The sequence below is a fragment of the Artemia franciscana genome, chromosome 1 (genome assembly GCF_032884065.1).
Source record: "Artemia franciscana chromosome 1, ASM3288406v1, whole genome shotgun sequence".
NCBI classification, from domain to species: Eukaryota; Metazoa; Arthropoda; class Branchiopoda; order Anostraca; family Artemiidae; genus Artemia; species Artemia franciscana.
The window spans coordinates 15230084-15725572 of NC_088863.1; the positions used below are offsets into that span (position 1 = coordinate 15230084).

The following is a 495489-nucleotide window of genomic DNA, read 5'->3' on the forward strand; positions in this document are numbered from 1 at the left end:
TAACAAATACTATCTGTAAGGGAAAAAAAACAAGTTTTTCATCTAAAAGTAAGGAGCAACATCAACCCTTAAAAAGTACTGAAATTATTACGTATATAAAAGGGGTTGCCTCCTCCTCAAGACCTCGCTCTTTACTCTAAAGTTTTTTGTATAGAATTTTAAAACAAAGCTTACTGTTCTAATTAAACAGTAATTGTGCTTCAGGAATTATTCTTAAAGAATTAGGACAAACAGTAAAAACTTAAGCGTAAAGTGCAAGGTCTTGTGGAGGGGATAAATCCTTTAATATGCGTAATAATCATTGTTCGTTTAAAATTTTGATGTCACTCCTTACTTTCAGTTGAAAAAACTTGTTTTTCTTTAATTTTATTTTTGACTGGTTTTAATAATACGGAAGATCCGGCTCTCTCTCCGTGAAAAATCCCAGTACTTGTGTACTATACGCCACTCGCTCAAGTTTACGATGTGTAAAACTCGAGAAAAAACCGATTTTTTGTTAGTTTCTTAATTACTTTACAAACAAATTTGGGCTATATATTTGCACATTGGGGGGGGGGTATCTGCATGCAAAATTTGTAAGGTACAATTATTCTGCCTATTATTAAGTAAGAATTCCTTTCTGATTTCAAACTGTCTAAATATTTTATCCCCTCCCCCCTTATGCACAAATATATAGCCAAATTATACATTTCCCATATATTCTGCCACTTGTCTTTGTCTAGTCTTGTGCTAAGCTGAAAGAAACTAACGAAGAAACTGAAGTTTTCTTCTCAAGTTGTACATAGCGTAAACTTGAGTGAGTGGCGCATATTACACAAGTACCAAAATTCCTTATCCCAACGGAAATTAAAATAAACAGAACTCAAATAACATTCTCAAAATTGAAAAGCTTCATTTTCAATGGGGGGTATTTATCCTGGGTATTTTCCGCGAGGGATTATTTTCCAGGGGAGGGTTAATACCTAGAACCAAGTGCTCCAAGAAACCGGGGAATTTCATACAGAGAAACTGGAAATAGCTTTCAGAGAGTATAAGACCCCAAGATCACGTGGTTGCAGTTTGTTGACATATTTGGAGGCAAAGTTAATATGATCACATGGTAATCTGACAAGTATTGGTGAAATTAAGCTTCCAGATGCTGAAACACAGGCAAGAATCGTCACAGTTTGTCATCTATTTGCAGAAGTTGCTTTTCCCACTGGACATGATCCTATCTCAGCAACAATCTCGAGTGGCCTCTGTTTGGTGTTCTAGGTATTCTCATCCATACTCCATATGCTGTGGGAAAAGAAAGTTGTGCGTGGTAATAACACCAGGCATAATGAGGCATAGTTTCAGGCATAATGAGCCTTTTGTCAAAATTTAATCTTTTACTATATAAGTTTCATTTGCAAGGGGTATTAAAGACATTTTAAACATGAAATTGTCCATTTTCTTAGATCGATGTAACAGACAGAAATATCACGAGAATTTTAATAGCAGCTCTAGAAGCACTAAATCTTAACTTCATCGAGTAAAAGAGCCCCTGACTGTCCATTGGGACGGTAAACTTGTACCGGATGTTTTAAAAAATGAACAATATGAGCGAATAGCTATTGCAATTTCATATGGCGAAAAGCAACAGTTGCTGGGAGTTCCTGTAACAGCAAACAACTCTGGTGGGGAGCAAGCCGTATATGAATAACTACATGAATGGAGTCTTCCCAACACCGTGAAAGCGATGTGCTTTGACACTTCAGCATCCAACACGCGAGAATTCAAAAGAGCATGTGTCATTGGAGCAAACGTTCAGAAGAGTTGCTATACCTAGCTTGCTGTCATATCTTGGAAATTCTGTACGACACAAATATAGGATCAACTACTTGGCCTCACTTAGACATTTTACGACATTCCTAACAGGGTAGCCCAAGATACACAAAGGAAAACAGGACACAGGTATCAGTGACAATCTAGTACAAAAGCAGCAAACTCGAGAAGTAATTGCAAATGTTACAGCTGAATTCGAAACCAAATTAATTTAGAGCCGCCCCAGGGATGACTATAAGGAGGTATTTCAGTTGCCTCTGGTATTTACTGGATCTTTATACGGCAATGTTGTGGGTTTTAGAACTCCAAAAGCCATTCATTACGCTAGGTGGATAGCAAAGGCCAATTACGGCTTTAAAATGTTCATTTTTGCGGTCAATTTAGGATGTCTGAAGAAGAGCAAAGTTCTGCGCGTGCCATATCTGCTTTTTTAGTAAAAATTTACTGCGAAGCTTCGTTCAATTATTCCAAAAGCCCATCTTGCACCGAAGCAAGGTTTAGGTATTTTACACAACCTGCTAGACTATAAAGAATTTGACAACAGCATTGCAGAAATAGCCCTGACCAAATTTTTGAACCATTTGAATGCAGAGTTGGTGGGATTATCTTTTTTTCCATCCCCACCATTACAGACAGCGGAAAATTGTTAATGGCTAATAAATTGCTCGGTGCCACCGATGAAACATCAGAGCACACTAGAGTTGTAAATCCTAAAGTCGGGAAAGAAAAATTAAAACAGGTAATTTATGGAGGACTGGTAAATTTACAAACAATTGACATTCTTTGACCGATTTAATATAAAAACAGATTTACTAACAGCCAAACACTTGGCCTCAAGATTATGGCTTCCAAGAAGGATTGAAAATTGTCAAACAATTATAAGGAGTTGACGATATTAAATTAAAAAAAAAAAAACTTTAACAACTTTCAGACAAAAGATAAAGGCCAAAAGCAATACATTCTGATGTTTCAAAAACTACTTTAACAAAAGCTCTAGTATAGCAATGTAAAATTATCAACTCATGATTGTACTACGTCTGTATCATTTCCGTGTCTGTTCTGTGTGTATTATATAAGTGACTTTTATATTTTAAAATAAAAAATGTCATTAGAATTATTAGTATTACTTTTTTTAATTATATTTCCGCTTTAAACTAAAAAATATACCACAAAATAAATTATCAGTTAACAACAAAAAACACAAAGTGCGTTCCTAGTGGTATAAGGTCACATTTCTGGGGCTAAATACTGTTGTAAACCGGTTTGACTTTAAATAACAACAATTAAGTATAGAATATGAATTTTGGAGAACAATATTGGCTTTCTTTTGAGGTATTAGGTGGGTTTTTATTATTTACCGTTCTGGAGTTATGGTTCTTTGAGCGACGAGCGGCACGGGTTAACGTCATTTAATCGAACTCAAATTTCGGCTATCTAAATATCTGGAAGACAGACAAAATTCCGAAATTTGTTCCTCTCTTTACGAGATCCGGTCACCCTAGTATCCAAGGCTGTCAAAGAACATATATAGAATTTTTGAGGAATTCTACTCCAATAGGAGCGCCTTAGCTTCGCCTCGAGTTAAACTGAGATAGACGGGTGCAATCGCCTCAATTGACCAAACCAAACCAGTTGACGTTCGCATTCGCTTTGATTCAGACCAAATTAAATAATGAATGACAGTGAAATAGTGATTGGACTATTGGATAGTTTAGTTGATGAAGATTATGAACGTGGAAGGCGAAATAAAGCTCATTCGCGTCGCAGAATACTCTCAAGTGAGAGTGATAGTGATCATAGAACAAATAGTGGCTCTCGGAGCCCAGAGTTTCAAACTCATGCTCGATATGGCTCTCGGAGCCCTCAAATTAGTTCTAGGAATGACAAATCTAGCTCTCGGAGCCCACAAATAGGTTCTAGAACCATAAGAACTGGCTCTGTGAGCCCCGTAAAAATCCATGACAAAAATCGGAAGGCTTCTCCGGAAAAGCGAAAAGGTAAAAGATTAAAAGAAAACACGTCAAATGACTCTCTATTCAAAAAGATTTCTGAGGAACGTTCTGGTAACAAAGAGGGTCCCAAGATCCATAAAAAACTTGCCAAAGTTGCAAATAGAGCTTTCTCCGAGCCTTTGGAAATAGGGAAGCTAAAAGATTTATTTGAGCGCCACCCTAGGCCTGCGAATACAGATAAAATTGTTGTTCCCAAGGCGAATAGTGAGATTTGGGCCACTCTCTCAGCACGTGCTAAGCAGAGGGATGCTAAGGCACTTCAAGTGCAGCGGACAATTGTTCACTCAATCTTTTGTGTTTTAGAGGCAGTAAATGATGTTCTTGAGCTCGAAAATGAGCATATCAAAGAAAAGGTTGTTAAAAACCTAACAGATGCAGTTCACATGCTTGGCCTCACCAATTATGATTTAAGTCTAAAAAGACGCCATGCGATGAAATTCGAGTTGAGCCCAGATCCCATGGTGGCATCCGCTTTATGCGCTCCCGAAGTCAAAGTCACGGAGTTTCTTTTTGGCAAAGATGTTGCAAAAACAACGTCCAAAGCCAAATCCGTGGCGGATTTGAAAAAATCATTTGGAAGACCAAAAAACGTGCAAGGGGGGGCCTACCGTTATCGCCGATGGCAGAACGAGGCTCCCCGTCCATTCTATCGAAAAAAGCAGAACCAGGACCGTCAGGAGAGGTCGAAATTCCAGAACTTTCAGAAAAGGGATCGCAAATAGGTGGTATGAACCATTTAACATACCCTGACCTTGAGTTTTATGATTTTGTTGTAAATTTCAATAGGCAGTCCAAACATTTGGTTGATAATTTTAAAGCAGGGAGAATTAGTAAGTTTATCTCAAAATGGCAATCAATAACAAGTGATTTGAATATTTTGAATATTGTGGCTTCAGGCTATAAGATTGAATTCGAGAAAAGGCCATTAAAAGCTTTGGTAACAAAAAACAAAAGTTTAACGCCTGAAGAAATGCAGGCTATACGAAAAGAAGTTTATATTTTATTGCATAAAGGAGTTATTATTAAAGTACCCGAGTTCAGAATAAAAGGAATGTGTTTCTCCCGTTTTTACGGTCCCAAAGAAAGATGGGTCTTCTCGGTTTATTTTGAATCTTAAAAAACTAAACGAAAGTATTAAATATTACCATTTTAAAATGGAAAGTGTTCAGTCTGCGGTTCTTTTAATGACAAAAAATTGTTATATGGCCTCTGTTGACCTTGTTGACTTTTATTATTCATGCCCTGTTGATAATTATGGCTTTGTTTTGAAGTAGATTGTTATTATGCTTTCACATGTATGCCAAACGGCTTATCATCTGCCCCAAGGGTTCTCACGAAACTTATAAAACCCGTTTTCTCCCTTCTTCGACGAAAAGGTTATATGTCAATTGTTTATCTAGACGATACCCTTCTTCTGGGAAGGTCAGTTTTAGAATGTCAAAACAATGTCTATGAAATGTGAAATTACTGTCAGAGCTGGGGTTTGTAATTCACCCGGGGAAGTCAGTTCTCATTCCAAGTCAAAGAATAGAATTTCTGGGTTTTTTATTAGATTCGCGATTAATGTGTATCTCCCTGCCGGAAAGAAAAATTGAAAAGGTTCTAGATTCAGTTTCAAAAGTTCTCCGTCAAAAATCGACTACGATTCAAAATTTGGCCGAAACTCTAGGTGTTCTTGTTTCAACCTTCCCAGCAGTGGAATTAGGGCCTTTATATTACCGGAAAGCGGAATCATTGAAAATTCAAGCACGCGAAGGGTGATTTTGCGGCTAGGCTAACTTTAACATCCGATGTAATTTCCGAATTGCATTGGTGGTTGAACATTGCCAACCATGCGTCTAAAGCAATTGAACCTAGGTCAATTGACAAATATTTGTGTAGTGATGCATCCAAATTAGGCTGGGCACTCGTGGATGAATATTCCATGAAAACAGCCACAGGCGAATGGTCCTCAGAAGAGAAGGGATTTGACATCAATGTTTTAGAAACGAAGGCCGTTTATCTGGGATTAAAGTGTTTTGCTCAGGATATTAAGGGCATTCATGTCAGGCTGCGTTCAGATAATATAATCACAGTAGCTTATATAAATAAAATGGGAGGAACAAAATCTCAATTGTGTAACTATTTCGCAAATAGGATCTGGCAGTTAGTATTGCAGGATAAAGGGTGGATATCTGCAGAGCATGTGCCAGGAGTTGCCAATATCGCGGATAAAGCATCTCGAAAATTTGATAATGAAAAAGAATGGAAATTGAATTCTAGAATATTCGTTATTTTGAATTCGTTGGTATGTCCGTCGATAGATATTGATCTGTTTGCAACCAGATTAAATTTTCAGATTAAACCATTTGTTTCTTGGAAACCAGATCCAGAATGTTTTTTCGTAGATGCATTTGCAATGAGTTGGGAGCCTCATTTCTTTTATGGCTTCCCCCCATTTAGCTTACTTCTGAGGACCCTTCAGAAGGTAGAGACAGATCAGGCAACTGGTATTTTGATTTTCCCAAACTGGACCACACAAGTTTGGTATCCCTTACTATTAAAGCTCTTAATAGGAAGTCCTATACTTTTACCAAATGATACTTTTACTTTGTCTCTTCCACAGAAACCGACCTTACACCATCCATTGTCCAAAACGTTACGCCTAGCGGCTTGTGTCGTCTCCGGCAAGGGCTTCACCACCAAGGATATTCTCCTTCCACAGTCGATATTATCATGGATGGATGGCGGGATTCAACTAAGCGTCAGTACAGGGTTTACATTGAAAAATGGATCGACTTTTGTGGAAGAAACACAATCCAGGCCTTGGAGGCAACTGTACCGGAGACTTTGACCTTTCTTACGGAACTGTTTTACTCAGGTGTTGGATACAGTGCTATTAATACTGCGAAGAGTGCTTTATCCGCAATTTTACCAAGCCTTCAGTTAGGCAGTAATCACATCACTAAGAAATTCATGAGAGGTGTCTTTAATAGAAGGCCTAGCCTACCCAAGATTTCTAGTATTTGGGATGTAAAATGTGTATTCGATCTATTTAGATTGCCAGTTTGGGATATCGAAAACCTTAAATTAAAGACACTAACACAAAAATTAGCGGTTTTATTGATTCTATCGGCTTGTGAAAGAGTTCAGTTGTTGGCCAGTTTGTCACTTAACAATATGATAAATAATGACGATGGAAGTTTTGATTTTCAAATTAATGTGCTATTAAAAACAACGAAACCGGGAAACCACAAATCAGTAGTTAAATTTCGACCTTTTCAAGAGTCGTCCCTTTGTCCGGTGACGCACTTAGCTAGGTATATTGGAATGACGTCATACCTGAATAGAGACGACGCACTTTTTCTTACATATCGTAAGCCTTATACCGCTGCGTCCAAGTCATCTATTTCTAGATGGATAAAAGAAGTATTATTTCTTGCAGGTATAGATACCAGTGTTTACGGTGCTCATAGCACACGGTCTGCCTCAACGTCCCACCTTAAAGCAAGAGGAGTTGATGTTGACCAAATCATAAGATATGTAGGCTGGACAAATGCTAAAACGTTTGCAAGGTTTTATAATAAACCAATTGAAAGTGAAAAACAGTTATCTGTTTTTTGAAGTCACTCATCGCATTCTGTTATATTTGAATTATTTTACTATAAATGAAATTTTGTACAGCGGCCTCTTTTTATTGAATAGGGCTATTATTGGTCATTAGTGTTGGTTTAGCTCATGCTGAACTTTAAAATCTCAGTTTAACTCGAGGCGAAGCTAAGGCGCTCCTATTGGAGTAGAATTTATAAATTAAACGAAAACTTACCAAGTTTGAAGTTTGATTGTAATTCTACTCCAAAGAAGGAGCGCCAGCGTAGCTGAGAGTTCAACTGCCCTCCCAATTTCCCTTCCCGTTGAACTCAGCGTTTCATCATGAGCTTAACCACCGCATACTACAACGACTTTAAAACACTGGTTTGGTTTGGTCAATTGAGGCGATTGCACCCGTCTATCTCAGTTGAACTCTCAGCTACGCTGGCGCTCCTTCTTTGGAGTAGAATTACAATCAAACTTCAAACTTGGTAAGTTTTCGTTTAACTTATAAATTAACGTTTTATTTTTCTCTTACATACAAATATCAAGCGAAACTATGAATTCTTATAGAAATAAAACAAAAGATGTAAAAAATTTCCGCGAAAAAGACTATGTCAATAAAAAACGAACAAATATAAGTTTCTATAATTTTTCGACAAAACGAATTTTTCAAAATAAAGTGAATAGCTCCATTCAGCCATAAATGAGTAGAAAGAAAGTTCGTAAGCCGAACTGGCCAGACATGACAATGAACAACAAAGAGAGATAAAACTCTACAAAAAAAAACCTCAAACGAGACTACTGCCAGTAGAGAGGAAAGACTAAAACAACGCGGATATTTTGCCTGTATCCAAACTAGGCGTCCTCAGCACAAGATAAAAAGAAAACTAAACTAAAAACAAATAAAACTACCACCAATAATAATAAATACAATTGTCGCTACTGATCCACGTACGGAAAAGGAGCTATTCGAGTTACTTCAATGAGGACATCAAAGCAACTGAGGAAAAATTATGAAGATTGAAACTTAGTTAACTATTCTGTTGCGAAATAATCCTCTTGTTAGCTAATATTGAAGCAACTCTTTTTAGTCTAGTAGGTAATCGTGTCCCGTGGTGATTGTGTAAAATTTTAATTCCCTTATTGGTTATTGGTTCATTTTTCAAAAGAAAATCATAAATTGGGTCAATATTTGAATTCCCTGTGTCTCTATTTATTGAAAGATTAGCAAATATATATTTTTTAATTTCTATAGCCTCCCTCGCCCACTGAGAAAAACCTCTATCATTAGAAATAGCTGTAGCCTCATCAAATTGTATAAAATGTTCGGGATGAAAGAATGTATGTTCAGCTAGAGCCGAAAAAAAAATTTCAGGAGGCTTTCTTAATTGTAGGGTTTTTTCTATTGAGTTGCAATGCTCAATAAATCTTTCAGTAAATTGTTGGTGGGTTCTACCAATATAAAACTTTCCACAAGAACAAGGAATTTTATATACCCCACTAACTAAATCTCCCCAGGTTAAATCCTTCCCAGAATTAAGAAAACTACCTAATGGTCTCACTGATTGGAAACAAGTATCAATGTTATGTTTACCTAAAATTCGTTTAAGCATCTCCCCCAAAGCAGGCACATAAGAAAAAGAAATGAACCTTTCCGGTAAGTTTAATTCTGTGCACTGTGAAACCCCAATAACCCTATTGTTGTGTTTAATGCGTCTATTTTTTGTTATTTTATCAATGAATTTAATCGGGTAGCTATTACAAAATAAAACATCCCTCAAATACAACAATTCAGAATCTAAAAACTCCTGGGAACAAATTCTGAAAGCTCTATCCACCAGTGCAATCACAACCCCCCGTTTCACTGAAATAGGGTGGCACGAGTGAAAGTTCAAATACCTACCATTGTGTGTAGGCTTTCTATATACTGAGAAAAGTGAATGGAGATCACTTTTAATCAATAAGATATCAAGAAAAGGTAGTTTGTCATTTTCTTCAAACTCCACTGTAAGTTTTACATTTTTGTCAAAATTATTTAAATGTTTATGGAAAACGTCTAAAGACACTAAACCGTGTTTCCAAATGCAAACCACATCATCCATGAATCTGCACCGGAAACAAGGGGAGAGCCTAAAACTATGTATAGCGTAAAATGTGTATCCGCTATACATAAGCGTATACATATGTATATGCGCCAGAATTTTTTGTTACACAGTTCAATAGCAATAACCGGAAAATCAATAGCAATGTTTCATCTTTTCACGGAGGCAAAATGTTGAGGAGGTTATTTTGCTCTTTGAAAAGTTGAGAAACTATTTGGAATAAGTTAGTTTCCGCATGATGGATATAAGAGAAATTGACAAGTCTCGGGCGTATTAAATCTCTATAGTGTTTTTCAGGTGGCAACCAACTTCCATTTTTTTTTTTTTGCTTCATTTCAAAGTTAAACCTCTAAACCAACATTTGTGACATAATCAGGAAAAATTACTTTAGTTTACACGTTAAAATACCCCAGCCTACTAATCTAAGACATTTGTTAAAACAAGTTTTTCAAACCGTTTGCATAACTCACAAAATAAAGACGAGTTATGCAATCTAAGACATTTGTTAAAACCAGTTTCTCAAAACCGTTTGCTAAGCTCATACAATAAAAATGAGCTATACAATCTGAGATATTTGTTAAAACCAGTTTTTCGAAACCGTTTGCAAAGCTCACAAAATAAAGACGGGCTATGCAAATCTAAGACATCTATTACAACCAGTTTTTCAAAACCGTTTGCTAAGCTCACAAAATAAAAACGAGCTATACAATCTGAGATATTTGTTAAAACGAGTTTTTCAAAACCGTTTGCAAAGCTCACAAAATAAAGACGAGCTATGCAATCTAAGACATCTATTACAACCAGTTTTTCAAAACCGTTTGCTAAGCTCACATAATAAAGACGAGCTATGCATCTAAGACTTCTGTTAAAAACCAGTTTTTCAAACCGTTTGCAAAGCTCACAAAATAAAGACGGGCTATGCAATCTAAGACATCTATTAAAACCAGTTTTTCAAAACCGTTTGCAAAGCTCACAAAATAAAAACGAGCTATGCAATCTAAGACATCTACAACAACCAGTTTTTCAAAACCGTTTGCTAAGCACACATAATAAAGACGAGCTATGCATCTAAGACTTCTGTTAAAACCAGTTTTTCAAACCATTTGCAAAGCTCACAAAATAAAGACGAGCTATGCAATCTAAGATATTTGTTGAAACCAGTTTTTCAAAACCATTTGCAAAGCTCACAAAATAAAAACGAGCTATGCAATCTAAGACATCTACTACAACCAGTTTTTCAAAACCGTTTGCTAAGCACACATAATAAAGACGAGCTATGCATCTAAGACTTCTGTTAAAACGAGTTTTTCAAAACCGTTTGCAAAGCTCACAAAATAAAGACGAGCTATGCAATCTAAGACATCTATTACAACCAGTTTTTCAAAACCGTTTGCTAAGCTCACATAATAAAGACGAGCTATGCATCTAAGACTTCTGTTAAAAACCAGTTTTTCAAACCATTTGCAAAGCTCACAAAATAAAGACGAGCTATGCAATCTAAGATATTTGTTAAAACCAGTTTTTCAAAACCGTTTGCAAAGCTCACAAAATAAAAACGAGCTATACAATCTGAGATATTTGTTAAAACGAGTTTTTCAAAACCGTTTGCTAAGCTCACATAATAAAGACGAGCTATGCAATCTAAGACATCTACTACAACCATTTTTTCAAAACCGTTTGCTAAGCACACATAATAAAGACAAGCTATGCATCTAAGACTTCTGTTAAAACCAGTTTTTCAAACCATTTGCAAAGCTCACAAAATAAAGACGAGCTATGCAATCTAAGATATTTGTTGAAACCAGTTTTTCAAAACCATTTGCAAAGCTCACAAAATAAAAACGAGCTATGCAATCTAAGACATCTACTACAACCAGTTTTTCAAAACCGTTTGCTAAGCACACATAATAAAGACGAGCTATGCATCTAAGACTTCTGTTAAAACGAGTTTTTCAAAACCGTTTGCAAAGCTCACAAAATAAAGACGAGCTATGCAATCTAAGACATCTATTACAACCAGTTTTTCAAAACCGTTTGCTAAGCTCACATAATAAAGACGAGCTATGCAATCTAAGACTTCTGTTAAAACCAGTTTTTCAAACCGTTTGCAAAGCTCACAAAATAAAGACGGGCTATGCAATCTAAGACATCTATTAAAACCAGTTTTTCAAAACCGTTTGCAAAGCTCACAAAATAAAAACGAGCTACACAATCTGAGATATTTGTTAAAACGAGTTTTTCAAAACCGTTTGCAAAGCTCACAAAATAAAAACGAGCTATGCAATCTAAGACATCTACTACAACCAGTTTTTCAAAACCGTTTGCTAAGCACACATAATAAAGACGAGCTATGCATCTAAGACTTCTGTTAAAACCAGTTTTTCAAACCATTTGCAAAGCTCACAAAATAAAGACGAGCTATGCAATCTAAGATATTTATTTGCAAAGCTCAAAAAATAAAGACGAGCTATGGATCTAAGACTTCTGTTAAAACCAGTTTTTTTTAAACCGTCCGCAAGGCTCATAAAATAAATAGGAGCTACGCAATCTATGACATTTGTTAAAACCAGTTTTTCAAAAACAGCTTCAGTTTATTTTGTTTGACATTTACACTTGTTCATTGAGGACTGGCCTGCCACGGGCTAACTCATGGACGATGTCAGGACTTTTGACTACTTTACCTTCATATCTGGGAATCATGTAAGGGTGCAATATCCCTCAAGTACATACTTTTAGATGTATCAGTAAATGAAGAACTCTCTTTTTTTCAGATTGTTCTTATAATATTTAAATTCTCCTCTTTATAATTCAATTTCTGAACGTTTTTGAATTAATGCTGGTTTTGGATCACGGTTCCATAATGCACTCAAAATAATCTCCTTTTATTAGTTTTTTCCAATCCCCACGCCGAAAATGTCAAAACCCTCGTGGTTTATAACTTGGCTGGTTGACCTAACGTGTCAAATGGCTAGGGTAAGTCATCCCTCAAGGTTTTAAAAGTGATTCAGCACCAGTGTCAATAGAGTTTAAACTTATAAACTGTCACCTTCAGAGTCATTTGAAGGTGATCCTTCACACGTTCTGCTTCAAATGACTTTCAGTTTAGGGTGAAACAGATTCACTCTCCAGGATAAAGAGTGAATCTAGAACAAGGATTTATAGGGTTTTTGCTCCGAAGAGGGACTGGTGGAAAATGCGAAAAAAGTAAATTTTTCAATTACATGAAAAATACTATAAAAAACAGGGAATATTGTAAAAATCTCAAGATTTCAAGGATTCACCAATACAACAGTAATTATTTGTTCTAAGCATGCTTGTTCTTCCAGTTCTTGTCCAAGGGTTTGGCTAGCTTCGTGCGATCTTCGGGGTCTTTGATAATCAAGATTTTGGCCCGGGTGCAAGAGATACCATAACCACCACTAAGGTAGAACTACTTATCCAAAGCCCTCTGGAATTTTGTAGTTTCTCCAACACTTGGTGTATTTTCCATATAATGTGACCCTTCTAAGGTTAGGAAAAGGGTCTTTTGATATTTACTTAGAGATGTAGCTTAATGCTGCAACGCTTTAAGTGTACTGTTTTTTTTTTTTTTTTTTTTTTGTAATTTTCTAACAACTTACAGGTAGTTCCATGGCAGGGGTTAAACAGAAAATTGAGGGTTGAAGGGGGCTTTGTTTTTTGAAAAAAAAGCATTTAAAAAATCAACCATGGCCAGTCAAAGCCTTTGTTAATCTCTGAAGCACTCTTGAGATTTATGTAAAAAAAAAGAAAAAAATGAATTTACTTTTGCCGTCTGCATGGGTAGATAAGATGCGTATAAAAGGGTATACAAGATCTAGATATACATGGATACAAACATAGACACGCCAAAAATAAAAGTAAACTTAATTTGTATGCAAGAGGTAATCACAACTGACAGCTATAATTTTAGGTAAGCTTCTTATTTAATAAACTATAAGCCGCGGGGCTAGATTAAAAACATGAATATAAATAATGCAATTTACGTTTACTCTATAGAAGCAGCTCTCTTAAATAGTACCAAATCATCACTTTCTCGCCAGAAGCGAAAAGCTTGTAGAGACTATTATCTCCCTTTACAGCTTCCCACCAAGCGTATAAGCCCTTTTATTCTTTTGTTTTCCTGAAAAATATTCGAGACCCATTTTTCTAAATGTACAAACAAGACAGAGCCTGTTTCAATTCTACCATATATGGAGATTGTAGACCGTTTATTCAATTAGACAAACGGCTATAGAGTATCATATAGTTGCACACCAATCCATTTAATTTTCCATACAAAGTAGTCGCTACGCTAAGTATAACTTTTCACACTTAAAAAAGTACTTTCACGCAAGGTAAACATAAAAATACAGAATAAAGTTATAACCATCACAATCATCATAAAGAAAACACAAAAAAAAAATTAATTAGCCTAATTAGTTAGAAAGAAGTAATACTGTATTCAACAAGGAACTAAAATTCTAACAAAGCAAAATGTGTCTTGCGCGGAACCAACAGGATGACAGAATCATATATTCATCTTCATAAGTTGAGTTTTTTTTTAATTTGTCTTCTAAGTTTGGGATCGAAATGGGTGATTCAATAAACACTATAGTTATGAAGAATTTTCTATAAAAAAAAATCAAAACTGACATTAACGAATTTCCAAAAAAAACTGAATAAAACCTTTAAATGATTAAATAAAAAAAACAAGTTTTTTTAACTGAAAGTAAGGAGCGACATTAAAACTTAAAACACACAGAAATTACTTCGTATATGAAAGAGGCTGCTTCCTCATCAACGCCCCGCTCTTTACGCTAAAGTTTGACTCTTTCTCTCAATTCTTCTTTCTAAAACAGTAAAAAACTTTAGCGTAAAGAGCGGGGCGTTGATGAGGAAGCAGCCTCTTTCATATTCGAAGTAATTTCTGTGCGTTTTAAGTTTTAATGTCGCTCCTTACTTTCAGTTAAAAAAAACTTGTTTTTTTTATTTAATTTCTGAACGTTTTTGAATCAATGCATGTTTTGATTTTGGCTCTCCGCAGAGGAATAATCAAAACGAAATTTGCATATTTTTTTTTTTGGCTCAATGGCTTTCTCATAATTTTGATCGAATGATTTTGAGAAAAAAAGAGCGGGGGACTAAGCCTAGTTGCCCCCCGATTTTTTGGTTAATTAAAAAGGCAACTAGAACTTTTAATTTTTTACGAATCTTTTTATTGGTAAAAGATTTACGTAACTTATAAATCAGCTTACGTAAAGAACTTTTGTATTCTCATGTTTTTATTACATATATGAGGGGATTCGCCCCATCGTCAGTACCTCGTTCTTTCCACTAAAGCTTAAATTTTATCCCAATTCATTAAGAATGACCCACTGAATCACAAAAGCCGTAGAATAAGTAGTTGAAATTACTGAAAATACTTTAGCGTAAAGAGCGAGGTATTAGAAGATGGTGAGCCCCCCATATGGGTAATAATTTCTGTTTGTTTTAAGTTTTATTGCTGTTCCTTACTTCCAGCTGAAAAAGCTTTTTCCCTTTTATTTTTTAATTGTTTATTTTTAAATAATGCCAGTAAATCCTGCTCTCCCTTCATGGAAATTTTCTTCTCCCATTACAAATTCTCGAAGGAAAGTTCCCTCAGCATATCCCCCTCTTCTCAACCCCTCCCCCAAACCAAGAAAATCCTCCTGAAAACGCCTGTAAACTTCCCAATAACCATTACTATATGTAAGCACAGGTCAAAGTTTGTAACTTGTTGCCCCTCCCACGGGGACTGTGGGGGAGTAAGTCGTCCCCAAAGACATAGTTATAAGGTTTTTCGACTACGCTGAATAAAATGGCTATCTCAGAATTTTGATCCGTTGACTTTGGGAAAATAATTAGCGTGGGAGGGGGCCTAGGTGCCCTCCAATTTTTTTGGTCACTTAAAAAGGGCACTAGAACTTTTCATTTCCGTTAGAATGAGCCCTCTTGCAACATTCTAGGACAACTGGGTCGATACGATCACCCCTGGGGAAAAAAAAACAACAAAAAAACAAATAAACACGCATCCGTGATCTGCCTTCTGGCAAAAAATGCAAAATTCCACATTTTTGTAGATAGGAGCTCGAAACTTCTACAGTAGGGTTCTCTGATACGCTGAATCTGATGGTGTGATTTTCGTTAAGATTCTGTGACTTTTAGGGGGCGTTTCCCCCTATTTTCTAAAATAACGCAAATTTTCTCAGGCTCGTAACTTTTGATGGGTAAGACTAAACTTGATGAAACTTATATATTTAAAACCAGCATTAAAATGCGATTCTTTTGATGTAGCTATTGGTATCAAAATTCCATTTTTTAGAGTGTTGGTTACTATTGAGCCGGGTCGCTCCTTACTACAGTTCGTTACCACGAACTGTTTGACTAAGTCAAATGTGTTTCCATCAAATTGTCATCCGTCAGAAATTTTCAAATGTGCATTTTTTTTTTTTTTTGCTTGGGCAGGAAATAAGGGTTTCTCTATTTTTAAACCCTGATTAAAATAATTACAAGATTTGCGAAGGCTAAAGAAAAATTGAATATTTGGTTTTTAAACATTGAATATTCAATGTATAAAATTTTTTTAATTAGGAAGGGTGACTAGATATTGCATTACAAAGGGTATAAAAAATTAGAAGGTTCAAAAACGAGATAAGCAGTTTCGAACACGAGATACAAAGGGTATAAAAAATTAGAAGGTTGAAACACGAGATTAGCAGGTTCAAACACGAGATACAAAGGGTATAAAAAATTAGAAAGTTCAAATACGAGACTAGCATTTATGATGAATTTCGGGTTACCATTTAGAGCCATCAATTTGGACGAGAAAGAATACAAGACGAGAGATGAAAAAGACGAGAAACGATTAAAAAAATTCTAAAGACTAAAGAAAATAAAAGAAAACTAATTTAACAAGGCTTATAACAAAAAACCTTTGAATACGACCATAAATTTGAATAAAGTGATTTCATTAAATCTTTGCTAAAATTTAAATAAATATATTCTCAATTCTCCAACAAATAATAATTAAAAAATTCCTAAAATAGAATTATTATTATTTCTCAACACATATTTTAAGAAAATCGATTGGCTCCTACCAAGGCAAAAAAGGGAACAATTTAAACTTGTTAACCATTCCGTTGTTCTTTTCTTGAATTACTGCGCGATGTAGGAGATTTGCTCATGATTTTGGAAAAGAGATAATCGTTGATAAAACGATAGAGAAGCGTCACAGTCATGAAATTATGAAATAAGAGATAGTCATTGATAAAAAGACAAGAGCAAAGAGCTCATATGGCACTTGTGACGAGGCCGGAAGAGCCAAGAGCTCATATGGTAAAGCTCTAGCAAAATTCTAAGAATCACTAGGTTGATTTAAAAGAAAAATCAGAGGCTTAATGCCTATCGGGATTTAAAATAAGAACTCTGAGTCACGAGGTCCTTCTAAATATCAAAATTCATTAAGGTCCGATCATCCATTCGTAAATTTTGAATACCTCATTTTTTCAAATTTTGCCTCTCCCTTTAGCCCCCCAGATGGTCGAATCGGGAATATTTATCAAGTCAATTTGTGCAGCTCCCTGACACGCCTACCAATTTTCATCGTCCTACCACGTCCAGATGCACCAAACTCACCAAAGCACTGAACCCACCCCCTAACTCCCTCAAAAAGAGCGAATCGAGTACGGTTACGTCAGTCACTTCTCTACGACATTTGCTTATTCTACCAACCAAGTTTCACCCCGATTTCTCCACTCTAAGCGTTTTCCAAGATTTCCGGTTCCCCTCTCCAACTCCCCCCAATGTCAAGAGATCTGGTCGGGATTTGAAGGGCTCTGAGACATGAGTTAATTCTAAATATCAAATTTCATTAAGATCCAGGCACCTGTTCTTAAGTTAAAAATACCTCAATTTTTCTAATTTTTCGAAATTAACACCACCCAGCTCCTCCAAAGAGAACGGATCCGTTCCAATTATGTCAATCACGTATCTATAACTTGTGCTTCTTCTTCCCATCAAGTTTCACCCCGATCTCTCCACTCCAAGCATTTTCCAAGATTTGTTTCCCCCCTCCAACCCCCAATGTCCCCAGATCCAGTTTGCATTGAAAATGGAGCATCTGAGACATAAGATCCTTCTACATATCAAGTTTCATTAAGATCCGATCACCCATTCCTAAGATAAAGATACCTCAATTTTCACGTTTTCTAAGAATTCGGTTTCCCCCTCCAACTCCAACAATGAGACCGGATCTGGTCGGAATCTAAGATCAGAGCTCTAAAGCACAAGATCCTTTTAAATATCAAATTTCATAAGGATCTGATCAACCGTTCGTAAGTTACAAATACCTCATTTACTCCACCCCCCCCCCCCCCCACTCCACCAAAGAGAGCGGATCCGGTCCGGTTATGTCAATCACGTATCTTGGACTTGTTTTCATTCTTCCCACCAAGTTTCATCCTGATCTCTCCGGTTTGAGTGTTTTCCAAGATTTCTGGTTCCCCCCACCCCCAATGACGCTGGATCCCGTCGGGATTTAAAATAAGATATCTGAGTTACGAGGTCCTTCTAAATATGAAATTTCATTAAGATCCGATCACTCCTTCGTAAGTTGAAAATACCTCATTTTTCTAATTTTTCAGAATTAACCCTCTCCTCCCCTAACTCCCCAAAAAGAGCGAATCCGTTCTGGTTACGTCAATAACGTATCTAGGACTTCTGCTTATTTTTCCCACCAGCTTCCATCCCGATTCTTCCACTCTAAGTGTTTTCCAAGATTTTAGGCTCCCCCCAATGTCAACGGATCCCGTCGGGATTTAAAATAAGGGCTCTGAGACACGATATCCTTCCAAACATCAAATTTGATGAAGATCCGATCACCCGTTCGTAAGTTAAAAATACCTCATTTGTTTCTAATTTTTCATAATTAACCCTCCCCCCAACTCCCCCAAAGAGAGCGGATCCGTTCCGGTTATGTCAATCACGTATCTAGGACTTGTGATTATTTTTCCCACCAAGTTTCATCCCGATCCCTCCACTCTAAGCGTTTTCAAAGATTTTAGGTCCCCCCAATGTCGCCGGATCTGGTCGGGATTTAAAATAAGGGCTCTGAGACACGATATTCTTCCAAACACCAAATTTGATTAAGATCCGATCACCCGTTCGTAAGGTAAAAATACCTACTTTTTTCTAATTTTTCCGATTTAACCGCCCCTCACCCCCCCCCCCAGATGGTCGAATCAGGTAAACGACAATTTCTAATTTAATCTGGTCTGGTTCTTGATACGCCTGCCAGATTTCATCGTCCTAGCTTACCTGGAGGTGCCTAAAGTAGCAAAACCGGGACAAAACAGACAGACCGACCGACCGACAGAATTCGCGATCGCTATATGTCACTTGGTAGATACCAAGTGCCATAATAAAATAGCACCGAAATCAATGGGTCATAAAATACAATTTTATTCATTTGTTTGTTAAATATAACTAAAAACATGGCAAACGACCCGATTATAATAACTTCATTTTATACAAAACCAGCAAACGCCCTCCCCCTCCCGCCTCCCACTCCTCAGAATCTGCCTCAAGTAACTTTTGACGCCATTTACTAATTTCATTTCTATTCACCATTACTGAACAAGCTTCTTTTATTTTAGTAAAGAGTAACATTCAAATTTAAAACGTGCAAGAAAACCCAAAGCAAATCGATGGCTGTAGCCCTGAAAGCTTTTTCTCCCTTTTTCATAATTTCAATGAGTTTTACTGAAAACAAATTACAATGTACTTGAAACTTCAATTTATCCTCCCTTACAAAAGAAAAGAGAAATATAAACCAGGAGAAGGCACGGTAGGGCCAACTTATTGGTCTAAATGGCCAATGTGGCCGTATTTCCTGATATTTTCCATGGAAAAATTGCTCGTTTTTGGCATTCTTTTAGACTATTAGTAAGCTGCTCATAATCTAAATCCAGCAAATCAAACTTGCGGCGCAAAAGTTTTCCTTCAGGAATGTCATCATGACATGATCGAAGTTAAAATATTTGATTTTTCAATACTTGGGACATAACACAAACTTAGGTGCACAAAATACTCAGTGATAGAAAGTGTTATTAGTAAAAAATAGGAGCTCAAGTTCGGCACTTGAAACCTTAAAAGTCAGAAACATGATTTTATCATTTAAAAATCAAAGAAGCTAGCATCTGAGTAGAATTGTAAACTTCAGGAGGAGGAGTCAACGATGGAATGAAAAAAAAAAATCAAGTCATCGAGGCAGCAATCCCATTCAGAATCCAAACAATTCAGGCCCATTACAAAATACACAAAAAACACAAAATTTCCCACCTCATCCAAACATTATATGATAATTCACATAATTTCACCTTACTTCATACTGGTTTTCTTGCAGGAGGAACATTCACTTGTCACAGCAATTTAGTTACCAATTATAGCAGACTCTGTCGCTTTGTTGAACTTTTTCTCAACAATGGCAACAGTTGTAAATGGTACGACAGTTGATAGTAAAGAATTGGATGACATAAAATTTCTACTTGAACACAGCGGCAATTAAAGTTTTTTGTTAAGGCAATTCACCAATATATTGGCAATCGCAATCATTTTTTTTCTTTGTGTATTTAAAGCTAGTGTCAATATTTCTTGAAAAACATATAGATTCCAGCATGTTTTTTATGACAGTTGAAATCGTAGGCTAATTAAGGAGTTTTTTTATTCTGTTTTTCTTGGCCAAAATTGTTTATGTTATTGAAATATGAACGATTTTGAAAAGTGATTAACTAAAAGAAAAAAGTTTTTTTCAACTGGAAGAAAGGAGCAACATTAAAACTTAAAACGAACAGAAATTATTACGTATGGGAGAGGGGTCTTTCCTCGTCAATACCTCACTCTTTACGCTAAAGTTCGTGTTTTTTCCCAATTCTTTAAGCATGACTCCTGAATCACAAAGGTCATTTAATTAAAATAATGTCTGTTTTAAAATTATTAAAAAACCTTAGCGCAAAGAGAGAATTATTGACGAGGGGGGGGGCAACCCCCCTCATATTCGTGATAGTTTCTGTTGGTTTTAAGTTTTAATGTTGCTCCATGCTTTCAGGCGAAAAACTTGCTTGTTTTTTTTATTTAATTTATCATCGATTTTTAAATGATGCTGGGAAATCCGACACCCCCACCAAGGAAAATTCCCTTCCCTCACGAAAAATTTCTCCATAGATAGATCCCACCACGTCACCCCCTACTCCAACCCCCCCCCCCCCCCCCAACTCACCAGAAAATACCCCCTGAAGACGTCTGTATGCTTTCAAATAACCAATTATCTATGTAAACAATGGGCAAAGTTCATAACTTGCAGCCCTTCCCCCGAGGTTCGTGGGGATTTGTTCTATTTTTTGTGCTTTTCTTTTTTTCGTTATTCAGTTTTGTTCTATTTTTGTGCTTTTCTTTTTTTCGTTATCATATACAAGTCTTCTCGATCTAGTAGAATAATTAAATAAAAAAAAAACAAGTTTTTTCAACTGAAAGTAAGGAGCGACATTAAAACTTAAAACGAACAGAAATTACTTCGTATATAAAAGGGGCTGCTTCCTCATCAACGCCGCGCTCTTTACGCTAAAGTTTGACTCTTTCTCTCAACTCTTCTTTTTAAAACAGTAAAAAACTTTAGCGTAAAGAGGGCGGCGTTGATGAGGAAGCAGCCCCTTTCATATACGAAGTAATTTCTATTCGTTTTAAGTTTTAATTAAGTCATACAAAAATGTGGAATTTCGTATTTTTTGCCAGAAGACAAATCACGGGTGCGTGTTTATTTGTTTTTTGTTTTTTTTCCCAGGGGTCATCGTATCGACCAAGTGGTCCTAGAGTGTTGCAAGAGGGCTCATTCTAACGGAAATGAAAAGTTCTAGTGCCCTTTTTAAGTGACCAAAAAAATTGGAGGGCACCTAGGCCCCCTCCCACGCTCATTTTTTTCCCAAAGTCAACGGATCAAAATTTTGAGATAGCCATTTTGTTCCGCATAGTCGAAAACCATAATAACTATGTCTTTGGGGATGACTTACCCCCCACAGTCCCTGGGGGAGGGGCTGCAAGTTACAAACTTTGACCAATGTTTACATACAGTAATGGTTACTGGGAAGTGTACCGATGTTATCAGGGGGATTTTTTTGGTTTGGGTGTGGGGTTCAGGGGAGGGGGCTATATGGGAGGATCTTTCCTTGGAGGAGTATTTCATGGGGGAAGAGAAATTCAATGAAAAGGGTGCAGGACTTTCTAGCATTACTATAAAAAAAAACAATGAAAATATAAACATGAAAAAGTTTTTTCAATTGAAAGTAAGGAGAAGTATTAAAACTTAAAACGAACAGAGATTATTACGCATATGAAGGGTTCTAAAAATACTTTACCATAAAGAGCAAGGTATTTAGGAGGAGATAAATACTTCGCTCTTTATGCTAAAAATTTTTTTAATAATTTCAACTATTTATTCTACGGCCTTTCTGATTCAGGGGTCATTCTTAAAGAATTGGGATAAAACGTAACGTAAGTTACGTAAGTTATGTACGTTTGTTACGTAAGTTAATTCTTAAGTTACGTTTTTTTTACTAATAAAAACGTTCGTTAAAAATTAAAAGATCTAGTTGCCTTTTTGAGTAACCGAAAAATTGGAAGGCAACTAGACCTCCTTCCCCACCCCTTATTTCTCAAAATCGTCTGATCAAAACTAAGAGAAAGCCATTTAGCCAAAAAAAGAATTAATATACAAATTTCATTTTAGTAATTTATGTACGGAGAGCCAAAATCAGACATGCATTGATTCAAAAACTTTCAGAAATTAAATAAAAAAAACAAGTTTTTTTATATGAAAGTAAGGAGCGACATTGAAACTTAAAACGAACAGAAATTACTCCGTATATGAAAGGGGCTTTTCCTCCTCGACACCCCGCTCCTTGCGCTAAAGTTTGATTCTTTCTCGCAACTCTACTTTTTAAAACAATAAAAAACTTTAGCGTAAGGAGCAGGGTGTCGAGGAGGAAAAGCCCCTTTCATATACGGAGTAATTTCTGTTCGTTTTAAGTTTTAATGTCGCTCCTTACTTTCATTTAAAAAAACTTGTTTTTTTATTTAATTTCGTATACAAGCCATCTAGATGTAGTAGAATAATTCCATCGCAAATACTTCCGTTTCATGACGAATAAACATCAGTGGTGCACCAAACTGCACACAAATAATTCGGTTTGTTATTTTTTTTTGTGCTGTTCTTTTTTGTTCCGTTATCGTATACAAGCCTCCTAGATCTAATAGAATAATTCCATCGCAAATACTTCCGTTTCATAACGAGAAAAATATCAGTGCTGCACCAAACTGCACACAAACAGTTTGGTTTGTTATATTTTTTGTGCTGTTCTTTTTTATTCCGTTATCGTATACAAGCCTTCTAGATCTAGTAGAATAATTCCATCGCAAATACTTCCGTTTCATAACGAAAAAAAGCATCAGTGCTGCACCGAACTGCACACAAACAATTCGGTTTGTTATATTTTTTTGGGCTGTTCTTTTATATTTTGTTATCGTATACAAGCCTTCTAGATCTAGTAGAATAATTCCATCGCAAATACTTCCATTTCATAACGAAAAAACATCAGTGCTGCACCAAACTGCACACAAACAATTCGGTTTGTTATATTTTTTTGTGCTTTTCTTTTTTTTCGCTATCATATACAAGTCTTCTAGATCTAGTAGAATAATTCCATCGCAAATACTTCCGTTTCATAACGAAAAAAAGCATCAGTGCTGCACCGAACTGCACACAAACAATTCGGTTTGTTATATTTTTTTGTGCTGTTCTTTTTTATTTTGTTATCGTATACAAGCCTTCTAGATCTAGTAGAATAATTCCATCGCAAATACTTCCGTTTCATAACGAAAAAAACATCAGTGCTGCACCAAACTGCACACAAACAATTCGGTTTGTTATATTTTTTTGTGCTTTTCTTTTTTTTCGCTATCATATACAAGTCTTCTAGATCTAGTAGAATAATTCCATCGCAAATACTTCCATTTCATAACGAAAAAAAACATCAGTGCTGCACCAAACTGTACACAAACAATTCGGTTTGTTATATTTTTTGTGCTGTCCTTTTTTATTTCGTTATCGCATACAAGCCTTCTAGATCTAGTAGAATAATTCCATCACAAATGCTTCCGTTTCATTGCAAAAAAAACATCAGTGCTGCACCAAGCTGCACACAAACAATTCGGTTTGTTATATTTTTTTGTGCTTTCTTTTTTTTCGTTATCGTATACAAGCCTTCTAGATCTAGTAGAATAAGTCTATCGCAAATACTTCTGTTTCATAACGAAAAAAACGTCAGTGCTGCACCAAACTGCACACAAACAATTCGATTTGTTTAATTTTTTTGTGCTGTTCTTTTTATTTCGTTATCGTACACAAGCCTTCTAGATCTAGTAGAATAATTCCATCGCAAATACTTCCGTTTCATAACGAAAAAACATCAGTGCTGCATCTAACTGCACACAAAACAATTCGGTTTGCTTTATTTTTTTGTGCTGTTCTTTTTTATTTCGTTATCGTATACAAGCCTTCTAGATCTAGTAGAATAATTCCATCGCAAATACTTCCGTTTCATAACGAAAAAACATCAGTGCTGCACCAAACTGCACACAAACAATTCGGTTTGTTATATTTTTTTGTGCTTTTCTTTTTTTTCGCTATCATATACAAGTCTTCTAGATCTAGTAGAATAATTCCATCGCAAATACTTCCGTTTCATAACGAAAAAAAACATCAGTGCTGCACCAAACTGCACACAAACAATTCGGTTTGTTATATTTTTTGTGCTGTTCTTTTTTATTTCGTTATCGTATACAAGCCTTCTAGATCTAGTAGAATAATTCCATCACAAATGCTTCCGTTTCATTGCAAAAAAAACATCAGTGCTGCACCAAACTGCACATAAACAATTCGGTTTGTTATATTTTTTTGTGCTTTCTTTTTTTTCGTTATCGTATACAAGCCTTCTAGATCTAGTAGAATAAGTCTATCGCAAATACTTCTGTTTCATAACGAAAAAAACGTCAGTGCTGCACCAAACTGCACACAAACAATTCGATTTGTTTAATTTTTTTGTGCTGTTCATTTTATTTCGTTATCGTACTCAAGCCTTCTAGATCTAGTAGAATAATTCCATCGCAAATACTTCCGTTTCATAACGAAAAAAACGTCAGTGCTGCATCTAACTGCACACAAAACAATTCGGTTTGTTTAATTTTTTTGTGCTGTTCATTTTATTTCGTTATCGTACACAAGCCTTCTAGATCTAGTAGAATAATTCCATCGCAAATACTTCCATTTCATAACGAAAAAAACATCAGTGCTGCACCAAGCTGCACACAAACAATTCGGTTTGTTCTATTTTTTGCGCTTTTCTTCTTTTTTCGTTATCGTTTACAAGCCTTCTAGATTTAATAGAATAATCCTACTGCAAATTCTTTTATCTCATAACGATAAAAATGTCAGTACTGCACCGAACTACACACAAACAAATCAGTTTATTCCATTTTTGTACTTTTATACTTTTTCTATTATCGTTTACAAGCCTTCTAGACATAATAGAATAGTCCTATCGCAAATGCTTCCTCTTCATAAAGAGGAAAATATTACCGCTGCACTAAACTACACACAAACAAATCGGTTTGTTTTACTTTTTTGGGCTTTTCTTCTTTTTTTATTATCGTTTACAAGCCTTCTATATTTAACAGAATAATCCCATCGCAAATACCTCCGTTTCATAACGAAAAATATCAATGTTGCACCAAACTGCACACAAACAAACAAACCGGTTTATTCTTTTTTTGTGCTCTATTCTTTTTTTTTATTATCGTTAACAAGCCTTCTAATTCTAATAGAATAATTCCATCGCAAATACTTCCATCTCATTGCCAAAGAAAAATGAATGCTGCACTAAACTGCACACAAACAAATCGGTTGGTTCTATTTTTGTGCTTTTATTGCACAAAAATGTGCTTTTATTCAAGCACCACAAATGCTTGCTCTTCATAACGAGAAAAACATTAACGCTGCACTAAACTTCACAAAAAACAAATCAGTTTGTTCTATTTCCTGGGCTTTTCTTCTGTTTTCGTTATTATTTATTTATTATAGCATTTGATCATCGCAAGTGATTTTTTTTCTTTATTTGCCAGTGTTGGTTTTCACCCATCCCCTCAAGCTCTGCTCTCACTAGAAAAATGTTTATTTTTCTTTGTAAGATAAGATAGATGAAATGTATTCATAGACAAAAAATGAAGATCTGACAAACCAATATATGACATGTCATTACAGGTCTCCTTTTTTTATTATATATTTTTTTTTTATTTATTTATTGTATTTGACGTATTGTGTTCTAATGAATATTGTAAAAAAAAAACGTTCTTTCGCCACGAAATAATTTAGTTTGTCCTTAGTTTCCGTTTGTTATACGAGCTTTGCGTGCAGCAGTACGGTTTTACCAATCGCGTTTTCCCAATAGTTTAAAAAAATCTAACGGGGACGAAATGATCAAGCTACACAAACTAGTAAAATACTAGAATAAAAAACTAGTAACAAACTTCGGTAACTGTTCCACTTCTCGTTTATTCGAAGCCCACAAACAAATACACACTTGGCATTCATTATAGTTTGATATAGCATGTTCCGAAACCTATAGGTTTCGTAGGTTTTGATACCCTGTTTCAAAACTAAAATCTAAATTTAAAATTGCTAATTGTGAACACAAACACCGATTATATTAATCTAATAAAAAATTCGAAATCACGTGCTGTAAAAATGAAATTTTGAATAATAGATAGGCTTAGTGTTTTCCTTAGGGAACGAAGGGGCAAGATCAACAAAAAAAAGAAAAACAAGAAAATCCCAATTCGTCTGAAGAGTGAATTAGAGCTGAGGTACAAATTTGACATTTCAAATTAAACCATTTTTAAATATTGTAAGATTGGGCTCAACACTCTGTTTGGGGAAAATTCTTTAATAATATACAAGCATTTAGCATTAAAAGTTCAAATTCAGCCTTATGGTGAAATTAAAGGAACTTTCAAGAACTTTTTTCGAAAAAAAGGTTATAATATATCTTAATATATATATCTTAAAAAAAGAAAAAAGTCGGGAATTTATTTTTTAATAAAAAAAAGCCTCCATGTGCAGTTATGCAGTTTTGGTAGTAGCGGATGCCAAATTAAAAAAAAAACCCTGAAAAACCGCAAAAAAAGCTAAAAAACATATGGAAAACAAAATAAAAAATTCGAGAATTTAGTTTTCAATAAAAAAAAAGCCTCCATGTGCAGTTAGGCAGTTTTTAGTAGTAGCGAATGCCAAATAAAAAAAAAAACTGAAAAATCCGCAAAAAAAGCTAAAAACATATGGCAACACTTATTGCTTTTGCTGATGACAGTACTCTTGGCACAACTGGTAGAACTGAGTCTGATGTCCGTTCAAGGATGATAGCCCTTTTTGAGAGAGTTATCCAGTGGTTTGATGTAAATTATCTTGCCTTAAATGTCGGAAAGTCATGTTTTCGCATTTTCTCCAGAGTCTTAAAGGCTTGCCCTGACTTAAATGAAATAAATGTACCAAGAGGTTCTCTAAGTAGACCTAAGGATCGTTACGTTCGATTCCTAGGCATCTTGCTTGACGAAAATCTTTCGTTCAAGCATCATATTGACCTGATTAAAATGAAAGTCTCCAGGAGTCGGAATCCTTAGAAATGTTTCATATTGTTCTGTCATTTTTGATGTCAGCTTTTCCCTCGTCTCTGAAGCCACTTTCAAAACTTTATGATAAAGCAAGGACTCTTATTCAGGAAACTAACTGATTTTCACTTAAACCCTTGCTTGATTTGAAATCTCTCTATTTTCTTTCTTGTTCTTCTTTCATTTTTGTACAGTTGCACGGCCATCTTCCTGCTGTCCTATGTAATAATATATCTTTTGTTTCTGATCAATCGTTTTGTTTCTGACTTATCATCTCCGCACTTCCAACAATTTACTGGTTCTTCACACTCCGTCAGTGAGGTCTGACTTCAACCCTCTGACAGCTTGCAACAGGATCTGGAACACGCTGCCAGAGTTCGTACGAAGCTGCCACTCGTGTGGTATGTTCAAAAATTATGTTAGAGATTTTCTAGCTAGTAAATAACTTTATTTGTTTGTGTTTTTTTTTTGCTTCTTTTTTTATATATTCCGGTTTCCCTTGGAGTTGATGTCTCTGGATTGAGTTGGATATTTAATTGAGTTGGTGAAATCATGTGCTACCCCATACCTAGCTTGTCATTTTTGAGGATCATTAAGGTGGGCGACTCACTTTTGTTTTTGGATTTATTTTATATTTTTTTTTGTGTTGGTATTTTTTTCTCCCCTGTTCTTTCCCGACCATGGAGCCTCGTGGGGGAGATTGTCTTGAAGTAATTTTTTGTTTATGCATTTTATTGTTAAATAAAGAAGTCAGAACTCAGAACTCAACAAAATAAAAAAGTTGGGAATTTATTTTTTAATAAAAAAAAGCCTCCATGTGCAGTTATGCAGATTTTGGCAGTAGCGGATGCCAAATTGAAAAAAAAAACTGAAAAATCCGCAAAAAAGCTAAAAACATATGACAACAAAATAAAAAATCAGGAATTTATTTTTTAATAAAAAAAAAGCCCCCATGTGCAGTTATGCAGTTTTTGGTAGTAGCGGATGCCAAATTGAAAAAAAAACTGAAAAATCCGCAAAAAAAGCTAAAAACATATGGCAACAAAATAAAAAAGTCGGCAATTTAGTTTTAAATAAAAAAAATCCTCCATGTGCTGTGAAGCAGTTTTGGGAAGCAGCAGATGCCAAACTGAAAAAAAAAAAAAACGAAAAATTCACAAAAAAAGCTGAAAACATATGGCAACAAACAGCCTAGGAAGGTAGGTGTAGCTTTTCTTTGAAGGTTTAGTTTTATTTGGGAAAAAAGCGTTGTCAAATAAAACTAATTAATTTAGTTTTGAATATTTATTTTCAAGGTTAGACGGGGTAACACAAACAAAAATATGGTTCTTCTCGAACAAGTTCATAATTTTGAAACAACCAAACATAAAATCTAAAAAAATAACACTTCAATTATGAATGGACCAAAATGGGTCAAGGGGGCAGAAGATATATTTATTTTAATGTCCTTGGTGCTTTGAATACTTTAAGTAATCAGCGCGTAGCGTTAAGAGGAGTTAACTTTAACACATTTATATGGTCTATGCCAATTACAGAATGGAAAGCCCTGCAAGAAACAGAGGGGAAAAAGCTTTTTTCAATTAACTTAAAGACTCAGTCCAGCTCAGACTCTTTCTCAATTGAGTTCTGATACAATTTTCTCTTCCGGAAATAATCAAACGTCAAGAAATAAAGAGAAAAAAGGTACACAAGAGACCAAAAATAAAATTTACCAGAAACAGAAAAGAGATTCGGAAAATCCAATGAAGAAAGTTCCTTACGAAAGGAAATTAGTACGACTCTAGATTCTCGGGAAACCAATGAGGAAAAGGATTTCAAAACAAAGACATCTGAACACTTTTCGTTGGCTGATTTGATAGCTGCCTTTTCTTTGTATTACTAAAATTTCTAGAAGATCAAGGCAAAGACATGGAAAGCTGAGATTCTTTGCTTTGAAGGTAGCAAAAACAATTGAGTAATTTATCCTGAATCTCTCATAATAACTCACTATTTCTGTATATATAAAAACAGGGTGAATTGGCTAGGTAAAAAGTAGATTAAATAAAGCGTTTTCATTTATTAACCAGAAGTACCAAATAGGAAATTTTTAATTGTAAGATGTAAAAGTTTGTGCTTATTCAAAATGTTAGATTGAAAAAAAAAATTACTGTCCATGATTTGTGCAAGAAACATAAAACAAAAGAAAACTATTCACAGGCAGATAAAAGAAAAAATGAATCGACAGACCATTAATTAGAAAAAACAGATGATTTTTATTTTCTTGCACAACAGAAAAAAAACTGCAGGAGGGACGAAATCATAATTTTTTACTGCTTAATATTAATTTAATTAAATAACTCATTAATTTTAAATAATTGGTTAATTAATATTTCAGCTCACGCTTCACCGGCTACTGAATTTACATAGCGAAAACCGTCTTTCCTTGGCAGCAAAAACTCAAAAGGTGTCATGTTGCACAGAATGAATATCACAGGGAACAAGAAAACATGAAATTTATTTCTATTGTTATGACTGTTATTTACTATGATCTTTTTTTACTGTTATTATTATGTTTTTGATTTTAAGAACGGAATTGGAAAATAACTAAATGTTGCAAATCTAGCGGAGTAGAAGATATGGATCACCAGAGTGAAATTGCTACAGTAACAGTAAACAGCGCCAGACATCCAATGTTGCATCAACATACCATCTAATAAAACTTCGTTTTAATCGCCAGCTACTACCTAAACCATATAACGCATAACCGCTTCCAAATTTTTGTACCTTGCGCCTTTTTGGCGTACCTTTTCGGCAATGGAAACAAAAAAACTCCGGCCAATTTACTACCGGTATACTTAATATCTCCTAGGCCTCCCACCTTGGGCGAGTAATCATTGGACCAATGATTACTTGCAAGGGGATACGGTATTTTTTCTTTTTTCTCTCTTACACTCAGCTTTTTATTGTGTTTACCACGGATCATCAATAAATTCAATTTAATATAACGTGTTACTAATTCATACACTACTATATTGCTATAACGCTGCATAATTAGTTCATGCATAACTATATTGTTATGATTATATTGTATAACAGACCATTAGTTTATGATTGATGATGAGTTCTTTGGTGAGCCTCTATTAACCAATGTCCATTCAATTATTCGTAATAAGGTCACTCCATATTATATCAACCGAAAAAAAACAACATTTTGACACCCAACGTTACGGATTTTGCCTGACTTCTTGCAGAGAGTATAGTTTCTGAGTGGGTAGAACTCCTTACATTTAGGGTGATTCTGTGCATTGCATTACAAAAAGAAAGAAAATAAAAAAATTCATACGATAGTAAAAAGCAACATTAAAACTTAAAGCGAACAAAAATTATTCCATATATTAAGGGGGCTGTCCCTTTTAACCCCTCCCTCTTTATGCCAAGTTTAACTTTTTGTTCCCAATTGCTTTAAGAATTACTGCTGAAGAACTGGGTCCATTGAAATGGGATAAAAAGTATTTTCAAAATACATCAAAAATGGAAGAGCTTTAGGCCAAATTTTTAAAAGAAAGTCAGAAAAGAAACATTCGCAATTAACCGTTAACTAGATTGTTTGAACTCATAAATACTTTCAGTAGCAGGCACAGGGGCGGGGCAACCCCGTCATGTGCAGAACAATTTCTGTCCGCTTGGAGTACAAAACGTTGTTTACTTTCATTTAAAGAAAACCTTTTTTGTAACTTAGCCACCAAATTTTTGTTTTGATTTTTTGCAATTTTTACAATTCGGGTTTATTTTTGCAATTATTACTATTCGGTTTTTTTTTGGCAATTCAGAAACAGACCGACTGATATTATTAAAAAATTATGGGAGAAAATTGGCAAATTCTTCTGTTTTTTTTTTTTTTTTTCGGGTTTCTACTTGTGATTTTATTATCAGTTTTGATATTATACCATCCACGCCCCATAAAAATGTCAAAAAAATTTTCTATAATAATCGAAAACATTTTTAAGCACACTGTAGTTTGGAGTTAGTCAAACTGGGTTCGGTTTTTTTTTTTTTTCTTAACTCTAGCAGTCCGTTGTTTTCAGTCGTTTCCGGTTATCAATTCTTATTTTTAGGGAATTTTCTTGCGAAAATACAGGAGTCAGTCAATATTAAGATAATCAAAAATTAGATGGAACTAATCCATTTGGCTTTTGACCGAACTCGTTGTACATCGAAAAAAAAACTAGGGCACTGGTTATTCACCATCGTATTTTCTTCTAAAGGATAAAGGACAGGAAATCATGTGGATCTCCCCTAGACTCAACAGAATCATTAACTATCCTATAATTCTTAGTCAAATACCTTTTTTCACTGCGGAATAAAACGGAATTGTCTGGCTATTTGCCTAAAGTCATAAGAATATCTCAAGAGAATATCCCAAAGGGATTTCGATTATAACTTTCCAAGTTATTAAAAAGTAATGAATTTAACAAGAACATTCTTTGCTTTAATCAATCTAACATTCATTTTTTAAGACCCTTAACAAGGTTTTAACTTCAATAAACGTAAAAAAATTACGATTTCCTTGAAACTTCCTAATTTACTACAGATTTATGCTTAACTTAAGAGGGGGGTTTATTTTTTGCTATATATTATAAAATAGTATATCTCTTTTCCAGATTTATTCCAAAGAGAGATTGAGTTGAATGATCATTATATATTTGAGGCAAAAAATATAGATAAGAATCATAAGCAAAAAAAAATAATATGAAGAAAAAAAGATATCTTTTTGCAGGAAATAAAACCTCTCAAGGATTTGAGCAGCGGGGCTAGTTATAATTCTTAATTGAGAATAAAAAAGTAATAATAAAACGGTCTCATACACTTTTAATAAAAAAAAAAGTTCTAGAAAAATAATTTGCCTTCGTTAATAGAAAACGCAAGGCATGTTTTCTGCCCTTTTAATTCTTTAAGCAAAATTTTGTTTTATCAAATGCAGTTTTTTCTGGGTACTTACCCAGAGTCATAAGAGTCTCTAAACGAAAAACCATAATTCCTTGACTTAATCAGCCTAGCATTCATTTTTTTTTAGACCCTTAATGAGGTTTTGAATTATATTATTGGAATAGAATAACGGTTCCCTTGAAACATACCAATTTACAACAGTCTCATGAACAAGAATCTGTTTTTTTCTGAAATTTTCTGTTTAATATTTTTATCTAGATTTACTCTAAAGAGGCATTGACTTTAATGATCATTAGACAATTTGGACGAAGATGGGCAAGAATCATTAGACAAAGAATTAGAAAATAGATTTTTATAGAGAAGAAAAATTCCTGTGTAGTCAAGAAAGGTTTTAAAAGCAAGAACTAGCTACTATTCGTTAACAAGATCAAAAGCGTAGCAATGAAAAACGATTTCGTTCACTTAAAAAAAATGAAGTTCCAGAAATGAAATTTGTCTAGAATAGATTAAAAGCCGCAGATTGTCTTCTTTTCTCGTTTTATTTTTAAGAAAATGTTTATATCAATTTTGAATTACCAAATTCAATGTTAATACAAAAATAAAGCACCTGAAGGTGCTTCTAAAATAGAAGCTACAAATTTGCTCTAGTAATTTACTCTTTACAATACTAAAAAACGTGGAGTAACAAGAGAAAAAGAGTAGAGAGAAAAAAAAGGAAAAATAACCTACGACTGAAAAAACCTGATAAGGCAGTAATGAGGAGAAATACGGATGCAAGCAGTAATTGCAAGCTTTCTGTGTAGACCTTTTCAGAAGACCTTATATGAAGACTATATATTCAAAAATTATCAACTGCAATAATATCGTTATTAACTTACCCAGAGTTCAGGAATTTGTGGGTCAGATAACCCCTAAATGCAATTAACGCATTCTATGAAGTCGTTAAGAAATGCCCTCTACAGTGAGCTAAACTTCCTTTTCTTGTATATTTTAATATGCCCCTTCTTGTTGTGTCGTTGTGTCGTGTATGTTGTTGTGTTTATGTACATCCTCGTTAAAGAAATGCCCACTACAGTGAGCTAAACTTCCTTCTTTTTATATATATGCCCCTTCTTGTTGTGTCGTTGTGTCGTGTATGTTGTTGTGTTTATGTACACCCTCGTTAAAGAAATGCCCTCTACAGTGAGCTAAACTTCCTTTTCTTGTATATTTTAATATGCCCCTTCTTGTTGTGTCGTTGTGTCGTGTATGTTGTTGTGTTTATGTTCATCCTCGTTAAAGAAATGCCCACTACAGTGAGCTAAACTTCCTTCTTTTTATATATATGCCCCTTCTTGTTGTGTCGTTGTGTCGTGTATGTTGTTGTGTTTATGTACACCCTCGTTAAAGAAATGCCCTCTACAGTGAGCTAAACTTCCTTTTCTTGTATATTTTAATATGCCCCTTCTTGTTGTGTCGTTGTCCCGTGTATGTTGTTGTGTTTATGTACATCCTCGTTAAAGAAATGCCCACTACAGTGAGCTAAACTTCCTTCTTTTTATATATATGCCCCTTCTTGTTGTGTCGTTGTGTCGTGTATGTTGTTGTGTTTATGTACACCCTCGTTAAAGAAATGCCCTCTACAGTGAGCTAAACTTCCTTTTCTTGTATATTTTAATATGCCCCTTCTTGTTGTGTCGTTGTGTCGTGTATGTTGTTGTGTTTATGTACATCCTCGTTAAAGAAATGCCCACTACAGTGAGCTAAACTTCCTTCTTTTTATATATATGCCCCTTCTTGTTGTGTCGTTGTGTCGTGTATGTTGTTGTGTTTATGTACACCCTCGTTAAAGAAATGCCCTCTACAGTGAGCTAAACTTCCTTTTTTTGTGTATTTTAATATGCCCCTTCTTGTTTTGTCGTTGTGTCGTGTATGTTGTTGTGTTTATGTACATCCTCGTTAAAGAAATGCCCTCTACAGTGAGCTAAACTTCCTTTTTTTTGTATATTTTAATATGCCCCTTCGTGTTGTGTTGTCGTGTCCTGTATGCTGTTGTGTTTATGTAGAAGGTTTATTTTTATGTGTTTTTATGGTTTTTATGCATTTTTCTATATTTCTGTGATGGTGCTATCCTTTCTATGTTGTTGTAAAGGGGTTTTAAAATAAAAAATAAATAATATATAATTTGTCCCTGGTTATTAGAAAAGTAGGATATTTTCTCTTTCTCATTTTTTTCTAGGGAATGTGTAATACCAACTTTGTTTTGCCAAATGATACGCTAAGGACTATTATTGAATTTATATTATACATATTAGATGGTGCATCAAATCAACATTATAGATAATGTATCAAATGCTTTAACAGAAAGTATAAACACAGAGTTTACCCAACAGTGCGTCAAGGTTTCATACAGTTTAGTTGGTAGATCTGGGTCCACTCATAAAATCCCTTCTCGGCTTATGGAAACAGTCATGGGAAAACGGCACACTGCTCACATCATCAAGATGATGTAAAATAACAGTAAAACCCCGACAATATGTCGGGTTTCATACACTTTGTTGGGTAGTTCTGGACACGCTAGTAAAATCGTCACTCGGCCTACGGAAACAGCCACGGGAAAACAGTGTACTGCTCACATCATCAACAGTCACATATGAATGACGATTAAATATATGGTCAATAAGAATTATATTAAGCCGCTGATGGACTAATCAAAACATAGTGTAGCGATTACACTATTAACATTTAATACTGATAATGACAAACAAGTAAAATAAATATTAATTGATCAATGTACATAAAATCTGGCATGTATTTACTGTATTTGTTTTCTATTATATCCAGTTTTTTCTGTGAATTTACGGCTAAAGTATACAAACTAGAAATAAAAACATTTTGGAACCATGAGAAGGGATATAAACTATGAAAAAAAAAAACTCGAAGCGTGGTACTATGATAACAAGCTAATAATTACTAAAAATCGATCCTTTTGTTTGCGAGGAGGGAAGATTGAGCTGAGGAGCACAGCTAGCAAAGGGAGCGGAGGGATACAACACGAGCCTACATTTGCAGGGGCTAAGGCAAGAACGTGGATACTAGAGTGAGTAAAAGGGGGCAAAACCTTTGCCAGTTAAGTAATTTGCAAGATTAAAAAGAAAGAGAAATTGGTCAGAGGTTTGTCAGTCGACTTTTAACGTGTAAATAGACAGTCCGACAGATTTGATACAGCGCAACGATTAGTTTCTATAGACATGATGATAAAAAGCTTATTAAAAACAGTCAAATTAAAGCGTTCACGCTACAATTTTGAAATATTTAAGACAATGTCTATTGGGTATTCTGATAGTTCTGGGTACTCATTTGACTGACCATATTTCAAAAAGTAAGCGGCACAAAAAAATATGGTTCAATCCTGCTTTCTAATTCTATAATGAGAGGAAGGTTGAAAAGACTAGGATACGTTTTCCATATTAAGGAAGTCAGATTGCTAAAGATCGTCCTTTACAGCCGTCTATCCATGACCAAACGAAAAGCACGTCTCCGAATGCGATGGGAAGAGGACTTTAAAAAGAAAATAAAGGAAATTGGGTTTTCAAGGAAGGGTGTAAAGAGGGAAGCTTAGAATGGATTAAGATGAAAAGAGGAATAGCGAAAGATGTGTTGTCCTCAGGTGATTCAGTGCTGATGTGAGTTGCTAATAGCAACAGTAGTAGAAAGGCTTCTGTAATAAAGTTTGATGTATACACCATTGAATAATGGTTTACATAATATAAGAAACAGGGAGCAAAATAATCGGTAACAATGTATTTTTTTTTTATTATTAATATCAAAGGTCGCAAAACTATTTTTCCCGGCGAACTAACTAAGTTATCATGAGCTAAAAAAAGATCAAACAATTCTTGGTAAACTCTAGGTTACTATAACTCTTATTATAAGAGTTATTATAAGATTTACTAGGTTACTTGGTAAACTCTTACTATAAGCACGAGCAGCTTGTGCTTATAGTAACCAAAACTCTAAAACAAGAAATTTTCATAGCGACAGATTTACCAAAAGAATATCCTTTTAAGGCTGATTCCAGATAGTGTGAAATACGCAAAGGAAGAAAACACCCTCAATAAAGGTAATATTCTTGATGAGAAATACACCATTAAATTCACTATGACAGAGAACCCTCGTGCTGAGACTCAAAACTGGAGTCTCATGGGCACATGGTCATGGGCACACATTAATTAGTTTTTTTGTTGCTGTTTTTTTCACAGATGATCGTACCAAACTGATGCTCCTACAGTAGTGGGAGAGGTTTCATTCGAACGAAAATTGACAGTTCTAGAGCTCTTTTGTAGTAACAAAAGAAATCGTGCCAGGGTACTGAGTGGCGTTTAATACTATTCTATGGCACAAATAAACAATTTTTCCCGGGTACCTGAGTAATAAAAAGGTGCATTTTTAAGCACAAATCGACTAAATTTGACTGAATATTCAGGTAAACATAGATGGCACGAGACAAAGAGGTGAGCATAATTTTCCTGCTAATCTCCAACCATTCTTAGAAAAAAAAAGGACTAAACCTATAGTATGGGTACTGAGGGGTGAGAGTTCCCATCTTGTTATAGAATTCTAATTATAGAAATATTGAAAGCCTCTATTCTAAGATCAGAATATCTCCAATACTAAATACTGGCGCTCCAAAATGCTGAGAAATATGTATTAAATTTTTTCCAGAGAAACTGTCTAAGGATGGGTTTTGGTGCTCATTTGGCAACAAGACCGTATATCAAACAATAAGTTATTATTTGATAGGCAACGTTTTACGGATGAAGTATAACAGATTGTCAAAGATCAACCTGGACATCAGTCTGAGGCCAAATGAAAAGGAAGTCGCCCTCAAATAGATTGTAAAGAAGTCAACAGAAAAGATTTAAAATAAACTGGAACCTTAACGGAGGAATTGAAGAGTGAGACAATGAATGGCTTGGGATGGAGGAAGTGCTTACGCAGCTGTGTTGGCCTTGTATGGCCTAGTGCTGCAATAAGTTACTAGCATTAGTAATAGTAACAACACTAGGGCAAAAATCTTGTCTTGATTCATATAAATCTATAAGAAAAAGATGCATTACTAATGGTCCTTTAGTTTCTCACAGATTCCTAAAGAATTCTTTATAGATTAAGATTAAGCATCTAAATTTTAAGTTAAGGATTCATTGGGATACTTTAGGGTTTCCTAAAATATTTGATAAATTCCAAACAACTCGCTTAGTTTTTGTACTTTTGTGGGAAGTATGCAGCTCCTCCCAGAAGCAAAACCCTTCGTACGTGCCTGACAGGGAGCACAAACTTGAATTGAAGGTGGATCAGAAGTTCTTAATTAAATTTAAAAAGTATATACCTTAAAGGTTTAATTGGAAAACGTCTATGCACATTTATAGCAAGCCAATACTGGACTGTGGTGTTCCAAACTCTCATTGAGGCGCGAACAGTATTCGTCACCTCTCCAAGCCACGCATCCACATTCTGAATCGTCTTGAAACACAAATCTTTTTCTTCACTTATTGCATCCTCTTTATCCCTAAAAATAAATAATACGGTCAATACAACAAAGAATGAACTAAAATAAACAAAATAATAGAATAGCATAAATAAGTAATATAATTTATTAGATTACTAGCCGCAGAGCCTGTTTGATCACTAGCAGTAAAAGGAAACACTGCTGCCTATATGTTTCAAGAGGACCGGAGAAAAAACTTTTTATTTATTTCCTCAAATAAAAAATTTGACGTCATCTGACTCGGGGGGGGGGCATATACTATGGAGTCACATAATAGCTATAGTATTTACAGCCGTTAATTTTGGTTCAGAAACAAAGGTGCTTCGAAAGGCAAATGAAGATTTGTTAAATATTTTTCAAAGAAATTGTCTAAGGGTAGTTTTATGGTACCTGTTTGACTGATCGTATGTCAAACGGGAAGCTAGAGGAGATGGCAGTTCCCTTTGATTGTTGTTTTTCTCCCATTAAACTTCACCGCCCTTAGAATTTCACCGCCAATGTAATAAGAAATAGTCACTTGGCCCCAGCTTATTTTAACCCTATTATCATGCGATCTTGAGACTAAATGGGCATTCTAAATGGTCTTAAATGCCGCTTCGGGGTTGACTTTACCATAGCATATTTCATATACTTTACTGATATACGTCATTCTAAGTTATACTCCTACTATACTAGGGGGGGGGAGCAGTTATCTTCGATTATTGTTTTTCTCCCCTTAAACTTCAAGTACAAATTTTTTCTAGGACTAGAGTTCAGCTCGTATCATGATTTGAAACCGCCTTAAGTGAACACAAACTTATTTGGAAGACGCAAAAAATGAGGTGCTTCTCAGTTTCTGAACGTTGAAATAACTTTGCGGGTGAGAATAATAACAAATTGCCTGATAAATGCTTCAATAAAGTAAATTTGGTTTCAATGATAAAATACTATTTTCTATCTTTCGATGCTCTTCCTTCTTCTTTTGCAACGTAGCGAGGTATGCGCACCACCATGAAGCTCCTTTCACCTTCCCGTTTTGTTTTCTTTTACTTTGCAAGGGTCAATATTGCGGGTTTGAAAAGACACTCTTCATTACAGTGAACTAAACTGAACTAGACCAATATATATATATATATATATATATATATATATATATATATATATATATATATATATATATATATATATATATATATATATATATATATATATATTTATATATATGTTGTTTCTAGCGATCTTGATTATAAACTAGAAGTACATACTAAAACTAATTCATCTGAAAGTTGACATAGAGCCTGCCCACCCATTTCTCTTTCAGGAGCACAAATTCATAGAAATATAGAGTGGAGGATTGTTTCAATTTAATTAAGATACAAAAATACACTTTTCAAAATGTGAGGGGGGGACAATTTGGTTTTATTAATTAAATGAAAATGCTGTTTTTCAAAATCTAGGGGGCAATAAAATTTGGAGGGTAGGTAGTAAAACTGAGAGGGCAATGAATCCCCTCACCCAATCTTTAACACCATCTCAGGCCCTTCATGACCCTTTTAAACCTGCATAAAATAATTCGATCTTCAACACTTTCTTTGCTCATTAAAGATAAAATCCTCCCCTTTAACTATCTCCGTTTCTTTCAGCCTACCATGAATTCCTCTCTAATGCCTATTTTCCACTCATAAAAAGGATCATGTCAAACTTTACATCTCGAAAGCTTTCACTTCAGCGAGTTTGACAATAAACCAACTCTTTCCATTCCTGAGGCGAAGAGTTGGGTAAAAATGAGAAAGTGCGTAAAATTACTTGAAAGTTAATATACAAGATTGCCTTTCACATCTAAGTTGAGGGGTTAACAGAAAGAGATTAGACAAACATTAAACAAAGAAAAAGAGACAAAGAAAAAAGAAACAAAGAAACAAAAAAAGACAAGCGAAAGGAGCTCAGGTATCATATGGGACCAAGTTCCTTTCGTTCTCTTGTTTCTTAGAATAGAGTTCATGTGTTTTTCTAATTTTTCATGTAATTTCCAAGTTCAAGTTCAATTTATTTCCATAAAATAACAAAACAAAAACCACCATTTGGCCCGTTGGCCCGATAGCCCGTTATTTGGAAAATGACATAGAATAAATAAATAATGTTAAAACTTTGTATAACCATGCTAAACAACGTCAAAATACAAATCTACAAGTTAATGAAATCAACTCACCGACAGTCCCCACAAAACGACGACCCTCATATCACCCGACAATAAAAAAAAATTTAAAATTCTCTACACCATCGAGGATCCAACGCCAACAAAACAACAGTATTAGTATTTTTTAAGTTGTCTAATGTAGTTTTTCCGTTAGCCAAGGCTTCTGGATTTGAAACAGAAATATTCGAATAATTATTTGTCTTTAAATGCAAAATAAATAATTTTTTCTGAGATTACTTTCTTGATCAAAGTTTATACCAGTGATCATATTTTTATTTTAAGTATACATTAGGCAATAAATAACCGAGATAGAAAAAAAAACTCAATGAAACATAAAAAACTACGGCCAGTAAGAGAAAAAAAAAACTAAAACGACGCGGATATTTTGCCTGTATGTAAACGAGGTTACTTCAGCACAAAAGAAACAAAGATAAAAAAAAAACTCAAATAAACTAAAAACAAAAAAATACCACCGATATTAATAAAATATAATTATCACAACTGATCCACATAGGTCACAGAGGCGATTGGAGTTACTTCGATGAGAACACCAAAGCAACTGAGTAAACAAGTATAAAAATGGAAATGAAGTTGATTATTTTGCCTCGAAATAATCCTATTGTTAGCTATTATTGAAGCAATTCTTTTTGGTCTGGTAGGTAATCTCGTCCCCTGGTGATTTTGTAAAATCTTAATTCCCTTCTTAACTATAGGTTCATTTTCCAAAAGAATATAATTTAATTGCGTCAATATTTAAATTTCCCGTATCCCTGTTTATTAAAAGATTGGCAAACATATGTCTTTTTATTTGACAATTGTATTTTACTGATATTGGTGGTGATTTTATTTGTTTTTAGTTTATTTTAGTTTTTAATCTTTTCTCTCTACTGGCCGCAGTCTCATTTGTTGTTTTCCATTAAGTTTTTTCTCTTTTTGCTTTTTTTTGTCATGGCTGGCCAGTTCGGCTTAAGATCTTTCATACAATAGACAATACAGCGAAATTCTGGTTTAGAATTCTACTCGAATTTTTGTAAAGAACTTAAGAATCAAAACTCGGTCCAGAAAATCAACCCGAGCTGTCCACAAAAACCCATTCAGCATATCACGGAAAATACTGCAACGAGGCTTAAGGAATCATCGAAATTGCCTCGGGTAGTTTACTTGAAGTTCGATAATAGGATATATTGGAGTTATATTTCGTATATTCCCAGAGAATATACGAAAATCTTATTAGCATCTTATTAGCTTCTTTTCATTCGCGTTCGTCTTTTCCCCATTTTCACAATTAAATTAATATTCAAATTTTATTATTTTAATGTTAATTTCAAATAACGTATGAAACCAAAAAAGGAAAAGATAGTTGAGAAAACGTGGATTTTGTCAGTCAGTAGCAAAATATCAAGACAAAAAACAAGCAAATATTTCGACAAGGACCTCCGCCAAATCGTCCTCAGTGCTAAAAAAAAAAAAAAAAAAAAAAAAAAAAAAAAAAAAAAAAAAAAAAAAAAAAAAAAAAAAAAAAAAAAAAAAAAAAAAATCTAACCTTTCGAAGTGAATTAAACAAGAGGAGAAACATACAAAATAAAAGAAAAACATGTCGCTTCATTTTATTTGAAGAATAGAAAGGTATCTAGAGATTACGTTCACTAAAACAAATCCTAGCATTAAGTAAACGTAGTGTTTGATTGAAGTGTTTTCTGATGGTCGCTAATATAGGTTAATTATATCTGTGTTTTTCTTCTGGTGTAAATACCCGTATTTCCCAGTATTAATTGCTAGTATTAGGTAAATGTAGTATTTTATTTCAGTGTTTTCTGATGATCGCTGATGTAAGTTTATGATATCTGTGCCTTTTTTGTGTTCATGGCCGTATTTTTGGCTTTAAAATACACTTTATCTAACTTTTTTATTCGAAAATGGAAAAATTATGAAATTATGTGCAGAGAACAAGAATGGAGAGTGATTGTGATTTGCGACGCACTTTGAAGGATCTGTAAGCAATCTATGTTTACAGTGGAGAACACGTGATTAATTCTGTTATTCACCTAGATGTTCATAGCATTTCAGTTAACAAGCTGACGGACAAGCATTTGCTGTTATCTTTTGCAAATTACGCCGGGGGGTGTTCGGTGGAAGTTGGATAAGGGATGCTGAAACACACTACGAAAGATTCAGAACATATTTGAACTAAGTTTAATTCATTAAAATTCAGATTTCGAATTAAATACACAAGTAAAGTGAAATCGTAAAGCAAATTAAAATTTAAACCGAAAAAGTAAAAATAAAAATATATTATTCCTTTTCGTCAGTAAATGAATTTTTAAGCACCATCCTAAAGTAAAGCCATAATATTAAAATAAAAAATTAAAATAATAAATAAAGTTGACTCACACTATTATTTCATTTGAGTTTTTTAATCAGCATTTGATTTTGCTGGGTGACACAAGATGGCATTTTCAGCCAATTTTTTTCTCAAAAACAAATTCGAGTTTCCTCTTTTATTACTTTCAAATACTCAACGGATTAGTAACATTCATTTTTGTGGTCCCATGATGGCCATTTCATGCCATGAAGCCCATGTAAAACGGCCTTCTTAGCTTTTTGTGCTTGGGACAAATTCGAGTTTCTTCTATTGTCAATTTCAAATACTCCATGGATTACTGATGTTCATATATAGCTGCCCCAAGATGGCTTTTTTATGCCATTAAGGCTGCATAAGATAGACTTTTTTTTATAGATAATTTGAGCTTACATTCTTATCAGTTTCAAACATTCATTGGAAAATTGCTCCTCATTTATTGTTAGCCAAAGATGACTTTTTCAGGTCATCAAGGCCACACGAGATAACGTTTTAGATTTTTATTTCTTAAAAACAAATTTTATTTTCCTCTCTAATCAGATCTAAATGCTAAATGATTAGTGGAGCTGAAGTATTTTTGGCCCAAGATGGTGTTTTTAGGTCATCAAGCCAACAAAAGATGGCTTTTTTGGTTTTTTTTCTTGGAGATATAATCAAGTTTCTTCTCTTCTCACTTTCAAATATTCAACAGATTAGTGGTGCTTATTTATTGTCGGCCCAAGATGGCCTTTTTGTGCCGTCAAGGCCACACAAGAGAGCTTTTTGGAGAAGCAAAACGAGCATTAAAATACTCATTGGATTAATACGACAATTTCTTGGTAATAAAAAAAAGAACATTTGACACTATGACATAGGGATTGCAACATAAGTTTTTCATCAGAAAGACTTATGTTCCACTCACTAAAATAAATCTAAAGGTAGGCAGTAGCAATCTCTAGGGAGAGACTATCACATTACAATTCGAAATTGAAAGATAGCTCAGAAACAGATACAGAGTTGCGACTTATCGCAGATATGAGATAAATCCCCTTTTTCTTATTCCTACTTTAAACGAATAGAAAAATCTATCTTTCAGATAAAGAGGGGGGGCTCTGACATTGCTTTTAGCTTTTAATATTACATATGATTTGTCATGCGGTAATATCATCCTTGAAAATCTCTCTGTAGAAGGTCAAGAGGGGGAGAGGTTTGCTCGAGATGAGGGGGCGAAATTGGAGCGTTCTGACAGTTGGATCATAGTTATTTAAGATCGATTCAAATGGTTTGATAGTGTGATCATAGATGTCAAGTTCGATCCTAAATTGAATTTGACTAAAATTGATTTTAGTCAACTCCTGCCGTTCATAAAATTGAACAGTTTTTTTTTTTTTGATTTCATGATTTTAGTCTTCTATTGCCGTCTATAAACTTTAACTATCTTTACGATTTCCTGACTTAGTCCTCTGTTGCCGTCCATAAAATTTAACAGTTTTTACGATTTGATGATTTTAATCGTCTGTTGCCGTCCACAAAATTTAACAATTATAGCGACTTCATGATTTTTGCCCTCGGTTACTGTCCAAAAAAATTAACAGTTTTTACGATTTCATGATTTTTGTCCTCGGTTACCGTCCAAAATATTTAACAGTTTTTACAATTTCATGATTTTAATCCTCTGTTGCCATCCACAAAATTCAACAGTTTTTATAATTTCACGATTCTCTGTTGCTGTCCACAAAATATACCGGTTTTTACGATCTCAGGATTATAGTCCTCTGTTGTCGTCCACAGAATTTAATAGTTTTTACGATTTCATGATTCTAGTCCTCTATTGCCGTCCACAAAATTTAACTATTTTTACGATTTCCTGACTTTAGTCCTCTGTTGCCGTCCATATAATTTAACAGTTTTTTCGATTTGATGATTTTAATCGTCTTTTGCCGTCCACAAAATTTAACAGAAATTATGACTTCATGATTTTTGTCCTCGGTTACTGTCCAAAAAATTTAACAGTTTTTACAATTTCCTGACTTTAGTCCTCTGTTACCGTCCATAAAATTTAACAGTTTTTACTATTTGATGATTTTAATCGTCTTTTGCCGTCCACAAACTTTAACAGTTATTACGACTTCATGATTTTTGTCCTCGGTTACTGTCCAATGACAGTTCTTACGATTTAATGAGTTTAGTCATCTGTTGCCGTCCACAAACTTTAATCATTTTTACGATTTCCCGACTTTAGTCCTCTGTTGCCGTCCATAAAATTTAACAGTTTTTACGATTTGATGATTTTAGTCGTCTGTTGCCGTCCACAAAATTTAACAATTATTACGATTTCATGATTTTGTCCTCGGTTACCGTCCAAAAAATTTAACAGTTTTTACGATTTCATGATTTTAGTCCTCTATTGCGGTCCACAAAGTTTAACTATTTTTACGATTTCCTGACTTTAGTCCTCTGTTGCCGTCCATAAAATTTAACAGTTTTTTTTTTTTTTTTGATTTCATGATTTTAGTCTTCTATTGCCGTCTACAAACTTTAACTATCTTTACGATTTCCTGACTTTAGTCCTCTGTTGCCGTCCATAAAATTCAACAGTTTTTACGATTTGATGATCTTAATCGTCTGTTGCTGTCCACAAAATTTAACAATTATAGCGACTTCATGATTTTTGCCCTCGGTTGCTGTCCAAAAAAATTAACAGTTTTTACGATTTCATGATTTTTGTCCTCGGTTACCGTCCAAAATATTTAACAGTTTTTACAATTTCATGATCTTAATCCTCTGTTCCCATCCACAAAATTCAACAGTTTTTATAATTTCGCGATTCTCTGTTGCTATCCACAAAATATACCGGTTTTTACGGTCTCAGGATTATAGTCCTCTGTTTTCGTCCACAGAATTTAATAGTTTTTACGATTTCATGATTTTAGTCCTCTATTGCCGTCCAAAAAATTAACTATTTTTACGATTTCCTGACTTTAGTCCTCTGTTGCCGTCCATATAATTTAACAGTTTTTACGATTTGACGATTTTAATCGTCTTTTGCCGTCCACAAAATTTAACAGAAATTAAGACTTCATGATTTTTGTCCTCGGTTACTGCCCAAAAAATTTAACAGTTATTACGACTTCATGATTTTTGTCCTCGGTTACTGTCCAAAAATTTGACAGCTTTTACGATTTAATGAGTTTAGTCATCTGTTGCCGTCCACAAACTTTAATCATTTTTACGATTTCCTGACTTTAGTCCTCTGTTGCCGTCCATAAAATTTAACAGTTTTTACGATTTGATGATTTTAGTCGTCTGTTGCCGTCCACAAAATTTAACAATTATTACGATTTCATGATTTTGTCCTCGGTTACCGTCCAAAAATTTTTAACAGTTTTTACGATTTCATGATTTTAGTCCTCTATTGCCGTCCACAAAGTTTAACTATTTTTAGGATTTCCTGACTTTAGTCCTCTGTTGCCGTCCATAAAGTTTAACAGTTTTTACGATTTAATGAGTTTAGTCATCTGTTGCTGTCCACAGAGTTTAACAGTTTTTATGATTTCATGATTTTAGTCTTCTATTGCCATCCACAAACTTTAACTATTTTTTACGATTTCCTGACTTTAGTCCTCTGTTGCCGTCCATAAAATTTAACAGTTTTTACGATTTGATGATTTTAGTCGTCTGTTGCCGTCCACAAAATTTAACAATTATTACGATCTCATGATTTTTGTCCTCGGTTACCGTCCAAAAAATTTAACAGTTTTTACGATTTCATGATTTTAATCCTCTGTTCCCGTCCACAAAATTCAACGGTTTTTATAATTTCACAATTCTCTGTTGCCGTCCACAAAATTTAATGGTTTTTACGATTTCATGATTCTAGTCCTCTGTTGCCGTCCACAGAACTTAACAGTTTTTATGATTTCATGACTATAGTCCTCTGTTGCCGTCCACAAAATGTAAAGGTTTTAAGATTACTCCATAATCCGCACGACTGTATTTAATTATTGGACTTAATTTCAAAATTTACTTAAAGGTTAGAATGAGAGCTAAAAACAGGACAACGGCCCCAAAAGTTTTGGCTCTATTATGAAGAAACATTTTGCGTGGCCCATTATAATATATAAATTCTACGGGTTTTCAATGATTTCAGTTCTTTGCTCAAGGCAAAAGTTTCAAAATCTCTAAGAAAGATTCATGAGTTCGTGAGCTTTTCAAATTGACATAGATTCACGACTGTGATGGACGATTTGAGTTATTGTTTTTACTTTTAGAACGGCCAAGATTTGTTCCAAGGGCTAATGGGGAACTTAATTTCGACTAACAGCCTGAGTGGTCTCAACTCTACAAGAAAAATCTTGCGTGACTTTTGAGTGGATCTGTATAGGAAAAATAATAAATATATCCTACAGATTTTCCATGATTTCCAAATTTGTGGGTCCAGCACCGTATTTGGGTTGAGACTGTTGAGGATAGGCACCAAGACCGGCTGATATACAAGCTGCTTCAGACATGATGAATGCAGAATAGAGACGCATACGAAAGGTGGAAAATAATGGGAACAAATACCAGATACGAAACAGGACACTCCTTTCGGTGAAAAATTCTTCCTTTGAAACGTACTGAAAAGGAAATACAAGAAACGTTACTTAAATTCTTGAACTATTAAACACGGTTCGAATAGAAATTTAGAAAAAAGAATCTAGTAGACATGGCTACTGGCCATAAGAAGAGATTGCATTATTTTTAAAAGTTTTCTGCGACTTCTTTTTTTGGATTCGAAATTTTTTTAAAAACTGACTTGCTCTTAACTTAAGAAAATAAAAAATAAAAGTAATAGTTTTTATTTTAGAATTAAAAAACGTTTGGCTGAATCTTAACCTGATTCAGCTGATTCGTTTTGTCTTTTTTTCCAGTAACAGGACTGATGCCTGAAAATGTTGTTGAATCTACATTCTATTATTACTGTTTCAAAACACAAAATTCTATTTTATTTGTTTTTTTTTCTTTAGCCATTTCTTTTTTTGTTCTCTCGATCAAACATTAAGTAATTAAATCGATGAATGACTATAAGCCTTTAACAATCTAATTTCGTAAGCAACTTGTATGTCTTTTTCTGCACCCAAACTTTGATATAAATTGATCATAGACGAATAGATCCGAATACATAAACCTTTTATTAGCATATGATCTGCCTAGGATTCCAGATATATATATATATATATATATATATATATATATATATATATATATATATATATATATATATATATATATATATATATATATATATATATATATATATATATATATATATATATATGTATTCGAGCCATCCAGAACAGACTTCCTTCCAAAGTCCTTTCGAGTAACTACAATAGCCTTAAAATAAATAAATCACTAATACCTTTTCTAACCATCAGGCAAAAAAAAGATCTTCCTTCAATCTGACCTATTCAAATAATGTCCCATGTATGCGCACACAAATAAAAAGCAAATTATTGAGTAAAAAAAAAGGTGAGAAACAAAACAGGCAAAGCATTTCGTTTACAGACTTCGAGCTCGACTATTTTTTTCCTTTTTTACCAAAAGCAGATTACTTGTGTGTACTGTAATACAGAAGCTTTGGATTAAGCTGAATTTGTACACTGTTGTCATTTTGAGAGGAAACATTTCAAAAGATAAAAAAAAATACCAAAAAGATCATTAAAAAAGATCATTTTTTCGTAAGGATAAAATCCAGAAATAAAACTTCAACGAAGTTTAAGAAAGAATACTTTGAAGAATTACTGTCTCATAAAATAACCGTCATTCTTAAATAAAATTTCATCACAAACTCTATAAATATAAAACATTATAATAGTTAATAATAATAATAATAGACTAAAGAGAATAAACAAATCAATCAAGTCAACAGATCTTCAGCCTAGAGCGTAATAAAAACCAGAAAACTTACACGTTACATTTTCCTACAGAAATTCTCCGTAACTCTTGCGTTCTTGCGTCAAGTAAAGAAAAACAATACAGAAAAAACAAAACAGGAACACCATATAAAAGAATAAACACCTTTACCTAACCTACAGCGCCAATACAATTTTTTAAATAAATGGAATGATTAAATTTTAAATGCATATTTCAAATATCCTGGATTCTAACGAGCTGATATTCACTTCGGTAACTTCTTTGTTGACCGATAAAAAAGCTTTCAGATTGGTAATTATCTGGATCACTCCGTTTCAGATGAGGGCTCAAACAATTGTCTCTGTGACAAACACAACAGTATTGAAAATAGTTAAAAGCTTCCTACTTGAGTACTGGTAAAAATTTACAACTGTTTATTTTATTTTGACAGTTTTTTAGTGAACGTTTAGTTTTTTAGAAAATGTTTAGTTCTTTAGAGAACTTTTTTATTCTTCTTTTTAATTTTCAAGGAAAACCAAAGGACATCACTTCCAATTAGGGACAGTACGAAATCATGCAGCAACGTCCCTTTTAGTCTTTTTTCATCTTTTTCCAAAATTATCAACGGACAAGAAATATATGCATAAATAAAAAACAAAAAAAGTTGAACGGCATTAACGTACAATTTTCCCTTAAATAAAGAGAATTTCTAAGACATTATTGAGCTAAATATTTTCCCCCTGAATAAAGAACAGTTCAGGCTGTCGCTTACCTGCGACTTGAGCAGCCTACCACCTAAACCTGCAGAATAAATAATACGCAGACAAGGAACAACCCTTTCCTGCAAAGAAGTCCGAACAAGTAAAGTAACACTGATAAAACAAAATAAATAAATTTCGACTGAGTGAATTGTACGCCAACGTCATGATACGTGTAAACAATAAAAAGCTTCTAAAAAAAAAACTTGGCTGACATAAAAAAAAATACCATAGATGTAAGCGTGAAAAAAGAAATTGTAAAGTAGCACTAGCAAAACACAAATAGATACATTCAAACATCATATACTCAGCCTTTTACTCAAAATTATTTAGATATGCAAAAGTTTGCAGTAGTTATACGAATTTTAAAGACAGATGACAAATTTAAGTCACAAACCGATCTCGAAAGGTTTTTCCGTGAATAGGAAAAATTTAGCTTTCAATATAACAAACTTTTAAATAAACATACAAAAAGTTATCTAGTCCTTTTAAAGGAAAGTTGACTGTTGAAATATAATGGTTCCCAGATTAAGGTAAACAGGAAGGGTGTGCGAAAGCACAGTATGGTTGGCCTCCAGCTCCCCATTGCACATCCTGGCTAAAGGCCAAGAAACGGAGATCAGCACCGCCGGTAGGGACTCTGAAGTCCAATGCCGCATTCTCTTTTGTTCTTTTTTTAGAGAGTGATAAAGCTGTTTGTCTTCTAACCCACCACTGGGTTTTTCAAACGCAAAACTGTTCTAAGAATGTTTTTCGTCTCATTGTGTTGTTGGTTTCTAACACGAATAGATCTAATCTCGTTCTGTATGTATTTTTTGATGATTTTATTAATATATGATTTTATAAAGATCTTATGATAGGCGCGCGGCTGAGCCTGGGTCAAGAATTTAAAGCGCCGAAACCACCGAGGAGCTTCAGACAAGGATAGGATAGAGGGAAAGTAGTCACTTGTTATCTCGTTACCCAATAGAGAGAAGCGGTATATACACAGATTAGGAAGAAAAAAAACAAGAACAGACTATACTTACAGAGAGCGGGAAGAAGTATGATAATATAAGGAATAGGATAAGGAACAGAGGGACAATGCTAACTCGATGAACGGCAGATTTCAATGTTGGAATGTTAGCATATTTCTTTCTTTCTATGGCATCTTCCCAAACTCGAAATTTGTAATATGGACCTAAAATTTGGAAAAATAAAAAATAAGTCTTTTCTTTTATGTGGGATTACTCACATTTCCACACAAAGTGAGAAGAGAAAACTTGTAAAGAGAAAATATGAAGAACAGAATAAGAATCATATTATTGTTCACATATTCAACAGAGTTGAAACACTAGTGTTGGACTTTAGTTAGTCCAACACAATTTAATTAGTTGGACATAATTAGTAAGAATGTTATGATATTTATTCATTACTTTATTTATACGTTTAACGACTGGAAGTTGGGAATTGCTCGTGAGTGAAACCGTCTATTGTGCCACTTGCGCTATGGCCCCAGCAACTGTACACTCTCTAATCTACTATTAAAACTACTAATACTGACAACTCGTCAGTTAACCAAGGTATCTGAGGCGGGTAAAACTGCAAACACTCCTCCTCCACCCAATATATTCATATCTTCACTCCCACACATGAAGTTCCACCTTCCTGTGAATGGTTTCTTATGACCTCTTTCCGCCACATTAAAGGCCGTCCTATTTTTCGTTTGGCTATACGTGGATGGTCAAAACACGTTATTTTTACAACCTCATTCACTACCATTATACTTAATCCGTAAAATATGACCCAACATTCTAAACGGCACCTGATGTGAACGAAGCTGCACACACTTCTCCTCCATCCCGACATATTTATAGCTTCACTCCCTCCCATGAAGTTCCAACTGTCTTTGAATGTCTTTTTATGACCTCTTTCAGCCACATTTGAAGCCTAGATTTTCGTTTGGGTTCAAGAGGACAGCCAAAACATACCATTTTTCGCAATCTCATTCGCAACCATCATATTTCATGCTTAAAATATGACCTAACACTCTAAAATTTTCTTTCATTATAAACCAAGAAACTGGAATCAAAGTATACTTACCGTGCAACTTAATGTTGACTAAATGATCAGTCAAACGAGTACCAATATGGTAATACGTTACTATGATTACACTTTAGATTACTATGGACACAAGGACAACGTTTTTTGAAGTAGTAAGGAGTGTGAAAATGAATCTAATTATTTGAATTGAGCTTAAACAACCATAGATATACTAAAACTTTTTAATGAAAAAGAATCCCATATGTAGTGGTACAGTTTCTTGTAGTACGTGGCGCAGAATTTAAAAGAAATAGGCTAATCGTGGCTGGAAAATCAGGAAAAAAAAGCAGAAAACATACGGCATAGCACAGCTTAAGGAGGTGAAGCTCTCTTTTGTAGGAATAGTTGTTTTCAGGAATCAGCATATTGTTAACGTTCGGATTTTCACTAAAGAGACGCTTCGTCAAATTACATTTAAATACTTATCAAGGTTCAACATGGCAACACTGACGAAAATAAGGTAAAAACACCTAAAGAAAAAAATTTTTTTTTTAGTACTTTAAAGCAATCTCTGCGTGAATTTTTCTTGTTTCAGAATAAACCTTGCATAACTGTAGACCCTAGGGAAGAAAAGAACAACAGAAACACCTACATAGCGGATAACTTACGTTTTGATCATTCTTTAATTCAGATTATCTCAGGTTAAAATATAATTTTACCTAAAATTGGCAACCAGTAATATAAAGTCTTAGGCGCTACTCAAATAAAGTTAATATTTATGGTATGGTTCTAGTCACACCTATGAAACTGAATATTATGTCTTGTTATGACCAAAAGTTACTATGACTGACCGTGTTATTTTTTGGCGTTCTCTGAAACGGATGTAAAATGACCACATCTGGTTCCGTATTAATCCCGGCTAATTTTAAATTCCCCTATACCCACTATTATCACTGGCAAAGTGACTTTTGTTATCGATTCAAGAGCTTAAATTTCCTTTAACAAACAATGAATAGTCTTTTCATTGTGCATCGTAGAGTAAAAATTCCCTTTAGACGCTGATGACATCTAGGGATAACTACCTACAGATAAATTTAGTACAGCAAGCAAATTAGTCAGAACTAGTCACCTTATCTTGTTGCTATAGTCAGTAACTGCTAAATACTTAAAATAAAATTGTTTATTTTGTAGAATATAGAGATAGGAAATGTCTTTTTTTTTAACAAAATCGCTTTCTTTTGGATTTCCGCGTAAAATCAGCTTGGTCAGATAAACTGGTTCTAAAGTTGGCTTAACTGGTTATGGCAGTGGGCACAAGGAGGACAAATAATAATTAATGCGTATGACAATGGCATAGACGAATCTTATTTTGGATACCTGTTGGAATTTAAATTCCTATGTTTTAGCAACAACTTTTCCCTATCATGCTTTCACTCTATTTTACAAGCCGTAACTAGTTCTTCTTAAAATTCTATTTTTAATAATGTTTATTTAACATTTTAATATCTTAGTATAATTAAAATTCTTAACTATTCTATCACTGCAAAAAGAGAATTAATAAATGGTGAACTTTCTGTTCTGTTTTTTAATTCTCTCGTGGGCAGTTTGGTTACTGCATTGTTGATTTTTTTTTTTTTTCATTTCTAGCAGAATAAAACTTACAAGTACATTTTTGTATACTACTCGCAAAGAAATAAAGTTGTCAAGTAATTATTTTTCAGCATTTAAGATTAAACAAGAATGTTTTTAAAGATTTAAAAGTCAACCAATAAGCTAAATTATTGGTTCAGGGCGGAAGACCAAGAATAGTTCAGATTGCAAAAACGAATGCTGAATTTTTCAACGAGATAAGAACTTAAAGTCCAAGGAGAGGGGGCAAGACTTTCCATTACTTTGGAAAGACAAAAAAAAAACTAATCATTATTTTGATTTAGCAGAATTTTAAAGAACTATCTAAAACAGGGCTTCAGGTAATTAAGGCGATGGTTCAATAGAGTTAAAAAGTATTAAAAGAAGACAGCAAAAGAAGTTTAAAAGAAGTTTAGGTTTAAAAGAAGACTATTAACTTCTTCATGACAAAAGACATAAAAATACCAAGTCGATGTTCCGTGTTCACTAATAAGAGTTGCCGTGTTTGCTTTACTGAAGTGCTCGATGGATAGACCGAGGTCAGTTTTATGATCAACTGGCTGTACCCTGCTAAATCCAAGAGGGATTTCTCAGGGTGGAGCGTCAATTATTGATATTCGCAGGAGGGTTAGTGTGGCGGCATCTTCCAAGATGACCCAAGTCACGACATCTTGGAAGCAACATCTTCATTTTGAACAGTATCGCAATTTTAAAAATCACTTCAGCAGGATAAATAAATTTTGTGACGATAAAAACATGATTCATTCTATTGATCCAGAGAGCCATTTTGAAACGAATTTACAAAATAAAATACGTTGTTGATGACTTTACCTAGATCAGTCTTTACCTAGAATTTTTTTATTCGTCATTAAACAGTATTGCAATTTCAAAAATCTCTTCAGCAAGATAAATAAATTCTGTGAGGATAAAAACACAATTCATTCTATTAATCCAGAGAGCCATTTTGAAACGAATTTACGAAATAAAATAAAATATGTTGTTCGTGAAAGACGTCAACACCATATCTAAATAAGACTACAAACGAAAAAATGTTCATCTATAAAAGATGTCAGGAGAGTCATTTTTAAATGAATTCTATAAATGAAAAAAAAAATGTCAACGAAAGATGTCAGCGCCATTTCTAAGACTAGAAAAAAAGGTCAAGAAGCTTTTCAATAATCGTTTCAAGATGATCGTAATGACCAAGTACAGAAGACAATCATAAAGAATGCTCCTCGTTGGAAGACAAAAGGCACAAAAAAACTTTAATTGGGATAAAGACAAGTCATCAATTAACACACGCAAAAAGTTGCAGACTTAAAGATACTATTTAGAGAAGATAGATTTTCAGATACTGTTTAGTCAAGCTAGGTTCTTTACTTTTCTTAAAATCTTACAACGTTCAGTCGCCTGAGGATGCCTGTGTTACGCAATTTTGCTAACATGGGTGAGAACCCCTCTTTTTTAAAATTTACATTTGTCTTTACTTCTTCGGCGATTTGAATCTTTTTATTATTGAAGCTGGGCTGCGGTGATTAAAACCTCAGGATGCAATTGTAAGCAAAAAACTTTAAAGAAAGCAAACATTTATCACTAATGCAGCTAACTAATTTTTAATTATAATTAATTGACGGCTTATTACAATTAATATTTAACATAATTTACAGCAAATATTATTATTAACTGTTGATATGAGCCAAGATTAAAAGTAAACTGATATTTTTTTTCTGTGAATTATGACTGATCGAACCAAAATGGCATGAATAAAGGGGATTTCCCTATGAAAAGGGGGAATCCCTTCTGACAAAAAAACACTTAGTAACTTTTTGTTAAACTTAATTAGTCCTTTTAGATTTTTTTTTTCGATGAAAAATTATTATTTTTTTCCGTTCTTAGCTTTCATCTAAATCATAAGTGCCATTGTCAATAAAAAATAATTCAGACCATGCGTTCCTTTCAGACCACGTGGTCCTTGAAATACTCGGAATATCTATCGAATGACAGGAATAAGATTGAAGGCTTAAAAAAGATAATTTAAGATCCAAAATAGTAACTAACCAAAGATTTTTGCATGCAAGAAAAAGGTATACAGTTTAAATAATCAAACCCTTTACAATATATTGTCAAAAAAAGTGATCGTCGCATAAGAAAACACAAGCTTGGAAATACAAAGACAAATTAACGCATAGAAAACAAACAGAAGAAAAACCTGTTAAAATTCCGATATAGCAAAATCCATAAAAGATGACATCAAGGAATGTTGGGTTCACATCCCAATACTTGCTCTCAAGCTCGAGTTTTGTCATTTCTTCTTTATTCGTTTGTTCACTAGCTTTGACAATAGCTCTTCGTCTTTGATTCGTATCATGAACTTCAAATGCAACACCCACCATCTGAAAAAGAACACAAATGCGATCTCAACTGTGATCAAGAGTTCGATGAGGAGTAAAGTAGACAAAGACCACTAAAACAATAAATTCTGCAAAATTAAAACACTAAATTATTTCCACTTGTTCAGGACAAAAACTGAGTGAGAATACTCTCTGGGCCTACAATGTAAAGGACGGTCGTGAGCAGTAGTGGCGAGAATATAGGATTTAGAGCTAACATAAGTGTGGCTCAATCCCGCTTTCTAGGGCTATAATGAAAGAAAGGTTGAGATGGCTAGACCACGTTCTACGGATGAAGGACGACAGATTACCAAGATTGTCCTTTGTGGCAAACCGTCTGGGGGTAAACGGAAAGCAGGTCGTCCTCGTCTGAGGTGAGAGGATGTCATAAATAAAGATTCAAAGGAAATGGCAGCTTCCTGGGAGGGTGGAAAGAGGAGAGCTTTGAATAGATTGGGTTGGAGGAGGAGCGTGCGTAGCTGTGTTGGCCTCGTGTGTCGGCTTAGTGCTGCGGTGAGTTATTAGTAGTAGTAGTAGTAGTATTTGTCTCATTGTTAGCCCTAACAAGAGAGCCCAGGAATGGGTTAGAGGCACTAACGTATCTAGGATTTATTTTCGGAGGGGGGGGATTGGGTACGAACAATGCCGGGAGGGAAATACAAAAAACTTTGGGAGGGGGGTGTTAAAAAAATGTTTAGGATCATTAAGCTTACAGTGTACAAAAGTTTTTTACATATATTTTTGTTACTTTTGCACGAGTCAAACAAAACTTTCGGGGGAGGGGGGTCAAAGTGGGTAACCCGTATCCTCTGAATATGGCCATGTTTAGAGGTTAGTTTAGACTGTGTTTAGACTAGGGATAGGTTACAGTGGGCTATTCAGGGAAAAGAGCCACTTCCGCGCTAGGCATGGCCAGACTGGATGAAACTGAGTCAGTAGATGATGATTTCAAGGTGATGATTCTGCTCAGATCTTTTTTTTTTTTATTGTTTCCTTTGGTATTCAGTCGTGAGGATTCAGTCTGAGCAGGTGTCTAATGCATATATGATCAACAAAGTGTATATCCTGACCGTCAAATTCTTATACTGGTTGAGTTTTATGGCAGCACAGGAATCAGATCAGTAAACGAATTTGCACTCAGTTTATCGTCTGAACGTTCATCTCTCCATTTTCCGTACTTTCAATAGAGACGAAAAAAGATTCGAGAGTCTGGATTCCCTACATCCCCAACATCTTTTGCGATTAGCCGAGGTATTCAAACTCCTTGAATGGTTCAAACTAGCAGTAATTCCGCGACAGGAGTGATTGAAATTCAACGGTGGCCATGGCTATCATCTTCTCGATTTTACCTGCAGTCCTATGGAATATATTTGTTCATTACAAGCACTTCCCATTTCCGATCTTAGGAATAAATGTGAGAAACTGGTTTCCCATTACAGACTGTACGCATCAAGCCAATTACCGATTAAACACTTTCAAGATTCAATTGGTAGTCCCTTTACCATAATTACATAAAAAAAACTAGTTTTTTTAACAGAAATTACTCCGTATATGAAATGGGTTGTCTCCTCCGCAATTCCTCGCTCTTTACGCTAAAGCTTTTAATTGTTTTAAAAAGCAAAATTGTGGCAAAGACTCAAACTTTAGCGTAAAGAGCGAGGGATTGCGGAGGGGACAACCCATTTCATATACGGAGTAATTTCTGTTCGTTTTAAGTTTTAATGTAGCTCCTTACTTTCAGTTAAAAAAAAAACTACTTTTATTATGTAATTTCTGAACGTTTTTGAATTAATCCATGTTTGATTTTGGCTCTCCACACATAAACTATTAAAATGAAACTTGCATATTAATTCCTTTTTTGGCTAAATGGCTTTCACTTAGTTTTGATCAGACGATTTTGAGAAATAAGGGGTGGGGAAGGAAGCCTAGTTGCCCTACAATTTTTCGGTTACATAAAAAGGCAACTATAACTGTTAATTTTTAACGAATGTTTTTATTAGTAAAAAATACACGTAACTTAAGAATTAACTTACGTAACAAACTTTTATATTCTTAAATTTTTATTATGTATATGAGGGGGTTTGTACTCTCGTTAATGCCTCGCTCTTTACACTAAATCGTCAGTTTTATCCCAATTCTTTAAGAATGACCCCTGAATCAGAAAGGCCGTAGAATTAATAGTTGAAATTACTAAAAATACTATAGCATAAAGAGCGGGGTATTTATCTCCTCCTAAATACCTCGCTCATTATGCTTAAGTATTTTTAGAACCCCTCATATGCGTAATAATCTCTGTTCGTTTTAAGTTTCAATGCTACTCCTTACTTTCAATTGAAAAAACTTTTCCATGTTTATTTTTTCATTGTTTTTTTTTATAGTAATTTTAGAAAATCCTGCGCGCTTTTCATTGAATTTCTGTTCCCCATTGACATATTTCTCCAAGGAAAGATCCTCCCACATAGCCCCCTCCCGTCAACCCTACCCTCAAAACCAAAAAAAAATCCCCTGAAAACGTCTGTACACTTCCCAGTAACCATTATTATATGTAAACACTGATCGAAGTTTGCAACTTGCAGCCCTTTCCCCAGGGACTGTGGGGGAGTAAGTCATTCCCAAAGACATAGTTATTATGGTTTTTGATAATGCGGAACAAAATGGCTATCTCAAAATTTTGATTCGTTGACTTTGGAGAAAAACTGAGCATGGGAGGGGGCCTAGGTGCCCTCCAATTTTTTTGGTCACTTAAAAAAGGCACTAGAACTTTTCATTTCCGTTAGAAGGAGCCCTCTTGCGACATTCTAGGACCACTTGGTCGATACGATGACCCCTGGGAAAAAGAAAAAAAAACAAAAAACAAACAAACAAATAAACACGCACCCGTTTTGTAGATAGGAGCTTGAAATTTTTGCTATAGGGTTCTCTGATACACCGAATGCGATGGTGTGATTTTCGTTTAAGATTCTCTGACTTTGAGGGGGTGTTTTCCCTTATTTTCTAAAATAAGGCAAATTTTCTCAGGGAACTTTTGATGACAAAGACTAAATTTGATAAAAATTATATATTTAAAATCAGCATGAAAATCATATTCTTTTGATGTATATTTTAGCATCAAAATTCCGTTTTTTAGAGTTTCGTTTACTATCGAGCCGGGTCGCTCCTTACTACAGTTCGTTACCACGAACTGTTTGATTTCTTAATGGCAAGGCCGCGTACCTGGATGCTTCACTGAGAGCCTAAGAATGAAGATATCATTTAAGACTCATTCCAGGTATTTACACCAATCCTCTAGGAAAAAGAGGTGGCTTTAATTGAATTTAATACAGGTAATCACATATACTGACCTCTATATATCCACAAAATGACCTCTAACCGAAATGAACAAAAATTGAAAAAAAAATAAAATATAAACTATCATACTATATATCATATATATCATATCATATATATATTACGAACTGGGGAAATAGAGTAGTGAATTATTTTTTCTTAAGTTTCTCGCTTAAAAAATAATATAAAGAAGATTTCCTTACAAGCATCTAAGTAACCGGTTTGGGGGTTGGTTCAATAGCTTGTTGCAACTCTTAAAAATGTGAATCAATTTTATTCTACCTTAATTCTAAATATGGTTTCAACTAATTTAACTCTCAGCTGTTTCGTAGTACAACCTTAGCCTTATTACCTTCCTTATTACCTTATTACCTTCCTTAGTCTACCTTCCTTAAAGTAACCAAACGTCATATTTCCAGTTTTTTCTCAAGAATGAGAAGCATATCTGATGGGTCAGCCGCATCCTTACTTTTTTATTTCGCAAATAGAATCATTGCAAATATACCACCGTCCCTCAAGAGTTCTTCACTAAACAAAGCAATGACCGCAATCAAAAGTTGAACCAACGGCAGCAGCAATGATCTTGTACATATGTGTTGACTTCAAGAATTCGTTTTAATTTCTGCCTATAATACTGGATTCATCAGTGATTTCAAGACCAATTGAATCCAAATCAAGATACCACTACCATGAAACCCACTATTGTTTTCCAGTAATGGTCTCAATGCCAACAATGGGCTGCTTAGGATTGTCAAAAAGACATAGATCTGGTCTGTACTTACTTCTTAGACGATTATAATCTGTGATAGCATCACGGTCGGCTATAATTCTTTTGGGATCCAATTCTATGAGATGTAATCCAGTACTAGACATTACTCTGGGCAATGCAATTTAAATCATTCCGACACATCTGTCCGAACATCTCACTCGGACCGAAACATCTGTTTCTGGCATCGACTCCCGTGATTCCGGCACATTGTACCTATAAATTGACCCATCCTGGAAAACCACCCTGGAAAACATTCCTGACTCTTGTATCTGTAAGAACTGCAGCTCCGCTTAGGATCCAGTTAATACAATTTGGAGGTAATCTTTGATAGATAACGTCGTTTAAGCGTGAATAAGCCATTGCTGAAGCAATATTGTTGGCAAGTGATGCTATTTCTAAGAAGCAAAAGGGTGACTTTCCCTTGAGTTTACTTGTTACCTCATATACACACTGGGAAACAACTTCTTGATTTGATTTTGATTGTTTGTATCTTTTGCGCGATGTAACACCCAAGAAGTTTATAAGATTCGGGTTATAAAATTGTTATAAACCCAACCCAACCATAAACCCTTATCCACCCGACCACAAAAAAAACATTCATTACCAACCCAACCATAAACATCGCCCCCAACGCCAAACACACAAAACCATCCAGCCCCCCACCTATCCACAGCCTAGCCTACCCTAACCTAGCCTATCCTAAGTTAACCTACCCACCTGCTCAACCGCATCCGACCAAACCCTATCCACGCAACCACAACCTAGTGATTACTAACCTAGCCTAAGCTACCCACCTGCCCAACCGCATCCTACAAACACCCATCCATGCAACCACACACACCCGCCCAACCATACATACCAAGTCACCCAGCCACACATAGACACATCCACACAATCAAAGACATAGGATTTTTGTTTGCCATCTTTTATAGTATTGATTACTAAAGGCACCAGATGTAGGAATTAACTTTCAAAAGAGTCCTTAAACAGCTCTCTATGATGTTCCAGTTTCCCCCTAGCTTCGGAGAGAGGAGAAAACGGAAAAAGATACAAACTGTCGGAAAAAGTGATTTTTCCTTGCTATTCAGGCCAAGGGATTGTAGTCATTTTTGGCCAAGAAAATCACAACAGTGTATTTTTGTTTCGACCCGAAACCATTTTTAGGGCTTTCAAGCTCTTTTTTGTTACTATGGGCTGTTAAATGCTGGAACGACTGAGCAAAGAGCAAACTTACCTTCAGAGTAAGCATCATCATAATGGCATTTGTGAATGATGGTGATTTTTCAAGTCCAAAGTAAGTAGAACATCTGAAGAAGACTAGATACGTAAATGTGAATGTTGTACTCCATATGTGACATGATCTATAAAAAGAAAGTAGCTAAGATGGGACTTGTAACTGAAATAATCCAATTTCAGAAAATTATTTATTCATGCCTTGGGTTTAGTAACCTAATTCTTTGCAGTTGATTCAACAACATTAGCTGTTTCTTATTTAATTCACTTGACTCGTTACTGAATAATAGATCTTATTCTCTTGGATAGGAAAAGTGTAACTGCCCCTCCCATACCTCAGTTTGCGCCCCAGCTGAAATTTAGGTTCCTCCAAAATCTAGTCGAAAATAAGATAAACCTACATAATCAAAACATCAACAGAAACAGATCAGTACATATATACCTTTACAGTACTATGAAGTGCCTTTATAGTACTAAATAGTACCTTTACAGTATCGAATTGCGTGTTTTATAGTTTTTACTTTCATTTTCACTTGATTTGGGAAAATTGGCAGCAACTTTGCCCCCCCCCCCCCTTCCCCCCCGCGATCTTGACGAAATTACGCTACTCGAAATGTACGCTACTCGAGGTTGGCTGTCGAAATATTAACGGATTTTCTTGTCTGAAAATTTAATTTATATTTAAAAATTCAATTCGCAAAATTCTCGTTTAGAGATTTTTATTCACATGTACATTCGGGAGAGAATGAAAAAAGTTTCTTCTTCACAAAGCTTTCCCAGTTATCCAACGTTTCCTGAGAAACCCCCCCCCCCCATCTTGAAAGCTATACGGTGGCGTTTTACCTGCTCACGCATGACAATGATTTGTTTATGTAATATGATCAATTTATATAAAACATCTATGAATCTAGCTTGCTAGTGCCCGAAAAAAAAAGGATAAACCACTTTGGAGTAGAGAAAAATCATTTGAGAAAGTGGAATTACAAAAGTAATGTCTTGTCTAACAATTATTTAAAAAGAAACTAGTTTTCAGCTATTCAATAAAATTTGTTATAAAAGTTAGGTTTTTTTGTCGAGCTATAAAAATTCTCTTTTTTAACGTAATTTATTCAAAAGTACCAGCAAAACAAAAACACCCGGAAAAAGCCATACAAGACAACTTACATTCAGAAGAAATGTAAAACAGTCACTTGAAAACATTATAGGAGAAATATCACTTAAGAGTGAAGACAAATATAACTAAGGAGCCACAAAAAAATCAATATAGCTAGAAATAGTTGACTATGGGTTTCTTACTATATTTTTTTTTTCTTTCGTTCTGTATTATCCATCTTTTTCCAGAGGAATGCCAAACAGAGCAACTACTACTACTAACAACAACTCACCGCAGCATCAAGCCGCATGTGGCCAACACAGCTACACAGGCTCCTCCTCCATCCCAGTCTGTTCAAAGCCTCCCTTTTTCCACCCTCCCAGGAAGTTCCCATTTCCCTTAAATCTTTCTTTATGACACCCTCCTACCTCAACCGCGGAGACCTGCTTTCCGTTTAGCCCTAGACGTTTGCCCGAAAAGGACAATGTTCGGCAATCTGTCATCGTTCATCCGCAGAACATGACCTAGCCATCTCAACCTCTCTCTCATTACAGCCCTAGAAAACGGGATTTTTCCACAGTTTTCGTACAGTCTACTGTTTGAAATATTTTCAGTCAGCTAGGTACCCGGAAAATCCCATAGCCAATTTCTCTGGAAAACATCTAGCAAATATCCATCCAGTTTTTGGAGCACCCATGCTTCAGAACCATATTTGACCACTGTCATCACTGTAGCTTCCAATATTTTAATCTTAGTTTGCAACAGATATTCAGATCAAGCAATTTATGCAGAAAAAAGAAGTATAATGTTGTTCCAAACCATTTCATGTACGGTTTGTGTTACTTTTCAGCAACCCCGTTTTGTGTCGAAACCAAAGTAACTCACAGAGTGACAAGACAAAAGCTAGAACTAACACTGGTACACACTATATTCTACATTCCCTCCCCTAAAATACCTTGATATTAGCACGAACTTACAGCAATTTTAAAAGAATTTCTCACTTAATTGGTCAAAACGATCAGCAGTTTCTCCTCCCAAATTGCTAATAATCAAATTCTAGATTATTTTAATATATTTTTTATTATCTGATTATGATATATTCAAATCAATAATCCTCTCCTGATTCAATCAAATAGACAGTTGTCACGTTCAAGGTAAGATAAGATATTTATTTAAAGAATTACTATTACAAGCCCCAACAGGCAGAATTCGAATTTCGGAGCCCACAAAAAAACGAATAAGTACGAAAATCTTAACAAAAGGAAAGCAACAAAAAAGTAGCAAATAATGCCAAAACAAAAATATCGGAATAATGTATCATTCCTTAGTCAAAAATATTCAAAAATATTAAAAAAAATTATTGCTCAAAAATAATATTCAATATTGGAGAATAATATAATATTAAAAAACATTATTCGTTCAGCTTTAACTCAGCATTTCGAAGAAAAAGCCAGTCATGGCTACAAATCCTTCACTAGTGGTAATTGGTTCGGTAACCGTCCATTATCTGCAGGACTATACAGTGATTCTGTTTTGACCCGTATTCTGTCATGAACTCCCAACAGATAAATCCTATCAGAAGAGGAAAAACGAACCTTTTGTACACATCATTATAAATAAATAGTATCAAATTATTGTGTGACATAATAAATAAGGTAATAAATTTATATAATAAATATATACAAATATTATAATTATAAATGTTTTAAACATCTTCCCAGTCTCACACGTTAGGTAAGTAACTTCAGAGCAACAGCAAAACTTGAAGCAACCGATCCTATTAGCACCCTTTTTAGTAGGCTCAGAGAAACTTCCAAGAAGTTCCAAGAAAAGCTCCAAAAAGGTCACTTGGTACAAGCCATTTTTCTTCCATGTGGTTTTGTAAAATGTAATCTATCTGTTACTTGGTTTGTTGGAATTTTGGTTTGCATATTGTGCTCTGTTTTATTTCTTCTTTTTTTTTCTTTGTTTACTTACATTCTGTTCACTGGTACTCAAAAAGTAGAGAATATATCATATTGACTCATTTCATCGAATAGCAAAAAGGTCCGCTTAGATCTAAGAAGACAGGGGACTTTTGTAGCCGATTCGTTGATGATAGATTTAAAGTTATGTTGTAATGAATAAAAAAATTAGGAATAAGACCATATATAATTTTAACTTTACATGCTACTTTTAACCCCTCTAAACGGAAAATATTTCTAAGAAAGAAAAAGAAAAATATTCCATAAAAGAGAACCGCTGAATTTCCTATAGATCTGATAGGACATTGTGGTTCTGTAACCTATTGGTCGATGATACAGTTGTTTTTATTATAAAGGAGTTAAAAAGCTTTGGGGAGAAAAAAGATAAGTATTAAGCAGCGATTTTTAAATTAAACCTTGTTTTCTTTTGCAAATAAATTGAATAAAAAAATATAGTAAATATTTTAAGGAAAAATATCAAATTCTAAAGCAGGCCTAGTTCTGTGGCGGTGCAGCGCGTTTGACCTCAACTTGGTAATATGAGACCCAGAGATCGAATCCGGCTGTAGTAACACACTGCAGGACGAGCGCTAGGACCTTTGGATGGAGATTTAGATGGAGGAAAAGCATGCATAGCTGTGATGGCCTCAGGTGGCTTGGTGCTGTGGTGAGTTGTTAGTAGTAGCATTATTATAAAAAAATAGTATAGCATTATAAATTATAATATGACATGATAAATAATATAGTAAATATTATTGTTATAGGCCACAGTATTGTAAATACTCTTTTCACAGGTATTCTAAGAATGCAGAATAATCGTTTAGTCACATAGCAAAAACAGATCTTCTGTATAGATCTAACAAGACAGGTGACTTCTGTAGCCAATTCTTTGATGATAGATTTAAAGTTATTTTGTCATGAATAAAAATTAGGAATAATACCATAAATATTTTCAACTTTAAATACTACTTTTAAACTTTCTAAATGGGAAATATTTCTTGTTAACATTCCAAAAAAAGCATTGCCATTTTTCCTATAGATCTGATAGGACATTGTAGATATGTAACCTTTTGGTTGATGACACAGTTGGTTTCATTACAAAGGAGTTAAAAAGCTTAGAAAGAATATTCCATAAAAATCTAGCTTCATTTCAACATTAAATCTTGTTTCTTTTTTGCAAATAAAGGGAATGAAAAAGTTAGTAAAAATGCAGAGGGTGTGACATCAGCTTGGTGATATAGGGCTAAGAGATTGAATACAGCTATAGGAACATACTGCACGGCCAATGCAAGGACCTTAGTAGTCAAGAAGCGTTGTTAACTCGATACAATGCAAATTCTGAAATAGCACAAATGGAGATACGAAAATAATAATAAATAAGCGCAATTATTTTGTGGTTGAATTGTTTAAATTTTACAAAAACAGTCATTAATCTTATTCTATTATGGAAACTTAATGATAACGCATGACAATTATCAAAATGATGAAATCTCAAAATGCTCAAGCCCCAGCTGCCATGCATAAGTGCCCAGATCAATTGCTTTAAAGTTAAAAAAAAAAATTGAGGGATTGGATTTGATTCTGATTGTGACCTACCTTTATCAAGGAACATCTGATTTCAGTAATCTGATTTCTTTGATGGAAAATGAGAAATCATAGGTGCCTAATTTTACATTCAATATATAGAAACCATAACAAATAAACAAGAAAAAAGCTACTTAACGTTACTTGCAAATTTAAAATAAAATTAAAAATTTATAAATATTTTTTGGGAATAAAGCATCCTTACAAGATTAGGTCTTGAGGCCTTATAAGATTAAAAAAATAAATATATTCAAAAAAACTTTAACGCTTTTACTGACATTTTTCTAGAGCTAAGGCAGTGTTTGACGATAGAAATGGACGTCGGATATGGCAATAGATAGTTTGAAATTAAGCACGGTAACAGGTTAGTTTTGGGAGGTTGATTTAAGTGGTGCTTTAATTAGGTTGGATTTTGCACATGGGTACGATATTTTTTAGACATGGTGGGGCAGATTTATGCGGTCACCTTTTGGCACTATCTCAGTAAACAGTCATTTTCACATTTGATGCCTTAAGTTGTACAGTTTCTGAAAACAAGAACAATTCTACAAATTGTATTGGCAATGCAGAAACAAGAAGAACCAAGAAGAAAAATATCCTAGACCTTAAAAAAACCTACCTTCTTAAAAATGTGATTAAAAAAGCATTGAAAAGGATAATAACAATCACATGATACACATGTGATCCAGAAACTAGAAGACTGATAAGGAGACCAAGAAAGAGACCAAGGAGCTTTTGATTGCCGTTGTATGATTTAAAAACTTTCCCAAAAACAATTGTAAACACAACAAGTGCAAAGTATGTTATATCGTCAGCTATTCCCATTTTTATCCTGAAATCTTGACACCAGATTCACCATACTCAGTGCCTTACTCCATCATCACTGTTCCAAGCCTGAAAAATTAAGGTATGACAGTTTAATATAAAGGCAATTTTAGCTATAGAAAAAAAATAAGTGAAGTAAAAAAGCAAAAACAAAGTAAAAGTAAAAAAGAAAAAAATCTATAGAAAAGTAAGTTATATAAAGATAAAAAAACAGCTGCATAAACATGTTTAATTTTAGCTATAGAAAAAAAATAAGAAATGTAAAAAAGCAAAAACAAAGTAAAAGTAACAAAGAAAAAAATCTATAGAAAAGTAAGTTATATAAAGATAAAAAAAAACAGCTGCATAAACATGTTTAATTTTAGCTATAGAAAAAAAATAAGAAATGTAAAAAAGCAAAAACAAAGTAAAAGTAACAAAGAAAAAAAGCTAGAGAAAAGTAAGTTATATAAAGATAAAAAAACAGCTGCATAAACATGTTTAATTTTAGCTATAGAAAAAAAATAAGAAATGTAAAAAAGCAAAAACAAAGTAAAAGTAACAAAGAAAAAAAGCTAGAGAAAAGTAAGTTATATAAAGATAAAAAAAAAAGCTGCATAAACATGTTTAATTTTAGCTATAGAAAAAAAATAAGAAATGTAAAAAAGCAAAAACAAAGTAAAAGTAACAAAGAAAAAAAGCTAGAGAAAAGTAAGTTATATAAAGATAAAAAAAAAACAGCTGCATAAACATGATTAATTTTAGCTATAGAAAAAAAAATAAGAAATGTAAAAAAGCAAAAACAAAGTAAAAGTAACAAAGAAAAAAGCTAGAGAAAAGTAAGTTATATAAAGATAAAAAAAACAGCTGCATAAACATGTTTAATTTTAGCTATAGAAAAAAAATAAGAAATGTAAAAAAGCAAAAAAAAAGTAAAAGTAACAAAGAAAAAAAGCTAGAGAAAAGTAAGTTATATAAAGATAAAAAAAAGCTGCATAAACATATTCAATTTTAGCTATAGAAAAAAATAAGAAATGTAAAAAAGCAAAAACAAAGTAAAAGTAACAAAGAAAAAAAAGCTAGAGAAAAGTAAGTTATATAAAGATAAAAAAAAAACAGCTGCATAAACAAGTTCAAGCCTTGACAAAGAATATAAGATAGTCTTTAACAAAACAATGGGAGGTGAAAAAGCAAAACACTGTTGTTAAAGGCCAAAACTTTCTATACAAAGAGCCCACAGAACCGAATTTGGAGGAACTTCACCTTCATCCTCCTCTTGTATGCAGATTTTAACATAAAGACTATTGACTCATTCAGACCATTTGAAAATATTTAAAGAGCGTCTTAACAAAAAACAAACAAGTACTCTGGGGATGAGAGGTTTGGACCAGCTTTAGAGAGCAATTTATCTCCTGGCCTCCTCCCTTCGTGTGCAGAGGGATTGGGGAAAATATATTAACCCAACTTCATAAGTAAATATTCAGATAACTATTGATTTGTGCCGGTCATTTAAGTATTTCTTATTCAGTTCGAATAAAATGAAAAGCATTTTTAGGTAACATAGTCTATTAGTTCAGATAATAAATTCAACATTACATGACATATGCATAAAAATCTGTTATATTGAAAATCTTGCTTGAAGCGACAATAAAATCATATAAAATGTCATACTAAAAATCTACGCTAGACAATTATTTCATACAATTGTTTCAAACGATTTTTTCAGACAATTATTTCTGACAATTATTTGAAATTTATTTCGGGATGGTAGATCTAGTTCAAAACAGTAACTCAAATTTTTAGAAGACATTACAATGTTTAAACTGTACCAGCTCTCAAGTCGTTTCTTATTTGCTATAATAATCCCGAAAACAGTCTTTCATAATATCAGACTCAGACGCGAAGTTGTAAAATTAAAAACCTGTTTTTAATTTAATAACCGGTTTTCACAAATTTAAAAACCGGTTTTTAAGAATTAAAAACCCGTTTTTAAAAATTAAAAACCTGTTCTGTTTAAATTGTACCAGCTCTCAAGTCGCTTCTCATTTGCTATAATAATCCCTAAAACAGTCTTTAATAGTATCCTTCAGACACGAACTTGAGAAATTAAAAACCTGTTCTGCTAAAGTTGTACCAGCTCGTTCGCTATAATAATCCCGAAAACAGTCTTTCATAATATCCTTCAGACTCGCACACGAAGTTGTAAAATTGAAACAGACTTGTGCAACAGACTTTTTGTGCAACAGACACAGGGAAATCGATAGAAACCAAAGAACACAATAGAAAGTTTCTGTCCATATGAACCAGCAGTAATAAACCTGCCCTAAAGTCAGTTAAAAGAAAATTAAAATCAAACCTATTGAGGCAAAACTGAAAATATATATCTTCGAAAATCATACCCTCGCAATTAAAACGTCATGAGACTGTTCTTCTTGTCTTGCTATCCACTTTTATATCTGCTGAATCTAGGGCATTGCTATACGGTCTATCATTTGCACATTAAAGTCCTTATCAAAGAAGGTAATCACTTTCAGTGGCCGATCTAGAGGAGGCCGGGGTAGGACCACGGTCCCTGAGATGTTTTCTGGTGCCCTCATTCATTATTTCTTTCGGTTTTTCATTGTTTTTAAAATAAATTTGTCAATATGGTCGATTATTATCACCCTTGTCTCACCCCCCCCCCCCCCTCCCAACAAAATAAAATTTGCTCATTGGCGCCCCTGATTACTCTTTTTAGAAAGAGGCACCCCTGGTTACTCTTTGTAGAATCAAAGGTGGTGCATTCCTATTGTTTTATAGACACAAATGGCATGGAGATTAAAATTTATGTCTCAACAAAATATATACACTTGTTTTAATGGGTTACATTAACACAATCTATACTTATTATCTTTTTTAAGTCACAAGTTAAGTACACAATTTTAATGAAGATGGTGTCATCTTAGATTCTTTCAAAAGAAACCCCTTGACACATAGAAGAGTAGCCCCTATTCCCATAACCCACAAAAAAGTAAACAAGACAAAACCCTACAACCACCAACATTTCAGTATTACTTAGAATATCTGTGCTACTTCACTAATCGTACTAGCATATCAGTATTACTTAAAAGAACTAGGAAAATCTGCTGAAATCAATCTACTTGATGTTCACAATTATGTAGCCAGGTTCTTTAATTAAACCCTCCTGGTGGACAGAGTACTTCTGTATTTTGCCAAGGTATTTGATGAAGTTTGTTCCTGGAGGTTAGAATTAAAATTAAAGAAAAAAGGAATAGAGGTAGGTACGGTTGACTGGACAATGGCTTTTAAAGCAAATAAAAGCAGCATGTTAAAGTTTTTACTTAAAGTAGCCTAGCCTACTAATCTAGAAAATTTTAGGTCTTAATTGAGGTAGCCTATGCCAGAAAAACGTCTTGGGACCCACGCTTTTCAACATCAATGTTAATAATATACCTAAAACTGTTCCAAATAGACTAAGTTTACATTCCGGTTATTCAAAACCCATTGGCCCTGATGATAACAGACATAGCATGGCCGCAGTACAGTCATACCATAATAGCTTTGGTGACTGAACTGATATATGGTTGTTTTTATAAGTTTGTTTTTATTTCTTTCCAGCCCCTTCGCGGATTGGAAGTGACTGGGTTGGGGTTTTATTTGACAAGAAATTCAGAGTTCTAGTGCCTTTCATGAGATCGAAGCTTAGTAAGTGTTTGATCTTTCAATCAGACATCAGACCGGGTGACTCTCAAATCCATCTGAAGACCTGCAACAAAATGTATAAAGACTCTAAAAAAAGAGCATGGTATTCATACTGGCAACAGAGCCTCAAGCAGTTATCTTTTGCATGTAGTCAACGAAGAGAACTGTATGGATTATACGTTACTCAGGTTTGAGATGTTCCAGCCTAACCAATAGATCAGAGGCAGCACAATATAGCTGTCAGAGTAGAGTCAAATACCATCCAAGTATTACATATTTATTTGTTGTTACTTTCAGTCGATTCACGCTGAAGAGGGGATTATTGATAACTAAGAAGGGGTTTCACTTGACTGGAAACTTGAAGTTATATCCCTCTTCCTAAGATTAAAAAATCATTAGAGGACAATTGGCCACCTTCCATGCCTTATTGTGCTACCTATCCCTCTGTAACTCCTCAAAACATCTGATCAAACTTTTGAAAAAGCGACTTTTTTTCAGAAATTTCAAAAAGGCAAATATACATGCAGAACTGATATGATCCCCTGCAGGCCCAAGAGCAAGTGTCAAAATATGAAAATTGCTAAGGATTCAAAGACGATTTATAGTAGAAAAAGAGCTTTGTTTGGTCTAATATGTCCAGTGGCATGAAAATTTGGGAACTGTTTTCAGCATTATACTGCCTCCCATTTTGCCATGGGATCAGGCAGGGGACCCATAAATGCAATAAAAACTTGTTGGCCCAGATCAGTTTTTAACTTCCAGTCATAAGACCTTGGGGCAAGAGGAACCTAATGTACAATAAACTGTTTAGAAATTAAGCTGTCCCGCAAAAGAGGAACCAAAAAAACTTTTTTCCTGATTGGCTCAAATTTTTATCCTCAAATCGTTGGGCTAATAAATAAACAAATGATCTCATACCATAGAACATTCAACAAAGCTGTTATGTAATGGTGCTGATACTAGAAAAAGGAATAATTCTTCTTCAAAAATTGTAATATCTCGTGTAATGGTAGAAGCAGGAAGACAAGCGGCTAACCCCCCAGCTTGAAACCTAAATCTTGACATGCCAAACTATGGCTCATCCAAAGCAATGCAGCATTTGTTCCCTTGACCTAATCATCACTGAGTGGCATTTTATGGATTTACCTATATCACTTGCAAGTTCATCTTAAGGTAAAATTTAGCACAGTTGGTTATTGTGCACTGTGTACACAGACAATATACACACACACCACAGACTATCAAGACTTGGGATTCAGTTTTGAAAATAGTATCAAGAACTTAGGTCTAAATATCAAGACTATTTTGCCGGTAGAATGCCGTAGCAATGAATACAAGCAGCTAGATAAAGCTGTTTAACATGGCGGTCAAACCTTTTTTATTATTTTTGTTAAAAAGGGGAAGCCTTGCAAAATAAATCTTCTATTTAGATGAGGCACAATGAATGGGTTTAGAGCCTCATACCTCTGTTGCCCAATTCAAATTTGCAAAACTTTAAAGAACCGAATCTATATCTTAAATTCAGGAAATTACCCCAGATATGCGTTATAATTCTGATGAAGTAAGAGGAATTACATTTTCAAAACGTAAAGCCAATGAAAAAGAGATCAAAAACTGAATATTAAAGTAAAACGTTTTACATCAGAATTTAGATAGGTACACAATCTTCTAAGCCCTTGGACAGTGGTTCCTAACTAATTTCAAGCCATACCAAGACGATTTTAAAATCCTGATGCCCTCTCATGGTATTTAAATTTTGTTATTCAAAGCTGTGCGTGTATTTACCTGAAGTAAGTTTAAAAGGCCATTAACTCGGTATCTATTTTTGAGTCGTCTTGTACTTTTTTTTATATGAATGACAAATATTGTCTGAACACAAAACTGTTTATAGGTTCCACTGCTAGTGAACCCTCGCGTAACTGAACCCCTTGCTACAAAACCCTTGTGCATCTGACCCCAGATTCAACTGAGCTCTCTTGTTAGGGAACTTCTATACTGAGGCCCCATGCACCTGAGCCTCTTCACAAATGAGCCCTCATATAACTCACCCTATGCAATTTAACTTCCATTTAACTGAAATCTCGTCAAGGTTAACTTTAGTCTCGATCCTCCTGCAGCTCAAACCCGTTTAATTGAGCCCTTGTGCAACTAAACCTATTAAAACGTAACCCTCGAGCAACTCAACCCTCATTCAACCTAGTTCAGATTTTTCATTCCCAGGATCCAAACACACTTGAAGGTCGTGGTTGTAGCAATAGCTGTACCCTGGCAGAAAGAAAGCCCATAGAAGCCGAAATCTAAAAGACGCATTAAGAAAAACACTGTTTCACAAGAAAAAAGAATATTGTTAATGCTGATTCAGGAATGATAATCAATATTCAAATGAATAGTAAAATTTTATTTCTGAGAAAAATTCTGAGAACTTTTAAAAAGAGCTGGAAACTGGTAAGTCTCCCTTTTTTCTTTTATTTCTCCAGAATTAATAGGTCACTAGAATATTGAAGAGAGCTGTCTAATGTTATTTGACATCTAATATTTGCATTTGCACGCAGTTAGGATTTCCACATGACAAAACCATCACAAAATGGCATATGGCATTAAAATATGATTTTAGTGTCAATTCTGGAGTGTATTAAATAAAAAAAAAAACAAGTTTTTTAAATGAAAGTAAGGAGCGACATTAAAACTTAAAACGAACAGAAATTACTCCGTATATGAAAGGGGCTTTTCCTTCTCAACGCCCCGCTCTTTACGCTAAAGTTTGACTTTTTCTCTTAACTCTACATTTTAAAACAGTAAAGAACTTTAGTGTAAAGAGCGGGGCGTTGAGAAGGAAAAGCCCATTTCATATACGGAGTAATTTCTGTTCGTTTTAAGTTTTAATGTCGCTCCTTACTTTCATTTAAAAAACTTGCTTTTTTATTTAATTTCTGAACGTTTTTGAATCAATGCATGTTTTGATTTTGGCTCCCCGCAGAGGAATAATTAAAACGAAATTTGTATATTTATTTTTTTTTGGCTAAATGGCTTTATCATAATTTTGATCGAATGATTTTGAGAAAAAAAGAGCGGGAGAGGAAGCCTAGTTGCCCTCCGATTTTCGGTTAATTAAAAAGGCAACTAGAACTTTTATTTTTTTACGAATCTTTTTATAAGTAAAAGATATACGTAACTTATAAATTAGCTTACGTAAAGAACTTTTGTATTCTCATGTTTTTATTACATATATGAGGGGGTTCGCCCCCTCGTCAGTACCTCGCTCTTTACACCAAAGCTTAAATTTTGTCCCAATTCATTAAGAATGACCCCTGAATCACAAAAGCCGCAGAATAAATAGTTGAAATTACTAAAAATACTTTAGCGTAAAGAGCGAGGTATTAGGAGGAGGTGAGCCCCTCATATGGGTAATAATTTCTGTTTGTTTTAAGTTTTAATGCTGCTGCTTACTTCCAGCTGAAAAAAAACTTTTCACTTTTTATTTTTTCATTGTTTTTTTTTTAAGTAATGCTAGTAAATCCTGCGCTCTCTTCATGGAAATTTTCTTCCCCCATGAGAAATTCCTCAATGGAAAGTTCCCCCAGCATATCCCCCTCTTCTCAACCCCTGCCTCCAACCAAAAAATCCTCCTGAAAACGCCTGTACACTTCCCAATAACCATTACTATATTTAAGCACTGGTCGAAGTTTTGAACTTGTAACCCCTCCCACGGGGACTGTGGGGGAGTAAGTCGTCCCCAAACACATAGTTATAAGGTTTTTCGACTACGCTGAATAAAATGGCTATCTCAGAATTTCGATCCGTTGACTTTGGTAAAATAATTAGCGTGGGAGGGGGCCTAGGTGCCCTCAAAAAAATATAAAATTCCACATTTTTGTAGATAGAAGCTTGAAACTTCTACAATAGGGTTCTCTGATACGCTGAATCTCATGGTGTGATTTTAGGGGGTGTTTCCCCCTATTTTCTAAAATAACACAAATTTTTCTCAGGCTCGTAACTTTTGATGGGTAAGACTAAACTTGATGAAACTTAAATATTTAAAATCAGCATTAAAATGCAATTCTTTTGATGTAGCTATTGGTACCAAAATTCCATTTTTTAGAGTTTTGGTTACTATTGAGCCGGGTCGCTCCTTACTACAGTTCGTTACCACGAACTGTTTGAAAGGCTTGAAACCGTAAAAGTTTTTCAACTGAAATTTCCGTAATCGAAAATCCTCATACTGGTGTTTAAAATCCCCTCTTGAATACTTTCCTACACAGTCACCTTTGCAAGTGGAAAGTAGATAAATAGTTTTGAATAAAACTGTCAAGCAAACAATCTCATACAAAGCTAATTCGTCAATGATAGAAGTTATTTATATTCATTTCATTTCAATGCTAAAATTAATTATGAAACAAATTCTAGGAAACCACTAAAAACTGCTTGATACCTGAACATGTCTTTTTTTTTCTTTCTCTTTTTCCCATCACTAACCGGTTACTAGAAGATCGCAGGAGTACTGAAATGGACAACCTCCTGAGGTTCTAGGAATTAGCGTTTTATTTCCTCCACCCCATAAAGGTGTGCATTAACTGGTGACTGGTTTTATGTTAGATAGCATACTTCATCCAGAATTTCCAAATAGAAGACGATTGGTTCACTATTCAAGCACATAAGTATAATAATCACAATATTCTCTAAAAAAAAATCCTCAGCAGAAATTTTTGAGCCTGTTCCTCCCAACACCTCTCAATTTTTCTTCAAATGTTTTCTGACTTTCATTTATTCCTTGACTAGAGGCTAAATCCCATTAAAAGTTAACGCTGACCAGATTAAAAGCCATTTCGAACCTTATAGCTTAGGCCCAAATTCAACGACCCTCTCTCCTCCCCATTCACACACTAAAAAAAAATATAATGCTTGACCATGTAAAAGGAAAGAAATCAAAATCTGGTGATTTAAGAGAAAACTGGGTGAAGTCCTACTAGAATGGAGTAACCATTCACTCTGTCATGCACAAAAAGATGCATGCAAGCGTCATCCTGAGAGAAAATCGTTTTCATTGGCTACCAGTGACAAAAATTAGTTGCAATCGTGGCTTTGCTGGCTCTTTGTCTTTGGTACAAATTAATTTAGCTGGCCAAAACGAATAATATAAAGTAGAAGCTCCAAACAAACCAAGAAGCGTATTTTGAACTTCTAATCAGTACTAGTTCAAACTTACTCTTAATCGTTGGGTTAAGTTCAGTAGAACAAGGCTTAATTTAAAACATGGGTGAGTTACATAAGGGTTAAGTCGAAAAAGGATTGATTTAAATGGTGGCTCAGTCGCACAAGGGTTTAGTTAAATGGGCTAAGTTGTTCTGATTCATACAAAGGTTCATTTACATGAGGTTGAGTTGCTTATGGGCTGAGTTGTATGGGGCCCAGTTAAACGTGGGTTCAATTACACAAGGGTTTAGTCAAATAGGCTGTAGTCGCACAGGGGTCCAGTTGTATGAGGGTGTAGTTAAATGGGGTCAAATTGCATAGAAGCCCAGTTTCAGTTACATGGATTGAGTTACACCCACAACCATTTTATACAATGTATAACATCATTTCAAACTATCTTGTATTTTGTGCTCTTTGAATGCATTTGAATGTGACAGCATCCACATGAAAAATATTTTTCTTTTTAGATAAAGGCTCTAAGGTAAAGTCAGCCGAAAGGTGCATGTCTTGCCCATGACCAACAAAAAATATTCCTATGCTCCACCAATGGGGCATGTGCCTCATGCTGGGAATCACCACCCTAGAAGAAGAAGAAAAGGGTAGACATAGTAGCTTGGTAATAACTTCCCAGGGTTTGTTTCAGGCACAGGATTCATTCCTGAAAGGTTTGTTCACCTAACTAAACTATTTTACATGATAGCAACAGCCCTGTAAACTGAAATTTTACCATTCTGGGTACCACCAAAGCTATCGCTCTTTTGAAAAAGCACCATAAAACAAAAAGGAGAAGTTAGAATTCACAGTTTGTGATGTTTGAGATTGTTAGAGTTGTATTTGCAACAATATATGAAACCTCAACCCCCTGGTGGCCCCAAGGCTGTATAAAATATCAAAAGAAAATACTGGTTAGGTTGGTTGATCTACTACTTGGTACAGGCCATTGTTCTCAAAGTATTCAACAAATGGATTACAGGTGATAGAGCTTTATTGATATCCTAAGCCCCAGCCCATTTGACATCTGGTAGATTAGTTTCTCCAAGAAGAATGAAATCTTGATTGCCAAGATTGGATGCTTGTTCAGCCAACTAAATTATAGCTTGGCAAGGGGCAGGGACATTTGGGCAGTTTAAGTATATGCAACCAATCAGGAATGGTTTCCCCTCCTTAATAGTATTGACAAAAACACTAACCGTATGAGGAGTAGTCATAACTATATGATCAATCTCTCACCTCCATTCCCTCTTTTTTGTAGATGACAGTGTCTCTCCTTGGGTTAGCAGGGAGGTTTGAGAACAAGAAGTATCCCAGTTTTCTCACCTGACAGTTTTTTAGAAACATGCTTTTGAACATTTGGTAATTAGTCTATTAACTGTTTATTAAATTGTTCAATGTATTCTATTATATTCGATTTTGTTCATAATATCAAGTTCTACGTATCAGATTAACTGTTCCAACATAATTTAGCTAGGATGAAGAAAGTAAACATGTTCCTTGATGCTTTTTTTTATTCTCTTTAACAATTCAATAATTGCATCTAGGGAAAATTATATTTTGAGCCCTTAAAGGACTCGAAATACATAAGTAACCAAAATTTTTAAATATGTTTCTAAAATAATATATTGTGAGAAATATTTTGCTATTTATAGCTGATTCAACAATGGAATGCATTATTTGTCTAATTCAAATAGTAAAATGTTATTTTTAAACAAATTTGCAGGAACTTCTAAAAGAGCTAAAAGCCCATTAAAAATTACGTCAATTTAAAAAATTACGTCAAAATTACGTGACATCATTTTCAAGGACTCTTCAAGCTCTTTTTAAAAAATTTCCTGAAAAATTTACAGCAAATTATGGCGACCCAGCCCAAATAGTGAAATACGTTATTCCTAGTGAAATATGCCCAAATATGATGAAAATAGAATACTTTAGTAACAAAATTATGGAAACTACAACTAGGCCCAGGCACCGTGCTAGCAAACGCATCGAACACCACCGACGAGAGGCCTGGTCGAACTCTGCCAAAGCGTTGTAACACCACCGACGCAGCGCCACCAGCCAAGGCGGCGGCGTTCCGCTGACATTGAATTAATTTGAGCCAATACTTTATTGCGCCAACCACAATGTTGGAGCTTTTCTTTTCTCGTGTGGTTAAGGATTTCAATTTTCCTGCTTAGAAATCAAGTGCGATTTTCAAAACTAAAGAACCAAGTGCGCACGCAAATAGTTTGCAACAATTCCTTGTCTTACAGGGTGAGTTTTTATTCAGCACTAGTTCGTAGCGCATCCATTGAATAGACTGTTGTCTTTCGAACAGACAACAGATTAAATCACCGGTAGGAACTTGAGATTTAAGGACCTCTCTATTCCAAGACACCTCGGTATAACAAAGAATCAATATTTATTGAGTCCATGCCATAGGTATGTGTTTGTAAATACTGAAGTTTTGATTCTGAGATATAACAGCATTATTTGTAATAACCGGGTTATTTATAAATAACTGGTTATTTGTAATAACCAGGAGCAGACTTGGAGGTGTCTAGTTACAGGAGAGGGATCTATTTCAGACATTGACAGAAATGACGGGAAGGAAACTACAAATCCAGGTTTCCCTAATCAACATCTCAATAGTTATATCTGCTATAACGCCTGGAAAATTAATTTTTCTCTGCTTACTCTGTCTCAATTTTCTTAATGAGCATTTCACAAGTTTAAAAATTTCATCCATATACAATGGTAACTATTTTAAACGCACAAACAGTTAGTAGAAAAGGCCTAATTGTAAGTGTAAATTTTTAGTTTGAGTCTAATCTTGGAAAACTGCCCAATCTTGGACAAAGGATCATAGAATTGAAGTATCAAAATCATTGACAGATTCAATCACCGACATGTGTTGCGAAAAGAGTAATTATATTTAAATAGGCTTTGCTGTAAGATTGTAGTCAGCCAATCCCAACTGTTTTCATCAGATCCGAGATTAAGAAACTGCTGTTCTTGTTTAGTAAAGATAAATTTTAGTCAAAACATTTGTCCAAGATCACACACTGTCCATGTGATGTGGGTTTTCACCCTTTATCCTCTTTCATGTAGTATACATGATCTGGCTATGCTTGGCACTTTCAAACATTAACTCTCCCACCGCTCATAGTCGTCACACTGACCACTGCAGTAGGTTCCACCTTCTCCCTATTGGCCCTCATAGATGATTTTTGGAAATTAGCCAACTGCAACCCGAATAAAAACTAAGTTAACATTCCTTTTCGCTACCTTACCAAAGACAGTTGTCTGAGTTGTCATCAACAGTCACTGTCTGTCTAAACCTTTTCAGTTTCTTTTTCACCTTCAGTGCTGTCTTCTCATCAAATCTCTTCACAGCCTACTTCTTTGTTTCGCTTGCTTTTGTTGCTTCATTATTTCTTTTCCACCTCTTCTTTGCCTTCCTTGTAGCCAAGGCAGCTTCAATCTTGGCCTTCACTGAAGTATCTGTGAGCACTTTGATTCTGTCCTCTTTTTGTACTTGAAGCATTTTGTTTGCTTGATGCTACTGCGATGTGGTTTCACTTGTTCAGGTGTGACTCCTATTTCACAATGGCTGCAGAATCACATGCCTTACTGAAAGCATTGGGTGAGAGGATGACAGTGCAGGTGGGGATAAGGCTGAAGTCAGAACTTATGATGAGCTAGGCAATTTGCCACCAGCTTCATGGACTAAAAAAAAATTGGTTGGTCTGTGTTTAAGAGCACAGATTTTCATTATCGGAACAATCTGAACTGAATAGGGGATATACCTTTCAAATCCCTTCTGGACGTTTGATGAAATGGAAGCTAAGGGGAAAGATTTTTCTATGAACCCAGCTGTGATGTAAATAGTGACAGTTCTTCTCAATGGAGGACGGAAGCTTAATAAAAGAAAATGATAATTAATTCGTTTCGAAACACATAGTTGTTAGATATTTCAACTATTTTCCAGGGGTTCAGAAATGCCAAGACTATTTCGATTCTACCAGATTTCTACTTCCCTTGATGAATAGCAAAGAAAAACAGCGTCCAGCCCGCGACTTGCGAAGTTTCTAACTCGTCAACACGCCCAAATCTGTTTTAAATTAAAGCTGGGATTAAAGACTGATAAGAAATAGCAGCTGCACCGCTGCTATTTTTGCCCCCCCCCCCTCCTACAACTGGATTGGCATGGCACCGGAGTCTAGCTAAAACAGAGAATTATGGAAAGCAAGTCGCCCAGAACGCATTATATTACATACCAAATCTAACCAACTCTATATATTAGATATTTAATTAAAATACACATTCATAGTAGTTTATCTCACTGCGATTAAGCTAATTATCTCAAAGTGCAGACAGAAAAAACAGGTTTTACTCAGATCAAGAACAATTGTGTGGTTGCTGTAACACATAAGTAACAAAAAAAATTCAAATAATATTTGGTAAGTTTTGGATTGACTCACTAATGAGATAGCAAGAAAGATATATAGAGGAAAGACTAACGAAAATGTACATTTTGAGGATTTCGACCCCCCTTACAAGATATATTCCTAAAAATACAAACTTCGTTTTTTCTCATACAGATATTAATTATTCGTGCTTAATTTTTCACTTTTCTTTTTTTTTGTATTTTTTCAAATGAATTCTATTTAATCGTTTCTTGGTGAGGCCCAACATTGTATGATCTCTTCAAGAGTCCAAAGTTGCCCCAACCACAGGGAGACTATTGACACACCTGGGGTATTTCCAGGCATTCATTAATTAATGCTTACAATAATGTAATCAGATAATATTAATAATTAATTCAGATAATATAGAAAGTTAAATGAAACATTTAATTTATTTTATGGGAAATTATGACAAATCAAAGCCAAATACAAGAGCTTTGGCTGTTTTCCCAGTTGCTCCTACTGAAACCAGTGCAGGCAACTTCATGGTAATGTCTTAAAAGTCAGTTTCTACAAACTCTATATTCTACACATCTCTATATTCAGGGAAGTTGAACTTCCCAACAGACTTGCGCAAGGCAGTTAATGTTTGCTGCTCTAGCACTTATTTCATCAATTTCACCAACATAGAAAACAGGAGAAATTTGCTCCTTTCCCACCATAAACCCTAGAAGCACAAAATTTACACAAGATAATTCTTCAGAATACCAACCTCCAACTATATGTGGAGTTCAAGTCTAGTGTGACTTTACAGGTTCTAACCCTTGTCCGTAACGCAAATATTCCTTAGATCAGACCACCTTTTCATTTACAATTATAAAAAATAAGAAATATTAAAATTGTCAAATTTTTATTTTCAATTAAATTTGAAATTAAATTTAAAGATTAATTTATTATTTTTTTGTGAAAATAATATTAAAATACCAAATATTTCGGTATTAAGATAAGAGACATCCTTTCTTGTGCACTGGGATTTATTGACTGAAATAATACATTGGACTTTGCTTAGATGTAAGTTTTCTTTCACTTTTTTTGTAGTTTTTTTCATTTTTTCAATTTTTCATTTTTTCTAACTTTTTCATATGTTTATTTAAGCCAAGTTTGCCCCCACCCCCCCCCTGTAGTATAAGTTTGCCTACTAGTCATGATAGAAACCCCGGCAATTTTTCATTCGCAGAAAATGGTGAAACTTAAAACAAAGTGGATTAAAAAAAAAAAAACACCCGTTCATTTAAAAAAAAAATAGCTTCTGGTGTTACAACATGACTGTCATATATAAAAGATAAAGTTTTAATTCTATTTGAAAGTCCAACTAATTGAAGAAAAGAATACTAGCAATAATTATAGCAACAACTACTATGGCTAAGAAAAGAATAATGAAGGGGAAGGGAAGTAGAAAGAGAGAGACAAGTTTGCCCCAAGTAGTTTGCCCCCCACAGTAGAAATTTGCTTCTTTCCCACCATAAATTTTACTAGTACAAAATCTACAAGAAAATTCTTTGTCAATCTCAAGGTTGCTGATACTTCCACTATGTAAAGTCACGTCATCTAACTCGTCGTTGAGCTGCATATTTATATATGAAATGCTGTCTCTAGTTTTGTCAGCAATGAATAAGACATATGACTTTTTTTAGCAGCTTCTTCTTTTTCTTGGCAAGCCTTGGCTAAGTCTCTTCTTCTATTGCTTTTATATCTGGTATGCCTGTCAGAATTCCACTTTTGTATGGTCGTACTTGCATTTTTACCTTTGGATATGGTTTGATGCTCTAAGGAGAAGGGCAAGAGCCAAGTTTGGTGTTGACTACAATTGATCCAAAGACAGGATATGAAGCACAAACTGAACCAGGGTGGAGTTCATCTGTGTTGGAAGGATCCAGGGCATTATTTTCAGCTGGGTCTGGGCAGTTTGTCACTTCAGCTGGCAGAAAATTAACTTCTGTGAACACAAATTTGTTATTTAATGCTTTGAATTTATCCAGGCAAACCAGGGTTTAACTGTAACCATTGGTCAAATGACTCCCTGATAGCATGTTCCAATGGTGCATACACTGGCATGTCGAGGGGTTGGAGACAGTGGGAGCAATGAGGAGAAAAGATTAGATGCTGGGTGTTGTTATCCTTGCATAAGGAAACTACTTACGCTGAAATATGGCTCTCATAATTATCAATCAAGAGTAAAACAAGGTCTTTTTTGCTAAGTTTGACCTCTTTTAGAATGTGTTGCACGGAACAAAGGAAAATTTCCGAGGTCATGCATCCACTGTAATGGGCTAAGCCAATGCCTGGAGTTCCATCTCAATATATCCTCTCTGGAGCTTAGACTCTTGGAAAAACAAAGAAAAGTGGAATCATCTAACCAGTAGCAGATACAAAGCCTAGTGGTGTTTTCTCCTCTTTTTGCCAATGTAGTCTTTAAAACCTGTTTTACTCCCTTTTTAGCAATCACCTTTAAGGCCTGCACAACTGTGGGACCTCTTGTTTTGTCAGAGTTACAAATTGGACCAAGAGGAAAACAATTGTTGCTACACAAATCCTGACAATTTCGAAAAAAAAAAACAATTACAATGGCATTAAAGCCAACAGCACAGGCCTGACTTGTAGTTTCAGGTTTCCTGAAGGACAAGCTGGTATTTTGTTTGATAGACTCTTTTATCCAGTCCAGTCCTGCTTTCTCACTCAGTTTACAGCTTTATGGCAATTTTATGTTCAGTGCTATTGCCCATTGGCTGGCCAACTTTCTAGTTACAGAGGGAGTCAGCCCATGGTTCAGCAGTGAGCAACTTTTTGGGTATGCAGCAAGTTCTTTCTCTTGTTTAGGAGTAAAAACAAGCTTAGTACTCTGATGAACACTGTCATTGTCATTATTACTACTACTAGCACCACGTGGTGCAAGTAGTACTAGCACACACGTACAAGCACTAAGTGGTTGACGCGCTGGTTTGAGAATTCTTTGTCCATGGGGCACGGGTCCGATCCTCAAAATAGCCAGTTATTGGATCTAGGAATGGGGTCAGTGGCGTGACTCTGTAAGCTCAGCCAGTGGCGACCCAGCTCTAAATGGGTACTTGGAGAAATCTGGGGATGGTAAGCAGTAACGGTGTGCAAAAGCACAGGATGGTTGGTCCCCCAACCCCCATTGCACTTCCTGGCTGAAGTACCACGAAACAGAGACCAGCGTTGCCAGTTTAGACCTTAAGGGTCTAGTGCCGTCTTACTTTTTGTTCAAGATCTTATATTTTTGTCTGGTATTGTTTCAAAACATCCATTAAGAAAATTCTTCTGTGATTGCTTTGAAAGACAAAGTCCCAATTAGATTTCCATGTTAATCCCTAGTCCTTCCTCTGACCTCAATTCACGAGATATTATCAGGCAAAAATCTAATGTTAATCATAGTAAATTAATTTATCGCCGTTTCATACTAGACAAAATACTGTGCTATATTACCGGCTGAAATCAGGTGCCCTTCTTCTAAATAGCTTGTTATTTAATTGACAGCTACATAATTCCCCTTTATGCTGTGTTTGCTTCCCAGCAGATGAAACAATTCAGTATGTATTATTTAATTGCCAGGCTCTGAGTGAAGAGATTATTTCTCTAAAGCGTTTCTGGTCCTTGGCTAAGATTCCAAATACTTATACAGCTATCCTGAATTCTAACCTGCCTTGGCACATTGATCGCAAGATATTCAAGGCATCCATTGATATCTTAAAGAAGAAACAAATTGTTTAGTAATTATTAAAGCGTGAAGAAGTTAACTGAAAAGGAGATGATTTACTTATAAAATTTGATTGTTCAGAAGAGAGCAGGAGTAGGAAGAGTCGTATTGGTATCGGTCGGCCTAGTGGCCTTAAACTGCTGGGGACAGGCAGCTCAGGTACCCGCACTTCCCACAATCAATAATAATGCATAGCATATAATAGTGTGTACTCATTGTTTGCTGACTGGAGGATAATAATGCTTCCAGTGGCTAGTTTTTCTGATGAAGAAGTCAAAGAGGTGAAAGGATTAATGATAGTCTATATACCTCTCTATAATTTTTTAACTGGAGCTGTCGAATTTACAGGTATTTCTCAACAATGAGAGATTTTTAGGATTATTATTTCTAATAATATTTCGCATTAAAACTTCGATTTTTTTTTCATGTAGTTTTACTGGTTTGTTGCTAGATGCTAGATTTTTTCATCCTCTCAGGAAGTGCCACTTGGCCTCATACAATGTTCATATTTTTAAGCGTTTGACTTGGTTGATCAAAATATCCTAATCTACTTATCAATGAATAACTTTGAAGCAGATCCTCTCTTAGTATATTTGAATATGTATTCTTTCAAATAGATCCCCAGCTGTAAAACAAAAATATTCTATCTTAACCCCTACTTTGACTCGAATTCCTCAAGGAACCTTGTTTGGACCACTCTTATATCTAGTATTGATTAATAAAAATGGTAACAGATTCCCTCAAAGGCACTAATATGAAGATGGTCTGCTGATTCTTGAAGTATGCCATAGAAACATCAAAAGTGAATCCCCTGAAAATCTTACTCATGTTTTTGAGGAATCTAAAAAATTACGCCTGAAAGTAAATTCCACTAAGTCATATACAATGACTATAAACTTCTTAAAATTCTTGAAATCCACTTCCGATTTCTTAGACTCTATCCCACCCAAAATGCTAGTGAATCAGGTTAAACTCCTCTGATTCAAAATTTCTGATAACCTTAAGTAGAACATGCACATTTCAAGGATTCTGCACTTTCCGGACAAAGGATAGTCAAAACTAGATTTTTAAAGTGAATTAAAATGGCAGATAAGCTTTGAATTGGCCAAATGTCGACAACATTTTCACTTTGAACAACAAAGAAATCTTTGCCTGACTGTTAAAACTGAGAGGAAGTGGGCCATTCCAGGTAGCACTTGGAGATACTATTCTTGTGGCATACAGGCTATACTAAGAAAAAAAGAAAATAATTGTAAGATATACAATTACAACCCATATGATTATCTAATGTTATTCATTATATTTGAGACAATTTTTTTCAGGTTTTTTTTTTCCACTGTCGGAATACTGTTTTATACGTTTATACATTAAACAAAGTTGAAGAAAAACAAAGAAATCCAGTAAAACAGAATAGGCATGCATGTTGAATGCATCTGGATCCACCCACAAGCATTCCCCAAATATTTCAACACATGTCAAATTGGTTTCCGACTTACGTCAAAAACAGGTAATTTTTTGTTCTGCCAACATAGGTGAAAACGCTCGAATTTCCGAAAATCGGAGTTTTGTAACCTTTCCTGATAAAATTTCAAACTTCTAATCGATAGTTAGACTCCTAGATATTTTTCCTTCATACTGAAACCCTTTTCAAACAAAAACTCTTTAAATTAAGACTTCCAGAATAGAAAAAAATCATTTTTTACAAAAAACAATCCTTGGTGCCTTTATCCTATAGTTCTACCCTGAAATGCATATACATACAATGAATTTTTTGTAGGTCACACTTTTTGTCAAATTGACTAAACAGTTTGTCAAAATCAGCGAAAATCCACTGTACATACACAATCCAGGATATATAAGTCCAAATTAGGGTGAGGAGGGGCTAAAGTTCATCCCCAATGTAAAACAAATGTTATATTTAGAATCCCAATGAAGATCTGATTCTAAACACATTTCTACATTACCAAGACAATTCTGTAGGATTGTCCTTGTTTTCATAAACTGGACAATATAGGCATCAAATGTTAAAATGGCAGTAGACTGAGACAGTACCAAATGATGCTGCATACGTCTGCCCCACCATGTCTAAAAAAAGTTATCCCCACACGCAAAATCCCCCCTAAATTAAGCACCACTCAAATCAACCTTTCGAAACCAAGCTGTCACCTTTCTGAAACTCAAACTGTCTATTAGTGTTTCAACTGGTATAATAGGGTATTTTACCATATTTTAGAGACCCCCATAAAGTTGGAATTTTGGCTTTTTTTACGTAATTACTGGTATCTTACATATTTTACTGACATATTTTACAAGAGCTTGCAACTTTAACAGCACAAAAGTGAAAAGAGGCTGGCAAAAACAGGTTTGGATATGATTTTGTTTTGTCTATAGCTGTATTACCTGGTCTAAATTGCTTTCCTAAAAGAATTTGGGAATCCCTTTACTACAGATATTAGAGTTGCCTCATCAAAAAAAAACAACTAAATAATCCAGATGTTCAACAATGTGGAGGGCCAAAGCAGGATCAATATCTTCATTTTTATTTTAAATTTTGCATCTCAGAGAAATCTTGTGTTCGTGCCATCATTCTGATGGGAGCCCCCCCCCCCTTTCCCTCTGTGTAATTCTAAATATGATTTTGTTTTGTCTATAGCTGTATTGCCGGTCTAAATTGCCTTCCTAAAAGAATGTGGGAATCCCTTTACTTCAGATATTAGAGTTGCCTCATAGAAAAGAACTAAATAATCTAGATCTTCAACAATGTGGAGGGCCAAAGCAGAATCAATATCTTCATTTTTATTTTAAATTTCACATCTCAGAGAAATCTTGTGTTCATACCATCATTCTGCTGGGAGCCCCCTCCCCCTTTTCCCTCTGTGCAATTCCAAATATTCATTAAAAGGGAAATTGAAATTTCTACTCTCCTGTTTAAGTCAGAGGCAATTGTATAGCAGTGCCTATAGAAAGGATCCATAAGGGTTCAATGTATTCATATTTGTTCATTTTTTTTCCCAGTGGCACTGTATATGGAAGGAGCGGGCAAATAAAACTTTGGAGGGGGCTCAGTCAATTGGTAATTGAAAGTTCCAGTGCCCTTTTCTAAGACTTAGCCAGCTTTTCATCAAATGGGTTGTAACTGACTATAGCGTCTTTAATGCCTCCAAGATTGTTCGAGTTGAGATGCGTCCATTAGGAATTCTCTTAGCGGCTTTGAGAATGCTGTAAAGACCCTGAATGTTAAGATTAAGGATGCAGTTAAGGACTCTTTGCTAGCTTTAAAGAAGAAAAGCGGAAATTGACACTCAGTTTAAGGCAATACAACATAGGATTCATACTCTTGAGCAATGCTCAGGAATGGCAAAGGACAGTAATAAAAGACTTAGTAACCACAAAAGTAGCTACATTAAGAGAAGATTTATATGAACAATTCGAAAATCACACAAAGGCAATGATTGCCGAGGATCGTGAAAGACAAAAAAAGAAAACTTAATATAGTGGTCTTCAGAGTTCCTCCACAAACTGATGATGCCTGATTTGTGCGGGATTATTTGGGTCATGATTATGGAATCCTTGATGTTACCGTCCTGAACGTTAGCAGACTAGGGAACGTAACAATCGTACCAGGACACAGTACTCAACGTCCTAACCCAATAATCTTCTCCGTGGCTAATTTCAAAATAAAAAAGCTAATCTTTCAGAAATTCATTGAAAGAAAGGGTGCCATTCAATTTAGAAATGATTTGTTAAAGCATGATCGCGAAAAAAGACAAAAATTGTACGAAGAGCTGCATAAGAGAAGATTGAATGGGGAAGTGGACTTAGCAATCAGAGGAAAAAATATTGGGCAGAAAACTTCCAGACGCTTGCGACGCGTCAATCACCATTGCAAGAGAATGTCATGGAATCATAGATATGTCTGGTACCCCTTTAAGACTTGTAACTAGTTCTATAAGTAGTGTTTATAAGTAGTGTTTATAGTAGTGTCTATAAGTATATGTTAGCGCTTGATCAGATAACAGAAATTATGAACCCCGTATTCGATACCACTTCTCTTAAATCATATGACTCTGGATCAAAAGAAGCTAATGATGACAATATTACTATTGAGGGACTTGTGGTACAATACAGTAATGTAGACTGTATTACTACAAAGACGAACGAAATTAAGTTGGTGATGTCAACAAGGCACAAAGTAAGTATTTGCATTCACTGAGATGAAACCAAAATATATTGCATTTGTTCTTACTGATATACAAATTCAAGTACCTGGGTTTGAGCTACTCGCCAATCTGTCAAAGCCAAATGGTAGAGGGATAGCAGTGTACATCAAATCTCTGCTCCAGGTAAAAGCTCTTAAAGTAAATTCAGATTACAAACCTTGGGCTGAGCATATATGGATAACGATTCTGCAGTGAGGTCTCCCTGTAGACATAGGCTGTTTTTAAAGAAGTCCCAGCTCCCCTTGTCAGACAAGTTCTTTTCTAGAAATTGCATATTCTATTAATAATGTGAAGAAGCAATATTATAAGAACTTTCTTATTGTTGGAGATTTTAACTTACCGGAATTACAGTGGATTGATGGGTTTGCTGTCACAAAAGGGGTTGAAATCCCAAATGACACCCTTCTAGAGTGCCTTCATGAACATTTGACATACCGAGCAATGGATTTTCCAACCAGGTACAAAAGTGCGCAGAACCCAACACTACTAGAATTTTTGTTTATTAATGACCACAAGACGCTCATTAGTGTCAATTCAGAACCACCATTCAGAGCAAGTGACCATGTTGCAATTACTTGTAGGCTTAGGTTGTACCCAGAAAAGGATAATTGGATTAAGCATGTGTAAACAAATTACAACCAGGTCACACAAGAGTTGGCACACTAGGATTGGTCATTCATTGATGTTAAGAATATGGAGGAGGCTTGGGTTGAAATGAAAAGGGTTTCAATTAAAGCAACAGAAAAACATACAGTAATTTCCTAGAAAAGAAGACCCAACCCCCTACCATTTATCACTAGTGATATCAAGCAAGCTGTGCATAGAAAGAAGAAGTATTGAAGCAAATACAAAAGCAACCCTTCCCATGAGAACTATCAAAAATTTAAACAAACCCAAAATAAAGTTAGATATCTCACGAGAAAACTTACGACACAATATGAAGACAGATTGGAATTTGATTCAAAATCTAACCCTAAGAGATTTTGGAAGTATGCTTCAGCTCGGAAACCAGGGAAATACTCAGTTATGGAACTACTTGTAAAGGGCAGTACAATTAGTACCCCAAAAGATATAGCAGCTGAATTGAGTAGTCAATTTAAGTCAGTGTTCATGTCTCCAGACAATGCCCCCTTACCAGAAGCACCAGAATATTCAATTCAGGAACCTATGCGAAAGATAACTGTGGTTGCCTCTGATGTGGAGATTTGATTAAAGCTCCTTAATCCTAAAAAATCTGTTGGCCCAGATGAAGTTCACCCACGAGTATTGAAAGAAGCTCATGCAGAAATAGCCCTTCCCCTTGTAAACATGTTTCAGAAGTCTCTTGATGCTAAGCAGATTCCTCAGGATTGGCGGAATGCTAACATTACACCTGTACACAAAGGGGCTAGCCACAACAGCGTTTTCAATTATCAACCCATTAGTCTTACATCTGTAGCTGGTAAAATCTTAGAAGGAATCATGAATACTCGCACTGCTGGATACATGACCACCAATGAGGTGCTTGGTGATAGTCAGCATGGCTTCAGACATGGATGCTTCGTTGAGACTAATTTGATTGATGCATATGATTATGTTCCTGAGTATATAGATCAAGCAATCCCTGTTGACTTGGTTCTACTGGATTTTACAAAAGCCTTCAAATAAAGTATGTCATGGTCAACTAAGGACCAAGTTATTTGCAATTGGAATACCTAATGAAATCGCAGAATGGGTGCTTCAGTTTCTTTCGGGAGAAAGCAAAGGGTGAAAATATTTAGAAAAAATGGACAGGTATTCTTTTCAGAAGAAGTGGAAGTATTAAGTAGAGTGCCCCAGGAAACCCACTTGGGACCAACACTATTCAACACTTTATTAATGACACACCAACCACAGTCAAAAATAAAATAAGTCTTTATGCTGATGACTCTAAACTCATTTGACCTGTTGATACGTTCAATAAGAGAGCCTCTATACAGAATGATCTGTGGGTACTTTCCCAGTGGGCAACGTTGTGGAGGCTTGAATTCAATGTAAGTAAACGTTGAACAATCCACTCTGGAAAGAAAAATGCCCTTATCATATGTTAGGGATGGATGGATCAAGACTAACTATCATCTAGTATGAAGCAGAGAGAGACTTGGGGGTCATAGTTGGTAAAGAATTAAAATTCATTATGAACACACAGACAGCTGTAGTCAAAGCACTCCAAACCCTAGGCATTATAAAAAGAACAATCACTAGTAGGTCACCCATGGTGATGACTAAATTATACAAGGCATTGGTCAGGCCTAATTTGGAGTTTGGCATGTGTGTTGCTAGCACCCTCAACAAAGGTGACCAGCAGAAGTTAGAATCAGTTCAGAGCCAGGCTACAAAAACAATTGACGGATGCAAATGCTTAAAACTACTCATCCCATTTGAAGAAACTGAAACTCCACACTCTTGTATAGAGACATAAAAGGGGTGATATTATTATGGCACATAAGCTCCTGAATTCTAACTCTCCATTAATAAGACATTTCAACTTGACCAATCTGCCAGAACTATGGGGCATAGTCAGAAACTATATAAGAAGAGAGCTGCCACTAGACTACGCAAAAACTTCTTCACTAACAGAATAGTGAGTTTGTGGGATTCACTAACCAAAAAATCGGTCACTACCCCAGTACTGCTGCCTATAAAAGAACCATTGAAATGAGAATGGTCATCAAAGCTGTGGAGAACTGAGTGGGATGCCATTGAGACATCCAACCATAGTCATAACTAACCATTAATTCTACAGGATTTAATCCTTATTTTGCTGGAAAATGCAATTTAAGGTATTAATGGCATGCTTGATTTTCTTTTTCCTTTTTTTTGCAAAATGGATGCCCAGCATCAGGCAATGTCCAAGTGCTGAGGTATTACCCAAGGCACAAGATTACCAAAGAGATAAACTGGAATGTTAAAATTAGAGACTTAATTTATTCAACAGCTACAAAATTAATACCTGAATGCCTGAAATGTGATTATTACCTGATTTGATTGTGATGAAATGGGTTTATAGGCGAAATTGGATATCTCTTCTGGCCGAAGGACTTTTAGCCTACTTTGTGGACCTCTCAAGCTATATCTACCTTTTAAAATCGTGTGAAAAGTTTACTTTGGATTTTCTTAGACAATCTAAAATCAATTTTCTTGGATTTTTTACCCCTCGAAAAGATAAGTCATTTAACCTTATTTTCGGACTATAATCAAACTTTGAGTATCGAGAATTGGAGTTGCGCATTTTTATTGAATTATGTCTGATGCAGACAGCGATAGCATGCGATCGGTGGGTGACAGGAAACTGGTTTACTCGCCTGTGTTAAATTTCATAGACTAATTTCGAATATAGAATAGATGATGAAGTGATAATTAAGTGTGCTGTTGATTTTTTTGACGGATCAGTCATTTCTTCTGCTAAGGTGGAATTTTGGAGTACAGTTAACAATGATATCCAGCCAAAAAGCATATTAGTGTTAAGGCAGCGTCAAATAATGTTAAGAATATTCTCGATCTGCTACGTAAGTGTGGTAATGACGATTTGGATATTCCTTGCTACGTCATTTGTGTACCTACTGAAGTCCCTTTTGAACAAATTTTAAAAGTTATGTCTTCTAAAATGGTGTCTTACGAAACCAATTTCCCATCCCTTTCGTCTTGCAACGATGAAAATCATGCCACTGTGATTATCTCCAAGGTTCTACGTGATCTGAGCAATCCTACGAAACACAGACAAGCTCTGGAACAAGTTCGCGGTCATGAATCGATTCTGTCGGTTAAACCTGTTGATGACAAGATGATTGTGTCCATTGATAAAACCACTGCCCCAGAGTTCTGTGTCTCAGCCCAGTCTGTCATACACTCCTCAATCGTGAAAATGAAAGCCAAAAAGTACTATGGTTTAGTTAAAGGCATTGAAAGTGATTTTGAACTCGCTTTGTTTAAGGAGGTCACTGGGATCACTGATGCTTCTCGTCTTGGCAACTCGAATTCTGTAAAGCTCTGTTTTAGGAATGCCAGGTCACTCAACCATGCTTTGAAAGATGGTATTCGGATTGAGTATGAATCAATTCGAGTATCTGTTCGTCACGATCTTCCACGATGATGTAGCAAGTGCCGTTCACCCAACCACCTACAGGTGGCATGCAAAAGTTCTTTCCCGAAATGTTCTCGATGTGCTGGTCCTCATGAGGCAACACGTGATTCGCCGTGTCAAATGCAGCCCAAATGCGCTAACTGTGATGGATCCCATGTTTCTTATAGCCGATGGTGCCCTATTCTACGTGATATTGTTAACAGCAGAAATAAAATCCCAAACCTTAAATGAATGAATTGGACTATACAAGTATTATACAAGATTTTACGTTTCTCACGAATTTATCACTGTGCAATAATGTTTTAACTATTACGATGACCAAAATAATTTGCCCACCAGCCCCTAGCTAGCCCCAACAGCCCTTTAAACCAAATTAACTGTGAATAACTCGGCACTTTTGATTTTGTGAAAAATGTGAAACCTAAGCTAATGGAAGAGACCAAACTTCATGTAATTTTAATTAATGGTTACTGCCCTTTCAACGTAATTGGAATAACGGAGACGTGGCTTCCAGAAATTGATGATACTAATGAATTTTCCCTCCCTGGCTTTAAAGCTATTCATATTGAAAGAAACTTAACCAACTCCTTTGGCGGCCTTTCTCTGTACATCCAGTCAAGTCTAAAATTCACCAGCTATTAGACTGTAGATCCTTATTCTCACAACCTATAAATAATAGATGCATTTATTCAATAATGGTAGACATATGTATAGATGAGAATTCTTTTATTTTTTCATTATTTTATAAACCACCCTCATTTCCGACACCTTTCTTTTGTAATCCGTTTGATGATTTTTCTAGTTTTATTAATTTACCACAAAAGAAGGCAATAGTTTTAGGGGACTTCAATTGTAATTTTCTGAATGTTAGCAATAATAATGATTGTGATACCTTCTTTGAAACATTTACCTCAAATGGTCTTCTTCTCACAATCCTTTTTCCTAATAGAGTTGATCCTATGAGGTCTACAACTACTGTAATTGACAACATTTTTGTATCCACTTCCCTGGGAAGCCACCCGTCCTCCAAAATAATATTTTCTGACCTGTCACATCACTTTCCAATCCATCTCTCCCTACCCTCCCTACCAGTTACTCAACCCTCTAGAACTAATACCCCTATGTCTAATAGAATATATAATACTGTAAATATGAAACAGTTCATGGATTGTTTGAAATCCTTTGACCGGTCCACGGTTTTGGATTGTCAGGATGTTGATTCAGCCACAGATAGTTATACAAAGGGACTGAGTGATTTTATCAGTTCAACCTTTCCAGTCCGTAAATCAAACCGAAAAACTACCCATATACACATCTGGATGTCCAATAGCCTGATAGTATCTTCATACCGAAAAAATGACCTATATAAGTTAGCATGCAAAACCAGTGGCGTTATTTACCTGACTAATGATAAAAAATACAAAAACTTATGTACAAAACTTGTCTGGGAAGCAAAAGAAAATTATTATTATTCAAAAGTCTCTAACTGCAAAGGAAACTTGCAAAAAATTTGTGACCACAATAAATGAAATTCTTTCAAAAAAAAGGAATTCAAGATCTGTACCTATTAACCTTGAGGACATCAGCGGCAGATTAATTGACCCAATTTCAGTACCGGATGCTTTTAATAATTATTATAGTAATATTCCAAATGCTAACTCCTTTTGCCTCTCCCAGTCTTTACACCCTAGCAAGAAACCCAGATCCATGTTTTTCTCTCCAACTGATTGTAAAGAGGTGCTTCTAGTTATCAAATCTCTCTCTAAAAGTATTACACCTGACTTCTTTGGCATAAGTAATAAGTTTCTTAGGACTGTATCTTCCTGTATTTGTGAACCTATTGAGCACATAGCAAACCTTCCATGCCCAATGGAGTCTTCCCAGAAACATTTAAATCAGCAATTGTTATCCCAATTCATAAAAAGACAATCTGTCTTATTGGGCAATTATTGCCCAATCTCACTTCTCCCAGTTATATCGAAAGTGCTCGAGAGAATTATATTCCAACGTCTTTCTCCCTTTTTATTTGGGATTCATTCTTCAGATTTGTTGATTTCTCCTCATCAATATGGCTTCTGTGCCAAATTTTCAACTGCTCATGCACTAATAGATGCCACAAAGTTTACACGTTCCCAACTTGACCTTAAAAATACTGTATTGGGCTTATTTCAGGATTTCTCAAAGGCCTTTGACATGGTTGATCACAGTGTTTTATTAAGTAAACTCAACAACGTAGGGATTTGTGGAGTTCCTTTCTCATGGTCCAGCTCTTATCTCTGGTAGAGTACAGAGTGTGAGTCTGGGCAGGGCGACTTCACATCCCCTACCTGTCTGGAGGGGCGTCCCACAGGGCTCTGTTTTTAGTCCAATACTTTTTCTCCTTTATATTAACGATTTGATTACGGACCTAGGTCCATCTGTGCACCCAATGTTTTGGGGACAATAGCAACTTTTTCATCACCAGTCCTAATTTACCATTGGTTGTAACCTCTACTCAAACCCTTCTGAATAGAGTACAGGAGTGGTGTCTCATTAACTGCATGACCATTAACAGCAAGAAAAGTCAGGTTGTATTATTTCAAACCCCTTACAAAAAAAAAAGGTCACATGCACTTGGCCTAAGATATTCTATCAATCTCCTCCTGCAGGTCAAAGTTGCCAAGTTTCTTGGTGTCCACATAGACTCCTCCCTATCATTTGCAAAACATATGTTCTATACCAGAGCCATAATCTTGCGACAGGTAAGTATGATTAATTGTGTACCCTTGTTACCCTTTATTACTCTTTTATTTACAAATATATCTCATACTGCGGATCTGTTTGGGGCAATACTAATCCTTCAGTTACCAATAAATTTAAATTTGCCCAAAACCATGCCGTCAAAGCAGTTTTTGGCTGCCCCAACTATATCCCACCCAAGACTTGTACTCTGATTTTGGTATTATCCTTTTTGAACAAATCATCAAAAAATTAAATCAATCCCTTGCATACTCAGGTTACCAAAAAATCTTCTTCTCCATTTATTATCTTATTTTAATAGTAATAATTCTGAAGGCCTCTGTTTCCATTCATCCAACGATTCCTTTATTGTCCCCAAGTGTGTCACTAGTTCTACCCACCAATCCCCCGTCTATAAATCTATACTTGAATGGAACTTAATACCCTCCAGTGTTGATCTATCCATAAGTTTTTGCATGATGTATAACCATGTACTAAAATTTTGATATTATAATTCTCTAAATCTTTATTCAATTTGCTTTAATTAGCCATGTTTTCTCATTTCTTTTTTATCTCTCTTCTTTATTTTCAATTTTTTGTTGTTGCTAGTCCTTAACAAGTTTGCTTCTATGATCTTTATTATTATTGGTGTTATGTGTTTTTTTTATTTGAATAAACTGAATTGAAATAACTTGATGAAACTCTAGATGAAGGGACATTACCTTTTTTAAGCCCAGGAAAACCAAAATCATTAGAAAATTTCATTAAAAGCTGGAAACTGATGCTTAAAGAGAAATAAGGTAAAACCAAAGAGAAATAAGGTAAAACCTCCTTTTACAAATTTTACCTCATTTTACCATTTTGGCTTAACCAGTCTTTATTGTATAGTAATTTTACAACACTACTATCTATTGCCATGTCTAATTGCCATTTATGTTGTCAAACACTGTCTTGGCTCTAGAAAAATATAACTATGACTGTTTGGGTTTTTGTGAATAAATTTATATTTTTTAATCTTATAAGGCCTCAATACCCAATACAGTATTTACAGATGCTTTATTCACCAAAAACGTATATGAAATTTTCATTTTATTTTACATTTGGAAGTAAAATTATGTGACTTTTTTCTTGTTTACTTGTTAGGGTTTCTGTATATTGCATGTAAAATTAGGCACTTGTGATTTCTCATTTTCCATCAAAAAAATCAGATGTTACTTGATAAAGGCAGGTAACAATAAGAACTAAATCTATTCACACAACCTTTTTCTAACTTTAAAGCAATTTATTTGGGCACTTATGCAAAGCAGCTGGGGCCTGAACATTTTGAGACTTCATCAGTTTCATAACTGTCATGATTTATCAGTAGTATTTATAATACTACTACTACTAACAACTCACAACAGCACCAAGCCACCTTAGGCCATCACAGCTATGCACAATTTTCCTCCATCCAAATCTATTCAAAGCCTACCTCTTTACACCCTCCTAGGAAGTTCCCAATTCTTTTAAATATTTTATTATGACCTTCTCTGACCCAAACCACAGACAACCTAATTTCTGTTTAGACCTAGATGGTTGGTAAAAAAGGAGAATCTTTGGCAATCTGTCATTCTTCAACTGCAGAATGTTCCTTAGCCATCTCAGTCTTTCTCTCACTATAGTCCAAGAAAGTGATATTCAACCTTACTTTTTGTACAGCCTACTGTTTGAAATATAGTTAGTCATTTGGGTACCTAGAACAATCTGTAAGCAATTTCTTTGGAATACATCTAGCAAATACCAGGAAAACACCCTTCCCAGTCTCTTTGCACAGCCCATGCATTCTGGTACTAGAGGATATTCAATGAAGCTCCCCATGCAGCATTTCATGAGTAGACATAGAAGTCATTTCTTCAGCCAAAGAGTCATCAATCTGTGGAATCAGTCGTCTGAGGAAACAGTTTCTGCAACTTCAACCAACATGTTCAAGTCCCACCTTGATAGGGAATGACTCTGCCAGGAGTTCCTTTACAATTGGGAAACTGCAGAGTCCTCCACAAGACTCTAGATCAACAACCACAACATACATCAAACAAATTTTTTTCATTATAGGAGCATCACAAGGATGGAAAATCCTTATATTGCTCTAAGCTGTGATTTAAGGTAAAAATCTTCATCTGCTTTTCAAAGCATCCATGCTTCCAAGCCATATTTGACCACTGTCATCACTGTAGCTTCCAATAGGCCTATTCTAGTCTTGATTTGCAGACTTATCTTCCTATTCTTCCAAACTTTTTTAATTGTGAAAAAAAAACACCCTGAACCTTGGCCATTCTACTTTTAACATCTTCACTGCTCCTACTGTCTATACTAATAGCCTACTAGGTAATTGTTTAGTTTCATCACAAGCTGTCTAAACTGGAAACTATGCTGCAAAGCAGCATAGTTTCCATACTATAGCACTTAGAAATGTTAATTCTAGAAGCACATCCATTTCTGGTTGACCCTCCTCCTCTATGGGGCTGTCTTTAGACAGCTTGTGATGAAACTAAACAATTACTAGCTAATAATACCAAGGTAAATGAAGTTGTCAATCTGATCAATCTTTTTTGTTACCCAATTTACCTTTTGATCTTCACTTATTCCTAGACTTAGCAATTTAGTCAGTAAAATTCTAGTTAATTGACTTCCTGCTATCTTGGAAAGGATTTAGGTTAGGAAAATCACACTTTCAGGGATGGATCTACAGGCTAAAGTATGTCCCAGGAAAGTATTTTGAAGCAACTACCTCCTCTCCTTCTCCCTCTAGAGGGCACTGAAATTTGCCTACATGACAGGTCTCCTGTCATTACCTATTGAAATTTTGACAAAACAACATTTTACCTTAATTTTCAATTACTAGTTGCTTTTTCTCTGCCTTTAGATCTGAACATGCAATTCCTGTTAGGCTCTATTTGAGTAGAATTTTGAGCCATATCAATGTTTTTTTTTCAAAATTTAGGATATGTATTTGTATATCTTTAAAACCTTAAAAAATGGAATTGAGTAAAGTTATGAAGCTGAAAACAATTTTGTTGTACTTCAATTAAGCAGAAGATCTATTTTGCAAGGTTCCACTTTTATAACACACATATTTTTAAAGGTCATCAAAGGTCAGGGCCCTCTAGAGGGAGAAGGAGTGGAGGTAGTTGCTTCAAAATACCTTCCTGGGACATAGTTTAGTCTGTAGATTCATCCCTGAAAGTTTCATTTTCCTAACCTAAACCCTTTCTGAGATAGCAAGAAGTCAATTAACTAGAATTTTACCATTTAGTCTCCTTAATATTTATTTTTAAGGCTATTCTAGCACCTTGAACTCACTAAACCTCTAAAAGTTCAGCATATTAGGGGAGTGAGGGGTAAAAGTTTATTTCTGAAACATATAAGAGATAATTTTTAATTTTACCCCCTCTCCCCTCCCCCTAATGAGCAAATATATACCCTAAATTGGTATTTATAGGGGTGTAAATAAAATTTATTTGCTGCAAAAGTGATTTTTATATTTGGAAACGGCATAAAAAAAGATATCAAGTGGAATGTTGACTCTATTTTTTAAGCTAATAATATGAACAGCAAAATATTTACAACCTAGGCTATGCAGTATCTTACCCTCCTTTTGGTGCAACAGCCTAAGTCAATTTTTTGCAACTGGCTATACTTAAAATATAGGCTATTCAGTTAATAATATGCAACAATCAAACTATCTTGCGTCCAAATTTTGTGTCTCCAAGATCAGTATTTTCCTCCACTGTTCAGTGGCTGTAGCCTATTTTCAATGTTAAAAAACCAAGCGTCCTAGCCTGTGTCGAGGATGGTTATAAACCAGGAAGTTATTATTAATTCAAATCAGTTTCAAACAAACCTTTTAGTAAACTGTTTAAGTCCTAACCTTTAAGTAAACTGTTCTAAGTCCTATCCTAACGTTCCATGTGTTCGATTAGTTGTCCGACTACTTGTCCGTCAAGTATGATTACTATTCCAAGCGTTTCATGAGATGCACGTGACGTCAGAGGTTTGTTGGATAACCACCTGGAAAATTCAGCATTACTTGTCCGACAACTTACGCTTGCTAACCCAGCATCCATGGAATAGTTGGCTCGTGATTCTGATGAAAATCATCAAACAGGTAAACCGTCCTACGACTGCTGAGTGGAGAGCTATTCTTTCGCCCTCTTTCTTTTGAAGGAACTTCATGTGGATTAAAAAAGTCAACTTTTTATTACCGTATACCCAACAATACCTAAAAAAACAGTCCTTTATCACCATGTTCACATCCACATCTTTTTAAAATATAGCTTTAAATAATATTTAACATCACAGGCAAGTAAAAAGGGACAATCGGAGGTTTTCGATTTTGTATTCATATGCTTTTAAAGATGTGGTCTTTTCTGACAAATTACTCCAACATTACGGTACTTTACTAATTAAATTGGAACTATTACTTTTCCTAAAATGATGATAGAAGATTTTCTAAGATGAGTTTGTGTGCAATTATAAAGCCCTTTATAGTCTTTCACTGGTCATGATGCTAATCATTTTTCCTATGCAATTATAAGCCTCTAAAAGAACCTTATGCTTGCTCAGTTTTCAATACAGTGCTAATTAGGTAGCAAAATTAAGTCAGACAACAATTCCTAAAAATCGATTATTGTTTCTTATAATTTAAATACGAATTGTTTTTATAGTACCTAAATTCTTGATTTTAAATCTCCAGTTAGTCTCCTCTAAGAAAGAGTAAGACCGTGATTTCAAGCATCTTAAGCTACTATTGCATCTTGTAACCCGCACGGGCGGTAAGTCTGTGATTAGAGTATCCGTTTTTCTAAAAAAACAACCGGTGAAATAGAGGATACCGAACAAAACTAGGAAATTTGCGTAGAAAACTCTCGCAAAATTGAAATTTATGACGTGTTCCATCAGCTTAAGACTCACGGCAGACTGGGCATGTGCTATGCAATCTTAGCCAAGGAATAATGCAATCCTTATGAAATAAATGGGAGCATGGAAGTTTTTTGACACTTTCTTGGAGCTTGTAGTCATCCAAACAGACAGAACACTCCGAACTTTTCTTAACTTGTTCTTCTGTAATATTGACTGAAACCAAACTCTCGAAATCAGAAGAATCTGAACCGTCACTGTCCATTCCAGAAGAATCCAAACTTTCACTGCCGGTTTCAAGAGAATCCGGTTCTTCTGTAACATTGACTGTTGTAAGACTTTCACTGCCGGTGTCAAGAGAATCCGAACGGTCACTCTCAGTTTCAGATGAACTTGAACTCCCACTGTTTGTCTCAAACGGATCCGACATGTCACTGTCCTCTTGTCTTGTATTATATTTATTAGAATTACTGAAAAATGTGCAGCAAAAAAATTGCCAGAAAAATTGAGGTTCTTGTGAACTTTGATTCATATCACTTGATAATATTATGATACTATAATCATTGTTGATCTTATTAAACAAACATGCTGGAGAAGCACTGTCCCGAAACTAAAAACAAGACACGTTTTAGAAAATTCATTAAAAGTTATGTTCCAATGCATTATGTTTCTAAGGGCATTATTTGTGTTTAACATTTTTTTTCCATCGGTGGATTCTTCCAAAAATAATAGGTATATGATTTGACATGTTTTCCTATTTAAAAAAATACACAAAACTGACGTCACTTATCCTCAGTAATCCTGCTTTTTCCAGTTCTTATTTTTGTAAAAGCAAAATAATTGTGAGCATGCTTCTTTAAAAGAATTATGTTTATTTCTTTTCAGACCATAGTTTTTTTTAATATTTGGTTTTTCTTAAAGTTCAGCCAGAAATCATGTTGTACATGTACATGTAATAAAACCTGATGGTAAACCAATGGTTTTGTGAAAATTATCGATATTTCCCATTCGTATGAATCTGCTATAAGAGTACAAATTATTGCTATTGTTGGCAGAACAAACAGCGGCATATAGCATTAGGCGTTACAAAACTTACATGAGATGCATCACTAGTTTTGCCATCTACACTAAATAAATTAGTTTTATTACACTGAAAATTACGCAATTGTATAAATTCTTTGGGAAGTACTTGATCTATTTTCTTCACCACATCTGAAAACATATCAAACAGTTCGTGGTAACGAACTGAAGTAAGGAGCGACCCGGCTCAGTACGAAACGATACTCTAAAAAACGGAACTTCGATCCTAAGAGATATATCAAGAGAATCGGATTCTTATGCTGATTTTAAATATATAAGTTTCATCAAATTTAGTCTTTTGTCATCAAAAGTTACGAGCCTGAGAAAATTTGCCTTATTTTGGAAAATAGGGGAAAACATCCCCTAAAAGTCATAGGATCTTAACGAGATCACACCATCGCATTTAGCGTATCAGAGAACCCTATAGAAAAAATTTCAAGGTCAAATCTACAAAAATGTGGAATTTCGTATTTTTCTGCCAGAAGACAGATCACGGGTGCGTGTTTATTTGTTTGTTTTTTTTCCCAGGGGTCATCATATCGACCAAGTGGTCCTAGAGTGTTGCACGAGGGCTCATTCTAACGGAAATGAAAAGTTCTAGTGCCCTTTTTAAGTGACCAAAAAATTGGAGGGTACCTAGGCTCTCTCCCACGCTCATTTTTTCCCAAAGTCAAAGGATCGAAATTTTGAGATAGCCATTTTGTTCCTCATCGTCAAAACCATAATAACTATGTCTTTGGGGATGACTTACTCCCCCACAGTCCCTGGGGGAGGGCCTGCAAGTTACCAACTTTGACCAATGTTTACATACAGTAATGGTTATTGGGAAGTGTACCGACGTTTTCAGGGGGATTTTTTTGGTTTGGGTGTGGGGTTGTGTGGAGGGGGCTATGTGGGAGGATCTCTCCTTGGAGGAATATTTCATGGGGGAAGAGAAATACAATGTAAAGGGCGCAGGATTTTCTAACATTACTATTAATGAAAAACAATGAAAATATATACATGAACAAGTTTTTTCAATTGAAAGTAAGGAGTAGCATTAAAACTTAAAACGAACAGAGATTATTACGTACATGAGGGGTTCTAAAAATACTTTAGCATAAAGAGTGAGGTATTTAGGAGGAGATAACTACTTCGTTCTTTATGCTAAAGTATTTTTAGTAATTTCAACTGTTTATTCTATGGCCTTTCTGCTTTAGGGGTCATTCTTAAAGAATTGGGACAAAACTTAAGATTTAGTGTGAAGAGTGAGGTATTAACGAGGGGACAAACCCTCTCATATATATAATCAAAAATATAAGAATATAAAAGTTTGTTGCGTAAGTTAATTCTTAAGTTACGTATATTTTTTACTAATAAAAACGTTCGTTAAAAATTAAAAGTTTTACTTGCCTTTTTAAGTAACCAAAAAATTGGAGGGCAACTAGGACTCCTTCCCAACCCTTATTTCTCAAAATCGTCTGATTAAATCTAAAGAAAGCCATTTAGCCAAAAAAGAATTAATATACAAATTTTATTTAATAATTTGTGTGCGGAGAGCCAAAATCAAACATGCTTAAAAACGTTCAGAAATTAAATTAAAAAAAAACTAGTTTTTTTAACTGAAAGTAAGAAGGGACGTTAAAACTTAAAACAAACAGAAATTATTCCGTATATGAAATGGGTTGTCCCCTCCGCAATCCCTCGCTCTTTACGCTAAAGTTTGACTCTTTGCCACAATTCTACTTTTTAAAACAATTAAAAGCTTTAGCGTAAAGAGCGAGGGATTGCGGAGGGGACAACCCATTTCATATACGGAGTAACTTCTGTTCGTTTTAAGTTTTGATATGGCTCCTTACTTTCAGTTAAAAAACTAGTTTTTTTTATTTAATCAAAGAAATGAAACAGTGAGCGATTTTTAGGTTTTGTGAAAAGATTCTTACGAGAAACGTAGCAGTTCATTTTAAAGTCATTATAAAGTCACGTTAGCACGCAAAGATTACAATCTTTGGGTGTTTTGGTTGGGAAACACTAACCGAAGCCTTAGACACAGTAACAGTGGAAACCTAGAGTCTTTTGGTTTGTTTTTTGGTTGGGAGACACTAGCCGAAGCCTTAGACATAGTAGCACAGAAAGCTTACAATCTTTGGGGTTTTTTGATAGGGTAATATTAGCTGAAGCCTCAGAAACATTAGTACGGAAAGATTATATTCTTTGGTTTTTTATGGCACTTGGTATTAACCAAGTGACATATAGCAGTCGCCAATTCTGTCGGTCTGTCTGTCTGTCGGTCTGTCTGTCTGTCGGTCCCGGTTTTGCTACTTTAGGCACTTCCAGGTAAGCTAGGACGATGAAATTTGGCAAGCGTATCAGAGACCGGACCAGATTAAATTGGAAATAGTCGTTTTCCCGATTTGACCATCTGGGGGGAGTGGGGGCCCGGTTAATTTGCAAGAAATAGAAAAAATGAAGTATTTTTAACTTATGAGCGGGTGCTTGGATCTTAATGAAATTTGATGTTTGGAATGATATTGTATCTCAGAATTCTTATTTTAAATTCCGACCGGATCTGATGACACTGGGGGGAGTTGGTGGGGGAAAACCTAAAGTCCCGGTTTTGCTACTTTAGGCACTTCCAGGTAAGCTAGGACGATGAAATTTGGCAAGTGTATCAGGGACCAAACCAGATTAAATTAGAAATAGTCGTTTTCCCGATTTCACCGTCTCAGGGGGGGAGTGGGGGCCGTTTGATTCGGAAAAAAATAGAAGAAATGAAGTATTTTTAACTTATGAGCGGGTGATTGGATCTTAATGAAATTTGATGTTTGGAATGATATTGTGTCTCAGAGCTCTTATTTTAAATCCCGACTGGGTCTGATGACATTGGGGGGAGTTGGAGGGGGGAACCTAAAATCTTGGAAAACACTTAGAGTGGAGGGATCGGGATGAAACTTGATGGGAAAAATAAGCGCAAGTCCCAGATACATGATTGACATAATCGGAGCTGATTTGCTCTCTTTGGGGTAGTTGGGGGGGGGAGTAATTCTTAAAAATTAGAAAAATGAGGTATTTTCAACTTACGAACGGGTGATCGGATCTCAATGAAATTTGATGTTTAGAAGGATATCGTGTCTTAGAGCTCTTATTTTAAATCCCGACTGGATCTGGTGATGGGGGCGGGGAGTTGGGAGGGGGAAACCTAAAACTTGGAAAACACTTAGAGTGGAGGGATCGGGGTGAAACATGGTGGGAAAAATAAACACAAGTCCTAGATAGATGATTGACATAAACGGAACGGATCCGCTCTCTCTTGGGTAGTTGGGGGGGGGGGTATTTCTGAAAAATAAAAAAATGAGGTATTTTTAACTTACGAACGGGTAATCGGATCTCAATGAAATTTGATATTTAGAAGGATATCGTGGCTCAGAGCTCTTATTTTAAACCCGACCGGATCTGGTGACATTGGGGGGAGTTGGGAGGGAGAAACCTAAAAATTGGAAAACACTTAGAGTGGAGGGACCGGGATGAAACTTGGTGGAAAAAACACGAGTCCTAGATACATGATTGACATAACCAGAACGGATCCGCTCTCTTTGGGGTAGTTGGGGGGAGGGTTAACTCTGAAAAATTAGAAAAAATGAGGTATTTTTAACTTACGAACGGGTGATTGGATCTCCATGAAATTTGATTTTTAGAAGGATATCGTGTCTCAAAGCTCTTATTTTAAATCCTGACCGGATCTGGTGACATTGGGGGAAGTTTGGGGTGGGGAAACCTAAAATGATGGGAAACGCTTAGATTGGAGGGATTGGGATGAAACTAGGTTGGAAAAATAAGCAGAAGTCTTGCATACGTGATTTACATAATTGGAACGGATCCGCTCAATTGCGGGGGGGGGGGTAATTCTGAAAAATAAGAAAAATGACGTATTTTTAACTTACGAAGGAGTGATCGGATCTTCATGAAACTTAATATTTAGAAGGACCTCGTAACTCCGATATCTTATTTTAAAACTCAACCGGATCAAGCGTAATTGGGGGGGGGGGCAGTTGGGGGGACCGGAAATCTTAGAAAATACTTAAAGCGGTGAGATCAGGATGAAACTGGATGGGAAGAATAGAAACCTGTCTAAGATACGTGACTGACATAACTGGACCGGATCTGCTCTCTTTGGTCGAATTTGGGGGGGGGGGGTAATTTTGAAAATTAAGGTATTTGTAACTTACCGAAGGGTGACCAGATCTTAATGAAATTTGATATTTAGAAGGATCTTGTGCTTTAAAGTTCTAATTTCAAATTCTGACCAGATCCTGTGACATTCGGGGGAGTTGGAGGAGGGAACCGGAATTCTTGGAAAACATGAAAATTGGAGTATTTATATCTTACGAATAGATGATCGGATCGTAATGAAATTTGATTTTTAGAAGGAATTCCTCAGAGCTCTTATTTCAAATCCCGACCAGATCTTTTGACATTGTGGGGATTTGGAGGGGGAAATCTTGGAAAAACACTTGGAGTGTAGGAACCGGGATGAAGCTTGGTGGATAGAATAAACAAATGTCCTTGATACGTGATTGACAGAATCGTACTGGGTTCGCTCTCTTTGGGGGAGTTGGGGGAGGGGTTCAGTTATTTGGCGAGTTCGGTGCTTCTGGACGTGCTAGGGCGATGAAAATTGGTAGGCGTGTCAGGGAGCTGCACAATTTGACTTGATAAAGTCGTTTTCCCAGATTCGACCATCTGGGGGGCAAAAGGGAGAGGAAAAATTAGAAAAAATTAGGTATTTATAACTTACGAGTGGGTGATCGGATCTTAATGAATTTTGTTATTTAGAAGGACTTTGTGACTCAGAGCTCTTATTTTAAATCTTGACCGGCATTAAGCCTCTTATTTTCCTTTTTAAATCAATCTATTGATTCATAGAATTTTGTTAGAGCTCATACCATATGATCTCTTGGCTCTTAGCTCTTCTCGCCTCGTCACAAGTGCCATATGAGCTCTTAGCTCTTGTTTTGGTTGGGAGACATTAGCCGAAGCCTTAGACACAGTAGCACTGGAAACCTATAATATTTGGGTTTTTTCGTTGGGAGACACAAGCCAAAACCTTAAACACGTTAGCAAGGAAAAGTTACAATCTTTGGGTGTTTTAGTTGGGAAACACTAAATGAAGCCTTAGACACAGTAGCACGGGAAACCTACAGTCTTCGGATTTTTTTTTTGGCTGGGAGACATTAGCTGAAGCCTTAGACACGGTAGCATGGAAAAGTTGCCATCTTTTTTTGTTTTTTTTTTATAGGGAGACATTAGCCGAAGCCTCAGACACATTAGCATGGGAAGATTACAATCTTTGGGTGTTTTGGTTGGGAAACGCCAACCAAAGCCTTAGACACAGTAACAGGGGAAACCTGCAGTCTTTGGCTTTTTTTTTGGTTGGGAGACATTAGCCGAAGCCTTAGACATAGTAGCACGGAAAACTTACAATCTTTAGGGTTTTTTTTATAGGGAGATATTAGCCGAGGCCTCAGACACGTTAACATGGAAAGATTGTATTCTTTGTTGTTTTGTTTTTTTGTGGGGAGACATTAGCTGAAGTCTTAGACATGTTAACGCGGAAAGCTTGCAATCCTTGGGTTTTTTTGGTTGGGAAACACTAACTGAAGTCTTAGACACACTAACACAGGAAACCTACAATCTTTGGGTTTTTCGATTTTGAGATACTAACCGAAGACTTAGACACAGTAGCACGGACAACGTACAGTCTTTGGGTTTCATTGTTTGGGAGACACTAGCCAAATCCTTAGACACATTAGTACTGAAAACTTAAAAACTTGGGTTTTTTTGGATGGGAGATACTAACCAAAGCCTTAAACACGTTAAAATAGAAACTTATAATCTTTGGGTTTCTTTGGCTGGGAGACACTTGTCGAAGCTTTAGACACGGTAGCATAGAGGAGTTTCACTAGTGTGTCCAATCAGGCAGCGTATCATTGGAAAAAACTAAAAGTAGTAGCTCTAGCTGTAGGTAATGGAAATTCTTTTTGTAGCTATGTTTCATATTGTTTTAAGACTCATTCATAATAGGATTTAGCTAGTACCAAGATTTACTCTCCGCAAAGATTTTATCTTACATTTTACCCACTTACAATGTCAGAGAGTTTTATCGGAGAGCAGCCAATAAGACAGCTATTTTACTAATCCTTAACTATATAGAAACCAAACGATTAGGAATATTTTGGTGTTCACTAAATCTTACTGTGAATTGCTATTTAGTTATACTTTGCTCTGACCAATTTTAGAGTTTGTAAATGTAATGCTAAGCTCACCCACAGCTGTGATCATTTTGAAATAATGTCGAAAGTGCTGCAAATTTTTATGTAGGACCCAAGTCCAATTTTTATCCCGTAGGGTTAAAAGGGAAGCTACACTTCTTAAGATTACTGGTGTCACATGTGATTTTTTCATCAATGTTTGTTTTTTTTGGATTTTTAATTTGACGTCTGCTAATAACAAAACTGCATAACTGCGTATGGAAGTCTTTGTCGTTCAAAATTTACTTCCAGTTTTTTCCATTTTTGGGATATTTTTTTAGTTTCTACTATACAAATTCAGAGTCAGATCATTAAGGCATTCAGATGTCAGTTTCACTGTACATGGTATTAAAGAATCCGCAAAACATAAAACGAGCAAAATTACAAATTGCTGTTGTACAAAAAAATAGCCTAAAACTTGAAAAAAGAAAAAGAAATTCAAACTTATGCAATAGCGTATTGCAAAATTTTAATGGAAGAAGTGTAAACAACAATCCTAATATCTGAATTTTACTCATTTGTGGGTTTAATTGTTTGTTGTTAATACACTCGTTTGATCTTTTTTTGGTGGTGAAATAAATAAAAAAACAAGTTTACCTCTCAACTGAAAGTAAGAAGCAAGATTAAAACTAAAAAAGAAAAGAAATTATTCCGTATATGAGGGGTTGTCCTTCCCTTCTTTCTTGTTCTTTACATTAAATTCTTAAAGTTCCTTAAAAATACTTATCATTCACATTCAGCATTGTGGTTGAGCAGTCTTTTTTAAAGAATTGTGACAAAAAAAATAAATTAGCGTGAAAAGAATTTGCAGTTCCCCTTATATACGAAATAATGTCTCTTTTAAGTGTCAATGTTGCTCCTTACTGTCAGTTCAATTTTTATTTTTTTATTCGATATGTGACCATTTTTCAAACCATGCCAAATAATTCTCAATGTGAAAATTTCCCATGGGATATTCCCTCCTCCTCCAGAAGCTTTCATCACCTTGGATAATTTTACCATAGGGAAATCCTCTTGCAAAGCCTTCCTCCCTCCAAAACAATCGAATATTTTCCATTAATAAATACTATGCGTAAACAACGGACAAATTCTGTAATTTACAGCCCACTCCCCAGAAAATGTGGGAGTATATCATCCCGAAGGCTAAGTTCTTGGGCCTTTCAAATGGCCGGCATCAAATGGATATCTCAAGATTTTCATGATCTTTGGGGAAAAGGGGGTGTCGGATAGCGGCTTTCTCAAACCCAATTTTTGATCACTTTAAAATAGCGATCGAACTTTTGACTTCCTTCAAATGAGCACTCTATTAATCTTCTAGGACTACTGGTTCGATACGATCAGCCCTGAAAAAAAAAATAAATAAAATCGCATCAATGATCTATCCCCTGGAAAAAAACTTAGATCCTAAATTTTTTTACACAGGAGCTTGAAATCCCTGATAGGTTGAATCTAATAGTGTTATCTTCATTAAAATTACTTGACTTTTCAGGGGTATTTTCCCCCATTTTCCAATACTAGGTAAATCTTCTCAGTGCTATTGGATTTTGGCAGGTAACAAAAAACTTGAAGGATTTCTTATGTTTACAATCAGCATAAAAAAAATTATATGTATTTGTTGTTTTCAAAATTTCTTTCTTTTGAGTTTTAGTTACTATTGAACCGAGTCACTCCTTACTTACAATTTGTTAGCACGAACTGCTTAAAAAGCTGTTAACAAGAAAAATTACCTAGTCTTTGTTTCTTGACCAGGAGGCGTCGTATTTTAGCTTTTTTAAGGGAGATCAGCCCACATTTTACTTTCTGATCACTGTTAAAATACTTTAGTTTAGTGTTAATCCAAATTTGCCCCTTAAAGCAAATAAGCGATTTTCGGCCTACCTCCCCTAGAAGATCAGAAATATTTACAATTTTAAACATTCAGACAAAATATTATATTTTTTTTTACCATTTTTCATTCAGACCTTCGCCCCCCCCCCCCCCCGAAAACTTTTGCTAGCTAGTAAATTGTTTAAAACATTCAATATAGAAAGTTGGAAAATTATGTGCAGCTGCTCTTGCTTAAAGGTAAAATATTTTGCAAACTTTACCAACTATGCTGTAATGAAAATATTTCAAGACACTATAGAGGGACGTAGACGCTGTGTTTTTCGTCGTATTATAGTAGATATAGACTTTTTTAATAAAAATTTTACCTAGATTACATCTATCAAGCGTATCTAAAAATCTTGGTCCGTCTTCTAAAACACTACTTGAATATTTTATGGATCTTAGGCAGTTGAAAGTTTATACTTCTGTATTTATTTTCCTTTAAAATTACAAAGAACCATGTCAGATGTAGGAAAATTTTTACTTATTTATCTTATTCTAGGATGCCAGAAAACTGTATTCAACTCTTCCAGAACAAGTTCAAAAGATCTTCAGATAATCAGAACCGTAAACTGTGACAAGGATTTTTCCAGTTAGAAGCCTATCACAGCCTTTTCAAATAACATCCATGGAATCAAGGTCTAAGAGGTCTCCAGCTTTTCACAGAGTTGTCACTCATAGCCCACTGCTCCCTGTCGAGCAAAGGGAAACACAACGCTTGGAATTTAGTTTAATTTCCTTTGGGTTTCTGCCTAGCTTTTTCACTAATTCGCAATCTCAAGCGTCAGCAACCGCAATTCAAAGCTCACAATCTAGTATGGTATAGGGATCTTTATTCCCTAACAAGCTTCAATTTACTTCAGCACACTATACCTGTACAAACTCTCTCCTTTCAGGCAGACTACCAGTGACCATGATCAATCAGCCAACAAATGCACTAACCTCAAGAATCATTAAAATTTGAGCATAGCCAAGGAATTTTGGAACTCTTTGTTTGCATATGGCTCAATATCATGCCTCAGATCAAGATTCTGCAAAAGTAAGCACGCAAGCTAATGGCCAAGACAATAAAATATCCGAGGCCCCTATCTTTATCAGGATCAAACACAATAAATCAAGTAACACTGAGCTCACAGACCTAATCAGGAATACCAGTCTTACCAACTTCACTTGGTAACCAGATCTCATCTTCAGGACATCAAATCAAAGTAATTCATTTTCCAGTAGTAGTAAGTAATAGACCGTTTTATTCTTCTAAAAGCGTTCAAAATCAATCAACAGGAAATCAAGGAAATGTTGCTAGCTTCAGCTCATTAAGTCAATTCAGCACAGGAAGCTTGAAAAACCAACCGATAATAGTAGATTCCCAAGATACATTTGCAAACTCGTAAACTTTGCAAGTCGTTGACAAAGTTTCAAGTCCTAGCTTCACCTGAATTTATATAGAGGATCAATTCAATCCTATCAATTCAATTCAAATTACGAGTGATGGCTAGTTTGAGTTCACCAGACAATTTTCAAAACCTTCCTTTAGCATCAATAAATCTCTGGAAACTATAATAACTTGAGTTTTAGTGTGCACTGTTTGAGATGATTAACTGCTTCTCCAAGGCATCTTTCACTTTGTTGCTTACTTTTGAGCTATTATAAACAGCCTGCCGTGGGGCCTGATCACGCAAAATTTTTGCAGCATAAAAAATCTAACAATCTCTTCAACAAACACCTTTTCGAAGTATTTTGTAGCAACACAATTTTAATGTTTGCCTAGCACACCAAAAGTAATCTGAGGATTGACATTCCTGATCTCGGTTATGATCAGCTCATCGCAGAAGCATCTCTTCAATGTTCATGATTCTCAATTCTTTAAGAGGAGCTATAGCCTTATCCTTGTATAGAATAAGGGAACTCGGCTTATCTCAAATATTTGTGGAAATTCGACGTTACTTGAATTTTCCTGGTCGGCTCAGTATTTGGACAGGTGTCAGGGCAGGTCAGCATTTGGGCATAAATTTTCTTTACAGAAGATGAAAATGCAGCCAGAGACGAGGAATCGATGGTATTTAGAGCCGAAAAAATTGGTCAAGTCTTTGAATAGTATTATATTTAAATACTTTAAAAAAATACATGTAGAGTTAAAAATGCTTTGGAAAAAACGCTTTCAAATTAATTTATTAAAACTCTAAAATCTACCCAAAAACGTACCTAAATACCTCTAATACACTATTTGAAACAATAGAGTAAGAGTAGTGCTGTGAAAAATTATGGAATCAAATCAATATTTCGATAGGCTTACGGTTTCATATTTCTTTAAAAAAAAAAAGACTCTAGATAGTCAATCATGCAAGAAACAAATCTTTGATAAGAAATAAGAGTCATTTCCGGGTTATATAAAACGAAAAAAAGGCACCATCCTAATGGGATGTGCTAGATTGTAAAAAAAAAAATTGCAATGAGAAGAATCATAATGTCACTTCTGCTATATTAATTATAGGCAATATTACTGATTCAAGAGTGATTTTACTGCTGTTTTGCTAACGATCATAATTCAAATAAAGTACTTTCGCACGAAAAAATTACTCTAAAACATCAGAAAGATGAAACAAAATTTTAATTTCTGTTATAAAGGCCAGGAAAACGTCTTTACGAAAATGTCGAAATACTTCTTCTAAAAATATAGATGGCGATCCTCATAACTTGTATTTTGACTCTTGTCACCGAATCTTTGCTGTTGAAACAATGGATAAAATTATAAGCGATAAAAATTTTATAAAAAACAATGGATAAAAATTTTATAAAATTATAAAAGTTTTGTCTTTTGGAACTTCTTGCTAATGTGGGAGGAATATATAGATTTGAGAATTGTTTGGATTAGCGATTACTAAATAATGCATATAATTAATTGTAGTTATGTTCTGTAGATGTAATAATTCATGCGCAAGACCTTCGAGGAAAACTTTTCCTTGGGCGCAATGTTATGTGATTTGTTATTCCAGAAGTAAAATTTAAGCAGGTATAATTTTTGGTAATTAAAGAAAATGTATTCACAGATTATGAACCAAATCCGCATTGCATAAAAAACTATTTTCGTTCTTAGAGTAATTTTCTATAGAGAAACCAGTTTATTGCATTCCTTACAGGGTGACATCAAGTTTCAACAAAAAGTTGTCAATGGAACTGTTCGATAAAACTATAATTTAAAAGGATTTTAAAATACGGACATCAATGAAAACGATGATTAACGAAAACATAATATGTAATAAAAATAATAATGTCAGAGTCATAGTGTTTTTGTTTTTTTTTTTACATATTCTAGGTCTATATCTGAACGATCATGGAAGAGAAGGGGTACTACTGCTACTACTACCAATATCTCACCAAAACACCAAGCCGCTTGGGGCAACAAGGCTACACAGGCTCCACCTCGATCCCAATCTCTTCAAAGCCTTCCTCTTTACCCCCTTCCAGAAAGTTCCCATTCCCCTTGAATCTTTTTTTACGACTTTCTTTCACCCTAACCGTAGAAAGCTGAAGTTCCCTTCAGGTCTAGGCAGTTGGCCAAAATGGACAACCTTTGGCAATCTGTCATCCTTCATCTGCAGAACGTACCCTACCCATCTCAGCCTTTCTCCCATTTTAGCACTAGAAAGACAGATTGAACCAAACGTTTCATACAGTCTAGTGTTTGAAATACTGCCAGTCGAGCGGGTACCCAAAACAATCCGTAGGCATTTTCTGTGGAAAACATCTAGAAAATCTTCCTCTGTTTTTTGGAACGCCCCTGCTTCAAAACCATATTTGACCATTCCCATCACTGTACCTTCCAATATTCTAATCTTGGCTTGTAGACTTATCTTCCTATTCTTCCAAACTTTTTCAACTGTGAAAAAAAAACCTATGCCTTGGCTACTCTACTTTTAAGATTTTTACTGCTCCCATCGTCTTTACTGACAATACTACTAAGTGAAGCTGACCAATTGATCGATCTTTTCGTAACACAGCGTCACCTTTTTATCTTCACTTATTACTAGACACAGTGACTTCTTCTTAACATTAATTTTCAAACCTATCTAAGCAACCTGAACCTCTAAAGCTTCTAGTTTTGAACCTCTAGTTTTGGGTGTGAAACTGAAAGTCTTCTCCATGCCTGCATGTGTTATGCTTGCCCGTTGCTCGAGTACGCGTGCCCGGCGTGGGGTCCATCTGCTGTCCGCACAGCGTACCTATTACACGACATAGAGTGCGTCCAGAAAAGAGCAACAAGGATTATACTCCGAAACCGTGACATACCCTATGATCAAGCCCTCGCTAAATTAAATTTATCTCTACCTAAAGTCCGGCTTGAACACCTTATTCAGCAATTTGGAAAATCCGTCCTAGCCAATAAGAACCACCGATCACTACTACCCGAACCAGTCCCTCCCAATATCCGAACTCGGTTACAAAATAAACTTCTACCCCCTAAAGAACGAACTAATCGTTACGCCCATAGTGTCTGATTTTTGTTTAAATGTATGATTTTTGTGAAAAAACTGAATTTAGCTATGCTACGATAGTTTTTAAATATACCGATCTCTCTCTCTCTCTCTCTCTCTCTCTCTCTCTCTCTCTCTCTCTCTCTCTCTCTCTCTCTCTCTCTCTCTCTCTCTCTCTCTCTCTCTCTCTCTCTTTCGAAAAGTCCGTTTATTTCACTCATACCTTAACCCAGAATGCTTAAATAGTCAGCATAATCAAAGTCCAGGAAATTTGTTTTCCCCATTAGATTTCATTTTCTCCCATGTGCTCCTTAAGATAAAGTCCATCAAAATGATCCTTATAAATGGATTTGGGACACAACATGTGTTTGACTCCTGATTAAATGTGAAACCAGCTACTCACCTCATTTCCTACCTTAACTGCAGCACTGTTATTCTCGTACATAGCACTAATGGCTTTAGTGTGTTTGTCTGGTATACCGTTTTAGGATGAGGGATCTGCTAAAAACATTCTATTAGTTTATTTGAAAACCTGCTCATAATCTATGAAACTGTGAACATTAGGTGTTTGATGACTCAGGCACTTTTCAATTATTAATCTAACAGCGACAATTCGGTCAACACATCCTCTAACCTTCTTAGAACTTCACTGTTCTTCTCTTAAAACGTTGTCTAGAAAATTTCTCAGTCTAAAAAGTATCATAATACTAAGTATTTTGTTATCTACAGACACCAGGCTAATGCCTCAACAATTACTACACTCAGTCTTATCCCCTTTCTTATACAGTGGTTTAATTAAGGCCATTTAAAAAACGCTAAGTGCTTCCTCTGCTTCAAAACCACATTTATTATCTTCAGTAACTTATTTCTAGCCTTGTAGCCACCATATTTAAATGAACTCATTTACCCCACTATTAGCACCTTGGGTCTTATTATTTTTTAATCCTTTTAGTACTGTTACTAATTCTTTCTCACAAAACAAATCTTCCTTCACATCCCAGATATCACAAACTTTTTCATTTTCCTCTATATCTTTTCATGTAACTCCATCCCGGTTAAGCACATTCTCAAAATGTTCTGTCCATCTCTCTTAACTCCTTCCTCGTCACTAATTGTGGATCCGTTCCTATCTTAGACTAAGACAAGACCAGATTAACTAATCCTTCTTGGTTTATTAACATGTCACTACAATATTTACTATTATGACGTCTACCTACATCTTCCAGATCATTAACAGTTTTATCCATGATATCCACTTTACACCTAGTTACTTCATCTTTACATTCCTCTGACTTTCGTATGATCTATCGCTTAGATATTCTTGCACAAGCTCCTTCTTCCCTCTATTAAACATAAAACCTATTAACTAATATTCCTTGCTGCGTTCCTAAATTTCTTCTCTAAGACGTCATCAGCAACTTCAAAAATTATTTTCCTGAAAAAATACATTTATCATCAACATTGTCAAATCATAATCTCTCAAGTTTAGTATTCAACTGTTCCTGGAAAGTTCCTCTCAAACTCTTATCCTGGACTGTATCAGCAATATAATTTCCCGGAAAGTAGCTACTCTTCTGATAATTCAACTTTATATTAACCCTAGACACTATTAGATGGTGATCTTTATTTTAACATCACAGCACTCCTATATACCCTAATATGGTGTACTAAGTCTGACAGTCTTCAGTTTACAATAACATAATCAATAAGGTTAGCTGTCTTGTCATCATGCAAATACTATGTTAACTTTTGGCCATTTTATCATCAAATACTGTGTTGGTTATAACTAAATTGTTGTACCTACAAAACTGCAGCAGTCTATAGCCATTACTGTTTTCTTTTTCTACACCAAATCTACCTAGGCCAGCCTAGCTAGGATTCCCTATTTCTACCGACTTGGGCGTTAAAATCTCTTATTAATTATCACCTTATTTGATTGTTGAACCCTGTCTATTTGTTTAACAAATATTTGACCCTGTTTAACAGTAAGTAAAATTATCTGGGTAACTACTATCTCCGTCAGTCGGTTTTACCTTCCCAACCTAGACAGCACTTACTAGCGTCCTTATTAAACATAACCCTTACTCCCTGCCTATGTACCCTATTTTTCCTGTCCGAGTAAATAAATTCTATATCACCTAACTTCATGTTTCCTATTCTCTGGAATAGGAGTTTCTGAAACTCCTATTAAGTTCAGTCCGAAAGGTCTGAATTTGTCAGTCAAAATGTCGATACGATAATTATTTTTTAATTTTGTAACAATCCAAGTTACTATTTTCATATTCTTTAAATCATTGGAATAATTTTGACCTCAGAAAAAGCAGTGGACCCGGGAACTAGCACAGGACGCGGACCAATATATCTTCTCAAATCGACACAGAATCGCTTATGCTGACTTGGAACCGGACAGCGGAAAGTCCCTAGGACTTCCAGTAGGAATGGATACTTTGTGCAATGCTGGACCCATCTTGGTCGCAATATGGTTTTCAATACTTGGCGATGTTCTCCTATCGCGAAGAATCGAAATCTTGCACAAAAATCTCGAACCTATTACTCCCGACTCATTACATATTCAAACGTACAAATACTATGCTACCAAGGGGAGGAATTTCATAGTGGGTAAACTACCAATGAAGAGGCTTTTCAGACCGAACAGAATAAGAACAGAAGAATTATCCATTAATCAGAATCTCTTGCGAATACTGTTACGTTTTCTAGGCTATAATTTCATTGAGGGGTGTCACTCCGCAAATGGGAATTGAGTCAACCGCAAGGTTCACATTGTTGCAGGTATCCAGACAGTATCGAGAGAGCCCATTGATGAGGCTCTTGTCCTTAGAACTGTATGTTACGCCCTTATGCAGTTGTCCTCCTATAGAGGATCCTTCTACGACGGTGTCCCACGTCGCCATGCAATGTCACTCACTACTGGGATAATTGGGGCTTGTTGTCATAATTGGGGTTTGTAACTCACTTGACACATACACACAGCGATGGGCCCTGCTGAGTGTACACTTGAGGAGCCTTCCTCCTCATTTGCCTGTATTTACTCCCCCCGGGCAAGGGTGTCCTGGTTTTTTATGGATCCCTAGGCACAAGGTCCCCCCTTGGGCCGTGCCTCCTATGGTAGTATCCTACATATATGTTTGGCGCTCCTCTATTCGTCCCCTTTGGGCGCGCTCAATGGCCTATTGGAGGCCCTTGTTGATAAGTAGACTATGTATACTGTCTGTGACATTTGACAAGAGCATAAAATGAGAAATCTATTGGTACTCTTTTTATTTTACTAGCATATTTTCTTTAAAACTGGTTAACAACAAGAGAAAATTTTCTTATTATAATGTTTCGTTTAGAATGGAACATAGCTAAAAATAAATTCCCTCCTTTCATTTTCAACAGTCTATGCATGAGCTAAAAACTGGTCAGGTGTCTCCAGATTCAGCTTCTGAATTTCTGAAAGAAGTTTTAAAGATGTGTAAGGAGAAATTTGTTCCATTAGTGAGTACATGTTCTGACAGTAGAGGAAAGTCTAAGCTTCCATGTCAAGTACTCCAAATAATTCATGAAAAAAACAATCTTTGGCAGTCTTACATTGAATCGCATAGTAGCAAAATAAGCCAAAACAGTCACAAAGCGAACTGCAAAATAATGATAAATGGTCCGCGTACACAAGAGCAAGGAATAGGGCTACTAAACTTCTTAGAGCCAATCGGGAAGAGCTTGAGACGCGTATCACTCAATCTAGTACTGCATCACCAAAAGTATTTTGGAAGTATGTAAATAGAAATAAACCAAACCTGGCACCTTCTGTAGCAACATTTATACATCGAACTACACAATTAACAATTGATAGTGATTTTGAAAAGGCCTACATTTCTAATGAGACTTTTGCTTCTGTTAAGCCAAAACCAATTACCTCACATTTTGAAATACCGATACCACTTGAAACTACTTCACCCTTTTATTATTCGGATTTTACACTAATTAAAGTGTTTAATATTCTTGAAAAATTAAACACATCAAAATTGCCAGATGTAGAAGATTTCAAATGAAATGATTAAAAAAATAGCTGGGGAAATCGCAGAGCCACTTACTTTCATGTTTAAGTTATCTCTTGCACGTGGGTCGTATCCCTCTGGCTGGAAGACTCTCATCACTATTCAATTTTTCTAATGCAAGACTATCTGTTTAAGGTCCCTCTGCTTAAAACGCCAAAAGAAAATTGACATTACCAACTTTTTAGACGTCACTAGCCAAAATCAAAAACTTTTATTGAAGAAACAACTGACGCTAGAAAAATTTGAGCTGAAATTAGCATAGGTAGGCTTTAATCAAAATGACGAGTGTAGTCTGGGGTAGGTCAATGATTGGGGCTATAGACAGAAAGAAAAAGGATTATTTGATCCTTTTCCAATTTGGTTTCTATGTTGTTTCAAACTTAACCATTACTGTTGTTGTAATTGTGTCTCAGTCCCTTCTGATGAAGAAAGATACAGCCATTGGCTGTATATGAAAGCTTGATTTTTTGTCAAAGTTTTGTATTAGCCTAGGATTCCAGATATACATAAGTATGCATGTATGTCATAAGACATACATAAGGATTTCAGACATAGGCTACTTTATTCTGTAGACCCATCCATGAAAGTTTCATTTTTTCTAACCTAAACCCTTTCCAAGATAACAAAAAGTAACTAATCTAGAATTTTACCGTTTTTTGATCCATTGATTATTGAAATAGCCTAGCTAAGAAATAGGGTATAGGCTATGTATAGAATTAGGACTGTTGAGAAAGAAGCATTTAAGATTCTAAATTCTAGTTGATTGACTTCTTGCTATCTCAGAAAGGGGTTAGATTAGGAAAATGAAACTTTCAGGGATGGGTCTATAGGCTAAAGTATGTCCTGGGAAGGTATTTTGAAGTACCTACCTCCACTCCTTCTCCCTCTAGAGGGCCCTGACCTGTGATGAACTTCAAAAATATATGTGTTATAAAAGTAAAATCTTGCAAGATAGATCTTTTGCTTGAATTAAGTACAACAAAATTGTTTTCAGCTTCACAGCTTTGCTCAATCCCAATTTATAAGGTTTTAAAGTTATGCAAATACATTTCCTAAATTCCTAAAAACCCATTGATATGGCTCAGAATTCTACTCAAATAACAGGAATTGCATTTTCAGAACTAAAGGCAGAGAAAAGCCCCACTCTTTACACTAAAGTTTGACTTGTTCTCTTAACTCTACTTTTTTAAAACAGTGAAAAACTTTAGTGTAAAAAGTGGGGCATTGATGAGGAAGTAGCCCCTTTCATATACAAAGTAATTTCTGTTTCTTTTAAGTTTTAATGCTGCTCCTTATTTTCTGTTAAAAAAAAATTGGGTAAAATTCTAGTTAATTTACTTCTTGCTATCTCAGAAAGGGTTTAGGTTAAGAAAGTGAAATTTTCAGGGATGAATCTACAGACTAAAGTATGTTCCATGAAGGTATTTTGAAGCAACTACCTCTACCCCTTCTCCCTCTAGAGGGCCCAGACCTTTGATGACCTTTAAAAATATGTGTGCTATAAAAGTGAAACTTTACAAAATAGATTGTCTGCTTAATTGAAGTACAACAAAATTGTTTTCAGCTTCATAACTTTGCTCAATTCCATTTGTAAGGTCTTAAATATATTCAAATACATTTCCTAAATTTTGAAAAAAATATTGATATGGCTGAAAATTCTACTCAAATAGCAGTAATTCATTTTCAGAAGTAAAGGCAGAGAAAAAGCAACTAGTAACTAAAAATTAAGGTAAAATGTTGTTTTGTCAAAATTTCAGTAAATATAGACCTGTCATGTAGGCAAATTTCAGGATCCTCTAGAGGGAGAAAGAGTAGAGGTGGGTACTTTAAAATACCTTCCTGGGACATACTTCAGCCTGTAGACCCATCCCTGAAAGTTTCATTTCCCTAATCTGAACCCTTTCTGAGATATCAAGAAGTCAATTAACTAGAATTTTACCAAAGCTTGTTTTTTTCATGCAATTTCTGAACATGATTATAGTGTTTCCTTTTAGAATATACCATAGACAAGAATGATGCCCATAATAACCAGGTCCCATAATAGTGATGACTAATATTGTTATGCTTTGTAAAAGTATTGAATAAACTTGTATATTTTCACTATGGTATCTGATTTCTGTCCTCTAAGGAAAATAACCTAGAGAAGTCCTAAGTTTTAAGTAAAGTTCTAGACAAGGGGGATTTTTTCTATTTTGGGAAGTAGTTGAGTTAGGCAGGCAAAATTTTCAGGTATTTGTCTATATCCTAAATTATTCCACAGGAAGGTATTTGTGAATAAGCTTTGCAGTATATATATGATGTTTTTGTGAATAGATCTTCAGTACAAGTAATGCTGAAAGAATTTTTCAACATCTACTTGTCCTCACCCCCTCAACAACACTCTGAAAGTTTCAACTAATGCCCTAAGCAATTGTCAAGATAATTTAAGCAAACCATATTAGCAAAACTTTGATTTAACAGCTTTTAAAGAGCTTGGACAAATATGTTTTAACATAAAAAACTAATTAAGAAATTGTGTCACAATTCGTAGAATTATTTTTTCAAAACCTAGAGTGAAAAAAACCTTCTCATGCCAAGATTAAGGGGATATATATTTTTTCCAAGGCTAGAGAAGCCTTCTTCTATTTAAGACAGGTTGAACTGTCTTCTATGTAATTTTCTAAGCCTTAAGAAAAGGGAAGGAGAAGAGATAGGAGCTCTAAAACCCCAATGCATAGTTTCCATTTTATAATTTAGGGTCTGAATTTGTTCTGGAATGGTTCATTTAACTACTTTTCTAAGATAGGAAAAATCTCATTTGTTAGAATTTTACTAATTTTGCAAATAATTTTTTTTTTCAAATTGGCTTTATGTGGCATTATGAAGCAATTGTTGATGAGAAACAAGTTATACAAACAAACAAAATCAGCAAAATTTTACATATTGTCTAGGGCTACATCAGGCCCAATCAGGGTTGGGGCTAGAGTGCTTTGCAAGGTTATCAATCAGTATATTTGGAATCAGCATTAAATGGTGCACCAAGTGGCATGATTATCTTTAACTCGTAAAGTTAGCTAATACATTGATAAATTTACCAAAAAGAGTTTAAAATTCAAAGAAATTTCTAGTGTGGCTTAAAATCTTACTTAATATCTGAATTCAATGCACAAAGTTTATTTCTGCTAAATCAACTACTTCCCAAAATAGCCTAGCAAAAAGCCTCTCATCAGGAATTTTACCTTGAATTCCCAAATATTTTGAAAAGTTGGTGTATTTTTATACTAAAGATATTAACATTGCACACAAGTCAAACCATTAGAGGGGAATTAAGAGGATTCTCCTTTGGGGGAAAAATTATGAAGCAAGAGCCAAGAAGTCCTTTCTTGGCAGGGTCATCCTGTGAACCTATTCTGTTATCCACACTCTGCCTTTAAATATTTTTCAAATATTCAAGACTTGAAACAAGCTTACAAAGCAGGCAAGTGGTAAGGCAAATCTTTGACTTAAGCTTGTTTCATGTCTGTCACTTTGAAAATATACTTGAAACAAGTTAATATAAAAATCCATGGTGAGCCTTAATATTGACTAATGATACATCAAACCAAATGGTGATTCAAGATGTGTTCCTTCACAATATATACTTGCTACCATGTTTTTGTTTGTTTTTCTTTAACCTTGTTACCTTTAAATATCAGTTACTTTGTGGACACTGAACTTTTAATACAATAAAAACTTAAAAGTTAGTCCAATGTTCGTGTATTTTTTGAGCAAAAATTCTATGGACTCATTGGATTGGTAATCCAAATTTCGATTACCCTTTTTAAAAGTTGAAGTGATCTGAGGACAGCTACCCCCCCCCCTCAACACTGTGTTTTCCCAAAATATGTCAAATAAATTTTTTTTTAGATAGTCATTTATTCAAAATTGTCCAAAGATCATATAACAAAGCTTTTGGGGTTAATACAAACCACCAGGGCCTGGGGGCAATGGTTATAAGTTATGCTATGGGACATTTAAAGTTTTTATGGAAGGTATGGTTGTATAACTTTAAAAGAGGCTCATTTGTTTGAAAATTGGAAGTCTGCCGTGTGGGCATATAAAGTTTCTGTGGAATGGTTGGTCATATAAACTTCAGATGGGGCTCAATCTATTTGAAATCAGAAGTTATAGTGTCCTTTATAAGAGTCAAAGTGATTTGAGTGCAACCACCACCCCTCCCCTTCAAAGCTCATCATGTCCCTTGACACCTCCAATCAAAATTTGAAGATGTCAGTTATGTTTGTTGTATAAGTACAGTAATGTACTTATTGTATAAGTATAAGTACATTATGTATATGATAAGTACCGATTAATCATATACTATACAATGAGTACATAAGTATATGTACTCATTGTATAAGTACAGTAATGTACAGTTAAGTTCTAGTGTCCTTTTTAAGAGTTAAAGTGATCAGAGTGCAGCTACCCCCCCCCCCCCCACACACACACAAACATGTCATGTTTTCCTGAGTTGTATCCAATAGATATATTGGGAAAGACGTTTTGTTCAAAATACTCCAAAGATCTTATAACAAAGCTTTTGAGGTTGATACAAACTACCAGAGCTTATGGGTGAGGATTGTAAGTTGTGTCTCTGGGGCATTTAAGGTTATTATGGAAGGGATGGTTGTATAAACTTTAGAGATGGCTCATTTGGTTGAAATTGGAATTTCTAGTTCCTTTTTAAGAGGCAATAGTGATGGAGATCAACTAGCACCCTCCCCCCAACCATCCCTCTTTTCACCAAATTTATTTGATTGAAATTGTGCAATGGCAATTTTGTTTAAAATACTCCAAAGAACATATAAAAATACCTCCAGGGTTGGAGTGACCCCCCAGAGCCCTTGGGCAAGGGCTTTGAGTTATGCCCTGGGGGCATATAAGGTTCTTATGGAATGGTTGGTTGTATTAAATTCAGATGGATCTTATCTGATTTTAAATTGAAAGTTATAGTGCCCCTTTTAAGAGTCAAAGTGATTTGAGAGAACCTCCCAATCCATCATTTTCCATAAAAAACATCCAAACAGAGTTTTGAGACATCATTTTTTTAACCGTTGTTGAAAAGCTCAGTAATTATGTGTTTGGGGACTTCAACCCCCCCCCAAAAAAAAAAAAAACGCTCAAGGTAAAGGCTGCAAGTTAAGCAATTTGGTCATTGTTTACATATGGTATATGTTATCAAGAAAAGCTATGCATGCTTGACTTCTACTCCCCCAGAATACAAAGGGCATTAAGATGAGTCTTTCAGGGAATGTTGAGGGGAGTGTTGAACCAAATCATAACATTTTATGTGTATATGGGTTGTCAAAAGGGTGTAACTCAGGAATGGCTGAGTATATTAATTTGGAATTTCCAGGAAACGATAAGAGAGATGATCAATTGACCAAAAAGGCAATATTTGCATGTTACCACTGCTATAACTACTGCTGCTTCTACTGCTACCACAAGTAAAATTAATAATACCACTACTATGACTAAAACTACTATTTTTGTAGCAAGTACTATTAAGGCTGAGGATATTGAAAAAATTGTCTGAGGAAACGTTGAGGGGAAATTTGAATTAAAGCAAAACATACTATGTGTATACGGATTGCTGGTACAGGCATATCAAGAATATTTTTGGAAGGGCTTATCATACCAAGAGGAAACATCAGGGGCATTATGAACAGGATGGTGTGTTGACCAAAAGACAAAATATACCTGTTACTACTGCTATTAATATTGCTGCTACTACTGTTACTACTAATAATTATGCACTATTCCTGCTACTAATGTTCCTACTGCTACCACTACTACTATGATACTAGTACAATTAAGGCTACAAATATGAAGGTGAAAATTTTACAAAATATTGAAGGGGAATTTGACCTAATTTAAAACACACTATGCACATTCAGATTATCAAAAGGGCATATCTTAAGAGTTGATTTGGGTGTTAAGTTGAATCTTTTGGAGAATGCTTAAAGGGGAAGATCAACTGACAAAAAGGTAATATATGTATGGTGCTACTAACACTAATACCACTGCTACTTTTCCTTATGCTACTACTGCTGCTAAACTACTCCAACTACTACTTCAGTTGCAACAAAATGTAAAGTTTAGAGTATTGAGGTAAAAAGGGAGTCAAAAGGGTGTCAAAAGCACACATCAACAATATCTTTGGAATGGCTTAACATGTCAAGGTGAAACTTCTGGGGTATTATGAAAGCAATGTTCACCTGAACAAAAGGCAATATGTACATGCTACTACTGCTAGTAATACTGCTGCGACTACTGCTACTACTATTGTTAATGGAACACTAGCACAACAGCTAGTTTTACTACCACCTAAACTACTGTGATAATAGTACTATTAAGGCTAAGTCAATGAAGGTAAAACTTGAGAGAACATTGATGGCAAATTCGAACTAATAACAGAGACTGTGTGCATTTCTATTGTCAAAATAGTGTATCTTAAGAATTGGTATGTGTATTAAGTTGGAACTCTCAGAGAATACTTAAAGGGTAAGATCAGTTGACCAAAAGGCAATATGTGCACACTTCTACTAATACCACTGCTACTGCAATGTTTACTAGCTCTACTGCTACTATTACTGTTGCCCTAATTACTCCTTAATTACTAATTAAGCCTAATTACTCCTATTATTAGAACTATGCCTAGGGTATGAATGTGAAATTTTGAGAGAATATTTCTGAAAATTTCTTTTGTATGGATGACAATCTGCTATCCATATGCAGGTTGTCAAAACGGCATGTCAGCAATACCTTAGGAACAGTTTCATATGTGGAATTAAAGCTTACAATTCTTGTTGTGGGAGAAGTTGAACTAACCAAAAAGACAATATTTGCATCATAATACTACTGCTTCTACTCCTACAACTACTACTACTGCTACTATTATTATTGCTACCACTAGCCTACCACTGCTGCTAAAGCTAAGTCTACTACTATTAACTCTACTCCTACTGCTGCTAATATAACTACTGTCAAGAGGATGTATTAGCAATGCTTCAGGCCTGGTTGATTGTTTTAAGTTTTGAAATTTCTTTGTGTATTGAAGGACGTTGAAAAAAGGTGCTATGTCCGTACTGCTACTACACAAGCTAAGGGCATTAATGTGAAGCTTTCAAGGAATATTAAGGCAAATGCTGAACTAAATCAAAAAGAACCATGATAGTGTAGATTGTCTATAGGGTGACAAAACAGTATCGCAATAACAGGCTATACTATTAAATTAGACCTTTCAGGGTAAGTTGTGACAAATTTTGAACTAGCCAGGAGACACTATGTGTATACTTTTGATGCTACTTCTACTGTCACTGTGACTAATGACACTTGAAAGCATTAAGTTGAAACGTTTAGGGAGAGTTTCAATGAAACGAAAAAACTATGCGTATGCAAGTATTAAAAAGGCATATAAGCAATATCATAGGCAGTGCTGCTCTATCATAGCAAGTGATATCATTACTATTTTAAAGGAGCTAATTTGGTTGGAAGTTCGAAGTTTTAGGGTGACAAAGCAATATTACAATAACAGCTCACATTGTTAAGTTAGACCTTTCAGGGTAAGTTGTGACAGATTTTGAACTAGCCAGAAGACACTACGTGTATACTTTTGATACTACTTCTATGGTTACTGTGACTTATAACACTTAAGGGCATTAAGTTGAAACGTTTAGAGAGAGTTTCAATTAAACGAAAAAAACTATGCACATGCATGTATGAAAGGGCAATAAGCAATATCATAGGCATCGCTGCTCTATCATAGCGAGTGATATCATTGCTATTTTAAAGGAGCTAATTTGGTAGGAAATTCAAAGTTTTAATATCCTTTTTAAGAGTAAAAAAAAATTTGAGATTAAGCAGCTCTCCTCTTTAGCTCATAATTTTCCAAACACTTCCAATCAAAATTTAAGATCGCTATTTTGTTCAGCATAGTTGAATGGTCTTGTAACTGTATCTCTAGGGCTATTGCATAAGTCAACCCCCCACTGTTATGCAATTTGCACATTATGTTTAAAAACTAAATGTTGCCTTAAGATTAAATCCAAATGTGTTAATGCTAATTGCCAATAAAATATCTCAGCAGTATCCCAAGAATGACCGAAGGTATTATGTTCAAACATTCTGGGCTACTTGTATTGCTACTTCTGCTCTTAAAATTCCAAGCCTTCAAAGAACATGATAGATTTTTTGTGAATGGTATCAACTGTTCTATTTCAGGTCAACTAAAGGACGTATAAAATTAAATTAAACACTAGTATTTGTGTCCAAATTTTTAAAAGGGTGTTTGTTAACAATTATTGAAAAATTTTCTCCAGCATACAAATAGCAGGCCAAACTATAATTCTTAAAGAAAAATTGAAAAGATATAAATAATTATTTTCTTTTTCCCTGAAAAGACCTTGTCAGTATAAAATGGACAGAAATTAATTAAAAATAACTTTCCACGAAGTAAGTTTTTCAAAGAAAAATAAAGAACTCTATTAAACCAAAAATGAGCAAAAATAAAATCAAATAATCTACCAAGCGTCAAACTACCACAAGTCAGTATCAGTAAATAAATGAAACCCGAAACGAACAGAAATTACAATAAATAGCCGAGTCAAACTCAAAACGAGCGGAAATTAGCATGAGTGGGGCTCAAAACCCATGTGCCATCCCAAGGCCAGAACATAATTTGCACTTCACTGAAAAAAAATAATGTTTTCGCTTTATGACTTTATTAAAGCAAATATTATTAACATTTTAATGAATAAATATCAGTATATGTATATTAAACAGACAATGCACATTCATTTGTGTTTCTTTTTCAGTAAAATGCAAATTATGTTCTGGCCTTTGGAAGGCAGAGGGGCTTTGAGCCCTACTCAGGTTAATTTCTGCTCGTTTTGAGTTTGTCTAGGTTATTTATTGTAAGTTCTGTTTGTTTTGGGTTTCATTTATTTATTGATGCTGACTTATGGTAGTTCTACACTTCTCACATATCATCTTCACATCTCACAGATCAAGCACATGTATAAAGGGGGGGGGGACATAATCAACCCATATTTTTATTTACTCATATTTTTATGAATTGTCTCGAATATCCCTGGTTTTGTATAATTTGTCTGTTTTTTGGGGTTTTAACAAACATACTCCTCTCCCCAAATGTGATGGTCGCAAAATAGATTTATGTGTGCATTTCTGCCAAAGAAAGTCGCGGGTCTAAGTAATTGGGACTTCTTTTTTTGTGTTTTTGGGGAGGGGAGCTAGAATTATGGTGGTATTCGATAGGTTTGTATAAAATAAGTAAACTACTAGTAAAAATCACTGCATCACTAATCCGCTTGGGGCAATCTCAGCTACGCATGCTCCTCCTACACCCAAATTTACTCAAAGCTTCCCTCTTTACACCCTCTTAGCAAGATCCTATATCCCTTAAATCTTTCCATTCGACATCCTCCTACCAACCTGCTATTTGTTTAGCTCTAGAAGGTTTGCCGAAACGCACAATCTTTGGTAATCTGTCATCCTTCGTCTGCAGAACTTACCCTAGCCTTAAATCTTTCCACTCGACATGCTCCTACCAACCTACTTTTTGTTTAGCCCTAGAAACTTTGCCGAAAAGCACAATCTTTGGTAATCTGTCATCCTTCATCTGCAGAACTTGCCCTAGCCATTTCAACCTTTCTCTCATTATTGTCCAAGAAAGCGGGATAGAACCAAACTTTTGGCGCATCTACTGCCTGAGATACGGTTAGTCAGTAGGGTACCCAAAACAATATTGGCAATTTCTCTGGAAAATATGTAATAAATCTCCCTCTGTTTTTTGGAGCGCCCATGCTTTAGAACCATGCTTGACCTCTATCATCACTCTAGCATGCAATAGTCTAATCTGGGTTTGCGGACTCATCTTCCTATTCTCCCAAAGTTTGTTTCAACTGTGAAGAAAACACACTAGTCCTTGGCTATTCTACTTTCAACATCTTCACTGCACCCATCGTCTTTACTAATAACACTATCGAGATAAGTAAAGCTGTCTACTTTATCAATTTTTTCGTTACTCACTTTAAATTTTCATCTTCACTTAATCCTGGTCTTAGTGATTTAGTCTTTTTAGAATCAATTTTCTACCTGTATTCTTGCACATTGAACTCGCAAAACTTCTAAAAGTTCACTTTATTTTACTAGCAGTTTCATCTATGATGCTTAAGTCGTTATTTAAGTTCAGAAAAATTTTACATTCCCATTTGATGCCGTGTTCTCCCATTACCTTTACTGTATTCTTTAAGACAAAATCAATGAGAATGATCGGTGTAAATTGGGATAGAACGTAACCCTGCTTAACTCCTGAGCTGATCCGAAACCAGCTACAAACTCATTTCCTTTCTTAACCGCAGCTGTGTTATTCTCCTATGTAGCACTAATCACCTTTGTACATTTGTATGGTATACCGTACAAGGATAAGACCTTTGCTAAATCTCTTTTATCAGCTGAGTCAAACGCTCGCTCACAATATATAAAGCTGAGGACTAAACGTGTTCAATGACTCAGGCACTTCTCAATTATTAATCTGAGAAGTTCTTAAAACTTTTAATTAGGTCCATAAGTTATAAGTAAGTCTTATTAAGTCTTTAACGTAAGTAAAGAATGCAAGTAATTCCAATGCTTCCATTCCAAAAAGCAGTAAATGTTTTAGGCCTCGTAATCTCGAGGAAGGGCAGGTATAACATAGGAGCGTAAAAATACAAAATAAAAGGAATTTTCTGTCAGATATCAGAAAAACTAGAGGAGGGGCAGCTGTCCCCTCCTCTAGGCCTCGAACTGCCACTGCCAAGGAAGGGAGTGGCTCTCCCCATTGGTGGTCGATACACTCATAGAAACTTAATTAAAGTGACTCAAAACTAAACTATGCCCAAGCTGACACGGAGGGGAAAACTGTTTCTCTACCCCTGGTTCTGCCACTTAATTTAGATTTTTGTCAATGCATGTACAATGAGATTTCCATGATAGATTATCGTTTATTTAGAATATAATATATTATCCCGCAGCGGGAGAGGGGCTTTGAAAATCTATTTCAAAATCTTGATTGGGCCTCTTTAATTTGCTTTAAGGTTATAAAAACTAAAAATATGGAATATTTTAAGACAATTGCTTTAGTACAGAACTAGATTTATCGAAGAAAATAGTGTAAATCGGTATCTTTTTTTAGATTCCTCATATAAGATATTGCCACGCTAAAGATATTCTGTAAACATCTGAAGATACATATTATGTTGCAAAGAGGCGTGCTATAACATTCGTCTTCCACGATGCTAACAAGTAAAAATCGTAAATATCGAGGCTTGCAATTGCAAATGTTATTATTCTGTAGTCTTCAGCATTTAATATTTAAGTTACGACAATTTTGATATTATTCGATAGAATATAGTCAGATTTATCCATATATCGAATTAAATTCTGAAGTTTGCTTTGCATTTTTTCGATTATAAAAATATACGTAAAAACAAGCAAGAATAGTCAAATTTTCCTATTTTCTAGCAAGTTTAGGTAATTCTCTAAGAAAAATTCAAAGTAATATAGCCTAATGAATTTTGGTTCAGTCAGTGGACAGATCAGAAACTAATTAATCAATCTAATGATATAAGTATCTTGTTCCCTTGGTTCAAGTCACAGCTGTAGGCTTGTCGCAAAATTCCATTAGAAGGAAACATAAGCGTTGAAGTCCAATTTGGGTAAGATGTGCAAAACATAAAACGGATAAAACGTTGTTTATATCCCTGAAATAAAAAGACCTACTAAGTTTTATCAACATCTGAGACAATGGATGTCATAGCCTTGGCGAACTTTATATGGATTTACTCGTAGCTGGGGTAGTAGAAGTCTGGATAGGAATTTGAATTGGCTCGCAGAATTCCTTCTTTTTTAGAGGAAGAAGGAATTCTACCACGACTTCGAGTGGTTATAAAAAGAATAGTCATTGTAAAAGTATTTGACATTTAAGCAATTGTGGTCGGATTTTCTTGTAGAATGTGTAGTCGCGCTAGTGGTGGTTGCAGTAAGAGTAATCATATAATTGGAGCTGTAGTGGTAGGAGGAGGGTTGGAGGGTTTTTGTTAAGGTAGCATTTTTTTGGTATGAGTTGAAAGCTTGAAGGGTCTGAAAGAAAGATTTCTTTCAGTTCCACGTTGTAACTCAATTTGTTGGTGCAATTCATATAATTAATGCAGAGAATTGTCAATGATAAACTTGTAATGATTTCCTAAGTGGTCACGAGTTGGAAGAGTTGTAAAACATCTGTAAGTTGGAAAAAGTGGGCATTGGGCTGCACTTCAAGATTCTCATTTGAACAAGGTGTATAACGTTCACCTTTGAAAGAGTAACACTGTTGCAGGTGTACACCAGCGTTGTATATGGAGCACTAAAATATATCGATAAAGCCTAGGTTTTGAATTGGCTGTTAGTCTAGTTTGTTAATCTTGCCCCTAAGACTTCATGAACAGTATCAGCCATGAGACTTTTCTAAGTTTATTAACCAGTCTAATTTAAATTGCTCTCTTGAAATTCTGACCCAATGCCATGAATTTCTTGGTATAGGATGGACAATTAAGTGCCCTCCCTTTTGCCACCCAAAAAGGGTATTCAATGTTGGATTTTAAGATACAGTTAGCTCGCTTCCTAACTTTCTATGACCATGAATAATATATAAAAGGAGAAAATGTATGGGAGCGTCGCCCATTACTAATCCTGACCCATTTTGTAGACTGCAATAAAATCAAAGAGTTCGTGGTAACGAACTGTAGTAAGGAGCGACCCGGCTCAATAGTAACCGAAACTCTAAAAAACGGAATTTTAATATCAAAGTTACATAAAAAGAATTTTATTTTTATGCTGATTTTAAATATATAAGTTTCATCAAGTTTAGTCTTACCCATCAAAAGTTACAAACCTGAAAAAATTTGTCTAATTTTAGAAAATAGGGGAAAACACCCCCTAAAAGTCATAGAATCTTAACGAAGATCACACCATCAAATTCAGCGTATCAGAGAACCCTACTGTAGAAGTTTCAAGCTCCTATCTACAAAAATGTGGAATTTTGTATCTTTTGCCAGAAGATTGATCATGGATGCGTGTTTATTTGTTTTTTGTGTGTGTATGTGTTTTTTCCCCTGGGGTGATCGTATCGACCCATAGGTTCTAGAATGTCGAAATAGGGCTCATTCAAAAGGGAATTAAAAGTTCTAGTGCCTTTTAAAAGTGACCAAAAAATTGGAGGGCACCTAGGTCCCCTCCCATGCTTATTTTTTCTCAAAGTCACCGGATCAAAATTTTGAGATAGCCATTTTGTTCAGAATAGTCAAAAAACCTAATAATCTTGTCTTTGGGGACAATTTAATCCCCCACAGTCCCCGAGGAGGGACTGCAAATTACAAAATTGACCATTGTTTACATATAGTAATGGTTATTGGGAAGTGTACAGACGTTTTCAGGGGGACTTTTTCGCCTTGAGGGGAGGGGAAGGGGGCTAAGTTGGAGATTTTTCCATGGAGGAAGTTTTCATGAGGGAAGAGGATTTCCATGAAGGGGGCGCAGGATTTCTAGCATTGTTTAAAAAATAACAATGAGAAAATAAATAAAAAAAGTTTTTTCAACTGGAAGTAAGGAGCGGCATTAAAACTTAAAATGAACAGAAATTATTATGTATATAGTGGGGTTTGACTCCTCCTCAATACTTTGCTCTTTACGCTAAAGTATTTTTAGTAATTTCAACTATTTATTCTACGGACTTTGTGAATCAGGGGTCATTCTAATAGAATTGGGGCAAAATTCAAGCTTTAGTGTAAAGAGCGAGGTATTGACGAGGGGGCGAATACGTACATTTATTACTTATAAAAACGTTCATAAAAAAATAAAAAGCTCTAGTTGACTTTTTAAGTAACCAAAAATTGGAAGACAACTAGGCCTTCTCCCTACCCCTTTTTTTATCCAAATTGTTCAACCAAAACTATGAGAAAGCCATTTAGCCAAACAAAATTAATATGCAGATTTCGTTTTAATTATTCATGTGCGGCGAGCCAAAGTCAAAATATTTATTAATTCAAAAACGTTCAGAAATGGAATAAAAAAACAAGTTTTTTTCAACTGAAGGTAAGAAGCGACATTAAAACTTAAAACGATCAGAAATTATTCCGTATATGAAAAGGGGTTGTCCCCTTCTCAACGCCTCGCTCTTTACGCTAAAGTTTTTTATTGTTTTAAAAAGTAGAGTTGTGAGAAAGAGTCAAACTTTACTGTAATTAATTAAAAAAAACAATTTTTTTTTCAACTGAAAGTAAGGAGCGACATTAAAACTTAAAAGGAACAGAAATTACTTCGTATATGAAAGGGGCTGCTTCCTCATCAACGCCCCGCTCTTTACGCTAAAGTTTGACTCTTTCTCTCAACTCTTCTTTTTAAAACAGTTAAAAACTTTAGCGTAGAGAGCAAGCCGTTGATGAGGAAGCAGCCCCTTTCGTATACGAAGTAATTTCTGTTCGTTTTAAGTTTTAATGTCGCTCCTTACTTTCAGTTGAAAAAAAAACTTGTTTTTTTTATTTAATTTCTGAACGTTTTTGAATCAATGCATGTTTCGATTTTGGCTCTCCACAGAGGAATAATTAAAACGAAACTTGCATATTTATTTCTTTTTTTTGGCTAAATGGCTTTCTCATAATTTTGATCGAATGATTTTGAGAAAAAAAGAGCGGGGGAGGAAGCCTAGTTGCCCTCCAATTTTTTTGTTAATTAAAAAGGCAACTAGAACTTTTAATTTTTTACGAATCTTTTTATTAGTAAAAGATATACGTAACTTATAAATTAGCTTACGTAAAGAATTTTTTATTCTCATGTTTTTATTACACATGTGAGAGGGTTCGCCCCCTCGTCAGTACCTCTCTCTCTTAACACTAAATCTTAAATTTTGTCCCAATTCATTAAGAATGACCCCTGAATCACAAAAGCCGTAGAATAAATAGTTGAAATTACTAAAAATACTTAAAGCGTAAAGAGCGAGGTATTAGGAGGAGGTGAGCCCCTAATATGGGTAATAATTTCTGTTCGTTTTAAGTTTTAATGCTGCTCCTTACTTCCAGCTGAAAAAAAACTTTTTCATATTTATTTTTTCATTGTTTTTTTTTTTAATAATGCTAGTAAATCCTGCGCTCCCTTCATGGAAATTTTCTTCCCCCATGACAAATTCCTCGATGGAAAGTTCCCCCAGTATATCCCCCTCTTCTCAACCCCTCCCCCAACCAAAAAATCCTCCTGAAAACGCCTGTACACTTCCCAATAACCATTACTATATGTAAGCACTGATCAAAGTTCATAACTTGTAACCCCTCCCACGGGGACTGTGGAGGAGTAAGTCGTCTCCAAAAACATAGTTATAAGGTTTTTCGACTACGCTGAATAAAATGGCTATCTCAGAGTTTTGATCCGTTGACTTTGGGAAAATAATTAGCGTGGGAGGGGGCCTAGGTGCCCTCCAATTTTTTTTGGTCACTTAAAAAGGGCGCTAGAACTTTTCATTTCCGTTAGAATGATCTCTCGCAACATTCTAGGACAACTGGGTCGATACGATCACCCCTGGGAAAAAAAAAACAACAAAAAAAAAACAACAAATAAACAAATAAACACGCATCCGTGATCTGCCTTCTGGCAAAAAATACAAAATTCCACATTTTTGTAGATAGGAGCTTGAAACTTCTATAGTAAGGTTCTCTGATACGCTGAATCTGATGGTGTAATTTTCGTTAAGATTCTATGACTTTTAGGGGGTGTTTCCGCGTATTTTCGAAAATAACGCAAATTTTCACAGGCTTTTAACTTTTGATGCGTAAGACTAAACTTGATGAAACTTATATATTTAAAATCAGCATTAAAATGCGATTCTTTTGATGTAGCTATTGGTATTAAAATTCCATTTTTTAGAGTGTTGGTTTCTATTGAGCCGGGTCGCTCCTTACTACTGTTCGTTACCACGAACTGTTTGAAAAGAGGGGCGTTGAGGAGGGAACAACCCCTTTCCTATATTGAATAATTTTTGTTCGTTTTAAAGTTTTGATGTCGCTCCTTACTTTTAGGTGAAAAAACTTGTTTTTTTTGTTTAATCTGAATAAAAATCGGAATTTAGAATGTTAAGTAGCAAAAATTTGTTTTGCTGTGACTTGCCTGATTTTGCTAATTGTTTTGTGCAATGAAATTAGCCACAATTTGAAAAAATTGCTTGATAAATGACGAAAATAAAAAAACAATTTAATAACAAACTGCTGAAAATATTATTTTCGAAGATTCGTAAATCAAAATCCTTTTTCTTAACCGTCGGAATCTATGTTTACTGGATTTTTATTTCAGGCTATGCAGTAGAGATTGTACAATGCTAACATCAAGAGGACGAATTCTATTGAAGCCTAATGGCTTACCAAAACTGGGTTGTATGGAGAGCACATCAACCCCAGAGCCATCGCCAGTTTATCCAGAAATTCGCGATATCTCTTTCAGAGGCAGGGCCAGATTACGTGCAGAAGCTTTTGCAAATTTAGTAAGAGAAAAATCATCATATGAAGAAAAAATGATGGAAATAAATATGCCAAGAATTTATGGATGGACCACCTATATTATAAGGCCAACAAAAATAGTCTATAATTCAGAAAAATTCTATAAGAAAATAACAAGGACAGGAATGATTCAAACCGAGAATATTCCCCTACATTCACACCTTGATGCTATCAACGACCTTGAAAAGATAAAAGTGCGTGTTATTGATACCCTTGAGGCGGAGCTTGATTATCTTAAATCAGTCCCATTGGCCGAAAGATTACCTACTGAAAAAGACGAAAATTTGCGAACTTCTAAATATATTGCTTCAGTTTTATCTCGAGCTCTAATGTTGTCTGCTGCTGAACATGACGTTGATCAAGTTGACATTGAAGAAGAGCCTCGTTGTGATACCTTTTGGTTAGTAGGTGGTTTTCACCCACCACCAATTGTTAAAAAATGTCGTACAAAGTATTCACCTGAATGGCTAAGAAAAGAAATAGACGAAAATGAACCCGTTGCTTTTAGATTCCAGTACCTAGGAGAGCCCCTTATTCAGCTACAATCAAAGCACCCCCTTGCTAATAGTGTTGGTCGTGATTCTGCAATCGCACAAGAAATAGAAGTACCATATTGCCCTTACCACCCTTCAAGCTTTGAATTAATGAAATGCAGATATTACGGAACTAACGTTAACGCAACTTGGCCACACGCAAGTGATAAAACGTTTACTACTTTATCATGGTTGCCCTTTTCTTGTGCTTATGGAAAAAGTGGCAAAAATGACATCAAGGAGTTTAGTGATAACTTGGCAGTTGTGCATGGTTTTGGGTCAATGCTTGCTCAAGCTTGCAAGCTTGGGTTCAGCCCTGTGAATAAGATAACATACCCAATGACAACTCAAGTAATTGTTGGTGATGGCCAGTATTTGTCATTCTATCAGTATCAGTTAAACACAAATGTTCTTGATCCCCTTTTACTAGAAGAAAATGACCCTAAAAATATTTGCTGGTCTACACCAATGCATCGTCTTTATGAATGTGTTGAAAACGGCAGGATTAAAGGTCTGGATGAAAATGTTCTCCTTATGTTAGTGAACGCATTTAGAGTCAAGTCTGTTCAGGCTCATCAGGAGCTTAGTCCGTACTTCGGTGATGTTAAGTATATTTCTGATCTTCCAGATGATGAAAAGAGGAAATCAATTTTAAGTGATTTTAAGGAGATGTATTCGAATCGACCGCAGCACCGTAGGAAAAGACCAGAGATCTATGATTGGGAAAGGATTTACAAGATATACTTCGAAACAAGGCCACAAGACGCCAGGCGGAAATGGTGGGCTAAAGATGAAAGGATATCTCACCAGCGTTATGACATCATTCGTCCAAGATACGTACCTAGAGACATGAGAGATCCACCAAAGAGATCTCGTAGAGGAAAAGGTGTCGTCAAAGTCATTGATGAATAAAATAGCTATGTTTTCTAATTAAATGTCTTTTTTATATAATTTATAGAGGGTTTAAAATGAAAGATTGCATTGGGAAAACTAAGAAATGTAGAGGAAGCTTATGTATCCTTAACAAGAATAGGCCCAATATCTTTCAGGAAATTGTAGCCTCTTGGAAAAGCTATGTAGATTATGTTAAAAATTGTGATATTTATTCTCTGCTCGCCATTTGGAAAAAAAACCTTTTCAATCTTTTTAGGTGAAATCCTTTATCAGTTAATTCCATAAATGGAGCTTGTCCGTCAATTAGAACTGTACTGGAGCTATTCTTCTGTGGATTTTTCAAATTAGAAAAAAGAAAACATACCGTAAGTAAAATATAAAACATGGATCAAGTATTAACTGTCTTAGACTATGAATGTTTGTTGCATAGTTTATCTTTTACGTCTTAGTTGATGTCTTTTCCCTAAAACACTTCCTGTTTCAATTTTAATCATAGTTAAATAATTAAAGGAAAAGATCAATAAGTGAACACGTAGAGTGATTAAAAAAAACTGTCTGAGAGGGATGGTTAACCCTGTGACGTCACAAATCCACCACAAGTTCCCCTCGAATGTTCAAAGGGCAGCGTCTCCAAAGTAAGTGATATATTTCTTTGTTCCCTATTTTTCAATTTCTGTATGCAAAATTTCTCTCTCTCTCTCTCTGTCTCTGTCTGTCTGTCTCTCTCTCTCTCTCTCTCTCTCTCTCTCTCTCTCTCTCTCTCTCTCTCTCTCTCTCCCTCTCTCTCTCTCCCTCTCTCTCTCACCTTTTCTCTCTCTCTATCTCTCTCTCTCTCACATTCTATATATACTTCTCCCTGTCTTCCTGTAGCATAAAGGTAGATAATTCGTGTAAAAATTGTATATTTTTAAATGAAGCACTAAACTATGTTTTCACTCTAAAACAAGGATATAGAAAATAAATACAATTATAAATAGAGCAGGCCAAATAAAAACAATATTTCTTCAGTAGTGAAGGTTAATCTTGAAAAATCTAATGGAAGTCAGCTTGGGTTTTCTCCCAAGCCCCCTTGTTCTCTTTACTGTTAATAGTTTTGTTGACCACATTGTTTATGCGTGTTGATTTCTTGGGCCTACTTTGCAGAACCTTGATTTGGTGACTGCTGATGAGAGACATAGTTTCCCAGGGTAAAAACATAAAATTTGTGTAAAAAAATGGCAAAAGGTCTCCAAAACCGCAAAAAAAAGGTATTTCTTAGAATAACCCTCTCTTTGATAATGTTCAAAAGAACGGTTCTGCCTCTTAAGCCCTCCATCCGAATAGTCAGGATACTTGGGAAGAGAAGCTGTACATGTGCCAAGGCTCTTCAGAGTTGAGGTGAAGCTGCCCTCTGTACTCTTGTCTGATGCTCTAAGTTATCTTGATCTGTTGCTGCATTCTAATTGTGACTGACATAATTATTTCCCCTAGATACACGAATCATAGGATTCACCACCGTAAAATTATTTGTGGTGACGTAGATTGGATTTGAAAACAAATTAATGTTTGTACCATGCAAAAAGCTAATCAAAGTACTAAAGCTAATCAAATGAAAAGGGAAATTTTGCTCAAAAACTATTTCCTCATATATTGGGGGGGGGGGGGGGCTTTGTCCCCTGGTGACGGAGCCTGTGATTATATACTGAGGCTTTTTAAACGTCCTTATCTCTCCACTGTTTGTATAATCGGTTGTTTTACAAACGTAGAACAAATGATTGGATCATTAAGGGGTGTCTGCATTGTTGTGTTTAAATCTCTACACACACTTTGTGTATCGCTGTCAACCGTAAGATAAAATGAGTAAACAACGAAAAAAAAACGTAAAGGCTAGTAAGAGGGTCAATTATTGACTATGCCTAAACACTAATTCAGAGAATCACAAAGTTCATAGAAAGCTAAAAAGAGAAATGTTTTATCGTCGATCACTTTATCGTCCCATAATTTGTGCCTCGTCTGCCATTGCCATTTCATCATTGAGAGCTTCACTTCCTTTCTTCTTCCTTGAATAAATTAAAAACAGAATTCCTGCTGCAATAAACACAGTAAAAACAACCCAGGATATATAGTAAGAAAAGCCAAAGTACCAATTTGATCCATTTGGATAGAATTGCTTCAAATGAAGTTTCTCAAAGGTTATAGCAGCGTCGATGACTTCTATCAGGACGATGATAGTTGCAGCTAAAATTAGAATTTCAAGTTTATTTTCATATCGTCTTGAATAAAAATTAGCAGCTTAAAAGTTTATCAAAGGTTACCGCAGCGTCGGTGACTTCAATCAGGACGAAGATAGTTGCAGCTAAAATTAGAACGTTGAGTTTATTTTCATATCGTCTTGAATAAAAATTAGCAGCTTAAAAGTTGCTCAAAGGTTACAGCATCGTCGATGACTTAGATAAAAACGATGATAGTTGCAGCTAAAATTAGAATTTTGAGTTTATTTTCATATCGTCTTGAATAAAAATTAGCAGCTTAAAAGTTTATCAAAGGTTACAGCAGCGTCGATGACTTCTATCAGGAAGAAGATAATTGCAGCTAAAATTAGAACGTTGAGTTTATTTTTATATCGTCTTGAATAAAAACTAGCAGCTTAAAAGTTTCTCAAAGGTTACAGCATCGTCGATGACTTAGATAAAAACGATGATAGTTGCAGCTAAAATTAGAATTTTGTGTTTATTTTCATATCGTCTTGAATAAGAATTAGAGGCTTAAAAATTTCTCAAAGGTTACAGCAGCGTCGATGACTTCGATAAGGACGAAGATAGTTGCAGCTAAAATTAGAATTTTGAGTTTATTTTCTTACCGTCTTGAATAAAAATTAGCAGCTTAAAAACAAACAAAGGAGTCACGTGCTTTGCACAGAAATTCTTCTAAATTTTGAACGAGTTTCCAGTTCAACATAAGCGAAGAACAAAAGATTCAAAATTGGTTTCTGAGTCTTAACCAGGTATTTTACGAAACATATTTGAATTGGCGAGAAAAATGTGGCAAGAGAAACACTTTTGACAAAAAAAAAGGATTGATGAGAAATAAAAAGAGATCGTAGAAATCTTAAGATTTTAGAGGAGGTGATGGGACCAGAAGCCCAAAGTTTCGTCATAACAAGCCTCAACGACAGTCGTGAAAAAGCCTTTAATCGAGCGCTAAAGACCAAAATTCAAAATCATACTGTCAAACAACTATGGGTCAGTCGCTAAAGCTGTGGTTTCTCTCCAATGTTTTATGGGCTAATGTTTTTATGGTTTTCAGTTAAAAAGGAAAGTTCTTTTTATAAGGGATACTTATAAAAATTCCATGGATGTCTGAAGCGGAGGGAAACCAGATTGGACCTTTAAATAAATAAAAAATTCCTGCTGAAAGTAAGGATTAACATTAAAACGACCAGAAGTAATTTCATGCACAAGAAATTTTTTTAAAGCATCGAAAGACTTAAATAAAGAGCAAGGAGATGAAGAACTGGCTGCCTACCTCATATCCGAGATAATCAACAGGAAACACGGTAAACATCAAGAAATAAGGCTTAAATAGAGACGAAGACCACACCGCCTTTCCATCATAAAGTTTTAGCTTCAAAGATTGTATTTCAATGTGAGTTCTTTTATGCTTGTTTTTTCTTCATTTATTTTGCTAAGGATAGCCCTTGGATATAGGGTCGAAATATTTATTTAAACTAGCGCTCCACTGTCTTATATAAAAAACAAGAGCTAAGAGCTCATATGGCACTTGTGACGAGGCAAGAAGAGCCAAGAGCTCATATGGTATGAGCTCTAACAAAATTCTAAGAATCAATAGATTGATTTAAAAGGAAAATCAGACGCCTAATGCCGGTCAGGATTAAAATAAGAGCTCTGAGTGACGATGTCCTTCTAAATATCAAAATTCATTAAGATCCGATCATTCACTCGTAAGTTATAAATACCTCATTTTTTTTCTAATTTTTTCTCTCCCTTTAGCCCCCCAGATGGTTGAATGTGGGAAAACGACTTTATCACGTCAATTTGTGCAGCTCCCTGACACGCCTAACAATTTTCATCCTCCTAGCACGTCCAGAAGCACCAAACTCGCCAAATCACTGAACCCCTCCCCCCAAAGAGAGCGAATCCAGTACGGTTACGTCAATCACGTATCAAGGACATTTGCTCCATCAAGCTTCATCCCGATTCCTCCACTCCAAGCGTTTTCCAAGATTTCCCCCTCCAACTCCCCCAATGTCAACAGATCTGGTCGGAATTTGAAATAAGAGCTCTGCGACATGAATTCTTTCTTAATATCAAATTTCACTAAGATCCGGTCACCCGTTCTTGAGTTAAAAATACCTCAATTTTTCTAATTTTTCCAAATTAACACCCCCCCCAGCTCCTCCAAAGAGAACGGATCTGTTCCAATTATGTCAATCACGTATCTAGAACTTGTGCTTATTCTTCCCATCAAGTTTCATCCCGATCTCCCCACTCTAAGCAGTTTCCAAGATTTCTGTATCTCTCCTCTAACCCCCTATGTCCCCGGTTCCAATTCGAGTCAAAAATGAAGCATCTGAGACATAAGATCCTTCTATATATATATCAAGTTTCATTAAGATCCGATCTCTTATTCGTAAGATAAAAATACCCCAATTTTCACGTTTTCCAAGAATTCCAGTTTCCCCCTCCAACTCCCCCCAATGCCACAGGATCTGGTCGGAATTTAAAATTAGAGCTTTAAAGCACAAGATCCTTCTAAATATAAAATTTCATTAAGATCTGGTGACCCGTTCGTAAGTTACAAATACCTCATTTTTCCGAATTACCCCCCCCCCCTCCCAACTCCACCAAAGAGGGCAAATCAGGTCTGGTTATGTCAGTCACGTATCTTAAACAGGTTTTTATTTTTCCCATTCAGTTTCATCCTGATCTCTCCTCTTTAAGTATTTTATAAGATTTCCACCCTCCCCCCCCCCAATGACGCTAGATCCAGCTGAGATTTAAAATAAGAGATCTGAGTTACGAGGTCCTTCTAAATATGAAGTTTCATGAAGATCCGTTCACTTCTTCGTAAGTTAAGAATACGTCATTTTTTAATTTTTCTGAATTAACCCTCCCCCCCCCCTCAATAGAACGGATCCGTTCCAATTATATCAATCACGTATCTAAGATTTCTACTTATTTTTCCCACCAAGTTTCATCCCGATCCCTCCAATCTAAGCGTTTTTCATGATTTTAGCCCCCCCCCAAACTCCCCCCAATGTCACCAGATCCGGTCGGGATTTAAAATAAGAGCTTTGAGACACGATATCCTTCTAAATATCAAATTTCATTGAGATCTGATCACCCGTTCGTAAGTTAAAAATAACTCATTTTTTCTAATTTTTCAGAATTAACCAACCCCCCCTCCCCCAACTACCCCAATCCGTTCTGGTTAGGTCAATCACGTATCTAGGACTTGCGCTTATTTTTCCCACCAAGTTTCATCCCGATCCCTTCACTCTAAGTGTTTTCCAAGATTTTAGGTTTCCCCCTCCCAACTCCTCCCCAGTGTCACCAGATCCGGTTGGGATTTGCAATAATAGCTCTGAGACACGATATCCTTCCAAACATCAAATTTCATTAGGATCTGATCAACCGTTAAAAATACTTCATTTTTCTATTTTTTCCGAATTAACCGGCCCCCCACTCCCCCCCCAGATGGTCATATCGGGAAAACGACTATTTCTAATTTAATTTGGTCCGGTCCCTGATACGCCTGCCAAATTTCATCGTCCTAGCTAGCGTCCCCAACCCCATATGTCACCAGATCCGGTCGGGATTTTAAATAATAGCTCTGAGACACGATGTCCTTCCAAACATCAAATTTCATTAAGATCTGATCAACCGTTCGTAAGTTAAAAATACCTCATTTTTTCTAATTTCTCAGAATTAACCCCCCCCCCCCCCAACTACTCCAAAGAGAGCGGATCCGTTCCGGTTAGGTCAATCATGTATCTAGGACTTGTGCTTATTTTTCCCACCAAGTTTCATCCCGATCCCTTCACTCTAAGTGTTTTCCAAGATTTTAGGTTTCCCCCTCCCAACTCCTCCCCAGTGTCACCAGATCCGGTTGGGATTTGCAATAATAGCTCTGAGACACGATATCCTTCCAAACATCAAATTTCATTAGGATCTGATCAACCGTTCTTAAGTTAAAAATACTTCATTTTTCTATTTTTTCCGAATTAACCGGCCCCCCACTCCCCCCCCCAGATGGTCATATCGGGAAAACGACTATTTCTAATTTAATTTGGTCCGGTCCCTGATACGCCTGCCAAATTTCATCGTCCTAGCTTACCTGGAGGTGCCTAAAGTAGCAAAACCGACAGACAGACCGACATAATTTGCGATTGCTAAATGTCACTTGGTTAATACCAAGTGCCATAAAAATTCCTATTTTTCTACTTGCTGTTTAAAATAAAGCTTCCAAACCAGAGCCGCCCACAGGAACTTATTTCCAAGAGGATCAAACATTTCTTAACAGGGACCTTGTTAAAAACCGATATAATCAATGTCATTGAATATGTTTAGGAAAATTCTAAATTATCATTTTTATTTAGCATTTTCTTGCTTAGAAGCTCATTTTTTTTTCTTTATGTTTTTCGTGCTGTGTTAATTGTTGAAGCTTCGGTTGCTACTTGATGGAGTAGCTCCTTGCCTACAGTTCGTTATCACGAACTGTTTGAAAGGTCAAAAATATGTCAGTAGAAAATGTTCTAGCAGAGGTGATCCTATCGAACCAAGGGCTTTAAAATATTGTTAAAATGCCCATTTGAACGATAATTAAAAGTTCGAGTGGCCTTTAAAAAGTAGCAGGAAAATACTGTGTCATAGCAAAGTGGTGTCTGCTATTTGTGGGGCTTTCAGCAATTTTCGCCCTATGGTGCCAAAAAGCCATAAGACTGATAATTCTGAGATAGTCCATTGATTTATAGCTACCAAAGAAGTATATAATGAACTTTCCAGTCACAAAGGCTATTATGCCTCGCGGTTCGTCCCTAAAGATGAACTAAGTTTCTAAAAAGTAAACAGCTCTTTATGCCAAAATAAACAGACATTTATTATACAGCTTCATTTAACTAATTTGGTTCTTTTGAAAATTCAAAAAACTTTTTTATATGCTGACGTTGCGCAGGTACCGATCTCAGGATTTAATGCCTTTGGCCGGGAGTGCAATACGGCTGGTGGCAAATCATCTGACTCTTCCTGTGTTTTCCCCCCATGATTCTCCATGTACCCATTTACGGGTGGGTCGACTCCGGCTGAGCTTACTGAGTCACACCATTAACCCCGTTTCAAACCAAATAACCAGTGACACCAGGTCTCGGACGACTGACTTCAGGATTTGATTCTTTTGAGGTATGGTACAATTATGTTCAGTGATATAGAATTGCACATGAGCCATTTTAAAGGAGGGCCGGTGGTAGTGAGTTTTTGCAAAGATGGGTTGAGTGTGCTTAAACCTCCAAAAGTGCATTTTATGACCCAAGCTCCTAATTCTCCTTGAGCCTTCAGATAAATATAAAAAGAATGGTAGAGATATTAATATATAATCCCCTTTGTTCCAAGAATTTTTTAAGACTACGTTTGTAATATAGGTACTATGTGGTGACGGCGACTCTTTGGCTGACAATTTTTTTGTCTGGGCAACATAAAAGTTTATGTTCACATCCTTACTAGCAAAAAAGGTGGAAAAGTGGGGAGGAGGGATTATGGGTACCGTCAATGGGCAGATTCGAAGAATTTGTATTGGAAACCATGGAAACAACGACCGTAGTGTTTTACTTTTCAGGGGCAATTATTATTCTCCATGCATTTTCAGACGAAATTTCAGCTCGAGTGGACAAATAGGGTGAAATGAGGGAGTAGAAGTTCTTTCAGTTTTTGGAGAGCCTTGGATCAATCACCTCGTAGCGACAAGTAAGCAAAGAGCAGCCCTTATCAATACAAACCCAGACTCTAAAAAACAAAGTTTTAGTTAAAACACATACAAAAACAAATTATACTAGTCTTCATGACTTTATAAGTATGCCTTGTATCGAAAAGTTAATACACTAAATGAACTCTTTTTCTCAAAGTATTACTGTACAAAAGATGACTTTTTGTTTAAGGAACCATGTTCGTTGTGGTGGTATCCCTCCTTCTATTTAGGGCCAGCCTAGGTATAACGTTAAACACAATCAGAAATTAAATAATAAAAAAAACAGGTTTTTCAAATGAAAATCGAGAGCAATATTAAAACGAACAGAAATTATACCGTATATAAGGATGGCTGCAACCTCTTCAACTCCCCGCTCCTTATGCTGAAGATTGACCTTTTGAACTGATTTTTTAATAACGACTGCTCAAATCGTTGAACCACATATCGGCTTCAAAGAAACGTATTTATTTCGTATTTCGTTACAAAACACAGTAAAAGGTAAAGAAAACACAGTATATGGTCGTTAAATTTGAATAAAAAGTATCTCTGGAGCACTGTGCAACTTTAGTGCAAAAAGTGAGAGATTGAGGAGAGGGGAGCCATGCTTATTTCTGCCCGTTCTAAGTTGCTAAGAAAGAGATTCAGTTTTTCTTCGTGGGAAGACTTAAAATACATACTTAGCCTGAAATTTTGCATTAGCCTTAATATTAAGTAGTTTTCTGCTAATGAAGTGTCTCGGTAGGCCTTTTTCTATTATTTTTTGAAATTTCAAAATGCCAGTTTTTGCTAGGAATGTAAAAAACAGAAGGTCTTTTGTGGCTTGTTTTCAAGCTTCACAAACTATCAGATGTAGTATTTTCTAATTGAAGGAGATCGAAGTCATTCTTGAGAAGAAATTTATTTTAATTTACAGTTTTTTGGCACTTCGATTTGCGACTGATCTCTCACAAAGAAATTGGAATTAGAATTTCAAAATGAAACAAATATAAGTAATTTTCTTAGCACTACTAACAGGCAACTTTGAATTTGAGATGTCCCAGGGTTCAAGGGGTTCTAAAGAATTATAGAACTTGTGAAGTAATGCCTTTTTTTTAAGAGAAATTTGTCTGGTTCTTTATCATCCCTTCTTTTTCAGTGATTCTATTAACCTTTTTTGAGAATTAAAATGTAGCTACAATTAGTAAGTTTCAGTGGTATTAATTCTCGAAAATTTAGGGGGAAGGGACAAAATTTGTTTTTCAAAATCTAAGCGGAATTGTGGCTCTTCTAGTTTTTGAAAAAGTAATGTGAAAAACTAGTATATTGAAATTACGTACTTTTAAGTTAATTATCGCTCTTTGGTGATACTCGATTAAAAAAAAAAAAAGCTAAGGTCCTATGAAATTTAAGGTCTGTTGGGGCACATTCCCGAATCTGATTGATGGATCGTTTTTAGATGACCAATCACATGCCATTTTAATTCTTTCATTGAAGTACCAAGGAAAGTGAAAATCAAGTCTGATTTTGAATTGTTACGTTGAACCATGCATATCTTAAAAATTTAGGAAAAATGGGAGTTCAATTGTTATTGAAAATGACCTCCATATGCAGTTACTCAGTCTTTGTGTAACTGAAACGGAGTAAAAAAAGAAATGGGGATAAAAATCAGCAAAAATATATGGTATCAAACAGTTTAAGAAATTTTAGTTTTCCTGCGAATGTGGAATTGTCTCTGAGAATTATCATATTGTTAATGTTTGAACTATTATGAACGTAAAGTGTTGTCAAATTGAATTTGTTAGCTGTATCTATTTGTTTTCACTGTTCAAAGTGGCAACACTGAGATAAATAGGGTACTGCTCTATTTAAGTACTTGGCCTAACTTATTTATGTTCAGGGTTGAAAGTGACTACACTGATGAAAATATGGTACTGCCCCCAGAACTTCAGATTTTAAAGTAATTAGAAGAAAAATCCTGGCAAATCTCAGTTTTCACTTATGATCTGAGCTTGGATGGGTTCAGGGAGGGGGGGATCATAAAGTATTATTTTTTATTCGTCGTCCTTGGTGCTTTAAATGAGCGGTCCTAGCCGAGTGGTTAGCGCGCTACATTTGACTCCTTTGTCCGTGAGAACAGGGATTCGAGTCCTGGTTTTGCTGGTTATTCGGTTTGAAACAAAAGTCAGCAATGGACTCAAGATTCGGCCCGGCTCTAAATGGGTATCTGGCAAAATCTGGTTGGAAAACACGAAAAGTATCGGAAGGTTTGCCCCCAGCCACGTATTGCACTTCCAGCCGAAGACAGAGAATCAGGTGGTCGGTACCTGCGCTACGCAAGCTATTGGTCAGCATGCGAAAAAAGAGTTTAAAGTCCCTTTAAACTCTTTAAAGGTACTAAAGTACCTTTTGCTACGGGACGGAAATGTGAAAAAGCGGTTATGGTGAAATTGATATTTTAATGTTTGACGTGATATTTGACGTTTATGTTTAATATTGCTCTTTGTTGAGGTAAAAAGTTTGATATATATCTAATCTTCAAGCTAATTGACTTAAAACAACAAGAGCTAAGAGCTCATATGGCACTTGTGACGAGGCAAGAAGAGCTAAGAACCAAGAGATCATATGGTATGAGCTCTAACAAAATTCTGTGAATCAATAGATTGATTTAAAAAGGAAAATAAGAAGCTTAATGCCGGTCAAGATTTTAAAAAAGAGCTCTGAGTCACGATGTCCTTCTAAATATCAAAATTCATTAAGAATCGATCACTCACTCGTAAGTTATAAATACCTAATTTTTTCTTATTTTTCCTCTCCCTTTAGCCCCCCAGATGGTCGAATCTGGGAAAACGACTTTATCAAGTCAAATTGTGCAGCTCCCTGACACGCCTGTCAATTTTCATCGTCCTAGCACGTCCAGAAGCACCAAACTCGCCAAATCACTGAACCCCTCCCCCCAACTTACCCAAAGAGAGCGAATCCAGTACGATTCTGTCAATCACGCATCAAGGACATTTGCTTATTCTATCCACCAAGCTTCATCCCGATTCCTCCAATCCAAGTGTTTTCCAAGATTTCCCCCTCCAACTCCCCCAATGTCAAAAGATCTGGTCGGGATTTGAAATAAGAGCTATGAGACATGAATTCCTTCTAAATATCAAATTTCATTAAGATCCGATCACCTATTCATAAGATAAAAATACCCCATTTTCACGTTTTCCAAGAATTCCGGTTTCCCCCTCCAACTCCCCCCAATGTCAAATGATCTGGTCGGAATTTAAAATTAGAGCTTTAAAGCACAAGATCCTTCTAAAGATCAAATTTCATTAAGATTTGGTCACCCTTTCGTAAGTTACAAATACATCAATTTTCAAAATTACCCCCCCCCCCCCCCGACTCCACCAAAGAGAGCAGATCCGATTCGGTTATGTCAGTCACGCATCTTAGACAGGTTTCTATTCTTCCCATCCAGTTTCATCCTGATCTCACCGCTTTAAGTATTTTCTAAGATTTCCGCCCCCCCCCCAACTGACCCCCCCCCCAATTACGCTTGATACGGTTGAGATTTAAAATAAGAGATCTGAGTTACGAGGTCCTTCTAAGTATGAAGTTTCATGAAGATCCGATCACTCCTTCGTAAGTTAAAAATATGTAATTTTTTCTTATTTTTCAGAATTACCCCCCCCCCCCCAATAGAGCGGATCCATTCCAATTATGTAAATCACGTATATAAGACTTCTGCTTATTTTTCCCACCACGTTTCATCCCGATCCCTCCTATCTAAGCGTTTTCCATGATTTTAGGTTCCCCCACCCCAAACTCCCCCCAATATGACCAGATCCAGTCGGGATTTAAAATAAGAGCTTTGAGACACAATATCCTTCTAAATATCAAATTTCATTGGGATCCGATAACCTGTTCGTAAGTTAAAAATACTTCATTTTTTTCTAATTTTTCAGAATTAACGGGCCCCCACTCCCCCCCCCCAGCTGGTCAAATCGGGAAAACGACTATTTCTAATTTAATATGACCCGGTCCCGACAGTCCCGGACCGACAGACCGACGGACCGACAGAATTTGCGATTGCTATGTCACTTGGTTAATACTAAGTGCCATAAAAACAATGCGAAAAAAAACCTAAGGTGCTAAAAATATTTAGGTCTGTAAGAGTATAAACTTGATTGTGATCTGCGAATTGTTTTCTTATGACCAATTAAACACCATTTGGCATTCTTACGTTCAGTAACTTATGTTACAGAATGGCAATATAAGAAAGCTATTATGAGTAAGTCCATTTGTGTACATGTTCAATATCTCTCTTTACTTGAAGTTTAATATTTAATTAATCTTGATGTTACTTGACTTAAAAAAAGATCCGAAAAGAAATCCACGTGTCTAAATGTTTTACGGAATTCCAACTTTTTCTGTTTCGCATGACCTGTGAATATTTTGACAATCGAGAAGTTTAAAATGTCAGCTTTCAACTGAGTTCATTTACTTTTTGTCCTTTACTGCCAAAAAATTTGCAATGCTTGTTTTTTAACCGGTTAGTTTGACATTTGTTTATTCCATTACGATAATAAAGTACGTATCTGTGAGTAAATTATCTGCGCCAGCAATACATTTGAAAGTTTGAAAGACATTTGCAACGAACTTTTTGTTAACAAGCCACTTTGAGATTTATTTTAAGTACCAAGAACAGTGAATATTAAATCTGATTGTTAAAACTGATTAGGTGAAAATTTGCACAATCAATATATATCTGAAAAAATAAGGAAAAATAAAGAACCTAATTTGGAATTAATAAGAGCTACATAAGCAGTTATGTAATTTTTGGTAGTGGGGGGCGCTAAAAAAGAACCATGATTAAAAATCTGCAAAAACTATGCTATAAAAATGGCATCAAACAGCTTAAGAAGTGGTAGCATGCCTTCAAATTTACAATTGCCTAAGGGAATCAAAAAATTATTAATGTTCGAATTTTTATGAACCAAAAGCGTGTTCAAATTTAAAAAAAAAATTATTTTTGCTCATTTATTTTCACGATCCAACGTGACAAAAGTGAAAAAAAGTCGTATTGCCCTAAAAACCATGGAATTTTAAAGAAACCAAAATGAAACCATAGATAATTGCGGGTTTCAATTTTGAATAGACATAAGATTGGTCAAAGGGGCTAATAATGCTTTTATCCTATTGTCCTTGGTTACTTTAAGCGAACTATTCTGTCTTGTGATAGTAGATGACTCACCTGTGATTAAATTCACTGCCCCAGCGAGACGTTTAAAAGTGTATCTTGGATTACGGAAAGTGTAAATAGAAAAACAAACTGCCAGAAACATCACAAAAAGGCTAATGGCTGCAAGACTAATTTCCGTTCGTCGAAAGTCTGAAAGTAAATAATTTCAATGACTTGGACGTTTTATTGGCAAACAGCAAAGTTGAGGTCGTACATTGATGGTGGATTCACACATTTTTACACGTTCGACAAAAACGAAAAAAAAAGAATAAAGAAAACCATACAAGGGTGGTTCTTAGCTAAGGGAAAAAACAAAAAGAAAGAGCAGATATTTTGGCAAAAACCTCGACAAGCTGTTTTTAGCGATTAAAAAGAAATAAGGAAAAAAGTGTGTTATAAAGCAAAAACTAATCCTTAGAAATAAACTAGTCAAAATCATAGAGGTAACTGACGAAAAAACTGACCAAACAAATGAAACAAGATTCAAAAATTAGATTCCTTAGAGTTCTTTGCCCAGTGATTACTCTCGAAATGTTTGCTTTGTCTTTTTTTCCACGGGCTGAAAATCCCCCTCCTTTGGTTGAATTAATCATTTCTACTTTTTCTTTGTTTTCAGCAACTGTCAGTGTGGTCTCAGAATCTATTCAAGTCTTTGAAGGCTCACTCAAGGCATTTTGTGTCTCTTCATCATAGGGAAGTGTAGGCATCAGAATTAAACTAGTAAGTAAGTAAGTAAGTAAGTAAGTAAAATATTTATTGCCTGTACATTTCACATGGAACAAAACGGAGTACAAGGAAAAAAATAAAGAAAAAAGAGAAGAAAAACGGAGAGAAATTTAAAACACAACGTGAAAAAATACACAATCAAGAACTGTAGAAAATTTAAGCCAGGGGTGGTTCCAATTTGCCTGGAAATTAGAAATCAACCGGTTTACCGTGATACTGGGGTCTGTAATCCTGTGTTTATCTATCATATAAGTATTTCTCGTCCACAAGGGGCATCGCAGCAGGAACTTTGCGAACCTAAAATAAAGGGACCGGAGCTTGCGTTTTTGGGTGTCAGGTAATATATTCCAAAATGGTGCGATATATAGAATATGTGGTGGTGCGACAGCATTATACATATTCGCGAGATACTTTCGACATAGGGGGAGTCTTCTGGTGACGATAGACCCATACGTGGTGCGGAGTTTTTTCTCGACTTGTTTGACAAGCAGTAGACGAGTTTTGTTAAGGTTACGGCCTATAGGCAGACCCAGATACACGATGTGAAATGAAATGGCATTGACTCGCTACCCAGCAGGAAGTGTTCAGCTGAGAAGAATTATCGTTGAAAAAAAGAATTGAAGATTTAGAAGTATTGAAAGCGAGGCCGATTTTTCGGTATTCATCACGTAGGATCGAGAAATCCGATTGCAGACCCCTAACAGACCGACTTAAATTTAATAGATCGTCCGCGTATGTAAGTAGAGACACATTTATATTCTTGGAGATACATGAAACATTGACGCATGCCTGGGCATTTGAAACGCTGTTATTGTACAAACTTGGGGATAATAATGAACCCTGGCGGACAACTTTCTTTACTGGAACAACCACTGATTTGATGCTGTTACCTATCTTTATACGCACTTTTAAACGGCAATACATATCGTACAGTACGCTAGTGACACGGAGGTTTACACCTTCCTGGTAAGCAGCTAAAAGGGCCTGAGCGTGAATCGAAGAATCAAACGCTCTACTCACATCAAAAGCACCGATCACTTTAAGGTCACCAGATTCATGAGAATCTGCTAGAATAGTCGGAAACCGAACTGGTGGTCAAGTATTCGGCACGAATATTGAATTTCTTTTGTGACTAAGAGCTCTAGAACTTAACAGAGCACTGGAGCAACAGTGATTGGCCTGTACGAAGAGCATTGATCTGTTGGTTTCCCTTTGTTAAGGATGGACGAAAGTAAACCGACACAAAAAGATTCAGGTACTATACCAGTGGTGAAAATAATCTGGAACAGCAGCTTCAGATACCCAATAAGCATAGTGGTACCGTGTAGCAGATTTAGCGCGTACAGTTTGTCTACACCACTGGAATGTTTCTTCTTCAGCTTTTAAATAGCATCTTTTACGCTTCCGTAAGTAACGACAAAATCAGGAACACACTGGTTGGATAATACCGATTTTAGCTGGTTTGCGAAGGGATTAAACGTATGTGGGTCGGGGGCACTGAATTTGTTGGAAAAGTACAATTCCCAATCTTTTTCGCTAATCAAATCATGGGGTTTTCCGGCGGCTGGTTCGCTCAACCGGGCCTTCCAGATTAGTTTTGGGTCACTTACAATTCTGGAGGAGTACTCTTCTTTCAATTTGGTACAATGAGCTTTCAGGTTGCTTGTAAAATTTTCGTTTTGTCCATAAACGGACGGAGCTAACAGGACTTGATTTGGGTCTATCACAATCTGGTCAGATTCTAAACCAAAACTTAGCATCGTTGCAACATTTAACTAGAACCAGATTTTGCGAGAATTTGGGAATTTCTGTTTTCATTCTAAATTTTCTAGTAGGAGCTGCTTTTTTCATCTAAGAGGAGCGAGTGAGTAATCTCGGCACAGAATATATTGATGAGTACTCTCGCATCTGCGGGGATCAAAATTCGAATTCACTTGGATTAAATGGAAGGGAATTCGTATCTTTACAAGAAGTGAGCTCAGCACCTGATGATACAAAGTAGTATTAACTTTATCCCATTTACTTACGACTTTCCTTGGGTTGGGTGGACGCAGAGCTGGTTTTATGCTTAGAGATGCTAGTAGGGGTAAGTGATCAGCGAAGACAGCGTCTTTTAGAATAGTTGCACTTCCATTAATACTATTAGAGCAGCCCGTGTGGTCAATGTTTGAAACGGACCCAGACTTGTGAACGAAGGAGTAATCACTGTCTTTTGGGAGGATGATAAATTTGTCATTAAAGACGCCGTATAGAAGCTGACTACGGACGCACGTTCTGTCAAGCAGGTTGCAGTTGAACTACACATTGCAATGACTACACATTGCAAATCTTTCTGGGTCACAGACTTCAGGCACTTCGCTAGTTCGCGAATTGCGTTCATAAACTTTCGCTCCGATTTATTATCATGGTAGTTTGTAGGAATATATACGTTGAAGAATGCGATGCTACCGGCAGATATAGCCAAGAAGTGATCATGCGTAAATAACACCTTACTTTTGATATACGGGTGGCAAATAATCGCCAAGCCACCGGAGGGGCGTCCGAAAGACCGTGTTTTTGTGGGCTCGAAGTAAAAAGTAAATTCGTGTGAGAACTTTAGAAATGTTGTGAGGAGAGAGCATATGTTCATGTATAAACATAATATCACAGTCTGAACAGTATTTTTGAATTATGGCAAGTTTGTTGGGGACTCCTCCGTTCATGTTCCATGACGTAATTTTGACACAGGCTGGGCTATTAGACATTAGGCCACTTCAGCTCACTGACGATTTTTATTATTGTTGGGCACTTGAAGGAATGGCAAGTTTTGTGTTTTGATTTGGAGAGGGCGCATGCTAAAAAGTTTCCACAGGACTGGTCGGGGCTAGAGCCGTGACCTCCTTCTCTGCATCGAGATCAAACTTGCTGGCTATAACAGGTAGCATAAATATGACCCAAATTCTGGCAGTTAAAATAGCGCTTTGGAAGAAAGATAAATTCCTCCATGGGGTACCACTCCAATTCAATTTTAGGAGGGTTTTTCATGGCGTGGTTCAGACGCTGGCGGATGAGAAGTATAATTTGAAGGATCTGGTTTTGCCACATTGATCAGCTTTTTCACAATTCGGTATAATTCCCTTAAGCGCGTCACCATTAATATGAGCTGGGACAAACTTGATCATACTGATGAAAGTGGGATTTTTAACGCTTGCCAGTGTTTCACTGGCAAGCATTTTCGTACTTCCCTTTCGTACTTTCCTTGACGGAGTTCTAAATCGTCATCATTCAAAGCATCACCACAAATATTCGACAGGAAGTTTTTCCTTTCCTCTGCGGTAACAACGGTAGGAAGAGGCTTTTTCAAGATTACTGAGTAAGACGGAGAAGAAGGGGTAGACTCATTTGCTTGAGCAGCAACAGGATTGCCTTCAAGCCACGGTAATGGTTTCTGGTTCAAACGGCCAAGCAGGCCATTGAACTTGCGATTCATCTCGTTGACGGTCGACACTACACAAGCAACGATCTCTTCATTGCAGGCGGAAACTTCTTGGGGCTAAAAAATAACGAACTGAGGAAGCTGTCTCTTTTCTTTGGCACAGCGAGCGAACATCTTCGCAATGTCCATCAAGTTTTCCTCGTCCTTTACATGTTTTATTACACGTTCCCCTAAGTCCGACTTGCGATATATAATTTTCTTCGCTTCTAAAATCGCTTTACGGCTGAAAAACTCGTGTCCTTGCCTTGTAAAAACATTTGTTTTCACACCTGCTATCATAGCCCTTGAGATAAAGTTCAGTACTGCATTACGCACTAGGTTATCACCCATCACAAACCGATTTTACACTGGAAAAATTAAATACGACTTCTCTTGTCAAGAGTGCACATTCGTCAATCCAAGCCAGTAATGAAGGAACCTAGGAACAAGGGAAGTGTAAGGACCCCCTCAACTATTCCCCGCAATTTGCGGTACCGGCGGGTATAATACGTTGCTTGCGGGAGGTTCCTTCCCCTCTTCTGCTTGTTCCCAGTACATTTCTTAATGTTATGACAACAAAGATGGTGCTATAGGAAATAGTTATTTCAAACTACGTCGTAAAACTTTTCCCACTTTAAGATGATAGGTCGAGAAATCTAACGGAGAAATTTTGTCCGTAACATAAGCATTGCAAGGTAGGATCAAGCTCCACATAGAGCTCCACAGAGAGAGCAACACAAACATGTATGTTTAATGTTGTGTTAATTAATAGAAATATCAACGTACAAGCAGTAATGATGGAATAAAATGTCGATAAGCATTTCCTAGCGAGGCTTTCACGCTTTTTTAGAACTTGAATCTCCTTTCGATATTTTAAAGTCTCGAAATGTTTTCTCGTAATGATTGTGATGATTGAGCATTGATTATGATGACTTTGTCGTTAACCCTGCGTAAATGGGTAGTTTTTTATGCATATTATACGTAATGTACCTTAACCATTTCGTACAAAAATTACGTACTCATCCAGGAATTCTCGATTTAGAATTCTCGATGTCAAAAAGAATCATAAACTTGTAAAAACTTGAAATGGGAAAAAATGGGAACATTCCAACTCATATTGGATTTCAATTGCATTGAATGTTATTGAAAGAAACTTAATCCTTTTTGAGGAATAGCAGTAAAATTGTGGTATCACCTTCTATGTTTGTGGCCAAATATAATTTCAAATTTTAGAGTACAATGAATTATGATTCTTTTTTAAATCTAACATAATTTTAAAAAGCATTGGATAATCATTGGAGAATTTTGTTTCCTACCGACCAGAAAACTTTCTTTGGGTAACCAGCGCTTCATTACTGTGTAATTTGTAGCATAATATATATCTGTTTGGCAACACTAATGCTAAAGGGGAATAAAATCCTATTTATAATTTGGATTCTACCCTGTATTCAATTATAGGTAAATTTTTCTATTGTTGGCAAGTGAGTCTGCGAAAGTTCAACAAAACTACCTAAAATATAAAACCGTCAAAGCTAGACCACATACTTGGGGAGCCAATGCTCATGAGTCTTTTGTAGAGTTAATCTATAAATCATTTGTGATCGTTGGTTCTTGTTCAATATCAGCAACGAATTGGATCTTGTCGAATCATTACAGGGACTCGTTTCCAAAGAAATTCTTGAAGTAATTGTAGAGGAGCCTAACGCTTGTGCATTATCAATGGTTTAAATTCAATTAATAAGAGCAGAACTGTGTATCTAAGTTGGAAGCCTTCTGATCCTGATCCTGAGCAGTGTCTGATCCTGATCTGATCTTCTGATCCTGAGCTGTGTCTGATACCGAAGCATTGAGAACCATTTTTGAAATAGTCTTAGTTTGCTTCAGATGCTGGCCATATTTCAAGTAAAATATTGTAAAGTATCAGAGTATGTTCACTTTTTACTTCTCAAGATAGAAGCCCTGATGGTGATGAATATTACAAGACCACCCATTTTTGTATTTGTTGCAATATTATTTTAAAACTACAACCCCTCTCCCACACCCATTTATTCTTCAAAAACATCTGATAAACATTTTTTGATAGCCATTTGATTCAGCATAGTTGGAAAGTCCAATAACTATGCTTTTGGAGATGAAATGACTCTCCGCAGTCCCTGGGGAAAGGCTGTAAGTTACGCAATTATGGTGCTACAACTATCAATAAATTAAATAGAATTACCAGCTCCACTAGGTCTGTTGGTAAAACGTGGGGCTTTTAATCCTGAAGCTAAGGATTAAGCCCGATACATCCCCTACCGGGCGTTATTTTTTCAGTTATATGTTGTTTTACGAGTTTTGTGCTTTCTACAATTATGTTGAGAGCCTGTCTTTGTTAAGGCTGATTATGGTAATTTATGACCAATTTTTTTTTTCATACTACGCTAAGAAACCACGATTCACCGCCAAAATTTTAGCGATTTTGAGCTTGACTTGGTTTTGTGATAATCCCTGGATAAAAAAAAATAGCTTCATTTTTTTTTTCATTTTCTTTTGGTATTTCAGAAAAACGTTTAAATCAAGTTATTCGAGTTTGTCAATTCATTGTTTGTTTTGGTTCAAACTAAAAGAAACATAAATTTCTGTTTCGAAAGTTTGAAGCCTAAATCCAAGAACAGTAATTTCTGGGGCTAAAAGCGCCTAATATGCAAGTATTTTCTCATTCCCTTTGTTTAAACAAAAAGCGTAAAGTATGAATGAGGGATCTGTATGCTAGGGGCCTGAACTTTCAATCTTTCCCTAAAATGTTTTCATCTCTCTTTGTTTCCACAACAGCTCCAAATGTTCATGCCTTTTTTAAGTTTATAACTAGTAAGAATTGTTAGAAGTGGAAAATTTTTGTACTCTCAGCTTTCCAAAACTCAAAATATCAAACAGTTCATGGTAATAAACTGTAAGTAAGGACTGACGAGGCTCAGAAGTGACCAAAACTCTAAAAAAAGTGTTTTCTAATAACGGATACGACAAAGGAATTGAATTTTTATGCTGATTTGAAATATATAAAATCCATCAAGTTAAATATAACCAGTCAAAAGTTAAGGGCATAATTTTGCAAAAAGGAAGAAAAACACCGATAAAAGTCAAGTGACCTTAATGAAAATCACACCATGGGATTCAGCATGACAGAAAACATTACTGTGGATGTTTCAAGCTACTGCATATAAACATGTGGAATTTAGCATTTCTGGCCAGAAGAAAGATCACGGATGCTTGTTTTTTTTTCCCCAAGGGTAATCATCTTGAAACAGTGATCCTTTAAGATCGAAAGAGGGCTCATTCGATCAGAAATCTAAAGTTACATTGCTCTTTTTAAGTGACCAAAAAATTGGAGGGCAACTAGCCCCCTTTTTCGAGTCTCTTTTCCCCAAGTCATCTAATCAAAATTTTGAGATAGGGACAGAGGTGATTTTAGGGGGGCAGTGGGGTACTTGTCCCTGGCTCAGAAATTTTAGGAGTGCAAAATTTCATATGGTTATAACTAATTTGGAATTTTTCAAATTTTATTTTTATTAAAATAAAGTAGAGGAAGAGTTGGCAATTGGAAAATTTGGAAATGGAAATCCAAAATTTTCATTTTCCCCATATCTTCGTCATCATTCTTTGAAAATAAAAGTAAGTAGACCGAATTTAATTGATTTTAATGTTTTTTTTAATGACATTTTGAATTCAAATTTCGCTAATAAATGAACTTTTTTTTAATAAATTAGAATTTTGTTAGAATTTACTACTTCTGCTATTAAGTCACTGCAGCACTCTGTCGCCTGAAGCCAACACAGACGTGCACGCTCCTTCTCCATATGAATCTATTCAAAGCCTCCCTCTTTAAACCCTCTAAAGAAGTTCCCACTCTCCTTAAATATTTCCTTACAAGATCCTCCAGCCCCAGCCGGGAACGACCTGCTCTTAATTTGGCCCAAGGCGGTTGGCCGACAATCTTTGGCAATCTGTCATCTTTTAAACTTAGAACATGTCCTAGCCATTTCATCCTTTCTCGCATTAGAGCTGTAGAAAGTAAGATTGAACTATATTTTTCGTACAGCTTACTCTTCGAGATACGGTCAGTCAGTTGGGTACCCAAAACAGTCCGTAGACAATTTCTCGGTAAAACATCTAGCAAATCATCCTCCATCTTTCGGAGCGTGCACGGTTCAAAACAATAATTGACAGATGTTGTCATTACAGCTTACAATATTCTAATCATGGTTCGCAGACTTATGTTCCTTTCAAAACTTTTTTCAACTGTGAAAAAAAAACCGTACTTTGCTATTCTTCTTTTTATTCTTCTTTTGACAGCTTCATTACGCCCGCCATCTTTACTAATATTAAATAAAAAAAACCAATTTTTTTAGCTGAAAGTAAGGAGCGACATTAAAACTTAAAACGAACAGAAATTACTCCGTATATGAAATGGGTTGTCCCCTCCGCAATCCCTCGCTCTTTACGCTAAAGCTTTTAATTGTTTTAAAAAGTAGAATTGTGGCAAAGAGTCAAACCTTAGCGTAAAGAGCGAGGGATTGCGGAGGGGACTGCCCATTTCATATACGGAGAAATTTCTGTTCGTTTTAAGTTTTAATGTCGCTCCTCACTTTCAGCTAAAAAAATTTTTTTTTTTTTTTTTATTTAATTTCTGAACGTTTTTGAATTAATGCATGTTTGGTTTTGGCTCTCTGCACATAAATATTAAAATGAAATTTGTATATTAATTCTTTTTTGGCTAAATGGCTTTCTCTTAGTTTTGATCAGACGATTTTGAGAAATAAGGGGTGGAGAAGGAGGCCTAGTTGCCCTTCAATTTTTCGGTTATTTAAAAAGGCAACTAGAACTTTTAATTTTTAACGAACGTTTTTATTAGTAAAAAATATACGCAACTTAAGAATTAACTTAAGTAACAAACTTTCATAACCTTATATTTTTATTATGTATACGAGGGGGTTTGTACCCTCGTTAATACCTCGCTCTTTACACTAAATCGTAAGTTTTGTCCCAATTCTTTAAGAATGACCCCTGAATCAGAAAGGCCGTAGAATAAATAGTTGAAATTACTAAAAATACTTTAGCATAAAGAGCGAGGTATTTATCTCCTCCTAAATACCTCGCTCTTTATGCTACAGTATTATTAGAACCCCTCATATTCGTAAGAATATCTGTTCGTTTTAAGTTTCAATACTACTCCTTCCTTTCATTTGAAAAAAGTTTTCATGTTTATTTTTCATTGTTTTCTTATAGTAATGCTAGAAAATCCTGCGCCCTTTTCATTGAATTTTTCTTCCCCCATGACAGATTCCTTCAAGGAAAGATCCTCCAGCATAGCCCCATCTCCTCAGCCCCACCCCCAAACAAAATAAAATCCCCCTGAAAACGTCTGTACACTTCCCAATAACCATTACTATATGTAAACACTGGTCAAAGTTTGTAACTTGCAGCCCCTCCCCCGGGGATTGTGGGGGAGTAAGTCATCCCCAAAGACATAGTTATTATGGTTTTCGACTATTTTGAACAAAATGGCTATCTCAAAATTTTGATCCGTTGACTTTGGGAAAAATATGAGCGTGGGAGGGGGCCTAGATGCCCTCCAATTTTTTTGGTCACTTAAAAAGGGCACTAGAACTTTTTATTTCCGTTAGAATGAGCCCTCTTGCGACATTCTAGGACCACTTGGTCGATACGATGTCCCCTGGGAAAAAGAAAAAACAAACAAATAAACACGCACCCATGATTTGTCTTCTGGCAAAAAATACAAAATTCCACATTTTTGTAGGTAGGAGCTTGAAACTTCTACAGTAGGGTTCTCTGATACTCTGAATCTGATGGTGTCATTTTAGTTAAGATCCTACGACTTTTAGGGGGTGTTTTCCCCTATTTTCTTAAATAAGGCAAATTTTCTGAGGTTCGTAACTTTTGATGGGTAAGACTAAACTTGATGAAACTTATATATTTAAAATCAGCATTAAAATTCGATTCTTTTGATGTAGCTATTGATATCAAAATTCAATTTTTTAGAGTTTTGGTTACTATTGAGCCGGGTCGCTCCTTACTACAGTTCGTTACCACGAACTGTTTGATTAGTACCTAAGTAATTTCAGTTTACTAATGCTAGTACCTAGCTAATATCAGTACTAGGTCTCAGCGACCTAGTTTTCTTGACATCAATTTTCAAACCTTTTTGCACCCTGAACTCGCAAAACCTCTAAAAATTCATTGAGTTTGCTAAAATTTTCATCTAAGATGCTGAAACCATCAGCAAAATTTAAGTCAAGAGAGTTTTACTTCTCAATTTGATTCCACGTTCTCCCATTGCATTTGCCGTGTTACTAAAGGCAAAGTCCCTTAAAATAATCCATATAAATGAGGGTAGAACTCAACCCTGCTTAACTCCTGATTTAATATGAAACCAGCTACTAGCCTCAGTTCTCACCTTAACTGCAGCAATGCTTATATACCCCTAATAGTATTAATGTATTTATTGGTATACCAAACAAGGATAGGACCTTCGCTAAAGCTCTTCTATCAGCTGAATCAAACGCTTACTCATAATCTATAAAACTGAGGTCTAAAGGCGTTTGAGGATTCAAGCGCTTATTAATTATTAATCTAAGAGTGAAAATCTGGTCGACACATCCTCTACCCTTCCTAAAACAACGTTGTTCTTCTCTTAAAACTTTAGCTACAGCATCTCTAAGTTTAAAAAGTTCCATCAGATTAAGTAATTTGCTTCCCATAAACCAGGTTAATGCCTCTATAATTACCACAGTTACTCTTATCGCCTTCCTTACGGATGATTTTAATTAGAGTTTTCCTAGAAACGCTAGGTGCCTCCACTTTTTTAGAAGTCATATTTATAATCTTCGGTAGCTTATCTCTAACCTCACAGCCAACATATTTAAAAAAAAGTCATTTACCACACTCTACACTTTAGGTATTATTACTTTTTAATACTTTTAGTATTGTCACTAATTTTTCCTTGCAAAATAAATCTTCCTTCACAGCCAAAGTGTCGCAAACTTATTCATTTTTTCTATGTCTTTTCCTGTGACTCTATCATGTTTTAGCACATTCTTGAAATATTCTCATCGCCATCTATCTTTAGCACTTTTCTTCTCACTAATTGTGGCCCCGTTTCTATCTTTAACTGGGACAAGTCCAGATTGACTATTCAATTACCCTTAATTTTTAGCATGCAAGTAAAACATTTTATTTTTATACTGGGTGTAAGGATCTTCAATCCTCCTCAATGTTATCCATGGCCTCCACTTCACATCTCCTCAATTCAAATTTAAATACTTTCTCCCCTTTCTTTACATTCATCTTATTTTCATATGATTTATTGCTAAATTAATTCTTGCACAGGCACCTCCTCTTGTCAACTAAACATAAAGCATTTTTCACAAATTTTCCTAGATGCGTTTCTAACTTTCTTCTTGAAGACACTATCAGCAACTTTCCAAACTATTTCCTTTTAATCATTCAATTCTTCTCCTACTTTTCCAAATTTTAAACTCTCTAGTTTATTACTATGAAATAATCAATAAGGTTAGCCGTATTACCATCATGTGAATAGCAAGTTAACCTATTGGTTTGTTTATGACCAATTGCTGTATTGGTTATAACTAAAGTGTTATACGAACAAAGTTGCAGTAGTCTGAAACCATTAGTTGTTTTCTTTTCCTGCACCGAATTTACCTAGGTTAGGATACCATCTATCCCCATGTCTACCTGCCTGTTCAAGGTCAAAATATTATATTTTTGCCTGGGATGTCCATCTGTTCCTGTAGCTGTAAGTAAAATTCATCTCAGTCACTAATATTTCCATCAGTCGGTTCTACATGGACGTATTCTACTATGACTGATACACCACACTTTTTGGTCATAAAATGAGCGATTAGTATTTTATTATTAATACCTTCCCAACCTAAACAAGACTTGGCAACTTCCTTATTCATCATGAGTCCGACACCTTGCTCTCATTTCATGTTTTCTACCCCTGGGATATGAGTTTCTGAAATTCCTAATAAATCCAGCTCGAATCGTCAAAATTCGATAGTCAATATGTCGATATGATAGCTTTTAACTTTTTTTAACGTAACATTTTAAAACGTAATTTTTACATTTTCTGAATCGCTGAGAAATTATAGTGCCTCAGGATAACTCGTGCTCCCAGAACCAGTGCAAGACGGGGACTAACACATTTACTCAAGTCAACAAGAACTCCTTAAGCTAGATGATAACCGGACAGCAAGAAGTCCCAGGGACCTCCAGTTGAATAGAGATTTTCTGCAATCCTGGGACCATCTTAGACACAACGTTGTTTTCTACATTTGGCTATATTAAATCAAAAACAATTTTTTCAACTGAAAGTAAGGAGTAACATTAAAACGAACAAAAGTTCTAAAAAAAAATTTAGCGTAAAGAGCAACGTATTGATGAGGGGCTACCCCCTCATATACGTAATAGTTTTTTTTTTAGGTTTTAATGTTGCTCCTTACTTTAAGTTGAAAAAATGTGTTTTTTATTTAATTTCTGATCATTTTTTAAATTATGCTGGGAAATCTGGCTTCTCTTCCATGGAAAATTCCCTGGTCCAACGAAAAATTCCTCCACGGAAAGATCCTCCCAAGTAAGCTCCCCCCAAAAAAGTCCCCCCTAAAAATATATGTATACTTCCCAATAATCAATATTAAATTTAAACAAAGGGCAAAATTCATAGCTTGCAGTCCTTCTCCCCGGACTCTGGACGGTCAAATCATCCTCAAAGACGTAGTTATTACATTTTTCGACTATGCTGAACAAAAGAGCTATCTTAAAATTTTGATCGGCTGGCTCCTCCTCAATACCTGCTTTTTACGCTAAACTTTTACTTGTTGTCACAATTCTTTAAGAACGATTCCTGAAACTCAAGGGCCGTTTAATTAGAAAAGTACGCTTTTTAAAGAAGTAAAAAACTTTAGCTTAATGAGTGGGGTTTTGAGGAGGGAGTAGCCCCTTTCAAATAAGGGATAATTTCTGTCCAATGTAGGTTTTTATGTTGGTCCTTACTTTCAGTTGAATTTTTTTATATTTAATTACCGAGAAGAACAAATGAATGGGGTTAGACAGATTAATATATACTGACATTCGTTTTCGAAATAAAACGATTAAAACGTGTTTTTGCAGTAAAATACTAGTAGATGTTTGGTCTTTAGAGGGCACGGGTGGGGCATTTGGCCTTGATCTATCTCAGTTTCTATTTGTTTTAGGTGTCACTCATTTATTGATAATGATCTATGGTAGTTTTACGCTTGAAAATTATCTGACTTTTTTTTTGACGCTCATCTTTGGTTTAATGTAACTGTTTATTTGAAGAACGGCTTTAGCGGAAAATTATAAAATTAATTTCTGTTTTTTCTTAACTGGCATAGTCTTTTACATTGGTCCAGAAAGGACAATTTTATATATTTGCGTTTTTTATATAGTTTTATTCAGATAGTTTTATTGTTCTCGAAGCGGTTAGAAGCTTGTTAACACTTTTATTATCAATAATTGAAGGACTGGTAAACAGCTTTCTACAGTCATAAAAAAATTTGCTAAACCTTACAAGTTAACTCCAATTGAGTGGAGCTCATCTTCGGGCGGAGCTTATTGGAGCGGAGCGGTTAGTTACTTCAATTGAGCGGAGTGCTGATTATCTAACCAATTTTATCAGTAGTTAGATTACAGTCGAAGATCTAAGACTACTAATACTTCAAGCACCACTTAGACAGATGGACAAACAGAGACTTTACAAAGAGAAACCAATCAGTATGAGTATTATAGACAAAAAAGAAGTGTGTCAAAATATCATGCAAAAATTACACTCATTTTTCTATCTTAAGGAAAGTGAGGCTGTTCAAATTAATCACAAAACCAAACAAGTTGTAATACATGGCAACATTCACAATTTTGTCGATTTAAAATCAGATTTTGTTGCGAATCGTAAGACACCTCTAGCAATTTTAAATCATCTTTTCAATAATTTACATCCTCCAAACTTCCCCAAATCTATCATTGCCAATAAACAAATTTTAAAACGTTTAGTGGAACGTCCAGAAACAAATTGAGCACACAAAAATAAGATGACAAAGATTTTAAATCAGTTTTGAAAAAACATCGCCTAACACTACAAAAATCATGTTGACCCCTCAAGAGATTTCGATGATTTGACACTCAGAAAAGGATCAGACGAAAATGTTTTGCTCCGAGTTTCAACTCTCTGTCTAGAGTACAAAAAAGTAATGGACACATTGCTACACATTGGCATGCAAAACGACTAAACTTATGAAACACGTTTATGAGAAGATTGGCGAGTCGGTAGTCTACGTTCACCTAATAAACTTGACCATGCGTCGGGGATACACTAGTGTGGCAAAAATTATTTATAAAATTAATCCGGTTACACTCTTCACAGTAATCACAGGTTCTATGGAAGTCATTATCGAAAAGCTAAGGCTTTCTTTCCTCTGAAAATTATGCAAGCAGATGTTTTGACTCTAGACGAGATTCACCCACGTCAGAATAGAATCTGCAAGCATATTTTAATTGCCGTTAGCGTCATTAGTCACTATGCATACACTGTTTTGCCGAAAACCAAGATAGGTTAAGAAGTTGCAAAAGTTTCAAGCATGACACTTCCTCTAGAGTTATACAGTAAACTTCCAACGGACCGAGGAAGTGGAATTGTCAATCCACAGGTAAGATGATATTGGTCACAATTTCATAAAAATTTCTTTCGAATTTAAATTTTGAAATAAATTTCAATGTGAATATCGTCACATTCATAATCAAGGCTCTGAAAAAAATCATCTTTCTTTTCACCGAGCAAAGCTTGGTCCCCTGGTGCTATTCACACAATTATACGATTATTGATCATTTAACAAGAGAGATGTCAGAACACTTTCATAAGACTGCTCACGTACAGTAAGAAAAAACTAGTAACCATACACCAGAACTAGTGGGAATATACGGATGAATTGGTAACCAATTGACACTGGTTATGAAAAATCAACTATAGTTTAGGTCAAAACTATCAATGTACTATGATTATGGAGGGTTAAGCATTTCAAGATGATTATACTTCAATTATAGTCAACTAATTCCGAGGTCTGAGCACACTATAATATCAGTAAGTGAAGTTAAAGGAAAGCTGTACAAATGAGCTTTATGATACTTGAAAAAAGAACAGTAGAATGTAAATGAGCTTCAAGACACAACCTCCTGCTTAATTAAGTCACACCTATTTGGTGCTGATTGAATTTGTAGATAGAACAGAAAAAGGTTTTATTAAAGAAAAACAGCCTACATTTCTAGTTTTTAATAAAAATCGTCTAAATATAATGAAATTTGTCTTTAAAATAAAATTTTGAAAATAAACAAAAACAAACTGTCAATTCTGCAGTATTTTCTATCTGCATCATCTCAAGGTTACTTTAAAATAAGGTCAGAGAAGCAAAACAAAATTTGATTTCCGAGACCCTTCATTACGATCACAAATAATTGGTTTCAAAATCATATCCATGCAATATCATAAACAAAGCTTCCTGAATATAAATGTTGGCTCATTGGATGGTCCGAGCAAAAAAAGGATCAAAGAATGCTTGCTTTGGCTCCGAGATTGACAATCTGAAAGCCAACAATGTTTTCTACTTAGGTCACTTCCAAAAAAATAAAAACGAAAGAAAATGGGAATTTGTTTACCATTTAGCGATCTGGCCACAGTCGAGTCGATCTTTAACTCCTCTGCATCTTCGGCAGTTATGTCAAAGTCTTTGGATGAACAACGACCTGAAAGGAAAAGAGACGATGAGATATCAAGTAAAAACATTTACATCAAACATTATAAATAGCTGTAAAAGATGATATCACGAAAAACGACCTCCCAAGCAGTGTTTGATACTCTTTTTTTAATATAGAGACTGTCGTAGAAAACAGTCGATTCTTATACAACCGAAATTTGAAATAATTGGATACTTTTTTTTAATATAGAGACTGTAATATAAATCAGTAGATTTTTATACAGCCGATGCCTTTTTTAATATAGAGACTGTCATATAAAACAGTAGATTCTTATACAACCGAAGTTTGAAATAATTGGATACTTTTTTTTAATATAGAGACTGTCATATAAAACAGTAGTTTCTTATGCAACCAAAATTTGAAATAATTAGATACTTTCTTTTTTAATATAGAGACTGTCATATATAACATGAGATTCTTATACAAGAATTTGAAATAATTTAGTTAGTTCCAATGAATAATGAAAAGCGATAGCATGTGAGTCTTGGAGAATGAATTTTTTTTAAATGAAAGCAAAGAGCAAGATTACAACGTTATTATTTATCTATAGCACCCTCTTCCCTCCCCAACTCATTAGGCCACAACTCTTTAAAATAAGGTTTTATTTTGTTTATTAAAAGCCATTTTGAGTGCAAAAAACACCACGAGGTGTTAACTTCACTGGTTTTATTTTATGACTGATCTTGAAAAGGTTTGAACTGAAAAATGAATTTAAAGTAAATAATGGTTAATATGCTCTCTAATTTCATGGAATTTATCATTTTTATTTATCATTTCATTTGAAAAAAAAAATCTATCTCTTTACATCTAGTTTCTATTCCATTTGTAATACCATGTCTTAAATGCAAGGTTATCCTAAATATTACGGTTTTAATCCCTCAGCCTCCAATCTTTACGCTAAGCTTTAAATTTTTTTCCCAGCACTTTGAAATTTAAACATAGCTTTTTTGTCAATGACTATTGTTTCGAAGATACTAGGTGCATTCCTCCCAGGAATGCCTCCCATGGAACCCCCCCCCCCGAAAAAACTGTTATAGAGTTTTCGTATGATGAAAGTACGCAGTGATAACAAACTGGGACAAAGATGTCCAAGGATTTTAACTGTCTGGTCATTTTTACCGACTGAGTTGGGTGATATTGCTATTAAAGATATGTTATTTATTTTCTTTACCAACTTTTATCATTGATTTTAGGTTATGTATTTCTATCAGCCCATTTGTCCTGATAAAAAAAAAAATGAGGCGGTAAAATAGTGGTGCTTCATACCACTACTTCACATACTCAGATTTGTCATACAACTCTCAAAAGACGTTGGGGACAGGTGTCCTCCTCCTTCATACTTGTAACCCCTGGTAACAACTATAGTACTTGATGCAAGTTCACCCCCTGCAATTGAGTACACGTTCAATATGCGTACATCAGATAGATTTCCCGGCTGAAGTACTTTTGAAGGTTTTTTTCTACTTGATTTAGATAACAAAGAGTCAAACCTTAAGTCACAGCAAAGCAAGTTTAAAATTGATAGAGTTCCTAGTTATAAATAAGCATGCAATGGTTTATGTAAGCGAAGTTTTCAAGAAGTCACTCAGCCCTGTTTGAGAAAAGTATTGGGTTTTGTTCACTAGGTGTATATCAGAATGTTTTTCACTCTAAAGTTCTTTTACTTGTATAGACTCTGTGACTTTTCAGGAACAAATATTTAACTGTGCGGAATTACTTCCCGTGAAACTGGGAAGCTCAATATATGGATTTTAACACTCTCATATCGAGAGGCTATCTCAAAACTTTTAATAAATAACAACTTGGTTCTCCAAAGGGCAAAATCGTAGTTACTCGTGTATTTTTTTCATTTAATTTCAATAATGAAAAGACATCGCACCACAGCCATGTGCCGACTTCTGGAATTTTGTATAGCAAAACACAAATTTTGGCCTGAGCATGTTCGGCTTATAAGAATATTATATTTAAAAGACAAGTTTTTCTAACTGAAAGTAAGGGATAACAATAAAACTTAAACATATAAATTTTTTTAATCTATGGCTGGGGGCTGCCTTTTTCTTAACCTTCGTTATTTAAGCCATAATCTTAAAGCTCTTAGAAAAGTAATATTATTCAAATTCAACAGCCCTTGTGTATCAGGTGTTGTTCTTAAAGAATTTTGACAAAAAGTCAAACTTAAGCGTCAAAAGTTTGTCAAGTTTGTTACTTTTGATGGGCAGCTCTAAACTTAATGGATTTTATATATGTGAAATCAGCATAAAAGGCTTGTTCTTTTGATGCATCTACTTGTTATCAAACTTTTTTTTCGAATTTTAGTTACTATTGGATCGAATCGCTCATTACTTACAGTTCGTTGCCAGGAATCGCTTGATAAAAGTTTAAAAAAGATACCGGCTTAAAATGATGCTCATGGAGCTTGTCACTTCTTGAGGTCACAGTTGTAAAAAGCTGAAGAATATGATGAATATAGGGAAGAATTTAGAGTTGAATTCTGACCTTCCTTTGCATGGAGGATTGTTGGAAGATCATCTCTTATTGCCAAGACGACGATTCAGCACATTCTCCTCGTGGTAAATATCCCCCTAAGAAATTCCCCTTGAAAAATCCATCCCTCACGGGAAATCCTCCCCAAAAAAATTTCTCCTCAGAAAAACCCCTAAGTGATAACTTCCCCCGTAAATTTCCCCTAAAATTTTCCATTGGAAAATACCCCGAATGTAAAGCTGAAGAGAAATTAAGACAAATAAAAGATTGAATAAAGAAGGAATTCTGAATATTTAACGTATATTCCAAAGTACATATAGAATATATGGTGTTGAATCAAACAGTTTGTGGCGAGGACCTGTAAACAAGATGCGACACGGAACAATAGAAGCCACTGCTCGAGGAAAAAGAATATTAACAACAATTAATACATCAACAGAGATGGGTTTTGTGCTGATCCTAAATATGTAAAGGTATATCCTTTTAATTTTATAAATCAAAAGCTAAAAGCTTGAGCAAAATTGTCTGTTTCCATGTCGCGGATGCGTGTTTATTTTCTATTTATTTCTTATTATTGTTATTAATTTTCTTCTGTGGCAATCATATTGAACCAATGGCTCTAAAATATCGGAAGAGGGCTCATTCAAACATAAATTGAAAGCTCTAGACTGCTTTCAAAGTGACCAAAAAGATTTTGCAGGGGAAAGTGACGTTTTCTGCCATTCTGTTCTGTGTGAACTTCATATGGGGTTCATTTGATTTAAAATTGGAAGCTATAGTGCCCGTTTTAAGAGTAAAAAGCTATTTGAGAGCACCCCCCCCCTCCATTACGCTCATCATTTCCCCAAAGACATCCAATCAACATTTAGAGAAAGCTATTTTGTTCATTGTAGTTGAAGAGTCCAGAAATTATGTCTTTGAAGGAGATTACTCCACCCCCACAGCTCTTAGGACAAAGGTTGTAAGTCATGCCTTTGGGGCATAAAAGGCTTTTTACAGAAAATGTTATCATACTTTAGAGGGGACTCAATGGATTGGTAATCTACATTTCTAGTGCCCTTTATGAGTGACAACATTTGTATCATAATACTACTGCTTCTACTCTTACAACTACTGCTACTACTATTATTACTGCTACTACATCTACTACTGCTACTAAAGCTAAGACTACTACAATCAACTCTACTTCTACTGCTACTACTATAACTACTGGTGCTACTACTATTGCTAATAAACTTCAGGGTATTTAGGTGAAGTTTTTGGGCAATATTGTAACTGTATTGCAATAGATTGAAACACACTATGTCAACATAGATTGTCAAGGGGACGTATCAGTAATGCTTCAGGACCGGTTGATGGTATTAAATTAAGAATTTCATCGTGTGTTGAAGGGGATGTTGAAAAAAAAGGTGCTATGTGCATGCTACTACTGCTACTACAATTATTGCTACTACACCAGCTAAGGATATTAAGGTCAAGCTTTCAAGCAAAGTTTTAGTGGACGCTGCACTAAATCAAAAAGAACTATGACTGTGTAGAATGAGTAAACAGAGTGACAAAGCAATATGACAATAGTGGCTTAAATTATTCAGTTAGACCTTTCAGGGTAAGTTGTGACAGATTTTTCAACGAGCCAGATGTTACTAATATTATACTTTTGTTACTTCTTCTAAAGTTAATGTAACTAATCGCACTAAGGGCATTAAGTTGAAACATTTAAAAGGAGTTTCAATGAAACGAAAAGACTACACGTATGCAAATATTAGAATGACATATAAACAATATCCTAGGCAGCGCTGTTCTATCATAGCTAGCAATATCATTGATATCTTAAAGGAGCCAATTTGATTGAAAATTCGAAGTTCTAGTCCTCTTTTAAAGAATCAAAAGCGATTGGAGGGCAATCAGCCCTCCTCTTTAGCTCATAATTTTCCAAACACTTACAATTGAAATTTGAGGTAGCCATCTTGTGCAGCATAGCTGAACGGTCTTGTAACTGTATCTCAGGGCTATTGCTTTGTTCGACCTCCGCAATCATACAATTTGTCCATTATATTTAAAAACTAAATGATTTAATGTAATTTAATTTAATGTTGCCTAAAGATTAAATTAAAAAGCACAGTGTATATGCTGAATGCCAATAAGATATATCAGCAATATCCCAAGAACAACTGAGGGTATTATGTTCAAACGTTGGGGCTAATTCTATTACTACTTCTGCTCTTAAAATTTAACTAAACTAAAAGAGTGTCAGGGTATCCAAGCTGTCAGAAGGGCATAGATAAATTTTTTGCGACTTGTATTAAGTTTTATTTTTAAGGTCAACAAGGAGGTATAAAACTAAATTAAACAGTAGGCCTACTATTTGTGTTCAGATTTTTAAAAGCGTGTATGCTGGTAAACATTGTTGAAATTTTTTTCCAGCATACCAATAGCAGGCAAACTACACATTCTTAAATAACTATTATTTATCACTAATAGAATTATTTACAAATAAACTATTATTTTCTTTTTCTCTGAAAAGACTATATCAATACAGAACAAATAGAGATTAATTAAAAAAGCAATTTCCACAAAACATGTTTTTCAAAGAAAAGTAAAGAATTCCATTAAACCAAAAACTGGTAATAATAGAATCAAATGTTTTACCAAGCGTAAAACTACCACAAATCAGCATCGATAAATAAATGAAACGAAAAACGAACAGAAATTACAATAAATAACTGATTCAAAATCTAAACGAGCAGAAATTAACATGAACAGGGCTCAAAACTCTTCTGCCTTCCCAAAGCCAGAACATATTTTGTATTGTACAGATTTTTTTTAATGCCTTATGCCTTTCCAAAGCCAAAACATCTTTTATATTGTACTGATTTTTTTTTTTAATGTTTCATGCCTTTCCAAAGCCAGAACATATTTTGTATTTTACTGATTTTTCTTTAATGTTTTATGCCTTTCCAAAGCCAGAACATATTTTGTACTGTACTGATTTTTTTTAATGTTTTATGCCTTTCCAAAGCCAGAACATATTTTGTATTGTACTAATTTTTTCTTTAATGTTTTATGCCTTTCCAAAGCCAGAACATATTTTTGTACTCTACTGATTTTTTTTTAACGTTTTGACTTTTATAAACTTAATAAATCAAATATGCTTAATATTATAAGGAGTAAATATCAGCATATGCATATTAAACTCCTAATGCGTATTTTCTTCAATAAAGTACAAATTATGTTCTGGCCTTGTGAAAGCATAGGGGTTTTGAGCCCTATTCATGTTAATTTGTGCTATTTTTAAGGTTGACTTGGTTATTTATTGTTATTTCTGTTCGTTTTGGGTTTTATATATTTATCGATGCTGATTTGTGATAGTTTTACGCTTGGTAGATTATTTGATTTTAATTTTGCTCATTTTTGGTTTAATGAAGTTCTTTACTTTTCTTTGAAAAACTTGTTTTGTGGATAAAAGTTTCTTTTTTTAATTAACATATACGAAAAGACACACTTTCATTTTATCTGAAACCTATGCAGCGTTAAAAAATATAAAGAACTTGAAAGGAAAAGTAAAAAACACCTATATTTATTTACTAAAAAAAACAATCAAAATTTTACGATCCTTGTGGTTCAAATTTGACGCTTCTAGTCCATATTTTGAGTTTTACGGCTCTGGTGTCATTTTTTGACAACTTTTAGTTTCTTAGAAAAATTGATTTTTATCTTTCATTTCCTTCCTTTCAGCATTTCACAGAGGTGTTTCAGCTGTTGATTTTTTAGACTTCTTTAATCTAAATTTAAGAAAGTATTTGAAATAAATGAGTGAAAATAGTCTTTTTTTTTTCAGGTAAAATTTATAATATATGTGTTTTTCTCTATATAATTGTTTTACCCCTCGCCTTCTCAAAAAATTCTCCAAGGCAATGCAACTGCCTTATCAACTGCTAAGGGGTGATTTTTATTCTTTTGATCGCAATTTTTACTCATAAATTTATTCATACATACATCTGAGCTTGTTTTTAGTTTTTGTTATTATTTTGATATTTTTTTTCTAGTAATAATATAGCTGATTTTCTTAAGAGTTTATACTCAGCTTTACGAGCTACATTCTTTCCGTTTATTAAATTTATCTTAATATATTATGATGGTTTGTTAATAAAAATCTTCTTAAAAATTAAAAAAAAATTATATCTACATCTCAGAAACGCACTTTTAAATCTCTTTAAAAATCAAGCACAAATAGCCTTTTTTGATGTGCAAATTTTGGGTTTTTTTTACACTATATATTTACCCTCCCACTTTCCCCCAATTCCCCACGACAATAGAGAGTTGCCTTGCCAACGGTAAAAGGGGGAAAAGAAATTTTCCAAGTACAAATTTAAAGTCAGCTAGCCTGCTTAACCAAGCAGACCCAGGTCTCAGATCCAGATCCAGGTCCCAGGTCAGTTGAGTCAAATTAGTTCTTGAGAATAAAGAATTCAAATTAGTTAATACTTACACATAGATTAAACATTTATGACTTATTATTATGCATAAAGATAAATTACCTTAGTTTTCTAGTTCTCTTTGGTTCTTTTATAAATAAAACAATAGATGCTTCAAAAAAGTTTTTTTTTAACCGCGATGTGTAACATTTAATGCGAAGCAATTAAGAATCTTATACCCATTTCACAGTTACCAAACAGGAATCAAATGTCTCTCTCTAAAACCTTAGAGTCAACTGATTTGTCAACAAAAAAATTCTGTTGTAAAACTACTACTTCCCAAGACTTTCAACCTACAGATGTCTCTAATTTTAGTCAGCAGTTTACAAAAAAATTAACGGGATGGGAGGGGCAAACGCATTCTTTCAAAGTTGTTCCCTATATGTACCTTATTTTTGTACACCGAAAAATGATAGTTTGCCAATTTTCACAGGGGTTACCATAAATGGGAGCAGAGATAACACCCTCCCAAATCTAAATCTTTCAGTCGAAGTTTAACTTCTGTAGAGCAATGCTTGGAGAAAAAGAGTTCATTTGCTGCATTTGCTTTTTGAATTGTCCAAAATGAACATCAATATCCATGCTGGATGCTTCATCCAGCATATATATATATATATATATATATATATACATATATATATATAATATATATATATATATATATATATATATATATATATATATATATATATATATCTATATATATAAAAATAAGTTGTCTGTGTGTGGATCTGTGGATGGATCAGGTGACGTCATGTTTGTTCGCATATGACGTCTGAATTATTTCACACTAATACAAAAGAAGAAAAAAACTAAAAAAGGTAAAAACTACAAAAAAAACTAAAAAGAAAAAAAAAACTAAAAAAGCTAAAAAACTAAAAAAAACTAAAAAAAGGTAAAAATCTAATAACTAAAAAAAAACTGAAAAAAATAAAAAAAGGCAAAAACTACAAAAAAAATAAAAACTAATAAAAAAAACTAAAAAAGCTAAAAAACTTAAAAAACTAAAAAAAACTAAAAAAAGGTAAAAAACTAAAAAAAAACTAAAAACTAAAAAAGAAAAAAACTAAAAAAAAGGAAAAAACTGAAAAATAAAAGAGAAAAAGAAAACTAAAAAAATATGAATAAATATATATAAAAATAAGTTGTTTGTGGGTTATGTCTGTCTGTCTGTCTGTCGAGTGACGTCGTGTTTGTCCGCATATGACGTCTGAATTGTTTCACACTAATACAAAAGAAGAAAAAAAACTAAAAAAGGTAAAAACTACAAAAAAAACTAAAAAGAAAAAAAACTAAAAAAGCTAAAAAACTAAAAAAAACTAAAAAAAGGTAAAAAACTAAAAACTAAAAAAAACTGAAAAAACTAAAAAAAGGCAAAAACTAAAAAAAAACTAAAAACTAATAAAAAAAACTAAAAAAGCTAAAAAACTAAAAAAACTAAAAAAACTAAAAAAAGGTAAAAAACAAAAAAAAACTAAAAACTAAAAAAGAAAAAACTAAAAAAAAGGAAAAAACTGAAAAATAAGAGAAAAAGAAAACTAAAAAAATATTAATAAATATAAAAAATATAAATATAAATATAATATAAATTAGCAATCAACAAAGCACCGAGACACAAATGACGACCGGGACACAGGGAGTATAAATGACGACCAGGACATAAGTAAAAAAAAAAACTAAAAAAACTAAAAAAATGGTAAAAACTACAAAAAAACTAAAAACTAATAAAAAAACTAAAAAATCTAAAAATCTAAATAAACTAAAAAAGAAAAAAAAGAAAAAAGGAAAAAAATAAAGGAGAAAAACAAAACTAAAAAACGAATGTATATACAGACCGGGACACCGGGATACAAATGACGACCGGGACACAGGGAATATAAATGACGACCGGGACACAGGGACACAACTACAATGGGGACGCCGGGGGGCACAGGGGGATATAAATGACGACCGGGACACCGGGACACAAGGAATATAAATGACGCCCGGGACACTCAAAGAGAAATCACAGACTGGAACACCGGGACACAAATGACGACCGGGACACAGGGAATATAAATGACGACCGGGACACAGGGACATAACTACAAAGGGGACGCCGGGGTGCACAGGGGGATATATAAATGACGATGGCGACTCAGGGAATGGTCGATTAGCAATCACCATCAACAAAGCTCAAGGGCAATCATTAGAATCATGAGGTATAGATCTGAATACGGATTGTTTTCCCATGGACCATTATATGTTGCATGTTCAAGAGTCGGTAAACCTGACAATCTATTTATATGCACAGACAATGGGACAGCAAAGAATGTTGTATATTCGCAAGTTTTACGTAGTTAAAAACATATATATATATATATATATATATATATATATATATATATATATATATATATATATATATATATATATATATATATATATATATATATATATATATATATATATATATATATATTCACAGGTGGGACATAGGGACACAACTACAATGGCGCGTAACTAATATGGCGCGTAACGACTTACGCGCGCGGGGGGGCTTGTATATATATATATATATATAAATAAGTTGTCTGTGTGTGGAGTGACGTCAGGTCGTCATGTCGTCATGAAGTTAGTTGTCGTCATGTTTGTTATGACGATGACGTCATTAAAAATATTTAAGACATTCGTTCACGGAAAATTGTTTAATTGTAAAATGACTGAAGAACCTACAATGTCAACAGCCGAGGAAGCTGCTCAAAGAGTCTATGCCAAAAAACTTGCTGCTGATAGAGAAAGTAAGAAAAGAAAGCGTGCCGAGGAATCACAAGAGCAACGCCAAACCAGACTTGCTGCTAAAAGAGAAAGTGAAAAAAGAAGGCGTGCCGAGGAATCACAAGAACAGCAAGAAAACAGGCTTGCGGCTGATAGAGAAAGTAAGAAACGAAAGCGTGCCGAGGAATCACAAGAGCAACCTGAAAATTATCGCCTGGCATTCAGGTACAGCCCAGTCGATGATTATAGCTTGAGTAGATGTGTTCAAATCGGGACGATGTCTAAAATTTGTACCTATTGCAAGGCCTTGAAATTCAATGGTGAAACAATGGGAATGTGTTGCGCCTCAGGAAAAGTTAAACTTCCTCTATTGGCTGCACCACCAGAGCCATTGAAGACTTTGCTTGCTGGAACTAAGTCAGAATCTAAGCGTGTTTTATCACAGATCAGAAAATATCACTCATGTTTCCAATTGACGTCGTTTGGTGCCCAAATCGAAAATCCAGATCAATTTATGCCTACTTTCAAAGTAAAAGGGCAAATTTATCATAGAGCAGGGTCCCTTCTACCATTCTCAGGCGAGAATCATAAATTTTTACAATTGTACTTCATCAGTGATAGAAATTCTAAATTGAATGCACGTTGCGAAATTTCTCCCAACGTTGAAAGGACAATCGTTTCCCAATTACAACATCTTTTCCACGAAAATAATAATTTAGTGCGTCTGTTCAAAACAGCCATCGATTTGATGCCTACTGATACGCATAAAATTGTTATTTCCGCTGACAAAACGCCTCCTGGTCAACATGTGCGTTGATACAATGCTCCAACTATCGACGAAGTGGCAATCGTTATGGTCGGTGATCAGTTTTTACCTCGAAATATTATTCTTCATAAGCGAAACGCTCAGTTGGTAAGAATTGCTGAAACTCATCGATGCTACGATGCCCTACAATATCCTATCATTTTTTGGGATGGAGCCGACGGCTATCACTTTAATATTGAATTGATGAATCCAGCCACTAACAAAGAAATGAATAAGAAATGCAGTGCAATGCATTATTATTCCTATAGACTAAAGATTCGGCATGATGAAGACAATTATATTTTTAAATGCCGTCAATTGTTTCACCAATACGTCGTTGATATGTATGCAAAAATTGAATTAGAACGTTTGCTATTTATCCGTCTGAATCAGACCAAGCTCCGCTCTGAACAATACATTCATTTGCGAGATGCAGTTGTAAATGACGGTAATACCACAAGCGTTGGAAGATTAACGATTTTACCTTCGTCATATGCTGGCAGTCCCCGTCATATGCATGAATTTGCTCAAGATGCTATTGCGTATGTTCGTCTCTATGGTCGTCCAGATTTATTTATTACATTTATATGTAATCAATCTTGGGACGAGATACAGCAGCTTTTACTTCAAGGACAATCGGCGGTTCATAGACATGACATTATGGCCCGTGTCTTCCGGTTAAAGTTGAAATCACTGATAAACTACATAGTAAAACTTGAAGTGTTTGGGTCAGTACGATGCTGGATGTGCTCAGTGGAATGGCAAAAACGAGGTTTGCCACACGCACATATACTAATCTGGCTACATTATAAAATTACTTCTAACGAAATTGATGATGTGATTTCCGCTGAAATACCTGATGAAAATGTCGATAAGGGGTTATATGATATTGCTGTAAAAAATATGATACATGGACCTTGCGGTGCACTGAACGAAAATTCACCATGCATGGCCGAAGGAAGGTGCACAAAGCAATATCCTCGACTTTTAGTATCCAACACAATTACTGGCAATGATGGTTACCCACAATATAGAAGAAGATCTACTGAAGATGGCGGTAAAACAGCAATAATAAAGAAGCGTAACGGTACCATGTAAATAACCAGTGGGTCGTTCCATATTCCCCATTATTATCAAAAACATTTAATGCACACATAAACGTTGAATAATGTAACTCCGTAAAGGCAATCAAATACATATGTAAATACGTCAACAAAGGCAGTGACATGGCAGTTTTTGGCTTGCAGTCCGAAATCAAAGATATCGACGAAATCGTACAATATCAGGCTTGAATATACATAAGCAGTAATGAAGCTGTTTGGCGAATTCTTTCATTTCCGATACATGAACGTAGTCCAGCTGTTGTTCACTTAGCGGTACATTTACAGAATGGTCAACGTGTTTATTTTTCGGAATCCAACGTGCAACAAAGAGCCCTGAATCCACCGGATACAAAGTTAACTGCTTTCTTTGAGCTATGCAAAAATGATTCTTTTGCAAAAAAAACTGCTGTATACTGAAGTGCCTTCGTATTACACGTGGAATACTAAAAATAAAGTATTTGAACGTCGAAAAGAGGGTAAGTCAGTCGACGGCCAGCCTACCATCTTCAAAGATACCACGATAGGAAGACTCTACACCGTTCACCCCAATAAACATGAATGCTTCTTTCTACGCCTGCTTTTGGTGAATGTACCCGGTCCGACGTCCTTTGAGTATTTGAGAACTGTAAACGGTACTATACAGGACACTCACCGTAGTGCATGCCAAGCTCTGAATTTATTGGAGAATGACCAACACTGGGATAACTGCATCAATGACGCGTGCGAAACGTCAACTCCAAGTCAAATTCGTGCATTGTTTGGCATCATACTAACAACTTGCTCTCCATTAACTCCTACAGAGCTATGGGAAAAATATAAATCAAAAATGTCCGAAGATATACTCCATTGAAAACGGTTAGAGACATCAGATATGACTTCTGATTTTACATCAGAAATTTATAACTACACTTTAGTTATTATAGAAGATTTGTGCGTATGTATGGCAAACAAACCACTTCAGGATTTGGGAATGCCTTCACCTAATCGTACCGCTGCTGTTTCGACATGTTTAGAATTGGATCGTGAACAAAGTTACAGTACGAGTGATCTATTGTTGTATGTACAAAATAACATTTCCAAGTTAACATCGGAAGAAAAAGACATTTATGATACGATAATGCATTGTCTCGATAACAACGTTGGAGAAATTTTCTTTTTGGATGCGCCAGGAGGTACTGGTAAAACGTTTGTGATGAAACTGATTCTGGCATCAATTCGATCAAAAAATGACATAGCGTTGGCAATTGTGTCGTCTGGAATAGCCGCAACGTTGCTGCCTGGTGGAAGAACTGCTCATTCCGCTTTGAAATTGCCTCTGAATTTGCATTCTACAGAAACTCCCACGTGCAATATTTCCAAATCATCTGAGATGGGTAAAGTATTGCAGCAATGCAAACTTATTATTTGGGACGAGTGCACAATGGCACACAAAAAATCGCTCGAGGCTCTGGATCAATGTTTGAAAGATTTGCGAGGGAATTTGAAACCCTTTGGCAGCACATTAATATTACTTGCGGGAGATTTCAGGCAAACATTACCTATAATACCTAGATCAACCCCTGCAGACGAAATGAATGCTTGCCTGAAAAATTCTAATTTATGGGCACACGTAAAAACATTAAAATTAACTACAAATATACGTGTCCGATTGCAAAACGATGACTCTGGTCAAACATTCTCAGATCAATTGCTGGCAATTGGAAACGGAAAGCTCCCAGTAGACTCAATTTCAGGACGTATACAACTACCTGCTGAATTCTGTAATTTAGTGACGTCCAAAAATGAATTGATTGAAAAAGTATTTCCGAATATTCTAAACAATTATAAAAATTATAAATGGCCAAGTGAAAGAGCGATTCTTGCACCCAAAAATATAGACGTCCACGAAATCAACAATATTGTTTTGACCAAGATTCGAGACCAGGCAGTCCTTTACAAGTCAGTCGACACAGTTTTGGAACCAAATGAGGCGGTTAATTATCCATCTGAATTTTTAAACTCCGTGGATCTTTCAGGGTTTCACCACACGTGCAACAACTAAAAATAGGCGTACCAATAATATTGTTAAGAAATATCAACCCACCAAAGCTTTGCAATGGCACGCGACTTGCCGTAAAAAAAAACAATGGAAAACCTAATAGAGGCCACAATCTTGACAGGGCCTTATGAGGGTGAGGCTGTTCTTATTCCTCGGATTCCCATGATTCCAACGGATCTGCTTTTTCAATTTAAAAGATTGCAATTCCCAATTCGATTAGTATTTGTAATCACCATTAACAAAGCTCAAGGTCAATCATTAGAAAAATGTGGTATAGATCTTAATACTGATTGTTTTTCCCATGGACATTTGTACGTTGCATGTTCGAGGGTCGGTAAACCTGACAATCTATTTATATGCAGCGACAATTGGACAGCGAAGAATGTTGTATATTCGCATGTATTACGCAGTTAATTTGTATTGTATCTATCTATCGATCTATCTATATAAAAATGAGTCGTGTGCATGTTTGTAAAAAGAGCGTTTGCATATGACGTCATTATAAGTACACAAGGCTTTGTATATGCACAGACAATGGGAAAGCCACGAATGTTGTATATTCGCAAGTTTTACGTAGTTCAAAACATATATAAATCTATCTATATTCATAGGTGGTACACAGGGACACAACTACAATGGCGCGTAACTAATATGGCGCGTAACGACTTACGTGCTCGGGGGGGCTTGGGGGGGGGGGGTGCGAAGCGCCCCCACGAACTAGGTGTTGGGGTGGCGCGAAGCGCCACCCCAACAGCTAGTATATATATATATATACATATATTCATATACTAGCTGTTGGGGTGGCGCTTCGCGCCACCCCAACACCTAGTTGGTGGGGCGCTTCGCGCCCCCCCAAGCCCCCCCGCGCGCGTAAGTCGTTACGTGCCATATTAGTTATGCGCCATTATAATTGTGTCCCTGTGTCCCACCTGTGAATATAGATAGATTTATATATGTGTTTCAAACTACGCAAAAATTGCGAATAAACAACATTCTTGGCTTTCCCATTGTCTGTGCATATGCAAAGCCGTATGTACTAATAATGACGTCATATACAAACGCTCTTTTTACAAACAAACAAACATGCATCCACATAACTCGTTTTTATATAGATAGATACAATACAAATTAACTGCGTAAAACTTGCGAATAAACAACATTCTTCGCTGTCCAATTGTCGCTGCATATAAATACATTGTCAGGTTTACCGACCCTCGAACATGCAACGTACAATTGTCCATGGGAAAAACAATCAGGATTAAGATCTATACCACATTTTTCTAATGATTGACCTTGAGCTTTGTTAATGGTGATTACAAATACTAATCGAATTGGGAATTGCAATCTTTTAAATTGAAAAAGCAGATCCGTTGGAATCATGGGAATCCGAGGAATAAGAACAGCCTCACCCTCATAAGGCCCTGTCAAGATTGTGGCCTCTATTAGGTTTTCCATTGTTTTTTTTTACGGCAAGTCGCGTGCCATTGCAAAGCTTTGGTGGGTTGATATTTCTTAAAAGTATTATTGGTACGCCTATTTTTAGTTGTAGCACGTGTGGTGGAAACCCTGAAGGATCTATGGAATTTAAAAATTCAGATGGATAATTAACCGCTTCATTTGGTTCCAAAACTGTGTCGACTGACTTGTAAAGGACTGCCTGGTCTCGAATCTTGTTCAAAACAATATTGTTGATTTCGTGGACGTCTATATTTTTGGGTGCGAGAATCGCTCTTTCACTTAGCCATTTATTATTTTTATAATTTTTTAGAATATTCGGAAATACTTTTTCAATCAATTCATTTTTGGACGTCACTAAATTACAGAAATCAGCAGGTAGTTGTATACGTCCTGAAATTGAGTCTACTGTTTGACCAGAGTCATCGTTTTGCAATCGGACACGCATATTTGTAGTTAATTTTAATATTTTTACGTGTGCCTATAAATTAGAATTTTTTAGGCAAGCATTCATTTCGTCTGCAGGAGTTAAACTACGTAAAAATTGCGAATATACAACATTCTTGGCTTTCCCATTGTCTCTGCATATACAAAGCCGTATGTACTAATAATGACATCATATGCAAACGCTCTTTTTACAAACAAACAAACATGCATACATACAACTCGTTTTTATATAGATAGATAGATAAAATACAAATTAACTGCGTAAAACTTGTGAATATACAACATTCTTCGCTGTCCAATTGTCGCTGCATATAAATAGATTGTCAGGTTTACCGACCCTCGAACATGCAACGTACAATTGTCAATGGGAAAAACAATCAGTATTAAGATCTATACCACATTTTTCTAATGATTGACCTTGAGCTTTGTTAATGGTGATTGCAAATGCTAATCGAATTGGGAATTGCAATCTTTTAAATTGAAAAGGCAGATCCGTTGGAATCTTGGGAATGCGAGGAATAAGAACAGCCTCACCCTCAAAAGGCCCTGTCAAGATTGTGGCCTCTATTAGGTTTTCCATTGTTTTTTTTACGGCAGGTCGAGTGCCATAGCAAAGCTTTGGTGGGTTTATATTTCTTAAAAGTATTATTGGTAGGCCTAGTTTTAGTTGTAGCACGTGCGGTGGAAACCCTGAGAATAATATCTCGAGGTAAAAACTGATCACCGACCATAACGATGGCCACTTCGTCGATAGTTGGAGCATTGTATCTACGCACATGTTGGCCAGGAGGCGTTTTGTCAGCGGAAATAACAATTTTATGCGTATAAGTAGGCATCAAATCGATGGCTGTTTTGAACAGACGCACTAAATTATTATTTTCGTGGAAAAGATGTTGTAATTGGGAAACGATTGTCCTTTCAATGTTGGGAGAAATTTCGCAACGTGCATTCAATTCAGAATTTCTATCACTGATGAAGTACAATTGTAAAAATTTATGATTCTCGCCTGAGAATGGTAGAAGAGACCCTGCTCTATGATAAATTTGCCCTTTTACTTTGAAAGTAGACATAAATTGATCTGGATTTTCAATTTGGGCTCCAAACGACGTCATTTGGAAACATGAGTTGTATTTTCTGATTCATTTATATTCCTTATGTCCCGGTGTCCCGGTCGTCATTTATATCCCCCTGTTTTATATCCCGCTTATTTTTCAGTTTTTTCCTTTTTTTAGTTTTTTTTTTACTTTTTTAGTTCTTTTAGTTTTTACGTTTTTTAGTTTTTTTTAGTTTTTTAGATGATTTTTTTTTTTAGTTTTTTACCTTTTTTTCTTTTTAGTTTTTATTGGTTTTTACCTTTTTTTAGCTTTTTATCTTTTTTATTTTTTTTTATTTTTATTTTTAATTTTATTAGTATTCTTTTTCTCTTCTATTTTTCATTTTTCCTTTTTTTTAGTTTTTTTTAGTTTTTAGTTTTTTAAGTTTTTTCATTTTTTTAGTTTCTTTAGTTTTTTTAGTTTTTCGGCTTTTTTATTTTTTTATTAGTTTTTAGTTTTTTTGTAGTTTTTGCCTTTTTTTAGTTTTTTCAGTTTTTTTTTTAGTTTTTAGTTTTTTACCTTTTTTAGCCTAACCAGGATTTGAACCTGGGACCTTCATTCTCCGTTCTGACACCCTCTCTCACCGAGTGACTACTCCAGCATGTTCATTTTGGTGTTTTAAATGGTATATTATTAACCAAATTAATGTGTTTTACAATATACTAAGCATCGTCATAACAAAAATGACGGCAACTAATTTCATGACGTCAGCCGAAACATGACGTCACCTGATCCACAGATCCACAGACCCACAGACAGACAGACAACTTATTTTTATATATATAGACTAGCTGTTGGGGTGGCGCTTCGCGCCACCCCAACACCTAGTTGGTGGGGCGCTTCGCGCCCCCCCAAGCCCCCCCGCGCGCGTAAGTCGTTACGTGCCATATTAGTTATGCGCCATTGTAGTTGTGTCCCTGTGTCCCACCTGTGAATATAGATAGATTTATATATGTGTTTCAAACTACGCAAAAATTGCGAATAAACAACATTCTTGGCTTTCCCATTGTCTGTGCATATGCAAAGCCGTATGTACTAATAATGACGTCATATACAAACGCTCTTTTTACAAACAAACAAACATGCATCCACATAACTCGTTTTTATATAGATAGATACAATACAAATTAACTGCGTAAAACTTGCGAATAAAAAACATTCTTCGCTGTCCAATTGTCGCTGCATATAAATACATTGTCAGGTTTACCGACCCTCGAACATGCAACGTACAATTGTCCATGGGAAAAACAATCAGGATTAAGATCTATACCACATTTTTCTAATGATTGACCTTGAGCTTTGTTAATGGTGATTGCAAATACTAATCGAATTGGGAATTGCAATCTTTTAAATTGAAAAAGCAGATCCGTTGGAATCGTGGGAATGCGAGGAATAAGAACAGCCTCACCCTCATAAGGCCCTGTCAAGATTGTGGCCTCTATTATGTTTTCCATTGTTTTTTTTTACGGCAAGTCGCGTGCCATTGCAAAGCTTTGGTGGGTTGATATTTCTTAAAAGTATTATTGGTACGCCTATTTTTAGTTGTAGCACGTGTGGTGGAAACCCTGAAGGATCTATGGAATTTAAAAATTCAGATGGATAATTAACCGCTTCATTTGGTTCCAAAACTGTGTCGACTGACTTGTAAAGGACTGCCTGGTCTCGAATCTTGTTCAAAACAATATTGTTGATTTCGTGGACGTCTATATTTTTGGGTGCGAGAATCGCTCTTTCACTTAGCCATTTATTATTTTTATAATTTTTTAGAATATTCGGAAATACTTTTTCTTATTTTTAATTTTATTAGTATTCTTTTTCTCTTCTATTTTTCATTTTTCCTTTTTTTTAGTTTTTTTTAGTTTTTAGTTTTTTAAGTTTTTTCCTTTTTTTAGTTTCTTTAGTTTTTTTAGTTTTTCGGCTTTTTTATTTTTTTATTAGTTTTTAATTTTTTTTGTAGTTTTTGCCTTTTTTTAGTTTTTTCAGTTTTTTTTTTAGTTTTTAGTTTTTTACCTTTTTTAGCCTAACCAGGATTTGAACCTGGGACCTTCATTCTCCGTTCTGACACCCTCTCTCACCGAGTGACTACTCCAGCATGTTCATTTTGGTGTTTTAAATGGTATATTATTAACCAAATTAATGTGTTTTACAATATACTAAGCATCGTCATAACAAAAATGACGGCAACTAATTTCATGACGTCAGCCGAAACATGACGTCACCTGATCCACAGATCCACAGACCCACAGACAGACAGACAACTTATTTTTATATATATAGATAGACTAGCTGTTGGGGTGGCGCTTCGCGCCACCCCAACACCTAGTTGGTGGGGCGCTTCGCGCCCCCCCAAGCCCCCCCGCGCGCGTAAGTCGTTACGCGCCATATTAGTTATGCGCCATTGTAGTTGTGTCCCTGTGTCCCACCTGTGAATATAGATAGATTTATATATGTGTTTCAAACTACGCAAAAATTGCGAATAAACAACATTCTTGGCTTTCCCATTGTCTGTGCATATGCAAAGCCGTATGTACTAATAATGACGTCATATACAAACGCTCTTTTTACAAACAAACAAACATGCATCCACATAACTCGTTTTTATATAGATAGATACAATACAAATTAACTGCGTAAAACTTGCGAATAAACAACATTCTTCGCTGTCCAATTGTCGCTGCATATAAATACATTGTCAGGTTTACCGACCCTCGAACATGCAACGTACAATTGTCCATGGGAAAAACAATCAGGATTAAGATCTATACCACATTTTTCTAATGATTGACCTTGAGCTTTGTTAATGGTGATTGCAAATACTAATCGAATTGGGAATTGCAATCTTTTAAATTGAAAAAGCAGATCCGTTGGAATCATGGGAATGCGAGGAATAAGAACAGCCTCACCCTCATAAGGCCCTGTCAAGATTGTGGCCTCTATTATGTTTTCCATTGTTTTTTTTTACGGCAAGTCGCGTGCCATTGCAAAGCTTTGGTGGGTTGATATTTCTTAAAAGTATTATTGGTACGCCTATTTTTAGTTGTAGCACGTGTGGTGGAAACCCTGAAGGATCTATGGAATTTAAAAATTCAGATGGATAATTAACCGCTTCATTTGGTTCCAAAACTGTGTCGACTGACTTGTAAAGGACTGCCTGGTCTCGAATCTTGTTCAAAACAATATTGTTGATTTCGTGGACGTCTATATTTTTGGGTGCGAGAATCGCTCTTTCACTTAGCCATTTATTATTTTTATAATTTTTTAGAATATTCGGAAATACTTTTTCAATCAATTCATTTTTGGACGTCACTAAATTACAGAAATCAGCAGGTAGTTGTATACGTCCTGAAATTGAGTCTTCTGTTTGACCAGAGTCATCGTTTTGCAATCGGACACGCATATTTGTAGTTAATTTTAATATTTTTACGTGTGCCTATAAATTAGAATTTTTTAGGCAAGCATTCATTTCGTCTGCAGGAGTTAAACTACGTAAAAATTGCGAATATACAACATTCTTGGCTTTCCCATTGTCTCTGCATATACAAAGCCGTATGTACTAATAATGACATCATATGCAAACGCTCTTTTTACAAACAAACAAACATGCATACATACAACTCGTTTTTATAGAGATAGATAGATAGATAGATAGATAAAATACAAATTAACTGCGTAAAACTTGCGAATATACAACATTCTTCGCTGTCCAATTGTCGCTGCATATAAATAGATTGTCAGGTTTACCGACCCTCGAACATGCAACGTACAATTGTCAATGGGAAAAACAATCAGTATTAAGATCTATACCACATTTTTCTAATGATTGACCTTGAGCTTTTATTAATGGTGATTGCAAATGCTAATCGAATTGGGAATTGCAATCTTTTAAATTGAAAAGGCAGATTCGTTGGAATCTTGGGAATGCGAGGAATAAGAACAGCCTAACCCTCAAAAGGCCCTGTCAAGATTGTGGCCTCTATTAGGTTTTCCATTGTTTTTTTTTACGGCATGTCGAGTGCCATAGCAAAGCTTTGGTGGGTTTATATTTCTTAAAAGTATTATTGGTAGGCCTATTTTTAGTTGTAGCACGTGTGGTGGAAACCCTGAGAATAATATCTCGAGGTAAAAACTGATCACCGACCATAACGATGGCCACTTCGTCGATAGTTGGAGCATTGTATCTACGCACATGTTGGCCAGGAGGCGTTTTGTCAGCGGAAATAACAATTTTATGCGTATAAGTAGGCATCAAATCGATGGCTGTTTTGAACAGACGCACTAAATTATTATTTTCGTGGAAAAGATGTTGTAATTGGGAAACGATTGTCCTTTCAATGTTGGGAGAAATTTCGCAACGTGCATTCAATTCAGAATTTCTATCACTGATGAAGTACAATTGTAAAAATTTATGATTCTCGCCTGAGAATGGTAGAAGAGACCCTGCTCTATGATAAATTTGCCCTTTTACTTTGAAAGTAGACATAAATTGATCTGGATTTTCAATTTGGGCTCCAAACGACGTCATTTGGAAACATGAGTTGTATTTTCTGATTCATTTATATTCCTTATGTCCCGGTGTCCCGGTCGTCATTTATATCCCCCTGTTTTATATCCCGCTTATTTTTCAGTTTTTTCCTTTTTTTAGTTTTTTTTTACTTTTTTAGTTCTTTTAGTTTTTACGTTTTTTAGTTTTTTTTAGTTTTTTAGATGAATTTTTTTTTTAGTTTTTTACCTTTTTTTCTTTTTAGTTTTTATTGGTTTTTACCTTTTTTTAGCTTTTTATCTTTTTTATTTTTTTTTATTTTTATTTTTAATTTTATTAGTATTCTTTTTCTCTTCTATTTTTCATTTTTCCTTTTTTTAGTTTTTTTTAGTTTTTAGTTTTTTAAGTTTTTTCCTTTTTTTAGTTTCTTTAGTTTTTTTAGTTTTTCGGCTTTTTTATTTTTTTATTAGTTTTTAGTTTTTTTTGTAGTTTTTGCCTTTTTTTAGTTTTTTCAGTTTTTTTTTTAGTTTTTAGTTTTTTACCTTTTTTAGCCTAACCAGGATTTGAACCTGGGACCTTCATTCTCCGTTCTGACACCCTCTCTCACCGAGTGACTACTCCAGCATGTTCATTTTGGTGTTTTAAATGGTATATTATTAACCAAATTAATGTGTTTTACAATATACTAAGCATCGTCATAACAAAAATGACGGCAACTAATTTCATGACGTCAGCCGAAACATGACGTCACCTGATCCACAGATCCACAGACCCACAGACAGACAGACAACTTATTTTTATATATATAGAATATATATATATATATATATATATATATATATATATATATATATATATATATATATATATATATATATATATATATATATATATATATATATATATATATATATATATTACACCAGAATACTTCATTGTTTGAAGAAAGCACCAAAATTGGCTGAGATGTACTTTCAAGCCTGTTCTTTGACATGACCTGATTAATTTTTCCTCGGAACGCCGGTATGTGGTTTAAAATCCAAGATGGCGGACGAAAATATGTGTTTGTCAAAATGAGAAGACATTACCGTTCAAATAGGTTAGTACTAAGTAATTGATGGCAAAGGTTCTGAATTTAAGCTTAAAAATCACCCAAATTGTACCGTAGTACCGCTAGGTGCCTCAAATCCGAAATGGTGGACGAATATACGAATTAGTCAAAATGAGAAGACATGGCCGTTCAAATAGACTAGTATGGATTAATTGACCGCAGATGTTCTGAAAACGCAAAAATAACATAAATGGCACCGTTGTGCCGCCAGGTGCATCAACTTCACAATGGTGAAAAAATACGAGTTTGTTCAAATGAGAATGGCACTGGTGTATGAGTGGAATAAAGTAATAATATCTGACATTCCGTCTGTTTTTCTGGATAATAACAAGAAAAGAAGCATTGTGACACTAAACTAACTAAAAGAATATATCCAGTTTGTAAGGAAAATCCGATATTCACTATAAAAAACAGCAAAAAAACAACGCTCGTTAGTCCAAACGTAACACATTACAAATGGCTTAAATTTTTCCTCCATGTCTTGTCATGGAATTCGAGGAAAACTTGATGTTGCTTGAAAAGTCATATTGCTCCGCCGATTTCAAACTCTACGTGGAAATCTTACAGCTCAAAGCCCCATAGTTGTTCTTTTTCAGCCATATCAATTACTCCCGTTGGCTCCTTCTTCACATACGCGATGTGGTACTACTAGAAATAGAGCATCCGTCTTTTTTTGAAGAGTTCATGAAAGGCAAGCTCATGATATCAAATTTGGGAAGGAAATTCTCGAATTTATCTATGGACCAGGCAAGCGAGCAGCTAAACTGTGTTATTAATGGTTTTGGGGGAGTTAAAGGCATTCTGGGCGATCCTTCAACTCTTCATCGCTGATGCATCGGAGGCCCAGAAGTAGCCCGCTGCATCGAAGAATTCGAACGTAGTCTTTCCAACTCTGATACTCATGACGACAGACACCATAGTGAGGCAAAGTCCCACCAGAAGAGTTTTTTATTGAACGTTTCCAGTCTTGTCACAACTGTTCTGGAAATGGGAATCCTTTTCTGGGAAGAATGACATCTGGGAAGATCTTATTTTTTTAAGTACGAATATCGTTGTTGAACCAGGAAAGCCAATTTCAAGCCTCTGAGCCCTGGGTGAACAGTAGCACTTTTCATTTCGATCAGACATCATTATCGATAGGTTTTACAGTCTTTGCTAAAATTCTCACAAATTTGTTTTTGTTCAAGTTTTCGAGCAAAATTCTTTCTATCGATAATCGATAACCACTGATAAAATCGGCTCAGTGAGAATAAAAGCTACAAAAATGTAGAGTTCTCAACTTTGATAAATTTCATTGCATAGTCTTCATCAATATTGTACCCTCTTTCTAACTGATGTTTTGCTAAAAAAAATTTCATTTGTTTCTCAAAATTATAATTTTGGCCGATAGGGGGGTCAAGGAGGCTTCGATTTTGGTTTTTGGGAAAGGGAGGTAGATAAATGTAACACTGATAATTTGTACATAACAGTCTATCAATAATTATTGGAGCATATATTCTAGAGAACACGGTCAGTAGCATAGACCCAATATATGTGTATTTTTTTTAATCCGTGATCAAAATAAGTTAGACCGATCGGTAACGGTTAAACCAATCGACAAGATTCGTGGTACATGTTCTTTGGGTTGTGAGAACTTCAAGCTTGGATGGTAGGTGAATTGGGACGGAATGGAGCCCAAAGAAAGGGGTTTTAAGGTTTACTAATGGAACTTCCAACCGAAAAGTCAACAAAGTTGTCAATTTGGCTAGTTTTATAATATATGATTACATACATATGCTTGCTTTCAGAGAAGTAGGACAGGCATAAACTTTTCCCAGACCTATTGAAGCCTATGATCAAGAATTTTTGAAGAGTTCTCGTTCATGAAAGTATGCAAAATCTTTTTTGTCTGGGGAAGGAGGTATTTGCAGGAGGTTCTATGCTGGTGCAGCTCCTTCGATCTTTATATGTAGGGTGTGTGTGCCAGGAGTTTCACACCACTTCCCAAAATTTTAAGACTATGGATAAGAGGCTTGTTAGATCAATACAGGGGTGCAAAATAATCAGTTTTCTAATGAGAATATTTATTCCCAAATTAAATCAATATTTTATGAATAACCAGACTCTTACGTCATTGAAAAAAATGTTGACTTCAACTGAACCTTAGACAAAAGTAAATACGAACGAACGCAATTAGGCGAAGCTAGACAAACAATATGCTTTTTAGATAGAAAGGGTGCTGCTTGTAGATTTTCATTGCCTTGGAAGAGGTTGGGCAAACTACGCTTGTGGATCATATACGGCCCAGTAGAGTATATTATGTGATCCGCAGACAAACATAATTTGTATGTTGCATTCTTGTGTCAATTTTCTTTGCTTTTTTTTTGTTGGAAAAATATATGTAGGCCTAATACTGTATATGTGTTCTTCGTTAGCAATGAAGCTTACAGTGTAGCCCTTAGAAGAAAATGTTTGCCCACTTCTGTTCTAGGGTTACAACCAGGCATTAAGGGAGCTGAGCTGCAGATATCAGCTTGTCTCCAATTCCCTGACAATTCTTTTGCTTCATTTCCATATTTTACGCTGAATTCACAGGTCTGTTATGTAAATAAACAGGATAGCTATGATAGCTGCAGAGGAATGTTTGTGTCTGTAGAAAGCTTTTTAAACCAACCCTCTTAAAATATAAACCTCGTCACCTTATTGATTTGTCATAATTCTATCAAACAGTTCGTGGTAACGAACTGTAGTAAGGAGCGACCCGGCTCAATAGTAACCGAACCTCGATAAAATGGATTTTGATACCAATAGTTACATCAAAAGAATTGTATTTTAATGCTGATTTTATATATATACGTTTCATCAAGATTAGTCTTACCTATAAAAAGTTACGAGCCTGAGAAAATTTGCCTCATTTTAAAAAATAGGGGGAAATACCCCTTAAAAGTCATACAATCTTAACGAAAATCACACCATCAGATTCAGCGTATCAGAGAACCTTATTGTAGAGGTTTCAAGCTCCTATCTACAAAAATGTGGAATTTCGCATTTTTTGCCAGAAGACAGATCATGGATGCGTGTTTATTTTTTGATTTTTTTTTGTTTTTTTTCCCCAGGGGTGATCGCATCAACACAGTGGTCCTATAATGTCGCGAGAGGGCTCATTCTAACGGAAATTAAAAGTTCTAGTGCCCTTTTTAAGTGACCAAAAAAATTGGAGGGTACCCAGGCCACCTCCCACGCTCATTTTTTCCCCAAAGTCACCGGATCAAAATTCTGAGATAGCCATTTTATTCACCGTAGTAGAAAAACCTCGTAACTATGTCTTTGGGTACGACATACTCCCCCACAGTCCCCATGGGAGGGGCTGCAAGTTACAAACTTTGATCTGTGTTTGCATATAGTAATGGTTATTCAGAAGTGTATAGACGTTTTCAGGGAGATTTTTTTGGTTTGGGGGGGGGGAGAGTTGAGGAGGGGGTTACGTGGGAGGATCTTTCCATGGAGGAATTTTTCATGGGGAAAGAGAATTTCAATATAGGGGGCGCAGGATTTTCTAGCATTATTTAAAAAACAAACAATGAAAAAATAAATATGAAAAGTTTTTTCTACTGAAAGTAAGGAGCAGCATTATAACTTAAAACGAACAGAAATTATTACGCATATGAGGGGTTTACCTCCTCGTAATACCTCGCTCTTTACGCCAAAGTATTTCTAGTAATTTCAACTATTTGTTCTACGGCCTTTGTGATTCAGGGGTCATTCTTAAGGAATTGGTACAAAATTTAAGCTTTAATGTAAAGATCAAGGTATCGACGAGGGGTGAACCCCATCATATACGCAATAAAAATATACGAATATAGAAGTTCGTTACGTAAGTTAATTCGTAAGTTACGTATATTTTTCACTAATGAAAACGTTCGTAAGAAATTGAAAGTTCTAGTTGCCTTTTTAAGTAATCAAAAAGTTAGAGGGCAACTAGGCCTGCTCCCTCGCTCCTTTTTTCTTAAAATCTTCCGACTAAAACGATGAGAAAGCCATTTAGGAAAAAAAAATATTCAAATTTCGTTTTAATTATCTATGTACGGAGAGCCAAGATCAAAACATGCATCAATTCAAAAACGTCCAGAAATAAATAAGAAAACAAGTTTCTTTAACTGAAAGTAAGGAGCGACATTAAAACTTAAAATGAACAGAAATTACTCCTTATATGAAAGGGGCTTTTCCTCCTTAACTCCCCCCTCTTTACGCTAAAGGTTTTTACTGTTTTAAAAAGTAGAGTTAAGAGAAAGAGTCAAACTTTAGCGTAAAGAGCGAAGCGTTGAGGAGGAAAAGCCCTTTCATATACAGAGTAATTTCTGTTCGATTTGAGTTTTAATGTCGCTCCTTGCTTTCAGTTAAAAAAAACTTTTTTTTACTGTTTTAAAAATTGGAGTTGAGAGAAAGAGTCAAACTTTAGCGTAAAGAGCGGGGCGTTGATGAGGGAGCAACCCCTTACATATACGAAGTAATTTCTGTTCGTTTTACGTTTTAATGTCGCTCCTTACTTTCAGTTAAGAATAACTTGTTTTTTTTATTTAATACAAACAAACACAATTAGCCGAAGCTAAACAAACAATAAGCATTAAAAAATTACCTTAGAAATAAAAGGTACAAAGGCTTACGTTAAAAAATTTGAACAGAATTAAAAAGTTTAACTTCTGACGAATTCACATCCAAATATTTAGCACCAGTCATTCTATTTATTTTATTATTTCATTCTATTATTTCAGTCATTCTATTATTATTATTTCTATTATTTCATCTATTATCTTCTATTATTTCATTCTATTATTTCAGTCATTCTATATTATTATTTCAGTCATTCTATTATTTCTCATTTTATTTATCATTCTGCGAGTTTAGTGAATTTTTTTCTCCTAGTATTTTACAAACAAATAAACCCTCACACTATTTGGCAACAAAATTGAAGCAAGCCTTCTCCTCGGGGAATGTTCACCTTTTAAAGTCAGGGGGGTGAAGGTCAAGGACTTATTTGACAGACCCTTGTATTAAAATGAGTTTTCATTCCCAGGTCATGTATACTGTTGTTTTTGGCAACAACAGGAAAAAAAAATGATGTGATTGCGTGTGGGTGAGACATGAGGAGGTAAATTTGCTTTTGATTGAGCTAGCTATTCGTTAGAATTGATGGGTTTACTAGTTTCAATTATATTATTTTAGTAATTTTACTGATGACGATCGCTGTATATGTAATCGATATATCTGGACTTTTGAACCTGCTTTTTTCACTGTCTATATAAATGGATTTATCCCATTTAAAAATTTATCTGTTCATCATAGAGCGACAGTGTGGTCTAAAAAAAGAAACCTAGTTTAATTAGTAAATTAGTCAATTAGTAATAACTAGTTTAATTAGAAAACCTAGTTATGTCGAAAATATATATTCAGTTTGATGAAACGCCCCGAAATGATTTTGCTTCTTGACAGTGTCTTGACAGTGTCTTGACAACAGTGTCAAAACAACGTCTTGACAGTGCTTTGGACACCCCCTGATGATGTAAAACTCTCTGGATAGAAAAAAAAAGCCAGCAAAGAATATGAATCACACACTAAATTTAAAAAGGAACCATGCAAAACTTGATATTTACATGAGCATTTAAATAGATTTTACAGTTAGGACTGTGAGACTATAAGAAACCAAAATAATAACGTTAGAACAACTCATCATTTCTTCTCAAAACATACAGTGAATTAATTTGGCCCATCTTACAGGAAATGGGAAATCTCCGCCAACTTCGACCAACAGCAAGAACTAAGAGTGCTTAAACAAATCTTAGTTTTAAGTCAGGTTAAGTTGGAATGCAATTTTTCTCTAATCGGAGCCAAGAAACAAAGACTAATTGCAAGAATAATTGGGTATTTTAAACATACTTTTTTTGCTTCGAGAAAGTTGTAGTAATCAAAAGAAACTAAAAAAACAAAGTAGAAACATTATGATCGACTTATTGGGGGGGGGGGGGAGGAAAGCAAGTATTTCAAATATTTTAAGTATTGTCATATACTACTGTTTTCAAATATTTTTCAGCAGTAAATTAATGTGTGGTCCTGTCTTGGCACACATATTGTTTTAAAAATTAAATTGAATTCAAAACGGCTTTTTGGAACCTCGTGAATTTTTGTTTTGTTTTAAATCTAAGAACAAGCTATTATATCGAAGTGTGAATAAAACATATTGCTTCATTTTTATTCTTTATCGAAAGGAGTTTTAATTTTATGTATAAGAATAAGAGTCCCAGTTCCTGGAATATTTACCGGAAGTCCCTTATAGAGGCGGGGTATAACTAAAAAAGACCATATGAGGCATCGTCCATCCACAAAAAAGACTACCACGTCTACTGCTACTACTATTACTACTGTTCCTACTTCAGCAACTACTACTACTACTACCACCACTGCTTCTACTGCTACTGCTACTAATACTACTACTACTATCACTACTACTACTACTAGTACTGCTACTACTACTACTGTATCTACTACGATTCACAACAGCAGCTAGCTGTTTGAGGCCAGCACCGCTTCACACAATTCTCCTCCAATCTGTTCAAAGCTTCACACTTTACCACCTACCATGAATGCCCAATTTTCCTTAAATTGCCTTTTAAAATCTATTTCTGTCTAATTAGGATGGAAACCTACTTTTCTTTTTGTTCCAGAAGGATAGCCAGAAGGCATAATCGTTGGTAATCTGTCATCTTTCACCCGTAAAACGCGGGCTAGCCATTCTGTTATTAGTGTTGAAAAGGGAAAAAAGGATTGATTTCCAAAGAATATATTGCAGAATTATATTCTAGGAGCTGAAAGTCAGAGAAATGGTGTAGTACAAACGTTAAAAATATCAGCGGGTATTATGCCCTTTAGCATAGAATATAATTTTTCAAATAGGTCTCTCATATTTCATAAGCTATGTAAATGTGAATCATTTTGTTTTTTTAGCTGCGTCAGCAGCCTAATTTTTTCTACGTTACCCCAAGTGCTGAGGTAACATTGCTTGCGTTGCATACTTATCCCAGCTGCTGCCAAGTAACTCGTCTTGAAGGGAGGAAATATTATATTATTAGGATTATGTTTCTTGCAAAAATATAAGCATCAGAGTTCAATCCCTTGTAATACAACCCATACGCTATGCGCTGCAGCCGGAGGTGTCAGTTGGAGTGTTGCAATTGCCCGGTAAAATTTGAAAAATAGTTTTTCTTCGGTACTGTCTTTCAAAAACTAAGCAAAAAAATTACCCTTTTCGCTAAATTTTGAAAAGAATATTTTTATGTATCTTCATTAAAAAAAAAACCTTGATAAAAAAAGCCTTACCCCCTTAAATTACCGTGAGTTTTCGCCGCTTGGTAGCAGTGTATTCTATCAACTAGGGACGCCTTCCAAACTTAACCCTGGGCTGCTCTAGAATAGTTACATGCAACTTCCATGAAAATTAGTGTGAGTTTTCTAATTATTGATAATAGTGATATCAACAAATAAATCGCTATACTGAAAACTGACAGAAACCATACCCGAGTGAGATTAAATTAAAACACAATCTATCTAATCATTAACTAGAAAATATATTTAGTGTTTTTATGTTCAAACAGCATGTTTTCAAATAGTCTTTCTTTCTCACTGTCGGTAGATATGCACCACCATGACTTACTTGACCTTAATGAGCCACTGAGAATCCTTCACAAAATACTACTATTTTAACTCGATCACGTATATTTTGTCTCACCGAGAGTCCTTAGTTCTTAACCCCTTAACATCAGAGTCATTTTTTGCTTCTGGGACTGTAGAAACAACACAGAACTAAGTCTGCGTTGCAATTTAGAGACACGGGATGCTTAGAAGCTCTGATACTGCTTCATGCGATAATTAATTCTCAAAAATGATAGGCTACTATTTTTCAAGGGTCCCGGCAGAAGAATTTTTCATGGGGGGGGGGGGGTGCAGTCGCAAAAATAGTAATGGTGGCTGGGTGACAGGGAATTTATCTCAGGATATTTATTTCGTAGGAATAAGTTTAGTTTTAAATGCTTTTAGGAAAAAAACTCTCAAATAAAAAAAAAGTACCAAGTTGAGAAAGCAGGATGATTCGATTTATCTGTAATGAAATTAGGCTACGTTTTGTGATCTGTAATTGCGTATCAGCTATAATGAGGGTGGGAGTCATTTTTTAGGTGGGGGTAGGCTAGATTCCTAAAAACCTACATTTTAATAGACAAACTGCTTACTCTTCATGAGGCTTCGGATATATATTGAAAGAGGTAAGGGGAAGTAGGCATTAATTAAAATGTTTCCCCTTACAGCTAAAATGTGACATTCCCATATCTACCAAGAAAGAGGTGGAAAAGGCAAGGCAGGCCATCATCAGCCCCGACAGGAAATTTCTTTGGGGTGGCAAATACTGCTAGGAACTTAGTTTTCAGCAATTTTAAATGGTAACATTTTTTGTTTTCTAGTTATATGAAGTGTATTTAAACATGAACTCTGGTCTAAGCATCCAAAATATTTAAACAAATGTATGTAATGTATTTATCGATAAGAAAACTTTATTGTAGAGGGTGTGATGGCATCAGTTATGTAGAAAATCAAAAATCTTACAGAGTTTCCATCCATACAAACAAAATGAAAAGTTCTAGTGCTCTTTTTAAGTGGACAAAAAATTTGGAAGGCAACTAGGCCCCTTCCCATGCCAATTTTTCCCAAAATCGTCTGATCAAAATTTTGGAAGCTATTTTGTTTAGCATAGTTGAAAGGCCCAATAACTATGTCTTTGGAGATAAAATAAACCCCTAGAGAGCCTGGGGAAAGGTTCTTAAGTTATAAACTTTGCTTATTGTGCACATATAATATTTGTTATTGGGAAGTATGCATACATTTTTCGGGTGGGGAGGGAAGGACGAATTTTCTGCTGGGAGGATTTTGCATGGGGAGAATCTTCCATGGAGAGGGAAATTTTCAGGGAGTGAACGTTTCAGGGAAATTTTACACTGGATACATTTGCCAGGATTCCTATACGAAATTTCTTTATATATCTTGCTTTCTCTTTACCGATTCAATTTAACACGTGAAGATGTGAAAGGTAACTATCCGAGGTAAATTTTTGCCAGGATTGAATTGTCCAGAGGATATTTCTGTGGGGAGGGGGATTTTTCCGTGGAGGTAGAGCTAGATATCCTGACGTCATTTAAGAAACGATCAGAAATTAAATATGAAAAAACAAGCTTTTCCAACTGAAAGTAGGGAGCAACATTAAACATAAAGAGAATAGAAATTATTACGTATATGAAGGGGGCTGACCACTCTTAAACATGACGCTCTTTATGCTAAAGTTTAAAATAGTTTCCCAATTCTTTGAAAATGACTGCTGAAACACAAGGGTCGTTTAATTAGAACAACAAGTAACTTTTTTTAAAGTGCCAAAAAGCTTTAATGTAAAGAGTGGAGTGTTGAGGAGGGGCAAAGCCCTCATATGCGTAATAATTTTTTATGTTGCTCCTTACTTTAGTTGAAAAAGAATGTTTTTTTTTATTTAATGAAACTTAGAGACAAATATTTTTCTAAAGGCAATACAAAAAAGTCTGTCAATTAAAGTAAAAGAATATAAAAAAAAGTAAATAAGTATGAAAAATACACGAAACAATAGCATATTTACAAAAACAAGATATAAACTCCCAGCATTCAGTTCAGTTGAGTAATGCCGAAGTGTTGTACTAACAATATCGACAATTTTGTACCTGGTTATCAAATACCAAAATATTTAAGGCGTTTAGACTCAATGTTTATAACAAGTAACGCATTATCAAAGTAGTTTGTTCAATGGGAAACATTAAAACTAAGATTGAGAAAATTAAATAAAAAATTTTAATTTAATATTTTTTATTTAATTTTGAATACCGAAAACGAATATATTTGACACCTCTATTTTGAATATATTTGACACCTATATTTTTTCTGTATATAGACCTATATAATATACACCTATGTAATTCATCAACTGTAAAATTCCTGGGAAAAAAAACAAAAAAAAAAACAAATGGTAATAAAACACAAAAACGTATCTGTTCAGGGGAAAATACAGATATTCTCAGCATTCCGTTCAGGGGAATAATTTCTGATTATAGTAGCTTCATATATCAGCTCATGGGTGTTCTTGCACTGCAAGCAAAAATTGACGCCATTTTTTTTTTACCGAAATTACCCCTTATTAAGGTGTTTTGTTGTGTTTTCTATAATTATACGAACTTTCTTGAGTACTAATAACTGCACTAATTACTAATAAACAAATAAATATTTAGGATCAGTATAAAAAGCTGATTCTTTGATTCAATATTATCAATAGTTAGGCTCTTATACTTTTGTTATTAACAAGGATCGTTATTACCATTACTTACAATGAAGAATTTGATTTTTTTTTTGTTACTCCAACAAAATCATATAGAAAAAATATTTGTGTAAAAGTGGAAAGGGGTTACTCAGTCAGAAATCAGCACTTATATTTTGCTTGTTAAGGATCAAAATTTGTAGGCAGACAGTTAATATTGGGGCAACATTTATTTTTTCCATATTTTTTCTTCCTATTCTGCTCTCTTTAATTTAGTCTCATTATGATTACTTTATATTCCCAAATTTCCAGGGGGCCATGCCCCCCTCCCCAGTTGGAGCCCTTGCTACTTTTACTCTTCCACCAATTGTTAGAAGAAAGATTTCACTTTAAGAAATGTGACCATACAGGTCACATTGTATCCTAGGTTCAGTAGGTCGCATTTTTTTATTATTATTCTTTATTATCAATAGCAGGTTTTGTTAGACCAACAGGCAGGCTGAGTATTTTTAAGACTATTTCTATACCTTATTTTTCTGTTATGTACTACTCTGACCAATATAGAAAATTTCTAGAATACCTATAAAGTGTAAGTAAAGATGCAGAAACGTATATTAAAATATATTCATTTGGGGGCCAAGTTCATCAAAATAGTAGAGAAAAGGTGAATTTCAGTAGAAATATGAATATACTGTGAGAACCTGGACCCTGATACCCCAAACATATGCTCCTACAGCAGCATAAATAATGCAAAATCAAATAAATATGGTGGAAATAAAATTCATCAAAGCTTATAAAACTATAGATTATTAAATTGCCCGGTATTAGTAATAACTAGATGCATTGAATGGGTAAGTTTGGTAATACCAAGGTGTCTACTCCAGTATGTCGATTGTATACAATTGTACCTACAACTGCTACAAACTTTGAAAATTCAAACTTACTGAATATACGTTCAGTCTGTACAAATACTGGACCAACTGATTCCGGCACGCCATCTGCCAATGACCCATTTTCAATCCTCTTAAACGTAGCACAAGACCTCCATAAGCCACTGTGACTCCTTAGCAGTCGTGTCTTCACAGAAGAATTATCATTTTGAAGTGAGTCATGAACTACCGAGTAGTCCACTTTCACTGTGATCCAGTAAGTTGTACTAATGGACACAATCCATGTTCCAAGAGCAACAACAAGGAAAAAAGTGGTGATGGCTAAAATTCGGCGTTCGAGCATCAAAGCCGCCAGTGCTGCCTGACGACTCTTTTCTTTCCGTTGCCGTCTGCTCAATGCCCGGTTCTTCGACATGGCTAAAATTTTCTGAAAAAAAAGTCGCATTCTAAAATGAAGTAAAATCAAACATTTTGCAAAAGCTTTTGGTACTTGTCTATTATACAAAAACACACTCAAGAAGTGAAGTTTGGTGACAATAAAATCTGATGAAAATAGAATACTTTATTAGCAAAATTGTGAAGGTCATTTGTGAATTATCAAATTCGGAGCTTTGGCGTCGGCTGACCTTCTAAGAGACAAAGAAAGTTCATTATTTTATTTTAGTTCATTATTAACACGATTCTTGAGGACACCGGTTAGTTTGCTTTGACTAATGATAAAATATAGTGTCTTACCATGGACGTTCAAATCAAGATTTGGGATTTGCCAAGGACAGAAGAACGAGTAATTATGTTTTTCCAGGATAAGGAGTTGTTGCCCAAAACAAAACACTGTATCAATGGGCACACCCTAACTTTGTACTCTTACGAAAAGCAACATTTTGGAAGTGTAACACTGCCTCCTGGGAGCATTTTTTCAAATTGTAGTTTTCACAATTTTGCTAATAAAGTATTCTATTTTCATAATGTTTTGCTTTTTTCATTAGCCTTACCCAAACTTCACTTCTCAAGTGTGTTTTAAATAATAGACAAGTACCAAGCTTTTAAAAATGACACAGTTTGAAAAATAATTCTTTTTTATTTTCAGTCTATTAATACAAAAACGGATTTGTAAAATTTAGCCCAATAGCAAGGGCTGCACCGGAAATATTAAGTACAGGGTTGACAAACTTTTACCAACGGCACTGGCAAAGTGTCTTGTGAAGCTTGCGGAGAAGCGCCATAGCTGATTTTTTATGATTAAGTTTCTTAGTTGAGTCTATAATTAGTTATTTTAAACAACGTGGAAAATAATCAATAATAAAACTAACAGTTCGATATGGCTCAATTCTTAAAGGTTTTTATTCTTTTGCTATACAACATTCGTTTTTTGTCTAAGCTATATTGCTTCACAATTTTTTTGAAGTCAACAGAACTTCAAACCAGCCAAAATTGGTCAACAGAAAACTTTGTTGTGTTTGGCGCATTTTTGGACAAAAATGCCTTTAGAACTATTATGGGCGTATTGAATATATATATATATATATATATATATATATATATATATATATATATATATATATATATATATATATATATATATATATATAAGATTGTTTTACTCCTCACATCCCGTGGTGGCACAATTTGTTTGACCTTAGCTTAGTAATACAGGACCAAGAGATAGAACTCTTGGTCCTGTAGCAACACAGCACGGCCGACGCAGGGACCTTAAAAGTGAAAAAATGTCGTTGATTCGATTGCTACTACAATTTTTTTTTACTCCTGACTATGCCATTTTGTTCGTCAAAAGTATATAATAGTTAATTAATTATGTATAGTGAAAGTTTTTATTCAATAGGATACCAATTTAATCAGTGATGTTGGAAGGGGGCGCGCAGGTGGCGGGTTTCCCCGGGCGCCATCATTGTAGGGGTAAAAAATATTTATCCAAAAATGCTTTTTTTCGTTTTTTTATGTTTATTAGTCAGTTTTTACTCTTTTAAAAAGTAAAGTTGAGGAGAAAGAGTCTGACTTTAGCGTAAAGAGTGGGGCGTTGAGGAGGTAACAGCCCCTTTCATTTACGGAGTAATTTCTGTTTGTTTTAACTTTTAATGTTGCTCCTTACTTTCAGTTAAAAAAAATGTTTTCTTTATTTAATTTTAATAAAGGTTTCTTGATTGTTAATGTAGTATTACATTTTTACCTGAGCTAGATTACTTTTCCATAACATCACAGACAGCACAGAACTATTTCACAATTTTGGGGAAAGATTTAGCACTTAATGATAAAAGACTTCTTTCATGAAACTTTGTGGAGTTTTTCAATAGTATGTACCCTTTTTTAACATTAATCGAATATTTGGCAACCCTGTTTGAACTATTACAGCCAATTTTTAAATGTAATAAAATTGGTTTCTGTCCTCACTGAGCCATTTTGATCTTCGTCGGTCCTTGTTTGTCTACTAGACATGCAAAAACTCATATGCTACGTTTATGAATTATTCTCAAGAGTCTAAATGCCAAAGTCGAAATTTTAAAACGATGATTTAAGTAGCTGAGAATGTGATGTTGCATGAAGAAAAGGAATTTGATTATCGCATGGGTATTTCCCAGGGATACATCTAAAAATAAAACTAAGTTGCAAAAGTGGTATTTATTCTTAAAAAACGAGCCCAAGCACGATGGATAAGTCAATAAGACAGTGCAAACATAAGAGTAGAAACAATAATAATAAATTATTGCTTAAATAAAGCCATAAGCCCCTAAATTACAAAAATTAGAGTAACACTGATTTCTCTTCAGCTAAAAATGTTTTCTTAATTTTTTTCTGAATCTCTTCTGAATTTGTTGACTTCATACATTTCACAAAAAAATATATTTGCAGGAACTTCAAAGTAATCGCTGTTCCCGTGGATTAGCTCATGTCTATCTGTCTGATTAAAGTAGGGTCAACAAAATATAAAAGACCAAAAAGAAAAAGAAAATAAATGAATAAAAAAATGATGAATAAAAAAAAAGTAACAGAATTCTAATAGAAATATTCAAAAAAAAACTACAGAAGGTATTAGGGGCCGAATAATCGTTAGCAGCGCTCTGTCAGAATTTTAGCACAAATAACGTGGATGAAATAATTGCCAAATATTATTTATAAAGAAAAATAAATTCTAATTGTTAGCTTCCATAATTAAAATAAAGCAGTTAGCTGTTATATATATAAAAAGTAAGCCTTCAATTTTAAATAAAAAGGGATAATATTTTGTTTCTGCTTAGTTTCTTAGCAGGAGCGGATCCAGAGGGGTGGGGGGGCAGCCCTTCACAAGATTTTTCTGGTACTCTCATTCGTTCATTTTCTTATCTTTTATCTAAATAAACTTGTCAATTTCGTCATTTATTTGCGCCCTCGTCACACTGGGACCCCCTCCCAAAAAAATACTCTAGATCTTCCTTTATCTCTTTGAGTTTCCATATCAATAATCACCAAAAATCAGCTAAAATATTGAAAAAGCTGCATTTGGTAATCAATATTGAGCTGTAAAAAGCAGGCGTGGAAATATAAACTAAGGTTGTTGAATATACTCAGGTCTTTACTTCTAAAGTCCATTTTCTAAACAATCATGAATGAACACGTCTGTATGTCCATGTAGTAATTGATATACTTTGGATGTCACCGAATTAAAATGCAATCAGTACCGAATTAGAGTGAGCCTATATTAGATTAAATAAAAAAAAACATGTATCTTCAACTGAAAGTAAGGAGCAAAATTAAAACTTAAAACGAACAAAAATTATTAAAAATGTGAGGGCTTGCTACTTACTCAATACATCGCTCTTTATGCTAAATTTTGGTTTTTTTGTTCCAATTATTTAAGAATGACTCATGAAACACAACGGCCGTTAAATTAAAATAATAAGCTTTTTTCTGAAAGTTCTAAAAAAAAACTTTAGTGTAAAGACTTAAAGAGCGAGGTAATGAGCAGGGGGAAACCCCTCATATTCGTGGTAATTTCTGTTCGTTTTAAGTTTTAATCCTGTTCTTTAATTTCGGTTGAGAAAACTTGTTTTTTTAATCTTATTTCTGATCATTTTTTTAAATAGTACTGGAAAATCTATCTCCCCCTCCATGAAAAATACCTTCTCCACGAAAAATTCCTCCGTTCAAAGATCTTTCTACGTATACCCCCCTCCCCTATCAGAAAGTCCCCTCGAAAATATCTAAATACTTCCCAGATCTCAATAGCCAATACAATAAGTAAACAATCGACGAAGTTCATAGCTTGCACCCTTCCCTTGGGGGCTGGGGGTCTTAAGCCGTCCTCAAAGACATAGCTATTAGATCTCTCGACTATGTTGAACAAAATGACTATATCAAAACTTTGATCGGAAAACTTTGGGAAAAAATGGCCGTGGGTGGGGAGCTAGCTGCCCTCCAATATTTTTGGTCACTTTAAAAGGGCATTGGAAATTTTGATTTCCGATAAAGTGAGACCTCTCCTGATCTTCTAGGATAACTGGTTCGATACGATTATCCTTGGGAAAAAAGTAAAATAAATAAAAAAATCAATAAATAAACACGCATCCGCAATCTCGCTTCTGATAAAAAATACAAATTTCACTTTTTGTATATAGGAGCTTGAAACCTCTACAGTAAGGTTCTCTGATATGCTGAATCCAATAGTGTTATTCTCATTTAGATCACTTGATATTTTGGCGGTGTTTCCCCTTTTTTCAAAACTGGGCAAGATTTCTTAAGCTTGTAACTTTTGATGTGTAACATTAAACTTGATGAATGTTATGCATTCTGAATAAGCATCAAAATTTGGAGTCGTCGACTGTTACTTCTTAGAGCTTCAGCTACTATTGATCCACATCGCTCCTTGCCTACACAGAGGCGCCATTTAGACCAAATCTTGGGGTGGGCATAAACTTCATCCTGACCCCCCCTGACTCACTTTGTGTCGCGTAATCATCTAGGAAATGGGCATTTGACAGAACTCAAGAATTTTTTTTATGTATCTTACCTACTTTCAAAGTTTACAATAATTAATAGCAAATAGCATAATTACCCCAAGGGTTGTCAAGTAATTACGCTCTTTGGTCAATAGGCGTGCAGTAATTTCAAATCAATTGGACATAATGGATAGTTGGACATAATGGATTATTAAGGCCGGCAAAGGGCCCTCCCTTTGTGGTGGAAGCTTGGGCTCCCCTGGAAAATCTGGGGTGGGCATTTGCCCACCCATGACCCCACCCCCCACCCCAAATGGTGCCTCTGTGCCTACACTTCATTACCACAAACTGTTTGAAAGTGAATAGTTTAAATTTAAATTTTTTAAAATTTATATACTTTAAATACTTTAAATTTTTTAAGCAGCTTGTTAAAACATGGTTGATTTGTATTCCTTTATTTTTTATTTTTATTTTAAATCCCCTTTATTTGGAATTTAGTTTCAGTCGCATTTCTAAATAGCACTATTCTTAGACCTCAATAGAAAAAAAAAACGGAAAACTTTTTCACTTTTATTTTGAGATTTCTTTGTACGGAAGATTCAATTGCTTTTCGTTTTGTAAAGTCACATTCTTCGCAACAATAAACTCTTTGGCAGAATCTCTATTCTGGTTATTGTGACTCTAGTAAAAATGCACATTAGTCTCGCAAGAATTTTCAACGCTCTCTCAGGCAGATACATATCAGATCGTAAAGAATATGATGTGCCCAAGACCGAGTTGGCAAGAAACTAAAACTAAAGCTATTAGTCATTTACAAAATTATCCAACGACTCATTGAGATCTGAACTGGATAAATTAGCTCTAACGGTTACTTTTCACATTACATGCATGGGGATATGTAAAAAATCAGGTCAGGACAGGTCAATTTTCCCTATTGGGTCATGACTTAGCTCTTCTTCGCTCCAAATAAGGAAATAATGCTTAAATTAGTCAGCAGGAAATCTTCAAAACCAAATATAATGTTTTGGCTGTATATTTACCGGTCTTCTCTTTAATCTCAAACGACCATTTTCTACATTTCTTATTGTTCTAATGCATAACGCAAGCAAGTATTAATTTTCTTCGTAGGGGTACACAGTTTAGTTCACACTTGTCTGACTAACAAGAATTTATACAGAATTTGTATTCCCAAAATTGTTTTCAACGCGTAGTTTCTGGAGAAAAACTAATTCCAAGATTTGGAGAAAACATCGACAATAAATGTAAAAACAGTATCTAGTAGACAGGGCCGTATCCAGGATTTTTTTTTGGGAGGGGGGCGGGGGTTTACACAAAGATTTTGTCGGTGGAGGGCAGGGGTACAAAGAAACTTAAAAAGAAGCATCAAAATTTGTTTATTTTCATTTTTGTTATGTTTTTGTGAGTTGAAAAAACATTTCGAGGGGGGTTCGACCCCCCGAACCCTCCCGGATATGGCCTTGATAATAAATTTAAACTTCTAAAATAACTGCCATAAATCGCTTGATAAGCTATTCTCGAAGGAAGATCATCAAAGTAATGTAAGTTAAATAGCACTTTGAACCAATTAATCTGCATTACTCTGTTTTTATACACTCTCTCTAAAATATAAAAAATTCATATTTGGACGTTCGGTGCGACAGTGACGATACATGTCCAAATAAACTTTGAATGCCCTTTTGTTTCCTAAGGCATCTGTAATTTCTTGTACAAAAAAATATTTTCCATTTCATGTCTCTTAACCTTTAAGTTTATGTTTATATTGGTCTTCATTGTTATCTGGTAGACAAATCTGCTCTTCTCGTCAATAATAGGAAAGAAAAGATGTTGGGAAAAATTACACCTTTAGAACTTTGTTATAGTACACACACTCAATAGTTGAAAAGTATTGTATTAATATTTAACACAATCACTATGACATGTAATTAACTGTACGTGGATATATCTTCAGGAAAAAAGGGCATTTTGTATTTCCTTTTAAATAATGCAAACAAGGGACCTTCAGCTCTAATTGACGTTTAAGTAATATTCAAACAAAAATTTGAAATTAAACAATGCTAATCTATAGTAATCATTAATTATTTATTTAAATTATTAAATTTTAGATCTTTATGTTTTAATTAATATTAATAAATTACTATTTACACAATTTTTACTAAGCAATCAGCACTTTTTTCCAGCTTCATGAGTTCGATAAAAAAAAGCAAATTTTTTACCATTATGTAGACTTCTCCATTTGATCTATGTCAATAAAAGATGAATTTTTAAAATGATTCATTTTTTACTTTCATCACCCAGTTAATCGTCATTGTGACTGACCAGAAATTAGGGTAAAATTTGCCTCAAATGTCGTTGATTTTATTGTTTAACAGTTTTTAGGAGCTTGTTCTGACATTCTTTTTTTTATATTTTCAAGTTCATTTATACAAAGTATCAATATAACTTCGTAAATACTAAATGGAATAGGGATCATATTCAAACATAGGCAATAGTTCATAATTAAATTATATGTGAATGTTTCATTCTGGAATGTTTAATTATTGTTTAGCTTCCTTTACTAGAAATTGCATTGTATTTTGCAATTGACAACGTCCACAAGCTTGAAGAAGGTACAAAAAATAAAATTCTGTACGGAGTTTCTAAGAATCAATAAACTAAAAAAAAGTCATTAAAAAGAGCAAGTTTAAAATCCAAATTCTTTGTCTAAAGTGTCAAGACTGTTTTCTAATTAAGACAAAATAACAGCAAGAATTTGCAGTTTATATTTATAAATAATTAAAAGTTATTATTTCTCAACCTCAAAAACTAACAATTTAAGAAGGTAGATCGAGAGGAGATAGAAGAAGATAGAAGATGTAAGAAGAAGAAGAAAATAAGGTCCTATAAAAACGATAGATAAGAAAACAGAGTCTAACCAGAATCATAAGAAACCAGTACAGAAAAAACTATATTCGCGATACAAACCGTTATGAGTGGGAGCCCTAATTTGCCCTACAATTTTCTAAATCTTGAAGGATACTTGCAAAATCTACTTAAATTCTGAGCACCCGTTTAGAATTTATACATGTAGATGTGTTATCCTCAGGCAAGTAAAACCGAATCAAGCTCAAAACGAGCAGAAGTTAACATGGGTTGTGCTGACACCCCCCCCCTACCTTCTGAACACCAGAACATAATTTGCTCTTTACTGAAAACAAAATACATTTTAAATGTTTTCACTTTTTCAATTTAAATAAATGAAAAATTATTGCAGGAATACAAATAAAATATCTATACAAAACTGTCAATCCACATTTTTTTTTTTATCAAAGTGCAAATTATGTTTTGGTCTTCAGAAAGTATTTGGGGTGTCAGCCCCGCTCATGTTAATTTATGCTCGTTTTTTGTTTGACTCGGTTATTGTAATTTCTGGTCGTTTTGGATTCATTTATTTTTGATGGTTGTTTGTGGTAGTTTTCTACTTGGAATATTATTTGACTTTTCTTTTCTTCTTAGTTGCTTTTAATTTATGTTCGTTCCTTCTGTTCTGTTCGTTTTGAGCAGTTATTTAGTCACCACAAAAGCACTAAAAATGGCACAGGTCGGTTAAAATATCAGTTTTTTAATTGCTCCAAAATAGGGCACAGAATGAAGTTTTATAGTTTTTATCTCTACCCTACTCCCTCCAGAACAGGAAGCTCTTGAAAACTGAAGAAAAAGCTTAAAGAGATGAGATTAAACTTTGAGATCACCCAAAATAGCACCCTTTATAGCCTAAGTTAAGGGCATTTGGGAGGGGGATATTTTCAAGCTCCTTCTACGTCCCTAAAACTTCAAGCATTGCAATACAACATAATTTTTCAGTAAAAACATCAAATGTTACATTAAACTCAGTTCCAGCAGATCCACGACATTGGATCCAGTTCCAGCAGATCCACGACAAACTCAGTAAAACACTGTTATTAAAATAAGACAAACAAAGGCTGTCTTCTCAAAATATTTCAAGCACAACACCAGAGACCGGGCGGTAATATTTCCAACCGAAACTCTAAAAAATAGAATTTTGATACCAATAGTTACATCAAAAGAATTGTATTTTAATGCTGATTTTAAGTATATAAGTTTCATCAAGATTAGTTTTACCCATCAAAAGTTATGAGCCTGAGAAAATTTGCCTCATTTTCGAAAATAGGGGGAAACACCCCCTAAAGGTCATAAATCTTAACGAAAATCACACCATCAGATTCAGCGTATCAGAGAACCATGTTGTAGAAGTTTCAAGCTCCTATCTACAAAAATGTAGAATTTCGCATTTTTTGCCAGAAGACAAATCACGGATGCGTGTTTATTTGTTTTTTTGTTGTTTTTTTTGTTTTTTTTTTCCCAGGGGTGATTGTATCGACTCAGTGGTCATAGAATGTCGTGAGAGGGTTCATTTTAATGGAAATTAAAAGTTCTAGTGCCATTTTTAAGTGACCAAAAAGTTGGAGGGCCCTTAGGCCCCCTCCCACGCTCATTTTTCCCCAAAGTCACCAGATCAAAATTCTGAGATAGCCATTTTATTAACCATAGTCAAAAACCTAACAACTATGTCTTTGGGGACGACTTACTCCCCCCGCAGTCCCCGTAGAAGGGGCTGCAAGTTGCAAACTTTGACCTGTGTTTACATATAGTAATGGTTCCTGGGAAGTGTACAGACGTTTTCAGGGGGATTTTTTGGGTTTAGGGGAGAGAGTTCAGGGGGTGGGGGTTATTTGGTAGGATATTTCCACGGAGAAACTTCTCATGGGGGAAAAGAATTTCAATGAAGGAGGCGCAGGATTTTCTAGCACTATTTGAAAAAACAATGAAAATATAAATGTGAAAAGTTTTTTCTACTGAAAGTAAGGAGCAGCATCAAAACTTGACACAAACAGAAACTATGACGCATATGAGGGGTTTACCTCTTTGTAATACCTCACTCTTTACGCTAAAGAATTTTTAGTAATTTCAACTATTTATTCTACGGCCTTTGTGATTCAGAGGTCATTTTAAGGAATTGGGCAAAATTTAAGCTTTAGTTTAAAGAGTGAGGTATCGACGAGGGGTGAAACCCCTCAAATACGCAAGAAAAACATATGAATATTGAAGTTCGTTTCGCAAATTAATTTGTAAGTTACATATATTTTTTACTAATGAAAACGTTCGTATAAGTTCTTATACGTTAAGAAAGTTCTATTTGCCTTTTTAAGTAATCAAAAATTGGAGGGCAATAGGCCTCCTCCCTCTCCGCTTTTTTCTCAGGATCTTCCGATTAAAACTATGAGAAAGCCATTTAGCCAAAAAAAATTAATATGCCAATTTCGTTTTAATGTCTAACTATGTCTATGTCTATGTCCTATGTCTAGGTTCTGTGTCTTTTGCCAGAAGGCAGATCATGGGTGCGTGTTTATTTGTTTGTTTGTTTGTTTTTGTTTTTTCCCCAGGGGTGATTGTATCGACCAAGTGGTTCTAGAATCTTGCGAGATGGCTCATTCTAACGAAAATAAAAAGTTCTAGTGCCCTTTTTAAGTGACCAAAAAAATTGGAGTGCACCTAGGCCCCCTCCCGAGCTAATTATATTCCTAAATTCACCAGATCAAAATTCTGAGATAGCCATTTTATTCAACGGAGTCAAATAACTTAAAACTATGTCTTTGGGGACGATTTACTCCTCCACAGTCCCCGTGGGAGGGGCAACAAGTTACAAACTTTGACCAGTGGTTACATATAGTAATGGTGATTTGGAAGTTTACAGACGTTTTCAGGGGGATTCTTAGGTTGGGGGGGGGCTGAGAAGAGGGGAATATGTTGGGGGAACTTTCCTTGGTGAATTTGTCATGGGGGAAGAAAATTTACATGAAGGGAGCACAGGATTTTCTAGTATTATTAAAAAAAAAACAATGAAAAAATAAATATGAAAAAGTTTTTTCCAACTGAAAGTAAGGAGAAACATTAAAACTTAAAACGAACAGGAATCATTACGCATATGATGAGGTCACCTCCTCCTAATACCTCGTTCTTTACGCTGAAGTATTTTTAGTAATTTCAACTATTTATTCTACGGCTTTTGTGATTCAGGGGTCATTCTTAAGAAATTGGGACAAAATCTAAGCTTTAGTGTAACGAGCGAGGTACTGACGAGGGGGTGATCCCCCTCAAATACGTAATAAAACATGAGCATACAGAAGTTTGTTACGAAAGCTATTTTGTAAGTTACGTATATATTTTACTAATAAAAACATTCGTAAGAAATGTAGAGTTCTAGTTGCCTTTTTAATTAACCAAAAAAACGAAGGGCAACTAGGCCTCCTTCCCCGCTCCTTTTTTCTCAAAATTATTTGATCAAAACTATGAGAAAGTAATTTAGCCAAAAAAACTAAATATGCAAATTTTGTTTTAATTATTCATCTCCGAAGAGCCAAAATCAAAACATGCATTGTTTCAAAAACGTTCAGAATTAAATACAAAAAAACAAGTTTTTTTTATAACGGAAAGTACGGAGCTACATTAAAACTTAAAACAAACTGAAGTTACTTCGTATATGAAAGGGGCTGCTTCCTCATCAACGCCCCGCTCTTTACGCTAAAGTTTTTTGCTGTTTTGAAAAACAGAGTTAAGAGAAAGAGTCAAACTTTAGCGTAAAGAGCGGGGCGTTGATGAGGAAGCAGCCCCTTTAATATACGAAATAATTTCTGTTCGTTTTAAGTTTCAATGTCGCTCCTCACTTTCCGTTAAAAAAAAACTTGTTTTTTTTATTTAATTTCTTTTTGAATCATTACCATTACCAGCATATCGGTCTTGATCAGTTATTACATAAAAAAAACTAGTTTTTTTAACTGAAACTAAGAAGCGACATTACAACTTAAAATGAAAGGAAATTACTCCGTATATGAAATGGGTTGTCCCCTCCGCAATCCCTCGCTCTTTATGCTAAAGCTTTTAATTGTTTTAAAAAGCAGAATTATGGTAAAGAGTCAAACTTTAGCGTAAAGAGCGAGGAATTGCGGAGGGGACAACTCATTTCATATACGGAGTAATTTCTGTTCGTTTTAAGTTTTAATGTCGCTCCTTACTTTCAGTTAAAAAAACTAGTTTTTTTATGTAATTTCTGTACGTTTTTTAATTAATGCATGTTTGATTTTGACTCTCTACACATAAATTATTAAAATGAAATTTGCATATCAATTCCTTTTTTGGCTAAATGGTTTTCTCTTAGTTTTGATCAGACGATTTTGAGAAATAAGGGGTGGGGAAGGAGGCCTAGTTGCCTTGCAATATTTCGGCTACATAAAAAGGCAACTATAAATTTTAATTTTTAACGAATGTTTTTATTAGTAAAAAATATACGTAACTTAAGGATTAACTTCAATTCAATTTAATTTATTGAAATAAAAATAAGATATAACACCAATAATAATAAGGATCCTGGAAGCGAACTTGTTGAGGACCATAACCACAAAAAAAATTGAAAAGGAAGAAGAGAGAAAAAAAAGAAAAGAGAAAACATGGGTAACTAAAGCAAATTGAATAAGAATTTAGAGAGTTATAATATCAAAATTTTAGTACATTGTTATACAGTGTGCGAAAACTTGTGGATAGCTCAACACTGGAGGGTATTATATTCCATTGTAGTATAGATTTATAAATGGGGGATCGCTGGGCGGAACTAGAGACACAGTTGGGGACAATGAAGGAACGGTTGAATGAACGGAGACAGAGGCCTTCAAAATTATTAATATGAAAATAAGATAATAATTGAGGAGGAAGATTCTTATGGTAAGCAGAGAATGCAAGGTATAGACTTAATATTTTGATGATTTGTTCAAAAGGGATAATACCGAAAAACTGCTTTGATGGCACGGTTTTGGGCAGATTTTAATTTATTGGTAACTGAAGGGAAATTGTTGCCCCAAACAGATCCACAGCATGAGATATATGGGTAAATAAAAGAGTAATAAAGGTTGACAAGGATATCGGGAGGAAGAAAATAATTCGCACGATCAATCATACTTACCTGTCGCAAAATTATGGCTCTGATATAGGACACGTGTGTTGCAAATGATAGGGAGGAGTCTATGTGGACACCAAGAAACTTGGCAACTTCGACCTGTGGGAGGAGATTGGTAGAATATTTTAGGCCAAGTGCTTGCTGAGCATCATTTTTTTTTGTAAGGGGTTCGAAATAATACAACCTGACATTTTTTGATGTTAATGGTCATGCAGTTAACTAGACACCACTCCTGTACTCTATTCAGAAGGGTTTGAGTAGAGGCGACGACGGATGGTAAATTAGGACCGGTGATGAAAAAGTTGCTATCGTCAGCAAAAAGTACTGGGTGCACTGATGGACCCAGGTCCGTAACCAAATCATTAACATAAAGGAGAAAAAGTATTGGACCAAGAACAGAGCCCTGTGGGACTCCCCTTCGGACAGGTAGGGGATGTGAAGTCACCCCGCCCAGACTCACACTCTGTACTCTACCAGAGAGACAAGAGCCAAACCATGAGAAAGGAACTCCACGAATCCCTAAGTTGTTGGGTTTACTTAATAAAACACTGTGATCAACCATATCAAAGGCCTTAGAAAAGTCCAGAAATAAGCCCAATACAGTATTTTTAGGGTCAAGTTGGGAACGTATAAACTGTGTGGCGTCTATTAGTGCATGAGCAGTTGAAAATTTGGAACGGAAGCCATATTGATGAGGAGAAATCAACGAATCTGAAGAATTAATCCCAAATAAAAAGGGAAGAAGACGTCGGAATATAATTCTCTCGAGCACTTTAGGTATAAATGGGAGAAGTGAGATTGGACGATAATTACTTATCTCAGACGGATCGCCTTTTTTATGAATCGGGATAACAATTGCTGATTTAAATATTTCTGGGAAGACTCCAATGGTCATAGACAGGTTTGCTATGTGTACAACGGGTTCACAAACATAGGAAGATACGGTCCTAAGAAGCTTATTACTTATGCCAAAGAAGTCAGGTATACTACTATTAGAGAGACATTTGATAACTTGAAGCACCTCTTTACGATCAGTTGGAGAGAAAAACATGGATCCAGGATTCTTGCTAGGGTGTACTGACTGTGAGAAGGAACAGGAGTTAGCATTTGGAATATTAGTGAAATAATTATTAAAAGCATCCGGTACTGAATTTGGGTCAATTAATCTTCCACTGATGTCCTTAAGGTTAAGAGGTACAGATCTTGAATTCCTTTTTTTTTGAAAGAATTTCATTTATTGTGGACCAAATTTTTTGCAAGTTCCCTTTGCAATGAGAGATTTTTGAATAATAATAATTTTTTTTTGCTTCCCGGACAAGTTTGATATATAAATTTTTGTATTTTTTATAATTAGTCAGGTCAATAACGTTACTGGTTTTGCAAGCTAACTTATATAGGTCATTTTTTTTGGTATGAAGAGATTATCAGGCTATTAGACATCCAGGGGCGTATATGGGTAGTTTTTCGGTTTGATTTACGAACTGGAAAGGTTGAACTGATAAGATCACTCAGTCCCTGTGTAAAACCATTTGTGGCTGAATTAACATCCTGACAATCCAAAACCTTGGACCAGTCGAAGGATTTCAAACGATCCGTGAACCTGTTCATATTCACAATATTATATATTCTATTATACGTAGGGGTATTAGTTCTAGAGGATTGAGTAGCTGGTAGGGAGGGTAGCGAGAGATAGATTGGAAAGTGATCTGACATGTCAGAAAATATTATTTTGGAGGACAGGTGGTTTCCCAGGGAAGTGGATACAAAAATGTTGTCAATTACAGTAGCTGTTGACCTCACAGGATCTCAAAAGGAATGTGGGAAGAAGGCCACTTGAGGTGAATGTTTCAAAAAAGGTATCACAGTCATTATTATTGCTAACATTTAGTAAATTACAATTGAAGTCCCCAAAAGCTACTGCCTTATTTTGTGCTAAATTAATAAAACTCCAATTACGGAGTAAATTGGACTCCAATAAAACTCCAATTAAACTTAATAAAATATTCCAATTACGTCGAAAGGGCAGTAACCATTAATTAAAATTAAGTCTTTAAAATTAGCCCACTTATCCCGTATACTTCTGATGTTAAAGCAAATTACATTAAGTTTGGTCTCTTCCATTAGCTTAGGTTTCACATTTTTCACAAAATCAAAAGTGTTGAGATATTCACAGTTAATTTGGTTTAAAGGGCTATCGGGGCTAGCTAAGGAGCTGGTGGGTAAATTATTTTGGTCATCGTAATAGTTAAAAACAACATTATTACACAGTGATAAATTCGTGAGAAACGTAAAATCTTGTACAGTGCCCATTTAAACATCCATTGTGGTCTGTGTTACATCATCTCCTTGATTAAAATATTTGAAATCTTCTTCAGCCGACGAAATATCATTGGTGGTAATTTTGGACTGGGATGGAAAGTTTGCCATTTTTTTTCTTAGATTTCTTGCCTTTGACTAGGGCAGTGGCATCGACTACCGTCTTGGGGGCTGTGGCAATTTCAGAGCCTGCATTAATTTGATTTGCAGTTGAGTCTACAGACTTAACTAGCTTTGATGTGGAATCTATGTCCTTTTTCATGGAGGATAATTGAGCCATAGCTGTTTCTAATATGTCATCACCTAGGAGTCTAGTGATAGCTTTCTTCTTGAGAATATTTTTGGTTTCCTCAGCTTCATTACTAACCTCAATTAAGTGACTGACTGTGAGATAAGTTGCAAGCCTTAGCCATTCTTGGCTAGTTTTAGATGAATATTTTGGAGGGCAGGATGTTGATGTAAACTTAGGTAAGGGATGGGGGGAATGATTAGAACCTTGAGTATGAACATTATTTGCCTCTTTTGGAAATGATACTGTCTTTGCATCTGCTACAGCAACTCTTGCTTGGCTTCTACTGGGCCGATGGGGTGTGGGTTGCCAAGGGATTCTTGCAGCTACAACTGAGTAGGGTAGGTTCATTTTATCAGATGTTCTAAGGATTACATCGCGCTTTTGGTGAGCTGGGCAAGATTGTTTTGGAGGGCTGTGTGTCCCTTACGGTTACAATTTCTGCAGAAAGGGTCTGACTCATGGCATTCACTAATTGCGTGGCCTGTTTCCCCACACTTAGGGCAAGACGGATGGGACTGTTTGCAGTGTTTTTTGCTGTGGCCGTGGGCCAGACAAGTGGAGCATTGTAGGGGCTTAGGCTTATAAATCTTGTAAAAAAGGGACATACCGTACAAGAATATTTCTCTACTTAGCTCAACTTTGCAGGAAATGAGGATTGATCGGCTAGGGTGAAGAAAACCTTCTTTGTTTAAACTTAGCCTTATATCAGTTGAAGGATTGATGAGAAGACCCGAAGAATTTATTACTTCAGTTTGTATTTCCTCCACTTTTACACTGATATCAACACCATACAGCACATACTTGTGTAACTTTTCCACATCTATTTTTGTGGCTAAAATTTTTGAGCCATCAAGAATTCTTTCTTTGGATTTTGACAGGACATGGTCTGCCACCTGAGAAGACGTAAAGTAAATATCAATAGACTCGTCCTGCTTGAAAACAAGTTCAAAATTTACCTTGGTGATCAGAAAAACAGCTTTCCTAATTTGCATTATTCGATCTTTTGAAAAGGGTTGGCCATTGGTTTTCTTGATTGAGACAGTATAATAATTGGGGTGATCGTTAGCACTAGTTTCTGGGACACTTAAAGAGAGGGGTTGCACTATCGTTGGTGAACGAGTTTCATCCTTTTTCCTCTTTTTGCCAGGCGTCTCACCTCTTTCATTAGAATTAGTTTTGGCTAAGGCCTGAATTCCTGACAACTAGCTAACAGTTTTGGGTCGCGTAGTTGGGGGGGTTCTAAGAAGAGTTTTATAGGTAGGTTGGAATGGCGAGTGGCTAAGGGTTTCAGTGGGAGTATCCTTCTCGGGTGGTAGCCTTAGGGGCTTTTTTCCCGTCATTTATTCCGACGAGATACTGCAGATTCACAAACTGTTAATCAGTCTTAAACACAGTTTTTAATCAGCGATAACACCAATATATTCAATTATACACTAATAATAACTCACTTTCAAACAGTTAGTGGTAACGAACTGTAGTAAGGAGCGACCCGGCTCAACAGTAACCAAAACTCTAAAAAATGGAATTTTGATACCAATACCTACATCAAAAGAATCGCATTTTAATGCTGATTTTAAATATATAAGTTTCATCAAGTTTAGTCTTACCCATCAAAAGTTACGAGCCTGAGAAAATTTGCGTTATTTTAGAAAATAGGGGGAAACGCCCCTTAGAAGTCATAGAATCTTGACGAAAATCACACCATCAGATTCAGCGTATCAGAGAACCCTACTGTAAAAGTTTCAAGCTCCTATCTACAAAAATGTGGAATTTTATATTTTTTGCCAGAAGGCAGATCACGGATGCGTGTTTTTTTGTTTTTTTGTTTGTTTTTTTTCCCCAGGGGTGATCGTATCGACCCAGTTGTCCTAGAATGTTGCAAGAGGGCCCATTCTAACGGAAATGAAAAGTTCTAGTGCCCTTTTTAAGTGACCAAAAAAATTGGAGGGCACCTAGGCCCCCTCCCACGCTAATTATTTTCCCAAAGTCAACGGATCAAAATTCTGAGATAGCCATTTTATTCAGCGTAGTCGAAAAACCTTATAACTATGTCTTTGGGGACGACTTACTCCCCCACAGTTCCCGTGGGAGGGGCAACAAGTTACAAACTTTGACCAGTGCTTACATATAGTAATGGTTATTGGGAAGTGTACAGGCGTTTTCAGGAGGATTTTTTATGTTGGGGGAGGGGTTGAGAAGAGGAGGATATGCTAGGGGAACTTTCCATCGATAATTTGTCATGGGGGAAGAAAATCTCCATGAAGGGAGCGCAGGATTTACTAGCATTATTTAAAAAAACAATGAAAAAATAAATATGAAAAAGTTCTTTCAGCTGGAAGTAAGGAGCAGCATTAAAACTTAAAACAAACAGAAATTATTACCCATTTGAGGGGCTCACCTCCTCCTAATACCTCGCTCTTTACGCTAAAGTATTTTTAGTAATTTCAACTATTTATCTACGGCTTTTGTGATTCTGGGGTCATTCTTAATGAATTGGGATAAAATTTAATCTTTAGTGTAAAGAGCGAGGATCTGACAAGGGGGCGAACCCCCTCATATATGTAATAAAAATATGAGAATACAAAAGTTCTTTACGTAAGCTAATTTATAAGTTACGTAAATCTTTTACTAATAAAAATATTCGTAAAAAATGAAAAATTCTAGTTGCCTTTTTAATTAACCAAAAAATCGGAGGGCAACTAGGCTTCCTCCCCCGCTCTTTTTTTCTCAAAATCGTTCGATCAAAATTATGAGAAAGCAATTTAGCCAAAAAAAAAAATGCAAATTTTTTTTTAATTATTCCTCAGCGGAGAGCCAAAATCAAAACATGCATTGATTCAAAAACGTTCAGAAATTAAATAAAAAAAACAAGTTTTTTAACTGAAAGTAAGGAGCGACATTAAAACTTAAAACAACCAGAAATTACTTCGTATATGAAAGAGGCTGCTTCCTCATCAACGCCCCGCTCTTTACGCTAAAGTTTTTTACTGTTTTAAAAAGAAGAATTGAGAGAAAGAGTTAAACTTTAGCGTAAAGAGCGAGGCGTTGATGAGGAAGCAGCCTCTTTCATATACGAAGTAATTTCTGGTCGTTTTAAGTTTTAATGTCGCTCCTTACTTTCAGTTAAAAAAACTTGTTTTTTTTATTTTGTATGAAGTGAGTAATCTCTCACAATTAAGTCCGCAAGTTAATTGCGCAATCTAACACAATACAGTACAAAAAGTAATCCGATTAGGTTCATAAGCTAGTTCCTTTTAGTTCAGATGCTAAACTCATACTGAGTTTAATACGTAACAAACTTTAATATTCTTAAATTTTTATTATGTATATAAGGGGGTTTGTACCCTCGTTAGTACCTCCCTCTTTACACTAAATCGTAAGTTTTGTCCCAATTCTTTAAGAATGACCCATGGATCAGAAAGGCCGTAGAATAAGTAGTTGAAATTACTAAAAATACTTTAGCATAAAGAGCGATGTATTTATCTCCTCCTAAATACCTCGATCTTTATGATAAAGTATTTTTAGAACCTCTCATATGCTTAATAATCTCTGTTCGTTTTAAGTTTTAATGCTACTCCTTACTTTCCATTGAAAAAACTTTTCCATGTTTATATTTTCATTGTTAATTTTACAGTAATTTTAGAAAATCCTGCGCCCTTTTCATTGAATTTCTGTTCCCCCATGACATATTTCTCCAGGGAAAGATCCTCTCACATAGCCCCCTCCCTTCAACCCCACCCCCAAAACCAAAAAAATCCCCTGAAATCGTCTATATACTTCCCAACAACCATTATTATATGTAAACACTGGTCGAAGTTTGTAACTTTCAGCCCCTCCCCCAGGGACTGTGGGGGAGTAAGTCATTCCCAAAGACATAGCTATTATGGTTTTTGACTATGCGGAACAAAATGGCTATATCAAAATTTCGATCGGTTGACTTTGAGAAAATATGAGCGCGGGAGGGGACCTAGGTGCCCTCCAATTTTTTGGTCACTTAAAAAGGACACTAGAACTTTTCATTTCCGTTAGAATGAGCCCTCTGTTGACATTCTAGGACCACTTGGTCGATACGATGACCCCTGGGGAAAAAACAAAAACAAAAAAATAAACACGCACCTGTGTCTTCTGGCAAAAAATACGAAATTCCACATTTTTTGTAAGTAGGAGCTTGAAATTTTTGCTTTATGGTTCTCTGATACGTCGAATGTGATGGTGTGATTTTTGTTAAGATTCTATGACTCTTAGCGGGTGTTTCCCCCTATTTTCCAAAATAAGACAAATTTTCTTAGGCTCGTAACTTTTAATGACAAATACTAAATTTGATGAAACTTATATATTTAAAATCAGCATAAAAATTTAATTCTTTTGATGTATATCTTAGCATCAAAATTCCGTTTTTTAGAGTTTCGTTTACTGTTGAGCCGGGTCGCTTCTTACTACAGTTCGTTACCACGAACTGTTTGATACTGAACAGTTGAAAACTGTTCAGTTGAAAACTCTAAAACCGAACAGTATGAAAACTATGAACCCCCTTCTCCCCCATTTCTAACAACCTGAAGAATCCCTTATGAGTACTTTTTGAGAAAATACGCAGTCTTCATTTATATCTGGCGAAGAATAAACTCATTTTTAAGCTTACACCTTCTTCTTCCAGACAAAGTCCCTATTAATTTATGCTGTTGCTTAATAAATACTTTCTTAACGTTTTCGGTTGGTCTGAACCACCACAGCCTCTTACTATAAGACCATAGACCTAAAATTGTCGACGGGGGGTGTTACCCTTATATTTTCTGTCCTCCCACCAAATAGTTTCAACATATACCGTTTTTAGGATATTTTTATGGAAAAAAAACTTTTTTTTCACTAAAAAAAAGGAAAAACAACAAAATAGCCCCTTCGACTTTGAAAAGCAGGTTTTTTTCCCTCCCCATCCCTACAAATTTACAAATTGACACAATTGTATAAAAAAAAACTTAGAAGGAGTTACTAAGACAAATATGCAATTAGCGAAATTCATTTTCATCAATACAATTTTGAAATATTACTTACCAACTTTTTTATTCCAAATTTAATCCATTCGTAAAATTTGTAATTGATATCTAATGGCTTGACACAAAGACAAGTACGATTTAACTCATCTAGGAGAAAGGATTGGCAAAGCTTTAACGCGAGAGCACTCCAGGATTTCAAACGCGCGTTATTCTTATTTGTGTTATGGGAATGCTGGAAACATTCTGGGGAAATGAGATAATCCTTGTGGGAAGAGTGCAAGGTCTCAAGTAAATATTCTTTTTAATCAACACAGAGGCGAGAATTGGATTGCCCCGTGCGAAACTTCTATAGGCTTAGAAAACTAATACCTTGCTAACATGTCTGAAATTAACCATACAACAAAATATTCCGAATGTCTGTTTATCTTTTTTTTTGTTTGGATGAATATGGAGACACTTTCACATAATGTCATCACTGGAATCAAATTCAGAACCCCACAGTGTGTTTTCTACAGCTAAGTAATACTTCGTAATACCAAGCTAAGGTCATTACACTGCGTCATTACAGGACCCGAATGGCTACAGGAGAGACCAAATGAAATCATATAGCTCTATAATTGCATAATCATTGATGACACTCTAGCACCGCCGAAGTAAAGAGCCATGGCCTTTCAAGGTATTATTTTTTTCCCCTGACCACTTCTCATAAAAATGGTGGTTGTGGAAACTTCTAAATTTTATTTGGAATCTAACCAAAACTGTAGGGAATTCAATCCCTGTGGGACTAGAATGTATTAATTGTAAAGTTGCGATGTAAAACGAAAGCCACTGGATTTACCCAGGTTAACGAAATGTGGTATCTGCAATGTCATAAGAACGGCTTATGAGATCAATTTGAAATTATCAGCAGATACTGAGGGTCAAGCGGGCCTAAATTTTCACTTAGGGAAGGGGGAGAGGTAAATCCAAACACACTAAGCATATCCAAACTATCAAACAGCATATTTCAATACCTTGGCAACGCCTTGAGGGAGACAGTTAATACTTTTATGCAGTTTGGGGGGACAAGGGAAGTTCAAGTTTTAGGCTTGACTGGCTAAAAATGTTATTTCTCTGACCCGCACAAACAGTTTAGAATAGCAAGCCCCCATCGGAAACATCAGTTATTCACATCTTGGCTGTGATAATTAAGCGCGAAATACGCCATTTTTGTAGCTTTTCAAGGAGAGCCAAAAACAGAAAAAAATTTGTCGGCTGTGGTCGTTCTGAAGAATGAGACTAATCAAACAGTTCGTGGTAACAAACTGTGGTAGGGAGCGACCCGGCTCAATAGTAAACGAAACTCTAAAAAACAGAATTCTGATACTAAAAGATACATCAAAAGAATTGGATTTTCATGCTGATTTTAAATATATAAGTTTCATCAAATTTAGTCTTTGTCATCAAAGCCTGAGAAAACTTGCCTTATTTTGGAAAATAGGGGGAAACACCCCATAAAAGTGGAATTTTAACGAAAATCACACCACGCCATCGCATTCAGCGTATCAGAGAACCTTATTGCAAAAATTTCAAGCTCCTATCTACAAAAATGTGGAATTTTGTATTTTTGCCAGAAGACAGATCACGGGTGCGTGTTTATTTGTTTTTTTTTCCAGGGGTCATCGTATCGACCAAGTGGTCCTAGAATGTCGACAGAGGGCTCATTCTAACGGAAATGAAAAGTTCTAGTGCCGTTTTTAAGTGAACAAAAAAAATTGGAAGGCACCTAGGCCCCCTCCGACGCTCATTTGTTTGCCCAAAGTCAACGAATCAAAATTTTGAGATAGCCATTTTGTTCAGCATAGTAAAATGCCCATAATAGCTATGTCTTTGGGGATGAATTACTCCCCCACAGTCCCCAGGGGAGGGACTGCAAGTTACAAACTTTGGCCATTGTTTACATACAGCAATGGTTATTGGGAAGTGTACGGACGTTTTCAGGGTTTGGTTTGGGGAGGGGGTTGAGGGGAGGGGGCTATGTGGGAGGATCTTTCCTTGGAGGAATATGTCATGGGAGAAGAGAAATTCAATGGAAAGGGCGCTGGATTTTCTAGCATTACTATAAAAAAAAAGTGAAAAAATAAACATGAAAAAGTTTTTTTCACTTGAAAGTAAGGAGTAGCATTAAAACTTAAAACGAAAAGAGATTATTTCGCATATGAGGGGTTTTTCTCCTCCTAAATACCTCGCTCTTTATGCTAAAGTATCTTTAGTAATTTCAAATATTTATTCTATGGCCTTTCTGATTCAGGGGTCATTCTTAAAGAATTGGGACAAAACTTAAGCTTTAGCATAAAGAGTGAGGTATTAACGAGGGGACAAACCCTCTCATATACCCATAATAAAAATATAAGAATATAGAAGTTTGCTACGTAAGTTAATTCTTAAGTTACGTATATTTTTTACTAATAAAAACGTTCGTTAAAAATTGAAAGTTCTAATTGTCTTTTTAAGTAACCGAAAAATTGGAGGGCAACTAGGCCTCCTTCCCCACCCTTTATTTCTCAAAATAGTCTGATCCAAACTAAGCGAAAGCCACTTAGCCAAAAAAAGAATTAATAGGCAAATTTCATTTTAATAAGGTATGTGCGGAGAGCCAAAATCAAACATGCATTAATTCAAAAACGTTCAGAAATTCAATAAAAAAACTAGTTTTTTTTAACTGAAAGTAAGGAGCGACGATAAAACTTAAAACAAACAGAAATTACTCCGTGTATGAAAGGGGCTGTTCCCTTCTCAACGCCCTGCTCTTTACGCTAAAGTTTTTTACTGTTTAATAAAGTAGAATTGAGAGAAAGAGTCAAACCTTAGCGTATAGAGCGGGAGGTTGAGAAGTGAACAGCCCCTTTCATACACGGAGTAATTTCTGTTTGTTTTAAGTTTTAATGTCGCTCCTTACTTTCAGTTAAAAAAACTATTTTTTTTTATTTAATGGAAATGAAGGGTACATATTCTAAACCAACTTTTTATGCTCTTTTCAGCGGTATAAATAGATAATACCAATCCTCTTCTTTCAAATATATTCTCAGCAAATTGAAAATTAATTCATTTTTGGTGTAGCCTATGTCTCCTTTGTTCTTGACAAAAGAGAAGAGAAATACCATTTTAGCTCAAAAGAATAATCCTCCTCTTTCAAAACTGGCGTGTTTCTCGTTTTTTTTTAATCTTCGTAACGGTATAAGTTAGGACAATTCTGACTGCATCAATCGATTTTTCCTATTAAGTTTAATCACGGTTCATACATTGCTCATTTTCGACTAAAATGGCATATGTCGCGCTTTGAATTACTACAGCCGATCTAAGAAGCGAGGTCATAAGACACAGCGTAGTAAGAGGCTATTAATTATTGTATTCGAAATATCATTAGAATAGCTTGTATACCAAGTTGAAAATTTCAGGGAGCCTTAGGGCGGCAATCATACCATATGTTTTGACTTGGGGGGAGGGGGGAGGGAAAAGGGGAGCCGAAAATGTTTTATTTGATTCATTTAAATGTTTGTGCACGTAAAGACGTAGGTCACATGATTCGACAGTCTCAGATCCAGCACGGGGTAAATTTTCTGGGAGCTTCAACATGCTTCTCTTAGGTTCTTTATTATAATACAAATAAATTACAGAATTTTATACATTTTTGGTGGCGATGAGCACAGCTCGTATACCAACAAGAAGAAAAAAACAAACACTTTATCACTGAAAAGAAACATAATTGTTTCTTATTAAACAAATAGCATTGGCATGCCACTTCGATCTACCGCCAAGATATGTTCATTTGAGACAATATAAACTTAATAAATCAACTATCAGGCAATAGTTGGCTGTGAGTTTAAAAAGATCCTATATAATCATAAACAAAATAATAAATACAAAACACCTTCTTTCACTAAAAACAAGTTTTAATTTTCTGACTGAGGAATGTCAAGGAGGCTTTGCCATCACCTAAGGGAGCTTCAATCCCTTCCTTCAAAATCAACTAGGGAAGTGCCATACGAGAACCACAGGCATATTGAAGCTTGTGCTAAGGTGCCAGGCAAATTCTTGAATCTAGATAGCGACGACAAAGAAGTGTCCTATTTACCTGATAAAACCAATACTGTCTTTGATCGTAAAACTATTTCACTTCTAATGTTCTTCGCATTCGGCTGTGTTCATATGACCAAAACCATGAGTCCCAATTGCATACCTAATGTTGTCTTGAAGTCTTCCAGTTCGGCTGTGCTTTTAGTCTGGTAAAAATCTACCCATGTCGTTCATAAACCTATGCCAGATGGCTCAAATAGGTCTATTAGTCACCTTTTCTGTATTGGGAAAGTTATGAAAGTGCTACCTTTCATACACCTTTTAGGCGACCGCTAATATGAATTCCACTGGAAACTTTCAACACTTAATTATCTAGCGGCTGGATTTTCCTGCACCAGGGGTCAATCAGGTTTTTAGCAGAATAATAAGACAGCAGATAATTGTCGCTTGACACTGCTAAAATTTTGAAATCGTGGTGAACTGAAGAAATTCAACGTGTACGGTGTCCACGGAGCTCTGTTCAAAGTGGTAGAGAGTGGTGGAGAAGGATCAGATTTTGGGTTGTTATTGACGGGTTCACTTCCTGTACATATCTAATAGAGGCAGGCGTTCCCCAGGAGTACACCTTTGCCGACAACACTACGACTAACATAACTATCCCAAAATACATAGATTCAAATCCAACCTCTATAACTCTACAGATAGATTTTTCGAAAATCGAAAAGTTGTATGAAAATGGATGGTCAGTTCCAGTACATTGAAAACAAGGGAGTTTGTTGATCAAAAGTGACACGCAAACATCACAAGTTTATCTTTACGGATGAACTGAGAATAGATTCAACAAGCTTCATCTCCCGGAGATCACCTGCTCCACAGACCTCTCTTAGAAAACCCACCTCAACCGGGTGTAAGCCTCTTCCGTAAGAGTGCTGTGGATCGCTCTTTGCTTCAAAAGCCTTATACTGCCCAGCTCGATCATTCCACTCTACAAGTCTTGCATCAAATCCTTTTGCCGAATAAACATGCCCACTGTACGCAAAAGTCCCGTTTTATCCAGGTCTATAAATTCACCTCCTTCTATGGATCTTTCTCGCATTCTCATCCCCTCATTATCCAGCCGATAAGGCACACACGAAAGCACAAAGCGCTGTCCAATTTTCTTAAAGCTAAAACGCCAAAAAAGAGTACTTGATAACAGCTTAGCTTGATCTTGCGCTTCGATTTGAAACAATATTCCGGGGACATTTTCCCTAAAAATTTCTCTGTTGACTCTTTCAGTAACAACAGTAATGTATCATTTCGTGACAGAACGATGTAAAATACTAGCCGTATATCTTATCCTTGAGAGTACCTGGCACTGCAAACTTAGTAAGAAAAGAAAAAGAAAATAATTCACTCGTGCATTGTTTACCACATTGCTTCAAGAGTCACGGGAATCACGGGAGTGATTCCCGTTAGAGTGACTGTACAAACTTACGGGGATTTTCTATAAAATAGAGATTTTTAAGCAAAATTGGAAACGATAGAAATTTTTGTGAAATTTATTAGTGAATTGGAAATTCACTAATAATTACCTAGAATCTATGTTTGTTATATTCTAACGAGCCTTTAGTAAAGCGTAAATTAAACTGAAACATCATCAGTCGGGGTTTAAAGTGAGCTTTGTGGAAGCCAACTTATATTTAGGATGATTTGTGTTCGTTTTAGGTTTTGGGGGCTATTGTTTGCTATCTTTTGAATTAAGTCGTGTTGTCCATTCAGTATATGTTTTTTTCATTTATTTATAATAAAATGTATGTTGAATATATAAAATTATCAAATATTAAATATATCTAAATTGAAATATATAATATCCAATATACAAAAATTTAAAATATTTAACTACAATAATATATATATATATATATATATATATATATATATATATATATATATATATATATATATATATATATATATATATATATATATATATATATATATATATATATATATATATATATATATATATATATATATATCAGAGCCTTGATCTTTACAACCTCCCAAGAAGTTTCCATTTACTTTAAATCTTTCTTTATGACACCCTCCCACCCCGGACGAGGAAGACCTGCTTTCTGTTTAGCCCTAGACCGTTGGCCAAAAAGGACAATCTTCGGCAATCTGTCATCCTTCATCCGCAGAACGTATCCTAACCATCTCAACCTTTTTTTCGTTACAGCCCTAGAAAGTGGGATTGAACCACATTTTCGTACAGCCTGCTGTTTGAAATACGATCTGTCAGTCAGGTACCCAGGACAATCCTTAGGTAATTTCTCTAGAAAAAATTGTAGTAAATCTTCATCCTTTTTTCGGGGTGACTATGCTTCAAAGCCATATTTGGCCACTGTCATCACAGTACCTTCCAATATTATAATCTTGGTTTTCAGACTTATCTTCCTATTTTTCAGAATTTTTTGGTGAAATGGTTGATCTATATCCACCTAGGCTTTTTGATTTTAAAGTAGTTGATCTTGAAAATAAATTGAGAAAAAACACCCTGAGCCTTGGCTATTCTACTTTTAACATCCTACCTGCTCCCACCTTCTTTACTAATAATACTACCATGGTAAGTGAAGCTGTCCACCTGATCAATCTATTTGTTACCCAACGTCATCTTTTCCTCTTCACTTATTCTTAGCCTTAGTGACTTAGTCTTCTTAAGATTAATTTTCAAAACTATTCTAGCACCTTGAACTCGCACAACCTCTAAAAGTTCATTCATTTTGCTTACACTTTCATCTTGGATGCTTAGATCATCAGTATAAACTAAGTCTAGGAGAGTTCTTCCTCCCCATTTGATTCCGTGGTCTCCCATTACCTTTCCTATATATTTTTTTTCAAACAAAGTCTATCAAAATGATCTGTATAAAATGGGATGGAACACAACCCTGCCTAACTCCTGATTAGTACACAACCACCAAATTACAAATTACCATTAATATAAAACCACCTTCTAACCTCATTTTCTACCCTAACCGCAGCAGTGTTATTCTCGTACATAGCACTAATCACTTTAAAGTATTTGCCCGGTATACCATATAAGGATAATAACTTTGTTAAAGCTCTTCCATCAACAGAATCGAACACTTGTTCATAATCTATAAAACTGAGGATCAAAGGCGTTTGACAACTAGGGCACTTCTCAATTATTAACCTAAGAGTAAAAATTTGGTCAACTCATCTTCGACCTTTTCTAAAACCGCACTATTCTTCCCTTAAAACTTTGTCTGCAGCATCTCTCAGTCTCTAAATTATCATATTAATAAATAATTTGCTACCTACAGAGACTAGACTAATGTCTCGATAATTACGATGCTCACTCTTATCACCTTTCTTATAGCTTAAGAGCTTAAAGGGAGTCTAACAGGAGTAAACAGAATGTCTAGTTATTGTTTTAGCTATTATTGAAGAGGGTTTTCTTTTACGTACTACTCGTTACCATGACCAGTTTGATGCCTATGCCGAAAAGATTACTATCTCATACTCCTGTGTTACAGAGTCTGCTATATTTCCGTGGTCTTATATTTTTAACGTGTTTTTACAAGATAATAATTTTATAAGCTTATACAAAAAAGGAAGCCGAATAATCCCACCTTTCTACCTATTGTTGTGTTTATCAACTGCTCTTAAGTCGAATTCTGAACCAGTAAAAGAAACAAAAAACCCGATAAGTTTTTTGCACGAGGTTTTCAATCCAAACGAACGTCACAATAATTTTCCAAGTATATTATATGTATACCTAGGCTAAGAAGTCATTAGCGTCAAACATTAGCATATATAGGGATTATTTCATTCTAGACATAAAAATTAAATTAAGAAATTAAATTTCACATTAAAAACGCTCTTTCTACCTACAGTCAAAGTACTGAGTCACAGATTTTATGACAGAGAACATAAACTTTCTAGGAAAATGAGATAAATCTTGTGGGTGGAAAATAAAACGTCATACAATTTCAGTCCATCATATTCACAATGAATGTCCACGAGAAAATCTTTTTGACATCTAGCACTATTTCAGTTAGTTCAATTTCAAGAAATTATAAAGAAGAACAAGCTTTAATCTCAAGAAAATGAAAAAGAGCAGATAATAAATAGGTTAGGCCAGGTTAATACTTCGCGGTTTTTGCACTTTGCTTATCAAAGGTAATTCGATGTGAGACTTGCTTTTCTTATGTTTGGTCTTGACGGGTAAGTGAAAGAAACCTAAGGAACCTGTGATTAACTGTTTAGATATCCTGAAAGAGTTTATTTTGAAAGTCTGCCGTAACTCTGATAGAAGTTCAAACTAGTTTTCAAACATACTAGGTGATATTAAAAAATAACTTCTGTGCTATAATTGCTTTGACTGTTCTGGAGGACCAGTCAGGTTTCCAAAAAGTTCCCATCACACAACTCTACAAAATCCAAAGCACATGCTATAATGCTCCACCCACCCTACAACTACTTATCCATGCATTTCCTTTTCTGCACAAATCTTGTGTGACTCACAGAGGAATGAGTCAGACTGAGCATTTGCCTTTTCCCTTCCTGCTAGAAAGAAAGAAAATCTATAAACTGCTATGCTCTGCAAAAGTTCAAATTCTACATAAACTGCATCAAAAACTTTACAATGCTCTGAAAAATACGAAAAACCTTTTTTTAAAATGTCTGTTCTTTTAATATATCTATGGGCTCACGTAACAAGACTCACCAAATAAGTCCTCATCCATACCAGAGACTAAAGCTGGAAATTTTGCATTTATGGAGGGGGAAATTTCCAAATAAAGAGGTATGATGCATAATAAATTCAAACACTTTAAACAAGTTGTAAAGTGTTAATATTTCAGGGATTGTGCTTTGGCCTAGCTCTTGATATTTTATTTTACAGCCATCCCAGAAGTTAGGAGGGTATTATGTTAGAGTATTTAGCCTATTATCGTTCTGAGAACAGAGCGAGGGGGGCGAATTCACAGTGACCTAGACCTTGACATCTTTTTGCTGCCTTCCATATTCCCACGGATGCCATTACACAAACACTCCTGAACTCCTCCCCCACCACCTCTACTCTCTAGTGACATCAATTATTCATCGACTCCTCACAGGTGAATCAAATGTTAATTCTTAAAATTTGTTGTGAGTTTTAAATTGTTATTAGCAGATTTTATTATTATTTGAAGTAAAAGCTTCATCAAAATTATACTTACGTAAGGTTTGCTTCGGAGGGCACCTGCTTGCTATATAGCAGCATATAGTGGCACTTCTAAAGATACAAGCCATTATTTAATATAATATTTCGTAAGTAGCATATTTTCTTGGAGAATTGGCATATCGTTTTGGCGTTGTGATTTTAGGACATCTGTCAATTTCTTCCAGCTCTTTGTATTTTTGATTTTCAATTTCTAAGAAAAATCACTGTGTGTCAAGGATAATTGAGTACAATTATGACAACATTTGTAGCACAGGTTTTCTCATCAAATATTTTACAGTTCTGGCTCGTAAAAAATATCTTCAATATTTTTGTCTACATTTACTTTTTAACCTTTTCCGGGTAAAAATTCTTAAATCCACTGACGTTTTTATTTTGAAAACCTTTCAACAAAAATTTAAACGTTTGTGCAGCTATTTCAATTTCAGCTTTTAAAACTAAAATTTTAAATAAAATTATCAACTAGACAAGAAGTAGCGAAAACGTGGCATAAAACTGACAAAACTTTTCTATAGGTTCATACCCAACAACCCAAGGATGTGTACAACTAGGAGAAAGCGAATTATTCTTTACTGATCGGACGAAGAATTGGTTAAACAAAGTGGTTTTTGAGTCATAAGCAGTTTGGACGATAAGAAAAACTATACCTTTTGGCAAATGTTTTAAATGGAATGTCTCAAGGAAGCAGCTTAGGCTTGTAGCTTAAGATGTATTTCGCCTTAGTATCAATGATTTGCCTGAAGGTTTAAAAGTTAAATATTATTGCCCCTTAACTCTAAAAAGAAGCTTTAAAACACAATTCGTTGAAATTTCCTGGTGCTGTTTTGTTCATCCTCTTGATGAATACTAAACTTTGACATGGTTCCTGATTGATAAGGGGATGATGCCGTCTCTGAAATTCTTTTCTTGCACCCGAGGAATTGCTAGGCATTGGTTTCCTTCTCTTCAGCCCTGTAGACAAGGTGTTGTTCAAGCTAATTCCTTCAAATTACTAAAAATCCTTGATGATGTCAATTGAAGTTCTTTATTTGATTTTAGTAACTATTAAATAAAAAAAAGTTTTTTTTAACTGAAAGTAAGGAGCGACATTAAAACTTAAAACGAACAGAAATTAAACAGCCCCTTTCATATACGGAGTAATATCTGTTCGTTTCGAGTTTTAATGTCGCTGCTTACTTTCAGTTTAAAAAAAACTATTTTTTTTATATTTAATTTCTGAACGTTTTTGAATTAATGCATGTTTTGATTTTGGCTCTTCGCACATGAATACTTAGAGCGAAATTTGCATATAAATTTTTACTTTTTTGGCTAAATGGCTTTTTTTTTAGTTTTGATCGGACGATTTTGTGAAAAAAGGTGCGGGAGAGGAGGCTTAGTTGCCCTTCAATCTTTTGGTTACTTAAAAAGGCAACTAGAACTTTCAATTTCTTACAAACGTTTTTATTAATCAAAAATTTACATAACTTCCAAATTAACTTTCGTAACCAACTTCTATAATCGTACATTTTTATTACGTATATGAGGGGGTTTGCCTCCTCTTTAATACCTTGCTCCTTACACTAAAGCTTAAATTTGGTCCCAATTCTTTCAGAATGATTCCTGAATCACAAACGCCGTAGAATAAATAGTTGAAATTACTAAAAATACTTTAGCGTAAAGAGCAGGTATTTAGGAGGAGATGAACCCCTCATATGCGTAATAATTTCCATTCGTTTTGTTTTAATGCTGCTCCTTACTTTCAATTGTAAAAACTTTTTCATATTTATCTTTTCATTGTTTTTAATAATATTAAAAAATTATACACCCCCTTCATGGAAATTCTCTCCTCCCATGACAAATTCCTCCATGGAAAGATCCTCCCATGTAAGCCCCTCCCTATCTATATGAAAAAAACAAAAACGAATAAACACGCACCCGTCATCGGTCTTCTGGCAAAAAATACTTCCACATTTTTGTAGATAGGAGCTTGGAAATTCGACATTAGTGTTCTCTGATACGCCGAATACGATGGTCTGATTTTCGTAAAGATTCTATGACTTTTAGAGGTGTTTTCCCCTGTTTTCAAAAATAAGGCAAATTTTCTCAGGCCAACCTTACTTTTTGAACTTGAAATTAATAATTTTTATTATAATTAATAAATTAATTTTTAACTTGAATTAATTAATTTTAACATAAAATTAATTTTTAACTTGAAATGAATCACCAACTTTTGGTGAATAAGACTAAATTTGATAAAACTTATATATTTAAAATCAACATAAAAACCCAATTCTTTTGCTGTATCTATTAGTATCAAAATTCCGTTTTTTAAAGTTTCGGTTACTATTGAGCCGGGTAGCTCCTTACAATATTGATACGGTATTTCTAAATTATCAACTTTCTTTCCTGACAGATTGATTTTTCGAACACAAGATAGTATTGTTTTGGAGCCTTTTGGGCATAACCTTGTCTTGAACCAAGTCTTGTAAAATAACAAAAAATATAGAAAAAAAATCAAACTTTAGAATCTTAATAATTTAGGCAAGAATTTCGGTACATTTTATGCTTAATTACTATTCTTAGAATATGAGAGAAAGAAGTTGAAATTGCGCCTTAGCTCCATTGTTATATTTTTTTTACGTCGATCCTCACATTTTACGAACCAATTAAATTATTACTTAAACATATGTCAAAAAGAGAAGCCAAATAGTCCAACATTTTTAATTGTTGTTTTATTTACTCGTTGTTATTGCTATATTCGATGGGCGAGTAAAAGGAACACAAAACTTGATTGGTTATTTTAGAACAAAATTTTAAGCACTCTAAAAGAACGAAGAGATTTGAGTCGTAATTTTTTCTTTACAAGTAAACTCTCTAAGTTGAACGTGGAAGGCAAGTTGTCTTTTTAGCAGAGAAATTTGTGGCCCTAAAAACTGTATATCGAAAGCTATATTGGAATTTCTTGGGAAGGTGTAAAAAGGGAAGTTTGGAATAGATTGGGAGGAAGGAGGAGCGCGTGTGGCCGTTTTGGCTTCAGGCGGCATGGTGCTGCAGTGAGTTGCTGGTAGTAGTAGTTTTCTTGAAGCTAAAACCTTGTTATTTAATCTTTTTCTTCCATAAAGCGGCTTACAAGAAACAGAACAGAAATTATCTTTACTCTCTCCTATCCCACATTTACACCAGCTTTCAGTGAGAAAATCACTGTAAAATGAATCATGATTTATTTACTCAGCAGAATTTTGCTGGCTTCACTCAGCAGAAACTTAGCAGCAACATAGTTCACACGGTTCAATAGCCTAATTGAAGAGTACCTATCAGAAACTGGCAGTGCTGGTCCTTGTGAATGTGTCAGCAATGGAAAAAGAAAAATCTTGGAAACCTGAAAAATTGACAAAATCTCGAAGTGCGGCCTTTCAGTACTCAGTTTACTTATTTTTCAGTATTTTCGTCAAATTATTGTGAATTTTAACATAAAAAGTTATTTTAAAACTCAGAAAATACGCTATCACCCTATGCTGAATGTATGAGCCAAATTTCGCCATACTTGAAAATAACATTACCAAGACCGCATCCGGGGGGTTAGGGGATTTGAGAACTCCCCTCAAAATGTTTGTCCGACTCGTGAGAATGTAACAAAAATAAATCTAAACAGATCTTGGGTGTGCTTATTTTTTTATAAATTTTGGGAGTAAAACCTCAGCCCCGTCAAAAAAAAAATAAAATAATAATAATCCTGAATTCGTTCTCGAGCGTGATGCGATACCTAGCGATTTTAGGAAAGCCCTAATTAGATTCCTATATAAAAAAAAGGTGAAAGGAGTGAGTTTGGTAATTATAGAGGCATTACTCTGGTTTCTGTAGGTACCAAATTACTTATTAAGATGACACTCTCTAGATTTAGGAATGCTGTAGAAGAAAGAGGTAGAGGTTTTAGGAAGAGAAGAGGATTTTTTTTTTGTCCAAATTTCCACTTTTAGATTTATAATAGACAAGTGCACGAGTCATTAAACCCCTTTAGTCTTCAGTTTTATAGGTTACAGGCTAGCGTTTTATTCAACGGATAAAAGAGCTTTAGCGAAGTCTTATCCGTGTAAGGTATACCACATAAGTACATTAGGGTGATTAGTTCTATACGGGAATAAAATTGCTACAGTTAAGATAGGAAATGAGGTTAATTAAGCAGGGTTGCATCCTAACACCATTTATATGGATCATTTGAAGGATTTGTCTTAAGGAACACAGCAAAGGCAATGAGAGAACACGGAATCAAATGGAAAAAAAAAAACTCTCCTGGACTTACATTATCCTGATGGTTTACGCATCCTAGATGAAGGTGCTAGCAAAGTGAATGAACTTTTACAGGTTTTGCGAGTTCAGGGTGCGAGAATAGGTTTAAAAATTAATGTTAAGAGGACTGACTCGCTAAGGCTCGAAAGGTGATTGGGTGATGAGAAGATTTATATAGTGAACAGTATCACTTACCTATGTTTTATAATTAGTAAAAACGATGGGTGCAGTGAAGAAGTTAAAAGTAGAATAGTCAAAGCCAACACTGTCTTTTTTTCACAGCTGAAAAAAGTTTGGAAGAATAGGAAGAAGATAAGTCTGCATACCAAGATTAGAATATTGGAAGCTACAGTGGTGAAGTGCGGTTCTGAAGCATGGGCGCTCCGTAAAATAGAAAAACTTTTCTAAATATTTTCCAGAGAAATTGCCTACAGATCATTTTGGGTACCAGACAGACTGACCGTATCTCAAAGAGTAGGTTGAACAAAAAGTGGGGTTCATTCCGCTTTCTCGGGGTATAATGAGAGAAAGGTTGAGATGGTTAGGGCATGTTCTGCGGATGAAGGATAACAGATTGTCAAAGACTGTTCTTTTCGGCCAACCGTCTAGGGCAAAACGAAAACAAGGTCGTCCGGGGTTGTGGCAGGATGATGTCATAAGGAAAGATTTAATGGAAATGAAAACTTCCTGGGAGGGTGTAGAGGGAGACGTTGAATAGATTGGGACGGAGGATAGTAAGGAGCTGTGTTGGCCTCAGGCGGCTTAGTGCTGCAGTGAGTTGATAAAGTAGTGATGAGTTGTGGTATATAGCCTAAACTTTTAAAAATACCCTAGGATAAAGCAAAAATATGATTAATAAACTGTATCACAAAAACAAACATATTTTAATCCATAAAAAACAATAGTTAACGAGTAAAAGTTAAGAAAAATTAGAAATACTTGAAAATATAATCAAAATAATTATCATTAATTAACAATAAACAATATTTTTTTAGAAATACATAAAGGGAATACCCTAATTTACCTTATTAAAAGTAAATTTGGCAGTATTCCAATCACAACATTCTGAAGCAATTCTTCAAACTACCTGACAAAATTAACGTTTTTACAAGATCCAAAATGACAAGTACAAAAATTAGGACAAGATCAAAGGAGAATAGCTTTTACTTTAAGTTGGCTTATGCTACCTTAAGCCACGTGAGGAAGTTAAACTGATTCTGGGATCTAGTCCAAAACTCGAAGTTCCACACTGCTAAACTCAATTTAAAGACAGGATCCCAATAACTAGCGATCCATGTGGCAAATAATGAGTCTGAAAGGACTTTGAGGTCCACAGTTATCGGAATCCATCTTTAAACTAATCTCGACCTTGTATAAGTTTGCATGTCTGACACAATACAGAACAAAATCCAGCGCCTGAACACTGCTCTAGTGAACGAAACCTTAAACAAGACCAACGTCGGATTATTGCAGAACCATTTTAAAATATTAACATTTTCGAGAGGAAAAGATATAACATTTTGCCGAGAGAGACATTAGTCACTCAACAAATGTCTCTGAGAAAGAAAGATTTTACAAACACAATACGGCTCAAACTATTTGTTGGAACATATAATGTTATCGGGAAATCACCCACAACCTCACTATCTGATTGGCTTTCTTGCGACGATGAGTCTCCAGATATGTATGCCATTGGCTTTCAGGAGCTGTGTTTGAGCAAAGAGGCCTATGTATTCATGGATACTCCAAAAGAGGAAGAGTGGTTGAGGACAGTCTTAAGAGGAATTCATCCCAATGCCAAATATAGGAAAGTTAAATTAATTCGTCTCGTTGGGATCATGCTTATAGTTCTAGTTCAAGAACGGTTTGCTGCTTACATTCGAGGAGTTTCAGCAGAGACAGTTGGAACAGGTTTTCTGGGGAAAATGGGTAACAAATTTGGTGTAGGTGTGCGTTTTGAGCTACATAACACATCAGTGTGCATAGTTAACTGCCATTTAGCTGCCCACATCAAAGAATGTGAACGTAGAAATCAAGATTATCATGATATTTGTACGCGAATGTCGTTTCCGCCAGCTAAGACCATCAAAGATCATGATCTACTTTTTTGGTTTGGAGACTTAAACTACCGGCTAACGGGCATCGAAGGGCTGGCAGCAAAGACTTTACTAGACACTGCCAACTATAAAGACCTGATCGTGTTCGACCAACTGCGGGAACAACAACGCATAAAACGAGCATTCTATGGTTATCAGGAGGGCATTCTCAATTTCCAGCCACCGTACAAGTATGATACTGGAACCGATAACTGGGATCCAAGTGAGAAAAATCGGGCACCTGCCTGGACCGACCGAATTCTGTGGAAAGCAGATGATGTTGACCAACTAGTCTACAGGAGTCATCCTTCTCTCAGAATAAGTGATCATAAGCCAGTTAGCAGCCTCTTTGAAATTCCGATTGCAGCTATAGACATTGTAAAATATAAGAAAATTTATGAAGAGGTTATGAAACATTTGGACCGACTTGAAAATGATTATTTGCCTCAGATAGCAGTTTCTAGAACAGAAATCGATTTTGGAACAGTGCGTTTCCTCGAAAATAAATCGAACTTTTTAACGATCTCAAACACCGGACACGTTCCTCTACAGTACAAATTTATCAACAAGCTGAGAGAGGAAAGCTATAGCAAGCCTTGGCTAATTGTTGAGCCGCATACGGGATTTCTCATGCCAGGAGATTATACAGAAATCCAACTTGAGATTTATGGGGATAAAAGGACGGCTGGTAAATTATCAACAGGCCAAGATACTCAACTTGAATTACTGAGTATCGATATGCAATAGATACACATTATCAAAGACTTTCAATTACTAACTTGTATTACCATATGATTCTTGTGTATCAATACGTAAAATCAAACTGATTCTGGTCCCCAATAATAGAATCGTCGTACAAGTTTATACCAGATAACGATAATAGCTCATAATTGTTCCAAAAGCTGACCTACTTCGGGCAACAACTACAAGATGAGACCTAACGGAAACCTTAGGGAGAGCTAAGGGTACCTAAATACAGGAGAACTCCTCCCACGCGATTGATCCAAAGGCCATTCCCTGGAAAGAAACCAAAAGATTGAGGCCTAAAAAGCAATTTTCCGTGTCTCCCCTCCTCCAGAGTTGAACCTACAGGCAACAATAACTAAGGTTCTTACTGCCACAGAGCTAGATTGCACACCAGATTTTTTTGCACAAAACGGATGCTATGTGATTTCGCTAGTTCATGCGCCATGAAGATTCACCGTCCGGGTTGAAGTATTTTTTACTGAATTCCTTAAAAATACATCCACAAAGATGATCAAATGCTGAAGTTTAGACGAATCGATTTTGTTTATGATATTTTATCTATCGCTGAAATTCATAAATGAATAGGAGCAAAGTTTTGTTTTTAAGAAGAGTGCTGGGGCTTGTAATATTCAGTTTAACGAAGTCAGAGTACACTTAAAAGGAATTTTTTTTACAGATTCATTTTACTCTTCAAAGATCTTTAGGAGGGATATATGAACAGGTTAAAAAAAAACAACAGCAAAAAAACAAACAAACTGTAAGTAAATGTTTAAGTTGGACGTCTGTATTACATACATTTTGTCGGTGGTAAGAACCATTCTTAAATTTAAAATTAAAATAGCGAAGCTACTTTCAATAGCTACTCAGTCCAGTCCCAATGTGGAGCAGTAAGAAAGTGGAGCAGGAAAGCCGCTTTCTTCTTTTCTACTGAATGATAGTAAGCTGCCGTCGTTGTTTTATGATGATGTAGCCCATCTCGAAGTAAAACACTACCAAATATTGTGGCTGAAAAGAGAAAGATAATTGGAGTGAAATAAGTGTGTTTAGTTAATTAAAAATATTAGTAGATGGATATATGGAAGGTTAAACAATCACTTTCCGAACAAGACTACATTGGATACACAAACCTATTCCTAAAAGATTTTCTTTAATATTTAAAAAACAGCACTTGACCTAGGCGAATATAACTTTTAGAGAATTCGGTGTTTATATTTGAATTGATTCTTAAAAGTTTCTCTTAAATGGCTCACCTTCTTTCCTTGAGAATACAATAAGTTGTTTCAAAAAGCATTTTTTTTAATTATTTTTTTTTTGTATACAATGAGTCTTTGGATGAAGTAATTAACTAGATATAGTGAGGTATTCAAAAAATATTAATAAGTGCTCACTATTTTTTTCTTTTTTTTTTATGAAGATACAAAAAGATAATTGTCATAACCAAAAATATCAAGAAAGGTCTAAAAATCTAGGGAGGGAGAAGAATTGCCTCCCTGGTCCTACTTCCCAGTTGTTGCCTTACTTCAAATGATAAAGTACTTTCTTCTTTAAAACTAACAACAGTTTGTCCGGAGAGTAGTTGCCTACCCTATGCAGATTTCTCCAAAAAGTGATCAGTCACTCTACTGTACAAATCGTCGAATAAATTTCGAATTAACTAACCAAAATTGACATAAATAGAACCTTTGGCGCAATTCCACTCGTCAAATCAAACATTTCCTTCTAAACATTCCATCATCTCTTACATACGTATTCAAATGCCTGCATATTCAAATGCCATCCAAAACTAGCATATTTATAAGAAGCCACAATTTAATTCTATCTGAAAAAAGAAATCCTCATTGAAAAATAAAAAGAATTGGCAGACAAAAATAAGAAAATTATGTTTATTTAGCCCCCCTTCCTAAAAAATTAGTTTTTGTGAAACTTGCGGTTCAAATTTGAGAATTGCCAGTCCCGTTTGTCAAACTAGTGGTTCTGATTCCATTTTCCCTTTTAGACTCCAGGTGCAAGGCAGTGAGATTCCTTCATTACGCGAACGAGACTAGCAGGCAACATTCATGATCCCTAGAACTGTCGCTTTGAATGCATATTTCACTCGTATTTTTTAAAATTTCCAGTCGGAAAGAGGGGAAGGAGGAGAAGGGGAGGGAAAAGATTCAGACCCGTCTCAGGGAAGGAAAAAATACTTGATCATGAAAATCCGTGGAATCGAAGCTTCAAGGTAAAACTAAACTATGTCTTCAAGCGACAGTCTTTTGGAAAGCTTCATTTTTAGCCCTAGATACTTCATTCTTTAATTGGTAGATTTCAATATTATTTAGAAAAAAATTCCCTAAGGATACTGAAACAAATTTTCCTGCAATAAAACACAAATTAGTGAATACAAATAAACTTGGCAAGCTGATAAACTTAACATCCGCTCTGCCTAAAACTATCAGAGCGACACAAATTCTGAAAGTTTTCTATTATGTAATGTTATGGTACTTAAGATATATACCTTTCCTCTCTAGCTTTTGGTTCATTGATGCTTCACAGAACCAGTTTATTTTCGTTGGATTCTTTCAGCTTAGCATAAAACAAGAAAAAGAGAAGTGACAGAATAGATGGAAAATACGTAATTTAGGCTATATATTTTCACATTAGGGATGGCGGTAAAGACCCGAACAAGCACATGAACAAGGTCTTGACCTTACTCATCCATCCAACCACCTTGGACAAAACAGCATAACCAATTCATTAGCCAATTAATCATGTCTAAAATCGAGCAAAGTTAACATCAATAAATATAAGCCGGTGTACAACTATAAGCAAAAGTACCTCAAATCTAGCAAAACATTCCCCGGGTGATCATTTCGCATCAGGGCTCTTCAGAGGAATATACACTTGCCAACATAGGTTTCGGCGCTTTAACATAGCATCATATAAAGTAATATAACAATACAAGTAAAAAAAAATCAACAAAAATACTCGAATCATTGCCTTTTTGCCGAAACTATGGCGACTCATCTGTTCAGGCGGGCTTGAACTGCGGCTGAAGAGCCCCTGTGATTATTCGAATTGCCTTTTTGCTTCATCAAGAGCCAGTCGTTTTTTAAGACCGCTAGACGGTTTTAGTTTAGGCAAAGACTTACTTCCAAGGTTTTTCATACCATATAGGAAATCATTTTGAAGGATTTTGTCTTAAGGAACACAGCAAAGGCAATGAGAGAACACGGAATCAAATGGAAAAAAAAAAAAACTCTCCTGGACTTACATTATCCTGATGGTTTACGCATCCTAGATGAAGGTGCTAGCAAAGTGAATGAACTTTTACAGGTTTTGCGAGTTCAGGGTGCGAGAATAGGTTTAAAAATTAATGTTAAGAGGACTGACTCGCTAAGGCTCGAAAGGTGATTGGGTGATGAGAAGATTTATATAGTGAACAGTATCACTTACCTATGTTTTATAATTAGTAAAAACGATGGGTGCAGTGAAGAAGTTAAAAGTAGAATAGTCAAAGCCAACACTGTCTTTTTTTCACAGCTGAAAAAAGTTTGGAAGAATAGGAAGAAGATAAGTCTGCATACCAAGATTAGAATATTGGAAGCTACAGTGGTGAAGTGCGGTTCTGAAGCATGGGCGCTCCGTAAAATAGAAAAACTTTTCTAAATATTTTCCAGAGAAATTGCCTACAGATCATTTTGGGTACCAGACAGACTGACCGTATCTCAAAGAGTAGGTTGAACAAAAAGTGGGGTTCATTCCGCTTTCTCGGGGTATAATGAGAGAAAGGTTGAGATGGTTAGGGCATGTTCTGCGGATGAAGGATAACAGATTGTCAAAGACTGTTCTTTTCGGCCAACCGTCTAGGGCAAAACGAAAAGCAGGTCGTCCAGGGTTGTGGCAGGATGATGTCATAAGGAAAGATTTAATGGAAATGAAAACTTCCTGGGAGGGTGTAAAGAGGGAGACGTTGAATAGATTGGGACGGAGGAGGATAGTAAGGAGCTGTGTTGGCCTCAGGCGGCTTAGTGCTGCAGTGAGTTGATAAAGTAGTGATGAGTTGTGGTATATAGCATAAACTTTTAAAAATACCCTAGGATAAAGCAAAAATATGATTAATAAACTGTATCACAAAAACAAACATATTTTAATCCATAAAAAACAATAGTTAACGAGTAAAAGTTAAGAAAAATTAGAAATACTTGAAAATATAATCAAAATAATTATCATTAGTTAACAATAAACAATATTTTTTTAGAGATACATAAAGGGAATACCCTAATTTACCTTATTAAAAGTAAATTTGGCAGTATTCCAATCACAACATTCTGAAGCAATTCTTCAAACTACCTGACAAAATTAACGTTTTTACAAGATCCAAAATGACAAGTACAAAAATTAGGACAAGATCAAAGGAGAATAGCTTTTACTTTAAGTTGGCTTATGCTACCTTAAGCCGCGTGAGGAAGTTAAACTGATTCTGGGATCTAGTCCAAAACTCGAAGTTCCACACTGCTAAACTCAATTTAAAGACAGGATCCCAATAACTAGCGATCCATGTGGCAAATAATGAGTCTGAAAGGACTTTGAGGTCGACAGTTATAGGAATCCATCTTTAAACTAATCTCGACCTTGTATAAGTTTGCATGTCTGACACAATACAGAGCAAAATCCAGCGCCTGAACACTGCTCTAGTGAACGAAACCTTAAACAAGACCAACGTCGGATTATTGCAGAACCATTTTAAAATATTAACATTTTCGAGAGGAAAAGATATAACATTTTGCCGAGAGAGACATTAGTCACTCAACAAATGTCTCTGAGAAAGAAAGATTTTACAAACACAATACGGCTCAAACTATTTGTTGGAACATATAATGTTATCGGGAAATCACCCACAACCTCACTATCTGATTGGCTTTCTTGCGACGATGAGTCGCCAGATATGTATGCCATTGGCTTTCAGGAGCTGTGTTTGAGCAAAGAGGCCTATGTATTCATGGATACTCCAAAAGAGGAAGAGTGGTTGAGGACAGTCTTAAGAGGAATTCATCCCAATGCCAAATATAGGAAAGTTAAATTAATTCGTCTCGTTGGGATCATGCTTATAGTTCTAGTTCAAGAACGGTTTGCTGCTTACATTCGAGGAGTTTCAGCAGAGACAGTTGGAACAGGTTTTCTGGGGAAAATGGGTAACAAAGGTGGTGTAGGTGTGCGTTTTGAGCTACATAACACATCAGTGTGCATAGTTAACTGCCATTTAGCTGCCCACATCAAAGAATGTGAACGTAGAAATCAAGATTATCATGATATTTGTACGCGAATGTCGTTTCCGCCAGCTAAGACCATCAAAGATCATGATCTACTTTTTTGGTTTGGAGACTTAAACTACCGGCTAACGGGCATCGAAGGGCTGGCAGCAAAGACTTTACTAGACACTGCCAACTATAAAGACCTGATCGTGTTCGACCAACTGCGGGAACAACAACGCATAAAACGAGCATTCTATGGTTATCAGGAGGGCATTCTCAATTTCCAGCCACCGTACAAGTATGATACTGGAACCGATAACTGGGATTCAAGTGAGAAAAATCGGGCACCTGCCTGGACCGACCGAATTCTGTGGAAAGCAGATGATGTTGACCAACTAGTCTACAGGAGTCATCCTTCTCTCAGAATAAGTGATCATAAGCCAGTTAGCAGCCTCTTTGAAATTCCGATTGCAGCTATAGACATTGTAAAATATAAGAAAATTTATGAAGAGGTTATGAAACATTTGGACCGACTTGAAAATGATTATTTGCCTCAGATAGCAGTTTCTAGAACAGAAATCGATTTTGGAACAGTGCGTTTCCTCGAAAATAAATCGAACTTTTTAACGATCTCAAACACCGGACACGTTCCTCTACAGTACAAATTTATCAACAAGCTGAGAGAGGAAAGCTATAGCAAGCCTTGGCTAATTGTTGAGCCGCATACGGGATTTCTCATGCCAGGAGATTATACAGAAATTCAACTTGAGATTTATGTGGATAAAAGGACGGCTGGTAAATTATCAACAGGCCAAGATACTCAACTTGAATTACTGAGTATCGATATGCAATGGATACACATTATCAAAGACTTTCAATTACTAACTTGTATTACCATATGATTCTTGTGTATCAATACGTACAATCAAACTGATTCTGGTCCCCAATAATAGAATCGTCGTACAAGTTTATACCAGATAACGATAATAGCTCATAATTGTTCCAAAAGCTGACCTACTTCGGGCAACAACTACAAGATGAGACCTAACGGAAACCTTAGGGAGAGCTAAGGGTACCTAAATACAGGAGAACTCCTCCCACGCGATTGATCCAAAGGCCATTCCCTGGAAAGAAACCAAAAGATTGAGGCCTAAAAAGCAATTTTCCGTGTCTCCCCTCCTCCAGAGTTGAACCTACAGGCAACAATAACTAAGGTTCTCACTGCCACAGAGCTAGATTGCACACCAGATTTTTTTGCACAAAACGGATGCTATGTGATTTCGCTAGTTCATGCGCCATGAAGATTCACCGTCCGGGTTGAAGTATTTTTTACTGAATTCCTTAAAAATACATCCGCAAAGATGATCAAATGCTGAAGTTTAGACGAATCGATTTTGTTTATGATATTTTATCTAACGCTGAAATTCATAAATGAATAGGAGCAAAGTTTTGTTTTTAAGAAGAGTGCTGGGGCTTGTAATATTCAGTTTAACGAAGTCAGAGTACACTTAAAAGGAATTTTTTTTTATACAGATTCATTTTACTCTTCAAAGATCTTTAGGAGGGATATATGAACAGGTTAAAAAAAACAACAGCAAAAAAACAAACAAACTGTAAGTAAATGTTTAAGTTGGACGTCTGTATTACATACATTTTGTCGGTGGTAAGAACCATTCTTAAATTTAAAATTAAAATAGCGAAGCTACTTTCAATAACTACTCAGTCCAGTCCCAATGTGGAGCAGTAAGAAAGTGGAGCAGGAAAGCCGCTTTCTACTTTTCTACTGATTGATAGTAAGCTGCCGTCGTTGTTTTATGATGATGTAGCCCATCTCGAAGTAAAACACTACCAAATATTGTGGCTGAAAAGAGAAAGATAATTGGAGTGAAATAAGTGTGTTTAGTTAATTAAAAATATTAGTAGATGGATATGTGGAAGGTTAAACAATCACTTTCCGAACAAGACTACATTGGATACACAAACCTATTCCTAAAAGATTTTCTTTAATATTTAAAAAACAGCACTTGACCTAGGCGAATATAACTTTTAGAGAATTCGGTGTTTATATTTGAATTGATTCTTAAAAGTTTCTCTTAAATGGCTCACCTTCTTTCCTTGAGAATACAATAAGTTGTTTCAAAAAGCATTTTTTTTAATCATTTTTTTTTGTATACAATGAGTCTTTGGATGAAGTAATTAACTAGATATAGTGAGGTATTCAAAAAATATTAATAAGTGCTCACTATTTTTTTCTTTTTTTTTTATGAAGATACAAAAAGATAATTGTCATAACCAAAAATATCAAGAAAGGTCTCAAAATCTAGGGAGGGAGAAGAATTGCCTCCCTGGTCCTACTTCCCAGTTGTTGCCTTACTTCAAATGATAAAGTACTTTCTTCTTAAAAACTAACAACAATTTGTCCGGAGAGTAGTTGCCTACCCTATGCAGATTTCTCCAAAAAGTGATCAGTCACTCTACTGTACAAATCGTCGAATAAATTTCAAATTAACTAACCAAAATTGACATAAATAGCACCTTTGGCGCAATTCCACTCGTCAAATCAAACATTTCCTTCTAAACATTCCATCATCTCTTACATACGTATTCAAATGCCTGCATATTCAAATGCCATCCAAAACTAGCATATTTATAAGAAGCCACAATTTAATTCTATCTGAAAAAAGAAATCCTCATTGAAAAATAAAAAGAATTGGCAGACAAAAATAAGAAAATTATGTTTATTTAGCCCCCCTTCCTAAAAAATTAGTTTTTGTGAAACTTGCGGTTCAAATTTGAGACTTGCCAGTCCCGTTTGTCAAACTAGTGGTTCTGATTCCATTTTCCCTTTTAGACTCCAGGTGCAAGACAGTGAGATTCCTTCATTACGCGAACGAGACTAGCAGGCAACATTCATGATCCCTAGAACTGTCGCTTTGAATGCATATTTCACTCGTATTTTTTAAAATTTCCAGTCGGAAAGAGGGGAAGGAGGAGAAGGGGAGGGAAAAGATTCAGACCCGTCTCAGGGAAGGAAAAAATACTTGATCATGAAAATCCGTGGAATCGAAGCTTCAAGGTAAAACTAAACTATGTCTTCAAGCGACAGTCTTTTGGAAAGCTTCATTTTTAGCCCTAGATATTTCATTCTTTAATTGGTAGATTTCAATATTATTTAGAAAAAAATTCCCTAAGGATACTGAAACAAATTTTCCTGCAATAAAACACAAATTAGTGAATACAAATAAACTTGGCAAGCTGATAAACTTAAAATCCGCTCTGCCTAAAACTATCAGAGCGACACAAATTCTGAAAGTTTTCTATTATGTAATGTTATGGTACTTAAGATATATACCTTTCCTCTCTAGCTTTTGGTTCATTGATGCATCACAGAACCAGTTTATTTTCGTTGGATTCTTTCAGCTTAGCATAAAACAAGAAAAAGAGAAGTGACAGAATAGATGGAAAATACATAATTTAGGCTATATATTTTCACATTAGGGATGGCGGTAAAGACCCGAACAAGCACATGAACAAGGTCTTGACCTTCCTCATCCATCCAACCACCTTGGACAAAACAGCATAACCAATTCATTAGCCAAGTAATCATGTCCAAAATCGAGCAAAGTTATCATCAATAAATATAAGCCGGTGTACAACTATAAGCAAAAGTACCTCAAATCTAGCAAAACATTCCCGGGGTGATCATTACGCATCAGGGCTCTTCAGAGGAGTATACACTTGCCAATATAGGTTTCGGCGCTTTAACATAGCATCATATAAAGTAATATAACAATACAAGTAAAAAAAAATCAACAAAAATACTCGAATCATTGCCTTTTTGCCGAAACTATGGCGACTCATCTGTTCAGGCGGGCTTGAACTGCGGCTGAAGAGCCCCTGTGATTATTCGAATTGCCTTTTTGCTTCATCAAGAGCCAGTCGTTTTTTAAGACCGCTAGACGGTTTTAGCTTAGGCAAAGACTTACTTCCAAGGTTTTTCATACCATATAGGAAATCATTTTGAAGGATTTTGTCTTAAGGAACACAGCAAAGGCAATGAGAGAACACGGAATCAAATGGAAAAAAAAAAAAACTCTCCTGGACTTACATTATCCTGATGGTTTACGCATCCTAGATGAAGGTGCTAGCAAAGTGAATGAACTTTTACAGGTTTTGCGAGTTCAGGGTGCGAGAATAGGTTTAAAAATTAATGTTAAGAGGACTGACTCGCTAAGGCTCGAAAGGTGATTGGGTGATGAGAAGATTTATATAGTGAACAGTATCACTTACCTATGTTTTATAATTAGTAAAAACGATGGGTGCAGTGAAGAAGTTAAAAGTAGAATAGTCAAAGCCAACGCTGTCTTTTTTTTCACAGATGAAAAAAGTTTGGAAGAAGATAAGTCTGCATACCAAGATTAGAATATTGGAAGCTACAGTGGTGAAGTGCGGTTCTGAAGCATGGGCGCTCCGTAAAATAGAAAAACTTTTCTAAATATTTTCCAGAGAAATTGCCTACAGATCATTTTGGGTACCAGACAGACTGACTGTATCTCAAAGAGTAGGTTGAACGAAAAGTGGTGTTCATTCCGCTTTCTCGGGGTATAATGAGAGAAAGGTTGAGATGGTTAGGGCATGTTCTGCGGATGAAGGATAACAGATTGTCAAAGACTGTTCTTTTCGGCCAACCGTCTAGGGCAAAACGAAAAGCAGGTCGTCCGGGGTTGTGGCAGGATGATGTCATAAGGAAAGATTTAATGGAAATGAAAACTTCCTGGGAGGGTGTAAAGAGGGACACGTTGAATAGATTGGGACGGAGGAGGATAGTAAGGAGCTGTGTTGGCCTCAGGCGGCTTAGTGCTGCAGTGAGTTGATAAAGTAGTGATGATTTGTGGTATATAGCCTAAACTTTTAAAAATATCCTAGGATAAAGCAAAAATATGATTAATAAACTGTATCACAAAAACAAACATATTTTAATCCATAACAAACAATAGTTAACAAGTAAAAGTTAAGAAAAATTAGAAATACTTGAAAGGGTACAGATAAAATGACACTTTTCATGGAAAATCCAATAACTCGATGGCAGAACAAAAAAAAAAAAAAAAAAAAAAAAAAAAAAAAAAAAAAAAAAAAAAAAAATCTACCCCGAGTCACTAAAAAAAAAAATTATAGATGAAGTTCGAAAATAAAGTTTCCTGATAAATGGTATCTCATTTAGTAGATATCCCGAGTCAGAAAGTCACGCCAAGAAAAATTATATATAATATTGGAAAATAGATACTCACCATAATTCGGATCCGAGGAAGGTATCCTGCGCTATAAAGTCTTTCCAAAAAATTAAAGATAAATTAGAATCATCTTTAGGGATTCGATATCCCGCATTAGAACAGAATTTCCACATAAATGGTATCTGTTTATGACGCAAAATGTCACTCCCGGGCGGATCCCTGCATGGTAACGACAAGATATCATGGTAATCATAGATAGTATTTCGTATAGAAACACCTTATGGTTTGCAGAAAAATCCTATAAATTGTAAAGCATTTGAAACTTAAGCAGACTTGCCACGTACTGCCACGTACGAGTTAAATGGAAAATATAATCAAAATAATTATTCTTAATTAACAATAAACAATATTTTTTTAGACATACATAAAGGGAATACCCTAATTTACCTTATTAAAAGTAAATTTGGCAGTATTCCAATCACAAAATTCTGAAGCAATTCTTCAAACTACCTGACAAAATTGACGTTTTTACAAGATCCAAAATGACAAGTACAAAAATTAGGACAAGATCAAAGGAGAATAGCTTTTACTTTAAGTTGGCTTATGCTACCTTAATCTCAACCTTGTATAAGTTTGCATGTCTGACACAATACAGAACAAAATCCAGCGCCTGAACACTGCTCTAGTGAACGAAACCTTAAACAAGACCAACGTCGGATTATTGCAGAACCATTTTAAAATATTAACATTTTCGAGAGGAAAAGATATAACATTTTGCCGAGAGAGACATTAGTCACTCAACAAATGTCTCTGAGAAAGAAAGATTTTACAAAAACAATACGGCTCAAACTATTTGTTGGAACATATAATGTTAACGGGAAATCACCCACAACCTCACTATCTGATTGGCTTTCTTGCGACGATGAGTCTCCAGATATGTATGCCATTGGCTTTCAGGAGCTGTGTTTGAGCAAAGAGGCCTATGTATTCATGGATACTCCAAAAGAGGAAGAGTGGTTGAGGACAGTCTTAAGAGGAATTCATCCCAAGGCCAAATATAGGAAAGTTAAATTAATTCGTCTCGTTGGGATCATGCTTATAGTTCTAGTCCAAGAACGGTTTGCTGCTTACATTCGAGGAGTTTCAGCAGAGACAGTTGGAACAGGTTTTCTGGGGAAAATGGGTAACAAAGGTGGTGTAGGTGTGCGTTTTGAGCTACATAGCACATCAGTGTGCATAGTTAACTGCCATTTAGCTGCCCACATCAAAGAATGTGAACGTAGAAATCAAGATTATCATGATATTTGTACGCGAATGTCGTTTCCGCCAGTTAAGACCATCAAAGATCATGATCTAGTTTTTTGGTTTTGAGACTTAAACTACCGGCTAACGGGCATCGAAGGGCTGGCAGCAAAGACTTTACTAGACACTGCCAACTATAAAGACCTGATCATGTTCGACCAACTGCGGGAACAACAACGCATAAAACGAGCATTCTATGGTTATCAGGAGGGCATTCTCAATTTCCAGCCAACCTACAAGTATGATACTGGAACCGATAACTGGGATTCAAGTGAGAAAAATCGGGCACCTGCTTGGACCAACCGATTTCTGTGGAAAGCAGATGATGTTGACCAAATAGTCTACAGGAGTCATCCTTCTCTCAGAATAAGTGATCATAAGCCAGTTAGCAGCCTCTTTGAAATTTCGATTGCAGCTATAGACATTGTAAAATATAAGAAAATTTATGAAGAGGTTATGAAACATTTGGACCGACTTGAAAATGATTATTTGCCTCAGATAGCAGTTTCTAGAACAGAAATCGATTTTGGAACAGTACGTTTCCTCGAAAATAAATCGAACTTTTTAACGATCTCAAACACCGGACACGTTCCTCTACAGTACAAATTTATCAACAAGCTGAGAGAGGAAAGCTATAGCAAGCCTTGGCTAATTGTTGAGCCGCATACGGGATTTCTCATGGCAGGAGATTATACAGAAATTCAACTTGAGATTTATGTGGATAAAAGGACGGCTGGTAAATTATCAACAGGCCAAGATACACTCCAGGATATCCTGGTTCTACATCTTGAAGGTTGCAAAGATCTTTTCATCAGTGTAATCAGATCTTACGAGCCTAGCTGTTTCGGCTCCTCCATTGGTGCCCTAGTTCGACTTCAACAACCAATCCGGGATTACTCCGCTGAAGAGGTTCTAATTCTGGAAAAACGCCACTACCATGGTGAAGTCGATGATTGGCACGAAAACAACCGTAAAAGTATTTTGGCCGTACCAAAAGAAATGTGGTTCCTTTTAGACGAACTTTCAAAACGGGGAACGGAAAAAGAGAACTTGTTTGAACTTCTTGGCCTTGGTGCAGAGATTAGTGTGATTCGGGATATACTGGATACTTCAATGCCTGAGCTTTATTAGTCTTCTTGGACGCCTTGCCAGAACCAGTCATTCCAGTTAGAATGTACGCCGAAGCAATGGAGGCTAGTGCTACATACCTCAGCCCCTGGGAGTAAAACCTCAGCCCCGTCAAAAAAAAATAAAAAAAATAATAATAATCCTGAATTCGTTCTCGAGCGTGATGCGATACCTAGCGATTTTAGGAAAGCCCTAATTAGATTCCTATATAAAAAAAAGGTGAAAGGAGTGAGTTTGGTAATTATAGAGGCATTACTCTGGTTTCTGTAGGTACCAAATTACTTATTAAGATGACACTCTCTAGATTTAGGAATGCTGTAGAAGAAAGAGGTAGAGGTTTTAGGAAGAGCAGAGGATTTTTTTTTGTCCAAATTTCCACTTTTAGATTTATAATAGACAAGTGCACGAGTCATTAAACCCCTTTAGTCTTCAGTTTTATAGGTTACAGGCAAGCGTTTTATTCAGCGGATAAAAGAGCTTTAGAGAAGTCTTATCCGTGTAAGGTATACCACATAAGTACATTAGGGTGATTAGTTCTATACGTGAATAAAATTGCTACAGTTAAGATAGGAAATGAGGTTAATTAAGCAGGGTTGCATCCTAACACCATTTATATGGATCATTTTGAAGGATTTTGTCTTAAGGAACACAGCAAAGGCAATGAGAGAACACAGAATCAAATGAAAAAAAAACTCTCCTGGACTTACATTATCCTGATGGTTTACGCATCCTAGATGAAGGTGCTAGCAAAGTGAATGAACTTTTACAGGTTTTGCGAGTTCACGGTGCGAGTATAGGTTTAAAAATTAATGTTAAGAGGACTGACTCGCTAAGGCTCGAAAGGTGATTGGGTGATGAGAAGATTTATATAGTGAACAGTATCACTTACCTATGTTTTATAATTAGTAAAAACGATGGGTGCAATGAAGAAGTTAAAAGTAGAATAGCCAAAGCCAACGCTGTCTTTTTTTTCACAGCTGAAAAAAGTTTGGAAGAATAGGAAGAAGATAAGTCTGCATACCAAGATTAGAATATTGGAAGCTACAGTGGTGAAGTGCGGTTATGAAGCATGGGCGCTCCGTAAAATAGAAAAACTTTTCTAAATATTTTCCAGAGAAATTGCCTACAGATCATTTTGGGTACCAGACAGACTGACCGTATCTTAAAGAGTAGGTTGAACGAAAAGTGGGGTTCATTCCGCTTTCTCGGGGTATAATGAGAGAAAGGTTGAGATGGTTAGGGCATGTTCTGCGGATGAAGGATAACAGATTGTCAAAGACTGTTGTTTTCGGCCAACCGTCTAGGGCAAAACGAAAAGCAGGTCGTCCGGGGTTGTGGCAGGATGATGTCATAAGGAAAGATTTAATGGAAATGAAAACTTCCTGGGAGGGTGTAAAGAGGGAGACGTTGAATAGATTGGGACGGAGGAGGATAGTAAGGAGCTGTGTTGGCCTCAGGCGGCTTAGTGCTGCAGTGAGTTGATAAAGTACTGATGAGTTGTGGTATATAGCCTAAACTTTTAAAAATATCCTAGGATAAAGCAAAAATAAGATTAATAAACTGTATCACAAAAACAAACATATTTTAATCCATAACAAACAATAGTTAACAAGTAAAAGTTCAGAAAAATTAGAAATACTTGAAAGGGTACAGATAAAATGACACTTTTCATGGAAAATCCAATAACTCGATGGCAGAACAACTAAAAGAAAAAAAAAATCTGCCCCGAGTCACTAAAAAAAAAAAATTATAGATGAAGTTCGAAAATAAAGTTTCCACATAAATGGTATCTCATTTAGTTGATATCCCGAGTTAGAAAGTCACACCAAGACAAATTATATATAATATTGGAAAATAGATACTCAACATAATTCGGATCCGAGGAAGGTATCCAGGGCTATAAAGTCTTTCCAAAAAATTAAAGATAAATTAGAATCATCTTTAGGGATTCGATATCCCGCATTAGAACAGAATTTCCACATAAATGGTATCTGTTTATGACGCAAAATGTCACTCCCGGGCGGATCCCTGCATGGTAACGACAAGATATCATGGTAATCATAGATAGTATTCCGTATAGAGACACCTTATGGTTTGCAGAAAAATCCTATAAATTGTAAAGCATTTGAAACTTAAGCAGACTTGCCACGTACTGCCACGTACGAGTTAAATGGAAAATATAATCAAAATAGTTATTATTGATTAACAATAAACAACTTTTTTAGAGATACATAAAGGGCATACCCTAATTTACCTTATTAAAAGTAAATTTGGCAGTATTCCAATCACAACATTTTGAAGCAATTCTTCAAACTACCTGACAAAATTAACGTTTTTACAAGATCCAAAATGACAAGTACAAAAATTAGGACAAGATCAAAGGAGAATAGCTTTTACTTTAAGTTGGCTTATGCTACCTTAAGCCGCGTGAGGAAGTTAAACTGATTCTGGGATCTAGTCCAAAACTCGAAGTTCCACACTGCTAAACTCAATTTAAAGACAGGATCCCAATAACTAGCGATCCATGTGGCAAATAATGAGTCTGAAAGGACTTTGAGGTCGACAGTTATCGGAATCCATCTTTAAACTAATCTCAACCTTGTATAAGTTTTCATGTCCGACATAATACAGAACAAAATCCAGCGCCTGAACACTTCTCTAGTGAACGAAACCTTAAACAAGACCAACGTCGGATTATTGCAGAACCATTTTAAAATATTATCATTTTCGAGAGGAAAATTGTTCTTCCCCGAAAAAGTTGGACAATTCACAATACATAAATGTATTTCAATGAGTCCACACAAATAGATACAGAATAAATTATAGGGATCCAATGGAGGACGAAAAATGTGGAACTGTCAATATTAGAACATTGGTTTCTTGCAAATAGTTTTCTCTTTATTTAGGACAATTATCACCATTTGTTTTGTATCACATTTTATTTGATGCTTGTTTTTAGCCTTTCCATGTTCCTCCTTTTAGCCACCCAAAATTTTCCCCCCCTTAAAATTCCATATTTTCATCCTATAATTCCTGGATGCTTTTGAGTCTTGACAGACTTATCCCTTTCACTGTAATGGTATCCAGAATACATACCTGATTTATTGTTTAAAAGAACCTATTTTTTTTTTTTATCAAAGTCACTCTTGCCAACACAAATGTCTCTAGCCCAGCTATGCAGAAATACAGTTTAGTGTATCTCACAGAAAGCCAGACATGAGAATTTCCTGTCTAACAGTAATTTCTAGAAGTTGAGGTGTGTAATATCTAATATCATTAACTATACGGGTATAAACCAAATAGTAAATGAGTGGCTCATTTACTACTATCTTTAATTTTGGAATGGAGAGAAAAAGTAAGAGACAGAAAAAGAGAGAGAGAGAGAGGGAGGGGGATCACTAGATCAAACAATAAAACCAGTAGGATCCACTCTCTGACTATCAGTAAATTAAATCCATTGCAAGACAAAGATCTCTATCGGTAGTGCAAGTTAGATGGCAGGTAGGGATCAACTGTTTTTTGTCTCCCATAATGCCTGGTCGCAATGAGATTTTACTAATACCGAGATCAAGCTAGCGCTAATTTTGAGCATCGGTTGAAAGCAAACCCGTTCAAAATAGAGATCTAGCTAACGTTCGGAACCGGATCGAGCCAAAACCAAAGTTCAATCAATTTGAACTTAGTTAACTCAAGTTCTATCCAGATAGAGAAACAATTGTGAATAAAAATTAATAATCAAAATGTAAAAACAGAGTAAAAGAAGTAAACTATAGAGAGGAATTATTGGAGCTGTTCAGACCTCAGGAATATTTATAAAAAGAGAAACAAGGACTATATGATATCTGAGGTAAAGCCAAACACATAGGATAATTACAGGACTAGTTGATTCCAGTTTTTAAATTATCCATCGCGAACGGTAAAATCTGGTAAAATCTTTAGTTGGTACTGGTTTTTAGGACGGGCTGAATTTTGGTATTAGCAAGATCTCATTGCTAACGGGCCTTTAGTTGCAGTTAATAGATATATTTTCTCTTTCTTCATTACAAAAAAATATCTTCCTCAGGCAGACGATGTTGAACGGGCTTTCTCTCTCATTAGATTTTTTCGCATTAAATCACAGATTTCTCACTTCAATATTTTTGCAAAAATCAAAAGCCATCCGATCAGATGATTTGGCTTCCTAAATATTGACGATACCCAATGAAATTGAGCAGGCAGAGCGTTATCTAGTGCAATTTAAACAAGAGCGAAGAGCTATATAATCCAATGACATTGTGTAACATTGTAAGGGCAGGCTAGTTTTGTTAGATATCTACTGTAATTGAAGAACACATCGTCTCACATATTGTATTTGGAGTGTGATCTGGTGACCCTAATAGATAATCTGCTTGTGGTATCTTGTTCACTTGCAAAGGGATTAAACGAGTCCTTGTCATAATTTTAGTCCTTGGAAATTAAATGAATGAAGGAAATATTCAGCGTGGCCAAGCTGATGGATTCCCACTTGACATTCTGCCAAAGTTAAAAGATTTGAAAAATCGTGATAATTGTTCAACGCTTCTTCACTTCGTCACCTCAACGTATATGCAGAAATTGAGCCAGAATCCCGAGTCCACTGCCATAACCCGACGATACATAACCCGATGATGTCATAACCCGACGATGTTGATAAAGCTGCTTTAATAAAGTTTGACGGTGTTGATAAGAATAAGATAAGATGTTGATAAGTTGTTGATAGGAGCAGGTGTTGATAAGGATAAGTTGATTATTGATAAGGATAAGATAAGATAAGGATAAGATGTGAAAAATCGTGATAATTGTTCAACGCTTCTTCACTTCGTCACCTCAGCGTTTATGCAGAAATTGAGCCAGAATCCCGAGTCCACTGCCATAACCCGATGATACATAACCGGATGATGTCATAACCCGACGATGTTGATAAAGCTGCTTTAATATAGTTTGAAGGTGTGGATAAGGACTTGAAGCAACTTAGAAAGGAGCTAGGTGCATGTGATTTCGAGTGAAGTGATAGCTTCATCAACCAAATGCCTGTTACAACCTTTCAAGGATATTATGGAAAGGTTTTCGGTGAAGCTCAATCGACGGAAAAGCACCTTTCAAAATGTACAGATAGTCTTGATTCTGTGACCAAGTATTATACATATCCCCCAAAACAAGGTGAATTGGATCCCAAATATTTTTTCGGCATTTGGTCACCATTTTGTAATGATTTAAAAGCCATTTGGACCAGAGAAAAAAACAAAATTATTCAAGAAAGGTTACGCCTCCAAAGAGTGACAAAACACATAGAACATTGTAACTGGAATAATCTGACAAGAAGCCCACAGGCAGATTGACAACCCAGTCGATCCGACTAGCCGATACTAATAAAAGCCTGGAAAAATGACAGAATTCACGACACTGCTAGTTGTGCTCGAGCACTGACACAACCAAAAAAAAGCAAAAAATTATGAATCGTGGCTCCTTGTAACTAAATTGACAAGTGAGTACCTGTATTATTTTTGAATGATGCGTGTAATACATCATTATGTTTTCATTAATTAATAAAGAATTGTCATACATGAAACAAATAGATGATTAAAAAAATAGTGGCATATGATTACATGCCACAGTTCAGATAAAGCTATAGGATAATATCAAAACACTAAAGACTTCGTCTAGACTTTTCTTTAAATAGTGATTGCACCTACAATACTTCGATCTTTATCTGTTCTAAAAAGTGTTCCTTTTTTTTCAACAATAAAATCACTGCTTTCGAATTATCTGCATATTCTTTACAATGGCAAGGTTCACTGAAGTTCCAAAAAAGCAACTAATCGGTTTCACCTCTTCTTTTTCAAGTTTAAACAGAAAAGAATAAAAAGTAAAAGAGACATTAGAACAATTAAAACATACCACAAATATACTATCACTATTTTGTGAAAACAATAAACAATTTAAATGGAAAATGTAATCATCAAAAGATTATAACAAAGCCATTGAGTTCAAAATATGTCCCCGCCTCTTTTACCTCAAATCATAAATACCAAAAGCCAAGAACAAAAATAGATACTGGAATAACTTAAATTCACTGCAACACTATTCCTTTTTTATTTCAGTAATAACAATAGATGACTAGGCATAAAGGGATATACCGAAGAGAAACAGAGAGTTCACTCGTACAAAATATTATGACTCAAAAACTTTTCGTAAGTTTTACTCGCTTTATGTTTTTCACAAAAGAATCAATCAAGTTTTAAGTGAGCAGAGTTATTTGTCTCTCCAAGTATTGCGTTTCCTTGTATGTCTAATCACTTGACATTAGTTTTAAACTCGGTTTTAAAATAGGCATTGCTAATTTTCTCTTCAAAGATACGAGAATGTGATTGGAAGAAAAACTTTTTTTTTACTTTTTACTTGTTTGACATTTCTCACAAAAGAAGCAATTAGGTTTTAAAAGTGCGGAGCAATTTGTCTATCCACATACTGCATTTCCTAGTATGTCTAGATTGGTCACTCGGTGTTAGCCAACCGGGTTTAAAAAAGGTGTGACTTTTTTTTTTCTTCAAAGAAAAGATATAATGTGATTGGCTTCCAAAGATAAATCACCAAAATGAATCATTGTAACTACAGCCCACTTTAATACAAAAATATATGAAAGTAACCTCTCTTTTTCTCTTTGAATATGCCTTAAGAGCAAGTATAGATCAATTAGTTAAGTTAATTGACCAAAGTATCCTAAATAGCAAAATGACTGAAAACTTCTCACCCATAAATTCGAACTAAATATTGACAAAAAGAAGAAAAAAAAAGTTGCCCAAAAACACATAAATAATAATTCTATTATAGTAAACAGGCTGTCCTAAACTTCCTAGGTTATACTAAAAACAGAAACAGCGTTTAAAAACCCTTTAGAGCTTATTACAAATATTTGGGCTTTTATTAGTATACATTTTGTTTTCACTATCTGTATTAAAAGTTAAACCCATTATTAACTTATTTTCATTTAATTTTATTTCTAACAGAAAGCAAATATAACTTCTAAAATATAATTTCCAAGAAAAAGCAGACAAGGGTTTCGATGATAATAAATAAATCGCCTGGTAAAAAAAAAACACGTATTATTTTTTCTTGTGTCCCTGAAAATGAAGAACATTCTTAACTATAATTTAAGAAGATTTAAACTAAATAATTTAGTTAAGTCATATATACTTTGAAAACGTTTAAAAATGTCCTAAAGATGAAACTTCTAGAAAAGACATGTAATTATTTTGAATTTTTTTGACGTCGTAGGTTACATCTCGGGCGTGACCGCATTCCGGAATCGAGTTCAACTACTTCGTAAAATGGCATAAGCAAATAAGTTATTTTCAGAAGATGCAAGATAAAGAGTAATATTTTTGTACAGTGTCGATATATTTTATCCACCGATACGATACCACTGAGTATCGATATGCATAGTATCATACGGAGCATAGATGACAAATTCTAAATTCAGGCAGTACTCAACTTGAATTACTGAGTATCGATATGCAATGGATACACATTATCAAAGACTTTCAATTACTAACTTGTATTACCATATGATTCTTTTGTATCGATACGTAAAATCAAACTGATTCTGGTCCCCAATAATAGAATCGTTGCACAAGTTTATACCAGATAACGGTAATAGCTCAAAATTGTTCGAAAAGCTAACCTACTTCGGGCAACAACTACAAGATAAGACCTAACGGAAACCTTAGGGAGAGCTAAGGGTACCTAAATACAGGAGAACTCCTCCCACGCGATTAATCCAAAGGCCATTCCCTGGAAAGAAACCAAAAGATTGAGGCCTAAAAAGCAATTTTCCGTGTCTCCCCTCCTCCAGAGTTGAACCTACAGGCAACAATAACTAAGGTTCTTACTGCCACAGAGCTAGATTGCACACCAGATTTTTTTGCACAAAACGGATGCTATGTGATTTCGCTAGTTCATGCGCCATGAAGATTCACTTGCCGGGTTGAAGTATTTTTTACTGAATTCCTGAAAAATACATCCGCAAAGATGATCAAATGCTGAAGTTTAGACGAATCGATTTTGTTTATGATATTTTATCTAACGCTGAAATTCATAAATGAATAGGAGCAAAGTTTTGTTTTTAAGAAGAGTGCTGGGGCTTGTCATATTCAGCTTAACGAAGTCAGAGTACACTTAAAAGGAATTTTTTTTTTTATACAGATTCAGTTTACTCTTCAAAGATATTTAGGAGGTTAAAAAAAACAACAACAAAAAAACGAACAAACTGTAAGTAAAAGGTGACTTGGACCAATATTTATCAAAACTGAAAATGGAATTCTCACGACAATTGCTACACCAACAGTATTGGCTTTTAATGCTGATTCTAGATATATAAAATTCTTTCATTTTATTGTTACCCAAACAAAACCAGAAATCTGAGAAAATTTGCCTGATTTTTAAAAAAAATGAGAAAGACACCCAAAAAAGCAAGCAATCTTATTGAGAATTCCTTTATTTCCCTGTTCATTTTTAAACCTCCTTCAACAATGTTTGGAGGCTAATTCTGTTCCCCGACTCTCTCAACGTTTGCACCCATGCAAATATGACCTATATAATAACAGTATTTATTAGATATATTCTCTGAGGTCAACCTGACTCATACATATTAATGATAGATGGTAATAAGCTTACCTAAGCTATTGATGTCAGGTGATTGATTTTCTTCAAATGATAATTTCGACAGGACCTGTGCCTGTCATCATCAGGTTCAAATTCCTGTTTCTTTTTGGACAAACCTTTCCTGAGGGTATTAGAAACCGAGCTTCTAATATATTGAGGATCAAAATTGATTGTTGTTTGGTTTAGAGTTATAGCTGACTCTACATTGGATATGATTTGTTCTACTGGTATGTTTGGAGGGAGGGAGGGGGGTATAAAATTTCCATCCTTTTGAAAGAACGTCTAATTTCTTTTGGTAAATTAATGACAGACGGTAATTTGAACCTAATGATGACAAGCAGAGGTTCTATCTAGACACCATCTAGCGACCAGGCACCAACTATCATTAGTGAATATTTACTAGACTTTATTTCACTCAATACTTAATCCAATGTTTTGCTTTTGCCTATTGTATTTTAACGAATGCAACTGGCAGGCGAAATCCAAACAGCTGCATTTTGGCTATTTTTGGGCAAGACCTATTTTCCGCCAAAACAAAAGGAAAAAAGAACGAAAACATGTAACTGCGCAAACCATGGGTAAAAGAGCCACGGACAAAACATATATGATACAGATGTATATGTGCCCCATCTTACAATGTTAAGGCCGTGATTAAGTGAACTTGAAAACACCGTGGTTCAAAATCGAAGTTAGGGTAGCCTTCTGTCTCTCAATTCTCTAGAGACCTTCGATTTTCAAAAACCCTTCAAATAGCACTTATTCATTGGCGGAAATAGCAGGTTAATTATACCAGCTTGTCAATCTGGTCTCTAGGGGTGATATTGGCGATTCTTTCCGGCAACCAACTTGTAAAAATTTCAGGTAGCTGACAACATTCTATGGGACTGTTCGAAAACAGGAATATACATCAAAAAATGGTTGCAATCATCTTACAGGCTATTGTCTTCCGCTCATGATAGTACCGATTTTGTTCTAAAAGCATTATCCTTCATAGAGTACACTTGTGAAAAAGAGCGAAACATTTTCTAAGATTTCTAAGCAATTAGAGGAAATAAAGCAAAATCCTAGCAAACATTTTGTAGCATCTTCAAGAAGTTACGGCCTGATATTGAAAAAGGTATCTTTCCACTAATGAATACTTGAATACTTTTTAAATATAAATTTTCGATTTTAACATGGGATTTTTGAGTTCCATCAGTTCACTTAATCACGGCCTTAAGAGATGGAGCTGGGTATCTGGGCTCCTTTAGGCTATGTATGATGACGTTCATGTATACTGGAAGTTTGAAAAAACTGTGGATAGGTGAGCACAAGCACCTAATTGGTTGGTATCAGAATATGTTTAAGTTGGACGTCTGTATTACATACATTTTGTCGGTGGTAAGAACCATTCTTAAATTTAAAATTAAAATAGCGAAGCTACTTTCAATAACTACTCAGTCCAGTCCCAATGTGGAGCAGTAAGAAAGTGGAGCAGGAAAGCAGCTTTCTTTTTCTCTACTGATTGATAGTAAGCTGCCGTCGTTGTTTTATGATGATGTAGCCCATCTCGAAGTAAAACACTACCAAATATTGTGGCTGAAAAGAGAAAGATAATTGGAGTGAAATAAGTGTGTTTAGTTAATTAAAAATATTAGTAGATGGATATGTGGAAGGTTAAACAATCACTTTCCGAACAAGACTACATTGGATACGCAAACCTATTCCTAAAAGATTTTCTTTAATATTTAAAAAACAGCACTTGACCTAGGCGAATATAACTTTTAGAGAATTCGGTGTATTTGAATTGATTCTTAAAAGTTTCTCTTACATGGCTCACCTTCTTTCCTTGAGAATACAATAAGTTGTTTCAAAAAGAATTTTTTTTGATTATTATTTTTTGTATACAGTGAGTCTTTGGATGAAGTAATTAACTAGATATAGTGAGGTATTCAAAAAATATTAATAAGTGCTCACTATTTTTTTCATTTTTTTTATGAAGATACAAAAAGATAATTGTCATAACCAAAAATATCAAGAAAGGTCTCAAAATCTAGGGAGGGAGAAGAATTGCCTCCCTGGTCCTACTTCCAAGTTGTTGCCTTACTTCAAATGATAAAGTACTTTCTTCTTGAAAACTAACAAAAATTTGTCCGGAGAGTAGTTGCCTACCCTATGCAGATTTCTCCAAAAAGTGATCAGTCACTCTACTGTACAAATCGTCGAATAAATTTCGAATTAACTAACCAAAATTGACATAAATAGCACCTTTGGCGCAATTCCACTCGTCAAATCAAACATTTCCTTCTAAACATTCCATCATCTCTTACATACATATTCAAATGCCTGCATATTCAAATGCCATCCAAAACTAGCATATTTATAAGAAGCCACAATTTAATTCTATCTGAAAAAAGAAATCCTTTAAAAAATAAAAAGAATTGGCAGAAAAAAATAAGAAAATTATGTTTATTTAGCCCCCCTTCCTAAAAAATTAGTTTTTGTGAAACTTGCGGTTCAAATTTGAGACTTGCTAGTCAAGGTTTGTGAAACTAGTGGTTCTGATTCCATTTTCCCTTTTAGACTCCAGGTGCAAGACAGTGAGATTCCTTCATTACGCGAACGAGACTAGCAGGCAACATTCATGATCCCTAGAACTGTCGCTTTGAATGCATATTTCACTCGTATTTTTTAAAATTTCCAGTCGGAAAGAGGGAAGGAGGAGAAGGGGAGGGAAAAGATTCAGACCCGTCTCAGGGAAGGAAAAAATACTTGATCATGAAAATCTGTGGAATCGAAGCTTCAAGGTAAAACTAAGCTATGTCTTCAAGCGACAGTCTTTTGGAAAGCTTCATTTTTAGCCCTAGATACTTCATTCTTTAATTGGTAGATTTCAATATTATTTAGAAAAAAATTCCCTAAGGATACTGAAACAAATTTTCCTGCAATAAAACACAAATTAGTGAATACAAATAAACCTGGCAAGCTGATAAACTTAACATCCGCTCTGCCTAAAACTGTCAGAGCGACACAAATTCTGAAAGTTTTCTATTATGTAATGTTATGGTACTTAAGATATACACCTTTCCTCTCTAGCTTTTGGTTCATTGATGCATCACAGAGCCAGTTTATTTTCGTTGGCTTCTTTCAGCTTAGCGTAAAACAAGAAAAAGAGAAGTGACAGAATAGATGGAAAATACGTAATTTAGGCTATATATTTTCACATTAGGGATGGCGGTAAAGACCCGAACAAGCACATGAACAAGGTCTTGACCTTACTCATCCATCCAACCACCTTGGACAAAACAGCATAACAAATTCATTAGCCAATTAATCATGTCTAAAATCGAGCAAAGTTAACATCAATAAATATAAGCCGGTGTACAACTATAAGCAAAAGTACCTCAAATCTAGCAAAACATTCCCGGGGTGATCATTACGCATCAGGGCTCTTCAGAGGAGTATACACTTGCCAATATAGGTTTCGGCGCTTTAACATAGCATCATATAAAGTAATATAACAATACAAGTAAAAAAAAATCAACAAAAATACTCGAATCATTGCCTTTTTGCCGAAACTATGGCGACTCATCTGTTCAGGCGGGCTTGAACTGCGGCTGAAGAGCCCCTGTGATTATTCGAATTGCCTTTTTGCTTCATCAAGAGCCAGTCGTTTTTTAAGACCGCTAGACGGTTTTAGTTTAGGCAAAGACTTACTTCCAAGGTTTTTCATACCATATAGGAAATCATTTTGAAGGATTTTGTCTTAAGGAACACAGCAAAGGCAATGAGAGAACACGGAATCAAATGGAAAAAAAAAAAACTCTCCTGGACTTACATTATCCTGATGGTTTACGCATCCTAGATGAAGGTGCTAGCAAAGTGAATGAACTTTTACAGGTTTTGCGAGTTCAGGGTGCGAGAATAGGTTTAAAAATTAATGTTAAGAGGACTGACTCGCTAAGGCTCGAAAGGTGATTGGGTGATGAGAAGATTTATATAGTGAACAGTATCACTTACCTATGTTTTATAATTAGTAAAAACGATGGGTGCAGTGAAGAAGTTAAAAGTAGAATAGTCAAAGCCAACGCTGTCTTTTTTTTCACAGATGAAAAAAGTTTGGAAGAAGATAAGTCTGCATACCAAGATTAGAATATTGGAAGCTACAGTGGTGAAGTGCGGTTCTGAAGCATGGGCGCTCCGTAAAATAGAAAAACTTTTCTAAATATTTTCCAGAGAAATTGCCTACAGATCATTTTGGGTACCAGACAGACTGACTGTATCTCAAAGAGTAGGTTGAACGAAAAGTGGTGTTCATTCCGCTTTCTCGGGGTATAATGAGAGAAAGGTTGAGATGGTTAGGGCATGTTCTGCGGATGAAGGATAACAGATTGTCAAAGACTGTTCTTTTCGGCCAACCGTCTAGGGCAAAACGAAAAGCAGGTCGTCCGGGGTTGTGGCAGGATGATGTCATAAGGAAAGATTTAATGGAAATGAAAACTTCCTGGGAGGGTGTAAAGAGGGACACGTTGAATAGATTGGGACGGAGGAGGATAGTAAGGAGCTGTGTTGGCCTCAGGCGGCTTAGTGCTGCAGTGAGTTGATAAAGTAGTGATGATTTGTGGTATATAGCCTAAACTTTTAAAAATATCCTAGGATAAAGCAAAAATATGATTAATAAACTGTATCACAAAAACAAACATATTTTAATCCATAACAAACAATAGTTAACAAGTAAAAGTTAAGAAAAATTAGAAATACTTGAAAGGGTACAGATAAAATGACACTTTTCATGGAAAATCCAATAACTCGATGGCAGAACAAAAAAAAAAAAAAAAAAAAAAAAAAAAAAAAAAAAAAAAAAAAAATCTACCCCGAGTCACTAAAAAAAAAAATTATAGATGAAGTTCGAAAATAAAGTTTCCTGATAAATGGTATCTCATTTAGTAGATATCCCGAGTCAGAAAGTCACGCCAAGAAAAATTATATATAATATTGGAAAATAGATACTCACCATAATTCGGATCCGAGGAAGGTATCCTGCGCTATAAAGTCTTTCCAAAAAATTAAAGATAAATTAGAATCATCTTTAGGGATTCGATATCCCGCATTAGAACAGAATTTCCACATAAATGGTATCTGTTTATGACGCAAAATGTCACTCCCGGGCGGATCCCTGCATGGTAACGACAAGATATCATGGTAATCATAGATAGTATTTCGTATAGAAACACCTTATGGTTTGCAGAAAAATCCTATAAATTGTAAAGCATTTGAAACTTAAGCAGACTTGCCACGTACTGCCACGTACGAGTTAAATGGAAAATATAATCAAAATAATTATTCTTAATTAACAATAAACAATATTTTTTTAGACATACATAAAGGGAATACCCTAATTTACCTTATTAAAAGTAAATTTGGCAGTATTCCAATCACAAAATTCTGAAGCAATTCTTCAAACTACCTGACAAAATTGACGTTTTTACAAGATCCAAAATGACAAGTACAAAAATTAGGACAAGATCAAAGGAGAATAGCTTTTACTTTAAGTTGGCTTATGCTACCTTAAGCCGCGTGAGGAAGTTAAACTGATTCTGGGATCTAGTCCAAAACTCGAAGTTCCACACTGCTAAACTCAATTTAAAGACAGGATCCCAATAGCTAGCGATCCATGTGGCAAATAATGAGTCTGAAAGGACTTTGAGGTCGACAGTTATCGGAATCCATATTTAAACTAATCTCAACCTTGTATAAGTTTGCATGTCTGACACAATACAGAACAAAATCCAGCGCCTGAACACTGCTCTAGTGAACGAAACCTTAAACAAGACCAACGTCGGATTATTGCAGAACCATTTTAAAATATTAACATTTTCGAGAGGAAAAGATATAACATTTTGCCGAGAGAGACATTAGTCACTCAACAAATGTCTCTGAGAAAGAAAGATTTTACAAAAACAATACGGCTCAAACTATTTGTTGGAACATATAATGTTAACGGGAAATCACCCACAACCTCACTATCTGATTGGCTTTCTTGCGACGATGAGTCTCCAGATATGTATGCCATTGGCTTTCAGGAGCTGTGTTTGAGCAAAGAGGCCTATGTATTCATGGATACTCCAAAAGAGGAAGAGTGGTTGAGGACAGTCTTAAGAGGAATTCATCCCAAGGCCAAATATAGGAAAGTTAAATTAATTCGTCTCGTTGGGATCATGCTTATAGTTCTAGTCCAAGAACGGTTTGCTGCTTACATTCGAGGAGTTTCAGCAGAGACAGTTGGAACAGGTTTTCTGGGGAAAATGGGTAACAAAGGTGGTGTAGGTGTGCGTTTTGAGCTACATAGCACATCAGTGTGCATAGTTAACTGCCATTTAGCTGCCCACATCAAAGAATGTGAACGTAGAAATCAAGATTATCATGATATTTGTACGCGAATGTCGTTTCCGCCAGTTAAGACCATCAAAGATCATGATCTAGTTTTTTGGTTTTGAGACTTAAACTACCGGCTAACGGGCATCGAAGGGCTGGCAGCAAAGACTTTACTAGACACTGCCAACTATAAAGACCTGATCATGTTCGACCAACTGCGGGAACAACAACGCATAAAACGAGCATTCTATGGTTATCAGGAGGGCATTCTCAATTTCCAGCCAACCTACAAGTATGATACTGGAACCGATAACTGGGATTCAAGTGAGAAAAATCGGGCACCTGCTTGGACCAACCGATTTCTGTGGAAAGCAGATGATGTTGACCAAATAGTCTACAGGAGTCATCCTTCTCTCAGAATAAGTGATCATAAGCCAGTTAGCAGCCTCTTTGAAATTTCGATTGCAGCTATAGACATTGTAAAATATAAGAAAATTTATGAAGAGGTTATGAAACATTTGGACCGACTTGAAAATGATTATTTGCCTCAGATAGCAGTTTCTAGAACAGAAATCGATTTTGGAACAGTACGTTTCCTCGAAAATAAATCGAACTTTTTAACGATCTCAAACACCGGACACGTTCCTCTACAGTACAAATTTATCAACAAGCTGAGAGAGGAAAGCTATAGCAAGCCTTGGCTAATTGTTGAGCCGCATACGGGATTTCTCATGGCAGGAGATTATACAGAAATTCAACTTGAGATTTATGTGGATAAAAGGACGGCTGGTAAATTATCAACAGGCCAAGATACACTCCAGGATATCCTGGTTCTACATCTTGAAGGTTGCAAAGATCTTTTCATCAGTGTAATCAGATCTTACGAGCCTAGCTGTTTCGGCTCCTCCATTGGTGCCCTAGTTCGACTTCAACAACCAATCCGGGATTACTCCGCTGAAGAGGTTCTAATTCTGGAAAAACGCCACTACCATGGTGAAGTCGATGATTGGCACGAAAACAACCGTAAAAGTATTTTGGCCGTACCAAAAGAAATGTGGTTCCTTTTAGACGAACTTTCAAAACGGGGAACGGAAAAAGAGAACTTGTTTGAACTTCTTGGCCTTGGTGCAGAGATTAGTGTGATTCGGGATATACTGGATACTTCAATGCCTGACAATTTACCGGGATCGATTCATTCAGTTGGTGAAGCTTTATTAGTCTTCTTGGACGCCTTGCCAGAACCAGTCATTCCAGTTAGAATGTACGCCGAAGCAATGGAGGCTAGTGCTACATACCTCAGCCCCTGGGAGTAAAACCTCAGCCCCGTCAAAAAAAAATAAAAAAAATAATAATAATCCTGAATTCGTTCTCGAGCGTGATGCGATACCTAGCGATTTTAGGAAAGCCCTAATTAGATTCCTATATAAAAAAAAGGTGAAAGGAGTGAGTTTGGTAATTATAGAGGCATTACTCTGGTTTCTGTAGGTACCAAATTACTTATTAAGATGACACTCTCTAGATTTAGGAATGCTGTAGAAGAAAGAGGTAGAGGTTTTAGGAAGAGCAGAGGATTTTTTTTTGTCCAAATTTCCACTTTTAGATTTATAATAGACAAGTGCACGAGTCATTAAACCCCTTTAGTCTTCAGTTTTATAGGTTACAGGCAAGCGTTTTATTCAGCGGATAAAAGAGCTTTAGAGAAGTCTTATCCGTGTAAGGTATACCACATAAGTACATTAGGGTGATTAGTTCTATACGTGAATAAAATTGCTACAGTTAAGATAGGAAATGAGGTTAATTAAGCAGGGTTGCATCCTAACACCATTTATATGGATCATTTTGAAGGATTTTGTCTTAAGGAACACAGCAAAGGCAATGAGAGAACACAGAATCAAATGAAAAAAAAACTCTCCTGGACTTACATTATCCTGATGGTTTACGCATCCTAGATGAAGGTGCTAGCAAAGTGAATGAACTTTTACAGGTTTTGCGAGTTCACGGTGCGAGTATAGGTTTAAAAATTAATGTTAAGAGGACTGACTCGCTAAGGCTCGAAAGGTGATTGGGTGATGAGAAGATTTATATAGTGAACAGTATCACTTACCTATGTTTTATAATTAGTAAAAACGATGGGTGCAATGAAGAAGTTAAAAGTAGAATAGCCAAAGCCAACGCTGTCTTTTTTTTCACAGCTGAAAAAAGTTTGGAAGAATAGGAAGAAGATAAGTCTGCATACCAAGATTAGAATATTGGAAGCTACAGTGGTGAAGTGCGGTTATGAAGCATGGGCGCTCCGTAAAATAGAAAAACTTTTCTAAATATTTTCCAGAGAAATTGCCTACAGATCATTTTGGGTACCAGACAGACTGACCGTATCTTAAAGAGTAGGTTGAACGAAAAGTGGGGTTCATTCCGCTTTCTCGGGGTATAATGAGAGAAAGGTTGAGATGGTTAGGGCATGTTCTGCGGATGAAGGATAACAGATTGTCAAAGACTGTTGTTTTCGGCCAACCGTCTAGGGCAAAACGAAAAGCAGGTCGTCCGGGGTTGTGGCAGGATGATGTCATAAGGAAAGATTTAATGGAAATGAAAACTTCCTGGGAGGGTGTAAAGAGGGAGACGTTGAATAGATTGGGACGGAGGAGGATAGTAAGGAGCTGTGTTGGCCTCAGGCGGCTTAGTGCTGCAGTGAGTTGATAAAGTACTGATGAGTTGTGGTATATAGCCTAAACTTTTAAAAATATCCTAGGATAAAGCAAAAATAAGATTAATAAACTGTATCACAAAAACAAACATATTTTAATCCATAACAAACAATAGTTAACAAGTAAAAGTTCAGAAAAATTAGAAATACTTGAAAGGGTACAGATAAAATGACACTTTTCATGGAAAATCCAATAACTCGATGGCAGAACAACTAAAAGAAAAAAAAAATCTGCCCCGAGTCACTAAAAAAAAAAAATTATAGATGAAGTTCGAAAATAAAGTTTCCACATAAATGGTATCTCATTTAGTTGATATCCCGAGTTAGAAAGTCACACCAAGACAAATTATATATAATATTGGAAAATAGATACTCAACATAATTCGGATCCGAGGAAGGTATCCAGGGCTATAAAGTCTTTCCAAAAAATTAAAGATAAATTAGAATCATCTTTAGGGATTCGATATCCCGCATTAGAACAGAATTTCCACATAAATGGTATCTGTTTATGACGCAAAATGTCACTCCCGGGCGGATCCCTGCATGGTAACGACAAGATATCATGGTAATCATAGATAGTATTCCGTATAGAGACACCTTATGGTTTGCAGAAAAATCCTATAAATTGTAAAGCATTTGAAACTTAAGCAGACTTGCCACGTACTGCCACGTACGAGTTAAATGGAAAATATAATCAAAATAGTTATTATTAATTAACAATAAACAACTTTTTTAGAGATACATAAAGGGCATACCCTAATTTACCTTATTAAAAGTAAATTTGGCAGTATTCCAATCACAACATTTTGAAGCAATTCTTCAAACTACCTGACAAAATTAACGTTTTTACAAGATCCAAAATGACAAGTACAAAAATTAGGACAAGATCAAAGGAGAATAGCTTTTACTTTAAGTTGGCTTATGCTACCTTAAGCCGCGTGAGGAAGTTAAACTGATTCTGGGATCTAGTCCAAAACTCGAAGTTCCACACTGCTAAACTCAATTTAAAGACAGGATCCCAATAACTAGCGATCCATGTGGCAAATAATGAGTCTGAAAGGACTTTGAGGTCGACAGTTATCGGAATCCATCTTTAAACTAATCTCAACCTTGTATAAGTTTTCATGTCCGACATAATACAGAACAAAATCCAGCGCCTGAACACTTCTCTAGTGAACGAAACCTTAAACAAGACCAACGTCGGATTATTGCAGAACCATTTTAAAATATTAACATTTTCGAGAGGAAAATTGTTCTTCCCCGAAAAAGTTGGACAATTCACAATACATAAATGTATTTCAATGAGTCCACACAAATAGATACAGAATAAATTATAGGGATCCAATGGAGGACGAAAAATGTGGAACTGTCAATATTAGAACATTGGTTTCTTGCAAATAGTTTTCTCTTTATTTAGGACAATTATCACCATTTGTTTTGTATCACATTTTATTTGATGCTTGTTTTTAGCCTTTCCATGTTCCTCCTTTTAGCCACCCAAAATTTTCCCCCCCTTAAAATTCCATATTTTCATCCTATAATTCCTGGATGCTTTTGAGTCTTGACAGACTTATCCCTTTCACTGTAATGGTATCCAGAATACATACCTGATTTATTGTTTAAAAGAACCTATTTTTTTTTTTTTATCAAAGTCACTCTTGCCAACACAAATGTCTCTAGCCCAGCTATGCAGAAATACAGTTTAGTGTATCTCACAGAAAGCCAGACATGAGAATTTCCTGTCTAACAGTAATTTCTAGAAGTTGAGGTGTGTAATATCTAATATCATTAACTATACGGGTATAAACCAAATAGTAAATGAGTGGCTCATTTACTACTATCTTTAATTTTGGAATGGAGAGAAAAAGTAAGAGACAGAAAAAGAGAGAGAGAGAGAGGGAGGGGGATCACTAGATCAAACAATAAAACCAGTAGGATCCACTCTCTGACTATCAGTAAATTAAATCCATTGCAAGACAAAGATCTCTATCGGTAGTGCAAGTTAGATGGCAGGTAGGGATCAACTGTTTTTTGTCTCCCATAATGCCTGGTCGCAATGAGATTTTACTAATACCGAGATCAAGCTAGCGCTAATTTTGAGCATCGGTTGAAAGCAAACCCGTTCAAAATAGAGATCTAGCTAACGTTCGGAACCGGATCGAGCCAAAACCAAAGTTCAATTAATTTGAACTTAGTTAACTCAAGTTCTATCCAGATAGAGAAACAATTGTGAATAAAAATTAATAATCAAAATGTAAAAACAGAGTAAAAGAAGTAAACTATAGAGAGGAATTATTGGAGCTGTTCAGACCTCAGGAATATTTATAACAAGAGAAACAAGGACTATATGATGTCTGAGGTAAAGCCAAACACATAGGATAATTACAGGACTAGTTGATTCCAGTTTTTAAATTATCCATCGCGAACGGTAAAATCTGGTAAAATCTTTAGTTGGTACTGGTTTTTAGGACGGGCTGAATTTTGGTATTAGCAAGATCTCATTGCTAACGGGCCTTTAGTTGCAGTTAATAGATATATTTTCTCTTTCTTCATTACAAAAAAATATCTTCCTCAGGCAGACGATGTTGAACGGGCTTTCTCTCTCATTAGATTTTTTCGCATTAAATCACAGATTTCTCACTTCAATATTTTTGCAAAAATCAAAAGCCATCCGATCAGATGATTTGGCTTCCTAAATATTGACGATACCCAATGAAATTGAGCAGGCAGAGCGTTATCTAGTGCAATTTAAACAAGAGCGAAGAGCTATATAATCCAATGACATTGTGTAACATTGTAAGGGCAGGCTAGTTTTGTTAGATATCTACTGTAATTGAAGAACACATCGTCTCACGTATTGTATTTGGAGTGTGATCTGGTGACCCTAATAGATAATCTGCTTGTGATATCTTGTTCACTTGCAAAGGGATTAAACGAGTCCTTGGCATAATTTTAGCCCTTGGAAATTAAATGAATGAAGGAAATGTTCAGCGTGGCCAAGCTGATGGATTCTCACTTGACATTCTGCCAAAGTTAAAAGATGTGAAAAATCGTGATAATTGTTCAACGCTTCTTCACTTCGTCACCTCAACGTATATGCAGAAATTGAGCCAGAATCCCGAGTCCACTGCCATAACCCGACGATACATAACTCGATGATGTCATAACCCGACGATGTTGATAAAGCTGCTTTAATAAAGTTTGACGGTGTTGATAAGAATAAGATAAGATGTTGATAGGAGCAGGTGTTGATAAGGATAAGTTGATTATTGATAAGGATAAGATAAGATAAGGATAAGATGTGAAAAATCGTGATAATTGTTCAACGCTTCTTCACTTCGTCACCTCAGCGTATATGCAGAAATTGAGCCAGAATCCCGAGTCCACTGCCATAACCCGATGATACATAACCGGATGATGTCATAACCCGACGATGTTGATAAAGCTGCTTTAATAAAGTTTGAAGGTGTGGATAAGGACTTGAAGCAACTTAGAAAGGAGCTAGGTGCATGTGATTTCGAGTGAAGTGATAGCTTCATCAACCAAATGCCTGTTACAACCTTTCAAGGATATTATGGAAAGGTTTTCGGTGAAGCTCAATCGACGGAAAAGCACCTTTCAAAATGTACAGATAGTCTTGATTCTGTGACCAAGTATTATACATATCCCCCAAAATAAGGTGAATTGGATCCCAAATATTTTTTCGGCATTTGGTCACCATTTTGTAATTATTTAAAAGCCATTTGGACCAGAGAAAAAAACAAAATTATACAAGAAAGGTTACGCCTCCAAAGAGTGACAAAACACATAGAACATTGTAACTGGAATAATCTGACAAGAAGCCCACAGGCAGATTGACAACCCAGTCGATCCGACTAGCCGATACTAATTAAAGCCTGGAAAAATGACAGAATTCACGACACTGCTAGTTGTGCTCGAGCACTGACACAACCAAAAAAAAGCAAAAAATTATGAATCGTGGCTCCTTGTAACTAAATTGACAAGTGAGTACCTGTATTATTTTTGTATGATGCGTGTAATACATCATTATGTTTTCATTAATTAATAAAGAATTGTCATACATGAAACAAATAGATGATTAAAAAAATAGTGGCATGTGATTACATGCCACAGTTCAGATAAAGCTATAGGATAATATCAAAACACTAAAGACTTCGTCTAGACTTTTCTTTAAATAGTGATTGCACCTACAATACTTCGATCTTTATCTGTTCTAAAAAGTGTTCCTTTTTTTTTCAACAATAAAATCACTGCTTTCGAATTATCTGCATATTCTTTACAATGGCAAGGTTCACTGAAGTTCCAAAAAAGCAACTAATCGGTTTCACCTCTTCTTTTTCAAGTTTAAACAGAAAAGAATAAAAAGTAAAAGAGACATTAGAACAATTAAAACATACCACAAATATACTATCACTATTTTGTGAAAACAATAAACAATTTAAATGGAAAATGTAATCATCAAAAGATTATAACAAAGCCATTGAGTTCAAAATATGTCCCCGCCTCTTTTACCTCAAATCATAAATACCAAAAGCCAAGAACAAAAATAGATACTGGAATAACTTAAATTCACTGCAACACTATTCCTTTTTTATTTCAGTAATAACAATAGATGACTAGGCATAAAGGGATATACCGCAGAGAAACAGAGAGTTCACTCGTACAAAATATTATGACTCAAAAACTTTTCGTAAGTTTTACTCGCTTTATGTTTTTCACAAAAGAATCAATCAAGTTTTAAGTGAGCAGAGTTATTTGTCTCTCCAAGTATTGCGTTTCCTTGTATGTCTAATCACTTGACATTAGTTTTAAACTCGGTTTTAAAATAGGCATTGCTAATTTTCTCTTCAAAGATACGAGAATGTGATTGGAAGAAAAACTTTTTTTTTTACTTTTTACTTGTTTGACATTTCTCACAAAAGAAGCAATTAGGTTTTAAAAGTGCGGAGCAATTTGTCTATCCACATACTGCATTTCCTAGTATGTCTAGATTGGTCACTCGGTGTTAGCCAACCGGGTTTAAAAAAGGTGTGACTTTTTTTTTCTTCAAAGAAAAGATATAATGTGATTGGCTTCCAAAGATAAATCACCAAAATGAATCATTGTAACTACAGCCCACTTTAATACAAAAATATATGAAAGTAACCTCTCTTTTTCTCTTTGAATATGCCTTAAGAGCAAGTATAGATCAATTAGTTAAGTTAATTGACCAAAGTATCCTAAATAGCAAAATGACTGAAAACTTCTCACCCATAAATTCGAACTAAATATTGACAAAAAAGAAGAAAAAAAAAGTTGCCCAAAAACACATAAATAATAATTCTATTGTAGTACACAGGCTGTCCTAAACTTCCTAGGTTATACTAAAAACAGAAACAGCCTTTAAAAACCCTTATTACAAATATTTGGGCTTTTATTAGTATACATTTTGTTTTCACTATCTGTATTAAAAGTTAAACCCATTATTAACTTATTTTCATTTAATTTTATTTCTAACAGAAAGCAAATATAACTTCTAAAATATAATTTCCAAGAAAAAGCAGACAAGGGTTTCGATAATAATAAATAAATCGCCTGGTAAAAAAAAACACGTATTATTTTTTCTTATGTCCCTGATAATGAAGAACATTCTTAACTATAATTTAAGAAGATTTAAACTAAATAATTTAGTTAAGTCATATATACTTTGAAAACGTTTAAAAATGTCCTAAAGATGAAACTTCTAGAAAAGACATGTAATTATTTTGAATTTTTTTGACGTCGTAGGTTACATCTCGGGCGTGACCGCATTCCGGAATCGAGTTCAATTACTTCGTAAAATGGCATAAGCAAATAAGTTATTTTCAGAAGATGCAAGATAAAGAGTAATATTTTTGTACAGTGTCGATATATTTTATCCACCGATACGATACCACTGAGTATCGATATGCATAGTATCATACGGAGCATAGATGACAAATTCTAAATTCAGGCAGTACTCAACTTGAATTACTGAGTATCGATATGCAATGGATACACATTATCAAAGACTTTCAATTACTAACTTGTATTACCATATGATTCTTTTGTATCGATACGTAAAATCAAACTGATTCTGGTCCCCAATAATAGAATCGTCGCACAAGTTTATACCAGATAACGGTAATAGCTCAAAATTGTTCGAAAAGCTAACCTACTTCGGGCAACAACTACAAGATAAGACCTAACGGAAATCTTAGGGAGAGCTAAGGGTACCTAAATACAGGAGAACTCCTCCCACGCGATTAATCCAAAGGCCATTCCCTGGAAAGAAACCAAAAGATTGAGGCCTAAAAAGCAATTTTCCGTGTCTCCCCTCCTCCAGAGTTGAACCTACAGGCAACAATAACTAAGGTTCTTACTGCCACAGAGCTAGATTGCACACCAGATTTTTTTGCACAAAACGGATGCTATGTGATTTCGCTAGTTCATGCGCCATGAAGATTCACTTGCCGGGTTGAAGTATTTTTTACTGAATTCCTGAAAAATACATCCGCAAAGATGATCAAATGCTGAAGTTTAGACGAATCGATTTTGTTTATGATATTTTATCTAACGCTGAAATTCATAAATGAATAGGAGCAAAGTTTTGTTTTTAAGAAGAGTGCTGGGGCTTGTCATATTCAGCTTAACGAAGTCAGAGTACACTTAAAAGGAATTTTTTTTTATACAGATTCAGTTTACTCTTCAAAGATCTTTAGGAGGTTAAAAAAAACAACAACAAAAAAACGAACAAACTGTAAGTAAAAGGTGACTTGGACCAATATTTATCAAAACTGAAAATGGAATTCTCACGACAATTGCTACACCAACAGTATTGGCTTTTTATGCTGATTCTAGATATATAAAATTCTTTCATTTTATTGTTACCCAAACAAAACCAGAAATCTGAGAAAATTTGCCTGATTTTAAAAAAAAAATGAGAAAGACACCCAAAAAAGCAAGCAATCTTATTGAGAATTCCTTTATTTCCCTGTTCATTTTTAAACCTCCTTCAACAATGTTTGGAGGCTAATTCTGTTCCCCGACTCTCTCAACGTTTGCACCCATGCAAATATGACCTATATAATAACAGTATTTATTAGATATATTCTCTGAGGTCAACCTGACTCATACATATTAATGATAGATGGTAATAAGCTTACCTAAGCTATTGATGTCAGGTGATTGATTTTCTTCAAATGATAATTTCGACAGGACCTGTGCCTGTCATCATCAGGTTCAAATTCCTGTTTCTTTTTGGACAAACCTTTCCTGAGGGTATTAGAAACCGAGCTTCTAATATATTGTGGATCAAAATTGATTGTTGTTTGGTTTAGAGTTATAGCTGACTCTACATTGGATATGATTTGTTCTACTGGTATGTTTGGAGGGAGGGAGGGGGGTATAAAATTTCCATCCTTTTGAAAGAACGTCTAATTTCTTTTGGTAAATTAATGACAGACGGTAATTTGAACCTAATGATGACAAGCAGAGGTTCTATCTAGACACCATCTAGCGACCAGGCACCAACTATCATTAGTGAATATTTACTAGACTTTATTTCACTCAATACTTAATCCAATGTTTTGCTTTTGCCTATTGTATTTTAACGAATGCAACTGGCAGGCGAAATCCAAACAGCTGCATTTTGGCTATTTTTGGGCAAGACCTATTTTCCGCCAAAACAAAAGGAAAAAAGAACGAAAACATGTAACTGCGCAAACCATGGGTAAAAGAGCCACGGACAAAACATATATGATACAGATGTATATGTGCCCCATCTTACAATGTTAAGGCCGTGATTAAGTGAACTTGAAAACACCGTGGTTCAAAATCGAAGTTAGGGTAGCCTTCTGTCTCTCAATTCTCTAGAGACCTTCGATTTTCAAAAACCCTTCAAATAGCACTTATTCATTGGCGGAAATAGCAGGTTAATTATACCAGCTTGTCAATCTGGTCTCTAGGGGTGATATTGGCGATTCTTTCCGGCAACCAACTTGTAAAAATTTCAGGTAGCTGACAACATTCTATGGGACTGTTCGAAAACAGGAATATACATCAAAAAATGGTTGCAATCATCTTACAGGCTATTGTCTTCCGCTCATGATAGTACCGATTTTGTTCTAAAAGCATTATCCTTCATAGAGTACACTTGTGAAAAAGAGCGAAACATTTTCTAAGATTTCTAAGCAATTAGAGGAAATAAAGCAAAATCCTAGCAAACATTTTGTAGCATCTTCAAGAAGTTACGGCCTGATATTGAAAAAGGTATCTTTCCACTAATGAATACTTGAATACTTTTTAAATATAAATTTTCGATTTTAACATGGGATTTTTGAGTTCCATCAGTTCACTTAATCACGGCCTTAAGAGATGGAGCTGGGTATCTGGGCTCCTTTAGGCTATGTATGATGACGTTCATGTATACTGGAAGTTTGAAAAAACTGTGGATAGGTGAGCACAAGCACCTAATTGGTTGGTATCAGAATATGTTTAAGTTGGACGTCTGTATTACATACATTTTGTCGGTGGTAAGAACCATTCTTAAATTTAAAATTAAAATAGCGAAGCTACTTTCAATAACTACTCAGTCCAGTCCCAATGTGGAGCAGTAAGAAAGTGGAGCAGGAAAGCAGCTTTCTTTTTCTCTACTGATTGATAGTAAGCTGCCGTCGTTGTTTTATGATGATGTAGCCCATCTCGAAGTAAAACACTACCAAATATTGTGGCTGAAAAGAGAAAGATAATTGGAGTGAAATAAGTGTGTTTAGTTAATTAAAAATATTAGTAGATGGATATGTGGAAGGTTAAACAATCACTTTCCGAACAAGACTACATTGGATACGCAAACCTATTCCTAAAAGATTTTCTTTAATATTTAAAAAACAGCACTTGACCTAGGCGAATATAACTTTTAGAGAATTCGGTGTATTTGAATTGATTCTTAAAAGTTTCTCTTACATGGCTCACCTTCTTTCCTTGAGAATACAATAAGTTGTTTCAAAAAGAATTTTTTTTGATTATTATTTTTTGTATACAGTGAGTCTTTGGATGAAGTAATTAACTAGATATAGTGAGGTATTCAAAAAATATTAATAAGTGCTCACTATTTTTTTCATTTTTTTTATGAAGATACAAAAAGATAATTGTCATAACCAAAAATATCAAGAAAGGTCTCAAAATCTAGGGAGGGAGAAGAATTGCCTCCCTGGTCCTACTTCCAAGTTGTTGCCTTACTTCAAATGATAAAGTACTTTCTTCTTGAAAACTAACAAAAATTTGTCCGGAGAGTAGTTGCCTACCCTATGCAGATTTCTCCAAAAAGTGATCAGTCACTCTACTGTACAAATCGTCGAATAAATTTCGAATTAACTAACCAAAATTGACATAAATAGCACCTTTGGCGCAATTCCACTCGTCAAATCAAACATTTCCTTCTAAACATTCCATCATCTCTTACATACATATTCAAATGCCTGCATATTCAAATGCCATCCAAAACTAGCATATTTATAAGAAGCCACAATTTAATTCTATCTGAAAAAAGAAATCCTTTAAAAAATAAAAAGAATTGGCAGAAAAAAATAAGAAAATTATGTTTATTTAGCCCCCCTTCCTAAAAAATTAGTTTTTGTGAAACTTGCGGTTCAAATTTGAGACTTGCTAGTCAAGGTTTGTGAAACTAGTGGTTCTGATTCCATTTTCCCTTTTAGACTCCAGGTGCAAGACAGTGAGATTCCTTCATTACGCGAACGAGACTAGCAGGCAACATTCATGATCCCTAGAACTGTCGCTTTGAATGCATATTTCACTCGTATTTTTTAAAATTTCCAGTCGGAAAGAGGGAAGGAGGAGAAGGGGAGGGAAAAGATTCAGACCCGTCTCAGGGAAGGAAAAAATACTTGATCATGAAAATCTGTGGAATCGAAGCTTCAAGGTAAAACTAAGCTATGTCTTCAAGCGACAGTCTTTTGGAAAGCTTCATTTTTAGCCCTAGATACTTCATTCTTTAATTGGTAGATTTCAATATTATTTAGAAAAAAATTCCCTAAGGATACTGAAACAAATTTTCCTGCAATAAAACACAAATTAGTGAATACAAATAAACCTGGCAAGCTGATAAACTTAACATCCGCTCTGCCTAAAACTGTCAGAGCGACACAAATTCTGAAAGTTTTCTATTATGTAATGTTATGGTACTTAAGATATACACCTTTCCTCTCTAGCTTTTGGTTCATTGATGCATCACAGAGCCAGTTTATTTTCGTTGGCTTCTTTCAGCTTAGCGTAAAACAAGAAAAAGAGAAGTGACAGAATAGATGGAAAATACGTAATTTAGGCTATATATTTTCACATTAGGGATGGCGGTAAAGACCCGAACAAGCACATGAACAAGGTCTTGACCTTACTCATCCATCCAACCACCTTGGACAAAACAGCATAACCAATTCATTAGCCAATTAATCATGTCTAAAATCGAGCAAAGTTAACATCAATAAATATAAGCCGGTGTACAACTATAAGCAAAAGTACCTCAAATCTAGCAAAACATTCCCCGGGTGATCATTTCGCATCAGGGCTCTTCAGAGGAATATACACTTGCCAACATAGGTTTCGGCGCTTTAACATAGCATCATATAAAGTAATATAACAATACAAGTAAAAAAAAATCAACAAAAATACTCGAATCATTGCCTTTTTGCCGAAACTATGGCGACTCATCTGTTCAGGCGGGCTTGAACTGCGGCTGAAGAGCCCCTGTGATTATTCGAATTGCCTTTTTGCTTCATCAAGAGCCAGTCGTTTTTTAAGACCGCTAGACGGTTTTAGTTTAGGCAAAGACTTACTTCCAAGGTTTTTCATACCATATAGGAAAGGGATTAAAAATAGTACTTCTATTTTATTTAAAAAGCACCTTTTTTTTGCGTTATAAATCTGCTGTGGCATTTCCAAAAGCGTTGTGCAACATTTTCCAAGAAACTGAAGGGCCAGAATGAATTGCCGTGAATGGATCAAAATTCGGTAAAAGAAATTAAAAAATAAAACAAAACAAAAAATGTTTGATACAGAGAGATATGTGGGACCCAGCAAGAACCATGCTCCGATCTCTTAGAATTAATCAAGTAAAATTGTTAATTGATTTGGCATTTTTATGTATTTTTTAAAAATAAAATTGTTTTTACATAGTCAACCACATAAAAAGTTGAATCATAAGTATTTAAAATGGACATTATTTGCATATTTTACTGTAGTTATTGCCTTATCATCTATATATATATAAAAATAAGTTGTTTGTCTGTCTGTCGACTGACGTCACTGTCCGCATGTGACGTCTGAATTATTTCATGATATACCAATTCAAAAACGAATGTATTCAAGCCGATATGTCAGTCACGTATCTTAGACAGGTTTCTATTCTTCCCATCCAGTTTCATCCTGATCTCACCGCTTTAAGTATTTTCTAAGATTTCCGGTCCCCCCAACTGCCCCTCCCCCCAATTACGCTTGATCCGGTTGAGATTTAAAATAAGTGATCTGAGTTACGAGGTCCTTCTAAATATGAAGTTTCATGATGATCCGATCACTCCTTCGTAAGTTAAAAATGCGTCGTTTTTTCTTATTTTTCAGAATTAACCCCCCCCCCCCCAACAGAGCGGATCCGTTCCAATTATGTAAATCACGTATGTAAGATTTTTGCTTATTTTTCCCACCAAGTTTCATCCCGATACCTCCAATCTAAGCGTTTTCCATGATTTTAGGTTCCCCCACCCCAAACTTCCCCTAATGTCACCAGATCCGGTCAGTAATTAAAATGAGAGCTTTGAGACACGATATCCTTCTAAATATCAAATTTTATTGAGATCCGATCACCCGTTCGTAAGTTAAAAATACCTCATTTTTTCTAATTTTTCAGAATTAACCCCTCCCCCAACTACACCAAAGAGAGCGGATCCGTTCCGGTTATGTCAATCATATATCTAGGACTCGTGATTATTTTTCCCGCCAAGTTTCATCCCGATCCCTCCACTCTAAGTGTTTTCCATGTTTTAAGTTTCCCCCTCCCAACTCCCCCCCAATGTCACCAGATCCGGTCGGGCTTAAAATAAGAGCTCTGAGCCACGATATCCTTCTAAATATCAAATTTCACTGAGATCCGATCACCCGTTCGTAAGTTAAAAATACCTCATTTTTTCTAATTTTTCAGAATTACCCCTCCCCCCCCCAACTACCCCAAAGAGAGCGGATCCATTCCGATTATGTCAATCATGTATCTGGGACTTGTGCTTATTTTTTCCATCAAGTTTCATCCCGATCCCTCCACTCTAAGTGTTTTCCAAGATTTTAGGTTTCCCTCCCTCCAACTCCCCCCAATGTCATCAGATCCGGTCGGGATTTAAAATAAGAGCTCTGAGACACAAGATCATTCCAAATATCAAATTTCATTAAGATCCCATCACCCGCTCGTAAGTTAAAAATACTTCATTTTTTCTATTTTTTCCAAATTAACCGGCCAAATTATTCGGAAGTCCTCGGGATCAGATTTGTGGCAAATGGTGTGGTATGCCTGGTCACATAAATTACCAAGTTCATTGAGATCCGATCACCCGTTCGTAAGTTAAAAATATCTCATTTTTTCTAATTTTTCAGAATCAACCCCCCTCCCAACTACCCCAAAGAGAGCGGATCCGTTCTGGTTACGTCAATCATGTATCTAGGACTTGTGCTTATTTTTCCCACAAAGTTTCAGCCCAATCCCTCCACTCTAAGTGTGTTCCAAGATTTTAAGTTTCCTCCTCCAAACTCCCCCAATGTCACCAGATCCAGTCGGGATTTAAAATAACAGCTCTGAGACACGATATCCTTCCAAACATCAAATTTCATTAAGATCTGATCAACCGTTCGTAAGTTAAAAATACTTCTTTTTTCTATTTTTTCTGAATTAACGGGCCCCAAACTCCCCCCCCCCCCAGATGGTCAAATCGGGAAAACGACTATTTCTAATTTAATCTGGTCCAGTTCCTGATACGCCTGCCAAATTTCATCGTCCTAGCTTACCTGGAAGTGCCTTAAGTATCAAAACCAGGACCGACAGACAGACAGGCCGACTGAATCTGCGATTGCTATATGTCACTTGGTTAATACCAAGTGCCATAAAAACACTATGCTACAATGAGATTAACCGAACAGACAGACCAAACGATGATGAGGCGATAAACGATAAAAAGCTGATTCCGACAATCTTCCATAGAGGAGGGCCAACTTTGCACTTATATCAGGGACATCAAACTTACGAATTATCTTACCATTGCTATACCAAGGGGGGAGATAAAGTAAAAATTTACAATATCTGAAATAAAAAGTCCGAATCTGATTAACATCATTTTTCTTTAGAAGGGGATAAAGACCAGATAGATAACGGACAGATTGATCACAGAATGTAGCATATAGCCTACCCAGTGCACGTCTATTATACTTCCCTCGATTAGCAACTATGTTAGAATAGCCCATTTGAATAACTGGGCCGTATTCACATCAGCCAGCCAGCGTTCAGCCAGGAAACACATAAGTCGCAAGAACTGCAGTCTCATTAAGCAGAGACTGCTAGCCTATATACTGATCTTTGCTCATTTCGGACAGGCCCAACATGACAAAAAACAAAACATAGGCTACTCAGTCAACACAACAGCATAGCCCAGGCAGAAGCAGCTTACTAAGCCCAACACAAAGCATTAGTTAAGTTCAAAAAGCTCAACAGTTGTAATTAATTATCAATCTACACCAAAAGACAGAAAATTGCAAATCATGAGCAATGTACTTAGTGCTCTTCAGCCGAAAATATAGGAATAATAGGATTTTAGCCAAAATATAGGAATTTTATAGGAGTGCATTAAAATATAGGAATTTATTGGAATTTATAGGCGAGTCCGAACACTGTAAAGTAGCAAAACCGGATCGACAGACAGACAGACCGACAGAATTTGCGATTGCTATATGTCACTTGGTTAATACCAAGTGCCATAAGAACTAAAAACTGAAAAATAAAAAAAAATAAAAAAAGGAAAAAAAACTGAAAAATAAAGGAGAAAAATAAAACTAAAAAAAAATAAAAATAAAAATAAAAAAAAAATAAAAAAGGTGAATGTATTCAAGCAGAAGTAGCTGAGTTGGTAAAGCGTTATGTTCTAGGTTCTAGGTCCGAGAGGTTCCAGGTTCGAACCTTGGCTTTAGCATTAATACAAAAGAAGAAAAAAAAACTAAAAAAGGTAAAAAAACTAAAAAAACTAAAAACTGAAAAAGAAAAAAAAACTAAAAGAGGAAAAAAACTGAAAAATAAAGGAGAAAAAGAAAACTAAAAATAAAAATAAAAAAAAAACTAAAAAAGGTAAATGTATTCAAGTCAAAGTAGCTGAGTTGGTAAAGCGTTATGTTCCAGGTTCTAGGTCAGAGAGGTTCCAGGTTCGAACCTTGGCTTTAGCCTTAATACAAAAGAAGAAGAAAAACTAGAAAAGATAAAAACTACAAAAAAAGCTACAAACAAAATACTAAAAAAAAATAAAAAAACTAAAATAAGGCAAAAAACTAAAAACTAAAAAAGAAAAAAAAACAAATAAAAACAGCTAAAAAAAAGGTAAAAAGTTCAATAAAACTAAAAAGAAAAAGAAACTAAAAACTAATAAAAAAAACTAAAAACTGAAAAAGAAAAAAAACTAAAAAAAGGAAAAAAACTGAAAATAAAAAAAAAAACTAAAAAAGGTAAAAACTACAAAAAAACTAAAAAGAAAAAAGAAAAAAAAACTAAAAAAGCTAAAAAAAGAGGTTAAAAACCAAAAAAAAACTAAAAAAGCTAAAAAACTAAAAAAAACTAAAAAAAAGGTAAAAAACTATATACTAAAAAAGAAAAAAAACTCAAAAAACTAAAAAAACGTAAAAACTACAAAAAAAAACTAAAAAGAAAAAAAAAACTAAAAACTAATAAAAAACTAAGAAAAACTAAAAACTGAAATAGAAAAAGAAAACTAAAAAAAGTAAAAATAAAAATAAAAAAAAAGTACAAAAGGTAAAAACTACAAAAAAAAAAAATAAAAAGAAAAAAAGGAAAAAAACAAAAAATTATTTCATCATATACCAATTCAAAAACAAATGTATATACAGACCGGGATACAGGGAATATAAATGACGACCGGGATACTCAAAGAGAAATTACAGACTGGGACACCGGGACACAAATGACGACTGGGACGCGTGTGTCGACTGACGTTATGTTTGTGTGTCGACTGACGTCATGTTTGTCGACTATAAATGACGACTGGGACACAGGGACACAACTACAACGGGGACGCCGAGGGGCACAGGGGGGATATATAAATGACGATGGGGACACACGGAATGTTTGATTAGCAATCACCATCAACAAAGCTCAAGGGCAATTATTAGAATAATGAGGTATAGATCTGAATACGGATTGTTTTTCCCATGGACAATTATATGTTGCATGTTCAAGAGTCATATATCTATATTCACAGGTGGGACACAGGGACACAACTACAATGCCGCGTAACTAATATGGCACGTAACGACTTACGCGCGCAGGAGGGGGGGCTTGGGGGGCGCAAAACGCCCCCACCAACTAGGTGTTGGGGTGGCGCGAAGCGCCACCCCAACAGCTAGTTTTGTTATATTAACATGATTATTATATTCATTAAAGTTCAAAATTTACTCACTCAATAATAAATTTAAAACAAAAACAAACAAAAAGGTGAATTGAATATAAACGTTTGAAAAGTATGAAACAATTGTAACAGTTCATTAAGGAAGGAAAAATCTCGAATAAACAAGCTTCCTTGGATTTGAGAGACTTTAAAATGACTCCATCATAATTAAAAAAATAATGGCCAGAAAAAATTAAAAACAGGACCCCTCTGAAAAGAATTAAATCTGCTCCCTAAGTTCAGATTTAACCCCCCCTCCCTCCCCAAATGGGGGGGGGGGTACAAAAAACTTTACATCGTTTAAAAACAATGTTTACATTGTTTTAGACACATTTAAATTATTTTTATATAGTCAACCACATAAAAAGTTGAATCATAAGTATTTAAGACGGACATTATTTGTACATTTTACTGTAATTATTGCCTTATCATTTTGTTATATTAACATGATTATTATATTCATTAAAGTTCAAAATTCATTCACTCAACAATAAATTTAAAACAAAAACAAACAAAACAAACAAAAAGGTGAATTGAATATAAACGTTTGAAAAGTATGAAACAATTGTAACAGTTCATTAAGGAAGGAAAAATCTCGAATAAAAAGCCTCCTTGGATTTGAGAGACTTTAAAATGACTCCATCTTAATAAAAAAAAATGGCCAGAAAAAATTAAAAACAGGACCCCTCTGAAAAGAATTAAATCTGCTCCCTAAGTTCAGATATAACCCCCCCCCCCCCTCCCCAAATGGGGGGGTACAAAAAACTTTACATTGTTTAAACACATTTAAATCGTTTTTATATAGTCAACCACATAAAAAGTTGAATCATAAGCATTTAAAACGGACATTATTTGTACATTTTACTGTAATTATTGCCTCATCATTTTGTTATATTAAAATGATTATTATATTCATTAAAGTTCAAAATCCACTCACTCAACAATAAATTAAAAAAAAACAACAAAAAGGTGAATTGAATATAAACGTTTGAAAAGTATGAAACAATTGTAACAGTTCATTAAGGAAGGAAAAAATCTCGAATACACAAGCCTCCTTGGATTTGAGAGACTTTAAAATGACTCCATCATAATAAAAAAAAAATGGCCAGAAAAAATTAAAAACAAGACCCCTCTGTAAAGAATTAAATCTGTTCCCTAAGTTCAGATTTAACCCCCCCCCCCTTTCCCAAATGGGGGGGGGGGTAAAAAACTTTACATTGTTTAAACACATTTAAATTGTTTTTATATAGTCAACCACATAAAAAGTTGAATCATAAATATTTAAAACGGACAATATTTGTACATTTTACTGTAATTATTGCCTCATCATTTTGTTATATTAACATGATTATTATATTCATTAAAGTTCAAAATTCACTCACTCAACAATAAATTTAAAACAAAAACAAACAAAACAAACAAAAAGGTGAATTGAATATAAACGTTTGAAAAGTATGAAACAACTGTAACAGTTCATTAAGGAAGGAAAAATCTCGAATAAAAAAGCCTCCTTGGATTTGAGAGACTTCGAAATGACTCCATAATAATAAAAAAAAATGGCTAGAAAAAATTAAAAACAGGACCCCTCTGAAAAGAATGTTCCTCACTTTTATCTAAAGAACACAATGTTTCAGGAGAAAAAGTGCCTTGTTCCTCACTTTTATCTAAAGAACACAATAATTCAGGAGAAAAAGTGACTCCAATGCACTTGTCCTCTTAGATGTCAGAGATTTTAAAATAACTTCACCAAAATCAAAAAGAAAAAAAAAATGCCCAGCAGGATTACCAACAGGGCCCCTCTAAAAAATTGAACCACATCCTTTGGTATCTAGAAAAAAAATCTCAGAATTACGGAGTAAGTGATCTTTTCTATTTGGATTTGAGAGATTTTAAAATAGTTTCGACTAGAAAAAAACCCAGCAGGATTAAAATCAGGGAAATTTCAATCTTTCTATCTAAGAAACAAATCATAAGTTATCAGAGGAAAGGTCGCTCAAATGCATCTTTAGATGAGAAGATTTTATAATAGCTCCGATAATAATATAAAGAAAAATTTAAAGTTCAATCTACAAAAACACATAGCAATATGCAAAACATCGGTCGAATAGCTAAAATACATAAAATTGAATTTCCATGCTTGAATCACGTTTCCCTTATATGGCTTGACCGTGTATTTTAAGAATAAGAACCTTAATTTTAATATTTTAAGAAACCGTCCCGATATTTCCTTCCATCTATTTGTCAGTCTGTGGTAATTCAAAAGACAATGTAAGAATTTTTTTTGTCAAACTGATGTTTATAAATTTTCCACATAAACTATAATGTATTGGCTTAATGATCTATCGATTGGTTAAGTCTGTTTTCAAGTATAGTGTATGTTTCAAGATGCTTCAAGGCATTTGTCTTTTCAAAATACATTGTCATCCTTATTCTCACTTGCAGAAATATTTGGAAAAACCGACTTTGCTAATTATCGATTTTGCTTAGTCTTGAAAGCAGAGATAAGTAGAGAAAATAGATAAAAAATTAAAAGACCTGTCAAAACAGCTATTAAGAAAAACCTACTAGAAACTCGAAATCAAACACAAAACATAGGTTGAAAATACGCAACATACAAAATAAATTATATGCTGGTTCCCATGTAATTTATGTTTTCCAATTTAAACAAACACACCTTTTTCAAGTTTCTCAAAGCAGTCAAAGGGACATTTTACATAAATGTAAAAGGAATATAAAAGAAATCATACAAAGGAAATATAAAAGGAATTATAAAAGAAATATTAATGTCATCTGAAAAGCTATTTCATGCTTCATTCAAAAATAATCCCCCAAAAAATAAAACTTCAAACAGTTCCCTTCTAATCCGGCAGCATTAGATTACAATCTAACATAATCAGCAAGTTCTTTCATCCCCTACAAAACTTAGGGTTTCTCACAACCTTTCACTTTCCTTTTTTCCCCTTTCTCCTTTATGTCTATGCAAGTTAAATTCTACCTTTCTCTAAACCCTCCCTTTCAGAAGCTACCATGCCATAAAAGCCGGAAAAAATAGATTTTTACTTTTAATTATTATTTTTCTTTCTTTTTATTTGTTTTCTGCTTTCATTTCTGGCACAGTTCGCTAGGGCCAGTCATATTTTACTTTTCGTTCTATTTCATCTTTCAAATATAAAAAGGGATTTCATTTTTGTATATTTCACTATTTATTCTAATCTATCATAGCCATCTATATGGGGTAAGAAACTCACCAAGAGATCGGGCTTCCAACTTATTCTTCAAGGAATGAACAAGCAACTCCCTTAAAAAGGCTACAAGGTGATGAAACACCCTTCGATGCAAGCCTGGTAGTCTAGCTACAACTTTTTTGACGTCTAGGTATGTAGCACTAGCCTCCATTGCTTCGGCGTACATTCTAACTGGAATGACTGGTTCTGGCAAGGCGTCCAAGAAGACTAATAAGGCTTCACCAACTGAATGAATCGATCCCGCTAAATAATAAATTGGTAAATCAATCTCGGTGCGTATTTGTACTGAAAGGACTGGTTCTGGTAAAAGCCTATTCACAATTGAAATTTTACTGAGATTTTAACCTTTGACTTACTAATAGGCCTACCTGGTGATTTTAACTGTGATCCGTGAATCGAGATTTTGGGTATATTAAGGTTATTAAGTTGAGTATTACATTTTGGTCTTTAACCATGTACTTGTCAGCAAACTAGAGTTACAGATCATCCATCTATGTTACTGTATAACATTTTTTTTCTCTGATTTGTTTGGTGTTGTTAAAACGTCAATAATTTTCGGGTAAGTCAGGTCATTTCCAACGAAGTGTTCTTCTGGATCTTAAAATAGGAATAAACGACATCGAACTTAGAAAATTCCAACAACAAATATTTATTCCGAGTATTATTTTATAACGACATTTATTCCAACAACGAATAAATTAAAAAAGAGCGACATGAACGAACTGACTTAAGTCTCTCGACAGTTAGTTGATTACCACGATTGGAGTTAGGTTTATAGCCCATCGATGACACAAATGATCTGCGGATTTCATTGATAAAATGATTCTACTACGACATCGAACTACGACGATACAAGTCTCACATAAAGATTGCGAAGAAAGTCTGTCCATGAATAAAAGGTATGTAGACAATTATAAAAATAAAAAGTTAAAGAAATATTTAAAACTGCAGATATCTGACTCGTTCAAAAATTTACAGGAATTTACAGGAATAACCTAAATTATAAGATAGGTGACTCAGCGACACAAAAAGGACATAATGATAATTTTTTAGAATACAAATCTGATGTGGTAAAGACATGAGAAATAATAATCATAAAAATACATCCTCATAAGTTACACCAGTACTAACGCAGAAAACCTCAAAATAAATGGGAAATTAATTAAAAAAACTGAAAAATATTTAAATGCTTTTGGCAATTAATTTAGTAATATCGGCTCTAGAGTTCCTTACCATGTTAATACTCAGCAAAAATCTACTTTTATTCGAGCTAAGAGCCACTCGCAGAAAGGTTATTTACTTTTTTTGCGATTGTGCCACAAAAGATTTACAAAAAGAAAAAATGTAAAGCTTAAACAAAGTTTTTCTACGAATGAAATTGAATTTTCAGGTCAAACTGTTCAGCAGATAACGCCAAGTATTCCACCTTTTTTGGAACATATTTTCAACCTACAATGGGGTTTTTGGTGAGCTATTCAAAAGCAAATGTTATCGTATTATACAAAAACCGGTAGTCCAAGTGGTCTCCCAAATTACACAAAAATTACTATACTGGAACCCACAAAACAAAAGTCAGTAATAATGAATGTTATTTAGTGAAAAGCTGAAATTAAAAATGTTATCAATGGCATCTATCCGGAAAACACAATTGTTCAATTTCCTTATTATGAATCAATTTAAAACAGAAGCAGGTACAAACTAGTTTTCCCTTACTAAGCTAAAGTAAAAATCGCCTCTCCCTTCCAAATTTATTTCACATGACAAAATAAGAAAAATTCAGCATCTTGAAAACCAAAGAACGAAGTCAGTAATGACGAAGTTCATTTAATCAACACCAAAAGTGTCATTAATGACATCTATCCGAATAACAAAATTGTTAAATTTGCTTATTATCAAACAGTTCTTGGTAACAAACTGTAAGTAAGAAGCAACCCGGCTCAATAGTAACTGTAACTCTTAAAAAAACTAAATTTTGATACCAATAGTTATACCAAAGGAATTGGCTTATTATGTTCGTTTCAAATATATAATTTTCATTAAGTTTAGTCTTATCCCTTAATGGCTACGAGCCTGATTCAACGCATCCAATTCAAGGTATCTAAAAACCCTACTGTAGAGGTTTCAAGCTCCTATATGCAAAATGTGGAATTTTTTATTTCTGTCAGAAAAAAGATCATGGATGCGAGTTTTTTTTCAGGGCTGATCGTCTCGACCAAGTGGTCGTAGAATATCGTGAGGGCTCATCCGAACTGAAATTAAAAGTGCTAGTAGTGAGGCCTCTTCAGGTTTAAATTGAGCCATAACCACTGTTCTTCTCTTCCTTTGATGACGAATAAGGTTTAACGGTGATTCCTTCAGGGCAAGACGCAGGTGCATGTTACGCCATAGGGAATATTTGCTTTGGTTGTTATGGAAGCGGCTTTGTTTGTTACATAATAGCTTCTTTGATTCTTTAAAAAACCTTTAGGGCCCACAAGTGGGGAGCCTTTACGACGAAGGACCCTAGCGAGCAATACCACCAGGCCCCATAGCAAGATTTCTTTAGTTCTTATGTAATAGGGAATGTTTACTTATGTTAAGGATAAAGCATTCTAATGTGACTTGATTCTTCAGATCCCGAGGAGGATCCCTGCTTATAACTCCGGAGGACACAAACGTGGTGTTACATAATGACGATGTACACGTGAGATTCTATATGAAAATTTAAGAAATTTAATTTTCTTTCAATAGGTTTTTTTTATTTCAGAAATTAAATAGAAGTGAGAGCATCATTATGTGTAGAATATGGTACAGCTTCATACATGACCAAAAGTATTTCTTTTCCTCCTCGTTACACAGCATTTTACGGCTTATGTTAAGGGCATTTTGGAATGAGCATGCCAATGTACATGACCTAAAAGATGATCAAATTACGTAAATGATTACCCATCGAGGTTTTATCCTGGATCAAAAAATTTAAGAGATAAAAACTTTTATTGTATTTGTAAATTTTATAAATAAAAAAAGAGTTACAGGCATTCAAACCCAAAAATAGAAAAGACAAACCGCGAAAAAAGCTTATAAAGGATAAAGTATAAGCAAAAAGAGCCATGAATTAAAGAAAGGAATGAAATTCCTACCGAAAAATTCCAGAGAGGGAAGGTTGTTTTTAGAGACAAGTTTAAACCTTAATAAGAGTTATTTCAGAGGAGTCGTAATGAATATCCCTTATTTCTCTCACTTGGTGATTTCATCCTCCCACCGCCGAAAAATTAATTTAACAACTCCCACCTCAACTTCGACCTGCAGACCTGTTAATACAAGCAATTCACACCACTGTGCCACACTATGACGGGTCCCCGGGAAACCCCACCTTATCATTCCCCAGGCATTTTCTGGATATTTTCCGGTTAAAAATCATGCACTAAATCCATTGGTACACGTTTTTCACAAGCCAATTCTCCGTGATACACTATATCAATTTACACTCCCGTGCCAAACTACCACTGTTCCCTCTATCAGCTCATTCCTAAGATATTTTCCAGATATTTACTAGTTAAAAACCAGGCTTTAAATCCACTGGTTCATAATTTCGCAAGACAAACCTCCGTGATAAACCAGGTCAACTCAAACCACAGTGCCACACTATCAGTGGACCCTTTAACAGCCTCTAGTAACCCCTCATCATTCTAAAACACTTTCCAGGTATTTACCTGTTAGAAATCATTCATTAAATTAAAACAATCCATGTTATCACAACCCATCCCTGGACGGGATACATCCCGCCAATTCATGGCGCGGTGTTACACTGGGACTTCTCTTGTGACATCCTCTAGTCCCCCCATCATTTCTAAAACATTCTCCAGATATTTTCATGATAAAATCATGAATTAAATCCAAAGATTCTTGTTTTCGCAAACCAGCCTCAACGTATTACACTATCTCAACTCACACCACCGTGTCATACTATGACTGACCCTCTGGCATCCTATAGAACCCCCTTATAATTCTTAAGACATTTTCCAGATATTTCCTTATTGGAAATCATGCATTCATGCATTTATTGGAATCCATTAGATTTTGTTTTCGCAAGCTACCCCTCGTGATAAAGCATGTCAATTCACGCCACCTTGGCATCATGTGGCTGGCCCGTGACCTCCCTGTGATGCATATTATCATTCCTAAGACATTTTGAAGCCATTTTCTTGATAAAAACTATGCTTTAAATCAAATGGTTCAAGTTTTTGCAAGCAACCCTCAAATTGATACACCATTTCCATTCCCCCTTCTCCCTTCGACACCCTTAAGTACCTCTCATCATTCCTCAGAATTTTTTTTAACTTTTAATTTAAGTGATATAAAATTCGGCTTCCCCCACTTCTGACCCCCGCTGAATCCCACCCCGGTTCCACCGATTCTAATTCCAGTCCCACCGGCCCCCGATTCCAATTCCATCCGCCCCCGGATACCAGAGTTCCTATTAAAACCATTTTCGGACGTTACTTAAATCTTGCAAGTTATTATTAAGATCTAGATTGGTTGAAGCAAAATCATGTCTCTTGCTATGAAAATATTATCAGGTATTACCAAAATAATGTGTGCTAATATCCAAATCTAGTCTGTCATAGTCAAAATCTAAAATAGTGATACCAGAATCATGTCTACTATTACAAAAATTTAACGTAGTAATATAAAATCATGTCTGCTATAATGAAGATTATCAAAATCTTGTCTGATATTATCAAAGATCTTACACTTCACTATTAAAATCTCGACTGACATAACGAGAATCCTTATTATCCTCAATCCTCCGAAGCGGTACTATCAAAATCATGCAAGTTATTAGCAAAATCTTACATGATATTATCATAATCTTGCTATTTATTGACGAAATATTTTCAGCAACAATCAGAACGTTACTAATATTGCCAAAATCTAATATGATACTATCAAAATTATCTTACCTGTTAACGAAGCATAACATAGTGCTGTCAAAACTGTGTCTGCTGTTATCAAAACCTTACATGATACTATCAAGCACGTACATGATATTACCAAATCATATTAAATATTAAAAAATCTTTTCTTATATTATCAAAGTCTTGTGATATATTATGAAAATCCTTCCGGGCATTACCTAAATCCTATTATCATCTAAATCTTATAAAGTCTTGTGATACATTATGAAAATCCTTCCGGGCATTACCTAAATCTTATTATCATCCAAAATCTTATCAATGGCGCTTTATTATCAAAATCTAGAACGGTTCTAGCAAATTCGTGGCTGCTACTATCAAAATATTATCAGCCATTACCGAAATCCTGTGTGGTATTATCAAAATCTAGTCTTTTGTTGCAAAGATCTAAAATGCTGACATCAAAATGATGTCTGCTATTACCAAAATTTAACGTAGTAATATGAAATCATGTCTCCTATAAACAAGATTATCAAAAGCTTGCCCAAGTATCACAAAACCGTTGTATGATATTATCAAAATATTGACTGATATAATGAGAATTCTTTATGGCAATATCAAATCCACACACGATACTATAAGAATCATGCAAGTAATTGACAAATCTCAAATGGTGTTATCATAATATCATAAGTTATTAGCGAAACATCTTCAGCAACAATCAAAACGTGACTACTATTCCCAAAATCTAATAATGCTTTCAAAATCATCTTTCCAGTTCACAGAAGTCAATATAGCGCTATCAAAATCGTGTGGGCGTTTAATAAGATTATCAACATCTTGTCAAATATTATCAAAACCTTACATGCTATTATCAAAGTCTTGCTTGATATTACAAAGTCTTGTTAAATTTTAAAGAATCTTGTCATATATTATCAAAGTCTTGTGAGATATTATGAGAATCCTTCCGGGCATTACCTAAATGTTGCAAATTATTATCCAAATCTAGAAAGTTTTGAACAAAATGATGTCTGTGACTATCAAACTATTATCAGGTATTACAGATATATTGTGTGGTAATATAAAAATTTTGTCTGATATTATCAAACATGCTGCACTACACTATCAAACTCTCGCCTGATATAACGAGAATCCTCTATTGCATTATCAAAACCTGAAGTGAAATTATCAAAATCATATAAGTTATTAACAAAATCTTGCATGGTATTATAAAAATATTACCTGACATTAGTATAGTATTTTCTAGTGCTATAGAAACGGGTCTAATAATGTTAAAATCTTAAATGGTGTCATCAAAATCATGTCTTCTATTACCAAAATTTAACGTAGTACACTAAGATCGCAACTTCTATTATCAAAATCCCTATGATATTGTCAAAACTTTACATATTATTATCAAACTCCTGCAAACTATTAACAAAATCATGCATGGTATTATGAAAATCTACCTGACTTTAATAAAATATTTTTCTGGTAATATCAAAATGTGTCTGATATCGTCAAAAATGATACGATGTTATCTAAATCGTGTCTGCTATTACCAAATTTAACATAGTCCAATCAAATGTTGTCTGTCATTATCAAGATTATCAAAATCTTGCCAAGTATTATAAACTGTTGTATGATACGATCAAAATTTTGTCTAATATTATTAAACATCTCTTGCTACATTATTGGAATCTCGACTGGTTTATTGCAAATCCTAACTGATTTTGAGTTCGTTTGAGGTTAGTAAGCATGCGGGCGCGCACTTACTAAGCCCAAACGAACCTGAGTCAAAATCGGATATCGAAATGTGACATAAGTAAAAAATCAGTTGTGGTGCCATGTACACCTTAAGCTTTTTTGGGGGGCTTAGAATCTTTACAAGATTTTCTTAATGGTTGTATGATTTTGATAATGCAATGAGGCTCAGTGGGTCAGTCATAGTATAGCACGGTGGCGCGAATTGACATGGTGTATCACATTGAAGGTGGTTTACGAAAACACCAATTTCGACTCAAAGCATAACTTTTATCAAGAAAGCATCTGAAATATATCTTAGGAATGATAACATGTATCACAGAGGTCACAGGCAAGCAACGGTAGCATGAATTGACAAGGTGCATAATGGGGGATGGGCTTGTGAAAACATGATCCAATGGATGTAATGCATGATTATTAATTGTAAAATATTTGGAAAATGGCTTGGGAACTATGAGGGGTTATATATATTATATGGGAACTATGGCTTGGGAACTATAGGGTAATATAGGTTCAGTCATAGTGTGACACGTAGACGTGAATTGATATAGTGTAACACGTAGAGGGTGGTTTGCAAAAACACGAATCGTTGAATTTAATGCAGGATTTATCACGAAAGTCTTAAAAATAATGAGAGGGTGCTAAAGGGTGCCAGAAGGCCAGTCATAGTTTGGCACAGTGACGTGAAAAGACATGGTGTATCATGTCGGGGGCGGGTTGCCATAACATGAACCATTGGATTTAATGTACGATTTTTAATAGGTAAATACCTGGAAAATGTCATAGGAATACTGAGGGGTGCTAATGGATGCCAAAAGGCCAGTAATAGTGCAGCAAGGTGGTGTGAATTGACATGGTGTATCACGGCAGGTGGGCTTGCAAAAAACACGAACCAATACATAAAAAGCATTATTTTATCACGAAAATATTGGGAAAATGTCTTAGGAAGGATGAAATAGTACCAGGGGGCCAGTCATACTGTGAAACGGTGGCGTGAATTGACATGGTGTATTGTGGCGGGTTGGCCTGCAAAAACATGAACCAATGGATTTAATGCGTGATCTTATAATGAGAATATCTGAAAAATACCTTAGAAATGATGAGGCGTTGTCAGAGGGTGCTAGAAGAGGGTAGTCATAGAGTGACACGGTGGCGTGAATTGAGACAGTATATCACGGAAGGTTGGCTTGCGAAAAAAATAAACCAATGGATTTAATGCATAATTTTTAATAGAAAATATATGGAAAATGTCTTATGAATGATAGAAGGTGTCGGGGGCAGTCATAGTGTGGCACAGTGGCGTGAACTATTTGGATTAACATGTTCTACATCTTAAAGTTAGGCAGGAGGTTTTAAATGATTTTTTTGGTGATTGGGGGACTGAAATCAGTCAAAGGAATGAGAAATTTGTATTAAGACCCCTCAGAAATAACTCTTCATAAGGTTACAATTTATATCAATAACAGCCTTCCTCCTCTGGAATCGGTTGGTAGGATCCCCGCCTTTCTTTAATTCATGGTTCTTTTTGCTTAAATTTTATCCTTTGTACGCTTTTTTCACGTTTTGTCTTTTTTTCAATTTTGAGCTTGAATTGCTTTTTTCTGTGTTTCAATAATACTTGTAAATTTTGTTTTCATTAATAAAATTTGTATGTACAATAATAAGTCTGTATCTTTTCGATTTTTTTATCCAGGACAAAATGTCGATAGGTAATCGTTTACGTAATTTAATCATCTAGTAGCCCATATACATTGGTATGCTCGTTCAAGAATGCCCTTAATGTAAGTGTAAAATTATGCGTAGTGAAGAGACAAAGAAAGACTTTTGATCATGTATAAAGTTGTCCCATATTCTACCCATAATGATACTCTCGCTTTTATATCATTTCTGATAGCGAGTTCAAGTTGCAATAGAGTAAAAAACTCTGTTACTAAAAAAACGCTAAGAGCAGCCAGAAATATTATCTAAGAGCAGCCAGAAATATGTTACTAAAAAAATACGCTAAGAGCAGCCAGAAATATTATCTAAGAGTAGCCTAAAAATACGCTAAGAGCAGCCATAAATATGTTACTAAAAAAAATACGCTAAGAGCAGCCAGAAATATTATCCGATAACACTCTCTAAAAGCATTAATTAACATGCAGGTGCATACCAAATTTAAGTAATATCTAGAAATCAATTTTCCCTTTGCGTGTCAATTGTTGCAGCCATATTGGAGCACGAAATTAATTAAATCATACTAGTATGCGCGAAGAAGAGGTTCTCCTAGCGTGCAACATGCTATCATGTAGAATGTATTAGTTCTGTATATAGGGCTCCATGCCATTGAGGGGGAGTCCCTTTCGAGTCCTAATGTGGATATAAATATTTAGTTAATAGTTGTTCCATGAGAAAAAAAAACAGGCATTGAAAGAAAATGAAATCTCTAAAAGTATTATGTAAAATCCCACGTGAACATCGTCATTACACAACACTGTACGTGTGTATCCTCTACACTTATAAGCGAGGATTCCCAGCGTGGCCTGAACGAACAAGTAACGTTATAATAGGTCATCCTTAACGTAAATATACTTTCCCTATTACATGGGAACGAAAGAAATCTTGAAACGTCCTGAAAAACGTCTTATCAGTGAAATTGGATGCTAGGGCCTCCGTTCCAATTGGTTGATAAGGGACCCTCCTGGAATTGATTACTAGGGGTCGGTTGAATAGGATGCTTCGACCCCAGTGGTTAGGTGAGGTCAGGAAGGCCGATGAAATTGGGTGCTAGGGCCCCCGATGGAATTGGATGCTGGAGAACCCCGGTAGTTAGGTTAGAGGACCGGTGACATTGGATGCTAGGGCCCCACGGTGCCTAGGGACCACTGTGGGAATTGGATGCTAGAGGGCCTGGTGAAATTACTAGGTAGGGTCCTGCGTCTTCAAGGTCTCCCCCTAGTGGACCCTGAAGGTTTCATTTAAAGAAACTGTTATGTAACAAGCAAAGTCTATTAAATATTTGAGGGAAACTAGGCCCCCTCCCACCCTTTTTCCAAAATCGTCCGACCAAAATTTTGAGATAGCCGTTTTGTTTATCATAGCCGAAAGAGCCAATAGCTATGCCTTTTAATATAATATGATCCCTACCAGCCCCAGGGGGAAAATCTTCAAGTTAAAAATTTTACCCATTGTTTACGCATAGTATTTGTAATTGGAAAACATGCACACATTTTAGGGTGGGGGACGAATTTTCTGCTGGGGGTTTTTCCGCGGGAAAATTTTCCATTGGGAGGGAAGTTTTCAGGGGGTGAACTTGTCATGGGAAATTATATGCCGGGAGAATTTGCAAGAGTTCCTATACAAAATTATTTTCATATGTCTTCCTTTCTCTTTCTCGTCTCAATTCTACGCCTGGAGATGTTAATGGTAACTGTCCTGGGTAAATTATCACTGGGACTGAATTGTCTAAAGGATATTACCATGGAAGGGTATTTCTCTGCGGAAGTGGGGCCAGATTTCCTGGGTTTGTCTGAAAAAAGGTCAGAAATGAAATAAAGGAACAAGTTTTTTCAACTGAAAGCAAGGAGCAACATGAAAACAAACAGAAATTATCACGTATATGTATATATTAACAAATGTATATTGTAATTAGGCTACGTAGAGTTTGGTTTCTTAAGGCAGCTTATTTGGAGAGCTTGAAGGACGGTAGAAGTGATTCGTGGCAAAATCAGGTCAAGAAAATACTGGAACTTTTTGGCCTTTCAGAGGTGTGAAATGAAGAAAAAGACCCAATGGGCGAAAGTGTGTCAATATGAATGGAAGTCCAGCGAACCCTAAATGACCAAGAAATCCAAGAGTGACAAGCCCATAAGCGCCAACCCATGTCTTTGAGGTTCTACTCCTGAGCTAAAGATTGCTGGGGGGGAAGAGGTCTATTTCAAATTTGGGTTGAATTAAGAGGATTTGAAGAATTTGTTGTGGGTAAGAGGGGATAGCTTGGATTTAGGCGAGAGAAGGACATTTTTGGGAAAATTTAGGCTGGCAGCTGGACCCTGCGTTTGCACTCTGTGTGGAAGTGTGAATGAAAACTAGGCATATGGCTGACCCCTATTTTATGTGTGGGTGTGTGAATGAAAACTTATTTCATTTTGTGTGTGAGTGTGAAGATATGTCTGAATTGCGGAAGAAATGTTTCGGACGAAAGTTTGGGAGTGAATGTTGGCTAACTGAACGGATGGCTGAGAGGAACACGTGTGCTATTAAACAGTTGCGCAAGTTTCTTCGTTTAGGGATTAAACATAGGGAATCGTGTTTGAGTGGATAGCCTTTTAGGTGTAATGTTGCTGTATAGTTGTATTCTGATCTGTTCTTTTGTTGTTCTTTTTTATTTTTTTTTTATTTATATTATCTAAAGTTGTATTTTGCTCCTGAGTTTTATTTGTAGACTGTATTCTGTGTTGCTATGGCCCGCAGGCTTTTTTGCAATAAATCTTAACTTGTCTTATGACGGGAGTTGTCTCCTTTTCAACATTTCGCTCTTTACGCCAAAGTTTGAATTTTGTCCCAATCCTTTAAGTTCGACTCCTAAAACACAAGGGTTGTTTACTTAGAAATATTAAAAACGTTAGCGTAAAGAGTGAGGTGTTGAGGAGGAGAGTGAGGTGTCTTTTCCCTTCGGAACCCCCAATCATGTATATTGAAAAGAGAACATATCAATGTTCTCATTGGAGTAACACTAATAGTTTCTTTTCCCTACGTGGAATAATAGTGACAATTGTATTTATTTTTATTGGTGTTATTATTTATTATTATTATTATTTTAAAAAAGCCATAAATTTTCAGAAAGCCATTTTGTTCAATGTAGTCGAAAGGTCCGGAAATTATGTTTTTGTGAATGAAAACCCCAAAACAGCCATCAGGGCAAGGGTTGTAAGTCATGCCCTCGGGGCATATAAGGTTTTTATGGAAGGAGTAGTCGTATGAACTTTAGAGGCGGCTCATTTGATAGAAAATGAATAATTCTAGTTCCCTTCTAAGAGTCAAACGTGATAAATGGAAACTAGATTCCTCCTTCCTGACATGCTCTTTTCCCCAAACTCATTTCATCGAAACTGTGAGATGGCCATTTTGCTACAAATAGTCCAAGGATCATATAGGATGTCTTAAGGGTGGACAAAATTCCACAGAGCTCAGGGGCAGGGGGTAGGGCCAATCATTCCCCAAACACATCCAATCAAAATTTTAAGAGAACCAGTTTGTTCAGCATTCTTGAAAGGTTCAGTAATTATGTCTTTGAAGATGTCAACCTCCCCACAGTCCACAGGGAAAGGGCTGTAAGTTAGGCAATTTTTTCATTCCTTATATACAGAATATACTATTGAGCAATGCATGTTTCAGCTTTACTTTCCAAGTAGACGAAGGGTGTTCAAGTGAGCCTTTCAGAGAATGTAGAGGGGAGTGTCAAATTAAACAAAAAATGTATATACGGATTTTATAATGGTCGCAACTGAGTATATTAATTTGGAATTTTCAGGAAATGATGAGGGAGATTATCAAAAAGGCAATATTTACATGCTACCAGTACTTCTACAAGTAATACTAGTACTACTACCACACTACTCCGTTTACAATATTGAGGGGAAATTTTGAACTAAATCAAAAGATGCTTTGTGCATGCACATTGCCAAAAGAGCAGCTTTCAAGATTTGATTTGGCTATTACGTTGGAACGCTGCTAAATTTACTGCTACTACTGCTTCTATTGCAACTACTTGTAAGGCTAAGAGCATTGAAATGAAAATTTGGAGAAGTGCATTAACATGAAGGTTATCGAAAGGACATATAAGCAATTTCGTAGTAATAACTAATTTTAATAAGTCAAAACTTCCTAGACTTGATGAGAGGGATGTTCTACTGGCCAGAAGGCAATATATACTATCCAAAAGACAGTAATGCTGCTAATGCTGCTGCTATTACTTGTAATATCAATACTACTGTGGCAACTATTACAACTATGCCTAATGGTATAAGGCAGAAATTTTCAAGGAATTTTGAGGGAGGGAAATTAACTGAATCACAATAAACCGTCTGTATGCAGGTTGTCAAAAGGACGTAACAGCAATATCTTAGGGTTTGGTCCGTGAAGTTGAAACTAACAGGGCTTGTTGTGGGGGATGTTGAACTAGCCAAAGAAAATATTTGCATCTTAATGCTAGCGCTTCTACTCATATTATTAATACTGCTATTATTAATACCACTTCTACAACTACTACTGCATTAATTCTACAAGTACTGCAAGTGCTGTTAAAACTGAAGTTATTAAGGCAAAAATTTAGAAACTGAATGGAAGCAAATCGAAACACACTATGCCCATACAGGTTGTCAAGGAGGCGTATCAGAAATGCTTCAAGAACGCTTGATGGTATTAAGTTGAAACTTTTAGCGTGTGTCGAAAAGGATGATTACGAAACCAAAGCTGCTATGCGCATACTGCTACTAATGCTACTACAACTATAGCTAGTGTGCAAGAATATTAAGTCGAAGCTTTTAGGGAATATCTATACAAAAGTTGAACTAAATCAAAACACACAATGAGCATGTGAACTTTCAAAAAGGTGACAAAGCAATATCTCGAAAATCGCTTACATCATTAAGTTAGACCTATTAGGTGTAAGTTGGCACGGATTTTGAACAAGCTAGAAGGCATTATGTTTATACTATTAATACTGATACTACAAATTACTGTAAATAATGACGCTAAGGGTATTAAGGTCGGGAACGTTTGGGGGAGTTCAATAAAACAAATTTTAAAAATGGCATATAAGCAGCATCATGGGCAGTATCACTCTATAATAACGAGAAATAACATTTAAACTTTCAAAGGAGCTAATTCAATTCAAAATTAAAATTTCTAGAGTCTTTTTTAAGAGTATAAAGAGATTAGAGGGCAAGCAGTCCTTCTTCCAAACCAATTCATTTCCCAAACACATCCAGTCAGAAATTTAATACAGCCATTTTGTTTAGCATAGTAGAACGAATCAGCAACTATGTCTCATGTGATATTGGGCATTTCAACCCCCCCCCCCCCCAAATTATGCAATTGATTAATTATGCCTTAAAATTAAATGTTGCTATAAAACTAAATCTAAATATCCAGCTACCAAAAATATTTATAATTTCTGTATCAAAAATAAAGACTTCAAAAAGTTTTGCAATGCTCTTAATACCCATAATATTCACTAAAGGAATCAAAATATGATAAAAAAGATTATTTTTTTATTTACGCAGAAACTCAGACACTGAAATGTTAAGTATAGCTAAAATCGTATCAAATTCTATACTGAGATCGGAATATTTAAAAAAAAACTTTTTTTTGTTAATGGCAAGTAAAATAAAATAAGTCGAACAAAATATGAAAAACATTGAAGCATTTAACTTACGTAAATTGTCAGGCATTGAAGTATCCAGTATATCCCGAATCACACTAATCTCTGCACCAAGGCCAGGAAGTTCAAACAAATTCTCTTTTTCCGTTCCCCTTTTTGAAAGTTCGTCTAAGAGGAACCACATTTCTTTCGGTACGGCCAAAATACTTTTACGGTTGTTTTCGTGCCATTCATCGACTTCACCATGGTAGTGGCGTTTTTCCTACAAATTAAAATAATTTTTTTTAATACAGTCCCATAAATGATACAGTATATATATATATATATATATATATATATATATATATATATATATATATATATATATATATATATATATATATATATATATATATATATATATATATATATATATATTATCTATCTATATATATAAAAATAAGTTGTCTGTGTGTCTGTCGAGTGACGTCATGTTTGTGTGTCGACTGACGTCATGTTTGTCGACTGACGAAATTACAGCCCGGGACATCGGGACACAAATGACGACCGGGACACCGGGACATAGGGAATATAAAGGACGACCAGGACACTCAAAGAGAAAGCGACCGGGACACAAGGAATGTTCGATTAGCAATCACCATAAACAAAGCACCGGGACACAAATGACGACCGAGACACAGGGAATATAAATGACGACCAGGACACTCAAAGAGAAATTACAGACCGGGACACCGGAACACAAATGACGACCGGGACAAAAATGACGACCGGAACACCGGGACACAGGGAATATATATGAAGTCATGTTTGTCGAATGACGTCATTATAAGGATTGAGCAGTATGCCGTCATGAAGTTGTTTGTCGACTGACGTCATGTTTGTCGACTGTATAAAAAAAAAGTTTTTTTTTTTAGATCAGTTTCTGTTCGTTTTATATTCACCTAGTATTTTTCAAGGGAAAAAAAGCTTGGATCTTCCTGGTTTTTCTTTAAGAATTTATAGTTTGGTTTTTTCAGCAAAACTTTTTCAGCAATTTTTAACAAAATAAATCCTTTGGAAAATCATGACACAAACAGTAGTGTTTAATTTATTCATATACATCCTCTAGTTGATCTGATAAATAACATTTCCCAATAAATCATTTCTATGCACTTTCACAGCGTTTAGTAAAATTTTAAGAGCAGAAGTAGTAATAGAAATAGCCCCGAAAGTTTGAGCTTAATGCTCTCTTTCGTTCTTGGTAAATTGTTGAGATGTCTAATTAACAACCAGTATTTTAACACTGCGTTTTGATTTAATTTCAAAGCAGCATTTGGTTTTAAAGCATATTGGGTAAATTAAATAACTATTGGGGTTGAAGTACCCAATAAAGATAAAATTTGTAGACCGTTCAGCTATCATAACCTTCGGCATAGTCGTTTGTGTCTCTCAATATTTCTCCCAAAAGACTCGTTAGATTACGAAAGATCCCTTAATTTAAAGAATATGCGAAGCGTTCCTCACTAGCTTCATTCGGGTCTAAAAAGTATAATTGGCCATATGAAGGTGGCTTAATTTCACCTTCAGTAGCTTGTGACGGATGTGCCACTAAACTAATTTTGTGATAAATTCGTCCAGCTACTTTAAAACTAAACATATAACGACTACTTATGGTTCGATCATCGCTGACGTTGAACGAAGCTAGAGCAAAACAGTTGATAAAGCGAACTGTTTCATAAAAGCTTTCAATGGAGAAGATCGGAAGTCGCATTACTGTATATATTTATGAAGTGGATTAGAGCTAATTGAAGAATTCCTTAGGAGCCCTTTAATCGCAATCGGACCTTTTGCGTCCGACCGGACGGAAAACGGTTACTTCACTTTTAGCAGCATTAAAGACTAACCCGACCTTATCAAATTCATGAAAAAAATACACAAATTATCATCAATCCTTGAAACAAGAATACATTCGTTCAGAATATTAATAGTGTAATTGACGAGCAACGTATCAATATTCCGATATATGCAACACATTGTGGCCCACTCGGTAAAATACAACTTCTATTAAACAGTTCGTGGTAACGAACTGTAGTAAGGAGCGACTCTGCTCAATAGTAACCTAAACTCTAAAAAATGGATTTTCATAACAATAGTTACATTAAAAGAATCGCATTTTGATGCTGATATTAAATATATAAGTTTCATTAAGTTTAGACTTACTCATCAAAAGTTACGAGCCTGAGAAAATTTGCCTTATTTTAGAAAATAGGGGGAAATACCCCTTAAAAGTCAAAGAATCTTAACGAAAATCACACCGTCAGATTTAGCGTATCACAGAACCTTACAGTAAAAGTTTCAAGGTCCTATCTACAAAAATGTGGAACCTTGCATTTTTTGCCACAAGACAGATTACAGGTGCGTGTTATTTCGTTTGTTGTTTTTTTTTCCAGGGGTGATCGTATCGACCTAGTAGTCCTAAAATGTCGTGACAGGGCTCGTTCTAACGGAAATTAAAAGTTCTAGAGCCCTTTTTAAGTGACCCGAAAAATTAGAGGGTACCTAGGCCCCCTATCACGCTCATCTTTTTCCTAAGTCACCGGATCAAAATTCCGGGATAGCCACTTTATTCAATATAGTCGAAAAACCTAATAACTATGTCTTTGGGGACGACTTACTCCCCCACAGTCCCAGTGGGAGGGACTGCAAGTTACAAATTTTGAACAGTGTTTACACATAGTAATGGTTATTGGGAAGTGTACATACGCTTTCAGGGGTATTTTTCTGGTAGGGGTAGGGGTTGAGGGGAGGGGGTTACGCAGAGTGAAATTTCCATGGAGGAATTTGACATGGGGGAAGAAAATTCTCATGAAGGGGGAGCATGATTTTTTAGCACTTTTTTTAAAGAACAATGAAAAAATGAATATGAAACAGTTATTTCAACTGAAAGTAAGGAGCAGCATTAAAAGCTTAAAACAAAAAGAAATTATTACGCATATCTGGGGTTCACGTCCTCCTAATACCTCGCTCTTTGCGCTAAATTAATTTTATTAATTTCTACTATTTATTATACGGCCTTTGTGATTCAGCGGTCATTCTTAAGGAATTGGGACAAAATTTAAGCTTTAGTGTGAAGATCGAGGTATTGACGAGGGGATGAACCCTCTCATATACGTAATAAAATCATACGAATATAGAAGTTCGTTATGTAAGTTAATTCGTAAGTTGCGTATATTTTTATAGATAAAAACGTTCGTAAAAATTAAAAGTTCTAGTTACCGTTTTAAATAACCAAAAAATTGGAGGGTAACTAGGCCTACCCCCGCTCTTTTTTTCTGAAAATCGACCGATCAAAACTATGTGAAAGCCATTTAGACATAAAAATAAATTAATATGCAAATTTCGTTTTAATTATTCATGTGCCGAGAGCCAAAATCCAAACGTGCATTAATTCAAAAACCTTCAGAAATTAAATAAAAACAACAAGTTTTTTTTTAACTGAAAATGATGAGCGATATTAAAACTAAAAACGAAAAGAGATTACTCCTTATATGAAAAGGACTGTTCGCGTCTCAACGCCCCGCTCTTTACGCTAAATTTTTTCACTGTTTTAAAAAGTAGAGTTGAGAGAAAGAGTCAAATTTTAGCGTAAAGACTGGCGTGTTGAGGGAGGAACAGTCCCTTTCATATACGGAGTAATTTCTGTTCGTTTTAAGCTTTAATATTGCTCCTTACTTTCAGTTAAAAAAAAACTTGTTTTTTTGGTTTAATTGTATAAAGGAGGCGAAGCACTGGAGCTTCATAAGAAGGTGTATACCGCCGTACTGAATTAAGTGATGAATTTATCTTTATTCTCAATCCGTTATTCATATCCCTAGTCCAGTATTTTTCAGCCAATTGTTACTGTCAACACTTATGGGACAAATCAAACCACTAAAAGAGGTGACTTTTTATGTAGCGTTATTACAAAAAAAAAGTTACCGATATCTTTTTCCTTTGCAGAGTTTCATAGTTTTCAAACAAACTGAAAACTAACTAACTAGAAAAAAGGTATTGTTTGTCAGTGAAAGGTTTGAAATATTATGGATATTAACCCTGAGGTTTCGTATTCTCCAGTAGGAAATGCTGCTAAGTTTCTACATTGGCGACATAGGAATTATCATTATTATTATTATTATTTTATTTCCCAAAAGACACACATAGTGCTAACATGGAGTAATGACAAAAAAAAGGAAAAAGAAAAGATACATTCACTTAAATCTCACAACAAAAAAGCATTCAGTAAACTATTTTCACGATCTAGCGTATTCATAAAGCGAGACCGGCGTTCTTCAATGACTCCAAATGGTTGCGCTATACCAAAACTAAACACAAGTCGGCGATTGCTCTTCCGTAGAGGGATACCTAAAAGGAACTTCGCATATCGGAAATATAGGCTAATAGCTGTTTTTTCAGTTTGACTAAAAAGTTCCCAAAAGGGTGCTAATGCTAGTAGATGGGGTACAGCAAACACAATGTACATCCTTCCTAGAATTGCCCGCTTATACCTGGATTTACATGAAACAAGTAGTCCATACGTCCTTCGGAGTCTTTCACTTAAAAACTCAAGCAGTAGGGTCCTAGTATGCTCTAAACTGGAGACAATTGGCAAACCAAGGTAAGTAATACTAGAAGAAGGCTTTGAAAGATGCGAACCAAGGCGAATATTTTTAGCAGATAAACAACCAGTCGACTTTCCTTCTATAACAACTTCACTCTTTTCTGGGTTAAATATAAGACCAATCTGTTTATACTCATAACTTAAAATATCAATATTCTCTTCTATACCAGCATACGTCCTACTTAAATTCGACACGTCATCTGCATAGTTAGCAAGCGACAGATCAAGGCCTCTAAAAATGAAACTAGTTACAACCTTTGTTTGGGCCTCCACTACACTATTATTATAAAGAGGAGGGGATGAAACACCACCCTGTCAAATACCTTTCCAAACTCTTCCAAACTCTCCATTAGAAACTGGCAATTTTACAACAAAGTACAGTACTATACATGTCCCTATCTACACGGACTATTGACCGATTCAGACCACAAGCCTCAGCACTCAGCAACAGCTGGGGATGTATTCCTGAATCAAGTGCTCGAGAGACGTCATGCCCAGCCATAATCACCGTTTCACCACATTTTTCTATTTCTACCAGAACATTTGCAATAATTGTATGGACATGTTCTCGGCTATAACACTTTTTGAAACCAAACTAATGGTATGGTCTGGAACAAGTTTGATTAATATTATCAATCACCAACAGTTCAAACAACTTACACAAAATCGGCGAAACAGTAATTGGCCGGTAAGAACTACACCTACTTTTATTTTTCCCCTTCTTAGGAACAGGGGTAATAACACCCGCACAAAATATATCTGGAACTACTCCACAATTAAAAATCTTTTGATACAGCAGCTCCAGATGGCGAACTAAAAATTCAGTACCGTAAAAATAAAGTAAGTACAATCCGCATAGCTCATCAATTCCGCGCGATTGTTTCTTTTTCACTTTCTTTGTACAATCACGGATATTTGAAGCAGTTACAATAAAACCTATGTCACGAGAATTTCCACAAAGAGCTTCATCTAGTTGAGCCGAGAAACTGTCCTCTAGGAGAGGATCGGGTGGTGAAAATTCACTAGTAAAATAATCCGTCCACTGCTTTTCACTTGGGAGTACAGGCAAAGAGGGATCACTAGCTGCTTTCTTTTTATTCAAAAATTTCCAAATTTTATTGGGATTATCTTTTAGTCGCTCAGATAAACTGTCAATTACCGTAGTCTTATGCTTAGTCAAGGCTTTAGAAAACTTACACTTTGCAAACACCAGTTTCATATACAGGTCCGTAGCAGGGGCTCTCACATTCATTCCATATACCGAATCAAAACTTAAGATTTGTGAAACGCAGCCACAAGATCGGGGTTCACTGACCACATGGGCGCTTTTCGACGCAACACGAATCCTCCGACGAGGTACAGCTAAGGCTTCCAGACTACGTAGAGCATGAGTAATAACGTTCACGTAGAAAGTCGCTCAGATAAACTGTCAATAACCGTATTCTTATGCTTAGTCAAGGCTTTAGAAAACTTAAGCTTTGCAAACACCAGTTTCATATACAGGTCCGTAGCATGGTCTCTCACATTCATTCCATATACCGAACCAAAACTTAAGATTTGTGAAACGCAGCCACAAGATCGGGGTTCACTGACCACATGGGCACTTTCGACGCAACACCAATCCTCCGACGAGGTACAGCTAAGGCTTCCGCAATACGTAGAACATGAGTAATCTCTGAGCAGTAAATATTTTTCCTGGGTTAAAACTTCCACTCCGTTACACATTCCTTAAGCCCCTTCACTACAACAGGAATGCAAAGTGAGGGCCATTAATCTCAATTTCTGGGACCCAATGAGGACCCCGACTCCGAGATTTTCACCCCGGAGAAAAACAGTGGAACCATTAGTATTTGATAAAATAAACTTTTTAAGTTTTAAGCCAGGGAGGGGTAAATTAATATTAAATCTCCCATTAGTTCGTAAAAACCTTAATATAGGTCATGCGGGGTGGTAGCTTCCTTCTAACTGCAGGAAAATGTTTTCCTTGAAACATATAAAAATTAAATTCCTTTGCTTACCGAACCAAAAGGTAGAAAGAAAGAGGAGGATCTTGAGCCTAGATGTGTTTGAAGATTACGGCTGCTGGTGGGTAGTGAACCCGCCTCAAAGATTTTCCCCCCCCCGGTCTATATGATATTTACCATATAACAATAGATAAATTGCCTAGAGCCTTTTTAGTTGATGTTTCCCTAAATTTGAGTTTCCAGGGCTTTTACTGGCAATCTAGGGATTTATTTTGGCTAGCGGTGATTATGTTAAACCCTGGCTTATTCTTAGCTTAAGCCATCCTATCAGAGTGGTTAGTGCGCTAGACTTGAAAACCTTTCTCCTTAAAGATGGGCGTTTGTTCTGGTGTCACTGGTCATTTGGTTTGGAACAGGGGTCAGTGGAGTAACTGTTAGCACACACAGAGTCAACCAATCTTTAAATGGGTACTTGGAGAAATCTGCGGAAGGTAATCAGCTGGAATGTGCGAAAGCACAGGATAACTGGCCCTCAGCTACCCATTCACTTCCTGGCTGAAGGGGTATGAAAGGAGATCCGCACCACTGGTAGGAACTGCAAAGTCCAATGCCCAATTCTTTACCTTTTTTACCTTATTAGAATTTGTAAACATCATAAAAATATATTTCGTCACATACTCGCCTCTATTATTTACTTACTTTTTATTTTTCTTATTCTTAGGAAATAGAAATAAATATTACTCCAGCAGATTATTCGTATACGGTCTCCATTTTACAAATAGGCCTAGAGTTTGTATAAAAGCGGTGAAATATTTAAGATATTGTGGATATTTGGAATCCATAACTACAATTATAGTAAACAGTTGAAATTTTGAAAGCAGAATTACTGAGTCCCTCTACCCTCAGGAATTATATCACGCTCTGTCATCTAGTATACCAATGAAAGAAATACTAGTTCCAACCAAAACTATTCACCAACATAAAAGCATTGTAGCTGAATCACCAAAGAAATTGTCAAATTTGTTGTTCACCTTATTACATATCTTAGCGAACACTGCTATGTGCCTTTAAATAACTTTAACCCAAATCAGTACAAGGGTTAATGATAAGGGTAGTGTGTCATAAACTACCTAAATCAAGGTTAATGCCCTAAATACCTCGTGCTGATAATTATTGTGAATAAAAGCAAGGACCGTCAAAAAATTGGAATAGTTTCCATTAAGCATCGGTGGACGTAAGATATCAGCTGGAAGTGTATAAAAATACGGAAAAGGTTAGAATAAAACTTCATTTTGGTTTAGTTTATAGAAGCGACTTTAAAAAAGTATTTCCAATTTTTGACAAAGGAACCATAGGAAAATCTTGTTCACTCAACTACAACTGGAACATTTAATACTTACTAGCTTTCAAGATAATTTTGTCATTTACTAGTTTAGCATTTCTTTTCTATTATTTTAAACAAATACATGCAATTCTGGTGGAAAAATTACATAAATCGGTTCTCATAAACGGCAGATGCAACGTGTCGCTTCTTCTTTTATGGCTGCCTGCTAAACTCAAAGACAGTTTAGACCATTCCATGGAGTAAGCTGGGGTAGTTTTTTGGAAATATTACCCATTCTCCATTTACGCCTTTTCTGAGAAAATTCCCTAGCAAAAGTGAAAATTCCTCCATTTAAATATTTTGAGCAAATTACTCAGAAATTTCGATACAAACATATTGCAGAAGACTCCCAAGCTGAGATCAAAAGAAAAAATATAATTTTTTTAATGTTAACGGTTTTTTGAACAATGCATAGTAAATACTGAAACTGTACCAGTAATTGTGTTTACTGGGATACTTAATATTTCCTTTTATGTTTGCAGCAAATAAACAACGTACCACGCAGGGCCAGATTCAGGAATGAGGGAAGATACTGGGTTTGAACACCTCCTCCCCCCCCCAAAAAAAAGCAACAAATATTTCGCCACCTAATAAACTTGACGTAAAAATGCAAGTAAAAAGAGTATTTAAAAAAAAACTAAATAATATTTTTCTTTACTCGTAAACTGGTCTTGGAAATGTAGTAAAAAAACTTTTATAACCCTCAATTTCCCAACCTTTGCTTAATGAAACAGTTCATAGTGACAAGCTGGAAGAAGCGACCTTGGCTAACAGTAACCGAAACCCTAGACAAGTTTTGATAATACTATATAAAAGTCTACTTTTGATGGTGATACCAAATATATGAAATTCATTAAGTTTAAAGTTACGAGTCAGAAGCTAAAAACCAGATGAAATTTACCTGATTTTTTGGAGAAGAGTAAAAACAACCCCAAGGGGGAAAATTATCTCAATGAAAATTACACCGTCAAATTCATTACACAAGAGAACCCTATTGCGGAGGTTTCAAGTTTCAATTCTCATAAACGTATAATTACCCTTTTTTCAAGAAGGAAGATCACCTCCAAGAAGGAAGATCAACTTTCAAGAAGGGAGATCATCTTTCAAGAAGAAAGAATCCTCCTTATTCCTTTTTATGTTTGTGTTTCATGGGTTATGGTAAACCCATAACCCATAATATTAAAACATATTAAAAGTTCTAGCGTCCTGTTTAATTAAACAAAGAGATTGTGACCTATAGGAATAGTGTTTTATGCCATTTAAGGGCATCAAACTACGATTCAGACCCAAAGAGGGCAGAGATGCAATCGATTAGAAATCCTGAAATAACCTATCGACATTAAATTGTTGAAATACAATATTAAAACAACTGTCAATACTGAAACTTATTTTAAAGTTGTATTTAACCAAGTTGATTCGCTTGATGTTTGATAGAATTATACACAATCTATAATATAAAATCAGTTATTAGGGAGGAGGGCCGGTGGTCATTCCATACGGTGGGAGGGGTTCCTGATACCTCAAAAAATACTTTTTACATAAGAAATTCCAGTTTTCCGTAAGGATTCACGTCATCAATCACTTCACTCACTTGTTACTATAAACGAAATGAAACGTCACAGAAATTATGGCAATCCTCAGGCAATTTTCTTGTGATCAAACAGTTCGTGGTAACGAACTGTACCTAAGGAGCGAATCAGCTCAATATCAACCGAAACTCTATATAATGGAAGTTTGATATAAATAAATATATCAAAAGAATCGGCTTATTATGCTGATTCCAAATACACAAAATTCCTATCAAATTCTATGAACCTGAGAAAATTTGCACGATTTTCGAAAAAGGAGGGAAACATCCATAAAAGTAAAGGAATCTTAACAAAATCATTCCTATGTTTCAAATTCCTATATACAAAAACGTGAAATTTTGTATTTTTTCCAGAAGAAAGATCACTGATGCGTATTTATTTGTTTGCTTGTTGTTGTTTTTTCCAGGAATGATCATACCGAAATAAAAATTCTAGAAGATCGGGAGAGGGTGCATTCGAGTGGATATTAAAAGTTCTAGTATACTATTTAAGTGACCAAAAAGATTTGACTGTCCGACCAGAATTTTGAGATAATAATTCTTTTCAGAATAGTTGGAAAATCCATTAACTATGTCTTTAGGGGTATTATCAACCCCTACAGTCCATGGGGAGAGGCCAGTAAGTTAATTTTTGCTCATTGGTAACGTATAGTATTCGTTATCGAGAAGTATACACATATTTTTAGGGAAAGAGGAGGAATTTTGTGCTTGAGGTGGGTTTAAATTGGAAGGTTTTTGTGTGGGGAGGTAAATTTTTGGAGGGTGAACTTTCAAGGGTAATTTTACATAGGGGGAATTGATATAATTCCTGTCAAATTTTTATTTTTCTTACTTTCTTTTTGCTAACTCAATTTTGCATGCAGAGATGTTCTGAGTTTTTAATGTGCTATGATTTCCGGTGAAAAGTTTCCATGGAAGGAATTGTCGGATTGACTGAAAAAAAACGAAAAACGTCTTTTTAAAACGGAAGTGTGCTAAGGAGAATTGTCAGGACAAATCGTCCGCAAGAAATTTTACGGGGAGGGATTTTCAGCGAGGATGGAACTGTCTGGAGGGAATTTTACGGAAGGAGGGTGTATTTTACGTGGGAGAAAATTTCCACAAAGGAGTTTCTCACGATGAGCGGGGTGTTTCATGGAAAGTGAGCCAGATTTATCAGAATTTCCTAAAAAACGATCAGAAATTAAATAATTTTTATTTGTCTTGGGTAACTAATTATAATTCATAAATATAATTATAAATGAGCTAAATATTAATTAATGACCCAATGAATTAATTATCAAAGCGGTGTAATCAATGATGATTTGGGGGAGTGGGAAGGGGCTAACTGAAATTGTTATGCGTGACGGCGCTGAATTGAATACCTACCCTTAAATCCGTATCAATTTACTTTAGTGCGAACTATTTGCATAGTAAGCCATCAAGCCATCTAAGCCATCTAAGTCATCTAAGGCAAATCTAGCAAAATCATGTAGCCCAATTCATAGGCAGTTTTAGAGGGAGAGGGCGTTTGTCCCGTCGGCAGAGACTTTAGGGAAAGGAAAGATAGATTTTACTAGATGTTTACTAGACATTTACTAGATTTTCTCATCTTAGAGATGTCATCTTAGAGGATGTCATAAATAAGGATTTAAAGGAAATGGGAACTTCCTGGGAGGGTGTAAAGAGGGAGGTTTTAAATAGATTAGGTTGGAGGAGGAGCGTGCGTAGCTGTGTTGGCCTCAGGCGGCTTGGTGCTGCAGTGAGTTAGTAAATGTCTAGATTTTACTAGACATTTACTAGATGTTTTCCAGAGAAATTGCCTACGGATTGTTCTGGGTACCCGGCTGACTGACCGTATTTCAAACAGTAGGTTGTACGAAAAGTGTGGTTCAATCCCGCTTTCTGGGGCTATAATGAAAGAAAGGTTGAGATGGCTAGGCCACGTTCTACGGATGAAGGATGACAGATTACCGAAGATTGTCCTTTTTGGCCAACCGTCTGGGGCTACACGGAAAGCAGGTCGTCCTTGTCTGGGTTGGGAGGATGTCATAAATAAGGATTTAAAGGAAATGGGAACTTCCTGGGAGGGTGTAAAGAGGGAGGTTTTAAATAGATTAGGTTGGAGGAGGAGCGTGCGTAGCTGTGTTGGCCTCAGGCGGCTTGGTGCTGCAGTGAGTTATTAGTAGTAGTAGTAGTAAAGATAGATTTAAATAAATGGAAAATTCTGATAATAAATGAAATTTTATTTCTGATATATGATAATTTTGTTAAGATTTGGCTTGAAAAATTTTTGAAATGGGGGCTGGTTGCCGGAGCCGATACTGACCCAATTAGAGTTTGACAAACTATAACTGTGGAAATCAATAAGATGAGAAATAACTCCAAGAACCATATCAGATTTATTTTTATGTAAAGATAAGTTTGTTTTATTTTTAGCTAGATATCGAGATAGCAAGAATTTGAGAATTTGATTGCCTTGCAATCTGACTGTGTGATCAATAGATGTCTATTGCATGGGTAAAGAAACAAATTCCGCCTTTTGAACTATCCCCTTGGTATTGTGCTTACTAAAGCAAAACAAAAAGAACGGATGGTATATATATCTCAAATATGAAATTGTAAATGTAAAAGTATATCTTGGCAAAATCTATTTAACATAGAATATTAACGTATACTCCGCTCTGGAAAAAAACCTGCCTCTTTCCGCAAAATTCTCAGTCACCTCCCCTCCCACACCCTAAAAGAAAGGAAAATTTCCTGGAAGTTCCAACGCGATTCCCAAGTCGTGAAACAAAGCACGGTATACTTTTCAAATTACAAAGAAAATTGTCAAATTTTAATGACCCCCCCCTAAACACAAGAAGCAAAGTTGTCTTGTCCCCAACCTCCAAAAACTGATGATATTCTCCTCTATCTAGCTAAAGAACTTGTCAAACATCAGGCATAACAAAAAAACATAGCACATACTATTCTAAAGACAAGAAAAAATGATTTGTCCCATTCACCCAAAATTCACTGCCTCTTTTCACCCCCCCCCCCCTTCTAAAAAAGAATAAACTTCAGAAAGACAAACCTGGTAATTCCAACTCAATTCCTGAGCCATAAGATAAAACTGGGTGTAATTACCAAAAACCATTAATAAATCAGTAACAGAGGCACATATGGCCTTTTCAACTATCCCAGTATACCTTTTATAGTAAAAAAAAAAAAATAAATAAAATTAAATAAAAAATAACGAACGGTGTTTATAACTCAAACACAAGATTTTAAATTAACGGAACCATTTGCTATCGTGTGAAAATAAATTTAACAGAACATTAACGTATTCTGTGTTGTAAGCACCGGAAGAAGAAAAGAGTGATCCTTTCCCCCCAAACTCTAAGTCACCTCCCCCCAATCCTCAAAGAAAGAGAAAATGCTTCTGGAAAGTTCCAATTAAATACCAAACCATGAATTACAGTAGGGTATACTTCCCAAATTACACATAAAATTCGTCATTTTTAATACGAAATCCACCCGCCCCCCAACGCACGATTCGAAGTTGTCTTGTCCCTAACCCCACCTCCAAAAAAACTAATAATAATCCCCTCTATCTAACTACAGATTGGTTAGAAAATACAAAAAAATAAAAATAGCTGGTCATTATCCATTCACCCAAGATTCAAAGTCCTTTTGCTCCAACCGTATAAATAGGAAAAGACTAAGAAAAGAAAGCCTGGAACTTCCAACTCAATCCCTGAGATCCTCCTGGGTGTAATTATCAATCTACATGTTAAAATATTCACCTTTTAATGAAATGTATTGACTGCATACAATCTCTGTAATGAAATATAGTGGCTTGCCTAGGAAGAAAGGCAAAAACTCTGCGAACTTGCAAAAACCAACTAACTGATCTAATCTCAGCTAAACGAGGCTGTTTTGTGACCTGCTCGATAGCATTACATCATAGCCTTCAGATTAGCTATTGACAAGCTGTATCTCACGAATACTAAATCACATATAGCACGATATACCATAATGCTTGATTTTTTTTTTCCTAGATGCTTAAGCTACTTTGCCTGACAATATCCGTTGCAGTCGCCTACGCAAAGGAAGCCCGTTTCGTTTTTCTTCCAGTAGTGAACAGACCCACCATCACCGGTGTATCAATTGTCTCAACAACTACAACTGTAACCTCAACACCGTTCTGCTTCACCGTCCAGCCATTGATTTCTCTTACTACTGGTACCTTACTAACTGTAACTACTGATGTTGCTGCACCTGGAAACTGCAGAAGAAGACGCTGGGCCTTTGAAGATCCAGTTGACGAACAACTAAGAACTTTGCTTGAAGAAACCCCCCTTGCTGCAACTGCAATTGAGACATCAAAACTGCCAGAAATGAACAGCTCTGAAGAAGCTGACGGGTTAGTCATTTTTACTGTTTAAATAATAGGCAGTGTTTCTACTCTTCCCCAATTTTTCGGCTTTTCAGTGAAAGAAAAACATCTTCCCGAAAATTAAATTCGTAGATACATGAACGTTAAGGGGAACTATAAATGATTAATTTTCGTTAACGTTAGTTTTCAAGGAAATTTTGGAGAACCTGATTTTTTTTCTAGAAAATCTGGGGAAGACAAAGAACGTTCAGGGATGGTGGAAGAATTGATGATAGGTTATCAAACATCTGGGATGGAGGGGGGGTAGACTCAACCTAACGTCCCGGTTATCATTAGCAATTAAGATGTATAATTAAGAAAACTAGCAATTATTAGAAATTCATTGAGTATGTGTTTATGCACATTAAGGACTTGAAGATCCTAAAATCCATGAGGAGTCTCAAACGCCTCATGTAAAAAAAATACCACGCCCAGTGTTCCGCAGACACATACACATTAAGGAGTTGAACAACCTAAAATCCATGAGGAGTCTCAAACGCCTCTTGTAAAAAAATGCCACGCCCAGTGTTCCGCAGACTTATACACTAGTTTGACATGGAGGACACAAAAGAAACAAAAACTGATATGAAGAAATTTACACGAAACAAGTAAAGTTTTCTTCAAATTTGCTATTTTACAAATTTATGCTATATATTAGTTTAATTTTGTCGTACAATGCTAAAAGGATTCCAGACAACCCAGCTGTTCTTTTTCTGGGGATTGGCTCATCGTTACAAAGTTGACAACCAACCAGTAAAGGTGTGAGATTTTGGAAGAGGAATTTAATTGGTAATTGCCAGGGAAAAAGTCAAACCAATGACAATAATCAGTTTTGTTGGTTTTATTCTTTTACTGAGAGGCCACTAATTTTTGTTGCTGTTGATATACTAAGAAAATACTTATTCAAAGTAGCCCATTATTTGAAATGGGCTACTAATTTTTGTTGCTGTTGATATACTAAGAAAATACTTATTCAAAGTAGCCCATTATTTGAAATGGGCTACTAATTTTTGTTGCTGTTGATATACTAAGAAAATGCTTATTCAAATTAGCCCATTATTATCAATGTTGAACGTCGACAGTACAATTTTTAACAATAAGAAGGCATAGTCTGACAGATTATCAACAAATGTATATCAATTGTTAATGGAACACATTTTAAATCGTGTAAAAATTTATAATGTAGGACATTTTTAGATAAAATTCACCAAAATTAAAAAGTAATCAACTCACAGAATCTGCTATATATGACTGACAGTGTCAGTACAACTAGACAAAATTCTTTTATTTATGTATATTGGTGCAAATAAAAAAAAAGGAAAAAATTATCATGCGCGGCTGCCTAAGATGATAGAGCAATAGACTCCCGAAAGGTCATGGAAGCGAACCAGTTATCGGGCATTTATATTTTGTAGAATATATTTATTCTTGGGTAAAAGTTGCATTTCCGCAGAAGAAATAGGTATCAGACTATTCTAAACGTACAGACAAATAATGATACTGATTAAGAAAGGGAGGGAGGTTCTCTTTGTGAATGAGCAACAAAATTTTTAGCTTTTGAAAGTTAACTCTTTTTTGTTTTACATCTTGGAGATCCATTCAGAACTTTCAGGGACAATTTGCCCTGGGGAAGGGGGCGTGGTGACTTATAAATTTCTATGAAGGGAGGGGGAGAATTTTCCAAGTTTCTTTTTCATGCCTGTTTTCTAATAGGCATCGCCAGTAGTCACTTTATGAAGGATTTGAAGTCAAAAACGATGTAAGTTTTATTTCAAGTCACCCCAGAATTCAATTCAACCCTTCAGATACAACAATAGGTGTCAGTACCCAACATTAGGGCAGTGGTTTTCTAAAGATTGGAGGTTGATTTCCAGCTTACAAATGCTTTTCCGTATTGTAAATGATAGACAATAAATTACTAACAATAACTTTTAAAAACAGGTCTGGAGACGAAATAGTTTCATCAATGGAAAATGATCAAGTCAGCCACGAGACAGAGATGGATGGGCGATTCATCAACTTCTTTGACTCCACTGTGAAAATAATCACTGCCATTTCAACACTAACTGCAAATGCCCCCACAAAATCGCTGACAGTCAACTGTACTCCAATCAATGCAAATGCCATTAATGCCTGTTGATTTAATTAAGTTTTGTTTATTTATTCTATTTATTAAAAATCCCTTAGAATCATATCATTCCGTCAATTACTACCAATACTAACGTGGTAGTCCGATTTAGCTTAGCGGCAGGGCATTTATACTTAAAAAACATCAATGTTTGCTTTCATGTACAAAAAAAAATTGTTTTTATCTTCATTTAATTTATTTTTAGAAAGTGCAGTATACTATAAACAGCACAGTAATAGGCTTAAGAATGTGGCCTAACACAACCTTGGGAATCTGTAGATTTTTAGAAGGCTTAACCGTTTTGGGCTAAACGGAAATCAGGTTGTCCTCATCTGGGGTTGGAGGATGTCATAAAGAAAGGTTTAAAGGAAATGGAAACTTTCTGGGAGGGTATAAAGAGGGAGGCTTTGAAGATATTGGATGGGGGAGGAGTGTGCGTAGCTGTGTTGGCCTAAGGCGGCTTTGTGCTGTGGTGAGTTGTTAGTAGAAGTAGTAATATTTTGTATCTTTAGCCAAAAATATCTCAGACTTTGTTGTTTATGCCATAAAACGATCCTTTTTACTTACTAAAGTTAAAACCTCTTCGGTGGAGTAGTACTGAGTTAGTTGCAACCAATCAAAGGTCACTTGTTTTCAAAATCTGGTTGCTAATAGCTCCAGCCACTCATTGTTTCTGATACGCTTTTAAAATAAAATGAAAAATCTGTAGCAAGGTTTTCCGAAATAAGTAATTCTATGGTGTAATTTTTATCAAGAAAACTACTTCTTTGGCATATTTTGTCTTTTTGGAAAATTGTCTGAATTAGTTTAGACACGTAGCTTTTGATAGGCGACTTAAATGTTCATGAGCCTCACATATCTGAAAGCATCGTAAAAGCCACCTCTTTGAGTTTTTTTTTTAGTGTTTTAGTTATTATTAGTACGGGTTGCTCTACTTTCAGGTTGTTGTCACAATCGTATGGTATAGAAGGGTCAATTTTGTTCTTAACCATAAAACACTTTAAATTCATTAATTCAGAACTTGTTGGAAATTTCAACTCGTTAAAAAATTCAACAATTTTTATATACAGACGGGAAAAAGTAGTAAAAAAAAGTGTGAGCCTAACATGTGAGCCGTACATGAAGCAAGGAAAAGACATTAAACAGATATTTCTCATTTAAACATGATAAAATATCTCAGCGATTCTATTAGACTTTCAATTATTATTAGTACGGATCGCTCTACTTTCAAGTTGTTGCCACAAGCTGTATGGTACAGAATGGTCAATTTCGTTCTTAACCATAAAACACTTTAAGTTCATTAATTCAGAACTTGCTGAAAATTTCAACTCGTAGAAAAATTCCACAATCTTTATATACTAACGGAAAAAAAGTAGTAAAAAATGTGAAGCTAATATTCGAATCTGATATGAAGCAAGGAAAAGACATTAAACAGACATTTCTCCTTTAAACATAATATAATATCTCAGCGATTCTATCAGAATTACAATTATTATTAGCATGGATCGCTCTACTTTCAGGTCATTGCCACGAACCTTACGGTACGTTTGAAAACATTTTACAAAATCTGAAACGCCCTGCTACTACTAATAACTCGATGCCATATTAAGCCACCAGGGGTCAATACCGCTGCAAATGCTCCTCCTCCACTCCAATCTATTCACAGATTTACATTTTACCCCTTCAAGAAACTCCCATTCGCTCTAAATCCTTTCTAACGATGGCCAATAAGGAAAATCATTGGTAGTCTATCATCCTTCTTCAATAAAACCTGGTCTAAACCTGGTAGATTTTCTTTAGTTACAGCCCTAAAAGTGCGTTCGAACCAATTTTCGATACAGCTTATTGTTCGATGTACGGTCAGTAAAACGATCCCCAAATTTACCATTAGAATATTTCTTCGAAAAACTATGAACAAATCTTCAAAGCGCCTTTCAAACCCTAATACCCAGTTTCCGAGCCATACTTGAAAACTATAATTATCATAGGTTCAAATCAGGGTCGTATCCAGGATCTTTTTCGGGGGAGGGGGGATTAAATTTTTTTTCAACGGATCAGAAATTAGTTTATATTCATTTTTGTTACATTTTTACAAGTCGGAAGAATATTTCGGCGGGGGGGGGGTCAAACACCCCACCTCCCCTGGATACAGCCTTAGTGCAAACATCTACCCGGTACTGAAATCAATACATACCAGAATTAGAACCTCTTCAGCGGAGTAATCCCGAATTGGTTGAGGAAGTCGAACTAGGGCACCAATGGAGGAGCCAAAACAACTAGGCTCGTAAGATCCGACTACACTGATGAATAAATCTTTGCCACCTTCAAGATGTAAAACCAAGATATCCTGGAGTGTATCTTGGCCTGTTGATAATTTACCAGCCGTCCTTTTATCCACATAAATCTCAAGTTGAATTTCTGCTTTATCTCCTGAAATAGACATACTTTAAGGAAATTTACACTTAAAATGCAAGGAGGAGGGAACACATTCCCGAGTAAAAGAAAAAGAAGAAAATAACGGTTTTTTTTATCACTACTGAAAAACTTTGAGCTATAATTCTCCAAAATAAGTTTTTGATCTTCTAGAACAGTGATTCCCAAAGTGGGCACTACCGCCCCTGGGGGGCGCTGCAGGAAACAAAAGGGGCGGCGATGGGCACATTTGCATTAGGGGGGCGATGACTAGCTGTAGTGGGCAGTGAAAGCAAAAAAAGAAAATAATCAGAAAATGGAGAAACTTTTAACACATTTATAAATAAGATAATGCAACTTCAGTTAAGATTTATAAATGTGTTCCATGGTTTAGGTGTTATTTTTCCTTCACTTGATTTATTTTAGCTTATTCTAACTTAGTACAATTATGTGCTAAGATTGTGCGAATTGATGGTTTGGAAATTACAGAAAAACATGCAATTGCAGATCAGTTTCGTAAGTATTAAATAAAAACAAGAGTTAAGAGCTCATATGGCACTTGTGACGAGGCCAGAAGAGCCAAGAGCTCATATGGTATGAACTCTAGCAAAATTCTAAGAATAAATAGATTTATTTAAAAGGAAAAACAGAGGCTTAATGCTGGCCGGGATTTAAAATAAGAGCTCTGAGTCACGAGGTCCTTCTAAATATGAAAATTCATTAAGATTTGATCACCCACTCGTAAGTTGAAGGGGGATCATTCTATCAGAAACTGAAACTTTTAGCTCTTTTTTAAGAGTCAAAAGTGATCAATGGCCAACTAGCCCATGTCCTACTTTCCCAAAGGGCATCCGGTAAAAATTTAGAGATCGCCATTTTGTTCAAAATACTTCAAAAACCAAATAACTATGCTTGCAGGGTTGACTCCCTCCCCCCAGCCGCAGGGAAATGACTCTGAGTTCAGGAACTTAATTATTGTTACTTTGATACTTTTTTTTTACTTTGACACTCAGAATTAATGATTTATGTGGTAAGTTCGATTTATGGTGCAAAGACTGTAAGTTGAGCAAGTTCCTCATTGTTACTTTGATACTTTTTTTTTACTTTGATACCTTGTTAATTTTGTTCCTTTCTTTACTTTGGTGCTTTGATACTAGTTTTGCCACTTTGATGGAAGTTTGATGTTGAAATAAAAAAATAAATCTTATTTGCAAATAAGGAGTTTTTAATTTTTTTTCTTAGTACAAAAATGAAAATAGAATGAAAATTGCAGTGAAACCACACCAGGATTTACCATTAGGCCCATTAGGCCCTGCAGCTTTCACTTTTCCCGAAGCTTTGGGGATTTCCTCGAAAATCTTGCAAAAACGGAACGGCGAAAACGCATGGGCCTAGAAGCGTCAAAGCTTTAAATCCGGCCCGGGAGAAACAAAATATTGAGCTGGTGTGCTTTCAGCAATTCATGTCATTATATATCCAATATTCAGTTTAATTTATTAATTTTTACCAAAACCGTTAATTTATTTTGGAATAAAAAAATATTTTGAAGTGAGGAGTATCGAAAATCTTGAAACTTGTGATCAAAATGCATAAGTGATCAAAATATTCGAACTTTGTATCTGTATCACTGTCTAATAAATGCGCCCCCATTTGAACGTTTATTTGTTCGTCACAGAAAGGCAGTGTGGCCTTGGGAAAAAAAATACCTGATTTAAAGTATTACACTAAAAATTCGGCTTACACATATTTCTTATTATTTTCGAGCGAATGTTAAAACGAGTGCATCCCCTAAAGAAACACTGGAGTCAGCAGATGCCAAATCAGTCTTAGAATACCTAATATTAAGGTTTTTACTACAAACACACAAAAAAATAATAACAAACTGAATATATAACGTCGTAAGTTTCCAGGATAATCACCTAGATGCAATAATAATTAGTAATTAGAAATAATTACCTGGCATGAGAAATCCCGTATGCGGCTCAACAATTAGCCAAGGCTTGCTATAGCTTTCCTCTCTTAGCTTGTTGATAAATTTGTACTGTACAGGAACCTAGAAACAAAAATTCCAAGATAATTGTGACAAGGTCTCAACAAAAACATTCAAGTTTATGAAAAAATCACAAATAATATCTTTTTTTCTTTCTTTTTTTAATTTGGACAGGGAGAAATAAATATACATAAGAATTTCGTCTATAAAATATCTGAAGTACTTACTGCCTTTTGAAAATACAGAAGTGCTTTTGGGAGCCAACAGATATTAACGTTTGTATTTCTGAGGATGAAAAGAATTTAACTGTAATCAATTTTGCGGCTCAAAGTGGCAACACTGACGAAATATGATACTGCCCATAAAAATCTCTCAATTTTGAAACAAGCAATAGAAAACTTTTAGAAAATCACTTTTCACGTGTTAATAGACCTCGGAGAGGGTGTTTTTTTGTTCCATTAAAATGGAATAGTTGTGGGCATCAAGTCATGGCTAGTTGTAGAAAAAGCCAAGACAAATAGTCCATTGGAGTGAAAGGCAATTCTGGCATTAATCGCCCCTTATTAGGATTTTATAAAAATGAGGTAAGTTCATTTGTTAATAGTTTTGTCTTTCTATTATCCGTCCATGCGTCATTCCTAGGGCAGTAGAACCAAGGTAGATAGTCATAGAGCTAAAAGGGGGATAGAACCTATAGTTTTCAAACTATAAATTCAAACACCAGTTCTAAATAGTTTTTTACTGTATTACTTTTTTTCTTGTGTTTAGGCCAGGAAAATAATAGACCTAGAAAAACGATAAACACAGTTTTCTGTTTCATTGTTAAGGTCAATTTTATTTCCACCAAGAGCTAACTCCCAGTATTATTTACCCTCTTGTCTTTCGAGAAAAGAAATTATGTTATTTGGCAAAAAGAAAAGGGACTTTTTAATGACTTCGTTAGGGCTCGCTCTGTGTTTCCGCTTAACGCTATCATATTTCCATATTATCCAGCAACACGGTGTAAATGAGAGATCTATTTCTTTCCTCTGAACTCCCCAAGGAAAAAATGAAATAAAAGTCAATCTTTTGATGTTTGATTGGAAATTTTTTCCTTACTTTGAATACAAATTATTGCTGAATGGGCAACTTTGAATCGAATTTTATCAGAAAAAAAGTAATTATGCAGATCATGCATTTTCAACATTTCCATTCAAAGCTTAAAGACATTCAAGTGTAGAAAATTCCAAACATGTATCGTTTTTCATAATTTAATTTATTTACGTTTGAAACATGCTTTCAAAAAAGAGAAAGTTTGACTCTTTCTCTTAAGTCTATTTTTAAAACAGTAAGAAACTTTAGCGTAAAGAGCGGGGCGTTGAGGAGGAAAAGCCCCTTTCATATACGAAGTAATTTCTGTTCGTTTTAAGTTTTAATGTTGCTCCTTACTTTTAAAAAAACTTGTTTTTTTTATTTAATTTCTGGACATTTTTGAATTAATGCATGTTTTAATCTTGCCTCTCCGCCCATAAATAATTAAAAAGAAATTTGCATTTTAAATAATTGCAATTAATCGGAAGATTTTGAGAAAAAAGGAGCGAGGGAGGAGGCATAGTTGCCCTCCAATTTTTTGATTACTTAAAAAAGCAACTAGAACTTTTAATTTTTACAAACGTTTTCATTGGTAAAAAATATACATAACTTACGAATTAATTTACGTAATGAACTTCTATATTCGTATGTTTTTATTGCGTGTATGAGGGGGTTCAACCCTCTTCGATACCTCGCTCTTTACGCTAAAGCTTAAATTTTGTCCCAATTCCTTAAGAATGAGCTCTGAATCACAAAGGCCGTAGAATAATAGTTGAAATTACTAAAAATACTTTAGCGCAAAGAGTGAGGTATAACGAGGAGGTAAGACCCTCATATGCGTAATAATTTTTGTTCGTTTAAAGTTTTAATACTGCTCCTTACTTTCAGTAGAAACAAAATTTCATATTTATTTTTTCATTGTTTTTTCAAATAATGCTAGAAAATCCTGCGCCCCCTTTATTAAAATTCTCGTCCCCCATGACAAGTTTCTCCATGGAAACATCCTCCCACGTAACCCTCCCCCCTCAAATCTCCCCTCTAAACAATAAAATAACCCTGAAAACGTATGTACACTTCCCAGTAACCATTACTATATGTAAACACAGGTCAAAGTTTGTAACTTGCAGCCCCTCCCACGGGGACTGCAGGGGGTAAGTCGTCCCTAAAGACATAGATATTAGGTTTTTCGACTATGGTGAATAACACGGGTATCTCAGAATTTTGATCCGTTGACTTTTGGGAAAAATGAGCGTGGGAGGGGGAATAGGTGCCCTCCAATTTTTTGGGTCATTTAAAAAGGGCACTAGAACTTTTAATTTCCGTTGGAATGAGCCCTCTCGCGACATTCTAGGACCACTCAGTCGATACGATCACCCCTGGGAAAAAAAAAACAAACAAAAAAACAAATAAACACGCATCCGTGATCTGTCTTCTGACAAAAAATGCGAAATTCCACATTTTTGTAGTAGGAGCTTGAAACTTCTATAAGAAGGTTCTCTGAGACGTTGAATCTGATGGTTTGATTTTCGTTAAGATTGTATGACTTTTAGGGGGTGTTTCCCCTATTTTCTAAAATGAGGCAAATTTTCTCAGGCTCGTAACTTTTGATGGGTATAACTGATCTTGGTGAAACTTATATATTTAAAATCAGCATTAAAATGCAATTCTTTTGATATAACTATTGGTATCAAATTTCCATTTTTTAGACTTTCGGTTACTATTGAGCCGGGTCGCTCCTTACTACAGTTCTTTACCACGAACTGGACTTTCGGTTACTATTGAGCCGGGTCGCTCCTTACTACAGTTCTTTACCACGAACTGTTTGATATATATATATATATATATATATATATATATATATATATATATATATATATATATATATATATATATATATATGTATTGACATGTATATCAATATCTAAAAACCTCAGGAAGTTTCATCCTCCCAGCTTAACTACTTTCTTTAAAATATCAAAGAAAATTTGCCCTGAAAAAGATCATCAGCCCTATTTAAAAATGAGGAAAATACGAAACAATATGTAAAATATTTTATATCAAGAAAGAAAAACATCATTCTCTCTTTTTTAAACAATCGTTTCCGGTAACTTTTTAAAATGCTACTTATGAATTTGATTATTTTTCATATTTAATTTTATCGTTCGTCATGACGATTACAATATATTGCTTTTTATTTCTTTTTTACTGTTAATATATTTAATGCTTTTTTTGAACATCTCTTCATAATTTATCCTTTTAAATATAACTTGATAGCTCTTAGAATTGACAAGGTTGGAAGCATGGAGACGTCTTTTTATTCATTTTCCATTCGAGTGAACAGTTTTAAGATAATTACTTAGATCAAATTACATTTCCATTTAAACTCAAATGAAAAAAAAATCTTTTAATATAAAAATATTATATTCAGATGCCTACTGGTAAAGGTAAAGGATACGGCATTAGACTTTACAGTCCGTACCGGCGGTGCTGATCTCCGTTTTTTGGCCCTTCAGCCAGGAAGTGCAATGGGGGTTGGGGGGCAGCCATCCTGTGCTTTCGCACACCCTTCTTGTTTACCTTCCCCAGATTTCTCCAGGTACCCATTTAGAGCTGGTTCGACTCTGGCTAAGCTTACAGAGTCACGCCACTGACCCCCATCCCAAACTAAAGAACTGGGTACACCGGGATTCGAACCTGCGTCCTCTCAGACAAGGGATCCCGAATCCAGCGCACCGCTTATGTAATATATAAGCCGTCCTGGTTCAGAAATTTATGCCACCTGGTACAGAAATTTAAGCCCACTACGCCACAGCGCGGTGGATGGTTCTAGCAGACAAAAACTGAACCTAATCGATGAAATCAGGGTTTTTGGCCTGTTAATAAAAATATTCTGAATATAACTGGTTTTATGTTATAGCTGGCATTAAGTTTTGTATATGAGGCCCCATGGTCATACGACTGTAAGTTTTAAACTAATCAGGAACAAAGTGTTTTTTCCTGCCATGAACGGTTTTAAGATAATTACTTAGATCATTACATTTCCATTTAAACCCAAATGAAAAGGAAAAACGAGTAAAGCTTTTTATAGTGAAACAAATAAACACTATACATAAGACAATTCATTTTCACATCAACAAGTCTTTTTCAAATAGAAAGAAAAGAATGAAAGTAAAAAAGAAATGAAAAGCATATTTGATAATGAACAAAAATAAAGAAAATGATTATAAATAAAAGAAAAAATTCGTATCTAAACCACAGTTCTACGGAAAATAGACTCAAAATTACTATGGGAGATTAAAGAATGTCACATAAAGTAGTTTATTCAATTTGCCCTATAGGTTTGATTATGACTCAATTAGCATATTTGTTTCATTTTCTTTACTAAACGCTTTACTTGTTGTGAAAAGTTTTTTTTTCAGTTTTATTTTAATATTATATTTTCATAACCAATTTTGAAGTCTACTTCAGTTCCTACGAAATTATTCCCATTGGACTGTCAACAATTTACAAATTGGTTTAATCTACTTTACTTGAAAGTCACAGAGAAACTTTTTTAGGAAAGAAGGGAGCCTTCTTTTTCTGACGCTGTTAACATATTTAATGAATTAAATAAACAGGACTATTTATTTAGTTTATTTTGCATATATTGTAGGTTTACCAAAATATTTTCGATTAATTTTGCTCAGAAGGTTCAAGGCAGCGAGGGATGAGCGGTCACATGGAAACCTGGGTGAACTTCCAAAAAAGAAAGGGTACAATGACAAGGTCTTCCTCTTATTCTCCAATAGTGTGAACACTATCGCATCTCTTAAATTAACCGTTTTTTGGGATTGTGCTCCTACTGACCCAGGAAGACCCCTGGAAAATCACGGTAAGAGATAGTATGCTGGTTGAATTCTTAGAACTTCAAAAGCCATACTATAAGCATTGTAAATCGACTTTTATTAGTACTGGATGACGAAACTGAACCCTTCAATGTGGAAATCGGTGTAAAACAAGGAGGCATGTTACCCAATGTTTTGCTTAATTATTATATAGACAACATTCTAGAAATAGCTCTAGTTTGAAGGTATAGTTACTGGACTGTGCAGCAATGTGTCGAACCTTAATTACGCGGACAACATTGTCACTCTTCCTGCTGATCCCGCAACTGCCCCCCCGAAATGCTGAATATAATAACACAAACCCTTCAGCTGCTGCGTATGAAGATCAAAACTTCTAAAACTATATTCATGAACCTAAACATGCAGCGCGTATACCAGATTGTACTTTACAAAAAAAAATAGAAGAAGTTGATAGCTTCATGTACTTTGGCTCATTGAACGACTCTCATGGGGGGCTGTGACCTTGACACTCAAACCATAACCAACAAATTCCAAAGCATAATCTCAGATCTCCACCACCATTTCTGGAACTAGCTAAATGCAAGCAAAAATAGAAAATTTTGTCCACAAAACGGTTGTTAGGTCTATTTTCGTCTATACAGTCAAAGTCTTGACTATTTAAGGCGTCGAATCTCTATGATATGAAGACTTTAATCGGCACTGTTTACGAAAAATCCTGAAGATACTATGCTCCGACCAATTCTCTAATGTTGATGTACACCACCACTGTAGTGGCCCAACACCAGGATTGTCGGACAGAGGAAACTTCGTCCTGAAAAGATCCAACGACCGCATCATCCGGCAAGTGCTTCTAGCTGGTGCTTTGCCAGACTAGCCTAGGCGATCAAGGAGTTAACTGAAGAATAGGGGAGCGATCGCCAAAAAAACCTCGAGCCCGTTGGTAGCTTTCTTAAGCTTGGTAGAAGATGGGATACCTCCAGGATCCATGTTCTTTAGAAGCTGGCAGACGATTGCGAAATGTGGAGATTAATCACACGGAGTCTTCTGGATCACTGGATGAAGTCTCCGCATTTGGTCCCATAACAAGCACAAGTACGAACAGGTATATTATGTGTTTATTTTAATTTTTCTCCATATCACTAAAAACTCTCGTCCATTCAATTTGTTTTGATTCACTATTGCGAATCACAAGGTTAAGCAAAACATAAGATTACAAGGAAGAATCTGTTGAGGGGCCATCATTGCTCGCTCAGTGGTAAAGAGATCACTGCAGAGATTGTAGAAGAATATGAATTCAACCCCACAGATGACAAATTTTTTATACCGACATTACCATAGTTTTGCACCTAGCTTGTATAGAAATTAAATAAAAAAACAAGTTTTATTAGCTGAAAGTAAGGAGCGACATAAAAGAACAGAAATTACTTCGTATATGAAAGGGGCTGCTTCCTCATCAACGCCCCGCTCTTTACGCTAAAGTTTGACTCTTTCTCTCAACTCTGCTTTTTAAAACATTCAAAAAACTTTAAAATTAAACTTTTAAATTATTACACTTTTGCGTAATAATTTCTGTTCGTTTTAAGATTTAATGCTGCTCCTTACTTCCTGTTGAAAAAACTTTTTCATATTTATTTTTTCATTGTTTTTTTCATAAATAATGCTAGTAAATCCTGCGCTCCCTTCATGGAAATTTTCTTCCCCCTTGACAAATTCCTAGATGGAAAGTTCCCCCAGCATATCCCCCTCTTGTCAACCCCTCCCCCAACCAAAAAATCCCCCTGAAAACGTCTGTACATTTCCCAATAACCATTACTATATGTAAGCACTGGTGAAAGTTTGAAACTTGTAGCCCCTTCCACGGGGACTGTGGGGGAGTATGTCGTCCCCAAAGACAGAGTTACAAGGTTTTTCGACTACGCTGAATAAAATGGCTATCTCAGAATTTTGATCCGTTGACTTTGGGAAAATAAATAGCGTGGGAGGGGACCTAGGTGCCCTTAAATTTTTTTGGTCACTTAAAAAGGGCACTAGAACTTTTCGTTTCCGTTAGAATGAGCCCTCTCTCAAGATTCTAGGACCACTGAGTCAAATACGATCACCCCTGGAAAAAAAAACAAACAAACAAACAAACAAATAAACACGCATCGTTGATCTGCCTTCTGGCAAAAAATACAAAATTCCACATTTTTGTAGATAGGAGCTTGAAACTTCTAAAATAGGGTCCCCTGATACGCTGAATCTGATGGTGTGACTTTCGTTAAGATTCTATGACTGTTAGGGGGCGTTTCCCCCTATTTTCTAAAATAAGACTAATTTTCTCTGGCTCGTAACTTTTGATGGGTAAGACTAAACTTGATGAAACTTATATATTTAAAATCAGCATTAAAATGCGATTCTTTTGATGTAGCTATTGGTATCAAAATTCCATATTTTAGAGTTTAGGTAACTATTGAGCCGGGTTGCTCCTTACTACAGTTCGTTACCACGAACTGTTTGATTATAATATCCAAGCTATGTGCAAACATATCACTAAGCCGACGTTATGCTAAGTAGGAAAGTTACTTTACATGAAGTGTAATCCTACACACATATACAAGTCTTTTCACATTAAATTAGCGTAAAAATGTATAAAATCATTAAAATTATCTTTTAAAATCATCACAATCATCATAAGCAAACTATTCAAAAATAAAAATGTGGAGTGGAAATAGGGATTCAAACCTCTGACCAGGCGTTAAAGGCTTTCTAGGAAAATTTTATGAATTTATTTCAAAAATTGATTTATTATTCTTCCGGAAATATGGTTTTGTGGCTGCTACACTGACATTTCGATAGCACCAAGTTTGCTTGTCACTACCTACGGTACGAACAAAATTTGCTCCGTAAGATTACTAAACCCAACGTAAAGCCTTAATTTATTCTAGTGTGGAAGGTTCTGCGCAACCAATAGCCCTTGTATATAATTTCAGAGCTGGGATAATATATACTCAAATAATATTAACTGAAGACGCCAACATTTTGATGAAATCACAAGAACAACAAGAACAAATACTAACCTGTCCGGTGTTTGAGATCGTTAAAAAGTTCGATTTATTTTCGAGGAAACGCACTGTTCCAAAATCGATATCTGTTCGAGAAACTGCTATCTGAGGCAAATAATCATTTTCAAGTCGGTCCAAATGTTTCATAACTTCCTCATAAATTTTCTTATATTTTACAATGTCTATAACTGCAATCTAAAAGTAGAAATTTAAAAGGGCTAAGAATAAAAAATGGGCTAAAATAAAAAAGGGCACCTAATTTGCAGTGTACTCTAGTCTGTATTTTTAGTTTTAGTCTATATTTATAGATATTTATATTTATAGACCCACTATGGAAAGAACTACCCATCCTGTAAACTTAAAAATCTGTTTCGCAATTAATAATCCAGAATAAAGTTACGCAAAAATAATAAACTTATCAAATTTGGTGTAAAATCTCATCACATGTCTAATGGAGCCCGTCAAAAAAAAAAAACATGTAAGAAAATTAACAGAGTTCACTAAAAAAAACTAAGAAGATTTAGTTTGTAGAGTTACTAAATAAAAGTACCATGAAAAAGGGGCTGCTTCACAGAGTGTGACCCATTATCTCTTTTATTTTCTTTCTTACAATACAGCATAAAAGAGCCCATGGAGATTGGTTAACTTCAGAGGAATTTAAGGCACGGCCTTTTCTTTTCTTATATATAGAATTCTTGCTGTATAACTACATACTTTTTTATATTTATAACTATACAATATTCCCTTCTTCATATACTGACAAAACCTTGACGCTTATTTTAAAACGTTGAACACGTTATTGTGATATAGTGAACACGTTATTGTGTTATATTGTGATTTCTCAGTAAGGTAAATTATTCAGGTTGCCTTGTTTTGCAAAACAGTCGTAATTTTACCATTTCACATTTATCATGTCTAAAATTTAAGTCTGACACAAAAGATAAAATGATAAAAACAAAAAAAAAACAACCCGTACATAGACACGTCTATAACGGAATTTATTAAAGATTCTTGCCGGGGAAAAACAAAAAAAAAGCTTTATCCAAATTCTTGTCAAAATTGAATAATTTAAGTCTATTTTTCAGTCTCCCAGAAAAGAAAAATACAAAATCAATTTACCTTTATTTTATTTATCAACCAGAAGATATATCTAAAGGGGGGGGGGGTAAGAAAAAAAAAATACATCTGTTTTTCAAAGTTACCGAGGTCTTTGGAGTCAGTCTCGGGAAAAAGGCCGTATTACTCATCCCTCACTCCATGCATCGGTTAAGACCATCAATAACTTTATAATGTCATTTTCTTACCGACAAAGTTTACATTGACTCTTATCTTGATATCTTGATGGGGAAATTACTAATAAGAAGCAACACAAATTGATTGTCACAAAGATTAATACAGAGTGAAAAACAATGTGACTGACAACAGAAAATAGCTGAAAAGTAAAGAAAGTTCAATAATTCTTCTAGTAAACATAAAAGGAAAATCAACTTTCTCAAAAAATATTTTCCATATTGATGATACAGAATTTTTATTGAGAATATGAAAAATAATCTGTTATTTTTATGGCGTTTTGTTCTTTTTGATTTTCCTCTTTCTTCTTCTATTCATTATGTAATTATTCTGTCTTTTTCTCCTTTAATCTTCCAACTTCACCTTTCTTTTCTTAGTCTTTTTGCTCTATTCTTCTCTGTATAAATTAAAAAGATGTCCTAGCCAAGCGGTTAGTATGCTAGACTTAAAATCTTTTGTCCATTAGGAAAGGGGTTCGACTCCTGGGGTGACTGGTTATTTGGTTTGGAACGAGGGTCAGTGGCTTGACTGTAATCTCATCCAGATTCAACGCAGCAATAAAGTGCCCGAAGAAATCTAAAGAAGGTAAACAGGAAGGATGTGCGAAAAAAGGATGGCTTGCCAACACCCCCCCCCCCCATTGCAGTTCCTGGGTGAAAGGTCATGAAAAGGAAATGAGCACCACCGGTAGGACCTGTGAAGTCCAAAGCGGTATTATTAACCTTATGTATCACATTTGCAAATTTTCTCTGTGGTCCGGTTAATACTAATACCACGACTGCTACTATTACTACTATCAACTCATGATAGCACCACGCTGCCAAAGGCTAAAAGAGTTCCTCATCCATCCCAATCTATTCAGAGCCTCCCTATCTACACCCTCCCAAGAAGTTTAAATTCCCCTTAAATCCTTCCTTACGACCTCCTTCCACCCCATTCGGGAACGACAACTGCTTTTTGTTTGGCCCTAGGTGGCTCGCTGACAAGAACGATCTTTGGCAATCTGCCATACTTCATCCGCAGAACGTGTTGTAATCAATTTTGAAACTGAAACAATCAAGTTCTGATATGGTTCCAATCGATTTCTATAAATGTGTCAAAAGAAGTTCTTACCGGGATTTCAAAGAGGCTGCTAACTGGCTTATGATCACTTATTCTGAGGGAAGGATGACTCCTGTAAACTATTTGGTCAACATCATCTGCTTTCCACAGAATTCGGTCGGTCCAGGCAGGTGCTCGGTTTTTCTCACTGATATAAAGTATGGGGTCATTATGGGATCATAATATGGGAACGTGGGAACATAAATATGATCAAAATGATTAAATATGGTCAAAAATGATAAAAATAGATGAACATAAGTAAATAGGATAGAAAAACATTCGTAAGAGATTTTTTTTTACCAAACCATTATTTGTCTTGATAAGTTCAAAACTTTTTTTTCGTTTTGCCCTAAGCGAGTTGTTCGCGCGAACGATTCGCTCTGAGTTATTTGATAAATTATTTGTGATTTGCAATCACTGAAATGGAGTGTCGTGTTGAAAGTGTTTCAAATATAGAAAAAAAACGACTCACCGAAAAATATTTTATTATAATTGCGAACAAAGTTAAAAAATCTAATATAATTAAAAAACATAATTGCGAACAAAATAAAACATCTAAAACTAGCTAGCTAAAGAAATTAAAACCAGCTTTAAAAATTGTTAAGGTAAAAATCGATTATTATTTTCGTCTTTCTTTGCTAGGTACGTGTTTCCTTTGTTTTTCGTTTTGCACTTTTTTATACTCTTTTTTATGTTGCTATAGTCGAAAACCTTTTTTATTGCTCTCTTTCCAGAGTCTGTTTCATTAATATAAAGGTGCATTGCCTGTGGTTTCTTTATTAATCAGGGGCACCGACCTAGGTAATTTAGGGGGAGGGGAAGGATTTGTCTGATTATTTTCAATGAAGATACAAAAAAGGTATTTTCCAAATATGGAGCAGGGAACCTTTATATTTTGTAGATTGCTCAATAAAAATCACCCCCAATCTATGGAAAGGTAATTAATGCTCCTTGCCGTCCCTATTTAGCACTCCGGTCATCATGTCTACTCGCTCCTCTATCGTTATCAAGATAAACAGAACATCAGGACAAAATTAATGCTACTTATATTACCCCAGGCGCATGGTTTTGTTTGTATATGAGTCATTTTCCTGAGCAGGATCGTATCCTTGATTTTGTTCGGGTGGAGGGGTTTAAAAAAAACATAAACACAACAAAATTTGATTCTATGTTTTACTGTTACTTTTGTACGAGTCGGACAAAAATATCAAGCGAGGGGGTGTTCAAACCAGATGCCCTCCCCTGGATACTGCCCTGGTCCTGACTCATAAGTCACGTGCCAAATGGGTCTAAAGAGTCACGAGTCATCCTCTTGGCGTATGTAACAGAAGTATTTCCTATTGTGAATAGAAAACGAGCAAAGAACCTATTCTCTTTAGTTAGGAAATTATTCTTATAATGCAAATATTCTTCCTTTTTCTAAAAGTGAATGGGAATTCCAACATAGGGAATCAATGATAACCTTATTTTATTTTTTTTTATTTTTTCTTCTTCTAGATTTCTTGGAAATAATTATGAAAAATTTGATTTCAAATATCAAATTCCGTTTCTTGGGGTTGTTTTCTGAAATTTTTGATTTGATATAAATTGTATTTTAATGCAAAATAGTATTAAAAGTAAGCAAGAGGACATGAACTATATCGCTCCACTCACTTAAAAATAATTTCCAAAAGTTGTCACAATGCATCACATTTTTTATATTCTAAACGAAACTTTTTTTTCTAGAAAAGGCAAACTTGTTCCATTGCAGATACAAGTGTCTTGATTTTCTAAACAATGAAGCCTACATTAATTTTGCAGAGATAAGATTCCTTCTGTGACTTTCTCTATTTTAACATTTCGATTCTGCGAATTTCCTACATTTTATCTAAGCAAAATGCCCTAGCTTCGAAGCTTAACTTTTTAGAAATCAAATAACTTCGAATACTGACAGAACCTTATTTTACCTGTTCGACATCCAAATTTTGGGAGGTGATGCCGACATTCCTGACCTCAAAAAAGAAGTTCCATTTTTTTCCCTCTAAAATTTACAATTTTGATTTTAGTTATATTTTATACTTTAATGCCATGAAAAGTAAGCCATACAAAATGCATCTTCTTTATCCGAAAATGAACCGTACACCAGGAAATAGTTGCTAAAGTTGTTATTGCGCAGCAATTTCCTTAACACCCTAGAGTTATTTTTTTTCTAAACTAGGCTGATCTGATTTTCCAACATGGGTAAATAGGTCTTAACCTTCCCAGGACTAGAGGTAACACTAGTTTTTCAGATTAAAATTCGTCTTGAGACATTTTCAATTTCTGAGTTTTGATTTTGCGAATTTGTTACAGTCTACCACATATGAAACACCCTAGCTTCAAAGGTATAAATTCTGATTTTTGGAGGGATGTTTTCAGAAATTTTAGTTTGGTGCCACTTATATTTTAATCAATTAATATTATATATGTGACAATTTGTGACTTGAATATGTCGAATTGCCATACGAAAAACACCCTAGCTTCGAGGTGAAAAATCCCTTTTTTTTCTGTGATTTGGTTTGATACCTCTTATATTTGAATCCTATAATATTATGGAAAGTATGCAGGATGAGATGATTCCACTTATATATCAACTTGCTTACTGTATTTAGAAAAAAATTCAGAAAAAAAATTTTCCACGGCGTGTCAAATTTCCTCCTAGAGGTTGCGTTTTTTCTAGATATGGCAAGATTTTCTTTGTTTCAAAGCTGATAGAAAGATTCTTCTTCTTCAAAAAATGGAGCTTACAAAAGTTTTGCGAGTATCTTTCTGTTTTGAAATTTTGATTTTGCGAATTCCCTAAACTTTTGTAAGAAAAATGACCTACATTCGAGGGCAAACTTTTTAGAAACAAAATAACTTGAAATACTCATAGGACTTCATATGATATCTTCGACAACCTAAGCATAATTTCCGTATGTTTGAAACTTACTTTATTTTAGATAAATTACTTCTTGCACTTACGAAAAATTTCGAAAGTTGTATCATATTAAGAAAATTTCGAAAATTACGAAATTACGAAAATTTCGATGCATCAAATTTCATTGATGTTCATCAACCGCAGTAAGTACACAGTCTTAACAGCTTTAAAAACAAAAATAATGCCGATGGAGAGTTTGACGATTACTTCGTACAGAACGAACTTATTCCAAAAGTTCTATAATTACACGTTGACCTAGCAAATAATAACCTAAAATAACTAGAACGCATCTTCAAACGTAAAACGAGATCGTTACTCGAGAGAGGTCTATATTTATTTAGTGTTTTGCATGACAAGCAATGGGAAAACAACTGGCTTCCGCACTTATTTTACTTAATTAGAGTTACCATAATAAGCAAAATTTCATAATAATACCGTATATAATTTATTAATACTATTTATTATGTTAATACTCACAATTATACCAATTATCAATTCAAATTAACACCAATAAATAACATTGCTACCATTTAATTTATCATCATGCCCAGCAAGAACGTATCCAGAATTTTTTTTGAGGGGGGGGGAGATTTTACAAAAAAAAACTTTAAAAACGCAACAAAATTTGTTTACATTGATTTTTGTTATGTTTTTACAAGTCGTACAAACATTTCAGGGGGGTTCATATTCCCTACCCCCCTGGATACGGCCTTGATGCCCAGAGTGCAAAATGAGGTTCTAATGGGGGCTACTTACAGAAGGTCTCTATTTCAAATTCTATGTGGAAAGCGAAGAAGAAATATAATTAAAAAAAGTAAAAAACGACAAAGTATCGCGGGAAACCACGAAAAACGACAACGAGCAAAACAGAAAAGGATAAGTCTAAGACAATGGGTATAAATACAAAACAAAGCAATATTTCAAAAAGGACTTTCACAAAGCCTATCATTACCGCTAAAGAAGACTTCAGAAACACACTCACCTGACCTAGAATATGAAAATATCGCTGGAGACCTACAAGCAGAGGATGAAAAAGATTAAATTAATTCTGCTTCACGTGTCCGAAATGAAGCTGAGGCTACACATACCAGTTTTAATTGAATACTATATACGTTAATATTTGACTTATTAGCTTATGAGAGAAGCGAAACGCTCATTATAATTTTTAAAATATTGAAGAGACGTAAAAAAAGAAAAAGTTTTAAACTATTACGTTAATTTAGATTTTAACGATTAAAATTTTGCAAGTTTTAATAACTTTAAATAGTTATTCAGATACTGAAGATATTTAAGATTACATTAAACTGTATGCAAAATGAAAAATTGTTTAATGGAATAATTAAAAATAATTCGAATAATTATAAATCAAAATGATTTTAAATTTCATTTTAAATAACTAGATAAACTGAATAAAACTGATTCAAAGAGTAAAAATATAATTACCTTGAATCCCAGTTATCGGTTCCGGTATCATACTTGTAGGTTGGCCGGAAATTGGGAATGCCCTCCTGATAACCATAGAACGCTCGTTTTATTCGTTGTTGCTCCCGCAGCTGGTCAAACATGATCAGGTCTTTATAGTTGGCAATGTCTAGTAAATTCTTTGCTGCCAGCCCTTCGATGCCCGTTAGCCGGTAGTTTAAGTCTCCAAACCAAAAAACTAGACTGCAAAATTGATCCATGAGGCATGGAAATAAAAGTATAAATAATAACAATACTAAAATGAAACAAAATATTAAGGACCATTTTCCTAAACCTGATTTGCACAACCCTCGACTGTCTAGAAAGTGACTTTATTGTTGTTCCATAAACTATATCGCAATGGCAGGAAGAAGCAAAACATTCTAAGTTGATGTAATCTGATTGCAGAGCTATAAACCTTGGCAATCCTTACTAAATTCCAAAAAAAAAAAAAAAATACAAAGCAGTTATAGAATTGTCAGTATCTGGAAAATCTCTTGCTACCGGTTCTTTCATCCTATAAGATTGGTTATCCAAGCCAAAAGACATACAGATTCACCAATACGTCATTTATAATTTGCCAGGTACCTTTTGTATCACCAGCATTTTCACTAAATTTATCAGAATAACAATTCCTGACAGCGGATATATGACAGAGGATTCACCAAGTTCCGTGCTCGCTTGAATTTTCAAGCCTTCATGTGTATTAGATTCCAGATACAACAGTAAAGCTTGTTTCCATCATCTTTCCTCCAAACTATCATCCTTCCTCCAAAAGAACAGGACCCAGCCATTTTATCCCTTGTTACACTATAGCCCTAGATAAAGAGATCGAATCGCATTTTCTTTGAACTTACTATTTTATGCATGGCTATTCATTCAAAAACCTAAAATTATCCCTTAAATCTTATTCTGGTAACTATCTAGCATATTTTCTTGAAAATTTCAAAGCACTGACGTTTCGAATTCTATTAAATATTCCTTAGAACTTACTCGTGATCCTTGATGGTCTTAGCTGGTGGAAACGACATTCTCGTACAAATATCATGATAATCTTGATTTCTACGTTCACATTCTTCAATGTGGGCAGCTAAATGGCAGTTGACTATGCACACTGATGTGCTATGTAGCTCAAAACGCACACCGACACCACCTTTGTTACCCTAAAACAGGAAACCTTTGTTACCCTAAAACAGTTTGCTAACCTTTGTTACCCTAAAACAGGAAAATAAAAGCGAATTTAAAACTACTCTATTGCCATACTAAGCTTTATCGATATTGTGCTTTGTTTTGAAATTTACGTACTATTAAGCAAAGACGAAGATTTTAATAACGGTAAATAGCTAGACTTTCAGGAAGCGTCAATTGGGATGTTCAACTAAATCAGAAGACAACCTATGCATCCAGGATAATAAAATGGCATGTCTGCAATATACCAGGAACACTTAAGGGTATTGAGTTGAAACTTACAGAGAATATAGAGGGAATATTGAATTTAAGAAAAAGACACAAGAAGAATCCCGGTGGTTAAAACGGTACATCTACAACATCTAAGGAAGGGCTAACAGCATTTAGTTAAAACTTCAGGATATGTTGAAAGGGATGCTAAAGAAAATCGAATGATACTATGTACATTTAGGTTGTTACTATGACTGTAATAAAAATACGTAAGCAATATCTCAGGAACAGTTAAGAGCACTAAGTTGAAACTTTCGGACAATATTGAGTAGGGTGTTAAACTTAATCAAAAGACAATCTGTGCATCACGGTTGACAATATGGCGTATCAGCAATATCTCGGGAGCGAATAATGGTATTTAGTTGAAACTTTGTGGAATATGAAGGGGGGTGCTGAAATAAATCAAGACACTATTTGCATCCTGGTTACCAAGCGGGCGTATGTGAAATATCTAAAAAAACGATTATAATATTATCTTTGAATTTCCAAGGACTGTTGAGAAATGCTGCACTATTTGCATCGCGATTGCGAAAGGGCATATGTGAAGTATCTAAAAAACGGACAGGATATAAACTTTGAATTTCCAGGGTAATTTCAGAGCGATGTTGACCTCAACAAACAGACACTATACACTATATGCATCCAGGTTGTCAGAATGATATATTTTCCACACCAAACCTAGCCAAAACTAACGTAGAAGTTACAAATAAACAAGTTTAAAGAGTCAGAAATAAAGAGCACTGAGTGATGTCTCTGATTGATACATATATATATATATATATATATATATATATATATATATATATATATATATATATATATATATATATATATATATATATATATATATAATATAATATAATATAATATAATATATGCATTCTCTTATTCCGTTTTCATCCATATGTAATATTTTGAACACCCTCCTCACAGAATTGAAACGTCAATGCTCAGACTACAATATCTAACCTAAGAATTTAGATTGGAATAAGATTTGTAACTCTTAAACCGGAAACCTGAAAAGCAGGTGTAATATTCATTAAATTAACTAATAATAATATTTTGGTAATAAAAACAAACAGAAACGATTTTTCTTTAAGTCATTGTGAAATAGAAGTTTTCAGGGAAAAGTAAAGATGTTATTACAATCTCTGACCGTCTTCTGACAAACCTCTTCTGACCGTCAAAGAGACAGGTAGCAATAAAGTACTACAATAGTTCCAACTTAAAACGAGCAGAAATCGCTTTTAAAGAATAAGTGAAACCCAAAAAAAAAGAAATTTAAATAGAAAATTATTTCAAACATAAAAAATAATACATACTGCTACAGGTGAGTAAATAAACCTGGAAAAAGTAAAAGTTAATTGAATACTCAAATTAAATTTAAAAAGATGCAAAAATTACTACAAAGAGGAATGTGGCTACGGCCTCCTCCTCCTAACAATTAGAAACAAAAATCTTTTATTGCTGAGATTTCCCTTTTTCGTTTAAGAATAAATTTTTTTTTTAATATTTTTAAATATTTTATATTTTAATTTTAAAATAATTTAAAAAATAATTAAAAATATAATAAAAACAAATAATAAAAAAATATAAAAAATAAAAAATAAATAAATAAATAAATAAAATATAATAAAAATAAAAAATAAAAATAATGATAAAAAAAAATAAAAAATAATAAAAAAAAATAAAAAAAAATAATTAAAAATAATTTAAAGAATAATTTTAAAATAATTTAATTTTAAAATATTTTAATTTTATAATATTTTTAAATATTTTTTAGATTAAAGCACACTGTTAAAAATAAATATAGTTTGTAATAAAAAGGTTTCTGTAAATTTAGCTACATTTCTAATTATATACATTAAATCAGCTATATAAAATTAGTTACATTAGATGGAAGCATTAATTAGCAACATCAATAAGTTACATTAGATTAGTAAAAATAACATTAGTTACATTAAATTAGTGAGTTACATTAAAGATTTGTCTACAGCGTTTGTTGTTTTTAAAAGAGCTATAAAAAAAACACGAAGAAAAAAGGGTCAATTTCACGTCTGATTAACTAAAAATGTAGTTTTTAAACGAATACGATATGGGGACGACTTTAGTTTATTAGATAATCTCATTTGAAGCCGTCACTAGAAGTACTAGTTAAAGTTATTATAGTTAACATGAAACCAACATAGTGCTATGAAACTAACTTATATTTCTTTTACCAAGCGCTTCACAATAAATCGTGAATACATGAAATTAAATTAAATTTAATAAAGGCGTGAAATCTTTAATTAATAGTAAAAAACGAGAAATAGACGAAAAAAACTAAATTAAGCAATTAACATATGTTAGGAATCGTAAATAGACGAATTTAAATGAAATTTAGCAAAGGTATAAAATCTTTAATTAACAGTAAAAAAAATGAGAAATAGAAAAATACTAGATTAAACAGCATACACAAACTAGGAAATAACATAAAAAGAAGAAACAGCGAAAGAAATTCTCTCCTGACTAACTACAGGGGTAGTTTTTGAACAAGATTTGACATGGTGGCAGCTTTAGTTTGTCAGATAATCTCATATAGGTTTGAGCTGTGTTTACATCAGCACTCTTTGGATTTTGTTTGAAAACAACAATTCAAAACAACAATTTTGTTTCAAAACAACATTTTCAGGCAAGAATTTTCATAATTTTTTGTTTCTTCCCAACAAACGCTGAAAACATCTTACAGCGTTTGTTATAGGTAATGCCGAAGACTACACTGCCTTTCCATGAGATAAATTAAAGTTCGAGTAAGGATAAATCCTTTGATTAGAAACTGATAATAACAATCACAAGAAATACTGGATATTTCGATATGTACAGTTTACCGTCATCACAAGAAATACACCAGAGTATTTCTACTGATGACGGTTACTTTTATTTATCGTTGTAGCGTTCACTATTTTTTTTATTTTGTTTTATGTTATTTCGTAGCATCTGAAAATGTGATGATAAGTATGTGTTTATATCATCAAGTTTGATTTTGTTTAAAACAACTACTTAAATTTATCAGACGCAAATTTCTTGGGTTTTCTTCTTTTTTGTTTAACCTTTAATTTTTTTTTTCATTAGTCTTCCTTTCTTCTGTATTTTACTTTCTAGCATGTGCGAACTGTTTATAAACTCCCAGATGAAAAACCAAAACACTCGGGCTTCTATTAGCATTATACAAAAATAAAGTAATAAAGTAAAATAAAAGAAAGCGAAATAGAGTAAATAAGCAAGTAATAAAGAAAATTTGCCTACCGATATTCCCTATCTGATTAAAAGTTTTATCTGTTATCATATTTTCGTCTCGTTTTAATAATAAATATAACAGAAGTGTCGTATAAGAAGTTATGCATCAAAAATGTTATAAGCTCCCAAAACGAAAGCTCCCTAATAACGAAAAATTGGCATAAGCTCCCAGATGAAAAACCGAAACAGTCGGGCTTCTATTAGCATACAAGAATAAAGTAATAAAGTAAAATAAATGAGAGCAAAATAGAGTAAAATAGAGCAAATAAAACCGAAGTGTCGTATAAGAAGTTATGCATCAAAAATGTTATAAGCTCCCAAAATGAAAGCTCCCTAATAACGAAAAATTGGCATAAGCTCCCAGATGAAAAACCTAAACATTCGGGCTTCTATTAGCATTAAACAAAAATAAAGTAAAATAAATGAGAGCAAAATAGAGTAAAATAGAGTAAATAAAACCGAAGTGTCGTATAAGAAGTTATGCATCAAGAATGCTAAAGCCTTCTAAACATCAACAGGTGTTGAACTGTAAGGCGGCACTATTTTGGTCAGAAAAGTACCGTGAACAGCCCCTAGAGTAAGGACAAAATACCAGAAAGTATTTATTTCCCATTTTCAGAATTTGAAACAATTCCTTAATATTTTAGGTAGGAAGAAGACAAATGGTAGCAATACATTTTCAGAATCTGGATCACGGCTGCAGTGTCACCTTAAACAATAGGTCACAAATTTGCCCACCCCCCACCCTTGTTCAGAGAAGAAAATGTTTTTAAAAGCTCATAGAAATTCAAGATCTTCGGTTTATTATAGAATAAAAGTATTTGTCATTGATAGCACTCCTACCTTAACCTTTAATCCCCCCTAAAAAAGAAGAGTATGTTCGTTCCGTTACTCGCTACATTATTAATACATCGTCTGTTGACCTTGTGAAGTCTACATGGTATGTACCCCACTTTGTTATGGTTTTTACGAAAAAAAAACCATGATTGTCTTAGCCACCGACATTTTAATTGCGCTAATTAAATGCCCCTCTGTGCCAGTTAAATTAAATGTTCCTACTAAATTGTTCTTTCGTTTTAATCCATACTGTGGTAGAACTTTTTGTCAATAGAAAAGGGAACCATAACAACAACAAAAAACAGACAGAGTACCTACAGCATTACATATTATATATAATATATTTAAATATATGTACAGCCATATATATATATATATATATATATATATATATATATATATATATATATATATATATATATATATATATATATATATATATATATATATATATATATATATATATATATATATATATATATATATATATATATATATATATATATATATATATATAAAATAACAAAATAGCCAAAAAAATTCCACTCGTAATAGCATTAACCTTACCATTTTCCCCAGAAAACCTGTTCCAACTGTCTCTGCTGAAACTCCTCGAATGTAAGCAGCAAACCGTTCTTGGACTAGAACTATAAGCATGATCCCAACGAGACGAATTAATTTAACTTTCCTATATTTGGCCTTGGGATGAATTCCTCTTAAGACTGCCCTCCTGGAGAATAAAAAAGCTTCAAAAACAGAAAGAGCGAGAAAGAGTGGGAGAGAGAAAGAAACACAAAGAGAGAAGGAGAGAGAGGGGGTAAGGAGATATAGAGAACGGAGAATAAGACTGAGAAACAGAGATAGAGATTGCCAAAACTCATAATGATATTTCTGCGCATACAGAAAAAAGGAAGCAAAACCTAAATTCTGTTTCCAACCGACTACGAGTCTAGCGTTTAATTAGAAGTATGTTCTAGAAACTTGTTTTAATTAGTAGACCTCTCAGCTGGCTTACAAATATTAATAGCAGGTTCCAAAAGGGATAAAAAAAAACATATTTTTAACTAATTAATTAACTAATTAGAGGTGATCAGAGGAAATAGTCTACAAATATTGTCGGAACAAGTTTAAAGACAGATTCAGTCTAGTATTTACTTCTTATTATGAATACAAGCTTTATTCCATTTAATATTGTATGGCTCGGTAGCGTTAGCGGATCCCACTAATGAAATCATATAAGAATATTGGAACACCGTTTTGTTCTTGGTTTAATACTGTTTGTTTTATAGACGAATTTTTCTTGTTTTTCCGAAAATCATTTTCTGGAATCTGAGTCATACTTCTTTTGATATTAAAAGAGTTTTGCTAAGTATTCTACGCTCCTCCCTCCTTTCTTGGCAGGCACAATCAAAGAAGCTCAGGCAGGTCTTAGAATCATGGGTGACAATGCTAAATCAACCTATTACACCTCAATAAGTGGATAATCTCAAGCAACAGATTTCTGTGTTCCTTTAATGGGAGTATGGTGTTCAGTATATCCCTCATGTCTGGTTAACTTACAGGGCCATTTCTCGGGGGAGGAGGATATAAAAAAATAAAGATACCAAAATTTGTTTATATGTATTATCGTTATTTTTTTACGATTTAGACAAAAGATATCAGGGTGAGGAGGGAGTCAAACTCCGTAGCCCCCCCCCCCCTAGATACGGCCATAGCCATTTCTATTTTTCTAAAGCTCGAACTCTGGAAATTCTTAAGAAAAACAAAAACTGAGCTATTTTTTGCGACAATATAGCTACAACTCTTTCGCAAAATGCGTCAGTAGCATCATCTATGCGTCATCCATCGATGGTAGGTGTCAAATATAGCCACCCCTACATTCGTCTGTGTCCTTTGTATATTAGCAAAAAACTAGAGGATTTGTGTCGCTTGTGAAAAAATCAGTGGTGTAGTTGCATTCTAGATTCCCTACTTAAACACAGAAATCCATTTTCCTTTATCAAAATACTTGCTAAGCACGGGGTAGTGTCTTCATTGCTTAAGAGACAGGCTCAGGTTTTATGGAATACAAGGAAAGCGTTTGCTGCAATTTTACGAGTTCTTCAAGAGAGATATCTTCTTCCTCCCCGTGAGCAATATGTCCGTAGCAGGATTTTACGATTATGTCAAATTTTGAAAATCTTGTAAGAAACCACGCAAAATGTAAAATCTATGTTGTAACCTTTTTTAAAGGTACCTTTGACACCTAACTTGAAACAAATTTATTTTTCATCCCCGATTTTTCTACCAAAATTTTATCTTTTCTTATCAAAATTCGGAGCTCTTTCTCCCAAATTTTTTTAAATTGGAAGTGGAAGCAATTAGTCATGGGAAAGCATCTCGGGGCTTTCCCTGCAGCTACTCCATTATCGTCCTAGATTCGACTACAAAACTTCATTTTAAATTTAGGTTTGGTAACTATTGACATATATAAGGGTTGAAAACCACAACTTTCGAGTGAAAATCGAAAAGAGGATCCAGTTGCAGTCACAGTCACTATGTCAAGTATTCACAGTCACAGTCACTATATCAAGTATTTGCAGTACAGTCCACGGTAAAATTCTAGTTAATTGACTTCTTGCTATCTCAGAAAGGGTTTAGGTTAGGAAAATGAAACTTTCAGTGATGGGTCTACAGGCTAAAGTATGTCCCGGAAAGGTATTTTGAAGTATTTACCTCCACTCCTTCTCCCTCTAGAGGACCCTGACCTTTGATGACCTTTAAAAATATGTGTGCTATAAAAGTGAACCCTTGCAAAATATATCTTCTGCTTAATTGAAGTACGACAAAATTGTTTTCAGCTTCATAACTTTGCTCAATCCCATATTATAAAGTTTTGAAGATATGCAAATACATTTCCCAAATTTTGAAAAAAATACATTGATATGGCTCAAAATTCTACTCAAATAACAGGAATTGCATTTTCAAAACTAAAAGCAGAGAAAAAGCAACTAGTAACTGAAAATTAAGGTAAAATTTTGTTTTGTCAAAATTTCAATAGGTATAGACCTGTCATGTAGGCAAATTTCAGGGCCCTCTGGAGGGAGAAGGAGTGGAGGTGGATACTTTAAAACACCTTCCCGGGACATGCTTTAGCCTGTAGACCCATCTCTGAAAGTTTCATTTTCCTAACCTAAACCCTTTCCGAGATTGCAAGAAGTCAATTAACTAGAATTTTACCCAGTCCACTATGTCCAAGTATTTACAGTCACAGTCAAAAGTAGCTGCAGAGGCAACTTGATGTTTTAGTCGCAGTCGCATGTAGTTGCAATGACACTTCCAAGCAGTTAAAATCGCAGTAAAAAGTAGTTAGATTCACAGCCACAAGCAATCAGGATCACAGTTGGTTTCAGTTGCAAGCAGTTACAAACGGAAGCGGTCAAAGTCGTAAATAGTCACAGTTACTCATCGAGTTTAGTTACAAAGGGTTAAGCGATGCAAGTTTTGCGGCCTCTGAGTCTGGTCGGGGTTGAGTTGCAGGGTCACTCAAAATTATCAAAAATCGTAGTTGATCTAAAAATATGGTTTCAATATATAATAAAACGGTGTTCGTTTAAAAAATATTTGCTTGGAGATAAGAAAAATTATTTTCTAACATTATCTCTATCTCACAAGAAAGTTTTAGGACGAAAAAAGGTAAAAGATAACTTCAATGATACATCGTACAGAATCATTAGTGTCAAAATACATAGAAAATGAATAAATGGAAGGTCATATTTTTTTATTTTTTTTTTAGTTTCCCTCCTCTTTACCTTGGTTCTAAATAATAAAGAAACCGTACATTCTGGAGTTAACTGTCAAATAAAGAACACAACAGCTTAGATACTAATCCCAGGAGCAAAGACACCAAAATTAAATTTATTTTCCTAGTTTGCAACAACGAATGGGCAATTACGTAGAAATTTAAGAAGAGTCGCGATCTTTCCTCGAGAGACCTAATATTCTATATCTACTACTATTCTATTAGATTTCTATATCTATTTTAAAGAAGAAGGTATTACAAGAGATTAAGCTAAACAAGGTAATACCAAGAGAAAATAAATACTACTGAGGTGTAACTTAGAAATGCGACATCAAAGAAGTGTCTTAAAAGGGCGTAAGTTAATTCTGAAAGATCGTAGGCAATGGGCTTAAAGCTAGGCCTGAAACATTAATTCCAGAGAATAATCCTTTTTAAGGTGAAAGCAATGCTTTCTTAGGTATTTTGCCAATTCTTACTTATAAAGCTATAATAATATTCTTGAAACCTGTATTAACTTAAAAAAAGATCCCCTTTAAAATTCAAAGGTCCTTTTAAGACTTACGTTAATTTTCAAAAAAAAAAAAAAAAAAAAAAAATTAAAAGGTAGCAGTTGGTTTCACATTATAAACAGTATAAAATAACAAATTAAATATCTGGTTTTTGAAAAACTGAATTTCCATTTGTATTATTGTTTTTAACAGTTTTTCTTCATAGGGAGTCTAGGTGATATCCCTTCAGACTAGTTTGGGGTGACTCTAGCATGTTATAGCATGTTATATGCATGTTATATCTGTTCAATCAAATATTTTCTGCTAGTTAATACCGGTAAGATTCGGCAATTTAGCCAATTTTTACCATCTATTACCATCTTTATTAGATAATTAATTAGTCATTAATATAAGTATTCTAACAATATTATTATTAATTTAAAAAAATTGCTATAATAATGCAACAAAATGTATAATCATAATAGTAAAAAATGACGACAATATAATATAATAATATATGCTATTAATAAAACAATATTTATTAGTAACAATACTCATTAAGTATTAATTACCATCTTTAGTAAAATACTTCAAATTTCAAATTTCAAAGTGACTGTGGATTAGCCACTAACTTGCCATATTCTTTGCCTACATTCCCTAATATATACCTAGCATCTTAAGTCAGAAGCTGGCAACCTTGATTAATAATACTTACAACCACTCTTCCTCTTTGGGAGTATCCATGAATACATAGGCCTCTTTGCTCAAATCCAGCTCCTGAAAGCCAATGGCATACATATCTGGAGGCTCATCGTCGCAAGAAAGCCAATCAGATAGTGAGGTTGTGGGTGATTTCCCGTTAACATTATAAGTTCCAACAAATAGTCTGAAAAAAAACACAAACAAATGAGCTAACATCGAAAGCACATATACCAGTCAAGCGCGAGTATCAATCAAATTGTTATGAGGGGGAGGGGGTAGGTAAGAAAAAACTGTAATTATATGAAAATGTAGTAAATTACAGTAAAATAATAAAGCTATCCCGAGGAGGAAGAGTAAAAAATCTGTTAGGAAAAACGTCTAAGGGCAAAAGTGCTAATTACAAGTTCGTTTTTATTAGTTAAAATAAATTAAGAAATATTATAATGATAATGTTAAGAGGGTTAAGATAATTTTAAAATCTGGTAGACTTGGATCAAGTTTTAATGTTATAGGCTAAGATCAGGCCATATCCAACTCTATATTTATTTACGCCTATATCTTTAGCAAGAACATAAAAAAAGAGCAATTCGTATCTTAAAAACAGGTCACTCATGATTCAAAAAAAAAAATCTTGCTACTGATTCAGATACAAGTCACTACTAAGGTTTTATTTGACACAATAAACACTAACATTTTAAATCCTAGGTAGAGCAGAATTAGATAAATGAAGTGCAAATTTGTCCTACAGTAATAATAACAATTAATTGTACCCTCTTTACACATATACATGCAATACATGCTAGAGGAGTAAATAAAAGAAGAAACGCGACTAAAGTCACAAACTACTGAAGGGCAATAACAAGACTCACGCTCAGTAGAACACAGAAAAAAAAGAAAAAGAATATAACTCGTAATACAAAACGTAGAAAATAATTTAACTTAACCTATACAACCTAAAAACACAAAAAAAAACGAAGAATAATCTAAATCATTACTTTAACTTTAACTTTTATTATAAGACCATTTACGGAATCGAATCTAACCTCATCCATTTTACCACAATTTTTGAAAATTCCGTACCACCTAGAAATACAACTATTTATAGTCCAAATAGGAAACTGAAGGAAATATTTACAAAATCGAAAAGACAGAACGCCTTTTATTGCGTTCGGCCGCAGGAAAAAAAATCATCAAATTGGTACAAGGAAAAATACATGGGGCGCAAAAAAAAAAATAATTAAAAATCCTACTTAATGTTCTTTTATCGAGTTACCCCTTAACTCTGGCAAGTATACCGTAAGATTTTCCTAGCTTATGTTTCAGAGTATTCATGACAAGTATATTTTTTTGTTTCAATAGATCCTCCAAACGGAAGACCGTTTAGGGTTAGGGTAGCGGAGGCAGAGATTTTGTTAGGGCAGAGATTACATTTGGAAGTTGTTGGGAGCCAAAAACAAGGAATTCAGCATTGAAGGGACAACTGACAGTCTGATCTCCTGTAATCTTACATAAATAGTTTTCACAGCAGTCTTTAGTGCCTCAATAGATATAAGGAGAATGTCATTGGCGTAGGAGAGGTGACTCGATCTATGCAGAGCCCAATAAGGTAAGGCGGAATCTGAGGTGAAGCAACTTGAATAGCGCTGTTAAAATTGGCAGGACCCAAACCAGAACCCTGTTTTACTCCATGACAAACACAAACGAGATTACTGATGTGGCCTCCAAGCTTTGCACGACTGATGCGCCCTAATACATTTCCCAAAGGGCAAGCACATATGAAAGGGCTTCCTCCACTCATTAGAAGAGACAAGATGACATGAGGATGCGGAGCAGAATCAAAAGCTTTCAATATGTCAATAGCGAAAATATAAATTTTCTTTGATACTTTGTGTTCTTCAAGGAAAACCTAAAAAAGTTGCGTTTGCAGATTGGCCACTGAACCTTTCTCGAAACCCGAACTGATTATCTCCATAATTGCACTTTAGACTAATTTCATGTTGAAGGATCCTTTCCAACAGTTTACCTAAAGCAGAATATATGGCTATCGGGCAACCTGAATCGCAGAATTTGGGATCTTTATTCTTTTTTGGAAAAAAGGGTACTAAACCATCACATAACGCTTTGGGTTCGCATTAAAGTCTGGAATAAAAGTGCAAAAAAAAAATCAAATAATTTGGGAGTCCGATGAAGCAATGCTCAGTTAAGACCATTAGATCCCAGCGCTGTATCACTCATTAGTAAACAAATTTGAGACGCAATGGCTGACGGTATGAAAAACAACAAAATTACGTGTGACCGAGTGTATAAAAATACCCAATGAAGATTTCGCGAAATGTTATTTTCAACCGGGGAGGATCATCAGAAAAAGTAGAAGAGAAATGTCACCCCCAAAAAATATGTCAATACGGTTAGACTGAGATGACAAGTGTGAAGTAAATTTTGAAATTAGTTTAAGTAATCTATATATATAAAAATAAGTTGTCTGTGTGTGTGTCGAGTGACGTCATGTTTGTGTGTCAACTGACGTCATGTTTGTCGACTGACGTCATTTTAAGGATTGAGCTGTATGCGTCATGAAGTTGTTTGTCGACTGACGTCATGTTTTTCAACTGATGAAATTACATACCGGGACACCGGGACACAAATGACGACCGGGACACAGGGAATATAAATGACGACCGGGACACAGGGACACAACTACAACGGGGACGCCGGGGGCACAGGCGGGATATATAAATGACGACTGAGACACAGGGATTGTTCGAATAGAAATTACAGACCGGGACACCGGGACACAAATGACGACCGGGACACCGGGACACAGGGAATATAAATGACGACCGGGACACTCAAAGAGAAATTACAAACTGGGACACCGGGACACAAATGACGACCGGGACACAGGGAATATAAATGACGACCGGGACACAGGGACACATCATTAGAATAATGAGGTATAGATCTGAATACGGATTGTTTTTCCCATGGACAATTTATATGTTGCATGTTCAAGAGTCAGTAAACCTGACAATCTATTTATATGCATAGACAATGGGACAGCGAAGAATGTTGTATATTCGCATGTTTTACGTAGTTAAAAACATATGGCGCGTAACGACTTACGCGCGCGGGGGGGCTTGTGGGGCGCGAAGCGCCCCACCAACTAGGTGTTGGGGTGGCGCGAAGCGTCACCCCAACAGCTAGTCTTTATTAAGATTACATAGGAATATAATCGTTTTCTAAGAGGGAGGCACACACAAGCCCTAGAATCCCAAAAACAAACAAGATTGTCATGATTTTCCCCAGATTCTCTTTTCTGTATATAGTTTTTTTCCAGGTCTTATTCCTCCCCCCCCCCCCACAATTTCTTCGGCAAAGAGTTAATGTGTATGTGTATGGGGGAGGGGGGCAGGCTAATACAAAAATCACGACTAAACGAAAAATATGGCCTCACTCTATCCATTCATGAAGCTTCAAGCCGTGTTATACGTAGTCTTTTGTAATATGACTAAACGAAAAATATGGCCTCAGTCTATCCATTCATGAAGCTTCAAGCCGTGTTATACGTAGTCTCTTGTAATTACCTATCACTAAATTCTCAACCTCAAACAAATGTAACCTTGTAACCTCAAATAAATTCTTACAACAAATACTACAATATATTCTCAAATTTGGTATCTAAATTTTTTTTTCTAAGAAAAATTTGATTATTTTATTAAGGATACAATTACAAATAAAATAAAGAGATCACAAATAATGTGACTAATTTAATCCCAAAACCAATAATTCTCAAAAAAAATACTACAATATATTCCCAAATTTGGTATCTAATTTTTTTTCTAAGAAAAATTTTATTATTTTATTAAGGATACAATTACAAACAAAACAAAGAGGACACAAATAATGTGACTAATTTAATCCCAAAACCAATGCTATAGGACAAAAAATGCATAGAGTAATTCGGGAAGTCCATAAAAGAGAAAGAAACAAATAGAAATACTGCGCCGTACTTTATGACATTTGACGGCCTGAATACCCAAAATTAGGAATAGGTTGGACTTCTCACTCAAGGATATAATATAAGGGTGCTGTCTTTTAATATTACAAACACGTCATTAGGGTGGCCTACTAAATGTCCTGGGAGTACACTCTGTACTTATCAATGGGTTTACTTCCAGCGAGTCCAAAGTGAAGGCTAGAGTTCCTCAGGGGAGTGTCCTTTGACCCACACTTTTCCTTGCGTACATGAACGACAAAATGGACAATATCATTGGCCCCCAACAAACATACTACGATAATACCACTGGCCAAGCAGACGTCATTACGTACTTCCCTATGGGTTTAGTTCCAGTTAGTATTGAGTAAAGGCTATGGTTCCTGATGGTAGAATCCTTTGACTTTTCCTTGTCAAAGGAAAAGTCAATGACATCAGAAATAATTCCATTAACCCTAGGAGCTAACAATCATTCAATCGAAGATCTCGTGTCGTCATCCCAACTTTATTAAGCGAGTTGTCAAACTGGGTCTTTTGTGAATCGATCTCTGCTCAGGTCTCTCTCGGGACGCACATCTCGACGGTATCCGACTTTCCTGCACGAGGAAGCGGGGTGTGATCTTACCTTCTAAGAGCCAGCTACCCTCTTACTCGATTATCCCTCAATATAGGTCATGAATTAGGTCTATTGCATTATGTGATGCCCGCTTTTTTGCAAGGGCTCCTAAAACCCTGCTGGTACCATTCCAGAAGATCTAAAATAGGATCTCTAGAAAAATTTCTTGCACCAATTAGGTAATTTTAAAACCTTTCAGAGAGAGATTTGGGTTGCGCCAATGGCGGTTTTTGTGGTAAGGCCCATGGCGGTTTTCCACAGCTACATCTATCAAGCTCGTTCCGACGAGCTATTCCTACTTGTATCGCTGTTCGCAAAGCCAATACGGCAAACAGGCAGAAACAGAGCGCAGTCGGATTACCTATAAGCTGAAGAAGGGAATGTAAAACACTGCAGCTCCATCTGGAATGGTTTTCTAAAGGAGGTTGTTTCTGAAAACCTATCCGTTGACTCGTTTAAAAGGAACTCAAACAAACAAGTCTAAGGGAAGAAAACCTATACAAATGGTTGGCATTAATTTCATAATAAAAAAAAACACTGTTCAGCGAGAAATCAAGTTTTGGCAAGTTATGGTAGTACGGCTGTTCCTTTTGCTTTTTTCCTAGGGGTGATCGTATCGAATCAGAGGTCGTAGATTATCACGATACGACTCATTTGAACAGAAATTAAAAGTCCTCAAGCTATTTTTAAACAACAAAAGAGATCGTACGGCGGCGAAGTACCATTTCTACCACAAAACAATGATTTTGGTCAAATAGGTTCAAAATGCATGTCAGTGAAAATTCTGAAGTAGCCAATCAATCAAAAACTATTAAGAATCTACAAATAAAATCCATCCCTCCCAAAAACCTCGCAAAGAAACCCGTAGAACACTGTTATGTACAAAAGTTGTCACAGCACGGGTAGTGCATCTGTTCCGAACGCCCTTTTTTTCTTCTGGTTTCTACAGCGGTAATTGTATCGACCCAAAGTTTTCTCGGAGAAGTTTTTATCGATCCAAAGATCATTTAGATAGAGCAATGTGATTTTACACAGGAATAAAAAATAAGATAAATAGAATAAAAAATAAACAAAAAAAAACATTCTTTCAACATTAAAACACTGCGTTCGCTACGTTTTACAACGCAAAGTCACATTAAATGGTCTTTAATATTATAGTAAAATACACATACAAAATTCAAATTGTAGTTCACATAAAGATTGAAAAAAACCCCAAAACACAAAAAAAAAAAAAAAAACTTGGAAGCTCAACAAAAACATCTTCCAAACTTCCGTTGTACTCTTTAATAAAATTAGAAAGGGATTTAGAAGGCTGACAGCTTTCTAATGCCTCCCAGCATGGCTTCAGAATGTCGTCGGCAATCACAGTTCCCAAGCTAGTACAAAAAATTCTGACACAAAATTTAGTAAGCAATCTAATTCCAAGTTCATGTCTTTGAATTTTGAACAGTGGAGCGTCTCTGGTATTATTTTAGTAACAGGGAAAATTACAAATTTCTTTAAGGAGCCTTTTTCAGGAAAAATAGTGGAATTAAATGCTGATTTACTCGAGAAAGAGATTCAGCTTTATTCAGAAATGGTATAAAATAACACAATAATGAAAAAATTAGATAAAAAAAATATTGAATAATTAAAATATAATGTGACTATAAATTTAGGTAAAGACGTTATTAACTTCCTGAAAATTTACATTATTCCCATACGAGCAGCTAATTCTAGAATAAAATGTTTTCAGAAATCCTTATTTTTACATGACAAAAAAAAACAATGAAGACAATTTAAATAAAAAAAAATAGAAACAAATTCAATAAAAATATCAATAAAAATAAATTCAATAAGTGGAATTTTCATGGTCAAAACTTGAGGCATTTACCCCCCCCCCACTCCCCATCCTGAAAATTGAGGATTTTTTTCATGAATAACAGTGACACGTCTCAGCAGCGAAGGTTCTAGAGAGATGGTTAATGGCTCATTTAAAATACTCCTCATATACCTGTACTTCTTACAAATTCATCTCGACAGCATAGAAATGAAACGCAACTTTTGACAAAATAAAACAACAAGATAGACAAGAATCAAACAACAAAAGATAAGAAATATTGTACTTGAGCCGTATTGTGTTTGTAAAATCTTTCTTTCTCAGAGACATTTGTTGAGTGACTAATGTCTCTCTCGGCTCAGCAGCTACCGTGGGATAAGAAGTGGTTTCCATCACATCTCCTTGGATTGATAGCGCGTCAACTGCCTCTTCGAGTGCGTCAATAGCTTCCTCAACGCATCCATTTTTCAATGTCGTAGAAGTAACAAAAACTGATAGGTCCATCGCTATTTTAGGTTTAAGAGTGACTGCCCAATTGAAGTCATCAGCAGTCAGAGATAAGCTGGCGCTTTCTAGAAAGAAAAATTTTTTCACGTTCATCAAAGCTCAAGGCGAAAAAAATGTTGGCTAGGACAAAAATGAAAATGAATTTATTCCCATATAGAAAATTGAGATTCAATAAATATGATAAAAAATTTGTTTCAAATAGCAATCACGAGCCAGAATTTGTCGAACTGGCGTGTCAAGTTGAGATAGTAGCTGGAGTTTAATAAAAGTGAAATTATGAAAAAGAAATTAATGCTGAATAAAGATGCAAAAAATTCCCCTTGTACTTTTAAAACAGTTACAATCGTTACTTCAGACAGAAACATTGGTCTTTTAAGAAATTTGTAATATATACGATCAATGAAAGAAAAAACGGAGAGCGAGGGTTCCGTTTGGCAGGACCAAACCGCCGAAATCCGTCAGAATGAAGTGAGGACTATTCGAGACGCATTTCGCTTGGCCTCCCAAAATTGGCTGTTCATTACACAAGAGCTGGCGAAGGCAATACAAATTAAAACGCTCTGCATAAATAAAGAGAGACTAAAACTTCACATGACCAAAAACTACGATATACTGGATGGGGTTACCAGCTCCCCCCTCTCCAGCTTTCTCAAGAAGCGTATGAGGATATAAATTGCCGTTTAACTAAAAAAAAAAAAAGCGTATGATAAAAAAAACAGTAGGTTTAGGCGCTAAAAATATAGAAGCCTGAATATCACGTTTTGATTTTAGATCAATAATAAATAAGCAGTAAATGAATGATAACATCCAAATGAAGCTTTGAATCATCGCCTTCGAATAGCTTGATGTTATATGAGAAACACGATGGGGAGGGGGGGCAAATAAGATTTTTTCATACTTGAAATAGATTGGCTATCTGGAATTTTATGCTCTAATGTTTTGAAACCTACTTGAGATAAAACAGTCGTTTTATGGTACAAGATGGCCAAAAACAGCAAAAACAGGCCAAAAATTTGCGTATTCTAAAAATTCTTTTTTAATATAGAGAGGGGGGCAAACTTGTTTTAATTTTTAATGAAAGTACCAAAAAAGCTGTTTTTCAAAATCTAGGGGAAGGAAAAAAAAATACAGGAGTGAGGCCATAGGCTCAGCCCTTTGCATTCGTTATAGTTACTTTAAGAGGACACTTGAAGTCAAAACTTCAGTACAAATGAACACTCTTGAGATTGTCTGCAACATTGGTTCAATGCAATCGCCACAAAGAATAAAGCGATCGAATTTTTTTTTTTTTTTTTTTTTTTTTTTTAGCTTTTTTTTTTAGCTTTAAATTTATCAAATGACAAAGGATCAATGAAAACTTATTGTGAACGAATCTCATCTCTTAACATTTACATTCTAAGACCACACTGGCTATACATGACGTAAAGACTATTCTCTATTCCCTTCTTGTAGAGTTCACTTCAAAAGATTTTTTTCCGAGCCCTGAAGACGGCTTGGTGGAGGTCCTTGACGAAATATTGACTTATTTTCATATTTTGCTACTGGCAGACAAATCCTTGTTTTTTCTAACCTATTTAATTTTTTCATTCATTACATCTTTTCTCTTCTTTGTTTCATACGTCTCTTAACATTCATCACCGTGAAATAAAAAGCTGAATGTGGAAATATACAAAGCAAGGAGGTCCTCACAAAAATCTTCTTTTTTAATGTGATTAATTTCTATGAATAATTCATAGCAGCCTAATTAGCTACATTAGCCACATGAAGGATAAAATCTGAAGTACAGCCGTTTTGATATAGATGTTGACGGCAGTTGAGTATTGAAAGATGCAAGCATTTGAATAATCTGAATTAAAGCATCTGAATTAAATGCAATTAGATTTCGTCTAGAACATGTACATTTGTCGAACAGTTTTTTACCGTTTAAATAAAAGTAAGATGAGCTAGGTGAATAAAACCTCCAGGAATGGGCCACGAACTAAATTATGGCCCAATAAGGTCTTTTGAAGTATCTACCCCTACCACCTATTTCTTCAAAGGGAAATGATCTTCGCTGAGACAGGAAAATCTTTATGATATAAAAGCAAAGTTTTCAGAAGAAGATCTACAACACAAATAAAGCCGTTAAAAAAAAATAAGTTTTAAGAAAATTAGAAAATGAGTCTCAAATTTAGAAAAAGAAAATCTTGATAAGGCTTCAAATTTTATTTCAATCACTGGATTGTACTTTAAAATATACAGCCAAAGAAAAGTAGATTTAAACGAAAAATAAGGAAAAACTATAGTTCTTAAATTTAGGACGATTTTAGGAGTTTACCTCCATCTCCATTTCCACATTTCCAAGCTCTGAGGCCCACCTTTTTGCTGTCTTAGTAAATATTATACTTTACAACAAGCTGAGCCTACCAACTTGCAAGACCTATCTCAACTGCTTGTTTTTGTGCATTATACATGGCAGAGTGGCGTGCCTGAAGATATCTTGTTCTGCAAGCCATTAAGTCGTGGATCTGCTGAAGTAATTTTCTATACTATAGATTCCCATATAAAAGAAAAAGCTTTACAGTAGAAAAACTGCTTCGATATATGCACTGCCGGTGTGTGTGCGATGTGCGTGAGAAATAGCAGTGTGGTTACGACAGTTACAGTGTGATAACCGTTTCTTTCGACTTCTGTTTAGATTCACCCATCCTTGAATAAAGAAAGTAAAACAGTTCAAAATAGGGATGATACCTTTTTATTGACAGTGAAATATAAAATTATTTAACTGGATATTTCGAACACATATACGTTAATATACGTTGTTATTTAACAACGAAGTTATCTACGTTGAATAAAGAACTACTTCGGTATATGCACTGACGGTGTGCAGGCGATTTGCAGGAGAAATAGCAGTGTGGTTACGAGAGCTACAGTGTGGTTACAACATGATTACACTGTAGTTACAGCATGGTTATACTGTTGTAACTGTTTTTTTTTTTCGACTTCTGTTTAGATTCACCCATCCTTGAATAAAGAACTGCTTCGATATATGCACTGGCGGTGTGCGGGCGATGTGCGGGAGAAATAGCCGTGTGGTTACGAAAGTTTTTGAACGACGTCTGTGTGCTTTGTGAACACATTGTAGCCTTCATAGAGAAGCACTGGTTTCCAAAGGATCACCCAATTATTCCAAAACGGTACTTGACGTAGTTGTGAAAATTATAAATTATATTAAAAAAAACCTTACAGGCCCGCCTTTTTCAGAAACTATGTGGAGAAATGTGTAGCCACGATAAAGCTCTTCTTCTTCATACAGAAGCTCACTGGTTATCCAGAGGAAAAGTACTGATATACTCAATTGTATTTACAAGGTTCAAACGGATCAGACATTTCTGAAGTTCACGCTAAAATTCGAGTGTTCATGAAAAAGCTTATGCTGTGGAAAAGGAGCATCGAATGGTAACTATGATTGTTTGGAAATACTTGAAACTGATTTTGACGAGTATTTTGGGGGCGACATGAAAAAACTTGATTCGTTGAGTTGGGTTTGCATCCCAAATAAAGACGAATTACCAACTAGTGCGTCAACAGAAGCAAGTGAAGAACTCATTGATTTTTCATAAGTAACGTCACTGAAAGACAGCTTTAAGCGTAAACAACTAAGGAAATTCTTGCTCTCAGTTTCTGATAATTACCTTGCCTGTTTGATGAAGCTATGGAATTCCTCCTCCTCTTGAATAGTGTGAGGCCACATTTATCTCCTCACTACCTCACTACCTCCTCTTAACTACCTCATATATATATGAGGCCGCATTTTCAGCAGTGGTTTACATTAAAATTAAGTACATAGATAAATTGGATATATCAAACTCACTGCGATTAAAAGTAAGTTGAAGCTGATGCTGAAATTATATATGAAGAAAAATCGGAAACAAATACATCCTTCCCATTGAAACAACTTTGAAAAAAAATCGAAGGTGTAATTATGCAAGTTATTTTTTATCGTTTTCATTGTGTAGTTATTTTTTAACGTTTTTAAAAGTTAAGAATTATCATGTAGTGTCTAGCTTCAGAAAAGAATTTGAAAAAGATTCTAAACAAACCTTCAATTGCTTGAAATAATTTTCCAGCAAATTGGTTTGTTCCATCACCAGACTGCAGCGCATATACAAACTGAAAATCATTTTGCACAACAGCTAATTCAAGTTTATCTTCTTCGTTTGCTCCTAAAAATAAATTTAAATTAAGGCTAAAATCACAGATAAACTAGAAAAAATTAAGCATAGCTAATTAAAAATATCCTAAAGGCAGGGCCACAAAAAGGGTGATTGAACCAAATCGGGCCCTGCACTTGAAAGGTCCCCGCGTTACAATCAAAATGGACAAAAAAAAACAGATTTCCTAAATCTAAAGCAATTTTTTACGATAAGGGATAGATTATGAATTATTCAAACAATAAAAATACATCTATTTTATGTTTGTATGGCTGAATAAGATTTTTTTAATATGTTTATTATTGTATAATATATACTTGTATAATATATATTGTATAATAATATCGAAAACTGATACCCGTACAAATTCATCTTAAATTTATTGATTTTAATCAGGATAGTCCAATTTTAGATAGATTTTTCTGCAAACGTGAACTACTTTACGTAAGTAAGCTCCTATGCAGGTCTATTTTATTTGAATATCTAATATATAGAGAGGGCCTTGCGAAAAAATTCAATCAGGCCAAGCACATATCCGATCCGGGCCTGCCCAGAGGAGGTAAAGCTTATTTGCAGGTAGGAAGTAGTTTGCTGCAATAGAATAAAAAAGAAACAATATAAAAAGAAAAAACGATATAAAAACATAAAAAGAAAAGTTGAATAAAAAAACTGATATTGACGTTTATTTATTGTTTATCAAATTAACCTTTAATATGTATTAACGGTTTGATTAACGTTTATCTTGCTAGTTTCGGCCATCTTGCCCTGTGCTAGTTTCGGTTGTTATTCTTCCGCTCTCCTAATTTTAATAGATCAACAAAAGAATTACTCCTTAGGTGGGATGTAGTTGTGTCCATCTAACGAATTTATTTAAATTCTGTATACAAGATTTTTTGGATAAAGTACGCTGAAAATTGGGTGAAATTTGTTGGAAAAGGACAGTTTTCCTATAATTTAAACAGGTTTAGATACTTCTCTAACAAAAAAGTCAAAATAATATAATAATCCTAGCTCGGTGAATGGACAGATTTGAGACTAATAAATGCAATGAAACGAGTATCTTGTCCTTTCGGTGCACATTACAGCTCCAGAATTATCCCAAAATTAATTGTTTCAGAGAGAGCATTAATTACTTTAAATTAATTGCTTTAACAAAAGTAATGAGCGATCTTGAAACTTAAATGAACTGATTGTTTATATTAGGAAGATGCCAGGTCAGACCTTTTGAGATTCCTTTATATATATATATATACTAAAGCTAGATCCTTTTATCTAAAGCTTTAAAAATGAATTCTCGACAAGACAATATTACAAAAGTTTTTTTTATAATAATGCTTCAGGAATGAAGAGCTTATTGTCAAGGACTCTCTATACACTTTGGCCTATTGATTTCCCTTACTTCGAATGGTTTAGAACCAGCAAAAATGAATAGAAAAGCTGTAGAGAATGTTTTTCTATATATAAAATATAAATATATAAAGGATACGGCATTAGACTTTACAGTCCCTACCGGCGGTACTGATCTCCGTTTCATGGCCCTTCAGCCAGGAAGTGCAATGGGGGGTTGGGGGCCAGCCATCCTGTGCTTTCGCACACCCTTCCTGTTTACCTTCCCCAGATTTCTCCAGGTACCCATTTAGAGATGGGTCGACTCTGGCTAAGCTTACAGAGTCACGCCACTGACCCCCGTTCCAACTGAAGAATTGGGTACACTGGGATTCGAACCCTCGTCCTCTCAGACAAAGGATCCCGAGTTCAGCGCACCAACCAACTCGGCCAGGACGGCCGACATTTCTATACATTTATAAAAGCATTATAATAAATGCATAATGCTTTTATACATTATAAAAGCATCATAAATTTATGCTCTTGTATAATGCTGTTATAAACCCATAGAAAAGTGGAAATCAATTGATACTAGTAAACTCAGTGATGCCAGGTTGGGCCAGTTTCTAGTTTTTAAATTATGTGAGTTAAATTCTTCTGACGAAATTTAAGAAAAATTATCCAAGAATTAATATCATACCGAATTAACATCCAATATACAGAATTAAATATTATCCAATATAAGTAAAAAAAAAGTAGAACTGAACTAAATAAAACTAATATTAAAATTATAACGATAAATAATATAAAAATGAAATATATAATAATAAAATAATATTATAATATATAATAATGAATATACAATAATATAAATAATAAATATGTAATAATAAATATATAATAAATAAAATAAAAAATATATATAATAATAAATATATAATAATAAAATAATATTAAATAATAAAATTAATATTTTACCAAAATAAGTAAACAATACGTTTAAGTAGTCAAAATTAGTCGATGTCATTAGGGTTAGTGTCATCCACTATTACCTGGTAACCGTGACTACGCTGGGGGAGCAATAGAACAAAAGTAAGAAATAGACAAGGTACAAATGAGGCTTTAAAAGATGCTTAAAACAACGCTGTTTGGTAGCCTAACATTAGTTAGGCTACCTATTTAAGATTTTAAAAGCCTAAACAAAGATCTGACAAGGCTTTTCTAGCAACATGACCAAAGATGGATCAGACTTCTAGCAACATGACTAAAATGTATAAAAACGCACTCCAAAGGCAAATGATTGGGATAGAAAAAATTGAGGGTAGAGTTTAAAAAAAAATAACTGCTCAACGATCAATTTTACTCTTACGGGTTGCTCAGCTATTTATTCCCTATAAATTAATTTACAATCAAGAGGTACCAGTGCTAAAATCGTACTTCTTTTAGCTCAGATTATCATATTTTGTATTTTTGCTTCATCAAAGTACAAATAATTTACAACTCACTGATATTAGCAAACAATCAAATATTTCTGCCAAACAGAACATTGAGGAGAGAGCCCTGATGGTGATTCCATCAAAGTCTTTACACCATTGATCAGAGTAGAGTGAAGGCAGATGTTTCCAAAAAAAATGGCCTAAGAAGCAAGATCAGAGTCCTCGGATTTTCGTTAAAATCGTTGAAAGATACAAGGTATTAGCACACTGATTTACCAGAAAAGGGGGGCTAATATACACAGTAGGAAAGAACAATAGCCAAAGAACACTGCCGTGTAGTCATCATTTAATCTTTGACATCATTTAAAAGGATATAGGGCTTTGGGCACTGGTAATATGTTAATTGAGTTTTTTGGAATACAATTGTTGATTTTTACGGAATTTTATGGAAAATTTATTTAAATCATTTAGTATATAAGAAACATGGTAAGGGTTAATGTTGAAATAATTAAGGCATTACATTGAATTCAGTAGTTCAGACACTTCTCATTTATAAACATCAAAAACAAGAAGAGAAATAGGGAATTCTTTTCGCAAGACAGTAGAATTCTAATGTGAATGAATATATAGGCCCTGTGTCAAAAGGCCGTCCTCAACAAAGCATAAATATATAAAAGAAAAGAGAATCACAATGAGATACGACCATTAAAATTAAAATGAAAATTTAAAAACAGTCCTAGCATCCTTACTTGAACCAGGACTGATAAATAAAGTGAGATGAAACAAAAAGGTAAAACTAGCAATGAAACCGTGTTTTTAATTATTTTTCTTTCATTTTAATGAATACACATACCACAGTTTGAGAACCACCGCCCTAGACCATTTCTGAGTTACTGCTGATATGACCTTTTGACAACCTCCCTGTACAGCGTTTTATTTAGTTACACATCCCCCTAAACATTCCCTGAAAGTTTCAACCTCCAACCCTTAGCCTTAGTAGCAGGAATCAGTAGTAGGAGTATGAACAGTGCCTTTTGGGTGGTTTAACGTCCCTCTCATACACCATAAAGTTTCGACTTTGTACTCTAAGCTATTCCTGAGAAATTGTTTAAACATTGTTTTGGCAACCTGAATGCACACAGTGTGTTTTGATTTACTTCAACATCTCCTTAAACATCCCATGAAAGTTTCACCTTAATGCCCTCAACTTTAGAAAAAGCAGTAGTCATAGCAGTCGTGACTCTTAGCAATAGTGGTAACGTGCATAAGGTACCTTCCGGTAAGTTCATCATCACCCTCAACATCCCCTTGGTCAATTGGTCATTTCCTCTTACCATTCCTATAAAGTTCCCACTATACCCTTAACCATTCCCGAGTTTTCCCCCTTTCGACAATTTGTATGCATATAACATGCTTTGATTTAGTTCAACAAGACTTTCAACATTCTCTGAAAGCTTACTTGAATGCAACGGTTTTTTCGAATACTGAAGGTCAAACATGCCCTCTTTTCCAATAACAAATACTACAAATAAACAATGGGCAAATTGCATAACTGTGAGGGGTTTACATTGCCAACCTCCGAATAGAAAATCTGTATGCATACAACATGGATCTTTCAAATATGTTGAAAAAAGTGACTATCTCAAAATTTTGACTGGACGCGTTTGGAGAGTTGATAGGATTGGGAAGGTGCTCCTTTCCCTCCAATCATTTTTGACTCTTAATGAAGGCAGTAAAACCTAAAATCCAGTCGAAGGAGCTCATTTAAAAGTTTCTATGATATTGCTATTTATGATAGCACTGCGCTGCCATGATATTGCTTATATGCCCTTTTGAAAACCTGCATGCATATTGTTTTCTCGTTTAATTGAAACGCCCCCAAAACGCTCCCTAAAATGTTCACCTTAATGTCCTTAACCTCATTAGTTACAGCAATCGTAGCAGTAGTAATGCACATGGTACCTTTTGGTTAGTTCAAAATCCACCACAAAATATCCTGAAAGTTCAAACTTAATAATGCAAGCCGTCTTCGAGATATTGCTGTTTCATGCTTTTCATAATCTACATGCTCTTAGTTCATTTTGATTTATTTCGACATCTTCCAAAACACTCCTTGAAAGTTTCACCTTAATATATTTAGCTTGTGTCGTAGGAATAGTTGCAGAAGTACTATTAGCATCAGTATGGTCATAGTACTTTTGGTTTTAATCAACATGCCTCTCAACACACCGTTCTTCAAGCATTGCTGATGCTTTTTGTATCCTGTACGCACATAATGTGTTTTGATTTAGTTGAGCCCTGTTACAATATTCCCCAAAATTTTCACCTTAATACCCTTAGCATTAGTAGCAGTAGTAATAGTACCAGTAGCAAAAGCAGTAGTTGTATTACCAGTAGAATTAGTAGTAGTAGCCTAGGCTTTAGCAGCGTCGGTAGTAGTAACAGTACAGTTCAAACTTTTCTTTGATATTTTCTCATAATTTTCACCTTCGTACCCTTAGCCTTAATAATACCAGCATCGTAGCAGTAATAGCAATAGTTGGAGCAGTAGTAGCGGGAGTAGTGTTGTATTAGTTGTAGTAGTAATAGAAATAGCAGCAGTATTAGTATCAATAGTAGTTTTTAGTAGCAGTAGCAATAGAGGTAGTAGTAGTAGTAGTAGGATGCCAATATTCCTTTTGGTTCGTTCGATATCCACTACAACAATCCCTGCAAGTTTCAACTTCTCACACCAAGTCGTTCCTAATATATTGCTTATACACCCTATTGACAACCTGCAAGCAGACAGTGTATTGGGATTAAGTCCAAATCTCACCTTAATAATCCCTGAAACTTTCGCCTCCATACCCTTAGGCACAGTTGTAATAATACTCACAATAGCAGTAACAGTAGTAGAAGTACTAGCTCTAAGACCAGCAGTATTAGAAGTAATAGCACTAGTATTTAAATATTACCTTTTGGTCAGTTAAACATCCCCTCATCAAGCCCTGGAAGTGTTCACTTAACACAGTTAACTGTTACTATGACATTTCCGACATGTCCTTTTAATAACCTGCATTAATAGATTTAATACCTGTATTATATATTCATAGCTTTAATTTATCAATTTTCCCCTCAACCCTTCCTGAAATCTTAGCAGTAGTAGCAGTGGTGGTAGAAGTAGCGTGCACATATTACCGTTTGGTCAATTAATCTTTCCTTTAAGCATTCCTTGAAATTCCCAACTTATTACCCTAATTCCTTCTTAGATACACGTTCTTCACAATCTGCATGCGCACAGTGTATCTTGGTTCAGTTCAAATTTTTCCTTGATATTCTCTCATAATTTTCACTTTCGTACCCTTAGCCTTAACAATACTAGTATCGTAGCAGTAATAGTAATAGTTGGAGCAGTAGTAGCAGGAGTAGTATTGTATTAGTTGTAGTAGTAATAGAAATAGCAGCAGTATTAGTATCACTAGTAGTTTGCACATGTTGCCTTTTTGTCAGTTGAACACCCCCCTCATAATGCCTCCGAAGTTTCAGCTTGATAAGGTAAGCCGTTCTAACGATATTGCTGATTCACGCTTTTGACAACCTGTATGGAAATAGTTTATTTTTATTTAATTAAACTTTTCCAAAAACATTTCCTCACATTTTTAATTCAATATCCTCAGCCTAGAACTTGTAGTAATGGTGGCGTGCAAATATTGCCATTTTGGTCAGCAGACCAGCCCTCTCCAAATTTCCTGAAAGTTCCAAATTATTACACTCAGTCACTCGTGGGGCACGCCCTTTTGACAAACCGTATGCTCATAACTTGATTTGATTTAGTTCAAAACTTGCCTCAACATTCTCTGAAAAGTTCACCTGTATGTCTTTTTCGGCACTAAAGGTTAAACATACCCACCCTACTCAATAACAAATACAATAAGTAAATAATGGAAGAACTTCTCGAGGGCTGTGAGTGGGTTGACATTCCCAAAGACATAGCTATGAAGTTCAACAAATGCAATGGGAAAACATACAATTGTAATAAGAATATATGAAAAGGGATAAAATCTGTTAATAAGGCAGTGAATTTTCACCGTCTCATAAAAGATTCTATCTATTTTTAATGTATTCATTATAATTGTAAGGAAAGGCATTGTAGCTAAAGAAATCATTTGTGAGAGAACATAGTATTAAATGGGAAAGGAGAACTCGTCTAGAGTCGAATTACACGGACGATAATTTATATTTTCCCTGACCAATACTTCACCATCATCACTAATAAGTGTTACCTAGGTAGGTGAAGCTATCAACCTGGTAAAAATTTACCAAGTGAATAGCTTTACTTACCTAGGTAGTCATTGCAAATATAAACAATAGTAGCACAGTGTTATTTGCAGCTCGAAATAGTTTGAAAGAACAGGAAGTCTTAGAACCAAGATTAGAACACTGGAAGCCAAAGTAATGACTGTGAGAATCTATGGCTCTACGATGCGGGTTCTTCAAAGGTTAAGGATAATGCTAAGGATAGCTAGGTTAAGGATAGCTAGCAAAGGTTAAGAATGGCTAGATATTTTCCAGAGGAATTGACTGAGGATAGGGTTAGGTAATTATTGACCATATACAGTAAGCTGTGCAAAATATGTTCAGATCCAGCTTTTCCGGACCACAGTGAAAAGAAGGTTTTGATTGTAAGGTTTTATTTCATGGATGAAGCATGGTAGGCTACCAAACAAATAGCAGGAAGTCCGTAACAAGGGTTGTAAGAGACCATGAAAATAATTTTAAGAAACTCAAAAACCATCAGAGTCTGTGAAACACTTCAAAGAGTGAAGCACTGAACAGAGTCGATGGAGGAGGACCAGGAGGAGTGCAGTTAGCCTCAGGTGGCTTGGTGGTGCTAACTTATCATCTAGGTATTAAGCCGTCTAGAAAACAAACATACATAACAATCTGTGCGGAAAGTTTTCTTGTTATGTTCTATATTTCTGTTTTGTAGAATATTTACTTTTTTTAATTCTTTTTTTTTTCAACAAAATCCCTCGAAGATATATTAAATTAGGATGATGAATGCGCAGTCTTAGATTAAGGAAATTTAAATTTGAAAGCTGTTTACAGGGGTATTCCCTCAGAGCAATGGCATCAATTGGGGAGGGGGGGGAGAGGGTTTTGTCCTCCTAGATGTTGAAAAATACCCATTTGATCGGTATTTTTATTTAAAAATGCCCGCCTAAATATTAATGAATTGACACCACTGCATCCAACACACAGAGAAATGGGGGATCTTGATAATCCCAATTTTTCTGTCTTTCTTGGGGGACAAAGAGGCCTCTGGGCCAAACTTTCGAAATAGCCTTCTCTCTCAGCATACAGGTATGGCTATAACCAATTAAACATCTTAGATTTTAATACCTTCTGGGCATTCAGGAAAGCTTAACGAGAGCAAAGGGCTCATATGGCACTTGTGACGAGGTCGGAAGAGCCAAGAGCCAAGAGGATATGGCATGAGCAAAATTATAAGAATCAACAGATTAATTTATAAGGAAAATTAGAGGCTTAAAGCCGGTCGAGATTTAAAATAAGAGCTCTGAGACACGAGGTCCTTCTAAATATCTAAAGATCCAATCACCCACTCGTAAGTTAGAAGTAGGCCTACTTCATTTTTTCTAATTTCTCCTCTCCCTTCAGCCCCCCCCCCCCAGATAGTCAAATCGGGAAAAACAACTTTATCAAGTCAATTTGTGCAATTCCCTGACACGCCTACCAATTGACGTCGTCCTAGCACGTCCAGAAGCACCGAACACACCAAAGCACTGGACCCCCCCCCCCCTAACCCCCCCAAAGAGAGCGGATCCAGACCGGTTACGTCAATCACGTATCTACAACATTTGCTTATTCTACTCACCAAGTTTCATCCCGACTTCTCCACTCTAAGCACTTTCCAAAGACTTCCGGTTTCTCCCTCCGACTCCCCCCAATGTCACCAGATCTGGTAGAGATTTAAAATAAGACCTCTGAGACATGAGTTCCTTCTAATATCAAATTTCCTTAAGATCCGGTCATCCGTTCTTAAGTTAAAAATACCTCAATTTTTCTCATTTATCCGAATTAATACCCCCTCTCCCCAACTCCCCCAAAGAGAGTGGATTCAGTCCGTTTATGTCAATCACATATTTGAGACTTGAGCTTATTCTTCCCACCAAGTTTCATCCCGATCCCTCCAAAGCGTTTTCCAAGATTTCTCGTTTAACTCTCCAACTCCCCCAATATCACTAGATACGGTCGGATTCAAAATAAGAGCTCTGAGACACGAGGTCCTTCTAAATATCAAATTTCATTAAGATCCAATCACCCATTCGCAAGTTAAAAATACCTCTATTTTTTTAATTTTTCCTCTCCCTCCAGCCCCCAGATGGTCAAATCGGGGAAACGACTGTTATCGAGTCAATTTGTGAAGGTACCTGACAGACCTACTAATTTTCATCGTCCTAGGACGCCCAGAAGTACCAAAATCGCCAAAGAACTGGATATCCCCCCAACTCCCCCAAAGAGAGTGGATCCGTTCCAATAATGTTCTATATATCAAGTTTCATTAAGATCCGATCACGCAATCGTAAGATAAAGATACCTCAATTTTGACATTTTCCAAGATTTCCGGTTTCCCCTTTTAACTCCCACCAATGTCACTGGATCTGGTTTGGATTTAAAATGAAAGCTGAAAAGCACAAGATCCTTCTAAACATCAAATTTCATTAAGATCTGATCACCCGTTCGTAAGTTGAAAATACCTCATTTTTTTCTAGTTTTTCTGAATTATTCCTCCCCCCTAACTCCCTCAAAGAGAGTGGATCTGCTCCGGTTATGTCAGTCACGTATCTTGAACTTGTGCTTTTTCTTCCCACCAAGTTTCATCCTGATCATTCCGCTTTAAGCGTTTTCGAAGATTTCCGCCCCCCCCCCAACTCCCCCAATGACACTGGATTCGGTCGGGATTTAAAATAAGAGATTTGAGTTACGATGTCCTTCTAAATATGAAATTTCATTAAGATCCGATCACTCCTTCGTAAGTTAAAAATACCTCATTTTTTCTAATATTTCCGAATTACCCCCCCCCCCCCCAACTTCCCCTAAGACTGCGGATCTGTTTCGGTTATGTCAATCACGTATCTAGGACTTGTGCTTATTTTTCCCACCAAGTTCCATCCTGGTCTCGCCAATCTAAGCGCTATCCAAGATTTCCCTTCCATCTCCCCCCCCCCAATGTCACCAGATCCGGTCGGGATTTAATATAAGAGCCCTGAGATACTGTATCTCATAAATATCAAATTCCATTAAGATCCAATAATCCGTCAGTAAGTTAAAAATACCTCATTTTTTCTAATTTTTCCAAATTAACCGTCTCCCCACTCCCCTCCAGATGGTCATGTCAGGGAAACAACTATATCTAATTTAATCTGGTCCGGCCCTGATACGCCTGCCAAATTTTATCGTCCTAGCTTATCTGGAAGTGCCTAAACTAGCAAAACCGGGACAGATAGACGGACAGACAGACCGACCGACAGAATTTGTGATCGCTACATGTCACTTGGTTAATACCAAGTGCCATAAAAACTAAAATCAAAACAGCAATTCTTTAGGCTAATCTAATTAAGAGTGGTTAATCATCATTAACTTACTAATTTCACAAACTAGGCTTGTAGCAACAGGAAAGACTCGTTCTAAAAAGGGAACTGGATCAAGAAGTGTATCATCATATGCAACGATGGCTAGAGAATATGTTTTTCCGTTCTTCAGAAGCACTAAACTCCTCTGGGATCCATGAAATTGACTACCAACAAGAGATGTACCTAACCTAGAAAATCAATACAGGACATTAAAATTTGTTTGCTTAAGAGGATCAGTTTAACTAGAATCAAGTTGGCAAAACCAAGCATTCAACTTAAATGGCAAGGCAGCTAAGACCTAATAACTGGCACAAGCAAAAAATTTCTTTGTAGAACCAACCCCAGCCCCCCCCCCCGTTTTTTATATACAGCAATAGGGTTTAGGACAAATAAATTTGGACATCAGCTTCAAGCAGCTGGAGGCAACAACTGCTAGTTTCAGTAACCTCATCAATGTCTTTACTCCACAGTAGGTTAAGCAAAAGAGAAATACCAAAGATTTGAACACCAGCCAAAAGTGAAATAGAACAACAACAAGTGGTTACTATCTAGACAGCTGATTATTGACTAGAAGATCGTTGTTCAAAACTGTCCTTCAGGTAGGCTAACACAGCATCATTGGATTTTTTTTATTTATCAATAGCAGTGAACCTAATATGTTTTATGAGAACCTACTATTGGTCAAATCCTCAATATATTCCCATCCCAATCAAATTATACAAGCCAAATGGTTAACCATGACAAGTAAAAGGAGGAGGCAACAAGAGTACCTGAAGAATCCATTAAAAAAAAAAAAAATCTGACAGACTGGATCTTAAAGGAGTGTTTTAAACTATTATATCACTATTACTAGAAATTAAAGCATTCCCCCACATGAAGGGTCTTTTTACAAAAAAAAAAATCAAGAAATGATCAGTGGATACTGTAGGCCTACCCAGTTGGATACAATCATCATCAATTCAAATAATTTTTGGTTGAAATGGAGAGTAAATACACTGATATTTGGCTTTATTAGATTATTAAATAAAAAAAGAAGGTTTTTTAGTAAGGAGCAAAATTAAAACTTAAAACGAGCATAAATTATTCCGTATATAAAAAGGGGCTGTCCCCTCCTCAACGCCCCGCTCTTTACGCTAGATTTTGACTCTTTCTCACATCTTAACTTTCCAAAACAATAAAAAACTTTAGCGTAAAGAGCGGGGCGTTGACGAGGGAACAGCCCCTTTCATATACGGAATAATTTCTGTTCGTTTTATGTTTTAATGTCGCTTCTTCTCTTTAATTAAAAAAAAAATAGTTTTTTTTTAATTTTTAAACATTTTTGAATTAATGAACGGTTTGAATTTGGCTCACCGAACATGAATAATTAAAAAGAAAATTTGCACATTAATTTGACCTTTTTTAATTAATAATAACTTTGTAATAACCTAAGTTTGATTTTGTTCCAATTGTTCAAGAATGATTCCTGAATCACAAAAGCTGTTTAATTACAATAATAACCTCTTTTAAAAGTTAAAAAAGAAACTTAAGCGTAAGAGCGAGCTATTGAGGAGAGAAAACTTATCTCATATACGTAATATTTTCTGTTCGTTTCAAGTTTTAATGTTGCTTCTTACTTTCAGTTGAAAAAAACTTGTTTTTTATTTAATTGGGGATCGTTTTTTAATAATGCCGGGAAATCCTGCCCCTCCCCTCAATGGAAAATTCCCTTCCCCCACGAGAAATTTCTCCATGGAAAGAATCTCCCACGTAACTTAAATTAAGGATATTTGCGGAACTAATTTTGTAAGGTATAGTAACAAAACGGCCAAAGAGGTCGAAACTATTTTTATGAAAATGAATGTTGCAAGTTAAGCAATTCTCAAATGACTGAAACGAATGATAGAAAGATCTTTAAAAGATATATGTAATAATTTATGTTCGTTTTAAGTTTTAATGTTATTCCTTACTTTTAGTTGGAAAAACCTGTGTTCTTTATTTAATAACAATCAAAGGCTGAAGACATACAATACCTTTGATTTATTATCAAACAAAAATCATAGTTATAAAGCTGCGTAAGGTAAAATTAAATGCTAAGATCGACTGGAAAAATACCAAAAACAAATTATTGCTTATATCGACCATTATTTAATAAAATTCGAACTTTAGCGCAAAGAGCAAGGTATTAAGGGGGAGGCGAACTTCCTCATATATGTAATATGAGGGGTCCTCCCCCACGTCAATACCTCACTTTTTACGCTAAAGTTCATATTTTTTCCAATTCTTTAAGAATGACCCCTGAATCCCAAAGGCGGTTTAATTAGAATAAGTAGCTCTTTTGAAATTACCAAAAATATTTTAGCATCAAGAGCGAGGCATTGAAGAGGGGACGAACCCCCTCATATACGTAATATTTTCTGTTCGTTTTAAGTTTAAATGTTACTCCTTACTTTTTGAAAAAACTTTTTTTTATTTAATTTATGATTGTTTTTTAAATAACGCTGGGAAATCCAGCGCCCCCTTCTTGGAAATTCTCTTCTCCCATGAAAAATCTGTCCATGCAAAGATCCTCCCATGTACCTCTCTCCCACGACCCCCCACCAGAAAAAATCATCCCCTGAAAACGTCAGTATGCGCTACTTCCCAATAGCCAATACTAGGCTATATGTAAACAACGATCGAAGTTCATGCAACCCTTCCCCCGGGGACTGTGGGGGATTAATTCGTCCTCAAAGACATAGTTATTAGATATTTCGACTATGTAGAACAAAATGTCTATCTCAAAATTTTGATCCGGTGACTTTGGGAAAAAACATTCCGCATTTGTGCAGATAGAAGCTTGAAACCCATGCAGTAGGGTTCCATGATACGCTGAATCTGATGGTGTGATTTTCATGGAGATTCTATGCCTTTTAGGGGATGTTTTCCCCTTTTTTAACAAGGCAAATTTTCTAAGGCTCGTAAATTTTGAAAGAAAATGATAGAATTTTAGAAGATCGATATAATAGAATCTATATAGCATAGATTCTATGCATTTTAGGGGGTGTTTCCCCCTTTTTTTAACAAGGCAAATTTTCTCAGGCTCGTAAATTTTGATAGAAAATGATAGAATTTTAGAAGAAGATTCATTTTTATTCAGTCATATATATTATATATATATATATATATATATATATATATATATATATATATATATATATTATATATATATATATATATATATATATATATATATATATATATATATATATATATATATATATATATATATATATATATATATATATATATATATATATATATATATATATATATATATAATATATATATATATATATATATATATATATATATATATATATATATATATATATATATATATAAATATATATATATATATATATATATATATATATATATATATATATATATATATATATATATATATATATATATATATATACATATATATATATATATATATATATATATATATATATATATACATATATATATACATATATATATACATATACATATATATATATATATATATATATATATATATATATATATATATATATATATATATATATATATATATATATATATATATATATATATATATATATATATATATATATATAGAGAGAGAGAGAGAGAGAGAGAGAGAGAGAGAGAGAGAAGAGAGAGAGAGAGAGAGAGAGAGAGAGAGAGAGAGAGAGAGAGAGAGAGAGAGAGAGAGAGAGAGAGAGAGAGAGAGAGAGACTTTTATTTTAAAAACAACTTCCACAGCGCGTGGCACCGAATTAGCGCTTTACGTCAGGTATTACAGACAAATAAAACTTGTCAAATAAAAAAAAAAGAGAAAACACAAACACAGACATACAGTGTCATACAGACTCATTTCAGATTAAAAAAAAACCAATCAGATTGGTGCTGCCTATGATATTGCTTATATGCCCTTTTGAAAACCTGCATGCATGCAGTTTTTCGTTTAATTGAAAGTCCTAAATGTTCCCTGAAAGTTTCATCTTAATACCCTTAGCGTTATTAGTTACAGTAACTGTAGTGGTAGCATTAAAAGTATACATATAATGCCTTCTGGCTAGTTCAAAATCTCCCACAACCTAATCTTAAAAATTTAAATTGATAATATAAGTAATTCTTTGGATATTGCTTTGTCATTTTTTTGAAAGTCCGCATGCTCATAGTATGTTTTGATTTAGTTCAACATCCACCTAAATATTCCTTAAAAGCTTCAATTTAATACCCTTCGCTTGCGCAGTAACAATAGTTGTTGCAGCATTAGTAGTAGTATGCACATAGCACCTTTGGTTTCTTCAACATCCCCTTCAACGCAAGCTGAAAGTTTCAGCTTAATAAATACCACCAACTGTTTCTGAAGTATTTCTGATGCATCCCTTGACAACCTGTGTGAGCATAGTGTGTTTAGAATTAGTTCCATACAATTTCTATATATCCCAAATTTTTCGCCTTGATATCCTTAGTTTTAATAGCAGTAGTAGTAGTAGCAGCAGTAGAATAAATTATAGTGGTCATTAGTGGCGATAGGTGTAACAAAAGTAATAATAATAGTAACAGTAGCAGCAGTATGAGTAGAAGCAGTAGCATTAAGATGCAAATATTTTTATTAGGTTAGTTCTACATCCCTTACAACAAGCCCTATTAGTTTCAACTTCACACACTGAACTGTTCCTAAGATATTGCTGTTACACCCTTTAGACAACCTGCATACAAAGACTGTGTTCTGATTCAGTTCATCATCTCCCTTCGAAATTTCTTGAAAATTTATATTAAAAATTTATATTATATATTCAAGAAAATTTCTTGAAAATTTCTTGAATATTTATATTATTTACATTATATGTACCTAAATTTAAATTTAGGTACAATTGTAGTAGTAGTCACAGTAGTATTATTGATATAACTGGTAATAATATTGAATAGTGATAGTACTAGTAGCAGCAATAGTATTAACTTATTGCCTTTTGGTCTGTAGAACATCCTTCTTATTAAGTCTTGGAAGCTGCATAATTAGCCATTGCTTTGACATTGCTGATATGTCATTTTGATAACCTGTTAAAATTTTCATCTCAATGCTATTAACCCTACAAGTAGTTGCAATAGAAATCATAGTACTAGTAAATGTAGCAGTAACAGTAGTATTACCAGTAGTGTACACGTATTGCTTTTTGGTGAGATGATCTTCCCCTATAAGTATTCTTTGCAAGTTTCAACTTAATTCCCATATCTATTTTTGAAATACGCTATTTTGACAATGTACATGCACATAGCGTCTTCTGATTTAGTTCAAATTTCTCCTTAATACTGTAAATGCAATAGTGTGGTAGCAGTAGTGGTGTTTGTTGTACTAATATTGGTAGCATGCAAATATTGCTATTTTGATCATCTCTCTCATAATTTCCTGGATTTTCCAAATTAATATACTCAGTTATTATTGTGTTGTACCCTTTTGACAATCCGTACACACATAACGTGTTTCGATTCACTTCAACGCTCCCCTCAATATTCTCTGATAGGCTCACCTGAATACCCTTCGTCTTCTTGGGAAGTAAAGTTCAAACATGCATATCTTTCTCAATGACATATATTACGTGTAAACAATGAACAAATTGCCTAACTTACAGCCCTGTCCTAGGGACTGTGGGAAGGTTGACATCCTCAAAGACATAATTACTGGACCTTTCAACAATGCTGAACAAAACAGCTCTCTTAAAATTTCGATTGGATTTGTTTTGGGGAATGGTAAGCTTGGGGGACTGATTACGCCTTACATGCCCCAGGCATAGCTTACAACCCTTACCCATGGGCTCTGGGCAATTGTGTCCACCCTAAAGCCCTCATTATATGATTTTTGGACTATTGATAACAAAATGGCTACTTCATAATTTCAATTGAATGCATGGGAAAGAGGATGTCAGGGAGTGGGCTAGTTGCTCTCTGTCATGTTTGACTCCTAAAGGGGAACTAGAACTACACACTTAAAATCAAATAAGCGTCTTCTAAAGTTCACATGACTACCCCTTCCATAAAAACCTTAGATGCCCCTGGGGCGTAACTTACAACCCTTACCCCCAGACTCTGGGGGATTCTGTTCACCCAAAAGGCTTTATTATATGATCTATAGACTATTTTTGAACAAATGGCTATCTCAAAATTTGTATTGGATACATTTGTGGAAAATATTATGTATGGGTGGGGTGGCTGCCCCAACTGCTTTGACTCTTAAAAAGGGAACTAGAACATCTGATTTCCAATCCAATGAGGCCTCTCAGGAGTTTATACAACCACCCTTTCGATAAAAACTTATATGTCCTCAGGACATAGCTTACAACCCTTGCACTGAGGGTTGTAAGGGGGGGGGGTTGTTATCCTCAAAGACGTAATTTCAAGACTTTTCAACTACACTGAACAAAATGACCTCAAAATTTCCATTAGATTTTTTGGTGGAATTGATAGGCATGGGGGGGGGGCTTGTTTCTCTTCAATCATTATTGACTACTAGAATAGATCCTTTCAATTTTCAACTGAATGAGCCTTTTTCGAAACTTTCTACGACAACAAATGGTCATCTAAAATTTCTATCAGATACATTTCCAGAAAATACAAGGTGTGTGTGGGGGGTATCTGCCCTCTAACCACTTTGAATCTTAAAAAGGGTACTAGAACTTCTGATTACCTATCGACTGAGCTCCCTCCAAAGTTCATACAACCATCCTTTCTATGGAAACCTTAAATACCCTCGGGGCATAACTCAAGGACAACTCTTGCCTTGAGGGCTTGAGGGGGGTTATTTGTCCTCCAATTACTTTTGACTATTGAAAAGGGCACTAGTCCTTTTAATTTCCAATTGAATGAGCCCTTTTCGAAGTTTCTACAACAATTTCTTCAATATGAACTGCCCTGGTCTAAAACAAACCAAAAAGAAAAAAACTAAATAAATAAGACATTGGTCCCATATTGGTCTTTATTTAGGCAGTGCTATTACGCTCCCTATGATATATGTATCCTTAGTCTTGAAAGCATAACCCTAATGATTTAAGTACATTCTAGGCCATAACAGGATTTTACTTCAAATTTACAACACATTCTTACAAATCCTTTGAAACCCTGCAAAGCAAGATTTAGTAAAGTTCTGAGGCTTAAAATCCATTCAAAAGGGCCTTATTTTGTATTATAATTTTCACTTTTATACAACAAATTTACCTCTGATCACCAAGTATAAGCACTCTTTGCAGATGGACTGGGCAGAGGCAGATGCTTTAAAAGACTTTCCATGGGCATAATTTAACCTCTGGATCTATTCTTGAAAATTTCATTGACCCAACTCAACTACCATACTTTCCAAGATAGCAAAACAGCCCCTGATTTCAAGTTTACTGTTTCCTTCATAAATGGGACCTTCATATAATATTATCATGGAATCTGCTATATACTTTCCATATTATCATGAAACCTTATCATCTTATGGTTTATATGGAATCCATATTATCTTATGGTATTCATGGTATCATGGATTCCATATTATCATGGCATCTGCATGGTTATAGACTGATAGACCAGGATGTCACATAATGTCTAGCCTATCCCTAACCAGCTTAAAAAGTTTAAAATTTGTAGACATTGGCACCATCCCAGCACACGAATTAAACACCGCCGACAAGACGCCCAGTTGACCACCACCAAAGTGTCGTAATGCTGCCGGCTCTCTTAAGCATTAATGACTGCATTTACTCAATTATACTCTACCCTTATTCTTGAAGTTGTTTATTGGTTAGAAAGAAACCAGGGATGGACCAAGTAAATCCATCCTTGGTTTAGTTATAACATCTAATGCTATAGTATTATTAGAGACGTTTCTGTGCATTTTTTTTATGTAATCAAGTTCTTATCCGCCTGAAGAGGTGGCAGCGTTCTGCTGACTTTAAATTAATTTGTGCCAATTCTTTATTGCGTCAACTGCAATGTTGGAGGATTTGAATTTTCCTGCTTAGAAATGGACAGTGCATAAAACCACTGGAGGCGTAACAACTAGGAGCAGACTAGATGGTTTCTAATTACAGGAGGGGGACCTATTTTGGACATTGACACAAATGAATAGGAAGGAAGCTACAAATGCAGGTGCCCCTAATCACCATTTCATTAATTATATTTATTCTAGTACTATTACTAATAACAATTTACCTGCAGCACCAAGATTCCTGAGGACAACATAGCTATGCATACTCTTCTTCCATTCCAATCAATTTAAAGCAACTCCTTTAAGGCCCTCCCAGGAAGTTCCCCTTTCCCTTGAATCTTTCTCTATGACATTTCCCACCCCAACCAGGGATGCCCTGCTTTCCATTTGGCCCTAGTTGGCAGAAAAGCACAATTTTTGGCAATCTGTCATCCTTCATCTGCTGAACATGCCCTATCCATCTCAACCTTTCTTTCAGCATAGCCCAAGAAAGCAGGATTGGCCCACACTTTTCATACGGCCTACAATTTGAAATACAGTCAGTCAACCAGATACCCAGTACAGTCCATATATAATTTCTCTGACAAACATATAGCAAATCTTCATCCACTTTTTGAAGAACCTATGCTTCAGAACCATATTTGACCACTGTCATCACTGAAGCTTCAATTATTCTAATCTTGGTTTGCAACCTTATCTTCCTATTCTTCCAAACTTTTTTTTTTTAATTGTGAACAACCTGAGCCTCAGCTATTCTACATGGGACATCTTCACTGCTCCCATAATCTTTACTAATAATACACCAAGGTAAGTGAAAACATCCACCTGAGCAATCTTTTTGTTACCCAACGTCACCTTTTCATCATCACTTATTCCTAGCCTTAGTGACTTAGCCTCCTTAACATTAACTTTCAAACCTATTATATTACACTGAAATCACAAAACCATCAGAAGTTCATTTATTTTGCTCGCATTTTCATATAGGATGCTTAAATCATCAGCATAATCTTAGTCCAGGAGAATTTTTCCTCCCCATTTGATTCTGCATTGCCTTTTTCTATGCTCCTTAAGACAGAGTCCATCAAAACACCTTTGCTAAAGCTCTTCTATCAACAGAATCAAAGGCTTTAAATCAAAGAGTGAAAATTTGATCAACACATCATCTACCCTTTCTAAAACTGCCCTGTTCTTCCTTTAAAACTTTGTCTAGAGCATCTCTCAGTCTAAAAAGTATCATATTACTAAGTAGTTTGCTACCTACAGAGACCAGGCTAATGTATCAACAATTGCAACACTCACTCCTATCACCTTTCTTATACAACAATTGAAGTAGGGTTTTCCAAAAAATCGCTAGGTACTTCCCTTTTTTCAAAATAATATTTATAATCATCCATGACTTATATCTAACCTCAGAGCCACCATATTTAAGCAACCCATTTATCCCAGTATCAGCACCTGGTGCCTTATTATTTTTTAATCCTTTTAGTACTGTTGCTAATTCTTTTTCACAAAACAAATCTTCCTTCCCATCCAAGGTATCAGATATTTTTCATTTTCCTCTGTATCATTTCATGCAACTCTATCTTGGTTTAGAACATTCTCAAAATGTTCTGCCCATCTCTCTTAGCTTTTTCATTATCATTAATTGTGGCCCCATTCCTACCTTTAACTGGGACAAGTCTTGATTGACTACTCCTTCTCAATTTATTAACATGCCATTATATCTATTATACCACCTTGAAAATTAATTTTCTCTACTTACTCTGTCTAAATTTTCTTAATAAGTATTTCATTAGTCTAAATATTTCACCCATATACAATGGTAACCATTTTAAATGCACAGATAGTTAATAGTAGAGGCCTAATTGTAATTACAATTTTTTAGCTTGAGTCTACTCCTGGAAAATAGGCTACTGTCCAATCTTGGACAAAGGATTATAAAATAATAATCATGGTCATATTTGAATATGCTTGACCATAAGATTGTAGTCATCCAATCCCAACTATCTGCATCAGGTTTAAGATTAAGAGCCTGATGTCCTTGTTTAGGGAAGATACATTTTAGTCAAAACGATTATCCATGATCACACACTGTCCAAGTACTGAGGGTTTTTAACCATAAATCCTCTTTCATATAGTAGATATGATTTGGCTGTGCCAGCCACTTTCACACATTACCTCTCCCACCACTCATAGTGGCAGGTTCTATCTTATCCCTAATGGCCTTTGTAGATGACTTTTATAAAGCTGCCAACTGAAACCAAATCAAAACTAAGATCACATTCCTTTTCACTATCTTACCAAAGAGAGCTGTCTGAGTTGTCATAAACAATTGCAGTCTGAACCTTTTCAGTTTCATTTTCACCTTCAGTGCTGTCTTCTCATCAAATCTCTTCACAGCCTGCTTCTTTGTTTTGCTTGCTTCATTTTTTCTTTTCCACCTCTTCTTTGCCTCCCTGTTAGAAAAGGCAGCTTCAGTCTTGGCCTTAACTGATGTATCAGTGAGCACTTTTGTTCTGCCCTTTTTTCTTCCTTGAAGTGTTTTGTTTTCCTGGTTGTGCTGGAATGTGGTTGTACTTGTTCATGTGCAACTATCCTATTTCACAATGGCTGCAAAATCACAGGGCTTACTGAAGGCATTGGGTGAGAATGGAAGAGCAGGTAGGGATGGGCTGGAGTTGGAACCTCTTATGAGCTTTGCAATTTGCCGCCATCTTCATGGGCTAAAAAAAAACATTGAGTTGGTCTGCAATTCAGACCACAGATCTTCACTATGAAAAACATTTTGGATTGAAAGGGATATACCTTCAAAATCCCTTCTGGATGTTTGATGGTATAAAAGCTAAGGGGAAAGATTTTAATACCAACCCAGCTGTGATGTAAATGTTGACTTTTCTTCCAGGATTGTAGACCATCCACATATCTATGGACTTGCTGTACTGACACCTGGGTGGATCAGAGACAGAAATATCCAATGTTTGCATGCAATGGGATAGTATTTTGATCAGTATGGCCCCATACTCCTTGGCATATCAAATTTGGATGAAGATGAGCATCATGCTTCTCTGGTATGAGTAGCTTCTTAGCATCAGGAGAAGTATGCAAAGGCTTCACAAAATGTGTCATGTAATTTATAAAGAGAGGACCTTTAATCCATTTATTAAGATAAGACTTTGTATTCCTCGCACAGTGTTACCAAGATAGCCTCTTATTTGAAAAAAAATACATACTTTCAGGCTTTAAATACATATTAAAAAAAAACATATAATTACATAGTGGATCAATGTCACAAAAGTTGGTTTTTCTATTCATAAGAATAAATATTTTAGCAGGCATTTTAACCTTGAAAGGTTTAGGCTACAGCCAAGCATGGAAGTAAGACTTACATGGGTGGGCAGGGAAGCATTTAAAAATGTCAAATGACATCAATATATGGTTAGACTTAGAGAATTGTAAACACTTTGGGATTTCTTGGGGAAAAGGCCCCAAAGGCTCTCCTATATAAGCCCGGTGTTAATTAAATAATAGTAAAAGAAAAAAATATAGGGTTTTGAGGATAATTTTGGATAACAGCCAGAAACTTGCTAAGTTTCTAACTCATGAATGGTCCCAAATTGGTTGCAAATTAAAGTTGGGTAATGAGAAAGAATGACCAAAACATATATATTTGCAGTCAACAATGGTTACATCAGTGGTGTGCCACCAACATCTCACTGGCAGCAGCACAGAAAAATCTTTGGTGATACACTGCCACTGCTATTTTTGGCCCTGCCATCACTGGCCTTCCCTTAACAACACAGCACTGGGGTCTAGATATTTCAGTAAACTTAGATTATTTCCTTTTAAATTAGGTAGAAGATGAACACCCCACTTCATGCATTGTTTTATACTTTTTCTGAATATAATAATTGCTTCTTTTGCAAGTTCCATTTTGAGGTCTTAAAGTACCAAGAATTTTAAAATGAAAACTTTTGCCACTTGGCTTCATCTTAAGTCTAATTGTACCTGAAAACCTATCGTTTGTATGATTTTTCTTTTGGTTGTTATAAAATTCATGCTCAAAGTTTCACCAGTGTTTCCAAGCTGAATTGCAGTATAACAATACACAAAACTAATCTAGTAAGTTTGATAATTCTTTTCATGCTAAAAAATTCAGCAATATTGTAGAACCTTAGAAATAATAATTCCAAGAAGACATGTCTTGAGTTGACAATGGCATAACCTTTCCTGTTCATCCTATATGGGCTAGTCAACTTAGGTCATTTTGTTACACTTGAATTTGTTATGTCTGGGTTTGCTATCTAGTTTCTGAAGTCAAAAAATAATTCTAATATTTGTACTTAAATGACACAAATTAAGGAATAAAAGTAACACTTTTAGAATGAATATTTTGAAGGGATAAATATTAAGACAATCATAAATACTTAAATGATATATGTAGGCTAATTTAAATAGCAAAACTAAATTACAATATGTAAACATTTAAATAGTAATACAAAGAACATAAATAGGCTACTGCCAATATTCAGACTATTTGTTAGAATATCACAACTGTTCTCCTTCTGTCAGTTGATTAGCATTTTCCAGAAAAGAGTCACACTAGCCCACTTGATAACAATGGCCACAAAACACATATGGCCTGTGATGACCCTTCTCTAATGGTTCAAAGATAACACCAAAGCACAATAGCAACTTTTGATAGAGTACTAGATGCAAGATGGTTGGGTATGTATGAAAAGCAGCATCATACTCCCAGCAAGATGCTTGCATGATGAGGTTGTTATCAGTGGGTAATTGAATGGGATGGACAGTTCAACTCATAATTCAATGAATTGTGATTCCATTTCAAGTCAAGCCTGGACTTAAAGGATACAGCTGGGGGTGCAATCACTATCTCAACTTGAAGACTATTCTAATTGTTGACAGCATACTTAGAGAAGAAATGTAACTGTATTCATGTATTAATAGGATGTTTTGACAGCTTATGCAAGTGGCCTTTTGTATGTTGCTGGGTTGAATGTTTGGTAAAGAGAGGATTATTTGGTTGTGCATAATACCTGTAGGCCAGCATTGTGTTACCATGAAGGTATCTAAGACTAGTGTTGGCAGCTACATGTACTCTAGTATTCTGTTGTAAAGGGAATTATGTAGGCAAGTTAAAGACAGTGTAGCATGTCTCCACACTCCCTTGATTAGACTAGTACAATTCTAATCAGAAGGAGAGGTGAGACATGCACTGAATCCAAAACAGACAGGACTTTGGTGACTATAGCCTTATAGAGCCTTAGTTATACTTTGTATAAGTGGCTAGTTATTTTGTGTCTGATCTAAGGCTTACATTTGCTCCTGAAACTGCTCATTGCCAGTGGCTATGCAAATTTAATTGTTTATTTATCAGTACTCCTAGATCTCTTTCTTTGGGACTTGTCTTAAGTACTAAGTTTGAATTGAAATGGAATCAGATATGTTGTACATTGTAACCAAGCATTTAGAGACAAGTTCCCTCCCTGGAGTTGTCAAGAACCTTTACTCAGGCCTTGTTTGTCCTCATCTTAAACTTGGTATGTCAATTGCAAACCTAAACTTCAAGTGTGATATAGAGTCACCTGAGAAGGTCTAGTGCAGAGAACCCAAGTTTCCTTTTGCCAAACCACAAATTCTCTATGAGCAATGATTAGAAGATTAGAAGAACTTAGAAGATTAGAGAACAATGATTAGAAGAACTTGGTCTCCTAACCTTAAAATATTGTAAAAAGAGACACCATTCTAGCATTCATGATGATGAGCAGTGACATTATCAAGCCTATTCTTGGGCTAAGTGAATACACCAGAATATGAGGTAATTCCAAGGAACTGCATCAAGATTTCTGTATGAAGCAAGAGAAGATCAACTTCTTTGTCAACTATACTATTCTGTTGTGAAACTCACAAAGCAACCCTTCTGGCTCTGCAAACCAGTTGACAGCTTAATATTGGTGTTGGATGTGACAGGAAAAATGAGCAATGGATAACACAGTAGGAAGTAGGACATCAATCAGGGTCTAAGCCTTGGGCATTCTTCACTGATAAAGTGTTTTTGATTTTAAACCATCTTGTATCCTATAGCCTAGCCTACATATGAACTGATAATCTGTAAACAAAGTGATTGTGCAACAAAATTTTGTCTAAACTTCCTAGCAATGTCTATAGTTTCTTCTAGTATAGCCTACTTAGATGCTAAAAGATGTGGTTTAAGGTAAAATAAAATTTGTAAAGGAAACAATTAGGCTAATATACTTGGAAAGATCCTAAAGAGGCATGATGAATGGTTTTATTCATTTTCAACCAAGCTAAGTAATAGAAAAACTACAAATCACCATAGGCCTATTATCAAAATGGAACACAGCATAAACTAACCTACAAATCATGAAGTCAAGGCAGACACCTCCAAAAGTTAAAGAAATAAGTTTTATCTAGGACTGAAAGAGGTCATAAATGTTTATATTATCATTTATGAAGGGAGACGGGAATTCTACTACCATTTGAGCATTGTTGAGTCTTAATCAGCCATAGATTATGAAGACCTAGTCTACTTACTTAGCAATTACTTCAATATTTGAACCAAAAAGGCTTCTTATATCCATTTCCTCAAAAAGAGCGGCATACGATATTGTCTTAAAATAACTCAGTATGACATCCTAAGAGGTTCTATCAGTAAATAAATCCGAGAAGGTGGGGTTATTTTGAATCTTGGCAAATTCCAGCAGCGTTGCTATATACCGTAAGCATTATATTTGTAACTTGGCCAAACATTCAGCAGATGTCTGCCGTTGCCTTAGACAATATGAACATAACAGAATATATTTTTTTTATCATCCAAAAATGGATTTAGTTATTCAATAATTTTCTTTGTAGCTCTACAAAAATATCCAACAGGCAACATCCATGGGGACACTTTGGAGGAGCCCGAGTAAAGAAGAGCAAAAGCATCATTTTTTTTTAATAGTAAAGGCTATTTTCCTTATTTCAATCATCTATCAACCATTTATTAAATACTAAAAAAGGCTATTAAAAACTTAAAACGGTTAATTTACCGAAGAAGCAAGAACCGCCAAGTTAATTTTCCCTCAAGAGTTTCACATTTACAAACTCACGATATTAAAAGTAAATGAAGCAGCATTTGTATATCTAGTTTCAGGGACAAATCTACAGTATTTTATTAGGGGGGTCATGAGGAGTTCATATCCAGAGAGTCAAGGGGCATGAGCTACATAATATTTGTCTCCAAATCGTTTGGGGGGCGGCAACTGCTCCCCTTTGTCCCCCCGAAAAAACGACGCCCCTGTCTAGTTTGTCAGATATCCAAACGTTTTGTAATTTGGGATGTTATTTGTCATAAAAAGAAAACACGTATCGTTAGGTAAAATACACTTGAAGTGCATTTTGCCCCTGAACTATAGTGACCAGGGGCGTCCCGAGCTTCGATGGGTCATTGGCGGTGGATTAAACTTTCAATGACGCATTGATGATACAATAGATTATAATATAAATGGATAAGAGAATTTTCCGAATTGATTACGAAAATCATAGCTACAAATATTTTTTACCTGACATTGATGAATGTAATAGTGCGGAGTAAATTGATATTAGCAAATAAGAGATATGTGATGAGCAGGTCAAAAGAACGAGGAACCGTAAAATATGCATGGGGATTAATGCTATATTAATGCTTTTTTACATGCAAATTAATTCCAAGAATTCGAGATGCCGCCCCCGCCCCCTACATCCGGAAATGACAGGTTTATAAAACCCCTTTAAAGACAACCAGAACAATATTCAGGTTTCTTGGTGGCTCTTCAATATCGTTGTAAATGCCGCAAACATGACCTTTAATACTGTCTTTATTTATTTTAGCGTCACATTAACAACATTTGACGGTTGTACGGTTAGGTCTGGTTAAAAAAAAATATATTATTTATGGTTTTTATTGGCACTTGAAATTTCAAAGCAAATGTCAAAATAACTACCATCCAAGATAATTTAAAAAAAAACATGAGTTTGTTACTCAGAAGAAATTTAACTACGCAAAGAATTCTAATTTGCCTTTCTTTTGAAACCCGTTTCAAATTGGCCGATCGGCTGATAAAAATATAGTCCAAGAATTTTTGTTTCTTGTTTTTGAAGGCACTTGACACCTAACTTGGGTAGGATAAAAAGATGTTAACTCCAGCTCGTAAGAAACTTTGAAAGGGGAGTGGAAAAATTCACAGAATAGATTAAATGGGAAATGAAACAATAGTTCTATAGAATTGTAAAAATATCCACCAAGCCGGAGTAAAGTCACTTTTGAATTGTTTTTCTTTCAAACTGAATTAAAAATTGCTTGACTTGACAATTTGCTTGTCAGTCGAGTGAAATTATTGGTACTAGTCTGTTAAACAGAACACACCCCATAAGTGAAGTTAGGTTAATATTAATGAAATATACTAAAACATGATGATATTATAATTTTACAACTATACAAGCAACATTTTGGAAACTACGACGGAGAATTATGGAAAGCAGGTCACACATAACATATTACATTAAATATCTAATCCCTAACCACCTCAATATGTTAAATATTTAAAAAAATACATCGTAGCTTTTCTCACTCAAAATCAGCAAATCATAAACGAACCTAAAGAGACTAACCAGTTTCTGTCAGATTTTACAGAGCTTCGTTTTAATTTTTAATGTCGCTCCTTACTTTCAGGTAAAAAAAACTTATTTTTTTTCATTTAATTTCTTAACGTTTTTTAATTAATGCATGTTTTGATTTTGCCTCACCGCACATGAATAATTAAAACAAAATTTGCGAGTTTTTGTGGCTAAATGGCTTTCTCATAGTTTTGATCGGACGGTTTTGATATAAAAAAGGGTTGGGCGTAGAGGCCCAAATCTTTAAAAAATGACCTCTGAATCACAAAGGCCTTAGAATAAATAGTTGTAATTACAAAAATACTATTACTAAATTGCTTCCAGTTAAAAAAAATGATTTATTATCTCATTTTTGTTTTGTTTAAATAATGCTAGAAAATCCTGCGCCCCCTTCATGGAAATGTTTTTCCCTCATGAAAAATTCCTCCATGGAAAGATCCTCCAACGTAACCTCCTCCCCATGACCCACCTCCCCACTCCAACGCGAATAAGTCCCCTCGAAACGTATGTACACTTCATGATTAACAACTGCTATATGCAAACAATGGTCAAAGTTTGTAACTTGCACCCCCCCCCCCTGGGGACTGGAGGGATTAAGTCATCCCCAAAGACATAGTTATTAGGTTTTTGACTAAGCTGAACAGAATGGTTATCTCAAAATTTTTATCTAGTGACTTTGGGGGAAAATGTGCGTGGGAGGGGGCCTAGGTGCCCTCCATTTTTTGGTCGCTTAAAAAGAGCACTAGAACTTTCAATTTTGGTCAGAATGAGCCCTCTCACGACATTTTAGACACCTGGGTCGATACGATCACCCCTGGGAAAAAAAAAAACAAAAACAAATAAACATGCATCCATGATTTGTCTTCTGGCAAAAAATACAAATTTCCACATTTTTGTTGATAAGAACTTGAAACTTCTAAAATATGGTTTTCTGATACGCTGAATCTGATGGTGTGATTTTCGTTAATATGCTTTGACTCTTAGGGGGTGTTTTCCCCTACTTTCTAAAATAAGACAAATTTTCTCAGGCACATAAACTTTGATGGATAAGACTAAAATCGATGAAACTTATATATTTAAAATCAACTTTAAAATGCGATTCTTTTGATGTAGCTATTGGTATCAAAACTTCGTTTTTTAGAATTTCGGTTACTATTGAGCTGTGTCACTCCTTACTACAGTTCGATACCACGAACTGTTTGAAAATATGGAGGGGTACAGGCACCATGTAAAAGTCTTTTGTTCCATATACGGGTTTAAAAATACACTTTTCCAAGAGGAGATTGTATTGAATACGGTTTTGGCTGGTGTTGACCCCTGCATACTATTCCCGCTGGTTGACATGTATTAAAATCTAAAAGCGGGACCAATGAAAAGGGGCACTAAAATTTTTAATTTTCCGTCTGAATGTATCCTCAGCCTATCTCCGAGGACAATTTTTTCGGCACGATCAACCCTATGAAGAAACAAAAAAATAAACAAAAATTAGTGATGTTTCTTATGGCAAAAAATGCAAAGTCCACACTTATGTTTGAAGGAAGTTTGAAACTTAAAAAATAAAATTATCTAGAAAAAATTTAATAAAAAAAATGATCAGTATATGTCAATAAAATACAAAATCATTTCAATTTGTTCCAGGAATGGAACTTTATAGTAAGAATGAAGACTGATCAAACAGTCCATGGTAACAAAAAGTAAGGAGAGACCAGGCTCAATAGTAAACGAAAGTATAAAAAACGGAATTTTGATACTAATAGATACATCAAAAGGATCGGATTTTTATGTTGACTTCAAATAAATAAATTTTATTAAATTTGATCTTACCTATTAAAAGATACGAGCCTGAGAAAATTTGCCTTATTTTGGAAAATAGGGGGAAACACCCCCTAAAAGTCACACCATCGCATTACACCATCAAATTCAGTGTATCAGAGAACCCCACTGTGGAAATTTCAAGCTCCTAGCTACAAAAATGTGGAACGTATTTTTTGCCTGAATACTGATCATGGGTGGCTGTTTGTTTGTTTGTTTTTTTTTTCTTTTTCCTTGGGGTGATCGTATCGACCAAGTGGTCCTAGGATTTCTCTAGAGGGCTCACTCGAATGAAAATAAAAAGTTCTAGCGCCCTTTTTAAGTGACCAAAATTGGAGGGCACCTAGGCCCCCTTCCACGCTCATTTTCCCCAAAGTCATCGGATCAAAATTTTGAGATAGCCATTTTGTTCAGCATAGTCGAAAAACATAATAAGATGTCTTTTGGGACGACTTAATCCCCCATAGTTCTCGAGGTATGGTGCTGCAAGTTACAAACTTTGACAAGTGTTTACATACAGTAATGGTTATTGGGAAGTGTACAGACGTTTTCAGGGGGATTTTTTTTGGTTGAGGGGGGGAGTTGAGGGGAGGGAGCTACGTTGAAGGATATTTACTTGGAGGAATTTGTCATGTGGAAAGAGAAATTCCATGAAGGGGGTGCAAGATTTCCTAGCATTATTAAAAAAAATTAAAAAACAATGAAAAAATAAATATGAAAAAGTTTTTCAATTTAAAAGTAAGGGGCAGCATTAAAACTTAAAACGAACAAAAATTATTACACATATGAGGCGTAGGTGACACAATGTAAGCTTTAGTGTAAAGAGCGAGGTATTGACGAGGGGGGTGAACCCCCCCATATATGTAATAAAAATATACAAATATAGAAGTTCGTTACGCAAGTTAATTTGTAATTTACGTATGTTTATTACTAACAAAAACGTTCGTAAAAAAAACTAACAAGTTCTAGTTGCTTTAAAAAGTTACCAAAACTTGGAGAGCAGGTAGGCCTCCTCTCCCACCCCTTTTTTCTAAATCGTCCGAACAAAATATGAGAAAGCTATTCAAACAAAAAAAAAATATGCAAATTTTGTTTTAATTATTCATGTGCGGTGAGCCAAAATCAAAACATGTATTAATTTAAAAACGTTCAGAAATTTATTTTAAAAAAAAGTTTTTTTTTTAATGCAAGTAAGGAGCAACATTAAAACTTAAAACGAACAGGAATTATTCCATATATGAAAGGGGTTGTCCCCTCCTCAACGCCTCGCTCTTTACGCTAAAGTTCTTTTTTATTTTAAAAAGTAGAGTTATGACAAAGAGCCAAATGTTAGCGTGAAGAGTGGGTTGTTCTGGAGGGGATAACCCCTTTCATATACGGAATAATTTCTGTTCGTTTTAAGTTTTAATGTTGCTCCTTACTTGCAGTTAAAACACTTTTTTTTTTATTTAATGCCATAAAGAGATTGGTGACTGTGGTAGATAAATACTTCTTTCATTTCAGTTTTAAAGTAGAACTCTACCGATAAAGGCATAGAGATGCCTTTTAATTGCATATATAATGCATAATTAAAAATGGAATTTACATTCGAGTTGGAAAGGAATAAGGCTAAGTTTTCTGAATTTGTTGTTAATATTGAGAGAAAATTGATTCCTTTTCTCAGTCGGGAAAAACCCAGGTGATGATGATAAACATTTAAACTTCCAATCTTGCCAACCATTATAGTTAAGACAATAAGTAGCTATTTAATTGCTTGATAGGGTTTTTAAAACTAGTCCTCGGAATACCTTGACTCAGCACTATTGTATTTCAAGGCATTTTATTTTGCAAATACTATCCAATTACATTGGTTTCTAGGCTTCCTCTACTACCTAATGACTATACTAGCCTCTTATATATTTTTGCTGATTCTCCGCGTGGAAATCCCCTTCTCCCGGGAAAGTCGGGGGTAAGAAAGGGTGCTACTTCGTCACCAAGAGCATTTGATAACAGTATTGTAAAACAACCAAAATCACTTATGACTTACGTTCTGCGTGGTATTGACACTGTATTTGACTGGTTATGCGGGCGACTTACTAGATCTGAGCCGGTTTTTGCGTGGGCTAGAAGATAATTTTATCAAGTTGCAACAATAGTATGCCCATATAGGACTCCAGTTTAATGATAAAAAGTATGAAGTTCTACTTTCTAATTCGAAATCCGATGCTGGTCGAAGTGTCACACTTGGTGATTTTATTGTAGAGCTTGCGGAAGGCATTATATATGCCAACCAGAAGGCCTTCTGGTTCGACGGTCTATACTAGAGACGTGGCGCTTACTGCTTTCTCGTTTTCATAAACTGTCTGCATTTATGTATAGCTATATAGTGACAAACAAGCGCAAGTTTGGCCGTCGTCTCTTCACTCAGGTGTGCAATGCTATAGTTTTGCCTCATTATTTTTATCTTGGCGAATTTTTACGGCTACAAACCACGTTTACCACCATGGACAAGTAATAGGTATGTTACTCGCTAACACAGTGCTACCATCCCTGAAGAAGTGGTTCTGTCGTAAACTGATCTATATAATTGGCCTGTCAAGTCCCACCTGTGCGCAAAGGTTTTAGAGCAGTTGTTTCTAGTTGTTGTGTTTCTTTTTTATTTGTGTCAGAAGAATGAGTATCTTGTTTGTTTTTTTTTGTTTTTTTTTGTGCTCCATCTGCATTAAATGCATTCATTCAGTCATTGAAATACTTATACAATACAATTTAAGCTTGCTGCAGTTTTCTTGAAAAGATTGTTCCGTAACTTTCCAAATTTTGGAAGATAGCAAAATTGCAAAAATATATATTTAGGTAAACCCATCGACTAAGCTGTATTTTCATATTATTTTTCTACGCAAAATCACAGATATTGCTGATCAGGAGAAAGGATTATATAAAAAGAAACAAATGCTTTGAGCTTTTAAACAGTTTTCTGTAAGGAAACGGAGTGGCATGTAGGAAATACAATTAAAACATGGATAGTGTCCAAACAGTGTTTCTGCTTGTCATTGGTAGTTGTTCAATTGTTGGAATTTCAGTCGCATTAATCTTACACAGGTGAGTCAACTGAAAATTAATTGTATGTTATTTACAATGCATACACTACTTCTGAATTTTTCACGGTTTTCCCTGAGTTTTCCCAGGAAAATATTTTGTTCTTCGAGTTATTCACAAAAATATATGTTACATTAGTTGATGACGTATAGTTTATCTTAATGTTTGTATCTTTGCAAAAGTTAATTATGTGAAAACTAACTTTCTTTCAGTGATATTTGGGGGCAATCCTAAAAAAACAGAGATAATGAAAGCACTTGGTGTTTAGCTAGCTCATATTTTGAAAGAGCTAAAATTATAATTTCGACTTACCAAAATTACGTGCTATATAAATTAACGACTTGCAGTTTATCTTAATTTTTGTATCTTTCCAAAAGTTAATTTTTTCGAAATTGTTGGAGAGCACAACTTTCTTTCAGAGAAATTTAGGGGAAATCCTAAGAATTCAGAGATAGTGGAAGCACTCGAGGTTTAGCTCATATTTTAAAAAAGCTAATGAAAAAAAATATATAAAAAACTGAAGGATAAAATAACCTCTAATCAGTAAAGTTATCCTCTTTACGTTACTATCCTCAATAGATCGTACATCAGGTTCGACCTGAAGATCAGTCATTAGAAGATGGGAGGGTCAAAAAAGGAAGCCCTTGAGGCGTGTGGAAAGCCTGACATAACCGATGGGATCAAAACGAAAAAGCGCGAAGCGTTGAGAATTAGTAAATAGAGAACATGATTGGGGTGTTGCCAATAGTTAAAAGTAACCAGGTACTTGTTAATTAAACAAAAAACATAAGAATTACGCTTACTTGAGATATCAGAAAACCGGTTTCATAGCCACAAAGACAAGTGACGGGTGATAGAATAATTTGTATAACTTATTTGTATAATTTATCTATACAAATAAGTATAAGTATAATACAAATAAGTATAATAATAGTATAACAAATAGTATAATAATAGTATAACAAATAAGTATAATAAAATATAATGTATTTGTATAATTTGTATAACACTTGTATAATTTGGGCGATATATTTACACATTAGGGGAGAGAGCATAGGCTAGGTTAGTTTAGGGGTACAGTCCACTTACTTTAACACCACCCTCCCTAATTTGCAAATATATAGCACAAATTATGCTATTATATAAGCTAAAGGTTAAATTTCATTAGGATTAACCCAACTTCACTTCTTGGGTGCGTCTCGTTTAATTAACAAGTACCAGTAGCTATATTGCAAATGAACAAAACTCCCTGGAGCTTTTAATATCTGTGCTTAAAGTGATAAATAATAATTATATAAGCTGAATTATAACAACATATAATTAGAATTTTCTTTGGAAAACTGTTTTGTTTATTCCGTATATTTATTAAAAAGAAAAGAAGTACCGTATAATAGCTGGTGCTACTAACTTAATAAGTGTAGTTCACTTAAAACAAATCAATGTGCCACTGTGATTATTGATTGGAAGACACGAGGACTTGCAGCATACGATGTATTGAAGATGACACAATTACGAGGAACATATTCAGAATTCACTGGGTAGACTCGTCGATGTGTTATAACATTGGTTAAAAATATGTTTGGTTCCATTAGCCCCGAATAATGTGGGTTTCTCTGAATTTCCACGAGTTCTCCATTAACGATAATTAACAACCTATATTTTGCATTAATGATAGTGTATTTACAGACGATAATTTTCGAGATATTTTGGAGAGCCCAATTCTCTTTTAGGTCCATTCTGGGATACTAGAGACGCTGCATGGCGTTCAAGCTCAGCAAGATATTGTGTATTCTTTTTAACATAATTTATTTTATCATTTCAATCAAAGAATTCTTTATGGGAAACATGAGGGTTAACTTATTTGGATATTCATTCCTCTATGTCAAACAGTTCGTGGTAACGAACTGTAGTAAGGAGCGACCCGGCTCAATAGTAACCAATATCTAAAAAACGGAATTTTGATACCAATAGTTAAATCAAACGAATTGCATTTTGAGGGTGATTTTAAATATATAAGTCTCATCAAATTTCTTCTTACCCATTAAAAGATACGAGCCTAAGAAAATTTGTCTTATTTTAGAAAATAGGGAAAAATATTCCCTAAAAGTCATAGAATCTTAACGAAAATCACACCATCAGATTTAGCGTATCAGAGAACCCTACTGTACAAGTTTCAAGCTCCTATCTACAAAAATGTGGAATTATGTATTTTTTGCCAGAAGACAGATCACGCATGCGTGTTTATTCATTTATTTTATTTTCTTTTTCCCAGGAGTGATCGTATCGAACCAGTGGTCCTAGAATGTTGCAAGAGGGCTCTAACCAACAGGAAATAAAAGTCCTAGTGCCCCTTTTTAAGTAACCAAAAAAATTGGAGGGCACCTAGGACACCACCGACGCTCATTTTTCCCCAAAGTCACCAGATAAAAACTCTGAGATAGCCATATTATGCACCATAGTTGAAAACCTAATAACTAGGTCTTTGGGGACGACTTAATCCCCACAGTGCTCGTGGTGTTTACATATATTAAGGATTATTGTGAAGTATACAGACGTTTTCAGGGGAATTTGTTGGTTGGGGGGAGGGGTTGAGAAGAGGGGGTTATGTGGGAGGAACTTTCTACGGAGGAATTCTTCATGGGGGAAGAAAATTTCTTAGAAGGGGGCGAAGGATTTTCTAGCCTTATTTAAAAAAAAAAAACAATGAAAAAACAAATATGAATAATTTTTTCAACTGAAAGTAAGGAGCTGCAATAAAACTTAAAACGAACAGAAAATATTACGCATATAAGGGGTTCACCTCCTCCTAATACCTCACTGTTTACGGTAAAGTGTTTTTAGTAATTTCAACTATTTATTCTCCGGTCTTTGTGATCCAGGGGTCATTTTTAAGGAATTGGGACAAAATTTAAGCTTTAGTGTAAAAAGCGAGGTATTGACGATTGGGCGAACCCCCTCATATACGTAATAAAAACATACGAATATAAAAGCTCGTTTTGTAAGCTAATTCGTAAGTTACGTACGTCTTTTGCTAATGAAAACGTTCTTAAAAAACTAAAACTTCTATGAGAAATTCATTTAGCCAAAAAAATAAATATGCAAATTCCGTTTTAATTATTCGTCTGCGGAGAGCCGAAATCAAAACATGCATTAACTCAAAAACGTTCAGAAATTAAATAAAAAACAAGTTGTTTTAACTGAAAGTAAAGAGCGACATTAAAACTTAAAACGAACAGAAATTATTCCTTATATGAAAGGGGCTGTTCCTTCCTCAACGCTCCGCTCTTTACGCTAAAGTTTTTACTATTTTAAAAAGTAGGGTTGAGAAAAAGATTCAAACTTTAGCGCAAAGAGCGAGGCGTTGAGGAGGGAACAGCCCGTTTCATATACGGAGTAATTTCTGTTCGTCTTAAGTTTTAATGTCGCTCCTTACTTTCAGTTAAAAAAAACTCGTTTTTTGATTTAATTTTATCCAGAAGCTGGCGTACTTCTGGAAAAGTCCCCCCACACAAAAACCAATAAAATCTCCAACGAAAATACCTGCTGCTAAGGATTTAAAAGTCGGTGTTTCAGCTTGCTATCTTCGGTGCCCAAAAATTTAAAAATTTTAAAATCAGGGGTGCTGATTGTTCAATTCATAATAGTTTATCCGTTATGATATGAATAGTTCAATAGTATGATACCGATAAACTCATCTCGTTGACGAAACTTCTCACTAGGAAAACATAAATAATATAGCTGAAAGAAAATTGGGAAGGAATATTCACTAATGTGCTACTGCTACCTCTTTTCTATCCCCCGAGAACCAAAAATTTATAGTCATCCGAGCAAGCATTTGATGTTTACTACAATCTATTCGTGGTTACTTCCGCTGAAAAAAAAAAAAACGCTGAAAAAAAACATCTCAGGAGTAGCACTTCTCAGGACCAAATTAAAAAAGAAGAAAATAGAGCTGAAATCCACCTGGGGTATATCTTCCCCTTTATCCACCGGCCCAAAGTTCAGATGGTCTGAGGTCACTCAAAGCCGCAAGAAGTGCATTGTGCTACCTCTCAATGTTTCCTTTTAGAATAAGCCGTCCTCTAATGTTTTGAGAAGATGGATTTGATACAATTTTCTCTAGAAAATAAAACAAGCAAAAGTGCAGATAAGGTTGCAACGTCCATTTATAATTTTAGAAGTTGATCTTTGTCTATATACTAATTTAATTTATCAATGGCTTGGCAATTTTCATCAATACTGTATTCCTTGTTTGGGGTATTATCCTCCTTTTTCTTAAATCGGCTCCCTAAAGTAAAAAACAAATAAAATAGAAATACTAGCAGACTTTTTTTTTCCAAAAGCAGGGACAGCTTGAAACTTTTTGTATTCTTTCCCCTATCAGAAAAGTCTGGAGAAAAAGTTTGTCCCCCAGAGAAAAGTGGAATGTCGTCGCTTTGTAGTTAACATTCAACTCTTATTACCTTCTGGGTTATTGGCAATGAAAAGCGATTATTTTTTTACTTAAGGCTTTTAACATTCCGAGATTGTTACTTTGAAAAGTTTTTGTTTGTTCAAAGTTTATTTAACATTCAAGACACGTCGACCTTTTATGCTCTCTAAATCCAGTATCTATATTCCCTGGAGTGGGAAAAGGATACGTCTCTACTTTTATTGCTAAATACCTGTGCTAATCTAACTCTAATCTTCCCTCCTGCTGTTAAGTCTTGGCCAGACGTGATAATTGTGTCGCGTAAGGGGTTTTTTTGCGGCTGAAGCTCACTTCTAAATGCCACAGAAAAAAAAATCTGCATGTCTTAATAGTCAATTCCGGTTCTGACAAAGGATGTCAGCAAAAGTTCGAACTCTTCTACTTTGAAATGAACATTGGCGTAATTGCTGAAGTTTCTCTATCATTTTTATGCTACAGAAAAATAAAAAGGTTTGAAGAAACTTCCTCCCCCTCTTGAATATAGTTTTTAGCCTCAGCCCCAGTTCTAAGCTGTATTGGGTTTCCAGTTGAGTACATTGGTCCTGGTGGTGCGAACATCTTACCGTTTATGTTGCAAAGTTTTAATGCTGCACATTACTTTCAGTTGAAATTTTTTTATTTATTTACTTTCTCATTTTTTAAATAATGCTAGAAAAGCCTGCGCCCCCTTCATGGAAATTCTCTTCCCTCGTGAAAAGATCCCTCTTTCCCTCGTGAAAGACCCCCTACCCAACCCCGCCACAACACAAAAAAGCCCCTGAAAATGTCTGTACACTTCATGATATCCATCACTGTATGTAAACAAGATTCAAAGTTTGTAACTTACAGCCCCTCCCCCGGGGAATCTGGGGGATGAAGTCGCACCCAAAGACATAGGTATTAGGTTTTGGACTAAGCTGAACAGAATGGCTGTCTCAAAATTTTGATCCGGTGACTTTGGAAAGAAAGTGCGTGGGAGGGGATCTAGGTGCCCTCCGATTTTCTGGGTCACTTAAAAAGGGCACTAGAAGTATTAATTCCCGTTAGAATCACCCTATCGCGACATTCTAGGGCCATAGGGTTGGTACCATCACCCCTAAAAAAACAAAAAAAAAACAAGTAAATCCAATTAAACAAGCAAACAATTAAAACAAGCATCCGTGATCTGTCTTCTGGCAAAAAATACGTAATTCCGCATTTTTGTAGATAGGAGCTTGAAACTTCTACAGTAAGATTTTCTGATATGTTGAATCTTAAGGTTTGATTTTCGTTAAGATTTTATGACTTTTAGGGGCAGTTTCCCCCCGTTTTCTGAAATAAGGCAAATTCTTTCAGGCTGGTAGGCAAAGACTAAACTTAATGAAACTTATATATTTTAAATTAGCATTAAAATGCAATTTTTTCGATGTAACTATTGGTATTGGTATTCCGTTTTTTAGAGCTTCAGTTACTATTGACCCGGGTAACTCCTTACTATAGTTCGTTACCACGAACTGTTTGATTGCCAAAAAAATCTTTGAGAGAGTTTGCATTAGAAATATATGGGTTTGCACGGACGGAGCTCAAGAAGAATTACCGGTAAATTTTGTTGAGTATTCATATATGCGGATTTAAATTCATTTTGTAAGAAACTCTTAGGGGGAGACATTCTTCAGACAGGAATTAAAGGAGAATTTGCATAATCTCTGATGACTGTAAGCATATTTGAACTGATATAGGATCAGGCTGGTGTATAGAAATTTATTTCGGTGTCTAAATACTATTTTTTAGGGAGGTGGGTAGAGTGGGTTATCTTATTGGGTTTTTTTTTTAAGAACTTAAAGATAGTTTTCTTTCACGAAGATTTGAGGGAAGCTGAAAAGTAACTAAACAAACTTTATATGCAGTTACGTGGTGGCGAAAATGGTCTTCCAATCTTATCTCTGTAGCCCCCTGGTACTGTTTGATATTAATAATAATACTTTATTTATGCCCTCTATTTATACATGGATTTGTACAGAGGAGTATAGGAAAAAAAAGAGAAACAAACTGAAAAATATAAAATTACACTTCTAATGAAAAGGACGGCAATAAGTAGCTCATAATAATAAATAAATATATAATAAATTGTTTATGATAGCTCATTAGTGCATAACACTAAAAACAATTATAAAACATAATGTAAAAACTACTACTACTACTACTAACAACAACTCACTGAAGCACCAAGCCGCCTGAGGCCAACACAGCTACGCACGCTCCTCCTCCAACCTAATCTATTTAAAGCCTCCCTCTTTACACCCTCCCAGGAAGTTCCCATTTCCTTTAAATCTTTATTTATGACATCCTCCCAACCCAGACAAGGACGAGGTACGAGGTAAGCAATTTCTCTGGAAAACATCTAGTACATTTTCGGAGCGTCCATGCTTCAGAGCCATATTTGACAACTGTCATCACTGTAGCTTCCAATATTCTAATCTTGGTTTGTAGACTTATCTTTCTATTCTTCCAAACTTTTTTTAACTGTGAAAAAACACCATGAGCCTTAGCTATTCTACTTTTAACATCTTCACTGCTCCCACCGTCTTTACTAATAATACTACCAAGGTAACTGAAGCTCCCAACCTGATCAATCTTTTCGTTACCTAATGTCACCTGTTCATCTTCACTTATTCCTAGCCTTAGTGACTTAGTCTTCTTAATATTAATTTTCAAGCCTATTCTAGCACCCTGAACTCGCAAAACCTCTAAAAATTCATTCATTTCGCTCACACTTTCATCTAATATGCTTAAATCATCAGCATAATCTAAGTCCAGGAGCGTTCTTCCTCCCCATTTGATTCCATGGTCTCCAATTGCCTTTCCTGTGCTCCTTAAGACGAAGTCCATCAAAATGATCCATATAAAGGGGGATAGAACACAACCCTGCTTAACTCCTGATTTAATACGAAACCAGTTGCTAATCTCATTTCCTACCTTAACCGCAGCAGTATTATTCTCGCACATAGCGCAGATCACTTTAATGTATTTTTCTGGTATACCATATAACGGTAAAACCTTTGCTAACGCTCTTCTATCAACAGAATCGAAAGCTTACTCATAATCGATAAAACTAAGGACCAAAGGTGTTTGAAAACGAAGGGACTTCTCAATCATTAACCTAAGAGTGAAAACATGGTCGACACATCCTCTACCTTTTCTAAAACCGCATTGTTCTTCCCTTAAAACTTTGTCTACAGGATGTCTCAGTCTAAAAAGTATCATATTACTCAGTAATTTGCTACCTACGGAGACCAGACTAATGCCTGGATAATTACGACACTCACTCTTGTCACCTTTCTTATAAAGTGGTTTAATTAAGGTTTTCCTAAAATCATTGGGTACTTCCCCTTTTTCAAACATCATGTTCATAATCTTCAGTAGCTTATTCCCAACCTCAGAGCCACAATATTTAAGAAACTCATTAATCATACTATCAGCACCTGGGGCCTTAATATTTTTTAATCCTTTTAGTACTGTCGCTAATTCTTCCTCACTAAACAAATCTTCCTTCACATCCAAGGTATCACAAACTCTTTCATTTTCATCTATATCTTTTCCTGCAACTGTATCTCGGTTTAGCACATTCTCAAAATGTTCCATCCCATCTTTCTTTAACTTTTTCCTTATCAGTAATTGTGGTCCCATTTCTATCTTTAACTGGGACTAGTCCGGATCGGCTACTCCCTTTCAATTTATTAACATGCCAGTATAATATTTTACTATTATGCCGTCTAGCCGCATCTTCCAGATCCTCAGCAATTTTACCCATCGCCTCCACTTCACATCTCCTTAGTTCATATTTTAGTGCTTTCTCCACTTTCTTTACATTCCTTTTGTTTTTATACGACCTATCACTCAGATAATTATTATACAAACCCCTTCTACTCTCTATTAAACCTAAAGCTCTTTCACTAATATTCCTAGTTGCAGTCTTAGCGCTCTTCCCTAGGACACAATCAGCAACTTCACAAATTGTTTTTCTGAAATTATTCCATCCATCTTCCACATTGTCAAATTTTAAACCCTCAAGTTTAGTACCCAACTGTTCCTGGAATTTTTTTCTCAAATTTTCATTCCGAAGTCTACCAACATCATAACTTTCCGGGAGGGAGTTACCCTTCCGAAATTTCAGCTTTAAATTAACCTTAGACACTACTAGATGGTGATCTTTACTTTTAACATCAATAACGGTACTCCTATACACCCTAGTATCTTGTATTGATCCTGCTAGTCTTCTGTTTACAACAACATAATCAATAAGGTTTGCTGTCTTACCATCACGTGAATACCATGTCAACTTATGGGCCATTTTGTGACCAAACACTGTATTGGTTATAACTAGGTTGTTATACCTACAAAATTGCAAAAGCCTATAGCCATTACTGTTTTCTTTTCCTACACCAAATTTACCTAGGCTAGGATACCATCTATCCCTATTTCTACCAACCTGAGCATTAAAATCTCCTAGCAAAAACACCATATTTCTACCTGGTACCCTGTCTATTTGTTCCTGTAACTGTAAGTAAAATTCATCTGAGTCACTAGTATCTCCATCAGTTGGTTCAATGGGGGCATATACTACTATAACTGATACCCTAAACTTTTTAGTCATAAAATGAGCAATTAGTATTCTATTATTAATACCTTCCCAGCCTAAACAAGACTTAGCAGCTTCCTTATTCATCATGAGCACTACTCCCTGTCTATGTACCCCATCCTTCCTGCCTGAGTAAACAAATTCTATGTCACCTAATTTCATGCTTCCTACCCCTGGGATATGAGTTTCTGAAATTCCTAATAAATCCAGTTCAAATCGTCTGAATTCGTCAGTCAAAATGTCGATGCGATAGTCATTTTTTAACGTCGTAACATTCCAAGTTCGAATTTTCATGTTCTTTAAATCTTTGAAATTATTTTGGCCTCAAGAAAAGCAGTGATCCCGGATACCAGTGCAGGATGGGGACCAGCATATCTTCTCAAGTCTACACCGAAGCGCTTAAGCCGGCGTAGAACCGGACAGCAAGAAGTCCTTGGGACCTCCAGTAAGTCGGAGGCTTTGTGCAATCCTGGGCCCATCTTGGTCACACCATGGTTCTCAGTACTTGACGATGCTCTTCTATCAACAAGAGTCGAAATCCTGCACAGACAGTCCCAAGCCTTTTACCTCCGACTCATTATATATTCATGCCTACAAATACTATGCTACTACGGGGAGGCAGCCCATAGTAGATAAATTAGCTAGGAAGAGGTTTTTCAGCCCGAAAACGCCCATCAAAACAAACCAAGCCCAGAAAAATATCCAATAATCAGAATCCCGTGCGAGTGCTGTGTTGTTTACTAGGCTATAATTTCCTCGAGGGGCGCCACTCCTCAAGTGGGAAAAATTGACCGCAAGTTTTCCAGTCTTACAGGTACCCCGAAAGGGTCGAGGCAGTCCTTTACAGGGGCCATTGTCCATAAATCTGGATCTTACGCCCTGCCGCAGTTGTCCTCCTATAGGGGATCCTCCCACGATGGTGTTCTGCATCACCATGCAATTTAACCCATTACTGGGAGAAGGTTTGTAACTCATCTGACGTGTGAACACGGCAGTGGACCCTGTTGAGTGTACATTTGAGGAGCCTTCTTCCTCCTCCACCTGTAATTATAACCCCCAGAGGAGGGTTTCCAGGTTTCTATTATGGACCCCCCTGGGACAAGGTCCTACTTGGTCTAAGCCTCCTATTGAGCTACTCTACCTATCTGTAGGGCATTCCCCTATCTGTTGTCCTCTACCAAAACCTAGCATGATTATCTAATAATTTTCTAACTAATGCAACTAATAAATAGTTGCAGTAAATTGCAACTTTACTTTAATTTAGACTATAAAGAGGACAAAAATAACATATACAGGCTCTGTTGTCCTCTGCTAAAACCTAGCATGCAAACTAATAATTAACTAACTATTGCAACTAATTAATATTTGTAATAAAGTACAACTTCCTTTTAATTTATACACTAAAATAAAGAAAACACGAAAAAGCTCTATTGTCCTCTACCAAAACCTAGCATGTTAACTAATAATTACCTAATAAATAGCCCATTTGGCCTGATTGCAACACCTCACAAGCCACACCTTATAGAAAACACCTTTGAGAATTTAAATTAAGAAGGAAACTTATTAGAAACCCTGCTAGTACTGCAAAAGTAGACCTAAGTAGCCAATTTAGCCTGTTTGAAACATCTCACAAGCCAACGCCCAATAGAAAACACCTTTGAGAATTTAAATTAATAAGAAAACTTATTAGAAACTCTGCTAATACTGCAAAAGTAGACCTAAGTAGCCAATTTAGCCTGTTTGAAACATCTCACAAGCCAACACCCTATAGAAAACACCATTGAGAATTTAAATTAAGAAGAAAAATTATTAGAAACTCTGCTAATACTGCAAAAGTAGACCTAAGTAGCCAATTTAGCCTGTTTGAAACATCTCACAGGCCAACACCCTATAGAAAATACCTTTGAGAATTCAAATTAAGAAGAAAACTTATTAGAAACTCTGCTAGTACTGCAAAAGTACTCTCATAATAAACAACGTATAAATAACTGTTTATTAAAGCTATGGTGACAAAACTATTTTTCAATTAAATGAGACAATTAAGGGGAAAATTAATTCTATATTCTCTTGATCTTCTAAAAAATCGACAGTATTATTCATGCATTTTAACAGTAATATCAAATATTCCAAATTTTTGAAAATAATATATTTATTTTTGAACCATAGTGGAATTCCAAGAAAACATTTACAAAACTGGAAAAAGTAGGCCTACACACGAATACGCTTTTTATCACTTTTAATTAAAAAATTTTAAAATGGAATAATGGAAAATAAATGAGGTGCAAACATTGAATTGTAAATTATAGCAAGTGATTCTTTACCAAAATGACCTTTCACCCTGACTAGCAAGCCACAAGTTTTCTCAAGTTTTCCCAATACAGAAGATAACACCAACTCTCGCGTAGCTTTAATTGACGGACCAAAAGGCAACCGAAGGTAATTAATAGAGTCTTTATTAAAAATATTCAGTTATCCCACTTTAATTGAATGATGCTGGAAATCGCTATTATTATTTACAACTAGGAATTCTGTTTTAGTAGGTTCAATCTCTAATCTTATCTCCCGTAGATGTCAGTGTAATATATTAATTGCATTCTACATTGATACTAAATTGTCCAAAAACAACAAAAGCATACGACAAGTGGCTAATGTTGATACCGACAATTACATATGGGGGTATGTACCACGTGGCTGTTCTAATTGCCCTATTAAGTATAAACGAGCTAAGAACTGACCCTTGTTTTACTTAACGACGTAAAGGAATTCGGTCTGAAAGTCGCCCTCCCGAAAAAATTCTCACAGATGAATTGCCATACCAACCCATCAAACACTGCCCTATATATGCATTCACTCCACTACGCAATAACAATAAAAAATTTAGTTATGCGACATACTATGAAACACTTTTGAAATATCAACTCCGCACACAAATATTTGTCTTTTAAAATTATGATGGGGTTCCAATATTTCTATGAATATTGCGTGTGTATTTGGCACCCCAACACCACTTCGAAAACCCAACTGATGGTCCACCCACATCACATTTTGATGATGGATATGAGAGTAAAATATTTTCAAATAATTTACTAGTAACAAAATAAAGTGTGATAGTACCATGCAGAAGGTGCTCTGGTATCAAACCATCTGTACCTGGGGTTATATTAAATAAGATCACATTTTAGTGATCTATTTTGAATGGAGAAGATGAAGAAAAACAAACAGGTTTCTAAATGGGTTCAACTGAGAAAAATACTTATATAACAATTCACAATAACTCAAATCAGTTGATGGTGGGCTGGACGTAAAAACTGAAGTTAAGTGTACATACATTTCTTGTAGCAGGATTTAGTCTAATAAATCAGCTTATGCCAGTGTTTATCATTTAACCTCATTATAAAGTAACTTTGGATTATTCCTAATCTCGGTTGATATATCTTTTACTTGTTGTTTCTTCCAAGTTGCCACTAACTTTATATATTTCTTTTTTTGTTGATTTAACTATCTGGAAAAGGGGGTCATTTCTCAATGACTCACATTATTCCCAATTATGGTACCACAGCCAATGTTTCCGTTTTGCTTCACTCAACTAAACTCCGTCCTTTTTTTGTGTATTTCTGTGCACTAAAATAAAAGGAACCGCGAGGAAAGCCGCAACTTTCCTAGCATGAACTATTTCAGCATAATGTATATTTAATTCCAACGAATGAAATTTTTGAGACTTGGACAGGAGGTGAAAATGAATTCCGATTCTACTGAGAATCAGTAGTAGATCTGGGATCATCTAATTTGCACCGATATAAGTTTACGTCTATCCTATCCTAAAGCTGTTTGTGAAACCCTTTCGGACCACAACGAATATGGTAAAATATGTTTAAAACAAAAGACACTTCAAGGTGAGAATGATCACTAATCAAAATTTCATTCGATACTTTAGCAAAAGACTTTTTTAAATATTTAAGAGATTTAGAGAGTTTATTCGTTTCCACATTTATAAGTTTGAAACAAGATAACATAATTTTGAACTGATAGATTTTAGGAAGTAAAGGTACCTTAAATATCAGGGGAAAAATTGACATGAGCAAATGTGGCAAAACAGGAAGCATAGAACATTTTTCAATTTTGCCATTAATTAGGTTCAAATTTTTAATCGATAATGTCGTTTCAAAGGCAGTATATTTGGAAAAATATTAACGTGGAAAATATTATGAGGAGTACCGGACCGCTATTTTTCTCGTTTTGTAATGTTAAAAATGACCATGAATTAAATAAAAATAAATTATCTGTTCGAAAGAAAGATGAAATTTGACACTTAAACGAGAAATATTTTTAAAGCTACATAATTTTTTTTTCCAATTTATGACCCGAACCCCACTGAGCAACGCCACTGATTAATAGTTTGCTCCGCTTACCGCATCCGTCTTTTGACGCTATGATGTATCCCGATTCTGAGACAAACATATATGACTGTACATATACCTAGGATGTGCTACTACAAATACTGGTCAATTCAGATGGATGATTAAATTAAAAAAACAATTTTTTTTTAAATGAAAGTAAGGAGCAACATTAAAACTTAAAACGAACAGAAATTGCTCTGTATATGAAAGGAGTTTTTCCTCCTCAACGCCTCGCTGTTTACGCTAAAGTTTGACTCTTTCTCTTAAGTCTATTTTTAAAACAGTAAGAAACATTGGCGTAGATAATTACTTTATTAGTGAAAGATAAACTTTTCCTGGAAAATATTATATCAAAAAAGGTGAGTGCAAGTGATTTTTGTTTTATTCAACAAACAGCAAGAAATCATTTCAATCATGACTTTCACCTTTCCAGAGAAAGATTACTTAAAAAGTTTTCAAAATTATATGAAAATAAAGCCGTAATACCTTCGTCAACTCTTGGACCAGGTGTAATTAATTTTTCATCAAGGACCTTAACGTTACAAGAAAAGTCCGCATTAGAAAAAGGTCCAAAATTTTGTTTTAAAACTAATAGAGTCCCAGTAGAAGAAATTATCTCTTCAATAGAAACATCTTTACACAGAAACCCCATCTTAATTAAAATTGTTAGCCTAGTAAGAGCTTCTACTGTTAAAGCCCTGTCAGAGTTTGCTTTAAAACCAGAAATCCCTAACAATTCTATCAAAGACATAAAGATTCTTAATAATTTAAGAAGGGATGAATCTATTATTATTACAAAAGCAGACAAGGGTAACACTTTAGTGGTAATGGACACCAAGGACTACGATTCAAAATTAAACGTTTTACTGAAAGATGAAAAAACTTACAAACAACTTTCTTTTGACCCGACGGACTCATACACAAAGAAGTTTAAGAACGAGTTAAAGAGTTTGAAGGAAGAAGGGAAGATTACACCTCAACTTTTCTACAAATTCTTACCAAGAGGTTCTTTGTGCCCTAAATTATATGGACTTCCAAAGATACACAAGCCAAATCTTCCATTACGACCAATTGTTGCGAGTAACAAGTCACCAACAAGTGCTCTGAGTAAGTGGCTAGTGTCATTGTGTAAACCACTCATGTCTACACGAATTTCTTACATTAAGAATTCGTCAGAACTTGTAAAAAAAACTAAAAGAAGTTGAGATTTCTTCAAATTCTATAATTTCAAGTTTCGACATAGTGTCAATGTATACGAGTATTGATGTAAAAGCAGCGGAAATTCTTCTTGAGAGAAAGATACTAAGAAATTTGGACTTAATTGGTGGTGAAACAGTTTTGGAGGTCGGTGTAATTATGAGTTTAGTTAGGTTGTGCAATATGTTCTCTTATTTTTTTTCAATTCAGAGGGGGTTTTTTCGAACAAGTAAATGGTTTACCTATGGGGGCCCCTTTAAGTCCTTTATTAGCAAATTGTTTTGTAGAAAATATAGAAACAATAGCGTTAGATTCATATTTTTTAAAACATAAATTTTGGGGGAGATATAGGGATGACATAATTTCAGTATGGAATTATGGGGTGGAGGAATTAAAAAGTTTTTTAGAACATCTTAATTTTTGGGGAGGGGATTTAAAATTTACAATAGAATTAGAAGAGGATAATAAACTTCCTTTTCTGGATGTCCTTCTTTTAAAAAATGAAAATAGTCTGGATTTTAAGATTTACAGAAAACCTACTAACAATAACAGATTTTTGTCATTTTTCTCCGGTCATGCCCGCCAAGTAAAAATTGGTTTAATCATATCTTTAACTGACCGCATTTTTAGAATTTGTTCTCCAAAATTCATTGAGGAGGAATTATTATTGCTAAAAGACATTTTAATAAGTAACCATTATCCGGGTTGGTTAGTTGACCAGACTCTTTCGAAAAGAAGGAAAAAATTTCTAGAATGTTCTGACGATATTCTGGAAACAACAGAAAAGAAAGATATCTTTTGTTCTCTACCATATGTTCCAGGTTTGAGTGAAAAACTTAAAAGAATTTTACAAAATAATGGTTTAAAGGTAGCTTTAAGAGGTAGTAATACTTTGGCAAGTTTTTTAAATTCTGGAAAGGATCGGACTTCCGTAGAGCAACAAAGTGGGGTTTATAAAATTCCATGTACTTGTGGAAGCTCTTATGTGGGACGTACCAACCAGAATTTAAGAACGAGATTGCTACAACATCATAATTCCATTTCATCGTCTTTAAAGCAAAATACCAAACCTGAAGATTTCACGTCGGCCCTCGCGGAGCATATCTTTAATTTTCCAAATCATTTTATTTTGTTTTAAAATGTTTCTTTGATTTCTAGGGACCAAGGTTTAAAGCAAACTTTCAGGGAAACAATCGAAATTAAAAAAAATTCTATTCAAGAATAATTCCATAAACAGAGATACAGGTGAATTTGGATTGAACTCAATTTATGATAATTTACTGAGGTCAAATAAAGTAAATATCACTTCACCTAAGAGCTATGACCTCTGTCCACGTAATACGTCAGTTAAATCTAATGAACCGGAACCGAAAAGGTCAAGGAGATTTGCCTCGGCTGTTGCATTGAAAAAAAATAAGAGCAATAAACTATATGTAATTAGTTGATTAGGTATAAATTCTGTTTATTTTTATTCATTTCTTTTAGTTTTACTGCTGATGATGAACACTGTATATGTGTTTGAAATATCCAGTTAAATAATTTTATATTTCACTGTCAATAAAAAGGTATCATCCCTATTTTGAACTGTTTTACTTTAACATTGGCGTAAAGAGCAGGGCGTTGAGGAGGAAAAGCCCCTTTCATATACAGAGTAATTTCTGTTCGTTTTAAGTTTTAATGTTGCTCTTTACTTTCATTTTAAAAAACTTGTTTTTTTATTTAATTTCTGGACGTTTTTGAATTAATGCATGTTTTAATCTTGGCTCTCCGCACATAAATGATTAAAACGAAATTTGGATATTAATTAATTGCAGTTAATCGGAAGATTTTGAGAAAAAAGGAGCAAGGGAGGAGGCCTAGTTGCCCTCCAAGTTTTTGATTACTTAAAAAAGCAACTAGAACTTTTAATTTTTTACAAACGTTTTCATTGGTAAAAAATATACGTAACTTACGAATTAACTTACGTAACGAACTTCTATATTCGTATGTTTTTATTGCGTATATGAGGGGGTCCAACCCTCGTCGATACCTCGCTCTTTACACTAAAGCTTAGATTTTGTCCCAATTCCTTAAGAATGACCTCTGAATCACAAAGGCCGTAGAATAAAGAGTTGAAATTACTAAAAATACTTTATCGTAAAGAGTGAGGTATAACGAAGAGGTAAACCCCTTATATCTATATATATAAAAATAAGTTGTCTGTGTGTGGATCTGTGGATCAGGTGACGTCATGTTTGTTCGCATATGACGTCTGAATTATTTCACACTAATACAAAAGAAGAAAAAAACTAAAAAAGGTAAAAACTACAAAAAAAACTAAAAAGAAAAAAAAACTAAAAAAGCTAAAAAACTAAAAAAAACTAAAAAAAGGTAAAAATTTAATAACTAAAAAAAAACTGAAAAAAATTAAAAAAGGCAAAAACTACAAAAAAAATAAAAACTAATAAAAATACTAAAAAAGCTAAAAAACTAAAAACACTAAAAAAAAACTAAAAAAAGGTAAAAAACTAAAAAAAACTAAAAACTAAAAAAGAAAAAAACTTAAAAAAAAGGAAAAAACTGAAAAATGAAAGAGAAAAAGAAAACTAAAAAAATATGAATAAATATATATAAAAATAAGTTGTTTGTGGGTTATGTCTGTCTGTCTGTCTGTCGAGTGACGTCGTGTTTGTCCGCATATGACGTCTGAATTATTTCACACTAATACAAAAGAAGAAAAAAAAACTAAAAAAGGTAAAAACTACAAAAAAAACTAAAAAGAAAAAAAACTAAAAAACTAAAAAAAAACTAAAAAAAGGTAAAAAACTAAAAAAAACTGAAAAAACTAAAAAAGGAAAAACTAAAAAAAAACTAAATACTAATAAAAAAACTAAAAAAGCTAAAAAACTAAAAAAACTAAAAAAACTAAAAAAAGGTAAAAAACAAAAAAAACTAAAAACTAAAAAAGAAAAAACTAAAAAAAAAGGAAAAAACTGAAAAATAAGAGAAAAAGAAAACTAAAAAAACATTAATAAATATAAAAAATAAGAGAAAAAGAAAACTAAAAAAATATGAATAAATATATATAAAAATAAGTTGTTTGTGGGTTATGTCTGTCTGTCGAGTGACGTCGTGTTTGTCCGCATATGACGTCTGAACTATTTCACACTAATACAAAAGAAGAAAAAAAAACTAAAAAAGGTAAAAACTACAAAAAAAACTAAAAAGAAAAAAAAACTAAAAAAGCTAAAAAACTAAAAAAAACTAAAAAAGGTAAAAAACTAAAAACTAAAAAAAACTGAAAAAACTAAAAAAAGGCAAAAACTAAAAAAAAACTAAAACTAATAAAAAAACTAAAAAAGCTAAAAAACTAAAAAAACTAAAAAAAGGTAAAAAACAAAAAAAAACTAAAAACTAAAAAAGAAAAAACTAAAAAAAGGAAAAAACTGAAAAATAAGAGAAAAAGAAAACTAAAAAAATATTAATAAATATAAAAAATATAAATATAAATATAATATAAATTAGCAATCAACAAAGCACCGAGACACAAATGACGACCGGGACACAGGGAGTATAAATGACGACCAGGACATAAGTAAAAAAAAAAAAAACTAAAAAAATTAAAAAAATGGTAAAAACTACAAAAAAACTAAAAACTAATAAAAAAACTAAAAAATCTAAAAATCTAAATAAACTAAAAAAGAAAAAAAAGAAAAAAGGAAAAAAATAAAGGGGAAAAACAAAACTAAAAAACGAATGTATATACAGACCGGGACACCGGGATACAAATGACGACCGGGACACAGGGAATATAAATGACGACCGGGACACAACTACAATGGGGACGCCGGGGGGCACAGGGGGGTATAAATGACGACCGGGACACCGGGACACAAGGAATATAAATGACGCCCGGGACACTCAAAGAGAAATCACAGACTGGAACACCGGGACACAAATGACGACCGGGACACAGGGAATATAAATGACGACCGGGACACAGGGACATAACTACAAAGGGGACGCCAGGGTGCACAGGGGGATATATAAATGACGATTGTGACTCAGGGAATGGTCGATTAGCAATCACCATCAACAAAGCTCAAGGGCAATCATTAGAATCATGAGGTATAGATCTGAATACGGATTGTTTTCCTATGGACCATTATATGTTGTATGTTCAAGAGTCGGTAAACCTGACAATCTATTTATATGCACAGACAATGGGACAGCAAAGAATGTTGTATATTCGCAAGTTTTACGTAGTTAAAAACATATATATATATATATATATATATATATATATATATATATATATATATATATATATATATATATATATATATATATATATATATATATATATATATATATATATATATATATATATATATATATATATATATATATATCTATATTCACAGGTGGGACATAGGGACACAACTACAATGGCGCGTAACTAATATGGCGCGTAACGACTTACGCGCGCGGGGGGGCTTGGGGGGGGGGCGCGAAGCGCCCCCACCAACTAGGTGTTGGGGTGGCGCGAAGAGCCACCCCAACAGCTAGTGAGTAATAATTTTTGTTCGTTTTAAGTTTTAAGGCTGCTGCTTACTTTCAGTAGAAAATAACTTTTCATATTTATTTTTTTATTGTTTTTTCAAATAATGCTAGAAAATCCTGCGCCCCTTCATTGAAGTTCTCTTCCCCCCCCCCATGAGAAGTTTATCCATGGAGATATCCTCTCACATAACCCCCCCCCCACTCAACGCTCCCCCCTAAACCAAAAAAATCCCCTGAAAACGTCTGTACACTTCCCAGTAACCATTACTATATGTAAACACAGGTCAAAGTTTGTAACTTGCAGCCCCTCCCACGGGGAATGCGGGGGAGTGAGTCGTCCCTAAAGACATAGTTATTAGTTTTTTCAAATATGGTGAATAAAATGGCTATTTCAGAATTTTGATCCGGTGACTTTTGGGAAAAAATGAGCGTGTGAGGGGGCCTAGGTACCCTCCAATTTTTTGGTCACTTAAAAAGGGCACTAGAACTTTTAATTTCCGTTAGAATGAGCCCGATTTTGACATTCTAGGACCAGTCAGTCGATAAGATCACCCCCGGGGAAAAAACAAAACAAACAAATAAACACGCATCCGTGATCTGTCCTCTGGCAAAAAATGCGAAATTCCACATTTTTGTAGGTAGGAGCTTGAAACTTCTACAATAAGGTTCTCTGATACGCTGAATCTGATGGTGTGAGTTTCGTTAAGATTCTATGACTTTTAGGGGGTGTTTCTTCCTGTTTTCTAAAATTAGGCAAATTTTCTCAAGCTCGTAACTTTCGATGGGTATAACTGATCTTGATGAAACTTATATATTTAAAATCAGTATTAAAATGCGATTCTTTTGATATAACTATTGGTATCAAAATTTCATTTTTTAGAGTTTCGGTTACTATTGAGCCGGGTTGCTCCTTACTACAGTTCGTTACCATGAACTGTTGGAAACCAAGATAATGTAGATTCCAGGTTGGCTGAGTGCCAATTTTGACAACCAATTAGAATCCTGGAATTGATCAAGTATTATTCATTAGAGCTTTCACAGCATATTCATCTTTGAATGGAATCAAACTGTTCGTGCTAACAAACTATAAGTGAGGTGAGGTAACTCGGCTCAATAGTAACCGAAACTAAAAAAATAGAATTTTGATTACAATAGATACATTAAAAAAAAAATCAACTTATTATGATGATTCGAAATATATAAGATTCATCAAGTTTAGTGTTACCCATTATAAGTAACGATCCTGAGAATATTTGCCTAATTTTTGAATAGAGAAAACACCCTATAAAATTCAAGGAATCTTGATTAAAATCACGCTATCTGACCCTACTGTAGAATTTTTAAGCTCTTATATACATAAATGTGGAATTTTGCTATTTTTGCCAGAAGACAGATCACGGATGCAAGCTTATTTGCTTTTTTTATTTCCCAGGGGTGATCATACTGAAATCATGGTCCAAGAAGATCGGAAGAAGGCGTATTTGAAAGCAAATTAAATGTTCTAGTGCTCTTTTTAAGCGACAAAAAAGATTAGAGGGCAACTGGCCCCCCTCCCACGCCTAGCTATTCCCAAAGTTATCTGATCAAAATGTTGAGATAGCCATTTTGTTCAGTACAGTTGAAAGATAAAATAACTAAGTCTTTAGGGGCAAATGACTCCCCAGAAGTCGTAGGGAGAGACCTATAAGATATAAAATTTGCCCATTGTTTGTGTATAGTATTTGATACTAGGAAGTACACAGATTTTATTTTTTTGGGGGGGGATTTGTGCTTGGGGTGGATTTCCATTTGGAGAATGTTCCTTGGGAGAAAAATTGAGGGGGGAGATTCCAGAGAAGATTTTACACTGAGGGGGGATTTGACTGAACTTCCTGACAAAATTCTTGTTAATTGTCTTACATTATCTTTGCCAACTCAATTTTGTATAAGGAGATGTTCTGAGGTAATTATCCAGGGGCTATTTTCTGCGTGTTTTGATTTCCAGAAAAAAGTTCTCTGGGAGGGGGGGGGGGATTTCCAAAAACTGACCAGATATTGAAGTCTGTCTGGAGGGAACTTGACGAAGATGTACTTTACTTTGGATGAAATTTTCACGGTCGAGTTTCAAGTGGAGGGGGGTATTTTTCATGATGGGTGAGTCAGATTTACCCGCAGTATTTGAAAAAGTATTTGAAAAACAAAAGGAAATTAAATAAAAAAACATATTTTTAACTGAAAGTAAGCAGCAACATTAAAACTCAAAACAAACAGAAATTATTCCGTATTTGAAGGGTTGCTCCCGTCTCAATACCTAACTCTTTACGCTAAAGCTTGACTGTTTGTCCCAGTTTTTAATAACAGCTAATAAAACACAAGTGCCGTTGAGTTAAAATAGGAAGCTTGTATAAAGGTGCTAAGAGCTTTCTCGTAAAAAGCAAAGTATTAAGGAGGAGGAACCCTTCATATATGAAATATTTTCTGCTCTTTTTGAGTTTTAACGCTACTCCTTTCTTTCAGTTAAATTTTTTTTGTTTATTTAATTCTTATTTTTTAATCTTTTCTAGATCAGATTTAATTATATAAGTGAAATATTAAATAAAGGGGTAGACCACGAGGTTGCAAAAATTATAAATAATATTCTACATGATCAAAAGATATTGATTTGACAGTATGAAAACTGCCTTTCGGATTCCCTGCGTTTTTACCCGTCGGCGAAGGAGATATGGGGTGAAGGGGTTTGGTTTAAGGTGAATAAAAAAGGAGGAATTGAAGTACAAAATTGGATTGAGGGGGATAGTTTACCACTTGGGGTAAGAAGGGGAGGGCTAGATGGTTCTAATTTTTGCCCAATGTGTGGATGTATGGATAGGAGTACGGGTCTTTTTGATGTATGAGTGTAAAGAGTTGAGTGAGGTGAGAGATGGAGAATATGGAAAGTCTAAGTCTTATGAGAAATGGCTGGTGAATTTAATGAGAGATGATTGTTTTGTAAATATTAAAAATATAGGACGATTTCTCAGGTAATACGTAATAGTAATACTCAGCAATACTTCAATGTTTGAAATTCCCTAGAAATAGTATTTTTCCAGGTTTGAAAAATCCCAGCCCTACCCCTCCTCCCTGGGCAAGGACTATTAATTATGCAAGTTGCTCATTGTATAGGGTTTCTATGGAAGGGGTGGTCGCGTAAACGTCTAAAGGGACTCATTGGATTGTAGATCACGAGTTCTACTACCCTTTTAAAGATTCGAAGTGATCAGAGGGCAACCAGCCCCTCAAGCCTCTTATTTTCCAAATGTATCCGATGAAAGTTTTAAGGTATTCATTTCGTTCAAAATAGTCAAAAGGAAAAATAAATAGGCTCTTGGGTCTGCGAAGTCGTCCAAAGCCCTAGGGGCAAGTGCTGTAAATTATGCAAGTAACGCATTGCTAACGCAAAATGTTTTTATGGAAAAGGTGATTGTATAAACTCTGGATTTGACAATCCTAATCCCACTTGGGAAGGGCTGTAAACTATGTAAGCTGTCCATTGTTAATAGGTAAGATTTTTGTAGAATAGTTGCCGTATAAGACATGAAAAAGGCTCATTTGATTAGAAATCGAAATTTCCAGTTCCATTTTCAAGAGTAAGAAATTATCAGAGGGCAAAAGCTGTCATACCTCCGCCCTTCCCCGGATCTCTTTCTCCCAATACACATATGATCAAAATTTTGAGATAGGTATTTTGTTCAAAATAGTCGGCAGGTCAAATAACGATTTTCCAGGGCTGACCCCCCAGCCAAGGGATAAGGGCTGTATGTTATGCAAGTTACTTGTTGCTAGATATTTATGGAAGGGACGGTTATGTAAACTTTGGAGGAGGCTCACTCGTTTGAAAATCAATTGTTTAGTGCTCTTCTTTCGGATAAAAAAAAAAAATCAGAAGGCAACCTGTCCCCCCTCCTTCCACACTCTTTTCCTTTCAATGCATAAGATATAAATTTGAAGATTGCAATTTATTTCAAACTAGTCCGAAGGTAAAATAATTATGCCTCTGTGGTTAACGTAATGTAAGTAATGCAAACTGCTTATTGATAACATATAAGAATTTCATTTGACAAGAGGGCATGATCGCTCCCGGGTTTGGAAAAAGGGCTTAGGGTATTAAGGTGAAACTTTAAGGAAATATTGAGTAAGATACCAAAGCAATAAAAAAACACTTCGCACCTTCTGGTTGTGAAAAGGGAATGCCAATAATATTTAAAAAGCAACTGAGGGGGTTAAGTATAAACTTTTAAGGTATGTTGAAGTGAGGTTGAACAGATTAGAGGGCAGCAGGCCCCTTCCTTGCTTTTTTTAGTTGCCCCCACGATGAGGAAAACTAATGATGGGCGATCTACCCCCATAATAGGAGCAGATAGGGCCCTCATCTGCTCAAAACTAATCGAAATTTTTGAACGTCTCTTTTGTTCAAATAGTCGAAAGTTTTAATAGCTATACTTATAGGGGTATCATAGTCGTGGGATAAGGATTACACACTAAACTATACAATTTGTCCATTGATTACATGCAAAATTTATGATTAGCAAAAAAGGAATATATTTTATTCTGGGTGCATCCGAAAAGCTAAGGGCAGTAAGGTAAAAGTTTGGAGAGTGTTTATGAATATTGAGCCCCCCTGCCTTTTTATATGCTCCCTTTTTTCGTCACTAATAAAATTTTTAGAAAAATGATATTGTCAGTTATTAGATAATAATCTAAGTTAACAAGTCTAGTAACTAAGCCCCAGGGGATGTAATACTCCCACAGCCCCAGTGCAACGATTGTAAAGTGTGCAATATATCTTTTTTTAAATGCAGGATTTATCATCAGGAAAAGGGGGAATGTTTGATTTTAGGTGTGCTCGAGAAGGCTAAGGGTTTTAAGCTGAAACCCTGGGGAATGTTGATGGGTATATTAAACTAAATATAAAGATAAAATGTGCATCATGTTTGTCAAAAAGGCTGTATTTGCGATTTCAAGGGAACAGCTGAAGATATTAAGCTTAAGCTTTCAGGGAATTTTGAGGAGGATGCTAGAAGGTGGTGGATTAGCAACCAGTCCCATTTCCTTTTTAGCTGCTCTCCTTTCAAAGATACGTGGTAAAAATACGTGAAAAGACTTACCTCCGGGGTTGAGGTAACCCCCACAGCCCCTGGAGAAAGGGGTGTAAGTTATATAATGTGTCCTTTGTTTATAAACGAGGCTGTTATTGGGAAAGAAGGCAATGTAATTTTTGCGTTGTTCTTCGTTATAAAGTTACAAACCATGTCGGGTCGTTTTAAAACAGATCGACAATGATAGAACAATGCTGTTTCACGAATGGTAGTAGTGTCAATGCTGTTTCTTTAAATATTTGTCAGGTGTTGCCCTGTTTTTCTCTTTCCTTTCTCTTCTTTGTTTGTATTATTTTGTATTCCGTCTTCTTGCTTTGCTTGTAGTGACTGGAAAAAAAAAATGAATAAGTAAATAGAAAGGCTAAGAATATTTAGGCAAAAATTTTAGACAATGCTGAGGGAGATGTCAAACAAAACCAAAGCTCACTTTATAGGGTTGTCAAAAGGACACAACAACACTATCTAATGAACGGCTATGGCTCTTAGGTTGAAACTTTAGAGGCATATTGAGAGGAATGTTGAAAATGGAACAAGGGGCGACTCCCCTCCCTCTTTTGCCATGTTGGATGTTCCTCTGACACTTATATAGATCTTAAAAATCTAGTTTCCAAGGAATAGTCATAATGTCAAATTTCTATGTCTCTGGGATGTCATGCTCACAATGCCACCTAGGCAAGAAATTTAAATAATGCAGTTTGTCCATTTTTAACATGCAGGATTTATGATTGGGACAAAGGGGACTATTCAACCCTGGGTTTGTCCGAAAAGGGTAAGGCTATTGACGTAAAATCTCGGGAAACGTTAACCTAAATCAAAAGAAACTATCTGTTTCCAAGATATCAAAAAGGCATGTCTGTAATTTCCAAGGAACAGGTAAGGGCATTAACTTGAAAATGTCCTGCCTAGTGCTACTACTGCTATTATGGCCTGCTATTAATGGCCTGCAAATGAAATCGGTTGTAGCTGCAACTCTGACTACATCCAAGTGCGACAACCTGCTACCGAGACTGCTTACAACTACTACTATATCTACTTGAGACTACTTTCAGGAAATGTTGAGGGGTATGTTGAATTTTGAAACTTCATGTTGAAAGAACATCACTTTGAAGTCTTGACACTTTGATGTTGAAATAGGAAATGTTGAAAAATTTGAAACTTTGGTAATCAAAGTGAATAGAAATTAATAAAAAAAAACCTTTCTGATAAAGATGTTTTTCAAAGAAAAGTAAAGACCCATATAAAACTTAAAACCATCTTTGGAATGGCTAAGGGTCAGAAGGGCGCATCTGAAATATCCCAAGAGCGGCTGATGGCATTTTGTTGAAACTAACAGAGACTGTAAGTGGGTATTGAAATAAATTAATAGCCACCAATTAGAACCATTAAATTAGGATTTGATGTTTTAATTCTTACGCTAAAGACATGAAAAACGGGAGAAATATTCATTAATTAACCAAAACTAAAACATTGGGAATCAAAAGGGAATAGAAATTAATTAAAAGAAAACTTACCCAAAAAGAAGTTTTTCAAAGAAAAGTAAAACAAAAATTCACGAGGTACTTCTCTGGGAACGAGATAAATGATGTAGATACCCCCCTCCCGTGAAATTAAAACTATATTTAACTAAATTACCAGACAAAAACAAACATAAAATAAAAGAAAACTTTCCGGAAAAGAAGTTTTTAGGGAAAAGTAAAGATAAAATTAAACTTTACACCACCAGAAATAACCTCATATTATAATTCAAACTTAAAACGACTAGAAGTTACCATTAAAGAAGTAATGAAACCCAAAAAGAAAAAAAAATTAAATACCCAAAGTAGCAAACAAACATACAACACGTGCCATTACAAATGAATAAATAAATCTTAAAACAAGCAATACTTAAATTGAAGATGTAAATCAAGGTTAAAACGAACGAAATTACTATAAACAAGAGTTTGGCTACCGCCCCCTTCCTCCTTCCCCAACTGTAAAAGTCGAAAACCTACTGCGTTATTTGCGTTTTAAAAATCTTTTCTTTTGTACTTACAACATTAAAAATAAAAATAAAATCACAGAAAATAAAATCTCGAATTGCTCTGCTTTTGGCAGTGAATATCATCATGCATCAAATATTCAGTTTAATTTAATTAATTATTTCCGATGACTGTTCAAGACGTAAGTGACGCAGTAGGCTTTAGATTTTTACAGTTAGGGGAGGGGGAAGGGGTAGTAGCCAAAATCTTGTATTCGTGTTTTTTGTTAGCTTTAAATTTAATTTTAATATTAAACCTAAGCTTTAATCGTTTCAAGATTTATTTATTCATTATGTTATGTTACCTTTTGTATGTTTGTTTGCTAGATTGCTTATTTAGTTTCTGTTCATTTTGGTAAGGTAAAGGTAAAGGATACGGCATTAGACTTTACAGTCCCTACCGGCGGTGCTGATCTCCGTTTCTTGGCCCTTCAGCCAGGAAGTGCAATGGGGGGTTGGGGGCCAGCCATCCTGTGCTTGCGCACACCCTTCCTGTTTACCTTCCCCAGATTTCTCCAGGTACCCATTTAGAGCTGGGTCGACTCTGGCTAAGCTTACAGAGTCACGCCACTGACCCCCGTCCCAACTGAAGAATTGGATACACCGGGATTCGAAACCGCGTCCTCTCAGACAAAGGATCCCGAATCCAGCGCACCAACCAACTCGGCCAGGACGGCTTTTTGGGTTTCATTTTTGGGTTCATTTTGGGTTTCATTTAATCTTTAATAGGAATTATTAATCGTTCCGATGGGAATTTATTTTTGCTCGTCTTAAGTCTAATATGGCTCTTTACTTTTCTTTGAAAAACTTCTTTATCGGAACGTTTTTTTTTAAATTAATAAATATATTTAAATATTGCCGTTTTGTTATAATTTCTTTTCTCACCCCTAGGGATGCCCACGCGTACTGTTGGGAGTCTGTTCCATGGACCTACAATCTAAAATGTTCTCTTCCGACGGAGTTTTACAGTTGCATATTATTTCATTGATATTCGTATCTTACGTCAAACATTCCTTTTCAATAATATACAATTCGAAATGAAAAATTCCCTGAGATCCAAATATTTTCTTATGCACAGATAAACGAGAAAGAAATACTAAAGATAGAACGAATATAGGTTAAGAATTTAATAAAGTTTCACCATGATAACAAATATAGAAAGTGGTACAAAATATTTGTCAAACAATTTCTCTTTTCGGTTGTAAATACCTCTACATATTCAAATAAAACTGTAACACAAGTTCGTTCTAATCTGACAAATCATCACTAGTATCTGGGATGTGGCAAACCCAATCAGAACAAGAGCTAAGAGCTCATATGGCACTTGTGACGAGGCAAGAAGAACTAAGAGCCAAGAGATCATATGGTATGAGCTGTAAAAAAAATTCTATGAATCAATAGATTGATTTAAAAAGGAAAATGAGTTCTGAGTCACGATGTCCTTCTAAACATCAAAATTCATTAAGATCCGATCACCCACTCGTAAGTTATAAATACCTAATTTTTTCTAATTTTTCCTCTCCCTTTAGCCCCCCCCGATGGTCAAATCTGGGAAAAAGACTTTATCAAGTGAAATTGTGCAGCTCCCTGACACGCCTACCAATTTTAATCGTCCTAGCACGTCCAGAAGCACCAAACTCGCCAAATTACTGAACCGTCCCCCCAACTCCTCCAAAGAGAGCAAATCAAGTACAATTCTGTCAATCATGTATCAAGAACATTTGTTTATTCTATCCACCAAGCTTCATCCCGACTCCTCCACTCCAAGCGTTTTTCCAAAATTTCCCCCACCAACTCCCCCCAATGTCAAAAGATCTGGTCGGGATTTGAAATAAGAGCTCTGAGACATGGATTACTTCAAAAAATCAAATTTCATTAAGATCCGATCATCTATTCGTAAGATAAAAATACCCCAATTTTCACGTTTTCCAAGAATTCCGGTTTCCCCCTCCGACTCCCCACAATGTCACAGGATCTGGTCGGAATTTAAAATTAGAACTTTAAAGCACAAGATCCTTCTAAATATCAAATTTCATTAAGTTCTGGTCACCCTTTCGTAAGTTACAAATACCTCAATTTTCAAAATTACCCCCCCCCCCTAATTCCACCAAAGAGAGCAGATCCGGTCTGGTTATATCAGTCACGTATCTTAGACAGGTTTCTATTCTTCAAATAGAAACCTGTCTAAGATACGTGACTGATATAACCGGATTTATTTAAAATAAGAGCTCTGAGACACGATATCCTTCTAAACATCAAATTTCATTGAGATCCGATCACCCGTTCGTAAGTTAAAAATACCTCATTTTTTCTGATTTTTCAGAATTACCCCCCCCCCCCCAACTACTTAAAGAGCGGATCTGTTCCGATTATGTCAATCACGTATCTGGGACTTGTGCTTATTTTTCCCATCAAGTTTCATCCCGATCTCTCCACTCTAAGTGTTTTCCAAGATTTTAGGTTTTCCCCCTCCAACTCCCCCCAATGCCATCATAAAATAAGAGCTCAGAGACACAATATCATTCCAAACATCAAATTTCATTAAGATCCCATCACCCGCTCATAAGTTAAAAATACTTCATTTTTTCTATTTTTTTCCGAATTAACCGGCCCCCACTCCCCCCTCAGATGGTCAAATCGAGAAAACAACTATTTCTAATTTAATCTGGTCCGGTCCCTGATACGCTCGCTAAATTTCATCGTCTTAGCTTACCTGGAAGTGCATAAAGTAGCAAAACCGGGACCGACAGACAAACCGACAGAACTGGCGATTGCTATATGTCACTTGGTTAATACCAAGTGCCATAACAATGGAACGTGGAAAAACATATTAGTACACAATCTAATTTGAAAATGACTAGGTTCAGCTAGATACTAGCAAGGATCCAATCAGATAGTAGCTAAGGCAGGGTTGCCACCACGATGAAAAACCACTAGATTCTTGAAACAATAACTGAATTAGCACATAAATCACTAAACTTTTGAATAAAAATCACTAGAAAACACTATAATTATAATATTCTTTATCATTGTAATTAATAATTGTTTCGTTTCTTTACCTTGTTCTATGCAAGCGCATCTATAAGAAAGGGGTAAAATTACCCCACCTAGATGTGGAAAAATACCTTTAGATTAACATTTTGTTTTTTCTTAAGCGAAAACCTTAACATTTTGAAAAATGCCTTTTTGCATCTTTATGCAGAGAATAGAGCAAATTTCTTACTTCCTCCCTGTATTTGCCGGAATTGGTACCACTGGCTTTTAGCTTGATCAATGAAAATTGGTTATTGGCGTTCTAATCGAAATATTTGCTTTTTTTCCTTGTCGATTCAAAACCTCAGTTTTTCCCATGAGATATAGAACCTTTTTTCTTTTTACTCTAGTTGAGCTGGTATAATTACTGGGACACCAGCGATAATTTTGAAAACGGCCTTTTTATATTTTCATGGAAAAAATTTATCCAGCCCTTCGCAAAGTTCGACGAATTTCGTCTTAGGGCCTCTTTATAAAAAAAAAGAGGTATTTTTTGATTATAAGGAAAAACCTAAGAAGTAACGTTATGTTAATCCTAATGAAATATGCACGATGAAAAGATGATACTTTAGTTCATAATGTAATACAATTTTAGCTATGTATTTGCACGTTAGGGGGATGAGGTGGTAAAGTAACCTAATCCAATTTAACCTAATCTTACCACCATCCCCTAATGTGCAAATATATAGCCCAAGTCACAGAAATCCAATGCATTTTGTGACTCGTTATTTGTCCTTGTGGCTATGAAAGCGGTTTTCGTAGAGCTTATGTTATCCTTATTACCCTTAGCAAATTGTCCATAGCATACTTTCATCCCAAGACCTTTCCCCAGGGCAAGCGTTGGGCATGTTCAATCTAAAGATAAAGTTTTGGAATCTCTCAACTATGCTAAACGAAATGGCGATTTCAAACTTTTGATCGAACGATTTTTAGGGAATAAAGGGATGTGGGTGGGGGACTAGTAGTCACTCTACCATTTTGTTCAAATAAAAGGGATACTAGAAATTTTACTGCCTGTTTAAATGAGCCCTCTCTCGATGTCCTTTTTATACCCCAATAGTAAACAAAACTCTTTAAAAGGGTTTATTGTATTATTTCCCTCATAGAACTGTTCTGTCATCGCTAAAAACATATACAACCTTATTGATTTCTACTCTCTGCATACTCCAATACTAAGCAAAACTTTTCAATAGGCTTTACTGTATCATTTCCCTCATAGCGCTGTCGTAACATTGCTTAAAATATATAAAACTTTCTTAATTTTGACTTTACGCATATCCCCAATACTAAAGATTAATCTTTAAAAGGCTTTATTCTATCATTTCCTTCTTAGGGATGTTATATCATTGCTTGAAATATATTCAACCTTATGTATATATTATATATACAACATTAATTTCGATTTTGTGCATAGCCCAATACTAAGTAATACTTTTCAAAAGGCTTTATTGTATCACTTCCCTCATAGGAATGTCGCATCATCGCTTAAAAGATACACGAAGTTATTAAATTCAACTATATGCGTATCCCCAATAGTAAGCAATACATTGCTATAGGCTCTATTGTATTATTTCCCCTAAAGGAGTGTCGTATAATCGCTTAAAATATATACGATTATTTTTAATTTCGACTTTATGCATACCCCAATGCTAAGCAATACTTTCTAAGGTTTTGAGTCCAAGAATTTCTAAGTAAAAAAAGGGGGGCAATAAGATCGAGGAGGGGGCATTGGGGCCATTCGGGGTGGGATATGAATGACCAAGGGCTGTCGTATTATTGCTTAAAATATATACGGCTTTATAAATATTACTTTATGCATACACCAATACTAAGCAATATTTTCAAAAGACAAAAAATTTATTAATATAAATGTCATGACTTGGATATTAAGCATTACTATAATAGCCAGACACTGATTTTATTCAGTGAAGATCGAATATTTGATAATCAAGTCCTGGCAGAAATGTGTAGGTCATCACCTTATCTGGGTATACCTGTCTGGGTATGTTACTCTGTAAGTAGGACAATGCTCTAGTTTTGTGTATGCAAAATTTATTGCCTACATAAGGAGGTTCATCGATGTTACTAAAATTACAATTATCATGCCTTCACATGGGACTTTTAAGATGATCTTTTTGGCTCATATTTCATGAGCATTCAGGCTTGAATTACTTATAAACCACTCCCCCTTCTGAAATGAAGCCCCTATTTAAGAAGAAAACCACATTAACCCAGCCTATGTAACATACACTTTTTGTAATTGGGTTGTAATGAGGTTTTATTTTGAAGAAAAGATGAATTTTTATATTCCAATTGCAGTAAAAATATAACATCCAAGTTAATTTTCATTAGCTACCTTCGAGAATTCTGGCTTTTTTGAAATTCACACTAAATATCTTGACATTATGAAAGTCTAGACTATGCTTTTTTAAACGAATATTAGTTATAATGAAAGGAGGAAAACAAGACTGTATTCGGAGCGTGGGGGTTTGAGCCCCACCCTAAAATTTTTCCGACTCGTAAAAACGTAGGAAAAATGCAAATCAGCAAATTTGTGATGAACTAAAACAAAGAATTTAGTGGCCTCCTCCCCTCGAACAAAATCCTGGATACACCCTTGGAGGAAAAAGACTACTGGTACTATACTGAATGCATCAAAAAAATATTTTGTTTCGCAGAATGGGTTAGCCTCCAAAGTTTTTAGTTTTAGTCCAAAGAAACGACACATCTATGTATTTTCTAGATGGTTCAAAACTGTTGCAGCTAGAGAATCTTACGCTAAAGTTGTTTTTAGCATTTTCCTCATTTGGGAAGAGGCATAGTTAGGATGTAGGGGTGTTAACAGAAGCTGTTGAAAGGAGGGGAGAAGGGTCCAGGCCGCCTTCGTATTTCAAACTAATATAAAACAAATAATAAATTAAACTAAAATAATTCTAAGTAGTTGTGTTTCAGGACTCGTTCTTAAAAAAATGGACAAACAGTCAAACTTTCGCGTTAAGATCAATGTATTGAGGAGGGGGAGCAACCCCCTTAATAGATGGAATAACTTCTGTTCGTTTTGAGTTTTAATGCTGCTCCTTACTTTCAGTTGAAAAAACCTTTTTTATATTATTTCTGATCGTTCTTCAAATAGCACAGGTAAATCTGGCTCACCCTCCATGAAAAAACTCCTCCTCTCATGGGGACCTCCCCGTGGAAGGCTCCTCCTACGAAGATATACACCCTCTCCTTAAACTTCCTTCAGGACTATTCCATCCTCACTGAAAATCCTCCACCCCTCGTAAAATTTCTTGCGGTGGATTCAGCCTAAAAAATTAAAAAAAATTCTCCTTAGAATAATTTCATTTGAAAGAGACTTTAATTTCTAATCGATTTTTTAACCACTCAAGAAATACCCCTTCCTTGGAATTTTTCTCGGAAATACAAATCCACTGTAAATTTTGTCCGGAACAGCTCTACATCCAAAATTGATTTGGCAACGAGAAATTTAGACAAATAAAGCGAATTTAGTATAGGAATTCAGTCAAATACCCCTAGTGCAAAATTTACCGAGGAAATTTCCTCTGGATGTTTCCCTCCCCATGCAAAACTATCCCAGTGAAAACCCACCGCAAGAAAAAACACTCCTCCCCCGAAAAATATCTCCATACATCCCAATAACAATTACTATTCTCAATAAATGGGCAGGTTTCATAACCTATAACTCTTTCCCCACGGGCTCTTGGGGGTCTTGTTATCCCTCAAAGATATAGTTATTGGACCATTCAACTATGCGGAACAGAATGGCTCTCTCAAAATTTTGACCTGACAACTTTGCTGAAAAAGGTGCCTGGGAGAGGGACTAGTTGCCCTCCAATCTTTTCGGTCACTTAAACGGCACTAAAACTTTGATTTTCATTGGAATGTGCCCTCCTCAGATCCCCTGGTACCATTAGTTCGACTCTATCACCACTGGAAAAAAAAAAAAACAAAGAAAAAAAGACAACAAATAAACACGCATCTGTGATCTTCCTTCTGGCAAAAATTAAATATTCAACATTTTTCCTAATAGGATCTTGAAACCTCTATAGTGTGGTTCCCCGATAAGCTGAATCTGGTTGCTCAGTTTACACTAAGATTCTTTGAACTTTTTATGGCGTTTCCCCCTTTTTTGAAAAATCTGGCAAGTTTCTAAGTCTCATATTTTTTGATGGGTAACACTAAAGCTTATGATTCTTACATATTTGGAATCAGAACAAAAATACCAATTCTTTTGATCTATCTATTGATATCAAAATTCTGTTTTTTAGAGTTTCGATTACTAATTGAGCCGAGTCGCTCTATACTTACAGTTCGTCTCCACTAACAGTAAGACTTGAAAAAAAATTTCTGTTTATTTACTATTTCTTGGAACACTTTATTCTGTTTACTGTTTTGTTGTGTTTCAATATATACCTCAGAGTTTTTTCAATGAAACTGACGCAAATGTCTCTTTAATAATAAAAAATAATTAGTTTGAAATTTTCTTGAACAAAATGTCTTCAAACTAAATTTCAAGACACAATTTTCAATGGAAGTATCATCATAATAAGTTTCATTTTATCAAAACTAAATTTTTCTATTTGGTGACCGTTATCATACAAACTTCATCATAAAAACCAAAGCTAAAAGCAAAATTTTTATGAGAGAAAAGGTCAAAAGAAAGGGGGACCAAAATTGGCAAAAAAAGCTAATGGAAGTCATAACAGATTGATTTCTTGTTTCTACCACTTTTCAATCAAAGTAAATATTTATGAAGCCTTGAGAGTTTTTGGATCTATGGCCCCCTTCTTAGTCCAACCTTCGCACAAATATAGCTAACTATAGCAGTAAGAGGTTTAAAAGCTCAAGTAGCGGTTAAGGAACTTTTCATATAAGTGAAAAATTACTTTGTATATTTTTTTTCTCTAAACTTTTTTTCCTTCTCTAAATCAATTATATCCTTAAGAACTAATAACTGAACTGTAAAAATACCATTAAAAGGAAAGACGAACTATAAAGAAGATGAATTGGAGTGAATCTCCTGGAAGACGGGATTATAAAGAAACATTTAATGTTCTTATTTCCCAATGTTCCCTATTATTTCTCAATCATCAATTGGAGAAGGGTATTCTTATTGGAGTGAAAATAGGAAATTGATGTAATAAATTCAGAAGAATTGTTTTCTTAAAGTGCTTGGCTTTTCTCAGGGCTTAGAAAAGATGCTGTGTTTATTTTTGAGTCATTATGACTCAGGAGAGAGAGTCAGGAATAAGTTCAGTTTTGTATTGCTAATAAATTTGAATAAACGCAGCTTGAACTAATGCAACTTTTTTTTTATAGATATTTAATATAATAAACAGGTTTTTTCAATTTAAAGTAATATTAAAAGTTAAAATAAATATTGATTACTACGTATATGAAGGGTTATTTCCTCCTCAATACCTCGCTCTTAACGAATATTTTGTCGGAACTTTTAGAAAAGCGTATTAAATTAATTAAAGGTCCTTTGTGTTTCAAGATCCTTTTACTCCGTTTATTTAAACGGAGTAAAAGATCACAATTTAGCGTAAGGAGCGAGATATTGAAAAAAGGACAACTGCTTCATTTACCGTTAGTGACCGTCATTAATTATAAATATTGTCGCAATAAGTGAAACAACACATTACTATTATCGGAATATATTGTTATTGGATATTCTTGCTTAGTCACATAAGGTGCTGTATTATCTTTATCTCATCTATCGAAATTGTTTGGTGGCTTGCTAGTTTAATCTCCCCGTCCAGGAATTTCTGTGGCGTTTCTACTTATTTATTCACTAACTATATTCAAAATTTTAATTCTGCAACGTCATCCATATTTACAATTTTTGAGTGCGTCAGCAGTAAGAGATCAATTAAGGTATATTGGCAGTACTTTGCAGATGTCTCATGCAGCAAGTAGAAGAGGCGAGGGGCCCATCACAGGGACCGTACGTACCTGTAGGTATTTAGTTACTCTTAAGTTGCAGGGAATGGGTGAGTGGCTCCCTGTGCCTCCCTTGTTCCTGGGCGGACTTGATCCACCGTTTACCATTGTACTTACTGACGAATTGGTGTGCTACATGGACTATGATTATTGACTGCGCATCGCATAAACTTTTTTGAGAAGATATTATATTATTTTCGTGGCAAGTTCTATTTATTTGTGTCCGGTGCTGCATTTTTTAAAACGAGCAATTGCCAAGGATATAGACACTGTAAAAAAAGGCTTGTACTCAATTTTAATCAAAAGATGCAGTTAAGCAGGCAATGGAAACCTGCAAAGTTGGACCAAAGGTTGACATACTTGAGAGGAGAAGATTATCATATCCAGCGTCATCGTTTTTGTTGGACATGTTGGAACTACTATGCAGCCTCAAAGTAAAGGAAGATTTGCCGATGTTTTCAATACTTGATCCACTGAAGGTGCTTTCTTTTCCTACGAACCTCCTACAATACTGGCCCCATATCTGAAAGAATGCGTCTAGATGCTTAACTTTTTAGACGAAAAACAGGAAACATGTTTGCAGAGATCAAGCCCAGATAATCATACATTTAAGTTTGGAGTGAAGATAGAGTATTGTTTATTTCTTATCAATCGACCGGTTGAAAAACCCAAGCAGTGTCTCAACTGCCAAAAATTCGGACTTTTTGCTCGGGAGTGTTCAATCCCGACCAAGTGTAGTAGATGTGTAAAATAAAATGTGCAAAATAAGGAATGCGGAGAAACCCCGCGCAAGACCAAAGAAACAATGTTGCAGCCCCAGGGCATTAAAAATTTATGTTAGTATTTTATCAGAATGTAAATGGTGCGCGCGTGGAAAACTAGAAACTATGTTTAATACGTTGGCTGTTGTGTGCCTTGCTGAACACCTTTCAAGTGAAAATAATGTGTCATAGTTAGAGCGTTCACCTAATTCTCATTTTTTTTTTCACGCCTGAAAATATTACAACTGGCCGACATTTGGGTGCTTTAGCTATTGTGATAAATACAATTTTGGCCGCTTCTTTGTTAAATTGAAGTGACATATATATAGCTGTTGAGCTAGAATGTTTTGAATTGTTTGTGTATTTATATGCCGACTAATTACCGTACATATATTTCTGATAAGAAGTTGCCTCGGCTTGCGCGTCACTATCAAAGATTATCCATAAAATTCAAGCTACCAACTGATGGCTTGGCATCTGTGGTGATTTGGACACGAACCTGAACGAACCTTCACTTCTGTCCTGTTTGGTCATCCAGAACTTTAATCTACCACTATTACCATTTCAGATGACATTCTATCAAGTGACCATCTAAACATCCAGTTGAACATTTACATGTCCCCTTCACAAGATAAAGCCATACTTTCTTTTTTTATAAATGTATCATCAGATCACAAAGATGTATCGTCCCTTCAATACACGCTTAATTCTTTGCTGATGAAATTAAAAATGACTTTCCATCTTCTGTCTACTTAATTGAAAGGGAAGCCACTGGACCTGGATTGCTTTCTAGCAGAGTTGACACATTTTCTTAAGGTCGCCTCTTCTGCATCTGTACCTTCGATAAGGGTCAAAATAAAGACACACAAACCTGGTTTGACAGAAGATCATGAGTTGCAAGATAACAGGCACCGTCATAAGTTTTGGTTTTGGATTTGGGCCGACTGTGATCGTTTCGCCCGGGTGTTATTTTTTCAATCGTTAATTCAACCAAAAGTGAGTTCCAAAAAACTTTCGGCTGTTGGAAAATAAGATAAGGTCAAACGGCAACACGTGAGATAAAAACAGTCTCTGGCAGGTTTTGAGGACAGTTTCAAAGCTGACATCAAGTTCCTCCTGGCAATCTAACCCTATCGATGTCACTTCGTTGGAAAGACATTTTCCTTCGCTTTTCTCCGACGATCCTTCTCTAGTTGAAGCTACCTATAAAAATTCCCTCCTCCACCATGTGTCAAAACTTGAACACCGGAGGAACTCTGTCATTGTTATACCTCCAGCTGTCCAGACACAAATTAGTCTAATGAAGCCTGGTAAAGCACCAGAATACGATGGGGTGCAAACTGGGAACCTTCAATGCGTTACTCTACTTCTTATGTAATATTTTTCAATATTATTTCAGGCTTGTATTTCTCAGCAATATATAACAGCTGCTCTTTCGGAAGGTCTTGTTACCTTTGTCTTAAAGAAGGGCAAAAACCCAAAGGTTTGTGAATTGTGCAGACCAATTACTATCTGCTCCACACTTGGTAAGCTTTTTGAAAAGCTGATCTTCCAAGGAATAAACACAAAGTACAACCGTGGGGACAACCAATTTGGATTTCGCAAAGGCTTGGGTGTGTAAAACACACACGCAACTTTTTTTGGCTACTTTAGACCGCTATACGATGCTGAGAAAGAACCTGTATGTGCGTGTAATTAACATTTCAAAAGTATTCGGTTCTGTTATCAATTCACATGATATTTTTCCCTATTGTGAAGTGCAATGAACCTTTATCTCTGTTGTCTCTTATAGAATTTGTATGATAATGCGTCCATAAGGGTGTGGCTATGTAGCCAGCTGAAAAAATCCGCCATTGTTCAGAAAGGTTTGAAACAAGACTCTGTGCTTAGTCTTGCTCTTTTCGATAATGCTAAATCTGTCACGTAGATGATATACTTCTATTATCAGATGATCTCCTGGTTCTCCAAAATACAATTCATACAGTTTACTCTGGTCTTAATGAGATTGGCCTTCCAGTCGCCCCCTCTAAAACTGAGCTTCTCGTCTATGGTTTGTCTCAACACCCTTCAGATATTATTATATTAGCCCAGAAACTATTTCTGTATTGTCCTCTCTGAATTATTTAGGTCCCCTGTTTGGATCAAATGTTAAAACTACTGAAACAATCATTACCTCGGCGTTGAAAGAAAAAGCTTAAAAAATCGAAGGGACTGCTTGATGGAGTTAAAGGCCAGTTTCGCAAAACAACCCTGGGCAGACTTTACAACACTTTTTTGTATCGCATTTCTTCTTGTTGGCCCCTTTGTGGAGTTTTTTAACAGTATCTGAGCGGAAGAGAATTGCATCTTTATTCTTCCGTTTTTGCAAATATCTTCTGCAATTGCCGCTCTGGACTTGCAACTAGTACATTTCGAGTAGATATGGTGTTTTAGATATTACCTCAAAATAGATACGTTCCAGAAGTGTCAATGAATATTGTTAACTTTCCTCTTAATTCTTTAGCTTAATTGTGTTGTGAAAGTATCTGAGATGTTGTTTGTTTTTATTGTGAGATTTTTCTAGGTTATTATTTCCATTTTATTTAATTTTTCTGTATTTTTGTACTCCCCTAAGTGCATTTTATGTATCTAAGAGGCTTTTTAATAATTTATTATTATATAGAATAATTTCCGTTCGTTTTAAAGTTTAATGTTTGCTCCTTACTTTTATTTGAAAAAATGATTTTTTAATTTAATTTCTGATCTTTTTTAAATAATGCCAGATTATTAGTACCTTCCCTGGAAAATACCTTTCCCCCAAAAACATTTCTCTGCGGAAAGATCATCCCACGTAATCCCCCTCCCCCCGAAAATTGTTCATATAATTCGCAATTTCTTCACCCGGGGCTGTGGGGGGTGAAGGAATGCTCATAGGCATGATGAACAAAATAGCAATCTCAAAATTTTAATTGGAAGACATTGGAAAAACATGGGTGTGGGAAGGGGAAAGCTACTCTCCAAAATTTTGGTCATTTAAAAAGAAGACTAAAACTTTTGAATTGGGATCAAAGGAACCCCTTTCTGATCTTTTAGAATAACTGATTCAATACCATTATCCTGAAAAATAAAACGAATGAACACTGAACCGTGTCTTGCTTCTGGAATAAAATTCAAACAGTTCATTGCTACGAACTGTTTGAAATTTTATAGTTTTCATTTAATTCAATACAATGTATCCTCTAGTGCGACAGTCACAGACCTCTTCAGCTCATAATAATTAATTTGTACATCATATCCTTTATGCAATTTACATGGATCAAATAGCCTTCATTATTAGTTACAGTCATCAAGGCTAGTGCAATTCTCACATGACAACCAGCTGCCCAATGTATATATACATAATGAACATGTGTAGAACATTTTTTCAGTGTTGACTCTCACACCACTAAACAAAAACTGACTTGTGAATAAAAGGAACGTTCTTTTTACTTCCAGTGAGAGGAGGAGTAATTAAGTGAAGTCAAAATCAGTTATACCTGTTTGGACAGGATTTTAAATTTTCGACTTTTTTGTTGTTCTTGTGAAAAACAGAGACTTAAAAAATCATTCGGATAGAGTCTTAAATCAATATAGAAACTTTAATGTTCAGATTGTGTTCAGAAGCAAATCCATACTATTACTTTGTTTTTTGTTTCGGTTAGTATATCAATAAATTGAGTTAATGCATCTTCCATAATATCGTCAACTAATCTTGGAGATAATATTTTCGTTTGCACTGATAACCTCTGAAATTGATCATTTAGATTCAAAACTTTTTCCAAAGTCACAAGATTCCGCATGATTTTTTGTTTCTCAAACCCATCCATTTTTGTTCTTGGCACTCCCACTGCCGATTATAGACTAAATTAACAAAGCCAGAGAATGAAGATTTCTTCTACTTTGCGCATATTCTCAATGCCTATTTGTTGCCTAAGGGGAGGAGGAGACGATCAACTAAAATATCTAACCAAAAAACAAACAAAAATCATCATAAAAATTTCAATTGTCAGAAATGTAATAATTGTCAATTGTGAGAATAATTAAAAGAGAATAATATATATGCATTTTCACTCTTTTTCTTGAGATGAGCTAATCTGTTGTCCTAAATGTGCTTCATGGTTGCATTCAGTCTGTGCGCTAAATTCACTTTTGTTGTGAAACATAATTGTATTTTCCACTTAAATTTACTCAAAAAAATAATATATATGCAGAAAATCTCATCCCAGTCAAATGTTAGCTGACAATCATTTCCAATTTCAACTGCTACCTTGGGGGTTCTTGTTTTCATATCATCACTGTTAACTCCTTTAAGTTGTAATAGTGTAAAACCAGACATTTTTAAGTAATAGAACGTTTTTTAACTTCAATCAGTGTAAACTAATAAAATGTCTATGTGGAACTGTCACACTAATTAACTCTCATTCAAACTTGTATACCCATGATCAAGTGATAATCACCAGATAATTAATCTTAAAGACCAGATGCGAGAGATTCATAACTTCATTTGGCTCTAGTATACCCCCTATGTGGCAGGCAAGACCAGTTGATGAGATACTCGTCTGTCTTTTTTCTTTACCTGTATGTATTTTCATCCTGGGCTGCCTAACAGGAACAATTGATGGGATACGGAGGTACTGGCAAACAGGATCAATTGATAACATGCTACCTGCGCTATAAATCTATACATAAGCAAGTGGTAATCTGCATAATTTACAGCTCTAGCCAAAACGTTTTTTTTGGTGGGGGGGGGTTGAGAAATATATCCTGATTCATTTTCATTGGGCCTTCCTATAGTCTAGAACAGCATTTCTACCTCAGTACTTGATCTGGTATTATTACGGGGGTGGATAACGAAAGCAGAAACAGAAGGAAGAGAGAGCTGGTTACACACAAATTTTTATTGGTCCTTGAAAAAGCCTCGAAAGAACTTTCTATTTTCAATCCAATAAGCCCCAACTCAAGTTTCTACGACGACTTCTTCCCCACTAACTAGTCATGGGAAAAAAAATTAGCCAAAAATAAACTATAATGGGGAGCACATAGCTCATTACTTAGGCAACTTTTGACCAATTACTTACAATTCATAGCAGTTCCATGCTGCCAGAGGGCAACACAACTGTGAACAGAATGGCGTCTGAACCACTAGGATCAGTTTTGCATGTGACTAGTGTTAACAAAAGAACCTCTTAGCCAAAAATAAAAAAAAATCAACGTTGATGGGTCCAATGCTCATCAAATCAGCCTATAAATGCAAACCTACTTGCATGAATATGAGTCTAACAGATTTAATGCAGGGAACGAGTTTATGTTTGGTAAGTTTGTTGACAAAAGTTTGAAAGTGAGCTGATACAAAGTAAGTTTGAGGAAGAATCATACCTTCCAAATAGAATTATCGTAAGAAATATGACAAATTACAGGGAACAAAAGAAAAACATCAAGAACAAGAAGACGAATAGGTAATTCTTTTCGAAAGACAGTGGAATTCTAATTTGAATGAATATTCAGGCCTTATGTTTAAGGGCCGTCCTCAGCAAAACATAAATATACAAATGAAAAGAGGCTTACAAGAATATACGACCATTAACACTAAAATGAAAATTTTTAAAACAGCATCCTTACATCAGCTAAGTTCAACCAGGATGGGTTGCCACAGCTTTACCTGCATGATTTTGGGAATCTGAAAATCTTTTTTTTCAATTACTACTCACTAGTCTCAGCTCTGGTGTAGTTTCAACCAATTTGTTCCATCTGAATATTTTTCAGAAAAATCAAATTCATGTAATAAACCTTTTTAAGTTTTTTGCACTTTGTCTTCCTTGTGTTTCAATTCTGTTGAAAAATAAATGGAAAAAACATTTTTACAACTGAAAGTAAGGAGCAACATTAAAAGTTAAGACAAACAGAAATTGTTCCGTATATTAGGGGGACTCTAAGCCAAACTTTAACGTAAAGAACAATGCATTAAGGATGGGTCCAATCCCTTAATATATAGAATAGTCTCTGTTAGATATGGGTTTTAATTTCGCTAGTTACTTTCGGTTGGAAAAAATTGCTTCTTTATTTAATTTCTGGTCGTTTTTGAAAGGATGCTGGGAAATTAAGTTTCCCTCTATAAAGAATTTTCTTCCCCCATGGAAGATTCATCAAATTAAAACCACTCCCGCGTAAACTAGCCCCCACCCACCCACCTGAAAAATACACCCAAGGCGATTTCATCCTCGCTGAAAATCGCGCGGGAAAACTTCTCACCGACAGTTCTGCCTGAAAAATTCTCTTCAGCATAATTTCATTTGAAAAGACTTTCTAATCGTTTCTTTCTAATAATTTTCTAATAATTTCTGATCGTTCCTCCTATCATATCGGAGGTCCCCTTCCATGAAAAATTTTCCCCGGAATCCCCACACCCAGTGGAAAATGGAAAAATGTGTACGAGGGGGTTTGTATCCTCTTTAATACCTCGCTCTTTACACTAAATCTTAAGTTTTGTCCCAATTCTTTAAGAATGACCCCTGAATCAGAAAGGCCGTAGAATAAATAGTTGAAATTACTAAAAATACTTTAGCATAAAAAGCGAGGTATTTATTTCCTCCTAAATACCTCGCTCTTTATGCTAAAGTATTTTTAGAACCCCTCATATGCGTAATAATCTCTGTTTGTTTTAAGTTTCAATGCTACTCCTTCCTTTCATTTGAAAAAACGTTTTCATGTTTATTTTTCATTGTTTTCTTATAGTAATGCTAGAAAATCATGCGCCCTTTTCCTTGAATTTTTATTCCCCCATGACAGATTCCTCCAAGGAAAGATCCTTCAACATAGCCCCCTCCCCTCAGCCCCACCCCCAAACAAAATAAAATCCCCCTGAAAACGTCTCTACACTTCCCAATAACCATTACTATATGTAAACACTGGTCAAAGTTTGTAACTTGCAGCCCCTCCCCCAGGGATGGTGGGGGAGTAAATCATCCCCAAATACATAGTTATTATGGTTTTCGACTATGTTGAACAAAATAGCTATCTACAAATTTTGATCCGTTGACGTTGGGAAAAAATGAGCGTGGGAGGGGGCCTAGATGCACTCCAATTTTTTTGGTCACTTAAAAAGGGCATTAGAACATTTCATTTCCGTTAGAATGAGCCCTCTTGCGGCACTCTAGAACCACTTGGTCGATACGATGACCCCTGGGAAAAAGAAAAAAAAAACAAAAAACAAACAAACAAACAAATAAACACGCACCCGTGATTTGTCTTCTGGCAAAAAATACAAAATTCCACATTTTTGTAGATAGGAGCTTGAAACTTCTACAGTATGGTTCTCTGATACGCTGAATCTGATGGTGTCATTTTTGTTAAGATTCTACGATTTTTAGGGGGTGTTTCACCCTATTTTCTTAATTAAGGCAAATTTTCTCAGGCTCGTAACTTTTGATGGGTAAGACTAAACTTGATGACACTTATATATTTAAAATCAGCATTAAAATATGATTCTTTTGATGTAGCTATTAATATCAAAATTCAATTTTTTAGAGTTTTGGTTACTATTGAGCCGGGTCGCTCCTTACTACAGTTCGTTACCACGAACTGTTTGAAAAGTTTAAATTTTGTCCCAATTCATTAAGAATGACCCCTGAATCACAAAAGCCGTAGAATAAATAGTTGAAATTACTAAAAATACTTTAGCGTAAAGAGCGAAGTATTAGGAAGAGGTGAGCCCCATATATGCGTAAAAATTTCTGTTCGTTTTAGGTTTTAAGGCTGCTCCTTACTTCCAGTTGAAAAAACTTTTTCATATTTATTTTTTCATTGTTTTGTTTTTAAATAATGCTAGAAAATCCTGCACTCCCTTCATGGAAATTCTCCTCCCCCACGACAAATGCCTCAATAGAAATTTCCCCCAACATATCCCCCTCTTCTCAACCCTTCCTCCAACCAATAAATCCCCCTGAAAACGCCTGTACACTTCCCAATAACTATTACTATATATAAGCACTGGTCAAAGTTTGTAACTTTTAGCTTCTCCCACGGGGTCTTTGGGGGAGTAAGTCTCAGAATTTTGATCCGTTGACTTTGAGAAAATAATTAGCGTGGGAGGGGGCCTAAGTGCCCTCCAATTTTTCTGTTCATTTTAAAAGGGCACTAGAACTTTTCATTTCCGTTAGAATGAGTTCTCTTGCAACATTCTAGGACCACTGGGTCGATACGATCACCCCTGGGAAAACAAACAAACAAGAAAAACAAACAAATAAACACGCATCCGTGATCTGCCTTATGGCAAAAAATACAAAATTTCACATTTTTGTAGATAGGAGCTTGAACCTTCTACAATAGGGTTCTCGGATATGCTGAATCTGATGGCCTGATTTTCGTTAAGATTCTATGACTTTTAGGGGCTGTGTCCTCCAGTTTTCTAAAATAAGGCAAATTTTCTCAGGCTCATAACTTTTGATGGGTAAGACTAAACTTGATTTAACTTATATATTTAAAATCAGCATTAAAATGCGATTCTTTTTATGTAGCTATTGGTATGTATTGGGATGTTATTATGTGCATTTTTTAAAGTTTTGGTTACTATTGAGCCGGGTCGCTCCTTACTACCACGAAGTGTTTGATAACAATGTATTTAGGGTGGACACAATCTCCAGAGTCCATGGTCAAGGGTTTTAAGTTATGTCCAGGGAATATAAGTTTTCTATGGAATGGGTAGTTGTATGTCGCTTTCAACTTTAAACTGAAAGTGATGTCGCTCCTTACTTTCAGTTGAAAACTTATTTTTTAGATAATTTATATTCATCACCGATCCAGGGTAGATAAAATACCTCTTAAGAATACCTCTGCAGACAACCTCGAAAATTTCGAAAAACTTTCAGTTTACAACAAATAGTTTTTTTATCCATACTTTACAAAACCATATGAATCTATATGAACAATTGTTGTGCCTAGCTTACTTATGTTGATATTTTGCAAGCTTAAAAGGCATTATTAAAGGTAATTTATATCTATATTGAACCTTAAATTCAGTATTAAATGTGCAAAACTTGCAAGTCACACGACTTTCTCCCTAAAGGAGTGGTGACCTGTTAGGCAGAAATAGTGTGCCATCTATAGGAATAATTGTTGTGCCTAGCTTGCTTCAGTTGATATTTTTGCAAGGACAACAGACAGCGCTCACATCCATCTCTACCGTGCGATCTATGTTGACTGAAATTTGAACGGTAGAGAAATATTGGGCTGTTCCTGGCTCTGATTTTGGATTTTGCGCTTCTAGTGAATGCAGTTAGTTTAATTTGAAATACTGGACTGTCCCTGCCTATGGCATTCAGATTGCGCGATGACCAATCAAAACAGGAAGACTATTTTAAATGAGTTGCTGAACTTTGTCACCAGATCCATGCTTGATGGTGCGAAAATTGATGTTATTATCGGAAAAGCTGTGAGTTTTTTGATCATGGTAGTATTATAATTGCTGAAAAGTTTTTATATAAGGAGCTGAATATTCAGAGGCGATCTGTGAACCATGCGAAGGATAAAGATAATGTATTTGACATATGTAAACAGTTAAATCAGGCGGCAAAGGATAATCCGCTTATTCCCAATTTTGTGATCTTCTCGCCTTTTGAAACCCCAACAATCGGGGAGATAGTCTCGACTACTTTAGTCTCGAAAGTTAACGAAGGAAAAATTGACGGTTTTTTAGAGAATGCGACGCGTTCGAGCCCTCTTTGGCCAACTAGAATTGATACCAACATAACAACTAACCCTACCCCAGCTCCTACGTTTGCCGTTGTACTAAAGAACTGTCCCGGAAACCTGGCCTCACCTAGTGCTCGTAAGGAATTTATCAATAAATTTTGCCCTGAGGCCTCAGATGAAATAACTGAACTTAAAAAATCAGTTTCAGAATTAGAAACTTGCTCTTAAGTCACAGCGTGCAGGAAACAAAATTGCCAAGAATGCTAAGAACAGTACCTCAGGTATCTTGGTGAGTATGAAGTCCCCATTGTTTATAAGGGTCTTGACAGGCTTACCGTCCCAATACAATGAGAATCAAGTCAAATCGCTTGTACCAAACTGCATTAAAGTGACACAGTACGGAAACTCTCGAGTGTTCAAGGTCTACTTTGAGTCGAAGCAGAGTCTGTTTCAGTTGTTGAAAGTGTCTGTGAAAGTTAGCTATGAAAAGTTTTCCGCACAAGCATTTGTATATCTCCTATTCGTTGTTTCTAGTGTCATAAAACCGGACATATGGCCTAGCAGTGCTCAAAAACAATCCCTCTGCTCTCGCTGTGAATCATGCGATCACACCTCTAACAGTGCCTCTCCGTTTTCGGAAAAAAAACAATCTGTATAGAATGTAAAGTCCCGGCAAGGCTTGTTACGGCGTAAAGTGTCCTAATAACAACTGCCAACTAGCGAGGTCCACGGTATGATACGGATCTGTCTACTACTGTGCAGGCTATACTTTCGTGGAATATTAATGTTTGACTTATAGTCAAACCTTCTGTGATGAAAGGTCGGCTTTCGAACTGTGACGTATTGTGCTTGCAAGAAATTTTTTTGACGAGTCATAGATTAGGCTTTTTGAAAATTGACAATAATTTTGCTAGCTACTCACTTCCCGCTATAAGATTTCTTTCCAGTGGCCTCCCCTCGTTTGGTATTACGATGCTTGTTAGGACCTTGTGCCGGTCGAGTTTTTGATTAGTGTGTTTTTTTTGTTGTTTTTTTTTTTTTATTGTAAACGTCTATTTTCCGACAGGTTACCTCAACGACCGATCAGAATTTTGATTTACTTCTGTGTGTGAGAAACTAGGGTCTTGTCTTTCAAAGATTCGCCAGCTACATAATTGATGTATTATTGTAGGAGATTTTAACAAGTGTTGCGGAAGTAATTAATTACATGTATTTAAACTTGTATTTAATTACTTTTCAAAGTATTTGTATACGTACTTAATTACTAGTGAGATTAAGTAATTTAAATACGTACTTAATTTTTTTCTGTATTTGAATACAAATTAACTTTGTTCAATATTCTTTTTCTATCAAATACTAATTTCGAGAGCATTCACTGTTCTTTTGGACTTTATTTTGTTAAGTTAGCTTTTCAAGATGTTGATTAAAAAGAACACTCATAGGACCGCTGTACTGAAGGCCACCTATTTTTTTAGAGTAGATATATAAAAACAACAGAAGTTTCAATAACCAAGGTAAATTTTTTAATTGAGCGTCATTGTTAGTATTCATGCTTTTGAAGTAAGGAAAGCATTTTAATGTTGTAACCAAATTAAACTGAGTTCTGAGTGTGTCAAAATTAAACCGAAAAAGTATATCTCTGTAATAAGAAATTAAACGATAGGCACTAAAATTAGATGGAACATATGTGGAAAGACCGTTTTTGACAAATCATTAAAAAAATAGTAAACTGTTGCTTCTTATTAGGCAAATAATAACGATCGCCTTAAAACAGATACTCATGGGAAGATGAGACTGGTGAAGAAGAAACTTGTTGTATCAGATCTTGTGTGACTTAAGCAGATATATGGAGCGCAAATCATAATAAAATCATAATAAAAGCAGCTGACCGAGGGTCATCTGCAATCAATTGTCAAAGATTCAAAGACACACACGCTTATTTTTCTTGCGCCGATCAGATTAAAAAGATTTAAAGGGCATATGGTTTTCTGTGCATCCAAATTGTGGAAACTGGCAGATAATTTAATCAGCCCCACTGACAGAATGCCTAATAGAAAATAAGGATAATGGATATTCTGAAAGCAAAAATGACTTTTCCGTAACCGTTTCAGTTGATGGAGATTTGCTTGACTTGCAGACAAAAAAATTACATGAAACATAGTAATCTGGAATTCAATACTATTTATCCCCTCACTTGCGTTGTACGAGGCACACACTGAGTCTTGTTGCTAGTAAAAACAGTGAATTGACCATGTCAGATGTTCCGTGCAACCATACTTCAATAAGAAAGTGTCAAACACTGTCGAATGCGAAGAGGCAAAGCTCGAAAGCCTCAGATAAAGTCCAAGACTTAATGTCAAAGCAGCCGATTAGTCGCAAAGCAAGTAAGTAGAATTCTCGACATGATTCTGTAAGAAGATTTATCGAAGTGTGGGACCTGATTGAGCAGCGTTTACAACAAACTGAAACTACCAAATTTGAAAGCGATTGGGCTTGAGTTTCTCAAGAACTATGTCAATGTGGATTAGCCAGTCACATTTTATGCTACAGGAAGACAATTGCTGTTTTCTTGGGATGATGGTGCCCATGCTGATGGCACTAATAAGGAAAATGATTAACATGAAACTAAAGTGCTCTATTAAGGACGCAAAAACTATTGTGGAAGTGACCATGGCTGGTTCATAAAACGATTTGCACATGCTTTTATAATACAGCTAAGTGAACGTAGTTTTAAGGAGCTAGCAATACTTAGGAGAAGCCATCCTGGTTTCAAGGGAAGATGGGCGCCAGAAGGATCATTAATGTGATTTGTGACAAAAAAAAACGTATTTTGCTAGTCAAAGCTAATGATCGGTTGACTGATTGTGATGCCGAGCATACCAAAGTGACTTTGATCTACTCCGATTTTTTTTGCTTTTGGAAGTGATTGTGTTGAGATGAACATCGTTTCTTTTTTTGGCTGTAACAAGAGAATTCACTTACTGAGGTTCATGGACGACAAAAATCATTCAATTGAGTCCTTGAAAGAATATCCAGGAGTTGCAAGGGTCAACCAAAAGTTCAATTTTACCATACCATTGCCTGCTCTAGTAGAACTTTGAGTTTTTCTGTTTTCGATTCAGTTTTCACCACAAAGCAGAGATAGCTTGGATATGAGAGGTTTGACAAACTCCCAACTTTCATAATGAATTTCTTTAAAATTTTCATCGTAAGAGGTAAGCTTTGAGAAAAAGGTGTTTTGTGGCTAGAGTAATTTGTATTTTAGATACTTATTACGTAATACGTATTTTGTAATTAAATACAAATCACTTCCGTGGCAAGGTATTACCAATTACTAATTAATTACTTTATGGTATGAGTAATTTGTATTTGTGGTTAGCTAAATTTTAAAAGTAATTTCCACAACACTGGCTTTAACTGTAAGTTAACCGGTGCCTCGTTATTACGTACTTCTATTTTGTCTAGTATCTCTGACGATTGGCTTAGGATCTTGCCGAAAGATCTTGATTACACTTACACACACATTCAAGTTACGTGCTGAACCTTGACCATGCAGTTTCTTCTGCAAATCTTCAAGTGTCACCTGTTCAAGTCGTTACTGACTTCCCACTATCAGACCACTTTCTAATATCTGCATCTATTTCTTGTCCGTCTGCTCAGTCTACTCTCACCCCACAGCCACATCAGCCTAAAGTCTAATTTTACAGGGACTGGAAAAACATCCAAGGTGATCTTTTCGAAGCAGTTACTAAATCTGTCCTACACAAAATTCTGTTTCTCTACCAACTGTTCATGAGAAATCTGCAAGCTGATGCAAATGTACGGCTGTTGCTAGATATCCATCTTGCAAAAATTTGCCATACCCTGTGGTGCACAAAAAAAGCTACTATACCTCTTCAAAGTGTGCGTCAGGGTGTCACGAAGCATTGGTCCAATAATACGAGCCTAGGGAAAATCCAAATTTAGGTACCATTTGTGGCTCCGATGTGACTGTCATCGCTCTAGCTGGGTTTTTTACATTCGTTTTTGTACCAAAAGAAAGTTTGCAAGAAAACTATCTGTCCACATAAACCAGATAGTTGAAGAGACGTCCCAGCAAGCTTCTGTGTGTCAATCTACCTTCTGGAGAAACGTGTCGAGATATCCTCCTAGCGCCCCACTATCTGCTAAAGATTATTCTGATTCTGCGTAGAATTCATACTTCTCTGCTGAGTTCTCCCCGCCAGATGCCACCTTACAGTCCGAATATGCAGATAAGCTTGATAAATTTCTGTCAAATCTTCTTACTGACAATTTTGTTGTTTTGGTTGATTCTCTGTTCTTAGCAGTCCAACGCCTAAAACATGAGAAATCTTCTAGCATCTATAAAACGAGCGCTCTTCACATTCTGCATGGAATCAAGCTGCTGGTAAACCATATTGCTCTTTGGATGCAGATGGATGTTACACAATGAGTTGTACCTTTTTCTTTCTATTTATGGAACGATGGCTCGTAAAACTTTCGACTCTCTCATTCCCGCCGCTATGCTACACCGTGCAGCTAAACGTGAAGTGAGCCCTTCATATATTAAAATCCTCGGAGACAATTCTTCTCGTCTTAAATTTCTTTGACTGGTTTTCTCTTCCTTGGAAAAATATTATGTGTGTGACTTATCAAAAATTCCAACTCACTTGCTTCTGAATCTTAATAAATTCCCGCTCACCTGCCTCTTAATCTTGATTAATTCCAACTTCATATGTCTCTAGATTTAAAAAGAATTCAATTTTTCTCTCTCAAACATTGGTACAAAAAGCGCTTATTCGCCTATTGTAGACTCCAGAACACCACTTGTGAAACTGGTAGTAGTGTATGTATCTGACTGAATCTAGATAAGTTCCTCACTTAATATTTGTCTATGTGTCTTTTTTCTCTCTGACTGTGTGTTTTTGTGTCTTTCTGTGGGTCTATGTTGCTTTTTTCTCTTTATTGTTTGTTTGTTTGTCTGTCTTTGTGTCTTTTTCGCCCGTCTATCCGTGTGTCTTTGTGTTTTTATGTCCATCTTCTTTGTTTTTTCTCTCTCTTACCGTGTTTTTGTGTTTCTGTCCGTGTGTCTATGTGTGTTTTTTCTATCTGAACATGAATCTGTAGAATCAAAAAAAAATCTATTCCATTGTCTGGAAAAAATACACCTTACAAACTAAAATGTCACAACACTAAAATGCAAAGGGAAACTTTGTTTGAATAATGTTAGCTACAATACTACACATTATTTATATAGTTGAACAACTTTGAAAATTTAGAAGCTGTTCCATAAAGTAATTCATCATATTCTCCCTCGACAGTGTAGTTATTTTCTGTGTTTGTTGGTACCAGTAGAATAATAATCATTCATCCATTCTGAGTCATATACACTTTTTAGTGCAATATCACCTAAAGGCTCAATATGCGGTTTTCATTGATATTATTGGTTCATTGACAGTGTCTGTTGGTAAGCGATCAATGGTACTAATAATGTTCACATGCGCTTTGCTTTTCGTAGAATTGTCTTTAATTTCCTTTTTGATATTATCCACTATTAATATTTTTATATTACTTACGATTTCATTGTCTATTGCCATATTATTTCGACATAGGTGGCAGTTTCGACCTATAGACAAGATATAGTTTGTGATCTTAGTACACCAGTGGGCATTTCTTCTTTTTAGCTTCTGTTGTAGGCTAACGCCTGAAAGATTGTTATAGGATATATTTATAGGTGACAAATTACCTGCGCTGTAAGCAAGAAGTTGACATTTATTGTCAACTATTATTTCTATACTTGCATTCCCTTTGAGTAGTATCATCTCTCGAAAGATCATTCTTGTAGATCCACTGTCATTAATGTTAACTTTTTGGTAGTCCAAAGAACAGTAATCTCTCACTATCATGATAAAGCTTACAAATTATTCCAATGATGTCACCATTAGTGGTTGTTTCTTAGTTCAAATAATTGTCTTTGTCAGTTTTCAATGCTACGATAACCCTATCATGTCCACACACTCTTTTGAGGTGAATTATCTTCACTTTTTCATCATTTCTATTATTTTGTTCAATGATGGTATATGTCGGTAAGCTACCAATGATACTATTAATGTTCTGTGATGCTTTACTTTTCATTGAATTATCTTTAATTTTTTTGGTAATGCTGTCTGCCAATGTCCTTTTTATTTTGCCTTCGGTTTCACTATGTATTACCACATTATTTTTACAGATATAACAGTTCTGGCACGTAAACAAGATATTCTTTATGATATTGGCAGAAGAGTAAGCCTTTCGTTTACCTTTTGCTTTCATTTGAATGCTAGTACCCTAAAAATGGCGATAGGATTTATCAAAGGGTAACTTATTACCTAAACTACTTGCAGTCCTCTGTCAGCAACTATTAGTGTTATGTAAGAGATAAGATTATATTTATTTCAACAAAGCGACTATCACAAGCCCAAAAGGGCCGAATTCGCACTTCAGCGTCAGTACAACATCATAAATTGCAATCAATAAAAAGTCAAACGATAAAAACTCGTAAAGTTAAAACAGGGAAAACAAATTTAAACAAAAATGTAGCTAGCAAGAATTACAAAGTTTGCAATTGAAAAATAAACACTCAAACTATAAGATAAGAGTGGAGTGAGAAAAAAAAAGGGGGGGGGGGGGTTTAATTTAAAATTTCAACTATGTGAGGGATTAATGTTCTTAGATAAGATAAGATAAGATATTTAATTTCAAAAAATAACTATCACTAGCCCCGAGGGACGCATTCCGGAATTCGCATTCCAGAGTCATAAAACCATAAAAATAAAAACACATCATAAAAATAGCACAACAACTAAAAAACTGGTTAAACAATGTCAAAAACAACTAAATCAGAAAGGCAAAGCCATTCATTTGTCAAAAAAAGAAAAAATTAAACGGCAATATGTCAGAAAGTTGAAAAGGTAAGTCATAAAACAAAACTAAAAGGGTGCGATAAAATTAGCGTTGAAAAGGTTTAAAAGAAAACATATAAACAATCGGTGGGAACAAACGAATCAAACGAACAACGACCTAAAGCACCTCACATGAAAGAGAGAAAAAAAAAACGAGGGGAGGCGAAACTAGTTGGCTATTTTATTTAGTTTTTCTGTGATGAAGGGGACAAAGGTTTTCTTATATCTGGAGGTAACGCAACGAATGGGGGACAAAACTGGAATGGGCTCAGAAACAGCTCGAGGCTGTCGTAATCTGGATGGTGAGCGACGTTTGGGGAAAATACTTGCCGTCCGAGGGTTCGTTATTGCATTTTTTGAAAACGGAGGCACAACGACGACCTCCTTCGCTCAAGGGTTTCCAAACTAGCTTTTTTTAGGAGCAGAGAGTAAGGCACCTTGCCTTCTTTGAAAATTATTCGCAAGGCTCTTTTTTGTATTGACTCAATTTTGTCTGATTCTTCACGGGAGATGCCAGGGTGCCAAACTGGACAAGCATATTCAAGATGCGGACGGACAAACGACGTGTACAACCTTAAGGAGTGAGAAGGGGGGACGCTATATTTATTTAGGAGCTTAAGGAGGGCGATAGACGCATTAGCTTTATGGATGATATCTTTAACGTGGATATACCACTTTAAATTTGACGAAATTGTGACTCCAAGTAATTTAACCGAGGATGCATAAATTTCAGGAGGGATAGGATTAAGAAAACAGGGCGAGGATTTGAGGAAACAAATCGGCATTATCATGGACTTAGAGGGGTTTACGGTCATATCTAGGTCCAAAGCCTCACTTCCAATTTCATTGAGAATACTCATAGGGTCGCTTATTAAATTTCTGAAGCAACTTTCAACAATCGTTAGGTCATCAACAAATTTCCAACGGTCAGGAACTTCCTTCGCAAGGCTGTTAACCATGACTGAAAAAAGGAGTGGGCCTAGGAGAGTTCCTTGGGGTATGCCATTGTAGATAGGGAGAGGATTTGAGTAATGGTTCTGGTATTTAACCACCTGTGATCTATTTGTTAAAAATGAGGCAACCAATTTTACCAGTAAGGGATCGATATTGAACTCGCTTTCTAGTTTCTCAATTAAAATATTGTGGTTAACAAGGTCAAAGGCTTTCTGAAGGTCAATAGAAATTAAGTTTAGCCAGGAATTAGGTTTTTCGACGATTTTCCCGATGTGGTCAATAAGAGAAACGAGGTAGTGGGAAGTAGAAGTTGATTTTAGGTTTCCAAATTGTTTCAGGTCAGTAAGAGGTAGGATTTTTTCCTTTAGCAAATCTGCAAGGAATCCTTCATACAATTTTGAAAAAATAGGAGTAAGCGTAATAGGCCGAACACCATCAAAGCCAGGCTTCCCATTTTTCTTTTTCAAAGTGGTAATAAAACCCTGTTTCCAAATTGTTGGAATTTGCCCAGACTTAGTAATTTCGTTAAACAGGACAGACAAGGGCTTAGATAGGAAGTCACCGAAGGCTCTAATAAGGGGAAACGGGATATCCAAAGGACAAACACTTGTCTTTCTTAGTTTATCAATTCTTCTTTCAATCTCAGACAGGGAAACAGTCGGGAAAAAGGGGGATTGGGCTCCTGTTGATAATTGGATTGGCAATGCTGGAAGGCTCTGGACAATGGAAGCGAGAAATTTATTTAGATTATTTGCAGTAACATCAGGGGGCTCTGGTAAGTTCAAATTAAGCTGGTCAAGACTCCTGCCACATAGCTTTTTAACCTCGGAATACCAGTTTTTTGGCTTATTAGTGAACAATTCTTCGATCTTATTTTTGTAGTATGATCGTGCCAATTTACGAATTTCTCTTTTAATTGATTTTCTTAATATATTATCTTGATCGAGTTTACCATTCTTAAACAGCTTCAATTTGGTTCTAATTAGTGTTTTTATTGTTTGATTAATAAAGGGTTTGTCACTTAAGCACCTTTTAAACCTTTTTTCTGGGAAACAAATTTGATATTTATCAATTAGCTTTTTATGAAACGTGGCTGTTTTCTCATCAAGGTTTTGTAAACTATAAATGTCGGACCAATCTTCAGTACTCTGCCACATACCAAAAGAAAGAAGACCAGAATTTTGAAGGGGGCGGTAAGTGCTATAAGTCTTTGAGAAAGTATGCTTAAAAGTTGAGGAGGGGGACAAAAGAATGGAAAAATGATGAACTCCCACCTAATGGGGGCAAAGTTGAGGGAGGGCTGTAAAAATTATACATATTAGTTAAAATAACATCAAGAGAGGTATTTCCCCGAGTCGTCGGTGTTTTAATAATTTGCTTTACTTTAAGTGAAGCACAAAAGGAATCCATTTTAAGGTCGTTGGCATCGCCAACTAAAAAAAGGCCAGCATTGGGGTACTTAGAAATAACAAAATCAGCACTTGCCTGTAATTGCTGGACAAAATTACGTTTTGACTCGATATTTTGATTTGGGGAATAATAGAAAACAGCTATTGCAATAATACTAGATGGACGAGGGAGTACTTTTGGTCTAACACTTAGCCAGAGGATTTCATCATACTCGGATAAATTAGCGACTTGAATAACCTTTGGGTAAAGGTGACTCTTAGTAAAAAACAGAACTCCGCCACCTTTTTTCCCGAGTGGGTGGTCTGAAGGACGGAGTTTAATAAACTCTGAATAATTTTTCAGGTGTAGGGACCCTGGGTCATGGGATTGAACTTCAGTAACAGCTATAATATCTATCAAATGTGATTCTAAAACCACCTCGAGTTCAGTAAGCTTTTCAAAATTAAGACTTTCAGCATTAGTAACTAAAAGTTTAGGAAAAACAAACCGATTGGGGAATCGCGACAGGGAAACTTGATGGGTTTGAGAATTTCCTGGGGGGTAGGGTTTTAATTTAATTTTATTATGCTTCGGAGAAGAGGGGTAAGAGAAGGATTTGCTTTGGGGATTTGGATGTGGGGGGACGGGCAAGGATATGGACGAAGCACGAGGACTTATTATATGACAATTATTGGACGCAAAAAATCTCAGACCTGAGTCACGTTTACAGGGTAGGCACGAGGGATAAAACGAATGGGCTGGGGTTTCGTAAGGTGCTGGGAAAGGGGGGCTGGGTGGGAATAGTGATTCATGTCCGTCAAGAAATTGCTGGTTTGCGGCGGAGTAGGGAGGGTATGGGGCAGCATACTGTAAGGGGGAAGGAAATAGGACTTCTGTATACGGAGAGGAGGAGGAGATAACAAGGGGTAAGGCGGGGGAGTATGTAATCGGGAAGGGTTTATTAATTGTTGGGCTGAAAATGCAGGGGGATAAGAATGGGTGTCGACAGGAACCTGGCCAAGGGGAGGATGGGATCGTGAGTGCTTTCGACGCTGGCCTAAAAAGGGCGGGGCCTCCCTCCGAAATCCATCTCCGTTTTTTGTCAAATTCTTAGAACTAGCATCGTGCACATGCGAAGGTATAGCTTGTGGCTTAGAGAATAACCTACTAAACGACTTTGGTATAAAAACATGATACTTGTCACAACCGAAACAACGACCCGACATAAAAACAGAACAAATTGAAACATTGTCAAACAAGCACGAACTTTTATTGCAAGAACCCGTCAGAAAATATTTGCAAATATGGAGCCGATTACATCTTTTTCCGTGGTTACATTTTGCACGTAAAAAATCCTTGCAAACTGATTTCGTTTTTTCTTTATTTTCAATTACACGCTGATCACCATTTTTTTTCCAGCTAATTCTTCCGTTTCCTTCACTTTCATATGCCACAAGTTTCTCATAAACAATTTCAATATCTGCATCGGATTTCGTAGTAACCTTATTAGTCTTTAAAACAAAGGTGTTATTATCCTCTTTCAAATTCAGCATACAACCGGAAGCCGTTAAGTTATTCCTGTATTCGGATACAGTGGGATTACGTTCATGAATAATTGATTTCATTTCAACATTATTAACTTGACCGTTCTGGTCAATGTCATTGCTAATCACCTGGTTTGTCACTGGTTCAAACGCCCTTGACGTCTCAAATGAATTTACGAAGGGAAATATAGCATTTTCTGAATTTTTTAATTTCACTTGATTGACTTCATTATTCTTTGTTATATCACTGTTTTGAGTTACAGATAGGGGTTCCGAAATTACGGTCGAAATGTAGCTTAATAATTCTTCTAGTCTGTCTTTTAATGGTATCAAGATTTGTCTGGCAAGTAAAATCTTTAACACAGGGATTTGGATACGTTAAATTTTCTCTGGTAACATATGAGTAAGGTTCGGTCTGAACTGATACCTCACGTGAGCAGGTTCGTAATTTTCCAATGGTGGTGTTCAGAGTATAGGATGGGTCGACGGAAGAAAAGGTCTGGCTCTCAGTCTGACAAGAAACTTCAAGAGGGGGGACGTCACTTCATGTTGTAAATAGGGAGAGGTTAGAGTCGACTTCTGCGAAGGGGGGAGCACCGGCGATTTGAGCTCTTTTAAGATATTAAGCATCTTAGCTCTTGAATTTGGAGAACGAGGGGTGCGAGGTGAAGGTAAAACAGGTGAATTTAAAGAATTTACCTTATTGATTGGCATTTTCTTAGAGGAGCAGTCAGGACAACACCAGCTCTCACTCCAATTAGCTGTATCAATTCTGGCACATTTTTCCGCTCCTGCGTGAAACGAGCAATTGCACCCTCCACACTTCACAGAGTTTGAAAAGACTCTAAGCCTACATTCGGGACAAACTAGTTATTATGTCTTAGTTCAAACATTTGTCTTTTTGAGCATTCAATGATACGATAAGTCTAGCATTTACACACTTCGAATATTTCATCAAACTTAAAAAAAAGATATAAGTGTTTGTCCTTTTAGCGCACAATTAATATTGATCAAAAACAAATAATAAACTAATTAGTGCCGATGACAAGACCAAAGAACACCATGAAGGCAGCCGCAGAGAAAAAACGAACAAATCATGTTTACCAATCATTACATAGTGATATCCGTCAAACGCCAATCAAAGCCTAAAAATTCTCGTTCTTGCTTCATGTTTGACTTGTGGAGGGGGAATATCTCTAAAACATTGGTACTGGTAATAGGTAATAGGTAATAAACATTAACATAGGTAATAAACATTGGTAATAGGGTACTACTAATACTATTATTAGTAAGTATTATTAGGGTACTACTCATTTCATGTAATTGTCTATTTATAAGATGACATGTGAAAGTTTTTGTCTGTATATTTCTAGGAACAATTTATTAGTATTGAATTGTTAGTTAAGTTGACTAGCACGTCATTCCTTCATCCTTAGGAGCTCAAATCCTACATTAGTTAAATATTTCTCAAATAATCGGAAAATGCTTAGCAAATATCTTAGATCATAAGACTATCTGTTTGACAGTAGTTTTAAATAAGGAAAACGTCATGTCCAAGTTTGTTCATAGTCTATTGTTCCTGAAGAGCGCCTAGTACACCACTAGAATTTCTTTGTCCGGGTTTATTAAGAGTTACTTGATCCTCAAGAGTGCCTTATAGCTATATCGTTGTACAACTTTCACTCAAGGCTAGAGAAATAAATTACATTAAAGTTCATCGATCTTCAAAAATGCCTAGGGGATGGCCTTGACAAACGAGGGGCTGCTCACTTTCTAAGAAAAGGTGTAGAGAAGTAAACAAAGTACTACCTACCAATCTACTGCCATTTACGAATATTTAAGAATGATCAAGTATTTTAGGGGTGAAATTTGGACCCCAATTTTTGAAATTCTGGGAGATGGTAAAGATGGATTACCACCTTTTTTTTCCTAGTCTGTCTAAAACTTTTGACACTTACAACGTCAATGGGACTGTAATCTGATCGCAGTTTAGAAGCCATGTAAATGAGAAGAAACTATTTTTATCCAGGTCGCCACAATAAGTTTAACACAATATTTCAAGAGCGTCTTTGAAGGTCAAGTTGAAATATTGCAGTTGGTTTTTCGAGGGAGGTGGTCAAAGAGACCTCAAATTTTTACTTGGAATAGTCAGAAGTAGATCTAAAGACAATATACGCACCCATGCTATCAAAATAGCATATCTTATGAACCACTGGAATGTGTATAGGCATAGGGCTGAAACTGTCTGAAAGTATTGGGTAGGTCAAGTGAAGGTCGAGTTATGACTAAAAGAAGGGAATGAGAGAAAGGATTTTTCTCTGTGGAAAAAAATTTTTCTTGGAAGCTTGGAAATTATATTTGCAAGGTATTGGGTCAGGGGAAACCTCTTTGCACACAAAAAATTGAAAAAAGCTCTTGTCCTAGAAATGTGGCCCAAGCTTGTTTTCCGATCAGCTAGAATTTATAACACTATCTGTGTGTAAAGCTCATAATTTTTGACGCTAAACAACAAAAACTAGAAGCCCGAAAAAATTTGCCTTATTTTCTAAAAAAAAAAACACACATCCAAGGCAGTGAAAGATTCTTATAAAATTTTAACAGTCAAATTGAGCTTAGCAGAGCATATCAGATTGTTCAGTTTAAAGCTACTATAAATAAAATGTGGAATTTTTCATTCTCTTTTTCGAGAAAGAATAGCATAGCCGTATGTTTATTTATTGTCGTTTTTCCGGAGGTATAGTATAGAACCAGTAGTCGTAGAAAATCGAGAGAAGGCGTATTCAAGTGGATATTAAAAATTCTCGTACCCTTTTTAAGTAGCCAAGAATATTATTATATATAATATATGTGCTTGGAGACAAAAATATAGATAGGTGAAGGGGATCCATTTTGGCTGTCAGGGAAAATCCTACAAGGGTGTGGTAAGTGTTGCCAAGGACTTATCAGAGTTTTTTATCGAAATTTATTTGGAAGCATTATATTTTACATTTACTCTTTATAAATTTATAGTTGGTGGTTATGAAGTTTGAGGAAAGAGCAACTAATGATAATAGTAATCAAAAATCTTAAAAACGGGGTTCCATTACAATATATCAAAAAATTCATGACAACGAAGGATTGACTCCGCCCAATAGTAACCAAAACTCTAAAAGACATATTTTTGATAACAATAGAGACAACAAAAGGATTGACTTTTTGTGCTGGTTCCAATATATATGATTCATTAAGTTTAATGTTACTCCTCAAAAGCTACGAGCCTAAGGGGAAACATCCCGGAAATGTACATTTTTTGCCAGAAGAAAGACGCCGGTTTATTTGTTTTTTCATTTCTTTCTTTGTTTTTCCCAGGAATGATCGTATTAAACCAATAGTACAAGATTGGGAGAGGGCCCATTTCAATGGATTTTAAAAGTACTAGTATTATTTTTAAGTCACCAAAAAAATTCAAGGGCAACTAGCTACACTTCCTCTTTCTTTTTTCCCAAAAGTCGTCTGATCAAAACTTTGAGATAGCTATTTTGTTCGTTGTAGTTGAAAGGTCCAATAACTATGTGTTTGGGGAATATAATATCAAGCGGGATTAACTTTGTTTTTTTTTTTGTCTAAATATTTACGATTTTTTAGAGTTGGAACATTTTCTTTTTGTTCATTTAAGAACAAAAGCGTGTACATTAAGAATTACTTTCTTATTTTATTTTTTTGCATGAAGATAGTAATCTAAATTTACCATTTTAATTTATTTTTCTTTCTCAGTTTATTCTCCGATGGTCAAGATGTGACAGGCAACACAATTCTGAACTTTTTCGGAGCTGCCCTCTTTTCGCAATTGTTCTATGTAATTGGTGTCGGTGGAGCAGGATACTTACAGGTAATTCTGGTTTAAAAAGGAATAATTTTGTTTTAAAGTTATGTCGTAAAATAAACTTCCTTACAGTTGTTCTAAGCAATCGGAGTTGATGACCTTACTTACTGGTAGATTTAGCTTACAGATTAATATATTTTTTTGAATAATTTCAGAGATACCTATAAAGGTATTTTAATTGAAATAGATAAAAACAAAACAAAAATAAAATTGTATATTCTTCCCACTTCTCATGTAAAATAAAACAAAATGAAAGAATTAAATATAAAAAGGGTATATTTTTCTTATAAAGCAGCTTAATTTTCTTAATAACGAGAAACATTTAGTTTGTGTTGCGCAATATACCGGTACGGTTGTTTCGTTTATAGTGGAAAAGTTTTTCTAACTTTCTATTTCAATATTCGCTTTTTGCTAAGACTTTCGGAATTTCACCGCAAAGCTTCCGAAGTTTCGATATACCTTGTGTCCATTCTTGCAATAGAATTTAAGTTTAGATGTAAGTATTTTAGCTTTTTATTCACATTTAAATCTGTTTTGTTTTTATTAAAGTTTTTTTAACAGTATTTTTGTTTTCCCCGTTGAAAACAAATACTCCGAGCGTGAATGGAATTTCACCACAAAGAGAACTTCCTTCAATATGTCTCTTTTATTTTGGTTTTAGAAGTTTTGCTTACATGTATGTATTCTCCAACTTTCTTTTTACTTATGTTCCTTATATATTTTGTTTTTTTAATTTTTCCAATTTCGTTTTCTTTTTCTTTTTTTTCCATTGAAGAATATTTCGAGATATGAAACTACAATATCCGGACCATAGGCCAACTGGGATAATATCTAACTGATTTTAATAAAAATTTCCCCTGTTTTTACATTATATTTTAGTTTTTTTATGGCACTTGGTATTAACCAAGTGACATATAGCAGTCGCCAATTCTGTCGGTCTGTCTGTCTGTCTGTCTGTCGGTCTGTCCCGGTTTTGCTACTTTAGGCACTTCCAGGTAAGCTAGGACGATGAAATTTGGCAAGCGTATCAGGGACCGCACCAGATTAAATTAGAAATAGTCGTTTTCCCGATTTGACCATCTGGGGGGGAGTGGGGGCCCGGTTAATTCGCAAAAAATAGAAAAAATGAAGTATTTTTAACTTATCAGCGGGTATTTGGATCTTAATGAAATTTCATGTTTGGAATGATATTGTGTCTTAGAGCTCTTATTTTAAATCCCGACCGGATCTGATGACATTGGGGGGAGTCGGAGGGGGAAAACCTAAAGTCCCGGTTTTGCTACTTTAGGCACTTCCAGGTAAGCTAGGACGATGAAATTTGGCAAGCGTATCAGGGACCGGACCAGATTAAATTAGAAATAGTCGTTTTCCCGATTTGACCATCTGGGGGGGGGGGAGTAGGGGCCGGTTAATTCGGAAAAATAGAAAAAATGAAGTATTTTTAACTTATGAGCGGGTGATTGGATCTTAATGAAATTTGATGTTTGGAATGATATTGTGTCTCAGAGCTCTTATTTTAAATCCCGACTGGGTCTGATGACATTGGGGGGAGTTGGAGGGGGGAAACCTAAAATCTTGGAAAACACTTAGAGTAGAGGGATCGGGATGAAACATGATGGGAAAAATAAGCGCAAGTCCTAGATACATGATTGACATAATCGGAACTTATTTGTTCTCTTTGGGGTAGTTGGGGGGGGGGGGGGGGAGTAAGTCTTAAAAATTAGAAAAATGAGGTATTTTCAACTTGCGAACGGGTGATCGGATCTCAATGAAATTTGATGTTTAGAAGGATATCGTGTCTTAGAGCTCTTATTTTAAATCCCGACCAGATCTTGTGATGGGGGCGGGGAGTTGGGAGGGGGAACCTAAAACTTGGAAAACACTTAGAGCGGAGGGATCGGGATGAAACATGGTGGGAAAAATAAACACAAGTCCTAGATAGATAATTGACATAAACGGAACGGATCCGCTCTCTTTTGGGTAGTTGGGGGGGGGGGGGTTAATTCTGAAAAATTAGAAAAAATGAGGTATTTTTAACTTACGAACGGGTGATTGGATCTCCATGAAATTTGATTTTTAGAAGGATATCGTGGCTCAAAGCTCTTATTTTAAATCCTGACCGGATCTGGTGACATTGGGGGAAGTTTGGGGTGGGGAGACCTAAAATGATGGGAAACGCTTAGATTGGAGGGATTGGGATGAAACTTGGTTGGAAAAATAAGCAAAAGTCTTGCATACGTAATTTACATAATTGGAACGGATCCGCTCAATTGCGGGGGGGGGGGTAATTCTGAAAAATAAGAAAAATAACGTATTTTTAACTTACGAAGGAGTGATCGGATCTTCATGAAACTTCATATTTAGAAGGACCTCGTAACTCTGATATCTTATTTTAAATCTCAACCGGATCAAACGTAATTGGGGGGGGGGCAGTTGGGGGGACCGGAAATCTTAGAAAATACTTAAAGCGGTGAGATCAGGATGAAACTGGATGGGAAGAATAGAAACCTGTCTAAGATACGTGACTGACATAACTGGACCGGATCTGCTCTCTTTGGTGGAATTGGGAGGGGGGAGGTAATTTTGAAAATTGAGGTATTTGTAACTTACGAAAGGGTGACCAGATCTTAATGAAATTTGATATTTAGAAGGATCTTGTGCTATAAAGTTTAACTTTAGGTTCTGACCTTCTCACAAGTGCCAAATGAGCTCTTGGCTCTTGGCTCTTCCGACCTCGTACCATATGAGCTCTCGTTTTTAATATATATTTACGTTTTACATTTTGATATTTCGTTGTTTTGAGTTTTATTTGTTATCTATATATATATATATATATATATATATATATATATATATATATATATATATAATTAAGTTGTTTGTTTGTGTGTCTGTCGACTAACGTCATGTTTGTGTGTCGACTGATGTCATGTTTGTCGACTGACGTCATTATAAGCATTGAGCTGTATGTCGTCATGAAGTTGTTTGTCGACTGACGTCATGTTTGTCAACTGACGAAATTACAGACCGGGACACCGGGACACAAATGACGACCGGGACACTGGGACACAGGTAATATAAATGACGACCGGGACACTCAATGAGAAATTACAGACTGGGACACCGGGACACAAATAACGACCGGGACATTTTATATAGTTATATTTATATATAATTATATTTATATAAATAGCGATATAAGTGACGACGGGGACACATGGAATGTTCGATTAGCAATCACCATGCACAAAGCTTAAGGGCAATCATTAGAATAATGAGGTAGAAATCTGAATACGGATTGTTTTTCCCATGGACAATTATATGTTGCATGTTCAAGAGTCGGTAAACCTGACAATCTATTTATATGCACAGACAATGGGACAGCGAAGAATGTTGTATATTCGCAAGTTTTACGTAGTTAAAAACATATATATATATATATATATATATATATATATATATATATATATATATATATATATATATATATATATATATATATATATATATATATATATATATATATATATATATATTCACAGGGACACAACTACAATGGCACGTAAGTAATATGGTGCGTAACGACTTACGCGCGCGGGGGGGCTTGGGGGGCGCGAAGCGCCCCCCCCCAACAGCTAGTAAATATAAATAAAAAGCTACCAATACACTCTGTCATTCAAAACAAAACATATTGTGTTAACACAGGTCTTGAATGACAGCTTCGCTCTATCGATTAATGATAAAATATCCGGATTTTTTCTTCTTAATTTATGCTTTCTTATTTGCTACAGTTTTCAATGCTTACATATAACTTTGAACTTTGTAAAGACAAATATTTTCCCTGGCTCCTTCTTAAAATATGTCAACCGTCAGAGGTTTTCCAAAAAAATCTGTAGATTTTGTTTCGAACCCACTAGAACTTTCCGTAAACCACTAGGTCCAAAGTTTCGTTGTCCAAGTATATAACTGCAAAAGCCCGCTAGGTGCAAAGTTTCCACTAGGTTGCGGAGTAAACCACTAGGTCTAAAGTTTGATTGTCTAAGTATTTGACTGCCAAAGCCCGCTAGGTGTAAAGTCTCCACTAAAAGTTTTCACTAGGTGAGAATGTGCTAAACCGAGATAGAGTTTCAGAAAAACATACAGAGGAAAGTGCAAAAGTTTGTGATACCTTGGATGTGAAGGAAAATTTGTTTTGTGAGGAATAATTAGCGTGAGCACTAAAGAATTAAGAAATAATAAGGCTTTGGTGCTGATAGTGTGGTAAATGAGTTGCTTAAACATGATAGCTCTGAAGTTAGAAATAAGTCAATGAGGAGTATGAGTATGATTTTTGAAAAAGGGGAACTACCGAGCAATTTTAGGAAAACCCTTATTAAACCACTATATAAAAAAGGTGCTAAGAGTGAGCGTGGTAATTACCGAGACATTTGCCTGGTCTCTATAGGTAGTAAATTCCTTAGTAATATGATACTTTTTAGACTGAGATATGCTGTAGACAAAGTTATAAGAGAAGAACAGTGCGGCTTTAGAGAGGCCAGAGGATACAGAGGAAAGAGGTAGAGGAAATGGTAGAGGATTTTCTTAAATATGGTGACTCAGAGGTTAGAAATAAGGTACTGAAGATCATAAATACGATTTTTTAAAAACCAGACCTACCCAGTGATTTTAGGAAAGCTTTAATTAAATAATTGCAAAAGAAAAGTGATAAGAGCGAGTGTGGTTATTATCGAGTGGCATAGGGAGGAGGGGCTAATTGCCGTCAAATCTCTTTGGTCAGTAAAAGAAGGTACCGCTAATTTTGATTTCCGTTCGGTTTAGTCCTCTCCTGATAATCTGGGACTGTTGCTTTGATGCAGTCACCCCGAAAAAACAGAAATAAGTATACGTCCATGTTCTTGTGGCGAAAAGTACGAAGTTCCACATTTTTGTTTGGTAAGCCTCAACAGTTCGTTTGTCTGATACGTTGAGCCTAGCGGTGGAGTCTTCATTTCAACCACTTAACCAGGCCTAAGGCTATGCCTCTCGTGGATCATCCTTTTGTTACCACTCAAGTGGGTGATGGGTGATGGGGACTGAGTTCCTGTTTGGCGGTTGTCCCCGAGGATTGTTGTTTCCAAGTGGAGAGAGAGAACGGGTTACTTAGACTTGTCTATTGAAACCCATATATATATATATATATATATATATATATATATATATATATATATATATATATATATATATATATATATATATATATATATATATATATATATATATATATATTATATATATATATATATATATATATATATATATATATATATATATATATATGTATATGCATATAGCAGGAAGAAGAGAGTGGTCAATCTGAACAGGGAGTGATCAATATGAACTTGTCCCTGTGAAATGGAGGAACGGGGCCACAATTAGTGATGAGGAAAGAGTTAAAGATAGATGGGCAGAATAATTTGAGAATTTGCTAAGCCGAGACAGAGTTACAGGAAAAGATAAAGACGAAAATGAAAAAGTTTGTGATACATTGGATGTGAAGGGAGATTGTATTTTGCGAGGAAGAATTAGCGAAGGTACTAAAAGAGTTAAAAAAAAATTAATAAGGTTCAAGGCGCTGATAGTGTGGTAAATGAGTTTCTTAAAGATGGTGACTCTGAGGTTAGAAGTAAGTTACTGAAGATTATGAATATGATTTTCGAAAAAGAGGAAATACCTAGTTATTTAGGAAAACTTTAAACCAGTGTACAAGAAAGATGAAAAGAGTGATTATATAAAGTATCGGGGCATTAGTATGATCTCTCTATGTAGCAAATTATTTAATAATACGAAACTTTTTAAACTGAGGGATGCTGAATAAAAAGCTACGAGAGAAGAACAGTGTGGTTTTAAGAAAGGTAGAGGATGTACCGACCAAATTTTCACTTTAAGATTAATGATTCAGGAAAATCTGAGTTATAAAACCCCATTGGTCCTCAGTTTTATAGATTATTAGCAAGCGTCATAATGTGTTGATAGAAGAGCTTTAGCGTAGGTTTTATCCTTGTACGGTATACTAGACAAAAACATTGAAGTAATTAGTGCTATATACGACAATTACACTGCTCCGGTTAAGCTAGGAAAGGATATTAGAGGCTGACTTTGTATTAAATCAGGAATTAAGCAGGGATGTGTTCAAATCCTCTTTATATGGATCATTTTGATGGACTTTGTCTTAAGGAGCACAGGAATAGCAATGAGAGACCGCGGAATCGAATGGGAAGGAAAAACTCTCCTTGACTTAGATCATGGTGGTGATTTAAGCATATTAGATGGAAGCGTGAGCAATGTGAATGAAATTTTAGAGGTTTTGTGAGTTCAGGGCTATAATAAATTTTGAAATTAATGTTAAGAAGACTAAGTCACTAAGTCTAGGAATAAATGAAAATGAAAAGGTGATGCTGGGTAAAGAATAGATTTATCAGGTGGATATCTTCATTTACCTTGGTAGTATCAAACGGTTCATGGTAATGAACTGTAAGTAATGAGTGACTCGGCTCAATAATAACCGAAACTCTAAAAAGCAGAACTTTAATATCAATAGATACATAAAAAGAAACATCTTATTCTGATTTCAAATATATAAGATTTTTCAAGTTTTGTGTTACCCATCAAAAGTTACGAGCCTGAGTAAATCTTCTGATTTTTGAAATAGGAGAGAATTACGAACTTCTGGAATCACCCCCATTAAAGAAAATCTTAATAAAATCACCCCATAAGATTCAATTTACCAGCAAGCCCTACTGTAGAAGTTTCAAGTTCCTATCTCCAAAATTTTGAATTTTGCTATTTTTGCCAAAAGATAGGTCACGGATGAGTGTTTATTTGTTTTACTTTTTTTCCAGGGGGATTGTATCAAAATAATAGTCCTAGAAGATCGGGAAAGGATGCATTTGACCGTAGATTAAAAGCTCTAAAGCCATTTTTAGGTGACCAAAAAGTTTGGAGGGTAACTGGGCCCCCTCACACGCCCATTTTTTCCCCAAAATTATCCCCAAAAAATTTTGCGATGGCCATTTTGTTCAGTATAGTTTAAAGATCAAATAAATATTTCTTTCGGTGTATAACGATCCCCCAGAGTCCGTGGGGAGAGACCTGTAAGTTATGAAACTTGCCCATTGTTTACGCATAGTATTTATTAATGGGAAGTATACAGACATTTTTTGGTGTGGGGCGTGTGCTTAGAGTGTATTGATATAGGGAGAGTCTTCCTTGGAGAGGGAAATTTTTAGGGGTGGAATATTCCAGGGGAATATTACACCAGGGGGATTTTGCAGAATTACTATACAAAATTCTTTTTAATTATCTTACATTCTCATTGCCAAAATTTTCATTCGGAGCTGTTCCGAGGGAATTATTTAGGGGATTTTTTCAACGGGTGTTATTTCCGGGAAATAATTTCCACGGAAGGGGGCATTTCCGAAGGGATCAAGAAACCGTTTCGAAATTATAATCTTATTCAAATGAAATAATGCTACGGAGAATATTTCAGGTTGAATCGTCCGCAAGTAATTTTACAGGGTGGGAGGATTCTAAGCAAGGATTTAACTGTGTGGAAGGAATTTGACGGGAGGGGGATGTACTTTATGTTGTATGAAATTTCCACAGAGGAGCTTCCCGCAAGGATAGGAGTTTTTTCATAGAGAATGAGTTAGATTTACACGTATTATTTGAAAGTGGAACATTAATTATTCCATATAAAAAGGATTGCCCCTCCTCAATACCTTGCTCCTTACGCTATAGTTTGACTGTTTTTCCCAATTTTTCAGGAGCGTCTACCGAAACACGGGTGCCGTTGAATTAGAACAGAAAGCGTTTTTAAAAGTGTTAACAGCTTTAGCGCAAAGAACAAGGTATTTAGGAGGGGGCAGCCCTTCATATATGGAGCAAATCTACCAAAATTAATACACAAATTTGTTATAATTTTTCATGTACAGTGAGCTAAGTTCGAACCTGCATTAGTTGAAAAATATTCTAAGATTAAATAAAAAACACAAGTTTTCTTTAATTGAAAGTAAGGAGCGACATTAAAACTTAAAATGAACAGAAATTACTCCGTATGTGAAAGGGGATGTCCCCTCCACAACGCCTTGCTCTTTACAGTAAAGTTTTTATTGTTTTCGAGTTGTAGCAAAGAATCAAACTTTAGCGTAAAGAGTGATGTGTTGAGGAGGGGTGAGTCTCTTTCCTATATGGAACAATTTTTGTTCGTTTTAAGTTTTAATGTTGCTCCTTACTTTCAGTTAAGAACACAGGCTTTTTTATTTAAATATTAGTAAAGATGGTGTGAGCAGTGAAGTGAAAAGTCTGGAAACCAAGATTAGAACAATAGAAGCTAAAGTGATGACAGTGGTCAAATGTGTTTCTGAAGTAAGGGCGCTCTGAAAAATGGAGAAATTTTTTCTATATGTTATCCAGAGAAATTACCTACAGATTGTCCTGTGTACCCGGCTAATTGACCGTATTTAAAAAAACAGTAGGCTGTAGGAAAAGTGGGGTTTAATGCCGCTTTCTAGGGCTATAATGAGAGAAAGGCTGAGATGGCTAGTGCACATTCTGCGGTTGAAGGATGTCAGATTCCCAAAGGTTTTCCTTTTCGGCCAACTGTCTAGGGCTAAACGGAAAGCAGGTCGTTCGTGGTTTGGATGGGAGGATGTCGTAAGGACAAACTTAAAGGAATTGGAAACTCCCTGGGAGGGTGCAAAGATGAAGGCTGGAGGAGGAGAAGCGTGCGTTGCTGTGCTGGCCTCAAGCGGCTTGATGCGGTGGTGACTTGTCAGTAGTAGTAGTTGTAGTAGTATTCTTCTGTCCATAGATAGACACTAAATTCCATAAATCTACGGAAAATCCGTAGAAATGGAAACGCTGCTAAAGACTAAGCTTTTTTTTCTTTTTTTTTGGCACCTAGGCTAGGCTGCATGAGTGTCGGTAGAGTAATCATGGATGCTGCTTGTATTCATTAAGAAACGGAAAAATAAGGATTTGACATATTTTGTAATATAAATTTAGATATAAAAGGGCTAACATTAATGAATCCATAATAAGTGCACATCATCAAAGAAAAAAAGAGACTGCTGCAGAGGCACCATTTGGGGGGATCAGGGGTGAGCAAATTCCCACCCCAGATTTTCCAGTGGGCCCAAGCTTCCACCACAAAGGGCCCTTTGTCGGCCATAATAATCCATTATGTCCAACATAATCCATTCTGTCCAATTGATTTCAAATTACTGCACGCCTATTAACCAAAGATCATAATTACTTGACAACCCTTGGTGTAATTATGCTATTTGCTATTAATCATTGTAAACTTTGAAAGTAGGTTAGATACATAACAAAATTCTCGAGTTCTGTCAAATGCCCATTTCCTTGATGATTATGTGACACGAAGTGATTCGGGAGGGGGGCAAGATGGAGTTCATGCCCACCCCAAGATTTGGTCCAAATGGCGCCTCTAGACTGCTGCCTTTACTTTGCTGTTAAAAATCCTGCTTTGATGCAATTGGCTTACATTTTCGTATGTCAATCACCAAAATTTCTAGCCTATCACACTTTTTCTTAAGCATGAGTTAGACAGAGGAGCCAATTGTTCCACCCTTTTACTTGTTGTCGTATTTACCAGCTATTGCTAAATCAGTGTATGAGCCAGTAAAAAGAATATTGTCTGTCCATAGTTTTTGGTTCCCTTTTGATTGACAGTATTTCAAACAATAAGTTCTAGGAAAAATATGGTTCTTCCCAATTTTTTACTGTATTCTACACGTAGGCTTCTGCATTTTACTTCACTCTACTTCAGATTATATTCTACTTCAGCATCAACATTCAGCGTAGCTTCAATGTGTGGTTTTATGTTTAATACATTTCATTTTTTCTTTTCAGTTAAATGAGTGCTGCATAGCCTTGGCATTAGCAGAGCAATATTTAAGAATGGCAGAGACTGCCTGGGTCTTCTTAATGGCTCGAACGCTGCACAAGTCCTTGAAGAAAGCAGTGACCTCAGTGGCATCAAGTTCTGGCACACATATCGTGACATTAGATGCAAAGCCATTTACCTCCCCAGACTCTCCACATCTCCCTATCATAAGAAAAGTGATGGAGACTACAGAAACCCCTAGAGAGTACTTAGAATCCGTAGGAATTGGTTGGGGTTTGCCTCTCCTTGCACTAGGAGTATCTCTAATGTTTGAGTCAAACTTAGCTTATAAACACGAAGGTCAGTTTATGAACGAGACCGGACAATGTTGGTTTTTAAACAGCAAAAGTGGAATTATTACTGCTTTTCTTATGCCAAACTATGTACTGACAATGATGACTATAAAAGAGCTTATTGACTCGTATGTTATAACCAAAAGAGCTAGAAACTTGACAATATCTGAAAGAAACTCAAATTTATCACGGCTCTATATTTTTCTTGCCTCAAAGATGCAACTTTTAGTTTGTATTGTGAATACTCTTGGAGTGGTTGCAGTTGTTACAAGGCTGCCAATTGTTTGGATTATATTTGAAGTGATTTCATCTGTGAAAGGAGTTTTACTTGCAATTAGTCTAGCATGTGATTGCCAGTTTCTTGCAAACTTTGATCAAAATTGGCAAATGAGATGTCGCAGAAGAAAAAGGTCAAAGCATGATATGATAGCAAGTGTTAATACTGGCAACTTACTAAACTATGAACTTTTGTAAATTCACTGAATATGTGTGGTGATATTAATTAAAATGTATATCATTCCTGTGACTAAAAAACATTGTCAATTGCTATTTTTAATTTAATGGTAATTTTTTTTACAAACTAGGCTTTTTTAAGAAATATTTTATCCATCTATTAATTTTGCTAAATAAGAAGATACATACACAAAAAGAGAGAAAAAAAGGAAAAGCAATAACGACTATGCAGAGACAATTTGACATTTTGTCCTAATTTGACTAAAAATTTGTTAAAACTTATATAAAAAAAAATTAAGAATGTATCCCCAGTGCATTACTGCAAGTTTGAAATAACTCCAAAATACGACTCAAAGTACTTTCTCGGGTAGCAACTGAAAAAACATATCTTTTACACAAAAAAACGACCGAAAAACAAACAATGATAACCATGAAAAAAAATACGAAACCAAATATTCTGGAATGTTCAAGCAATAGCAAAAAATTAACAATAAATTTAAAGATACAAAAATTGAATCAAAGCTTCTAGACACTCATAGATTCGTTGAGCTTATTTTTTCGTTTTTTTTTATTAATTGCAGATTGAGTACTCCTGCATTATTCAGAACACACTCGAGAAGTGAATTTTGGTAATGCTAATAAAATTTACCCAGATATTATGAAAACATAATACTTTTGTTTATATAACAATATAATTTGGGCTATATATTTGCACATTATGGGCTATGGGTATAAAGTAACCTAACCTAATTTCACCTAACCTTACCCAAACAGCGTCCAATATTCAAATATATAGCCCAAATTATACAAGACCAATGCATTTTGTCACCTGCTGCCATTTGCCTTTATGGCTATCGTCTGGTTTTTACTATCGGCGATCGTCTGGTCAAAGGCCACTGGCGATGGCCTTTATGACTATCGTCTGGTTTTCACAATCGGCGATCGTCTGGTCAAAGGCCATCGGCGATGGCCTTTATGCTTATCGTCTGGTTTTCACAATCGGCGATCGTCTGGTCAAAGGCCATCGACGATGGCCTTTATGGATATCGTCTGGTTTTCACAATCGGCGATCGTCTGTTCAAAGGCCATCGGTGATGGCCTTTATGGCGATCGTCTGGTTTTCACAGGTTTTCATAGTTGTGCAAACTTCTTGAGTGCTGATTAATACAGGAATACTGGCAGATTAAATATAAATGGTAACAATAATTTATATCCTAGTTACTTTTAAAAATTGTAATTACTGGTTAGTCTTTTGGCTTGAGGAGACAATACGGTTTTAGGCATTAAGGCCTTTGAAATCTAAAACGGATAGACACATTTGATTTTTCTGAGTCAACAATGACGGCTCAACGGTATCGATAATAAGCAACGGTAACCGCAGTATTGTAACGGCTCAAAAACAAAATTATCCTTTGGGTTATAATAATAAGCCAAAATCAAAAAAAACAATACAAAAATAGTAATTTGGCAGATTCTAATAACTAAAATATCTGAAAATAAATTTTAAATATAATAAATTATTATAGAGGTATTGATTTTGCTTAATAAAATGCTTCCTTATTTAGACAAATGCCTGATCATCAGTCAGTACTCTTATGGCTTTATGTTAATTTTTTTTATAGATATGCTTGGTAAGAAAGAATAAAAACCTAATTCAAAGCAGAAGACAAAGTAATGATGGGCGATTGGAAATTGAAAAAATTATACTTGACTGAAAATGGTTAAAATTATTTTCATACTTACCGTTCATTAAATATTTCTTCTAAATACTAATATGTTACATATTTAAAAATCACTATAATAATAAATATAGCCTATACTTAAATTTCATTTATATTTAAATATAAGGTATTTGATATTTAAATAATTTGAAAAAGCGATAATTCTACCATAAAGTCTTATGCGAAACTAACTTATTATTGAGTAAGTTCATTGAAGTAGGAGAAGCAGCCGAGGCAAGTATCAAATTTTTATTTTATAGCGGAGTAATGTCAGCGTGAGAGGTACCATAAAGTTTCTTAGCTTTATCCATAAACCATAAAGTTTAACCATTAAACTTTAACCATTTAACCATAAAGTTTCTGTTTTGTTCCTCTAACCCTTTTGAATTCAGATTACTTTTTGAATGCTCAATACGTTTCTTTTAAAACCCTTGTCCTGGCTTTTGTGTTCTTAATAAACTACTAGCCCCTCCAAAATTACCCAAGAACTGTTTTCCTAATACTAGCATTTGACTGGTTCTAACCATTGAAATACTTTTTTGTGTTTTTTTAAAGGCTTCAGAGCAGGCACGCCAACTGCCAAAAAGAAAAAGAAAACACGCCTTGGGTTTTTCTCCCCCTTGATTTCAAGGATGCAATTTTTGGCATTCCTATTTAAAAATAACCCTTTCTTTTATTTTAGTTGAGAAATAAATAGCAAAATTGCCCCCCAGATAACGTGAAAAATGCAATTGACCCTAACCCCTACCCTACATTCTTATGCATGGACATCCCTGATTTTGAGGCAAAAGTAGCTTTCAAAATATGCACTCTTTAGGCTAAGTTTTTAATTGAAAGCATTATTTTTGCCGGGAATTTTAATATAAAGTGGTTCGTGGTAACGAACTGTAGTAAGGAACGACCCGGCTCAATAGTAACCGAAACTCTGAAAACTGAATTTTAATACCAATAGTTACATTAAAAGAATTTCATTTTTATGCTGATTTTAAATATATAGGTCTCATAAAGTTTAGTCATACCCATCAAAAGTTAGGAGCCTGAGAAAATTTGTCTTATTTTAGAAAATAGTACGAAACACCCCCTAAAAATTATTTGTTCTTAACAAAATCACACCATTAAATTCAGCGTATCAGAGAACCCTAGGCTACTGTCGAAGTTTTGAGCTCCTATCTACAAAAATGTGGAATTTGTATTTTTGGCCAGAAGACAGATCACGGATGCGTTTTTATTTTTTTTTTTTTCAAGGGTGATCGTATCGACGCAGTGGTCGTTCAATGTCACGAGAGGGCTCATTCTAACGGAAATCAAAAGTTCTAGTGCCCTTTTTAAGTGACCTAAAAAATTGGAGGGTGCCTGGGCCCCCTCCCACGTTGATGTTTTCCCAGTATCACCATGTTAGGATTCTCAGATAGCCATTTTGTTCAGCAAAGTCGAAAAACCTAATAGATGTATCTTAAGGGACGACTTAATCCTCCAGAGTCCCATGGGAAGGCCTTCCAGTTACAACATTTGACCATTGTTTATATATAGTAAGGGTTATTGGGAAGTGTACAGACGTTTTCAGGGGGAGGCTTTTTCGTGTTGGGGGGTGGTTCGGGTGAGGGGGTTCAGTGGGAGTATCTTTCCATGGAGGAATTTATAACGAGGGAAGAGAACTTTCATGAAGAGGCTGCAGGAACTTCTAGCATTATTAAAAAAAAAGATTAGAAAATAAATAAAAAAATTTCAGCTGGAAGAAAGGAGCAGCATTAAAACCTAAAAAGAACAGAAATTATTACGTAAAAAGGGGCTTTTCTCCTCCACAATACCTCACTCTTTATGTTAAAATATTTTTAGTAATTTCAACTATTTATTCTACGGCCTTTGTGATTCAGGGATATATGTCTGGATGTATGTCAGAATATATGTCCCAGGGACTTGGGACAATATTCAAACTTTAGAGTAAAGAGAGAGGTATTGAAGAGGAGGCGAATCCCCTCATATACGTAATATAAACATACAAATACAGAAGTTCGCTACGTAAGTTAATTCGTATAATTATTACTAGTAACAAGAGCTAAGAGCTCATATGGCACTTGTGACGAGGCAATAAGAGCTAAGAGCCAAGAGCTCATATGGTATGATCTGTAACAAAATTCTAAGAATCAATAGATTGATTTAAAAGGAAAATCAGAGGCTTAATGCCGGTCGAGATTTAAAATAAGAGCTCTGAGTCAAGATCCGATCACCCACTCGTATGTTATAAATACCTCAATTTTTCTAATTTTATGGTCGAATCTGGGAAAATGACTTTATAAGGTCAATTTGTGCAGCTCCCTGACACGCCTACCAATTCTCATCGTCCTAGCACGACCAGAAGCACCAAACTCGCCAAAGCACTGAACCCCTACCCCCTACTCCCCCAAAGAAAGTGAATCCAGTAAGGTTACGTCAATCACCTATCTACGACATATGCTTATTCTATCCACCAAGCTTCATCCCGATTCCTCCACTCTAAGCGTTTTCCAAAATTTCCGATTCCCCCCTCCAACTCCCCCCCAGTGTCAACAGATCTGGTCGGGATTTGAAATAAGAGCTCTGAGACATGAATTCCTTCTAAATATCAAATTTCATTAAGATCTGGTCACACGGTCTTACTTTAAAAATACCTCAATTTTTTTTAGATTTTCCAAATGAACACCTCCCAGCTCCTCCAAAGAGAACGGATCCGTTCCAATTATGTCAATCACGTATCTAGAACTTGTGCTTATTTTTCCCATTAAGTGTCACCCCGATCTCTCAACTCTAAGCGCTTTCCGAAATTTCTGTTTCCCACCTCCAGCCCCCTATGTCCCCGGATCCTGTTCGAGTCGAAAATGGAGCATCAAGTTTCATTAAGATCCGATAACCGATTCGTAAGATAAAATACCCTAATTTTCACGTTTTCCAAGAATTCTGGTTTCCCCCTCCAACTCCCCCCAATGTCACAGGATCTGGTTGGAATTTAAAACACGAGCTTTAAAGCACAAGATCCTTCTAAATATCAAATTTCATAAGATCTGGTCACCCGTTCGTAAGTTACAAATATATCATATTTCCGGATTACTCCTCCTCCCCCCAGCTCCACCGGATCCAGTCTAGTTATGTCAGTCACGTATCTTGGACTTGTTTTTATTCTTCCCATCCAGTTTCATCCTGATCTCTCCGCTTTAAGTATTTTCTAAGATTTCCGGTCCCCTCCCCCGACCAACTGCCCCCCCCCCTAATGAAGCTGAATCCAGTTGAGATTTAAAATAAGAGATCTGAGTTACGAGGACTTCTAAATATGAAGTTTCATGAAGATCCGATAACTCCTTCGTAAATTAAAAATACGTCATTTCTCCTAATTTTTCAGAATTAGCCCCCCCCCCCATAGAACAGATCCTTTCCAATTATATTAATCAGGTATCTAAGACTTCTGCTTATATTTCCCACCATGTTTCATCCCGATCCCTCCCCTCTAAGGGTTTTCCATGATTTTTGGTCCCCCAAACTCCCCCCAATGTCACCAGATCCAGTCGGTATTTAAAATTAGAGCTTTGAGACACGACATCCTTCTAAATATCAAATTTTATTGAGATCCCATCACCCGTTCGTAAGTTAAAAATTCCTCATTTTTTATAATTTTTCAGAATTAACCCCCCCCCCCCCCCAGCTATCCCAAAGATAGCAGATCCGTTCCAGTTATGTCAATCAAGTATCTAGGACTTCTGCTTATTTTTCCCACCAAGTTTAATCCCGATCCCTCCACTTAATGCGTTTTCCAAGATTTTAGGCTCCCCCCTCAACTCCTCCCAATGTCACCAGATCTGGTCGGGATGTAAAATAAGAGCTCTGAGACACGATATCCTTCCAAACATCAAATTTCATTAACATCTTTAATCGACCGTTCATAAGTTAAAAATTCTTCATTTTTCTATTCTTTCCGAATAAACCGACCCCCCACTACCCCCCCAGATGGTCAAATCAGGAAAACGACTATTTGTAATTTAATCTGGTCGGGTCCCTGATACGCCCGCCAAATTTCATCGTCCTAGCTTACCTGGAAGTGCCGAAAGTAGCAAAACCGGGACCGACGGACATACCGACAGACAGACAGACAGAATTTGCGATTGCTATATGTCACTTGGTTAGTACCAAGTGCCATAAGAACGTTCATAAAAAACCCAAATTTCTAGTTGCATTTTTAAGAAGCCATAAATTGGATGGCAACTAGGCCTCTTCCCCCACCCCTCTTTCTTATTAAAATTGTCCGATCAAAACTATGAGCAAGCAATTTAGCCGAAAAAAATTACATGCAAGTTCAGTTTTAATTATTCATGTGCGGTGAGCCGAAATCAAAACATGCGTTAATTAAAAACGTTCAGAAATTAAATAAAAAAAAACTATTTTTTTAACTACAAGTAAGGAGGGACATTAAAACTTAAAACGAACAGAAATTATTCCGTATATGAAAGGGGTTGTCCCCTCCTCAACGCCTCGCTCTTTACACCAAAGTTCTTTTTTATTTTAAAAAATAGAGTTGTGAGAAAGAGTCAAGCTTCAGCGTGAAGAGCCAGGCGTTGAGGGGGGACAACCCCTTTCATATACAGATCAATTTCAATTCATTTTGAATTTTAATGACGATCCTTACTTGCAGTTAAAAAAAGGTGTTTTTTATTTATTTAATAAGGAATAAAAACAAGACCGTTTTGCAAAAAGTTTTATTATTATTTTGTGATATAAGCATAGGACTATAAAGCCAACCCAGCAAATTCATTGTGACTCAGAAGAAAAATCAAATCTTATTAGATTCCTATAAAAATTTAGAATTCTTCTTTTTCCTGAATTCAATGTGGGCCTATCATCTTCTCTCGCTCGGACAAATAACCAAAAATAAGACTTTCTGTGTCAAAATTTTTGGCTGTATCCTGGATGTCTAATAAAAAGTGCCCTGTATAAGCATTTGGTTTTATGTAGTTGTAAAGATAACCACCGACCCATCTTCCCGTGTTTCCACTTTATCGCTAAATTTCTATAATGGCTTTTGGTTTACCGTACCCGAAATGTTAGATCTCTTCAGCTAATGATGAAGTATTTGCACTATCCCCAAATTTTTCGGGGAGAATTTTCCCATTAGTAAGTTAGGGTCTTCAAGATATCTCCAAAAATTAATAATCTTAAGTACAGAAACGTTACAACGAAATATAAAAAGTTAATGTTCGCTAACGGCTTTCTTAGGGGACAAGGGGAGTCCGGTCCATATTCGACTGTAGCCCAAAAACATAGTATAGCATAGCATATGAACACAGAGAGGCATATCAATCTTAAGCTGTGTTGCTGTATCAGTACTTCAATAATGTCGAAAATAAACATGGCATCCTTCTAAAAAATACCTGCATATACATGAAAAAGGGTAATAAAATAAATGCAAAAGTACCCTTTCTGGTTAACAGCAGAGCAAATTTAAAACGAATAGGAACTGCTGAATTAAAATTAGTAGATGTTTAAAGTTAAAACTTGACTGAAAACACTGGAAATTATCGCTAGTTATAGGTCTTCAGCTGCTGATTCTACCTCTTTATTTGGGCACTAGAGCTAGTCTATACCACAGATTGCGCACCTTGTTTGGGCAATAAGGCTAAAGACTGTATCCACTTTGGCTCATTGAACTACATATATGACTAGCTGCCCAGACAGGTATCCGACCCCTTAGGGTGAATGACATACATATTCCTTTCAGGAGATGAATAGCAATTATTCAATCTTCTGTGAATAAAAGGAGTAACTAGCTATTATAGTACTTAATATTCAAGTCATGACAATTATATAAATAATATGAATTGTATGGGCTCCAATTCCTCTCCCCCAAACTTTCATCTCTCTCTTATTCATATCTCTTAGACTTTAATGAAAAACTTAATTCACCTATTTCAGACTCTAGTATACCACCTGTGTGCTGGTAGTAGTGTCTGTTATTGGCTGAATACTAATAAATTCCCCACTTCATATGTCACTAACTCTAAAAAGAATCCCGTTCGTCTCTCTCAGACTTAGGTAAAAACGCAATTCGCCTATATCTGACTTTAGTATACTACTTTTGAGTTTGTAATAGTGCCTTTGTCTAAATGAATCTTGATAAATTCCCACTTCATATGTATATGACTCTTAAGAGAACCTGATTCATCGCTCTTAGATTTTGGTAAAAGCCTAATTCACCTATTTCTGAAACCTATTATAAAACTTGTGAGCTGGTAGTAGTGTCTGTATGTGACTGAATCTTGATAAATTCTCCACTTCTTGTGTCTCTAACTCTAAAAAGAATCAAATTTATCTCTCGCAGACATTGGTAAAAACTTAATTCACTCACTTCAGACTCCAGTATCCCACGTTTTAGCTGATACTAGTGTTTGTGTCTGATTGAATCTTGATAAATTCAAACTTCTTGTGTCTCTAACTCTAAAGAAAATCCTATTCATCTCTCTCAGACTTTGGTAAAACCTAATTCATCTATTTCACACTCTAGTATCACACCCTGTCAAGATTCAGCCAGACATAGACACTACTACTATGTCACAAGTATGATATAGATGAATTAGATGATTAGGATTCTTTTTAGAGTAACAGTCGCATGAACTATGAGTTTACCTGGGTAAATCTGACACATACAATACTACCAGCTCACAAGTGGTATGCTAGAGTCTGAAATAGATGGATTACCTATTTGTTAAAATCTGAGAGCGATGAATCAGATTCTTTTTTGAGGTAGAGACATATGAACAGGGAATTTAGCAAGATTCAGTCACACACAGACGCTACTACCAACTCACAAGCAGCACACCAGAGTCTAAAATAAGTGAATTAGGTTTTTACTAAGTTTTGAGAGGAATGAATCAAGAGCAAATGAAGTTGGGAATCTATCGAGATTCAGTAAGACAAAAACACTACTACCAACTGAGAAGTGGTGTAAAAGAATCTGCAATAGATGAATTAGGTTTTTACAAAAGTCTGAAAGAGATGAATGGGATTCCTTTCAGAGTTGGAATCGCGTATATTATGAGCTTATCAAGGTTAAGTCTGACACATACACTCCTACCAGCTCACAAGTAGTATGCTAGAGTTTGAAATAAGTGAATTACGTTTTTAACAAAGTCTGAGAGAGACGAATCGGATTCTTTTTAGAATTAGAGAAACATGAAGTTGGAAAGTATCAAGATCTATTTAGATAAAGACACTACTACAGGCTCAAAAGTGGTATAATAGAGTCTAAAATAGTTGAATTAGGTATTTAAGCCGTCTTTGTTTGAACTGTGAAAAGAAATTAGCCTTTTTGTCCCATCAGGTTTTTTTTTGTTTGCTCGGGATGGTGTAATTTTTTTCAATAATTATATCAAATGAATTTTCTTTTAATGAAGATTCTGTATATGTATAATTTATTAAGTTTAATTATCTCATCAAAAGTTACGAGACAATCATTGATTATTGAAATAGAAAATATGACGTCACTGTTTGTTTGTTTCCGTGAAAAGTTTCTGCTTAGCTCTTGAGACAAAAATACTTGTAGGTTAATTTAGATACATAGGGTTTATTAGTTTTATTTTATATGATTTCTTTACTAAGGAAATGTGTATTATGAAGAGTGGGTGGAAAGTATAGCCATTTAATTTTACTTGTTTCTTATATTTTTCACTAGGAAAAAACTGTAATGTTTCGCGTAATTCATTTTCTCATTTAATTATTTCTTCATGAATCAATTCACCTGATTTATACATAGCAAGCAATTCGAAATAGAGCGAATAAGCAGTTTTATACTCAGCCTTTCTTTCTGCTATTCTTAGATATTTTTCAAGTATTTCAATCAGAGCTGTTCAAGATTTAAAGAAGCAAAACGTAGCAAAGCAAAAGCAGATAAACCTGATACACCAAATATAAATTTGGTAACCAAGAAAGTATTACTAACAGTTCCATAATATTTAAAACTTCTACGATAAACAAATAATCTCTTGTCTAATTCTTCTTCCATTTGTATTTGAAAATAAACTTTAAACAAAATTCGTGGATCCATTCCCTTTAATCTTCTTTTTATATAATCAACACAAAAATGACCACAATTCACATCGATCAAATTTTGGACTTGAGGAGAATGATTAGCAATTTACTTATTGATGTCTTTAAATAGTTGATTATTTCATTTCCAGGTTGAATTCCAAAAGTATAATATAATTCTAGAAATAAGTACTTGGAATTATAGATAACTCTAATACAGAAAATTTTTTCAATACCAACCCATGTATCAAATAAAATTCTAAATTCTTATAATCCACAATACATTTGATTTTATTACTTAAAGTTGTACTTAATTTATGTCGAAAGTGTTCAGGAGCTAGTGGTAAATCTTTATGTAAATTGTAAAATGTTTTTCGATATTCCAAATCAACTTCGTAAATGGCTCCTATATTATCCTTATTCATACCTGACTGAACATAATATTTTAATTGGTGGTAATAGTCGGAGGTTTGTTTTCTTTTAGAAAGACGGGTATATTAATAAAGGTAAAGCCTTTTTCAGGTAAATTTTGTGACATTTCCCAAATATATAAATTATTATCATCTAAATACATTAAATAACTTGAAGATTGTGCTTGATTTAAGTTTTTCATATATTTATTATTGGCCTTAGCATATCTTTTCATACACTGAGATACACCTCCTCTTATATATTTTTCAGTAAAGGCATACACATCTTCGTCAGAAAATAAGGGAATTTTAGCTTTGGAGTGTTTGAGAAAAGCTTCCCATGTTAGTCCTATGTTGAGAGGAAGTGAAGTGGATCTAGTTTATAATTGTCTAAAAATATGTTACTAAAATTTTCAAAAACATCTGATAAAACTAAAACATCGGATTTTAGTATAATTTAAGGTAAGCTAATAGTGTTTTACATTTAAATAATTTCCCAATAGATTTCACGATTGTGTATTCTTCTTCAGAACTATTTTTCTCTGTTAATCTAGAATAAAACTTGTCTATTGAAGGTAATTTTGTATCATTTATTTTTCAGAGCTGTCAATATATTTATAGGGATATAACCCTTCCTTTATTATTTCTTTGAATTTTACAGTATTTTGAAATAAATCAGAAGTGTACTTGAAACTATTTATAAAACAAATACAATATATTTTACATTCACATTTAGCAAAATTTTCAGAAAGCCGATCTAATAATGAAGCTATAAAACAAAGTGAATCTATGAAAAGCATTTTCTTATTGGGTTTCATTCACTGTTGTTGTCTTATAAAATTATATAAAGACCCCCGCTGAATCAAAAATACCATTATTAGGTACTTATTCTCTAAGATATAAATGAGATTCCTATATTGGGATTTTATATATGACAACAGGGATAAGTTTAGGAATTCTAAAGTTTTTATTAGATTTTGCAGGAATAAATCCACGTATATTAACAGTCATCTGGTCGTGATCTAAGTGAAAATTATTATTTACTATTTCTCTTTCACAAATATGACTAATATGACTATACATATATGACTATCTTTTAATAGTTGTATTATTCCGTTTTTCTCTTACTTGTTCTTGTGTATAACCATGATCTCTCTGTCTGTTTTCATACTCATTGGCTATTTCTGTACACAATTCTGTTATGGTAGTTACAAAATTCCCGCTAGCATCTTCCACCAGAGTGTTCGTAATATTTATAATGTGGTGTATCAGAAGAACAACATATTTGGATCCTTAAGCAAATGGCTTTAGCTCTGCTACTTTAATTGTCTTTTTATCTTTCTGCTGATTAAATTCTTCATTATATGATTCAAAATGAGCTATAATTCAGTAATTTACTTTCATTTGCTTATCTATAATTTTAAACTCAATTTTAGATCCAGTGTTTCGCATAATGATTTCAGGGTCCTTTTTCTTTTTTGAGTTTTTCCTCAGTTAACCTTTTTAGAATGTTTTTCAAACATTATCTCTTCTGTGAAATGTATTCTACAGTAGGTGCAAAGATAAATTTTCGATGTATGTTTAGTAATTTGAGTTTTCAATAATCTACATAAATTCTTAATTAAATCATAATGATTATCAAAATTGAATAAATTAATCATATGTGTAGCTGTTTTTCCATTGATCTTAATTTTAGGAATATGAGCTCTAGCCACTTCGTTTTCACTTATTTCAAATAAACAAATTTTAATATTATATTTGTTTTCAAATTTACAAATATCTTCAATAACCATTGGAAAACTAGTAATCACTTTAAAGTCGAATTCATTTTCATTGGGTTTATATTTTGATCGTCTATCAACATGTCAGTCACCCAGTTTCCTGGGAGAAGATAGACGAGTATTGGCCAAAGAAGGCATATACTATTATTATTTTTTATATTAATGCATGTCTTTTAATTTTTTACAAATTCCGGTAGTTCCTTATAAGTACCTACAACATAATTTGTCAACCTTGTCATTCGTTATTTAATTCCATCAACTCTTTCAAACTGTAAGCCTGATCTGGGTGTATTCTCTATGACTATTCTGTGTATGTTCCTGTGGTTATAATTTAGATGGCTTTGTTATATGTTACTATTTTTATTAAAAATCCAAGAGTAGCTATGATAATGAATAGGTTCATTATCACGCGTTTTAAATTGAACTCTGTAAATATCTCTATCATTCATTCTATTTCTTAAATCTCCAACAAAAGAGTCAAAAAGAGGTCCAAAATCAGTTCCATTTGAATTCATTCAAATATTAACTGTAAGGAAATTTTCTCTAGTCCATTGAATACTTGAATTATTATCATGATCTTGTTTTATAGACATATACTCTGGGATATCTGGAACGCACTTGAAATGGGCTTTGATTTTAAAAAATTGTAAGTTCAGTAATATCTTTATTTCGTACACTATTAATCTGAATTTTTAAATATGAAATATTTTAATTATTTTCTTTGATTTCATTTTCTAATTATACTTGTAATTCATGTTCAATATTACGGTAATAATGCTTTTTTTCGCTTTTGTAACCATTGAATACAATGATCGCATAATGATATTTCAGTATTAAGATAATCATTGATGATATTGAATATTGCAAGTTTTTGCCGATATTATTTAAATAATTGTGTTTGCAAATGACCACAATTCATTAATTGTATAATGTGGCAATTTATTTAATGTCTTGACGAATTTGGAGTTTCGCTGTAAACAACTTTTAATCATTTCTGCAATGTCAGCCATTTATTAAAAGCTGTTTTTTTACCCCAAATCTCCAAATCTAATCTAATCTAAAAAAAGTCAAACCTGAGGAATTTTATTGCTTGCTACTTACTCCTCTTGAGACTTTCTTGAGAATGTAGAAGTCTGTTAGTGTTTATTAATATGTTTAATAAGTTAAGTTTGTTTAATAGTTTGAATCTGCAATAAATAGAGATTTATTGTATGCGATGTAAACAGATTACTCCAACCGAGTTTTTAAATTGGACAGTTTCAAAAGAAATGAAGTGCCAATGATTAAAGGTATTGGTACATTTTGTGGTCCAAAGAAAAAATCTTTTTTTTAATGAAGCAATGAGCAAAAACCCTGGATAAAAGAAAGTGGTATTTGTACTTGCAAGAGTAGCCTAAAAAAGAAAATTGTAGGGCTCTGTTGTTAAAATTTTTTGGGGATTGATGATTTACATAGAAAATTGAAATAAAATGGTTTTACTGCATTAAAAACTAAAATCAAAGAAGTGTTACAAAACCAAAAATAGTTATTCTCTACACCATCCAGCTTAATACATTTAAAAGAAGACACACTTACATTCATAGTATTGATTTGGTGTATTGAGTCGCAAGCAGATTTGGTTAATTTGCGGCAACTCCACTATTTGACTCCAACTCCACTATTTGAAAATGTTCTAAAGTTTATTTAATAATTTCTTCTGTGTATAAATGGCAGTGAATCAAGTTATTGCTCCTTGCTGAGAAATATTTGAAAAACCTATTATTTTAACAACTATTTTTTCAGTTAGGATGTAAACACGAAAATGTTGATAGTGTAACAATCGTAGTTTACAATGATTTTAAAACAGTATATTCTTTTATTTTGTTTTTATGTTTAAAGCACGAATCAAATATTTATCGAAGTGGGTCAAGTACTGATATCGAAATTAAGCATTTATTAGATCAAGTACCTGCTAATCCATATAATATTTACTGCGTTATATTTTCAGAAAGAAAAACAATCATGAAAAACATTGATAGTAAATTATATGTTATTATACAAATTATTTTCGATTTGGAAATTTGTTTAATAAAATAATTTATTAATAATTGGAGAAAATTTAAAGCGAAATGAAAATGTTAAGTAAATATAATCAAACTATTAGGAAAGACGATTTAGACATCGGAATGGAATATAAGATTACAGGAATAAATTGTTATACAACTAAATATGGAAATAAACTAATTATTACTATTCGTTTTAAAGGTGAAATGGTTGATCTATTTATCCCTAAGCGTTTTGATTATAAAGCAGCTGATCTTGAAAAGAAATTTAAAAAATTAGATAAAGGCATGACTTTAAAGGTTATTGAAAGAAAAAATAAAGATAAAATAAATTATTTAGATATTGATATCGAAATATCCATTAGATATTAAATTATTACATTTTATTGGTAGTAGAGGAAAAATGGAATATAAATAAACCTTTATTTCATAAATTAATCGAATTCTAATTTCAAAAGACCTATTTTGATGTTAAAGGTCAGTAAGGGAAATTATAAAAATATCGAAAATTTTCACTTAAAATGGTGTGAATTCAATTTAAAAGGGGGTAAATTGATGGGGTGATCTAGAACCCGTGTTTACATTGTGAAAACTGTAAAAATAAGACGAAATCTTATTTCCAAGGAACTATTTTCATGTTGAATTTAGTGATCCCTAAGCGTTTTGATTATAAAGTAGCTGATCTTGAAAAGAAATTTAAAAAATTAGATAAAGGCATGACTTTAAAGGTTACTGAAAGAAAAAATAAAGATAACATAAATTATTTAGATATTGATATCGAAATAGCCATTAGATATTAAATTATTACATTTTATTGGTAGTAGAGGAAAAATGGAATATAAATAAATCATTATTTCATAAATTAATCAAATTCTAATTTCAAAAGACCTATTTTGATCTTAAAGCTCAGGAAGGTAAATCATAAAAATGTCAAAAATTTTCACTTAAAATGGTGTGAATTCAATTTAAAAGGGGGTAAATTGATGGGGTGATCTAGAACCCGTGTTTACATTGTGAGAACAGTAAAAATAAGACAAAATCTGACTTCCAAGGAACTATTTTCATGTTGAATTTAGTGATGGAAAACTTTAGAAATGTGCGATAATTGATATTAAAATGATGTGAAGTAGACTGGAAATTATGTAAATTGAACGGATGAGTTAGGTGGGGCAGAACATCATGTGTCCCTAACTCAAAAATGAACCCGGTTCATCACTCTCGACCTTGGTAAAAACCTAATTAACCTAATTCAGACTCTAGTATACCATTGGTGAGATTGTAGTAGTGTGAGTGTTTGACTGAATCTTGATAAATTCACTATTCATATGTCTCTAACTCTAAAAAGAATCCCATTCATATCTCTAAAACTTCGGTAAGAACCTAATTCATATTTCAGACTCTAGTATACCACTTAAGAGCTGTTAGTAGTGTCTGCGTCTGAATGATTCTTTATAAATTTCCAATTCATGTGTCTCCTGCTCTAAAAATGATCCAGTTTATCTATCTCAGACTTTGGTAAAAACCTAGTTCACCTATTTCATGCTCTAGTATGCCACTCCTGAGCTGGTAGAAGTCTCTGGGTCCTACTGAATTTTGATAAATTCCGACTTCGTATTACTCTAACTCTAAACCAAATCCGATTTATAGACCTTGGATTTTGGTAAAAACCTAATAATTCAACTATTTCAGACTCTATTATACAACTTTTGATTCTGTAGTAGCGTCTGCGTCTGATTGAATCTTGATCCCAAGTTCATATGCCTCTAACTCTAAAAAGAATCAGATTCATCTTTCTTAGATTTTGATAAAAACGTAACGGATCTATTTCAGACTATAGCATACCACTTGTGAGCTGGTAATAAGGTACGTGACAGACTGAAACTTGAAAATCTCATGAATCACGTGACTCTAACTCTAAAAGGAATCCCATTCAACTCAATCAGGATTTGGTAAAAACCTTATTGACATATTTCACACTCTAGTATACCACTTTTAGCTGGTAGTAGTGTCTGTGTCTGACTCAATCTTGAGAAATTCTCGCTTCAGATGTCTCTAACTCCAAAAAGAATCTGATTCATCCCTCTCAGACTTCCGTAAAAATCTAGTTCACCTATTTCCGACTCTATTATACCTCTTATGAGCTGATAGTAGTGTCTGTAGCTGATTTAATTTTGATATATTCTTACTTCATATGTCTCCAACTCTAAAAAATCCGATTCATCTCTCTTAGACCTTACTTCATCTATTTTGGACTCTAGTTTACCACTTGCCAGCTGGTAGTAGTGTCTGTGTCTGACTGAATCTTGATAAATTCCCAACTTAATAAGTCTCTAACTCTAAAACCAAGCCGAATCATTGCTCTTAGACTTCTGTTAAAACCTACTTCACCTACTTAAGACTCTAATGTACGACTTATGATTTGTTTGTAGTGTCTGTCTCCGATTCAATCTTGATAAGCTCCCCTTTCATATGTCTCTAACTCTACAAAGACTCTGATTCATCTCTTTGAAACTTTGGTAAGAAACCTAATTCAACGATTTTCGACTCTAGTATACCACTTGTGAGCTGGTAGTAGGGTCCGTGTCCTACTTTCCACTTCATATACATTTAACTCAAAAAAGATTCAAATTCATCTCTCTTTGACTTTGGCAAAAACCTAATTCACCTATTTCAGAGTCCAGCATAACACTTTTGAGCTGGTAGTAGTGTCTGTTCACCATTTCACTATTCATAAGTCTCAAACTTTAAAAACATTCCAATTCATCTATCTCAGACTCTGATAAAAACCTAATTCACAAATTTCATAATCTAGTTAACCATTTATGAAGTCGTTGTAGTGTCCGTTTCTGACTGAATTATGATAAATTCCCTTTTCATATGTCTCTACCTCTAATAAAGAATCCGATTAATCTCTCTCATGTTTTGGTAAAAAAAACCTAATTAACCTAATTCAGACTCTAGTATGCCAGTTGTGAGCTTGTAGTAGTGTATGCGTGTGACTGAATCTTGATAAATTCCCTGTTCATTTGTCCCTAACTTTAAAAATAATCCAAATCATATCTCTCAGAAATGGTAAAAAAGTAATCCGCCTATTTTAGACACTATCACACCACTTCTGAGCTTTTAGTAGTGTATGTGTCAGGCTGTATCTTGAAAAATTTTCACTTCACGTAACTCTAACTCTAAAAAGAATCCATTGTATCTCTCTCTGACTTTGGTAAGAACCCAAGTCACCTATTTCATACTCTAGTACACCAGTTGTGAGCTGGTAGTAGTGTCTTTGTCTGACATAAACTTGATAAATTCCCACTTTATATGTCTCTAACTCTAAAACAAATCCGATTTATTGTTCTTAGACTTTAGTAAAAATCTAATTCACTTATTTCAGACTCTAGGATACCATTTTTGAGCTGGTAGTAGTGTCTGTGCCTGACTGAATCTTGATAAATGTCCACTTCAGGTGTATTTAACTCTAAAAAAGTTCCGATTCATCTCTCTCAGACTTTGGTAAAAAAAACCTAATTCACTTATTTCCGACTCTAGTATACCATTTTTCGACTCTAGTATACCACTAAGAAAAAAATTCTTTAACTGAAAGTAAGGAGCGACATTAAAGCTTAAAACGGACAGAAATTACTCCGTATATTAAAGGGGCTTTCCCTCGTGAATGTACCGCTCTTTACGCTAAAGTTTGACTCTTTTTCTCAAATTTACTTTTCAAAACAGTAAAAAAAAATCAGCGTAAAGAGGGGGGCGTTTAGGAGGGGAAAGCCCCTTTAATATGCGGAGTAATTCCTGTTCGATTTAAGTTTTAATGTCGTTCCTTATTTTCAGTTAAAAATTTGATTTTTCATTTAATTTCTGAATGTTTTTGAATTAATGTATTTTCTTTATTTTGGCTGTCTGCACATGAAAAATTAAAAAGAAACTTGCAAATTAATTATTTTGGGCTAAATGGCTTTCTCTTAATTTTGACCGGAAGATTTTGAGAAAAAGGAGGCGTAGTTGCCCTCTAATCTTTTGGTTATTTAGAAAGGCAACTAGAACTTTCAATTTTATACGAATGTTTTTATTTGTAGAAAATATACGTAACTTGCTAATTAAATTACATAACGAACTTCTATATTTGTATATTTTTTTTACGTATTTGAGGGGGTTGGCCCCCTCGTTAAAACCTTCTTTTTACACTAAAGCTTAAATTGTGTTCCAATTCTTTAAGAATGACCCCTGATTCACAAAGGCTGTATAATAAATAGTTGAAATTACTAAAAATACTTTAGTGTAAAGAGCGAGGTAGTTAGGAGGACATGAACCCCATATATGCGTAATAATTTCTGTTCGTTTTAAGTTTTGATGCTACTCCTTACTTTCAGTTGAAAAAACTTTTCCATATTTACTTTAATTTTTTTTGTTTTAAATAGTGCTAGAATATCCTGCAATCTCATCGTAGAATTATCTAATCCCATGACAAATTCCTCCATGTAAAGATCCTCCCACGTAACTTTAAAAAGAATCCAATTAACTCTAAAAAGAATCCAAAATAAGACTTTGGTTAAAACCTAATCCACCTATTTCAGACTCCACTATAACACGTGTGAGCTGGTAGTGGCGTCCTTGTCTGACTGAATCATGATAGATTCTAACTTCATATGTCTCTAACTCTAAAAATATACCAATTCACCTCTTTCAGACTTTGGTAAAAACCTTATTCACCTATTTCAGGCTCTAGTATACCAAATTTAAGCTGATACTAGTATCTGTGCCAGACTGAATCTTGATTAATTCCAACTTCATGAGTCTTTAACTCTAAAGAAAATTTGTTTCATCTCTCTGACTTTGGTAGAAACTTAATTCATCTATTTTAGACTCTAGTATACAACTTTTCTGCTTATAGTTTGTCTGTGTCTGACTGAATCTTAATAAATTCCTAAATTTATGTGTCTGTAACTCTAAGAAGAATCCGATTCATTGCTCTCAGACTCTGGTAAAGACTTAATTCACCTATTTCAGACTCTAGTATATAACTTGGGAGCTTGTAGTAGTCTATGTGTATGACTGAATCTTGTATATTCCCTGTTCATATGTGTCTAATTCTAAAACATAATTCAACTATTTCAGACTCTAGCACATCACTTTTGAGCTGGTAGTATTATATGCGTCAGACCGAACCTTCGTGAATTCCAACTTAACGCAACTCTAAACCTAAAAGGAATCAAATTCATCTCTCTCAGACTTTGGTAAAAACCTAATTCATCTATTTCATACTCTAATATACCACTTGTGAGCTGAAAATTGTGTCTATATTTGACTGAATCTTGGTAAATCCTCACCTCAAGTTTCTCAAGAATCCAGTTTATCTCTCTCAGACTTTGGTAAAAATCTAATTCAGTTATTTCTGACTCTAGTATACGACTTGTAAGCTTGCAGTAGTCTATGTGTCTGGCTGAATCTTGATAAATTCCAACTTCATATGTCTCTAACTCCAAAATAAATCCTATTTATCGTTCTCAAACTTTGGTTAAAACTTAATTCAGCTATTTCAGACTATAGTATACCACTTTTGAGTTGGTAGTAGTGTCTGTGTTTGACTGAATCTTGATGAAATTCCACTTCAGATATATTTAACTATAAAATCCTCTCTATAATATTTATATATTTCTATATCTATAATATATATATCCTCTCTATCTATAATATTTAACTATCCGATTCCTCTCTTTCAGACTTTTGTAAGAAAAACCTAATCCACCTACTTCGAACTCTGGTAAACCACTTGTGGACTGGTAGTAGTTTCTGTTTCTGACTGAATGTTAATAAATTCCCCACTCCATATGTCTCTAACTCTAAATAGAACCCGAATCATCTTTCTCAGACTTAGGTTAATACGTAATTAACCTATTTCAGACTCAAGTATACCACTTGTGAGTTGGTATTATTATCTGTTTCTGATTGAATATTGAAAAATTCGCACTTCATATGCGAAAGACGCTAAGAAGAATAAGATTAATCGCTCTTACACTTTTGTAAAAGCTTAATTCACCTATTTTAGGTCCTAGTATAACACTTGTGACCTGGTAGACGTGTCTGTATCTGACTGAATCTTGATAAATTTCCCGATTCATATGTTTCTAACCAAAAAAATCCAATTTATCGCTCTCAGACTCTGTTAAAAACCTAATTCACCAATTTCAGACCTTATTATACCATTTATGGTCTGATAGAAGTGTTCGTATTTAACTGAATCTTGATATACCACTTGTGTCACCTATTTCAGAATCAAGTATACCATGTTTGAGCAAGCATTGGTGTCTGTGTCTGACTGAATCTTGATAAATTCCCCCTACATGTTTCTCTAACTCTAAAGAGAGTCCGATTAATCTTTCTAATATTTTGGTAAATACCTCATTCACTTATTTCAGACTCTAGTATACCCATTGCGAGCTGGTAGTAGTTTCGGATTCTGACTGAATCTTCACAGTTTCCCCCTTCATGTATCTATAACTCTACAAATAATCCGATTCATCTATCTCAGACTTTGGCAAAAACCTAATTCACCTGTTTCAGGCTTTATTATACCACTTTTGATCCTGTGGTAGTATCTTTCTGACTTAATCTTGATAAATCCCAACTTCATGTGTCTCTAACTCTAAAAAGAATCTGATTCACCTCTCTCAGACGCTGTTAAGAACGTAATTCACTGATTTTAGACGTTAGGATGTCACTTGTGAGCTGGTTGTAGTGTCTGTGTCTGACTCAGCTTCTATAAATTCCCCCTTCATATGTTTCTAACCTTATAAGAATCGGATTCATCTCTCTCAGATCTTGGTAAAAACATATTCACCTATTTCAGACCCTAGTGTACCGCTTTTGAGCTGGTAGTAGCGTCTGGGTCTGACCAAATTTGTATAAATTCCCACTTCATATGTGTCTAACTCTAAAGAGAATCCGATTCATCTGTCTCACACTTTGAAAAAAAACCTAATTCACTTATTTGAGACTCTAGTATACCCCTTGTGAGCTAGCAGTAGTGTATGTTTCTGACTTAATTTTGATAGCATCGCCTTTCGTATACCTATAACTTAAAAAAATTCAGATTCAGACTTTGGCAAAAACTTAATTCACCTGTTTCAGACTTTATTATACCACTTTTGATCCTGTGGTAGTATCTTTCTGATTAAATCTTGATAAATCCCAACTTCATGTGTCTCTAACTCTAAACAGAATCTGATTCATCTCTCTCAGACGCTGTTAAAAACGTAATTCACTGATTTTAGACGTTAGGATGCCACTTGTGAGCTGATTGTAGTGTCTGTGTCTGACTCAGCTTCGATAAATTCCCCCTTCATATGTTTCTAACCTTATAAGAATCGGATTCATCTCTCTCAGCCCTTGGTAAAAACATAATTCACCAATTTCAGACCCTAGTATACCGGTTTTGAGCTGGTAGTAGCGTCTGTGTCTCACCAAATTTGTATTAATTCCCACTTCATATGTGTCTAACTCTAAAGAGAATCCGATTCATCTGTCTCACACTTTGAAAAAACCTTATTCACTTATTTGAGACTCTAGTATACCCCTTGTGAGCTAGCAGTAGTGTCTGCTTCTGACTTAATTTTGATAGCATCCCCTTTCGTATATCTATAGCCTTAAAAAATTCTAATTCAGACTTTTGATAAAAACTAATTCACCTATTTTGAAATCTAGTATACAACTTTTAAGCTGATAATAGTGCCTGTGTCTGACTAAATCTAATTCTAAAAAGAATCCAATTCATGTCTCTCATAGTTTGGCAAAAAATTAATCCACCTATTTCAGACTCTAGTATACCACTTGTGAGTTGGTAGTTGTGTCTGTGCCAGACTGAATCTTGATGAATTTCTACTTCAGATATACTATAAAATCATTCAGATTCATCTCTTTCAGACTCTTGTAAAAAAAACATAATTCACCTATTTCCTCTGGTACCTAACTCTGGTAAACCAATTGTGTGCTGGTAGTAGCATCTGTTTCTGACTGAATATTAATACACTCCCCACTCCATGTGTCTGTTACTATAAAAAGAATCCGATTCAAGTATCTCCGACTTTGGTTAAAACTTAATTAACCTATTTCAGACTCAAGTATACCGCTTTTGATTTGGTAGTAGTATCTTTGTCTGATTAAATCTTGATAAATTCGCACTTCATATGTGAAAGACGCTAAGAAGAATAAGGCTTTTTTAAAAGCCTAATTCACCTATTTCAGGCCCTAGTATAAAACTTGTGACCTGGTAGTAGTGTCTGTATCTGACTGAATCTTGATAAATTCTCCGATTCATATGTTTCTAACTAAAAAAATACAATTTATCTCTCTCAGACTTTGTTTAAAACCTAATTCACCAATTTCAGACCCTATTATACCATTTATGGGATGATAGAAGCGTTTGTGTCTAACTTAATTTTGTTATACCACTTGTGTCACCTATTTCAGACTCCAGTATACCACGTGTGAGCAGGAAGTGATGTCTGTGTCTGATTGAATCTTGACAAATTCCCTCTACATATGTCTCTAACTCTAAAGAGCGTCCGATTAATCTTTATAATATTTTGGTAGAAAGCTCATTCACTTATTTCAGATTCTAGTATACCCCTTCTGAGGTGGTAGTAATATCGGTTTCTGACTGAATCTTGATAGCTTCCCCCTTCACACGTGTATAACTATAAACATAATCCAATTTATCTATCTCAGACTTTGGCAAATACTTAATTCACCTATTTCAGACTCTATTATACCACTTTTGATCCTGTAGTATTGTCTTTTTCTGACTGAATCTTAATAAATCCCAACTTCATATGTCTCTAACTCTAAAAGGAATCCGATTCATCTCTCTTAGACACTGTAAAAACGCAATTCACTTATTTTAGACGCTAGTATGCCACTTGTGAGCTGGTTGTAGTGTATGTGTCTCAGTTTTGATAAATTCCCACTTCATAAGTGTCTAACCTTATAAGAATCAGATTCGTCTCTCTCAGACCTTGGTAAAAACATAATTCACCTATTTCAGACTCTAGCATACCGCTAGAGTCCGCTAGAGTCACCTTTTTCGGAATATAATATACCACTTGTGAGCTGGTAGTAGTGTCTGTGTCGGAGAGAATCTTGATAAATTCCTACTTAAAATGTCTCTAACTTTAAAACGAATCATAATCATTTTCTCTGACTTAGGTAAGAGCCTAATTCTTCTATTTAAGACTCTGGCATACCACTTGCGAACTTGCAGTAGCGTCTGTGTCTGACTGAATCTTGAGAAATTCCCACTTCTTATGTCTAAACCATAAAAGAATGGGATTCATCCCTCTCAGACTTTCGAAAAAACCTAATTAATCTATTTCAGACTCTAGTATACCACTTTTGAGCTGATATTAATGACTGAATTTTAACAAATTTTCACTTCATGTTTCTCTAATTCTAAAAAGTGTCCAATTTATCTATCTAACACTTAGGTAAAAACTTAATTTACTTAATTCAGACTCTAGTTTACCACTTGTGAGCTAATAGTAGCATTTTTGTCTGACTGAATCTTGATAATTCCCACTCCATATGTCTCTAAATCTTCCGGTTCATCTCTCTCGGACATTTGTAAAAACCTAATTCACCTATTTCAGACTCTAGTATACCAATTTTGAGTTGATAGTAATATCTGTTTCTGACTGAATCTTGATAAATTCTACTTCCCATGTCTCTAACTCTAAAAAGAATCGGAGTCATCTCTCTCAGAGTTTGGTAAAAACCAAATTCACCCATTTCAGACTCTTTTATAAGAGTCTGACCTATTTCATAGTTTTAATATATAACCTATTTCATACTTTTAAAAGTACGACACTTTTGAGCCGGTATTTGTGCCTGTGTCTTATTGATTCTTGATAAATTCACACTTCATATGTTTCTAACTCTAAAAAGAATCCCATTCATCTTATTCAGCCTTTAATAAAAACCTAGACTCTAGTATACCCCTTGTGAGCTGGTAGAAGTGTCTTTGTTTGACTGAAACTTGATAAATTCCCACTTCATGTGTCTCTAACCCTAAAAAGAATCCGATTCATCCCTCTTGGACTTTGGTAAAAACCTAATCCACCTATTTAAGAGTCTAGTATACCACTTGTGAGTTGATAGTAATATCTCTGTCGGACTGAATCTTGATAAACTCCCACTTCATGTGTCTCTTACTCTAAAAAAGAATCCGATTCATCTCTCTCAGAACCTGTGTTTCTTTTGGTAAAAACCTATCTCATCCTTTTCTGACTCTAGTATGCCTCTTATGAGCTGATAGTAGTGTCTGTGTCTGATTGAATTTTGATAAACCCTCACTTCATATGTCCTTAACTCTAAAAAAAACAATTCATCCCTCTCAGACTCTGGTATAAACCTAATCTACCTATTTCAACCTCTAGTATATCCCTTATGAGCTGACAGTAGTGTCTGTTTCTGATTGAATCTTGATACATTTCCACTTCATATGTCTTTTAACTCAAAAAAGAATCTGATTAATCTCTCTCAGACTTTGATAAAAACCTAATTCAATTATTTCAGACTCCAATATACCACTTTTGAGCTGGTAGTAGTGTCTGTCTATGACTGAATCTTGATAAATTCCCACTTCGCATGTCTCTAACTCTAAAAAAAATCTGATTCATCTTGCTCAGACTTTGGTAAATTTATAATTCACCTATTTTCGACTCTAGTATACCTCTTATGAGGTGATAGTAGTGTCTAAGTCAGATTGTATCTTGAAAAATTCTCACTTCATATGTCTCGAACTCTAACAAAATCCGATTCATGTCTCCCAGACTTACAGGAAAACCAAATTCACCTATTAAAGACCCCAGTGCACCATTTTTGAGCTTGTAGTAATGTCTTTGTCTGACTGTATATTCATAAATTTCCACTTTTTATGTCTCTAACTCTAAAGAGAATCCGATTCATCTCTCTCAGACTTTGGTAAAAGCCTGATTCACCTATTTCAGAGACCAATATACTGTGAGCTGGTAATAGTGTATGCCTCTGACTGAATCTTGATAAATTCCCACTTCCTATGTCTCTAACCGAATCTGACTCATCCCTCTCAAACATTGGTAAAAACCTAATTCACCTATGGTAACAGGCGATTTTGATCAACGAGTTTTAGCGCCTTAATAACGACTGACATCGATCAAAGGGTATTAAGCCACGTTTTCAACATCTTTTGTACCCCCCAGCTCTAAAAAACATCAGATAAAAGCTTTAAGATAGTCATATTAAACAGAGTAGAGAAGTAGAGAAGGTAGAAAAGTAGAACATAAGTCCCTCCAGGGACGAAATGATACATGCAGCCCCAAGTGCAAGGACCCCATATGATGCAAATTGCCTAATGAAAACAAAAGCAGCGTAGATCTGTAATAGCAAGGAATACCTCGCTGAAATCAGAATCCCACAGGGGTTTCGCTAGTCATATTTGCAGGCTCAGTATAGGGTCTTTGGCCTTGTGTTTCTTCAATTTCACCTTTCTTAAATTAAAAATGTAGATTTACCGACTAGCATATCTCCTTCCAGCATCAGACACTTGACCTGGGACTGGTGACAAAAGGCACTAGTTACATCAACATAGGCAATGACAGATGTTTAAGCTTATTGATTACAAATCTGAGGCTGATTTAGCAATGAAAATCTGAATATATTAAGCAATTGTTTTACAAGTAGTGTTGGATCTTCACCAAAGCTAGTATTTCAGGAGTTAGAGATTATTTATTACAAAACTGAGGCTAATATTTACTGTGTAGAAATCAGAAGTCAAAACTGATTTCGGATATATTTTCCAGACCGTGTTCATATTAATCAGAATTGTTATTCGAGGATTGGAAGATTCTAAATGATCAAATGTTGCGCATTAAAACTGTTTAGATCGCAGTATGTCTGTCATAAATAAAAAAAACTAAGTGAGTATTTCAAAAATACTATTCAATTCATGCTACAATTCGTATTTAGGTGGTTTGAGTTTACTGAACGTAAAATTGAGATAAATATTGCAATATTTGAGAATCGTAACAAATTTATTATTTAATGTTGAAAGTGGCACTATGGGATATATCACTATGAATCCTAGTTTGCTATGGTCAACAAATAGTTGTCAGTGCATCTGTTGATTGGAGGACCAAACTTTTATTACAAATAGTAGTTGAATTCGGTTAGTTCCTTTTTTTTAATAAATCACGGTATTTCTTATTTACTAGTAACCTAGGGTTTGAAGTAAATTTTGAATTAGTAGCTCCGCTTTTTCATTTTCCAGAGGCATTAAAACTTTTCTTTGAAACCTTCCATCATAAGGTATGTCATTATACAGTCCATATCCTTTTAAATAATCCTTCCGCAGGTTTCTTTCAATTTTTCTTTCTTTGTTGGCAATAAGTACTCTCACAGAGCCAGCAACAACTCCAGCAATGGCACCAGCAACAACAAGAGCCAGAACGGCGGCTCCAACTATCAGCAGTGGGATATAAGGGACGACACTTTCAAAAAATGGTATTATCGGAGGTATCACAATGTGTGCGGGTTTGTTTTTGTCAATAAACGGTGGTAAGACCATAAAAGGTATATAATTTATTGGGGTATCAGAGGCTTTGTGCAGTTCCGTAGTTCCAGTGAACATCTTCATCCTAAAATTACAAAGTTCGATGAGGATCCATGGTAATGATATAGTATTAATGGCATCAACGATCTTTGTACATAATTAGATACAAAATGTCGCAAGAGCAGGGGGCCAGTGCGCTAAGCAGAACTGTTTGTATTACATTAATTTATTGTGTTTGTCAAATTACGAATGGAAAAACTAAAGAAAAGGAATTGGGTAGAAAATATTTTTTTTTTGTTTAGGGGGGTCATGCAATCCTCCCACTTTCTATTTAAGAAGTTGGTTGAAAAAGTTTTGGAATTATCAGGGAGATGAAATAGAATTTCAGCAAGAGAACATGGAATAAAAAATGAGTTAGAATTGAAATATTCTTTGCAAATAGCACCAAAATCATCATGTTATTAAAGGGGGTAGATAAAGATAGGGCGAACTTCACCATGTTTTCTGTAAATATTTGATAGATACTCAGATAATAATAAGGAATTTTTAAGGATATACCTGTAAACAGGGAAGAAGCGGATTTCTCTCTAGGGAATTTGTAAAATTGTAGCAAAAATCAATGCTTCATGCCCCCCCCCCCCCATAGAAACTTAACTTAGGTCTCAAACTATCAGAGTTATGTTTCATGATCAAAAATATTTCGACAATCTATTAAACAGGATAGATTTCGGTGTCGAAATTGGGGAATTGCAGTATAACTACCAAAGCTGAAACTTGTATAGAAAGAAATAAGGACTGTAGATTAATATTTTTCTAACTCAAGGCTCACGGGCAGTGGTAACAACCATATCACTTGCCCTTGAAAGTAGTATCGATTAACAAACGCCTACTACTGCTAATTTCAGTCATCTTCCAGCCACTGGCCATTCTGACAAGTGTATGACCATGAGGAAGTGTAATTGTTGAACATACTGCTAATATCAAACACTTTATGGTAACAAACTGTAAGTAAGGAGCATTTTGGTTATTACCGAAACTCTAAAAAGACAGAAATGTTAACCATGAGCGTGGGAAAATCTGCCCAATTTTCGAAAAAGGGGAGAAAACCCAACTGTAGAGGTTTCGTGCTCGTATTTACAAAAATTTTGAATTTTTCATTTTTTGGCCAGAAGAAAAATTGCGAATGTGCGTTTATTTGTTTGTTGGTTTTCCTCAGGGGTGATCGTGTCAAACAAGTGATTCTGGAAGATGTTGAAAGTTACATATGATATCGAAAATTTCAAATTTGGGCTAAATAGGCTGGGAAACTACCAACTGAGTCACCTCTCAGCCTAGCCTAGATCTAGAGTACGTGATAAAAAAAAACGCTAAAAAAATGTTCAAAGTAAAGCGTCAAAATCCAAATTTTATGAATTTCCAGGCATGCTTGAAAATCTATAAAACATATTCAGCAGTGCCTTTCTCAAAGGTCTAATGGCTCAAGTTCCGCCAAAGTTTCTGTAAAAAAAAAAAAAATCTCAGAGTAAGGATAGTTGAGAATCTCAAGGTTCCAAAGACTACCATTTCGATCATGAACTTGCCAGAAAATAAGATAAGAGATTTAAAGTCTCTCATACGATTCATGCCAGTTGTCGATGCAAGTTACTACCAAGAATTCTTAAAAAAAAAAATGTCAGGGCTTGCTTCAAGGATGGGTACTGAAACTGCCAAAGATGTTTCAAGTAAACCACCCAGTTCTACGAACTCTAGGGTTGAGAGCTGTCCTTAAGGGAAAGCTGTCACATATCGAGACAGGGGAAAAACAAAAGGGATAAGTGTGACATTTAATGGTTTTGTAGCCAATTGTTAACATGTTATATCTGAATTTCTTTAAAGTCTTACCCAGTTTGTATTCATGCCTTACAGGTCAGTTTTACCCTAGATCGTCGGTCTGCTGTTTAACACGCTTAAACCCGTTTTGACGTATCTGACAAGTTCATCAACTGTTAAAACCCAATTGACGTAATAGTATTTCGGCAATTTATTGTGCCGAAACTGATTAATATTTTGCTTGGAAATTCTCACCATCCCTTACAATACCACGCTAATCAGCAGATAATTTTTTCGCGTTTTCTACCCCAGCCATTTCTGTTCTGCAAGTTTGCAAATATACAACCGTCTTTTTCTCGAAATTTTGTGTTCTTCCCTTACGCCAATCCCGCTTCAAGCCAACGGTTCGTAACTGTCTTTTTGAAATGCTGGAGTTCTTATTGTCGGATCCTCTATTTGGGATGTAGAAAGCGGCAGGTGAATGTAGAAAGACAAAGGAGTTTGGAGGCCTGGTCAAGGGAATCTAAAGAAATGATCTCAGATTTTTCTATAAACGGTTGGAACTTCGGGCAGTTAAGGAGGGAGAGTCCTCCCAATTCTATTTGTCATTACAAGGCACATGACAAAGACACATAGTGTCTTCACTTACGAAAGATGAATTATCCATGTTTGTGTATTATAAAAATAACCTCATCATGGAGACAAAACAAATCACGAGATAGAGATATAAGTATTGACTCTGCCAATTAAATGGATTTTCTATCACTCCAATGTACCAAACAAATGGTTGGCCTACATAAAACCACGTATGGTTCACCATGCAACTCAACCCTCACCTATCCCCATGTATCTCGACCCCTGTTTAACTCAATCCTCAGTTAACTCAACCCCTTTCATCTCAACAACTACTCTAATGAACCCTCATTCAACTCAACCCTGTTTAAGCCAAAATTCCGTTCTAAACAGTTCGACGTAGCTACAGTCAATCAAAGTAAACCTCATAAACCTCAACCTCATTTAACTCACATTAATATTTTTTTAACTTCGGCAACGTAGTTCGCCTCATACTCGACAATAAAATATTCAACTAAATCTGACTTAAAAAATAGGGCTGATTTTGTCAGGGGTCCAAAAGGTTTAAAAAAAATAAAATCAATAAAAAATTCCGTGTTTGGTCAGCTTGAAACTTATTTAAATAAGCCCCATAGAATAAAATGAAGTCCCATAGAGTATCATAATTATACGTTTTAGCATGGACTTAGTTATATTGGCTTCTAACAATCTATTTAGTGGTGGATAGTCTAAGGCTCTTTTACCATTTTACTTTATCTTTGTTTTAAAAAAAAAAAATCCTTGCTAAAGTAAAAAGTTCGAAGCAAAGAGCAATAAAACCTAAAATGTTTTGAGCTAAGCAGCTATTTTATCATAATTTGAGATAATTTCAGGAAACGATCTCAGATTTTTCTATTAATGGTTGGAAATTCGGGCAGTTAAGGAGGGAGGTACCTTCCAATTCTATTTGTCATTACAAGGCACATGCCAAAGACACATTACGGCTGCACTTACAAAAAATAAATTATCCATGTTTGTGTTTTATAAAATCACTGAAATCTCCTTGAAAAAAAAAACATATTAGCTAAGCAGCTATTTTGTCATAATTTGAGATGAAACAACTAATGAATTATTTGTGCCTTTATTCTTTATTTGTGCCTATTTATCTTTTCTGATACTTCTGGTCAAAACTGAAAAAAAAAGTTGTCATGGTTGGTCATTGCTTGCTTATTATACTCAGTGGCGTTGATTCACGGAAGCACGGCGGAGGGGGAGCAAATTGAATTTTTTCTTAGCCTAAGGGGGAATTTTATAGTATTTTATATTTTTTCAATGAAAATACCAAAAGGCCATTTTTCAATAATATCAAATTAATTAAAAAGGTGTTTTCAAACATACTGCTACCAAAGTGACGTCACTGATTATAATCCTCTATCCTGGCCTAAATTGAACTTACTACTCAGAAAACTAAAAATCCCTTGTTTTACACAATAAACAGGACGATTTCGTATAGAATCTTCCTTATTGAAAACTCTTACGCAACTAATTTTGCGTTGTAGAGAAGTAGATAAGCGTTTAATGTAAAAGTTTCCACCGTTTTTAATAAATCATTTTTTCAGGATAAGCAAAGAGCTCTTAATGATTTTTCAGGTCAATCCAAAAGTGGGTCATTGTTAAAGGAAGCAGTATGTAAAACAAGGGGTTTATTTTAAAATTCATGTTTTATTAAACAATATTGATATACAGTTAGATAAAAATATTCTAGAATCCAATACAAGCAAATATAAATGCCTGTTGTATATGAATGCCTGTATACTGGATCGGAATTCACAGGCTTTTTAATATTTCAGACTACAGGGGGAAAAAACAAGGCAAATACAACAATTTACTTCTAAATGAGCAATGATTTATGTTTTTTCCCCAATTTACCGTGTAACTGTGTAGCGGACACGTACATGAATGCCTGTTGTATATGAATGCATGTAACCTGGATTGGACTTTGCGGGATCACTTGACAGGATAGTAATATCTCAGTTGTCTCAAAATGAAACGCGTTAGCATCAGGTTATCCGTAGAAATACTTCTAGTGCCTCAAGGCCCACCTTAGTATGGAGAGGTGATTTATTCAAAGGGGAGGGAGGAAAATAAAAAAAAAGTTGAAGAATGTACAGGTTGTACGAAGGTAAGAACAGGTTATATAAAGAATGCAGTACACTATGGGAGAGATCATGAGATACTAGATGATCTGCGTTTGAAAGCATGACCGTCCCTGATTGCGTGTCTGGCCTTAGGTGCGCAAAACGGAACATCAGTTTATATATTTCCTGCAATGAGGCTGCAATACCCGAAAGTGATTTAGGCCAAATGCTCTTAGGTGGGGAGCAAACCTTCAGATCTTTACAGTATTCAGTCATACAGGTTTGGCTCTACAAGTGCATTCAATTTTGACGGGTAAACCAAGTAACCCTACACGGGGATCTAGGAGAACGAGTCCTGTAGATTCTATTATTTTTACCTTCTTTTTCATGTCACTTACCTATTTTTTTTTTATTTTGATGATTTAAAAAAGTGTAAAATAACAACAAAGTACTGTGTGTAGGTTATGCCTAATTGAAAACAAAAGCCGTTTGATTTTTATTGGAATCATGAAATTTGTCAAAAAAAATTCGAAAACTTGAAAAGTTCCATACTAAAGCCTAGAAGAAGCCAAAATGAAGTCATATAATAGTTCCAACTTAAACAAACAAATATGACTATAAATGGAGGAATGGAATTCAAAACAAACAGAAATTAAAATAAATAATCGCATCAGACTAGGCGTTTGTCCCCCAACCCCTTAGATACTGCTGATATTTTACTTTGATGACGTCGATACACTTGTTGCCTTTAGATTTACTGAACATGAATATATTCAAAGTTCCAGTTGGGCTAATAATTCAAAAATTTTAGTTGGGGTCCTCACCCTCTAAACACAAAATGCAAAAACTACCTCCTCCTGCGCTCTAAATGCTACTCAGCCACCTCACCCCTGAATCATTCTCGAAATATTTTTGAAATGCCTTTTCGATAATTTGGATACACAGAGTGGCTTTTGATTCACGTCTCCCCCTTTCCTCAGATCCAAGTTCAAAATCCAACTGGCCCTGAACACCCCCAAAATTTTCAGTTCGCTACTTCACCAGGAATAGATTTTAGTTCCATAGGGGCAATAGTGCCAAAAATGTTAGGCGGATAGGAGACAAAACTAATTAGCACTTCACTGACCGTCATTAAGTTCAAAATTTAAGGTACTATATCCCCCTCTTTCCTCCCACTATCTCTGAAAATTTGAACTTGATTTCTCAAGCCATTCCCATTATATCGTAGATAGCATTCTTAAAAAACTTGGGTACACATAACGTCCTTTGATTTAATAAGGTGTACGTGTCATTTCTTGAATGTACTCTTGGAAGACTCTGGAAAATAATGGCCTAAAGAAGGATCCCTTAGACTTCCAAGATGGTCTTACAGAAAAGTTTGAACACAGTCGTCCTTTTTATGGAAAATTTACGTAATTTCCTGAAAAAGATACATAATTTACAGAGAAAGGACTGTAGGGTCAGGTCAACTCCTGAAGGCATACTTATTGGCCTTTCGACGCTCTTGAGCAAAGTGACTACATCAGTATTTTGATCTGGTACAGTGGGTGGGCAATGAGTGTGATGAGGATAAAACTGAGTAATAGAGCCCTGGCTTATTGGCCTTAGTCGCTTTTGCTCCTTAAAAAGATCAAAAAAACTTTCAGTTTCCGTTCGAAAGAGTCAAAAGAGCCCCCTTACAAGTTTCTACGACCACGCCTTCTGTACAAAGTGGTTGGGAGAAAAAGATAAAATTCTATGGCACACGGCTTTTTCTAAGGAAATAAGCTTTGCTCTAATTACCAGGAAATGTTACGCTTAATTGTCTATAACAGTAGATTCAAACGATCGCAAACTTGCGGTAGCTAAGCAACAAAAATGATATACGATGAGACTTCTTTTTAGTTTTTTTTTTTTTAAGATTTACAGAGAAAGGTGCGAACAACAAAAAAATTACCGATTTTTTCTTTTTCTTCACCTAACTTGAATAAATAACCATAAATTGAAATATTAAAAACATTTTGCATATTATTTCCATTAGAAAGAATTTTTGGTTTAAGATTGAATGCTAAAATAACCAATAGGCTTAAGACTATAATTTTTATTTTTTTGTATTTTTATTCATATTTTTTTAGTTTTCTTTTTCTCTTTTATTTTTCAGTATTTTCCTTTTTTTAGTTTTTTTCTTTTTTAGTTTTTAGTTTTTTTTTAGTTTTTTACCTTTTTTTAGTTTTTTTAGTTTTTTTAGTTTTTTAGATTCTTTAGTTTTTTTATTAGTTTTTAGTTTTTTTTTGTAGTTTTTGCCTTTTTTTAGTTTTTTCATTTTTTTTTAGTTTTTAGTTTTTTACCTTTTTTTAGTTTTTTTAGTTTTTTAGCTTTTTTATTTTTTTTTTCTTTTTAGTTTTTTTTGTAGTTTTTACCTTTTTTAGTTTTTTTTCTTATTTTGTATTAGTGTGAAATAGTTCAGACGTCATATGCGGACAAACATGACGTCACCTGATCCACAGATCCACAGATCCACACACAGACAACTTATTTTTATATATATAGATAGATATAAATATATATATATATATTTAACTACGTAAAACTTGCGAATATACAACATTCTTTGCTGTCCTATTGTGTGTCCATATAAATAGATTGTCAGGTTTACCAACTCTTGAACATGCAACATAATAATTGTCCATGGGAAAACAATCCGTATTCATATCTATACCGCATTTTTCTAACGATTGCCCTTGAGCTGTGTTGATGATGATTGCTAATCGAACATTCCCTGTGTCCCCGTCGTCATTTATATATCCCCCTGTGCCCCCGGCGTCCCCGTTGTAGTTGTGTCCCTGTGTCCAGGTCGTCATTTATATTCCCTGTGTCCCGGTCGTCATTTGTGTCCCGGTATCCCAGTCTGTAATTTCTCTTTGAGTGTCCTGGTCGTCATTTATATAGATATATAGATACAGTTTCATTTCAGTTTTTTTTTCTTTTTTAGTTTTTTCTTTTCTTAGTTTTTCTTTTTTAGTTTTTCTTTTTTAAGTTTCTTCTTTTTATTGATTTGTTTTCTTCAATTTGTCAATGTTCATTCTAACATTGACACTTGGAAAAATCTTTACGTGCCAAGCAAGCTAAAGCTCCAACAATTTTTAATAAACCTCAATGTTTGGGGTATCTGTTTTAAGGTTTTCGAATTACTTTTATCTATTGTCAAAATATATTGAAATATTTGTGCAATTCCCAGTTTTTTTTAGTTTTTTCTTTTTTTAGTTTTTTAGCTTTTTTTAGTTTTTTTTTAGTTTTTTATCTTTTTTATTTTTTTACGTTCTTTCTTTTTAGGCTTTTTCTATTTTTAATTTTTCTAATTTTTTTTTTTAGTTTTTTCTTTTTAGTTTTTTTTTTAGTTTTTTACCATTTTTCTTTTTTCGAATTTAATCTATTGTCAAAATATTTCGAAATATTTATGCAATTTCCAGTTTTTACATACTAGTTTGTTTTCTTTTATACATATAGAAGATATAATCTGGCGTAACGGACAGACAACTTATTTTTATATATATAGATATATATATATATATTGTATTTATAAAATTATAAGTGTATAAATTTTGTAAGTCTAATATTTATGAGTAGGTATATATGTACAAACTTACCTACTTATAAATCAGTCACGTACACAAAACTTTGTTTAAAAGAGAGCTCTTTGATATTGTAGAGGGAGCCAAAATTCAAAAAAAGATAAAAAATAAGAAAACGGACAAAAAACCAACACAGGCGCATGATCCGTGTAATATAATAATGGATTTATTCTAGATTGAAATTAATTGTAAAATAAAAATAAGCAAACGCCAACAAAAACAATAAGCACAAGTAGCACAAATACTACAAAAGGGAGGGGGGCTATAGAAATATGTTATATTAAATTCGTTTGCGGGATTTCTAAAAAATGTTTTTAAATTGATTTTGAGCATTCTCTCTGACAATTATCTTTTAGAAGTACTTTTTGCGATAGAAATGCCTGAGAAAGAAAACCAAAGAGAGGAGTTCTATTTTTGGTCATCTTCTTACCAGTGTTTAAATCTCCGCCAGATGTTGTTCTTGAGGAAACAGTTAAAAAATAAAAAAATCAAACAAATATTTCAATCATAATAAAATATAACTTGAAATAAAGACAAATCCTAATAAAGGTGTCAGGGCCTAATCCCTAGGGAACAAGAAAAATTTATATACCGCTGTCACAAGTTCACTGTGACAAATTATATGGAAAAAAATACTAGAGAAATTGATCATTAAAAAATGGAGATATCGAGGAGGAGCACAGGCCCAAATCCTTCCATCCTCCTGACATGCCTACTGCAAGTTTCGTGGTGACATAACTGGTATGAGAGACATCATTTCAAATTAAATTTTATCACTTCAGCTCTGGCAGAGTATGCCGGAATTTTAGGACATGAAGAGAATTTTGGAACGGGTAAAAAGCAAACCATACCTCTCTTGATAAATTTGATATGACAACAAAGTTCAATAAAATCTTGGTGAAATCAAAAATGCCTTTTCAATGCTCTTTTTTCTTTTATGAGTCACAGACATTGCTAAAAGATTGATCAGGGACGCGCGGGTTATTTGTTTAAAAGTAATTGAAACTCGGCGAATGTACGTTAATCCATCAGGCAATGCCACCGTTTGATACCCAAAAGTTAAACGACCGTTTAAACGGTCATTTTTAAAAGTTAAACGGTCAAATGGTCAAATAAACGGTCATTTTTTAAAGTAGTTGAAATTCGGCAAATGTACATCAAATGCATTAGGCAATGCCACCGCCTGATACCCAAAAGATAAACGACCGTTTAAACGGTCATTTCAAAAGTTAAACGGTCATTTTTTTTTTTACAAGTAGTTGAAACTTGGCAAATGTACATCAAATGCATTAGGCAATGCCACCATTTGATACCCAAAAGTTAAACGACCGTTCAATAAATTTAAATGTAGTAAGTTGAATTCTGTATTTAACTGCCTTGAACTAAAATCTTTTTTCCAGAAATAGAAAGAATAGCATAAATAAATTTGTATATATATATATATATATATATACATATATATATATATATATATATATATATATATATATATATATATATATAAATATATATATATATACATATATATATATATATATATATATATATATATATATATATATATAATATATATATATATATATATATATATATATATATATATATATATATATATATATATATGCATATATATATATATATATATATATATATATATATATATATATATATATAAATATATATATATATATACATATATATATATATATATATATATATATATATATATATATATATATATATATATATATATATATATATTTATATATATATATATATATATATATATATATATATATATATATATATATATATATATATATAAATATATATATATATATATATATATATATATATATATAAATATATATATATATATATATATATATATATATATATATATATATATATATATATATATAAATATATATATATATATATACATATATATATATATGTATATATATATATATATATATATATATATATATATATATATATATATATATATATATATATATATATATATATATATATATATATATATATATATATATATATATATATATATATATATATATATATATATATATATATATATATAAATGGCATTTGTACATATCAGCTTGTGATCCTCCAAAAAGTTGTTTCTATTTCTCCAAAATTTGATTTGTTGTTTTGAATGGTGTATTTTGTATTTAGATTCTTTTTTATTTGTAATTTATGTACTTTAATGTTGTTTCTTGTAAATTTATGTAAATACCAGGAGGATTTATTCTGAAATTTTGTAACCTGGGGCAAGGCATATGTATTAACAAAAAATACTTGTACAAATATACCAACCCTCTGTACAAATTTACTCCCAGTTATTAAATTTAAACGTTATACAACCTAAAATAAATATTTTTGAAAGATCAATTTTATTGCCAACACAAATTTATTGGGCTAACACTTAAAATGCCCACGATCACAATGCCCACACAAAATGCCAACAACTCAAAATGCCCACAGCTCAAAATGCCCACGACTCAAAATATTCACGACTCAAAATGCCCATGATTGGATAAATTTTAGGTTTTAGTCCTTAATTGGGCATCAGACGAAGAGTTGCTCACTCCCCAAACCCATGGACACAGGGTGCCGGTGCCGGGAGGCACTGGGATGTTGCCGAGAGGGTGCCATTTCATCCTAGACAGGGTCAAAACTGACAAAAGTGAAAGGTGTAGGGAGGGCCCAGGAATGAGTGTACACCAGGTGTCGGAGAGTGAGGAGCAACCCCTCGGGATGAGAGAGTGACCAGAGGAGTAGAAGACGAGTACCAGAATGACGATAATCGATATGAACTTGTATAATATCAATTATAACACAATACTGGTTAAAGATTTACGAGAAACATGTGTGGCCTGTTGCGTAGCGGCTAGATGCCGCAAAAGCGCTGCGCTTTCTTGAGGCTGGTCCCCCTAAACTCCCCCCAAATTCACTAGATCCATTCCAGACTTGAAGTGT

The 495489-nt window shown here is 35.0% G+C and overlaps 13 protein-coding genes across 18 annotated transcripts in view; 9 read left to right on the forward strand and 4 right to left on the reverse strand.

The window, feature by feature from the left end:
• The window catches only part of LOC136026191 (lysophospholipid acyltransferase 7-like), a 150295-nt gene extending 52486 nt beyond the window's left edge, over nt 1-97809 (reverse strand). The window contains exons 1-8 of one of the 4 annotated variants that reach the window (XM_065702529.1): nt 97721-97757; nt 87040-87254; nt 65537-65811; nt 60278-60404; nt 54767-54950; nt 49935-50086; nt 46658-46869; nt 37578-37757 (exon numbers count right to left, since the gene is read on the reverse strand). In XM_065702529.1, the coding sequence (XP_065558601.1) occupies nt 37578-37757; nt 46658-46869; nt 49935-50086; nt 54767-54950; nt 60278-60404; nt 65537-65742 (1061 nt within the window). In that variant the 5' untranslated portion in view covers nt 65743-65811; nt 87040-87254; nt 97721-97757. Of the gene's footprint in view, nt 1-37577; nt 37758-46657; nt 46870-49934; nt 50087-54766; nt 54951-60277; nt 60405-65536; nt 65812-87039; nt 87255-97440; nt 97595-97693 lie in introns of those variants that run through there. The other 3 variants (XM_065702514.1, XM_065702521.1, XM_065702538.1) reach the window with 3 other exon arrangements.
• LOC136026211 (uncharacterized) lies at nt 3464-7481 on the forward strand. Of its 2 annotated transcripts, none has more exons than XM_065702550.1 (2): nt 3464-4543; nt 6424-7481. In XM_065702550.1, the coding sequence occupies exon 1, from the start codon at nt 3479-3481 to the stop codon at nt 4538-4540; it is 1062 nt and encodes a 353-aa protein (XP_065558622.1). In that variant the 5' UTR covers nt 3464-3478; the 3' UTR covers nt 4541-4543; nt 6424-7481. The 2 variants fall into 2 exon arrangements, with proteins under 2 accessions (XP_065558622.1, XP_065558630.1); XM_065702558.1 differs by having other exon boundaries at nt 7243-7481.
• A 943-nt stretch (nt 97810-98752) lies between the features above and the next one.
• Nucleotides 98753-99139, reverse strand: LOC136036543 (E3 ubiquitin-protein ligase RNF126-like). Its single transcript, XM_065719124.1, has one exon. It carries the CDS (start codon nt 99137-99139, stop codon nt 98753-98755), a length of 387 nt encoding a protein of 128 aa, XP_065575196.1.
• A 17488-nt stretch (nt 99140-116627) lies between these two features.
• LOC136026226 (large ribosomal subunit protein mL65-like) lies at nt 116628-134535 on the forward strand. Of its 2 annotated transcripts, none has more exons than XM_065702569.1 (2): nt 116628-116734; nt 132865-134535. In XM_065702569.1, exon 2 carries the CDS (start codon nt 132887-132889, stop codon nt 134510-134512), a length of 1626 nt encoding a protein of 541 aa, XP_065558641.1. In that variant the 5' UTR covers nt 116628-116734; nt 132865-132886; the 3' UTR covers nt 134513-134535. The 2 variants fall into 2 exon arrangements, with proteins under 2 accessions (XP_065558641.1, XP_065558649.1); XM_065702577.1 differs by having other exon boundaries at nt 116712-116769.
• Nucleotides 134536-135379: 844 nt separating this feature from the next.
• Nucleotides 135380-218023, reverse strand: LOC136026237 (uncharacterized). The gene is made up of 5 exons (XM_065702591.1): nt 217788-218023; nt 197231-197603; nt 163588-163674; nt 147678-147815; nt 135380-136711 (listed from the first exon to the last, which is right to left on the reverse strand). The coding sequence occupies exons 2-5, from the start codon at nt 197589-197591 to the stop codon at nt 136461-136463; spliced, it is 837 nt and encodes a 278-aa protein (XP_065558663.1). The 5' UTR covers nt 197592-197603; nt 217788-218023; the 3' UTR covers nt 135380-136460.
• Nucleotides 218024-221680: 3657 nt separating this feature from the next.
• On the forward strand, nt 221681-234121 carry LOC136037251 (type II inositol 1,4,5-trisphosphate 5-phosphatase-like). Its single transcript, XM_065720223.1, has 3 exons — nt 221681-221870; nt 224236-224393; nt 232781-234121. Exons 1-3 carry the CDS (start codon nt 221681-221683, stop codon nt 234119-234121), a joined length of 1689 nt encoding a protein of 562 aa, XP_065576295.1.
• A 3714-nt stretch (nt 234122-237835) lies between these two features.
• Nucleotides 237836-245159, forward strand: LOC136026242 (type II inositol 1,4,5-trisphosphate 5-phosphatase-like). The gene has a single exon (XM_065702604.1). It carries the CDS (start codon nt 238917-238919, stop codon nt 240255-240257), a length of 1341 nt encoding a protein of 446 aa, XP_065558676.1. The 5' UTR covers nt 237836-238916; the 3' UTR covers nt 240258-245159.
• Nucleotides 245160-245390: 231 nt separating this feature from the next.
• On the forward strand, nt 245391-245957 carry LOC136037989 (type II inositol 1,4,5-trisphosphate 5-phosphatase-like). Its single transcript, XM_065721306.1, has one exon. It carries the CDS (start codon nt 245391-245393, stop codon nt 245955-245957), a length of 567 nt encoding a protein of 188 aa, XP_065577378.1.
• Nucleotides 245958-246038: 81 nt separating this feature from the next.
• On the forward strand, nt 246039-247019 carry LOC136038705 (inositol polyphosphate 5-phosphatase OCRL-like). The gene has a single exon (XM_065722425.1). The coding sequence runs from the start codon at nt 246039-246041 to the stop codon at nt 247017-247019; it is 981 nt and encodes a 326-aa protein (XP_065578497.1).
• Nucleotides 247020-247060: 41 nt separating this feature from the next.
• On the forward strand, nt 247061-263458 carry LOC136039403 (type II inositol 1,4,5-trisphosphate 5-phosphatase-like). The gene is given in 2 exon segments (XM_065723515.1): nt 247061-247081; nt 261557-263458. Coding segments are annotated over 2 exon segments (1827 nt in total). The 3' UTR covers nt 263363-263458.
• Nucleotides 263459-273266: 9808 nt separating this feature from the next.
• Nucleotides 273267-379794, reverse strand: LOC136026247 (type II inositol 1,4,5-trisphosphate 5-phosphatase-like). Its single transcript, XM_065702618.1, has 15 exons — nt 379627-379794; nt 365079-365254; nt 354560-354682; nt 350257-350542; nt 343555-343725; nt 339138-339300; nt 333993-334162; nt 332982-333203; nt 328613-328748; nt 326225-326404; nt 318219-318315; nt 316045-316280; nt 297806-298013; nt 283733-283972; nt 273267-273503 (listed from the first exon to the last, which is right to left on the reverse strand). The coding sequence occupies exons 1-15, from the start codon at nt 379671-379673 to the stop codon at nt 273358-273360; spliced, it is 2601 nt and encodes an 866-aa protein (XP_065558690.1). The 5' UTR covers nt 379674-379794; the 3' UTR covers nt 273267-273357.
• LOC136026253 (uncharacterized) lies at nt 305544-313916 on the forward strand. The gene is made up of 3 exons (XM_065702631.1): nt 305544-305624; nt 311346-311710; nt 313664-313916. The coding sequence occupies exons 2-3, from the start codon at nt 311346-311348 to the stop codon at nt 313860-313862; spliced, it is 564 nt and encodes a 187-aa protein (XP_065558703.1). The 5' UTR covers nt 305544-305624; the 3' UTR covers nt 313863-313916.
• A 6646-nt stretch (nt 379795-386440) lies between the features above and the next one.
• Nucleotides 386441-458347, forward strand: LOC136026260 (uncharacterized). Its single transcript, XM_065702644.1, has 3 exons — nt 386441-386619; nt 446996-447110; nt 457014-458347. Exons 1-3 carry the CDS (start codon nt 386537-386539, stop codon nt 457812-457814), a joined length of 999 nt encoding a protein of 332 aa, XP_065558716.1. The 5' UTR covers nt 386441-386536; the 3' UTR covers nt 457815-458347.
• The last annotated feature ends 37142 nt before the right edge of the window (nt 458348-495489 follow it).

Excerpts from the sequence above, each read along its gene's own strand:
- LOC136026226 (XM_065702569.1), top strand. The coding sequence starts at position 132,887 with ATGCTAACATCAAGAGGACGAATTCTATTGAAGCCTAATGGCTTACCA.
- LOC136026253 (XM_065702631.1), top strand. The coding sequence starts at position 311,346 with ATGCTTAAGCTACTTTGCCTGACAATATCCGTTGCAGTCGCCTACGCA. Across the intron at positions 311,711-313,663 it reads AGCTCTGAAGAAGCTGACGG|GTCTGGAGACGAAATAGTTT; the intron begins GTTAGTCATTTT and ends TTTTAAAAACAG.
- LOC136026211 (XM_065702550.1), top strand. The coding sequence starts at position 3,479 with ATGAATGACAGTGAAATAGTGATTGGACTATTGGATAGTTTAGTTGAT.
- LOC136026260 (XM_065702644.1), top strand. The coding sequence starts at position 386,537 with ATGGATAGTGTCCAAACAGTGTTTCTGCTTGTCATTGGTAGTTGTTCA. Across the intron at positions 386,620-446,995 it reads GTCGCATTAATCTTACACAG|TTTATTCTCCGATGGTCAAG; the intron begins GTGAGTCAACTG and ends TTTCTTTCTCAG. Across the intron at positions 447,111-457,013 it reads GTGGAGCAGGATACTTACAG|TTAAATGAGTGCTGCATAGC; the intron begins GTAATTCTGGTT and ends TTTTCTTTTCAG.
- LOC136026242 (XM_065702604.1), top strand. The coding sequence starts at position 238,917 with ATGTCTCTGAGAAAGAAAGATTTTACAAACACAATACGGCTCAAACTA.
- LOC136036543 (XM_065719124.1), bottom strand. The coding sequence starts at position 99,139 with ATGTCGGATCCGTTTGAGACAAACAGTGGGAGTTCAAGTTCATCTGAA.
- LOC136037989 (XM_065721306.1), top strand. The coding sequence starts at position 245,391 with ATGTCTCTGAGAAAGAAAGATTTTACAAAAACAATACGGCTCAAACTA.
- LOC136026237 (XM_065702591.1), bottom strand. The coding sequence starts at position 197,591 with ATGTCGAAGAACCGGGCATTGAGCAGACGGCAACGGAAAGAAAAGAGT. Across the intron at positions 147,816-163,587 it reads TGTGGCCAGATCGCTAAATG|ACTTTCGACGAACGGAAATT; the intron begins GTAAACAAATTC and ends ATTTACTTTCAG. Across the intron at positions 136,712-147,677 it reads GGCAGTGAATTTAATCACAG|CTGCAACTATCATCGTCCTG; the intron begins GTGAGTCATCTA and ends TTCTAATTTTAG.
- LOC136026247 (XM_065702618.1), bottom strand. The coding sequence starts at position 379,673 with ATGGATATAAGAAGCCTTTTTGGTTCAAATATTGAAGTAATTGCTAA. Across the intron at positions 350,543-354,559 it reads ATTATTTCAAGCAATTGAAG|AAAGCGCCAGCTTATCTCTG; the intron begins GTTTGTTTAGAA and ends TTTTCTTTCTAG. Across the intron at positions 339,301-343,554 it reads CCCAAAGAGGAAGAGTGGTT|GAGGGCAGTCTTAAGAGGAA; the intron begins GTAAGTATTATT and ends TTTATTCTCCAG.
- LOC136038705 (XM_065722425.1), top strand. The coding sequence starts at position 246,039 with ATGTTCGACCAACTGCGGGAACAACAACGCATAAAACGAGCATTCTAT.
- LOC136037251 (XM_065720223.1), top strand. The coding sequence starts at position 221,681 with ATGTCAAGGAGGCTTTGCCATCACCTAAGGGAGCTTCAATCCCTTCCT. Across the intron at positions 221,871-224,235 it reads AACCAATACTGTCTTTGATC|AATTTTTTGGTGAAATGGTT; the intron begins GTAAAACTATTT and ends CCTATTTTTCAG. Across the intron at positions 224,394-232,780 it reads TTACTAATAATACTACCATG|AGGAAAAGATATAACATTTT; the intron begins GTAAGTGAAGCT and ends AACATTTTCGAG.